The sequence below is a fragment of the Budorcas taxicolor genome, chromosome 9, assembly GCF_023091745.1.
Source record: "Budorcas taxicolor isolate Tak-1 chromosome 9, Takin1.1, whole genome shotgun sequence".
Taxonomy (NCBI): Eukaryota; Metazoa; Chordata; class Mammalia; order Artiodactyla; family Bovidae; genus Budorcas; species Budorcas taxicolor.
The window spans coordinates 14,574,897-15,088,213 of record NC_068918.1 but is presented as its reverse complement, the minus strand read 5'-3'; the positions used below and the strand labels follow the sequence as shown (position 1 = coordinate 15,088,213).

The following is a 513,317-nucleotide window of genomic DNA, read 5'->3' as shown; positions in this document are numbered from 1 at the left end:
TTCCCTACCTCCCTCTTCTCAGGGCCCAACTTCCGTCAGCCTTGACAGCACTTGACATACTGTGTTATCATTGTCTGGGAAGGTGGCTTCTGCCCTGGCCATTTGGGAGCGTGAAAGGCAGGAAACGTCTTCTCTTGTTCAAACCTTCAGCAACTAGCACTTCAGTAGGCATGTGTCTGAAGGATAAACATAATAATGTTAGTTCTTAGAGGCCTTACCACTTACCTGGATACTGCTCAGCTGTTACCATATTTCTGATGACTGAAGAATAATTCTTGTAGTGCATTTATTGTCAAATGTTACTGGAATTTGAATAGCTCTCTCTCAGCTCATTGCAATGGAAAAATTAACACCAACTGAAAACCCATCTTGAGTTGAAGGTTTGAATTACTTCATATATGGTGAAATAATTACTAGTGGTTCTCTTAGTACAAAAGTGTCTCCTCTGTTCTCTTTCATGTTATTTATTGTACTTTTAAAAAAAAGGAATAGAAACTTTGAGGGAAGAGTCATGGGGTTCAGAAGAGGAAGAAAGGAGTGGACATGAAAAAACACATGAAAAGTTTGAGTCACAGAAAGATAAAATGTGCAAAGTCCTCTTTCTGCCTCTTAAATAGACACACCTTTAACAATAGATCCCCAAATTTTGAAGGTGGCAAAAAAGCATGGTCTTGGAGCAGTAATGACAAGTGTTTTCATGTGTGGAAGTGGTTGATTAAATGTGTGTTGTCTTAGTTAAAAAGTCATGTTGGTCTAGACTTCTCAGGCAGCAGGCTTTGTGATAGTTTGTTACTCATCCTCTTGGACTGTAAGAAAACTTCTGTTTCTCATAGCCTTGCTGACAGCACCTTTCACTGCTGTATACACTATTCAGGTCTCCTGTATGAGTGAAATGTGTAAGGGAGCAAGATTTTGTGATTTAGTGATAATGGTCACTAAACTCTCAGAGCTACAACACTAAATCGTCCAAGTTCATTTCCATTTACAACATGTCTCTTCAAGTGATTCTGAAATAGGAAGCCATGCTATCATTGATTCTATAATAAAGTATCCTACATCTGATCACAGAACAGACGTGTTCAAACTCTGTATTTTCAGAACTAAAATTTGAAAAAAAAAAAGAATTTTTTTTTTTGGCCACACCGCCTTGTGGGATTTTAGTTCCCCAACCAGGAATCAAACCCAGGCCCCTGGCCATGGACACATGGAGTCTAACCACCAAACTGCCAGGGAATTCCCTGAAATGTATTTGTTTGTATGGCTTATGTCTGTCAATACTTACTATGTTATAAATTAAAACTGAGAATATTTTTAAAATTTTAGTTCATTTTTTAAAATATTAAAACTATTCTATAGTAACATCAGTGAGATATTTTTATGAAAAAATCCCAGTTTAAAAAATTAGAGTGACATTGTTTTGCTATCTTTAACCTCTTTAATGGTAGACCTAACAGAAGACAGCTATCTTTTTATATGTGCTTTTACATTCAATCTGTTGCAGTATGTCATGTAGTCATGGAATATTTTACTGTGAGCACACTTGTGGAAAAAATGAGCATCTTAGTATTATTATGGAAACAGTTTTTACCATACAATATGGCTATAAAAATTATTTTGACCTCACAGACCCTCTAAAAGCATCTGTGGGATCCTCAGGAGTCCCCAGACCATGCTTGGAAAACCACTTCTTCAGATCTCAAAGAATTATTTCTGGGACTTCCCTGGTGGTTGGTCCAGTGATTAAGACTCCATGCTTCCACTGTAGAGGGCGTGGGTTTCATCCCTAGTAGGGGAACTAAGAGTCCACATGATGCATAGCATAGCCACACACACAAAAGTATTGTCCTCCTGTTCTTTGAAGGAGAAAAAATTTACTAGTTGACAAATTGTATCATTTTCTACCTGTGTGAACAGAATAACCCCACTACCACCACTGTCTTCTGTTCAATGTCTTTCCAAATGCCCTCCTCCACTGTCCCTACTTTACTTCTTAAGGGATGCTGAGGCATGTACAGGAATGAGAATTCTGCACCAAACTCCGCGGAATCCCTGCTCAGGCACCCGCTTTCACCTTAGCCAAGTTACATAAGTTCTCTAGGTTTTGTTTTCTTGTCTGTGGAAGGGAGAAAATTTAATCTATGTACTTACTCTTCCATGAAATAATACCTGGAAAATGCTTGACACAAAGGCAGTGCTCTATAAATATGACTGTTGTTATTTTTAAGCATATTATTGTTATTTTTGCTATAGATTTTGTCATTTGTCTACAACTTTTAAGAACACAAAAGGATGGCTATGATAGTATAAAAAATAGTCCTAGGAATATTCTTTAATAAAGTACAATCACCAGAAGTTCTAAATGTGTTTTAAAATTTGGTCAACATTAAGTGCCTGTTACACATATAAATACAACTCAAAATTCAACTCAGAGCTGGAGGATGAGGTACCTGAACATGGTACAACCCAGCATCCACCACAGAATTACTCTTGATTCCCTAGAGCTGCCTCCTGAGGACACCTTCCAGTATCTAACTACACTGTTTAAGGGCATCCATGAAGATGCTGATATGATAGATGCTTTGGGCCAATAATAGAATTGTTTCCATTGGCCAAAGTGTTTCTACTTGGAGATCAGATATATTCAACAAATATACTTGGTTTGATGGTGATTTTTTAAAAAACTAGAAAAATATTTAGTGATTATTTGACTGAGATGGAAGTTAAAAATATCCAGAATGGACCTAGTATGTGCAGGTTGTGATGCTGAGGACTGGAGTAGGGAGATAATTTTGAACAGAAGCCAATAGCAGCAAAAGACTATAGCCTGGGATAAAACCCACGTCTGTAGACAACAGCCCACAGGTGGGTAGGACCTCGAAGGGTCCTCTTCCAACAAGGAGCTGGGGGAGAAACAGTCCTCTCTGAGTAATCATGTTCTTTGCTGTTAAGCCACTCTTCAATGCTACATTCATCTCCAGATAACCAAACAGCCCATGGATCATCTCTCTCCTTCAGAGTAGGGAACATCTTTGGGGTAAGTCAACTAATTTTGTAAGTAGTAATTGTCTTTGTAAAACCTAAATGGGAAGTTAAGAACATATAACCTGATGTGACTTACAAATCTTTGTCAAGGAAATTTGGAGTTATTTTTAAAATCTGCTGTTTTGGATCACATGGCTTTGGGTACCCTATTGAAAACAGGGCATGAAGTTGTGACCATGTGTGTAATATTTTGAATGTAAATTTGGGGCCAGATTTTTTTAAAAACCTAACTCTTCTCATAGGGAAATATATATGACTTCAAGCTACATTAAAAGGAACATTTCGTTTAGAACAGGAACAAAGGTGTGATTCCTATTTGATTGGGTTCAGAACCATATATAGTTACATAAGTGACAGGTTGGTGATGTGTTAACTGATGGGTTAGTTTGCTATAAACCACATCATACTTATAATTCAACTTTTTGGTTACTTTATATCTGGGTGTTACCAAACTTACTAACAAATATTCTAAAAAACTGTTTAACATGTCTCAGTGAAGTGAAGTCGCTCAGTCGTGTCCAACTCTTCGCGACCCCCATGGACACCAGGCTCCTCCGTCCACGGGATTCTCCAGGCAAGACTACTGGAGTGGATTGTCTAAGAGTGAATTCTATTTCTCTCAAGTCTGATTTTCCTGTCTAGGTTGGTGGTCTCTGTCTCCCTAGACTCCCAAGCCAGAAACCTGGGCTGAAATGACACCCTCAGTTCTTCTCTCCCACATTCAGTGAGCCACTAAGTACACTGAACATTCTGCTCTTAGAATGTCTTGTAAGTTGCCCCCTCCTGCCATTCCTGCTTCCTTGGAACAGCAGCCTTCTACTGGTCTCTTTGTCTCTAGTCTAATCCCCACCCAAACCCAACCCAGTTTGACACGGTCGGCCAGGTTTTCCCTCTCAGAATTCCCATGTGATCACATGACTTTTCCTTGACTTCAAAACCTTCATCTAAAGTTGAAGTCCAAGCTCTCTACTGGGGCATTCAAATCTTAAAGTCTACTCAAGGCTAGAAATCTAGTTTGAAGCCTCATTCCTTGCCACTAGGAGGCGCTAACCTCCCATAGCAGCAATCCCCAGACACTGCGCCCTAAACACAGGGGAAACTAGAACACGTTCACACGTTTCCACAGGCTGTTTCATCTCCCTTAGATGCCCTCCACTCCCTCAAGCCTCTCACTGATAGGCTGGCAAACTTCAACGCGTCCCCAGTCGGCGTATCACCTCCTCTAGGTGATGATAAACCTTTCTTTTCATTACAGCTGTCCACCCTGAGAAGAGTTGATCCTTCTCAGACGCGTTCCTTCAACAACTTGTACTTGCTTCACCTTTTTCACACTATTTTTAAAATGTCTGTCTTACTCTATCGTGAATTCTTTGAAGAACAGTAGAATCTAAGACTTAATTCTGTATCCCATGTGCCTAAGATTGGACTCAGTAAAAGTTTGTTGAGCTGTATTGATTTGATCTAATCCGTAGTGTAAAATGGATTGTGAACTAAAAGAACATAGTATCTAATTTCCAGGAAATAAGTAAAAATTCGATTTTGTCACTGACTGTAAAATGGTTGCCTATGTTCAGGAGTTTTATAACTTTGATTCTTTTCTTACCATCATAAGGGCTTCCCTGGGGGCTCAGACGTTAAAGAATCTGCCTGCAAACTAGGAGACCTGGGTTTGATCCCTGGGTCAGGAAGATCCCCAGGAAAACAGAATGGCAACCCTCTCCAGTATTGTTGCCTGGAGAATTCCATGGACAGAGGAACCTGGTGGACTGTAAGTCCATGGGGTTCCAAAGAGCTGAACACGACTAAAGTGTTAGTTATGTGACTAACACTTTACTATCATGAAACGGAACTTGATGGAACTTGACAATGTTATTGCTAAAATGTGTTTCCACTTAACAGAAATACCAAAAAGAATACCATCTATGTATTTTGATAGTTTTATCATCACTTATCTTACCAAAGTACTTAAGGCAGTTTACAGGGATAAAGTACAAAGGTAGATAAATCTGAGAAAACACTTAATTGGGGAGAAAAAGACAAACATTGTTGTGCACAGAGGGAAAACTGGAAGGACAGTTAATTTAGAAAAGGGTTGTGACGGTGGTTCCCAAATCAAACTGAATTATGTTCATCATAAGTACTTGGAGAGCCCTATCAAATATAGATTTCTGGAGATAGATCTCAGTGGGACCCCGAGAACAAGCTTTCTAAAATAATCCTCTGGGTCCTTCCAATGAGCAGCCAAATTTGTCATTGTTGTTCAGTTGCTCAGTTGTGTCTGACTCTGCGACCCCATGGACTGCCACCAAATTTGGAAACCACTAAAATACCACAAATCTGGTAGACTCACAGAGTGTAGCTCTATTTGAAAGTTACAGGTGATTCCAACAAAAGAGGAAATTTCTAGGTATTTCAAAATAGGAAATCCACAGAAAGGTTTTGTTGTTGTTGTTGTTTGCCTTTAGCCTTAAAATTGAGACATGTAGCTCCTGGTCATAAAAAGATGGTCTCTAAGACATTATGATACATTAGCTTGCACCAAAACCCAAGCTTTCATTTGGTGGCTGTGTGCAGGAAAGATGCTTGACCGATGAGTGCCCAGGAGATCTTCCACGAGCCACATCAGCCACGTACCATCTACGTGAAGTGGGGCAGCTGCCCATTGGGTGGGTACAATGGTGTCGCTTATTTTCCCAGGCCACAAAGAGAGCCTTTTAAAGTACATGTTCCAAGTACAGTGGCAGAATACTAAACTTGGTTCTGTCTCAAAAATAATACGCTTTTATTTTTAGGCAGTTGCTTGATAAAGTGGTACTTTTGTTTGGCAGTAGAATTTTGGCCCCAAGCCTGTTCTGATTTTTTAAAAGAAAAAAAAAAAAAACTAAATGGCACTTTGTAGATATTGTAAAGAAGAACTACTGAAAAGTTTAAAAGGTACATCTTCTAAGATTGTTCACTGCAAAGTTTTCTAACAACTGATCATTGAAAGGCATTTTGAGGGAAAAAATGAACGTGTTCTCTTAGATCTCTCTGCTGTTCACTAGTATGTGTTTTTCTCCTGTACCCTGAGGTTTATGTTGTTTTGTGATCTGGTGTCAGGGTCCGTAGCTGTAGTTTCAATCCTAAGTAAAGGAAAAGTTGCAGTTTTTACTCCTGTCAGTTAAAAGGAGAAGAACAGAGCATGCTTGGAACAGAAAGGGACTTCTTATCTTCCAGAAACCTCTGTAGTCTAAGGATTACCCTTGGGAAGCCCCTTAAGGGCTTTATCTAGCTGAGACGAGAGTAGTTCCTTAATAGGCAGTTCTTAGCAAAACATTGTGTTGTTGGCGAATCCCCAGGAAGCTGGAAGCTTAGGAGTGCCTTGATGGGGAGGGGAGGTTGACTAGTTTCAGAAACCAGAGTTTCTGGTTGCATTACCCCAATGCTCCCAAGACATGCCAGCATACACACTCATTCACACTCATACCAGTTCTTTAAAGGTTGACTGATGGATGATCTCTGCCCTTAGGAAATTCCAGCCTTTCCTCCTTTCCATCATAGTGGATAATTTCTATAATTAGTACTATAATTGTAATTAATTAGTAATTATATAATTCTAATTATGTATTATAGTTAGTATTACAGTTATCAGCATATTATATCTGGTGGCCATTTATACAGGCCAGTCTACTAGGGTTAGACAATTAAAAGTACTGTATTTCACATCCTAAATTTTTTCCCGTACACAAGTCACTGTTTGTATGCCATAGTGCTGTGTATGCGTAAGTTGAATTCAGCTGTATGGCTACTTCTAAACTTTCAGTGCCGCTTTAACAGTCAAAATTCACAAGTATTTAAATGGTTAAGGATTTGGAGGGTATAATAAAATATTTAGGAAAGATTTTTTTTTTCTTTCTAGAAGGACCTTTGTTGGCAAAGTAAGGTCTCTGCTTTTTAATACGCTGTCTAGGTTGGTCATAGCTTTTCCTCCAAGGAGCAAGCGTCTTTTAATTTCATAGCTGCAGTCACCACCTGCAGTGACTTTGGAGCCCCAAAAATAGTCTCTCTCTGTTTCCATTGTTTCCCCATCTATGAAGTGACAGGATCGGATGCCATAATCTTAGTTTTTTGAATGTTGAGTTTTAAGCCAGCTTTTTCACTCTCCTCTTTCACTTTCATCAAGAGGCTCTTTAGTTCTTCTTTGCTTTCTGCCATAAGGGTGGTGTCATCTGCATATCTGAGGTTATTGATATTTCTCCCGGCAATCTTGATTCCAGCTTGTGCTTCATCCAGCCTAGCATTTCCTAAGATGTACTCTGCATCTATGTTAAATAAGAAGGGTGACAACAGCCTTAACACACTCCTTTCCCAATTTGGAAGCAGTCTGTTGTTCCATGTCCAGTTCTAATTGTTGCTTCTTGATCTGCATGTAGATTTCTCAGGAGGCAGATCAGCTGGTCTGGTATTCCCATCTTTTGAAGAATTTTCCACAGTTTGTTGTGATCCACATAGTCAAAGGCTTTGGCATAGTCAGTAAAGCAGAAGTAGATGTTTTTCTGGAACTCTCTTGATTTTTCTGTGATCCAATGGATGTTGGCAATTTGATCTCTGGTTCCTCTGCCTTTTCTAAATCCAACTTGAACATCTGGAAGTACATGGTTCACATACTGTTGAAGCTTGGCTTGGAGAATTTTGGGACTTGCTTTGCTAGCCTGTGAGGTGAATACATTTGTGTGGTAGTTTGAACATTCTTTAGCATTGCCTTTCTTTGGGATTGGAATGAAAACTGACCTTTTCCAGTCCTGTGGCCACTGCTGAGTTTTCCAAATTTGCTGGCATATTGAGTGCAGCACTTTCACAGCATCATCTTTAGGATTTGAAACAGCTCAACTGCAATTCCAACACCTCCATTAGCTTTGTTCGTAGTGATGCTTTCTAAGGCCCACTTGACTTCACATTTCCAGGATGGCTGACTCTAGATGAGTGATCATACTATTGTGGCTATCTGGGTCATGAAGATCTTTTTTGTACAGTTCTTTTGTGCATTCTTGCCACCTCTTAGTATCTTCTGCTTCTGTTAGGTCCATACCATTTCTGTCCTTTATTGTGCCCATCTTTGCATGAAATGTTCCCTTGGTAACTCTAACTTTCTTGAAGAGATCTCTCATCTTTCCCATTCTATTATTTTCCTTTATTTCTTTGCATTGATCGCTGAAGGCGGCCTTCTTATCTCTCTTTGCTCTTCTTTGGAACTCTGCATTCAAATGGGTATATCTTTTCTTTTCTCCTTTGCCTTTAGCTTCTCTTGTTTTCTCTGCTATTTGTGAGGCCCCCTCAGACAGCTATTTTGCCTTTTTGCACTTCTTTTTCTCGGGGATGGTCTTGATCACCACCTCCTGTACAATGTCACGAACCTCTGTCCACAGTTCTTCAGGCACTCTGTCTATCAGGTCTAATCCATTGAATCTATTTGTTACTTCCAGTGTATAATCATAAGGGATGATTTAGGTCATACCTGAATGGTCTAGTAGTTTTCCCTACTTTCTTCATTTTAAGTGAATTTTCCGTTGGTGGTACAGTGGTTCAATTGCTTTAATCCAATATTCTTAGTTAATGATCACAGTTCATTTTTGGTGAGAGTAAATATTTGATTTACTAGTATAAGGCCAAAGAATTATAAGTAATTAAAATTGTCAAGATTGGATTAAAACGCAAGATAAGCACTGTACAATTTTTGCAATACATAGCAAAATGAACTAATGATTTAAAGCAATAAATTATATTCTTGAATTAGTTTTCATAACTAATAATCTTTACGTGGTGAAAGATTTTTCTTATTACTAGACAAACCCTTCAGTGGAATGCTATGGAGGGACATTAAACTCTAAAATGTGGAATTAAAATAGATGATCTTTATGTTCTCTTCTAATCCTGGGGTTCTAAGAAATAATTTCAAAGAATTCTTTGACCTACAAATAAAAAGGATAATGATTTGTCCAGAACTCTGATCTTGATTATACATATATTTAAATCTTATTCAAAATGAACATTTGGGATTTAACTAAGAAGCATATCAAAAAAGGAAAAACTGTTAAGTCTCTTCTGCCCATACACTTATGAGCAAGAAAAAAACATAAATAATATTTTATTTGGGTAAAGAAAAAACTCACAATTCTAAGTTTCAGTTGTTTTATAAATACTTCTTTGAACTCACCCCTTGATAAGTCTCTCTAAGCAGTAAGTCAGTATCCTCCTTGGCACACAGTAGACAGTGCATGTGTGTGTGGGTATATGTGTTTGGCTAAGAGAATTCAAATTAGTTTTCTATTTTAAATCTGATAAATGTAACAGAAAAAGTATGTGAAGTTAAATTGAGTAATGTAAATAGTACATTTATCGGTCCCAGATGAGTCATATAAGATTCACGATTCTCTTGGGAAAGAGAAGAAAATGAGAGAATCAAATCTCTGCAAATAAACTGAGCTAAACTTTTGTATTTTTGGAAAGTATATTGTACACTGATTTTAAGGAAATCATATACATTCAGAACTTAACCTTAAGAACCAAATTACTGATGCTGAGCATTCTAAATTCCTTCAAACTGACTCAAACCTAGGACTTATTTTCTAACAGTCTAAGATGAGGAATGTGTGTGTGTGTGTGTGTGTGTGTTTGCAAGTTTGCAAATGTTTGAGTCACAGTGATCATATAGATGTTTCCCCAAAAAGGATCTGATCAAAATTTTTGAGACAACAGCCATATTCCACTATTACTGGTAGTTAAATACTTCCCAGCAAAAAGTGCTTAGAATTAAATAGAATTTTTTTTAATAAGCAGTTTAATTGAATACTTGCTAAAACCCTGTATGTAAAACATATATACAAACATAGTAAGAGTTACAGTTGATTTATTTTTTATTGAATTATTTCTAACAGATTCATGTTATAAAAGAATATAACTTGTATGAAATTTCAGCTATTTTCAACACCATTTACAAAATCACTTTTTATAATTATCTAGTCATGTATTCCCTTTGCATACTAGACAGGGGTATAACTTCTTACTATGGAAAATAATAACAAGTAAAATAACTTTGAACTCAGGCAGAATCAATGACTTGGGTTTGTTCCAAAAGAAGAATATGTATCCTTGAAACTGCCAGGAAGAACAGCCCAGAAATCAGGGCTAGCTACAGCTCCTAAGTTTTATAGTGCACTCAGTTACAGATCACTAAAACCCTTTAAACACAATGGCCTAAACTAACGCACTTATTTGTCAGGAAGATCCCCTGGAAGAGGAAATGGCAACCCACTGCAGTATTCACGCTGGGAAAATTCCATGGATAGAGGGGCCTGGTGGGCTACAATCCATGGGGTTGCAAAGAGTCGGACATGACTAAGCAACTGAGCACAGCACAACCTTCGTACAAGTCATTCAGCAAATATCTGTTCATTGAAGAAATAGTATTCAATGCCTACTCTGAGTTTTGCCCCAGGGCGGTCACTGGACTCTTGTCTTCTGAGACTGCCCAAGTGAGGATATAGCTTTGGTCCCTGGTAAAAACAATCATTTTTTAAAAAAATTATATTCATAAATTATACTCATCTTATTAAAAGGACATATATAAAAATCCCCTAATCAGAGAAATCACCAATAATATATCTACGGCCCTGTTAAGAAAATAACTTCGTCAAGGGGATGAAAGGGCTTTTCCTTGAGAAAGACTTAGATGTCCTTGTCTAAAACTGTAACACCTCGTTCACAGGAGATTGTGTGGCGTAAAATGATGCAGGCTTTCAATACCTGATGGTTTATAACTTCTAAACTGTCTTCCCTATGCATACCTGAAAAGTCCATATTTTGAATGAGTTAAAAACTTGAAATCTTAAAATGTTTCAACTTCCCTATTTTTAAACTAAATTTATTTCATAGAACAAAGTATTTCTCCCATAAATAAGAACACTTCAGTTGGTATTTTTCAGGCAGTAAAATAGTTAATAGTTTTATTTCTAAAGTTTTCTGTTCCTTGTAATTCTTAAAAACAAAACAAACCTAAAAGTTTCTTAGACTCAATGGAAAACACAATATAAACAAAGAGGGATAGCATAGGCTGAATGGGTCTATGTCAGAGTAGTACAGAGTGTGTTGTCAATTACTGCCTCAAATTTGATTGCAGCCATGGGACTGTCCACTTCCGTATATGCAGTTCCACCTTTAATATGCAACCAGCACCCTATAAGCCTCTTTTTAGAGTAGGACCCTGAGAGTTAGTCCATTGAGAAATCACATAATATGTATGCTTAAAATTTTAAAGTGTCCAATCTTTAAAAAGGCAGAAAGAAACAAAACCTTTCCCACAAATGAAACTTATCACCCTGTAAAGAAGAATATACACTGGGCATTAAAGTACCCATCTAGTTTCAAGATGTATACCTACATGTTTTTTAAAATGTATGAATAGCTCTTAATTTGAAAAAAGGAAACATTAAAAATGTTGAAATGCTACTGACAGGATTCAAGTCCGGGCAAAACCTATGAAGTGATCTTCGCTACAATAAATCAAAACTGCTTTTCTCTGCCATGTCCGGATGATCGACGACCTCGTTTCAGGTATCTGTTAGCCGTGGGTACAACTGGCATCATCCCCATGCATCCAGAGGCAGATCTGGGCATACTTGAGGGGCGTGATGCGCACGGCCACGTTGTAGTCCTTCTGAACACCATGCACATCCACCCACTGGTGGCCAGAATAGATTGCGATGATTTTGCGTTTCCACCTCTTTTTGTCTGGCTCTTTCAAACGCAGATAGACCCCGGAGCCAGTGGAGCCTGATTCGGCATCGCAGTATTGATAGAGGAGGTCATTGGACTCATCAGACACGCTGCAAAACCGGTAGACTAACTGATCTGCCCTGTCCTGATCGAAGCCTGAGAAGTGGATCATCCCACCGGGCAGCTTCTTGATGGTGGGGCTGACTCCCAGGTCCATGTATTTCTTCTTGTGAGGGCGCTTCAGCTCCAGAAGGGCGTAGTCATAGTCCAGGGCTGGGTCTCCACTCTCTCCTCTAGCCCAGCCCTTGGGGATGTGGGTGTTCTTGACCCGGGTCCACTGGAAGGAGGGCCTCCCGTCTGCAGCTCTCTGACCCCGAGCAGATCCCTTTCTCCTCCTTCCAGCCTTGGCTGTCTCCTTCAGACTGTCTTGGCTCCCCTCTCTTCCAGCACCACTCACTTCCCTCCTGTTCCTCCTAGACCCCTGACGTCTCTTGCCACCCCCTTTATTTCTCATCTTCAGCAAGCCTACTCGTAGCTTTTTGCTGCCTTTGATGTAGTCGTTTCCATCGTGGACACAGTGGGCAGCGGTTAGGACGTGGTTGGGAGAGATGAGAATGCCGCTGCAGCCTGTGGAGAGCTTCACCGCCGTATTGAAAGGGAAATTGGTCAAGAATTTCTTGTCCAAGATGCTGAACCTGCTGTCGGTGCCGTACACCTGTCTCTTTCTCCTCACGGGTGCTCCTTGTGAGGTGAGGTTTTGAGTTGGCTCAGGGACCCAACCTTGAACTTTCACTCGGGTCAAGGTTCGGCTCCCATTCTCGAAGACAGTCTCATAGGAGAGAGAGTCTTCCAGGTCAGAAAGGCTGGGGGCTGGGAGATCTTTCTGGCATTCGATGCCACACACTCGATTTAACACCATCTTAGCGTCTGCCTCAAAAGCCGGGCTGGTGAGATGGAAGGTCTTTTCACTGACAAGTCGGGGTATTTTTCTCACGTGCCACATAAGATCCTGTTCCATTTCAGATCCATCGATGAGGGTCCACCCAAGGGTGAAAAGCATCAACCTGAAGAACATAGCTCCCATTTTATTCTTCTATCTTGTCCTTTAAAACAAGAAGAAAAAAAAAAAAAGCTTTATGCTTTTCGTCTTATTGGGGTACAGTTGCTTTACAATATTGTGTTAGTTTCTGCTGTACAACAAAGTGAATCAGTTACAGGTGTGCAAACATCACCTCCCTCTTAGACCCTCACCCCCAACCCCAGCCACCTAGGTCGCCACAGAGCACTGAGCTGAGCTCGCTGTGCCATACATTAGGTTCCCACTAGCTGTCTGTTTTACACATGGCAGTGCACAGACATGAGTCAGAAGGAAAAATAATACCATATATTAATGCATATACGTGGAATCTAGAAATGTGGTACAGACGAACCTACACCGCTTTCTGTTTAAATGTTAATTACCATTCATTTAGATCTTGAGTCCTAAATGTAGCTTCACCACTAAGAGGAGTCCTTATTTTCACTGTACTTAGATTTTACTGAGATTAGATAAACACCATATAAGCAGGCTCTTACAGACATCCGAAATCAGTGAATTTGATTTCACTCAAACTTCCCTCTACCAGCACTAATCCCCATGCATCCCACCCCCGCCTACCATCTTCCCCTCTTCCTCTCCAGACAGCTCAACACATGGGAGAATAAGAAGGGCGAGTGGGGTCCTCTGTTGCCTAAGCCACACCCTCTTCCTTCCAAGGTCTCCTGCAACCTTATCTCCAGATGATTTAGAAATAAAGATGACGACAGATGTCTGACACTATCCCTGAACTCAGCATCTTAATAAAGGCATGGACCATAAATTCCTCATCTCTAGAATGTAAATGACTAGCACAGAGCTCAAAAAAGCATTCACTGGAAAAAACTTATTTTTAAAAAGGCCTTCACTAGAATACACTATTTCCCTGAATCACGGCTTACAGACCAAGCTGATTGATGGTGCAATTAAAATCATTAAATAATGGAGCCTTCCCTGCCGGTCCACTGGCTAAGACTTCACCACCACCCTGCTCCCCGCCCCGTCCCCAACCCTGGATGCAGGAGATTGGTCAGAGAGCTAAGATCCCACGTGCCTCACAGACAAAAAAAATGTAAAACAAATGAGCCTGTTACACAGAGTGAGGTAAGTCAGAGATAAATTATCGAATATTAATGCATCTACATGGAATGTAGAAAAAGGGTACTGATGAACCTATGTGCAGGACAGAAATAAAGATGCAGACATAGAGAACAGACTTTGGACACAGCAAGGGAACGAGAGGGTGGGACGAGTTATGAGCAACATTGAAACATACATTATCATATATAGCTCAGTTGGTATAGAATCTGCCTGCAATGCAGGAGACCCCGGTTCACTTCCTGGGTCTGGAAGGGCCACTGGAGAAGGGAAAGGCTACCCACTCCAGTGTTCTTGGGCTTCCCTTGTGGCTCAGCTAGTAAAGAATCCGCCTGTGATGCAGGAGACCTGGGTTCGATCCCTGCGTCGAGAAGATCCCCTGGAGAAGGGAAAGGCTACCCACTCCAGTGTTCTGGCCTGGAGAATTCCACGGACTGTATAGTCCATGAGGTGGCAAAGAGTCGGACATGACTGAGTGGGAAAAAAAGAAAAAATGGGAAGTTGCTGTGTAACACAAGGAGCTCAACACAGTACTCTGCTCCTGCTGCTGCTGCTAAGTCACTTCAGTCGTGTCCGACTCTGTGCAACCCCATAGACGGCAGCCCACCAGGCTCCCCCATCCCTGGGATTCTCCAGGCAAGAACACTGGAGTGGGTTGCCATTGCCTTCTCCAATGCGTGAAAGTGAAAAGTGAAAGCAAAGTCACTCAGTCATGTCAGACTCTTTGCGACCCCATGGACCACAGCCTACCAGGCTCCTCCATCCATGGGATTTTCCAGGCAAGAGTACTGGAGTGGGTTGCCATTGCCTTCTCCAACACAGTACTCTAACAGCCTGGAAAAGTGGGATGGGGTTGGGAGGATGTTCAAGAAGGAGGGGACATATTATGGCTGATTCACGTATGGAAGAAGCCAACACACTATTGCAAAACAAGTATCCTCCAATTAAAAATAAATTTTAAAAAAGTTTAATAAACACATAAAAAAACTTCAAAAATGGTCTACAGTAAAAATTTTTTTTAATCATCAGATAATAGTCTAAAATATTCACTAGAAGTTTTATAAATAAAGGAGCTCCTCTACTATTGACCTGCTTTGATTTTTTTACAAGCAGAACCCCTTATCATAAAGAGTACACAGCACAAGCTGTTTTATTCAAAAATAAGAAAAATATACCCTGTTCTTTTTGAAAACAAAGTTGTGTTTGGAAATACCACCCAAGCAAAGCAATATACAAAAATGCGTTATAGTGACATTTTACTGGATATTAAAATTGTAAGAATTTATGGAGCACAGGCAATTGTCCTGGATTTACCACTTGGGGGAGCACGATCGTGATTAACTCATAGGTTTAATGGGACCCTTTCATCATGAGTCTCATCACCTGAGAGCCATTGAAAGTTGCCAGTACTTGGTGAATTGTATAATATCTTATCTATTATTTACATCATCTTGCCTTCTTTTCCTGCTTCCCTAGGTTTGCTGGCATGTAAATCTCTTCCTAGAATTGCTGTTTGTCAGTTATTGCTTTGTGAGAGTAAGGGGGAGTGTAACATTCTTTGGCGCAGCAGTTTGGAAATTTGTGAGCTATGTTCCAAGTTGTTTTTAACTAATAGTTAACATATCCAGGCTTAGCAAATGCTTTGCACTTTGTATAAACCAAAGGCAGTTCAAGGTTAGTTTATGCCTATAATACCTTCACTCTCACGGCTTTCTGATAAGCCTTTGCATGGAAAAGAAAGTTAATACAGAATGTCAGGAATGGCCCACAAACCAGGGTACACCCCTAAGATCCTGAGCACTGGCAGGAAAAGCAGAAGTTGCCTCTGATGCAGAGCCAAATATGGGCATCTCGTGACACAACAGAGTTCATCTTGCCATATCCAAGTATGAAATTTTATTAACAAACTAATAACATTCTTCTGATAAAACAAAAACATATACTACATTAATCTTTGCTGTTTAAACATGATCTTTTCATTAAAATATAATTATTTTGAATCATTGTATATTAAAACATGTGGAGCAAGTTTAGAATAATCTTTACTTCTACTTTAGAAAAATCTTTACCATTTTTTTCTATTTGCTCACACTTGAGTGCTAAGTAGTGGTGATTTTGGTGAATATTAAACTGCATTGCTTGCCTAATAGCTTGTACTTTATTTTGGAGACAGGCCATTCTTCTGTAGACTGATGGATATTGTCCCCCAAATCAGTAAATACATTTCAGGAAAAATCTACACTCATGTACAATATTTTCTAATCACTACCATGGCAAATTTGATTTTACACAAAGCAGTAATTATATTGGTAATGATTTTGTTGAACCACTTAATATTTTGTACCTTCTATGCAGTTTTCATAATGAGTATTTCATCCATTTTATTTAATTGGATTGGAATGAATAAGGCTAACAGCTCAGTAACTACTGAGATCTTGAAATTATGTTTTATTGGGTAGTTCCCAAGATGAAAAGTTGTCTTTCCCTTAAAATGCTAAAATCAGTTATTTGCTGCCTCTTAGTTTATCAACAGACCAAAGTAGATGATTTTTTAAAAGATACATAAATATATATCTATTTGCTCCTTAGCAAAATGTCAATCAAACAAATTTTTTGGTATAAGAAATATTTTTAAAAATTATTTTAAGCCCTACATGCATGATAATAGCCATTCATTGTATACTTAATATATGATTACATTAAAGACTGAGTCAGCCAATTGTCTTCATTAAAAACTACAGAGAATCACGTTGTACGTTTTAACATTTGACAATAGTGATCTGTGGAGTAATAAATGTGTCAAAGGCATTCCCAAGCAAAAGAAAGAGCATCTAAGTCTAGGTGCTGTGGTATCGCACACGTTTCTGTTTTTGTTTTCAGTGCTGTTTAATTTAGCCTTGCAAGTTTTCAGCTACTTAGGGCTTAGATAGGCATAACGCAAATACTGAATTATAATTGACAAGGTGGTTTTTTACTATGCAAATCACTGAACTGGAATATGAATCAAGTTTCCCTGTTCTTTACCAAATAAAACATGCACCCTGTGCATTAATTCTGTAGGCAGACTTTTAAGAGCCACAGGTAATGGTTAATTTTATGTGCCAGCTTGACTGGGCCAGAAGGTGCCCAGGTATTTTGTCTAATATTATCCTGGGTATGTTTGAGAGGGTGTCTCTGGATGAAATTAACATTTGAATTAGTAGACTAAGGTGAGCAGATTGCCCTCCCTAATGTGGGTGGGCCTCATCCAATCAGTTGAAGGCCTAAATAGAACAAAAAGGTAGACCCTCCTGTGAATAATGGGGAACGCCTCCTTCCTGACTGCTCTGAGCAGGGACATTGTTTTTTGTGTTTTTTTTCCCCTGCCTTTGGCTTCAAACTGAAACACAGACCACTCAAAAGAATATTTTCACTTTGTTAGTAGGATTCTATACTTGCATGTTGCAGAATAAGCTCTGTCACGTCGAGGAATTCCCAGGTTGCAGTCCTCAAACAAGCAGTGTCAGCATCCCCTAGGAACCTGTTAAAAATGCTCATTCTCAGGACCCAACCCAGACCTACTGTTCAAAACTCTCCAGGAGGGATGTGGGTTCCCAGCTGTGTACGTTTTAACCAGCCCTCCAGGCAACTCTGATACTCAGTACAGTTTCAGAACCACAGCAGCCAAAGCCCTGGGGCAGCAGCTTGAGACCCTCCTCAGCAGGTTTTTCCAGGGATGACTGCTTAACCAGGTTTCACATGTCCCCTGCTTCCTCTTTGTGTACAAAGTAAATTTATTCTGAACTTGACGCTTTTCCTGCGTTAGCAACAGCTATTACAGAAAGATCCCCTGGAGTAGGAAATGGCATCCCCCTCCAGTATTCTTGTCTGGGAAATTCCATGGTCAGAGGAGCCTGGAAGGCTACAGTCCATGGGGTCTCAAAGAGTTGGACACGACTTAGCAACTAAACAACAACAACAATAATATTGGAAGATTCAGCCTTTGGTAGAAAAAAAACATACGTTCATATAAGTGATTTAATAATACATCTGAAAAGATTCAAATTCAGTAGGTTTGTCTGTAATGCCTCCAACACCCAATGCTACAGATGGTGCAAGAGCGTTAGCTGGCCAGCCCTGGCCAGCGCCTTTTGAGGGACTCAGCTGCAGTGTCGCACAGGAATAAAAGCCATGCCCACGTCTATCCTTGGGCATGGGAAGGGCAGAGCCTTGTCATATGACCTCAGAATCACAGTAATAAAGGACATGGGTTTAGTCTAATTTGGCCTGTAATTTCAAATTGGACAAATGTCTCGGGACACTTTCTTTTGGAAAATCTAAGTTTGTCTCGTGGTAAAATGTCAGTGTAGTGTAAATGATAGCTCTTGCTGATAGAGCAAGCCACGGTTCAATGGATGTATGTACAGACGCCTGTCATCCCAAAAGCACTAACTAAAGAGACACGACCCCGGCTGTGGAGCAGCTATAGTATTTTGAAAGCTTTAATGTCTCTTGTTTTCCCTCAACCTCCTCCTTTTTCCTGTCTTCCATTATAATTGTGACCTTCCCTGTCACTTTCCAGATGGCTTGGATTTGGGGCTTCACATTCCAGTTTTGGTTAATGAAAGTGAGGTTGCAGTTATGGTCCTCACCATGAGTCAGTGTACACATAGTTGATTATGGGTTGGACCATGGAGATGGATGGAGCAAAAGGGAGTTAGAGAGGAAGCAAGGAATAGCAGCATTTGTAGACAGCCGCTTACTGATGGAACAGACAGTAGTCCACGTTGGTACCTGCTCTATACTGTTAACAGAAATAACCACCTGTAACTACAAGGCATTTCTTGCTCTTACTTTTGTTTGTTTGCTTGCTTGCTTATGCTTCTTAGAAATGTGAATGCTGACAAGTATTTAGAATAGTTGGATTTCTCTACCAGCATGGTAGTTATAAGGGCAGACCAAGGAGTAAGAAGACCTGGGCTAAGTCTCATCTTCACCACTTATTAGGCATCTGAATTTGGGCAGTTCACTAACATCAATGAAGTTTCTGTTTCCTCATCTGCAAAGTGGAGATGATGGTAATTTCAACTTCATGATTGTGAGAATTAAATACATTGATATATGCAAAGAATTACCATTGAGCCCAGATCATGGACGCATTCAATGATAAGTTCTTTTATCTTGGGTTGGCCTAAAAGTTCTTTCAGGTATTTCCATACACGGTTATGGAGAAACCAAACAAACTTTTTGGCCAACCCAATAGTTACTATTCTACCTTAGTACATAATTAATATCACTTTAAAACAGTTAATTATATAAGGCAAAGTTATAGCACTTGTAGTTTTCTAAAAAGTCAATTTTACACGCAAATATTTTTATTTCAGGATAGTTTCTGACACACTCTGAAAACTCCCTTTTTCTTTGTTTTGGTTTTTGTTCAAGGACAGCTTCATTTTAGAGACATCCCAAATGAATGCTTTCCTAACTACTCATTTCTATGAATATCTGTGGGTTTGTAATATTTTTTTCTCATTGCTATTAAACTTAAGTGTAATTAAACATTACCCAGCCACAGAACATTTGAATTGCATTTCCTATGTATTATTTTAAGCCTGGACCTACCCTAAGAAGTCTGGAACTGCAACAGGCCTTCAACCTAAAAAGAAACAGTCAATGTCAAAATAATTACTCTGAGGGAGCAATTTACAATGAAAAAAAAAAAAACTTTTTAAGTAAATCTATTCTAAAGTATGGAGAAGGCAAGATAGCATAGCATGACATAATAGTATTCTCAGGCTCAGTTTCTCTTTTATTTGTTGGTTTGTTACCCTTTAAAGTTTACATTTTAACTTAAGTAGGGCAGGCAGATGAAGCAAAGATTAGATGCTTGCTCACCATATTAAATATTTTGAATGAGGTTTTTTTTTTTCCTGTATATGAATAAGAGCTGATTTACCATCAGAGATCTGTATCAGGTCAGAGAGTCACTAACTTGGTCCTTTCTTTTCACCAGGTCCCTTGCAACAGACGGGGAGGTAGTTGTCCAAGTTCAAGTGTATAGTTTGCTGCCATGGGACATCATTTTGCATTAATGTGTCAAATACTTTGTGGGGGCTCAGTCAGATCAATGGCCTTATAGGACCAACATCAGCTTCTACCTTCATGCATATTTGGACATAGCAATCACTGCATAACCACTTTTGACAACTTCCCTGTCTTTTATCTAGCCATTTGTGATCCAAGCCATCCGCCCCTCCCAGCATCACTGCCTACACTCACACACATGCATAAATGTGAAAACACACTCCAGCCATCTCTCCTCCTCCACTTTCTTTCTCCCCCTGCTCAGTCAACACTGACACACAAGGGGTAGACATCATGGTCTGGATCTGCAGACAGAACTGCTGGCTTGGGCAAAAGGCCGGGGCAGGAGAGGAGGGGCTTTACTAGTGATAGCAGACAGCTGGAGAGTGAGCATTAACTGTGTTAGGTCTTGGAGAATACTTGTAAAACTTTCATAAGTCACTTTTGCATATGCACAGGAGACTAGGTATTTTATAAAGTTCAATTCCCGGTGCAGTGAAGCCCCCAGAGAAGGCGGGCTTCTAATTAGACACTAACTAAAGCACTGAAATGGACGCAACATTTAAGCTAAAAAGTGTGCCATCAGGATGACAGGAAAAGGAATAGTGCTTGATGTGCGACCAAGAGGGACAGTGGGGTGCTTCCAGGATGGTGGAGGCAGTGGGTTTTGAAGTCAAACCAATTTAAGTCCACTTGTGACTTCTTAGCACTATGATTTGTGAAGATCACTTAATTTCCCCAAACCTTATTTTCTACATTTGTTCAACAGGGAATAATACCTTGGAGTATTTTTGTGAGACACAGATATCATTAAGTTGGTGCAAAAGTAATTGCGTTTTTGCATCATTGAACTTGGCTGTTTGATATTGGAATGCGTTCTTAAATAAATGTGGTTATGTTATGTATCATATTACTGTGGATTTCTTGCTTTGTTGTTTTGCTAGAGACATTACTTGCTGTTTATTTTATATTTATTTTAGACTATAGAAATGATGTCTAAAACATCATATCTGCCATATTCACTTGACCTCTCACCAACCAACTACCACTTTTTCAAGCATCTCAACAACTTTTTGCAGGGAAAACACTTCCACAACCAGCAGGAGGCAGAAAATACTTTCCAGGAGTTTATCAAACCCCGAAGCACAGATTTTTATGCAATAGGAATTAGCAAACACTTCTTGTTGGCAAAAATGTGTCGATTGTAATGGTTCCTGCTGTGATTAATAAAGATGCGTTTGAGCCTAGCTATAATGATTTAAAATTCATGGTCTGAAACTGCAATTACTTTTGTACCAACTTATACATAAACACCAGAGAAGGCAATGGCACCCCACTCCAGTACTCTTGCCTGGAAAATCCCATGGACAGAGGAGCCTGGTGGGCTGCCGTCTATGGGGTCTCACAGAGTTGGACACGACTGAAGTGACTTAGCAGTAGCAGCGGGTCAGACACAACTGAGCGACTTCACTTTCACTTTTCACTTTCATGCATTGGAGAAGGAAATGGCAACCCACTCCAGTGTCCTTGCCTGGAGAATCCCAGGGATGGTGGAGCCTGGTGGGCTGCCGTCTATGGGGTCGCACAGAGTCGGACGCGACTGAAGTGACTTAGCAGCAGCAGCATACATAAACACAATGCCCAGAGAACAGTAAGCCCTCAGCAAATGACAGCAATTGTTATTATTAGGATCAAACACTGAGTCAAAACACTGGTACATATTTATAAAGGATTTCATGCATATCAGACTGCTGTGGACCTCACCGCAGTGCGCCAAGTACAAGCCGACCTCGTTTCATTGCGCTTCACTACAATTCACAGATTCTATCATTTTGTACAAATTGCCACACGGCAGTGTGCTGCGATTCATGGGGTCGCAAGGAGTCGTACACGATTGAGCGACTGAACTGAACTGAACCTCGCGTTGATCAACTCTCTAGGTGCCATTTTTCCAACAGCATTTGCTCACTCTGTGTCTCTGCATCACGTTTTGGTAATCCTTTGTCTTTATTATTTGTTATGGTGATCTGTGATTGGTGATCTTTTGAGGTTATTATTGTCATTGTGTTGAGGGCACCACAGACCACAACCACATAAGACGGTGAACTTAGTGAGTCCTGCGTGTGTTCCGACTGCTCCACTGACTGCCCTCTCCCCCAGCTCTCTCCCTCTCCTCAGGCCTCCCTGTTCCCTGAGACACAATTTGAAATTAGGCCAATTCATAACCCTACCATGGCCTCGAAGCGTTCGAGTGAAGAAAGAAGAGTTGCATGTTGCACTTCAAATCAAAAGCTAGAAATAATGAAGCTTCATGAGGAAGGCATGTGGAGAGATGATATTGGCTGAAAGCTAGGTTTCTGGGCCAGTTAGCCAAGTTGAGAATGCAAGGGAAAATTCTTGAGGGAAATTAAAAGAACTACTCCAGTGCACACGCGAATGATAAGACAGAAAACAGCCTTGTTACTGATAGGGAGAAAGTTTCAATGATCTGGCCAGAAAAGCGGGCCAGCCACCACATTCTTTTAGGCCAAAACCTAAGTCAGGAGCAGCGTACTCTCTTCAGTTCTGTGAAGGCTGAGAAAAGTGAGGAGGATGGAGGAAAAACTCTGAAGCTAGCACAGGCTGTTTCACGAGGTTTAAAGAAAGAAGCCATCTCCACAACCTAAAAGTGCAAAGTGACACAGCAAATACCGATGCAGGAGCTGCAGCAAGTTATGCAGAAGATCTAGTTGAGATAATTCACGAAGGTTGCTACCCTGAGTGACAGATTTTCGATGCAGATGAAACAGCCTCCTATTGGCAGAAGATGCCATTGGACTTTCATATCTAGAGAGCAATCAATGCTTGGCTTCAAAACTTCGAAGGACAGGCCGACCCTCTTGTTAGGTGCTAATGCAGCTGGTGACTTTCAGCTGAAGCCAACGTTCATTTACCATCCTGAAAATCCTATAGCCCTTAAAAATTAGGCTAAATTTACTCTGCGTGGGCTCTATCAGTGGAACAGCAAAACCTGGATGACGGTACATTTCTCTATGGCACAGTTTGCTGAATATTTTAAGCCCACTGTTGAGACCTACTCTCAGAAAAAAGATTCCTTTCAAAATATTACTGCTCATTGATTTTGAATTTTGAGAACCGTAAGTTAGTTTTCCTTGATAACACACAAATGTTTATAAGAGATGAAATTATTCTAAGTAACTGAATCTAATTAAAATGGAATCTTAACCCAGAAAAAAAATAATTACTGCTCTTTGATGTACCTGATCACCCAAGAGCTCTGAGAGAGATGAACATAAAATGCATATTGTTTTCATGCCTGCTAACACAACATCCATTTCGCAGCCCACAGATCAAGGAGTCATTGTGACTTTCAAGTCTTATTATTTAAGAAATATGTTTCATAAAGCTACAGCTGCCACAGATAGTAATTCCTCCGATGAATATGGGCACAGTCAGTTGAACACTTCTGGAAAGGAGACACTATTGTGGGTACCATTAAGAACATTCGTGATTCATGGAAAGAAATAAACGTGGTAACAACACAGTTTGAAAGAGACTGACTCTCATAGCCAACTTTGAGGGGTTCAGGTCTTCAGTAGAGGAAGTGATAGAAGGTGCGGAAAGAGCACAGGAGAGGTGGCGCCTGAAGATGTGACTGAATTACTGCGATCTCGTGAACAACTTTAACATGGAACAGTTGCTTCTTACGGATGAGCAAAGAACGTAGTTTCTAGAGATGGTGAAGATGCTCTGAAGACTGTTGAAATGATAATAATGGATATATAATATTACAGGAACTGAGTTGATAAAGCAGCAGCAGCCTTTGAGAGGACTGACTCCAGTTTTGAAAGTTCTCTAGGTGGGTAAAATGCTATCAAACAGCATTGATAGCAGAGAAATCATTCCCAAGGAGTCAATCAATGCAGCAAACTTCATTGTTGTCTTATTTTAAGAAACTGCCACAGCTGCCCCAGCCTTCAGCAACCACCACCCTGCTCAGTCAGCAGCCATCAGCATTAAGGCAGGGGCCTCCACCAGCAAAAAGATGGACTTGCTCAAGCTCAGATGATGGTTAGCATTTTTAGCAGTAAAGTATTGTTCAACTGTTATATGCATTGCTTTTTAGACATAATGCTACCACACGGTAGACTACAGTAACTTTTATATGCTCTGGGACACCTTGCTTTATTGCAAAATCCGCTTCCTTGCAGTGATCCAGAACTAGAGCCGCACTCTCTCCAAGTTATGCCTGTGACAGCTCCCAAGGAGAGTCACATCTTAACCCCTAGGACCTGTGCCTATGTTCCTTACTTGGTAAAGAGAACTTTGCAGATGTGATTCAGTTAAGGATTGTGTGACGAGATTAGCTTGGGTTACCCAGGTGGGCACAATGTAATCACAGGGCTCCTTTTATAAGAAGCGGGCAGGAGGGTCAAGAACGTGAAGGAGCTGTGAAGTTGGAGGCAGAGGTCAGGGTGAGGCCGAATCATAAGCTACAAAATGCAGGTGGCGGCTAGATCTTGCAAACGGTAAGGAGACATTCTCTCCTGGAACTTCCAGGAAAAAACTGCAACCGCACTGACCCTCTTTGGACTTCTGGCCTCCAGAACTATAAGGTGAGGTGGTGTTTTATGTCACTGAGTTTGTAGTAGCTTGTTACAGCAGCATTAGGAAATGAATACACTCAGGTAAAAAAAATTTTGGATTGTCTGCCTCAGATGTTTAGAAAGGAAGACGAAGTAGGGGAAAACACTGTCTGGAGACCTAAACATAAATGAACATTTTCATTTTTAGATAAATTATACAACACGCAATTTTAGAACTAAATCTTGAAGATTATGATAAAACACTACAGTGACGTGGAGTAGTATTTCTAGGCTGACTGGAGAGCTGGAACCGGGTAGATAAATTTGTATACTCACCAAAAGCATACAGTGTTTACAATCCTATGAATTGTTTCAAAGCCTCTTTCCTTGTTTAAGAATCTCTGCGATAAATCCTCTTTAGTCTTTAAGTTGAACTAAAAACCTTCTAAGATATCTTTCAACATTAAAGTTCTAGCTTAAATCACAAAGGAAAAAACACAAGTCACTTACTCATCAGTGAGCCTCAAGCAGTTTAAATTCCTAAACTCCTCGGGTAGGAACTTGCTTGCTATCCCTATTGCTACCACTAGGAGGCGAAGCTAGCCTGCTGCCTAATCTAAGTCACATTTAAATGGTTTACACTCATTAAACTACAAAAATCAGATTTAGTTTAAAATAACATGTAGGATTCATGGGATGGGGGGAAGTCTAAACTGGTTAATAATATACTAGATTGTTGTCACATGTGGAACTGATCACATTTAGAAAACCCACCTCCCGGCCACAAAGCCCATCCTGACGAGCTTTGGGCTGATGATGTTGTCTACAGCCAGACAACCTTCTGGCAGGTGATTTCCCAAAACCTCTGTGGGGCCAGCACACTTCCAGTATGATCTCCAGGGCCGCTAAACAATCCCCCAAAAGTGCGGCAGTTCACTGCGGCATGAAAAATCTTCAGCCAGCCAAATATTTCACATGTCTACCAAAGACTTCATAATCCATTTCTAAAGGGCAAGCTTGCCACTGATTCTATGCTAAAAATAAATGGCAAGGAAGTTCATTGACAATGTGCCAGTTTCTATTCAAAATACGATAGCACTATCGTCAAGTTTAGTTTCAGCAATGAGACAGAATAATTAATGTCTGCTTAAAATTTTTGGCAGTAGTGGAGGGAAAGGAAGATGGTAAAGTTACACAGTTGATTATTTTACAGTAACCCAGAACTTCTGTTTCTCATCACAATAAAAAAGAAAAAACTCCTCTTTGTTTTTTAAGTTATTTTTCCAGGACCTGTACACTTCAATTTGTGCAAATGATATGCTGTGTGTAAATCGAATTTCGGGTGAAAGGCACTAAGGAAGCCCCAAAGGGAACCCTCTGCTGACTCTCACCCACTGACATAGGAAATGCACAGCATGCGGCTCCTGACTTGTTTTCTGTCTTACAAGTTAGGCTTTGCTTTCAAAGGCCATCTGTGACTGCATTAGGTTTGCTACTCTTCAGGCTTTAAAGCATCTTATGATCGCTGTGTTTTTAGCTAAGCAAACATCTGTTAAAGTTTCTAAAGCTTTTGAAAATATTCTAGTTAAGCAAAGTCATAAAATAATAACTTTCATACTTAACTTTGCTATTTCCAACCTCTCATCTCAGATTTCTCATGTGCAAAGTTAACCCAGTGAGGTAGCTTCAGTCTCTGAAATTCTGAATCTCATCCCACTGTTAAAATGCAATATGCTTGCTGTGGATAGTTGAGCATTGGGCAAAGGTAAATAATTAACTCACATTAGCAATTGATTATTTTAACACAATGAGCACATTCTATGTGCCAAGCACTAGATTAAACAATCTCACATTTGAAAATACAGAGAAGGTTCTTAAAAGCACAACAGTTTCCGAGCTGTCTGGAGGAAAAATAAGAAAGAGTATCCATGACCAACTTCTTCTCACATTAAACGAGCTCTTCTAGTATTTCCTAATAAAAATAAAATTCCATATGATGCTCGGGCACTACTTTCAGGCTGAGATGTCTTATTTGGCTGGAATTTTAACCTTCTCTCTTCTAAATTATAAACCAGATTCTAAGCATAGTTCTCCAGGCAACAGCACATGACTTTTATAATTCTCTGTGGAGACAGACGCACTTGGGATAGAATGGGAATTAATTTCAGAAGTGAGAAAGGTTAATAGGGGAGAAAAACCACCTAGACAGGATATGCAGCTTCTTTCAAATCAATAATAGTGTGAAAAGGTCAGAGGAATTAGGCAGAGTTTCTACAACTTTTCAAAAAAAACTTATGATAGAAAATATCAAAAGTAGAGGGAAAACTATGAAATAGAATGAAACAGAAAATTATAACCCCTCCGTGCCCATCACCCTGTGGCAACAACTAGCAATATTTTCCCAGTCTTGTTCCAGTGGTCTCCCCCGCCCCCAACTTTATTTTTGCTAGAGTTTTTAGAGTAAATCCAGGACTTTTCAATTTCATATCATCTCCTCACTTTAAAATGTTTTTCACTGCTCCTTTCACTGACCTGTGCAGCCAACTTGATGAGAGAGCAAGAGATTCCTAGCTTTCATAGTAATCCTGCCAAAGAGGCTTTCAACCAGAGTAGACCTTCCAGGAATGCATTTTACACCTTTCTCAATGGCATCTGTTAATAATCATAAAAATAAAGAGGGTCCCCTCTGGTAGTGCTTAAGTAAAAAGAATTCCATTTATATTCCAATGCAAACACTTTCACTGTTAAATATTAACGGTGCAGAGGCCAGCACAAAGAATTGCTTACTTGCAAGAGCCGTTTCTTTGACGGCTTAAAAGTGCTAAGTTTGATCTCTAACTTTAGCGCCCTTCAAAGGAGCTCTCCCTGGGGTGGGTCCTGCGTTTCTCAGGAACACTTCCATGTTCTGGTGTCTCGCCGTTTCTTGGGGGGAAAAGGGAAAGGGAGGTGTCTCCATCCTTACCTGCGAAGCTTCCTCAGTCCTCAGGGGCGCTGCCCAGCTCGAATCAAAGTGTCCCTAAGGCGGTCCCCAATGCTGGCGAGGCAGGAGAGCCGGGTGGGGCTCCGGGACAGCGCGAGTCGGAGCCGGGCGCCCGGCCACCGTCCTCCAGCACCGCCTGGAGACTGTGGGGAGGTGGGCGGCGAGCTGAATGCCACGGCCGCGAGATGGGAGGGGAAAGGGGGCGTGGATGCGGGCGGACGCTGGGAGAGGTGAGGGGAGAGGAGGGGAAGGGGAAGCAAGAGAGATGCAGGCCTGGGGAGGGTTTACTAAGAGTTGCGCCTCTCACTTCAGAATCTCTGCTTCCCGACATTAGGAAAAGTTCAAGAATGAGTTCACAAGGGCTCTGTCTCTCTGATCGTCTGCATCCCTTAAAAAGTGTCCAGAAGATACTACCGAGTGTGTGCTTGGAGGAACCTGGGTGATCAGGATTGTGTCTTTGTGTCCTAGTCCCCCAGCTCGAGTTTAGACGCCAGCTGTCTAGAAGAACCAGGGCCATTTCCCCAACCCCACCCCAAGCCCGTCTCCATCTGAGACCTCGCCACCCGGGACAGGCTCTCCACCAGGCAAGTCCTGAGTCTCAGGCTCCGGCAGGCATCCACACGCGACCCTCGTGGGCTGCGACGTGGGTCACCTTGCAAGCATCCCTTGCGACCTCCAGGGGGCGCGCGTCAGTTTCCGTCTGTCTCCAGGCTGGAAGGCTTTTTCTCCTTGGAAAGAGCATCCTTTAAGATGTTTGCCCGCCTCTGTCCCACCAAAATTCTAACCACATCCTTTTTTAATCTTTTATTCTCCTTAGGAGAGGTGCTCCTTTGGGGTGGGTGCTGCACAAGGTTAGGACTCCAATTATTCAACATCTGTTGATCTTCTGGGGGGAAGGTTTGGAACAAAATGCACCGGAAGAAAAATAAGTACAGAAATTTGATGCTGGCCCTCAAGGAAGGGAGATCAAATAAGTGCACAAGTATTTATAACACACGGTCTTAGCATGTCCCATAATGCTTAGCTCATTAGTGGTTTATTTCATTTCTCGAATTTCTATGTATTTTTTTAGCAATGAAATCGGAACATATATACAATTTCATTTCCTGTTTTTCCACTTAGTGTTTTCATTTATGCACTTAGTCATATAATTTAAATCTATTAATAATTTTATCTGGTATAAAATAACTAGTTCTGAAGTTCTCTGTCTCACCACTCAGATCATAATCTTCAAATACATCCTTGAATCACCACCCTCTACCACAAGGGTTGGCTTATAATGGCTGCTGATAGTGTCGAGCTTAAAAATGTTCCTAGTAAAATGGAGTGTGGGTGCATGCTCAGTCATGTCCAACTATTTGGGACCCCATGGACTGGAACCCACCAGGCTCCTCTGTCCATGGAATTTTCCAGACAGGAGTACTGGAGTGGATTGCCATTCCCTTCTCCAGGAGGGTCTTGCCGACCAAGGGATCAAACCAGTGATCAAACTCAAGTCTCCTGCATCTCCTGCATTGGCAGGTGAATTCTTTACCACTGCTCCACCTAGGAAGCCTGAAGTAGAGTGTGGGGAAAAAAATAAAGTCCACATTCAGAATGGAAGCCTCCTATGACACTAAATAGACGTGCCCTGGGCCTCACTCTCTTCATCAGTAAATTAAGAAGGTTGCACTGGAGGATTTCTGCAGTCTGTACTTCTCAAACATTTTTGGGATTCTACCACTGCATCTAGTGTGGGCACGGGTCTGATTCCTTTAATTCCATCAGCACCCCTCATTGACATCACATGAAGCTAAACTCATCACTCTTACATTTCAGGGGCTCTGTTCTGAACCTTTGGCCCCAAACCATATTTTTTCCCCAGCTTTACTGAGATATAATTGACATGTAGCATTGTGTAAATTTAAGATGTACAATATGATGATTGGTAAAAGGCATAGCAATGTTTGCCACAATCACTTTAGTTAACACATCATTTACTTCACATAATGACCTTTTAAAATTGTTGTTAAGGTGAAAATATTAGAGCTTGGTGCTCAGAGTAACTTTCAAGATACAATATAGTATTGTTAATTATAGTCACAAACCTGTACATTAGATCCTGGGAAAGTATTCATCTTACAATTGAAAGATTATACCCTTTGAACCTGGAGTGTTAGCTCCATGAATCAAGGCAAATTGGAAGTAGTCAAACTGGAGATGGAAAGAGTGAACATCGACATTCTAGGAATCAGCGAACTAAAATGGACTGGAATGGGTGAATTTAACTCAGATGACAATTGTATCTACTAATTCGGGCAAGAATCCCACAGAAGAAATGGAGTAGCCATCATGGTCAACAAAAGACTCTGAAATGCTCTACTTGGATGCCATCTCAAAAACGACAGAATGATCTCTGTTTGTTTCCAAGGAAAACAATTCGATATCCTGGTAATCCAAGCCTATGCCCCAACCAGTCACGCCAAAGAAGTTGACGTTGAGTGGTTCTACGAAGACTTTCAAGACCTTTGAGAACTAACACTTTCAAAAAGATGTCCTTTTCATTCTAGGGGATGGATCACACTAAACTGTTGGACAATTTTCAAGACATCGGGATACCAGACCCCCTGACCTGCCTCGTGAGAAACCTACATGCAGGTCAGGGAGCAACAGTTAGAATTGGACATGGAAGAGCAGAATGGTTCCAAATAGGGAAAGGAGTGCGTCAAGGCTGTAGATTGTGCCCCTGCTTATTTAACTTCTGTGCAGAGTACATCACGAGAAAGGCTGGGCTGGGAGCAGCACAAGCTGGAATCAAGATTGCCAGGAGAAATATCAGTAAGCTCACATATGCAGATGACAACACCCTTATGGCAGAAAGTGAAGAGGAACTCAAAAGAGCCACTTGATGAGAGTGAAAGAGGAGAGTGAAAACGTTGGCTTAAAGCTCAACATTCAGAAAACGAAGATCATGGCATCTGGTCCCATGACACCGTGGCAAATAGCCGGGGGGGGTGGGGGGGGTATTGCGAAAACAGTGTCAGACGTTATCCTTGGGGGCTCCAAAATCACTGCAGATGGTGACTGCAGCCATGAAATTAAAAGACGCTTACTCCTTGGAAGGAAACTTATGACCAACCTAGAGAGCAGATTCAAAAGCAGAGACAGTAATTACTTTGCGAGCCAAGGTCCGTCTAGTCAAGGCTATGGTTTTTCCAGTTGTCATGTATGGATGTGCGAGCTGGGCTGTGAAGAAAGCTGAGTGCCGAAGAACTGATGCTTTGGCACTGTGTGCAGGTTTTCGGTGCATAGAGAAGAGAAGCTGGAGTCTGCCCTGGAGGTGGTCGCAGCTCGTGGCTGAGCCAGACAGGCAGGCACACTCCTGAAAGCACCTGAGTTGCCTTCCTGAGGGAGTGATGTGGGGCAGAGGAAGACAGCCAGGTCTGCTCCCTCGTGTGGTACCCGGGGCATGTTGACACCAGACTAAACACTGAACACGGTGATGACCATCGCTGCTGTAGGCAAAGGGTTTACACTGCCGTGTGTCTTCATCTGAGAGGTCAGGCCGACTCTCAACTACACTGGCCGTGGGCATGGCATGCCCAGCCTCACATGTGTCTTCTCTTCCTTACTGAACATTCCTTGCCAAGAGGGTTTTTGGGCAATAGGATGTTGGGTTTTCTCTAGCTTTGTCCAGTGAGGAACACTTTTTGGTCGGTGGTGGTGTTCGTTTCCCAGCTCTCTCTTTTGGCTTCTTCCGTGAATGTGTTCGTGGAACAGCAAGAGCTCCACATCTCCCTTCTGGCTGAGAGGTCACATTTACAACAGCAATGCCTACCTGCAGGTTCTGACCACATTTGCCAAAAGGGCTTCGTTTTGCAGATGACATCTTGAAAGTAGCTACACTGTCCTTTCCGTTACCCAAAGCCTACTTCAAATGAAATGAAAACAAGAATTCTCAAGTTGAGTCTCACAATATGTGGAGAGTCAGAAAAATCCCCTGGAGAATAGAAAAGTTACCCCCGCCAGTACCCTGCCCTAGATAATTCGATGGACTGTAAGAACCATGGGGCTGCAAAGAGTCTAACAAGATTAAGCGACCATAACTTTCCCTTTCCGTCAAAAAAAAAAAAAAAAACAAATTCCATTTTTCTATCATTTCATTGGTTAGCATTGATTGAGACACCCAAAGAATGGGAAGAAATGGAGAAAGAAGACGACTAGATGTTGTCAGGTGGGGGAGGGAGGAATGGGGAGTGCTCGACATGGATCCAGGCTTTGCTTGGAAGTGGGGGGATAGAAGGAGAGGGTTTGAATGTAGACAGTGGGGATGGTTACACAGCATTGTGCAGGCCTTAATATTCCCAAATTCGTCAATTAAAGTAACGTTTATTAACAATAACTTAACCAAAAAAAATACATAAAGCCATATGAAAAATAAAACATCACTAAAAAGCTGCACAGAAACCAGATGCAAATTAGCTCAGGGGAAGGGCACTCAATCTGCCCTGGGTGGGGAGCGAGTGGATGGCATCCACGGGACGCAGGCAGGGAAGGAGGCTGCAGAGCCAACCGCTCCCCTGGACGAGGGGTTTTCAGAAAGGGCTCTGGGGCTCTGTCCAGAGCGGGGGCCGGTTCTCCGTGCAGGGCTGGGTCAGGCATGGTGGGCATCTGGGTCTTGGGCACGAGCCAGGGCAGGCTCTCCCTGCAGAGGTGGTGACGCATCCCGTGACTCGGGTTCTCCTGCCGAAGCCCGAGGAGGTACAGGTGCAGGTGCAGGTGCAGGTGGATGTTCTCGCTGAGGGGGTGGGACGTCGGTGCCTGGGGCTGGGGGTCCTGCAGGCACAGAGGTCCCATATGCCCAGTGTGCTGGCCAGTAGCCAGCTGGCCCGGTGTCTTGCTGAAGGGAAGTCGCAGGCCTCGATCTCCCCTCAGCGGATCTCTGGGTCCTGCGCCGGGAGACTCCACTGCTATAGGGACAGGACTTGCAAGTGGAGTCTGGTTGTAATTAGAGGCCAGTGCTAGAGCTGTGAGAGAAGAGAAGGTTACCCATCGCCAGCATTTGGATGTGTGTATACGGGGACTGAAAGGTTCCCAGAGAATCCCAAAGAATCCCCAGCATAGGATGCACCCTGACTGCAGTGTGAAAGATGGGTGGTGTGAGGCCAGCCTTTGTTCCAGGCCCAGACCCAGCTCTGGGGGCCTCCTCCCAGTGTAGCTCAGCAGCCCCTCCTCACACACTCACAGGTACAGCCCCAGCCTCCTCACCTCTGTGCTCTGCCGTGCTGGGTTCCAGGTCCTCCCGCTGCCTCAGAGGCAGGGGTTCTCGGGGCTCTGGGTCAGAGCCGGGTGTGCTGAGCTCTGTGGCAGCCTGAGACTGGGCCCCGCCGTGTGTCCTGGCTGGTGTCTGTGGAGCAGGCCTTCCCCGCTTCCTCTCTATTCCCAGTTGGGCTGATCCCTCCATGGGCACGCTCACCTGGAGCCTGCACTGGGCCTCACGGGCAGGGGGGTGGTGGTGGTCCGACCCCTCCCTCGGGGAGGTCAACGGGGTGCCCCCCTCATCGGCCACATCCACTGGCACGCTCTGAAATGACACTGACCGTCAGCCAGCCCTGCTTGGAGTTTACTGAGCTGGGCCTGACCAGTATGGCGGCTGCCTCTGCCCGCTTGAACTTCTGCTGCCAGCAGAAACATGTGTCTGCTCGGGTACCCACCCTGGACCAAGGAGACCCCTCCCTCCCAAGCCCCCCGCCCCCCACCATCCCCCGAGCACGTGGGGGTCTTCCTGGGCAGCCGGTGCTGCCTGGACTCTCCCCATCCCGCCCAGCCTGCTCTCCCCTGGGGTGTGGACACACCCAGCCCCCCAGCCCACAGACTTCTGACCCACATCGGCCGCGGCTTGCTGGAGGCAGACATACCCCGAGAAGCCCTCATCCACACATACAGGGAAAGGACTCAGGGTTACCCGGGTGGGATGGGAGAGGGGACATGGCCCGGCCTGGGGCTCCCGTGGTACCTTTCTGTTCCTTTGGGAAAAGGGCCACAGGCCTCTCGCGGGGTTCCTGAGCCATTGTCGACCGCGTTGCCACACGTTCTGCTTCTGAGCTCTCCCGGGGCGACGGCCTCTGGGAAGGGGCAAACAACAAAACATCTTGAGAGCCCGCGAACTGGCTGCGGGCTCCTCTCCGCTGTGAAGCCTGGAGCCCCGGGTTCCGGGTTCTGTTGGGTTCTGTTGCCTGGAAGTGAAGTCACTTCCTGGGTTCCTCGCCGAGGTCCCTTCCACAAAGCTCCCCAAGCGAACCTCTGGGTTTCAGTGTGTTCCCCCAGCCCCTCAGGCCATGTGCAGGCTCAGTGACACCCACACCGCCCACCCCACAGCTCTGGCAGGCCTGGGTGCAGCCAGGCCCTCAGCTATGAGGACACAGCTCTTTCAGACAGGCTCCTTCTTCTCACTGTGATGTGGCCCTGGACAAGCCATATGCCCCTCAGGGTTTCCCCATCCTCTCCATCTGCAGAGTGGGGGTCAATGTCCCATCTCCTGCCTAGGTCTGTCAGCCTACCACACCTACATGCCTTGCAACCTGGGGTTGGTATCCCATGGAGCTTGTGCACTGGCACTTCCCAAAGGCAGGATTCAATCCAGCGCTGACCTAGCACAGAATGGGGCAGAAACAGGCCTGGATGGGCTCTGGGACCTACCAAAAGGCACTCCCCTTCCTGCCTGTTTGGGGACCCTGCCCACCCCCACCACCAGCGGCCACCCCACAACCACCCCCCACCCCCAGTGGAGGGCTGAAAGGAAGACTCGAAGGTCACTTTCTCTAATTTAAAAGAGGACCCAACTTTCTGGTCCTCTTTTTCCATGGAGATTCTGCTTCAAGTGCCCCACCTCGGCTTCTGTGGGGGGGCTGAGCCTATCATGGCTCCCTGCATTCTTCTCTTTTCCTCTCATCCCCTTGGGTCATCTTCCCCCTTCTGGGGTGGATGGGCACTGTCATTGCTTCTAACGTCCACAGAGATTTATGAAAAGGTCTGGAAAATCTACTCATTTCCTCTCTTTAGTTCAGTGTCTCTCTCTAGACATGTCTTTCTTTTCCTTTCGAAATTCAGTCTCTGTCTTCCTTTTCCTCTTTCTCTCTGTCTCTCCTGTGGATGGATGGAAGCCTCTGAATGCACATGTATATTGTGAGTGTAGGGTTAGGTTTTAGGGAGAGGTTCGAGTGAGATAAAGGGTTTAGGTGGGAGTTGGTGTTGGGGAATGGGACAAGGGTGGTGTGGCTTTTCTTGGAGGCTTGAGTGCAGTTTGTTCTGAGTCTGTTTTACCTATGAATCGCTTATGAGATACAGCACTTGCAAGTCGTCTCTTATGTTCAGTCGAGTCTCTTTTTGATTTGTGAGAGCTTGATTCCCTGGTGGCTCGGATGGTAAAGCGTCTGCCCGCAATGTGGGGCCATGGATTGATCCCCGGGACAGGAAGATCCCTGGAGAAGGAAATGGCAACCCACTCCAGTACTCTTGCCTAGCAAATTCCATGGATGGAGGAGCCCGGTGGGCTCCAGTCCATGGAGTCACAGAGAGTCGGACACGACGCAGCGACTTCACTTTACTTGTGGTTGGCACGGTCAGATTTGTATTTTCCACAGCACTAGAGGTTGTGTGCGGGTGCAAGAGGGCCGAGAGTAGCTACTCCACATTCAAGGTCAGGAGGGGTGGCCCTGATGAGATAGATAGGCCTCGTCCAAGGTAAGGAGCAGTGGCTGCGCTTTGCTGGAGCAGCCGTGAAGAGATAGCCCACGACCAAGGGAAGAGAAACCCAAGGAAGACGGTAGGTGATGTGAGACGGCATCAGCGGCAGACACACTGAGACCGTAATCACAGACAACGAGCCAATCTGATCACATGGACCACAGCCTTGTCTATCTCAATGAAACTAGGCCATGCCGTGAGGGGCCACCCAAGGTGGACAGGTCGTGATGGACAGGTCTGACAGAATAGGGTCCGCTGGAGAAGGGAATGGCAAACCACTTCAGTAGTCTTGCCTTGAGGACCCCATGAACAGTATGAAAAGGCAACATGATAGGATACTGAGAGAGGAACTCCCAGGTCGGTCAGTGCCCAGTATGCTACTGGAGGCCAGTGGAGAAATCCCTCCAGAAAGACTGAAGGCATGGAGCCAGAGCAGAAACAATACCCAGTTGTGGATGTGAGTGGTGAAACAAGCAAGGTCCGATGCCGTAAAGAGCAATATTGCCTAGGAACCTGGAGTGTTAGGTCCATGAATCAAGGCAACTTGGAAGTGGTCAGACAGGAGATGGCAAGAGTGAACATCGACATTCTAGGAATCAGCGAACTAAAATGGACTGGAATGGGTGAATTTAACTCAGATGACCATTAGATGTGCTACTGTGGGCAGGATTCCTTTAGAAGAAATGGAGTAGCCATCATGGTCAACAAAAGACTCTGAAATGCTCTACTTGGATGCCATCTCAAAAACGACAGAATGAGCTCTGTTCGTTTGCAAGGCAAACCATTCGATACCATGGTAACCCAAGCCTATGCCCCAACCAGCGACGCCAAAGAAGTTGACGTTGAGCGGTTCTACGAAGACTTTCAAGACATTTGAGAACTAACACCCCCCACACGATGTCCTCTTCATTCTAGGGGATGGATCACACTAAACTGTTGGACAATTTTCAAGACATCGGGATACCAGACCCCCTGACCTGCCTCGTGAGAAACCTACATGCAGGTCAGGGAGCAACAGTTAGAATTGGACATGGAAGAGCAGAATGGTTCCAAATAGGGAAAGGAGTGCGTCAAGGCTGTAGATTGTGCCCCTGCTTATTTAACTTCTGTGCAGAGTACATCACGAGAAAGGCTGGGCTGGGAGCAGCACAAGCTGGAATCAAGATTGCCAGGAGAAATATCAGTAAGCTCACATATGCAGATGACAACACCCTTATGGCAGAAAGTGAAGAGGAACTCAAAAAAGCCACTTGATGAGAGTGAAAGAGGAGAGTGAAAACGTTGGCTTAAAGCTCAACATTCAGAAAACGAAGATCATGGCATCTGGTCCCATGACGCCGTGGCAAATAGCCGAGGTGGGGGGGTGGGGGTGGTATTGTGAAAACAGTGTCAGACGTTATCTTTGGGGGCTCCAAAATCACTGCAGATGGTGACTGCAGCCATGAAATTAAAAGACGCTTACTCCTTGGAAGGAAAGTTATGACCAACCTAGAGAGCAGATTCAAAAGCAGAGACAGTAATTACTTTGCGAGGCACGGTCCCTCTAGTCAAGGCTATGGTTTTTCCAGTTGTCATGTATGGATGTGCGAGCTGGGCTGTGAAGAAAGCTGAGTGCCAAAGAATTGATGCTTTGGCACTGTGTGCAGGTTTTCGGTGCATAGAGAAGAGAAGCTGGAGTCTGCCCTGGAGGTGGTCGCAGCTCGTGGCTGAGCCAGACAGGCAGGCACACTCCTGAAAGCACCTGAGCTGCCTTCCTGAGGGAGTGATGTGGGGCAGAGGAAGACAGCCAGGTCTGCTCCCTCGTGTGGTACCTGGGGCATGTTGACACCAGACTAAACACTTAACACGGTGATGACCATCGCTGCCGTCTGCAAAGGGTTTACACTGCCGTGTGTCTTCATCTGAGAGGTCAGGCCGACTCTCAACTACACTGGCCGTGGGCATGGCCTGCCCAGCCTCACATGTGTCTTCTCTTCCTTACTGAACATTCCTTGCCAAGAGGGTTTTTGGGCAATAGGATGTTGGGTTTTCTCTAGCTTTGTCCAGTGAGGAACGCTTTTTGGTCGGTGGTGGTGCTCGTTTCCCAGCTCTCTTTTGGCTTCTTCCGTGAATGTGTTCGTGGAACAGCAAGAGCTCCACATCTCCCTTCTGGCTGAGAGGTCACATTTACAACAGCAATGCCTACCTGCAGGTTCTGACCACATTTGCCAAAAGGGCTTCGTTTTGCAGATGACATCTTGAAAGTAGCTACACTGTCCTTTCCGTTACCCAAAGCCTACTTCAAATGAAATGAAAACAAGAATTCTCAAGTTGAGTCTCACAATATGTGGAGAGTCAGAAAAATCCCCTGGAGAATGGAAAAGTTACCCCCGCCAGTACCCTGCCCTAGATAATTCGATGGACTGTAAGAACCATGGGGCTGCAAAGAGTCTAACAAGATTAAGCGACCATAACTTTCCCTTTCTGTCAGAAAAAAAAACAAACAAATTCCTTTTTCTATCATTTCAGTGGTTAGCATTGATTGAGACACCCAAAGAATGGGAAGAAATGGAGAAAGAAGAAGACTAAATGTTGTCAGGTGGGGGAGGGAGGAATGGGGAGTGCTCGACATGGATCCAGGCTTTGCTGGGAAGTGGGGGGATAGAAGGAGAGGGTTCGAATGTAGACAGTGGGGATGGTTACACAGCATTGTGCAGGCCTTAATATTCCCAAATTCGTCAATTAAAGTAACGTTTATTAGCAATAACTTAACCAAAAAAAATACATAAAGCCATACGAAAAATAAAACATCACTAAAAAGCTGCACAGAAACCAGATGCAAATTAGCTCAGGGGGAGGGCACTCAATCTGCCCCGGGTGGGGAGCGAGTGGATGGCATCCACGGGACGCAGGCAGGGATGGAGGCTGCAGAGCCAACCGCTCCCCTGAATGAGGGGTTTTCAGAAAGGGCTCTGGGGCTCTGTCCAGAGCGGGGGCCGGTTCTCCGTGCAGGGCTGGGTCAGGCATGGTGGGCATCTGGGTCTTGGGCACAAGCCAGGGCAGGCTCTCCCTGCAGAGGTGGTGACGCATCCCCTGACTCGGGTTCTCCTGCCGAAGCCCGAGCAGGTACAGGTGCAGGTGCAGGTGCAGGTGGATGTTCTCGCTGAGGGGGTGGGACGTCGGTGCCTGGGGCTGGGGGTCCTGCAGGCACAGAGGTCCCATATGCCCAGTGTGCTGGCCAGTAGCCAGCTGGCCCGGTGTCTTGCTGAAGGGAACTCGCAGGCCTCGATCTCCCCTCAGTGGATCTCTGGGTCCTGCGCCAGGAGACTCCACTGCTGTACGGACAGGACTTGCAAGTGGAGTCTGGTTGTAATTAGAGGCCAGTGCTAGAGCTGTGAGAGAAGAGAAGGTTACCCATCGCCAGCATTTGGATGTGTGTATACGGGGACAGAAAGCTTCCCAGAGAATCCCAAAGAATCCCCAGCATAGGATGCACCCTGACTGCAGTGTGAAAGATGGGTGGTGTGAGGCCAGCCTTTGTTCCAGGCCCAGACCCAGCTCTGGGGGCCTCCTCCCAGTGTAGCTCAGCAGCCCCTCCTCACACACTCACAGGTACAGCCCCAGCCTCCTCACCTCTGTGCTCTGCCGTGCTGGGTTCCAGGTCCTCCCGCTGCCTCAGAGGCAGGGGTTCTCGGGGCTCTGGGTCAGAGCCGGGTGTGCTGAGCTCCGTGGCAGCCTGAGACTGGGCCCCGCCGTGTGTCCTGGCTGGTGTCTGTGGAGCAGGCCTTCCCCGCTTCCTCTCCATTCCCACTTGGGCTGATCCCTCCATGGGCACGCTCACCTGGAGCCTGCACTGGGCCTCACGGGCAGGGGGATGGTGGTGGTCCGACCCCTCCCTCGGGGAGGTCAACGGGGTGCCCCCCTCATCGGCCACATCCACTGGCACGCTCTGAAATGACACTGACCGTCAGCCAGCCCTGCTTGGAGTTTACTGAGCTGGGCCTGACCAGTATGGCGGCTGCCTCTGCCCGCTTGAACTTCTGCTGCCAGCAGAAACATGTGTCTGCTCGGGTACCCACCCTGGACCAAGGAGACCCCTCCCTCCCAAGCCCCCCGCCCCCCCATCCCCCGAGCACGTGGGGGTCTTCCTGGGCAGCCGGTGCTGCCTGGACTCTCCCCATCCCGCCCAGCCTGCTCTCCCCTGGGGTGTGGACACACCCAGCCCCCCAGCCCACAGACTTCTGACCCACATCGGCCGCGGCTTGCTGGAGGCAGACATACCCCGAGAAGCCCTCATCCACACATACAGGGAAAGGACTCAGGGTTACCCGGGTGGGATGGGAGAGGGGACATGGCCCGGCCTGGGGCTCCCGTGGTACCTTTCTGTTCCTTTGGGAAAAGGGCCACAGGCCTCTCGCGGGGTTCCTGAGCCATTGTCGACCGCGTTGCCACACGTTCTGCTTCTGAGCTCTCCCGGGGCGACGGCCTCTGGGAAGGGGCAAACAACAAAACATCTTGAGAGCCCGCGAACTGGCTGCGGGCTCCTCTCCGCTGTGAAGCCTGGAGCCCCGGGTTCCGGGTTCTGTTGGGTTCTGTTGCCTGGAAGTGAAGTCACTTCCTGGGTTCCTCGCCGAGGTCCCTTCCACAAAGCTCCCCAAGCGAACCTCTGGGTTTCAGTGTGTTCCCCCAGCCCCTCAGGCCATGTGCAGGCTCAGTGACACCCACACCGCCCACCCCACAGCTCTGGCAGGCCTGGGTGCAGCCAGGCCCTCAGCTATGAGGACACAGCTCTTTCAGACAGGCTCCTTCTTCTCACTGTGATGTGGCCCTGGACAAGCCATATGCCCCTCAGGGTTTCCCCATCCTCTCCATCTGCAGAGTGGGGGTCAATGTCCCATCTCCTGCCTAGGTCTGTCAGCCTACCACACCTACATGCCTTGCAACCTGGGGTTGGTATCCCATGGAGCTTGTGCACTGGCACTTCCCAAAGGCAGGATTCAATCCAGCGCTGACCTAGCACAGAATGGGGCAGAAACAGGCCTGGATGGGCTCTGGGACCTACCAAAAGGCACTCCCCTTCCTGCCTGTTTGGGGACCCTGCCCACCCCCACCACCAGCGGCCACCCCACAACCACCCCCCACCCCCAGTGGAGGGCTGAAAGGAAGACTCGAAGGTCACTTTCTCTAATTTAAAAGAGGACCCAACTTTCTGGTCCTCTTTTTCCATGGAGATTCTGCTTCAAGTGCCCCACCTCGGCTTCTGTGGGGGGGCTGAGCCTATCATGGCTCCCTGCATTCTTCTCTTTTCCTCTCATCCCCTTGGGTCATCTTCCCCCTTCTGGGGTGGATGGGCACTGTCATTGCTTCTAACGTCCACAGAGATTTATGAAAAGGTCTGGAAAATCTACTCATTTCCTCTCTTTAGTTCAGTGTCTCTCTCTAGACATGTCTTTCTTTTCCTTTCGAAATTCAGTCTCTGTCTTCCTTTTCCTCTTTCTCTCTGTCTCTCCTGTGGATGGATGGAAGCCTCTGAATGCACATGTATATTGTGAGTGTAGGGTTAGGTTTTAGGGAGTGGTTCGAGTGAGATAAAGGGTTTAGGTGGGAGCTGGTGTTGGGGAATGGGACAAGGGTGGTGTGGCTTTTCTTGGAGGCTTGAGTGCGGTTTGTTCTGAGTATATTTTACCTATGAATCGCTTATGAGATACAGCACTTGCAAGTCGTCTCTTATGTTCAGTCGAGTCTCTTTTTGATTTGTGAGAGCTTGATTCCCTGGTGGCTCGGATGGTAAAGCGTCTGCCCGCAATGTGGGGCCATGGTTTGATCCCCCGGACAGGCAGATCCCTGGAGAAGGAAATGGCAACCCACTCCAGTACTCTTGCCTAGCAAATTCCATGGATGGAGGAGCCCGGTGGGCTCCAGTCCATGGAGTCACAGAGAGTCGGACATGACGCAGCGACTTCACTTTCCTTGTGGTTGGCACGGTCAGATTTGTATTTTCCACAGCACTAGAGGTTGTGTGCGGGTGCAAGAGGGCCGAGAGTAGCTACTCCACATTCAAGGTCAGGAGGGGTGGCCCTGATGAGATAGATAGGCCTCGTCCAAGGTAAGGAGCAGTGGCTGCGCTTTGCTGGAGCAGCCGTGAATAGACCCTGTAACCAAGGGAAGAGAAACCGAAGTAAGACGGAAGGTATTGTGAGACGGCATCAGAGGCAGACACACTGAGACCGTAATCACAGACAACGAGCCAGTCTGATCACATGGACCACAGCATTTTCTAACTCAGTGAAACTAGGCCATGCCGTGAGGGGCCACCCAAGGTGGACAGGTCGTGATGGACAGGTCTGACAGAATAGGGTCCGCTGGAGAAGGGAATGGCAAACCACTTCAGTTGTCTTGCCTTGAGAACCCCATGAACAGTATGAAAAGGCAACATGATAGGATACTGAGAGAGGAACTCCCAGGCCGGTAAGTGCCCAGTATGCTACTGGAGGTCAGTGGAGATATACCTCCAGAAAGACTGAAGGAATGGTATCAGAGCCAAAACAATACCCAGTTGTGGATGTGAGTGGTGAAACAAGCAAGGTCCGACGCCGTAAAGAGCAATATTGCCTAGGAACCTGGAGTGTCAGGTCCATGAATCAAGGCAAATTGGAAGTGGTCAAACAGGAGATGGCAAGAGTGAACATCGACTTTCCAGGAATCAGCAAACTAAGATTGGTTGGAATGGGTGAGTTTAACTCAGTTGACCATTTTATCTGCTACTGTGGGCAGGAATCCCTTAGTAGCAATGGAGTAGCCATCATGGTCAACAAAAGACTCTGAAATGCTGTACTTGAATGCCATCTCAAAAATGGCAGAATGATCTCTGTTCGTTTCCAAGGCAAACCATTCGATATCATGGTAGTCCAAGCCTATGCCCCAACCAGTCACGCTAAAGAAGCTGAACTTGAATGGTTCTATGGAGACCTACAATTCCTTTTTGAACTAACACCCAAAAGAGATGTCCTTTTCATTATAGGGGCCTGTAATGCAAAATTAGGAAGTCAAGAAACATCTGGAGTAACAGGCAGATTTGGCCTCAGAGTACGAAATAAAGTAGGGCAAATGCTAATACAGTTGTGCCGGGAGAATGCACTGGTCATAGCAAACATCCTCGTCCCACAACATAAGAGAAGTCTCTACACATGGACATCACCAGATGGTCAACACCGAAATCAGTTTGATTATATTCTTTGCAGCCAAAGATGGAGAAAATCTCTACAGTTAGCAAAAACAAGACCAGGAGCTCACTGTGACTCAGATCATGAGCTCCTTATTGCCAAATTTAGACTTAAATTGAAGAAAGTAGGGAAAACCACTCAACCATTCAGGTATGACCTAAATCAAATCCCTTATGATTATACAGTAGAAGTGAGAAATAGATTTAAGGGACTAGATCTGATAGACAGAGTGCCTAAAAACTATGGACGAAGATTCGTGACATTGTACGAGACAGGGAGCAAGACCATCCCCAAGAGAAAGAAATGAAAAAAGGAAAATGGCTCTCTGAGGAGACCTTACAAATAGCTGTGAAAAGAAAAGAAGCAAAAAGCAAAGGAGAAAAGGAAAGATATAAGCATCTGAATGCAGAGTTCCAAAGAATAGCAAGGAGAGATAAGAAAGCCTTCCTCTGTGATCAATGCAAAGAAATAGAGGAAAACAACAGAATGGGAAAGACTAGAGATCTCTTCAAGAAAATTAGTGATACCAAGGGAACATTTTGTGTAAAGATGGGCTCGATAAAGGACAGAAATGATATGGACCTAAAAACAGAAGCAGAAGATATTAAGAAGAGTTAGCGAGAATACACAGAACTGTACAAAAAAGATCTTCACGACCCGGATAATCATGATGATCTGATCACTCACCTAGAGCCAGACATCCTGGAATGTAAAGTCAAGTGGGCCTTAGAAAGCATCACTAGGAACAAAGCTAATGGAGGTGATGGAATAGCTAGTGGAGCTATTTCAAATCCTGAAAGATGATGCTGTGAAAGTGCTACACTCAATATGCCAGCTAATTTGGAAAATTCAGCAGTGACCACAGGACTGGAAAAGGTCAGTTTTCATTCCAATCCCAAAGAAAGGCGATACCAAAGAATGCTCAAACTACTTCACAATTGCACTCATCTCACATGCTAGTAAAGTAACGCTCAAAATTCTCCAAGCCAGGCTTCAGCAATACGTGGACCGTGAACTTTCAGATGTTCAAGCTGGTTTTAGAAGAGGCAGAGGAACCAGAGATCAAATTGCCAACATCTGCTGGATTGTCAAAAAAGCAAGAGAGTTCCAGAAAAATATCGATTTCTTTATTGACTATGCCAAAGCCTTTGACTATGTGGATCACAATAAACTGTGGAAAATTCGGAAAGAGATGGGAATACCAGACCACCTGACCTGCCTCTTGAGAAACCTGTATGCAGGTCAGGAAGCAACAGTTAGAACTGGACATGGAACAACAGACTGGTTCCAAATAGGAAAAGGAGTACCTCAAGGCTGTATATTGTCACCCTGCTTATTTAACTTCTATGCAGAGTACATCATGAGAAACACTGGGCTGGAAGAAACACAAGTTGGAATTATGATTGCCGGGAGAAATATCAATAACCTCAGATACGCAGATGACACCACCTTTATGGCAGAAAGTGAAGAGGAACTAAAAAGAGCCACTTGATGAGAGTGAAAGAGGAGGGTGAAAAAGTTGGCTGAAAGCTCAACATTCAGAAATCGAAGATCATGGCATCTGGTCCCATCACTTCATGGGAAATAGATGGGGAAACAGTGAAAACAGTGTCAGGCTTTTTTTTGGGGGGGGGGGGGGCTCCAAAATCACTGCAGATGGTGATTGCAGCCATGAAATTAAAAGACTTTACTCCTTGGAAGGAAAGTTTTGACCAACCTAGGTAGCTTATTCAAAAGCAGAGACATTACTTTGCCAACAAATATTTGTCTAGTCAAGGCTATGTTTTTTCCAGTGGTCATGTATGGATGTGAGAGTTGGACTGTGAAGAAAGCTGAGCACCAAAGAATTGGTGCTTTTGAACTGTGGTGTTGGAGAAGACTCTTGAGAGTCCCTTGGACTGCAAGGAGATCCAACCAGCCCATTCTAAAGGAGATCAGTCCTGGGAGTTCTTTGGAAGGACTGATGCTGAAGCTGAAACTCCAATACTTTGGCCACCTCATGAGAAGAGGTGCATCACTGGAAAAGACCCTGATGCTGGGAGGGATTGGGGGCAGGAAGAGAAGGGGACGACAGAGGATGAGTTGGCTGGATGGCATCACTGACTTGATGGACGTGAGTCTGAGTGAACTTCGTGAGTTGGTGATAGACAGGGAGGACTGGCATGCTGCGGTTCATGGGGTTGCAAAGATTCAGACACGACTGAGCAAGTGAACTAAACCCTTTGATCAACTTCTCCCCATTTCTACCCTCTACCCATCCCCCCACCCTCCCCCTGCTTCCTTGGTGGCTCAGATGATAAAGAATCTGCCTACAGTGCAGAAGACCAGGGTTTGCTCCCTGGTTGGGATGATCCCCTGGAAAAGGAAATTCAACCCACTCCAATATTCTTGCCTGGAGAATCCGATGGATAGAGGAGCCTGGTGGGCTACAGTCCCTGGGGTCACAAAAAGTCAGGCACCACTGAGCAGCTTTTACTTTCCATTGATCAGTCTTGGCTCTCTTTTCAAATATTGGTTGACTATATATGTTTGGGTTTATTTCTGGGCACTCAATTTTGTTCCACTGGTATATGCATGTGTTTTTTATATATAGATATTTAATTAGATTGGTTAAATTTATTCCTAAATATTTTATCAGTATTCTATTATTTTTGATGTTACTGTAAATAGGATTTTTTAAAATTTGTTTTCAGATAGTTCATTGTGTGTGTTTAGAAACAACAGATTTATATAGATTGATTTTGTATCCTGAAACTTGACTGAATTTGCTTTTTAGGTCTAGGAGTATTTTTGGAGTCTGGCATTTGCTCTGTACCCCTCTATACAAGACAATGTTAGCAGCAAACAAAGACAATTTTACTTCTTCTTCCTGATGTCTTTTTTACCCCCCTTGGTGCCTAGCCCTTACTCTAGCTAAGACTTCAGTACTATTATGAAGAAGAATAGTCACTCTCAGTTTTTTCTGATCTTAGAGGGGAAGTTTTCAACCTTTCACCATAAAGCATGATGCTTGCTGTGAGCTTGTCATATATGGCCTTCATCATGTTGAATATGTTCCATCTATACCCAATTTCTTGAGAGTTTTTTTAATCATGCAAGGAGGTTTAATTTTGTTAAATGCTTTTTCCACATCTATTGAAATGATCCTATAATTATTGTCTTTCTATTAATGTAGAGCATCATATTTCTTGACTTGCATATGTTGAACCATCCTTGCCTTCCAGAGATACATCTCACTTGATCATGATGTATGATCCTTTTGACGTGCTCTTGAACTCAGATCACAAGTATTTTATTGAGAATTTTTGTATCTATATTCATTAAGGATATTGCCCTTTAGTTTTCTTATATCTTTATCTTTGGTTTCAAGGTAATGCTATATTTGTAAAAATGAGTTTAAGAGTGTTCTCTCCTCTTTAGTGTGTGTTTTTTTTTTTTTTAGGAGTTTGAGAAGAATTGACATTAATTCTTTATATGCTGAGCTTCCCAGGTGGTGCATTGGTAAAGAATTCACCTGTCAATGCCTTAACATGTTTGGCAAAATTCACTTGTGAAGCCATCTGGTCCTAAGCTTTTCAGTGTTGGGAGGGTTTTGATTCCTGATTCAATCTCCTTATTTGTTATTGGTCCATTCAGCTTTTACTTCTTCATGACTTTAATTCTATCAGCACCCCTCATTGATATCATATAAAGCTAAATTCATTGTTCTTACATTTTCAGGGGCCCCCTCCTGAGCCTTTTGCCCCAAACCATATTTTTTCCCCAGCTTCACTGAGATATAACTGACATGTAGCATTGTGTAAACTTAAGATGTACAACATGATGATTTGTAAAATGTATAACAACATGTTTACTACAATAAGGTTGCATATTTCTAGGTACTTATCCATGTCTTGTGGATTGTCCAGTTTGTTGGCATATAACTATTTGCAGTACTCAGGAACTTGTCCATTTCTTCTAGATTGTCCAGTTTGTTGGCATACAACTACTCACAGTTCTCTCCCTTTGCATTTCTATAGTATCAGTTGTAATGTCTTCTTTTTTCATTTCTGATTTTACTTGTGTCTTCTCTCTTTTTTTTGCTTCATAAGTCTAGCTAAAGATTTGTCAATTTTGTTTACCTTTTCAAAAAATAACTGTTTCATTAAAATGTTCTTTTTTTCCCCTATTCTCTATTTCATTTATTTTTACTCTGATCTTTGTTATTTTCTTCCTTCTACTAACTTTGGGTTTAGTTTGCTCTTATTTTTATAGTTCCTTGAAGTATAAAGTTAAATTGGCTTGAGAGGTTTCTTTGTTCTTAATGTAGAAATTTATTGCTATAAACTGATCTCTTAGCACTGCTTTTGCTGCATCCCACAGGTTTTGTTATGTTACGTTCCGATTTTCATTTGCCTCAACATATGTTCTGATTTCCGTTCAGATTTCATCTTTGACTTATTTGTTATTGAGAAGTGTGTTATTTAATTTCTACATATTTGAAAATTTTCCAATTTTCTCCCATTTTTGATTATTCCCTCAACCACATTTTCTGTTTTTGATGTCACAATATACATTTTATATTATGTATCCATTAATAAATTAATGTGGCTGTAAATTATTTTTAGTACTTTTGTCTTCCAACTTTTATGATAGAGCATATTACATTATTAGAGTATTCTGGATCTGGTTATACACTTGCCTTTATCAGTGTGATTTTATGTTTCTATGTAGTCATGTTTCTAGCTAACAGCCTGTAATTTCTGCATTTCTTGTAAAGCAGGTCTAGTGTTAATGAACTCTCTCAGCTTTTTCTTGTTTACAAAGTCTTTATCTTGCCTTCACTTCTGAAGGACAACTTTACTGAGTATTCTTAGTTGGCAATTTCTTTCATTTAGCATTTAGAATATCATCCTATTCTCTCCTGCTTCATAAAGTCTCTGCTAAGAAATATGCTGAGAAGCAAGTACAAAGATATGAAGGGGCAACCAGGCCCAGGTGGGGCTTGGTAGCTCTTTGACTTAGACCATTGGGGTCCACAGAACTGACTTGGTGAGCACTGCAAGGGCCCTTAAGAGGCTGCAAGTGCTGTTCCAGTCTCCAGCAGTTAGGGACCAGGGCAAATACCAATAGTGGCCAGAGTCAGCGATACACACACACTTGGCTGAGGGGGCCAGCTGTAGGCAGCTGTATAGTGGCAGGGGTTGGTTGCAAATACACATGTCATGCCAAGGCAGACAGCAAGGTTTGGGGCCAACTACTGGTGCACGGGTAGCTGCGGAGGCCCTGGTTATTGGCATGCACTACCATGGCTGCTGGCTCTTGCCATGGGCACATGGCAGTGGAGGCTGGTGATGGAGACTGGGCCAGGGGCATGCAGGTGCACTAGCTGCACAATGCAAGCAAGTGACAGAAAGAGAGAATCACGTCTGGGCCCACAAGCAGCTACAGGGACTCTGACCATTGACATGCTTTTCCATGGCTCACAGTCTTCCCCCCCAAGCAGGCACATGACAGTGAAGTCTGATGAGAGATTGTAGGCAAACACACAGCTAGAGAGGCTAACCTTTAGTACACACAGTGGTAGTGATTGGTCTCGGGTGGGTCTAGGTCTCTGGGGTCAAGGCTGGTGTTCTGTGCTCAGGCAGCCACAGAGGCCTGCACTGGCTGTTGGTGTGGTTCCTGGGTTCTTGTACAGTTTGGGGGTGAGGAGCTGGGAAAGACTCAGGAGTTGGTGTCAGTGAACATGAATACCTCTGGGATGAAAGCCAGTGAAATATGCACAGCCGTGATGGTTGTGTTGGCCATTAATTTCATCAATGGTGAAAGCTGTTGGGTTTACCTGCAGAGCAGATTACTGAGAACCATGATCACACCCACTAGATGGCTACTACTGGTAATCCCTGCTTTTCTCCCTTGATCCTGGCCATCTCTTTTGGTCTCAGCTCTGTGATCCCTGGGCAGTGTAGAACCAAGGCAAGACCTTCATCCAGTGCTCTGAAAAGCTGAGGAAGATGGTAGCTCACATCATTCTTCCTTTCCCTATGAAGGTAACTCTTTCTAGTTGGGATGCTCCTTCCCTGTGCTGAGCAGTGCCAGCTTGGGGGTGGTGGGTGGGGGAGGGATGCAGTGACGCAAAATAAATGAAGCTGTCTTCCTTCACTTTTTGGGTGGTTATTTTCAGGTGTTTTTGTTCCACCGTTTTGCTGTTCCACTTTCTTAAGTGGACTCTAGAGACCTTCCAGGTCTGTTTTGTTCATGAATTTCTGTCTAATTGCTGATCTTCGTGTGGATGCACAGGCTGGAATCTCCTGCACCACCATTTTGGTGACGTCACTCCTTAGTGTACCCCAAGTCCCCTTGTACTCTATATCTGGATCTGCTCAAAGTTGTCTTAGCATCAACTTGGAACTTTAAAAAAATAACCAACTCATTAATTAATTTTTAGCTTTGCCTCATCTGGCCTTCACCCTTGATAAACACTGCTTCTTTGCTTTCAGGATTCTGGCTTCTCTTGATCAGAATTTCTTCTCCTGGGCTCACCTGGTCCCTCAGGTTTTCTGTAGCCTTGGATGAACAGTTTAGACACCATACCAATGCTCACGGAAAGGCCCTTTGCCAGCCCCTCAAGTTCCCCATGCTGGTCCTGTTACAATCCTTCAATTTTCCAATGCTCCTCAACCATTTTTCTCTGTGAGAATGAACACTTTGTACAATATGACTGACTCCTACCATTTTTTTTTTTCCTTTTGAACTTTTAATTTTGTATTGGGGTATAGGTGATTAACAATCTTGTGATAATTCCAGGTGAACAGCAGAGGGACTCAGCCACATGTATACATGTATCCATTCTCCCCCAAACTCCACTCCCATCCAGGCTGCCACGTAACACTGGGTAGAGTTCCATGTGCTATACACTAGGCCCTTGTGAGTTATCCATTTGAAATAAGGCAGTGTGTACATGACTATCCCAAACTCCCTAACTATCCCTTCCCCCCAGACAACCAAAAGTTCGTTTTATAAGTCTGTGAGTCTCTTTCTGTTTTATAAGTTCATTTGCATCATTTCTTTTTAGATTCCACCTATAAGGGATGTCATATGATATTTCTCCTTCTCTGTCTGACTTATTTCACTCAGTATGACACTCTCTAGGTCCATCCATGTTGCTGCAAATCTGATTCCTACCATTTTAATAATTACATTGTAGGAAATGTTGTCCCTACAATAAAACATGAATAATGAAGTTTCTAGGCTTCTTTCCCCAACACTCCTAGGCTTACTTTTCTATTATTGTGACTATCAGGACCAAAGATTTTATCCAGTTACTTTCAACACACCCCAAGCCCTCCACTAATGGAGGTGTAGAATTCATAATTACCCACCCTGTGTGGGACCCCTAATGGGCTCATTTGTATACCCTCTGGAAATGGACCAAGAGGCTTGAACACATCTCTTAATGCATTTCAGGTCATTAGAGATATTGTGACCTTGGGAGAAATAATGACTGCTGTCAGGCCTGGCCATGATTAAGGCTGTATCACTTAGCTTTTTTTTTTTTTTTTTGTCTCCTAAATGTTATTTCCCAAGGGACTCAGACCAAAATAGAAGAGCTCCCTTTCCGAGGCTAAATCTTTCTTGTCATGGAAATGTACTTGGAAAGTTTTAGCCAAGGAAAGACAGGAAGAGGAGATATTTCATGGTCTATGGTTAAATCTAAGTGATGACTCAACCTGTAGAAGGGGCATGACTTGGCTGTGACTGGAATCTTTCTTGTTAACTTTTAAACCCAAGGTTTGATGAAAACCTTTTACTTATTAGGTAGTATGCATATGGATCTTCATGTTTAAAACCCCAGAGCCTCTTGACTAACACAGATGGAGAAAATGAAGCAAATGTGATGATAAGAAAAATTAAAAGATAAGGTGACATTTACCCTCAGATTAAGATTTAGCCAGATAGAAGACACTTATAATCAGCTAATTTGAGGAACAGTTTCTGGCTCTCCACAGACCTACAGAACCATTGACTTTCTCAGTCTTTTGCTGTGACCCAAGGAGAAGCAATGATGTGCTTCTAAAAGAAATCCAACAGCTGGTGTAGCCCTCTTCCAACTGGACCTGGTCTCTCTGATAAGTGGAGTTTTCCTAGTGGCTCAGACAATAAAGAATCGGCCTGCAATGCAGGAGACCCAGGTTCAATCCCTGGTGGGGAAGATCCCCTGGAGAAGGGAATGCCAACCCACTCCAGTATTCTTGCCTGGAGAATTCCATGGACAGGGGAGCCTGGTGGGCTACAGTCCATGGGGTCGCAGAGTTGAACATGACAGAAAGACTAACACTTTCACTTCACTTTTTCTCTAAGTGGTGTTGATCCCTTCCTCCTGGGTGCCCACACTGGACCTGGATACTTGTCATACTTTTGGGGGGAATTTTTTCCATGCCTGCTTTCCAGAGTGGACTGTGAAAGACCCAAGGGTATCAAAACTTTTCCATCTCCAGCACCAAGAAGTACCTGAAATTTATTTATTATTCTTCTTAATATTGATTGGCTGCTCGGGTCTTAGCTGTGGTTGCAGACTCTCTGGTTGAGGTGCACAGGCTGAGTAGTTGTGGTAAACCCACCAAGTCACTACATGGCATTTTGGATCTTGGTTCACCAACCTGGGATTGAACCTACACCCCCTACACTGAAAGGTGGATCCCTAACCTCTGCACCACCAGGGAGTCCCAGGAACTGGAATTTAGACAGTCAGTGTTAATTGTGAAGATGAGAAGGCCTCCAAAAAGGGACCAGAACTAAGAGATTCTCTCCCACTGCCATCTTTGAATTAGAACAGAGAGGATTTTCAGAAGAAAGCAGATTTCCCACAGAAATCACTAAGACTTGACTTAGAACCATCACAAATAAGTACAAATAAAAACCTGAAAAGGACCTGGACTCCAAGGAATGCAGCTGGGATGAAAACACTGATTCCCAACTAGAAAACCCAGAGACAGGATTTTGTACGTCATTGCTAGAGGATAGAGACCCTTGTAAAGCTGAATTTATAGAAATGTATGGAAGCTAATGGAGCAGAACCACATGTATTCCAAGCTTGGAAGTTCGTGATAACTTTTTGTTTATTATTACAACTTTTTACTACTCTTATTACTACTTTTTTTGGGGGGAGGGGTGGTAAGGGGGTTCTGGATTTAGTGATAAATAACTACAAGACATGAGCAAGCCTTTAATAAAGATCTTTAACACAGTCAAAATGATCCTGGGAAAAGTGTGCTTTCCATCATGTATCCAATCAGAAAGAATAAAGGCTATTCTCTGAACATGGCACTGAGCTTATAACAACAATACTCTCAATGGAAATGGAAACTGAACACTATCATTTATTAGCTATGTGATTTTGTCAATCATTCACCCTCTCTTTGCCCCTGTTTCCTATCTGAAATTTGACATGACAAAACTTGTCTGAAAGGGGTTATGAAGCATAAATGTGAAAATGTATGTGAATATTCTTAGCTGTGGCCTGGTCCATGATAGGTGCTCAGTACATAGATTCCAACTCCACAGAGTCAGAGAAGTGGCCCCCCAGAATATAGTGGGTGACTTGTGGCAGAGGTCACTACCTCACTGCCAGATATAACTGTAAGCTGATTTTTGTGACTCCCAGGTAAGAGACCCAGGGACTTCTAATGTCAGCTTCTTCTCTCTGTTATGCTTTCCCTTCTGTTCTTTTTTTTTTTTTTCCTGATGTAAATGTGTTTTTTTTTAATCGGGGTATAATTGCTTTGCAATGTTGTGTTAGTTTCTGCTGTACAACAAAGTGAATCAGCTATATGTGTACATATACACCCCTCCTTCTTGAGTTTCCCTCCCACACCCCTCCCAACTGTTCTCTTTGTTCCCTGACCCTGACTGCATCCAGAGACCATGCATCAGTGAAATCAAACAGCCGTCATAACTTTGAAGTAACCTGGTAGAGGGTGAACAAACAGGGAGTGATCACTAAGGGTAGGGTGAAGGGCATGAAGGAGGAGCAGTGAGAGATGGAAATAATACACAGACTGGTCACCTCTGGTCTTGGGATCCATGCCTCAGATTGTAGACGTTTTGATTTTGCAGTCCGCTGAAAGATTACCATGAAAATCCTGATTTCTAGGGTTTTTCTGTGAAAAATGAGAAGATCGTGCAAGTCCAATTCTCATTCCCTCGTGGCAAGAGTCTGTTGAAGCCAAGGAGGAGCTAACAAATGAGGTGGGGTGGCCCAGCACTTCTCACACTTGACAGTTGCCTCCCCTCCTTTTATCTGCCCTGTATCCCATCTGAATACTGGTTTCCATCGCTTATCTCCATGTGTTACTTGCTTCTCTTTGCCAGCTGTACTATTGACACAGTAGGGAGGTACCAGAAAAGATAAGATCGGTTTGAGTGTTAGAAAGATAATCTTAGAAGCGAAGGATTTGTTGCTGTGACAGAGAGATAGAGAGAAAAGAAGGATGAAAGATCAAAACTAGAAATATCAGCTTAGAGACTACAAAGTTTAAACATTATAAACATTCCAACTGGGCAGTTGTCCTGGAGGTGGGGAGACAAAGGACAGATTCCAGAGATAGTCTGGAAGTAAAATTGAGGGAGTCGGTGACTGAACGCGGAGGGAAAATGAAGGAAAGGGAGCAAATGGAGAAATTCAGGGCTCAAAATAAATCAAGGCTATGCATATTATTGCAACAATTTTTGTTTAGTAGCAGAAAAGCAGAAACCAAGTGGGTGCCCATCAGGGGAAAATGGTTGAATATAGCATGGTTTGTCCATACTCTGGGACACTGTGCTGGCATTGTCAGAAATACTTCAGGTCCAAACTGTGTGCCATGGAGGGATTTCCTCTGAGTGTGCGTGTGTGTGTGTGCCAAGTCATTTCCATTGTATCCGACTCTGCAACCCTATGGACTACACCAGGTTCCTCTGTCCACTGGACTTTCCAAGCAAGAATATGCCTTTCTCCAGGGGATCTCCCCTACCCAGGGATCGAACCCACGTCTCTTACGTCTTCTGCATTGGTAGGCGAGTTCTTTACCACTAGTGCCACCTGGGGAGCCCTCTGAGTGGACTCAGGTGAAATGCACTGAGGAACATAGATGATTCCATTAACAAAAACACAGCAACCCCCAAATCTCCATGTGTATGGATATGCAGATAGGTATGCACTCATTCATATATACATATGTGAGTGTGTGCATGTGTCTGTGTGCATGTATGTGTGTGTATATTTGATTATGAATATATGAACAAAGGAAGAAGGATGAGAAATATTGATAAAATGTGGGAGTCAGTGGAGGATGAAGGAAGTTGAAACACAAGAAAGAAACCACTATAGTTAGGAAATGTGGTCTTTGAATTTTTAAAGCATGTATACTTTATTTTTGTTGAATTGCATATGTGTGTGTGACTGTAGAAAAGATGCATGAAATAGTTGTATGGAACTTGAGGGATCCCAACCAATTTTAACTATTTAGAGTTATAGATTATAACATTGGTTTAAAATGCCCACAAAATGTGAACCTAAAACTGCTGAAAAAATGAAGTGTTTTAACTTTCGTAAAAACCCACAATAGCCATCTTTTCATTGTAGACAGGCGCAAATCACGGTATATTTTTCAGTTATCTTAACATTCCTCTCATTTGCCATTTAAATCCTGCCATGGTTGTTTACCATCTGGGTGAACTCAAGCCAATTTACTTTATCTCTCTCTTTCAGCCTAATTTTTCTTAGTTGAGAAAAGGGAAAGACCATCTTAACCCTGAAAGGTTGTTGTTAGGATCAAATAAAAGAATATCCATAAAGTGCCTGGGAGGCTTTCCTCAGATGGAAGCTACTATTTTTTAATACTTTTAGAAAACATTTTACCCCTACCCTGCTCACCAGAGTGAGCATGATGGATGATTCCAGCCATGACCTCCTGTCCCTCCCCAGCCTCCACTGAAACTTATCTGTTCAGCTCCAGCGATAGCGCTCCCTCCTCTTTTCTCTAGACTTTAATCAGTCACTGGAGGCCAAGGAATGGATTCTGCCCACTGGCCAGTGAGCGAGCATCACAGTTTCTTTCTCATCCTATTTTTAGCTGATCAGACTTCTTAGTTCAATGCTTAGCATCAAATTCAAAGTCATTTTCAAGTCTCTTCATCATGTTTAACAGGTAGAAGCTTTCCCGGGGACAAGTGTTTTCTAGTTTGGCAAGTTTTATTTTTGCACCTTTTGCTCACAATGTAAAGAAAAAGATGAAGCAAAGGTGGGATTTAGGAGTGATAGCGTTACTAAGTGCTAGGTAATAATTGATATACTTACAGAGTCATCCTCCTTCCCAACCCAATCAAAATAGAATAGAAATTATTTGGACTTTTGATACAAATAGAGTCAAATTGATTTACAGGAACTAAAATCACTTTATATTTGCATAATTTTTTACTGTCTCCACTGCTGCAGAAACCAGAAGTACTGAGATATTTCAGGTAAAGCTGTACTTGTCCCCGTTGAAGTTACTTAAGGTGTTTCTGTTTTACTTTTAGCTAAGAAATTTCATTTAAGTCTGGAAAAAAAAATTGTCGTCTTGTCTATTTAGTTCTAAAATAAACAATTGATAAAGGGAAAATATATAAATAAGTTTACAAATATAAATCACAATTAATTGAAAACTTTCCTCAAAATTTGGTTGATAGTACATAATACCTTAGAATAGGACTGTCCTAGCCCAGAGCTTTTCATAAAGAACCACACTTCAGTGTGGTTTCATAAAGAACCCACTCGAGCGTTCTTGCCTGGAGAATTCCAGGGACGGGGGAGCCTGGTGGGCTGCCGTCTATGGGGTCGCACAGAGTCGGACACGACTGAAGCGACTTAGCAGCAGCAGCAGCAGCCCAGAGCTTTTCATAAAGAACCACAGGGGTTCTTCTATAATGAGGAGTTAGACTTTGAGTACTTCTTGGCCTGTTTTGTGTTTTGTTTTTTCTTGTTTGTGTAAGAATTCTGAATACAGTTTCCTCTCTTTTTGTCTCTAAATTATACTTTAATCTTCAAACAGAGTACTTTAAATATTTTAGAAAATAAGCCTTCAGATGTGGCCACTTCTGGGTAAAAACTTTATTCCATTTGGTTTCCCGTGATTAATAGAAAAAACAGAAACCAACATTTACTGTTTATCATAACTCAGGCATTGTTCCGAACACAGTTCCTTCCTCAACCTTGGCACCACGGAAACTTTGGACTGGATGATTCTTTGCTGTTTAAGACTGTCCTGTACCTTGAATACAGCTCAACAGCGTCCTTGGCCTCTACCCACCACATGCCAAGAGCACACATCCGTCCTTTCTCCACCAGTTGTGGCCACCCAAATGTCTCTAGGCATTGTCAAGTGTCCTTTGAAGGGCAAAATCACCCCCGTTAAGCATCCTCCACTGTTGCAGACACTTTTTCATTTTATTTAATCTTTACAACAGAGACTATGAGAGTTTACATTATTTTTTCCAAGGTTACATAGTGGGTTAATGAGTGGGTTCCTGGGATTCAAATTCCAGTTGGTCTAATTCCATAGTTCCTCCTCTTTTAGAGATCATGCTGGGAGGTGGGGGGAGATGGGAAGAAAAGTAAAGGAAAAGATTTCTTAAAACATAAAAATTAGTAGGCTTTAAAATTTTTATGTTTCAAGAAATAGGTTCAATAAAAATTATTCTGAATGCTATTCCTAATACTTTCTACATCTTCAAACCTCATTATCATCCCTAGGATGTGCTTTTTTAGCTGAAAAGTCAACCCCCAGCCCTTCCTCCCAACAAATTTCTCATTTTTTTCTGAGATAAAAGTTGTCCAACATGAGTTTTTTCAAGCTTTTTTTCTCTTCATTTCAAAGTTTTCCAACACCTAACCCATCCTTTCCCATCCTTCTTTCTAAGGCCAACCCCTCTGCCTGTACCTAGATCTCGCCTCCTCCCTTCTCTCCAAACTTGCTTCATGAATGATCACTACAAATTGTCCCTACGACAAATCTTCAGTTCTTCCCTAGGACTGAGAACATGCTTCATTCTTTGTAATGGTTAATTTTATGTGTCAACTTGAGTAGGCCATACCTGGTACCCACTTCTTCAGTCAAATATTATTCTAGTGAGTGCTGTGAAGGTATTTTTTACATGTGATTAGAAATCAGTAGACTTTGAGTAGAACAGATTATACTCCATAAAAAGGGGGGGCCTTGTCCAACCAGTCAAAAGTTGGCCTCTTTGGAAGAAGAAATGGTTAGGACTCAAACTGCAACTGTTTTTTTGTTTTGTTTTGTTTTATCTTTTTTTTTTTTTTTCTTGTGAAGGGAGCTTTTTAAATTTTGTTTGTACTCATTATTCATTTATTTTTTTGTTGTGCCGGCTCTTCTTTGCTGTGTGCGGGCTTTCTCTGGTCGCTGGGAGTGGCGCTGCTCTGAGCTGCAGTGCGCAAGCTTCTCATAGCAATGGCGTCTCTTGTTACAGGACACAGGCACTAGTTGCATGGGCTTCAGAAGTTGTGGTACACGGTCTCAGTAGTTCTGGCACATGGAATTAGTTGCTCCACAGCATGTGGAATCTTCCTGGACCAGGGATCGAACTTGTGTCCCCTGCACTGGCAGGCAGATTCTTATTCACTGTACCACCAGGGAAGTCTGAACTGCAGCTCTTATCAGGGTCTTCAGCCTGCCAGCCTACCCTGAAGATTTTGGATTTGCCAAGCCTCCATAACAACATAAGCCAATTCCTCAAAGTAAATCTTTCTCCCTCTGTATACACCCTATTTGCTCTATTTCTCTGGAGAACACTGACACACTCCTTTTCCTTAAAAAAAAAAAGGACTTGAAACTGCCTTGCATCTAAGCTAACATGGCTCCTTCTCTATAAAGTCAGCACTACTATGCTCTCTCCTTCTGCTGACTGCTCTTGTAGTCAGCATAAGGAGATGTTTGAAATGCTGGGGCTTTTTGCTTTGTGAAACAAGGACTTTATCTAACTCATTATTGCGTTTCCAAAATTTGTCTAGCACAATAACTTGAATGTTGTGGATACTTGAGCTTACTCATTTGAAATGTCAAGTCTTTTCTCTAAGTAAGGCTGAAAAACAACTGAGAAAAATGCAACAATAAACATTTCCTTTGATATTTCTGGACTTAGATGTTTGAATTTGAACTCTGTTTATTAAAAACATTCTTGTTGGGCAATTTAGTCCTCTTTTCTCTTGAAAAATGTTTTTCAGAGTTTCAATAAAAGAGTGACCCAAATGCAGAACAGGATCAGAAAAATCAATCCCCACATCTGATGAGTGGCTGGTGGACACTTTTCCATTTTACCACTACAAGTTTAATTCCTTCGTTTCTGTCCATGGCGCCTAGAATGCCCTTATAAAATTAGAACATTAGGAAAAGTTTGAGTTAATTGTGTGTTTAATTAGATTTTTTTTTAAGTCAATAAGGAGAAAAAAGAAACACGGTTAGAGAAGGAGTGTTACTGCTGTTACTGAAAAAATTATGTTGTTTGGAATTTTGACCTTTAGGCTGAAAATAAGAAAGTGAGTTTTAAAACAGGAACATATTTTTAGGGAATAAGAAAGAGTTTTTTAAAAATTCAGTGGGAACTTACCATTGAGTTTTTAAAATAAGAATTTAGCAACACTCAGAGCACTCTAAATTGAAAAGAGAAAAAAAAAATTACAATAGCAAAAACACCATAAATCAAATCACTTCCACTTTTATATTTGTTTTATTTTTATAGTCCTTACCCATTTATATAAATTTATAATTTTTTCCAACAATATATTATGAAATCTTTCAAACAAATCATTCTATCCATTTGTTTTAAATACATTTCAAAGTAAGTTGCAGAGAACAGTATACTTTACTATGACCAAATGGGATTTGTTCCAAATATGAGAGGCTAGTTGAACATTCAAAAATCAATTAATGTAATACATCACATCGACAGGTTAAAGAAGAAAATCATATAATCATATCAATAGATATTGAAAAAAATTTGACAGATTCAACATTCATCATGATCAAAACTCTCAGCAAACTGGAAATGCAGAATAACTTCCTTAACTTAATGAAGAACATCTATTTAAAAAACTTATAGCTAGGATTATACTTAATGATGAGAAACTAAAGTCTTCCCTCTAAAACTAAGAGCAAGGATGTCTCTTTTGCTATTCAGCATCATACAGGAAATCCTAGCTAATGCAGTGGAAAAAGAAAATAAAAAGTATACAGAATGGAAGAAATGACACAGTCTTTGTTCCCAGATGGCATAAATGTCTATGTAGAAAATACCAAAAAAATCAACCAAAAACTGCTGACACTAATAAGGAATTACAGCAAAGTTTCAGGATACAAGATCAATATTGTTACTTTCCTATATGCCAGCAAATGAAAAGTCAATTACTTTCCTATGTGCCAGCAAAGGAACAATTGGAATTTGAAGTTAAAAAATAACACTACTTACATTAGCATCAAAAAAATTCTAAGAGATACTTAGGTATAAATCTAACAAAATGTGCATAAGATCTATTGAGAGAAACTACAAATCCTGGTGAAAGAAATAAATGAAATCTAAATAAATGGATACTTTATATAGATAGAAATAAAAGAATATCTAAATGGAGTCCATGTTCATGGATAGGAAGCCTCAATATCATCAAGAGGTAAGTTTTTCTCAATTTATGGATCCTACACATCCTCAGACAAAATCCTGGAAAATTATTTTATAAATATCAGCAAACTGATTCAAAAGTTTCATGGAAAGGCAAAATACCCATAAGAGCCAGTACAACATTGAAGAGGAACAAAGTCAGTGGACTGACACTACCTGACTTCAAGACTTCCTATGAAACTACAGTGATGAAGACAGTGAGGTGTTGATGAAATAATAAACAGGTCAACAGAACTGAATAAAGAGTTCAGAGATAGACCCATACAAATATAGTCAACTGATCTTTGACAAAGGAACAAAGGTAATTCAGTGGAGAAAGGATCATCTTTTCAACAAGTGATGCTGGAACCACTGGCTATCCACATGTAAATCATCGTCGTCATCATCTAGCCACAGACCTTACACTTTTCACAAAATTAATTCAAAATAGATTACAAATGTAAAAATGCAAAGCTATACAACTTCTAGAAGATAAGTAGGAGAAAATATAGGTGGCTACAGGTTTGGTGATAAGTTTTAGATAATCAAAGCATGATCAATGAAAGAAAAAATCCACAAGATGGATTTCATTGAAATTTAAAATATTTTCTCTGTGAAGGACACTGTTAGGAGAATGAAATGACAAACCACAACTGGAAGAAAATATTTGCAAGGCACATCTAATAAAGGGCTTGTATCCAAAATATACAAAGAACTCTTAAAACTCAATAATAAGAAACCAAAACATGGGCCAACAGTTTGAATAGACGTCCTACCAAAAATTACACACAGATGGCAAATAAGCATATGAGAAGATGCTCAATATCATGTATCATTAGATGTTAACAATATTAAATTGTATTAAATTATATTAAAATACAATTATAATATTAAATATTAATATTACAACATTAGGATATTTTGTTCCATCGTGGTTTTTTTTTTCTTTTTTTTGGTTACTCATGAAATGAAAGTGAAACACTTATTAGAATGGGTAAAACCAAAACACTGACAACACCAAAAACTGGTGAGGATGTGGAACGACAGAACTCTCAGTCATTGCTGTGAGAATGCAAAATTGGTATAGTTACTTTGGAAGACACGTCAACAGTTTTTACAAAGATAAACATAGGCTCCATAAAGTCCAGTAATTGCACTCCTAGGTATTTACCTAAATGAGTTGGAAACATATGTCCACACAGAAATCTGTATGTGAATGTTTGTAGCAGACTTATTCACAATTGCCAAAAATTAGAAGCCATCAAGAAGTCCATCAGAAGAATACACAAACTGTTACACATTCAAACAATGGAATATGATTCAACAATAAAAATAAATGAACTATTAAGCCATGAAAAGACATGGAAAAATCTTAAGTGCATATTGCTTTATGAAGGAAACCAGTTTAAAAAGACTACATGTGGTACTTTATGAACTGAATTGTGTTCCCCCAAATTCAAATGTTGAAGCTCTTACCCCCAAGCTGACTGTATTTGGTGATAAGACATTCACAGGAGTAATTAAGGTTAAACAAAGTCGCAAGTATGGGCCCTAATTGGATATCACTGGTGTCCTTAAAAGAGAGGAAAAGACACCAGGACTCTCTCATTTGCTTTCTCTTTCTCCACACGTGCCCAGACAAGAGGCCATGTGAGGACACAGCAATATGGTGACCATCGATAACCCAGGAAGAAAGATCTCACCAAACACCAACACTGTTGGCACCTTGATATTGCCCTTCTGGCCCCCAGAACTATGAGAAAAAACAGTTGCTGTTATCAACCCAGACTGTGATATCTTCTTATGGTGCCCTGAACAGAGAAATGCATGGTATGATTCTAAATATCAGCCATCTGACAAAGGAGAGACTATAGAGATAATACAGTCCAATAGCCTTGTATGGATATGAGAGTTGGACCATAGAGAAGGCTGAGCACTGAAGAATCGATGCCTTCAAACTGTGATGCTGAAGAAGACTCTTGAGAGTCCTTGATAGTAAGGAGATCAAACCAGTAATCCTAAAGGAAATCAACCCTGAATATTCATTGGAAGGACTGATCCTGAAGCTGAAGCTCCAATACTTTGGCCACCTGATGAAGAGCTGACTCACTGGAAAAGACCCTGATGCTGAGAAAGATTGAGGGCGGGAGGAGAAGAGGGAACAAAGGATGACATTGTTGGATGGCATCATTGACTCAATGCATGTGAGTTTGAGAAAACTTTGGGAGATAGTGAAGGACAGGGAAGCCTGGCATGGTGCAGTCAATGGGGTCACAAAGAGTTGGACATGACTTAGCAACTGAACAACAATAGAGATGATAAGAACATCAGTGACTGCCAGAGGTTTGGGCAAAGGGAGGGAAATTTGAATAAGTGGAATCCGGGGCATTTTGGGGACCATGAAACTATTCTATACAATGCCATAATAATGGATTCATGACCTTATGCATTTGTCAAAACCCATGCAACTGACAACACAGAGAATGAGCCCCAAAGTAAACTATGGACTTGGGTTAATAATAATGTATAAATATTGGTTCACCAATGTTAACAAATACTTCACACTAATGCAAACTCAGCAGTGGCCACAGGACTGGAAAAGGTCAGTTTTCATTCCAATCCCAAAGAAAGGCAATGCCAAAGAATGCTCAAACTACTTCACAGTTGCACTCATCTCACATGCTAGTAAAGTAATGCTCAAAATTCTCCAAGCCAAACTTCCACAATACGTGAACCGTGAACTTCCTGATGTTCAAGCTGGTTTTAGAAAAGGCAGAGAAACCAGAGATCAAATTGCCAACATCTGCTGGATCATTGAAAAAGCAAGAGAGTTCCAGAAAAACATCTATTTCTGCTTTATTGACTATACCAAAGCCTTTGACTGTGTGGATCACAAGAAACTGTGGAAGATTCTGAGAGAGATGGGAATACCAGACCACCTAACCTGCCTCTTGAGAAACCTATATGCAGGTCAGGAAGCAACAGTTAGAACTGGACATGGAACAACAAACTGGTTCCAAATAGGAAAAGGAGTACGTCAAGGCTGTATATTGTCACCCTCCTTATTTAACTTCTATGCAGAGTACATCATGAGAAACATTGGGCTGGAAGAAACAGAAGCTGGAATCAAGATTTCCGGGAGAAATATCAATAACCTCAGATATGCAGATGACACACCCTTATGGCAGAAAGTGAAGAGGAACTAAAAATCCTCTTGATGAAAGTGAAAGGGGAGAGTGAAAAAGTTGGCTTAAAGCTCAACATTCAGAAAACGAAGATCATGGCATCTGGTCTCATCACTTCATGGGAAATAGGTGGGGAAACAGTGGAAACAGTGTCAGAGTTTATTTTGGGGGGCTCTGAAATCACTGCAGATGGTGACTGCTGCCATGAAATTAAAAGACGCTTACTCTTTGGAAGGAAAGTTATGACCAACCTAGATAGCATATTCAAAAGCAGAGACATTACTTTGCCGACTAAGGTCCGTCTAGTCAAGGCTATGGTTTTTCCTGTGGTCATGTATGAATGTGAGAGTTGGCCTGTGAAGAAGGCTGAGTGCCGAAGAATTGATGCTTTTGAACTGTGGTGTTGGAGAAGACTCTTGAGAGTCCCTTGGACTGCAAGGAGATCCAACCAGTCCATTCTGAAGGAGATCAGCCCTGGGGTTTCTTTGGAAAGAATGATGCTGAAGCTGAAACTCCAGTACTTTGGCCACCTCATGCGAAGAGTTGACTCATTGGAAAAGGCTCTGATGATGGGTGGGATTGGGGGCAGGAGGAGAAGAGGACGACAGAGGATGAGATGGCTGGATGGCATCACTGACTCGATGGATGTGAGTCTGAATGAACTCCGGGAGTTGGTGATGGACAGGGAGACCTGGCATCCTGCGATTCATGGGGTCGCAAAGAGTCGGACACGACTGAGCCCCTTAACGGAACTGATGTGAAATAATTTGGCCTCCTATTACAAGGTATATGTGGGTGGTATAGCTCTGTAGGAGTAGATGCGTGGGGGGCTATGTGTGGTGTATATGTGAATGTATTGCATATATGCATATGTGTACATGTGCATACAAACATGTATGCTTGCACATGTGTCTGCGTGTATAGTGTGCCAAGTGAGTGCTGCCTTTAATTCCTAAATAACTAGGTGATGAATTTTAAGAGCACATTTCATAATTTAATGATATCACTTTACTAATTTCTGAATACAATCAAGTAATTCATTAAAGGACAGCAGACTGGTCTTTCAGAACAAATGGTTCTGTCAAACTGCTTTAACGTGTAAGCCAGAATTTAACTCAAGTATTTGAAGAAAAAAGTTGTGCATTCATAAAATCTCTCAAGGGACAGATATGAATGATGTCCTAATTTAATTCAGCATGTATTTCCATAAAATCTTACAGCAAAATTCATAAAACATAGTAAGATAGCATATCAGCCACTTCTAGCATAGGAGAAATATATGCTGTTTTGGTTTCACGTCAACTTTTTTTTTTTGACTAATTTCTTAAGGAAATACCTTCCTCTCCCTCCGGTAATGTGCTTAAACTTTGTTTGGAAAGGTTCAGGGGAAGGGAGGTTTTAAGTGAGGTCTGGAGCAGACTGCCCGGAGAACTTACTTCCCTTGGTGATTGATATGATCCAGGCTTACAGCATGCAGGTATGATGCAAGTCTGTGCATGTGTAGAGATTATGTTTAACCAAGGGTTTTCTTGGTGAAGGAGTGAAATTGAACTCTGGGGAATTTTGAGAAATAATTCTGCGAGGTATAATTATAACTAAGGTCTCTTTGATGTGGCCAAGTTTTTTCTATTAGCAGTATTATATTAATTTATTTTACCTTGATTTTGGTACTGTGATAAAGACAAAAAAAAAAAAAAAACTCATTGTCATCCAATACATTAATTCACAGTTTTTAAATACTTGTGGTCCTGGGTTTTCTGCCAGGCACCATGGGCAATCTGACATGAAAAAGTCTGGGTTACTGTTTAAGGAAGACACAGTCTAGTAGAGGGAGCTATAATATGAGCATAGATAACTACAGGATAAAGGAGAAAGAGACATGCACCTTAAATCCGCACAGCAGAGGCTGAGATTGATCGAAGAAAGCCTCATGAGAGAGAGGACATTGGAGCCGGGCCCTAAAGGATGAGTAGAAATTTGATAGCCACTGATGAAGTGGATGGTGCTTTTAGGGGCAGACACATGGCCAAAGGTACAGTAGTGGATTTAGAGGAAAAGAAACAATTCTGTTTTGTTGGTATACAAAGTGCAAGAGGAAGCAGTAATAGATAATTCAGGAAAGATAAGATGGACTGTACTGAGGAGAATGGTAAATGCCAAGCTACCATTATTACCAACTGAACGATTAACTTTTTATTATTCCCCTCACTATGTGTTAAAAATAGGACCAGCTGCTGTGTAGACATATAGAAGAAGGAAACCTGGTCTATATGCGGCTAGGAAATAAAATATAGTTCAGTTCCTCCAATTTTAAATTGTCTCCACCCTTTTCAACATTATAAATATTTTGGTTTTTTAAAATGCCTTGTTTACATTAATATTTAGTTATGGGACTTCTTGGTGATCTAGTGGTTAAACCTCTGCACTCCCAATGCAGACGGGGTCCAGGTTTGATCCCTGGTTCAGGTACTCAATCCCACATGCTGCAACTAAGACCCAGAGTAGCCAAATTAATTAATTAAAAATGTAGTTAAATATAGATTTAACTTTGTATTTATATGAAATTTATACTTACTATCATTTACAGGCTTCCCAGGTGGTGCCAGAGGTAAAGAATCCACTGTCAAAGCAGGAGATATAAGAGATGCAGGTTTGATCCGTGGGTCTGCAAGATCCCCTGAAGGAGCACATGGCAACCCACTCCAGTATTCTTGCCTGGAGAATCCCATGGACAGAGGAGCCAGGTGGGCTACAGTCCATAGGGTCACAAAGAGTTGTACACGATTGAAGTGACTTGGTGTGTGCACATGTGCACACACACACACACACCATTTACATTGGCATTAACTGGAAAGCTGGTTCAAATAACAACACAGTTTTCCATCGACCTGCCCATGGCTCCTTTCTTCAGCACCACCTGCCTATACTACCTATTCCTCTCTGAGCTTTGGTCTGCAAGGTCATAGAGATTTCCATAAACTTTTTATCTTTCCTTAAATATTAAGAATGCAGAATTTCAAATATACTTGCCAGTCTTTAGCATTAAACTTCTAGGATATGTATGGCCACTACTTAATAATTCCCCAGGTATCGACCTTCTGTTCTGTGTTTTCTCCAGTTTCAGACTGTGGTAGGTAGAAGACAGAATCTCATTTTTTAAAATTTACATTTATTTACCAATCACCAATAAGCTTGAATGTCTTTTCCTGTATTTATTTTACATTCAGGTTTCTTATTCCATAAAATGACCCTCTGTCCTGCCTTTGATCTTCTATTAAAACATTTATCTTTTACAAAAATTGATTTGTAGGACTGTTTACATGTTTTAAACACCAATCCTTTATCAAGTATATGCCTTATAATAAATTCCTTCAGTTTGAGGTTTATCTTTGTTTCATTTATGGCATCTTTTGATATACGGAAGTTTTAAATCTTAATTATCCAAGTTTATGAATCTTATCCTTTATGATATATAGTTTTAAAATCTTGCCTGAAATCATCCTTTCCTAATCCAAGATCATAAAGATATTTTCCTATATTTCCTTTAAAAATTTTTAAAGATTTTCTGTTCACATTTACATCTTTTATTCACTTGAAATCTGTTTTGTGGAATGAATTAAAGATTTAAATATAAATTTTTAGTATGGACAACCAGCTCCTCCAGTATTCAGTCCCCGGGAGTCAATGGCTCTTCTGGTAGATAAGAAGCTTCCTTACATGTGGATCTGTCTACAGGCTGTTCATCAGTCTAGCTGTTCTCGCCCTGTGCTAACCTACTCTGTCATCAACTACAGTGTCCTTTAAGCTTTAAGTACACAATTAATAGCTTTAAGATACAAGATGCATGATATTTTTTAATTAAAAAATATTTGTTGAACTATAGTTGATTTACAACATTGTGTTAGTTTCTGGTATGCAGCAAAGTGAGTCTGTTATACATAAACTGTTTCCTTTTCACTATGGTTTACTATAGGATGTTGAATATAACTCCCTATACTATACAGTAGGACCTTGCTGTTTATCTATTTTATATATAGTAGTGTGTATCTGGAGAAAGCAATGGCACCCCACTCCAGTACTCCTGCCTGGAAAATCCCATGGATGGAGGAGCCTGGTAGGCTGCAGTCCATGGGGTCGCTAAGAGTCGGACACAACTGAGCGACTTCACTTTCACTTTTCACTTTCATGCATTGGAGAAGGAAATGGCAACCCACTCCAGTGTCCTTGCCTGGAGAATCCCAGGGACAGGGAAGCCAGGTGGGCTGCCGTCTATGGGGTTGCACAGAGCTGGACACGACTGAAGCGACTTAGCAGCAGCAGCATAGTATAAATATATAATTATATATAGACACTATAAGAAGAAAAGCTAACCTGTAAAGTGCTGTCTATGATTATTTTTAGTGGTAAGTCCAGGTGCTGGTTTAAGTAGCTATATTCAATAGTTTATTATTAGGATTAAGCCTATAAATACATTTCAATATTTGCTTGAAATAAAGTCAGATATGCTGTTTATCAGGATCCATTAACTTAGGCTCTGCACTTTGTCAATTTTCCAGAAATTGTAATAAATTTGTATTGACCCAATTCAAATTTGCTGTAGAATGTTTCTGAGGACCAAAGACATAGTATTATTAGCTTGGTACAAAAGTAACTGCAGTTTCAGACCATGAATTTTAAATCATTATAATTAGGCTCAAACACATCTTTATTGATCAAAATAGGAACCATTATAATCAACATATTTTTGCCAATGAGAAATAAGTTTGTTTATTTCTGCAATGTAAAACTCCATGCTTTGGGATTAGACACCCTCTTGGAAAGGATTTTCTGAATCCTGTGGGTTGTGGAAGCATCAAAAAGTTGTCAAGTTACTTGAAGTAGTGTTAGTTGATTGGTGAGAGGTTAGGAGAATATGGCAGATGAGGCAAAACTTCATGGCCCAACTCGCTCAACTTTTGAAGCACTGGTTGCACAACATGTGGTCAAGCATTGTCATAGAGAAGAGCTGGGCCCTTTCTGTTGACCAGTGCTGGCTGTAGCCATTGTGATTTTTTTGTGTCTCTCATCAATTTGCTGAGCATACTTCTCAGATGTAATGGCTTCACTGGGATTCAGAAAGCTATAGCGGATCAGACCTGCTGCAGACCACCAAACAGGGAGCACAATCTTTTTGTGGTGGAGAGTGCATGCTCTCTCTGTTGTCTCTTCTCAAAAGGACACTGCTGCTGCCATCGCTTCAGTCGTGTCCGACTCTGTGTGACCCCGGAGACGGCAGCCCACCAGCCTCCCCCATCCCTGGGATTCTCCAGGCAAGAAAACTGGAGTGGGTTGCCATTTCCTTCTCCAATGCATGAAAGTGAAAAGTGAAAGTGAAGTTGCTCAGTCATGTCCGACTCCTAGCGACCCCATGGACTGCAGCCTACCAGGCTCCTCCGTCCATGGGATTTTCCAGGCAAGAGTACTGGAGTGGGGTGCCATTGCCTTCTCCCAAAAGGACACTAATCCTGTCAAATCAGTTCCCTACCCTTAAGACTTAACTTCTAATTACTTCTTTATTCTAAGTACAGCCGAGTTGGGGGTTAGGGCTTCAACATAGGAATTTGAGAGAGATACAAAGATTCAGTCCTTAACAGGTAGCTATTTATTAATAAATACCTTCATTTAACTTATTTTCCAGGTTTAGTCATCTTCATTCCCTTTTAAAAAGCATATATACTTAAACGGCCGGACAAATGCCTGTGACTAGAAGGCCACTCACTAGTATGCCCCAAAATCATATTCCCACATTTTGAATGGTCAATTGTGTTGATTCCAAACCTGTTCATGCCCCACTGAACTTGTAGTTGTATAATTGAATGTCATACAAACTGGTGGTTCAGTGGTAAAGAATCTGCCTGCACTGCAGGAGACACAGGTGACACAGGTTCGATCCCTGGGTTGGGAAGATCTCCTGGAGAAGGGCATGGCAACTCACTCCAGTATTCTTGCCTAGAGAATCCCTTGGACAGAGAAGCCTGGCGGGCTACAGTCCACAAGGTTGCAAAGAGTTGGACACGACTGAAGCGACTTAGCATGCACAGCGATGCAAACTAATAGATATGAACAAAACGAAAAAGAGTCATTGTTTCTATGAAAATTAAATTGGCAATTCTTGGAAAGATCCTTTTCATAAGTGTAATAATAGTTCACAAGACCACCATAAAATATCACATGCATGCATGTTCAGTCTCTTCAGCTGTGTTCAACTCTTTGAACACCATGGACTGTAGCCCTCCAAGCTCCTCTGTCCATGGCATTCTCCAGGCAAGAATTCTGAAGTAGGTTGCCATGCCCTTCTTCAGAGGGTCTTCCCCACCCAGGGATTGAACCCAGGTCTCCTGTCTTCTGCTTTGCAGGCGGATTCTTCACCACTGAGCCCCAGAAAAGCCCCCTGTAAGAGATTAGCAAACAGTAAGCAAAAATCTAGGATCTGCACCAAGATTGCTTCATAAATGTCTTTATTTCTCCTTCCACTTTAAAGAAACTGAAACTGGATATCATAGCAAATGTGTTACACGTATTTTTTATGGAAAGATCTGGTTGTGCATCTCCCAAGACAGCAAATTCAAAGCATGGACATTATTAAGCATGTTCACATCCTGTGCACTTACACATTTCACTGTAAAATGTTAATGCATGCTTTTGAAAAAATATTTTTAACTGCCTTTATTGACTATCTGCTTTTCCCAATCACGTCAAAAAAAGCATTCTATTGCTGACCAGGGCTACATTGGGGTCATAATCAGTACCCTATTGACTGACACAAAGTCTAAGCCGCAGATAAAACTCCAGTCTTCAACATTGTTTCTCTTGTTTGCTTAACTCAGCAGCCAGCCACCCACATGTACAGAGGAGCTTTGTGCAAGCACGAATTATCAAAAGGCTGTGCTTTCATCCATGCCATTAATTTTTGAAGTCAGAGGACAATGTGAGGGCATTGGCAAACACTACTACACAGACTCTTGGGACACAATCCTAGGAAAGGTCATCTCCTCGAGGACTGAACAGACCTTCATTTCTTAACCTAGTCACCTGCAATGTGTATTGATTATAGTATGGGTGGGGCTTCCCTGATGGCTCAGATGGTCAAGAATCTGCCTGTGATGCCGAAGACCTGGGTTCGATTCCTGGGTGAGGAATATCCCCCAGAGAAGGAAATGGCCACCCACTCCAGTAATCTTACTTGGAAAATCCCATGGACAGAGGACCCTGGCCAGCTATAGTCCATGGGGTCACAAAGAGTCAGACACGACTGAGTGACTAATGTTTTTCGCTTTCAAGTGGGAGCTGGTTCCTTGACCAGGGACCAACCTGCACCCACTGTGTTGAAAATGTGGAGACTTGACCACTGGACCACCAAGGGATTCCCCACATTTTTCATTAGATTCTGTCCTTTGTCCTGACTGCACTGCAGTGGAAGAAATAGCAATTAATTCACGTTTTCATTTTCAAATATCAGAACACCACACCCAAAAGGAGCCCACTTATTTACTCACTTATTTTGAGTAAATAAGCCCACTTATTTACATAGATTTTCCTCTGCTTCTACCAGATCCTATCTGACTTCATCTCCTCCACCAGGCACATGTATTCAGAAAGTTCTCAGCGCAGTCAGGTTTGCCAGACCCTGCTTGTGACCCTCCATTTGTCTGTTGCCTGCTGCTTTATGTTTGGAGACTACGTTAAACAGCTGTTGGCAACTGCATCTCCTCCAATGTTCCCCTTCCTGCTTAATCCAAACAGGGCAGAGGTTGTGACAAGGGGGAGAGAGGTACTTCAGCTACAAATCTCACCGCCCCCACTGCTATCTAGTATGACTTTGCTGACTGCAGTGTTTCCAGACTCTTTTGTATTACCAGCATCACAATGACAAACTCACTCAATTGACTAAAATGACTCTTTGAACTCTAACCAGAATGGACATGTTATATGTAACAAGGAGTGCTATGAATTATGTTCATTAAGGTTACTCTCTGTGACCGGTTCCATGGGATTGTCTAAATGAAAATGACTTGGGTTTAGAACAGCCATAATTAGGAGGGAAAAGCTGTGCTGGGAACTTTCTAAATTGGTGTAAAAAACAGTGGTAGAATAAAAGACTCAAAGAGCTGGGAGGAACATTGGAATTCATCTAGTCTAAACGCTCATTTTACGGATTAAGTAATAGCCAACATGTTTCTCGTCAGGAATATCATTAGCGTTTGGGTGGGACAATGCTTTTGCTCTGAGGGACCATCCCACACATTGTAGGATGTTTGGCATCCCTGGCACCTGCTCACTGAATGCCAGGAGGTGCCAGTCATTATGACAACCACTATTCCCCCACCAGCTTCCCAGTGGGCGCTCCCCAAGGGAGTGGTACCCTCCCTGTTGAAAACCTTTGAGCCACATGGGTCAGAGACAACCAGGAAACCCATGCTAACACAGCTGACTCATTGACACCCCCTCTGAAACTTTAATGTGTGCGGAAATCAATGAGGGATCTTATTTAAAACGCAGACTCTAACTAGGGTAGTCTAACCAGCTTATAGGTGATGTCGAGACTGTTAGTTTGCAGACTCCACTTTGAGGAACAAAAGAGTCCAGGGATCTAAATGACAGGATGTGTGAAGTCTCTAGATGTCCTTACCAGGTCCTTACCCACCCAGAGCTGTGGCTGTGGAATTCTGCAAATGGTACTTGCCCTCTGTACAAACTTCTCAGGAGATCGGCTCTAGCTTTGTCCTGGGAACTCTGCCTTAGTCTGAGCCTTCTCCTAGATGATCTGATGGCAGTCTCTGCCTTTATCTCTGTGCACAGCAGGCTTAAGGTAATTATTTTATTTGTTTCCAGAGCCTGACTTTATGAAAGGTCCCCTCTTGGAGTCTCATTTCTTCACCTGTCCAGCTGCAGCTCCAGGAAACCCAACTGAGACCAAAACCAAGGTACCTGCTTCCTGAAGGTGAGCTGGTGGAGGCAGGTAGGTTCTGGGAGAGCCAATAGCTGTCATTTGTCTCAATGACAGAGCTGAATAGACACTAGGTTTCCTGCTTCCTGCTCAGAGATCCTCTCCAAGGACCCATGTTCTCATCCCTTCTAGTCCTACCATCAAGTGAAACTCTGTGTCACTCAGTACATCTGTTTAACTCACCAGGGAACTGCCACCCACTCTGCTTTTGCAAGAAGTCCGTAGGGACCAGCTTCCTGGTTGAAGTGCAACACTGAGAATCTTGCAATGTAGAACAAATGGCCTAATGAGAAGTGAGTCCCCACAGGCACTGTTGATGGTTTCCCTCACGCCATTCCTGGCATTTGGAAGCAGTTGCTTGGAAGATTTTGAGTTGGGTTCATCTCCACTGGTGACACAACAATTGAGATACAAAGGAGTTCAATCACTACTCACAAAATATCATCTCTATATCCCCCATGACCTTTTCTGGTTCCTTCTGTTCCTTTTCAGTCAAAGAAACAAGCCAGACGGCCATCCATGTGGGTGGATAGACATTTTATGGGGAGCCCCTGATGGCTCAGGCAATAAAGAGTCTGCCTGCAGTACGGGAGACCCAGGTTTGATCCCTGGGTCGGGAAGATCTCCTGGAGAAGGAAATGGCAACACACTCTAGTATTCTTGCCTGGAAAATCCCATGGACAGAGGAGCCTAACAGGCTACAGTCCATGGGGTAGCAAAGAGTCAGACATGACTGAACGACTTCACTCTTTCTCTTTTCAATGTTCTATGAAACTCTATAATGTCTGTCTTAACTTGGGTTGCCCTGAAACCAGAGGCTGAGACGAATGTTTGCGTGATGGCAGATTATTTGAGAACGGAGATTCCTTGAAGCAGCATGGCAGACAGAGGAAGTCAAACCAAGAGGGAGGGGAAGAAAAATAAGGATAATTGTCGAGTTGGCCCCTTGACAGGTGATGCTGCTGGATTCTTCCTGGATCCTATGAAATGACCTGAGAACTGACTAGAGCAGCAGTCCCAGCCTTTTTGGTACCAAGGATCAGTTTCGTGGAAGACAGTTATTCCACAGATGCGGGTGAAGGGTTGGTTTGGGGATGATTCAAGTGCCTTGCATTTATTATGCACTTTCAGTTCAGTTCAGTTCAGTCACTCTGTCATGTCTGACTCTTTGCAACCCCATGAATTGCAGCGTGCCAGGCCTCTCTGTCCATCACGAACTCCTGGAGTTCACTCAAACTTATGTCCATCGAGTCGGTGATACCATCCAGCCATCTCATCCTCTGTCGTTCCCTTCTCCTCCTGCCCCCAATCCCTCCCAGCATCAGGGTCTTTTTCAATGACTCAACTCTTCGCATGAGGTGGCCAAAGTATTGGAGTTTCAGCTTTAGCATCAGTCCTTCCAATGAACACCCAGGACTGATCTCCTTTAGAATGGACTGGTTGGATCTCCTTGCAGTCCAAGGGACTCTCAAGAGTCTTCTCCAACACCACAGTTCAAAAGCATCAATTTTTCGGCACTCAGCTTTCTTCACAGTCCAACTCTCACATCCATACATGACCACAGGAAAAACCACAGCCTTGACTAGATGGACCTTTGTTGGCAAAGTAATGTCTCTGCTTTTTAATAAGCTATCTAGGTTGGTCATAACTTTCCTTCCAAGGAGTAAGTATCTTTTAATTTCATGGCTGCACTCACCATCTGCAATGATTTTGGAGCCAAAAAAAATGAAGTCTGACACTGTTTCCATTGTTTCCCCATCTATTTCCCATGAAGTGATGGGACCGGATGCCATGATCTTCATTTTCTGAATGTTGAGCTTTCAGCCAACTTTTTCACTCTCCTCTTTCACTTTCATCAAGAGGCTCTTTAGTTCCTCTTCACTTTCTGCCATAAGGGTGGTGTCATCTGCATATCTGAGGTTATTGATATTTCTCCCTGCAATCTTGATTCCAGCTGTGCTTCTTCCAGCCCAAGGTTTCTCATTATGTACTCTGCATATAAGTTAAATAAGCAGGATGACAATATACAGCCTTGATGTACTCCTTTTCCTATTTGGAACCAGTCTGTTGTTTCATGTCCAATTCTAACTGTTGCTTCTTGACCTGCGTATAGGTTTCTCAAGAGGCAGGTCAGGTGGTCTGGCATTCCCATCTCTTTCAGAATTTTCCACAGTTTCTTGTGATCCACACAGTCAAAGGTTTTGGTATAGTCAATAAAGCAGAAATAGATGTTTTTCTGGAACTCTCTTGCTTTTTTGATGATCCAGCAGATGTTGGCAATTTGATCTCTGGTTCCTCTGCCTTTTCTAAATCAGCTTGAACATCAGGAAGTTCACGGTTCACATATTGCTGAAGCCTGGCTTGGAGAATTTTGAGCATACTTTACTAGCATGTGAGATGAGTGCAATTGTGAAGTAGTTTGAGCATTCTTTGGCATTGCCTTTCTTTGGGACTGGAATGAAAACTGACCTTTTCCAGTCCTGTGGCCACTGCTGAGTTTTCTAAATTTGCTGGCATATTGAGTGCAGCACTTTCACAGCATCAGCTTTCAGTATTTGAAGGAGCTCCACTGGAATTCCATCACCTCCACTAGCTTTGTTCATAGTGATGCTTTCTAAGGCCCACTTGACTTCACATTCCGGGATGTCCGGCTCTAGGTGAGTGATCACACCATCGTGATTATTGTAATCTAATGCCACCATGATCTGACAGGAGGAACCAGTCCATGGCCGGGAGGTTGGGGACCCCTGAACTAGAGGGCAAAAGGAAGAAGGCTTACCAATCACCTCTCACTCCAAGGGTGGGCCTATGGGGGCTGACTCCCTGAGCTTTCGCTTTGTGCAGCTATGAGTGCCCGGTGAGTTCCTGAAGGAATCCTAGGGCAGAAGGTGAGGTTGAGTGAAATGTTAAGGGTTGCCTGAGAGGCAGTAATCCTAGAGGCAACGGAGGATACTGGAAACAGCTCCAGGAATCCTGGGAGATGGAGACAGCAACACCCGCCCCCCACCCCCGAAGTATCTTTGGCAGGCCAAGCACTGGCTCTTGTCTTTATATGGCAGCTGTACTTTCTGAAAGTCATATTTCCAACCTGAATTCTATAGCCACGCATTGTTATAACAAGGACCCCAGTGGGAGTCTGGAAACTTTGTTCTTAGAGAATTACAGACTCAGTTTAGAGCATTTCCCAAGGGTTGATTTCTCACTGTGAATTTGGAAAGAATGGCCATAAAAACAGCTTTGGAAAACTGGATGTGCACGTGTGTGCATGCTAAGTTGCTTCAGTTGTGTCTGACTCTTTGTAAAGCTATGGACCATATCCTGCCAGGCTCCTCTGTCCATGGGATCCTCCAGGCAAGAATACTAGAGTGGGTTGCCATGCCCTTCTCTGGAAAACTGGGTATGTACATGCAAAAGAACTACTTATAACACACACAAAACTTAAGTCAAATCTCCTCAAAGACCTAAGCTTAAGAGCTAAAGCTGTAGAAGTCTTTCAAGACAATTAAGGGGAAAAACATCATGACAGTGAGTTTGGCAATTATTTCTTGGACATAACACCAAAAACAGGCAAAAAAAAAAGTATAAGTAGGTAAATTGGATGACATCAAAATTAGAAATTTATATGCACCGAAGGACCCTCAACATGGAATGGAAGAAAATATTTATAAATCTTATATCTGATAAGAAGTTGACATCGAGAATGTGCAAAGAACTCCTAGAGCTCAACAACAAAGAAGCCAACTACTCAACTTAAAACTGGGCAGAGGACTTGAAGAGAGAGAATCTCAAAAGAAGCCACAAACAAGAAAAGCACATAGAAAGATGCTCACCACAATTTTTAGGGAAATGCAAATCAAAACCAGAATGAGAGGCTGCCTCATACCCATTAGGGTGGCTACTGTATTAGTTTGTTAAGGCTGCCATAAGAAAATACCACAGGCTGGGGCGCTTTAATAGTAGAGCTTTGTTTTCTCGCATTTCTGGAGGCTGGAAGTCCTGAGGTGTTGGCAGCTTTGGTTTCTTCCAGGGCCCCTCTCTGTGGCTTGCAGATGGCAGCCTTTTCACTGTATCCTCACCTGGCCTTTCCCCTGTGTGTGCGCATTCTTGGTTTCTCTCTGGATGACCAAATCCCCTTTCCTTATGAGGACACTAAGTCAGATGGGTTTGAGGCTCACCTTAATGGTTTCATTTTCATTTAATTACCTCTTAAAGGCCCTATCTCAAAATATGATTACATTTAGATACTGGCTGGGACTTCAACATACTAAATTTGAGGGGGCATAGTTCAGTCCATAACAGCAACTATGAGAAAAACGAGAAAATAACAAGTGTTGGCAAGGACGTGGACACATTGGAATCCTTGTGAATTGCTGGTAGGAGTGTAAAGTCATACAGCTGCTGTGGAAAGCAGTAGAGTGGTCTTTAAAAAATTAAAAATAAAATTTTCTTATGATCCAACCATTCCACTTTTGAGTATGTACCGCAAAGAACTGAAAGCAGGGTCTTGAAGAGATTTTTGTGCACACATTCATAGCAGCATTATTTACAATAACTAAAAGGGAGACATAACCCAAGTGTCCATCAAGGGGTGAATGGATAAACAAAATGTTGTATATGCATGCAAATGAGTATTATTTAACCATAAAGAGGAAAGAAATGCTGACACATACTACAACATGGATGAATCTTCAGGACATTATGCTAAGTAAGCCAGTCACAAAAGGACAAACACTTATGATGCTACTTAAATGACACAGTCAATTTCGTAGAGACAGAAGGTAGAATGGTGGATGCCAGGAGTGGGGTTGGATGTGAGGGCAGGTGGATGAATGGAGAATTGTTGATTAATGGGTGAGGAGTTTTACTTCTGCAAGTTGACAGACTTTGGAGGTTAGTTGCACAGTAATATGAATGTACTTAATGCTACTGAGCAGCATACGAAAAATGCTTGTGTGTGTACCTGTGGGCTCAGTCGCTTCAGTCGTGTCTGACCCTTTGCGATCCTATGGACTGTAACCTGCCAGGCTCCTCTATCCTTGGAATTCTCCAGGCAAGAATACTGGAGTGGGTTGCCATGCTCTCCACCAGAGGATCTTCCAGACCCAAGGATTGAACCTGCGTCTCCTGTGGCTCTTGCACTGCAGGCGGATTCTTTACTGCTGAGCTACTGGGGAAGCTCTAAGAATGCTTAAGGTGGTAATGTTATTTTCTATATATTTTTCTGAAATCGAAAGTAGATAGAACAAAATAAACAAAAATAGCCATGGACGTAATAGAGGAGGAAAGTCATCGAAAATGGGTGGGGAGCGACTTTGCTGGTCCAGTGGTTAATAATCCATTTTCCAATGCAGAGGGGGCAGGTTCAATCCCTGGTTGGGGAAGATCCCACATGACATGGGCCAACTAAACCTGTGTGTTACAACTTCTGGGCCCATTCCACAACTACAGAGAAGCCTGTTTGCCCCATCAAGGAGGCCACGCAACACAATGAAAGAGCCCAGGTGCTGCAACAGAAATCCTGCAGGCTGCAACTGAAAACCCAAAAATAAACAGAAATAGTTTTTAAAACATTTTAAAAAGAAAAAAAGTGGATGAGGAGTTGGATAAATGCATGAACTGAACATGAGCAAGTGGAAACTTTCAAGCCCCAATAAAAATGTTTCATTACTAAATGGGGATGATTTAAAATACTGAATTTTGCTGATACACAATAGCTGTTAAGAAATCTGCTGCAAAGGCAGGAGTAAACCCTCTAAATCTTGGTCTCTTCCCCAGCCTTTGCTCATGAGGCCGCTCTGCACCGGTGCTTAAAATCAGACCATACACCACTGGGCAGTGAAAAGAAATGTCCCTAGGGGATCAGGCCCCCCGCCCCCCCCCCACCCCCTCCAGCTACTGCTACACATCTATAGGGTTCTTTCTGGGCACTGCTGGTGCAGGAGGCTAATGCGCTTTGCCAGCTGTACTTAAATTAGTAATGAGGACAGCATGAAGATGTCAGCTTGCAAGCCATTCAAGCAAATTGAAAAGTCTGGAAAGATGGTTACACTGGTGGTAGTTGTTAATGCACTAAGTCATAAGTCTAACACTAGCATTATGTTACCTAACATGCAATCAGCTTTGACAGCCACCAGAAACCCAGAGTCACTGCTTGTGTAAAGCAGCAGGGCCATGGGGAAGACAAAACCCTTCAATTTTTTTTTTTTTTTTAACATTTTGAACAGACTGATTTTCCATTTGGATTTTGCCAATGTCTCTGCTATTTGCTCATAAGATTTTATGGACACTCTGTAATCTTCTCCAAAAATGTAAATAAAATAGTATGTAATTCACTTTAATTACATATTTTTAACTGTTAAAATAACCAATTTTTATAAATAGATATAAAAAGCAGTTTTTCTGACTGCTAAAATTATTTTATAATAAACACAATAAATGTTAGCATTTGTGAAGAGTCTAAAAGAGATGACAAAGCTCAGACTGAAGGGAAGAGAAAATCATTTAAGACGTGAGTTCCTACTACACTCAATTTGTGGTTATGTTTTTTCGGTTTTACTTAAAACAGTATTCCTGTTGTTTTAAAAGTTCTTTATGACCTTAGTGTCAGGAAACATTAGCCCATTTAGCAGGATAAATTTTTAAATTAATTTTTATTGCAGTATAGTTGTTATACAATTTTTAGTTTCTACTGTACAGCAAAGTGAATCAGCTATATGTATTCATATATCCCCTATTTTTTGGATTTCATTCCCAGTTAGGTAACCACAGAGCACTGAGTGGAGTTCCCTGAGCTATACAGTAGGTTCTCATCAGTTTATACATATAAACTATATATTTATAAATAGATAGAGTTTATCTGCTTTATTCATAGTATTAATAGTATATATACATGTCAATCCCAGTCTCCCAATTCATCCTCCCCACCACAGGATAAAATTTTTATATTAAATGTAAAACCCAGTTTTGAGCATTGGTTTTTAAGGGAGACAAATATACCTGAGTACATCATGAGAAACGCTGGGCTGGAGGAAGCACAGCTGGAATCAAGATTGCAGGGAGAAATATCAATAACCTCAGATATGCAGATGACACCACCCTTATGGCAGAAAGTGAAGAATAACTAAAAATCCTCCTGATGAAAGTGAAAGAGGAGAGTGAAAAAGTTGGCTGAAAGCTCAACATTCAGAAAACAAAGATCATGGCATCTGGTTCCATCACTTCATGGCAAATAGATGGGGAAGCAGTGGAAACAGTGTCAGACTATTTTTTTGGGCTCCAAAATCACTGCAGATGGTGATTGCAGCCATGAAATTAAAAGACACTTACTCCTTGGAAGGAAAGTTATGACCAACCTAGATAGTATATTCAAAAGCAGAGACATTACTTTGCCAACAAAGGTCTGTCTAGTCAAGGCTATGGTTTTGCCAGTGGTCATGTATGGATGTGAGAGTTGGACTGTGAAGAAAGCTGAAGAATTGATGCTTTCGATGCTTTTGAACTGTGGTGTTGGAGAAGACTCTTGAGAGTCCCTTGGACTGCAAGGAGATCCAACCAGTCCATCCTAAAGGAGATCAGTCCTGGGTGTTCATTGGAAGGACTGATGCTAAAGCTGAAACTCCAATACTTTGGCCACCTCATGCAAAGAGTTGAGTCATTGGAAAAGACCCTGATGCTGGGAGGGATTGGGGGCAGGAGGACAAGGGGACGATAGAGGATGAGATGGCTGGATGGCATCACCGACTTGATGCACATGAGTTTGGGTGAGTTCCAGGAGTTCGTAATGGACAGGGAGGCCTGGCATGCTGTGGTTCATGGGGTCGCAAAGAGCTGGACACGACTGAGCAACTGAACTGAAATGAACTGAACTGAACTGACTCCTTGGAAGGAAAGTTATGACCAACCTAGACAGCATATTAAAAAGCAGAGACATTACTTTGCCAACAAAGGTCTGTCATCTAGTCAAGGCTATGATTTTTTCCAATGGTCATGTATGGGTGTGAGAGTTGGACTATAAAGAAAGCTGAGTGCTGAAGAATTGAAGCTTTTGAACTGTGGTGTTGGAGAAGACTCTTGAGAGTCCCTTGGACTGCAAGGAGATCCAACCAGTCCATCCTAAAGGAGGTCAGTCCTGGGTGGAAGGACTGATATTGAAGCTGAAGCTCCAATACTTTGGCCACCTGATGCAAAGAGCTGACTCATTTGAAAAGGCCTTGATGCTGGGAAAGATTGAGGGCAGGAGGAGCAGGGGAAGACAGAGGATGAGATGGTTGGATGGTATCACCAACTTGATGGATATGGGTTTGGGTGAACTCTGGGAGTTGGTGACGGATAGGGAGGCCTGGTATGCTGCGGTTCATGGGGTTGCAAAGAGTTGGACATGACTGAGCAACTGAGCTGAACTGAACTGATGTACAGATAACAGTAACTGCAGTGGAAGGGTCTAGAATCATTTTATCTGCTAAATGATTAATAAGCCTAGCGATACTAACTTAGAGAAAATTTGAGAGACAAATGTTCATGTTAAAGTACTTGAAGAGTGATTGGTTAAAAGATAAATTCTGTTTCTATGACACCAATGGTAGAAATATGGCTCCTGGATAGAAATTAGACCAGAGAAATATTTTGGCTATTATAAAGGTTAACATTCCTATTGCTAGTAGGAATTTTTAAGTCACATACTAAGGTACACAAAATGTAGTTTTGTTTTTTCTGTCAGATTTTATCTCAAGTCTCCAAGTGCAGGAAAAATGTCATTTCAAGGAAAATCAGATCAGTTCACAATTCCTCAAATAGGGAGCATTTTTCTTGCTACAGATACACCAAGCATGCACCAGGGCACAGGCATTAGTTAGGGATTCAGAATCAGGCCATTCTCAAGCCACAGATGACAGGTCCTGAGGGGGATAGGCAGTGGTGGTTTCAGGTAAGTATGGTCCAGGGACACTTTAAGTCTTATACTCTTTCTATTTCTTTGCCTCTCTCTCCCCTCAGTTCACAGAATCTTTATGGATTCAGGGAATAGGAGGAGGCAGGATAGAAAGGAATTGGGTTACTTATTCATCCAGATCCTTCTCGAAGAACTTGACATTTTGAAGTCTTGTTTTGTTTGAAGTCACCCATTTGAGGGGATGGAAGCTTCAGACTGTTCTTCTAGTGGCCCCAGTGGATGAGATTCTTGGGGTGAGAGGTATGAGGAAGGAACCCACCATAAACAGCAATAAAGTTTTCCCTGACAAATGTTGTTCTAGGCACTCACATTTTATCCCTACTTAGCCCTGTGAGATAAACAGATTTATAGCATAACAACACTATCAAAATATTATCAAAACAAAACCAAACATCATTACTAACATCACTAACATACAGCCAATATTAAAATGTCCCCTACTACCCCAAAGGTGATTTGATAACATTTTATAGAAGTCCAGCATCTAGTTAAATTTCCATATGACATCTGGTGATTAAATTTTTTTAGCTTATGCTGATGATAATCTCTGAATAAATTATTATATTAAAGGTTGCAAAATGCTGATTTTATATGGTCATTCATCCTGTGCTTATTTGGTGTTTTAAAAAAAATGTATCTTCATATTTATTTTAACCTGTAGTGAAAGTAGTGAAACTGTTAATCACTTTGTCATGTCTCTTTTCAATCCCTTGCCTGCCAGACTCCTCTGCCAGTGGAATTATCCAGGCAAGAATACTGGAGTGGGTAGCCATTTTGTTCTCCAGGAGACCTTCCAGACCCAGGGATCAAACCCCAGTCTCCCACATTGCAGGCAGATTCTGTCTGAGCCACTAGGGAAGTCCATTTAAGATATAGAAACATGGCAAAAGGTATTTCTCTGGTGGTCCAATGGTTAAGACTCCATGCTTCCACTGTAGGGGGTATGGGTTTTATTCCTTGGTCGAGGAACAACTTGGCAAAAAAAAAAAAAAAAGACATAAATAAATTTGTAAAACAAAGCAGAAACACCCCTTCTTTTAAAAAGAAACATAGCAAAATCTGTTTTACTTTTTTTAATGTTTTTTCCCTCCAGTTTTATTGAGATATAATTGGCATATATCATTGTATAGATTTAAAGTTTACAGCATAATGATTGGACTGACATATGTCATGAAATGATTATAATAGGTTTAGTGAACACCCATCATTTCATTTAGATTGAGCAGAAAATAGAAAAAAATTTTTTCTTGTGATGAGAGCTCTTAGAATTTACCCTCTTAACTTTCAGGGCAGCAGTATTAAATTATCTTTGTCATGTTATACATCATACTGCTAGTGCTTAAAACTGGAAGTTTGTACCTTTTGACTAAATCTGATCTCTTTTTCAATTAGTTTGTTTTTGAAGTATAACTGACCTATGACAGATAAGTGGTTCTATTGTATCGGTTTACAAGGTTAATATCTCTGATATCACAGCTTTAAAGAAGCACAGCTGAGATCTGAAACTATAGCTGCCTCATCCAAAGCTTGTAAGTTAATATTTTTGGTTTTATGTACCACCACTGCTGTATGTACTAGGAATAAATCAGCATCAAACCATTATGCTCCCTTAGAATAGACTGTGTCAAAGAATTGAACTTTCTTGATCAACAGATACATTTAGGCAAGAATAGAAGTCCTTTTGGCTAAGACAGTTTCTATTGGGCAATAATCTGTAGCATTCACTTCAAATTAATAAAACATTAAATTTGGAAGGAAATGATCATTTAATCCAAACACACAAGAATGAGAAGCATAATTTTCCCTTCTAAGTACATAAAATGCTTATTAGATTTTGAGTGCCTAGTAATCTTTATGAAATTGCACTAATGCTAAAACTGTGGCAACTGGGCATGGTTATACTGTGGCTGAGCACAAAGCCAACCAAAAAAACACCTTTACAAGCAAACAGCTCCACAGTCTGAACAGTGTCGACTGAATTTTAGAATTGCTTGATCTGCTGCAGGGTAATAATTCAATCTCATAAAAAGGAGAATTTTTCAGAGTATATGAGCCATGGAGATTGGGCATAAGCAAACCATGGCTGAACACCCTACTGGTTGTGACAGGCCCAGCCTGACTCTGTTTGGGGGTGTGCCATGAGAGACGTGCTTCCAATGCACAGTAATCATAAATGGCCATATCCTCTGATGAACCAGAGGAGAAATTCTGCTCCACCCTCCTGTACCCAGAAGTGAGTAACAGCTAAGAGTTATTGCATTTATTATACTTGTTGCATAAGAAGGCAGAGTTGCACCTGGAGATGACTTACACCACTAAGTATTCTGTTTCCATTATTCACACATGGAACACTAATTGATTTGAGAAACTGACAAATACTATCGAAGATTACAACACCTTAAAACAGAAAGCATAATGTCAAGGTCTTTGAACCTTCTCCCATCACATTTATAAGTGTGTGCAAGGGGCCATTTTAAAATATAGTATGTGTGCATGCATGCTAAGTCGCTTCAGTCGTGTCCAACTCTTTATAACCCTATGGACTGTAGCCCTTCGGGCTCCTCTGTCCGTGGGATTCTCCAGGCAAGAATATTGGAATGAATTGCCATTCCCTTCTCCAGAGGGTCTTGCCAACCCAGTGATTGAACCAGTGTCCCTTACGTCTCTTGCGTTGACAGGCAGCTTCTTTACCACCAGCACCATATGGGAAGCCCAAAATATAGCCTATAAAATGCATATAATGTAATACATAATAACAACTACCATTAAATGTAATAAATAACAGATAGCTATATTTGTCTCACCCACCCATTTGTCTAAAATATCACCATTTTGTGTTCTGTGTTCCTTGACTCCTAAAGGTAATTGCATAAATATCATCTATGTGTTGATGGCTCCCCAATGGACACCCTGAACTGAATCCTTTCCTGACTTCTAGATTCATATATGCAGGGCCTGATTGACATTTCCTTTTAAACTTAGCTCATTTTTCCCCTGGAAATGTTCCTTAAGCCATCAGGCAGTGTGGCATCCTTTCCCTTTATCTAATCCTTTCACAAGTCAGTTCCCCTTTCAAATATATCCTGATTCTGTTCATTTTCATCTCCATCAGTTCATCTCATCAACCTTATCCTCTCTGCAGCTACCATGCTAGTACAAACTTCCATCACATTTTCTCCAGATTGTCTAATACCTTCAAATCTGCTTTCCTATTTCCACTCTTATCCCCCACCATTCTTTTACACAGGCAATCAAAATGATCACAGATAGATAGATAGATGATGGACAGATAGATCTATCCTTCCTGAGTTTTCAATGCACTTACTCCTCAGCAGTGCCTCTAAGGTCCCATGTGACCTGGCTCTCCTTCAACCATATCTCTGCTCATTCACTATGTTTTAGTGTCTCCTTTCTGTTCTGTAAACTCACAAAAACTATTTCCACATCAAGGCATATGCACATGTGCCCTCTGTCCAGAATGCTCTTTCCCCTGATCTCTGTACAACCATAGGATCATTCAGACTCCAGCTCAAGTGTCTCCTTAGAGAGGTTCTCTGAGCTCCAAACATAAAGCAGATCCCTCCTGGGGATTCACATTTATCACATCACCCTGTTTGGGTTCAGTTCAGTTCAGTTCAGTCGCTCAGTCATGTCTGACTCTTTGCGACCCCATGAATCGCAGCACGCCAGACCTCCCTGTCTATTACCAACTCCCGGAGTCCACCCAAACCCATGTCCATTGAGTCGGTGATGCCATCCAGCCATCTTATCCTCTGTCATCCCCTTCTCCTCCTGCCCCCAATCCCTCTAAGCATCAGGGTCTGTTCAAACGAGTCAGCTCTTTGCATCAGGTGGCCAAAGATTTGGAGTTGCAACTTCAACATCAGTCCTTCCAAAGAACACCCAGGACTCCTTTAGGATGGACTGATTGGATCTCCTTGCAGTCCAAGGGACTCTCAAGAGTCTTCTCCAACACCACACTTCAAACGCATAAATTCTTCATTTCTCAGCTTTCTTTATGGTCCAACTCTCACATTCATACATGACTACTGGAAAAACCATAGCCTTGAGTAGACGGATCTTTGTTGGCAAAGTAATGTCTCTGCTTTTCAAAATGCTGTCTAGGTCGGTCATAACTTTCCTTCCAAGAAGTAAGCGTCTTTTAATTTCATGACTGCAGTCAACATCTGCAGTGATTTTGGAGCCCAGAAAAATAAAGTCAGCCACTGTTTCCACTGCTTCCCCATCTATTTGCCATGAAGTGATGGGACCAGCTGCCATGATCTTCGTTTTCTGAATGTTGAGCTTTAAGCCAACTTTTTCACTCTCCTCTTTCACTTTCATCAAGAGGCTCTTTAGTTCCTCTTCACTTTCTGCCATAAGGGTGGTGTCATCTGCATATCTGAGGTTATTGATCTTTCTCCCAGAAATCTTGATTCCAGCTTGTGCTTCTTCCAGTCCAGTGTTTCTCATGATGTATTTTGCATAGAAGTTAAATAAGCAGGGTGACAATATACAGCCTTGAGGTACTCCTTTTCCTATTTGGAACCAGTCTGTTGTTCCATGTCCAGTTCTAACTGTTGCTTCCTGACCTGCATATAGGTTTCTCAAGAGGCAGATCAGGTGGTCTGGTATGCCCATCTCTTTCAGAATTTTCCACAGTTTCTTGTGATCCACACAGTCAAAGGCTTTGGCATAGTCAATAAAGCAGAAATAGATGTTTTTCTGGAACTCTCTTGCTTTTTTGATGATCCAGTGGATGTTGGCAATTTGATCTCTGGTTCCTCTGCCTTTTCTAAAACCAGATTGAACACCTGGAATTTCACGGTTCATGTATAGCTGAAGCCTGGCTTGGAGAACTTTAACCATTACTTTACTAGCTGTCTGGGTTAAATTACAGTGATTGGGTTTCCCTGGTAGCTCAGTGGTAAAGAATCCACCTCCAATGCAGGAGACTCAGGTTCGATCCCTGGGTCAGGAAGACCCCCTGGAAAAGGCAGTGGGAACCTACTCCAGTAGTCTTGCCTGGAGAATCCCATGGATAGAGGAGCCTGATGGGCTACAGCCCATCGGGTCACAAAAGAGTCAGACGTTATTTAGTGACTAAACAATTTTTAAAAGTATTTTTGTGTTATTTATTTAATGCATGTATTTGCGGCTGCACTGTGTTTCCGTTGTTGTGCACCGGCTCTCTTTAGTTTAGGAGCCCGGGCTTCTCACTGTGGTGGCTTCTCTTGGGCACAGGCTTTAGGTGCATGGGCTTCAGTCACTGCAGCGTGCAGCCTCAGCTGTTGCAGCCTTTGGACTTAGCTGCTCTGTGGCATGTGGGGTCTTCCCAGACCAGGGGTTGAGCCCGTGTACCCTGCATTGGTAGGCAGATTCTCAACCATTGGCCCACCCAAAAGTCCTAAATTACAGTAACTTTTTATAAAATGTTCTAACTTACTTCTTTACTCACATATTGTCTATCTCCCACCATGAAAATGTGAGCCCCCTAGTCCTCACTTTGGCAGAACCTATACTAAATTTTGAACAATACAGAGAAGATTAGTGTGGCCTCTGAGCAAAGTGATATGCAAATTCATGAAGTGTTTCATATTTTTGGAGACGTGGGTGGACCTAGAGACTGTCATACAGAGTGAAGTACGACAGAGAGAGAAAAACAAATATCGTATATTAACATGTATATGTGGAATCTGGAAACATGTATAGAGAACCTTATTTGCAAAGCAGAAATAGAGACACAGACATAGAGAACAAATGTAAGGACACCGAGGGAGTGAGAGGTGAGATGAGTTGGGAGACTGGCACTGACATATGTATGCTATTGGTACAATGTATAACATAGTTAACTAATGAGAACCTACTGTCTAACACAGCAAACTCTACTCAGTGCTCTGTAGTGACCTAAATGGGAAGGAAATCCCAAAAAGAGGGGGTATATGTGTATGTATGACAGATTGACTTTGCTGTACAGTAGAAACTAATACAACATTGTAAAGCAAATATACTCCAATAAAAATTAATTTTTTTATTTTTACTTTATTTTACTTTACAATGCTGTATTGGTTTTGCCATACATCAACATGAATCCATCACGGGTGTACACGTGTTCCCAGTCCTGAACCCCCCTCCCCCTCCCTCCCCATACCATCTTTCTGGGTCATCCCAGTGCACCAGCCCCAACCATTCTGTATTCTGAAAAGAATGTGAGCCCCTTAAAGGCAGAGATCTATTTGGGTTGTTCACTACTGTATCCTCAGAGACTAGAATAGTGCCTAGAACATGGTGGGCAAGCAATGTTTTGTTGAATGCTTTGGCATTTCCTTAGAGCACAAAATGTTTCTCAAGGTAAAATACCTAGGTGAGGGCAGAGTCTATTTGCTTCCTTACAATAAAAGATGCAACCCAAAGACACAGATAGTAGAAGTTTCATCATTTGCTTTCTGAATAAACTCCTAGAAGCATCATAGTCCACCACTACAGATTAAATTTCTGTCTCTCAAAATTTAGTGATAATAGACATCTCAAGTTCATTGAGTCTGACTCTTGCTTTTCAGAAAAAGCATAAGTCTGGAAAATTAAATATGAAAAATTAAACAATTTCACTTTATTCTTTATGGACTTTTCTTGACTAGGCCTCAGACTTTGCCCCTAAGAACTGTACTTTTTAGCACAAATGGTTTTATCCATACTTCACTAAAAGACTTGAACAAACACAATTCAAAAGCATCAATTCTTTGGTGCTCAGCTTTCTTTATAGTCCAACTCTCACATACTTCATGTGAGATTTATAGTCCGACTCTCACATAATTCCATTTATAGTCCAGCTCTCACATACTTCAGTTCACAACTGAACTGAACATAACATTGAAAAGCAAATATACATCAATTTAAAAATAAATTTAAAAATTTATTTTTTAATCCATACTTCACTAAAAGACTTGAACAAACACAATTTAAAAGCATCAATTCTTTGGCGCTCAGCTTTCTTTATAGTCCAACTCTCACATCCATACATGACTACTGGACTAATGTTAGTTTCTGCTATATGATAAAGCAAATTGGCTATATGTATACATATATCCACTATGGATAAATTTATACAATCATATGGAGATACAACCACTATGGAGAACAGTATGGAAGTTCCTTAAAAAACTAAAAATAGAACTACCGTATGACTCAGCAATTCGACTAGTGGGGCTATACCCAGAGAAAAGCAAAATTCAAAAAGACACAGGTACCCCGAAATTCACTGCAGCACTATTACAATAGCCAGGACATGGGAGCAACCTAAATGTCTATCAACATGTGAATGAATAAAGAAAATATGGTGTATATATACAGTACAATATTACTCAGCCATGAAAAGGAACAAAATTGGGTCATCTGTAGAGACATGGATGTATGTAGAGGTCGTCATAGAGAGTGAAGTGAGTCAGAAAGAGAAAAACAAATATCATATATTAATGCATATATGTGGAATCTAGAAAAATGGTACAGATGATCATTTTTCAGGGCGAGGATAGAGACACAGACATCCAGCATTTAAAAAGCCTCCTGCCTTTTGTTTTGCCAAGTTTAGTTCAGTTCTACAGTGAAGTCTCTTTCCCCTACTGCAGTAGCTTAAGTAAAACCTGTCTTGCTTTTAACCAGAGTCTGGTGAATAATTTCTTTTTAACATCATGAACTGGCCCTTTATTCTGTGTGGCATATCAGACTCTGTATTAGTGTGGATGAATTCTTATAGATTGTATACTTCATCTCAGCAGCATTTCAGGCTCCTGAAGGTAATGCTGTTCCTCAGGAATGGTTATTAACCCAGTCTTCACTGGGATGAGAGCTGGACTTAGGGGAGAAACTAGTGATGAATCTCCATCTAAAAAAGGGAAAATGATTGAGCTACAACCCTAACGCAATGCCCAGGCACCTGTCTCCAACTTTCTCTTAAAAGTCTAAACTCAAGTCACTCTGAATGCCTTGCGTTATGTCACTTGGGTCTTGAAGTTTTGAGTAATTGTAGAGACTCTTGAGTTCTGCAAAATAGTGGATATGTGGTCTAGGGCTCAGGAAAGAGATCTGTGCTTGGACACACAGAGTCGAAGCAATACATTTTCAGATACAAATCGACTAGGTAAGACTACTCAGCAAGAATGAGTTGACTGAGGGACTTCCCTCATTGCCCAGTGGTTAAGATTCTTCCTTCCAATGCAGGAGGCACAGTTTTGATCCCTGATTTGAAATCTAAGAGCCCAGATGCTGCAGGGCATGGCAATTTTTTTTTTTAAAAGACTGAATTGGCTGAGAGGAGGGCCAAAGATGATACTCCTAGGAAATGTGAATCCTTTCAGAAAAGGTGGAGGAGTGTGTGTTTCCCAAGTTTAAACATATAGGAACACACAGAAAATAGAATTTGTATGGAACATTGCATGCTGCAGGTAAGCTGTGAGAGCTTTAGGGGTGTCTATATGGACATGGTAAAATTTTTCATTACTGATGTATTGGTTTTCCTAGAGCTTCTATAACAAAGTACCACAAACTGTGGCTTAAAAGAACAGAAATTTATTGTCTCACAATTCTGGGGGCTATAAATCCAAAATCAACGGTGTCAGCAGAGCCATGGTACTTCTGAAATCTATGAAGGAAATCTTTCCTTGTCTCTGGTGGTTTGCCAACAATCTTTGGCTCTTGGGTTGTTGCTTTTTTTTTTTTTTTCTTGAAACTGCATAACTTGGATATCTGATGATATTCTTCCTGTGTATCTCTCTGTTTTCATATGCCCATTGCTTTTTAAGGTACCATGTACCTTGTGCTCTGTGCTGAGTCGTGTCTGCCTCTTTGGAACCACATGGACTGTAGCCTGCCAGGCTCTCTGTCCATGGGGTTTTTCAGACAGGAATACTGGAGTGGGTTGCCATTTCCTCATCCAGGAGGATTTTTCCTCATCCAGGGTATTTTCCCAAACCAGCGATTGAACCCGCTTCTCCTGTATCTCCAGCATTGCAGATGGATTCTTTATGTACTGAGCCACAGGGGAAGCTTCATTTTGTAAGGACACCAGTCATATTCAATTAGGGCTTCAGCCTGCTCCAGTAAGACCTCATCTTAACTAATTATATCTGCAATGGTTCTTTTTCCAAATGATGTTATATTCTGAGGAACTGGTGGTTATGACTTCAACATATGTTTTTATGGGGAAAACACAATTCAATCCATAAAAACTTCTTTTTATAGCACAACTATAATAAAATAAAAGTAGTAGGAATGCTAAATATTGAATTTATAAAATATTTAAGCTGACTCTTTAATATCAAATTTTGTTTGAAATGGATTTCTTTCTAATTATATACGATCTCTTCCATTTCCTTTTTCCTCTTGCAAATCCCTTTGAATGAAGCCACGGGCAGCAGAATATTCGCATGGTTTAGATACACAGCATAGCAGGGCCCAGATAATGAGACAATTTTCCCCACATTTCGGGGAAAAGATGATATGTATCTCTTGATGAGCACTATGTTAAAAATATAAACTCACAACCTTCTCCAGGAGCTAGAGCCCAAGAGACGCCACTGGCGAGCCATCATCCATTGGAGACAGCCTCTAGGGAGAGGTAGGGAACTTCTCCAAGGCCAGGAGGGGCTGCAGCAGCCCACACCTTTGCTGGAAACTTCAGGGAGTGAGGAGCAACGAAGGAACAGAGCAGATGGCGGCAGCGTTTGGCAGGTCTCCAGCATCTCCGTCACAAATATCCAGTAGGATCCAGTTGGCGGCCTTGCCGGTGGGGCCAGAGAGGTGGAAGAGGGACTTCCCTGGTGGTCCAGGGACTCCACACTCCCAACGCAGGGGGCCAGTATTTGATCCCTGGTTGGGAAGCTAGATCCCATATGCCGCTAGTAAGACCTGGTGCAGTGAAATAATTAATTCAAAAAAGAAGAAGAAGGGCTGAGAGATGGAAGGAGGCTTTTCCTTCATGGGGGCACAAGGTTTGCTTGAAGGGAAAGAGGAGGAGGAGATGAGGAATGAGGGAGGGCACAGGTGGCTCTCAGAATCTGCCACCTTGGCGACCTCAGCTGGATCAGAGCCAGGGCATCACGGGCAGGTTAAAACCAGTTTTAATGACAAGTTAAACCTGTCAGCAGGAGGATGCGGAGCCCAACAACTGACAGGTTTTGGATGTTTGGGTTAACATCTGTTGCAAAGCCTTTCTCTGCCAACTTGGCATCTCAGGGAATTTCTGAGCTGGAGTAGGCCTTGGAGGCATTTTTACTGCTGCTCCAGGCCGGGGCCCTGCTGCTCTTGGAGTCCATGCTCCTTCTGTGCCGCACAGGTCTGCTGGAGCTGGACACTGCGGGCCCTATGGTTTGCGGCACTTTGGCTTGAGAATCAAAACTGGTGGAAAGGTAGATGGCGGTGTTGCTGGACTTCCGGTCTCTTAGCCGGTACGTGGTAGGATCCAGGTTCGGAATATCCACTTGCCCTTTAGTTTTAAAACAGAAAAGGTGTTTTTGCTCAGGGAATGTGATTCTCACATTCTTCATTGTTATAAACAATAAGAAATGTTGCACTTACATGTTGTTGTTGGTCAGTCGCCAAGTCATGTCTGACTCTTTATGACCCCATGGACTGCAGCACGCCAGGCCTCTCTGTCCCTCACCATCTCCTGGAGTTTGCCCAAGTTCATGTTCATTGAATTGGTAAGATGGAAGGAGCCTTTCCTTTCACTTAGATAGGTAATAACAAAATTTTTATAACCACTCAAATGTTTATGAAAAGAATCTATCAACCCTTCCTTTTTTAAAAATTTGATGACAAATATAACAGTAAATTACAGAGGTGAAAATGGATTTTGAATCCAATTGAATTTTATTTTTTGAAATATAAATATAATGTTGATTTACAATGTTTTAGTTTTACATGTAGGGCAAAGCAATTCATTTTTACATATACATACATCTATTTTTTTCAGATTCTCTTCTCTTTTAGGTTGTTATAAAGTATTAAGTATAGTTCCCTGTGCTATAGGTACTTGTTTATTTTATATGCAATAGTACATATATGTATTAATCCCAAATTCCTAATTTATCCCTTCTCCCAGCCTTCCTCTTTGCTAACCATAAATTTGTTTTCTATGTTTGTGAGTTTGTTTCTGTTTTGTAAAAAAGTTCATTTGTATCATTTTTTTTTTAGATTCCCCATATAAGTGCTGTCACATGATATTTGTCTTTCTCTGTCTGACTTACTTCACTTAGTCTGAAAAACTCTAGGTCTATCCATGTCGCTGAAAATGGCACTATTTCATTCTATTTCATGGCTGAGTAATATGCCATTGTAAATATATAGCACATCTTCATTCATCTCTTGGTGGATATTTAGGTTTCTCCCATGTCTTGGCTATCACAAGTAAGTGCTATACTGAACACTGGGGTGCATGTATCTTTTTGAATGATGACTTTTCTCTGGAGTGGGATTTCCAATCGAATTTTTCTCTTGATGAGCAAGTCTATCTTATTAGGATGGTCATCCTGCAGCGACCTTGGAGACTACGAAAAGTGGAGTTGGCACTAATACACTTGGAGAGCGAATTTGGCCCTCTGAATCCTGCTCCCATAGGAAGGAATTCCTTCCTGGCTTCCTCACCACCACCAGCTGTCTCTGGGGCTATGCACTCACCTCTTTGAGCTGATAAAATTGATGTGCAACTTGGCCTTGAAAGTGAGTTCCATATGCTGCCAAGGAGAGAAGCATACTTTACGACCCACTCTTCTTAGATGGCCCTTAAAGAAATGGCAACCCACTCCAGTATTCTTGCTTGGAAAATCCCATGGACAGAGGAGCCTGGAGGGCTACAGTCCATGAGGTCTGTAAGTCACAGACTGGCAACCCATGGCTTGGCATCAAATCACAAAATTAATGTGCTTGTAATGAGAGCCATCAGCCAGGAGGTTCTGTACTTCCAGGCACACTCTGGGTAAAGCAATCAATATCTCTCTGCCTCCTGCCTGTTGGGAAGCTCTGAGGTAGAGGTTACATCCTTAAAAGAGCAACTTGTTAAGCAAGAAAGAAACAAAAAAGTGTAGAGTCCCAGAAACCAAGGAGGATGTGGCCCGCAAAGTCAAGTGAGAGAATACTCTTGGAAGATAAAGCCTAAAAGGTTCCCACAAAGAGGCTGTGAGAGACCTTGGAGAGAGTGGTTTCAGTCAGTGGTAGGAACCCAGGCACAAACTACCCTGTGTTACAGAGAAGGCAGTGAGAAGTAGGGGCAGTAGAGGCAGCCGACATCTCTTCTGTAAGCTCTGCCACTTGGTGTCTCTAAACTTCCTAATTTGCTTTGTTTTGTTTTTGTAGAATATGAAAACCCACCCCACAGGATTGTTGAGAGGATTGAAAGAATTAACATGAAAAGTTTCTGAAAATTATAAAACATCAGAAAAGTATAAATATATATATATATATAATCAGGTATGTGTGTATGTGTATGCCTGCGCGTGTGTGCACGTGTGCGTGCTCAGTCGTGTCTGACTCTTTGCAACACCACGGACTCTAGCCCACCAGCTTCCTCTGTCCGTGGGATTTTCCAGGAAAGAATATTGGAGTGGGTTGCCATTTCCTGCTGCAAGGGTCTTCCCAATCCAGGGATCGAACCCATGTCTCTTGTGTCTCCTGCATTGGAAGGTGGATTCTTTACCACTGCACCACCTGGGACGTCCACCAGGTATCTTTAGTTCTAATGAAAATGTGATTCCTCTATGCCCACCTCCACTCCCACCTCCACCCCCCAAACCCATCTCTTTTCTTTAAAAATAAAATATTTATTTATGTATTTATTTATTTATTTATTTATTTTTGGCTGGAATGGGTCTTTGTTGCTGCTCAGGGTTTCCTCTAGTTGCGGCAGCAGGGGCTACTGTCTGGTCTGGTACACGGGCTTTTCATTACAGTGGCTTCTCTTATTGCAGAGCGCAGGCTCTAGGGCATGCGGGTTTCAGTAGCTGTGGCTCCAGGGTTCTAGAGCGCAGGCTCAATAGTTGCGGTGCACAGGCTCCGCAGCCCCTCAACATGTGGGATCTTCCCGGGTCAGGAATGAAACCCATGTCTCCTGCATTGGCAGGCAGATTCTTTACTACCGCTGAAGCCCAGTTGTCTTTTTTCAATTTTTTTTTCAAAAAAGTAGTAGTGAACCAGGAATGAGAGCTGGGTGGAGTCAACATTCGCTGACCCCCTTTGGTGCTCAGGTGATAAATGGCAGGAAATGCCCTGAGGTGTCTCAAAGGAAAAAAATCCCTTCAAAGATTTTGGGTTTACAAACTATTGGATTTACTCCTCTGAGAGGCAAGTATTTTTGTATTAATAGTGATTCAGCTTTGGCAAAATGCTGAGAAGCAGCCCACAGACATGATGATTAATTCCCTGAAATTTGCAGAGAATATAAAATGGAGGAAGGACTGGGAGTCTAGATTTGGGCTAGAAGTGGCCTTGACTGAGCCTGCAAATCCTAATGGAAACAGATCACTGGAATGACCCACCAGTGAACCCAACTCCACCTTTCCAAGCCTAGGTGGGGTGTACTTTGATGATCAGCTTGAGGAAGAACATGTTCCAGAAGAAAGTGTTTGTGGATCAAAAAGCTTGGCATCCTTTCCCATCAGGTTTATATGATCGATCAGTTTGACTGGGTAACAGGTCTGTGTACCACTGAAGTGGTATCAGGCCTGCTGCTGCTGCTGCTGCTAAGTTGCTTTAGTCGTGTCTGACTCTGTGCAACCCCGTAGACGGCAGCACACCAGGCTCCCCTGGCTCTGGGATTCTCCAGGCAAGAACGCTGGAGTGGGTTGCCATTTCCTTCTCCAATGCATGAAAGTGAAAAGTGAAAGTGAAGTCGCTCAGTCGTGTCCGACCCTGAGCAACCCCATGGACTGCAGCCTACCAGGCTCCTCCATCCATGGGATATTCCAGGCAAGAATACTGGAGTGGGGTGCCATTGCCTAGCTATACATAATTGCAATTTTGAATCCTTCAATCCTGGAATTGTATTTACCTTTGCAACCAAACTTTTCACTTTGCGCACATGACTGTCTGATTACCTATGTAGACCATTTAACAGGTGGTTGGCCTTAGGGGAAAAAAACCTCAAAAGTATTTTTGGTATAAACTGAGACAGTAGTTTGAATGACTATTTTCACTTTCTGAAAACTTTCTTCAAAGCAAAAATTGTACCAGTTAAATAGGCAAGAAAGATTTTATTCAAGGCTATTGCGTTAGGGGAGAACTAACTCTGAATGTCAGAACTGACTCTGAACTCGACTTTGCTGGAGAGTAGGTAGGTTTTTTAAGGATTGGAGAAGCTGGAGAATGTTTGGGGAAGTCATAGGTCGTCTGTGGCTTCAACCAAATGAGAAAAATAAACTCCTACTTTTATGACATAAGGTAGTTTTGCAACTTGGAGGAAGGTGCCCACTGAAGTTAGGCTCTTCCCTCCCAGGGAACTGGGAGATAGAGGTGCCATCTCCTTTGAGGATTACATTTTTAAAAAGTTTTATTTATTTTAATTGGAGACTAATTACTTTACAATATTGTGGTGGTTTTTTCCATACACTGACATGAATCAGCCATGGGTGTAAATGTGTCCCCCTCCATCCGTCCCAAACCCCGCTTCCACCTCCTTCCCCATCCCATCCCTCTGGGTTGTCCAATTGCACCTGCTTTGAGGATTTTAAAGAGATAGCTCCCAGGTCATGGAGAAAGATATTCTTGGGTTGTGAAACTTGCATGAGGCTTTTAAAGGGCATCTCAAAGGGGCAGAGAAATAATTCATGAGTTTTCTTGGCTTCCCTGGTGGCTTAGTCAGTAAAGAATCTGCTTGCAATGTGGGAGACTGCCTGCAATGCAAGAGACCTGAGTTCAATCCCTGAGTTAGGAAGCTCCCCTATAGGAGGAAATGGCTACCCACTCCAGTATTCTTGCCTGAAGAATTCCACGGACAGAGGAGCCTGGCAGACTACAGCCAATGGGGTCACAAGAGTTGGACATGACTTGATTAAACTATGAACTAAAAGCAATGATCTAAGAAAAAGGTCAGAGGAAGAAGCCTGCTTAAAGTTCAGTCAGGCTGAAGGGAAGTTAAGGCCACCATAGGCACTGGTCACATGATAAGAGATCATTTGATATTGAAATGATTTTTCCTCAATCTAATTATTAATGTTTGTATCAAATCCACTTTTGTTTTATCCAATGAAATTGCCATCTCTTCTAATTGTTGTGAATCTACAATTAGCACTTTCCAATAATACAGTCTACAATGGGGAGTATTGTCTGCATTGTCCAACTCAGTAGACACTAGCCATGTCTGGCTATTGAGCACTTGAAATGTGACCAGTGTGACTGTGAACTGAATTTTTAATTTTAATAGATTTAAATTTAAATAATCAGACATGGCTAGTGGCTGCCATATTGGAAAATGTAGCCTCCAAATCTATCTCATCATCATTTTATCGGCAGAAAAAAAAGACTATCAATGTAACGTCCATGACTGTATCATTCTTCAAGGGAGAATTATCAGTGGGGTTTAGGTGTACTTACACTCACTTTGCAGGATGTTGCTAAAACTGAGCCAGATACTGTGTGTGAAAGTACCTAGCAAAATGGTTAGTGCAAAATAGGTATCCAACAATGTGAGTTTCCTTTTCAATCTCCTTCAGGGGGTAAGTAATGAATCATGGCAGGGTCTTCGCACCATTTGGAACATAACAACAGAGCCTTGGTTGTGTGTTACTGGAGCAGATGTGCTAATGTTCCTCATTCTTTACAAGGCACACAAAACAGCTCTTGCTGTTTTGTGATCTACAGGAAGTTAGTTAATCTTGGAAACAATCACCTTCCTTGTATTGCCTCCAATAAAAATGCCAAATTTTCAAATTAGAAATTGCAGGCATTTGAGTTACTCTCAAGACATTTAATACTAATTATCTCTTACTGCATGATGTTATTGATGTACTCTTTTCTTAGAAGAACTCAAGCAAAAGCTGTAAAAAGACTGTATCAGAACATCCATCCTCTGAAGGTTCCTCTGGGGTAAGAACATGATTTTATATATTTGTAAAAGAACTTCCCTCTTTATGAAGAGTTAGTTATATCATTTAGAATGCGGGATACACAGAGGAGGAAAGGAGGAACATGTATAAAGGGGGAAAGAGAATGATTTTGGCAAATCTTGGTGTTCTGCAGTTAGCCTTAGTCTGAAGTGAAGAGGCTCTAGCCCTTGCCATTCGGAATGCATAGTCTTAAGTTGTGGTCACACAGCTGGTTTCTCCCACATACTATTTTCTTGCCTATGTTGAACCTGGCTTTTTCTCCATTGTTAACTACTATCATGTAAATTTTCACTTGTTTTCCATAGTTCCATCTCAGCTTTCTCTTGGGAACTGTACATTGATCAGTGGCCCCAAGAGATAAGTTCACAAGGGTATTTATATGAAAAGTAATTATTTTGAATAACCTACACTTCCTCTTCTGATGCAAGAGTTTGGAGCATTGTATTCAATGAAAGTAGAATAGCGGAACCCCTGATCTTAGATCCCATCACACTGACACTTATGAATAAATGAATTGTAGCAGTTTATTTCATAACTGGTTTGAATATGGAGGTGTCATATCATGCCTTTTTATTCTGAATCTTATGCCAAGTAGGTATGACCCATTTCTCATTATCTAAAAAGGTGTCCTTTTAAGCAAAATTTTCTTGCTGCTGCTGCTAAGTCGCTTCAGTCGTGTCCAACTCTGTGTGACCCCATAGATGGCAGCCCACCAGGCTCCTCTGTCCCTGGGATTCTCCAGGCAAGAACACTGGAGTGGGTTGCCACTTCCTTCTCCAATGCATGCATGCATGTTAAGTCACTTTAGTCATGTCCGACTCTGTGCAGCCCCATAGACGGCAGCCACCAGGCTCTTCCAGGAGCCTCTCCTCCAGGAGCCTCTCCTCCAGGAGCCTCTCCTCCAGGACAGTCCACAGGACTCTCTAGGCAAGAATACTCGAGTGGGTTGCCATTTCCTTCTCCACTAAACAGGCTAATATTATACAAATACAATACAATTTGCTTTACTCAATTTTTATATTGATTAAGAAGCACATTCATTTCACATGAATAGCTGCTGAACTCACTATAGACTTTTAAGAATATTAACTTAAAACTATTTTTTCAATAAATAACTGGAAATATCCTTATTTACAAGCAATAAAAAGCTAAACCAAAAAAGATTAGCAAAAAATTGGGAAGTAGGGAAGTGCTTAAGATTTCTGAAAAAATCATTTACAACGTTAGTCCCTTGTAATCTTTCTAGAAGCCATGATTTATTGTTTTATCTCTATAAAACTAATAACTAATCTCTGCAGAATGTCTTTTGTCTACAAATCCAAATGTAACTTCTTTCAAACACCTGGGGTAAACATTTCTGATTTATGGAAAATTTCTTCATTTCTTTGGCCACACGGCATGTGGGATCTTAATTTCCTGACCAGTCACTGAACCCATGCCCTCGCAATGAAAGTGTGAAGTCTTACGCACTGTACCATCAGGAAAATCCCTGATTAATGAAATTTTCATCATTGACCCTTTAAAAACTTCAGTACTTGATGTAAAAAAAAAAAAAACAACGATGATTCTGATTATATTCAAGGTATAAGGTAACACTATTAGTTAATCCTATTAATGCTAATACTGTAATGGGTAGACTAATTCTTTCCAAGAATGACTCCTGGGACATTGCCAAAGTCTGTTTCCTTTTTCCATTGTTCGACTTCTTTTGAGTTTTATGTAAGCTTTGCTTAGACATTCACCCTGAGATCACAATATAATTTTCTTACTTCATTGAAAACTTTCTATCTTACAAAGTTTTGGATTTTTTTTTCACTTGTGGACTACAGGGACTACCATTTGAAACACAAATATATTTCTGTGTTCACTTTCCACACCACCCAGCTAGGATTAAAGGATAATGTCTTGGTAGTTGTGTAAATTCCCCTTCTTGGGTTCCAAGTAACACTTTCAGAAAAGGTTTCCTTTCTTCTTTGTGATTTGCAAAATGAAGAAAGCCTGTTGCAGAATTGGTTCCCATCATGAATGGGCTCCTTCCATCATGGAATCACAGACTTACAGTTGGATCTAGTCCAACATTCCACCCAAATTTAAAAAAAAAAATCCATGATTTAGTATAACTTGGCACCCTGATAGATGGTCATCTAGTCTTGGCTTGAAACCCACCCATGATGGGAAATTCATCATAAAAAACCTTGTTCTGTTTATGCTATAGTGTAAAGCCCACTGATTTTGGAAACTGACAGACTAGTTTACAACTCCCATTCTAGCAACCTGAGGTGGGGCAAAGTTATTTACCTTCTCTGAGCCTCATCTTTGCCTATTTCTGGCATGTGCTGGTGGTGATTTAGTCGCTAAATCGTGTCTAACTCTTGAGACCCCATGGACTGTAGCCTGCCCGTCTCCTCTGTCCATGAACTTTCCCAGGCAAGAATATTGGAGTGGGTTGCCACTTCCTTCTCCAAAGGATCTTCCTGACCCAGGGATTGAACCCGGGTCTCTTGCATTGCAGGCAGATTCTTTACTGAATGAGCCACCAGGGAAGCCCATTTCTGGCACTTAAGTGATCAAAAAAAAAACAGCTAATGACAAACTATATGAAGCTAAAACTGGTTAATGTATACTTAAACTAGTTAAATATACTGGTGTATACTTCAAATATTTATACCATAATGTGCTACAGTGTATACTTCGAAAACTAAACAAAAGAATTTAGAATTAAAACTTTGAAACTTGGCATAAAACGAATGCTCAGAGGACCAACAATGCTTTTCTGAGTGTGGGAAAGCATTTGCCTTTGAGAAAAATTTAGGATAAAAATTTCTTTTGCTGGGTGTGGGCGGAGAATTTGTCCTTATTCAGAGAGAAATTGTTACATGATATTATTGTTTGATACAGTGTGCACATAGAATATATTGACCTTGTGAAGTTTGTTTGATTTGAATTTTTATCTAGCCTTTTATTTCCCTAAAGACATGACACTTGAATCTGATTTTTTGTGTGTGTAAAATTTAATATTGCCCTTTTCCTGAAAACTTGCCAGTGAAGTAGCCATGGTCAGGGATCATCACCTTAATGACATAGTCCTCTTTTCCCCATGTCCCAGGTCACTTGCTGATCTTGGGGCAAGAGCTGATGGGACATGATGCGTGGAGCTATGCCCTTGGCTCAGATCAGGAAAGGGGGAGAGGACTGAGATGAAGAACATTCTTTGGTTGACAAAACATTCTTTGGTTGATAAAACACAGCACTGTGTTTCTAACCAGTTACCCTAGAAAGAATGCATATGGTCTTGATAAAGACATTTCTTATGTCATAACAGATCTCATATTAATGACATTCTTTGATTTTGACTGAAACCTGTGAGAGGAAAAAATATACTCTGCATCTTACTACTTAAAATAGAGGTTAGAGAAAGTCTCAAGGCATGTGCAATCCCTCTATGGTTAGACTGTCTCTCCAAGTGCAGGTCAACAAACATTTCTTGAACTACTACGCCCCAAATGCTGGGAATTCAAAGATTAATGAAATGTATGTCTTGCTCTTGAAGAGGTCATGATCAAGCAAGAAAGAGAGACGCTTAAACAGATTCGACTTGAAGGTAAACATAATAAAGTTATGCCCAGTTATCCCTCTGTATGATCACAGAGGGGGACCACTAATCCAGCCTAGAGGGATTCCTAGAAGTGATCCCTCTAAGCCTAGAATATAAACTCAGAGCAACAGGCTCATCTCTGCATCTCTAGCATCTAGCCCAATACCTGGCCCATAGCAAGTGCTACATAAATATTCGCTGGACTGGACTGAGGGTATTTTGCTGATATCAAAAGTTTTATGAAAGATCAGTAGGGCTGGTGTATGGTGAACTGTATATTCCCATTAAAGCTTGAAATAATTCAGGAATAACCTGCTTATTTTCTCTGCAATGCAATATTGTACACATTACTGTTTACTTTCTTCCACCCACACTCTCAAGAATGTGAAGACGGGACTTGTATTAATATTTCCATTGCCTAGAACTGGCTGGGATTTAGTGATACTGAATAAATATTTGTTGAGTGAACATAGAACTCAACATTAGTTACACTGATGAAACAGATAGTTTAAAAGAAAATTCAATAAATTTTAATCACTTTTTGTTGTTGTTGTTTATATGAAGCAAATTCATGAGACTCTAGGTGAGAATTCAGTGCCTAAATTGCTGTTGCCTCGGACAATGGTTCTTGTTCTTTTGGGAAGTTCATGAATGCTATTAACTCATTCTACAGGAAATGCATATACACATCAAGTTTTGACATCTATAAATATACAGAAATATCTGGTTGAGAGCTCTTGACCTAGTGAGAAGGGGAAGTTTTTAAAAAGAATTGTCTAGACTAGTTTTGTGGTCTTATTTTTTGAAAATGATTTTAATGTCTACTTAACACTGCCCTTTTTCTTAATTTATTTACAATATGGGAGTTATAAATGACATATGTGTCAAACAAGCTATATTCCATGACATTATCTGGCTCAATACTGAAACATATTTTGGAAAAATATATTATTCATTTCATTTTTTTTCTCCTTTTGACTCCTTTTAATTTTGGTTAGTCAAAAAGAGTTTTTGATATATCAAATATTCTGACACATCATTAGTAAGTGAACACCAGACAATTGTTTTAAAATATGTATAAGAAACTTCTCCCTTCCCTCATTAAAATTTTTAAAAATACAAAATAGACCACATTTTATTAAAATTAAAACCAGTAACCCTTGGAAATGGTTATCCAAAAGCATTGAGATCTGGAAAATCTCTGGAATTATAAAGAATTTCCCATGTCAGGTGTGGTAGGCAGTCTCCAGCATGGCCCTCAAATACTGCTACCTCCTGGTATTCACACATTCTGTACAATCTCCTCTCCTTGATTGTAGATCAAACCTAGAGACTTGCTTCTAAAGAACAGCGCAAAAGTTATGGATGTTACTCCTGAAATTTGGAAGGCCATGCTCTATTCTCTCTCTCTGGCTCTTCTTGCTTGTTCTGAAAGAGCAAGTTGCCATGGTTGCTGTGCCCATGGGGAGCCCCACGTAGCCAGTAAGGCCAACTAGAAACTGAATCTTGCCAATGTCCACATCAGTGAGCTTGGAGTCTGATCCTCCCTGGTGGAGTTTTGAGACAAAAGCTGTCACCTTGAAGCAGTCTTGAGAGAGACCCTGAACTAGGGCATCAAGCTAAACTGCCTCCAGATTCCTCTCCCACAAAGACTGTGAGATAAAAATGTTATTTTAGATCATTGAATTTTGTAGTAACTTCTTACACATTCAGTTCAGCTCAGTTCAGTCGCTCAGTCGTGTCCGACTGTTTGCAACCCCATGAATCACAGCATGCCAGGCCTCCCTGTCCATCACCATCTCCCGGAGTTCACGCAAATTCACGTCCATCGAGTTGGTGATGCCATCCAGCCATCTCATCCTCTGTTATCCCCTTCTCCTCCTGCCCCAAATCCCTCCCAGCATCAGAGTCCTTTCCAATGAGTCAACTGTTCGCATGAGGTGGCCAAAGTACTGGAGTTTCAGCTTTAGCATCATTCCTTCCAAAGAAATCCCAGGGCTGATCTCCTTCAGAATGGACTGGTTGGATCTCCTTGCAGTCCAAGGGACCCTCAAGAGTCTTCTCCAACACCACAGTTCAAAAGCATCAATTCTTCGGCACTCAGCTTTCTTCACAGTCCAACTCTCGCATCCATACATGACCACCGGAAAAACCATAGCCTTGACTAAACAGACCTTTGTTGGCAAAGTAACAGCTAATGCTCAAGAACTACCTTATCTACTGCCAGGAAGACACTAGTGTTGTAATTAAAATGTTAAAATGACCTTTAGGGTAAATGCCAATAAATCAGTAGTATTTCATAATAAGGGTGGCATCAGTTCAGTTCAGTTCAGACGCTCAGTCGTGTCCGACTCTTTGCGACCCCATGAATCGCAGCACGCCAGGCCTCCCTGTCCATCACCATCTCCCAGAGTTCACTCAGACTCACGTCCATCGAGTCCGTGATGCCATCCAGCCATCTCATCCTCTGTCATCCCCTTCTCCTCCTGCCCCCAATCTCTCCCAGCATCAGAGTCTTTTCCAGTGAGTCAACTCTTCACATGAGGTGTCCAAAGTACTGAAGCTTCAGCTTTAGCATCATTCCTTCCAAAGAAATCCCAGGGATGATCTCGTTCAGAATGGACTGGTTGGATCTCCTTGCACTCCAAGGGACCTTCAAGAGTCTTCTCCAACACCACAGTTCAAACGCATCAATTCTTCGGCGCTCAGCCTTCTTCACAGTATTACCTGCAAAACTATCCTTTCTAAAATCTCAGTTGACTCATTTTTTAAAAATTATCTAATTTCACATTTCTTCAACAACATTTTATCCCCCTCTAAGTTTTTATTTGTAGCATTTAACTTGTTTCATTTTAATAAGTTGAAAAGTAGAAATGTTTACAATGTCTTATTAAAACTAATAGATTTTATTTTTTGAAAGATTTTTAAACTTATTTTATTGACGTATATTTGATTTACAGTATTGTATTAGTTTCTGGTATACAGAAAAGTGGTTCAGATTTATATATCCTTTTTCATATTCTTTTCCATTGTATTATTACAAGATATTACATATAGTTCCCCGTGCTGCATGGTAGGATCTTGCCGTTTATCCATCCTATATATAAGAGTTTGCATCTGCAAATCCCAAACTTCCAATTCATTTCTCCCCCACGCACAGCCACATCTGTTCTCTACGTCTGTGACTCTGTTTCTGTTTCATAGATAAGTTCATTTTTGTCATGTTTTACATTCCATGCATAAGTGATATCAAATTATATTTGTCTTTCTCTGACTTGTTTCGCTTAGTATGATAATCCCTAGTTCTATTCATGTTGCTGCAAATGGCATTATTTTCACCCTTCTTAGATGGCTAAGTAACAGTCCCTCATTTATATGCACCACATTTTCTTTATCTGTTCTTCTGTTGATGGACATTTAGGTTGTTTCCATGTCTTGCTATTGTAAATTGTATTGTTGTGAACATAGGGATGCATGTATCTTTTCAAATTTCGGTTTTCTCTGATATATACCTTACCGTGGCATTGCTGGGTCATATGGCAATTTTTTTTTTTCAATTTATTTTTTAATTGAAAGATAATTGCTTTACAGAATTTTGTTGTTTCCTGTCAGACCTCAACTGGAATCAGCCATAGGTATACATATATCCCCTCCCTGTTGAACCTTCCTCCCCATCCCACCCCTCTAGGTTGATACAGAGCCCCTGTTTGAGTTTCCTAAGCCATACAGCAAATTCCTGTTGGCTATCTATTTTCATATAGTAATGTAAGTTTCCATGTCACTTTTTCCATACATCTCACCCTCTTCTCCCCTCTCGCCATGTCCATAAGTCTATTCTCTATGTCTGCTTCTCCACTGCTGCCCTGTAAATAATTTTTCAACACCGTTTTTCTAGATTCTGTATATGTGCATTAGAATACAATATTTATCTTTCTCTTTCTGACTTACTTCAATCTGTAAAATAGGTTCTGGGTTCATCCACCTCATCAGAACTGACTCAAATGCATTCCTTTTTATGGCTGAGTAATTCCCCTGTGTATATGGACCACAACTTCTTTATCCATTCATCTGTTGATGGTTATCTAGGTTGCTTCCATGTTCTAGTTATTTTAAATAGTGCTGCAATGGACAATGGATTATGTGTGTCTCTTTAAATTTTGGTTTCCTCAGGGTATATGGCTAGGAGTGGAATTGCTGGGTCATATGGTGGTTTTATTCCTAGGTTTTTAAGGAATCTCCATACCATCTTCCATAGTGGCTGTATCCATTTACATTCCCACCAACAGTGCAAGACCATTCCCTTTTCTTCACACCCTTCTCCAGCACTTATTGTTTGTAGACATTTTGACAATTACCATTCTGACCGGTGTGAGGTGATATCTCATTGTAGCTTTGATTTGCATTCCTCTAACATTGAGCATCTTTTAATTTCATGGCTGTAGTCACCATCTGCAGTGATTTTGGAGACCCCCAAAAATAAAGTCTGACACTGTTTCCCCTGTTTCCCCATCTATTTCCCATGAAGTGATGGGACCAGATGCCATGTTCTTCGTTTTCTGAATGTTGACCTTTAAGCCAACTTATCACTGACTCGATGGATGTGAGTCTGTGTGAACTCCAGGAGTTGGTGATGGACAGGGAGGCCTGGCATGCTGCGATTCATGGGGTCGCAAAGAGTCGGACACAACTGAGCAACTGAACTGAACTGAACTGAACTGAACTGAACATTGAGCGATGCTGAGCATCTTTTCTTGTGTTTGTTAGCCATCTGTACATCTTCTTTGGAGAAATGTCTATTTAGGTCTTTTTCCCACTTTTGTATTGGGTTGTTTGTTTTTTCTGGTATTGAATTGTATGAGCTGCTTGTATATTTTGGAAATTAATCCTTTGTCAATTATTTCATTTCCTATTATTTTCTCCCATTCTGAGGGTTGTCTTTTCACTTTGCTTATAGTTTCCTTCACTGTGCAAAAGCTTTTAAGTTTAATCAGGTCCCACTTGTTTACTTTTGTTGTTATTTCTGTTACTCTAGGAGGTGGGTCATAGAGGATCTTGCTTTGATTTATGTCATTGAGGGTTCTGCCTATGTTTTCCTCGAAGAGTTTTATAGTTTCTGGTCTTACATTTAGGTCTTTGATCCATTTTGAGTTTATCTTTGTGTATGGTGTTAGGAAGTGTTCTAATTTCATTCTTTTACATGTAGCTGTCCAGTTTTCCCAGCACCATTTATTGAAGAGGCTGTCTTTGCCCCAATGTATCTTCTTGCCTCCTTTGTCAAATATAAGGTACCCATAGGTGAATGGGTTTATTTCTGGGCTTTCTATGTTGTTCCATTGGTCTATGTTTCTGTTTTTGTGCCAGTACCACACTGTCTTGATGACTATAGCTTTGTAGTATATTCTGAAGTCAGGAAGGTTGATTCTTCCAGCTCCATTCTTCTTTCTCAAGACTGCTTTAGTTATTCAGGGTCTTTTGTGTTTCCATATGAATTGTGAAATTTTTTATTCTAGTTCTGTGAAAAATTCCATTGGAAAATGATAGGGATTGGGTTGAATCTGTAGATTGTGTTTGGTAGTATAGTCATTTTCACAATATTGATTCTTCCTACTCAGGAACGTGGAATATCTCTCAGTTTATGTCATCTTTGATTTCTTTTTTTAATATAAATTTATTTATTTTAATTGGAGGTTAATTACTTTACAATATTGTATTGGTTTTACCATACATCAACATGAATTTGCCACAGGTATGCACGTATTCCCCATCCTGAACCCTCCTCCCTCCTCCCTCCCCATACCATCCCTCTGGGTCATCCCAGTGGACCAGCCCCAAGCATCCAGTATCATGCATCAAAACTGGATTGGTGATTCATTTCATATATGATATTATACATGTTTCAATGCCATTCTCCCAAATCATCCCACCCTCTCCCTCAACCACAGAGTCCAAAAGACTGTTCTATACATCTGTGTTTCTTTTGCTGTCTCGCATACAGGGTTATCATTACCATCTTTCTAAATTCCATATATACGCATTAGTATACTGTATTGGTGTTTTCCTTTTTGGCTTACCTAACTCTGTATATTAGGCTCCAGTTTCATCCACCTCATTAGAACTGATTCAAATGTATTCTTTTCAATGGCTGAATATTACTCCATTGTGTATATGTACCACAGCTTTCTTATCCATTCATCTGCTGATGGACATCTAGGTTGCTTCCATGTCCTGGCTATTATAAACAGTGCTGCAATGAACATTGGGGTACACGTGTCTCTTTCAATTCTGGTTTCCTCAGTGTGTATGCCCAGCAGTGGGATTGCTGGGTCATAAGGCAGTTCTATTTGCAGTTTTTCAAGGAATCTCCACACTGTTCTCCATAGTGGCTGTACTAGTTTGCATTCCCACTAACAGTGTAAGAAGGTTCCCTTTTTTCCACATCCTCTCCAGCGTTTACTGCTTGTAGACTTTTGGATTGCAGCCATTCTGACTGGCGTGAAATGGTACCTCACTGTGGTTTTGATTTGCATTTCTCTGATAATGAGTGATGTTGAGCACCTTTTCATATGTTTGTTAGCCATCTGTGTGTCTTCTTTGGAGAAATGTCTATTTAGTTCTTTGGCCCATTGTTTGATTAGGTCGTTTATTTTTCTGGAATTGAGCTGCAGGAGTCGCTTGTATATTTTTGAGATTAGTTGTTTGTCAGTTGCTTCATTTGTTATTATTTTCTCCCATTCTGAAGGCTGTCTTTTCACCTTCCTTATAGTTTCCTTCGTTGTGCAGAAGCTTTTAAGATTAATTAGGTCCCATTTGTTTATTTTTACTTTTATTTCCAATATTCTGGGAGGTGGGTCATAGAGGATCCTGCTGTGATTATGTCGGAAAGTGTTTTGCCTATGTTCTCCTCTAGGAGTTTTATAGTTTCTGGTCTTACATTTAGATCTTTAATCCATTTTGAGTTTATTTTTGTGTATGGTGTTAGAAAGTGATCTAGTTTCATTCTTTTACAAGTGGTTGACGAGTTTTCCCAGCACCACCTGATTGTCTTTACTCCATTGTATATTCTTGCCTCCTTTGTCAAAGATAAGGTGTCCATAGGTGCGTGGATTTATCTCTGGGCTTTCTATTTTGTTCCATTGATCTATATGTCTGTCTTTGTGCCAGTACCATACTGTCTTGATGACTTGCTTTGTAGTAGAGCCTGAAGTTAGGCAGGTTGATTCCGCCAGTTCTGTTCTTCTTTCTCAAGATTACTTTGGCTATTCGAGGTTTTCTGTATTTCCATACAAATTGTGAAATTATTTGTTCTAGCCCTGTGAAAAATACCGTTGGCAGCTTGATAGGGATTGCATTGAATCTATAGATTGCTTTGGGTAGTATACTCATTTTCACTATATTGATTCTTCCAATCCATGAACATGGTATATTTCTCTATTAGTGTCCTCTTTGATTTCTTTCACCAGTGTTTATAGTTTTCTATATATAGGTTTTTAGTTTCTTTAGGTAGATAAATTCCTAAGTATTTTATTCTTTTCATTGCAATGGTGAATGGAATTGTTTCCTTAATTTCTCTTTCTATTTTCTCATTATTAGTATACAGGAATGCAAGGGATTTCTGTATGTTGATTTTATATCCTGCAACTTTACTATATTCAATGATTAGCTCTAATAATTTTCTGGTGGAGTCTTTAGGGTTTTCTATGTAGAGGATCATGTCATCTGCAAACAGTGAGAGTTTTACTTCTTTTCCAATTTGGATTCCTTTTATTTCTTTTTCTGCTCTGATTGCTGTGGCCAAAACTTCCAAAACTATGTTGAATAGTAGTGGTGAAAGTGGACACCCTTGTCTTGTTCCTGATCTTAGGGGGAATGTTTTCAGTTTTTCACCATTGAGAATAATGTTTGCTGTAGGCTTATCATATATGGCCTTTACTATGTTGATGTAGGTTCCTTCTATGCCCATTTTTTGAAGAGTTTATTCATACATGGGTGCTGAATTTTGTCAAAAACTTTTTCTTCATCTATTGAGATGATCATATGGTTTTTAACTTTCAGTTTGTCAATATGGTGTATCACATTGATTGATTTGCATATATTGAAGAATCCTTTCATCCCTGGGAGAAACCCAAGTTGATCATGGTGTATGAGCTTTTTGATGTGTTGCTGAATTCTGTTGCTAAAATTTTGTTGAGGATTTTTGCATCTATGTTCACCAGTGATATTGGCCTGTAGTTTTCTTTTTGTGTGTTGTCTTTGTCTCATTTTGGTATCAGGGTGACGGCGGCCTCATAGAATCAGTTTGGAAGTGTTCCTTCCTCTGCCACTTTTTGAAAGAGTTTTAGAAGGATAGGCATTTGCTCTCTCTGAATGTTTGATAGAATTCTCCTGTGAAGACATCTGGTCCTAGGCTTTTGTTTTTTGTGAGATTTTTGATCACAGCTTCAATTTCAGGGCTTGTAATTGAGTTGTTCATAATTTCTGTTTCTTCCTGGTTCAGTCTTGGAAGATTGAACTTTTCTAAGAATCTATTTCTTCCAGGCTATCCATTTTATTGCCAATAGTTATTCATAATATTCTTTTATAATCCTCTGTATTTCTGCATTGTCTGTTGTAACCTCTCCTTTTTCATTTCTAATTTTGTTGATTTTATTCTTCTCTTTTTTTCTTAAGAAGTCTGGCTAAAGGTATTTCCGTTTTGTTTATCCTCTCAAAGAACCAGCTTTTAGTTTTATTAATCTTTACTATTGTTTCTTTATTTCTTTTTCATTTATTTTCACTCAGATCTTTATGATTTCTTTCCTTCTACTAATTTTGGTTTTTTGTTTGTTTGTTTTTCTTTTTCCAGTTGTTTTAGGTGTAAAGTTAGGCTGTCTATTTGATATTTCTCTTATTTCTTGAGGTAGGATTGTATTGCTATAAACTTCCTTCTTAGGACTACTTTGCTGCATCCCATAGGTTTTGAGTTGTCGTTTTTTTTTTTTTTTTTTTTTTTTTTTTTTTTGTCATTTGTCAAATGTATTCACCGTCATTTGTTTCTAGAATTTTTTTTTATTTTCCTTTGGTTTTCTTCAGTAACTTGTTGGATATTTAGAAACGTGTTGTTTAATCTCCATGCGTTTCTGTTTCTTACAACTTTTTTCTTGTAATTGATATCTAGTCTCATCACATTGTGATCAGAGAAGATGCTTGATTTGATTTCAGTTTTCTTAAATTTACTGAGGTTTGATTTGTGACCCAAGATGTGGTCTATCCTGGAGAATGTTCCATGTGCACTTGAGAAGAAAGTGTATTCTGCATTTGGATGGAATGTCCTGTAGATATCAATGAGATCCATCTCATCTAATGTATCATTAAGACTTAGTTTCCTTATTAATTTTCTGTTTTGATGGTCTGTCCATTGGCGTGAGAGGGGTGTTAAAGTCTCCTATTATTGTGTTACTGTCAATTTCTCCTTTTATGTCTGTTAGTGTTTGTCTTATGTATTGAGTTGCTTCTATGTTGGGTGCATCGATATTTACAATTGTTATGTCTTCCTCTTGGATAGATCCCTTGATCATTATATAATGTCCTTCCTTATCTCTTGAAATCTTCTTTATTTTAAGGTCTGTTTTGTCTGATACGAGTATTGCTACTCCAGCTTTCTTTTGCTTCCCATTTGCATGGAATATATATTTCCATCTTCTCACTTTCAGTCTATATGTATCTTGAGGTCTGAAGTGGGTTTCTTGTAGACAGCATATATACGGGTTTTGTTTTTGTATCCATTCAGCCACCCTGTGTCTACTGGCTGGAGCATTTAGTCCATTTACATTTAAAGGAATTATTTATGTATATGTTCCTATTGCCATTTTCTTAATTGTGTGGGGTAGATCTTTTTTATTCTCTTGTATTTCTTGACTATGTAAGTCCATTTCACATTTGTTGTAAAGGTGGTTCTGTGGTATTGAATTCTCTTAACTTTTGCTTGTCTGAAAAGCTTTTTATTTCTCCATCAATTTTGAATGAGATCCTTGCTGGGTACAGTAACCTTGGTTGTAGATTTTTCCCTTTCAGAACTTTAAATACATCCTTCCATTCCCTTCTGGCCTGCAGTTTCTGGTGAAAGATGAGCTGTTAAGTGTATGGGCTTTCCTTGTATGTTACTTGTTGCTTCTCACTTGCTGCTTGTAATATTCTTTCTTTGTGTTTAGTCTTTATTAGTTTGATTAGTATGTGTCTTGGCATGTTTTTCCTTGGGTTTATCCTGTATGGGACTCTTTTGCCTTTTGGACTTGATTGACTATTTCCTTTTCCATGTTGGGGAAATTTTCCACTATAATCTCTTCAAAATTTTTCTCATACCCTTTCTTTTTCTCTTCTTCTGGGACCCCTATAATTCAAATGTTGGTGCATTTGATTTTGTCCCAGATGTCTGTGAGACTATCCTCAGTTCTTTTCATTCTTTTTACTTTATTCTGCTCTTCAGAAGTTATTTCCACCATTTTATCTTCCAGCTCACTGATCCGTTCTTCTGCTTCAGACATTCTGCTATCGATTCCTTCCAGAGTATTTTTAATTTCAGTAATTCTGTTGTTTGTTTCTGCATGTTTATTCTTTAGTTCTTCTAGTTCTTTGTTAAATAATTTTTGTATTTTCCTCATTTCGTTTTCAAGGTTTTTGATCATCTTTACTATTATTATTCTGAATTATTTTTCAGGTAGTTTGCCTATTTCCTCTTCATTTATTTGGACTTCTGTTTCTTGCTTGTTTCTTCATTTGTGTAGTATTTCTCTGCTTTTTCATTATTTTTTTTTAACTTATTGTGTTTGAGGTCTCCTTTTCCCAGGCTTCAAGGTTGAATTCTTTCTTCCTTTTGGTTTCTGTCCTCCTAAGGGTGGTCCAGTGGTTTGTGTGAGCTTTGTATAGGGTGAGATTTGTGCTGAGTTTTGTGACTCAGACAGTAAAGTGTCTGTCTACAATGTGAGAGACCTGGGTTCGATCCCTGGGTTGGGAAGATTCCCTGGAGAAGGAAATGGCAACCCACTCCAGTACTCTTGCCTTGAAAATCCGATGGACGGAGGAGCTTGGTGCAGGCTACTGTCCATGGGGTTGCAAAGAGTCGGGCACGACTGAGCAACATCACCTCACACTTTTGTTTGTTTATCCTCTGATGGGCAAGGCTGAGTGAGGTGGTAATCCTGTCTGCTGATGATTGGTTTAGTATTTTTGTTTTGTTTGTTGTTTGGATGAGGTGTGCTGCACAGGGTGCTATGGTGGTTAGGTGATGCTGGGTCTTGTATTCCAGTGGTTTCTTTTGTGTGAGTTCTCACTATCTGATACCCTCTAGGGTTAGTTTCAGACGCCATGATCTTCGTTTTCTGAATGTTGAGCTTTAAGCCAACTTCTTCACCCTCCTCTTTCATTTTCATCAAGAGGATTTTTAGTTCCTCTTCACTTTCTGCCATAAGGGTGTGTCATCTGCATATCTGAGGTTATTGATATTTCTCTTGGCAATCTTGATTCCAGCTTGTGCTTCTTCCAGCCCAGTGTTTCTCATGATGTACTCTGCATAGAAGTTAAATAAGCAGGGTGACAATATACAGCCTTGATGTACTCCTTTTCCTATTTGGAACCAGTCTGTTGTTCCATGTCCAGTTATAACTGTTGCTTCGTGACCTGCATATAGGTTTCTCAAGAGGCAGGTCAGGTGGTCTGGTATTCCCATCTCTTTCCGAATTTTCCACAGTTTATTGTGATCCACACAGTCAAAGGCTTTGGTATAGTCAATAAAGCAGAAATAGATGTTTTTCTGGAACTCTCTTGCTTTTTTGATGATCCAGCAGATGTTGGCAATTTGATCTCTGGTTCCTCTGCCTTTTCTAAAACCAGCTTGAACATCTGGAAGTTCATGGTTCATGTGTTGCTGAAGAGTCGGACACGACTGAGTGACTGAACTGAACTAACTGAACTGAACTGAACTGAGGGTTAGTTCTCTGGTAGTGTAGGGTCTTGGAGTCTGTGCTTCCACTCCAAAGGCTCAGGGTTTGATCTCTATGCTGGCAGTCCCTCCCCAAAGCTTGTTTCAGGTATCCTTTGGGCAGGATGCTTCAAGATCTCAGGTCTCTGCTGGGATCCAGTTCAGAAGGCAAAGTCAGGTGGAGGGAGGACAAATGCAGGGAAATTTCCTAATGCCCTTGCTGGTTCAGACTGCTGGCAAACTGCCTCATAGGTACACCCACCACCATTCAACAACCTCTAACACTGCAGCCCTGGCAATTCTATTTTTAGTTTTTGAGGAACCTCCATACTGTAAAATTAATAGATTTGATATTTTCATTAAATGACTACATAGAAATAAGGAGATACCCGAAAAGAAACACCTATTATGGTTATAAGTAAATTTCTAATTACTGATGATTTTGAAATATTTGGCGTGGGTGTGTGTGTGCTCAGTCACATCTGACTCTTTGTAACCCCATGGACTGTAGCCCACCAGGCACCTCTCCAATGGGATTTTATAGACAAGAACACTGGAGCGGGTTGCCATTTCCGTCTCCAGGGGATCTTCTTGACCCAGGGATAGAACCAACGTCCCTTGCATCTTCTGCATTAGCAGACAGATTCTTTATCACTAGTGCCACCTAAACATTATTTTTTAAGTTTTTAAAAGGAATCTCTCTAGGATGATTTCAATTTTAGTCTGGGTTTATTTGGTACTCTTATTCCTGTAAGAATACCACAGACAAAGATTATTAGGAGTGAAACTGGGAAATGAAAGGAACTTAAATTCAAGTAAAAATGTATTACTGAAGGAAAAAAATAGCTGTTTCTTCTCTGTCTGATAACAATTTTAAAAAATTTTTTTGATGTGTACTTAAAAAAAAGGTTTATTTTTTTATCTTTGTTTTTGGCTGACCCGGGTCTTCACAGCTGCATCTGGGCCTCCTCTAGTTTCTGTGAGTGAAGGGGGCCACTCTTCGGCTATGGTGCATGGGCTTCTCAGTGTAGTGGCCTCTCTTATTGCAGAGCACAGGCTCTAGATCACACACTCAGTAGCTATGGCACATAGGCCCAGTAGCTCCATGCACGTGGGATCCTCCTGGACCAAGGATCAAACCATGTCTCCTGCATTGGCAGGCAGACTCCTAACCACTGGACCACCACCATGATAAATATTTTAAAGCAAGCAATTAAAAAAAAAAATTGTAAGGCCATATCTTCCTTGAGATGTAGGAGCTGGGAGAAGGGCTTATGAAAAGTGGAATCTTTAGGTATAAGAAGTAAAAGAAAATTAAGACACTATGCCTCTCTGCTGTTCTTTAATTGTTCAGAAACTATATAAGGCTTCAAGTTTATATGACTTTGTTCTTATACCCTTTTACTTTTCCTATGTACAGATGAAGCCTAAAGAATATATACAGACTGAAGGACAATATTGTGATTAAAAGAACCTATTTTATTCTCATGAAATAGATTTAGTATCTCTCCAACAGATATTATCAGGAAAATTGCAAGCAAAACTATATATAACAAAGTCCAGGTGATTTAATATTTGCATTTTCTATTATGTATTGGTGATGGACAGGGAGGCCTGGCATGCTGTAGTTCATGGGGTCACAAAGAGTTGGACACGACTGAGTGACTTAACTGATCCTGATACTGATTATGTATTGGTTTCCCTGCAGACAGGAAAGACAAATATGAATCAGCTCTGGGATGTGACCTATACAACTTTTAAGCATTGATTCCCTGACGAATGAAGAGTTATTTCTAACTTAATTCCAAAAGCTTGAAGACATATTGGCATACTCCTTTTTTTAAAAAAAGTTTTTATTATTTATTTATTTTTGGCTGCCCTGGTCTTTGTTGTGGTGTGAAGGTTTCTCACTGTGGTGGCTTCTCTTGTTACGAAACACAGGCTCTGCAGCCTGGGCTCAATAGTTTTGGCAGCCGGGCTTAGTTGGAGCCTTGGCCTGTGGAACCCTCCCACACCAGGAATCAAACCCTTGTCCCCTGCATTGGCTGGTGGATTCTTTACCACTGAGCCACTTGGGAAGTCCTCAGCAAATAATAACTATCTCCAAATCTGAATATGTACAGGGCTGGAAATACAGTATTACATCTAAAGCTCCTCTTTCAATATAAATTCTACTTGAATTTGGAAATCTTGCATGAGTCAAGGAATACGTGGACAAGTACCCAAAGTCTGATTCTTTTCTCTTTTTTAATTTAAAATTTTTATTTTATATTGGAGTATAGTTGATTTTAGAGAAGGCAATGGCAACCCACTCCAGTACTCTTGCCTGGAAAACCCAAGGGTGGAAGAGCCTGGTAGGCTGCAGTCCATGGGGTCACTAAGAGTCAGACATGACTGAGTGACTTCACTTTCACTTTTCACCTTCATGGATTGGAGAAGGAAATGGCAACTCACTCCAGTGTTCCTGCCTGGAGAATCCCAGGGACAGGGGAGCCTGGTGGGCTGTTGTCTATGGGGTTGCACAGGGTTGGACACGACTGAAGTGACTTAGCATAGTTGATTTACAATGTTGTGTTAGTTTCAGGTGTACAGCCAAGTGATCCAGTTATATATATTACCATATCTAGTCTTTTTCAGATTCGTTTCCTATATAGGTTATTACAGAATATTGGGTATAGTTCCCTTTGCATATAGCACATAGCGTATATTAGGTCCTTGTTAATTATTTTATATATAGTAGTGTGTATATATTAGGAGGTTGGGATGAACATAGAATAAATCCCCAACCTCCTAATATATCCCCCCACTTGCACCTTTCCCCTTTAAGCCTGATTATTTTCAAAACCCCAGAATGACTTCATAACTCTCCTACTGAATCTATGCAACATTTTTTCCTCCTGCCCAAAGATCCCCAATGTCCCTACAGAAACTAGACCATGTCTTTAGGAAAGTGACTTGGTCTTGCTATTTCCACTACAGTGAAATTTATTTTAGTACTCCACATTTCCACCCTGGCCTACGTGTTTTCTCCCAAGCCTCTTCATCTGTCATGAATGAATCTCTTGTATAACGCTCCTGAGTACAACCTTTCATGCACATTTTCTGCCTCTCCCATAACCCAAGAGGTCTGGAGCTCTGCCATGGTATTAGAGCTTCAGCTTAGGACTAGACTTGAAATGCCAGGTTTCTGGTGCCATTAGAGATTGATAGTTGGTGCCTAATGCTAGCTTAGTTTTATTTCTGCCAGATCACTAGATGCTAACCACTAGATACAGCCCATGGGCTCCAAATTAACAAGGTCAATGTATTTTGAGTTGATCTCCAAAAACACAAACTAGTCTTTTAAACTTCAAGTTGGATAAAGCAACAAAAGAAGAGTAGCTTTTATTTGTGTGATTTTTTATTCATTATTTTCTAACATCTGTTTGAGATACAAAGGTAAATAATTTAACACACTGTCAGGGATGAATGGCAATTATAAAGCAATTACTAGCTGTTCATTAAAAGGAGAAATTGAAGTAGTTTTTTGAACCCTTTTTTGTGCTTGAAAAACTTTACTTGAAAATAAATCATATTTGATATGTATTTTCTCTAACTGTAGCATCAAGGTTTTCAAAATATGAAGCAGATGTGTGTGTGTGCATGCTAAGTCACTTTCAGTCGTGTCCAACTCTGCGACTGAGAAGGGAAAAAGTCACATAATATTGTCATTTATAGAACATCATGTTATATTTGAAAATCAATTATTTGTTCACTGAATTCTGTGATAATCTGTTATTTAGATGAGTCAGGGTTAACTGGTAAATTCAATATATAGTATTATGAAAAATGGTTGCCTTTCTACACAGCTTTTTAACTTTAAATTTGAATCCTTATTTTTTTTGGCTTGTTTTTAGTCTAGCTTTTTCAAAGTTAGACAAGTAGGGTGATCCACACAGGTGTTTGGCAGAGGAGGATATTATGAAATTGATCCTCCCTGTCTCAGAGTCACATTATGTGGCTGGCTTTAGTGCCTCCTGGCAAGCAGAGATTTCAGGTATCCATACTGTAATGTGGTATAATGCCAAACTGTTGTCTCAGATTACCTGTGGAACAAAGAAGAAAATTGAGATTCCTAAAATTGTACAGTATATTGTTTTAATTATAGATACCCACTGGGTATGTTCCAAAGTTTACAGTTTTGTTTTTTTCTGAATGTAAAAGTAATATGTACTCTTTATACAAACTTCATACATTACCGAACTATAAAACAAATCATCAACAATTTGGGAGCAGAGTTTTCCAAGTCAAAAAAAAAACAAAACAAAACACCTCTATCCATTTAGTATTCAGTATTACTTTTTGTGTTTTAAAGGTAGACCATGGCCTTAGTAGGCTGAATTTCAACTCTTTAAAATCTGGTTTTAAGTCTTTGTTGAATTTGTTACAATACTGCTTCTGCTTCATGTTTTGGTTTTTTAACCCTGAGTCATGTGGGATCTTAGCTCTCCAACCAGGGTTTGAACCTGCCACCCTGCATTTGAAGGTGAAGTCCCAACCACTGGACCACCAAGGACATCCCCAGTATTACTTTTAATATGATATTCTTACTACAGTTAAACCAATACATTGTCCCTAATAGACACCAATATCTTTGGTTTCTAATATATAATTCTTTCACTGCTGCTTGTTAACAGTCTATGAAATGAGCCTCATTTAGTGACCGACTAGCTACTTAAAATAATTAAAGTATTGTAGAATCGCGTATGGAGAAGGCAATGGCACCCCACTCCAGTACTCTTGCCTGGAGAATCTCAGGGACAGGAGCCTGGTGGGCTGCCATCTATGGGGTCGCACAGAATCAGACATGACTGATGTGACTTAGCAGCAGCAGCAGCAGCAGCAGCAGAATAGTGTATTATAGCTAATTTAATATTCTGGCACTAATATGTATATTTTCTAAAAACTGTCATTTTTCAAAATATTAAAAGAAAATATACCAAGGCTGGATGGCATCACTGACTCAATGGACGTGAGTCTGAGTGAACTCCAGGAGTTGGTGATGGACAGGGAGGCCTGGCATGCTGCGATTCATGGGGTCGCAAAGAGTCGGACATGACTGAGCGACTGAACTGAACTGAAATCACACTGAAAACAATTTTAGAAAGCACTTTGAAATCTTGTATTCACGATAATCATCGGTGACTCCAACATCTGATATACTGAAGATATAGTAAGGGTTGGGGTCTATATCTAAACTGAACTATGGCTTAACCTCTAGTCTACTTTTCCAGAATAAATTTTTCTCAACTTATTTCCTTATGCACATTTTCAATCAGTGTCAATAACTTGTATGTATCAAGTGTACCACACACTGCGTATTTGAGATGATCTAGTATCCTAAAAAAAAGTGGTGGTAACAAGCAGTCTAACAGATTTCTTCGCACTTCTATGCGGCAGGTTGTATTTTCCAAATGGTTGCAGCAAATCTCCTATCATACATGCCCTTCTTCCAGTGTGGCTTTGGTGCTCTTCCCATTGCGATGGGTTTTTGTGACTACATCAAGAGAGTATGGAGAAGGGACAAGGGTAAATAATCAAAAGGAAGAGCATTTTTTTCTACCCTGGAATACTTGTGCTGGAAGTCTTCAATCTCCAAATAAGCACTTTGACTGCCCTGAGGCTGCCATGCCGTGAGGACCCACATTAACCCAGAATGAGAGACCCTGTGGAGAGAGCCTGAGAGTACTTGAACAGAGAGAGACAAAGAGAAGTGTCTGGACAGCCGCCAACTACTCTAACCTACCCCCTTTTCACTGGAAGCAATGATATAGATTTATTCTTGACAATGATGGGAGGTAGTTTTCATCTAGGTTGAGTAAAGCAAATGTAAGGAAGTAGTAAAATATTAATTCAATGAAAATGAATAGCAAAAATATTGAGCTGGGTCTTTTTCATAATATATGTAACTGTACGTTTTAAATAATACAGTAAGTATGTGTGTGTTCTCAGTCTTGTCCAACTCTTTGTGACTCCGTGGACTGTAGCCCACCAGGCTTCTCTGCCCATGGAACTTCCCAGGCAAGAAGACTGGAGTGGATTGCCATTTCCTCCTCCAGGAGGATCTTTCCACCCTGGGGATTAAGCCCATGTCTCCTGCATCTCCAGCATTGGTAGGTGGATTCTTTACCACTTGAGTCACCTGTGTGTGTGTTAATCACTCAGTTATGTCTGACTCTTTGTGACCCCATGGACTGTAGCCCTCCAGGCTCATCTGTCCATAGAATTCTCCAGGCAAGAATATTGGAGTGGGTTGCCATTTCCTTTTCCAGGGGATTTTCCCAACCCAGGGATTGAACCCACGTCTCTTGCTATACAGGCAGACTCTTTACCAACTGAGCCAAACAATACAATACACGCTATTAATGCACAGAAATTTTATTGACAGTAGATATAATTTTACAAGGCCCTAAAGCATTATACAATGGTATAATCCAAATGATTATTCATCAGAGAACAGTCTCAATCAAATTTATGCCATTCTGTAGGAATATTGTCAGCAAATTTTTCAAGAACAGTTTGAAAACCAAGGATTATTTGAAATGTTGAATTTTCTATGTCCAATTCTGGTGGCTCATTAATTATTTCTAGATAAATCTTTTGCCAAAGAGGAACGGATCTATGCCCTTTATGCCAAAGACTTAAAGAAGATAGTCAAATAAATACTCATGAAAGAAAAGTGTGTATGAATAAATAGATCATGAAATAAGTTAGAAAAGTTCTTTATGTGGAGTTCTGGAACAAAGAAGTGATGGGTTTCACAGAGAAGACCAAAAGATATAAAATCACCATTGTTATGGAGTTGACATGTGAACATTCATAGTAGTGAGATGATAAACTAGTAAGTGAATTGCATATTATATTTAAATATAAAAAGTTCTATGGAGAAAAATTAAATAAGGAAGGCCTATAGAGAGTAAGGAAGATGTGTAAAGGAAGAATAGTGATTGCTGTATTCCATGGCATGGTTAGTGAAGGCCTTAGTTGACAAATGACACTTGGGCAAAGACTTGAAGGGACTGAGGAAACCATGTAGATATGTAGGGGACGAGTGCTCCAGAGAAGGACCAGCAAGAGCAAAGGCCACGAGGCAGGGAGGTGTGTATTCTGTTTGGGGAAAAGTAAGACAGTCACAGTCAGTTAGAACAGGAAAGAGGAGGGGGTAGATAAATGTAATAAAGCCGCAGAGATAAAGGGACTGGAACAGTTTCTATGGGGCCTTGTAGGTCAGCTAATGACTTTGGCTTCTACTAGGAGTGAGGTGGAGAGGATTTTGAGCAAGAGCATTTAAATTTAGAACTAGTCTTTATTTTTAACTTTAGGATAGAAAATCTGAACTATATTTTGCATTTGGGAATACTCCTGTGGGGTTTTTCAAGGCCCGCGTTGTATGAATGCCCTTTATGTATGCAGTGAGATAAAAACAATTATTATTTCAAACTAGATGTGGCTAGAGTTGATTCTGCCTTTTAAAGCAAATGACATAGTTCATATTTACTGAGAAACAAATGTTTATATTATTATTCTATTTCCCCAGGGTATATAGAAAGATAACTCTAATCATGGAATATTAATTTGGAACTTGTCAGACATTTTATTCAGAAATATTTTATTTTTAAAAACTTTAGGAAGACTCTTTTATTCTTTGTATGATATTTCCAACATTATGTGTTAATAGGCTTTTAAGGGGAGAAGGAAATGGCAATCCACTCCAGTATTCTTGCCTGGACAGAGGAGGTGGCAGGCTACAACCCAAAGGGTAGCAAAGAGCTGGACATGACTGAACGTCTAAGTATGACTACACAGGCTTTTAAAACTAGCATGGAAGCATTTGTTGTATTATGGCTACAAAAAATGCAATATGATTTCTAAATCATTAACTTACACATGAACTTTAGGAACATAATTCATTACCAATTTGGAAACTGCCTATACAGATAAGTAATTTTTTTGTTTTGTTTTTTATGTGAACCATTTTTTAAGTCTTCATTGAATTTGTTACAGTATTGCTTCTGTTTGATTCTTTGATTTTTTTGGCTGCAAGGCAACGTGGGGTCTTTGCTCCCTGACCAGGGACTGAAACTATACCCCCAGCCCTGAAAGATGAAGTCCCAATCCTGGAATACCTGGGAAGTCCCAGGTAGGAAATGCTAATGGTTAACCTTCAGTAGACCAAGCAGTCTTAGATTTTTCAAGTATGGAAAAGAAGATTTTAATTTAAATATAAAACTCAATTTAGTTTTTAAAAAGTTCAAGTATGTTTGCAGCAACTTGGGTATATGCATCTACCATTTCAGCTGTAAATTTTATAAAATCTAAGTAGCGAACAAGTACTTCTGATGAAAATTGGGTGTCAAAATTGAGATGTGCTTTACGTATAAAATACACATTAGATTTCAAAGACAGTACAAAAGAAAAATGTAAAACGTCATTAATTTTACATTGATAACAAATTGACATACTCATATTTTGGGTATAGTATTAGGTTAAATAAAATAAATGATGAAAATAAAATTCAACTTTTTTTTTTTTTACTTTTTAAAAACTTGGCTACTTGGAAATCTTTATGTATATGGCTCACATTACATTTCTTTTGGATAGCGCTGCTCTAGACCACTGGTTCTTAAAATGTGGTCCCTTGGCTACCATCAATATCATCACCTGGGATCTTGTTAGAAATGCAAATTTTGGAGCTCTACCTCCCACTTTATGAATCAGAGACTCTGGAGGTGGGGCCCTGCTTTAAGAAGCCTTGCAACTGATTCTGATGCAAACAAAAGTGTGATAAACATCCTTCTAAACCAGGGGTCTGGAATTCTCATTTGGCTGCAAATTAGGATCATCTGGGGGCCTTGGGGCACAGAATCCTGGTGATAAAGTTACCACCCAGACCAATGAAATCAACAACTCTGGGTCCAGTCAAGAGTGTTTTTACATCTCCCCAGGGGATTCTAATATGGGAAAAAAATTGAAAACCACTGGCCTCGATCCTTGATTTTTAAACTGGGGCTGCAGGAGGCCTGACCATGCTTTCTTTTCAGCCTTAGGTGTGTCTGCTTAGTTCTTCACCCTGCTCACCCTGGAAAGCCCACTGCTGCGATTTTCCTGCATGGGTGGGGAGATACAGGGTGTGGGAGGGGCAAGAAGCCTTTGCGGGTATCAGAAGTTCACATATCAAATATACCTACCTGCATGTGTCTGTTAATCTGTTCCATTAAATGCGAACATGGCTGTGCCTTCTTGGTTTGATACTATTGGGCATGATTCACAGCAGGATAAACCTGGTATTAAACAGGCAGCAGAAAATGTAAAAGCTTTGATAGAGCAAGAGGTGAAGAAGAGTATTCCTTTATTCCTTTTAAGATTATTATTTTGGGTGGGCCTTTTTCAGGGAGGAGCTTTATCTTTGTCCACCACTGTGACCATTCGTCAGAAACTGGCAGGTAACACTGAGTTCAGTTGCTGACTTCCAACAAGGGTCCTAACAGTGGTGCTAATAGAGACGTTTGTCTTCAGGGTCATGGAGATTACTACCTTTAAATTACTCTAATGTTCAGTTCTCTTACTGTAGAAAAGTTAAAAACATTGGTAAACCCAGCCAATGTAACCTAAAAAACCCAGTTCATGTCACCAAGAAATGATGGATATCAAGCAACTCTTTGATAAACTCCCACTTCCAGTTGATTGACATCATGAAGAGGCATTGTGAAGACGTATTCAGCATCACTGTAGTAGAGTATATACCTTTTCCAGTGCCCCATCTTGAAACTTCTGATGTTTGCAGTGTTAAAATGTTTCACAGATACATACATACCAGTGACAAAGGCTATGTCTTTTGGGAGATTTATGATCTTCTAGGTTTCTGTACATGTATAATATGATCCAGAGCATACTAGTATTGAAATAGATGAAACAGCTAGCTTATTTTTCCCAAATGTAATTCAGCCAAATACTGCAAGCACATTTTTATTACATCATTTGAAAATTATTAGCATGCTTAATGAAAACTTTTTCAGGTATAAATGAACAGTTAAGCTATAAATGATTTATGCATGTTCTGACTCAGTCTATGGACTTACCCCAAAATTATGAAGTTAGCATGCAGTTATCTGTATTTTTGTATACGTTTTCATATATATTTAATGATTGTAATATATAATAAGAATGAAGTGGTATTACATTATTCCTAACAGTAGAGATAATGCTTTTTAAGGGTTAATAAAAAGGGATATTACTTTCTTCAAAAAAAGGTTGTGTGCTATGGAGCTCTAGACATTCCGTAGGGTCGGCCTGAGCAGGGTTTCCCAATCTCCAGGATCTAATGCCTGAGCTGATATAATAACAGAAATAAAGTGTACAATATATGTAATGTGCTTGAATCATCCTGAAGCCATCCCCCCATCCGTCTGTGGAAAAATTGTCTTCCATGAAGCCGGTCCCTGGTGCCAAAAAGGTTGGGGACCACTGCCTTAGAGGATGGGGCTTTTGCATAGACTTTTGTTTTCCAATAGATTAAAATAAGGGTACAAGGATTCCCTGGTGGCTCAGTTGGTGAAGAATCCGCCTGCAAAGCAGGAGACAGGGGTTTGATCCTTGGGTCAGCAAGATCTCCTGGAGAAGAGAATGGCAACCCACTCCAGTATTCTTGCCTGGGAAATCCTACAGACAGAGGAGCCTGGAGGGCTACAGTCCATGGGGTCACAAGAGTCGAAAATGAAAAGACACAGCTGCGTATAACGGACTTTTGGACTCAGAGGGAGAGGGAGAGGGTGGGATGAGTTGGGAGAATGGCATTCTATCATGTATACTATCATGTAAGAATTGAATCGCCAGTCTATGTCTGACGCAGGATACAGCATGCTTGGGGCTGGTGCATGGGGATGACCCACAGAGATGCTATGGGGAGGGAGGTGGGAGGGGGGTTCATGTTTGGGAACACATGTAAGAATTAGAGATTTTAAAATTAAAAAAAAAAAAGAATCGAAAATGACTTAATGACTAAACCACCACCAAAATAAGCGTACATCTCTTTAAAACCTCTTAGTGAAATGACTCATGTACCCATTTCACCTATTACTATAACACTCAAATACCAATAACTTCTAGCTTGGTTCATCAGGGATTACTTAGAGTCAGGTAAAGCCAGGTTGTCACCCCAAAATATGAGGACCAGGGGAATCTGCAAACAAATCTTATTCTATTAGTTTCTTCTCATGTATTTATCTTCCTACAGTTTGCTGCCCTTGGAAGCCTAAAACAGCTTTCCTTGTCATGTCATTTCTCTACCGATTTATTGTTCTTTGTTGGCTGCAGTTCTAGGATATTTGCTTTAGCTACTCATCATTTCAGTTTTCTCCTGGATAATGTGTGCTGTGTGTGTTAGTTAATAAACTCTTTTTCTTTTGTTAACATGTCATCTTCTTAGAGTCCCAGCTGACCACCTAGGATGGGTAGAGGTCAACTGTTGCCACCTCCATGTTAGCACTTATTCAAGTCCTGTTCTCACTGCAGTATGTAGGTAAAAAGTCAACTCTCACCGTGGTTGCCAATTACACCGGGGCTGGCCACGTTTGAGTCAGCTGTCTGTTTTTTAAAAAAACATTTATTTACTTGGGTGTGCCGTGTCTTAGTTGCAGCACATGGTGTCTTCAATCTTTGTTTTGGCATGTGAACTCTTAGTTGCCACATGTGGCATCTAGTTCTCTGAGCAGGAATTGAACCTGGGCTCCTTGTATTAGGAGTCTAAGCCACTCAGCCACCAGGGAAGTCCCCCAGCTGCCTACTTTTGATTCTGAACTGGTAGGGTCAGCCACTCTAGTAGACTTTTTCTTAATATACTGAACACTGGAATTCTCAAAATTAGAACCCTAAAAGGTCAAAGTTTTTTGCTTCATACAGAAACAAACCAAGAGTCAGGCATGTTAAGATATTCAACTAAAAGAAAAACCAAACAGAACTTATTTTACATAACAGTAATGTGTTTTTGTGTGAAGAACTACAAAATCATTTACTTAATATCACAAACCATCATAGAGCTACATCTTTTTTTCTGTTAGATTATCTTTTATTCTCATGAAAGTTACATTTGAAATGTTACATGTACTGTTAGGTATTTCCTGAATTTTCTCTATGTGAAACCACAACAACATTAGGTAGAAATGCTGTAATCATACTTAAATATGATTACAGTTCATTGTGCATCAAACTTGGGCAACAAAAAATCTGATTCTGATATAGTATTCTCCCAGAGCATCAGAAACTACAGACTCTAGTCCCTTGTTTGTGAATCACACCCATTCTTTGATCAACTGTGTGTAGAGTGACTGTAGTTTCTCATAAGGAAAATTCTAACAGAAGTTTCTTTTCTGTTGTTTGGGTTTTTTTTTTTTTACATGTTTTTTGCAATAAAACCTAACTTTAAAACCTTTAAAAAGGATTGAAAAAGTTGGTGTCCTTCCTAGTTGACATTTAGGTGGAAAAATAGGTTCTTTCCAGTAGTTTTGGTACTGCACATGGATATACAAAATGGCTTCCCCCAGCTAGGCCTCATCCCTAGAGGGTTGGAGGGTTGGAGCTCTTTTCAAGAGAGAAATAAATGTAATGGAAGAGAGATGTGAACTTTACCTGCACTGGCAGGATTGTGTAATCCCTCTGTAATAATGGCTTGGGGGATAAGCCCACACACTCTTTGGGACTACTCTGTATTTACATCAGCTTTTCTATCTATAAATATATCACAGAACTAGGACTAGACAGATACTGTGTGTAAATTTATGTACTAAGAGCTGTGTTATAATAAGGTTCTGTTGTACTCACATTTTTGTCTCTTTTTCAGCATCTTGTGTTTTGTTTCCAAGCCTGTCATTGAACTGTTTTTGTCTTCCATGAAATACTTTTAATTGTAATATGCCTGAGTTAATTCAAGAGAGTGAGTTTTGTAAAGTATACCTTCTTCTCAGATGTTGCTGGGTTAATTATTTATGTATTATAGAACTCACAGTGAAAAGTGTTACCAAAATGCAAAGAAAGAATTCTGTGACACAAATATTCCCTATTAAAAAGCAACTGATTCTAGATAATTTAAAGACCAGGACTAAGAAACTGCTGGATATACGTGTGGCAAAAAAACAACAAATCTTTCTGGTAAGGAAAAGCAACATAATTAGAAATAAAACTCTTTGGTTGAATGTCTAGTATATGGATATATAAAAATCAAATGTGTTGCTGTGTTGTGCTAAGTCGCTTCAGTTCTGTGACTCTTTGCAACCCTATGGACCATAGCCTGCCAGGCCTCCTCTGTCCATGGGATTCTCCAGGCAAGAATACTGAAGTGGGATATAAAATCAAATACTGAATCCCAAACACACCTTTTTATACAGTCATTAGGTAGGAACAGGGCAGAAATCAGCCATCCTATTAACTGGAAAGGAAACCGGGGCCCAGAAAGCTTTTAGGTGTGTGCCGTGTTGGACACCCGTTTTGCATGTGATATGACTACTTCAGCATTCCTTGAAACTTAAAGCATTAATATCAATAACAGAATTCCAGCGCTGGGAGATCTTTTACTCGGATTTTCTTGGTTTACCAAAGAAGAAACTGAAGCCCTTCAAGATTGAGGGCTTTATATTATCATCATTCAGAGAGGCAGGTTCTTAAACATCCTGGTCTCCAGAACTTTTAGGAACAACGTACACAGGAAAAAAGTGACTGTTCATTGGGATCTAACATTTGCACCTTGTCTTTTAATGACAGTATTAAAATAAAATTCCCAGGGATGGCACTCTCCTCTCTGGCCTTTCTCCCAGTTCTACTCGGGGGCCCGAGGCTTTCTGGGTCAAGGTTGGAAGCTTCCTCCGGCCCCTGGCAGGCATCCAGAATTGTGAATAGAAAGTTTGGAAGCGTCTGATAGGAGACGCTTAGATCAATTAGATGAATTAAAGATGAAGTCTGATTGTCATCGGTCAGCTGAGGTCTTTTGCAAAGCCCCCCCCCCCCCCCCCCCCCCCCCCGGGTCTCCCTCTGTGCCTGGGCAGCCGTCCTCCGCCCAAGGCTCTGGGTTTCCCATCCTTTCTCAACCTCCCCGCGGCTGCGGCTGCGGGGGGCACCTCGGCCTGGGGTGATGGTACCCCCGGGCCGGGCGGGGGAGCCTGACCTTGCCCCCGCCCTTTAGGTGCTCCATAGGAAGCACGTCCCGCACGCAGGGATGGGCCGGGACGGTTGCGACTGTAAACCGATGGCGAGCGGGGGGACCCCTGGGCTTGTGGAAGGGAGCGGCGCCACCAGGGCCTCGCTTTCCTCTTCCTCGCTCGCCTCTCGCCTGATCGCCTGCCATGACTCAGCGCTTCTCGCACGCTGCCCGGCTGGGACGCCGGCTCCTCGCCGGCTCCTCCCGCCGCGTCCACCCCCCTCTCGCCACCCACGCCCGCCCCCGGCCGCCGGCCCTTTCTCTCCCGCGCCGCCGCCGCTGCCGCCGCACTCCGCGCCGGCGTCCTGGCAGCATCCGCCGCCCGGGCCGCTCCCACTCGCGCGCGCTCGCTCGCCCCCCGCCATGGAGCCCCGGACCCCCTCGCCGCCGCCACACCCCCCAGCGCGGCTACGCCGTCACCCGGAACCCCCACCTCAACAAGGTGAGCCCGCCCGCCCCCCCGCGGTCCCCGACTCCGGCCGGCTCACGGGCAGCAGCACCCCGACCCTCCCCGGGCGGCTCCGCGGACGCCGCCTCGCCCCTCCGCCCGCGGCCCCCGCGACGCCCCCCGGGGCAGGCAGACCGGCGGGCGGCGGGGGGCCACCGGGGCGACCCCCCGCAGCGCACCCCACCCCTCCCCGAGCCTCGGCGCCGGCCTAACGGAGGGGGCCGCCGGGGGCAGGGGGTGCGGGTACCCCGGAACGTGATGGGAGGCCGGGGGTTTGGGCTCGGCGCCTCGGCATCTCGTTTGGGGAACGCAGGAGATGTGCAACTTGTTTTTAAATACTTCTCGGCTTCTCCAAAAGCCAGAGCCAGGGCAGAGAAAGGAGTGGCAGCGAAGGGAGTGAACGGTTGTTGTCTGTGAGGGTAGCAGGTGGGTTGCCCGCTGGGGCCTCGGTGTGCCAACCCACGTAACAAGGTCCGTTCTGGGGCGCCGATCCCCGGAGGCTGCTGGGCGAGCGCGGTGGGCCCTACTGGTCCAGCCTGGATGCAAACGTGCTCTGAAGTGGCAGGTCACGTGAGCAACCTGAAAGTCAAGGCCTCTTGGTTTCTGGAGCGTGCCTGTGGGTGGCTTCAGCCTCGGGCGCTGCGTGGCCCGGTGCACCATCCTGCCCCAGACTTGGGGCTGTGGGGAGAGCCAGATTTTTTTTGAATTGGGCCTTCTGGAAATGAATTTTCTAAGACCTCGCCTCCTTTTCATTAAAAGGGCGATTCAGTGCAACAGACCCCTTTTCAGATCCGTTTCCTTTTTCTTCACAGGTAATGAAACGCCCAAGATCTCTCACAAATGAAAAAACATCTTGGGATGTATAAATTTGCTTATTGGCTATTTAGCAATCACCCTCTTTTTAATAGTCAGGTTTGTCTGCGGATGGTTCCTTTTGTGTAAAGGTGTGCTTTTTGACGTTTCCTTTGAATTTGGTATGTGGAAAATGCCATCAGTCAGCACGGAAGCCTGTTGGTTCATTTTGGGATTCTCTTTACTAGACACTTTTTTCAATCAAAAACTGGACTCAGCACCCCTCTCCCCCGCTGTGTTGCCTGGTAGTTTGTACATTGTTATTAATGGCATGAAGACGTGTGGTTTCCCTTGATTTAATAAGTTCTAGCTCCTGTGAGTTCTTTTTGATGTTTATGATGACAGGCAGTTTTACGTATCTATAATTATTTAGCATTTCTGGTCATAAAGCGTTATGAAGTTTTAAATATTTCCCACTTATTTTTTCCTCAATGATTTTAATTGCTAGCTTGATTTTTTTCTTCCTTTTTATTCTAAAGGTTGGGGCCTATTTTAGGTAGGAAAATAGGGAAAATTTGATGTGACAAAACAATTTATTTGCTTGTGTACCTGCCGGCTATAACTCATGATGGAGTACTAGGTAGCCTTTTAACAAGAATCACATGAGTGGTATAACCTGTTGTTTGAATTTCCTCAAGTCGCTGAAGGAGGGTGCCTGTTTCAAGTGGGTTGATGGAATAGGCAATCCCAGAGCAAGAGTCATTATGCTAATACTATGTTTACATCAAAAATTTATTATCTTGACATATTTTCAGTGCTCATGAGTAAGGATTAATTTCTACTTAAGAATAATAGTATCACAGAGATCTTCCACCAAAGGCATTAAGGTGCGGGTGGCATTAATGTGTTAGGAACACCTTTTTTTGAATTTGTAATTTAATTTTATTGCATAGTATCAATTTGGACTTAAAATTCAGGTGGCTGACTTTGGCGTGATTAATGCAGTAAGTTTTACTCTTGAACAGTCCTAAGACTGTGTGGTCCTCCTGGAAGTAATATCGTGAAGATAACAGAGTATCTTCATATGAACCATTGAAACTATAGCTGGGGGATCTTCTTGAAGGACCCTACTCTGAAGACCTCTGTGCCTTTAAGTCTTTCCCTAACCCAGGAATTTTTGTTGGCTTTTGTGGTAACTTTGGCTACAAAGAAGCACTAGGAGATGTTCCTCCTGTAACACCCTACCTAGCCTGTCAGCTGGCTACACTAAGCCTTCGGCCTCTCACACAGACCTTCATCACCTTACCTTTGGGAAACTGAGACAGTTTTTCTGGTTTTATTTTCAGTATTATAGTCTGTCTTGCATGTGGATGTGAAAGAAATGTCTTCATCAGTTAGCATGTTCTTCATGGTCTGCTTGTTATCCAAGCATTCGCCCTATGGTATTATTTCCTATGTGTGTGTGTGTTCTCAGTTGTGTCCAACTCTGAGTACCTTGGCTGTAGCCCGCCAGGCTCCTCTGTCCATGGAATTTTCCAGGCAAGATTACTGGAGTGGGTTGCCATTTCCTCCTCTAGGGGATCTTCCCGACCCCGGGGTCGAACCCACCTCTCTTCTGTCTCCTGTACTGGCAGGCAGAATTTTTTTTTTTTTAACTACTGTGCCACCTGGGATGCCCTCTCTAATCTATTTCCTATTATGTTGAGTGTAAAATCAGTCTGTCTGTCAGGTTGATTGTCTTCTCCAAATTTATCTCATTAGTTCCTCAGTTTAGCTTTCCACTTAAAATATATTTGCTGAATCTCTTACTTAATACCTTTTGTCTGTGTGTATTCCTACAATAAAAATTAAAATGTTTAGTTGATTTAGTTACGATCTCTTCAGGGAAGAATCTCCTAATTGTCTTAGTCTTCTTATCATACTTAATACCTCTGTTTTTTATATAGTTTATTGTAGCATGTCGTTTAGTATTTACTACAGTGTATTTTTTATTTGAGTTGGATTGTCATAGGGCAGGGATTATAATCCTTAGCACAGAATTTTGCCCAATGTACATTAAATATTTAATGAATAAATGAACCATGTTTAAGAACTGTTTTTTGTCTTTCAAACAGAACTCAACTTCTCAAGCAAGTAGGTCTTAAAGTGGTAGTTTGATCATTATTCTAAGACATTTACCCTTTTTAGTGTAATTTCTTGAAAGTAAACTCACATTGAAAGCTAAAGCTCTGTTGACTTCATATACCATTTTATTGTATTGTGTAATGGCATATAGTCAGAAACGATGGAATTTGGTTTAAGCCTAGACATGCCATGAAATTTTATTTATTTGCTGGATAACCTTTGAGTGCTGCTTAATCTTGGTACAAATTGAGTTTAACAGTAGATGTGATCAGAATTAAAAAATAAAGAATTTAAGGGAATTTTTGGCAGTCCAGTGGTTAGGATTCTACCATTTCACTGCTGAGAACTCAGGTTCAGTTGCTGGTCAGGGAACTAAGAACACATAAGCTGTGCAACACGGCCAATAAAGAAAGAAAGAAAGAAGTTAAAAATACCTTAAAGAAGTAGAATTTTTCTTCACTGGTAATAATTCCTGTCTGGTTCTCCCTGTTTGTATATTCATGTATGCATCACTGCATGTAGGATTGCCTTGTAGTTCGTGGAGAACGCAGTTCTGCCTCACACGTAGGAGATTGAGTATCTTTCTGTTCATAGCCCAAATTGCTTTTGAGGCGCTTATCTTTGTCTGAGTTATATGTCCTCTGATTTAACATTTAATGTTTATAATTTTCAAGGATATCCTCTGATTTAAATCAGTTGTATTTCAAATTTTTTCTCAGGAATTTTCAATAATATCAAAATAATGTTTCATAAATCACTCTTCAGAGTTAAAATTCTACATACAAAACTAATCACACTTATTTTTTTTACTTCCCAACTTATTATTTAGCTGTATTTCTTCGTGCAGTGGTAGAAAACACTAGTTGATAGGTCTGTTACAGTTAAGTTGTGTCTACATGGCTTCTATATCTTTAAGATGAAATGATAAATGTGACCTATAAGTAAATCTCTCAAAGGTACTGCTCTTCAACATTTTTGGCAATTAGATCCAGTCTAAGCAAAATCACTGCAGATGGTGACTGCAGCCATGAAATTAAAAGACGCTTACTCCTTGGAAGGAAAGTTATGAACAACCTAGATAGCACACTGAAAAGCAGAGACATTACTTTCCCAACAGGCTCATCTAGTCAAGGCTATGTGTTTTCCAGTGGTCATGTATGGATGTGAGAGTTGGACTGTGAAGAAAGCTGAGCGCCAAAGAATTGATGCTTTTGAACTGTGGTGTTGGAGAAGACTCTTGAGAGTCCCTTGGACTGCAAGGAGATCCAACCAGTCCATTCTAAAGGAGATCAGCCTTGGGTGTTCTTTGGAAGGAATGATGCTAAAGCTGAAACTCCAGTACTTTGGCCACCTCATGCGAAGAGTTGACTCATTGGAAAAGACTCTGATGCTGGGAGGGATTGGGGGCAGGAGGAGAAGGGGACAACAGAAGATGAGATGGCTCGATGGCATCACTGACTCAATGGACGTGAATTTGAGTGAACTCTGGGAGTTGGTTTTGGACAGGGAGGCCTGGCGTGCTGCGATTCATGGGGTCGCAAAGAGTTGGACATGACTGAGCGACTGAACTGAACTGAAGATTTATCTATGTCAGTTTTGGTAAGCCTGTTAACTTTTACATGTGAGAAATGAGCTTCTGGACATGTGCTTTTGCAGATGTTTGTCTTGATATGCCAAGACCTAGTTGAATGTATTGTAGGGAAAAAAGAGAGAAACAAGGCTGATGACTATGAAGGAAAGGTACCTTAAACCTCCTCTTTTTCTTCAATGTAAACTGTACTGGAATTAATCATTCAGAAAATTTTCACCTAGTATAGGTTTCCCAGGAGGCTCAGTAGTGAACAATCCATCTACTAATGCAAGAGATGCAGGAGACATGAGTTTGATCCCTGTGTCAGGCCAATCCTCTGGTGGAAGAAATGGCAGCCCACTCAAGTATTCTTACCTGGAAAATCCCATGGACAGAGAACCCTGGCAGGCTGCAGTCCATAAGGTCCCAAAGAGTCAGACATGATAGCAACTGAGCACACAGTTCTCTGGAGTTGCCTCAACAGTATGAGAAACTGATATATTATTTAATGTGAAATCTTATTGATGTGAAGGCAATCATAAGATGCACAGTCATATGCCTCCATATTTGTCTGTTGCCTTGGTAACACAGGATAGCACAAAACAAAAAAATGTTGTGTTCTAATGAACAGAAGGATGAATTTGATTTGAGAACTGGTGATGTGGAGTATGGGCTTTGTTGGTGGTTGAGACCGTAAAAAATCTGTCTGCAGTGCAGGGGATCTGGGTTCGATCCCTAGGTAAGGAAGATCCTCTGGAGAAGCGAGTGGCAACCCACTCCAGAATTTTTGCCTGGAGGATCCCGTGGACAGAGGAGCCTGTTAGACTATAGTCCATGGGGTTGCAAAGAGCTGGACATGACTGATTGATGTGGAGTACAGAAAATGTTGAAGAGAGGAAGAGCTTTGAGATTTTTCACTTTGTGTTCTGATGTCCTTCAAACTTTTGGACAAGTGTGGATATATGAAATAATAGAATGAAGCCTCTAAAACTTTGTGTGTAGAAGTGAAGCCACCAATTCTTTTCATTTGAATGAGATTTTCTTAACTGGCTTCACTTATTTTCTTTATAATATAGAGTGAAGATATCATTAATTTCTTCTACATTTTAACATATTTGTTCAGAATCCACTATATGCTAGGTAATATTCTGGGTACAGGGGATATTCAATGAATAAGATTCTTGCTTTAAATGTACTTACATTTCCATTATATTTCTGTTTTACCTCTTTACTCAGATATTAAAGAGTATATATTCATTTTCTTTGAATTATATATTATAAAACAGGTTTTTATTATAACTGATTATTGATACATTTTTATATGTAGAGTTAGAACTCATAGCTAGAAAGATTATGAAGTACTTATTTTTCTACTGTACTTTTTACTCCCTTCGCTCTTGAATTTTTGATTTAGCAAATTGAGCATGATTGTGTGACTTATTAAATTAATGAATTTTATAGTAAAAAATAAAACCCTGTATTTAGCTCTGGGTGAAACAGATTTACATTTTGGTCTCAGATTCATGTAAGTGCACTCGACTGACATCATATGATCTTTGCAATCTTTCATAGATTTTCACAGAATGCCAGGTGGAGGTTAAAGAATGTCTCTGTGGAGAAAAAGAACAAGGAAAGCTTTTTCCTTCTCAGGACTCTGCTCCAGGTGTGTAAGGGCTTGGAAGTGTATGAGAGAAAGGTAGAGGTATGCCCTGGGGAGTTAAACTTCTTGGGGTGAGTGCAGTGAAATGCGAAGATAAAAGATTTAAAGAGTTCAGTGAAACCAGCCTTTAATATATTTGACTTTGGAAGTAATCAGGACTCGGACAAGACAAGTATTTGGACTGTTTTCCAATAGTTTTCAAAACTGACATGATCAAATAGTGTTACAGACTCCAGGTGACCTGATTTGGTCTATTTATTACATCATTATTTATTTTATGTTACTGAGCCAACTCAGCAAACACGTTGACAGTGTATGGACCCAGAATTGATCCGCAGGCATGCTGCAATTCAGCAGGACTAATTTGGGACTGTTGGTACCGTAAATTGTTAAGAAATTGTTTTAGACATGGGGCCTAAATATACAGTGTGGTTCTTATATACTTAAAGTGCTATTTAAAATATTTTATGGCTTATATATTAACTTTTACCCATCTAACTTAGTGTATGTGGTATAGTACATTTTGAAACAAAGGATTATTGTTGCCATAAATGAATTTAGAGAATTTAAAACAATTTAAAGAATTTAGAGAACTTAAAGCAAAGGCCCTGAAGAAATATCTAAGTTAGCTATCAACTAAACTGGTTTCAGATGCTTGCGGCCTTTGAAATTAAAGACGGGGAGACACTGTGCCTTTAAGCTTCTGTAGTTTAACCAGGTAGTTTGGGAAGTCAAAATAGTAATTGATAATGTTCTCTAAAAACATGGAAATATAATTATCAGAGGTTCAATGTAAATAAACAAACTCTAGACCTAACAACTATTATATTTTTACTATTCAGGTAATGCTTAAGTACATTAGCAAAAATACTTATATGTTCATAGGAACATGATTCTGTGAGTTATATCATGATTACATTATGAGTAGCCCAGTAGTAGTTAAATTCTAGACTGTCTCATTAAGACCTGGAAACTGAAGGAGGCCTAAGGCTCCATTATAATATTAGAGTTGGGCCCCTAAAGCTTGCCCTCTAAAATACTTTCAAACTTCTTTGATTGTAACTCACTATATATGTACATACATAATATATGTATAAGTATATTGTTATGGGCCGAATTGTGTCCTTCCTAAAATTACATGTTGAAGCTTTAACCTCTCGTTTTTCTGAATTTAAGCATATTTGGAGATAAAGTCGTTAAAGAGGGAATTAAGGTAAAATCAGGTCTTTAGGATGGACCCTAATCCAATACAACTGGTGTCCTTAAAAGCGGAGACTGGGACTCAATGGGAGAGGATAGACATCTGCAAGTCAGGGAGAGAAGCCTTGGAATGCAAGCAGCCCTACCAACTGAAGTCTTGGTCTTGGACTTCAAGCCTCTAGAATTGTGAGAAAATGAATTTCTGTTGTTTTAGCCACCCTTTGTGGTCCGTCGCAGCTGGCGTGCTTCTCAGTGACACTAAGCCATGCCTCCGGGGCAACCCAAGATGGGCAGGTCATGGTGGAGAGGTCTGACAGAATGTGGCCCACTGAGAAGGGAATGGCAAAGCACTTCAGTATTCTTACCTTGAGAACCCTATGAACAATATGAAAAGGCAAAATGATAGGACACTGAAAGAGGAACTCCCCAGATCGGTAGGTGCCCAGTATGCTACTGGAGATCACTGGAGAAAGAACTCCAGAAAGAATGAAGGGATGGAGCCAAAGCAAAAACAGTACCCAGCTGTAGAAGTGACTGGTCCGATAGAAGCAAGGTCCGATGCTGTAAAGAGCAATATTGCATAGGAACCTGGAAAGTTAGGTACATGAATCAAGGCAAAATGAAGGCGGTCAAACAAGAGATGGCAAGAGTGAACGTCGACATTCTAGGAATCAGCGAACTAAGATGGACTGGAATGGGTGAATTTAACTCAGATGACCATTATATCTACTACTGTGGGCAGGAATCCCTTAGAAGAAATGGTGTAGCCATGATGGTCAACAAAAGAGTCTGAAATGCTCTACTTGGATGCAATCTCAAAAATAACAGAATGATCTCTGTTCATTTCCAAGGCAAACCATTCAATATCATGGTAATACAAATCTATGCCCCAACCAGTAATGCTGAAGAAGCTGAAGTTGAAGAGTTCTGTGAAGACCTACAAGACCTTTTAGAACCAACACCCAAAAAAGATGTCCTTTTCATTATAGGGGACTGGAATGCAAAAGTAGGAAGTCAAGAAACACCTGGGGCAACAGGCAAATTTGGCTTTGGAATACGAATGAAGCAGGGCAAAGGCTCATAGAGTTTTGCAAAGAGAATGCACTGGTCATAGCAAACACCCTCTTCCAACAAAAGAGAAGACTACACATGGACATCAGCAGATGGTCAACACCGAAATCAGATTGATTATATTCTTTGCAGCCAAAGATGGAGAAGCTCTATACAGTCAACAAAAACAAGACTGGGAGCTGACTGTGGCTCAGATCATGAACTCCTTATTGCCAAATTCAGACTGAAATTTAAGAAGTAGGGAAAACCACTCGACCATTCAGGTATGATCTAAATCAAATCCCTTATGATTATACAGTGGAAGTGAGAAATAGAATTAAGGGCCTAGATCTGATAGACAGAGTGCCTGATGAGATATGGATGGAGATTCGTGACATTGTACAAGAGACAGGGATCAAGACCATCCCCATGGAAAAGAAATGCAAAAAAGCAAAACGGCTGTCTGAGGAGGCCTTATGAATAGCTGTGAAAAGAAGAGAAGTAAAAAGCAAAGGAGAAGAGGAAAGATATAAGCATCTGAATGCAGAGTTCCAAAGAATAGCAAGAAGAGATAAGAAAGCCTTCTTCAGTGATGAATGCGAAGAAATAGAGGAAAACAACAGAATGGGAAAGACTAGAGATCTCTTCAAGGAAATTAGAGATGCCAAGGGAATATTTCATGCAAAGATGGGCTCAATAAAGGACAGAAATGGTATGGATCTAACAGAAGCAGAAGATACTGAAGAGGTGGCAAGAATACACAGAAGAACTGTACAGAAAAGATCTTCACGACCCAGATAATCACGATGGTGTGATCATTCATCTAGAGCCAGACATCCTGGAATGTGAAGTCAAGTGGGCCTTAGAAAGCATCACGACGAACAAAGCTAGTGGAGGTGATGGAATTCCAGTGGAGCTATTTCAAATCCTGAAAGATGATGCTGTGAAAGTGCTGCACTCAATATGCCAGCAAATTTGGAAAACTCAGCAGTGGCCACAGGACTGGAAAAGGTCAGTTTTCATTCCAATCCCAAAGAAAGGCAATGCCAAAGAATGCTCAAACTACTGCACAGTTGCACTCATCTCACATGCTAGTAAAGTAATGCTCAAAATTCTCCAAGCCAGGCTTCAGCAACACATGAACTGTGAACTTCCAGATGTTCAAGCTGGTTTTAGAAAAGGCAGAGGAACCAGAGATCAAATTGCCAACATCCGCTGGATCATGGAAAAAGGAAGAGAGTTCCAGAAAAACATCTATTTCTGCTTTATTGACTATGCCAAAGCCTTTGACTGTGTGGATCACAAGAAACTGTGGAAAATTCTGAAAGAGATGGAAATACCAGACCACCTGACCTACCTCTTGAGAAACCTATATGCAGGTCAGGAAGCAACAGTTAGAACTGGACATGGAACAACAGACTGGTTCCAAATAGGAAAAGGAGTACGTCAAGGCTGTATATTGTCACCCTCCTTATTTAACTTCTATGCAGAGTACATCATGAGAAACACTGGGCTGGAAGAAGCACAAGCTGGAATCAAGATTGCCAGGAGAAATATCAATAACCTCAGATATGCAGATGACACCACCCTTATGGCAGAAAGTGAAGAGGAACTAAAAAGCCTCTTGATGAAAGTGAAAGAGGAGAGTGAAAAAGTTGGCTTAAAGGTCAACTCTAAGAAAACGAAGATCATGGCATCCGGTCCCATCACTTCATGGGAAATAGATAGGGAAACAGTGGAAACAGTGTCAGACTTTATTTTGGGGGGTTCTAAAATCACTGCAGATGGTGAGTGCAGCCATGAAATTTAAAGACGCTTACTCCTTGGAAGGAAAGTTATGACCAACCTAGATAGCTTATTAAAAAGCAGAGATATTACTTTGCCAACAAAAGTCTGTCTCATCAAGGCCATGGTTTTTCCTGTGGTCATGTATGGATGTGAGAGTTGGACTGTGAACAAAGCTGAGCACCGAAGTATTGATGCTTTTGAACTGTGGTGTTGGAGAAGACTCTTGAGAGTCCCTTGGACTGCAAGGAGGTCCAACCAGTCCATTCTAAGGGAGCTCGGTCCTGGGTGTTCATTGGAAGGACTGATGCTAAAGCTGAAACTCTAAACTTTGACCTCCTCATGCAAAGAGTTGACTCATTGGAAAAGACCCTGACCTGGGTGGGATTGGGGGCAGGAGGAGAAGGGGACAACAGAGGATGAGATGGCTGAATGGCATCACCGACTCAGTGCACATGAGTTTGGGTGAAATCTGGGAGTTGGTTTTGGACAGGGAGGCCTGGCATGCTGCGATTCATGGGGTCGCGAAGAGTCGGACATGACTGAGCGACTGAACAACAACAATAATTGCCACGATGTTATACTAGTTTCAGATATATAATGTAGTGATTCAATATTGTATATATTGTGAAATGATTACCACAATAAGTCTAGTTAACATCCATCACTGTACAAGTTTGCAAAAAATTTTTTTCTTGTGATAAGATGTTTTCAAGTGTACTCTCTAAGCCACCTAACTTGCAATAGGATTTTATTAACCGTAGTCACCTTGCTGTACATTTCATCCCCTGGACTTATTTTATAACTGGAAGTTTGTACCTTTTCATCACCATCACCCATTTTATCCATTTCTTATTCCCCACCTCTGGCAACCACCAGTCTATTTTCTATATCTGTGAGTTCATTTTTGTCATTAAAAAAAAAATTCCACGTATCAATGAGATCAAACAGTATTTGTCTTTCTCTGTCTGACTTCACTTTAGCATAACGCTCTCCGGGCCAAAATTTCTTTTTTTTATGGCTGAATAATATCCCATTGTATGTATTTACACCATACCTTCTTTATCGATTCGTCCATTGATGGACACTTAATTCATCCCTCAATGGATGGATGGACACTTAGTTTGTGTCCCTATCTTGACTATTGTAAATAATGCCTCAGTGAACATGGGGTGCACATATCGTTTTGAGTTAGTGTTTTGTGTTCTACAGATACACACCAAGACGTGGAATTTCTGCATATGGTAGCTGTATTTTTAATTTGGGGAAGAACTTCCATACTGTTTTCCATAGTGGCTGCTCCAGTTTCACTTGTACCAACCATACATGAGGGTTCTCTTTTTCCCACGTCCTTGTCAACACATGTTATTTCTTGTCTTTTTGCTAATGGTGATTTTAACAGGTGTGAGATGATATCTCATTGTGGTTTGGATTTGCATTTCCCTGATGATTGGTGATATTGAGGACTTTTTAATGTACCTGTTGGCCATCTATATGTCTTCTGTAGAAAAATGTCTATTCAGATCTTTGGCCCATTTTTTAAAAGATAGAATTCTTTGTTTTTTAGCTATTGTCTGGGGAGTATTTTTTGATGTAATAATTTAGTGTTTATAATTTTTTATTTTAACTGTCATACTCATTTTAAAGAATTTAAGAGGGAAAGAATCTATTGTAGTTACCCAAATATTTACCATTTCTCTTACTCTTCTTTCATTCCGATGTTTCAGATTTTTCTTAGGTATCATTTCCCTTCCAGCTAAAGAATTGCCTTTAGCATTTCTTTAAGAGCATTTTGCTGGAGACCAGTTGTCTGTTTTTTCCTTCATCTGAGATGCCTTTATTTCATTTTCATTTGTGAAAGATATTTTCACCAGTTATAGAATTCTGGGTTGACAGTTGTTTTCCTTAAACCCTTTAAAAATGCTGTTTCTCTTTGTTTTGGCATCTTTTCCATTTGATGAGAAATCTGCAGTCATTTGAAATATTCTGTGTATGTAATGTGTTGTTTTTCTCAGAGTCCTTTAATGATGTTTTCTTTGTTTTTAGTTTTCAGCATCTTAAAATTTTTTTTGGATTTGGCTTTCTGTATCTTCTTGGCATTTGCTGAGCTTATTGAATTTATCAGTTTATTTCTTGTACCAAAATTGGTAAATTTTTAGCCATTATTTCTCCAGATTTTTTTTTTTTTCATTTTCCTCTTTTGAATTTTATTGAAATAAACGTTAGGCCTTTCGGTATTGTTCCACAGGTTCCTGAGGCTCTTAACTATTTTTTAGTCTTTTTTTTTTTTTTCTTTTCAGATGGTTAATTTCTAAAATTATCTATCTTTTAACTGACTGTTGTATTCTTCAGCCCATCTGTTAAATATTTTATTTTAGTTATTGTGTTTTTCAGTTCTGAAATTTCCGTTTGGTTCTTTACAGCTTTTATTTCTTGGCCAAGACTCTTTATCTTTACTTTTCTTTCAAAGTTTTGCCCTTATAGATTGCAGCATAGTACGATAACTGATTCTAAGTCTTCATCTAATAACTCCATTATGTGTGTCATCGTGGGATTGGTGTTTGTTGATTATTGTTTCCTTTGAGAGTTAACATTTTTTGTTTTTTTGTATGCTGAGTAATTTTTCCATCTATTTTGGATATTTGAGTATTAGAAGATTCTAGGTTTTGGTTAAATCCTCAGATGAATAATGTTCTTCTTAGTTTTTTAGTGTCACTCAACCTGGTTGAAAGTGAAAGGGTTAGTCGCTTGGTCGTGTCTGACCCTTTGGGACCACAGGGACTGTAGCCTGGCAGGCTCCTCTGTCCATGGAATTCTCCAGGGGAGAATATTGGAGTGGGTTGCCATGCCCTCGTCCAGGGAATCTTCCTGACCCAGGGATCAAACTCATGTCTTGTACATCTCCTGCATTGGCAGGGAGGTTCTTTACCACTTAGTGCCACCAGTTTGAAAACTGGACCCACCTTCTGTGGATTGTGGTTCCAGGATCAATTATATTTTCAAAGCCTACTTTGTAGTGTCGTTTGAATCTCGTCATCATGTGTACCACCCAGTGTCTGGTGTGGGATCTACACAGTAGTTTACTGTGTGGTTTTCAAATCCTTTGTTATGCTGTTTAAAATCAGATCTATACATGAATAGCCCAGAGGTGAGTCCCAGAGTTCATAAGCAACTTTATGAGATTGCTTTTTAAAGTTCTCTTTCCCCTGTGATCTTTCTGATATTTCTTGTCTTCTTAGGATCCACACTTTCCAGCCCACTTGCCAGAAAACTGGGTCTTTAGTTTCCCTGCTGCTGTGTACTTCCTCCCAATGCATTTGCATAGGGGCCAAGAGAGAAAAAATGCAAACCAGACATTTGACCCATGATCTGGGGACCATCACTCCTTTGGTGGAAAAGAAGGATTTTCATCCCTCAGAGATTTAGTTATCGGCAGTGATCATCCTTCTGACATCCACTACAGAATTGTTTGGGGGTTGGGACTGGAGAGAATGGAAAATAATAGTGAATTTACCTGCTCTGTGATCTTTAAAAGAGTACCGATTTCTGATTTTTTGACTAGAAAGAGATATCTTCTCTGCGTACTCTTTTTGTCTGCAGTCAGTTGTACGTCCAGCTTTTCTGCTGCTTTTTGAGAGAAGGCCAGTTGATTAGAGAGGGGGATTAAAAAAAAAAAAGCCAGGTCATACTGAAGGGCAGAACTCTAGGGAACCTCAGTGATGGTTTGGTGATACCTTGGATTCGGGTCTTTTCCCCAGGTCTTCTGCTACCATTTATTTTTCAGAATCTTCAGATGGTTGCTCAATGCATTCTGTGCAAGGTCTATAGTTGGGTTCAGTGGGGGAGACAAGGAAAAGTGTGTTTATACCACCTCTCACAGGACCAGAACCGTCAGATTGTTTTTTTAAAGATGTGAATGTGTGAAACTAAGTCTAACTTGATGCTTAAGTTTCAGGGGGAAAAATCAAGAGATGAGCTCTCAAACATGTATTCACATTTTTGCCCATTTTCCTGAAAACGTATTTGTTACAAGCAGATAAATATTAGTAGTAAAGTTTACTCTGTGGAAAATCATCCATTTCTATGTAGAGTCCTATGGAAAATTTTCTGTATTCTAAGGATTTCAAAAGATGGTTGATCTTTTTAACATCTGTATAGTACTGCACTTCTGTTATTCATGTTGTGATGGCAAAAATACTGCAGAAATTACAAGATTCAAAGTTCCTTGGTGGAAGTGTGTTATGCTGATTTTATTATAGCTTTAGCTTTCAACATAGTTGCTCAAAGGACCTAGAATATAGGTAAGTAGATTCATGGGGTCGCAAAGAGTTGGACATGACTAAGCAACTGAACTGAACTGATTCTATAAAAAATAGTTTATTAAAGAGATAAATAAAAGATAATTCTTGAAGTCATTCGGATAGCTCTGTTCTACCTTTCATATGTGGCCTTAAGCTCTCCACAGATCACACACCACTTTAGAGGATGTTCATACTGTTAGGTATGTGGCAGAGAATCTCTTTGCTTTAATGGGTATAAGGATGACCCATGTATCATTTAGAATTAGACTTTTTTGCTACATATAACAGGCTTCCCTGGTATCTCAGATGTAAACTGCCTGCAATGCGTGATACCCGGGTTCCATCCCTGGGTAGGGAAGATCCCCTGGAGAAGGGAATCGTAACCTACTCCAGTATTCTTGTCTGGAGAATCCCATGGACAGAGGAGCCTGGGGGCTACAGTTATTGGGTCACAAAAGAGTCCAACATAACTTACTAACACCATACACACATATAACAAACAAAACCCAACAAAACAGCAGTGACTCAGTTAAGATCTAGCTTATTTCTCTTTCGTACCTGAAGGAAGTTAGAGTTGGTCTGAGAATCTTTGGTGGGTCCGCAGAGTCATCATGAATGGTGCAGCCCTGCTGACTTCAGGATCACTTCGTGGTCCTAATGGCTGTGGTTTATAGACATCATATACTCTTTGCCAGCTGGCTGCAGGACAGGAGCACAAGAATGTTCACTTTCTGGTGGAGTCAGCTCCCTCAGAGGAGCCCTCCCACAACCCATACAACACTTCTGCTTCCATATCACTGTTCAGGACTTTGTCACATGGCCACATCGCTCTCCGGGGTGGTCTTTTTCTGATGCATGACCACCCTACATAATATTAGGATTTTCTTGTGGGGGAGGAAGGGAAGAGCAGATGTTACAGTAGGCAGCTAGCCGGCTATACTGTAGCCAGAGCTGCCAGAAACAAAAGGATAGAGATTGAACCAATGTAAATAAGTGAGAAGATCATCATATTCTTAGAAAATGAGATAAATGGTTCTTAATATGCTTCAAGATCCTTGCAGATTCACTATAGAAAAATAAAAATACAGAAATGTGAAGTTTGTTTCCTTCCCAGTTCTGTGCCCCAAGCGAGTTGGTTTCCCTTTCTGGAGGCAACTACTGTGTCCGTTGACCAGGGTTTCCATTATGTTTTAGAAATATTGTACACAGTGTGACTGTAAATGTTGTATGAAATTAATTTTATACATTAAAATACATTGATGTGGGGCATGAATCCCTTGGCATGATGAAGATGAGATGGTGTTATAAAGAGAAAGGGTGTAGTTGGGAATATGTGTGTGAATCAGATGGAGACATGAAAAAACAGACTGAGAGTCATGGTCCCAGGCTGATGACCCCTCTGTCAGCTGTCTGGTGCCCTGAAACTGGTTCTGACGCTTTGTTTTCTCTTTCTTTGCTGAGCTAGCTTGAATACAGGGATTCCTCAGAGTGGGAGTCACAGATACTGTGGGGCAAGTGCTCCTGACTCCCTTAAGCATTTTCATGAAAGGGCATAACTCATCAGGATGGAAAAAAAGCATCCTAGGTTTAAGGTTTAAAACCTTGCCTGGTCAATGAGGACTTGCCTCTGTTATCATCCTTCTCACAGCTGCTGTTTCCTTCCCTCTGCTTTCTCCAAGAAGCCACGCTTTTCTGCCTCAGGGTTTGTGCCTCCGTTTCTGGCAGTGCCACCCCCATAGTTCCGCCTGGTCACCTCCTCCTCGTCTACCTGCCCTTTAGATTTCATTTGAACCTCACTGCTCAGTGCACTCTTCCTTTTTAACCCTCTCAATGAAGTTGGCTCTTAAGTTTTCCCTTTTCTTTCCCTTTTCTTTCTAAACTTCATGAAGCTTTGAACTGCATTACATATGTTAATATGAACAGTCACTTTTCCATTGGCTTAGTGCCTGCAATCACTGTAAGCATCCACTCAACATAAATTTGTTGAAAAATATTTGGTGAGTATGATGATTAATTTTCTTTCAACTTGACTGTGCCACTAGATGACTAGGCTTAGTCAAATATTATTATGGGTGTGTCTGGGAGGGTGTCTCTGGATTAGATTAACGTTTGAACTGGTAGACTGAGTAAACAAGACTTCCCTCCCTAAGTAGGGAACTCCTCTTCTTAGACTGCCAGTAAGCTGGGCTTCCCTGGTGACTCAGATGGTAAAGCGTCTGCTTGCAATGCTGGAGACCCAGGTTCGATCTCTGGGTCAGGAAGAGCCCCTGGAGAAGGAAATGGCAACCCACTCCAGTACTCTTGCCTGGGAAATCCCATGGACAGAGGAGCCTGGTAGGCTACAGTCCATGGGGCTGCAAAGGGTTGGACACGACTGAGTGACTACTCTACAGGCTGGGACATCAGGGTTTTTTTCCCCTACTTTTGGACTTGAGCTGAATCCTTGGCTCCTCCTGGGTCTTACAACCAGTGGCCTTTGCCCTAGAACTATACTATCAGCACTCTTGGTTTCTCCAGCGTTTGCACTTGGACTCAACCTATACTGTTGGCTCTCTGAGTCTCCAGCCACCAACTTCAGACCAGGGGACTTGTCAGCTTCCATAATTGCATGAGCCAGTTCCTTATGGTAAATTGCTTCATATGCGTGATGTATACACATATACCCTACTGGCTCAGTTTCTTTAGAGAACCTGGATCAATATAGTGGGCTTGATAATCTTCCATAAAGTAACTCTAAGAGGAGACAAAATATTTCTGAAAATCTCCACTGTGGATCTGAAGTAAGAAAGCCATCTTGTGGTGTTTCTGGGAATATCGTATGAAGTATATATATCCTTAGGATGAGAATGAGGATGGCAATTAGAGCTATGTAATTAGACTGCACCGCTTCAAGGGAATCTAGAGAAGCCAGAGAGTGAGCCCGGAGCACACCAACATTTAGAGTTCAGAAAGGGAGAAGCCAGCAGGGGGAGTCTGAGAAGGAACAGGCAGTGAGGAAGAGGAAAACCAGTAGGTGCTGTAGGCATTGGAGAAAGTGAAAGTGAAGTCGCTCAGTCGTGTCCGACTTTTTGTGACCCCATGGACTGTAGCCCACCAGGCTCTTCCCTCCATGGGATTCTCCAGGCAAGAGTACTGGAGTGGGTTGCCATTTCCTTCTCCAGGGGATCTTCCTGACCCAGGGATCGAACCCAGGTCTCCTGCATTGCAGGCAGACGCTTTACCTTCTGAGCCACCAGGGAAGCCCTTAGGAACGGAGGCATAATTCTTTGCAACAGTTCTTAACATACTTTTTGCCAAAGTGCCCTTTGGAATTTTGGTGAAGTCTGTGTGACTCCTTAAATAAATAATGTTTTAAATAATACTGTTATATAAGAAACCAATTATAATAAAAGGTAGCTATCAGAACATGGAAAAACAAATGTGGGATATTGTAAGATATATTCCTCTTTATTAAAGACTTAAAGAGCAAGACAATATATTTAAATATAGACAATTTAAAGTAAAATTTAGGGGCTTTCCTCGTGGTCCAGTGGCCAAGAATCTGCCTTGCAATACAGGGGATGTGGGTTTGATTCCTGGTCAGGAAACTAGGATCCCATATGCTGAGGAACAACAGGCTGACCCGCTGCAATTACTGAGCCTGTGCACTGCAACTAGAGCGTCCACGTCCTGCCAAATAGGAGCCTGAATGCTGCAGCTACTACCTGATGCAGCCACATAAATGTTGTTAAAACATTTTTTAGAAAGATTGTTGAAGGTCGTCAACATGACCAGACTACATGTCTGTTCATGTTCTAAAACAACCATGTTTTGGTCCTAAAACTATTGTAATTTCAAAATGATGATAAATGGTATTCCAAGATACATGCCACAGATTTAATGTGATATGAAAATATTTGTTATTTCTATTTATAACAAAGTCACAGGAGCTACTAATATTTCCTTTGTTTCCTTCCTTCTTTTATAATGGAAGGAAATACTTACTTTCATAGAATTAGTGAGGAAAGATGTCCGTGCTTCAGGACTCCTGATTTACACCTCCTCATTTCTTGGGGGTCTGTGATTATTAGGTATAATAATCACAACCTTTGGTAGGGAACTAAATTGGATCTTCACAAAAAGTACAGACAAGGTGTCTAAAAAAGTGATTGTTAAATTCAAGAGCTTTCTGACAGTACCAAGACCATGAAGAATAGTCCTTGGAAAGAAAGTTATGACCAACCTAGATAGCATATTAAAAAGCAGAGACATTACTTTGCCAAGAAAGGTCCATCTAGTCAAGGCTATGGTTTCTCCAGTGGTCATGTATGGATGTGAGAGTTGGACTGTAAAGAAAGCTGAGTGCCGAAGCATTGATGCTTTTGAACTGTGGTGTTGGAGAAGACTCTTGAGAGTCCCTTGGACTGCAAGGAGATCCAACCAGTCCATCCTAAAGGAGATCAGTCCTGGGTGTTCATTGGAAGGACTGATGTTGAAGCTGAAACTCCAGTATTTTGGCCACCTGATGCAAAGAGCTGACTCATTTGAAAAGACCCTGATGCTGGGAAAGATTGAGGTCAGGAAGAGAAGGGGACGACAGAGGATGAGATGGTTGGATGGCATCATTGATTCGATGGACATGGGCTTGGGTGAACTCCGGGAGTTGGTTGGTGATGGACAGGGAGGCCTGGTGTGCTGTGATTCATGGGGTCGCAAAGAGTCGCACATAACTGAGTGACTGAACTGAACTAAACTGTGTATTCATGATTTTGTTTTAAAAGTTAGTAACACAAGCATTTTTATAATACTTTATAATTTACATAAGATGTAAAAATATCTGGTTTCACTTTATCCTCTCAACAACAGAGTGAGACACACATAACATACACACCGACTGTATTCCGTATGTTTGATTCCTCCTGTTTAGTAGAGGCAAAAGTTGAAGAGAGTCTTCATTTAACCCCAGACACTTTAAATACCTACTCAAAACCACAGTGTTAAATAATATCGACCTGTGAATTAGTGTGTGTGCGCTCAGTTGTGTCCAGCTCTTTGGGACCCCATGGACTGTACCCCACCAGGCTCCTCTGTCCATGGGGTTTCCCAGGCAAGAATACTAACATGGGTTCTTCAGGAGATCTTCCCCACCCAGGGATTGAACCTGCATCTCCTGCATTGGCAGACAGATTCTTTACCACTGCGCCACCTGGGAAGCCCACTAGTGCATCAGATTTGGGTCTCAGTGCAAATAGATTTATGTTGCCATGAATTCATATTTGCTGGTGAATTATGCATATAAGTTTAAAGTGTATGAATCAATGGAACCTGTAATATACCCAGAACATACTAGACAGCTGTCTACAACAAAGACTTATCTAGTCTGAAATGTCACTAGTGCTGAGGTTGAGAAGCCCTTGTTTAGATGAAAGTAGTTAAAATACCCACAAGTTCTGGCCCTTAAGGATGGTAGGTGGAAATGTCGTTTTGTCCAACCAAGTTGATCTTGAGTGCCTGGTCAAAGTCAATTTAAAAAGCTGTCACAAGTGGATTAATTTAATTCAATAATGTATGTGTGGAAAGTGCAGTTGTTACTTGAGAGATTTCAAACCATCGGCTCTCTGTATTACCGTATGTATTAAATGTTTGTTTAGTTTGAATGGGGTGCATTGGTTGTTCAAAATAGAACTACATAGAACTGAACTATGTGAAACTGACAAGTTGTTTCAGATCCATGTATTTATTATCCATTTGTTTATCTAAAATCGATTGGGGCACTACTCCATCCTGACTTTGTGCTGTCGTACAAATACGAGTAGCATAGTGCCTGTCTTTCAGAAACACCTAGATCTCTGGGTAAAATGGCTGTTAAACAGAAATAATGAAGAATAGGAAGTTCATGATAGAAGTTCATGATGATGTGAGAGAACACTGGAGGACATCTCTAACCCAGAGAGAAGGAGGAAAGCTTTCTTGAAGGGGATTCACCATTTAGCTATAGGCAAGGGACATTTCGCATGCCTGTGTAATTTAACTGGTAGCTAAATGTGTTGAATTGCTGTCTAATTTTCATACTCTGTAGATTCCTTCTTTTAAAAGTTGGGGTATAGTTTCTTGACAGTGTTGTGTTCATTTCTGCTGTACAGCTAAGTGAATCAGCTATATGTATACATATATTCCCTCTTTTTTGGATTTTCTTCCCATTTACCCTATAGGTCACCACTCTATAGATTGTTCTGCTTCCTCAAAGAGTTAAGAAATCAAATTAAGTCACCATAGACAATTATTTTGTAGTCCTGATCTTTTGGTTCACTATCTGAGCAATCACTTTACGTATTATCATAGGCATACTCAGAGGGTTTGTCTGAGACACACACACACACACACACACTTGTTGTTGTTCAGTCACTAAGTCATACCTGACTCTTTGTGAACCCATGAGCTGCAGCACGCCAGGCTTCCCTGTCTTCCACTGTGCCCCTGAGTTTGCTGAAACTCATGTCCATCGAGTCAGTGATGCCATCCAAGCATCTCATCCTCTGTCGCCCCCGTCTCCTCCTGCCTTCAATCTTTCCCAGCTTCAGGGTCTTTTCCAGTGAATCAGCTCTTGGCATCAGGTGGTCAAAGTATTGGAGCTTCAGCAGCAGTCCTTTCAATGAAGTGCAAATGTCCATGTGATCGCTAGAGACTCTTCTGGCGATAGGTATTATGCATTTGGTTTGGGTTATCCATGTACATTTTGAACCAGGATCTTAGGCTTAGTTTTATCCTTTGTGTATGTTGGTAGTTTCAATAGTTTACTAATAATTACCAGTCTGCTTACGTAACAGAAAGTTTTTGCCACTGTGAAAAATGTGAAATTTACCTTAAAACTTCTTTGAGAACAACAGCACTCCATCCTGCTGACAGGATTTTGAAACTTTATTAATGTTAGTGTTGACATTGATGGTTAACAACTTCTTAGCCTTTATAAGGAGTATATAAAGTTCTGACTTTTAAGTAATAAATACTTAAACTAATTAAACATCTCATCTATATTTTTAAAATCCATTTGCTGTCTTAATAGAGGTGTTCTTTCTTTTTTTAAATAAAGCAAACATCACTTAAACTACAGTATGGTTTACTTGCTCATATCCTGTAATGCCTAGATGAAATAAGTTGGGGAGGTTGTATGATTATGATATTTTCTTATAAGTTTTAGAGTATCTAGGGTCAAGTATATTTTAGGGATATTTTTATAATCATTACTTATAGAAGTTTGAAGATAAAAGCGTTAGTTGCTCAGTTGTAGCTGACTCTTTGTGACCCCCATGTACTGTAGCCCATCAGGTTCCACTGTCCATGGGATTCTCCAGGCAAGAATACTGGAGTGGGTTGCCATTCCCTTCTGTGGGGGATCTTTCCGACTCAGGGATTCAACCCTGGTCTCCTGCATTGCAGGCAAATTCTTACCTTCTGAGCCACCAGGGAAGCCTGAATTACTCTATACTCAGTTCAGTTCAGTCACTCAGTTGTGTTTGACTCTTTGCAACCCCATGGACTGCAGCACGCCAGGCCTCCCTGTCCATCACCAACTCCCAGAGTTCACCCAAACTCATGTCCATTGAGTCGGTGATGCCATCCAGCCATCTCATCCTCTGTCATCCCCATCTCCTCCTGCCCTCAATCTTTCCCAGCATCAGAGTCTTTTCCAATGAGTTAACTCTTCACATGAGGTGCCCAAAATATTGGAGTTTCAGCTTAATCATCATTCCTTCCAAAGAACACCCAGGACTGATCTCCTTTAGGATGGACTGGTTGGATCTCCTTGCAGTCCAAGGGACTCTCAAGAGTCTTCTCCAACACCACAGTTCAAAAGCATCAATTCTTCGATGCTCATCTTTCTTTATAGTCCAACTCTCACATCCATACATGACCACTGGAGAAACCATAGCCTTGACTAGACGGACCTTTGTTGGAAAAGTAATGTTTATGCTTTTCAATATGCTATCTAGGTTGGTCATAACTTTTCTTCCAAGGAGTAAGCGTCTTTTAATTTCATGGCTGCAATCACCATGTGCAGTGATTTTGGAGCCCCCAAAAATAAAGTCTGACACTGTTTCCACTTTTTCTTCATCTGTTTCTGATGAAGTGATGGGTCAGATGCCATGATCTTCGATTTCTGAATGTTGAGCTTTAAGCCAACTGTTTCACTCTCCTCTTTCACTTTCATCAAGAGGCTCTTTAGTTCCTCTTCACTTCCTGCCATAAGGATGGAGTCATCTGCATATCTGAGGTTATTGATATTTCTCCTGGCAATCTTGATTCCAGCTTGTGCTTCTTCCAGCCCAGCGTTTCTCATGATGTACTCTTCATCCAGCCATAATATGATTATAGCTGCAAACATTAAAGTCAGTGAATTCTGTTGTCATAATGAATTCCCACATGTGTATAGATTGTCTTCAAGAAATTTCTGAATTAGATAGCGTTTGCCTTTTTGCCCTCCAGCTTGATTATTTTTAGTCATTATCTAGAAAAAAGGCAAACTAGTGAAGTTCACTGGAAGCGATAAAGATTGTTATCATGGAATGTAGATCTTACTTGTTCTGTTCTTGTGGTAATAGTTTCTAATACATTACTCAGGACAAAGTTTCTTTCTCAGTTATGTTTGCTCTGTGCCAACATGGTTTCCAATATGTCTTCTGTTATGCCAGGAATTTTGTTTTCATTTCTGCTTGGTAGTCTCAGTTTTCTCAAGAAGATATACGTAAATTAATTATTAGTGTCCAGAAGAATAGTTGTGCTGTTTGCTGCCCTCAGAAGTGAAACCACATACCATTCTGATGTCTAGGGATTTAGTCGAAAAGGTTTTTTAAGTAAGGCAAGTAATAGAAAAGAAGAAAACCAGGCTTGCACCTCGAGTGTATGAGAATGCTTTTAGGGAATTAGAATTATAAATGGTCTGGAAACCTAATATATGTATAGCTCAGCTTTTGAACTACATGACAAAGACTCAATAGAAGTCATTTGAAAGTTAGAACCTGCATCTATACCTTGGACACACTATCCTTTCTTGGCCCTGCAGGAGAACCCTAAGGTAAAAATTCTCTGAAGCAGATATGTTATTTCATCTTTTTAATAAGAATATATTACAGGTAGCATGTCACTGTCAGGTTTTAGACATAACTGATCAGTAGTCACGTATGGATGTGAGAGTTGGACTGTCAAGAAAGCTGAGTGCCGAAAAATTGATGCTTTTGAACTGTGGTGTTAGAGAAGACTCTTGAGAGTCCCTTGGACTGCAAGGAGATCCAACCAGTCCATTCTAAAGGAGATCAGCCCTGGGTGTTCATTGGAAGAAATGATGCTAAAGCTGTACTTTGGCCACCTCATGTGAAGAATTGACTCATTGGAAAAGACTCTGATGCTGGGAGGGATTGGGGGCGGGAGGAGAAGGGGACGACAGAGGGCGAGATGTCTGGATGGCATCACTGAGTCAATGGATGTGAGTTTGAGTGAACTCCGGGAGTTGGTGATGGACAGGGAGGTGTGGGGTCGCAAAGAGTCAGACACGACTGAGTGACTGAACTGGACTGAACTGATCTGTGTATAAATTTCTCCAAAATATATCTCTATTAATATGTCTCTGTTATAGTTAGAAACAGTGAAATAGAGAGCAGGGATTATTACATTGTTCAGTATTCCACTTACTGTTTTTCTGAATACTTTTTGGGAAGCTCCTGGTTGGTAGGAATCACACCGATGTGTCGTTCTTAAAACTGCCATATATATTTAAAATTTTGCAGGAGTTTTAAGATTTAAGTTTACATATTCATTGTTTTTCTGTTGAAATTTATTTGGCTATGGTGAGTGTTAGTTGTGGCATGTGGAATCTTCATTGCATCATACAGCATCTTTCATTGCAGAGCACGAACTCTCTAGTTGTGGCGCGGGCCCAGCAGTTGCCATATGTGGGCTTAGTTGCCCCACAGCATGTGAAATCTTAGTTCTTTGACCAGGGATTGAACTCGCGTCCCTGCATTGGAAGGCAGATTCTTAACCACTGGACCATCAGGAAAGTACCAATATGCATTGATTAAAAAAAAAAAATTCATAAAGAGTAGTGGTAGCTCAGCTGGTAAAGAATCGCCCTGCAATGCAGGAGACTCGATTCCTGGGTGGGAAAGATTGCCCTCAAAATGGGATAGGCTATCCACTCCAGTATTCATGGGCTTCCCTGGTGGGTCAGACGGTAAAGAATCCACCTGTCATGTGGAAGACCTGAGTTTGATCCCTGGGTTGGGAAGATCCCCTGGTCGAAGGGCACGGCAACCCACTCCAGTATTCTTGCCTGGAGAATCCCCATGGACAGAGGAGCCTGGTGGGCTACAGTGCATGGGGTCGCAAGGAGTCCGACATGACCAAGAGACGGTGCACGGTGCACAGCAATACGATGTGAGCCCAGTCATAGGACTTGAACTCAGCCCAGTGTTCCAGAGTCCTAAGTCCTAGCGTTTGTTTTTGTTTTCTTAAGAGTTGAACTGGCACTTTAGTGTATCTTGGAAAATTTGGCTAACAGTGTAAGGAAATTTGTAGTTATTAAACGTCAAAGAATATCAGGAGATACCCAGATGGCATTTTTGTTTACATGACATATGGTATGCCAAACTTGTTAGACTGAGGAATTGTTTCAGACTAGACATTGGAAAATTCATGTAAAAAGACTGGCTAATTTCACCAATACATAAGTTAGTGCCTTGTAAAGCAAAAGAACAAGCCTGTGTCAGTACTTCTAATAATGAGCCTTATTCTCAGAATATTAGTATTTTGATTACTATTTTTGAAGGCAGATTTTCAAGGGCATAACATTCAGAAGTTTGCTGCTTCTTCAGATACATTCATATGTTTTTGAGACTTTAACTTCAGCCCAGCATTTTTTTTCCCCATTTTTACCTTAAAAGTTTTATTTCAAACTAAAGAAAAGTCTGTTGAGGCTTCTTTTACAAATACATTACTGTATATAATTTTGCTTCAACTATAGGAGTTATTTCCTGACATTTTGCTTTGTATCTTTATTAAAAGTTGTATCTTTAGCAGGTGAACTATGCCTTCCATTCTGTAAATTCCTTTTTCACAAAAACATCCCTTTCTGGTTACTTTAAATTTAAAATATGATTTTACCAGGCTTAATAGGCTAATCAGTGTCCTGAGCAGCAGTTCTAATGCTTTAAAATTTTTAATATAAGTCTAAAATTTTTAAAAATTTCTGATTTGTTTATGTAGCACATTGTGCATGCTTGCTTAGTCACTTCACTCGTGTCCGACTCTTTGCAACCCTGTGGACTGTGGCCCGCCAGGCTCCTTTGTCCATGGGATTCTCCAAGCAAGAATACTGGAGTGGGTTGCCATGCTCTCCTCCAGGGGATCTTCCTGACCCAGGGGTTGATGTAGCACATTATTGAGGTCTAATTAGGTTGGTTAGTATTCTGAGCACTAGGGATAAAGTAGTGGGAAAAAAGAGATAAAATTCCCTGACCTCATGGAGTTTGCATTTTTGTGAAAACACAAAGCACAAATAGAAAATGGGATGGAAAGGTTCCAGCAACGCCATGGGGTCCCCTGGTGCGTACTGGGATCCAGGCAGAGGACAGAGGCTGGCTGGGCTGCTGTGCTCCAGGCAGCCAGGAGCGGGCACACTAGACTGGATAGCAGGGGTGTCCTCTCAGCGGGGACCATCCTGCTACCGTCCACGTGCACTAGACTCTAAAGGGCCCACCGCCAGCCATGTAACACTAGGGGCTTTTGCACAGAAGGGAATGGCTGCTAGTGGAGCAAAACATCTTGGAAATGGGCACCAGCTATGTGGATAGCACGTGGAGCAAAGCCAGGCGTGGTCATGGTAGGGCCAGACCCAGAGTGGGCACAGTCTAATCGAACAAGCCTCTTGGGCTTCGGTATCTGGAGCAAGAGACCTTCCCAGGGAGACTCCTCATCCCAGTCCTTCCAGGTTCATGACTACTGGGGTTTCTCTGCTTTACTTGCCTCATATTATATCCCGGCCTGTCTCTTAGGTCCAGTCTGCGGTTTTGTATCCATTCATCAGTTCTATTTGGTTTGCTTGCTTTTGAGCCTCATAGTTTGTAATACTCTTGTTTTGTATAGTCAGTGTTCATGTAAACTGATAATGTAGGTAAGGCTCCAATGGGCTTACTGGGTGAGACTGGAAAGGTTTTAGAGAGGAGGTGGCATTCGAGGTATGGCTTGGAAAGAGAGAAGCAGGGAAGACTTTCTTGTCCGTGGTATCCTGGAAGGGTAAAGGAGTGTGGTGTGTCCAGGCAGTAGGGAGAAATTTTGTATAACTGCTAAGTCACTTCAGTCGTGTCCGACTCTGTGCAACCCCATAGACGGCAGCCCACCAGGCTCTCCCGTTCCTGGAATTCTCCAGGCAAGAACACTGGAGTGGGTTGCCATTTCCTTCTCCAATGCATAAAAATGAAAGTGAAGTCGTTCAGTCGTGCCCGACTCTCAGCGACCCCAGGGACTGCAGCCCACCAGGCTCCTCTCTCCATGGGATTTTCCAGGCAAGAGTACTAGAGTAGGGTGCTGTTGCTAGAAGTGTATAAAAGAAGCAGGAGATAGTTTGGGAGAGGAGTGTTGGAGAGGCTGCCTTGAAATCATAGATACAGTGTTTCCAATCTATTTTGTATGTATTGGTTTGGCCAAAAAGTTGGTTCAGCTTTTTGTATGCAATGTGACAGAAAAACCCAAACGTTTTTTGCCAGCCCAATAGAAACACAGCAGGTCATAGGCAACCTCCTCATGTTCCTCATTTTAAAATCTCGTAATAATAACTGCTATTCATTTTTCTATTTAATGATTCCAATACTGACAATTATATCTTCTTTCACTTAAGTGTCTTCAGATACTCCCCTACTACCCATCACCTGATTTTATCCTAACATCTAAGCGACACGAATCTGAAAATGCTATCCTAATATTGAAAGGGGAGGAAACTGAGGTGTGGAGAGACCCCATGATTTTCTCACAGTCACATGGCTATGCTTGAGTGGATGCCAGATCTGATTTTCAATTCCATATACTTACTGATTTCACTGGTGTGTAGATATGCGTTTTGTCCTTTTCCCCCTCGAATTATTGCATTTTCCTTTTCTCTATAGGACTTGGCTTTTACCCTGGAAGAGAGGCAGCAACTGAACATTCATGGCCTGTTGCCACCCTCCTTCATCAGTCAGGATGTCCAGGTCCTTCGAGTACTTAAGAATTTCGAGCGTCTGAACTCTGATTTTGACAGGTAACATGTTCCTGAAGGTGATTTTTCATATTTCTCTGAGGCAGCTGTCTAGTTTATGTCTTATTAGATGAGCAAGTTTAAATAGGTAGTGCTTTAGAAAGAGTAGTCAGCTTTGAGAAAGATTTGCTTGTAAATACAATGATGTTTGTAAAAAATTTACCCTGTGTAGGAACATCTGAAGAAGATAAAATTTTCTTTTCTAAACTATATCCGCAGAGAAATGACTTTTTCCTCCTGTGACAGAGTTGTTGCTATCAAGGTCAGTTACGGGGAGATGCCATTCCAGACTAGGTGAGAGTGGCTTTGAGTCAGACCTCAAGTACATTATAGGTGAAAGTGCACTGATTCGGCTTCCAAGAGGGCTCCAACACTGTTCAGAATTTAGGTCACTTACTTTGTTTGCAGTCCAGTTTCCCTGTTTATACAAGGGTAAAGGTAACATTGTTCCCTACCTTTGGAATTAGCCAGCTGGAGCTGAAATTCCAGCTGTACCTCACTAGCGTTGGGTCCTTGAGTAAACCCTTACACCCACTGCCATGACCACTGCTTGTGTCTCACTGTTTTCTTTGGACTCTTTTTGTATTAAAATGTTGCAGGCGTGCAGGCTAAGTGGTTTCAGCTGTGTCCGACTCTGCAACACCGTGAACTGTAGATCACCAGGCTCCTCTGTCCACAGGATTCTCCGGGCAAGAATAGTGGCATGGGTTGCCATTTCTCCTCCAGGGGATCTTCCCGACCCAGGGATAGAACCTGCATCTCCTGTGGCTCCTGCATTGCACGTGGATTCTTTACCACTTGAGCTGCTAGGGAAGCCCCTTAAGGTGTTAAACCCACCTAAACCTCAGTTTTTCCATCTCTGGGTTGAAGAGAATAATAATTATTAGAAAATGTTATTGTGAAGCTTAGAAGAGAGAGCTAACCCAGTATCTAGTAAGTCTTTATAATAGGGTTCTCCAGAGATATAGAACCAACAGGATGTGTGTATAATTATGTACATAAAGAGAGGGGGGTGGTTATTGATTGATTGATTGATTTTAATTGTAAAGAATGAGCTCAAGTGATTATGGAGGCTTGGTCAGTCCTAAATCTGCAGGTAGACTGGCCAGCTGGAGCCCCAGGGAAGAATCTGATTCAAGTTCAAAGGCTTGAACTATTTTTTTGCTGAGGAGTTAGAGGGAAGGCCAGTCTTTGTTCCATTAAGGTTTTTAAATGATTGGATGAGGCTCACCAACATTATGGCATGTACTCTGCTTTATTCAAAGTACACCAGTTTAGATGTGAGTCTTATCCAAAAACTACCCTCACAGAAAAGTCCAAAATAGTGGACCAAATATCTGGATACTGTGTCCCAGCCATGTTGACACATAAAATTAACCTCTCCTTTTCAACTTGGAAGCCATGCCTGTCTCCTCAAACTAAACTTAATCTCTGCATAAAGACAATAAAAAGGTCCTACTTGAGCCTAACATGATAGAACTAGCCCAGGAAAAACTGAAAACATGCTAACACTTAACCTAAAAGAGGATGTGAAGCCCTAGGGTAATGTTTACTTTTCTCCTTGATATCTTTTAACTTTAATACTATGATGTAAACTTGACAATACATTTGACCCTTGAATCACATAGATTTGAATTATATGGGTCCACCTATATGTGGATTTTTCTCAATAAATGCATACTACAGTGCTTACACAATCCATAGTTGATTGAATCCTTGAATGGGAACTGCACATGTAAAGGGCCACCTGTAAGGTATACCTGGAATTTTGATTGTGTTAGGGTTGGCACCCTTAACCGCCACATTGTTCAAAGTGTTCAGTTCAGTTCAGTCACTCAGTCGTGTCTGCCTCTTTGCGCCCCCATGAACCGCAGCATGCCAGGCCTCCCTGTCCATTATCAACTCCCGGAGTTCACCCAAACCCATGTCCATTGTGTCGGGGATGCCATCCAACCATCTCATCCTCTGTTGTCCCCTTCTCCTCCTGCCCTCAATCTTTCCCAGCATCAGGGTCCTTTCAAATGAGCCAGCTCTCTGCATCAGGTGGCCAAAGTATTGGAGTTTCAGCTTCAACATCAGTCCTTCCAATGAACACCCAGGACTAATCTCCTTTAGGATGGACTGGTTGGATTTCCTTGTAGTCCAAGGGACTCTCAAGAGTCTTCTCCAACACCATAGTTCAAAAGCATCAATTTTTCGGTGCTCAGCTTTCTTTATAGTCCAACTCTCACATCTGTACATGACTACTGGAAAAACCATAGCCTTGACTAGATGGACCTTTGTTGGCAAACTATTCAAATACTATGATATACAGTCAGTACATCTTATGTAACATGGTAAAGGGATAAAAGAGGGAAAATTATATTTGTTTATGTATCTTTGCATATGTATTATACATATTTATATATGCACAGATACATATGCAAAGATACACACATACACACACAAACATTCATAACTCGGTAAGGAAGAAATACTCATAATAATTGCACTCCTCATTTCTATAGCTGCTCATGTTATCATAGCTGATATTTATAACTGTCTTCTTCCCCTACCCATTTCACATTTCCCTTGCTTTCAGCAAGTACTTCAGCCAGTCCTGAGTCTTCCCCTGGTAGAGGAGGCCAAATTTTTAATTCTGAAGGGTCTGGGCCATTAGTAGTCCTATTGGAATTGAGTGTTTTAGTTTTCCATTGACTTTAATTGTGGGGACCCCCTAAGGGATCTCTTGTATTCCAGACATCCTTTTCCTTACCTGCATTATGGAGTGGTAGTCCAGTTTCCCCTTGGAGTCAGGATCGGTCACCCCCACCAGCATGGTAACTCCCTTCTTTGCCTGTTAATTCAGAGGCCTGTGGTACCCAGAGTGGCCAGTGGCAATCTTAACTTCCAGTTCACTGGAATCATTGTCTCCCAGTAAGACATTCTTCCCTTTGGAATGAACACTTTGGGGCCAGCGGAGCATAAGATCTCAGGGACAGGAAGCAGAAATTGATAGTGGATCATTTGGGGGCTTCCTAGGTGGCTCAGTAGTAAAGAATCTGCCTTGCCAAGCTGGCGATGTAGGTTTGATCCCTGGGTCAGGAAGATCTCCTGGAGGAGGGAATGACAGCCCTCTCCAGTCCATAGTGTTGGAAAGAGTCAGACACGACTGAAGTGACTAAGCACGCCCACATACTTGGGAATGACAGTGATGGTGCCACTTCTGTTTCTACCCCTCTTGATTCTGGGACCTGTGAAAGCTGGCTGTGAGAGAAATAGAACCATATATTGGGCACTGATTCAGAGCAGGTATAGCCTCCCGGAGAACCTTGCCCAGCTTTGCAGTCTGTTGCCCCCTACCTTGGAGAAGGCAATGGCACCCCACTCCAGTACTCTTGCCTGAAGAATCCATGGATGGAGGAGCCTGGTAGGCTGTAGTCCATGATGTAGCTAAGAGGCAGACACGACTGATCGACCTCACTTTCACTTTTTACTTTCATGCATTGAAGAAGGAAATGGCAACCCACTCCAATGTTCTTGCCTGGAGAATCCCAGGGACGGGGGAGCCTGGTGGACTGCCGTCTATGGGGTCGCAGAGTCGGACATGACTGACGCGACTTTGCAGCATCAGCAGCAGCAGCCCCCTAGCTGATACTGTAACTGAATCTTCAGAAGGCCATTCCTGCATTCTGTCAAGCCAGCTGCTTTAGGATGTTGGGGAACATGTAAGAACAGTGGGTTCGATTAGCAGGGCCCATTGCCTCACTTCATTTGCCCTAACGTGAGTTCCTTGGTCAGAAGCCATGCTGGGTGGAGTACCATGATGTTGAATGAGGCATCTTGTAAGTCCCTGGAGGGTAGTGTTGACAGGAACATTGTGTGCAGGGAAGGCAAGTCTTCATACCGAGTGAGGGTCTATTCCAATAAGAACCAATGCCATTCCTTCCATGATAGAACCTGTCCAGTGTAATCAACTTGCCACCAGGGAGTTTGCTGATGACCACATGGGATGGTGGCATATCAGGGGCTCAGTGTCAGTCTCTGCTGCTGGCAGTTTGGGCCCTAAGCAGTGTCTGGGGCCAGGTTGGCCTTGGTGGATGGAAGTTCATGTTGCTGAGCTCATGGGTACCCTTCATCCCTGCCATGACCACTTCTTTTATGAACCTGTAGGTGGTAATGGGCTTCCCAGGTGGCACAGTGGTAAAGAATCGGTCTGCCAAGCAGAAGACGTGGGTTTGGTCCCTGGGGTGAGGAAGATCTCCTGGAGGAGGAAATGGCAACCCAGTCCAGTATTCTTGGCCTGGAGATTTCTACTGACAGAGGAGTTGGTTGGGCTATAGTCCATGTGGTCGCAGTCAGACATGACTGAAGAGCACCCTTCCACACACACACAGACACACAGACACACGTGGTAATGGGTCAGCTGAGGAAAGCCTGACTGGGTTATTCAACCATGTGTATTTGCTTCTTAAACTTTACTATCCCTTCCATGCATTTCTAAAGTCCTTCCTTTATTCTCTTCCATTTTTACTTTACATTCTTTTCCTGGGCCATTGTATCACTTGCCTCCTCAGAGCTAGCGACTTTCGTATTTTTATCGTAGAATGTCCCTCAAATACTCACTGAGCATCAACTTAGTGTCAGGTGCTCTTTTCAGTACTGGGATTGGAGACAGTGATCTCTGCCCTCATGAAGCTTAGGTAGATTATTTTTGAAAAGTAGTAAGTGGTAAAATAATGAATAAATTATTTAATATGCTAGAAAGTGGCAAATTCTCATGGAAAAAAAGAGAAGCTGGAGTGTGGTAAGAGGACTGAGAATGGGAGGGGGTGGGTAGGGTCACTTTGCGCTGTTTAGTTCCATGGTGAGGATGGACTTCAGTGAGAAGGTGGGTTATGAGTGAGTAATGAAAGGCAGTGAGACAGTTAGCCATAAGGAAACTGAGGAGCAGTGTTCTTTTAGCTGGCACATTCAGGGACCAACAGGGAGACGTGTGTCTGGAGCAGGGTGAGTGAGCGGGAGAACGGTAGGTCAGGAGAGGAAGTTAGTGAGGTCATGGAGGATAGATTGTTAAAGATGGATTATGGAGGCCATAGTTGTAAAACTTTTGCTGTTTCTCTGAGTGAAAGAGGGGCTCATTCAAGGTTTTGAACAGAAAGTCAGCATGATCTGAGCTATATTTCTAGAAGACTTTGCAATGTTGAGAATAGAATATAAGAGTATTTAGGAGACTTAGGCAAAAGATGATGGTGATTTAGATCCTGGATGGTAGCAATGAAGGTGTGTAGATTTGGATAGATCTGGAAGCAAAATCACTGCTGATGGTGACTGCAGCCATGAAATTAAAAGATGCTTACTCCTTGGAAGAAAAGTTACGACCAAACTAGACAACATATTAAGAAGCAGAGACAGTACTTTGCCAACAAAAGTCTGTCTAGTCAAGGCTATGGTTTTTCCAGTAGTCATGTATGGTTGTGAGAGTTGGACTATAAAGAAAGCTGAGTGCCAAAGAATTGACACTTTTGAACTGTGGTGTTGGACTCTTGAGAGTCCCTTGGACTGCAAGGAAATCCAACCAGTCCATCCTGAAGGAAATCAGTCCTGAATATTCATTAGAAGAACTGATGTTGAAGCTGAAACTCCAATACTTTGGCCACCTGATGCAGAGAGCTGACTCATTTGAAAAGACTCTGATGCTGGGAGATTGAAGGCGAGAGGAGAAGGGGATGACAGAGGATGAGATGGTTGGATGGCATCACCGACTCAACGGGCATGAGTTTGAGTAAAATCCGGGAGTTGGTGATGGACAGGGAAGCCTGGCGTGCTGCAGTCCATGGGGTCGCAAAGAGCCTGACACGACTGAGCGACTGAACTGAACTGAACTGAAGCAAAGCCAGGTGGCGCTAGTGGTGAAGAATATGTCTGCCCACGCAGGAGACATGAAAGATGCAGCAGGTTCGATCCGTGGGTTAGGAAGATCCCCAGTAGGAGGGCATGGCAACCCACTCCAGTATTCTTGCCTGGAGAATCCCAGGGACAGAGGATCCTGGAGGGCCACAGTCCCTGGAGTCCCAGAGAGCTGGACATGACTGAAGCAACTTAGCACTGAAGCAAAGCCAGCTCAACCTCTTAATGTAATAGAGATGAATGTTAGAGAGCCTCTAGAGCCCAGGAGAAGACAGCAAAGAAAGAAAAAAGGGAATGATCAGTGAAAAGGGAAAATCAAGAGAATCTGGTGACCTGGAATTCAGGAAAAGAGAGTGTATGGAGCTGCAAGGAAAACCACTTGTGTCAAGTGTCCTAAGAAGTGTTGACTTAGCGGTGATGATTTCCACATGGCTGGATCAGTGTTAGCATCATCTTTTAAAAGTCATCATTTTCTTCCTAGTTGTTAGTGTTGGTAGTTGAAATAACATCTTTTTGCCAAGCATTAGAATCCTTGTGTCTCTGACTCCAAATTCTATGCATTTTCAACTATTCCAGAGAATGAGAATCAATCCAAAATGGCTGGTAGGACTATTAAGGACAGTTTTGCAAGATTTTTCCAAGTTGTACCAAACAGTTGGAGTTTTATTGTATAAACCACTGAAGATTACAAGTAATATGATAAGGTTGATATTTTAAAAGATAATTCTGGTTCAGAAATGCCTCTAGAAAAAAGACTTCTTGATCTAAATAATTAGAAAAGTCCCTTAAACTTTCTTACCTTAGTAATTTTTAGGGTCATTGTTAACATTCTGTAGTTATTTTCTGCTTGTCATTTTTCTTGGCTCTTCAGTACTGCAAATTAAACAATGAAGTCTTTTTAGTTAGTTAAGTTACTGTTTAAACTTTATCTATACTGGTATTTTTCATTTGTCTTTCATTTTAAAATAGGGATAAAGTCATTTAAATATTCAATAAAACTGTGCTGTTTCAGCACTGATTTTATTATTTGAATGACACCAGCTCAGGTTTATTGTTCTTTATTTTTTGAGATGATTAGGAATATTTCTTTATTTTTTTAAACTGCAACCTGATCCAGTTTTTATTTTATTATTATTTTGGCTACACTGGGTCTTTGCTGTGGGGCTAGGGCTCTTCATTGTTGCACACGGGCTTTCTCTACTTATGGTATACAGGCTTCTCTAGTGAAGCATGGGCTCTAAAGCATGAGGGCTCTCTAGTTGCAGCGTGCGAGCTTAGTTGGCCCATGGCGTGTGGGATCTTAGTTCCCTGACCAGGGATCAAACCCATTCCTGTGCGTTGGAAGGTGGGTTCTTAACTATAGACCACCAGAGAAGTCCCAGGAATATTTCTAAAGTCTTTTTTACCTAAAAAATACTGTATGTGTTCAGTAGCTGCGTCATGTCCAGTTCTTTGCTACCCCATGGACTGCAGCACGCCAGGCTTCCCTGTCCTTCACCATGTCCCAGAGCTTGCTCAAATTCATATCCATTGAGTCATATCCATTGAGTCCAGTGATTCTGTCTAACCATCTCATCCTCTGCCACCCCCTTCTCCTTTTGCCTTCAGTTTTTCCCAGCATCAGGGTCTTTTCCAGTGAGTTGGCTCTTTGCATGAGGTACTCGAAGTATTGGCTCTTCAGCATCAGTCCTTGCAATGAATATTCAGGGTTGATTTCCTTTAGCATTGACTGATTTGATCTCCTTGCAGTCCAGGAGACTCTAGTGTCTTCCCCAGCACCACAATTTGAAAGCATCAGTTCTTCAGCACTCAGCCTTCTTTATGGTCCAGCTCTCACATCTGTACATGACTACTGGAAAAACCATAGCTTTGCCTATGTGGACCTTTGTTGGCAAAGTGATGTCTTTGCTTTTTAATACTTTGTCCAGGTTTCCATAGCTTTCCTTCCAAAGGGCAAACATCTTTTAATTTCATGGCCACAGTCACCGCCCACAGTGATTTTGGAGCCTAAGAAAATAAAATCTGTCACTGCTTCCACTTTTTCCCCTTCTGTTTGCCATGAACTGATGGGACCAGATGCCATGATCTTCATTTTTTGAATGTTGAGTTTTAAGCCAGCTGTTTCACTCTCTTCTTTCACCCTCATCAAGACGCTCTTTAGTGTCTCATTTTCTTCAATTAGAGTGGCATTATCTGCATATCTGAGGTTGTTATTTCTCCTGGCAATTTTGATTCTAGCTTGTAATTAATCTCGCCCAGCATTTTACCTGATGTACTCTGCATGTAAGTTAAATAAGTAGGGTGATAATTGACAGCTTTGATGTACTCCTTTCCAGTTTTGAACCAGTGTATATGTTGTTGCAAACATTTAGTTTTATAAACAGTTATTTTATGACTATGTTGGAATGTAGATCTAATTATGTCCAATTTCCACAGGTATCTTCTCTTAATGGATCTTCAAGATAGAAATGAAAAGCTCTTCTATAAAGTGCTGATGTCTGACATTGAGAAATTCATGCCTATCGTGTATACTCCCACTGTGGGTCTAGCTTGCCAGCAATATAGTTTAGCATTTCGGAAGCCAAGGTATGTAAAGTTTTATTTTAAATACAGTTTGTGTCTTCATTTATTTTTTGTCAAGTTTTTGCTATAATTTAAAAAAATATGTAATGAAATAGAAGTTCAGAAAAATCTAAAACTTCATTTGGGCCCCTGGTGGCTCAGACGGTAAAGAATCTGCCTGCAATGCAGGAGACCTGGGTTAGATCCCTGAGTTGAGAAGATCCCATGGAGGAGAGCATGGCAACCCATTACAGCATTCTTGCCTGGAGAATCCCCATGGATAAAGGAATGTGGTGGGCTAAAGAACATTAAATATAAATGTATATATGACATTTTAAAATATAGTGTTTCATTCCTAGATTTAAAATCATGGGGAAGTTATTTTTTATAAACTAATTTATGTTTCCTTTTACAGATACTACATGAACATTTTTTGGGTAAAAAAGGTAGTTGATCATAACTAAGTTTGTCTTTGAGATAGTAATTGCCTCTATTATGTGTACATTTTGTAACTTAAAGATTTCAGATTTTCCTGAAAATAAGGAGTATTGTTGTTTAGTCGCTAAATTGTGTGCGACTTCTATGCCTCAGTGGACTATAGCTCATCAGGCTCCTCTGTCCATGGGATTTGTGGGTTGCCATTTCCTTCTCCAGCAGATCTTCCTGACCCAGGGATTGAACCCAAGTCTCCTGAATTGGCAGGCAGGTTCCTTACCACTGACCCACTACGGAAGCCCAAGGAGTATATTATTTCCTAAATTCAGAGTTGGCATTAAACAGGCTCTTTTGTTGATTTCCTTTAAGTGAAATTGTAACCATCTTTAAAGATGTGTAAAATATAAAATGTAGTTTTTTAAAACCCTGGCTTTACTTTATCATGTTACTTTAAATACTTTTGCAGCAAGGAACAATTGAAGTAAATATTAACGCTTTTAACAGCAGCAACAACAAAAGCTCAAGTTGAATATTTATGTGCTGCTTATAGTTCTGCATTTAAAATGAAAAGAAATGTTTATAAGTTTATATCACAAATATAAAAGCCTACTGTAAGTTCTGTCATTGAAAGGAATGTTTCAGAGGTAAGATCTGAAAGTTAGTAGATTTCACAAACGTGTATTGATGTAGTGGTAATATTTTGCACATTTGTGCCAGTTGCCTTTTGTATAAAGAAAATAATTAGCCACATTATATAAAGAGAATAATCAATTGTAGATGGTCTGTTTAATTTCCTTAATAGCACATATCTGTGTTGCATTTATGTAATGGCTATGTTAACAGAGAAATTTTTTTTTCATAGAAAAACAAGAGTTAGAATTTAGCTGGTAACTGTATTATGATGAATAATTCTTTTTTGAGTACATAAATATTTTCTTTTTTAATTAAATAAGCAATATATGTTCATTATTGAAAAATGAGAAAATACAAATACACAAAAGAAGAAGTATTTTAAGAATACCTAATGTCATGATAACAAAAAGACTTGATACAATACTGTTTTCCTTATAGAAGGGATCATACTATATAAACTGTTCTTTACCTATCAGGTTGTAGGTAGGTAAGTAGATATATAAATAAGTAGGAGGGGAGAGGGAGAGGCAGAGATAGGGCAAGACCTAGCACAGCATTTGTGTCAAAATGCTCACACATGTTGATTTTAGGTGACATATTCATGGTATTCTATCAAATTTTATGCAGTATTTCAAATTGTTTTTTAATTGAACAATAATTACTTTACAGAATTTTGTTGTTTTCTGTCAAGCCTCAACCTGAATCAGCCATAGGTATACATATATCCCCTCCCTTTTAAACCTCCCTGCCATCTCCCTCCCCACCCCACCCCTATAGGTTGATATAGAGCCCCTGTTTGTGTTTCCTGAGCCATACAGCAAATTCCCGTTGGCTGTCTATCTTGCATATGGTGATGTAAGTTTCCGTGTTACTCCCTCCATGCGTCTCACCCTCTCCTCCACTCTCCCCATGGCCACAAGTCTGTTCTCTATGTCTGCTTCTCCACGGCTGCCCTGCAGTAAATTCTTCAGGACCATTTTTCTAGATTCTGTATATATGCATTAGAATACAATGTTTTCCTTTCTCTTTCTATTTACTTCACTCTGTATAATAGGTTCTAGGTTCATCCACCTCATCAGAACTTACTCAGATGCATTTCTTTTTATGGCTGAGTAATATTCCCTTGTGTATATATACCACAGCTTCTTTATCCATTCATCTGTATCTAGGTTGCTTCCATGTTTTAGCTATTGTAAATCTTGCTGCAACGAACGATGGGATACATGTGTCTTTTTCAGTTTTGGTTTCCTCAGGGTAGATGCCTAAGGAGTGGGATTGCTGGGTCATATGGTGGTTTTATTCCTAGTTTTTTAAGGAATCTCCATACCATCTTCCATAGTGGTTGTATCAATTTACATTCCCACCAACAGTGCAAGAGTGTTTCCTTTTCTCCACACCCTATCCAGCATTTATTGTTCGTAGACTTTTTGATGATCGCCATTCTGATTGGTGTGAGGTGATATCTCATTGTAGTTTTGATTTGCATTTCTCTAATAATGAGAGATGTTGAGCATCTTTTCATATGTTTGTTAGCCATTCTGTATGTCTTCTTGGGAGAAATGTCTGTTTAGGTATTTTTCCCTCTTTTGTATTGGGTTGTTTGTTTTTCTGGTATTGAGTTGTGTGAGCTGCCTATATTTTGGAAATTAATCCTTTGTCAGTTGTTTCATCTGCTATTATTTTCTCCCATTCTGAGGTTTGTCTTTCGACCTTGCTTGTAGCTTCCTTTGCTGTGTAAAAGCTTTTAAGTTTAATCAGGCCCCCCTTTTTACTTTTGTTTTTATTTCCATTACTCTAGGAGGTGGGTCACAGAGGATCTTGCTTTGATTTATGTCATTGAGTATTCTGCCTATGTTTTCCTCTAAGAGTTTTATAGTTTCTGGTCTTACATTTAGGTCTTTGATCCATTTTGAGTTTATCTTTGTATATGGTGTTAGGAAGTGTTCTAATTTCATTCTTTTACATGTAGCTGTACAGTTTTCCCAGCACCATTTATTCAGGAGGCTGTCTCTGCCCCAATGTATCTTCTTGCCTCCTTTGTCAAATATAAGTTACCCAGAGGTGAATGGGTTTATTTCTGGGCTTTCTATGCTGTTCCATTGGTCCATGTTTCTGTTTTTGCGCCAATACCATACTGTCTTGATGACTATAGCTTTGTAGTATAATCTGAAGTCAGGAAGGTTGATTCCTCCAGCTCCATTCTTCTTTCTCAGGATTGCTTTGGCTATTTGGGGTTGTTTGTGTTTCCATATGAATTGTGAAATTCTTTGTTCTAGTTCTGTGAAAAATGCCATTGGTAATTTGATAGGGATGGGGTTGAATCTGTAGGTTGTGTTTGGTAGTATAGTCATTTTCACAATATTGATTCTTCCTACCCAGGAACATGGAATATCTCTCCATCTGTTTATGTCATCTTTGATTTCTTTCATTAATGTCTTATAATTTTGTGTGTACAATTCTTTTGTCTCCTTAGGTAAGTTTATTCCTAGATATTTAATTCTTTTTGTTGCAATGGTGAATGGGATTGATTCCTTAATTTCTTCTTTTGAGTTTTCATTGTTAGTATATAGAAATGCAAATGATTTCTGTGTATTGATTTTGTATCCTACAACTTTGCTAAATTCACTGATTAGCTCTAGTAATTTTCTGATACTGTCTTTAGGGTTTTCTATGTAGAGTATCATGTCATCTGCAAACAGTGAGAGCTTTGCTGCTGCTTTTCTGATCTAGATTCCTTTTCTTTTTCTTCTCTGATTGCTGTTGCTAGGACTTCCAGAACTATGTTGATTAAGAGTGGGGAAAGTGGACACACTTTTTCTTGTTCCTGATCTTAGGGGGAATGCTTTCCATTTTTCACCATTTAGAATAATGTTTGCTGTACGCTTATCATGTATGACTTCCCCTGGTGGCTTAAACGGTGAAGTGTCCTCTTGCAATGCAGGAGACCCGAGTTTGATCCCTGGGTTGGGAAGATCCCCTGGAGAAGGAAATGGCAACCCACTCCAGTACTCTTGCCTTCAAAATCCCATGGACAGAGGAGTCTGTTAGGCTATAGTCCACGGGGTCCCAAAGAGTTGGACATGACTGAGCAACTTCACTTTCTTTTCTATTGTATATGTCTTTACTATGTATCATACATGGGTGCTGAATTTTGTCAATGGCTTTTTCTGCATCTGTTGAGATGATCATATGGTTTTTAATTTCAGTTTGTTAATATGGTGTATCACATTGATTAATTTGCATATATTGAAGCATCCTTGCATCCCTGGAATAAACCCAACTTGATCATGGTGTATGAGCTTTTTGATGTGTTGCTGAATTCTGTTAGCTAAAATTTTGTTGAGGATTTTTGCATCTATGTTCATCAGTGATATTGGCCTGTAGTTTTCTTTTTTTGTGTTATCTTTGTCTCGTTTTGGTAACAGAGTGATGGTGGCCTCGTAGAATGAGTTTGGAAGTGTTCCTTCCTCTGCCATTTTTTGAAAGAGTTTTAGAAGGATAGGCATTAACTCTTCTCTGAATGTTTGATAGAATTTTGTGAAGCCATCTGGTCCTGGGCTTTTGTTTTTTGGCAGATTTTGGTCAGAGCTTTAGTTTCAGTGCTTATAATTGGGTTGTTCATAATTTGTTTCTTCCTGGTTTTGTCTTAGAAGATTAAACTTTTCTAAGAGTGTCTGTTTCTTCCAGGTTCTCCATATGGTTGTTTATAATAGTCTCTTATAATCCTTTGTATTTCTGCATTGTCCATTGTAACCTCTCCTTTTTCATTTCTAATTTTGTTTTGACTCTTCTCTCTTTTTTTCTTAATAAGTCTGGCTAAAGGTTTGTCGATTTTGTTTATCTTCTCAAAGAACCAACTTTTAGTTTTATTAATCTTTACTACTATTTCTTTCATTTCTTTTTTCATTTATTTCTGGTCAGATCTTTATGATTTCTTTCCTTCTACTGATTTTTGGGGTTTTTGGTTCTTCTTTTTCCATTTGGTTTAGGTGTAAAGTTAGGTTGTCTATTCAGTGTTTTTCTTGTTTCTTGAGGTAGGATTGTATTGCTGTAAACTTCCCTCTTAGGACTGCTTTTGCTGCATCCCATGGGTTTTGAGTTGTGTTTTCGTTGTCATTTGTTTCTAGAAATTTTTTGATTTCCCTTTTGATTTCTTCAGTAACATGTTGGTTATTGAGAAACATATTGTTTAATCTCCATGTATTTGTGTTTCCTACAGTTTTTTTCTTGTAACTGATACCTAGTCTCATAGCATTGTGGTCGGAGAAGGTGCTTGATACGATTTCAACTTTCTTACATTTACTGAGATTTGATTTGTGACCCAAGATGTGGTCTATCCTGGAGAATGTTCCATGTATACTTGAGAAGAAGGTGTATTCTTCTGCATTTGGAGGGAATATTCTGAAGATATCAATGAGATGCATCTCATCTAATGTATCATTTAAGACTTGTGTTTCTGTATTAATTTTCTGTTTTGACGATGTGTCCATTGGTGTGAGTGGGGTGTTAAAGTCTCCTACTATTATTGTGTTACTGTCAATTTCTCCTTTTATGTCTGTTAATGTTTGTCTTATGTATTGAGGTGCTCCTATGTTGGGTGCATCGATATTTGCAATTGTTATGTCTTCCTCTTGGATTGATCCCTTGATTATTATGTAGTATCCTTCCTTATCTCTTGTAATCTTCCTTATTTTAAGGTCTGTTTTGTCTGATATGAGTATTGTTACTCCAGCTTTCTTTTGCTTCCTCTTTGCATGGAATATATTTTTCCATCCTCTAATTTGTAGTCTGTGTGTCTTGAGGTTGAAGTCGGTTTCTTGTAGACGTCATATATGTGGGTCTTGTTTTTGTATCCATTCAGCCAGTCTGTGTCTTTTTGTTGGAGCATTTAATGCATTTACATTTAAAGTAATGTGTGTTCTGATTGCCATTTTCTTAATTGTTTGGGGTTGATTTTGTAGATCTTTTTTCTTCTCTTGTATTTCTTGAGTATATAAGTCCCTTTAACATTATTGTAAAGCTGATTTGGTGGTACTGAATTTTCTTAACTTTTGCTTGTCTGAAAAGCTTTTTATTTCTCCATCAATTTTGAATGAGATCCTTCCTGGGTATAGTCATCTTGGTGGTAAATTTTTCCCTTTCAGTACTTTACATATATCCTGCCATTCCCTTCTGGCCTGCAGAGTTCGTGCTGGGAGATCAGGGTTTACATGTATGGGGTTCCCCTTGTATGTTACTTGTTGCTTCTCCCTTGTTGCATTTAATATTCTTTCTTTGTGTTTAATCTTTATTAGTTTGATTAGTATATGTCTTGGCATGTTTATCCTGTATGGAACTCTTTGCACCTCTTGGACTTTATTGACTGTTTCCTTTTCCATGTTGGGGAAGTTTTCAACTATGCTCTCTTCAAAAATTTTCTCATACCCTTTCTTTCTCTCTTCTTCTTCTGGGACCCCTATTATTTGAATGTTGGTGTGTTTGGTATTGTCCGAGAGGTCTCTTGAGACTATCCTCAGTTCTTTCATTCTTTTTGCTTTATTCTGCTCTTCAGAAGTTATTTCCACCATTTTATCTTCCAGCTCACTGTTTCGTCCTTCTGCTTTAGTTATTCTGCTGTTGATTCCTTCTCGAGTATTCTTAATTTCAGTAACTGTGTTGTTTGTCTCTGATGTTTATTCTTCAATTCTTCTAGGTCTTTGTTTATTGATTCTTAACATTTTCTCCATTCTGTGTTCAAGGTTTTTGATCATCTTTATTATCATTATTCTGAATTATTTTTCAGGTAGTTTGCCTATCTCCTCTTCACGTATTTGGACTTCTGTGTTTCTAGTTTGTTCCTTCATTTGTGTAGTATTTCTCTGCCTTTTCATTATTATTTTTTTAACTTACTGTGTCTGAGGTCTCCTTTTCCCAGCCTTCATGGTTGAATTCTTCCTTCCTTTTGGTTTCTCCGCTCCTAAGCTTGGTCCAGTGGTTTGTGTAAGCTTCGTATAGGGTGAGATTTATGCTGAGTTTTTATTTGTTTGCTTGTTTTTCCTCTAATGGGCAAGACTGAGTAAGGTGGTAATCATGTCTGCTAGTGATTGGGTTTGTATTTTTTTTTATTTGTCGTTTACATGAGGTGCCCTGCACAGGGTGCTACTGGTGATTGGGTGATGCTGGGTCTTGTATTCAAGTGGTTTCCCTTGTTAGTTAGTCCTCACTATTTGGTACTCCCTAGGGTTAGTTCTCTGGTAGTCTAGGGTCTTGGAGTCAGTGCGCCCACTCCAAAGGCTCGGGGCTTGATCTCGAGTTTTGTGTGGTTCTGTTCTTTTCCACTGGTCAGGTACTCCTGTCCGCTCTCAGCTGGTGTTCTGCATGCACTTCTGTGTCTGAAGGTATATTCCTGATGTATCTGTGGAGAGAGATGTACTCCATATCCACCTACTCCTCTGTGATCTTGTTCTCCTTTTTTTTCCCCTTTGTGCTTTCTAGTTTCACTGGCTCATAAGGTGGCCGGACCCAGAGGCCTCCCAGCTGGTACTTCAGATCCGAGTCTGTATTGCAAAATCAGTATTTAAAATTTAAAGGAACGCTTAACTGATAGAGAGATAGTAAACTTGCCACAATTATTTGTAAATGATCATTTTATGGCAGTTTTCTGTCATGTTGACCTTTAATGTGTATATTTTGTTTAATTTTTGATTTTTGAAGATATTTTTATTGAGATAATATTTGAAATGTTTCAGGTAAATAATGGAAAAGTTGATTTGACATTTAAATACATTACAATATGATCACCACAGTAAGTTGTCTAGTAACTATCTGTCCCTATACAAAGTTTTTAGAGTATTATTGACCATATTCCTTATGCTGTATATTATATCCCTGTGACTTAACTGAAAGTTTGCAGCTCTTAATCTTCACCTTTTTTGCCCAATTTCCCACCCTGCCCACCTGTGATAACCACCTGTTTGATCTTTGTATGTATGAGTCTGTTTTCTTTCTGTTTACTTTGTTTTCTAGATTCAACGTATTAGTGACATCATATGGTATTTGTGGTATTTGTCTTTCTCTTGACTTATTTCACTCAACGTGATACCCTGGATCCTCCCAGTTGTTCCAAATAGCAAGATTTAATCCTTTTTATGAGTAATATTCCTGTGTGTGTGTGTGTGTGTGTGTGTGTGTGTATGTGTGTGTATGTATATGTATATATATATGACCATAGTGTGGTGTCAGTCACTCAGTCATGTTTGACTCTTTGCGACCTCATGGACTGTAGCCCACCAGGATCCTCTGTCCATGGGATTTCCCAGGCAAGGATACTGGAGTGTGTTGCCATTCCCTTCTCCAGGGGATCTTCCAACCCAGGGATCAAAACCTGGGTCTTCCACAATGCAGGCAGATTCTTTCCCATCTGAGCCACAGGGGAAGTCCATATGTGACCATATATATAGTAAATATATATATGTATAGATCACGTCTTTTTTATCTGTTCGTCTATCACTAGACACTTAGTTTATTTCTATATCTTGGCTGCTGTAAATACTTCTGCAATGTACATTGTCTTTGAGTATATACCCAAAAGTGAAATAGCTGGATCATGTGGTAGTTCAGTTTTTAATTTTTTTTGAGGAGCCTCCACAATATTTTCTATAGTGGCTGCAGCAATGTGCAGTCTTCCCAATGTTCCCTTTTCTCCACATTCTCACCAACACTTGTTACTTTGTTGTCTTTTTGTTGATAGCCATTCTGACAGGTGTTAGGTGGTATCTCATTGGTGGTTTTGATTTGCCTTTCCCTGATGATTAGTGATGTTAATAATCTTAATTTATTTTAGATGTTAATCCCTTATTGGACATGTATTTGCTATATCTTGGGTGAGTTTTGCTTTGTTTGCTTCCTAGGTCACTGGTTGGTTCTTCTGTACCATCTAATCAACTGCTAAATCTAATTTGTACCATGTGATTCAGTCCTGCTAGTGTGTTTTTCTTTCAGTTATTTTTCAGCTCTGATTGGTTCATTGTTAACATCTTTTAACTCTTTGTTGAAATTTTCCCTGTTTTCATCCATTCTTCTCCCAACTTTGGTGATTATCTTTATGATCATTACCTTGAATTCTTTTTTTAAGTGTATAACTTATCTCTGTTTCGTTTAGTTCATTTTCTGAGATTTTGTCTCTGTTCTTTCAGTTGGGACATAGTCCTCTGTCTTCTCATTTTATCTAATTCTCTTTTTGTATCTGTGTCGCACTGAAGTCTCTTATGTCTTCTAGTCTTGGAAAAGTGGTCTTATGTAGGAGACATTCCGTGAGTCCTCACAGTGCACTCTTCTCTGCTCATTAGAGATGGGTGCACTGGGAGTGCTTCCTACGTGGGCTGCATGTGCCATTAGTTGGGGTGGAGCTGACTTCCCCCTGCCCAGCCCTGTGTGGTTACTGTGGGTACAGCCCAGGGTGGGTGGAGCAGGTCCCAGAGTTAATGGGCTGGAGGGAGGATTCAAAGATGGTGCTTGCCAACGTCTGTATCAGCATGGTGCAATGAGAGACCCAACCCCGGGGGAGTCCCAGCTGCCTCCTGGCTCTCTGGAATGCTTTCCAAGATCAACAGGTGGGTCTTACACTGGCACTTCTCAAATTACTATCATTGTGCCAGGACTCAGCTTGTGAGATTTTCTTCTCTCCCTTTAAGGGGGGGTCTCTGGCTCCTGTGTCTCTCCTGCTCTCCCAAATGTAGGCTCCACTGGTTTTCAAAGCCAGATGTTCTAGGGACTCACCTTCTGGTACAGAATCCCCAGGCTGGGGAGCCCAGAATGGGTCTCAGACCCTTTGTTTCTCAGGGAGGACCACTGTGGTGGTGATATTCTTCCTGTGTGTGGGTCACCAGAAGGGTCTTGTGGGTCCTCAGTAAGCTGTGTGTTTACTTCTTCTGCGTATCCATTTCATTGTGGCTCCTCTCTCTATATATTTCAGTTTAGTTCAGTCACTCAGTCGTGTCCGACTCTTCGCAACCCATGGACTGCAGTATGCCTGGCTTCCCTGTCCATCACCAACTCCCAGAGCTTACTCAAATTTATATCCATCAAGTCAGTGATGCCATCCAACCATCTCATCCTCTGTTGTCCCCTTTTCCTCCCACCTTCAGTCTTTCCTAGGTGCAGGGTCTTTTCCAGTGAGTCAGTTCTTCACATCAGGTGGCCAAAGTATTGGAGTTTCAGCTTCCACATCAGTCCTTCCAATGAATATTCAGGACTGATCTCCTTTAGGATGGACTGGTTGCATATCCTTGCACTCCAGGGACTCTCAGGAGTCTTCTCCAACACCACAGTTCAAAAGCATCGATTCTTTGGTGCTCAGCTTTATGGTCCCACTCTCACATCCATATGTGACTACTGGATAAAACCATAGCTTTGACTAGATGGACTTTTATTGGCAAAGTAACATCTTTGCTTATTAATATGCTGTCTAGCTTGATCATAGCTTTTCTTCCAAGGAGTAAGCATCTTTTAATTTTATGACTGCAGTCACCATCTGCAGTGGTTTTGGAGCCCCCCAAGATAAAGTTTCTCACTGTTTCCATTGTTTCCCCATCTATTTGCCATGAAGTGATGGGATCAGATGCCATGATCTTAGTTTTTTGAATGTTGAGTTTTAAGCCAACTTTTTCACTCTCTTCTTTAACTTTCATCAAGAGGCTCTTTCGTTCCTCTTCGATTTCTGCCATAAGGGTGGTGTCATCTGCATACTGGAGGTTACTGATATTTCTCCTGGCAATCTTGATTCCAGCTTGTGCTTCATCTAGCCTGGCATTTCACATGATGTGTTATGAAATGTTATATATCTTTAGTTGAGAAAAATCTTTTCTGCTAGTCTTTTGTTGTTATTGTTCAGTTGCTAAGTCATGTCCGACTCTTTGCGACCCCATGGACTGCGGGACGTGAGGCCTCCCTGTCCAGCACCAACTCCCATAGTTTATTCAAACTCATGTCCATTGAGTTGGTGATGCCGTGCAACCATCGCATCCTCTGTCACCTCCTTCTCCTCCTGTCCTCAATCTTTCCCAGCATTAGGGTCTTGTCCAATTAGTTGGCTTTTCATATCAGGTAGCCAGAGTATTGGAGCTTCAGCTTCAGCATCAGTCCTTCCAGTGAATATTCATGGTTGATTTCCTTTAGGATTGACTGGTTTGATCTCTTTGCCATCCAAGGGACACTTAAGAGTCTTCTCTAGCACCACAATTCGAAAGCATCAGTTCTTTGGTGCTTAGCCTTCTTTATAGTCCAGCTCTCACATCTGTACATGACTACTGTAAAAGCCATAGCTTTGACTATACGGACCTTTGTTGGCAAATTAATGTCTCTGGCTTTTAATATGCTGTGTAGGTTTGTCATAGCTTTTCGTCCATGGAGCAAGTATCTTTTATTTTTTTATTTGTAAAATATATATTTTTTATTGAAGTATAGTTGATTTACAGTGTTACAGGTACACAGCAAAGTGATTCAGTTATACAAATACACATATATTATTTTTGAAATTATTTTCCAGCATAGGTTATTACAAGATATTGACTGTAATTCCCTGTTCTATACAGTAAACCTTTGTTGCTTGTTGCATATATATTTTTTTATTGGAAATCTTGCATTCTACTCATACTAAGTCAAACAAGTAGAATCAAAATGTCATAATGTTTTTTAGGCAAAAATTCATTTTCATAAAATATATGTATTATATGTATATATATACACAAGCTTTTCTACTACACTTGATAAAGGCTTGGGAAAGAACATTAAAAAAAAAAGAGGAGATGGAGAAATTGGAGAACATAGACTAAATGAAATGGAAGCACTGAATATTAAATAGAAAAAGTGAAACAAATTAGGTAAAAAGTAAAAAAATCAGCATATAGTTCAGTTGTTTTTAAACATGACTGCTCATTTACAAGCATATCTGGAACTCTGGAGGAAAAAAAGCCATAACTGAGCATTTGTATTTTTCAAGAAATTTCAAGATAATTCTGATATGCATCTGGATTTTAAAAAGTGGTAACAGGTTTTTCTATTAGACCTTAGTTTTGGTGATTTAGAGTTCTATTATTTTTCTGTTGACCAATCATAATACAGTGGTATTAAGTGAGTAATAGTTAAATAATCACAATAGTAAAAGATGTTTATCAGTTTTCACAATCAGTAGCCAGACAGAAAATAAAAGATAATTATAATTGCAAGCCATAATGGGAACATGGATTAACTTAACAATATGAAATAATTATATAGAATTTGAGGGGGTCAAGCAGAGTGACGTGGTAAGTGGAATTGCATATGTTTTCATCCGCCTGGGCAGTCTCTGTCTTTTGGTTGGTGCATTAAATCCATTTACATTTAAGATAATTATTGATATGTATGATCCTATTACCATTTTCTTAATTGTTTGGGGTTTATTTTCTGTAGGTCTTTTCCTTGTCTTGTGTTTCCTGCATAAAGAAGTTCCTTTAGCATTTGTTGTAAGGCTGGTTAGGTGGTGCTTAATTCTCTTTAACTTTTGCTTGTCTGAAAGCTTTTGATTTCTCCCATCAAATATGAAGGAGAGTCTTGCTGGGTGGAGTATTCTTGGTTGTAGATTATTCCCTTTCATCACTTTAAATATATCATGCCGTTTCTTTCTGGCTTGTGTAGTTTCTCTTGAGAAATCGACTGATAGCAGGATGGGAGTACCCTTGTATGATACTTGTTTTCCCCTTGTTGCTTTTAATATTTTATCTCTGTCTTTAATTTTTGTCAGTCTGATTACCATGTGGCACTTTGGTTGACTATTTCCTTTCCCATGTTCAGGTTTTCAGCTATTATCTCTTAAAAGTGTTTTCTGTCTTTTCTCTCTCTCTTTTCCTTCTGCAAATGTTGGTGCATTCAGTGTTGCCCCAGAGATCTCTAAGGCTGTCTTTCTTTCTTTTCTTTTTTTTCTCTGTGTTCTGTTCTGCAGCAGTGATTTCTACCATCCTGTCCTCCAGGTCATTTATGCGTTCTTCTGCTCGGTTATTCTGCTACTGATTCCTTCCAGTGCATTATTTGTCTCTGTTTGGTCTTCAGTTCTTTGGTAAACATTTCTTGTGTCTTCTCAATCTTTGTCTCAGTTCTTTTCCCAAGATCCTGGATCATCTTCACTCTCATTATTCTGAAATCTTTTTCTGGAAATGTGTCTATCTCCACTTAATTTAGTTGTTTTTCTGGGATTTTATCTTGTCCCTTCACCTGCGACATAACTTTCTGTTTTTTCATCTTGATTAACTTCCTGTAATATGTTTTTGTTTTACCCGCTGTGAGACTGTGCTTCTTGCTTCTTCAGTCTGCCCTCTGATGGCTGAGGCTAAGAGGCTTGTGTAAGCTTCTTGAGAGGGACTGGCGATGGGAGAAACTGGGTCTTGCTCTGGTGGGCAGGGCCTACCCAGTAAAGCTTTAATCCAGTTATCTGACAGTGAGTGGGCTTGCACTCCCTCCCTGGTCGTTTTGCCTGAAGTGACGCAGCCCTGTGGTCTATGGGCTCTATAGCAGGGTTACTGTCAGAGAGTTTGCACCAAAGGGGACTTAACAGTGTCCCCCATCTCTATGGTGAGCCCCTGCCGACCCACACCTCCACAGGAGGCCCTCCAACACTAGCAGGTAGTTTTGGTTCAGTCTCCTCTGGGGTCACTGCTCCTCTCCTCTGGGTCCTGGTGTGCACAAAATTCTATTTGTGCCCTCCAAGACTGGAGTCTGTTTCCCCCAGACCTCTAGAAGTCCTGTAATTAAATCCTGCTGGCCCTCAAGGCCAGATTCCCTGGGGATTCCCAGTGTCTTTGTTGGGTACCCAGGCTGGGAAGCCTGACGTGGGGTTCAGAACCTTCACACCAGTATGAGGACTTCTTTGGTATTATTGTTCTCCAGTCTGTGAGTCACCCACCCTGCAGGTATGGGATTTAATTGTATCATGTTGCGCTGCTCCTACCGTCTCACTGTGGCTTCTTTGTCTTTGGACGTGGGATATCTTTTTTTGATAGGTTCCAGCAAATCCCAGGGACGGGGGAGCCTGGTAGGCTGCCGTCTATGGGATCTCACAGAGCTGGACACGACTGAAGCGACTTAGCAGCAGCAGCAGCATCCTCTTATCGATGGTTGCTCAGCATAGTTGCAATGTTGGTGTTCTTGCAGGAGGAGATGAGCACAAGTCCTTCTATTCCACTATCTAGAATGGGAAGCCTCGCAAGTGTTTTTTGATTTCATGGCTGTTGTCAATGTCCATAGTGATTTTGGAGCCTAAGGAAATAAAGTCTGTCACAGTTTTCGTTTTTCCCATCTATTTGCCATGAAGTGATGGGACCAGATGATCTTAGTTTTTTGAATGTGGAGTTTTAAGCCAGCTTTTTCACTCTCCTCTTTCACTTTCATCAAGAGGCTCTTTAGTTCCTCTTCACTTTCTGCCATAAGGGTGGTATCATCTGCATATCTGAAGTTGTTGATATTTCTCCTAGCTATCTTGATTCCAGCTTGTGAGTCATTCAGCCTGGCATTGGGCATGATGTACTCTGCGTATAAGTTAAATAAGCTGGGTGACAGTGTATAGCCTTGATGTACTCCTTTCCCAATTTGGAACCAGTCTGTTATTTCCTGTCCAGTTCTAACTGCTGCTTCTTGACCTGCATGTGGGTTTGGCTGCAATGCAGGAGACCTAGGTTCGATCCCTGGGTTGGCAAGATCCCCTGGAGTAAGGCATAGCAACCCACTCTAGTATTCTTTGTAGGGAACAAGGTATAAAGAAGGTTGAGAAGTGCTTGCAAACGAGACTCTCAACCAGGGCTGAACATTCTTGCAAACGAGATGTTCTGCCCAGTGTAGGGAACTAGGTTTAAGGAAGGTTGAGAAGTGCTTGCAAACGAGACTCTCAACCTGAGCTGAACATTCTTGCAAACGAGATGTTCAGCTAAGAATCCTGTTTGTTCCCGTGGGAAAAGAACATTTCTTGCACACAAGGATGTTTCTCTGATTCCTCAAAAGGAACAGACCCTGGGACAAAACGGATTCTAAGTTGATAAAGAAGTTCCCCAAAACACAGTCTTAGCTGCAGTAAATAAGTCAAGGTAAAGGTTATCTCGCCCTGCGCCTGCGCACTGTATAGTCTCTGAATCATAGTGCTTGGCAGCTTGCCCTGTAGGTTCTTGTGCAAGGGATATAAAATAAAGTAGCTGTAAGAAGCAAGTGTTAAAATATAAAGATTCAAACCACTCTGCAGTGTTGGTGTTTCATTCCGTCGCCAGCAATTCTTGCCTGGAGAATCCCCATGGACAGAAGAGCCTGGTGGGCTACAGCCCATGGGGTTGCAAAGAGTGGGGCACGACTGCGACTAAGCACAGGTTTCTCAGGAGGCAGGTGCGGTGGTCTGATAGTCCCATCTCTTTCTTAATTTTGTCTTGTTTTTTGTGATCAACACAGTCAAAGGCTTTAGTGTAGTTAGTGAAGCAGAAGTAGATGTTTTTCTGGAATTCCCTCCCTTTTTCTGTGATCCAGCAGATGTTGGCAGTTTGATCTCTGGTTCCTCTGGCTCTTCTAAATCCAACTTGTATATCTGGTAGTTCTCAGTTCACATACTGTTGAAGCCTGTCTTGAAAGATTTTGAGCATTACCTTGCTAGCATGTGAAATGAGTGCAGTTTTAAGGTAGTTTGAACTTTCTTTGGCGCTGCCGTTCTTTGGGATTGGAATCTCTAGTCTTTAGGTTGTCTTGGTGACGCTAGTGTTAAAGAGCCTGACTGCCAGTGCAGGAGACGTAAAAGACACGAGTTTGGTCCTTGGGTCGGGAATATCCCCCAGAGAATGGCATGGCAACCCACTCCAGTAGTCTTGCCTGGAGAATCCCGTGGATAGAGCGTCCTGGAGAGCTACAGTCCATGGGGTTGCACAGAGTCGAACAGGTCTGAAGCAACTTTAGCATGCACGCATGCACATAGAGAGTTGCTCTTTAAGCAGTTGTGATTTTGGTGTGCTCATGGAGGAGGTGAGTTTAGGGCCATCCTACTCTGCCGTCTTGATCCCACACCCCACCAATTCTGTAATAAAATAATTCTCCTGTCTTCTTCTATTATTATGAGAAAAGCAACCTGGTTGGAAATGTGTTACATGGCATATATTTAGATATTATATTAGGAAGGAAATTGTGATTGTGTTTGAATAGTGATGGATCTTTCAGGTGTCATTTAACATCTGTATTATTTTTAATCAATTTTTATTGGAGTATAGTTGCTTCACAATGTGGCCTATTTTTTTAAAGTCAAAATTGACAAATGTCTTTTTAGCATTTCCTATTGCAACAGTAGGTATTCTAAGACCTTTAGAAACTAAATAGATATACCCCTCATTATATTTAGTTTGTGAGTTTGATGGTAGCAATTAGGAACATAATTAGTGAAAGTTAAGCATTAATAGTACAAGTACTGAGCTTAATACAGTTGCAAACAGGTATATCTTTTGATCTTATACTTTTTATTAATCTTAATGACACGATACTTTCTTGTAGCTAGATTTTTATTTTTCATTTTGAATATGGCATTAAAATCTGGCTGGGCATCCAAAAATTCTTATATGAATAACTCTACTTCTAACATTTTTCCTTGAGGTATGATATTCATTTATTGGTACTGTATGGAATTTCTGTTCTCTTTGGCATGGATATATTGTGTGGATTTCTCAAGGTGTTGTGGATAATGATTTTTTAAGGCTGTTGTTAACTTTTTTTATATTACCTTGCTCCCATAATATTTAGTTCTTGCAGAATTTTCAGTATTTGGTAATGCATTCTGTTTATGTCAGTATACTTAATTGTGGCTAATTTGTAGATAGAGGTGTCATTTTTGGAAGCTAAAGACAATTCTTTTTTATATTTTTGCAGAATGCTGATCCCACTGTATTACTTAACTTACTTGTATTCTATGAAACTGTTTTTAAAGAAAAGTTTTGTGGAAATTGATAATGCAGGTATATGTAAAGTACAGCTAAAGTAGTTTTGCGTAATTTCTTTGGAAATATTTCTACCTGCTATATTTTACCTGCATTTTCCAAGAATCATCTCCCTTTCCTATGAGTTCTAATTAGCTGCATATCACTTTACCATGCCTTTGGCAGTTAATCATGTTCCTATTTTTTGATATTTTGAACATTGTATCAAGGTACTTGGTCTCTTTCTTTTTTAATTTTATTCATTTCAGTTTTTCAATTAAGGTAAAATTGACATATACTATTAGTCCCAGGTATATAATGTAATGATTCAGTATTTGTATATATTGTCAAATTATCAACACAGTAAGTCTAGTTAACATCCATCACCATACATAGTTACAAAAAAACTGTTTTCTTGTGATGAGAACTATTAAGGTACACTCTGTTAGCAGCATTCAGATATGTAAAGCAGTATTGTTAACTATAGTTGCTCTGTGTGTATTACATGTCCAGGCCTTACTTACTTTGTAACTGGAAGCTGGTAGCTCTTGAGTTTCACCCACTTCTCATTCCTCACACCCCATTTCTGGCAGTCGATAGTCTTCCATTCACAAGCTCAGTTTTTTTTCCCTTTTGGTTTCTTTTGTTGTCATTTTACTCTTCAGTTCAGTCGCTCAGTTGTGTCTGACTCTGCGACACCATGAACCGCAGCACGCCAGGCCTCTCTGTCCATCACCAACTTCCAGAGTCCACCCAAACCCATGTCCATTGAGTCGGTGATGCCATCCAACCATCTCATTCTCTGTCGTCCCCTTCTCCTCCTGCCCTCAATCTTTCCCGGCGTCAGGGTCTTTTCAAATGAGTCAGCCCTTCGTATCAGGTGGCCGAAGTATTGGAGCTTCAGCTTTAGCATCAGTCCTTCCAGTGAACACCCAGAACTGATCTCCTTTAGGATGGACTGGTTGGATCTCCTTGCAGTCCAAGGGACTCTCAAGAGTCTTCTCCAACACCACAGTTCAAAAGCATCAATTCTTCGGCACTCAGCTTTCTTCACAGTCCAACTCTCACATCCATACATGACCACAGGGAAAACCATAGCCTTGACTAGACGGACCTTTGTTAACAAAGTAATGTCTCTGCTTTTGAATATGCTGCTGTCTAGGTTGGTCATAACTTTCCTTCCAAGGAGTAAGCGTCTTTTAATTTCATGGCTGCAGTCACCATCTGCAGTGATTTTGGAGCCCTCAAAAATAAAGTCAGCCACTGTTTCCCCATCTATTTGCCTCTTCATTTAGTTTCAACTAGATTGTAAGCATCTAGAGAGAAGTGATAATATTTTATAAATTATTACTTATAATATTTTTTTAAAAAGTAATTATAAATTATTACTTATAAATTTAAACTTAGTGTCTGGTTTTTCTTGAATATGTTGTTTCTTACCTCATAAAATAGTAACTTAATGTTACTCTATTCATCCACTCACAAAGAAAAACAAAGTATTGATTATTTCTCCTACTGTTTTAAGCATACTGTTCTAATAGGCAAATTCTCATAAATAATAGATCTGAAATAAATTAGCTTCATTCCAAGGAATCAGGCTGTGAGGAATAATATTTTGATTAAACAGAGACCATACAACCTTAAAGGGGTTTCCTTCATAGCTCAGTCAGTAAAGAATCCATTTGCAATGCAGGAAACCTGGGTTTAATTCCTGGATCAGGAAGATCCCCTGGAGAAGGAAATGGTAACCCACTCCAGTATTCTTGCCTGGAAGATCCCATGGACAGAGGAGCCTGGAGGGCTACATGAAGTTGCAAGAGTCAGACAAGACTTAGCAACTAAACCACCATACAACTTTAAGCACCTACTATATGCCTTTCAACTACTCATTTTTGTGCTGAGCATCACTGAATATGATTTTGGCAAAAAAAAAAAAAATGAGCTAATAGAACAGTTTGTTGGTGACAGGTTTTTTAAAAACACTTCCATAGTCTGATCCAACTAGTATCATTAATTGGTTGGCCAAAAATGAGATGAAAAAGCATTCAGTGCTCAAATTAATCAGAGGAAACTGGAATTAACTAAAATTAAACAGGACCCTTTATTGTAAGATTTCTCAGACTAATATATGTTTTGCAGGTTTTTTGAATGAGGGGAATTAGGTTTAATCTGGATAATATATTTAGCATAATCTTAACACAAAGTAGTTTTTCCCAAGTGGTGTTTATTTCAACTGCTATGACTAAATGGATGATGGTATCATTCACTGAGTTTTGAAACAACCAGATAGGTTTGTAAGGGAAATATAAAGTTCTTTTGGGGACATGTTGAATTTTTTTTTTTCCTGGACATTTTATTTTTTACTGACGTATATAAGTGTATGTATATATATATGTGTGTGTATATATATATATATAATATTTGGAGAAGGAAATGGCAACCCACTCCAGTATTCTTGCCTGGAGAATCCCATGGGTGGAGGAGCCTGGTGGGCTACAGTCCACGAGGTTGCAAAGAGTCAGACATGACTGAGCGACTTCACTTCACTTCATATATTATATATATTTCACATTCTTTTCCATTATGATTTTTTACAAGGTTATTGATTATAGTTCTCTGTGCTATAAGTAGGGCCTTGTTGTTTATTTTGTATATAGTAGTTTGTATCTGCTAATCCCAAACTCTTAATTTACTCCTTGTCCCCTTTGGTAACCATAAATTTGTTTTCTATGTCCATGAGTCTGTTTCTGTTTTATAAGTAACTTCATTTATATAATTTTGTAGATTCCACATATAAGTGACATGATGTTTATCTCTGTTTCTGAGTTAACTTCACTTAGTATGATAATCTCTTAAGTGCACCTATATTGCTGCAAATGACATTATTTCATTCTTTTTTACGGTCGAATAGGAGAAGGTGATGGCACCCCACTCCAGTACTCTTGCCTGGAAAATCCTGTGGGCGGAGGAGCCTGGTGGGCTGCAGTCCATGGGGTCGCTAGGAGTCAGACGCGACTGAGCGACTTCACTTTCACTTTTCACTTTCATGCATTGGAGAAGGAAATGGCAACCCACTCCAGTGTTCTTGCCTGGAGAATCCCAGGGACGGCGGAGTCTGGTGGGTGCTGTCTGTGGGGTCGCACAGAGTCAGACACGACTGAAGCGACTTAGCAGCAGCAGCAGCAGCAGCAGTAGTATTCCATTGTATATATTTACCACACCATTTTTATCCATTCATCTGTCAATGGACACAGGTTGCTGCCGTGTCTTGACTATTGTCAGTCGTGCTCCTGTGAACATAGGGGTGCCTATACCTTTTGAATTACAGTTTTGTCTGCATACATGCCCAGGGATGGGACTGCTGGATCATGCGGCAACTCTATTTTCTGTTTTTGTTTTAAGGAACCTCCATACTGTTTGCAAGGCAATTAAATGTAGACCTGGAACTTAACAGATAATGTACATGAGGATCCTAATATTTTAACTCACACATTAGATATACTACATAAATGGTACATATTTTGATTTTGACAAAGATGAAGATGATTAAGAAGACCAATTGTCAAAGAGAATCAATAAGATATGGGTTTTTTGTTTTCTTTTTTCCCCAGAAAATTATTAGAGAAGTGCATAGAAGGAATACTAAGACAAACCAAAACAAAATACTAAGATAGTTTTTCTGTATTTATTGTTTATTTGTAAATATATTTCCTTTTGGAGAAGGAAATAGCAACCCACTCCAGTATTCTTGCCTGGAGAATCCCACGGACAGAGGAGCCTGGCAGGCTATACAGTCCATGGGGTCGCAATTGTCAGACACAACTTAGCAACTAAACCACATACTTCCTTTGGAATTACAAAAAGGACTTGAAGTATATTATCTGTTATTTAAATTGAACTAAACCTTCTTTATTACCTTATGTGTAATTTCATATGAGGATGTCTACCTAGTAGTACAGAAATGGTCATAAACATGACTATGATTCGATCATGGTTATCACAATGGAAACAGTTTCTGCAGGTATGCCAAGAGGTCAGCAAATTTTGTAATATTTTTGGGTGAGGGTATTGGTGAATTGATATTTGTTTTGTGAAACAGCAGTAAAAAAAATGCTTAAAAGGAATAAATGTAAAAAGAAACCTTCCCAAAGCCAATACTCCTTTAACCCAAGCATATTCTTATATGCTACAGATTTAATAATTAGAATAGCTGTCAAGTGTATAGTTAATAGAATGGGCACTTTCATATTGTATTCTGTTTTATAAATTTTCTCATTTTAAATCTACCTAGTTTTCCTAACATCTTTTTTTTAATTATGTACTGCACAGTTTTGTGATAGCAGTTTATTAAGCTATTAGTGTTTTAATTAACTCAGTAATGAATTATAAATAAGGAGAATTTAACTTGCTTATGGAAAATACGATTTCACAGCCAATTTTAATAGCTTATGAGTTACATGTTTCACCCCTAAGGCTGTGGTGCTTTGAGTAGTTTTATTTTTTGTGATCTGATTGTCTGTGGTCCATTGTGATGTAAACTGCCAAGTGATCCAGTGCCCAGAGGTTGATAGATAATCTCTTGATCTCCTAGGTCATCTTACTTCCAGAGCTAAGGAGTTTATGGGACGGGATCAGAGGAGGTCCTAAATCTCTTAAGTAGTCCTGGATATAGAGTGGCCCAGGTGGATCAGAACTATTCTCAACTGAGAATAGCTTCTTTCTGTTAAGCTACTTTAGCATCTTCGGAAATACTTAAAAGTTTTGAGATTCAGGGAATATTTTTGGCTTATAGCTCCGGTTCAGTTTGTAATTTTTACTTTTTATTATATTGGAAGCTTCTGTTTCTATAGTTTTATTGTTTTAGAGTCTCTAGAAATTGAAATGGTTGGTGTTTAAGAGAACAACTAATTTTTAATGCTTCTAGAAAAGTGAGCATTTAAATGTTAGATATTAATAAACTTCTTTACCCTTACCCATACCTCCTATGGTAATATACCTTTGTTTTAGATTTATACTTATTCCAAAATATTCTTTGGTTCATTTATTTCTTTTCCCATGACATAGACTGAATATTTGCATCTTTTGTTTCTACAGCACTACATGGTGAAATTTTTTTTTCCAAAAGGATGAAACAAATTATTGGACTATTTGGACTAGTTCAAGTCTCTTAATTACTCTCTTGATTACTGTTACCTCAGTGGATTTTTTAGAGATAATTATTTGCAAAAAGTTGATTTTCATTTACTGAGATTTAGAGGATGTACTAATTAATTCAAATTGACTATTTTTTCTGAGCAGACTGTCATACTTATGAAAGTGTATGAATATATGTGATTTGTGTTAATAGGAGTGAGGTAGAATAGCCTGTATCTTAAGTACTAGAAATTCAATGTGTGCCCACAAGTAGCTTAAAATACCAAACTATCTTCTTTCTTAAGTAATTCCTTAATCTGGAGAATGGAAAAAATGTAGGCATGATTCAGACATTATTTTTTCACATCAGTATATAAGTATTATCTAAATGTATGCATAGACATACAACTCTTTTGCAAAGCAGTGAAAGTTACCTTTTACTGTAAAAGACCCTTAAATAGTATAATGTAACAGTTCATTGAATCTCCATATTCAGTTGGAGACTTTATGTGTGGAAAACTTGAATGGAAATTTAAGTTTAGGATCCAAAAATAACTTTGCTACAATCTGTGTGGTACACCCAGGTGTTTTGATTTAAGTTTACACATAGCATATGGAAAATTAAGAAAAATTACCAAGTTTTATCTCAAGTAGTATTTGTGAAAGTGTATTAATTTGGGTGGTGTTGGGTGTTTTTAAGAAGGATTACATGTGCCAGTCTTTATTATTAAAAATAAAGAATTTTTTAAAAAGAGAGGCAATAAGTTATCCTTCCCAGAGCACATCTGGAATATTGTGTTTAGTTCTGGATTTCATATTTTTGAAAGGACTTAGGCAAACAGATATATACAGAGAAGAGTGACCAAAGCAGTGAGTTATTGAAGACTAGATAATGAGAAAGAGTTGGAGGGGATAGAAATGTGGAGCCTTAAAGACAAGACTTGAACAGGACATAGTTAGGTCTTAAGTTCTTTGGAAGATTTTCATGTGAGAAAAAGAATACACTTGCATGGAATAGCCTCAAAATGTAGAACTGGAACGTGTCACAACTAATTCACACATCATTTCAAATAGCCCTGCTTTCTTTTTTTTTTAAAATTTTTTATTTATTTTATTATTTTATTATTTTTTTTACTTTATTTTACTTTACAATACTGTATTGGTTTTGCCATACATTGACATGAATCCACCACGGGTGTATACAAGCTCCCAATCCTGAATCACCCTCCCACCTCCCACCCCATATCATCTCTCTGGATCATCCCCATGCACCAGCCCCAAGCATCCTGTATCCTGTATTGAACACAGGCTGGATAATTTGGGAGAATGGCATTGAAACATGTATACTATCATGTAAGAAACGAAGAGCCGTGCTTTCTAATTCAGAAAGTTTTTGGTAGCAACTTTAAATCACAATTTTAGGGCATATTAAAATTAGTAGATTTTCAAATAAGAAGGATTTTAAACAGGTTTAAAGTGATTTGATGACACAGCTCATCAAAATTCCTATTCTTTTCTCTCAAAATACACATAAGCACATGTCAGTTTACACAGCTGTATCCTGGTTATAGGCTGGATCATTTTCAAAATTTCTCTAATTTGAATGGATAAATGTTTAATGTTGACATTTTCTCATCTGAAGTAATTATATTCTCATCTGATTTTTAATTTTTTTGTAGTTTTTTTCAGACTATTGGTTTTTCTGTATATGCTTTGAAACTGTTGCTTTTTTTAATATATATTTTATTTAACTTAGTTACTTAATTTAACTTAGTTTTTAACTTAGTTAACTAATTTTAACTAGTAGAGGAATTATTAGAAAGAATTTTCCAGGAGGTAATGTTTTGCACCTCCCCTCAACCCCTCCCCACCAACCTCCATTCAGTAATTGAGTAGAAACAGCCAGCCTAGATGTTTGCTTTTATTCTTTCCAAAATTTCCTACATGCTTCTCAGGTATGCTTCTGAAAATTTGAAGGTCTATTTTCATGACAAAATAATCTGTATTTAGTATTGTCTAAGAATTATTTTGTATACCTTTAAAAAATATTGGATATTTTATACTTAGGTAATTTTAAAGTCTAAATTTCAACTCTTTGAAGTACAGTCATAACTGAAGTTGTCAATTTCAGTACCTTACTATATATTTTATGATATTTTATATTCATTGTAGTAAAATTTATATAATATTTGATAGAATTCCACATTACATAATACTTAAAATAAATCATGAAAGTTACTGAATTTCATTTCTTTTTAAGCAAAGAAAATGTTCATTTATCAATATAAATTCTAGTCTTACATTGATTGGTGACTGATTGAATGACATTTATAATAATTTGGAGCGTGCCATATTTTATACATTTTACAAAATCACTGCTGCTTTGTGAAATGAGACATTTTCACTATGAAATGAGGTAATATATTTTAAAAGCTGAAAATGTGTAAGTATGTTATTTCCCTAATGGAAGAAGTTAATTTTCACTAACTGTGTGCCAAATAAATGGCATCTGTTTGATTAATTCAGTGTTAACTTAGGATTCTTTCCAGTGTTTTCTACCATGGAAAGTTCTTTGGATTTTAACTATCAGAACAGCATCTATTAATTTTAGCTTAATTAATTGGAATGCTCATATCAGTTTTAAAATGAATAAAGAGGAGCTTATCTCAAATTGATTTTATGAGCATTTACAGTTCACAATATTTGGAAATAGTTGGTGAGTGAAGTTTGTGGAATATGTGGAGATGGAATCATTAACATTTGGTAGCTGTTGGTTTTAAAAAAACTATTTATTTCATAAGTAATTTAAAATAGTCATTCCAAGAAGTTCAGTATCAAGTTGTAAGTACCAGAGTTGGGGCTTGAACTCATTTTCTCTGTTCTCTGTAATAGAGTTCTGCAGAGAAAGAGAATCAGTAATATGTATGTTTCAGTTCAGTTCAGTTGCTCAGTCGTGTCTGACTCTGTGACCTGATGGACTGCAGCACATCAGACTTCCCTGTCCATCACCAATTCCCAGACCCTGCTCAAACTCACATCCATCAAGTCAGTGATGCAATCCAACTATCTCATCTGTCTTCCCCTTCTCCTCCTGCCTTCAATCTTTCCCAGCATCAGGGTCTTTTCCAGTGAGACAGTTCTTTCCCAGCAGGTGGCCCAACTTTTGGAGTTTCAGCATCAGTCCTTCCAGTGAATATTCAGGACTGATTTCCTTTAGGATTGACTGGTTGGATCTCCTTGCAGTCCAAGGGACTCTCAAGAGTCTTATTCAATACCACAGTTCAAAAGCATCAGTTCTTTGGTGCTCAGCTTTCTTCACGATACAGCTCTCACATCCATACAAGACTACTGGAAAAACCGTAACTTTTGACTAGATAGACCTTTGTTGGCAAAGTAATGTGTCTGCTTTTCAATATGCTATCTAGGTTCGTCATAAATTTTCTTCCAAGGAGTAAGCATCTTAATTTCATAGCTGCAGTCACCATCTGCTGTGATTTTGGAGCCCCCCAAAAATAAAGTTTCTCACTGTTTCCATTGTTTCCCCATCTTTGCCAAGAAATGATGGGACAAGATACCATGATCTTAGTTTTCTGAATGTTGAGCTTTAAGCCAACTCTTTTACTCTCCTCTTTCCCTTTCATCAAGAGGTGTTTTGTTCTTCTTCACTTTCTGCCATAAGATTGGTGTCATCTGCATACCTGAGGTTATTGATATTTCTCCCGGCAATCTTGATTCCAGCTTGTGCTTCATCCAGCCCAGCATTTCTCATGATGTACTCTGCATATAAGTTAAATAAGCAGGGTGACAATATACAGCCTGATGTACTCCTTTCCCCATTTGGAACCAGTCTGTTGGTCCATGTCTGGTTCTAACTGTTGCTTCTTGGCCTGCATACAGATTTCTCGGGAGGCAGGTCAGGTGGTCTGCCATTCCCATCTCTTGAAGAATTTTCCATAGTTTGTTGTGATCCACACAGTCAAAGGCTTTGGAGTCGTCAGAGTAGATGTTTTTCTGGAACTCTCTTGCTTTTTCAATAATCCAACGGATGTTGAAAATTTGATCTCTATGTATATGTATATGTTGTTGTGTGTTTGGAGAGATTTATTTTAAGGGATTGGTTCATGTAGTTGTGGAAGCTGGCAAGTCCAAAATCTTCAGGTTAGGCCTCCAGGCTGGAGAACCAGGGAAGAGTGGATGCTGCAATTGACTCCAAAAAATCCTTTACCAGCAGAATTCCCTTTCCCTTGGGGAAGGTCATATAAGTCTTTTGTAAGGTCTTCAAATGATTGGATGAGGCCTGTCCACATTATGGAAGGTAAACTGCTTTATTCAGAGTCTGCTGATTTAAATGTTAACCTCATCTAAAAATTAGCTTTCCAGAAACATCTAGACTAATGTTTGACTCAATTATCTGGGTACCATGCCTAGCCAAGTTGATACATAATATTAACTGTCACATCCTAGACTAATATTGAGTCGTCTTTTTACATTGATTGTATATTCTATCTTGAATTTGAGTTGTTCAAAGAAGCTATACTCTTAACATGTAGCTTCTTGGGCTTTTCCTCATTGACTAATATGTGTTCTGATTTTCAAAAGCTAAATTTATATATTGTGTTGCTAAGATTTTTCCCCCAGATATGGAGGAAAATGTAAAAAATTTCATGTATTTCTTTTTAGAAGACTTAATTCTAATAGATATTCCATGGGAATATTGTTCAAATATGGTTTCACCTTAAGAAATTTCTAACACTGATTGATCTAATGATAAATAATTTATCATTTAAACCTAGTTTTAGACATTGTCAAATAACATTGTTGATCACTCAGTGCTTCTGGAAGGGCCTTGCTTTGTTTTCTTTCCAACTCTGCCACTTCTTCAAAACCTTTTTGCTGATTCTCTGTGTTCATGATTTCTTCTCGCCTTCCTTTCTTCAGCAGAAATATATTGTGTCCACTGCATGCCAGGCACTTTACTAACTGGATATGGGTAAATAAAAGACACATTTCCTGCCTTTGTGGAATTTACAAGTGAAGGCATACCTTGGAGATATTACAGTTTTACAGTTTACCACAGTAAAGCGAATATTGCAATAAACTTGAGTCACACAAATATTTTTGGTTCCACAGTGCACATGAAAGCTATGGTTACACTGTACTGTAGTCTGTAAAGTTGTGTAATATTATGTCTAAAAAACCAATGTACATGCCTTAATTCAAAAATACTTTATTGCTAAAAATTCTAACCATCATCTGAGCCTTCAGTCGGTTGCACTCTTTTTGCAAGAGTAACATGAAAGATCAGCGACAACAGAGCCCAGAAACAAAAATGGAAAGGTTTGAGATACTAGGAGAATCACCAGTGTATGACCCCAGAGACGTGACGTGAGCAGATACTGTTGAAAAAATGGTCCTGATAGACTTGCTCGACAAAAAGTTACCACAAACCTTCAATTTGTTTTTTTTTTTAAAAAGCATGTGAAACACAATAAAATGAGTATTATATGCTTATAATATTCAGGTGAACAAAGAAAGACGTGAGTACAGCTTGGGTTATGAAGGGAGATGAACAGAGGACAGTGATGAAGAATAACGAGGGGATTTCTTTTCATGGTAATAGCCAGGGAGCTGCCTCTGAGGAGATGACATTTAAGCTGACACCTGAGGGATGAAGAGTTAGCTTATGAAAACCAGGAAAAATTTTTTTTAGGCGAGGAAATAACCTGCTCAAAAGGTGTGGAAGTGAGAAGGGTAGCCTGAGACAAGGTTCAAGATAGTCAGGAGTCACATGATAATGTTTCATTGTTATTTTTAACCCACTTGTGGAGCCACCGAGGTATTTGAAGCAGAGAATTAACAGCCTCCATTAAAGGTTTAAAAGATTATTCTGCCTGTTACTGTGGTTGAAGATTGGAACTGAGGGGCTAGAATGGAAATGGGAGGACCAGTAGGATGAGTGTTTCGATGTTGGCCCCCCTCCATCAATCCAGACCACTTTGAGTGGACTTGATCCCCTTAGGCTATGGAGTGAGGAAACCAAGCAAGGCTATTTTGTAAGCTAGCTCAGTTGCCAGTCGCAGTAACCCATTCACATGGGTGTAACTCCACAGTCTCTCGGGCATGCAGTGATTGATGGCTCTGGGTGAGGTGACTCAGATACATGACACCCTAGTGTGTTCACACTGACCCTAAAAGCATTAGCAGAGATAAGATCTGCTGTACATAAGAATTTCTCAAGCTTGCAGATTTAGTACATATTTTATCTATAACCCAAGTCAGTTCTCCTATGGTCTTATCCTATGTTCATTGTACAAATCCATCCGGAACCAACCCTTTCTTCCCCCTAAAGGAGGAGCCAACTAGGCCATGTTTTACACTGCCACTACATCCTATTCATTTCCTTTCTGTGCACGTATTTTTTAAATTAAAATGTTATTAATGCGGGATTGGAGCTGCATAACTGCCTGCATGGCTCAGTCTCAGCTGGATCTCCTGCTCCGCAGAGTTGAACTCCAGCTGTGTTCTTGGCTCATCTCACCGTTGTGGTTGTGAGAATGTAAACACTCTGCCTGATCCTCCTTATCTCATATATTCCTCTCCATTTCCCCTAGGAATCCATTGGCTTAACATTTTATTTCCATGAACTAAACTGAATCCATATCTGCTCTTCAGTGTACTTCCTTCTTAGTCTACACAGCTAAGTTCAGCGGTCCTCCCCATCCACTAAAATGTCAGTGCACCCCACTATTTTCATCTAGGTCCTATTTTCTGTCTCTTCTGTTACTCCCCAGCATACAATTCCAGTCCTCCAGGCGTCATTTCTGTTTGTTTTTTAATTTCTCTGGCTGAGCCGGATCTTGGTTGTGCCTTGACCAGGAATTGAACCCTGCTCCCCCGCATTGAGAGCCTGGAGCCTTAACCACTGGACCTCCAGGGAAGTCCCGCCCCCAGGTTTCTTAACTTTGGAAAGTGCAACACCATCCACTTAGGCACCGCGATCAGACACCTCGGAGATTTTCAGGCTTTTAAGCCCCTTTTCTTTCCCATTGTGTACCTTGTCGATTTTCCCTCTTAATTATCTGTTGGATTTTTCTTCTCCCACTGACAATCAATCCCACTGCCACTCTTTTAAATTAGGCCCTTCCCATTTCAAGAGAGTGAGGTTTCCAAAGGGGATGCCTAATTATGTCACTTTTGTGACTAAAATCATCCAATGACTCTTCATCTTCCCCATCATAAAAGTCCAGACTGCTTGGCATGGCCTTCAGGGACTTTTGTACTCCGGTGGCACTGGCCCCCTCTCTGTCCTTGTGATTACCCCTTCTCTCCTCTTCACATCCTCCTCGCCACCCTAACCTGAGTGTCCCCACAGCCCCTCGGTGCTTTCACAGGCTGTATCACACTGACATATGCCAACTGACTTTCTTTTCTATCTTTTTTCCTCTAGGGTAGCGACTCTGTATCCTTCACCTCTTACCCCAGAACCTAGTAGAACTTGCAGCCTTTGTTGAGTGGATAAATGGGCAATAGGGCCTGAATAAATATTGCCAACCTATCATGTGCTTTGCACCTGAAGAGGCTTGGTATGAATCTCTTTATTGCTGCTTATTAACTGTGTGGCTTCTTGGGTCTGTAACATAAATTCCCTGACCTTTAATTTCCTCTTCTGTAAGATGAACATTGTTATTATATTTAAGTAAGATCTTTTATTTATTTATTGGCTGCACTGCACAACATGCAGGGTCTTAGTTCCCCAACTAGAGAGTGAACCTTGGCTCCTTGCAGTGAAACTGTGGATTCTTAACCACTAGACTGCCAGGAAAGTCCCAAGATGATCTTTCCTAAACCTTTTGACAGATGTACAGCAGAAATTAATAATTAGTTTCTCTCAAGTTCAGATATAGTTATGTTTCTCAAATATGAATTTCTTAACTTATGAAGTAGAAATTTCTTTTTCTAAGTATTGCAGTTTAGTTTAAGGATGGTAGTCACAACTACCACGTAATTAGTTAAGATGTTTTAACATGTACTTAGTAAAATATAAGGAAGGAAAAAAAATGAGTTTCACGTGAATCATCAAGTCAGACTATATTTTCAGAATTAGAAGATTTCTCAAAATACTATGTGCAAATATAAATTATGTATTATAAATATAACTAATGAAGATACTTCTAGCAAATCAAGACCTGCAAAAAGTTACTGAAAACATGTGTTTATATAAGTATTCATTGAACACAGTGGAAGTTTATATATTATTCTGCTTCATGACCAGTATATTTGGTACAAATATCTCTGAAAACAGATGGAAAGTGTTAAGTATAAGTAATAATTTAAACTCTGTTAAGTTTCTCAAGGAAGCATTCACCCAGAAAAAGTATCCAGTGGTAGCAGGGAGTTCTCTTTCTTTCACACGAGAGGATGAGCTCATTAATTTTTCCAGTAAGACAAATGAGATACTGACATTGCATATTCCTTTTTGCAAAGTTTATTTTTATACCAAATTTAGCTTTTAATTTATTATCTTGTAGTTATAAGACATTCCTAACATGTGACTTAAAGTCTTGGAGATGGTGATGTGGTTTTTTCCTTTATACCCTTCATTATTTCTCATGTAACAGGGTAGAGCACAGAGTTCATCAATAATGTGAAAAGTTGTACTAATGAAATACACTTTATTAGTAATATAAATAAGGAAGTAATTGCAGCACTGTGCATATTAAAGTTTACAACACTACCATGAGTAATCCCAAAGTGTTTAATATATAGGTATGGAACTGCCTTCTTCTTGCTTTTACTTAGAAAGAGATGCATGCCCCAACTCCAATAAAAAATGCAAAACAATCTCAGAGGGCAATCGTCATTCTTTACCCAGAGAAAACCACAAATGCGTATAATGGTAAGAATTCCTTGTGGTTGGAAAAACAGATGAATAAGTTGCACGAAGGCTCATTTATGTATTAAGCTAGCTGAGTCAGCATAAGAAAACTTTCACATATGAAGGTTTTCTATCATGCAAGTGTCTGCTAACTGCTACCTTGACTTTGTATAAAACGTTCCCTCCACTCATACACCCCCAGAATTAATAGATGAGTAATTATTGAGTAGAGAATATACCTCCCAGTTTGATACTTTAACAATACGCAAAGTATGCTCCATGAAATTTAGTTTTGATTAATTCAACCTGGTTTGTAGGCATTCATAGTTTTAACATTATATACTGTTTTTATTAGGGTCCATATGAGAAAGAAATGCCAAATAGAGAAGATTCTTCTATATCTTGCATTAAAACTTCTGTTGGAAACTGTCCTTTATATAAGACTCATTTGACAGATTTATCTCAGATTTGAAGAAGTACCTTTTATTTCTTTCCTAGTTAGACTGATATGCTTCCTTATATTAGATTTAAAGACTAATTCCATGTTCACTCTTGGACTTGGACTGTATTTAGCACTCAGTTGCAGTGGTTCTCTTTAGATCATCTTCTTTTTCCTGTCTCCCCTTCTCCCTAAAAACTGTGTTTTCTTTGATGAGTATGTCTTGCAAACCCTGAGTTTAGATAGTCATTAACCCTGCAGTTCTTTCCAGGCTAACTGGAAAGCTCATGTCCTCTTAAAAAGTATAGCATCTTATTAGAATTTTTCACTCTCTACCTTCTCCAAGGTAGGTTGCTTCCTGCACCCCAGGAAAAACAGAGTAAGGTCTGCCAGTCTTCTAGATTCCTGTGTTTACTCTCATTTTCCTATGATTTGAATGATTTCATCCATGAATGTAAAACTTGTATTGGTTACTGTCCTAAACCTTTATTAATGTAATGAAAACACTTATCAGTTTATCAATTCTAATTTTACTTTAGTTTTAAAGGAAAAAAGCCCCCCAAACAGAAGCTAAAACCATCACTTCCGTCTTTGTTTTGTTTGGATATTTTCTGTGCACCAATCCCTTTGTTTTCCCACTTGTGAACATGTTGTTGTTCAGTTGCTCAGTTGTGTCTGACTCTTTGAGACCCCATGGACTGCAGCATGCCAGGCTTCCCTGTCTTCCTTTGCCATCTCCCGGAGCTTGCTCAAACTCATGTCCATTGAGTCAGTGAGGCCATCTAACCATCTTGTCCTCTGTCGTCCCCTTCTCCTCCTGCCTTCAGTCTTTCCCAGCATTAAGGTCTTTTCTAGTGAGTCAGGTCTTCACATCAGGTGGCCAAAAGTATTGAAGCTTCAGCTTCAGCATCAGTCCTTCCAATGAATATTCAGGGTTGATTTCCTTTAGGATTGACTGGTTTGATCTCCTTGCAGCCCAAGGGACTCTCAAGAATCTTCTCCAACATCACAGTTCAAAAGCAGCAATTCTTTAGCACTCAGCCTTCTTTATGGTCCAACTCTCACATCCATACGTGACTACTGGAAAAATCATAGCTTTGACTATATGGACCTTTGTCGGCAAAGTAACATCTCTGCTTTTTAATATGCTGTCTAGGTTTGTCATAACTTTTCTTCCAAGGAGCAAGTGTATTTTCATTTCATGGGAGCAGTCACCATCTGCAGTGATCATCATATGTGAACATGTGACGTTAATTAGCAAGATCTCAGGGGAACCTCATGGCTCAGATCCTTAAGATGTCATACGTTTTCTTTCAAGTGATTCTTCATCAACCTGTTGCTTTTTCCTTTTCAATTAATTTGTTAATTATTCGGGAGCTTAAAAGATTATATTCTTTTGATTGCCAGTATACTGCCAAACATTAGGATATGTGTGTACTCCGTCACCGCAGTTGTGCTTGACTTTTTGTGACTCTGTGGACTGTAACCCACCAGGCTCTTCTATCCATGGGATTCTCCAGGCAAGAATACTGGAGTGGATTGCCATGCCCTCCTCCAGGGGATCTTCCCAACCCAGAGATCGAACCTGAATCTCCTAAGTCTCTTGCATTGACAGGTGGATTCTTTACCACTGCACCACCTCAGAAGCCCAGACATTAGGATAAGTTTAAATACTTCCAATAACCATATTGTCAAGTCTACAATAAAAGATTGAGAGTAACTGTGATAATTTCATCAGTTACTAATGATGTTTTTTTCCCTTTTCTGAAGTGACATTCTTGATATAATTTTTTTTTCTATTACTTCATGTCATATTACAAATATGCCAATATATAACTCCACCACTGAGAGAATTCTGTTGCTATTCACATGTATGGGAAGCATAAATCCTTAATTTAGTAAGAACAGCCTAGAAGTAGTAAAAAAATAATTTTCAAAATTCATGTTTCATCTGAAATATAGTGAAAAGTGTATTCCTTGGATTCTAAAATCATTGCCAATCCCTTATTGAAGTACATGTATCTTTGTATGTCATTCAACTGATTTAAGAATTTTGCTCAATTCTGTGGCCAGTCACAATCAGGAATAAATGTTAAATATACCACTGAACTTCAGCACATGTGGGAAAACTAAGATAGCACATCTGTCACCATCAGTGAAAGCTCAAGATTATGTTTATTACTGTAGATCTGTGATCACCGTGCCATTTTGCTTGTTAACTCTTGAAGAGAATTTTGAAAAACTATGCACCTCTTGCTCTTCTTAACTTGATATATAAAAACTTTCATCATAAGTTTGAATAGTTGCAAGAAATGTAGTGCCTATATCAAATTCTGGTATTGGACTTTTAGAAACAATTTGATAATACTGATAATAATAAAAGTCATTAATTTTGCTAGACATAATGTTCAAACTTTCTACATATTTAATGATAGATAAAAATACATATTGCTAAAAACAAATTGGTCGTGGGTAATAATTTTCCCTTATAGACAAAGCTGCAGAAAAATATGAAATGTTATGTAAAATGAAATAATGTGGTTAACTGTTATAGGAATAATATTTTATAAACTTAATAAAATTATGTCTAATTAAATGTTAGACCTTTATTTTGAACAGAATCATATTTAAAATTTTAATCTGTAGGTTTTATACATTATATCAATAAGTACTTAATAGTTTGGGAAAAATCATAGGTGGGGCGCCTAACTAGACAGAACTGGAGTTAGGCACAACTCCTCAAAAGAAGTAGCTTGAGAACCCTACATTTAATTTTACCCCTTAATTTCCCCAAAGTCTTATTGATATTGAAGGGTTGTTGCTGAACCACGAAAGATGCCAGGATTCTTAGCCTCCAGAGGAGAATTTAGTCTGGGGCCAGAGACGAGGCTTGCTCGCTCAGAGCTTTTATGTAATAAAGTTTTATTAAAGTACAAAAGGGATAGAGAAAGCTTCTGACATAGACATCAGAAGGGGGCAGAAAGAATACACCCTCACTAGTGTTAGCAATGGACTTATATACCTTTTAATTAGTTATTACAATGAATCAAAAGAATATCTGGAGGTTGTAAAGACCTTACTAGACTCACTCCCATCATTTACATTTTAAGACCACAGGATTAGCCAGAAGGTTTTTTCTAGAAACTGTCCTCAAGCAGGATACATCACTGTTATATAATCCTAAGGAACGTAGAGAAAAAAACGTTTGTCCTTTCCTCCTCCTCGAGAATTCGAGACCTCTCTCTCCTTGGGGACCCCCGGACTTCTTACCAACCTGGCTAGGAATTGACTCTCTCAATATGATAATGTTATAGCTTATGCTGTTTGAAAGCATATTTCTCACTTTCAGTTCAGTTCAGTCGCTCAGTTGTATCCGACTCTTCGCAACCCATGGACTGCAGTATGCCTGGCTTCCCTGTCCATCACCAACTCCCGGAGCTTACTCAAACTCATGTGCATCAAGTTAGTGATGCCATCCAACCATCTCATCCTCTGTCATCCCCTTCTCCTCCTGCCTTCAGTCTTGCCCAGCATCAGGGTCTTTTCCAGTGAGTCAGTTCTTCGCACCAGGTGGCCAAGGCATTGGAGTTTCAGCTTCAACATCAGTCCTTCCAATGAATATTCAGGACTTGATTTCCTTTAGGATTGACTGGTTGGATCTCCTTGCTGTCCAAGGGACTCTCAAGAGTCTTTTTCAACACCACAGTTCAAAAGCATCAGTTCTTTGGTGCTCAGCTTTCTTTATACTCCACCTCTCACATCCATACATGACTTGGAAAAACCACAGCTTTGACTAGACAGGCCTTTGTTGGCAAAGTAATGTCTCTGCTTTTTAATATGCTGTCTAGGTTGGTCATAGCTTTTCTTCCAAGGAATAAGCGTCTTTTAATTTCATGGCTGCAGTCACCATCTGCAGTGATTTTGGAGCTCCCCCAAAATAAAGTCTGTCACTTTTTCCATTGATTCCCCATCTGTTTGCCATGAAGCGATGGGACTGGTTGCCATGATCTTTGATTCTGAATGTGGAGTTTTAAGCCAACTTTTTCACGCTCCTCTTTCACTTTTGTCAAGAGGCTTTTTAGTTCCTCTTCACTTTCTGCCATAAGGGTGGTGTCATCTGCGTATCTGAGGTTATTGATATTTCTCCCAGCAGTCTTGATTCCAGCTTGTGCTTCATCCAGCCTGGCATTTTGCCTGATGTACTCTGCATATAAGTTAAATAACCAGGGTGACAATACACAGCGTTGACGTACTCCTTCCCCAACTTGGAACCAGTCTGTTGTTTCATGTCCAGTTCTAACTGTTGTTTCTTGATCTGCATACAGATTTCTCAGGAGGCAGGTCAGGTGGTCTGGTATTCCAGTCTCTTGAAGAATTTTCCACAGTTTCTTGTGAGCCACACAGTCAGCGGCTTTGGTGTAGTCAGTAAAGCAAAACTAGATGTTTTTCTGGAACTCTCTTGCTTTTTTGATGATCCAACAGATGTTGGTAATTTGATCTCTGGTTCCTCTCCCTTTTCTAAATCCAGCTTGATTATCTAGAAGTTCACAGTCACGTACTTTTGAAGCCTGGCTTGGAGAATTTTGAGTATTATTTTGCTAGCGTGTGAGATGAGTGCAGTTGTGCGGTAGTTTAAGCATTCTTTGGCATTGCCTTTTTTTGTGATTGGAATGAAAACTGAGCTTTTCTAGTCCTGTGGCCACTGCTGAGTTTTTCAAATTTGCTGGCATATTGAGTGCAGCACTTTCACAGCATCATCTTTTGGAATTTGAAACAGCTCAACTGGAATTCCATCACTTCTGCTAGCTTTATTCTCAGTGATGCTTCCTAAGGCCCACTTGACTTTGCATTCCAGGATGTCTGACTCTGGGTGAGTGATCACACCATCGTGGTTATCTGGGTCATGAAGATCTTTTTTGTACAGTTCTTCTGTGTATACTTGCCACATCTTCTTGAAATTTTCTGCTTCTGTTAAGTCCATATCATTTCTGTCCTTTATTGTGCCCATCTTTGCATGAAATGTTCCCTTGGTATTTCTGATTTCCTTGAAGAGATCTCTAGTCTTTCCCATTCTGTTGTTTTCCTCTATTTCTTTGCACTGATCACTGAGGAAGGCTTTCTTATCTCTCCGTGCTATTCTTTGGAACTTTGCGTTCATATGGATATATCTTTACTTTTCTCCTTTGCCTTTTGCTTCTCTTCTTTTCGTAGCTATTTGTAAGGCCTCCTCAGACAACCATTTTGCCTTTTTGCATTTCTTTTTTCTTGGGGATGGTCTTGATCACTGCCTCCTGTATGATGTCATGAATTCCATCCATAGTTCTTTAGGCACTCTGTCTATCAGATCTAATCCCTTGAATCTATTTCTCACTTCAACTGTATAATTGTAAGGGATTTGATTTAGGTCATACCTGAATGACCTAGTGGTTTTCCCTACTTTCTTCAGTTTAAGTCTGAATTTTGCAATCAGGAGTTCATGATCTGAGCCATAGTGAGCTCCTGGTCTTGTTTTTCTGACTGTATAGAGCTACTCCACCTTTGGCTGCAAAGAATGTAATCAATCTGATTTCTGAGTTGACCATCTGGTGATGTCCATGTGTAGAGTCTTCTCTTATGTTGTTGAAAGAGGGTGTTTACTATGACCAGTGTGTTTTCTTTCAAAACTCTGTTAGCCTTTGCCCTGCTTCATTTTGTACTCCAAGGCCAAATTTGCCTGTTACTCTACGTATCTCTTGACTTTGTACTTTTGCATTCCAGTCCGCTATAATGAAAAAGACACCTTTTTTGGGTGTGTGTTCTAGAAAGCCTTGTAGTTCTTCATAGAACTGTTGAACTTCAGCTTTTCACCATTATTGGTTGGGGCATAGATTGGATTGCTGTGACATTGAATGGTTTTTCTTGGTGTTGAACAGAGATCTTTCTGTCGTTTTTGAGATTGCACCCAAGAGCTGCGTTTTGGACTCTTGTTGACTATGAGGGCTACTTCATTTCTCCTAAGACGTTCTTGCCCACAGTAGTAAATATAATGGTCATCTGAGTTAAATTTGCTCATTCCAGTTCATTTCTCACTTATACTTGACTTAAAGGTGATGTGACATTTCCAGTAATAGAATGAATTTGAATTTTTAGAGGGGGATGGTCTAAATGTGAGGGCAAATAGCCATTATTTGGTTTATAAAATAGGATTGGAGGATCAGTTTCTTACCTCCAACAGTGGCAACCCCCCCTGGAAAATTCTTTGGAAAAGTTGAAGCCAAGTCTGGCCTCTGTACCCTGACACCAAGTTCAATCTCAGAGACAAGAGTTTTTGAGTGAAGTAGGAAAGAACTGCTCTATTACTTTGTGGGGGGCCACAGTGGTCGAAAGCCCTCAAAACTGTGTTTCCCAAACTGGAGGGGTTAGTGAGGAGTTTTATGGTGATAGTTTAGAGAGGGTGTGACCAGCTCATGGACAATCTTCTGATTAGTTGTTGGTGAGATAAGTGGGAGTAAGCATCATCAATCTTCTGGTTCCAACCAGTCTGGGGTCTTTGTGTTTATGGGCAGCACACTGTTGTTAACTGTTAACTTCTCCCATCTAGTGGGGGTTTCAGTATGTGCAAATCAGCTCAAAGATGTTGTGTGTATCCCTTGATGAGGAACCAGGACCCTGCCCTGAGGCTGCGCTGTTGTTTCTTGACTGTTCCTCCCTTGTCTCACATCTACTCCCTTCCCTAATTAGCAATTGCTTGCATCTGCCTGTTGGAACTCAGGGAAGGTCACAGAGGCTGAATGAAGCATATTTCCTGTAATAAAAGAAGTGAGGGGACACAGAAAGGCTTTATACCCAGGAGCACCACAGGGTCTTGTGTGGTATCAAAGTGACCTCACATCAAAGACATTTGCTTGAACTTTATTTGGCAGTACACCAGGTCTGCCTATGTGGCTTATATTTTTCTATTGATGAGTTTCCTTTCTCTGGAAAGGGAGGAGGGAAGACTACCTAGGGACAATACCTGTACATGGCAATTTCTTTTAGCTTAATAAAGTTCTGTTCTTATGATTTGCTCACATGCATATGAATCTGTTTTCTTCAGTATGAGAAAAGGAAGTGGGACTAACTGGGTGAATAGTTTGATCACTAGTTTCAGGTTTATGCAAACTCCTCTGCAAGAACACAGACTTCCAAAGGAAAGACTTCTGGATAAAGGCCCAGAGTGTAGGCTGCGGGATTTACTTTATTAGCCATTTGAAAGGAACCTGAAAGCAGAGCTTCATCTAAGAAGCTCTTGCTATCCAAAATGCTGTTTATCAGAGAAATGAGAATGAAGGAATTAGGATAAACTTTAGTTGGTTTATAGCAACAACAGCATGATTAATGAAAGTTGCTACATTCATGTCGAGATTCCTTTAAGATTTTGGACATGGAATCATGAGCCCGAGTGGGTAAATTTCATGTAAATATTAGGACAAATCTTAATGGTCTGAGGAAAGTGTTATATGTGGGAAAGTAATTGAATTCTTCTGTATCCTTGTTTTCATCACTGTTTCTTGTCCTTAGTGCCTTTGACTTCTTGCAGGGAAAGGAGTGGCGTTATTCTTGGGCACTTCCATCATTAAGTGTCTCTAGGGCACTTCCATCAAGTGTCTCTATTATTTCCGCTCTTGAATGCCATTGCATAGTCAGTTTATATTGGCCTTCGATGTAACTCTCATTCCATAGACATTAAGTAACCGAGGGATTTTTGTCCTTCCATTGCCAATAAAATGTTTGATAGGATATATGCATTTTCCCATAACAGTGAGAACAAAAGTGCTTCCCCCTACTTCCCTTCATTGCTGTTATTTGTAATTTTGGAAGGAAACCTGAGATATCAGCTTAGATGTGAGACTAAGCAATTATTCTATTTAAAGTATTTGCTAATTCAAACAGATAAATCAGATGGATACTTGGCAAGCAATTGGTACTAATGCAATTGTTTTTTGTGTATAGGAATCTACCATTCTATAACCGCTTCTCCAAGTTTATCCTCATTTTAGCCTTCTGCTTCTTATCTCAGGGTATTTTTAAATTTTCCTCATTTTATGTCATATTTAAATAATTTTAGATTATCCTGTGAGATAATGTTTGATGTTTTTGCTCCTGCTTTCTTAGTAAAGGGGAGTTTAGAAGAAGCAAATATCATGTAAGGAAATGAACACAAGGTGGGTAAGATTGCCTTTTTCTGTGCAAAGTTAAATTGTCAACTTTCTTGTACCTTTTCTTTTCACCATCTAGTGTCTTGGAATAATGATAGTATGATGGAGAAAGACCTGGATTTGTCAGCAGCTTTGTTTCCTTGATTTTTAATATCACAGAAAACCTTAAACACATATCCTATGATTTTCTTAAACCTAACCATTTTGTTGGGTCAGCCAACTTGAACAAACTTTTTGGCTGACTCAGTAATATTTAATAGCTTTTACAGATGCAAACCTTAATCACTTGTCTTTTATCTAAGTTTTTATTCTTGATTGAAATTTTAAAAATAAATACTCTTATAATCTTTGTAAGTATCCTATTTAAAAACTTAAATATTTTTAAAGATATTTAAAAACTGTTATCTTTTTCTCTTTATGTCTTCTCCACTACATCCTTTCAAAACTTTTCCTTTAGAGGTTTCCTTTTAAAACATTGAGTCATCTTTGCTGTCCTTTTAAGATTCTTTAAAAATCTATGATCACTTTAAATCTTATTAATTGACTGAAAATATGTAGGAATTTTGATATAATGACTGCCAGGTTTTGATCTGAGAAAGAGCACACTCCTTCCTGTTAAATTATTGTAAAAAAATTATTTTCTATGGCTTTCACTTCTAGAGATAGTAGATATTCTTGCTGTTTCCTTATTTGACATTTTGCAATAAATGAAAATGTCCTTTCCCAGGGAGTTAAGAATTGAACTTTCTTTTTCATTGACTGAGCATTCAGCATAGGATATGTTTTTGTAGTTCCTATAAGTGATAGATAGTTATATATAAGGCCAAACAAAGTTTGTGTATTTCCATAATAATAGAGAATAGATAACTTACATTTTATGAAATGACTAAATCAGCATCCGTTATGGGAATGGCACCAGTCATATGAAGAGAGCTGCTGGTTCAGATTAGTTGGCGTGGCCAGTGTAGAAGAACCTGTCATGTTCTTAAAAATATTTTTATTTACGATGAATTTGTAATGATCACGATATTATCGGTCTGTACTGATGCATTGAACAAAAGGAAAAGTAGTCCATTGTTATACTTGATGAAACATTCTTAAAAATGATCAACTGTGGTAAAAATACATCCTTGTAACATTAATAATAACATTTTTCACCTTAGGAAATAGAAGGGTCATTTTTCTATCAGTCATTCAAAATGGAAGATGTTATTTCCAGCTTAGGAACAAAAATATCATGTTTATATGATGGCAGACTTTGCATTTATAAAAGGGGAAAATGAGGTCATTGACTTGTTGGAAAAACTAAGGACTTGCTTTAAAAAAAAAAAATCTCACCAGCCAAAATTCTCTAAATAAAGGATATTTTTTAAAGCACGATGCAAACATATCTCAGTTGATTTCAGTAGATACTCAGAGAGCCTACGAATTTGCCTGTGCTTGACATGATTTGGTGTCAGGCATAGAAGTAAAAGTTCCAGTGACACATTCTCTATGGTCTCCCAACACTCTGATAGCTCTGTGACTGCCCACTTGTCATCCCTCATTTTTCTTTGTGATGACCCACATGACCTGATTCTTAACTATGTGCCTAAAAGTTCCAGGACAACGGGACAAAATTGACAGGAGAAAATTCTATGAAGCGTATCTTATTTTTTTTATTGGGACCATTTTAAAAGTCTTTATTGAATTTGTTACAGTATTATTTGTTTTATGCTTCTGTTTTGTTATTTTGGCCACAAGGCATGTAGGAATTTAGCTCCCTTACCAGGTATCAAACCCACACTCTCTGCTTTGGAAGGTGAAGTCTTAACCACTGAACCACCAGGGAAAGCCCTATAAAGTATATGTGTGTGTGTGTGAGTGTATATATATATTTATATATTTAAGGTCTATTTTCTCTGAAAGGAGAGTTTCTTCATTCACACTTCCTGTAGTTGGAAAATTCTGTTGAAATCTCAGGATTGGAAAAGCAATATCCTAGACACAGAGAATAATGAGACACAGCTTACTGTCATTCTAGATCAAATCTTCTTTCTTCTTTGTGAGTTACTCAAACTAGAAAAGTTAATTGCCTGACCTAGAGTTTTGTAGCTCTGACTAAAACTTCTCTTCCTGTCCAATACCATTCTAGAATATGGAGCCAAAAAGGTATGATATGGTTTACTCATTAAATGATTATGTACTTCACTTACATAAACTGGTGTCCTAAACTGTGAGATCAACATATGTAACTTTATTGTATTTTCATTCATTACAGTATAATATTTAAGTAACTCCTTTGAAATCAGAGGACTGACTACAAGAAAACTGGAAAATGTATAGAGGCTAGAAAAGTAATACAACTATTAATTAAATATTATTAATGCCAAGGACATGGAAAGAAGGAACCAAACTTATTAATATGCTTGAACAAATTATTAAAACATGGTTTTTATGCTATAGTTCTACTACTTTAAAGATTTGTTTCTTGGCAAAGAGAGAGTCAAGCCAAGAGGAATGTCACGAAAAGGAGCATTAGTTCCCAGTTCAGTTCAGTCCAGTTGCTCAGTTGTGTCTGACTCTTTGTGACCCCATGGACTGCAGCACGCCAGGCTTTCCTGTCCATCAGCAACTCCCGGAGCTTACTCAAACCCATGTCCATTGAGTCAGTGATGCCATCCAACCATCTCATCCTCTGCCATCCCCTTCTCCTCCTGCCTTCAATCTTTCCCAGCATCAGGGTCTTTTCCAATGAGTCAGTTCTTTGCATCAGGTGGCCAAAGTGTTGGAGCTTCAGCTTCAGCATCAGTCCTTCCAGTGAATATTCAGGGCTGAGAATTCTTTTCTTTGTACTGTCCTTTCCATTCTATTTCTCCCTCTCATAAAGTCTCAGACCTTCTTGTTAGGCAGTTGATTTACTTCCTCAGTCCTCAACTTCCCTGCCTTCATCATTAGCCCATGGCTTTTCTCTTTCATCGTGACATATGTTGAGCTATTTTTGTTCAGATTGGCCCCAGACCTCTTTCCTGTGAATAATAAACCCTGATTGTACATGACCTGGTCACCTGGGCTCTACCTCGTCTCCTCTCTTGCTGGTCAGCTGGCTGTAGATGCAAGTAGTGTATAATACAGGTTAGCCCTTTATATTAGTGTTTAGAAGGAGTTTACATCTCACAGTAAAGTGGAAGGGGACTGCTCTAAGTGTCACAAAATCAGGGTCTTTGTCCTGCTTCTACTACTAAGTAGCTGTCCAAGCTTGAAAAAAATCATTCTTCTGCTCAAAGAGAAATGTATTTATTTTTTTACTTCACTTTTCTCTTAAAGATGTGAAATAAAATCATTTCTTAAAAAAAGTCAAAATGTTGGAAAATTGCAAAGACTAATTACCTGTACCCATCGTTTGATTTTTTTTAAAAATTAAGGATAATATTGAAGTCCTCTTTGGCCTCCAACCTACTCCCATTACCCTCACCCCTTCCTTAAGGCAGTTATTGACCTGAAATAAAATTTCTTAAAATATCCATCATACAGCATTAGATGAGATGAAAAGTAAGCTATAATGAGGTGAAGTGAAGTCATTCAGTCGTGTCCAACTCTTTATGACCCCATGTACTGTAACCAGGCTCTTCCGTCCATGGAATTTTCCAGGCAAGAGTACTGGAGTGGGTTGCCATTTTCTTCTCCAGATATAATGAGGTAGTTGTTATTATTTCTAAACTAAGCTGCCAAGAAAGGAATTCTTTATTCCTCAAATATATGGTCCATTTTTCTGCCCAAATATTCCTGTTTTCTCACATAGTATCTTAGAAGAGTATTAGTACAGTGTATCTGCGTTTTTTCAGAGAATACTGCCAGTGCTTCATTTTGGAATTCTAAAAATCGAGCTATAATAGCTATCAAGGGCTGCCTTTTGGAAGAATATTACCTATCTTAGTAGTCACTTTTGCTTTCTGGAAGCTATAGCCACCTCTGCTAAATAATGCTGTGCATTGATGATTGGCTCACAGAGTGACAAGAGAGCTGTTCAGCTGTACGTGGATAGTCCTCTTGTATTTTCCCTGGCACCAAGCACTGTGTCATGTCTTTTATAAAATAAATATGAATCAATGATAAATACGGAGTGAGCATCTGAATTTTACTTTTTAGTATACATATTGTTTGTTTCAGGGTGGTACTGCTGTGTCACAAATTACTACAAACTTAGCTGATTAAGACAACATCCATTTATTAGCTCACAGTCCTGAAGGTCAGATTTCTGGCATGGTGTGGTTGGATCTATGTCTAGGGTATCAGAAAACCTAAATCGTGGGATTGGCCAGACTGAGTACTCCTCCAGGGACCTACCGAAAAATCTGCTCCCAAGGTGACTTGGCAGAATTCAGTTCCTTGCGATTGTAAAACTGAGGTCCCCGTTTCTGTGCTGGCTGTCAGATGGAGACTGCTCTCAGCTGCTGGACATAAGTGTTATTCCTTGCCACTTGGTGTCCTCTAAATTCACAGTAGTGCTTGGAGTCCTTCTCACTCCTTGAGCCTCTGACTTCCCCTTCTTTGAGCATTGAGCAGCTGGAGAAATTCTCTAAATAAATCTTAAGAGTATGGACCCACCCAGATAACCTTCCTATCTGCAGGCCAGCTGAACTTTCCAATGTCATTTACCTAGAGTACAGTCCATGCACAGTCCTAGGGCTGATTCAGGATGTGAACATCAGGGAGGTGGGAAATCCTGGGACCGTCTTAGAAATCTGTCTACCACACTAATTTTTACTCCTCAGGAGGACTGAGACTAAAAATAGAGCTTCATATATTGTCTGCAGTAAGCAAAATGAATTCACAAGATTACCATTGCAGAGCAAATCAAATAGTTACGCAATGAGAAATGTCATGCACGTTAGCAGTGATAGGATATTATATATAAAACAAACACCTCAAAACTCTTACTTTTGGAGGTGGATGACCAGAGGAAGTTGGAAATCTACCTTTCTCTTCTAACCTCAATTGAAAACTTTTTTACTTTAATCATAAATTGGTGTTCAATCAGAAGGCCCCTGACTTTCCACTGGGTCCTTCCTAACCTATAGACTCCGTCTCATCCTAGTTTTATTTCTAAGTTAAACCAGAATGAAGCCCAAGGTGATTAAACCACCTTATTTGCCTGATGTGATCTTACAATAATCTGTGACTCTTCCTCGGACGTAGTAGCTCTGAAGCTGTCAGTTGGTTCTCTCATTATTTCTTAAGTCTTCTGCCATCATTAAAACCTTTTGCCCCCAGGTTAACGCTAAGAATTCAAACAGCAGATCTGTTAGGAGCAAGTACTCCAAGTCCTAGAACTGGGCATTGGCTCTGGCACTGTACTTTTCCAGGGACTTTCCCCATAATTTATAGTTCCTTTTGTCTGTTCCTTGGCCTTGTCATTTTCAGAAGACCCTCAAAATTATATACATCGACCACATAGCACCTGTGTGTTCTCTGGCCCAGATATTTTGCTGTGATGTTTTCCCCAACATTGGGTTGGCTAGTGTCAAATCATGTCTAAACTAACTTGCCCTTTTCTCCTTACTTACATGCTATAGCTCCTTGTTTTCTTCTTCTTCTTTTTTTTTTTTTATGAGCAATGCAGAATTCCTGACTTCAAGAGTTTATAATCTAATAGGACAAACATATAGAAAAGTGAAAAATTATATGACAATATGTAAGGATTATGTTACAGAAAAGCAGCAAGGGCCTGTGGGATTAGAGACATTCCAGCTCAGCCTGAATGTTGGTCAGGAAATATTTCCAAGAGGAGGTAACACTTGCATGGTCTGTGATAAGCAATTAGGAGCTGGCCTAGTGGGGAAGAGGAGCTGGGTGCATTGGAGGGAGGCCTAAATGAATCCTTTAAAGATGATCCAGAGTTGGGAATGAGATCGTCCTCAAGTGAAGTAGTTGAGCAAATGCCAAGAGGAAAGGATGGGACCAAAAATGGGAGATAAAGCTAACAGATCAGATATTTTGCAGAAGCTGAAGCAAATTGAACCTTGAAAATGAGTCCAAGGATGGGAACAAAGCAGGGTACCACGACCTTCACCGGGCATGAGAGTGAGAAAGAAAACTGTTTGTAGCCTGAAGAGTGCCAGCATTTAAGGGCTAAATAAGCAGAAATAGGAGATGGTGAAGGAGACCAGGAAGTGGTCCGAGAGTGACAGCGTGAGAGCAAACTGGGCTTGGAGACAGAGATACCGGGGCCTTATTCACTGATGAATAGTGAATAATGGGAGGAGGTTCCTAGGTGGAGAGCTTACAGCTGAAAGTCTCTGTTTTGTCTTCTGAGTGAAGAATGATGTCTGAGTCTGATGAGAGTGTAGAACGGTGGGGATAGGGGATGGGGGACAACGAAGTAGCTCTTGTGGTCAGCCTCAGAGAAATCAATAGGAGGTCCTCGCGGGTGTCATGCTGAATTGTGAGGACCTGGCCGATGATGGGGAGGCTGTGAGGTTTTAGTGGATCTAACACACTTGGTTGAGCTCCTGTCTCAAACAGCACTCTGCGGCAGGGCTTGAGGGAAAGAGGAGGCAGATGGATTGATTTAGATTCGGTGGTTTTCTGCGAGGGAGTGACAGACAGAGCAAAAAGGCTAGGGAGTTAAGAATGGTTGGCAGAACAGATAAAATCTAGCTGAGTAAAGAAGGACTTTCAATCAGCGTAGACTGCTAATTTAGAGGAAAAAAATAAAAGTAGGGACCAAAAGACAAAAGATGTTAATGAAGTCAAAGGGTAGTTATACCAGAAGAGGCGATATTTGGAAAAGTACTACATGGATTATTAGATCCTCATATCACAGGCTCTACTGACATTTCAGATAGATTCAAAGAACCAGACCAGGCTTCCCTGGTGGCTCAGTAGTAAAGAGTCTGCCTGCCAGTTCAGGAGACCCAGGCCCGATCCCTGGTCCGGGAGGATTCCACATGCTGTGGAGCAGCTTGTCCAGCATCACAAATACTGACCCTGTGCTCTAGAGCCCAAGAACCACAACTGCGAACTCACGTGCTGCGACGACTGAAGCCCGTGTGCCCAAGAGCCCAGATTCTTCAACGAGAGAAGCTGTCATAGTGAAAAGCCCACACACTGCAAGTAGAGATTAGCCTCCGTTTGCCGCAGCTGGAGAAATGCCCACACAGCAACAAAGACCCAGTACAGCCAAAAATAAACAAACAAATAGTAAAATGTAAAAAAATAATAAACTGAAAAGAAAAGAACTGGACCAAACCAAAAAGAAAAAAGTTAAAAATACAAGAACATGATCAATGAGGGAAGACTCTGTATACTTAAATGTATGAAATCTGATAGAAAAATCAACTTGTTTTACTATAAATACATGAAAAACAATGACAAAAGTGAAAGATAAGAAATTAAGAAACTAATTTCTGCAGTTATGATAAGCAAAGGGATAAAAGAGCTTCCCTGGTGGCTCAGATGGTAAAGAATCTGCCTGCAACTCGGGAGACCTGTTTTCAATTCCTGGGTTGGGAAGATCCCCTTGAGGAAGGCATGGCAACTCACTCCAGGATTCTTGCCTGGAGAATCCCATGGACAGGGGAGCCTGGTGGGCTACAGTCCATGGAGTCACAAAGAGCCGGATATGACTGAAGCGAAATCCTTCATCTGTAAAGACGGGATCTAGGTTGGTGTTTCCCCAGCAGCTGTGGATAATTGTAGCTTCTTTATGCACATCCATCACCAGTTTTTTCTGCTCCTCAACAATTAGAGCAGCAGTCAGGCTGTATCCTCTCTCTGCTTCATGCTCCTCCTGTCTCTAATTAAAAGGCCTGGGGGGCCCAGCAAAGGGTTTTGGAGCCTGGGTGGGGTGGAGGGCAGCCTGGCTCAGGTGTGAGCCACGCAGGTGGAAGGGAGGATCTGGTAAGAGAATGGTCCAGCACCAGGTGTCAGAGTCTGTGGGGGAGGGCTGCCCACTTCAGAGACTGGCGCCTTGGTGCAGGAAATGGGCCATGTACACAGGGAGGGGACAGGGTTGATTTCATACAAGAAGGCTGATCAAGTAAGGAAATGTATGAAGCATTATGGGAGTGTGGTTTCTTACTCTAGGAGAAGGTTGTCACAAATGGGAAAACCAAGCGGGAGAACACGAGGATGAATCCTGTGCTTGTGTTGGAATTGGAGGTATTAGTGTGAATTTATGGTTTGCAATGTATAGATAGATGAGTGTATAGTTATAGAAATATGTGTGTGTGTGTGTGTGTGTATCTGTATGTGTGCATGCTTGCGTGCTAGGCTGCTTTAGTCATGGCCGACTCTTTGTGATCCTGTGGACTGTGGCCTGCCATTCTTGTCCATGGGATTCTCCAGGCAAGAACACTGGAGTGGGTTGTCCTGCCCTCTTCCGGGAGATCTTCCCCAAGCAGGAATCGAACCTGTGTCTCTTACATCTCCTGCATTGGCAGGCGGGTTCTTTACCATTAGTGTCACCTGGGAAGGATGTTAAGAAATAATGTATGTACACACATATATTCTCTAATTCTGTCTGTTGAGTTGGCTTGGCAGCAGCGACACCCCAGTAACAAGGAGTACACTCAGCACTCAGATCTAAATGCTCTTCTCTGCCAGAAAAGGAATCAGAACTCCTTAGAAAAATTGCTGATTCCAGGGCTGGGCCAAGATAAGCAAACGATGAGCTTGGAACATCCTGTCCCACAAAATAAGGAAGTGCTCAAAGGATGATGCAGATGTGTTGAAAGGACATAGAAACCAGCTTGAAGAGGCTCCCACTGGCCTATTCTGGGACATTTTAAGCATTAAATAAATAATGTTTGCAACAGATTAGAACCTATTTAATGAAATGATAAACACAAGTCCACAGTGATATGAGTAAATTTACAGTTGAATGGAGGAACAGGGTTTTTTCAGTTTTGAAGAATCTTCCCATAAAATAATTGTTCATTACAAAGACAAAAAAGATCACATTAATCAAATGATCAAAGGGAACATTGTCAATAATGGGACAAAGCAGGAATGGCACCACCTGAAAGGATGCAAGGAGAAGCAGCTAGAATCACTTCTGGAATATTCTTGAACAAGATGGATAGTCTGAATGGGATCGTGAGGAAACACCAGTCAAACCTATATCGTAGAACAGTTTACAAAAACACTTGTAACTTCAAAAGCATTAAGGTTATGGGAAGTCAAGGAAAGACTGAGGAAATGTTTCAGACTGAAGAAGACCAAGGAACATGACAACTAAAATACAATGGACTTTTCTGTTATGAAGGAGGTATAGTGAAATGTGAATGATGTCTGAAGATTTCATGATAGCAATGTGTCAATATTAATTTTCTGATTGTAATTATAATTATATAGCAGAATATTTTGGAGAAGGAAATGGCAACCCACTCCAGTATTCTTGCCTAGAGAATCCTGTGGACAGAGGAGCCTGGTGGGCTGCTATCCATGGGGTTGCACAGAGTAGGATGCGACTGAAGCGACTTAGCATGCATGCATGCATGCATTGGAGAAGGAACTGGCAACCTACTCCAGTGTTCTTGCCTGGAGAATCCCAGGGAAGGAGGAGCTTGGTGGGCTGCCGTCTATGGGGTCGCACAGAGCTGGACACGACTGAAGTGACTTAGCAGCAGCAGCAGCAGAATATTTTTGTTTGTAATGCACTCAATTATTTGGTAATGATGAGCGTTGGCTACTTAGCTTGCAGATACTTCAGGAAAAAACTATTTTGTCATATATTTAGAAGACTTCTTTTAAGCATTTTCTGAAGGAGAGAATAATATTAATCCATGCCTTTTAAAAAACTTTTTAATTGAAGTATATTTGGTTTATAGTATTGTGTTAATTTCTGCTTTACAACAAAGTGATTCAGTTATGTACGCATTCTTTTTCATATTCTTTTCCATTATGATTTATCACAGAATACTGACTATAGTTTCCTGTGCTATATAGGACCTTCTTGTTTATCCATTCTATATATAATAGTTTGCATCCGCTAGCCCCAGACTCCCAATCTTTCCCTCCCCCAACCCATCCCTCCTGACAGCCGCAAGTCTGTTCTCTATGTCTGTGACTCTGTTTCTGTTTTGTAGATGTGTTCATTTGTGTCATATTTTAGGTTCCACACATGAGTGATATCATATAGTACTTGTCTTTCTCTCTCCGACTTACTTTTGTTTAGTATGATAATCTCTAGGTCTATCCATTGGATGGTGCAAATGGCATTATTTCATTCTTTTTTTTTTAATTTTTATTTTTACTTTATTTTACCTTACAATGGTACTATTTCATTGTGTGTGTGTGCATTGTGTGTGTATGCTCAGTTGTGTGACTTTTTGCAACCCCTTGGACTATAGCCCACCAGGCTCCTCTGTCGATGGGATTTTCCAGCAAGAATATGGGAGTGGATTGCCATTTCCTCCTCCAGGGGATCTTCCCAATCCAGGGACTGAACCACTGTCTTTCATGTCTCCTGCATAGGCAGATGGATTTTTACCACTGCACTACCTCGGAAGTCTGTGTGTGTGTGTGTGTGTACATTTAGGTTGTTTCCATATCTTGGCTATTTTTACCACTGCACTACCTCGGAAGTCAGTGTGTGTGTATGTGTGTGTGTGTGTACATTTAGGTTGTTTCCATATCTTGGCTATTGTGACTTTTGCTGTTGTATCTTTTCAAATTATAGTTTTGTTTTGATATATGCCCAGGAGTTGAATTGCTGGACCTTGTGATATTTTTATATTTAGCTTTCTGAGGAACCTCTATACTGTTTTCCATAGTGACTATACCAATTTATATTCCCATCAACAGTATAGGAGGGTTCCCTTTTCTCCACGCCCTCTCCCACATTTGTTATTTGTAGACTTTATAATGATGGCCATTCTGACCTGTGTGAGTTGGTACCTCATTGTAGTTTTAATTTGCATTTCTCTAATAATTAATGATGATGAGCATCTTTTCAGGTGCCTATATTTTCTTGTTCCAAGCTTTCTTAACATTGTCTTCCCTTGACTTCCTATGGCTTCAGAAACACTGGTTGTCTCTGATTTTTTTCTCAAGGACTCTTCTTAGTCATCCTAATCTTCTAGGAGAAATATAATTTGTAATATTTCCTCCTTGACCTTCTCTTTTTTCTCTTTTGTTCCTTTCAACTCCAGGCATATGATTCTTAACTCTGCATCTTTATCCTAGGTCTCTCCGGATAGGAGACTTCATTTTACCTGAATTAGCTCGTAAAGAATCTGCTTGCAATGCAGGAGACCCTGGTTCAATTCCTGGGTCAGGAAGATCCCCTGGAGAAGGGATAGGCTACCCACTCCAGTCTAATGGGGCTTCCCTGGTGACTCAGATGATAAAGAATCTGCCTGCAATGTGGGAGACCTGGGTTCAATCCCTGGGTTGGGAAGATCCCCTGGAGAAGGGCATGGCAACCCCCTCCAGTATTCTTGCCTGGAGAATCCCCATGGACAGAGGAGCCTGACTGGCTTCAGTTCATACGGTTGCGAAAAGTCAGGCATGACTAAGCACAGCACAGCACAGCTTTTGTGGGCACATTTTTTTTCTCATTAGTCCTGCTGGAGTAACTCAACTTTCAGTTTGCTACTGGGACTCACTAATGCAAATTCATTTTGTGAAAATTACTGTCTAAATTTCTTCAGTTTCTATAGGAGAGCCTTATTATTGAAAACTGTAGAATGATTGCTTCCTCCTCTGGGTCAGGAGCAGTCACGAATTCATTTCCATATGAAAATGTTTAAGTCTGGTTACCACAGAAAGTTGCATGTTAGAAAATGAACTCTATTTTGATATGAAATTAATTTCATTAGAGATGTTATGTGAGACAACATGAAGTAAGAATCTTATCTAACAGATCTGTTTTAGAATGGAATATATATAATATCAGAGGTTATGAGAAAAGCTTGAGTTGCATATCTGAGAAAATTATCTACATGTTAAAATTGTCTCAGTTCTAACATGAAATAGACACAATAGTATGAATATTTTAATTGGCATGGTTAATATGCTTTGAATCAAGATTAAGTATTTTAAACAAATTAATGAATTAAGAACCTAAGAACTTGGACCAAGAAAATATGTTTATTGTAATCCCATTCATTGAAAAATATCATTGATAGATAATTTTCTTCTCTGAACTTTTCATTTTATGAATGCATATATTTATGTATGTTGAGATTAATGTTTCATGTCCAGTTTTTATACCAGGAAGCATGAGTCTTTGCTGACACACTTTTGGATATCTTGTTAAATTTCTCATCAAGGAGACATTCCAGGAAGTTTTACAAATTATTCTATCAAAATGCTAGACTTCGGTGGAATGTTACAGATTCTTCATTTTTTGAGCTTTCTCCAAAAGTAAGCACTTTTGCATAAATGAATCTGCTAAGTGCAAGAGATTACAAGTGTCCAGATGGCTCTTTCACTGAAGTTGCGCTCATATGTTTGTACGATGAACTTGGACATTTAGCTGATGCAAATTTTAATATATTCATTGTCCTTCTCGTTTAAAACAAAGATGCTGTTTCCTGAGACCAGTGTTACTTGGAAAACCTTGGCTATCTAACAAGTTCCCAAGAAACATTATTTAATGTACATTGCCAAGAACATTTTAGATAATTCAACAGCATTGCCTTCTTTAAAAAGTCCAAATATGTTTCCTATAAATGTGACAGTTATTTATTGAGACTTTGTTGATTGCATATTTGGATATGACAGGGTTCCAAAAGAAATATATAATTTGTAATGAGCATATAATCATTCTAGAGAAGGAAAATAACTTCATATGAAACAGCAAAAAAATAAACAGGAAAGGATGTAATTTAGTGCCAACTTGGTAAATTAATATTTTTGTTGAATCAGACAGTCATCAGTCATCTGCCTGTGGTACTTACTATCATAATATAATTTTGGATTACTTAAGTCAGTATAAGTCTGAGTTTGCTTCATGATTTCTGAACTTAAAAACTTTTTTTGCGGGGGGAAGGTTTATTTTTTTCAGCACTTTGAAGTTAGCACATATTGTTGGACACGTACTATGTGCCAACACACTTACAGACATCGGGCTTATAAATATGAGCAAAACAGAGTCTCTGTACTTAAGGAACTTGCTGTTTTGTGTGTCTATGTGTCCTGGAGGGTAGGGGGCCATGGGCAGTGGCGGGGAGGAGACAGATGGCCAACATATAAGAAAACAGGTAAGGGAACTTCAGAAACAGAGAAGTACTATGACAGTGGTAAAAATACCGAGTGGGGGTGCTTGGACTGCTGTCGTCGGAGCAGTCCTGTCTGAGGAACTCAGGTTTGAGTGGAGGCCTGAGTGATGAGAGGGCTTTGGCTCCTAGTTAGATTTACAGTGTGAAGGCCCAGGGAATGGTCTCGGTGGAAGACATCTGAACATCTTCACTGTGGATGTGACACTGAAAGTCCGGTCAGTCACAGTTGGGATATTGAAGAGGGTGAGAGTTGAGAGCACACGTCTGTCAGCAGTGACTTTGGGAAGAGCTGGTTTTGTGGAGAAATGAGGAGGAAAAGCCTGATGAACAGTGGAGAGAGACTGGGAGGTAAGGATATGGAGGCATTAAGAATATATGCGTCTCTGTAGGGTTTTGCTCTGAAGGAGACAGAGTGGCAGGATGGTGGCCTTACACAGTTGTTAAGGCTGTGCATTTGTTGTGTGTGCTTCTCTGCATTTAAGTTGTATTTAACGATACTACAGCAAAACTTATAAATGAAGTTAATGTTGCCAAAATCTTGACCACCCCCGCCCACCGGTGCCGAATGAAAATGCCGAAACAGAGTTTGGAGGAAATAGAAAAATGGCTTTATCTTTTCTTGGCAAAGTGGAATGCACAGCAGGCTAGCTCCTCAAGTACTAGGAATAGAGAGAGTTTGTATCCCGGGGCTTGTAGTCTGTGGGTAGGTGATAAGGCTCAAAGCAATGAAGATCTTGTATTTTGTTTTTCCTTTTGCGAAGTTTTAAAATGGCCACAGCTGAGATCATGCAGCTCAGCAACTCTATCTGGTGTCCCTGAAGTTATCAGCCCATGACCTTCTTTCTGAAGTGCTATCAGAATGGTACAACAGAGTGAAAGGGGAGAAGAATGCCAGGTGCAGAGTGTAATCTATATGGAGTCAGAGTAATTATTAATAGCTTTGTGAAGGACAGGTCTAGCTACAAGTGTTTGTTAGTAGTAACAGCTAAAGAATAACCAAGATTGTTTAACTCTTGCAGGCCTGTTTGACTGGTATGTGCCAAAGACTGTTCACTCATTTATGTTTTTGCGGGAATATTAAGACATCTGCACATTTTTTACTTTAATTTTTAAAGTTCCTTGTTAAGTTTTCATAGGAATTGGGAGGCCATAGGAGAGCACTGTTAAAGACTGAGAGTTAAAACTGAGAGAGAAGAACAGTTACAAACAACTGAGACCGCAAAGCAAAGAATCAAGTGAAGCTGAGCTCTGGTAGCAGGAGTCTGCAGCAAAGGGTTGATTGCAGGAAGCCAAACAAAGGGGTGGGGGATAGGCTTGGTTTTTGAGTTGGGTGTTTTTAAAGGGGAAGAACAGAGGCTGGGGTCAGTCATCATCTTACATTTAACTACATTCCTTAATCACGGTTTCGAGTATCAGGAGGCTTCTGGTTTGGATTCTCTGGCCAGGTGGTCCGTGGCTTGGGGGTCTGTTAGCTCATCTTGCCTTAGAGAAACAATCCAAGGTTGTGTGTTAATAATGTTTATCTATAATAGCAATGATGTTATCTTTAATACATCAACGATGATATCAACATCAGCAATTTTTAGTGCCTTAACAATGTTAACAACAGTAATTTTAGCATCTGACTTGAATTGATTGAGGATTGAGGGGACAAGAAAGAATAAAGTTTTGAATAGAGGGATTAATCATAAACTCGGTTTATGGGGGACTCAGTATCACGGTTTCACAGGTAATTTTCACATTAAAGGACTGCTCAGCATGTGTTTGTCACTTCAGCCCACTCCTATAGGTGGTCCTGTCTTCACATTGTGAATATGTAATAATGGAATATACAGTGAAAATGCCTGTGTACATATGCTTCATGCTGTTTTTCAAAGTGCTTTTACATGTATTATCTTATTTAATGAAGACTGTAAATTAATCTATGGGAGAAATGATAATGCTATTTAAACTATGTATAAAAATTGGGAATGTTAAATTAAAAATACTTAAGAATATGTGTTATAAGGATTAACCTGCCTTTATTGTAGATGTCAATATATTATTTAATATGATAACTAATAATATTGCAAATAATAACCTTACTTAAAAGATTCCTGTCCCTTATTTGTTTAAGGAAATAATTTTGGTAAACATTATTGATAAAGATAGAAATATATTTAATGGCTTTGATAAAAATTATCAAATGATATATATTGATATATATATTGATGATTTAGTAAATGGATTAAAAAATTGTTTTAAATGTTCCTGAGAGTTTGACAAGTCTGAAGTAAATTAAAATTACTCTTTTTTTCTTTCCTGTCAGAGGTCTCTTTATTAGTATCCATGATCGAGGACATATTTCTTCTGTTCTTAATGCATGGCCAGAAGATGTCATCAAGGTAAGTTAGTTACCACTTTTTTTCCATTGTGGCACATTTGTTCTTTTTCTGTCCCATAACATACTGACCCTTTTCACAATACTAGGTAGTGGTAGCATTCTCTAGCTTTTCAGTTATATCCGATTGATTTTTGCATAGTGGATTAATTTTATCCTGATACCCTTTAGATTCTAAGTTTCCCCTTTATTTCTGTCAAGTTTTTTAGTATTTCTTTATTTATTGTAAATGATGATAAGTGTTGAAAAAATGTTGAAGTAGTATCTGAATTTCTTTAAGCAAACTCCTGTTTCTTCTGTAATTGATCATCTACTTAGAAGAATCAGTGTGGGCAAAAACACTTCTGTTAATTCATTTCCTTTATCATGGTAACCTCAGGTATCTCATGGGACTTCTCTGAGAGAGAAGAAGCTAATGAAAATAGAATAACGTTGTATCTGACTTTTGGTAGCTTTCTGAGTGAGACGCTTTACCTAGATTAACTCATGTAATTAGTATCATGGTAATTCCATGAGGAAAGAAAGGCCCAGGTGGATTACACAGTCGTATGTGGTGGTGGTGGGAACTGAATGTTGGTGTCTCAAGTTGCCTTCTCCAAAAGAGCCTAATATATTGACCCTTTGTAATGAGACGTGGAAGATTTGACAAAGATCAGCTTTATGGAATAGGCAGAAATAATTTTCACACTCCTCTTCAATGTATTTACTTCTAAGGCAGTTCTTTAAGAGCTATTCTTTAATATAGGTGAATAGAAAACTAAAAGAAAAGGTCACAAAAATTTTTGTATATATTCTGCATTATTGTGTGGTAGAAAAAGCAAACACTCAGGTCTTGGTTCTTTGACATTAACCAGATAAATCACCTGAGGCAAATTATTTCAGTTTTCTGATCTTCAGAGGGATAGAAGAGGGATAGAAAATAAGAGGGATAGACTGAATATACTCCAAATCCCCCCTTACTTCTAAAATGCTCTGATTCTGTACATTAGTCCTTATGATAATAATAGTATTAATACCTACAGTTTTTTTGAGAATTTGTAATGCATTGGGTACTGTGGTAAGTTCTTGTATATCATGATTTCATTGTGTTGAATCGTCAGTTCAGTTCAGTCTCTCAGTTGTGTCTGACTCCTTGCAACCCCATGGACTGCAGCACGCCAGGCCTCCCTGTCCATCACCAACTCCCGGAATTCACTCAAACCCATGTCCATTGTGTTGGTGATGCCACCCAACCATCTCATGCTCTGTTGTCCCCTTCTCCTCCCACCTTCAATCTTTCCCAACATCAGGGTCTTTTCCAATGAGTCAGTTCTTCACATCAGGTGGCCAAAGTATTGAAGTTTTAGCTTCAACATCAGTTCTTCCAGTGAACACCCAGGACTGATCTTCTTTAGAATGGACTGGTTGGATCTCCTTGCAGTCCAAGGGACTCTCAAGAGTCTTCTCCAACACCACAGTTCAAAAGCATCAATTCTTCGGCGCTCAGCCTCCTTCACAGTCCAACTCTCACATCCATACATGACTCCTGGAAAAATCACAGCCTTGACTAGACAGACCTTTGTTGTCAAAGTAATATCTGTGCTTTTTAATATGCTGTCTAGGTTGGTCGTAACTTTCCTTCCAAGGATTAAGCGTCTTAATTTTATGGCCTTCTGTCACCAGTCCCTTCCACAACTGGGGGTTGTTTTTGCTTTGGCTCTGTCTCTTCATTCTTTCTGGAGTTATTTCTCCACTCATCTCCAGTAGCATATTGGGCACCTACCGACCTGGAGAGTTCATCTCTCAGTGTCCTACGTTTTTGCCTTTCATACTGTTCATGGGGTTTTCAAGTAAGAATACTGAAGAGGTTTGCCATTCCCTTCTCCACTATTGAATCATAGATTTATTCAGTTGACTCATGCTTGTGGATGGTTTTCTGTGTGCCAAGTGCTGTGCTAGGTGTTGGTGTATGGTGGTGAGCAAAACACAGTTGGTTCCTAATTTCATGCATCTACTCTGAAAAGCACCTTTTTTAATTCCCATATTTATATATAAGAAAGAGAAGCTAATTCATCAGTTTATCTAAAGTCAAATAACTGACATTTTATTCTAGGCTCAGTGGCTATGACAGGTGTAGTAGTTTGTAGAAAATCTAATAAATTTTGCCTCACAAAATTGGTTTTGCTTAAATTCATATAATGGCCATGAATTACAGAATAAAGATGATAGATCCATTAATTTCAATAAAGACAACAAATTACTTAGAATTAAAATCTCCACATGATTAAAATGCATGCTTTTTAGATATAAAAATAAACTAAAATTAGAAATAAACTAAATTAAACTTAGAGTAGCAGTAGACCGTGCTTGGTAGAACAGTATCCAGTGTAATAAGAGTTGAAGAGGATGATTCAGCATTGTTGTGAAATTAGGATACGTAAACTAAAGATCAGAGCACTGGGGACTCCTCAGCAATTATGTGCTATTTAATCATGGGCTCTCCTCTAATGGTACTCAAAATGGATGTGATTAGTTTCCAAGCTGTCGTAAGTGCACTTTATTTCCCAGTTTGCACTTTTTATTTATCTGTACTCTGCCCGTGTACTCCTCCTGATTGAAGACTGAGTTCTTTGAGTTGTTTGAATCTTTATGGGTATACCTTGTCTTTTTATTTTTAAACAATCAAATTAATCATATGTATATATTTTAAAACTACATTTAAAATACATGTTTCCAATTTATTCTCCCCACTCTTCTACACTTAATGATTATACAGAATCATTTCCATCATTTATGATCGTATAAAATCATGTCCATTATTTATGTTTTCTGACAGCTTAGTATTTCATTGCATAAATATTTAACTTCAGAAATAGAGAGTAGGAACTGTGCCCCAGGATTTGCAAACATCTATTAATATATTTTTCTTTTTATTCAAGGCTATTGTGGTGACTGATGGAGAACGTATTCTTGGCTTGGGAGACCTTGGCTGTAATGGGATGGGCATCCCCGTGGGTAAACTGGCTCTGTATACAGCTTGTGGAGGGATGAACCCTCAACAATGTTTGCCTGTCATGCTGGATGTGGGAACGGAAAATGAGGTAAACACTTTAAGTCTGTAACAACTATACACCTTAAGAAGTAGTACCATTCCTGCATTTTGAGATTATTTAAGGAACCTCATGAAATTCATTTTTTTTCTCTCTGATTCTTTCTCTCTCCTCAAACCCATCCCTCAACTCTTATAAGAAAAATTATTCATTCTCTTTTCCTTTTCTTCTTTTCTTATTATAATATGAATAATCTTTAATCGGCTTCTTTAGTGTTTTATTATCCTTTAGTAAGCACTCACCCCATTATCCTGTAGAGTGTATGATTTACTTTAGGGTATCATAGTTACTTTTAAAAATTTACTATTTTTATACTAGGCAGAAATTTATTAAGAGGAGTCAGTCTGATATCTTGTTCTAAAAGTCTGCAGTAGATTATTTGGAGTTTAGCATTTCTCTTTACTGCATTGATAGAATCTTAAAATTATATATTAAAGTGAAGTCGCTCTCGTGTCCGACTCTTTCTGACCCCATGGATTGTAACCTACCAGGCTCCTCTGTTTATGGGATTTTCCAGGCAAGAGTACTGGAGTAGGTTGCCATTTCCTTCTCTAGGGAATCTTCCCAACCCAGGGATTGAACCCAGGTCTCCCGTATTTGTAGGCAGATGCTGTACCATCTGAGCAAGTTAATATCATAATGGATTTAGACTCTAGGGGTAAGAGGGATGAAATTTATAATTCAGTCTATTTCCATTTAAACTGTACTTTGGGGATTTGGAGAAGGAAATGGCAACCCACTCCAGTACTCTGCCTGGAAAATCCCATGGATGGAGGAGCCTAGTGGGCTACAGTCCATGGGGTTGCAAAGAGTCGGACACAACTGAGTGACTTCATGTTCATGTTGGGAATTTAGTGCTGTTTATGCTTTTCAAGGGCATTTCTTAGACTGTGATGCTTATTTGTTAAGGGTTTCCTATTCCTGTTTTCAAGGACTGAGTAGTTTCTGTATCGCCTCCCAGAACACACAGATGCCCTCTCGCTCTGACTGGCAGTCTGGAATCTAGCCCCTGACAGGCCCTGAGTTCATCCTGTCTTAAAACTTGTAAATACGAGGTTCCTCAAAAACATGAGAAAATATTGGGTTGGTCAAAAAGTTTGTTTGAGTTTTTCCATATGAACTTTTTGGCCAACCCAATATTAAGACTAGGGGAAAAAAATATAAAGACAGTTTTTTTTTTTACAATTATTGATAATTTATTCTTATTTGCTAATCCCGCTTGTGCTAGTGAATTTTTTTCCCATGGGACCTTCCTTCAGATAATTCTTTACAATATATAAAATTTGTCCCAATGATTACATGGAAGCGTGTTGACCCCTAAACTCTTAACCTACAAGGTCAGCCTTTCTAAGACTCAAACCCCAACCCATCACTTTGTCTTCAGAAGTCTGTAAGTGGAAGCCTCTAGGCTAGAGATGGTTGATGGCCCTGTGTGTTGGACCACCGCCAACAACGGGGGGTGGTCTTGGGGTCTCCTCTACTTTGTACGCTTCTCCTTGGAGCAGAGAGGAAGATAGAGAAAAGAAATAAGCACCCACTTCAGAACTTACCACCAACATCATGAGAGGTTGCTCATTCACACTTACTAGGGAGTCAGTGAAAAATTAGACCTCTTTCTAAATACTAAAGACTTGCACTATTCTCTTAGGATCCATCTGTTTGAAGATACCCTGCCTCTTTTCACAGTTGTAAAATTTCATTCCTCTTACACCTAGAGTCTGAATCCATTATGATATTATGTTAACTTGCTCAGATGGTAAAGCATCTGCCTACAATGAGGGAGACCCGGGTTCAATCCCTGTGTCGGAAAGATCTCCTGGAGAAGGAAATGGCAACCTACTCCAGTATTCTTGCCGCGCCCCCCCCCCCCAAAAGTTATATATTAAGTAGTAAATAATTTTGCTCATCTGTAGTTGGTAATACTTGGGTTAGTTGTGGGTGATAGATGAGCTTGCCAGGTGGCGTTAATGGTAAAGAACCCACCTGCCAGTGCAGGAGACATAAGAGACATGGGATCAATCGGAGGGTCAGAAAGAGCCCCTGAACGAGGGCATGGCAACCTACTCCAGTATTCTTGCCTGGAGAATCCCATGGACAGAGGTGTCTAGCGGGCTATGGTCCGTAGGGTCACAAAGAGTCAGACACGACTGAAATGACTGAGCATGCACACATGGGTGATAGATACTAGAAATTAAAGGTAGAATTTTCTGAAATAGAGGTGAAAAATAATGGTCAATTAAGATAGACTTTTTAAAAGTTCACCGTAAATATCAAACCTAGGCCTAGAATGTCATCATCAAATGAGATCTTTATCATGTTAAGGTGTGTTCTCTCTGTACCCACTGTGTTGACAGTTTTTATCATTAATGGATGTAGAATTGTGTTAAAAGGCTTTTTGGCATTGTCGAGATGATTATATGATTTTTCTATTGTTTAATTGGTTAATGTGGTATTTTACATTGATGTGTTACATCACATTAATTTGCTGATATTTAACCATACTTGCATTCTTGGGATGAATCCCACTTGATTATGGTGTTTGATTCTTTTGATGTATTGTTGAATTTGTTTTGCTAATATTTAGTTTAGGATTTTTGTTTCTGTGTTCATCAGTGACATTAGCTATTAATTTTCTTTTTTGTGTGGAACATCCTTCTCTTATTATTTATATCAAGGTGATAGTGGCCGTTAGAATACGCTTGGAAGGATTCCTTTCTCTTCTAGTTTTTGGAATAGTTTGAGATGGATTGGTGTTAACTCTTTTTTAAATGTCTTAAGGAGTTTTCCTGTGAAGCCTCATGGTTCTGTACTTTCATTTGTTGAGATTTATTATTATTATTATTATCACTGATTCAGCTTCATTTCTTGTAAGAAGTAGTTCATATTTTGTATTTTTTCCTGATTCAGTTTTTGGGAGATGTAAAAGTTCTAAGAAATTATTCATTTCTAATAGGTTGTCCATTTTATTGGCATATGGTTGTTCATAGTAATCTTTTATGATCCTTTGTGTTTAAGTGGTTTTTCTTTTTTAACTTTTCATCTTTTATTTCTGATTTTATGTATTTGGGCCCTTTCTCTTTTTTCCTTGATAAATCTGACTATAGGTTTATTAATTTTGTTTATCTTTACAAAGGACCAGCTCTTAGTTTCATTGATGTTGTCTGTGTTTTTTAGTCTCTATTACATTTATTTTTGCTCTGATCTTTATGATTTTTTCCTTCTTTGGGTTTTGTTTTTTCTCCTTTTTGTAGTTCTTGCAGTGTAAGGTTAGGTGGTTTTAGATTTTTCTTGTTTTTGTGGTAGACATATATTGCTATCAACTTTCTTCTTAGAAATGCTTTTGCCGAATACCTTAGGGTTTTGATTTTTGTTTTAATTGATGTATGGTTGAGACTGGAAGAAACACAAGCTGGAATCAAGATTGCCGGGAGAAATATCAATGACCTCAGATATGCAGATGACACCACCCTTATTGCAGAAAGTGAACAAGAACTAAAAAGCCTCTTGATGAAAGTGAAAGAGGACAGTGAAAAAGTTGGCTTAAAGCTCAACATTCAGAAAACTAAAATCATGGCATCTGGTCCCATTACTTCATGGGAAATAGATGGGGAAACGGTGGAAAATAGTGTCAGACTTTATTTTTTTGGGCTCCAGAATCACTGCAGATGGTGATTGCAGCCATGAAATTAAAAGACGCCTACTCCTTGGAAGAAAAGTTATGACCAACCTAGATAGCATATTCAAAAGCAGAGACATTACTTTGCCAACTAAGGTCCATCTAGTCAAGGCTATGGTTTTTCCAGTGGTCATGTATGGATGTGAGAGTTGGACTGTCAAGAAGGATGAGCACAAAAAAATTAATGCTTTTGAACTGTGGTGTTGGAGAAGACTCTTGAGAGTCCCTTTGGACTGCAAGGAGATCCAACCAGTCCATTCTGAAGGAGATCAACCCTGGGATTTCTTTGGAAGGAATGATGCTGAAGCTGAAACTCCAGTACTTTGGCTGCCTCATGCAGAGTTGACTCATTGGAAAAGACTGTGATGCTGGGAGGGATTAGGGGCAGGAGGAGAAGGGGACGACAGAGGATGAGATGGCTGGATGGCATCACTGACTCAATGGACGTGAGTTTCAGTGAACTCTGGGAGTTGGTGATGGACAGGGAGGCCTGGCTTGCTGCGATTCATGGGGTCGCAAAGAGTCAGACATGACTGAGCGACTGAACTGAACTGAACTGATGTAATTTTCAAGTGTACAGCATACTAATTCACAATTTCAAAATCTTTAAAGGTTATATTCTATTTATAGTTATTATTATATAAAATATTGGCTATATTCCCTGTGATATACAATATATCCTGTAACTTATTTGTTTTATACATAGTAGTTTTGACCTCTTAATCTCCTATCTATTGTCCTTTGCACCATCTCTCTCCTGTACTGATAATCACTAGTTTGTTCTCTGTACCTGTTTGTTACTTTTACGTTATGTTCACCAGTTTATTTTGAGATTCCACATATAAATGATATCTTATAGTCTCTGTCAAACTTATTTCACTTTCACTTTAGCATAATACCCTGCAAGTCCATCCATGTTGTTATAAAAAGCAAAAGTTCATTCTTTTTTATGGCTGAGTACTATTCCATTGTGTGTGTGTGTGTGTGTGTGTGCGCGCGCGCGCGCGCATGCATGTGCGTGCACGCAACATTTTCTTTATCCATTCATCTCTTGTGGATACTTACGTAACTTCCAAACCTTGACAGTCATAAATAATGCTAGGAACTTTGAGGTGCATGTATCTTTTCAGCTAAGTGTTTTTGTTTTCTTTGGGTATATAACCAGAGTGTAATTGTGTGGCCATATGGTAGTTCTATTTTTAGTATTTTGAGAAACCTTCATTCTATTTTCCATAGGGGCTACACCAATTTACTTTCCTACCAGTGGTGTACGAGGGTTCCCTTTTCTGCACATCCTGCCAGCATTTGTAATTTGTGGTCTTTTTGATGATAGCCATTCTGAGAGGTGTGAGGTGATATCGCATTGTGGCTTTAATTTGCATTTATCTGATGATTAGTGAAGTTAAATATCTTTTCATGTGTCATTGGCTATCTGTATGTCTTCTTTGGAAAAATGTCTGTTCAGTTCTGTCCGTTCTATAATCAGGTTATTCGTTTTTTAATATAAGCTGCCTCTATATTTTGAATATTAACCCCTTATTGATATCATTTGCAAATGTTTTCTCCCATTCAGCAGGTCATCTTTTTGCTTTGTTGACGCTTTTCTTTCCTGAGCAAAAGCCGAGTTTAATTAGATCTGATTTGTTTATCTTTGCTTTTGTTTCTTTTGCTTTTGGAGACAGACTCAAAAGCATTATTATGATTTATGTCAGAGTGTTCCAGCTATGTTTTCTTCTGGGAGTTTTATAGTTTCTGGTCTTACATTTAGGTCTTGAATCCATTTTGATTTTATTTTTGTGTGTGATGGTAGAGAATGTTCTAATGTTATTCTTTTACATGTAGCTGTTCAGTTTACACAGCACCACTTATTGAATAGATTTTTTCCATTTCATATTTTTGCCTCCTTTGTCATAGATTAATTGACCATAAGTGTGTGGGGTTTATTTCTGAGCTCTCTGTTCTATTCAGTTGATTTATGCATCTGTTTTTGTGCCAGTATCATGCTGTTTCGATTATTATAGTTTTTAATATAGTCTGAAAACAAAGGTCCGTCTAGTCAAGGCTATGGTTTTTCCAGTGGTCATGTGTGGATGTGAGAGTTGGACTGTGAAGAAAGCTGAGCGCCGAAGAATTGATGCTTTTGAACTGTGATGTTGGAGAAGACTCTTGAGAGTCCCTTGAACTGCAAGGAGATTCAACCAGTCCATTCTGAAGGAGATCAGCCCTGGGATTTCTTTGGAAGGGATGATGCTGAAGCTGAAACTCTAGTACTTTGGCCACCTCATGCAAAGAGTTGAGTCATTGGAAAAGACTGATGCTGGGAGGGATTGGGGGCAGGAGGAGAAGGGGACGACAGAGGATGAGATGGCAGGATGGCATCGCTGACTCGATGGACATGAGTCTGAGTGAAGTCCGTGAGTTGGTGATGGACAGGGAGGCCTGGCGTGCTGCAGTTCATGGGGTCTCAGAGAGTCGGACATGACTGAGCGACTGAACTGAACTGAACTGAACTGAAGTCAGAGATCCAGATTCCTCTAGCTCTGTTCTTTCTCAAGATTGTGTTGGCTGTTGGAGTTATTTTGTGTTTGCATAGAAAATTTTAAATTTGTTCTAGGTCTGTGAAAAATGTCCATGGTATTTTGATAGGGATTGCACTGAATCTATTCAGTGCTTTGGGTAGAATAGGCACAGAATGTTGTCATTTTAACAACATTAATTTTTCTAATCCATGAACACATTATATATTTCCATCAGTTTATGTCATCTTCAATTTCTTTCATCAGTGTCTTACAGCTTTCTCTCTTTTACCTCCTTAGATAGGTTTATTCCTAGGTGTTTTATTATTTTTGATGTGATGCTAAATGGGATTGTTTCTTTAATTTCTTTTTCTGATCTTTAATTGTTAGTATATAAGAATCTAAGAAATTTCTGTGTGTTAATTTTGTATCCTGCAACTTTACTGAATTCTTTGGTGAGCTCTAGGAGTTTTCTGATAGAACTTTTTAAATTTGCTATGTATGTGCTAAGTTGCTCAGTGTGTCCAACTCTTTGTGACCCATGAACTATAGCCTGCCAGGCTCCTCTGTCCATGGTTTTCTTCAGGTAAGAATACTGGAATGGGTTGCCATTCCTTTCTCCAGGGGATCTTCCCAACCCAGGGGTCAAACTTGTGCCTCTTACATCTCCGGCATTGGCAGTCAGGTTTTTTACCCCTAGTGCCACCTAGGAAATCTCATTGCTATGCATATTATCATTTAATCTACAAACAGTGACAGTTCTATTTTCTTTCCAATTTGAATTCCTTTTATTTCTTGTATAATTGCCATGGCTAGGACTTGCAAAACTATGTTGAATAAAAGTGGTGAGAGTGGATATCCTTGTCTTGCTTCTGGTCTTAGAGGGAATGTTTTCTGCTTTTCACCATTGAGAATGATGTTGGATATGAGTTTGTCACATATGGCCTTTATTATATTGAGGTAAGCTCCCTGTATGGCCGCTTTCTGGAGAATTTTTATCATAAATGAGTATTCAATTCTGTCAAAAGCTTTTTCTGCATCTATTGAGATTATTATATGGTTTTTATTCTGCAATTTGGTAATGTGGTGTATCACACTGATTGATTTGCAGAAATTGAATCTTTGCATTCCTGAGATAAATCCCACTTGATTATGGTGTATGATCCTTCTAATGTATTGTTGGATTCAGATTGCTAGTATTTTGTTGAGGAGTTTCGAGTCTGTGTTCATCAGTGATATTGGCCTGTTTGTGATATCTTTGTCTGATTTTGGTGTCAAACTGAAGCTGGCCTTGTAGGAGTTTGGAGAAGTGTTCCTTCCTCTGCAGTTTTTTGGTATAGTTTGTAGAGAAATGGTATAAACCTTTTCTGAATGTTTGGTAGGATTTACTTTTGAAGCCATCTGGTCCTAGACTTTTGTTTGTTGGGAGTTTTAAAAATTACTCATTCAGTTTCATTACTGGTATTAGGTCTGTTCACATTTTCTGTTTCTTCCGAATTCAGTCTTGGGATAGGGTACCTTTCTAGAAATTTATTCATTTCTTCTCAGTTGTCCATTTTATTTGTTTATTGCAGTCTGTTATGGTCTTTTATATTTCGGTGGTGTCTGTCGTAACTTCTTTTTCATTTCTGACCTTATTGACTTGGGCCTTCTGGATTTTTTTTTCTTGATGAGTCTGGCTAAAAGTTTATCAATTTTGTTTACCTGTTCAGAGACCCAGCTCTTAATTTCATGGATCTTTTTTTAAAGTTTCTGTTTTATTTATTTCTGCTCTGACCTATATGATTTCTTTCCTTCTACTAACTTTTGGATGTTTTGTCCTTTTTCTGGCTCCTTTGGGTATAAGGCTAGGTTGTTTGAGAGCTGCCTTAGCTCCTGAGGGAAGCTTGCGTCAGTATAAACGCCCGTCTAAGAACTGCTTTTGCTGCCTCCCATAGGTTTTGGATCATTTTGTTTTTATTTTCATTTATCTCCAGGCACTTTTTGATGCTTTTTTGATTTCTTCAGTGATCCTTTAGTTGTTTAGTAGCATATATTTTACCCTCCACGTGTTTGCTTTTTTTGCATTTTTTCTTGTAGTTGATCTGGTCTCATAGCATTGTGGTTAGAAAATCTACTTGATATGATTTCAGTTTTCTTAAATTTACTGTGGCTTGTTTTGTGGTCTAACATGTGATCTGTCCTAAGAATGTTCCATGTGCACTTGAAAAGAAATGTGCATTATGCTGGTTTTGGATGGAATGTTTCATAAATCTATTAAGTACATCTGGTCTAATGTGTTGTTTAAGGGCAATGTTTCCTTATTGCTTTTCTGTGTAGATGATCTGTCTGTTGGTGTAAGTGGGATGTTAAAATGCCTTACTGTTATTGCTGTTGCTTTCTCCCTTTATGTTGTTAATACTTGTTTTATGTATTTAAGTACCACATGTTGTTGTTCAGTTGCTAAGTCATATCCAACTCTTTGCAACCCCATGGACTGCAGCATGCTGGGCTTCCCTGTCCTTCACTTTCTCCTAGAGTTTGCTCAAATTCATGTACTTGAGTCAGTGATGCTATCTAACCATCTCATCCACTGCCATCCCCTTCTCTCCTTTTGCCTTCAATCTTTCCTAGCATCAGGATCTTTTCCAATGAGTTGGCTCTTTACATCAGGTGGCCGCAGTTGTTGTTAGAGCTTCAGCTTTAGCATCAGTCCTTCCAATGAATATTCAGGATTTATTTCCTTTAGGATTGTCAGGTTTGATCTCCTTGCAAGTCCAGGGGACTCTTAAGAGTCTTCTTTAGCACCACAATTTGAAAGCATCAATTTTTTGGCACTCAGTCTCCTTTATGGTTCAACTCTCACATCCGTACACGACTACTGGAAAAATCATTGCTTGACTATGTCGATGTTTGTTACCAAAGTGATGTTTCTGCTTTATAATATGCTGTCTAGGTTTGTCATAGCTTTTCTTCCAAGGAACAAGCATCTTTTAATTTCATGGCTGCAGTCACTGTCTGCAGTGATTTTGGAGCCCAAGAAAAGAAAATCTGTCAGTACTCCCACTTATATCCCTTCTATTTGCCATGAAGTAATGGGACAGGATGCCATGATCTTAGGTTTTTCATGTTATTTCAAGTCAGCTTTTACACACCCCTCTTTCACCCTTGTCAAGAGGCTCTTTAGTTCCTCTTCACTTTTTGCCATTAGAGTGGTATCATCCACATGTCTGTGGTTGTTGGTATTTCTCTCAGCTGTCTTGATTCCAACTTGTGATTCTTCTAGTCCAGCATTTTGCATGATGTACTCTGCATATAGGAGAAGGCAATGGAACCCCACTCTAGTACTCTTGCCTGGAAAATCCCATGGATGGAGGAGCCTGGTAGGCTGCAGTTCATGGGGTCACTAAGAGTCGGACATGACTGAGCGACTTCCCTTTCACTTTTCACTTTCACTCTGCATATACGTTAAATAAGCAAGTGACAATATACAATCTTATTGTACTCCCTTCTCAATTTGAACCAGTCTGTTGTTCCATGTCTGGTTCTAACTGTTGCCTCTTGACTCTGGTGCAGTTTTCTTAGGAAGCAGATAAGGCAGTCTGTTATTCCCATGTCTTTAAGAGTTTTCCACAGTTTGTAGTGACCCACACAGTCAAAGGCTTTATTGTAGTCAGTAAAGCAGAAGGAGGTGTTTTTCTGGAATTTCTTTGCTTTCTCTATGGCCCAACAGATGTTGGCATGTTTATATCTGGTTATGTAGGTGATGTCCTAGGGGACCCAGCAGCAGTCTTCTCTCTGGTTACCAGCGCTGTATGTTGTAAGGGTATGCCCTGTGTGGACTGGGTGCATCCTTCTGTTTTGACAGGGTCAGCTCCTGTGGGCATGCTGGTAGTCAGGGCTGGTTCCTGCGCTGGTTGACTGTGAGGCTGTGCCTCACAGGTGGCTCTAGGCCTACTGGACAGGAGAGTAGGCTTCCTGTGCATTTGGCTGCATGACACAGGGTGGCACCGGCCTGCTGCCACGGTGGGTGAGGCCGGGTCTCTACATTGCTGGCTGTGCAGCTGGGAAACTTGTGGCTAATGCTGGCCTGCTGGAGTATGGGGCTTTGACCTTGGTGTTAATAAGCTAGCAGGAAGAGACCAAAATGGAGCTTTGCCAGAGCCAGTGTTAACATAGAATGAGCTCTCCCAAGTGGCTGTTGCCAGCACTTCTTTTCCTGAGGGCAGTTCCAATTGCTTCCTGCATATTTAGGTGGCTCTCTAAGATTAACAAGTGTGTTGGACCCAGCCCAGCTTTCAAACTGCTGCCTCTGGACAGGAAATTGGAGTGTGTGAGAACTTTGCTTATACTTTTTAAGAGCCAAGTTCGTTTCCTACTGCCTTCCAGCTCTCCCAGATAGAAGACCTACTGGTTTTCAAAGCCTGATATTCTGGGGACTCATCTTTGCAGTACAGAACTCCTGGGCTCAGACCCCTTGCTCCTTGGGAAGAACCTCTGAACGTGACATTCCTCCTATTTTTGGTGGCTGACATAGGGGTATGGGTCCTCACTGTCTTGTCTCTGCCCCTCATCTGTCTCAGTGTACTTCTTCCTGTCTTTTTCTTTGTAGAAAATCTTTTCTGTAAAACTTCAGGTCTTTCTTACAGATACTTGTTCTGTAAAGAATGGTCATTTTGGTGTGTCTGGGGGGTGAGTTTAGGGTCTTCTTATTCCCCTATCTTGGACACATATTGACATTCTATTCTCTTTATCCTTGCACTACTACTTTACTGAGAAGACAAAAAATCTACTTCAGTAAAATATGGTTGAGTTGATGGGTTTGTGGAAAATGTAGTTTTTATGTTGCCATTCTTTGTTCTACTTTCACATGTGGGAAACCCACTTGTAGTCAAAATATCTGTTATAGCAGTTTTTAATCTCATCCATTTTGTGGCTCTCTGTTCAGTTTTATACTTCATAATAAAAATACAAAATTAATTGATCACAACATTTAGGTTTTTTTTTCCAGAATCTAGAACATTTCTTGAGGATTAGATCCCTTTTTAATAAATTATTTTACAAATGTTTTCTTCTTTTATCATAAATACCTATATTGAGTAGTAATGAAACTGGAAAAGGAATTAACAGCTGATTGGTAAGACAGTCCTCACTTTCTGACTTCTTAAATCTCTGCAGCTTACAACTCGAAGTTTACAGAAGCGCTTGACTAAAATATACTCTTATTTTTTAAGTTAATAATGCAAAGCATTTGTTTAGGTAGGATGATTGTGTTTTCACCTTTTCTTTAATCTGTTATTTCATAGTCCATGTTTTCTTTAATTTACTTGTAAAGCAGTTGCTATATAAAGGTTATCTTTTACCTGGAGTAAATTGTTTTTGTCTTGAAGAGAACAGGCTTCCCTGGTGGCTCAGCTGGTGAAGAATCTGCCTGCAATACAGGAGACTTGGGTTCAATCCCTGGGTTGGGAAGATCTCCTGGAGAAAGGAAAGACTACCCACTCCAGTATTCTGGCTTGGAGAATTCCATGGACTGTATAGTCCATGGGGTCACAAAGTCAGACACGACTGAGCGACTTCTACTTCACTTTATGAGGATCCCATACTTTATTTTTTTCCCTGTTGTCGCCAAATCTTTTCATAGCGGCTTCCCTGGTGGCTCAGATGATGAAGAATCTGCCTGCAGTGCAGGAGATCTGGGTTCAATTCCTGGGTTGGGAAGATCCCCTGGAGAAGGGAAGGCTCTCCACTCCAGTATGGTGGCCTAGAGAATCTCATAGACAGAGGCGCCTGGCAAGCTACAAGTCCATGAGTTCACACATATATGTGTGTGTGTGTGTGTGTGTGTGTGTGTGTGTATGTATAAAAGTTTATCTTTTACCTGAAGTAAATTGTTTTTATCTTTTAAGAGGACCCATACTTTATTTTTTTCCCTGTTGTTGACAGATCTTTTCATGGAAGTTATGTTTATCGTTTGTCTTTTAAGTAAGTGACCAATATCAAAGCTTGATATTTTACTAAAAATGTGAGTAAATGTGCCTTGTGGACCCTGCACGCTCTTCCATGTGTTGTTAGGTCTTAAACACTGCTGCTTGTGCCACGTGGGGTATGCCTGCTAAGGCTGCTATAACAGTACCATAAACTGGGTGGCTTAACCAATAACATTTATTTCTCACATTTCTAAAGGCTAGAAATCCATGATCAGGGTATCAGCAGTCAGTTTCTTCTAAGGTCTCTCTCTTGGCTTGTCTTCCTTCAGTATCTATACATGGTTATTTCCTCTGTGTATCTGTGTCTTAATTTTTTTTCTTAGAAGAACACCAGTTATGTTGGAGTAGGGCCCACCGTAGTGACATCATTTAACTTAATTATCTTTTTAAAGACCCTGTCTGCAAATACAGTCATATTCTGAGATACTTGGATTTGGACTTGAACCTATGAATTTGGGGGAGGTTGCAAACCCAGTTGAGCCTGTAACGCATGATCAGTTCTCAAGAGGCCCTGGAGAATTCATACTCCTATTCAGTATGTATGGGAGCTTATCGTCTCTACGTAGTCAGTCTCTGTTTATTAAACCATTGCTCCAGGTCTCAGCTTTTCTGATCTGGTTTTATATTCAGTCTGGCCTTCAGATCATGTGTACAGTGTATCAAGATCTAGAATCATCTAGATCTTGTGATGGAACTTGAAGTCACAAAGTTGAAATCTCTTCCACTGAGGAGGTTCCTACTTGTGTTCTGGAAAGAGCTCCTTATGTTTGGCATGAAGCAGCTTGTTGGAGAGAAACTGAACAAAATAAAAACCTTATAGATTTTCTGTTATATGTACCTGCCGTGTATTTTTCAGCTCATGTACAGAAGTCAGTGTTGACATTAGAATGTGGCTGGTATTAGGTTTCTGTTGCTATCATGACAAATTATTACAAACTTAGTGGCTGAAAACAGCACAAATATATGACCTTATAATGCTAGAGGGCACGTCTCAAAAGGCTGAAATCATGAACGATGTCTGCAGGGCTGAGTTCCACACCCTTGTCTTTTCCAACTTGAGAGGCTGCACGTTTTCCTTGGTTTGTGGCCCCCTGTATCTGTTTTAAAAACTGGCAATGCAGTGTTGCTCTGACCCTGCTTCTGTCATCACGTTTCTTTCTCTGACTACAGCCAGAAAAGGTGTTTTCACTTTTAAGGACTCACCGTTCATCACATCTAAGGTCTTATGCCACATAAGATAGTGTGTTTATAGGTTTGCGGGGAGGAGCATTTCACTACTCTGTCTACCACGTGGTCCCAGCTAGATTGTCAGTGTCTCTCAAGCCTCCTCCCTGTTTATCTTTGTCCTTTCGTGTTATGCTTGCCACTTCAGATAAGTGATCCTGCATTTGAATGACTCCTAATCGTTATAGTAAAGTCAGAGAAGAGAAGATAATCCTCACTGCCTGACTTGGTTTGTATTGTCACATGGTTACTTTTCCACTGTCTCCTCTTAGCTCACCCTCTCTAAATGAGTGCGACAGTGGCTTATATCAAGGATTTATTCATCTGCTTTCTGAAGCACAACACTGATGCCTTGGATGCACTCTTAAGTCTCAGGAATCCCTTGAAGTGTGGGATATATCTTAGAAATGCCTGTTATATAAACTGAAATAGAAAAAAATTGACCTGAGATGGGAACTTTTAGGGAAGTAGAATACTTTTATTTTAGCTTAATAATTTAAGTGGTTCTCAGTGTATGTCTCTTGAATGTTCCGTTCAGAATTAATGAGGGGATGTGTTAAGAATGCAGAATCCTGGGCTCTGATTCAGACTTACTGAATCACAGTCAAATTTTAGTCATTTTTATTTCCACAGCTTTTTAACATTTCATGCCGGCTCATACGCATGCTGACACTTTAAGTATTGCTTTAGACTCTTGATGACCATTGGCAGTTATATTGCTTAATCATATTGATGGCATGAAACAGCAAAACAACAAAAATTTTATATAATTTCTTTGCAGAATTTGGTCTTTTATTTGAAAAGAATGAGTAAATCACAGCATAGAATATGATTATCTATATGTTATAAATATAGTTTAAAAATAAATGCTGAAAAGGAAAATATTCATAACATTTACGGCAAATAAAGATTTAAAATGTTCTTAGATTCAAAGAAAACTTTTAAGTTAATAAGAAAATGTTAAATATGCAATATACAAATTACCTAAGAAAACATGGTTACAGGTAATTTTAAAATGACGTGAAAATGGTCAATAAACTTATGAAAAATGTTTAATGATATTCAGTTCAGTTTAGTTGCTCAGTTGTGTCCGACTTGTTGTGACCCCATGAACTGCAGCACACCAGGCCTCCCTGTCCATCACCAACTGCTGGAATCTACCCAAACCCATGTCCATTGAATTGGTGACGCCATCCAACCATCTCATTCTCTGTCATCCCCTTCTCCTCCTGCCCTCAATCTTTCCCAGCATCAGGGTCTTTTCAAATGAGTCAGCTCTTCGCATGAGGTAGCCAAAGTTTTGGAGTTTCAGCTTCAATATCAGTCCTTCCACCCAGGACTGATCTCCTTTAGGATGGACTGGTTGGATCTCCTTGCAGTCCAAGGGACTCTCAAGAGTTTTCTCCAACACCACAGTTCAAAAGCATCAATTCTTTGGCACTCAGCTTTCTTTATTAGAAAAGAAATATAAGTGAATACTACTTTAACATTACAAAAATATATTTATATATTATATATTTTACATTTATATTTCATATATATACACACATATATATGTGGAAAGATAAAATTCTTCCTTTGGCTGCCACAAAGGAACATATTTTTATGTCAGTGGGGTAGGGGGATTGTAAATTTATTCATCCTTTATAGAAAGGTATAGTTCCAATACAGATCACAAGTTTTAAAAATAATCATCTAGTGAGTGATGTGAAGACTTTTTACAATATATTCTTATGTGAAAAAGAGTTATAAAACAGTCTATGATATTGTCCCCAGTTTGGACAGATAATATTGTACATGCAGAGATGTAGAGAGAGGAGCCTGGAAGAATATGCATCAAGGTGCTAGTGGTGGGTAGTTCTGAATGGGTAGAGCTTATTGGTTTTCTTTGGTTTTGATTTTACATTTTGGTGCTCTCAAATTTTCTCATAGGAAGTACTGTTTTTTTGTAATGATTTTTTTAAAGCCTTAAAATCTTAAGAAAATATTTTGTAATTCTCAAAAATTTTAGATGAGAAAGGTAGAAATGTGAGAGATATGAACAAGGTGAAAGTTAACAGTGATTACTATTCAAATCAGAATTTCCAGGGTTTCAGAATTGTGGCAGTGCTAAGAAGTCAAATAATTAACGTTACCAATATATGCACTCCTTATCTCCTCTAGGAACTCTTCTTGTGTCTCCATATGCTTTGTTCTTTACTCTCCCTAATGCTTTTCCTTTTCACATGCTCCTAAGTCTTTGTAAGTCTTCAGTGACAACAAATGCATTGCACGTGTCCCATCTTGTTAAAGAAGGTCTATCTTTTTTTTTAAGTGTCTGCTTAATACCAAGTCTTTCATTTATTTTCCAACAAACATCTGTTAAGTGTTTACTCTTGGCTGCGAGAAACTTTTAATCCAACAAATTAATGTCACCTCTGTGCCAGGCTACATGGTCCGTGGAGCCATTATGAAAATGGGATAATCTTGTTAAATTGCTTTTTGTAGATGTTATTTCTTTGTCAGCCAGCTTTCCAAGAATGTACTCATTATTGAAGCCTTAATTATAATTTTTTTTTAAAAAACGAATAGTAATTTTTGACAGAGACATTATGGCTAGAAGAATTTTTAACTTCCTGATTTAATTCAAAAGCTATCTTGTTCATAGATCTTCATAATTGACACTTCACTGAAGCCAGGCTTCTTTATGATATACTTTAATTATTAGCATGGGAAAGAATGAGAGAACAAAGAAGGGGAAACGTGTGACATCTTTTCTCAATTGTGTTCTTTTTCTGATTCACATTTTAGAAGTCCAAATATATCCCAGACATGGAGAAAGTATTTTAATTCTGGCAGCCGTTAATCGCTCATTGGCACTTCAACATCAGCTGTTCAGAAGACTGCCAGTAGATTGTTTAAAGTTTTTAGACTTCAAGGAACAGCTGGGCTTTACAACAGCACTCAGTTTCAGATTCTACATTTCATGTGAAATCCGTTTTTATGATTTGATATGTTAACTTCCAGGTTGCCAGAAAACCTTAACTCATTGTTGTGCACTATATTATAAGTGGGATGACCAACAAAATGTATTGGCCAAACCAAGGCAGTGTCACAGTGAGAGAGAATGCTAGTAGTAATTACTCTAAGACACCAGATGTGACCTGGACTATAATTCCTGTTGGCTTTAAGCAAATTCCAACTCAGGTAATTCACATGGTTTAACCCTCTTAATAACGTAAGTGTACCTGCAAAATCATATTGTTTATCTATAACAAACCTATCTAAACATAGTGACTTAAAATAGTTACTATTTTATTAATGATCATGATTCCCTGAGATGGCTAGGGAGGCTGGAATGCTTGGGATGTATAGATTCTCATCCTTCCTATAGATTCTGATTCTTCACACATTGTTCACACTCTGCAGGTAAGATATGCTTGTATCCATCCTAGGTTTCCAAAAATGTCATCCCAGTAGCAACAGCAGGCCCAAAGTTCAGAATCCCATCATCTAAATCAGGTCTAGATGCAAATGAATATTCTTGTGTTTCGCTCCGTGGTGTGTGACTGGTCTTATCTGTTCCCACATACCAGACATACAGTGGATGGCAAGGACAGAACCCCCACAATAAACACTCCCATCCAGAATGGCCGTGATAAGAATCATATAACACTAAGTGGTTCATAGCAATTCTGAATTTGTACTGGACGAGTTGCCAGGCCACCTACTTGAGGGACAGGGAATGTTCTTTGAATCGGGCCCAGTTTCATTTCCTCAGAATGTGGTTCTGTAGTTCATTGTTCTCCTAGGCTTTTGGCTCTGCTGTCTAGGTTCTTGGTTATATCCTCTTAGATAGTCTTCCTTTTCCATAAGAAATAGCTGTGTTGCATCCTGATTAACTTTCTCAGCAAGCTTCTTGCCAGTGGATAGTTGAGGACCCAGTGAAGTATTTCATTTCGAAGTGTCCCTGTGTCGATTAACCCAAGCAGTGCAGTACCCTTACATTTTTTTTTTTTTTAGCTTTCTGTGTATTAGATTATAGTCTCCTCCGCTAGATAAAGGCCCTGCTCACAGTCCTTTTCAAAACAGACCTTCTCTGTATATTGGCTGGCATAGCAGAGTGCTGTGGACCAGCCCCACTGAACCTGAGTCGCTTAGGCTCCACTTTAAATCATTCAGAGGCTCTAAAAGACTTGTTACAGTCACACACTTAATTTGATCTTTGGCTGCTGGCCTTGTTTTACTTTAGAAATCTTTCACAGACAAGTGTTGTGCCCTCTATATTCTGCTTAAATTTTTCTCAGAGACGGGACATTTCCTTCTGTAGTTCTTATCCATTTTAGCCTTAGCATGCAGCCAATTTATACATTCAACATTATTCCTGAAAATCTTTTTAGTCAGATTTATAAGTCCATTTTTCTGTTTTCTAGATTACTGAAAGTGATAGTTTTGTACATTGTTTCTTTTTTTATCACACAGATTGCCATTTTTTTCCCAAAAAAGTTTGTCTTTGTAATTTCTTTTAGCAATATTTTGTGGTTTCTGGTATATAGGCCTTACACATATTTTGTTAAATATGTCCCTATGAATTTCGTGTTCTGAAGTGCTGTGGTTAGTGGAATCATGTATTTTATTTCAATTTCAACTATTCATTGCTAGTATATAGATATATATTTGCTTTATGTAAATTGACCTTATATTCTACATTCATGTTAAATTCACATATTTTTTTCTAGTGGATTTCTTGCATAGATTCTTTAGTATTTCCATGTACATGATCATGTGTGTACAAATAAAAACAGTTTGTTTCTTCCTTTCCAATCTTTATTCCTATTTTTTCTTTTTCTTGCATAACTGTAATGGCTAGGATCTCTAGTATATATAGCATTTGATAGAAATAATGAGAGTAAATATCTTTGTCTTGTTTCCAATCTTAGGGGTTGTTAGTTGTGGGTTTTGCACAGATGCTCTTTACTAGGTTGGAGAAAGAAAAGAAAATTTTAGTTGCTCAGTCGTGTCCAGCTCTTTTTAATCCCATGGACTATAGCCCTCCAGGTTCCTCTGTCCATGGGATTCTCCAGGCAAGAATACTGGAGTGGGTTGCCATTCCCTTTTCTAGGGGATCTTCCTGGCCCAGGGATCCAACCCAGGTCTCCCACATTGTAGGCAGATATTTACCGTCTGAGCTACCTGGCAAGCCCAGGTTGAGGAAGTTCCTTCTATTCCTAGTTTACTGAGAGCTTTTGTTATAAATGTGTGTGTATTACTGTATATAAATTATACCTCAATTAATAACTGATTTAATAAAATTACCCATTCTAAAGCATAAACAGTAGTGTTGTCTGATATATATTAGTTTTGGAAAAACTTAAACTATGTAAAGTTTTAAAAGTTTAAGAAAAATCTTAAGACTAAAAGGTTTATAACATCAGTCAACAATCATATTAAAGATATAGTCAAAATGTTTAAGATTTTTCTTTCAAAAACAAAAAATAGATCTAAGAAAGGAATTGCTGTGTTTCCATTTACTAAGCTAATATGATACTTCAAAACTTTGTTATTTTTCTGGGTGGTAAACTTCGCCTGTAAAATCTAAATTTAGCACAGCTGAGAGATTGTAATACCTTTTCTTTCCTCAAGAATAAGACCTAAGAATAACAATGAAAATGTAAGATTGCTTTTAATGTTTAGTAATTATATTTCATGTTCTTATTAACACTGTAGATATATATAATACTAAATAATAACTGTAGGTTAATTCTGAATCAGTATAGCTAGATTTTATTTAAATTTCTACGCTTATACATACGAGAAAACTGAGGCTCACTCAGAAAAAGTAATGATTTGCCTTTAGTTGTTTCTATATTTATGGTAATTTTTTTAAAAATAGGAGTTACTTAAAGATCCATTGTACATTGGACTACGGCAGAGAAGAGTGAGAGGTCCTGAATATGATGATTTTTTGGATGAATTCATGGAGGCAGTTTCTTTCAAGTATGTATAATCTTTATTTTGTCTATATTTAAGTTGGATTTCAAAAACTTAAAGATAATCTAACATAAAAAACTATAAAAATGTTCAAGTTTGGTACAATATGTTTAATAATTATAAGTTATTCGATAGAAATATATGTATGTATATCCTCATAAATATCGCTTACCAGATGATAATGTCATGTGTCTGTCCCCCCAAAAGTTATCTGTGTTTCTGTCCCTGAAGATACTTTTTTCTTACAAGAAACTTCAGCTGCTTTAGTTTGGGATTCATAATTATGGTGACTGAGGCAGGGGCCAGTGACTGAATTACCTGAGTAAGCCTTTTCATGATTGTTGGCAGTCTGCATTTTGTTCCTGGCTGCTGATAAAATCTGGTCTTGTATCATCTTCCTGGGTGAATCTAACTCTTTTGTGGTAGGAGAGGCAGAGAAGTGAGCATGAATTAGTGCAATCCACAGGGTCCAGAACGAAGCAACATCCACGAATCTCTGATTAAGTCTACTGTATTTGATTAAGATGCAATACAGTATTTCACTGAATACTTCATTTAATTGTGGACCAAAGGCTGCTATAAATTTTTCTGTTTTTTTCTCCTTCAAAGTAGAGACTTCTGCCATAATTTAGTAACATATTCTGAGAGAATTTTGTCACATTAACAGAATTTTGTCCCATTTGTCTCTGTGTAGCCACAGAAACCATGTATTATTTAAAAACATATATGTTGCTTTGGTTTTTCATAGAAATGAACTCATCACTGGCATCAACTGTAACTATAGACATACTTCTGGTTTCTTTTTATTATAAGGTTTAATTTGAAGAAGTTGAATTCAATAGCAGAAAGTGCTGTCATCAGCTTACAAAATATTTAGAATAGTTTCAATGTCTTGTTACCCAAGGTTTTAGTGCAAAGTACATTTAGCAGTTAGTATGAACTGCCTTTTTAAAACCCGTGTTTGATTTATTTCTTATTATTATTTAACTTATTTAATTAAATTGTACTTACTCATAGACATAGTTGAGCAACTCTAAAATTCAAGAATTCATGGTACAGTTAATTACTAGAAGTTTTTCATATTTAAAATTTCTTACCCTTTAAAATTTAAATAAGATTTTGCAATTATGTGTAACTTTGTAGGTAGCAATATTAATCAAGAGATTGTATAGAGAATGCTGCAAGGTGGCATAAAAGAAAAAGAAATTCTCAGCATATTTGTTTTTATTTGTCTGTTCGTGTAAATAAAATTTGTCTTTATATGGGTGACTTCAGTATACTTACCGAGAAACTGCTGAGTCGTGAATATAGCATATATGGCCTATGTACTTAAATGTTGTTGAAATAAAAAGAGAAGTGTATGGCCTATATACTTATCCTGTTGAAATAAAAGAGGAATAATTCCACAGAAACAAAAAGAGAAATAATTCCATAACCAGTGAAAAGCTTTCTGGATGAAAAGCTAATTTTGAATGAGCTTTGTCAATCTAGAATCAGAAAAACTATGTGTGTGTGTTTTTAACATTGAATTGAGAAGTTACCTAAGATCTATAATAAGAAATAGGGATTGACCAGAGTCAACAATAATTTAAAATGCAGAGACCAACTATAAATCAGGAATTACACTTCTGGGCTCTTCCCAGAGAAAAACCCCACAGACTTTTCAAAGATACTTTCTAGCATAACTCCACTTTGGGAAGAGTTTTCTCGAAACGAAACCTACTACCGCTACCAGATTAAATCGGGACGTAATCCTGAAGATAAACCCAAAATTATTTAAAAAGGAAATGTAGCTTACGTTCACGGTGGCAGATGCCTGTTAGGAGTTGGCTTAGCCAGGAATCAGATTCTAGATGGCATTATTAAGGAGTGCAGTTGGGATCTACCCTTTTGTAAGGGAAAGAACAGGAAAAGAAGTGGATGAAGGAGAAGTTGAACTACAGTGTCGACCTGCCCACAGCCCTTGGGACCACACTTTCATGCTGTCTCTATAGACCCCGAGGGAAAACTAATTTCTATTCCCCACTCCCCAACCAATATTACGTTGGTTTTCTAATTTACCTCTTGTCAGGATTGGGTTGGGCAGTTGTAATTTCTTCCTTTTGGCTTTCTCCACAATTAGCTCTTAGCTCACGGGCCAAGGACTTGCTACGCGTTTTGCGGCAGCCACCAAGTAGGTTTCTGTCCTGGTTCTGTATGTAGGGGCTGAGGAAATCACCACCATGTGGGTCTGTGGTCCCAGGGCCCGTTAACGAGCTAGACCACGGGGACTGACAGCGTATTGATGCTTCAGGTCTCCTAGTATCTCTGTCTGCTCTGTGCCCTCAGAATGTGTGAGTAGTCTGTCTCCCCAGTGCACAGTTGCTGGATTAAAGGGCTGTAGGTCTCTGGGGGAAGTTGGGGGAATTACTACCTTGTATTCTTGTTATGATGTCACATGGTCCTTCGCTCTGGAGACTAGACTTCTTCAGTCAGTGAGTTCTAGGTCCAAAAGTTAGCTAGATTTGGAAACTGAGTCAGTGATTGAGACATTATTGGGGGAACTACCCTCCACTTTTGTGGCCATTCATCTTTGATTTATTTTGAATGTACATGTTGAATAGTCACCTTGTTGGGATGCCGTATTTTATTAATTGTGTCAATAACTCTGTGGGTCAAACACACCCCACACACCAGCCTTGCCACTCTCAGGATAATTGTGCCCACCTGGCTTCTGGGTGGCTTCTGATCTTCACCTGGTTCTGTTATCCCTGTTGCTGTTGATGAGCCTGATTTCTCTTATATACCTTCCCTCTGTCGCTTCTGGTCTTCAGAAGAAAGCCACCACTCAGAACCTAGTAAAGGAGATGTCATCTCTCTAGTACCTTCCTTGCAACTTAGGTTGCTGCTGCTGCTGCTGCTGCTAACTCACTTCAGTCATGTCCGATTCTGTGCGACCCCAGAGACGGCAGCCCACCAGGCTCCCCCGTCCCTGGGATTCTCCAGGCAAGAACACTAGAGTGGGTTGCCATTTTGTGGTGTGTTTTCTGGGCCTTCCTGTGGAGTATCTCCATCTGATGGGGTTCTGGCCCTATGCAGCATGTGCACCCCAAAATATACTCTCTCAACCCGTGCACCCTTCTTCTGACCCCTGCCATAGAGTTTCTGGCATTTCACATTTAGCATGAGCTATTACTTTATCCTTGTTGTTAGGTACCATCGTAGTAGCCAGTTTGCACATTTCCTGAGATTCTTGCTGGTTTTGTCTTGCCTCTCAGGACGATGCCCTCACATGGATGGTGGTGGTAGTGCTGGTTTAGTACCTAAGTCGTGTCTGACTCTTGTGACTCGATGGACTGTAGCCTGCTGGGCTCCTCTGTCCATGGAGTTCTTCAGGCAAGAATACTGGAGTGGGTTGCCATTTCCTTCTCCGGGGGATCTTCCCCACCCAGGGATCAAACATGGGTCTCCTGCATCGCAGGCAGATTCTTTACCGACTGACTGAGCTACAAGGGAAACCTGCCCTCACATGGATAATCTCTCCCTTGTCTAATCTTAAATTCCAGCCCCTTTGATCAACCACCTTCAGTATTTAATCTTACATGTACTCTCCTTGCTAATGTGAACTTGTTAGATCTTTCAGTTCCTTCCTCAAATAGTGTCTTTCTTTTTCAGGCCTCATCACCCTATGTGGGTTATATTATGATATAACCCTAGTTACATAGGCCTGAGCGTCTGGAGAGGAGGTGGGGGTGGACAGATGGGGGGGTTAGGGAGAGACAGGTTGTCTTATTGGGGAGAAGCCTCTACCTACATCCTCCCCGAGAAAGACGGGGCAGGGCTACTTACATTGGTTCAGAAAGTTCTGGGGAATTCGAGAGTTCAAGATTTGGGGGAGGTATCGAGTAAGACATCTTGTGCCACGTGGCAGGAACCTGGTCTTTTCCAGTCAGGATGTTGACTTAGCATATCTCCCGTGCCTGCAGGTTTGGGAGTATTTGACTGCTTTGACACTTAATCCCAGCTCCCGGTCATTAGCTTTTTCTGCCCTAAAGACCTGATAACATTTTCAGATCTACCAGAGAGTTTCTCTGGCTTTCAGGTTGGTGGTTATTTGCTTTTAGCTTTTTTATTTCTTTCAAATTTCCAAATGCATTCTTTTTCTTTTTAAAAAATTTATTGGAGTGTAGTTGATTTACAGTGTTGTATTAGTTTCTGGTATATAGCAAAGTAAATCAGTTATACACGTATTGCCCTTAGCTTTTTATTTTCTTTGCCCATTGTCCTTAAAGTTATTATTTCTCTTCTGTTTCTCAAATATCATTCCAGCCACACTGTTCCCTTCTGCTGATACATCAGCCCAACCTGTCCCTGGCGAGAGCTTTAACTGTTGGATGGCCACCTTGTGCCTGGGCTTCTCTGTGTTCCCCTGGGGTTAGGGTCCTTATTGCCAGCCAGACAACTAGGGATTCAGCTCCGCAGCCCCATCCTATCACCTGCTTTCTCGGACTACTCCTGGTACCATCGGTCACAGATTAGGTTATCTGGGACATATTTGGAAGCAAACTTTGGTCTTCAAGAGGTTTGTAAGAAGTGCCCTAGAGGTCAGCTCCCATGGAAGGGGTGCAGAGGGAGAAGAAATGGGCACAGGGACAGAACTGAGCTGGGATGGAGCACAAGACACCTTCCTCTGGCCCCATGGAGAACTCTGGACCCACAGCGGCTTTTCAGAGTAGTCCTCCATTGCCTGAGACGGCCAAGCCTTCCTGTTCCTGCATCATTTAGTCGTTGGGTGTGGGTGCCCCTGAGAAGGAGCATGACCTATGGTTTAGGGCTCCCTGTAGCTGAGACAATCCCTGGGACAACAATGGGGAATCTGAGAGCCATGTCACAGTAATGCTGAGATAAAGAGAAAAACTGAGCAGGAGAAAGTACTGAGGTTTGTAATAAAGGCACGTGCTAGAGTCTTAGGAGGGACCATACTTCTGATATTCTAAGTCACGTGACAGACAAATCCTAGCCTCTGCATAGTATTCTTGCTTTGGAAACGTTGACCATTGGAGCAAACATTGAGTTGCTTCAGGAAACCATGCACTAAAAGAAGCTCGATCTCTCCAGTAAAAATGTCATGTTAAACCATTTCTTCTTTCTCACTGTTTTGACCCATTTGTTCATTTATTGAAAGCCAGGCACTGTGTTTGGTGCTGGAAATACGGGACTGAATCAGACAAAAATAATCTTTGCCTTTCACATAGCTTCGTTACTAGAGGAGTCAGATAATAGACAAGCAAATAAGGAAATGAAAGAATGCAATTTATGGTAATTGCAATGATAGAAACAGGCAATTGTACTGAGAATAATAGGAAATGACTTAATTTATATATCAGGTAAGTTATTAGATACATTCTATGAAGTCAGTTGTCAGTCATGATACTTTTTTAGGCATGATACTTCTGTTGCAAGTTGATATGAGCTCTTTGATTATAGTTAGGTAAATTCATAAGCAGTGGAAAACTGAATCTAGAAAATAGTGATTGATTAGAGCAGATACTAAGTAGCATCTCCTGTGGAGTAATACCACAGGTCCATTTCCCTAGTACTTGCCTTTTCAGTGATTTTATCAGTTGGTCCTATAATTACATATTTGAGAATATCGATTAAGAAAATAATCCTGAGTAGAAAATAGTTTCTGCACCCATATAAGTTCACTGAACATCTTTATCCCATGGTTTTCTTCCCTCTGTTTCCTGAGTAGCACACCCTCCTTGCTTACTTCCTACCTCACTGGTTGCCCCTTCGCACCTCTCTTGGCTTCTTTCTTCCCCTCCCCTTGACCTCTGTACCTTATGGTACTCCAGGGCTTGGTGCTTTCCTAGGTACTGTTTATTATCTTCACTCCCTTGATGACCTCCTCTGGTTCTTCTTCTTGTATCTGTGACTCCCAAATCTACGTTTTGAGTCTGTATCTCTTGGAACTCCAGAATGGTAGTCAGCCTCCTCCTTGACATAGACCTGTAATAGGCAGAGCATTTGGAGAAGTCCAGAATTAGGCTCCTGACCTCCCACCTCCCTGACACCTGCTCCTGCTGTAGGATTTCCTATCTCAGTAAATGACAGCCCCATTTGTCCTGTTCCTGAGGTGAAACTCATTGGCATTATCACTCCATGCCCACACTACCTACAAAACTCGTTAGCTTTAACTTCAGAGTATATCCAGAATCTAGGCACGTCTCATTGCCTCTGCTATTACTTCCCGTATCTTCTCCCTTATTATTGTCATTGTCTCCTAACTAGTTTGACTGCTTCCTCCCTTGTGCCCCCTTAGTCTGTCCTCAGCACCGAGGCTAAAATGATTGTAAGTGAGGTAATTTCTCTGCTCACAATCCTCAAGGGCTTATCATTTCATGCAGAATTAAAATGAAAAGTCAAAGTGTGAAAGCACTAGACAGTCAGTCATGTCTGATTCTTTGTGATTCCATGGGTTGTAGCCCGCCTCTGTCCATGGGATTTCCTAGGCAAGAATACTGGAGTGGGTTGCCATTCCGTTCTCCAGAGGATCAAACCCGGGTCTCCTGCAGTGAAAACAGATGCTTTACCTTCCAAGCCAAGTGGGAAGCCCTGCAGAGAATAAAAGTTAGTCCTTGGCAATAGCAGAAAAAGACCCCAGACCAACTGACTGCTTGTTTGCTATTTTTCTGAGTAAAGGCAGGCATGCTGATGCCTCAGGGCTTGCCATTTTTCCTTCTTGAAATCCTTCCCACCCTCACCTTACCCAGTTTTCCACATGGCTAGCTCTCTTGCCTCCTTTAAAGAGATATTTAAAATCCTGTGCCGCCCCCTGCCGCTCAAAGGATTTTCTTGGCAGTACAATGGTAAGAACTTGGGTGTGCTTTCACTGCTAGGGCCCAGGTTCCATCCCTGATTGGGTACTAAGATCCTGTAGCCTAGGGGAGAAAAAGAGAAATAATAATATAAAATAAAATATAATTTCCTCAACTATTTCTTTCTCAGTGAGGCCTTCCATGACCCACTTCTTTGTAATTTTACCTCCAATTCATTTTTTTTCTTCCCTGCATTTATCAGTATCTGATGTATTTATATTTAATTATTTATGTTCTGCCTACATCCCTACATTGTAAGTTTCATGGGAGCAGGAGTTTTCTTTTTCTTTCACTGCCGTATCTCTGGTCTTTAAGATATTATCTAGCATGTGATAAATACTCAGTAAATATTTGTCAAGTGAATGATTGAATTTGATGTATTTTGTTTATGTAGCTTAAAATGATAGATATGAATGGAAGAACTCTGATAAGTCACATAAATATTTTCATGTGATTTAATTTCAGGAAATATTAAACCTCTTATAATCCTTACATACTGCCAAGTACCTACTAAAAATATTACTTGTAGGTTACTTGTTAAATATTTGTTTCTATTTTGTGGTTGTACTTCTTAAAGTAGCTTTTGTTTTCCAAAATCAATTGCATCTGAAAGTTAATAAGAACAGTAGTGACAACTTCAGCTCTATTGTCTAAAATCCTTTGGAATTTCATTCATAGTTATTAACTAAATGAGAAAACAAAAAAAACAGTACTCAAGAGAGCTTTAAAAAGCTAGTATTAAAGTTTTTTAATGAAAGTAATAGAAGCTATTCATCTGTGACTTAACCTTTTTTCCTTTTTCTTTTTAAATGATTAAAATAAAAAATCACTTGGAAGCGCTAGGAATGGCAGCAGAGATGATTATTATATTTAGACCTCAACTTTGGGTGCCATCACAGATTTTATCATGCTCTGTCATTTAACACTTAAGGGAAGTAATCTCAATCTGAAGCCATACCATCTGCCACTTCTACAGGGTGTGATAATGGTGTTTTCATAAAAGGATGCTTTCTCTACTGATTTGACACTGAACCAGCGCCTTGACAGTTTGCCTGAGACACAGCAGACTATTCAGAGAGGTTATTAATTTGGTCAGAGTTCTTAGAGGTCACATATTAGATTTCAAAGGAATAAGACATATAGCCCCTGATTATCGTGGCCAGATTTACTAAATATATTTTTATGATTTTTATAATACTTTCTAAAGACGTCATCCGATATCCAAGTTAATGTGCTCTTCATCATTACTCAGGGCTGCAGTTCAACACTTTCTTCACCATTCTACACTGAATCTTTGGTTGCGCCTTACGGAAGGGGCCTCGTTACTTCCCTCTTATCTTTCTTTCTCCTGTTTCTGCTGCAGTTAATTTCATGGCTAACTTTCTGTGCTGCCTTCTTCCACCTGTTCCAATCGTTGCCTTTTATTCCTGATCCTTTTTTTAGCTGAATGGGTATATTTATAGCTTAGATGATTTTATCTATAAATCTTTGAGGCCCTTTGGATTCCACCTGTCACTTTGATCAGCATAAGTTCCTTAGGTTTTCATAAGAAATTTAATAAAAACATATGACTGTATGGGACACCACCTGCTATTCTTCCTTGTGGTCCAAAGGTGAGGTAAACCATTTGAAAAAAAAAATCAAGTGGAAAGAATGTCTGTCAATATGAGAAAAATCAGCAACCATGTAACTAAGGAACATGGCTCAAATCAAATTTATGAGTCAGATGTTTTTTTCCATTTTTCCATCCAAAGAAAAATCAGATTCACACTTTTAACTATAGCCATATTTTTCTTGAAATGCCAGGTATTTCTATTTATAACTTTCCACTTTTTTTCAAGTACGTGAAAAAGATAGTCATGTAAGTATTATCAATCTATAGGTGTGCTTTATGTATACATATGTGTAAATACATATATATACAATTTTATTCCCTTAAAGATTTAAGATGGATGTGTATTGGGTTGGCCAAAGAATTTGTTTGGATTTTTCCATAAGATCGCACAAAACCCCGAACAAACTTTTTGGCCAGTCCAATACTTCAGTATTTTAATGCTAGTTTTGCATCTTTGCCCATATTCCACTCCATTCTTGGAGGAGCCAGTTTGACTTGGAGGAACAAATCAAATTTATTATCTCTTTCTGAATATAGTTTACAACTCTTTTCTTGCAGATGCTTTTCTTTTCTAATTGTATTTTATTCTAAACATTAATTCTAGCATTCCTTTAATATGGATGCAAATTTTTTACACTGGTTTTATTCTGTGTGGCTATTACATGTTACTTTATTGTGTCCTGTTTTCCTTACTTGAATATGAGTTCTGTCAGAAAAAAACTTTGTTATCAAGGGATCCTTTTTTTCTCACTGTCCCACATTATACTGTACCATGTGAAAGTGAAGGTCGTTCAGTCATGTCCTACTCTGTGATCCCATGGACTATACAGTCCATGGAATTCTCCAGGCCAGAATACTGGAGTGGGTGGCCTTTCCCTCCTTTAGGGGTTCTTCCTAACCCAGGTCTCCCTCACTGCAGGCAGGTTCTTTACCAGCTGAGCCACAAGGGAAGCCCAAGAAGACTGGGGTGTGGGTAGCCTATCCCTTCTCCAATGAATTTTCCCAACCCAGGAATCGAACCGGGGTCTCCTGCGTGGCAGGCCGATTCTTTACCAACTGAGCTGTCAGGGAAGCCCTACTGTGCCACTAGTGAGAATAGAATAACCCTTTTGAAAACATTACTTAAATGTTGAGGCCATCAAAACTACTGTGACACGTATCTGAAGGAAAGGTGATTTTCTAACGTGAACTAGAGAATCATTCAGTTTTATGAATGAAGTGGCTCTGCTGGTAGTAAACTAAAGGTCTGAATTTTAATTGCAGAGAGACATTTATGTTTTAGAGTTTACATTTTCTCTAAAGAAGAAAAGTGTTTTAATAAATTCCCATTGTATTCATTATTGCCTGTCTTTTTCTCTTTGAATCAACAAGTGTTGAGATCTATATAGAGGAATCCGTTGATCTTTTATCTGAGTTTATGAAAGCTGTATCATTATATTTATTAAAGATAATCATTGTGGTTTGACAGTTTGCATACCATGCTTCTCTTTCTTCTGACTTTCATTTAGCTATCTGAACCCTAACTCCTCTCTTTCTTCTTTCTTCTGACTTTGATTTAGCTAACCGAGCCTTAACTCCTTTTATTCACTTATTATTTTTGGCTGTGCTGGATCTTCATTGCTGTGTGGGCTTCTCTCTAGTTACGGTGAGCGGCTTCTCACTGTGGTAGCCTCTCTCGTGTAGTGCGGGCTCTGGGGCACATCAGTTCAGTTCAGTTCAGTCGCTCAGCCGTGTCTGACTCTTTGCGACCCCATGAATCGCAGCACCTCAGGCCTCCCTGACAATCACCAACTCCCGGAGTTCACTCAAACTCACATCCATTGAGTCGGTGATGCCATCCAGCCATCTCATCCTCTGTCGTCCCCTTCTCCTCCTGCCCCCAATCCCTCCCAGCATCAGAGGCTTTTCCAATGAGTCAACTCTTCGCATGAGGTGGCCAAAGTACTGGAGTTTCAGCTTCAGCATCAGTCCTTCCAGTGAACACTCAGGACTGGTCTCCTTTAGGATGGACTGGTTGGATCTCCTTGCAGTCCAAGGGACCCTCAAGAGTCTTCTCCAACACCACAGTTCGAAAGCATCAATTTTTCGGCGCTCAGCTTTCTTCACAATCCAACCCTCACATCCATACATGACCACAGGAAAAACCATAACCTTGACTAGATGGACCTTAGTCAGCAAAGTAATGTCTCTGCTTTTTAATATGCTGTCTAGTTTGGTCATAACTTCTTCCAAGAGTAAGCATCTTTTCATTTCATGGCTGCAGTCACCATCTGCAGTGATTTTGGAGCCCCCCAAAATAAAGTCTGACACTGTTTCCACTGTTTCCCCATCTGTTTCCTGTGAAGTGATGGGCACATGGGCTTCGGTAGCTGAAACACATGGGCTCAGTAGTTGTGACTCCTGGGCTCTAGAGCGCAGGCTCAGAAGTCGTGACCCATGGGCTCAGTTCCTCTGCAGCATGTAGAATCCTCCCAGCCCAGGGATCGAACCCGTGTCTGCTGCACTGGCAGGTGGACTGAGGCACTGTGGAAGGGCAGCCCAGTTTCTTAATACTTTTCTTTCTTGTTGTTGTCCATCTATATTACCATATGTATTAAGTTAGAAAAATTTGGATATATCTGCTAGTTGCTGAAACTAAAAAAGAATAATCACTATAGATTCCCTTAGTCATATTCATCGATTAACCTAAAAAACAAAAACCAAAAAACCACTACAAGTAACAGTGCCTTGTGGATCACAATAAGGTTATCATCATCTTTTCCTGCCTCCCTTTGTTTGTAATCTTCTTTTCCTGCTCTCCTTAGTTTATATGTCTTTATAAACAGAGCAGGTATGCACATATGAAAGCAGTTTAGTTTTTACTTTCAAAGACTAATCTTAATCTATATGGCTGAGTTTGATGGGGAAATAGTGTTACCGTCCATACTTGAATGAGATAGATAGAATTTTACTATTGGAAATTAAAGATGTTGAAAGGAAAAGGGGAATTAAGCAAAGTCAGAAAAGTGGTTGGGGTAAGGTCAAAATTAAAAGGGACTCTTGTTCTCTAAGTCTGGAATCTAATTTGCAGTTAATGCTGTGTCTTGACTTAACATTATTGCTGATGGTCAGTGTGTCTCAGTTAGCAAAAGTCAGAGCCCCTGTGCAGGCCCATCCTGATCTCCTGTGCAGAGGCCACTCTGCCTGCCCTTCCTGCCCTGGCATTGGACTCTCAGGGCATGTTCCCACTTCGGAACATTTGCGCTTTCTCGTCCTTCTTTCTAAAATATCGCCCCCTCTCCCCACCTCCCCTGTTCCCTCCCTGAAATCTACGTGGTTAACTTGGTTTTGGGGGGCTTCCCTGGTGGCTCAGAGGGTAAAGCATCTGCCTGCAATGCAGGAGACCTGGGTTCGATCCCTGGGCCAGGAAGATCCCCTGGAGAAGGAAATGGCAATCTACTCCAGTACTCTTGCCTGGAAAATCCCATGGACAGAGAAGCCTAGCAGACTACAGTCCATGGGATCACAAAGAGTCGGACACGACTGAGCGACTTCACTTTCTTTCTTTCTTTCAACTTGGTTTTTCAATCTTTATTGAAATCTTACCTTCTCCTGAGCCTTATCCTTATTCCCCCATCCAGATAATAACTGAAATCAGCCCAACCTTCTCGCCACCCCTGGCTCTCCTGATACTATTGTTTGGCATGACTTTTTCCCTATAACTTTTTTTAAAGTCTTTATGTCTTTATTGATTTTGTTGCATTACTGCTTCTGTTTTATGCTTTGGTTTTTGGCCACAAGATATGTGGGATCATAGCTCCCTGACTAGAGATCACAGTCGTGCCCCCTGCATCAGAACGTGAAGTCTTATCCCCTGGACCACCTAGGGGAAGTCCTTTATGGTATAACTTTATATTATTTGCCTAGATTACATCATTGTATATAGTTTATTTATTTATTACACTTTTTGCTTACTGTGTGTCTCACCCACTGGAACGTATGTTCCCCAAAGACAGTGATCTAGTTTGTTCATCTTATGAGCAAGTTCTTATGTTAATGCCTGATACAGAAGAGATATATATTAAACACTTGTTGAACTGAATTGAACTATACTCAGAGGGAGACCACATAAGAGAATATGAGTGAATTGGTACAAATCTTTCACAATTACTAGGAAATTAAATTTTAAACATGCCTTCCTTTTGATGAGTTACTTGCATCATTTTCATTGGAAAGAGAACCATAAAGATGTTGTGAGTGGTGAATACCTGATTTTCTCAGGTCTCATAAATAGACTATTTCTTGAGGGACTAAAAATAAGTACTGAAGTTGGTGTGTTATATAAAATAATGACTATACATTTAATGCAAGCTGGTAGTAGATCTTTTTGAGCTGGTAGATTTCCAAGTTCTATTATTTAAAGCTGTAACAAAATTTGTGTAAAATTTGTCATAATCAAGACATAAGAATAAAATAATTATTCATATTACCGAGATGATTACATTCTGGCTAATTTAATTTTCCTTCACTTGACTGTTATTTTTATTTCACAAATTATAAAGCAAGCCAGAATTAACACCGCATGCCACAATTTTGATTTAACCATGATGTAGTGGTTAATTCTTTAGACTGTTTTTCTTTGTGGTGTCCACAGATGGTGACCCATTTTTTTTTTTTTTTTCACATCTTTAGTCAGAAGAATTCCACATCCTACAGTGTACGTGTAAAGACTGCCACATTTGCAAATAGGAAGAAGAATAAGCAGCTGTTAAATGTATTATTAGCCAGTATGGTGAGATTGGGATTATAGAAATTCTAATATAAAAAAAGGCTCAGTCATTTTGAGGCTAGGTTGGAGTGGGGTCGCCCGGGATAGGTTCAAAGTTCATTTCTTCAGCGTGACATTTCTTATTTCAGTGAGTTCACTGTAGTTTGGGATCTGACTTTCAGCTCAGGAAGTTTAGAAAGCTGGCTCAGAGCCCATGTGTCAGGACCATGTGATAACTAAAACCTGGGCTTTAAAAAGTGCGTGGCCAGATGCACGTAGGTATGTAGATTTCTGTCTTCAGTGAGAAGGTGGAGTATAATTAAACATTCTCAAAAGTGTTCCAATTTTAGGATTTCATTAAAGTACTGAAGAAGCTGTATTTTGTTTCAACATTCAGGGCTGGATCTGTTTCATAAAACATGGTGATTCAAGAATATCTGTGATCATTATGAGTCAGTTGAAAATGTTGGTCACATCATCTAATTATACGTGACCCAGAGGAGTAAACTCACTCAGTGTTTTAAACTACTTTGTTCTGCATAAACTTTAACTTTTCCTTGCTGCCCAAAGTTTATTTTAGCAGCAGCTCATAAGACAATTGGCAAAGGAAACAATTCAAAAGAAAGAAAATTTCACAAAAGATTTTTTATTTGCCTTGCATTCCTTTCCCTGTGCTACATATTAATTGTATAGTCAGCTTCAAAGCAAGTTCATGGTAAAAATTATTTCCACAATTAAAAAATGATACAAAGGTACTAAAAGTTGTTGACTCAGCTGTGAAAAGATTAAAAATGAGATTTAGGCTTGCATAAGCTATTTATGGTAATCACATAGATCAGTTCTTTGGTCTCTCTGTGTGTTTTTAAAACATCTTTATCGGTACCATTTGATTATATCCTGAAATAGAGACAAATAATTTCTTCTTGAGTATTTGGTTATATCTTACCTGATTATATTCTAAAGCAGAGACAAATAATTTCCTCTTCTTGAGTATCTTCCTTTGACCCCTCAAAGTTTTCTTGTGCATATATCTTGTAAACAAGTTCGTTATTAAATCCATCTGACATTTCTACTGTTGTGTCCTTGATCCATGCCCTGACTCCATGTCTATCATCATAACCCTTCTTCTTAGACCTTGACCACTTCTATTCTTTATCACCATACAAAACCCTTCAGTAACTTTTGCATCATAGTAATAAGTCTTCATACACTTACCTTCACCCCTTTTAAACCCTTTTTTACCTTCCACACATAAACCCCTTTCTGATCTGTTCCTTGCACTTGATCTTTCTGTCTTGCCACCTTCCACCCTCCATGTATCCTTTGTACAATTCATGAAGATCTAGTTTTAGTTGCCTGTACATATACTTGTCTGTCACACCTTTGTACATATTGCTCCTTCTTGCCTCACTGTTTTTGATTATATTATTATTGCTTGTCTTTTATAAACCAGTTGCAATCCGTAGACTCTCCTTGTGTAGCTAACAGAGGCTTCTCTGGTAGAGCTAGTGGTAAAGAACCTGCCTGCCAGTGCAGGAGGCATAAGAGATGTGGGTTCGAACCCTGGGTTGGGAAGATCCCCTGGAGGAGGGCCTGGCAACCCATTCCAGCTTTGTTGCCTGGAGAATCCCATGGACAGAGGACCCTGGCAGGCTACGGTCCATAGGGTCACAAAGTGTCAGACACAGCTGAAACGACTTAGCACATAGCACACACATATGATTCCTTAGCATGGATACACCCTGATTGTATGCATCACACTGAGTTGTAATTACATTTATTCATCTGAGTTAGCACTAAGTCTTGTAAATACTAGAGGTCAAGGACTGGGTCTTTTTTGTTTTTCCTTTATAATACCTGTCATAATACAGAATAGGTGCTCGAAAAATGGTTGTTGAATGAGGACTGAGGTGAAATTGTACAGTTCTGGAATATTGGAGATAACAAGTATCTGAAGACTGTATAACTTTAAGGGAAAGTATATTAGATGATTACTTGAAATTAGAACTGAATTGCATAAAGAAATAGTGTTTCCACTCTCTGTGGCTTTATAGTATAAAACTAACAACTCTTTATAGATGAACACATCATCCATAGAGTCATTGTATTCATGTTTCTGAATAGACTTTAGTATTTTATATGCATTACAAGGGTAAAAGGATTTTTTGCATAGAAAGTAGAAGTTTTCTGTCTTTCAGTTGCCCAGTTGTGTCCAACTCTTTGCAGCCCCATGGACTGCAGCACACCATGCCTCCCTGTCCCTCACCATCTCCCAGAGTTTGCCCAAGTTCACGTTCATTGCATGGGTGATGCCATCCAGCCATCTCATCCTCTGACACCCTCTTCTCTTTCTGCCCTCAATCTTTCCCAGCATCAAGGACTTTTCCAGTGAGTTAGCCGTTTGCATCAGATGACCAAACTTATGGACCTTCAGCTTCAGCATCAATCCTGCCAATGAGTATTCAGGGTTGCTTTTCCTTAAGGTTGACTGGTTTGACCTTCTTGCTGTCCAAGGGACTCTCAGGAGTCTTCTTTAGCACCACAGTTTGAAAACATCAATTCTTAGGCATTCTGCCTTCTTTATGGTCCAGCTCTCACAACCAAACTTGACCACTGGGAAGACCATAGCCTTGACTGTACGGACCTTTGTCAGCAGAGTAATGTCTCTGCCTTTCAAGACACTGGCTAGGTTTGTCATAGCTTTCCCGCCAGGAAGCAATCATCTTCTGATTTCATGGCTGCAGTCACCATCCACAGTGATTTTAGAACCCAAGAAGAGGAACTCTGTCACTACTTCCACCTTTTCCCCATCTATTTGCCATGAAATAATGGTGCCGGATGCCATGATCTTAGTTTTTAAAATATTTAGTTTTAAGCCAGCTCTCACTCTTCTCCTTCACTTTCCTCATGAGGCTCTTTAGTTCCTCTTTGCTTTCTGCCATTAAAGTGGTATCATCCCCATATCTGAGGGGATATTTTTCCTGCCTGTCTTGATTCCAGCTTGTAACTTATCCAGCCCAGCATTTCTCATGATATGCTCAGCATATAGGTTAAATAAACAGCAGCCAGCCCTGTTGTACTCCTTTCTCAATCCTAAACCAGTTGGTTGTTCCATACAGGGTTCTAACTGTTGGTTCTTGATCCACCACATACAGATTTCTGGGGAGACAGGTAAGATTGTCTGATAGTCCCATCTTTTTAAGAACTTTCCGCAGTTTGTTTTGGTCCACACAGTCAAAAGGTTTGGTGTCATCAATGAAACAGAGGTAGATGTTTTTCTGGAATTCCCTTGCTTTCTCTATGATCCAGCAAATGTTGGCAATTTGGTCTCTGGTCTGTTTGCCTTTCTAAACCCAGCTTGGACACCTGGAAGTTCTTGGTTTGTGAAATGCAGAAGCCTAGCATGCAAGATTTTAGACATGACTTTACTAGCAAGGGAGATGAGTCCAATTGTCCAGTGGTTTAAACATCCTTTAGTACTACCCTTCTTGGGAATTGAGATGAGGGCTGACCTTTTCCAGTCCTGTGGCCACTGCTGGACTCCCAGATTTGCTGACATATTGCATATAACACTTTGATAGCAGAGTAGTCGTTTAACCTTATGTATGTCCCATATTTATTATGAGTTTCTTTACCTAAAAGCACTGATGTTTTCTGGTTACAAACAGTTAAGGATATAAACAACTAATAATTTTAACCTTTTTTAGCTTTACTAACTAAACTCTGGATTTACTAACTAAACTCAGGCTTCCCAGATGGCTCAACAGGTAAAGAATCCACCTGCAATGCAGGAAACATAGGAGACACACACAGGGTTTGATTCCTGAGTCAGGAAGATCGCCTGGAGAAAGAAATGGCAACTCACTCCGGTATTCTTACCTGAAATATCCTGTGGACAGAGGAACCTGGCAGGCTGCAGGCCACAGGGTCACAAGGAGTCGGACTGACTGAGCAACTAAGCACCTGGTAGCAACCTAAAAGCACTGATGTTGTTTTCTGGTTACAAATAGTTAAGGGTATAAGCAACTAGTAATTTGAACCTTTTTTAGTTTAACTAAACTCTGGATTATGCTAATGGATTGCTCCACATCTATAGTCTCTGCCCAGTAGAGTTTCAACTGTTGAAAATCATGTGTGCACAAAGGGAGTAAGTAAAGAAATGCTATAAGTTAATGCAACAGAATAATTAAAATATTTAATTCATTTTAATGGTATTTGTGATAAAAACTGACACCAGAGGATTTGTATGGTAGCTATGAAAGTGAAGTGAAAGTGTTAGTCGCTCAGTTGTGTCCACCTCTTTGTGACCCCATGGACTGTAGCTTTTCTGTCCATGGAGTCCTCCAGGAACGAATCCTGGAGTGGGTTGCCCTTTTCTTCTCCAGGGGATCTTCCCAACTCAGGGATCAAACCTGGGTCTCCCTCATTGCAGGCATCTTCTTTACCAACTGGGCCACCAGGGTAGCCCCTATGGTAGCTATGGCCTTGTTTATTCATTTATTTTTTAAATTTCTTTGAAAGATTTCACACTGACTCCGGATTTTCCACGACAGGTCTTTATTTTTTTGTCCGTACTCTTGCAGGATCATAATTCCCCCACCAGGGATTGAACCTGGGCCCTGGCGCTGAGTCCCAACCACCTGACCTCCAGGGAATTCCCTAGAGGTGGTCTTTGGAAATACCTAGAATGAGGGCAAGTGCAGTGAAAGTGACTCGACAGCAGACCCAGTACAACAGTCCCTTCCTCTCTCTTGTCTTAGCCCCCACTCACATACATACATACATATATATATATATATATATATATATAGTTGATTTTCTAGGTGAAATTCATTTCTGTTCTGTTTATTTTAGGAGACGTTTCTTGCTCAGGTCAGAATGCTAGGTACTAAATCTTCACTTTCAGTAAAACATACCTAAATAAAATTTTGCCCATAAGAAGTTGTTAGTGCTTGAATTTCTTCATACGAAGTGTCTGGAGTAGTCAACGTCATAGGACCAGAAAGTGGAAACGTGGTTGCCAAAGGGTAGGGAAGGAGAGGAGGAATTAGAGTTTAAGGGTTCTGAGCTTTGTAAGATTAAAAAGTTTCCAGAGATCTGTTGCCCAGCACTGGAAATATACTTAAATTATTGAACTGGACACTTAAAAATGGCTAAGATAGTAAGTTTAATGTTAGGTGTCATTTTTTGCCACAATAAAAAGGAGAAATTGTTAGTAAAGTTTTTATAGATGAAAAACTTAAGTGAAAAAGCGTTTTAAAGATTTACAAAATATCATTTGGTGTTAGAGGCTAAAATCTTTCTTATTGTTATGACTGTTATGCTCCGAGCCCATATCTCCGAACCGACCGAGGGAGCAAGTCCACCACAGTATTGCAAACGCAAGAAGGGAGTTTGTTTATTCCTAGCGCGCTAGGGCCTAAGTCTCATCCCACACAAGGGAATCTGACAAGAGCCGCGAACAAAGGAGTATGGCGGCTTATATACAGGCAGTTCTTTGTCTCGGTTACAGGAGTAGCTGGCGTTACATGATTGTCCAGGCAGGATGAGCGCATATCCTGTCTCTTTCTGGTAAACATGACTCAGGTCCTAGAGACCGTCGTTTGGTCCCTAACAATGATTACATGAAATATTCAGCCCATGTAAAGTGTTAGGAATAGTAAAGCTCAATAATATTGTAATTGAATATAGTAACTTTCACTTTTCAATGCAGTTTGATGTTAATTCATTTTATACTCCTTTTACTGACAGGACACTGGCATTGTAACTCAAAGTGATCTGATATATTTCACAAGAGCTACTTTTATAAACAGAACACCTTGAGGCTAAAAGGAAAATTTTAATATAAATAGGCATTTTTCTGTATATTTTATGCTTTGTGAATTTCCATGGAGTAATTCCCTTCTGTTTATTACTTGTTTGTATTTTTTCCTAAATTGTATAAAATATAAAAGTATTTGCTTTTAACTATACCTTTTACATACAACTGAACACTCAAAATATTAAGTGTTGAAAGGCATATTTTCTTCTAACTTAAAAACTATCAGAAGGTGACTTCATTTGAATGCATTGTTTTCTTGATATTTAAAATTATCTATTTAAATACAAGAATGAATACTTTATACATTCAAATAGTATCATGGATTTGAATCTTCAAAAGTTCAGGAATGACTTTTACCACTGAGAGAGAAAACAGATTAAAAATTAAGGAAGCATTGGGATGTCCCTGATGGTCCAGTGGTTAAGACTCCATACTCCCAATGCATGGGTTTGATCCCTGGTCAGGGAACTAATAGCCTACATACCACACAGTGTGGCAAAAAGAAAAAAAAAAAGAAATTGTAATTCCTTCTTATTTTGGATATGACACATTAAATAAAATGACCAGGTGTCTTCCATCATTAATAATAACAGTAACAACTACAATGACAGCTAATATAATTTTAGGATACGCACCAGCCTTTGTTCTCAGTGCTTTTCCTTTCTTTTCATCCTCAAAACAAGCCTGTATCATGCTTATAATTATTTGACCCCATTTTTCAAATAAGAAAATGGAGCTGCGACTGCTACTGCTAAGTCACTTCAGTCGTGTCCAACTCTGTGTGACCCCATAGACGGCAGCCCACCAGGCTCCCCCTCCCTGGGGTTCTCCAGGCAAGAACACTGGAGTGGGTTGCCATTGCCTTCTCCAGAGAAAATGGAGGCACAGAGAAATTAAGTAAATTTCTATAGCTATCCAACTGAAAAGTAACAGGCCAGAGATTCAGATCCAGACGATCTGGCTCCAGAGCCCATGCTCTTAATCAACGTGCTACATTCCTCTCTGATTTGAAGGAATATTATCCAAATATGACAAGTGCAGATAACATAGCCTCTATTGTCCATTCTGAGTTCAGATGTCTTATAAATGCAACTTTCGGTATAATGGTGAAAATAATAGGGATCACAGTAACTCTAAGCTCTAGACTGAATTTTAAACATAGAGCCACAAAGATAAGCAGTGCCCTAACAACTGTGAAACTTTCAGCAGTTATGGAAGATTAGGTGATTTTGTTGGAAACTATGCATTTTCCTCTTACCCTAAACATTATAACTTTCTTAAACAAAACAGTTTGATGATATTTTGTGGTATCTGAATGATAAATAGATAGGAAATTCGTGTGAATTCAGTAGAATTTTCCTTCCATGGGAATTCCAAATCTTACTGTTTCATGTAGTTCACGTACACTCCTACCTCAGTTCTTTGCTTCTGTAGGCTTTCCTTTTCCTCTCCATCCCCTCCTTTTAGTCTTTACTCACTTGTCATCTTCTTAATGAAGTGTGCTCTGCGTTATTCTGTTATAAATTGCACCCCCTCACACTGGCTGGCTTTCTCTGTCTCCTTCCTCTGCTTTATTTTATTATAGAGCTGCTTGTCACCTTATAACATGTTATATAATTTATTTATTATCTGTCTCCCATAAACGGGTAAGGACTTTTGTCTGTGTGGTTCACTGTTTTATTGCCAGAGCCTAACTCCTAGGAAACACTCAGTAAATGTTTATTGAATGCATTCAACCTCTCTGTGGTTTCTTAATAGTTCAGATTAAGATTTAGCTGGTAGTTAACAGAATGAAGGGATTCCCTGGTGGCTCAAGGGTTAAAAAAAAAAAAAATCTGCTTGCAATGCGGGAGACTCAGGTTCGATCCCTGTGTTGGGAAGATTCCCTGGAGAAGGGCATGGCCATCCACTCCAGTATTCTTGCCTGGAGAATCCCATGGACAGAGGAGCCTGGTGGACTATATATTCCATGGGGTTGGACACAATTGAGTGACTAACACTTTCACTTTTAAAGAATGAAATCTTTCATGCTTTTTGTTACAGGTGAAAGAACAAAATGGAGGAAATTTATCCACTTGGGTTCTGAACAGTCTCTAACATAAAAGATGTTTTCAGTAACAGTTAAATACATATTTTACTTTGGTGGTTCAGGTTGTTGTATTAGTCAGTTTTATAATACATTGTACTCCTATTCCTATTTTTCATTCTTAATATTCTAATGTTAATAAAAGACAAAATAAGCAACTATATCCTATAATTATGCATATTAAATCGTAAACACATAGTTGATTTCTTCTGAAATTATATTCTGCCTTATAAGATTTAATCCAGCTAAAACACTGGAAGTCATCACATTCTTTTGCCTTTTGTTTCTAACTTTAATATTAATTTAGGTCAACATATATAGGGCTTCCCACGTGGTGCAGTGGTAAAGAATCCACCTGCTAGTGCAAAAGACTCAAGAGACTTGGATTCGATCCCTGGGTCTGGAAGATTCCCTGGAGTAGGAACTGAGAACCCACTCCAGTACTCTTGCCTAGAAAATTCCATGGACACAGGAGCCTGGTGGACTATAGTCCATGGGGTCGCAGAGAGTCAGACACAGCTGAGCAATTGAGCACACCTACGTGTCACCTTATTTAGAAATTCTTGCATTATTTTTGTGAAAACTGAAAAAGAATGGACGTCGTATTTTATTTTTCTTTAGAATCACTTCATACCCCTACTATGCATTGGTTGCCATGAAATGTTGATTTATAGCTGTATGTTATTATTCAGCGAGCTGGTAAATCATTGATGTCTGGAATTTTACATGGTGGAATGCCAGCCTAGAAAGGTAGAGAATTTTCCCAGACATCTTTCATGTGGAAAGATAGCCATTTAAATTTGGTTGGTTTTAGCAATGTGATACTGCATGTAGGCAGAAGCATGCCAAGGCCAAATGGGACTTTACGTGAACTTCAGTGTCAAACAAATATTTTTATAGTTGTGTAAGTTAAACTTTCTTTTAGGTAAGCAATACTGAAATATTGAAAACTGAATAAATGATAAGTGAGGGTAAAAGAACAAAAACAAAAATCAAACATTGTTGACTGGTCTACAGGGAGAGGGGCTTCTCTCATGGCTCAGCTGGTAAAGAATCCACCTGCAATGCGGGTAGACCTGGGTTTGATCCCTGGGTTGGGAAGATCCTCTGGATAAGGGAAAGGCGACCCACTCCAGTATTCTGGCCAGGAGAATTCCATAGACTACTGCATAGTCCATGGGGTTGCAAAGAATCAGACACGACTGAGTGACTTTCACTTTCATACAGTGAGAGAAATTAGCTCAGTCTTCTGCAACTGTACTTCATCATATTAATGATTGCTATAAACTTAGTCGAATAAAATATTTATGGTACCTTGAATTATGTGTTCATTCAGTAAACACACCAAGCATCTACATGTTCCAGGCATTCATTTTGCTAACTTCTATTAAAGAATTCAGCCTAGTTTAAATAGAGAAATAAATCAACAGACATTTTCAGTAAGCCCTGTAGTAGAAATGAGTTGAGTACTAATAGTGTGCCTAATAAGTAATGTGGGGAAGATGAGTTGTCAGAGAGGACCTGACTCACTTGTCTCTTCTGGCTTTTGTAGAAAGGGTAGTTTAGTATTCACTGTTCTTTTTTTCCAAGTGCCAAACCATATGAAATTAAAATCAGGGGCAGATTTGCTTACTATGTTCCTTTTGATTCACCATCATCCCTTGATATTTTGAAATGTTATATTAAAGTTCCATGAAATTGGCTTTAATCATGGAATAAGGCTGCCTAAATCTGCATATGTATCTGGAAAGGTTTCAGAGTATTTTTTCACAAGTGAGTGTTTTGCATTTAAAGACTTGGACACCTGGCCTCAACACCTTTTAATGTGCCAGATGTAAAATCTTTCCCAGGCATACTCTTAAATACTTCTGCAAAGTTAGAGTTCAGAAATGCTCACCAGCACAGGAGATTTCATTTTCTTTGTGAGATGTTTGTTAAAGCAAGTTGACAAATAATATTAAAAAATATTATATCAGCAAGTATTAAATATTCCTCCTTTCAGCATCAGTTCAGGTATTCATTCAATAAGTAATGTGTATTTGCTATATACCAGGTGTTTTTCTAGGTACTGGATATATATTTTGATGACTAACATTGTTAGACTCACCTGCCCAGAGTTACTGTATCAACTAATACCTGCTTATATGCTCATGGTGAGGCAAGAGTTACAAAAGTTTCTGTCACGCTTTCAGGTCTTTAGCCAGTGTGATTATTGGATCAATTCTTTCACTGTTGTGGGCGGCCTTTTCTGTCTGTCTGTTGAACTTATTCATCATCTTGCCAAAACACAAGTATCTAAAAGATAGACTAGTTTGGAGAACCAGAACTTGAACTACATAGAGCTCTAATAGACACATCCAACATACTACCCGTAAAGGAAGACCGAACAGTTTATTAGGATACCAAGAAACTAGTACTGACGTAACATTCATTTTTCTCTCCTCTGCTGGTGTATAAGTTATCCTTCTTTTAAAAAAATCTAGTGGTTCCCCCAGAATTTGTCTTACCCATTTGAAACTAATACCAGACCCCTTTCAAGAACCTTGATCACATCATGGGTAGTATAGGTAGCTTATAAGAGAGTATTCCCAGTTCTCCAGCCATCCCTTATCGCATTACTGTCTTTCATCTCACTTACTCATAAGCTATAATTATCTAATACATTCCTCCCATTATTTTGAAAAAGCTGTTATCAAATCAATTAAGACAAAGAAACAAGATTTTCTTTTACTTCCACTCATTTCTTCTCTGACGCTCTTTCTTTCATTATGGAGATCTGAGTTCCTGACCGACATCATTTTCCTTCTCTCTGAAGAACTTCATTTAACATTTCTTGGAAGGCAGGTCTACTGGTGATAAATTCCTTCAAGTTTTGTCTGAGAAAGTCTTCATTTCTCCTTCTCTTCTGAAGGATAAATTTTCAGGGTACAGGTTTCTAGATTGGTGTGTTTTTTTCTTTCAACACTTGGAGTATTCCATCCTGCTTTATTCTTGCATAGTTTCTGGAGAGAAATCTGATGTTATCCTTAACTGTCTTTGTCTGTAGGTAAGGTATTCCCTTCCCCCGACCCACGTATTAAATACTTTACAATACTTCAAAACCTCTTTCAAAGTTTTCTCTTTGTTATTGATTTTCTTCAGTTTGAATATTACATACTTAGGTATAGCTTTTTGTTTGAGGGGGCTTTGGGGGAGTATTTATCCTGTTTGGGGTTCAGTGAATTTCCTGGATCTGTGGTTTGGTATCTGTCATTAATTTTGTAAAATTTTTAGCTGTTATTAATTTAAATATTTCCTCTCTTCCATTCTTTTTTTCCTTCTGGTATATCCATTATGTGCATGTTATATCTTTTTTAATTGTCCCACACTTCTTGACTATTCTCTTTCTCTGTTTACATTTCAGTTTTGGAAGTTTCTATTAACACTTTTCCATGCTCATGAATTCTTTCCTCCTCTGTATCTTGTTTACTGATGAGCCTATCAAATGCAGTCTTCATTTTTATTACTATGATTTTGATTCTGAGCATTTCTTTTTGACTCTTTCTTAGAGCTTCCATCTTTCTGCTTCCATTACCTAGATGTTCTTGCATGTTGTTTACATTTTCTGTTAGACTCCTTAGCATATTAACTGTGGTTATTTTAGGTTTCTAGTCTGATTATTCCAAAATCTCTACCATATCTGAATCTTATTCTGATCCTTGCTTTACATTTTTACTTTTATCATGCCTTGTAATTTTTTTGCTGAAAACTGAATATGATACCTGGACTCCAGTCAGAGGGTTGCTCCTGGTCTTCTGTTGCTGGTAAGCTGGGATTCTCTATGTTTGCTGGGTCATCTTTCCAGTTTTCAGAGCAGCAATATTGGTCTAAGAAAGGAATTATTAATTTTGAGTTTGGTCAGCATTGTTTTCTTGTAATGACTGAAGCACCAGCTTTCAGGCTGTTGGCATGTCAGACTGGAAATCTTGACCCCTAGATTCAGAAGTCTGGGATGCAGATGGCAGGAGGTTCAGGAAGAAGAGGATGCTTTCAAGCACACTGAGTTAAAATTCTAAATCTTATGTTTGTTTTCAATTTTAGTTTGTTAGTCCAGACAATGATCTTGCCTTTTCATGTCCTATGTGAATCCTTTCCCCTAGTATTACCTTAAATTTCATAGTTTTCTAACTGTTCTGCCATAGACCAGCCAAGCCTTTGATCTTCCGTGACCCAGAGCTAACATACTGTGGTGGGCACATGACCATTGGTTTTCAGATGTGTTTTCTGCTAAAGAATTATTAGTTGATCTGATTAAAGTGTGAGAGTTGGGCCTGTTGGAAGATTTATACTCAGATTCCAAAAGACACTGGATTTCTCCCATTATTGGAAAAATTGTAGCAGTTAAGTGGTAGGTATTATACATCTTGGCTCTTACAGTGAGTGAATTTAAGAATATAAATATTCTTTTTACAAGAGACAATGTAAATAGGCAGACTTATTGTAATTATTTAGTTCACAAAATCTATTAAAAGTTATATTAGAGAGAATGTTTATTGCTATGTTTTCCTCTAAAGGAATTCATCTTCTCAAGTATTTTTTTGAGGTGGGATTCAGTTCATTTAAAAACAGATAATTCTGTGTCTTAAGACTTGATGCACTAGAATTCATTCTAAAAATCTTTACTTTCTTAACTGTTTGTTGTGGAGCTAAAGAATTGTTAACATATAAATTAGTCATTTTTAGAATTAGTCTCCTTCTGTGGTAGTTTGTTAATAGATGTCTATTAAATAGTAGAACTTTTTGCAGTTAATAGATTCGTAAAAACATACTTTCCATCCGTCTTTCTTTTAGTTTAACTGTGGACATGAACACTTAACAGTGTCGCAAGAGAAATCAAAATGGAAATTGAAAACGTCAGATAGTGGAACTTCCCAAGTGGTCCAGTGGTTAAGACTTCACCTTCCAGTGCGGGGGCTCTGGGTTCAATCCCTGGTCAGGGCGCTAAGCTCCCACATGACTTGGGGCCAAAAACCAAAAGATAAAAAGAAGCAGTATTGTAACATATTTAATAAAGGCTGTAAAAGTGGTCTACATCCAAAAATTTTTTTAAAAAATCAGGTAGTAGGCGGAAACTAACTTTATGTTTTCCTTCTCCATGTTTCGGTGTTAGTAGAGGATTGGGAAACCAGTACTGGAGAATTATTAGCACAGCTGAGGAAAGGAGACAGATGCTGGGAATGTAGCAGTGAGGCTCGGGATGAAAGTTTCAGCAAAGAGGAGTTAATAGGGCCAAACACAAGTGAATCAAGTAAGGTAAGGGTTAACTTTTTTCTCTTGAAAATTTCCCCTTTTTTTCATTGTAAAAATAAGATACTTGACGTGAAGGGGTTAAGAGGCACTTAACCGAATAAGGTCACTGGGGCACACATGGGAGTCCAGTTAGAAAGCCTTGGCAGAAGAAGACGTAACTGAAGCAGCAGAGACAGGATCATATCACTTTCATTCCATAACAGAGAACATGAAATGGATTCTTGTCAGCAGACATAAAATCTTCCAAAAATCGTAGTGACTTTACCTGATTTGGCACTGTGAAATCAATCATCTGAATATTTTAGGATAATTGAGTAGAAGGCAAAATGAAGCTCTTTTTTTTTTTTTTTTAACCTCTACCTTTTTTGAGGATAAAAAATGCCTCATCATAGAAGGAAAACTGTTTTGCAATCATAGAATGAGGATTTTGATTGTAGAATAACACAACTTTGGGGATTTTTGTTGAAAACATGAGTTTTGACTTCAGATGGCTTTTTTTTTTAATGGCTTCTAAAGCATTTTGTTAAAAATTGATAATGGTGGAAAACTTGAAGAGCAATCTTTAAAGCAAGGTTCTTGTGAATCCGAGCTAGGAAAAAAAAAATTTGTATATATTTAGTCATTGTTTATATTTAATTGTGGTTTGTCAAAAGATTAGCTCGTTAGAAACATTAAAACTTTCTTATTTTATATCTTCTTAAATGAGATCATTTGAAACTCATTTTAGAGACAAATATTGGGGTTTTGTATCTTTTGCCTTCATTTTGAGGGGCTATTGGTTGCTTTTATAGAATTTTTTTTTGCTTACAAACAGCACCACTCTGAATCTGTATTCTCTTTTCCTGAAAAATTTCTTTCCTTTTAATTTGGGATTTGAAAAATATAAACCTTACTCTTTTCACCGGATACCACAGAGTCCACAAAATGTTATTGTTATCAGTTTATGGGAAAACAAAGTGACTAATCCAGCTCATATGAGCAAAAAGAGCAAGGGCTTCTTTACTCCACATATGTTTATGATTTAAGCATCCAGCTTTCAGAAAACCAGTTGCAGCCTCCGTGTGACTCAGTTGTAGCCACAGGAGGTTGTAACTTCAAGTAAAAAATTCAACTTCATAAGCAGAATATAGGCAGTAAGCACGACATTTAAAAACATGGACCTCATTAAACCAACTCATCAGATAGAGTAACAGGATCCTAGAGATATGAATATGAAGTATTTTTCTTGTATATATTCTCCTTTTTCCACTGAACTGCTGTATAGCAATTCTCTTATGATTTGCTAGAGTCAGCCTTAGGAAGAGAGAAATTGGTACCTTTATAAAACTATGTCTATAAAATTGTCAGTAGTGATTACTTTGGCAGAGGAAAGTGTAATAGTTAAGTGAGATTTGTCGTGCGTAAAGATCAAGCTTTTTTGAAATGTGAGGGGATTTTAGGGAGAAGAGGGATTTTGATCATTTCGCTATAAATCTGGAATATGGTCTGTGCTGGAATTTAGCTAACAAGTACAAAAAGAAATGAAGAATTATGGTTTAGAAGATAAGTTATAGTATGTAAAAGTGGATATAGCTTGGTTAAGAGTATATTTTAATGGTATATATAGCTTAGAACAGGCTTCCTGGTGGCTCAGTGGTAAAGAATCTGCTGGCAGTGCAGGAGACCTGGGATCAGTCCCTGGGTTGGGAAGATCCCCTGGAGGAGGGCATGGGAACCCACTCTAGTACTCTTGCCTAGAGAATCCCATGCACAGAGGAGCCTGGCAGGCGGCAGTCCATAGGGTTGCACAGATTCAAACAAGACTGAAGCCACTAAGCAGCAGCAGCAGCATGCCTTGGAAAACTCAATAGAATTTATTATGCAGATAAATTAAAGTATGGTAATATCACTCATTTTACTGACAAAATTGTACGTATCTTTTTCTACCACTTGCTCCAGCACTGTTTTTAAATAGTTTTTGAATATTATTATTGTAATGATTGATTGATTTTTAGCTGTGCTGGGTCTCCATTGCTGCCCAGGCTTTTCTCTAGTCTTAGCACGCAGGGGCTGCTCTCTAGGCATGGAGTGCGGGCGCCTCATTGCAGTGGCTTCTCTTGCTGCAGAGCACGGTCTCTAGGGCCTGCAGATTTCAGTAGCTGCAGCGCATGGGCTCAGTAGTTGCAGTTCCTGGGCCCTAGAGCCCGGGCTCAATAGTGTGCTCCGTGGGCTTAGTTACTCCACGGCATGTGGGATCTTCCCAGACCGGGGAGCAAACCCATGTCTCCTGCATTGACAGGCGGATTCTTTACCACTGAGCCATCAGGGAAGCCCGGCACTATTTTCTGATGTGTTATCTTGTTTTTTTTGTTTCATTGGATGGAGAAAGTTGAGACATATGATCTTTTTGCATGATGCATTACAGAGGTCTGTAGGTCTGGACTTCTAGGTATATATTTTATCCAGGGTTTTGGAACAATATAGAGGTTATTTTTCTTGCTATGGAGAAATGCACAGTTTTGGAATGAGACAGAAAAACATATTTCAAAAAGTAATGGAGACTTTTACTTTTCCAAGCATCTACTTATTCCAAAAGTTTACATTTGGCCAAACTCCTAGTTTTAAAACCAAAGATAGGGATTAGAATCTCATTACAATCAATATTTGACTGGGTCATTCTTAAAGACTTAATGTTCCTCCAAATTCTCATTCACCTGGTCTCCAAGGACAAGAATGCAGGAATACCTTAGTTATTGCACTTCTTTCTTGATCTTTCTTCATAGATAGATTTCATTCAGGCCTTTAATTATTGTGAATTTCAGAAAAGTATCGATGAAAAAAGGGGGAACTGGTGTGTATATCTGGAAAAATAATTTTAGGGAGGAAAGCTAATTTTAAAAAGGAATATCAGCTATGCTTTGACTTCTGCATTATTTTGGAAATAATTTATATTGTTTGACTTATCCTTAATATTTCCCTTCTACTAAACTAATACAACAGTCTCAAGCTTTATGGACTATGAAATCCAAATATATGATAGTCTTTATGAGAGAGAAGACATTTTACTGAAAGCCTCCCAAGATCTCAAGTTTTATAGTTTGTTTTCTTTAATGTTACTTGTTTGTGTATTTTATTATAAGCAAAAAAAAAAAATCAAAACACAAATGGTAGAGGAACAAGTTTTAGAGTGTAGATTAGTCATTGACAAAGAGAATTAGACTGGAGGTATTTATCATCACTGAATATTTTATTTGAGATGACCCTACCTTTACCCTGGGGCTTCCCTGGTAGGTCAGACAGTAAAGAATCTACCTGTAAGGCAGGACCCCTGGGTTGGGCACCTCCCCTGAAGAAGAAAAGGGCAGTCCACTCCAGTATTCTTGTCTGGGAAATCCCATGGGCAGAGGAGCCTGGTGGGCTACGATCGTTGGGGTCACAAAGAGTCGGACATGACTGAGCAACTCACACACCCACGTGTGGTGTACCTGCTGCACTTTCCCCTATGTGCTGGAGTGACACTTATGTCAGTATATCCATGTATCTAAGGAAAGGACCAATAAATGCTCCCAGATCATTGTTTACTCAATCATGGCTTCTTATGTTCCCAGGCCGAATCACTGCTCTTGTGATAGATAAGACAATCACAATGGGTGAATAAAAATGAATACTTTAGTGAATGCTTATTACGTGTTATCAATTGTTCCAGTGGCTTATATTAGTTCAGTCACACCTATGAAGTCGGTACTATTATTCCCATTTTAGCCATGGGGAAACTGAGGTGTAGGGAAATTAAATAATGCCCAGTGTCAAGAGATAATAAGACGTAGAACTGGGTTATTACCTCAAGCAGTTTAATTCAGTAGAGGCTTGGGCTCTAATCTACTCCATCAAGATGCCAACTTGAGTTGTTCATGAAGCAGTTCCTGAGATGGAGTTGAGATATGAGGAGTATCCTGGGGTTAATGCCTGTGAAACTCGGAGGAAGAAGAATTGGGCAGGGAAAGCCTTCAGCCCGGCGCACATCTGGAAACAGAACTGGGCAGAGAGCACCACAGACTGTAATATATATCTGCCAAAGTCTCAGCCAACTCATCGGGAGCTGTACGGCAGAGAGTGCTCGTTAGATGAGTTCCACATTGAGTGGGAATGGCCAGCCCCCAGTACCACTGCTGTGCTCAGACACTGACAGGGGGCCCCCCCGGGAAGAGCATGGCCTTGGATGGAATGCTGCAGCCCATCTTCCAGCATCGTAGCCAGAGGCAGTTACCTAACCGTACTCCTAGGCAAGTGTTTTTCTGCAGGGGTTGTCCAAGCAGCACGTTTCTGTGGCTGCCTAACATCCTACCATCTTATAGATACAAATACTGTTTCACATCCATCAGATGGGCAGCAGTGATTGAATCTGACAGTGCCAAATGATTGGGAGGCCATGGATGAATATGTCTGCTGCTTCAGTTCAGTTCAGTCGCTCAGTAGTGTCTGACTCTTTGCGACCCCATGAATCGCAGCACGCCAGGCCTCCCTGTCCATCACCAACTCCTGGAGTTCACTCAGATTCTTGTCCATCGAGTTAGTGATGCCATCCAGCCTTCTCATCCTCTGTCGTCCCCTTCTCCTCCTGCCCCCAGTCTCTCCCAGGATCAAAGTCTTTTCCAATGAGTCAACTCTTCGCATGAGGTGGCCAAAGTACTAGAGTTTCAGCTTTAGCATCATTCCTTCCAAAGAAATCCCAGGGCTGATCTCATTCAGAATGGACTGGTTGGATCTCCTTGCAGTCCAAGGGACTCTCAAGGGTCTTCTCCAACACCACAGTTCAAAAGCATCAATTCTTTGGCGCTCAGCCTTCTTCACAGTCCAACTCTCACATCCACACATGACCACTGGAAAAACCATAGCCTTGGCTAGACGGACCTCTGCTGCTTACAGGAGTATAAATTCATAAACCACTTTGGCAGTATGATTAAGATTATCGTGATCTACTGCACAGCTCTTGCACCCCAGAGAAGCTCCTTGGTAAGGAGACATGTACAGAAATTTTCACAGCAGCATTATTTGTAGTAGTGAAAAATTAGAAGCAGTTTAAATGTCCATCAACAAGAGAAGTGATCATTTGTGCTGTGTGTGTGTACGTACTTGGACTTCCTTGATAGCTCTAGTATTCTTGCCTGGAGAATTCCATGGACAAAGGAGGCTGGTGGGCTGCAGTCTATGAGGTGGCAGAGTCAGACACGACTGAGCAACTAACATACACACACACACACACACACACACAGAACTTACAGTATCACATAGTGCATAGAAATATTATGAAATATTACTTCATGTGTCCACATGAATATCAGAGAACTGAGGAACAAATTCCCAAAGGAGACTTTTTAACTCAGCCTGAGTTCTTAATAACGGCACCCTACTGTCACTCTAGAAGAATCAGATACTGTTCAATATCGATCAGTTATTATTCATATACAGTTATTCATGAATACCAAGCTTAAAAGCAATGCCATGTTTGCTTTTGAGTTGTGTCCTACTCTTTGTGACCCTGTGGACTGTAGCCCACCAGGCTCCTCCATCCATGGGGTTCTCCAGGCAAGAATAGTGGAGTGGGTTGCCATTTCCTTCTCCAGGGGATCTTCCTGACCCAGGGATCGAACCCAGGTCTCCTGCATTGCAGGCAGAAGCTTTAACCTCTGAGCCACCAGGGAAGCCCAGTAAAAGTATAACTTGCATGAGGATGATAAACATCAAGATTAGGTGAGTGGTGGCCTGAGGTAAGTAGGATCAAGGCGGAGCATAGGGAGTTTCAAGTCATGTGTGACTTTTTTTGTGGTCTGAAATATAAGTATGGCATAGTGTTAATTTTTCACAAAATTGTTTAGGGGAGCATGTAGATGTTAGTGAATTTTCTCTAATGCTTTTCTCTATGGTTAAAATATTTTGTTAATAGATTTGTGGATATTTAGTAGTGAAACAGTAGGTGTGCATCTAAAATTTACTTTCACATGCAAGGTGTTCTGTCTACAGATCCAGATAAAATCCTCCATTCAAGGAAGATCAGTGCCATTTCACTGAAATCCTTTGGTAAAAAGTTTTATGGCATAAAAACATAAATCTATTTTTAAAAAAGATGTTAACCTCACAGAAGTTAATAAAATCACTCAAAATGTCTGTGGAAATATAAAGGACTTAGACCAGCTAAAAGAATTAAAAAAAATAAAGCTGTAGAATTTATATTCCTTCATTCTAAGACTTACTATGACTGTATAGTACACCAAGATAGCCTGATATTATAAGGCAATAGAACAGAATAAATCAAAGAATAAAAAAAAATCCACGGAGACTCATGTGAATATGGTTAATTGATTCTTGATGACATATCAATGTAATGCAGGGAGATTAGGATAGTACTTTCAAGAAATAGTCTTGGAGCAATTAGATATTCATAAAGAAAAGCAAGAGTCTCAACTCTTATCTCTTACCCCACAAAAATGAACTCAGAGTGGGTTATAGATTTAAACATGAGGCTAAAATTATAAAACAGTTAAAATACAGGAGAAAATCTTTGTACCTTTGGGTTTGACAAAATTTCTAAGAGAAAGCACAAGTCATAAAAGAAAAAAGTTTTTACATTGAACTTAAAATTATTAATAGAAGCAAAGCTGTTTAAAAGATACTGTTTGAGAAATGACAAGGTGAGCCACAAACTAAGGAAAAGATTTGTAATATATATATCTGATGAATGTCTAGCATCCAGAATATATTTAAAAGACAACAACAACAACTCATACAGCTCAAGATAGAGAACTTGATTTCTTAAAAGAGGCTGACAGTTTGGAGCAAGACTTCACAATGAAAATTAAGCACTTGTAAGCTCATAAGTTATCAGGGAAATGCACATTAAAGTCAAATGAGAAGCCATGACATACCCATTAGATGTCTAGAGTTTAAAAGACTGATGCCAGCAAGTGTTGGTGGGCATTTCCAACAACTGGCACTCTTATCCATTGCTGGTGGGAGTCTAAAGTGGCAGAACCACCCTGTAAAACTGTTTAGCATTTACATTTTTTATGTATCTACCATACTACCAAGGTTTTTCTGTCATGTATGGATGTGAGAATTGGACCATAAAGAAGGCTGAGTGCTGAATAAACTGATACTTTCAAATAATGGTGCTGGACAAGACTCTTGAGAGTCTCTTGGACAGTAAGGAGATCAAACTAGTCAATCCTAAAAGAAATCACTGTGTGGATCACAACAAACTGTGGAAAATTCTTTAAGAGATGGAAATACTAGACCACCTGACCTGCCTCTTGAAAAATCTGTATGCAGGTCAGGAAGAAAAAGTTAGAACTGGACATGGAACAACAGACTGGTTCCAAATAGAGAAAGGAGTACGTCAAGGCTGTATATTGTTGCCCTGCTTATTTAACTTATATGCAGCGTATATCATGCGAAATGCCAGGCTGGATGAAGCATAAGCTGAAATCAAGATTGCCAGGAGAAATATCAGTAACCTCAGATATGCAGAGGACACCATCTTTATGGCAGAAAGTGAAGAAGAACTTAAGAGCCTCTTGATGAAAGTGAAAGAGGAGAGTAAAATGTTGTCTTAAAACTCAACATTCAGAAAATGAAGATCATGACATCTGGTCCCATCACGTCATGGCAAATAGATCAGAAAACAAAGGAAACAGTGACAAACTGTGTTTTTTTTTAGGGTCCAAAATCACTGCAGATGGTGACTGCAGCCATGAAATTAAAAGATGCTTGCTCCTTGGAAGAAAAGCTATGACCAACCTAGACAGCATATGAAAAAGCAGAGACATTACTTTGGCAACAAAGGTCTGTATAGTCAAAGCTATGGTTTTGCCAGTAGTCACGTATGGATGTGAGTTGGACTATAAAGAAAGCTGAGTGCTGAAGAATTGATGCTTTTGAACTGTGGTGTTGGAGAAGACTCTTGAGAGTCCCTTGGGTAGCAAGGAAATCCAACCAGTCAATCCTACAGGAAATCAGACCTGAATATTCACTGGAAGGACTGATGCTGGATCTGAAACTCCAATACTTTGGCCACCTGATTCAAAGAACTGACTCACTGGAAAAGACCCTAATGCTGGGAAAGATTGAAGGTGGGAGGAGAAGGGGACAACAGAGGATGAGATGGTTGGATGGCATCACCGACTCAATGGGCATGAGTTTGAGTAAGCTCCGGGAATTGGTGATGGACAGGGAAGCCTGGCGTGCTGCAGTCCATGGGGCTGTAAAAAGTCGGACATGAGTGAGTGGCTGAACTGAACTGAAAGAAAATCAACCTTGAATATTCATTGCAAAGACTGATGCTGAAGCCAAAGCTCTACTACTTTGGCCACTCATTGTGAAGAGCCTGCTTCTGTTTCTGGGAAAGATTAAGGGCAAGAGGAGAGTGGGGTGGCAGAGAATGAGATGGGTGAGTGGCATCACCAACTCAATGGGCATGAATTTGAGCAAACTCAGGGAGATAGTGAAGGACAGGGAAGGCTGCCATGCTGCAGTTTGTGGAGTCACAAAATCACAACTTAGTGACTAAACAACAACAGTACTGCCAAGGAATTCCATTCCCTGGTATTGGTTTGGCCAAAAAGTTAATTGGTGTTTTTCCATAACATCTTATGGGAAAACCCAAATGAACTTTTTGGCCAACCCAATATTTTCGAAAGAGAAAATGAAACCTTTAAAATTTTCATGGCAGCTTTATTTGTAAGATCCCCAAAGTGTGATCAACCAGATGTCTAGATGTCATGAAAGTGAAGTCGCTCAGTGGTGTCCGACTCTTGGCGACCCCATGGACTGTAGCCCACCAGGCTCCTCCATCCATGGGATTCTCCAGGCAAGAATACTGGAGTGGGGTGCCATTGCCTTCTCCAGGGCATCTTCCCAACCAGGGATCGAACCCAGGTCTCCTGCATTGCAGGCAGATGCTTTAACCTCTGAGCACCAGGGAAGCTTATCCAAGTTGTGATATTGTGTATTTTTTGTGTATAGCCATCTAATGGGAAAGTATTAAGCAATAAAAAGAAACTATCAATTTATGCAGTAACATGGATGAATCTCCAAAAACCAAGCTGAACAACAGAAGCTAAATACAAAAGATTTCCTGACTATTCTTCCATTTATATGAAATCTGAAAAAGACAAAACTAATCTTTAGCAATGGAAAGTAGATCAGTGGTTGTGTGAGACCATTGTTGGGCTGAGGGTTGATTAGAATGGGCTACATGAGTGCTTTGGGGGATGTTGTCGAATATTCTGTATCTTACGTGTAGAGATGGTTCGTATGAAGTGAAATGAAGTGAGTGAAAGTTGCTCAGTCATGTCCGACTCTTTGCAACCCTATGACCGTATAGTCCCTGGAATTGTCTAGGCCAGAATACTGAAGTGGGTAGCCTTTCGCTTCTCCAGGGGATCTTCCCAACCCAGGGACTGAACCCAGGTCTCCTGCATTGCGGCAGGTTCTTTACCAGCTAAGCCACAAGGGAAGCCCAAGAATGCTGGAGTGGGTAGCCTATCATTGCAGGTGGATTCTTTATCAACTAAGCTATATGTTTGTCAAAACTAATCAAATTGGACACCTAAAATGGTTGTTTATTATTCTGTGTTATTAGAGTTGATTTTAAAGGCAGCAAGACACAGAAAAATCTTAACCTGACAAAAAAACTGTTCCAGTTTCATATCATTTATTGAGGTGACTTTGTGGATTTTGTTATTATTTCATTATTTAGGTTTTTCAGTCACTTTCTGTATTTTTCTCCTGTCTAAAGAAAAATCTCCTTTTGGAAGTTTCATTGTGTAGTAGAAAACCTAATGGAGTCTGAAAAACAAAAAAGAGGAATCATCATATGAATTGATCAGCTAAGACTGAATGAGGAGAATGTTGAACTTATTAGTTTATTATAAAAGGTTATCCGATATCTTGTATCTGTGCCCTATTCTTCAGATAGTCTCCAGTGAATTATCAGTGGTGAAGTGGATCACATATATACAATATTTGTGTATATACATAAATATATAAAACAAAGATGTGAGAAATTGAGTCCGTATTTCTCTTGATTTTCATGTGCATGCTCAGTGGCTCAGTCATGTCTGGCTCTTTAGGACCCAATGGATGGATGGTAGCTTGCCAGGGTCCTCTGTCCATGGGATTCTCCAGGCAAGAATACTGGGGTGGGTTGCCGTTTCCTCCTCCAGGGGACCTTCCCAACTCAGGCATCAAACCTGCGTCTCCTGCATTGTCAGGTGGATTCTTTACCACTGAGACCTGGGAAGCCCTCTCGAGACTTTCTACTGTTGCTCAGAAGTAAGAATGGGATTCTGTTATTCTTACACATATGAATTCTAACTACCTTTTTTCAGAAATTACTTATGTTTCTTGCACATCTATGAAAAATGGGTGTATCAAAATACTCCTGGACAACGCAAAATTTAGACATCTTGCCAGGTATATCTACTTCACCAGTAATAATAGTTTTATTCAGAAATCTCTCATCAGAGAGGCTACCTCTGGTCTCCATTTGGACTGCATGGAGAGCAAAATTATCAGATTTTTATTTCCTTGCCTTTCACTAATGAGGTTTGTAACAGAGTCAAAGAGTTTTCAAAACCTGAATACTTTGCATAGTGGTATGTTTTGTTAATGACTTCTGTTGAGTATATTTTTTCAATTCTTTTTATTAGTTTAGGATTGTAAAATGGGTTCTCAGAAAGGTAGTGGAAACACGGAATTTGGCCCCAAAGACTCAATTTGTAAGTGAAGAGGCAGAATAGGTAGTTAGATTCTAAGCCCATTGGATTATTAGCTTCCTTTCAAGTGTTGTTTTTCAGGAAGTACTGTTTTAGGCATAGAAATACTTTGTCTTGGCTTGCATTTCTCAGTGATGCCAGAATAAAATTATTAGTTTACGTATGACAAGTTGTCATACTTGCACACACCCTTGTCCAAAATCAGGGTTTGGACATATGTCAGCTTGGCAGAGAAAGAGTTGTATTCTTGAAGACTTAGGCTGAAATACATGCGCACTTGTTAATTCAAAAGGGCTTCCCCGGTGACTCAGACAGTAAAGACCCTGCCTGCCAGTGCAGCTCTCGTAAGAGATGTGGGCTTGATCCCTGGGTCGGGAAGACGCCATGGAGAAGGGAACGGCAACGCACTCCAGCATTCTTGCCTGGAGACTCCCATGGACAGAGGAGCCTGGAGGGCTACAGTCCATGAAGTCGCAAGGAGTCTGACACTACTGAGCAACTAACCACATTGCTAATTGAAAAAAAAAAGCGTCAGAGTCATTTAAAAAATGATTTAATGCAAAAGGAAGTCAAAACAATGCTTAGAACTGTCAGATTTTGTCCCCAAGGATTGTTCAGAATTAAGTAAGGACTCTGCAATAGGGTTCTAAATGTAGTATGTTAGATTTTAGATCGTTTCAACTGATTATTGAGCTATTTTAAGGGCGGGGGGAAAGTCACTGACATGCAGGTAAATGTACCCACACAGGTGCCAGTAGACACAATCTTAACCAGTTTGGGCTTAAGACCTTCAGGATCACTGGAACATGTGATGACTTAGTTCGTGAAGTCCCTAGTATGTGGGAAGAAAAGAGCTTATTAAGAAAGTGGGGAATATGATATTTTTGGCATTTTTATTAGTATTAGACAATAATACTCCCATAAGAAATACTATTAATATGGAAATATAAATAGATATAACTTCAGGGCACATGATTGGTAGATGGGTTCTAGTTATGGAAAATGGTTAGTGTTCAAACTTGGACATTAGTCCAGACAACTGCCAGAGAGGCCAGGTTTGTCATTACGTTGGATTTGTGCCTTCAGCTAGTTTCAAACATACAGTTCTCAGATTTTTATAGAATCATATGCATAGATTCCTCTTATACAGTGGCATAAGAATGGATATCATCTTTCCAAGTTTGTAAGTAGTGATATATGCAAAGCCCTTTTTCATTTTAAAATTGATTTTGAGGTTTCCCTATAAAATAGTGTGATTCATTCTTTTTAAAACAAAGTTAAATGCTAAATGAGTGTTATCTCTTTTCAGGTAATACCCTAGAAATCTGTACAACGATTACTGCCAATATTTGTAGTACTTTTAGAATGCTTCTCTGAAAATTATCTTTAGAACTTTTAGTAATTCTTTTAAATATCACAATGATGGGATTTAAAGAAAAATCCTCTGAGGCTGATAGTGATTCTTAAGAACAGTCAGAGTGAGAATATTGATCCAAGTCAGTATTTAGATCTAGTTCTTGTTCACAACTATTTCTTCAGATTCTTTTTATTGTTAGTTAACAAAGAAGGAATAAAATTACCTAAAATATAGAATGATATGAGTGGTGGTGGTGTAATCACTCAGTCGTGTGCAACTCTTGTGACCCCGTGGACTGTAGCTTGCCAGACTTCTCTGACCATGGGATTCTCCAGGCAAGGATAGTGGAGTGGGTTGCCATTTCCTTATCCAAATGAGAAGAGTAATAGAACTGATTTTAAAGTCACTTTGAACATAGTTGAACAGTGTGCAGCATCATTGGATAAACAGTATGAAAGTGGACACTCTGAGGCTAGTGTTCATATTTACTTGAATATATAAATTCTTACAAGTATCTGTGAAAATATAAATATTCTGTGTTTTTATAGTCTAAAATAAGATATTTTCCTATGTCAAAAAAGTCTGGTATCATAAGTGGCTGCTGTACTTGGGCCTTCTGGCTTTTCTCTTAGTTAGCAATACTCACTGGTGCCTGCTCCTGTTATCCTGGGTTTTATTTAATAACCTTCCTGGGCATTCCTTGTTGTTAAACGGTCTCCAAGGACCTTTCTAGCTTGAAAATTTTATGGCCCTGATAATCTTCAGCAAAATCACATATAATTCTCTTTGCTGCTCAGAGCTTGATTCCTAGTGTTTTGTGGAAGTTCTTGGCTTTTAGAAATAAACAGTTTGATCTAGACTAAATTGGGAAGGAAGCACAGACAGATTTATTGGTTCAAACTGCAAAAGTAAATGACATAATTGAGGTTGGGGATAAGGTATTTACTGGACCATGCATAGAGACTTTTAAATCTCTATGGTAAGTTTGTAGATGGAGCTTACAGAAGCGTTCTCCAAATTTCTGCATATTTTATATGAAGGCATTCTGGGCATGGGAATTCATGCATACTAGAAAGGGAGGACTAAAATGCAGTGACACGTTGAAGCAGAGATCTGTCCATTAGAGTCAGAGCTGCTCTGAGGATTTGAGCCTGTACCGGCACTGCTCAGCTCATAGAGACACCAGGAGGCAACTTTCACCCAGCCATAAACCCACCTCCTCGAAGTCCGCTTTTGCACTCCATCATGTGGCCTCTGAGCATTGCTGTTCAGTCACCAAGTCCTGTCTAACTCTTCGTGACCCCATGGACTGCAGCATGCCAGGTCTCCCTGTCCTTCACTATCTTCCCGAGTTTGCTCAAATTCATGTCCACTGAGTCAGTGATGCTATCTAATCATCTCATCCTCTGCCGCTTCAGTCTCCTTTTGCCTTCAATCCTTCCCAGCATCAAGGTCTTTTCCAATGAGTCAGCTCTTGGCATCAGGGGGTCAAAGTATTGGCACATCAGCTTCAGCATCAGTCTTTCCAATGAATATTCAAGACTGATCTCCTTTAGGATTGACTAATTGAGTCTCCTTGCAGTCCAAGGGACTCTCAAGAGTGTTCTCCAACACCACAGTTCAAAAGCATCAATTCTTCGGCGCTCAGCTTTCTTTATAGTCCAACTCTCACATCCACACCTGACTACTGGAAAAACCATAGCTTTGACTGTATGGAGCTTTGTGGGCAAAACAATGTCTCTGCTTTAATTCATTGTCTAGGATTGTCATAGCTTTCCTTCCAAGGAGCGAGCATCTTTTAATTTCATGGCTGCAGTCACCGTCTGCAGTGATTTTGGATCCCAAGATCAAATCTGTCATTGTTTCCATTTTTTCCTTTTCTATTTGCCATGAACTGATGGGACCAGATACCATGATCTTAGCTCTCTGAATGGTGAATTTTAAGCCAGTCTTTTCACTCTCCTCTTTCACCCTCATCAAGAGGCTCTTTAGTTCCTCTTCTCTTTCTGCTTCACATTAGTCTCCCATTTTAATGTGAAAATAACATGTCATTTTTCTGTTCCCATGTACCCTTTCACATACTTCATGCTTTTTCATATTTCAAGTTTTGTGTTTCCTTTCCCCTAAACCAAACTCCCAATATTCCCTTCCCTCTCAAAACTTTCCACTCTGCCTTTGGAAATCTGTTCCTTAATAAGGCTCCCTGACTTGCTCACTGGATGGTTCTTTTGCCTTCCTGCTTTCCTGAATTATGACTTTTATTTAAGACCTCCACTTTTCTTGAACTGCTTTCTTTCTTTGAAATATATATATATATATAAAATAAATTCCTCTAACATATAAATATGTTACATATATATTTATATATATTTAATTTAGCTGTGCCAGCTCTTAGTTGTGGCATGTGGGATCTAGTTCTCTGAAGGTGGATCAAACTCAGGCCCCCTATGTTGGGAATGTGGAGTCTTAGCCAGTCAACCATCAGGGAAATCCCTGCAGTGCTTTCAAATAGTCATGCTTGTTGGTCCGCACAGTGTTTCAGGGTTGGGAGGTGAGATCAGCACCTTCTCCCATCTGTGCCTTTTAGACTATCCTTCCTTCATCCTGATGTAAGCCCTCCCCCGACATCTTTGATGTTTCTGTCAATTAGGTTTATCTTCTCTCTATCTTCTCCCAGTTTCTTAACTAACCTCTAATTCTTAATCATTTTCAAAGCCTTTCTTTCCACTGCCTTTCATTCCACGTGGATAGTGTGTTTGGGAGGCTTTCTTGTTCTCAGGATCTCATTTCTGATGGCCTTTATCCCACACTGCTTGAGACTCCCACTCGCTGCATCACGGGCCGTATCTTCACGGGCATCTGCTCAAACTCTGGCATACTGAAGTCACACACCTGTATTTTTCACAGCTTCCTCTGCTTGCATATCTCTGAGGATGCTCTAAAGCAGTGTGTCCAAAGCAGAACTCATTATCTTCCCTACTAACCCTGCTGCTTCTCCTGAGATTTCTTTTTTTTTTTTTTTTTTTTTTAATATACTCCATCCTCTGCCACTCGGCCCAAATTAGAAACTTGGAATTCATCCTTGATTTCTTTTTTTTGAAAAAAAAAAGAAAGCTCATCTACTACTCATCATCTACTCCTCTTCACTTAACATAGTCCCTTCTGTCTCCTGAATGTTTCTCAAATCCACCTGCTTTTCCCCATCCCCATTCTCATTCCAGATGCAGGCTTGGTATTTAGTGGCAGCCTCTTAAGAAAGCTTCCTACATCTGGTGCTGCTTCTCTCTATGCCATTCTTCATCCTGATCATACAGGATGTCTGTATGATCCAGTCTAGGTAGTCGAAAATGCAAATTGATCATGTCACACTCCTGTTTAATGTGCTGTTTATAGGATCAGAATACCGGTTAGACGACCTGCATAATCTTGCTCTACTTAACTCTATAGCCTTAATTCTTATCTTTTTTCCATCAAGCCTTGTGATTTAATCATAATTTATTTCAGTTCTTGAAATATGCCGCTTATTTATTTTACCCTGGGCCTTTGAGCATGTTCCCTGTTCCTCATAAGTTCTTCTTCCTCTTAACTTGATAAACTGCTACTCATCCTTCAGGCTTTAGCTTCTTCTAGAAAGCCTTTAAAGTGAAGAGAAGTCGCTCAGTCGTGTCCAACTCTTTGCGACCCCATGGATGGTAACGTACCAGGCTCTGTGGTCCATGGGATTTTCCAGGCAAGAATACTGGAGTGGGCTGCCATTTCCTTCTCCGGGGGATCTTCCCAACCTTGGGATCGAACCCAGGTCTCCTGCATTGCAGACAGACGCTTTACCCTCTGAGCCACTAGGGAAGCCCAGAAAGCCTTTGCTAATCCTCTTAATTCTTGGTAGGTGACCCTACTCTGTTTTGGGATCTTGAATTTCCTCTGTTACAGTGCTTACCAGATGCATTATATTTTCCTACTTACTGTATCTACCATAAGACTACAAACTCTGTGAGGTCAGAAATGTGTCAACCACACCTGAAACAAATCCTCATCCCTAGTAGGTGCTCCACTGAGGGAGGGCATGACAGCCCACTCCAGTGTTCCTGCTGGAGAATCCCATGGACAGAGGAGCCTGGAGGGCTACAGTCCATGGGGTCATAAAGAGTTGGACATGACTAAGCACAAGCATTAGTAGGTGCTCAGTGTATTATTTGGTAAATGAATAAACAAAGGAAGAAAGGAAGGATAGGGTTTCTTTTTGAGAATAAGGGGATATAAGTTTAAATGAGATCACATTACAGAGGCCCTGCTTTAAAATAAGATAAGCATACTTTTTTATTTTCTTACTGTGTAAACTGGTTTCAGTCGGGCAGTATACGAAAGCAGGGAGACTGACCAGTAGATTGCAGTACTATGGTAGTGATGTGGTCCAAAGAACCTGGGCTCGAATTGAGGCACTTAGACTAGAAAGCATAACAATTACTGCGAAAGTGTATCAGAAGAAGGTATAACAGAGCTTGATCACTATAAGGTAGAAGGCAAAACAGAAGTTGGTTATAATATTTTAATATTGGTGGAAATAAGGAAAAATTTGGATCCATTTTATAAGGAAAAATGTTCAGAGTTTCTCGAAGTTTAATATTTTTATATTAAATTAGAATTGTTAAGAGAAAAGATTTCATTGATTTTGGAGGCAAGATGTAATTCTGAAATGTTTTTGAGTAAAATATAATAAATATAAATTTTAGTTATAAGTGCAGTTTCAGAATTTGTTGATATTTAAGGAACTTAAATTTTAGCGAATCCTGTGGTTTTTCTGAGAAGTAGATGACAACCAAAGAAAATAATTCTATTTTGTTGATGATACATTGTTTGTCCTTAATGTTATAAAGTTGTTAATTTTTTGATGCTGTATATACTTCTGATACTATAAATAACAGTAAGAATTGTTGACAACATATTAAAATATTATCATATATGCATTTCTTCCTCATTATAAAAAGGTTCACAATATAACATTTTTCCATGCCTTTATTACTATCATTTTGGCAACATGGAGTTTCTTTAAAGGATTAGTGACAGAAATTATCAATTTAGAAGTTATTCATCTGAAGATGATTACTGAATCCCCATGCATGGGTGAACTTAATAAGGAAATGATTATAGTAGGAAAGAAATGTTTACAATTTACAGTGTCAAAGAGAATAATTAAGTGTCAGGAAATATAACAGAAGGAATAATAAGAAAAATGAAAGATATTATCTAAATGTTAGGAAATAATATGGAAACAAAGTAGGAATTGGAGCCATATTACAGTAGGTTAACAAAGGAGTAAACATATTTTCTGAATTCTTACTGACAAGGAAAAACTAAACTTGAATGATTCTTAGCAAAGAGAATTTCAGTCAACTTCAAATATATATAATTGAAGACTTCAAGACTATATATAATCTGAAATTCAGTGGCCATTATTGATCTTAAGTTCCTCAACCTATTGTCCTTAAGCACAAACTCTGAGACCGCTGTGGTTTTATTTCCCACCTCAGTCTTTCTCATTGGAATCCTACCCAAGGGCTTAGTTTAAACCTCAACTTAATTCATGTTGTCTTCCCTAAATACCATAGTGATCTCTTTGTGTACCACTGATGTTGTTTTTAATTTGAACCCTCTTTAAATCACTTGCATCTTTTGTCTTCCCAGTGAGACTGTAAGCATTTCCAGGACAAGGTCTATGCTTCCTGTTTGCTGCTCCAGTTGCTCAGTTCCATTATTGAAAAAGAGTAATTTGTCTTTAAGGTACCTGTCAGAGCTAAAATGCTCTGGGTCTTAATTAAATGCTGCATAATTTGACATACATAATTGTTCATTGTTGTTCAGTCGCCAAGTTGTGTCTGACTCTTTGCTGCCCTATGAACTTCAGTACGCCAGGCTCCCCGGTCCTTCCCTCTCTCCTCAAACTCATGTCCATTGAATTGGTGATGCCATCCAACCATCTTATCCTCCGTGGCCCCCTTCTCCATCTCCTTGCGATCTTTCCCACTATCAAGGTCTTTTTGAATGAGCCAGCTCTTTGTATCCATTAATAAATCCTGAAAAAATTTATTAAGTCAAAATATGCTTGGTCAACCCAGTTAAACAGTGACTTCTTGATAGTTTGTAATCAGAGAAAGACTAATGTTTTCACCAACATCTGCCCATACACTTTTTAATACAAAAATAACCTAGTATACTGAATGCATACAAATGCATTATGTTAAAATTTTATGATAAAATTGTAACTCCCTTATTTTTTCGGTACAGTCCCTTTCTTTCTAAAGAAAGCATTTCCTTGATGTTGACATTGGTGCTCTGTAGAAGCCAGTATATAAAGTAGTTAAAACCATTGGCCCTGTGGTTCAGCCCCTACTCTACTAGTTATTAGCAGCATGAACTCAACCATGGCCCTAAATCCCTCTGAGCTCAGTTTCTTCATATGTAAAATGGATAATAACTGCCTTCCCCATTGAGTTGCCGAGAGAGTTAAATGAGATAATTCCCATGAAGTGTGGAGAACTATGTCTGGCACTTAGTAAGTACTGTCAACTGTAAGAAGGGTTTTGTCTAATTTAACAATGCCACAAGAGAAGGTGCTCTCCCATTTTTACATATTAATTTTATGGGTGGTATTTCTGTTAACTTCTAAAACTATATACCCACTGTTTTATGTGATATTTTGATCATGAAATAGTAGGTTCTTTTCATAGTCATGTAAAATCCAGTTGGCTAACACCCTTGTGTTCCACCGCTTATAATTTCATAGAGAAAAGGCTGGTTCAATCTGGAACAAAATATCCCTTCCATGGCTTTGTTTCATTATATGATGCAAGACACTTGTGTTACAAAATGAATTCAGGATGCCTCTCTCTAAATCTTTAGGACTCAAATCAGAGTTAACTACCAGGTAGAGAAAATTCATGAAATGAGAACTGATAGGCGGTATTCTCCAAGGAATGATTCTAAAATACCCTTTTGTAAATGATAAGGTCTCTTGTGTACTCCTTTACTACCTATGCCTATTCCCAAATTTCACTTAGAAAACATTATAAATTAATAGCCTGACCACATTGTGTCCCAAACACTGAAGGCAAATCATACTGTGGGGATTTCATTTTAACCACAGAGAAGTTGGAAACAGCCCCAAACCATGGGCCCAAGTAAGTAGTAGGTCCGGGAATAGAACTGAGAAGGCTCTGATTCCTCCTCACATCCTGTAACCACAAGGCTCTGGGGCTTTGGAACATAATAATAGAGCATCTGATGCTGCTGGACCACAGTACATGACACAGCAGGAGTGAAGCATAGGAGCACACTGTCTGAAAACATGCAGCCTTGACTTTGTGAAGAAGGGCTGCATAGAAACCAGAAAAGGAACCATGGGAAGGAGCTATGACGAGCACCGGACGATGCTTGACTGATATTTATGTTTGGGGTGATCAGTTGCTGCCACAAAGTTTGCTTCTCTGCTAAGGTTTTTTTTTTTTTAAATAAAAGGGTAATGATTTGTAACCATGGAGATGCTTTTACCCATTCTTAACATTTTAGTAATTTTTAAATAGGATAGCTAAACAGTTTCCTAGAATGGCATTATATAGCATTATGGTATCAGAATTTGGTACTTTGAGACTTCTTTTTTTTTAATAATTTTATTTGTTTTTGATTGTGCTGGGTCTTCTTTGCTTCGTGGCTTTTCTCCAGCGGTGGCAAGTGGGGGCGACTCTCTGCCTGCAGTGCACAGGCTTCTGGTTGTGGTGGCTTCTCTCGTTGCAGTGGGGCACAGGCTCCAGCGCACGTGGCCTTCAGTAGTTGCAGCTCCCGGGATCTAGCTGACATGCTCAATCATCGTGGTGCATGGGTTTAGCTGCTCCGTGGCACGTGGGATCCTCCCAGATCAGAGATCGAACTTGTGTCTCCTGCACTGGCAGGTGGATTCTTTACCAGTGAGCCACCAGGGAAGCCCTGAGACTGTCTCGGAATTATAGGCCTAATATTAACAAGAAGTGAAAAATGAGGGACCCTGCCTCAAGGCTGCATCATTGTTTATTGGCTTTTCCTCTCGTGTCTCTGCATCCCCTCCCCTCCCTGATTAGCAGCTGTTTCTTATGTGCCCTTAGGAACTCAGGGAAGTTCATGGAGGTTGAAGGCTATTCTTCACAATCGAGAAACAGGAGACAGGAAGACTTCTGTTCCTGGGAATCCCACGGGATGCTCCTTGGTTTCACTAGGGGGACAGTCAGTGCAAAGCTGAAGTAACTTTCTTCAGCAGACAGAGGTGAAAGCAGGAAGGATGAACTTGAAGGAAAGAAAGGACCAAATGGAGAACAGATTGTGTACTGGAGAAGGAGTTGGTGGAAGACTGGGAAGACAGGACAAGGGGCAGAGTGGAGAGTGTTGGAAATTTTATTAATAAGAGTCTGGCTGTAGAACTTTTAGACCATTAACTTCTTGTTAATTCATATCCTATTAGTCTTTTTTGCTCATATGGGAATTTTCTAATACTGCTTAGTTGGGCTGAAATATTACTTCTTTTAATGACCTAAAGGACTACTGTAGAAAGTCTTCTGATCAAATAACTAATATTTCAAAAATGACTTTGATAGAAAGACAAAAGAATAAGGAACAGAATTTTAAATGCTGATGGAAAAAATAGTTTTGTAGGAATTTATTTTCCTAGATAACTGTAGAAAATAAGTAGTTTCAAAGGAGGGGCAAATAAATATGAAGAAAAATTATAAGAGTAATTGTGACTTACATAATTTAATGTGATTTAAATTCCTGTTTGTATTTGGGAATTTATCCAAAAGAGAAAAATGTGTTTACATCTTATAAGACTAAGTGAGTTCTTTGAAAAATCTTGGTTTGACTAGACTAACCTTTTTACTTCTTTTAGCAGAAACTATTGATACTGAAAACTTCTATAGCCTACTTAGTGCCAGTTCTTTTAAGAAAAGTAACATGAATTTGATTTAGTTTCTTGTTAAATAGTAGAGCAATTCTAAAATGAGTCATGTCTGTTTAAATAATAGAAAGATTATGCTTTTTTTGAACTAGTATGAAAAATGCTAAACTCTAAAACTTCTGGAATTTGGGCAAATGAAGGGAAAACCTACTCTGATGCAGTATCCTTGCCTGGAAAAGTCCATGTCCAAAGGAGTGTGGTGGGCTACAGTCCTTGAGGTCACAAGGAGTCAGACTCGACTAAGCACAATCGTATGGCTGAGCACTACTCTGATGCAACATTCAGAACAACTGCTATTCCTAGTATTCAGCAGTGCAGATTACTGAGCAATCAGTTATTCCTATTGTATGAAGTAAATTTTTGCTTACGTTTCATATTCACTTGATCTTTTCTCTACTGAAGTAGTATTATCGGATAGAGTTTTAAGTCTATTAAGAACTTTTAATCTAGTTAATGAGATGTCTACACACTAGCAGTTTTAGACCCAATGTAATTGATACAGAAAATATTTGCCAATTCAAGAGTAATGGTGATTTGCAATAGCAGTGCCTTAATAAAGACATAGGGGGAACTCAGTGCTCTGTGGTGACGTAAATGGGAAGGAAATCCAAAAAAGAGGGCATGTGTTAATATATATACATACAGCTGATTCACTTTGCTACACAACAGAAACTAAGACAACGTTGTGAAGCAACCCTGCTCCAATAAAACTTAAAGGAAAAAAGTAAAGATGTGGGAAGGAGGACATGGCATGTTTGAGAGTGGAGGAAAGTGGTGCGGTGGGGACAGGACTTACGCTGGAATACAGGGAGAGATGAAGCAATTTAAAAGATAACATTTGATGATAGGCCCTTGAGTTTAAGGAATTTGGGTGTCATCATCAAAGCAGTGCGCTCTGAATTTTGAGCACACAAGTAGCTGGAGGAAGTTGCTATTTATAAAAATTTGGCAGCTCTGTATCACATGCTTGAGAGAAGCAGAGAGACCAATAGACTTTGCAGCCCTAGCAGGAGCAAGACTAATTTCTTTGGCTACAGTAATATTTAAACAGTAAAAATGATGTGTGCTAAGTTGCTTCAGTCGTGTCTGACTCTGTACGACTCTATGGACTATAGCCCACCAGTCTCCTCTGCCCTGGGATTCTTCAGGCAAGAATACTGGAGTGGATTGCCATGCTCTCCCTCCAGGGGATAGGACCAGCATCTCTCATGTCTCCTGCATTGGCAGGTGGGTTCTTTACCACTAGTGCCACCTGGGAAGCCCCAGAAATGATAGGAAATAGTAATTAAATGAATAAAGTGTGTTAAAAATAAAAAGATAGTAAGACAGTAGCTTTAATCTTTGGGTCTCCAAGACAGGGAAATACATCTTTTCATAAAAAAAAATTGTTGCGGTTGGGAGTCAGGAGACTACTTGGCTTTGGAAATGTTCCATGAAGATGATTGAGTTTCAGTAAGTGATCTGGGTTAGAAATACAGAATAGATGATTTATAAGAAGGTGTTTGTTTAAGTCTTGAGGAGACAGACTTCACCATGAAGAGGTAGGACCATAACAAACACTGAAAAATCAGACCTAAAGATGATGCTGTGAAAGTGCTGCACTCAATATGCCAGCACATTTGGAAAACTCAGCAGTGGCCACAGGACTGGAAAAGGTCAGTTTTCATTCCAGTCCCAAAGAAAGGCAATGCCAAAGAATGCTCAAAGTACCGCACAAATGAACTCATCTCACATGCTAGTAAAGTAATGCTCAAAATTCTCTAAGCCAGGCTTCAGCAATACGTGAACCGGTTTTAGAAAAGGCAGAGGAACCAGAGATCAAATTGCCAACATCCGCTGGATCATGGAAAAAGCAAAAGAGTTCCAGAGAAACATCTATTTCTGCTTTATTGACTATGCCAGAGCCTTTGGCTGTGTGGATCACAATCTGAAAGAGATGGGAATACCAGACCACCTAACCTGCCTCTTGAGAAATCTGTATGCAGGTCAGGAAGCAGCAGTTAGAACTGGACATGGAACAACAGACTGGTTCCAAATAGGAAAAGGAGTGCGTCAAGGCTGTATATTGTCACCCTGCTTATTTAACTTATATGCAGGTTACATCATGAGAAACGCTGGACTGGAAGAAACACAAGCTGGAATCAAGATTGCCAGGAGAAATATCAATAATCTCAGATATGCAGATGATGCCACCCTTATGGCAGAAAGTGAAGAGGAACTAAAAAGCCTCTTGATGAAAGTGAAAGAGGAGAGTGAAAAAGTTGGCTTAAAGCTCAACATTCGGAAAATGAAGATCATGGCATCTGGTCCCATCACTCCATGGGAAATAGATGGGGAAACAGTGGAAACAGTGTCAGATTTTATTTTTTTGGGCTCTAAAATCACTGCAGATGGTGATTGTAGCCATGAAATTAAAAGACGCTTACTCCTTGGAAGAAAAGTTATGACCAACCTAGATAGTATATTCAAAAGCAGAGACATTACTTTGCCGACTGAGGTCCGTCTAGTCAAGGCTATGGTTTTTCCTGTGGTCATGTGTGGATGTGAGAGTTGGACTATGAAGAAGGCTGAGCGCCAAAGAATTGATGCTTTTGAACTGTGGCACTGGAGAAGACTCTTGAGAATCCCTTGGACTGCAAGGAGATCCAACCAGTCCATTCTGAAGAAGATCAACCCTGGGATTTCTTTGGAAGGAATGATGCTAAAGCTGAAGCTCCAGTACTTTGGCCACCTCATGCGAAGAGTTGACTCATTGGAAAAGACCCTGATGCTGGGAGGGATTGGGGGCAGGAGGAGAAGGGGACGACAGAGGATGAGAAGGCTGGATGGCATCACGGACTCGATGGACGTGAGTCTGAGTGAACTCCGGGGGTTGGTGATGGACAGGGAGGCCTGGCGTGCTGTGATTCATGGGGTCGCAAAGAGTCAGACACGACTGAGCGACTGAACTGAAGTGAACTGAACTGAACTGCAATGAAACATAGCCACTATTCAGTCTTTTGCACTAGTTTAATTTTCTGATTAAATTTTATAAAACTTTTCTGTTGTATGTCTCCTTAGTTTTAGAACTTGGCATTATTCAAAGATACATACTTAAAGGTATATGTAATGACCTACGGTGTAACAGAAGAGAATCAATCATAAACTTAAAGCTTACTTTAAACATCAGACTCTTCCATGTTGTCAGGCAGAGCTGAATGCAAATCTCCCCTCCTCAGCTTACCAGGAATCAAGGCTTTCCTTACCTATAAGACTGTACCTTGAGCTTAAATGAAAAGGTATTTGTAAGTTACATTCATCCAACAAATATTTGCTGAGTACTTAATAGATTCTTTGGGAATATAATGACTTTAATTTTGAATTTTTCAGTTTGAGGTTTCTTCAAGTGAAATTATCCAGCTGATCATGAGATTTATAAGTTTCAAGTTCACAGGATAAGACTAGAAACATGCATTTGAGAGTCACTGTCCGTAGTGATTAAAACTACGAGTGGGACTGTATCTGTCAGGACACACACACACACACACACACCCGCACACCATGCTGTAGACCAAGGACAGAGTCATGGGAAACAGCAGTGTCTGCATGCTAAGGATTCCCTAAGGGAGAAAGGGAGAAAGAAGAAATGATCAGTGGTTTGTGGGAAGGCAGAGAAAGGCATGGTATCACGGAAGCCCAGGGAAAAGAGTTTCAAGAAGAAAGAAACAGAATTAGCGGAAGTGCAGCAAAGAGCTCTAGTCAATTAAGGTTTGAAAACAGTGTTCCTGGGATTTTTGTTTCAGAAGGACTCTAATTTTAGAGCACACAATTTTAGTAGAGTTGTGAGGGCAGAAGGTAAATGACAGAGGATGGAGAACAATGTAAAACTATAAACTATTATTTCATGTACGTTAAAAGGAAAGGATAGGAAAAACTTGGGGTCAAGACTTCTCATTTCTGCCTCTAATAAGAACGTCAAAATCAGCTGCCGATAAAGAGGAAGGAACTTGTCCAGAAGAATGTTGTTGTTGTTGTTGTTAAGTTGCCAAGTTGTGTCCGACTGTTTGTGACCCCATGGACTGCAACATGCCAGGCTTCCCTGACCCTTACTATCTCCTGGAGTTTGCACAAGTTCATGTCCATTGAACTGGTGATGCCATCCAACCATCTCATCCTCTGTCGCCCCCTTCTCCTTTTGCCGTCAATCTTTCCCAGCGTCAGGACCTTTTCCAGGAAGTCAGCTATTCTGTCAGGTGGCCAAAGTATTGGAGCTTCAGCATCAGTCCCTCCAATGAATATTCCTTTAGGGTTGACTGATTTGATCTCCTTACAGTCCAAGGGACTCTCAAGAGCCTTCTCCAGCACCACAGTTCGAAAGCCTCAGTTCTGCAACACTCTGCCTTCTTTATGGTTCAGCTCTCACAACTGTACATGACTATTGGCAAAACCAAAGCCTTGGCTATATGGACTTTGGTGGCATAGCGATGTCTTTGCTTTTTAACACACTGGCTAGGTTTGTCACAGCTTTCCTGCCAAGAATCAATCGTCTTCTAATTTCGTGGCTGCAGTCACCATCCGTAGTGATATTAGAACCCAAGAGGAGGAAGTCTGACGCTGCTTCCACCTTTCCCCTTCTATTTGTCATGAAATAATGGGACTGGATGCCATGATCCTAGCTTTTTAAATATTTAGTTTTAGGCCAGCTTTTTCACTCTTCTCCTTCACCTTCATCAAGAGGTTCTTTGGTTTCTCTTCAGTTTTTGCCGTTAAACTGGTATCACCTGCCTATCGGAGGTCCAGAAGGATACATTGTAATAGACAGGAGAAAGGGGACTAATTAAGAAAGAAGGGATGAAAATGTGGGCACTGGTGGTGAGTTACCTTGAGCAGGAAGAGGAACACCTTGTTGACTGATGCCTGAAGGTAGTGCTAAAGAGAGATGTGGGGTGCAGTGGCCGGAGAATAGTCGATGGAGGTAATGCCCTCATTATGCCAGGAAGTAGGAGAGTAAAGAGGTCAGAATCTTAAAGGACTGGCAAAGATTAGGAATAGTCTTTGGGTACAGTGGAAGTGGAAGCTGACCGAGGACAAATAAAAGGACTCACATAAATGGAATGGCAGTGAGAGTCTAGCCGAGATTGGAGACCAAGTGTCTCTAAATCACCTAGCAAGGAGGTTCCTGCCTGTAAGGCTTTCCCTGGCATTTCTCAGATACATGCAGTATCAATGGTGTTAATTTCTCTTGCCTTGGATGGCTAGGTTATGGATGGTCATAAAAATAAAGGTTCAAACAGGTTAATTTCAGAAATAAAAACCTCTATACTTCAAAACTCAAAGGTTTTTAACTGTAGCTATAGAACAAACACCAGAATCCTAGGCTAGAATTTTTATGGTTTCCAACATAAAATTCTAACTTTGTCTTTCACTATACCCTTGCATGTACCAAATATGACATTATAGCTAAATAAGGCTTCTTGTTGTTTTTTTAAAGATTTTTTTGTTTCCTAAATTTCACTTCAGTTCCTTTCCTTCTGCTATTTACTCAGCTTGTGAAACCCTACATCTCTTTTGAAATAATGAGGTGATTAAAACTCAATTTGTTACCTGGTTTGTAAGCCCAATAAAGAATGTTGCCTGTCTTCTCAGCATCTGTTATACCACTTTTATGTTACTTTTCATGTACTTCCATATATTTCAGAATATCTTAGTTTCTACTAACTTCTAAATTTCTTAACTGCAAGTACCATATTTTTGTCATCTTTGTAGCTTGTCACAGTGTCAGTGAAATGCTTTTTCAGTAGTAAGCATGTAGTAAATATTTACTGAACTTACATTATATTTCACATTTGTACTAAGTAGCAAGATGGGACCTTTAAAAGAAAATAATGTTTTGCCTTTTCTATAGGCTGGTGAGCTGAACTGAACTGATAGGCTAGTTACAAAGGTTTATTTTTAAATGTTATCTCATTAACTTCTTCTAATGTGAATGTTTTGTCCCACAGGTATGGCATGAACTGCCTTATTCAGTTTGAAGATTTTGCCAATATAAATGCATTTCGGCTCCTGAGAAAGTATCAAAACCAGTATTGCACATTCAATGATGATATCCAAGGTAATCAGATTTTCACTGCATATGGATCAAGAACAATGTGCCTTGATATTAGTTCATAATTTTCTAAGGATTCAAATTCAATAAAAAATGTGCACTAGATGCCTATGCAATGCCAGGAATTTTTTTTTTTATGATTTCACACATCGTTTCTCATTGAATTCTACATATTTGAGAAAACTTCTCTGACTTTAGAATGTACTGTATTGTGCATGAGCTGGAGAAAGAGTGCCCTGGAATCTGATAAAATCCCCAGTGCTTATGGCTGAACAAAGAATGAAATGTATGAAAATATATTATTCCTTGTGTAAAATGAAGAGTGTGTACACTTCCCTCTTCAACCTTCATCTCAATCAGCCACAGTTTCTAAGCGTCGCCACAAAAGAAGCTGCCTTTGTATACAGTGTGTACCAGATTCTGCTGTTTGTCTTTGATTGATTGTAGGTACTTGGCTGATACCTGCTTTTTTCTGTTGTTTTATTTTCCTCTAAAGCTTTGTTTTGCTCCTTTCTCTAGATCCACCTCCCCCAGACTACTTCCCCAAATCCAAAACCTCCCAGTGAGAACCTTACTCTTCCTGTTTTGTGAAAGGCAGGTAGAATAAAAGCACAGGCAGAGTTGAAGGAGAAGGACCCAATGAGTTCTGACAACTGGAAAGGTCACACATAGACTTCCATTGCACTAATCACAATGAACATTTTTCCCTGTTGACCTTACTTGGATTCTCAGCAGCTTTTAACATTATGGACCCCACTCTCTTCCTTGAACTATTCTCTTCTGTTAACTTCCATGTCACAGACCCCTGCTGACTTTCTTCCTACCTTTTTGAATTTTTTCCTCCCCCCGCCCAGTTCCAGCCTTTACAGACTAGCTATTAAATGACAGAACACTTCAGCATTCAGTGCCAGGCCCTTTTCTCTTTGTTCTGTGTTATATGTTGGGTATATACTCCAGGGTCACCCATTTCACTAGCAGATTTATATCTCTAGCCCAGACTTCTTTGAATCCTAGGTCCATATACCCATTGGGTATTTTAAACTTCCTCTAGGGATATCTCAAAGTTATCTCATACTCAGCCTCCCACCATCAAACACTTATTTCCACACCAAACTTGACCTTCTCTGTGTGTTCTCTGTCTCCATGAATTCCTGATGTCTCTCTCTTCTTCACCTCTCTCTGCCAAATATATAGCCTATCACTCATCCTCCTGATTTTTAGCATTAAGTTGGATAGTGAAGGAAGTGAAGATATAAGGACAGGTAGATAGGGCAAAAGGGTCTAGATTCCCTATCTTTAATAAAGTTAAAGACTAGGTATAATGGGGATAATTGAATAAAGAACTGAAAAGGTAGAAGGTTACAGACCTTGTTGAGTGAGTTATTCTAATGTAGGTCTTCCAAGAAGAATTAGTTCTGAGTGATGGTAAGAACCGAGATACAACTTACGATGGGAGGGAGACAGCCAAAGATGAATGTCATTGAAAATGATGGGATCCAAGAAAAGTTTAAATGTAAAAGGAGGATAATATTTCTCTCATAGAGTTTTTATTGTGGACAAAATAGTTATTTGTGAAAATACCCTATCAACTGAAATATACTGTATAATTTTTAAAATTTGCTACGCTTAAAGTTCTTTAGTATAACATAGCTATGTAAATATAATGTCTCTTTACATTTTGAACCACACTAACGTAATTGGTCTAATCTCTCTTTGCCTAACATCCTTCGTGATGCCGATTACATAATTTATCGTCATTATTGTGACAAAGATGCTTATGTTATTTCAGTTTTCTTCTTTTTGTATTCATTTTTTGAGTGTTTTATTTATGAGAAGTGAATGTGTGGAGGATTTCAGAGAGGAAATGATGGCAGTCTAATTTTAATGTGCTACTGCTCTGATTTGAAAATGCAGTGTCTAGTGATAGAACGCCTTTGATACTATAGACAAAGGCTTTGTAGACCAGTGTCTCTAAGTTACTTACCTGTTCGTTTCATTGTTGCCTCTAAAGTAGTCACCAGTTAAACTGTTAAACAAACCTATCCTGTCCTTTCTTTAATATTCTCTATCTTTCGATTTTGGGGTCTCACAGAAATGTCTGTGTAGAAGTTAAAAACCAGGATTGCATAATTTGAATCATTTTGCAGAATTAATAGGTATCAGAGTTCGGGTTAAGGAAAAGAACGTGAAATCCAAGTCATCAAACAAAATGAGCAATTAAGAATTAGGTTCAGCATTTCTGTCAACTGTCGTCAAGAATTTGGGAGTCAAGCCTTGGGCTGCCTCCGAGTTAAAGTCAGGAGCACAGGAAATAAGAGACAGATGCCGAGCCAAGGCCAAGAGCGCTACATGTGGAGTGGCCCTGAGAATTCACTGCAGAATATTCCCCACAGCGGGTCGCCACTGCGGAGGCATTAAATGACTAGTTTTTCACCCCAGCTAATCAGTCTTCAAATATAATCTGCACACACATAGTCTACGTTATCTCTGGATAGGTGTTTTCGTGTCCTGCGGCCTTAGCCAACAGAAGGTTAGGTTTGAGAAAATGGGGCTAATCTCTGACTAGAGAAGACTTTTGGCAAGTCATTGAGGTTCTGACTAGCCATGACCAAACCATTGTGTGCTTTCTTCTTCATACCGAAATAGTGTCCTTAGTGACGCATCTTCCCCGTATGTTTCTATTTTACCTTTTTAACCTCATGTTTTTACCATTTTGCCCACAAATGTAGTACTTTCCTCACTGTGGGCATAGAAATTGCATTCTAGTGCCAATGAAAATAGTTATGTAACTATTACAGCCTTACCATGTAAATAAATGCTTTTAACTATACCCTTGGGGGGACTTTTTTCTTAACAGATGTGTTATTGAAATGTATTAGCTTTTTATGAAAAGTATTTGATTTTTTAAAAATACTTAAATTCTAGTATATTAGTGATCTAAGATAATGTTAAATGATAAAGATTTTGGTTCAACTGTTATTTAGACCTTCATGCATTCTAGTTGTAAATTATTACCAACTAGAAAAAATGTGCAAATTAAATCTATTAAGGACTGGATATTTAATAATATAATCTGGAAACCATCAGATTTCAGCAAATTCAGATCAAAAGAATGAAGTTTCATCCTCTGGTCATTTAAAATCATCTACAAAAAAGAGATTTTTTTTCTTCCCATAATACCCTCTCTGGAATGGCTATGTTCTGACTTGACATTTCTAAATATTTTGCATAGAAATTTTTGTGATGATAAACTAGTTTGATTACTAGTGATGACTGGTGATAAACTAGTTAGGATAAAGTAGTTAGGATTTTTTTTAAATAAGGTAATCTTGTACCAAATACAGTGTAAAGATCAAAGATAGATATGGTAGAACATTCTGCAAAGAAGGAGTACCACTGGCCTGAAAACATGTTTTAATGTTTAACCACACTAGGTTTTAAAAAGCGTATTAGACGGCAAATGAGATACTCATTTTCTCTGTCATGGTGGCAAAGATTTTTCTTGTAATCCCAGCTGTTAATGATGCTTTAAAAAATGAACACTCTTGTACATCGATGGTGAGAATATAAATTGGTACAACTCTTGAGGAGTCGATATGTGTCAAAAACCTTAGTCATAGGCAGATCTTTGATCCAGGATTTCTATTTTTAGAAATTTATCCTCAGTAAATGAAGGTGTGTGAAACAAATGTACAAAGATTTTTAGCTTATATATTTGTTTATTTTAAAAATTGAGATATGGTTGACATATAACATTGTATTAGTTTTAGATAAACAACATAATGGTGTGACGTGTATTTATTGGTAAATGATTACTGCAATAAGTTAACTTAACATCTATCACATATAGTTACAAAGTCTTTCTTTATTGTGATCAGGACTTTTAAGATCTGCTCAACTTTCGATGTACAGTAGAATGTTATTAACTTGGTCATTATGAGGTGTTATCCCCAGAACTTATTTGTCTTATAACTGGAAGTTTGTGCCTTTTTGACTTCCGTCACACTTTTTTGCACAACCCCCACCAATCTGTTTTCATATCTATGAGTTTGGTTTTTGTTTTAGATTCCACATGTAAATGAGATCATACAGTGTTAGTCTTTCTCTGTTTGACTTATTTCATTTAGTATAATGCCCTCAAGGTCCATCCTTATTGACGCAAATGATAAGAGTTTCTTTCTTTTTTTTTTAGTGGTTCAATAATATTCATGTATGTATTCATATACATATTCATATATGTATCTACTTCAAATTTTCTTTATCAGTTCATTTGTCAGTGGACACTTGGGTTGTTTCCATGTTTTGGCAATTGTAAATAATGCTGTCATGAACATATATGAGCCACCCAGGTGGCACTAGGGGTAAAGAATTCGCCTACCAGTGCAGGAAACATAAGAGACCTGGGCTCAATCCCTGGGTTGGGAAGATCCCCTGGAGGAGGGCATGGCAACCCACTCCAGTATTTTTTGCCTGGAGCATCCCATGGACAGAGGAGCCTGGTAGGCTACAGTCCATAGGGTCACAAAGAGTCAGACACGACTGAAGTGACTTAGCACAAACATAGGAGGGCATATATTTTTTCAAGACGGTGATTTCATTTCCTGTAGCTAAATACCCAGGAGTGGAATTACTGGGTCATATGGTAATTGTTCTAGTTTTAATTTTTTGAGGAACCTCCATACTGTTTTCCATAATGACTGCAACAGTTTTCATTCCCATCAACAGTACACCAGCATTCTCTTTTCCCCACATCCCTGCCAACACTTGTTATTTTTTTTCTTTTTTTAAATACTGGAAATTAAGTTTATTCAGGAATAGAAGAGGAATTGCAATTTGGGAAACACATGCTGTAGCAAACTACAGGCAGGTCCCATGTCTGTTTGATAACAGCCGTTCAATCAGGTATGATGTGATAGCTTATTTTGGTTTTGACTGGCATTTCCCTGATGGTTAGTGATGTTGAAAACTTATTTCATGTACCTATTGGCCATTTGTATGTCTGCTTTGGAAAAATGTCTATTTAGGTAAAGATATTTGTTGCACTGTTGTATTTATGGTGAAAATCATAAACCTTTTAAATATCAAAAAATACAGATTTGGTTAACTAATCGTCACACGTTCATACTATGCAATATTTTAACTATGCAAAATAATATTTTAAAATATATTATTGATGTAAGATACAAAATATTTTGTGATAAAAAGTATATTAAAATAATAAGCATGGCACAAAATATTTTTTATAAATTAAAATTTTCTTGAATTTCCATATATCAGGTATAGAAAAAATTTGTGAGACTGTACATCAGAATGTTGAAAGTTATCATACCTAGACAATGGGATTATAGGTGACTTATTTATTATTAAGGTTAGCTAAAAAGTTCACTTGGATTTTTCTGTAAGATATTTGGTTTTGGTAACCCAATATTATTTTCTGTAAGATATTTGGTTTTGGTAACCCAATATTATTTATTATCTGTGCCAGTATCAACTTTCTGCCAGTATTCTTTAAGTAGAAGAAGAGGAAACATCCATTGACTCTTCTTTTCCATATGGTGCCCCTGTGCTCTTTTCCCTGGTAGCTTGCAGTAATGACTGATTTCTTACAGTCTGGGCACTCTCTAGAGATTAAACTTCTAGTTGCTTTCTAAACTTCCAGTATGTTGGGGGAGCCATTAGGAGAGGAAAATAGATCTGGGTTCAAGCTACTTCTTAACAAATTTTGGGGCAGCTTCCTGTGTGTAGTCTTTCTTTTTCTCCCCTCTTCCAGAAGTACTTGGTGCCTCCTACACCCAGGCCTTTTGAGAGTTTTGCTGTGTCCGTCTGCTTCTTAGCAGCCCTCATGACTGGCCAAGAATTCACCGTTCTCTACTAATTCAGTTACCATCTGCCCTTTGGGCTTCTGGCTGCTGAAATTGTCTTTGTTCTTTCTGTTATTTTCGTAGAGCTTGTTGATGGGAAGGAAAGTTAAAGTATGTGTTCAGTCCCTGACTTTGCACAATTAGCCCTGCCTCCCTGTCTCTGCACTTGCTTTTCCTGCACAGTGTGTCCTCCTGCCCAGGGTCCTGTACCTCTCTCATTCATCCTTCACTTCTGTGCCCAGGCGGTAGGTACACTAAACCTGATATCCCTGCCTGTAAAGTCGTATCCGACTCTCTGCGACCCCATGGACTGTAGCCTACCAGGATCCTCTATCCATGGGATTTCCCAGGCAAGAGTACTGGAGTGGGTTGCCATTTCCTTCTCCAGGGGCTCTTTCCCAGCCAGGGATCGAACCCAGGTCTCCAGCATTGCAGGCAGATGCTTTACGCCTGAGCCAGGGAAGCCCACTAAACATCCTGCTTAGAGTAATTTACTCTTCCTCCTCCACCTTCTAGTTCTCATACTTCACCTGATCTATGTATTTAGGAAAGCATATGAGCATTATAATGATTTGATTACACCTAATCCTTCTCTGGACTTCCCCGGTGGCTCAATGGTAAAGAATCCACCTGCCAATGCAGGAGACGTAGGTTTGATCCCTGGGTTGGGAAGACCCCCTGGAGAAGGAAGTGGCAACCCACTCCAGTAACCTTGCCTGGGAAATCCTATGGGCAGAGGAACCTGGCAGGCTACAGTCTGTGCGGTCACAAGAAGAGTCAGCTATAACTTAGCGACTAAATGAAAACAACAACAAAGTCTTCTCTACTAGTTTTATATAGTGATTCTAATCAAATTAACAAACAAATTGCATGAATAGAAGTAATTCTTCTTTTCATAAAAGGTAAGACTGATGTTTAATAACCACAGGAGGACAGCATAACTGGTGACTTCTTTTCACGTTAACGTTGAATACAAATATGAATAGAAGTTTTTATACTTTTAAGGTTGACTTTCTTTAGTATCTTGCTAACAGTGTTAATATTACGTACTCTTTAAAAGCGATAGTACAAAAAATAAACTTTAACCTGTCTGATTTACTAAAAGTTTATTTTTCAAGCTCAAAGCAAAAATTATTTTGAACAGTTTATTGTGGAGACTCACATTTTTATGTAACAACAGCTTACCACATTTACTCCCTTGATTGCAGTGAAGTTTAAGTCAAAATAGCACTAGGAGGTAGGACCAAGTTATGTATAAGAATCATGTTCAAGTTCATCTTTTGGTAGTACTAAAAATATCTTTCTAGTTTTGTTAATTTTGTAAAGAGAAGCTTAGATGTTTCATTATGTCCTCAGGAAATATAGATATACTTGTAAATATAAGGCTCTGATATCCAGTATAGATAGAGACTTATTTTGCCTTATTTGGGGTAATGTAGTTGAACTTAAAACACTTTGATCTTTACTACAGAATGATGTAGCATGACCATATAAAAATAAGTCACACATTCTAGCTAGTATCTTTTGGAATATTTTATTCTATCTATCCTCAAATGCCCAGTTCTATTTAAAAAATCAAAGCAAGAATACAAATACATTGATTGATTGCTGATGTTACATCAACTTTTGAGTGTTCAGTTGGTTGAAACTTTTGGTGGTGGCAGAATTTGTAGAACCCCCTAAAGTTTTATAATGTCAGAGATGGAAGGGAGCTTAGAGTCCCTCAAATTCAAACTTCTGGCCAATGTAGAGACAGCATGAAATGCTGTTTGTGAGTAAGTGTTCATCTAGTGACTGGAGAGTTACACCTCTTTTGTTAAAATTCTCTTTTCACCTGTTTAACAGCTCTAGTGAATCTTTTATAAAATAAAAAGACAATTTGTGCCACGTGGCATCTGGGATCCTAGTTGCCCATCAGGGATAGGACACGCACCCCTGCAGTGGAAGCACAGAGCCCTGACCGCTGGGGCCACTGGCCCGCCAGGGAAGCCCCAGATCTGCCTTGATGTGTGAGACAAAGATCATTCTTAATCCTGCCATGGTGTCTGTCCCACATAGATCAGTATTCCTTTTACTCAGGCTTTCTTTCTAAATAATATATTGAAGAGTGGCTTTTATGTAATGTGTGACTTTCCCAATTCATAATTTGTTGCATGGTAGCGCAGAATTGCAAGCCTTTAATTTCTTTGTTCCTAAATAAAAAACATGCAAAAGACACACAGGTCTTCAGTAACTATCACTTATAGTGATCTTATTTGTAACTACCAAATTCTGTAAGAAAGAAACAACCAAAAGATTGAAAAGAACGCATCTGCTGGTGGTGAAATGCTGAGTGCCTCTTTGGGAGCTGGCATGCATGACACTGCCTCATTGTGTCATTCATCAAATCTGTTCCAGTCTGATTCTCGTTGTTGGTGTTCTTAACCCAGTGAGGGAGTTTAAAGTTTCACTGGGCTTCACTACCCTTCTGAGTGATCTAGGAATCATAGGTAGGGTGTTACTTTAGAGGAGCAAATTGTAGACACAGCTGGGAAGTACTGCAGGAAACTGCAGAGTTTTATTTCAGATGTGAACCATAAAGAAACTGCGCCACGTAATTATGTTCAAAGCAAAAGAAACACTCTGTGATCTGTGAAAGTTTAAATGGCAAAGTAATAAAATTAGAGCTGGTGAAGTTTCTACTACCATGAGGCATGATGAGGAAAGGTCAGTTTTTATCCTAAATAAACTTTGTGTTAATTTTGTCTAGTATCTTTGAGATTCACCAATGATTTATCATAAATAGGCTGATCAAAGACTGTGCTGACCTCAGATTTTCATTGCTATTAAGTGTTAGTTTTTCCAGTTGAAAATCAAAACATATAAATTTTCTAATGGCATCCAGTGTTTTTTATCTCATACATTGAATGATTTTATAGCTAAGGAAACTGATGGACACAGTGATTTTTCTAAATTCATTCACCTAGTAAACAGGTTGAGCTGGAAATCTACCGGAGAATCCAAACCCCGTGTTCTTTTTAATTAATTAATGTAATTAATTATTAATTATTTTTAAGTTGAAGTATAGTTGATTCACAGCATTGTGTTACCTGCTGCTGTACAGCAAGGTGATTCAGTTCTATGTATATTGACGTATACATATTCTCTTTTTAAATTTCTTTTTCATTATAGCTTATCATAGGATACTGAATTTAGTTCTCTGGGCTGTGCAGTGGGACCTTGTTTTCCCCTTCTGTACAGAAAGATGGCATCTGCTAACCCTAACCTCCTGCTCCACCCCTGCCCTGACTGTTTGCCAGGCTGCTCTCTGTGTCTGTGCGTCTGTTGCTGTTTCATTGATAGGTTCGTTTGCGTCATGTTTTAGATTCCACATGGGAGTGATGTCATGTGGTGTTTGTCTTTCTCTTTCTGACTTACTTCACTTAGTATGATGATCTCTGGCTGCATCCATGTTGCTGCAGATGGCGTTGTCTTGTTCTTTTACATACACGTGTGCACACACATGTGCACGTGGGCACACACACACACCATATCTTCTGTATCGATTTATTTGTTGATGAACATTTAGGTTGCTTCCATGTTTTGGCTGTTGTCAGTAGTGATGCTAGAAGCATAGAGGTGTATGTATCTTTTTGAATTATAGTTTTGTCTGGATATATGCCCAGGAGTGGGCTCGCTGGATCATATGGTAATTCTGTTTTTTAGTTTTCTGTTTTCTACAGTGGCAATGCCAACTTAACTTTCCTACCAACAGTGTAGAGGGGGTTCCCTTTTTTCAACATCCTCTGCAGCGTTTCAGACCCCAGGTTCTTAGTCATCACATCACCAAATTCAGTCATAGAACCTTTTTTGGAAAGTTTTCAACTGTAGTAAGTTGCTGTCTTAAAAGACTGATGTCAGTAGCTTGAGGATTTCACATCAGATGCAAGCATGGGTTCAGACAACTGCAGGTTCCCTTTCTGAGTCAGTTAACCTGTTGTGTGATGATTTCAAGAAGTGAATATCGATTTGAGGCTTGGGATTCAGGGCACTGCAGTGCCTGTGTGAGGATCACTCAGGCTGTCTCTTACTTGTTGCAGGAACAGCATCTGTTGCAGTTGCCGGCATCCTTGCAGCCCTTCGAATAACCAAGAACAAGCTGTCTGATCAAACATTTCTATTCCAAGGAGCTGGAGAGGTACCTGCCTTATGGAGTGCTTATGTTCTCCTAAACTAGTGAATATAGCATTCATTCTAGTAACTCATGAATTTAAAGTCTGAAGTAGTTCATGAAATTTTTAGTTTATTGAAATTACAGGTTTTATTGAAAGGTTCTGTAAGTTTTGAGGCTTATTAATTTTTCACAGGAGACTTCAGAGGCATAGAGGTATTTTTTGCAGCTATCAGTTTGTAAAATTGTCAGATGTTTCCATGGGGTTTTGTTAGGCATATTTAAGGTGCCATGCATGAACAAAAAGTGTTTCCAGTGTATGATTAATTATGTGTAGAAACCTTTAAGCTATTATAGCCAGTGCTAGCTTTTAGTATCCTCCAGTGTCACATACCAAAATTTTCCTAATTTGACTCACAATTCAGTATGCACATATATAACTATATACAGGATTTTTAAGAGGAAATATTTTCAATCTGAGATTCATCATGCAGTATAACAATTCACATGTGAAAGAAGTAAAACATTTTAAATTGTTGGAAGGAGATGGCAGCAATGCAAAATAATGCTATATCCATTTAAAAAGCCTTAGATTTTATAATTTAATATGACTATGAATAAATGTATTCCATTGGTAGAAACTATGTATACTATGTTGGGTTTGATTTTACTTGTTCTTAAAGCAAAATATGTGAAGCTAAAATTTGCATGCCAAGTTATAAACGTGAATGTATTCAGAGTGTAAATCTCAAATTTATTTTCACATCAAAATGAAAGCCAAGGTTAAATTACAGCTCATTAAGGTTTGAGGTTTTTGGGTTTTTTTTTAATTTTCGTGAATTTTTACATGCTGTACTTAATTTTAGTAAACTTCTTTACATTTCCGAAGGGTTTTTGTTGAATGCCACAGGCTAGTTCTTGATACTCAGCAGGAAAGAGGCATTCATGGTTGGATGATCCAAAACTGGCCCTTCTTTGTCCCTGAAAAGGTTTTGGAAATTTCACAGATCCTTACCAAATTTATCATATACCAAAAGGAGTTGATTCCTTTAATCTTATAAGAAGTCTCACAGTACTTTCTTTGTCCACATTAAAAGAGTAAATAAATGCTTGAGAACACACATCTTGTGTTCTGTTTTATTGCCTAATTGGTGAAGTTCCCATCCAAATCACCCAGCTTCATTCTTCAAATTCAATTAGCAGAACAATAAGTAATACAGTCCAATAAGCCAGGGTGAGCAGTTCATTCATTATTTTAAATTCAGTATTTTCTTATCAGAGGAAATCTTAATTTTATGAACAGAATTAAAGATACGGAAAACCAAGGATATCACTGGTTTATCTGTGGCTAAATATCAAGCCACATAATAGTGATTCTGTTGTAATAAGAGTAAATAATTGTCATTTAGCATAGTAAACTCCAGGAGTTGGTGAAGGACAGGGAGGCCTGGCGTGCTGCAGCCCATGGGGTCACAAAGAGATGGACACTACTGAGCGACTGAACTGAACTGAAATGTGACAAAAATACTTTGCTCATTAAGATCTGGGTTCTTTTTTATTTCTGTGAGTTGTTACATGCAGTACTTAACTATAGTAAACTTCTTTAAATTGGAGTTTAAAGGAGCTTTGAATGAGTATAGCTCTTTGGATTGGTAGACAGTACCATTTTGTACTTGCCTATTAACAGTGACAAAATGAGGTAAACTGTAACTCTTGATAAGGGATTCTGTAGAACCACTTGACGCGTTTTTGTTTTTCAGGCTGCCTTAGGGATCGCACACCTGATTGTCATGGCCATGGAGAAGGAAGGTTTACCAAAGGAGCCAGCCACACAGAAGATATGGCTGGTTGACTCGAAAGGGTTAATAGTTAAGGTACGAGTTTGTCATTGTTAACCAGGTACAGTATTTTAATCAGTATGCCATTCTGGATTCCCATCTCTAAGACGACGACTGTTTCCATCTACCCCATCCCCAACACTGCGTTAAAAGAGTGGTTAGGGCAGCCTGGCTTGCTGCAGTCCATGGGGTTGCAGAGAGTCGGACGTGGCTGAGTGACTGAACAACAACAATCACACACAAATGACCATGTTACACAGTAATGTGGATATTCTGCTGAGTAAAGGAGACAACTGTGGCTCAGCTTTTGTGTCCATCTGTGATGTGAGGAGACTTCCGACAGCTCCATGGTCTGTCCACGTGAAGTAGCTTCATTTCCAAGTGAGGCAGTTGGAGGCTGATACAGGTGGAACACTTAGGTCCAGCTCCTTGCACTAAGGGCTGTCTGTCAGATTACACACTAACTGGGGAAAAAAAGGGAGGGAAAGAAATGAAATAACTACTGTTTTACATGCCACTTTCTCTCAGCCAGAGTCTTGGAGAGTTTGGATGGTAATTCCTGAGAAGGGCTTTAATAAATGCGCTGGATTCCAAGGTAGCTCAGTGCCCATGCAGGAAACATGGGTGCAGTCTCTGGGTCAGGAAGATCCCCTGGAGTAGGAAATGGCAACCTGCTCCATATTCTTGCCTGGGAAATCCCATGGTCAGAGGAGCCTGGTAGGCTATAGTCTGTGGGATCGCGAAGCGTCGAACATGACTGAGCACGCGTATGGTTCAGTGTTATTGTCCTTGAGGTTGTCTCCCAGCCTTAATAGAGACACTGGCACCCGCTTCATAGGGTTATTGTGAGAACCCAAGTAAGAATACAGTTATGTAGGTTACAGTTACAGTAACTAATGACACAGTTACAAGGTGTTATACTGCACCTGTCATCTGTGCACATCACTCACTCTTCCTTAAACTGCTAGAGAAAATACTTGTAAATCCCGCTTCCACATGAAGGTGAATTAAAAAAAAGAAAAACGGTGATAAGCAGTGTCTCCAGGCACTGAATATAGAAACGTGAATATGTGCAAACTTTCTGGAAAGCTGTTTTATGTGTATCCAGAATCTTTAAAAATGTATGCTTCTGATCCAGCGGTTTCCATTCTATGAATCTTGACCATAGAGATACAAATGTGTCAGTGTATGCATAAGGGTGTTGTCTTAGCATTGTTTATAATTATGAGATGTTTCATTAAACATCATTAATTAAGATAGTGATAGATTGTCGTTCAGTTGCTCAGTCGTGTCCAACTCGTTGCAACCCCAAGGACTGTAGCTGCCAGGCTCCTCTGTCCATGGGATTCTCCAGGAAAGAATACTGGAGTGGGTTGCCATTCCCATCTCCAGGGGATCTTCCTGACTCAGGGATTAAACCCAGGTCTTCTGCATTGCAGGCAGATTCTTTACCTTCTGAGCCATCATGGAAGTCCACAGTGATAGGTTACACTTACCTAAATAAAGGATACTGTAACATGAATTGGGTAGTAGCCACATAGGTGTAATATACAGGCTTAAAGTTATTTTCATGGCTTAGTTGGTAAAGAATCTTCCTGCAATTCAGGAGACCCGGGTTCAATTCCTAGGTCGGGAAGATCCCCTGGAGAAGGAAACAGCAACCCACTCCAGTATTCTTGCCAGGAAAATCCATGGACAGAGGAGCCTGGTGGACAGTCCATGGGGGTTGCAAGAGTCGGACATGACTGAGCAACTAAACCACCCCCACCAAAGTTATTTTAAAAGAACTATAAATAGCATTAAAGGATTCATTATTTAATATTAGGTGAAAATAGGAAAATGTCATATTATATGACATATTACATGATATTTTGCTTTAAAATTTGAGTTGCATATAAAAATCATAGAAAGAAATGGATCAAATACATATTACTTTAAAACTGATTTTAGCGCTTTTCTACATATTCCAAATTCTCCTGAGTACTTATTTTTCTTTAAAGCTAGAAAAATGTTCATTTTTAGAAAGATTTAAGAGAAATTTTGTTTTAAATGAAACAAAAATATGGTTCATAACTTTTTGTAGCAAATCAGTATCTATAAAGCTGTGAAATAAGACTGAAAATACCTTTACAACATCTCCTGAGGACCAAATGATAGTCATTTTATTAACAATAAATGACAGTGTAATTGTTTATAGTATACAGGAAATAGCTTTACATTTCTTGGCTTAAAAATTGCTATTGCTTTAAAAAAATCAGCATAATTGTAACAAACTGTACACTGTGGCCATATGACATATCCTGTCACGAAATAAGAACGTTTGCTGAGTGAAGTCATCTGTGGCTCGGGCTTTGTGCTTATTGTGGGGACACGGTAAGGCCCTTAATCTCAGGAGGCTCCCAGCCTCATGGGAAAAACTCGAACAAGCCAAGAGTTACAACTCCACGTGACAGTGTTATAGAAATATGTGCTTGGTGCCAGGGGTGGACAGGAGATGGTGCTCCCGCCACACCAAAGAGAATCACGGGGAGGCTGAGGATGGTTCCAAAGCAAGGTGTCTCTCCAGCTAAGTTTGAAAAGAAGAGTTAGGAGTTGATCTAGAGTCTCCATGGACACCTTCAGCTTCTTACATGCAAAGCTGAAACAAGGGAGGTTGAATGGCAAACTCACTCTGAGATCCTGGTTGAAGTTACGAATCATGTCTTCCACCTCTCTGCTATCTTCAGAGCCCTGCTAGTGTTGAGAATTGGCAACGAGTATATTATTAATAAATGAACTAATGACTGAGTGCCTTCTGGACAGAATAAGAGCGTTTGCAAAAGAAATTATTTTGAGAAAAATACTTAGGGTTAAGACTGAAAGGAATAGAGTGACAGGTGATGAAGGCTCTTCTAAATCCTGCACTTGAGCAGTTTTCAGGCTCTTGTCGCTGATGGCATCATGGAGGATGGGCTGAAACGAGATGAGGCTGAGGAAAGGAAGTTAGGTACAAATCCGTTGCATTAATACAGATCAAAGGTAGTTGGGGCCTGGAATAAAGCAGTGAGTGAAAGACGTTTGATTCGGTAGGTACGCAGGAAATAGGACTGGCATACTTCGTAACCAGTTAAATACGGAGGGAGGGTCAGAGCAGAGGAAGGAGTCTAGCAGGACGCCTTGGGTGTCTGTGTAAGTGATGTGGCCATTGCTGTTTGTTTGTTTGTTTGTTTAAAAGGAGTAAAGAACAGGCCCATTTAAGGGAAAGATAATGAGATCGGTTTTGGACTTAACAAGGTAAAGGTGTCCTTGGAGACCTCAGATAGAGATGTCCCCTTGGCAGTTGAAGAGACAAGACGGATGCTCAGAAAAAGGATTTGGACTCCCAGAGATGGAGATTTGGGGATAATCCACATATATATAGTGGGAGCCGTGGGGAAAGCTATACATGCTGTGCTGTGCTTCGGGGTGCAATACATTCAAGAATCAAAAAGGTGAAAGCCAACGATTGTGATTTCTAATGACATTTTAAGGAGAGATCTTCCTAAAAATACATACATTCTAGCATCTCAAGTAATTTTAACGTAGACTTACTGAACTGAGGCTCCAAATGGCATGGATTACAATACTAAGAATAACGGATTATAGCCTGACTAGTATTTGGAATAACTGTGAAATTGTTGCCTAGACCTAATTCGTCACTCTTATTTCATGGGTTTTACTTGCCAAAGTAAAGAACTGCGTATATTCTCCTTGCCAAGGTAAATAAAGTTATGTTTAAAAAGACTGTTACATGTTTAATAGTTTTGCACTATTTAATATGAGAAGCATATGAGGCTTCAATTCACCATTGTTTTTTCTTTCATGTTCTTAAACAGTCAAAATTACTATGTTGATTTTTGTGGCAAAACTAGTAAATCTTAGAATAATTACTGAATTAGTATAATCTAGCTCTCAATTTTATATGATCTTTCTGTGCTTGTTATCCTTTATCCTTAGCATTTTTACAACCTCTCTTGAGAGCCAGTTATAATCATTTCATTAATTTCATTAACTTACAATGCAATTATTTATAACATATAAATATCATCTTAATGTGTTAAATAAAAATTTGTATAAGTCAAACTCCTTCAGTTTTTAAAGACATAAAACCAAGAACTAAAAAGTATCACTGTGAAGTTAGTGCATTTATGGAGTTTATCATCATCAGACTAGATAATATTATTCTAACATGTTTTCTGCTTTCATTTTCAGCATGACATCTATGGTATTTTCTGTCTTTTATTTCACATCCGTATATGTTCAATAATATCAGCATTTTAAATAATTCATCAATATCAGTAAGGTTGATTGAAATGAATTATTTGGTCACTGATAATATTCAGATAGTTTTCGTATCTTATAGCAAGAAACAGTTGACATATCTATTTACCCAGCTAATATTAGTATATTTTAATATTAACAAACCAATATTTTCTTTAAAATAAATCATTCCAAAATAAAATTAGATAGAGAATAAATACAGTAAAGAAAGGATAAAGGAGGAGCATTGCCAGCATGACTAGGATTTGTATTTCACAGTGATAATTTGGACCATTTTTTAGGGAGGACAAGAAATCACAAAACCTTTTAAGGGAGGACAAGAAATCTCAAAACAAACCAATCCAGACTTAATTTCTCCCTTAAATAAATACATTTGACTTTCACTAATGAACCAAAGTAGAGCTAAGGCAGAAATCTCAAAAATAAAAAGTGGAGTGTTAATAGATACCATGAAGGATAAGCTTCATCTAACTCAGAATAGGACTATACTATTTTGTTTTTATTTTCTTTTGCTCTAGTTTACATAACTCTATTTTCAATTTTTAAAACAATTTTTTCTTTATAGTTATTTCTTTTAGTTCAATGTTTGGTTCCCATAAGGAAGAGGTAGTGAATAAAAGTATTTTATATGCTATGAGGGTAGTTTTGACAATATAGTTATTTCCTCCCTGAGAGTCTAATTTTTAGGTCTAGAGCTTGAAACTCCATGCTGTTTAGAAAAGTTTTCCTTTTCCTTGTGATCTTCTCGGAATTTTAGCCCTATCTTTCACCACCTTGAATGATGGTTCATATTTTCATACATTGTGGTTTAAAAAAATCTAACTCCTAAGAAACGTTGAAGCTTGGTGGAAAGGATCCGGCTTGCTTTTCTCCCTCCCTCTTCTCCATGTGTTCTAGAGTATGACCAGTGTATATGTATGTATTAAACAGAGCAGAGGGAGAAGATTATATGCATGAGTCTTGCAGACATTCAGAAAATTATGGATTTTTAACAATTATTGATTTTCAACAGTGCACAATTAAATATTTTTAAATTACTCCATTAAGTATTGATGGAGTTACCCACTTAGTATCTTCCCTTATGGTCACCCTGCACCCCTGTTTTATGCTCTAACATGGAATGCTTTTGTCACGTCATTCATCTTCTTTTAATCTGTTCTGAGATGATGAAACCCAGCTCTGAGCTCTTTAGCAAATGCACACACTTACACTGCAACTGGGATATTACTGATAGTGTGCTAGGAAGGTTCTGTCTTCAGATAAAGAGGGGGCCAGATTCAGCTCTGAAAAACTAATGACAACGGTGTCAGGCCAGTAAAATGGGGCAGGTTGTCTAAGCAGGCATGGATTCAAGAGTTCTAGTACCTGGCATAGGAAGGAATACATATTTATCAGTGGCAGTGTGCAATTAACTTTTTATACCTCCTGGGAAATGAAATGCTAACTCAAAATCTGGACAGTGTTTGCTGCCTTCCTCCCCCAGGCCCCACCAGCACATAGGTGCTTTTGAAAAAGATAGTTCTTCAGTCTGGTTGTATCTTCTATACTAAGAATCAGCACAAAACAAGGCGGGTGGGCGGAGACCAAAGAGATACTAATATCTGAAGGAAATTCCTAGATATTCATAGTACATTTGGTATAAGTAGAGACTCCTAAAAAAAAAGAAACACCATAGAATTTGAGGTTCAGGTCAGTTGCTCAGTCGTGTCCGACTCTTTGCGACCATGAATCACAGCACACCAGGCCTCCCTGTCCATCACCATCTCCCGGAGTTCACCCAAACTCATGTCCGTCGAGTCGGTGATGCCATCCAGCCATCTCATCCTCTGTCGTCCCCTTCTCCTCCTGCCCCCAATCCCTCCCAGCACCAGAGTCTTCCAATGAGTCAACTGTTTGCATGCGGTGGCCAAAGTATTGGAGTTTCAGCTTCAGCATCAGTCCTTCCAGTGAACACCCAGGGTACTTGAGAGAAAAATTGGCAAATGCAGGCAAAAAGCATTTCAGCAAGGGTTCCTGAAAAGGGAGACTGAACAGAAAAAAAATCTATATCTACCTCCAGCTGAAGTATTTGCCATAAAGAAGGTGTATTCCAAATTGCATTTTGAAAAGAGAAAAGTGAGCCATTGGTACAGAAAAACAGAAGTCCAAAGGTAAAGACATTTGCCTGAATATTACAGATCCAGAGAAGGTCCCATTCCAACAATTTTTTAATCTAAACCAGATCAGCACATCAGCTTTGAAAATTGTATAGAAAATACTTGGGAGACCTGTATTTTTGTCTTTTGATTTTTCTGTTCTTGGCAAGTCGAGCCCTTTGGTGATGCTGGTATGCATGATTCCTGGCCTTCTTTCAGTGTTCCCTCTGCATTCCTAAGTCCCCACTAAGAATTACGTCTTTGGGGTGAGGCTGTAGGTAATTTATGTTTCCTGCTAGACAGATGTCTTCTGGCCAAGTTCTGGCTTTAGTGGCCCGGAGCTGCCAGTGCTGTTGCGATGATTAATAAAGTAAGATGTTCATGATAAGAGCATAAGCATACATCTTTTCCTATAATGTTTATCAGTCTTCGTCATGATTTGTTTCTCATTCCAGGAAACTTAGGGGGTTTAAGCCGTATTAAATACTTTTCATGGTATCTCATGAAATATCCAGAGAGCAGTACTAGAAATCTGTGCTAGAAAATAATGTAAAATTGTTTTATAGCGTTCTTTCATTAGAACTCATCATTTTCTACTTTTTTGAAAACAGATCATGTATTATCTTTTAAAAAAATGCTTCTGGTAAACATCTGATAAACCCTTTAGTGCAGTGATGCTCAAAACTGGCTAATCACTCAAATCATCTGAGAAGTTTGAAAAAAAAAAAAAAATACAGATGCCAGGGCCTCATCCTGGACTTGAATTAAAATATCTGGCAGCAGGCCTCAGGAATCTAATTTTCCTCAGGTGTGTCTGGCACTCAGTTGGCTTTGTAAAGCCCAGATCAGGTTCGTTTTCATTACACTGTCATCATCACCAAACCAAACCATTTTCTAGATGGGGAAACCAGCATCCATGGAAGTACCAAAGGTCTTGCCCAAGGTCATGAGTGAATGGAAGGGCCTAAGGAGGGAGCCCGAGTCCCATGTTCTATCTCCAGCATTTGTAGATGGCATTTTCTGGGGAGGTTTTCTTTATTTTTTTTATATTATTGAAGCTTTTGGAAGTAGCATAAATGTATTTGCTCTTAGCTGTTAGAGTGGACTCTGCTACTAGTATATTTATTCATGTCCCTAAGCCAAAAATTTATCACAATTTGTATCAGTTTATTTTGACCACAGTTAATAGCTGTGAGAACAATGTTGTAAAATACATTTAAAGCATTTTTAATTTGCTGTTTGGGATAATCTGGGACAGTATGCTGAGGAAGATATTTTGAATTGCTGAACTAAAAAATGGGGATTATGTCTCTCACTCAGCATCTTTTAAATTCATTCCATATTATGGATTTGTAGGTCCACATTCAATATAAACAGACTAGACCCTCTTCTTTTATTTATAGCTTACTTGTAGCAGTGGTACCATTCATATTATACGAGGTTGAATGCAGTTATTGCAGCTGCCCGTATCATTTCTGAGACTCTTACTCTCATGCTGCTTTCACTTCCTCATGTAGAAGGCTGCCTCTTGGCTTGGTAATGTAATGAAAATGAGCTGCTGTCCAGTCGCTTAGTCATGTCTGGCTCTTTTCATCTCCATGGACGGCAGCACACCAGGCTTCCCTGTCCTTCACCATTTCCTGGAGCTTGCTCAAACTCAGGTCCGTTGAGTCGGTGATGCCATCCAACCATCTCATCCTGTGTCGTCCCCTTTTCCTCCTGCCTTCAATCTTTCCCAGCTTCAGGAGCTTTTCCAATGAGTCGGCTCTTCACATCAGGTGGCCAAAGTATTGGAGCTTCAGCATCAGTCCTACCAATGAATGCTCAGGATTGATTTCCCTTAAGATTGATTGGTTTGATCTCCCTGCAGTCCAAGAGACTCTCAAAAGTCTTCTCCAACACCACGTTCAAAAGTGTCAATTCTTCGGCACTCAGCTTTCTTTATGAAAATGAATAGATGTTCATTTTTATGTGATCATATGCAAATTTATCTAAAGCTGTATACCAGAAGCAGTTTGGATATGTTCTCACTGGGATGTTGTTTGTCAGCAGCTAAATGGTCAAGAGTGGGTTGTTTCCTGACTCAGCTTCAGTAAGCCCTCTCTGTGGCTCCTCGTTCTTATGTTTCTCTCTGCGGGCCATGGTGTTTTACCATGGATTGTGTGGAATCTTACTGTTTTGTGAGCGCAAGCATTTTTTAGAATAAACAAATCAGGAACACATTCGCCTCTAAAAACAATTTTTAGTACTTCCTATTCTGTTAATAATCCTGAACATCTTATACATGTCTTTTCCTCACAATCCTTTTGGTCGGGGTTCTGCTTTCTATGCCAAAGTAAATCACATGAAAAGATTAATTATCATATTTTACTGTTCTTAAAGAAGAAAAGGTGATACTAGAATGCACTAATATAACATGGAAGGAAAGATCTAGGATATATGGTAATTCCTCTGACCATATTCCGCATTGGTTATTCCTTTGTTGGAATATATTTGCTTGATACTTAAACCTGGTCAGGTGGAAACCAAAAGGCCAAGAGGCAAAGCCCTGAGGTTCATTCAGTCTTCTCTAAGAGATACATTTATTATCAGCAGCCCTCAAGATTACATAACACCAGGTTGAGATGACTACGGTTGTTTTGGAGTAGGTGAATAGTTATCCTGAGATTTTTTTTTTGTTTGTTAGAGAACCTAACAGAGGTTCTGGCAATAGGTATCCTGAAAAGCATATCTCTAAACCTTTGAAGAAGTAAGCACCAGACTGAAGCTTGATTTATACTAACTAGCTAAACTAACATAATAGGATGTTGTGTTAGTTTCTGGTGTAGAGCAAAGTGATTCAGTTATACATATACGCATAACTATTCTTTCTCAGATTCTTTTCCTATGTAGGTTGATAATAGCCTTTTAAAGCAAGAATATTGAACCAGGAGTAACAATTTGCATACAGTCTGACATATATCATTTGTAAAGTGTTTTCTCTAGAACTGGACAGTGTTGTATTGTTGGAAAGACTGAGTTTTAGCACCTGCTTCAGGCAAGCTGCGTACTGTCTTGGAGCCTCTGTTTCTTCATGCAAAAACCTAATTATATTTGCCCTACTTTTCAAATTGTTGACGGGGTCAAATGAAATATGTGAAGATAACTTATAAGCTATAAAGTACCATATAAAGTTGCTGCTGCTGCTGCTAAGTCACTTTAGCCGTGGCTGACTCTGTGCGACCCCATAGACGGCAGCCCACCAGGCTCCCCCGTCCCTGGGATTCTCCAGGCAAGAACACTGGAGTGAGTTGCCATTTCCTTCTCCAGTGCGTGAAAGTGAAAAGTGAAAGTGAAGTCACTCAATCATGTCCAACTCTTCACGACCCCATGGACTGCAGCCTTCCAGGCTCCTCTGTCCATGGGATTTTCCAGGCAAGAGTACTGGAGTGGGTTGCCATTGCCTTCTCCAACCATATAAAGTTAGATACTGATTTATTATGTAGTCAAAATCTTCAAAATTTATAGGTAGAGTATTATTATAATTTAAAAGTCAAGTTTAGTAAGTGTGTGTGTGCCAGGTCACTTCAGTAGTGTCAGACTCTGTGCAACCCTGTGGACTGTAGCCTGCCAGGCTCCAATGTGCATGGGATTCTCCAGGCAAGAATACTGGCGTGGATTGCCATGCCCTCTTCCGAGGGATAGTCCCACCCCAGGGATTGAACCCGTGTCTCTTAGGTCTCCTGCATTGGCAGATGGGTTCTTTACCACTAGCGCCACCTGTTGTTTTTACAATTTAAAAGTCAAGCTTTAATAAGTAGCACACTTAATTTAACTATTTCTTCCTGTGAATAAAAAACTATTTCATCACTCATTCTTTGATGAAAGCTTCCCTGGTGGCTCAGACTAAAGAATCTGCCTACAATGCAGGAGACCAGGGTTCAGTCCCTGGGTTGGGAAGATCCCCAGGAGAAGGGAACGGCTACCCACTCCAGTATTCTTGCCTGGAGAATTTCAGGGACAGAGGAGCCTGGTAGGCTACAGTCCATGGAGTCACAAAGAGTTTGACATGATGAGTGACTAACTATTTCATTGAAGTAAGGAAAATGAATGATAGATAAATGAAGAGAATTCTAATTGAGCAGATATTATCGCTGGTCATAGAAGTGTAGATGAGAATCTCATCTTCAGATCTACTAATCATGTGGAAAGATACAGTACTGAAAGAGCAGGGGAAAAATGAAAGAAGCAGATTTTTAGATAACATTCCCTGCCCCCACCCTAAGTTCCTTTTTATGGCTGGGATATTATAATTAGATGTTTCTTAGATAATACATGGTGGAGAAGGCGATGGCACCCCAACTCTAGTACTCTTGCCTGGAAAATCCCATGGACAGAGGAGCCTGGTGGGCTGCAGTCCATGGGGTCACGAAGAGTCAAACACAGCTGAGCGACTTCCCTTTCACTTTTCATTTTCATGCATTGGAGAAGGAAATGGCAACCCACTTCAGTGTTCTTGCCTGGAGAATCCCAGGAACGGGGGAGCCTGGTGGGCTGCCGTCTATGGGGTCACACAGAGTCGGACACGGCTGAAGTGACTTAGCAGCAGCAGCAGATAATACAGGGTACGACTGTGATCAAAACATTACAAAATAAAAGGCACATGAAGCTAATGCTTATTCAGAACATCACAGTATTACATAAATATGGCATCAAGTTCCATTCTTAGTGAATGGTCAGTAAAGGATTTATGCAACCACTAAAGGCCGTTCTGCACTCTAAGACACAGCTTCGTCAACACAAATCATATCTTCTAATAAACTATCTTTATTTAAGTGATATTTTGCATTGCCATTTGTTAACGTGCGTTTCTTGCAAAATTAAATATTAAATAATAGTTAAATAGGGAAAGACTTTATTTTGTTCACTGTTACACCCTCATTGCCTGGAGCATTGTCTGAAATATAAATCTTTGTGACAAGAGTCAATGAAATAATTCTCTGATAATCGGAGAGGAGACTTTAAGAAAAGCTGGAAGACATACTACGTAAACCTATTAAGTGTAAATTCTGCTAATATGTGTAATACTCTGAAACTTCCTTGACTCTCATACACTTAGCAGATTTATCAGTTCTGCTTATTTGCTCTACTTAGGGACGTGCTGCCTTAACACAAGAGAAAGAGGAATTTGCCCATGAACATAAAGAAATGAAGAACCTCGAAGCCATCGTTCAAGATATAAAACCAACTGCCCTCATTGGTGAGCTTTGGCTTCTTCCCTCTCCTGTAAACCCTGTCCCTACCCCACGTGGGCCTGATTTGTTTCCTTACAGTTAATTTTTTAAAAATCACTTATTGATTGCTCTTATTTTTGGCTGCACTGGGTCTTTGTTGCTGCATGAGGGCTGTTTCTGGTAGTGGTTGCTACTCCTGTTGCCGTGCGTGGGATTCTCACCGAGGTAGCTTTACTTGTGGAGCGAAGGCTGTAGGCCACGTGGTCCTTCAGTAGCGGTGGTCCACGGGCTTAGTTGCCGCATGGCATGTGGGCTCCTCCCAGACCAGGGATCGAACCCGTGACCTCTGCACTGGCAGGCGGGATTCCTGTCCACTGTACCACCAGGGAAGTCCTCTTGCTGATAATTTTTGAGACATTCTTTAGCTTTTTGAAATTCTGGTCTTTGGAATTCCACAAACAAAGGTACCTATTCCCTGAAGCAGCAGTGCCCCCTAGACGCCTAGATTTGTAAATTCAGTGCCGCCTTGTTAATGTTACCGATGATGCCAGCTGAGGGGGGTGGTTCCCTCTGCTAACTCTGTCAACCTGTCAATAAACACCTGGCACATCCAGCACTTTGCCAGGCCAGTTATTCCAAACAGACAGTGGCTCTCAAATGGGGGCGATTTTGCCCTGTTAAGAAACATTTGGGAATGTCTGGAGACATTTTTGTTGTCACAGCTGGAGAGAGAAGGTCAGGGCTGCCAACATCATTGGGTGGAGACCAAGGGACTCTGTTCCACCTCCTCCAACGCCCAGTAAAGCACCCCTGCCGCCAACGAGGAGTTGTCCAGCCCAGAATGCTCATGGGGCCAAGGTTAAGAAAGACTGAAAACAGGGACTGTAATTTCACATCTTTATATCTTCCCCATAGCAGACGACATGGTAGTTTCCATACTGCATGCGCACAGAAAGATGTTTAGTGTGGATGAATTTGTTGTGCTTGGAAAAAAAATCTCAAAAGTTTTGAAGCTTTATATGCTTTATTTTGTGTGTATATAATGCCAGCCCTTACTTGGTCGTACATTCCATTTCTAGAAGCTCCCGTGCAACAACAGATGACGATATTGAGAATAAGGATGAGAACCTTAATAAAAACAAGTATTTACTCCATGACAGCAACTGTAGTAAACCTTCATTGTTGTTTTTTTTTTAATAAAATGTGTTCTATCAGGAATCTTACTGTCTAAAATCTTCATGATGCTAATTGCTTTATTTGTCTGTTCAAATTCTTTCAAAGAGTCATACTTCAGTTCTGTCATTGAAGGGGGTGATTGACTTAAGTGTTAGCACTGGATTAGAAAACATGATTACTTGGTAGCCTCAGACACTGAAATAAACTTCTAGTACAGAGAGATAATATATATTAGATACATCTCTTTTCCAATAAAAATGCTTATTATCTGAATTCCTAGTGATTGGTCATTAAATCTATTCATGAGCCGAATATTAAAACTGTTTTTTTTTTTTTCATAGATACTATAACCTTAAAGACTATTGGCATTAACGGACATCTCTTTTTGTCATTTTCATACAAATATTCTATATTGCTTAGGGTATATTACAAAATGACCTGACGTGTCTCATTGTTTGGTGGGGCGGCGGGGGGTGGGCATTGGATTAAATAGCCGATGATGGTCCTGTTAACTGGATTCTTGTTTCTGTGTTAGGAGTTGCTGCGATTGGTGGTGCGTTCTCAGAACAAATTATCAAAGACATGGCAGCCTTCAATGAACGGCCTATTATTTTTGCCTTGAGTAATCCAACTAGTAAAGCAGAATGTACTGCAGAGCAGTGCTATAAACTGACGAAGGTAAAGGAAAAAAAAAACACGTAACTGACATTTTAATAGTCAAATTGTTTATAGGGAAGCCCAGGGTATCTAAGGTGCCTGCCGGTTAACCTTTAAACATTTTACAACCAAGAGTGAAGGAGAAGTGAACAGATTGGGAATAAGAACCATATCCTTTTTTAGAGTGTCGTATAAATCCTGTTCTTCAATAAAACAGAATAAACTTTGTAATGTTTTATTGATACTTTTCCTTAAGTGCTTTGGAAGTATCTTAAGATCTAAACATAAAAGTTAAAGAGGAAAATGCTTGATCCTAGATGCTTATTAAAATGACTTTTAACTAGCTATTCCTAAACACTGAAGCATACAGTATAATACCACAGCCTTATTTTTACTTTGCTGCCTGCTCCTGGGTTTGGATTTTGATGCTGTGGGTGGAGCATTTGGGCAGTTATTTTGACATCCAGCCAGGTTAGTATAGGCATCCTTAAAGCTTCAATACATAACTGTTTCCAAAACATGTGACTTTCATACTCTGTGTTTATTAATATGTACTTGACCAGTATATTGCCAAGAGCTCCTTTTCCCCTTCAAAGACTTGAAAATGTCATTGTGACAAAATAGAGGTTGAGTCACACATATCTAATACTTTTTATTTGTAAATAAATATAAAATGAACTAGAAAAGATAAACAAGACAGAGCTATAGCACTCTGCATAAATTAAACTTGATGCACAAATAAACCTGGATGGTCTTACTTCTTTAATATTGTGTCCTTAAATGCTTATTACTAGAATTAATGAAATTTTGCAGAGGAGCTACTCCATTGTTTATTTCTCTTTGGGATGGCATCAGTGCCCTAAATAATTTAAATTTTTATCCCATCTGTCCTCAAATCCTTAAAGGAAAAAAAAAAACCCAATGACAAAATCTTAGCATGGTGCATTACACATAATATGCATGTAATAAATAAGTGCTTAAGTATTTATTTTGTTTTGGCATATTTCATTAGGCCTCAAAAGTTGATAGATTCAATGATAGTAGATGTAAACAAATTTAGCCAAATTTATATAGTTGTGTTTTTAAGTTTGAATGTGTCTGATATGAATGACCTAAACTCATGATTTTGCCTAATGCTCTTTGTTGCTATACATAAAATTAAAAGTCATTTTGAAGCTGAAAACATTGGTTCAGCCAGAGGATTACAGAACGAGAAATAGGCTACCTATTGCTGGGTGTCTCTACTGCTGCAGGCACAGGTGAAAAGTTATTAGGAAAGGTTCAAAATATAAAATACAGAAAGATTCTTGAATGCTGAAAAATGATAATTATACCAAAATGGTATGGAGAGGTTTCCTTCTCCATATTTACAGTCTATATCGATGAGAATATTTAGCCATTATTTATTTAATACCATGGGCTTCCCAGGTGGCTCAGTAGTAAAGAATCCACGTGCAATGCAGGAAAGGTGGGTTCGATCCCTGAGTCGGGAAAATCCCCTGGAGAAGGAAATGGGAACCCACTCCAGTGTTCTTGCCTGGAGAATCCCATGGACAGAGGAGCCTGGTAGGCTACAGTCCATAGCATCACAAAGAATTGGACATGACTGAGTACACACACAATGTCCATAAAATGCAGTGATTGTAGAGTGATAAGCAGGAGAAAGAGTGGAGGACAGGAGAGCAATAAGCAAGTGTGTATATAACGTTGCAGGTCTCTTTCTCAAATATAATTTTCAAGGATATGTATCAGTTATGTATGTAAATATAATTCAGTTACGTTAGAGATTTGCTTATAATGGAACATTTTATCTCCTAGTCAGAGCTGACAGTATCAGACTTGTCCGAAAACAAAACCTACTTTTATGAAACATACAACAAGTGTCTGATAAACATCTGGATGAGAATTTCTTTTTTTTCCTTCATCTATTTTCCTCTTTTTATACCCCAAATAAGGTTGATTTGTATTATACTTTACAGAAAAGGTGAAGTGAAGTGAAGTGATGTCGCTCAGTCATGTCTGACTCTTCGCAACCCTATGCACTGTAGTCCACCAGGCTCCTCCATCCATGGGATTTTCCAGGCAAGAATACTGGAGTGGGCTGCCATTTCCTTCTCCAGGAGATCTATCTTCCCGACCCAGGAATTGAACCCAGATCTCCTGCATTGTAGGCAGATGCTTTACCATCTAAGCAAGTTAATATAATATCATAATGGATTTAGACTCTAGGTGTAAGAGGGATGAAATTTATAATTCAGTCTATTCCCATTTAAACTGTACTTTGGGGATTTGGAGAAGGAAATGGCAACCCACTCCAGTACTCTTGTCTGGAAAATCCCATGGATGGAGGAGCCTAGTGGGCTATAGTCCATGGGGTTGCAAAGAGGTGGACACAACTGAGTGACCTCACGTTCACGCTGGAGATTTAGTGCTGTTTATGCTTTTCAAGGGCATTTCTTAGACTGTGATACTTATTTGTTAAGGGTTTCCTATCCCTGTTTTCAAGGACTGAGTAGTTTCATCTGTATCGCCTCCCAGATCACACAGATGCCCCCTCGCTCTGGCAGTCTGGAATCTAGCCCCTGACAGGCCCTGAGTTCATGCTGTCTTAAAACTTGTAAATACGAGGTTCCTCAAAAACATGAGAAAATATTGGGTTGGTCAAAAAGTTTGTTTGAGTTTTTCCATATGAACTTTTTGGCCAACCCAATATTAAGACTAGGGGAAAAAAATATAAAGACAGTTTTTTACAATTATTGATAATTTATTCTTATTTGCTAATCCCGCTTGTGCTAATGAATTTTTTTTCCTATGGGACCTTCCAGATAATTCTTTACAATATATAAAATTTGTCCCAATGATTACATGGAAGCGTGTTGACCCCTAAACTCTTAACCTACAAGGTCAGCCTTTCTAAGACTCAAACCCCAACCCATCACTTTGTCTTCAGAAGTCTATAAGTGGAAGCCTCTAGGCTAGAGATGGTTGATGGCCCTGTGTGTTGGACCACCGCCAACAACAGGGGGTGGTCTTGGGGTCTCCTCTACTTTGTACGCTTCTCCTTGGAGCAGAGAGGAAGATAGAGAAAAGAAATAAGCACCCACTTCAGAACTTACCACCAACATCATGAGAGGTTGCTCATTCACACTTACTAGGGAGTCAGTGAAAAATTAGACCTCTTTCTAAATACTAAAGACTTGCACTATTCTCTTAGGATCCATCTGTTTGAAGACACCCTGCCTCTTTTCACAGTTGTGTGTCTGTCTTGCAGGGTCGCGCCATTTTTGCCAGCGGCAGTCCTTTTGATCCCGTTACCCTTCCGAGTGGAAAGACTCTTTATCCTGGCCAAGGCAACAATTCCTACGTGTTCCCTGGAGTTGCTCTCGGTGTCGTGGCGTGTGGACTGAGGCATATCACGGATAAGATTTTTCTCACCACTGCTGAGGTATTGTAAAATACTGTCTGTCAAGGCTGTGAAATCTCAAATCAGCTCCTTGTAGGCCACCTGCTGTTTTATTTGGTATCTCAGCTCACTCCCTAGAAGGTGTAAAGGCCAAGGATCAAATCTTTCCCCAAGGGGAGTAAGGGGTGGGTTGTAAGTTCACAGTGAGTCACTAGTAAGCATTGTTCTTCTGTAGCCAGCAGAAAGACTGTGTTCTGATCCCTTAAAAGGGACCTTTTTTAAATTGATGTACAATTATATAAATTACAGGTGTACAACGTAATGATCCACAATTTTCAACGGTTATACTCCATCTGTGCCTATTATAAAATATTGGCTGTATTCCCGTGCTGTACAGTATGTCCTGGTGGCTTGTTTTATACACAATAGTTTGTGCCTTTTCATCCTCCGCCTGTTTTGCCGCTTCTCCTTCCCTCTCCCCACCGGTACCCACGAGTCTGCTGTCTATATCAGTGAGTCTGCTGCCGCTTTGTCATGCTTGCTATTTTGTTGCATTTTTTAGGTTCCACGTATAAGTGACATCATACGACATTTATCTTTCTTTGCCTGACTTATTTCATGTAGCATAATCTCCTTCAAGTCTGTCTCTGTTGCTGCAGATGGCAAATTTTCACCTTTTCTGTGGCTGAGTCGTTTTCCATTGTATGTATATACCACGTCTTCTTTAGCCGTTCGTCCTGATGGACACTTACGTTGCATCAATATCACGGCAGTTGTAAATAATGCTGCTCTGAACGTAGGGACACGTGCTTTTTTTCAAATTATAGTTTTGTCTGGATATATATATATACACACATACACTCTGAAGTGAAACTTCTGGGTCATATGGTAGTTCTAATTTTAGTTTGAGAAACCTCCAAACTATTTTCCACAGTGGCTGTACCAGTTTGCATTCCCATTAACAGAGTTCAAGAGAAGGAACTTAAAAAAAAAAATCTGCGAATTTTGATCAAGTTCTGTGACAATAGTGAGACAATTAAAATTTTTGGTTCCAAATCATGAAATAAGATTTGGAGAATCCTCTATGGAGAAGATTTCTATGGAGAACCTTCCTAAATGATGACATTTTGATGATTTGAAATGAAAGTCTGATTTGGTATAGTGAAGAAATGTTTATCATTCACGGTCCAGTGCAGAATACAGCAACCACTCTAGTATTTCAGCTAAAAAGAAATTAAAACAGAGAGTTTGGTGTTTGTAAAGTCATTAAAAGGACTGAAGCAGGCTCTTCTGTGGGCCTTCAGGAAAGATTCACAGAATGCCACACAGCAGACCCAATAAGGACGCTGTGTTACACTACCGTTTGACACTCTGAAGGATCTGAAATTTCGCCTTTGTTATTTAGTCGCTACGTCGTGTCTGACTCTTTTGCAACACCATGGACTGTAGCTTGCCAGGCTCCTCTGTGCATGGGATTTCCCAGGCAAAAATATTGGAGTGTGTTGCCATTTCCTTCTCGACGGGATCTTCCTGACCCAGGGATCAAACCTGCTTCTCCTGCATTAGCAGGTTGATTCTTTACCACTGAGCTACCAGGGAAGCCAAAAATTCAACCTTACTTGCAGGCTAGCAAGTCAGCCTGCCACAGATTCACAGATGACAGCAAAGGACACAGAACTCCTAGGTCAGAGATAGAGGAATTTATTACTCGTGGCACAAGAGATAATGGGAACCTCAGGCTCCCCATCAGTTTCCCTTGCCTCCCACCAGTTTCCCTTCTCGCCCAAGCTTCGGGAGGATGACACAGTGCTTGGACCTTCATTTGTGAAATCTTGAGCTTGTGATCAGGGTGTTCATCTGGTTGATACTTTTGAGGAGGATGCAATTCATGGGGAGAAATTTAAGTGAGTTTCTTCTCTTAAAATTAACCCACTGCACAACATGCTAACTGAACCGAACCACATCCAAACTGATATAACGTTCTCATGATTTCATCACACATACAGGCTTTTCTCTCCAGTGCAAAAGATGTGCATGTTATTGGCATAGTCTCAAGGAGCCTAATCCCAGGGTTTCACATTTGTCATTCCGTGAGAACAGATGTCTGTCAGCCCTCCTGCCAGTTTTTCTTCCTCACTGCACGATGGCTAGGGTTTCAGAGCTTCTCTGACTCAAAACGTCGTGTTAAACGTAAGTAGATGTCTACTTACTGAGAGCTTTCAAAGATGTTCTTACATTAAGGAAAATGTAGTCATTGTCTTTTCTAGCAGCCACATCAGAAGAAGCAAGATGATCTTTATGGCTGCCAGCGATTTCTTTCCTAAATAACTCCAGCACCCTCTAGTGACAGATTTCTAGCCAGTGATCTCTCGGGCTGAATCTTTTGGCCTTTTCATCACTTTCTTCTTAGGCATCACATAATATTTCTGTTTTTCAGGCCACATCAATGCTTCCTTTGTGTCCCCTTCAAGTCCCTTTAAATAGAGTACAGTTGCTTTACAGTGCTGTTTTAGTTTCTGTCCTACAGCAAAGTGAGTCAGCCACGTGCACGCACGGATCCTCTCTTTTCTGGATTTCCTTCCCTTTCAGGTCACCACAGAGCATTCCCTGTGCTATCCAGTGGTTGCCTATTGACTAAGCTTCTTGCCAAAATTCATTTTCTTGTGTTCTAATTTTTCTCTTTTAATTTCTGCTTTCAGAGATCTCACTCTTTCTCTCATTTCCATTGTCGTCATCCTGAAAGGGGCCAAATATGTGTATCTTTGTTCTTATCTTTTACCACATCTCCTGTGACCCAATGGGTATTTCCACCAAAATGCCCTGCTGTTTCTTTAAATACAGATGTGAAAAAACGTCTTTCGTCTCTCCTCACCCTCAATATCCGCGTTTCTGTTTGTGACACCCACTTTGTAAGCAGGCTCCGAAGCTTGGAAGACTGCCCTTCTTTTTTATCCTCCCTAATCCTAAAGCCTTGAAATGTACCACGCCTAGGATCAGCCATGGGACTGCTCTATGTCTTGCCCTGAAATGATTCCTTCTCCACTGGTCTAAGCCTGTCTTCAGGTCGTGGCTTAAGTCCTGCCCCATCTTTGGCTCTTTCTGAGACTGCTCTGAATTATTTTTATCTTTCTCCTTAGCCATGACTGTTTTTAGCAAACTCTTTGATATTTCATTTGATTCCTCGTTGTATTATGCTTTCAAGTGCTTCACATATCAAACAGTCAAGTCTTGCCTTGTAACTAAATCATATGTGATATTCTGTAAAAACAGAAAGTCTCCCATACACATCTTTCAGAAGACCGGTAGCACCTAACACCATGCTAAAACACCTAGCAGAAACTTGCTAAATACTTATTCAATTAAACAAAACTAGTCAATAGTATTTATCAGTGAGAATACAATACCACAGACACGTCTCTTGTTGTTCAGTGGCTAAGTCTTGTCTGACTCTTGGCGACCCCTTGGACTGCAGCACGCCAGGCTTCCCTGTCCTTTACTATCTCCTGAAGCTTAATCAAACTCATGTCCATTGAGTTGGTGATGCCATCCAATCTCATCCTCTGCCATCTCCTCCTCCTCCCGCCTTCAATCTTTGCCAGCATCAGGGTCTTTTCCAGGGAGTTGGTTCTTCTTATCAGGTAGCCAAAGAATTGGAGCTTCAGCTTCAGCATCAGTCCTTCCAATGAATATTCAGGGTTGATTTCCTTTAGGATTGGCTGTTTTGATTTCCTTGCTGTCCAAGGGATTCTCAAGAGTCTTCTCCAGCACCATGATTCAAAAGTATCAGTTCTTTGGTGCTCAGCCTTTCTTGTGGTCCAGCCTTCACATCCGTAAATGACTACTGGAAAAACTATAGCTCTGACTAAATGGCTCTCTGTCTGTAAAGTAATGTCTCTGCTTTTGAATGCACTGTCTAGGTTTGTCATAGATTTTCTTCCAAGGAGCAAGTGTCTTTAGTTTCATGGCTGTAGTCACTGCCTGCAGTGATTTTGGAGCCCAGGAAAATAACGTCTGTCACTGTTTCCATTTTTTTCGCCATGAAGTGATGGGAGCAGATGCCATGGTCTTGTCTTTCTGAATGTTGAGTTTTAAGCCAGCTTTTTCACTGACCTCTCTGACTCTTACTGAGATGCTCTTTAGCTCTTCTTTGCTTTCGGCCATTAGAGTGGTATCACTCTGTGTGAGGTTGTTGATATTTCTCCTGCAGTCTTGATTCCAGCTTGTGATTCATCCAGCCCGGCATTTCTCATGATGCACTCTGCATATAAGTTAAATAAGCAGGGTGACAATATATAGCCTTGACATGCTCCTTTTCCAGTTTTGAACCTGTCTGTTGTTCCATGTCTGGTTCTAACTGTTGCTTCTTGACCTGCATACAGGTTTCTCAGGAGGCAGGTCAGGTGGTCTGGTATTCCCATCTCTTTAAGAATTTTCTGCAGCCTCTAAAATGCCCCAAAAGAAGAATGCTCTTGTCTCTGTTTTGTAGTTAACAAAAGTAGCATGCAAGAGATCTCAGTGAATGTTTTGTTTGGCCACCACAAATCTAGTAACTGTTAGGATTATTGTCAAATGCTAGTTGGCTCTCTTATGGAACTAGAAATCCCACGGATTGGCACCAATCTCAAAGACTATTGCTGCAGGTTTCTATATCACAAAGAGATTTTTGGCTTTCTTGGTCCTCTGGACAGTCTCTTGGGCTTAGAGTGTTCAGGGTCAGTGATGCAGACTCCCCAGTAGTCTGCACAGCAGCCTGAAACAGTCTCCTGTCTCCAGTTCACATCTGGTATCTCCTGCCGTCACACCCTTCCTCCTAAATCACCTTCCCCACCCTCTCTAATGTCTGCCCAGATGACTGGAGAGGGGATCTTCCTGACCACAGCACTTGGAGGAGACTTTGATTCATGTAAGTCACTGGATAACTGAAAACCCAGCTAATTTTAATATTCATATAATGCTATCTAAGGTATAATCCAAATTCAAATTTTGTCAGTTATTTATAAAAGACCTTTATAACTTGCAGAGTGCTCTTTCCATATGTAGGAACATTTCAGCCTCTCTGTGTCTTTTCTGGCAGTGGTGTTTTGAAGAGTACAGGCCAGTTGTTTTTTGCAGTGTTCCTCATGATTTAATTCAAGTTATGTGGTTATAGGATTTGGTTTAGTTGGCCCAATAATCATATCCTTCTTGGTGCATCACATCAAAAAGCTCATGATGTCAATTTGTCTCATTTGTAAGCTATTTTATTGAGGTATGATTGACAAAAAGCCACAAATCTTTCACCCTGAGTTTACAGATAAGTATACACCTTTGAAGCCATCACCACAATCCATACCATAAACAAATACATTACCTCCAGAAGCTTTTCCCACCCTCTTTATTATGTGTATGTGTGTGCGTCTATGTGATAAGAACATATAACGTAAAATATCTACCCTTGTAGCACATTTTTATGTCTACACTGTTTCCTTTAGAAATAGGGAGTGTGTGGGGACAGCCCATGCTGAAACTGGTTAGATGGTTCACGTGATCCAAAATCTGTGTGAAATGAATATCCTACTTACAGCGTGACTCCGAAATAGCTTTCTGTCTCCTGCTCTGCCTCCCGTGTAAGACTGCATGAGCTGGGAGTGAGGCATGGCCAGCCTCTCCCCTCCGCTTTCAGGCCCTTTCCTCTCACTTCTCTTAGCTTCTCTGAATTCCTTGCTCCTCTGCCCCGGTGCTCTAGTGCGTCGGGTCAGAAAGCTGCCAGCATTTCGTGGTGCAGTAGAAGAGGAACTGAGTTAGGAGGAAACCCAGGGGCTCGTCACCATCTTTTCACTGATTATCTTCTCCCACCAGTCTCCACATGCACTCGCATACACACACCAGTCTCTAAGCCTCTCTGAGCTCCATTTTCCATTGAGAAAGGGAGAGATGCAAGTGCCGGTGGCGTTCATGTGATCTGCTTTTATCTGTAACGGTATTCACCATTTTCCTCACAACTACCCCATTGTATGATATGAAATATTTTTTGTGTGTGTGTTTTTTTTTTTTTAAGGTCATAGCTCAGCAAGTATCAGATGAACACTTGGAGGAGGGCCGGCTTTACCCTCCTTTGGACACCATTAGAGATGTTTCTCTGAAAATTGCAGAAAAGGTAAAACCACTGTGGTTCAAGTCTCATTGTTTTTCCTTCCTTCTATGGCTACGTGTGCACATTCAGACAGTAAACCGGGAGTAAAAATGCACTCCCTTGAGATATCTGTGTCAGAAGTCAGAGAAATGAGGCATGGTGCCCTGACAGAGCGTAGGAAGTGTATTGGATGCTTCGGCATGGGTTGAATCTTTAATTCCCCTACCCTTCTTTTTCTCTCCCAGAATTGAGGTAATTCATCAGGCTTTCATTTCAGCTAAGCTTCCCCAACTTCACCCTTTTTTGTTTGGTCTTTTTCATATAACACTATGATAGTCACCACAATATTGCAAGTATGATAGAGTGACGTTCAGGCCTTTAACCACCCAAGTCTCTGTGATATGTGACATCTTAAAAACCACAGTTGATTAAATTGGGCAGGAAGCAAAACAGTGAGAACGGAGAACTCAAAGCTGTTGAGGTGGCAGATCAACTCTTCAAGGAGCTAGTCAAGAAGAACCTTAATTTTCTGTAACTAAGATGAGAGAGAAATGGACTTTTTTGTAGGGTGGTTGTATTCATCTGCTAGGGCTGCCATAATAAACTGCCACCAGCTGAGTGACTTACATAACAGAAATTTACTTTCTCATATTTCTGGAAGCCGGAAATCTAAGATGAAAGGGGTTGGCAGGTCCAGTTTCTCTGGAGGCCTCTCCTTGGTTTGTTGATGACCACCTTCTCACTGGGTCCTCTTGTGGCCGGCCTTCTGTGTGTGCCCATCCTTGGGGTCTCTCTGTGTGTCCATATTTTCCGTTTTTATAAGAACACCAGTCAACTTAGGTTAGGGCTTACCCAAACAGTCTCATTTTAACGTAATTATCTCTCTAAAGGCCTTGTCTCCAAATGCAGTCCCAGTCTGAGGTACTGGAGATTAAGGCATCAACACTTTGGGGGAGCACACTTCAGCCCACAATAGTAGTCACATGTTGAAACTAGAATTTCTCAACCTCAGCCCTGTGCACAAGGCCCTTTGTGCGCTGGGTAACTCTTTGTAGTGGGGGCTATCTCGGGGACTATAGATGGTTTAGCAGCATCCCTGGTCCTTATTCACCAGACACCAGTAGCCTCTGCAACAGGTGTGACAACTGAAAATGTCTCCAGACATTGCCAAACGTCTGCTTGGAGGCAGAATTGCTCCTGGCTGAAAGTATAAATTTATTAGCAAATTTATCAAAACAATCCCACTTAGGATTCATATGTCATTGTTTATCTTGTTGATTGAAAGTAGGTGCTTCAAAAACCAAGTAATCCTTCAAAAAAAAAAAAAGAAAAAAAACAACCTTTAAATAATTCTGCTTGGTTATCTACTCATGGAAGAGTATGCTCGTGGTTTGTCCCAATTTGTCTCTACTAGTTTTAAGCCTCTAATAGTTTGGATCATTACTACATGGAACGTCACATTGCCATGTTAAGTTCCTTTTGAAGATTTTGGTAGAAAGGAGTACCATATGATCAGAGGAGACAGTAAGATGATGAAGGACAGCAGTAGAGTCCAAAAGACTCAGACATTTCTCCAGGCAAGAAGACTGGAGTGGGTGGCCATTCCCTCCTCCAGGGGATTTCCCAACCCAGGGATCGAACCTGGGTCTCCTGCATTGCAGGCAGATTCTTTACTGTCTGAGGCATCAAGGAAGCCCAAATTAACATGCTCCTAATTTTTCCTGATTTGTATCTACTAGTTTTAAACTCTCAGTAGTTTGAATTATTAACACACCAAACATCACGTTGTCATTTTAAGCTCCCTTTTAAGATTGCAGTGAGACGGAGTAGCGTATGATCGGAGGAGGAAGTAAGCCGATGAAGGGCAGCACTCAGATGTCACACCTATAAAGAGACAGAAAAAAGCTGAGTGCATAAACAGGAGTTGGGAAACCAGGACAAAGAATCAGCTTCAGAGAGGAAGGTGGTATCGTAGACTGAAGGTTGCCGCGTCCTTGGTACGTTCAGATGTACGATTCTAACAAGAAGATGGTGACGACTGAAACTTAAAGAGAGGCTGGATGTAAAGACGGGGGATCATTTATATGTGGTGGCAGGGGAAGCTTTCCAGGTAGTTGAGGTCGCCAAGAGAGCAAGTGGAAACGAAAGAAAACTGAGGCTAGAACATAGTTCATTATTCTAACCAGAGAGAGAAGAAAGAAACCAGTTAAAAAGAAGAGGCTCAGAACTGAGCTGCTTGTCAGAAATTAGAGAAGACACCGTTTCAGGATGGGGGTGGAAGTTACGAGTGATGGAACCAAATCCCAGTGATAAGAACAGAGGAAGACATTTATTTAGTGCTTAGGAAGCTTTCAGAAACTTCTACAAACACAATCACAGTCCCACAAGAAGTTGAGAAGTCGGGGAGAATTAGGAAAGCAACAATATATAAGCCACTCTCCAGAGAGTCTGGCATTGACAAGAAGGAGAGAGCGAATATTTCACTGATGGAGAGCATTGTGAATACAGTGTGTCCTGGGAGCAGAAAGAGGAATGGATTTGCACAGAGTCTGTGTCAGGAATGAAGCAGAACATTTAATTATAAAAGTAACACGGCCATTGCAGAACGGGCACAGGGGAACTTTTTGGGGTGATGGAAATGTTCTGAAACTGGATGTAGTGACAGTTGCCCAACACTCTGAATTTACAGAGGTGATTGGATTGTATGCTTCAAATGGTTGAATTTTGTTGTCAGTGAGTTGTAACTCAAGAATATCTGTTAAAACATAGTAATACCATCTCATAGGCACTCTGGAAAGTGGAAAATACCTGATATTCTACTTTTCTAATGCAAGTATTGTCATCATTTATTTTGGTGTGTTTGCAGTCTTTTTTCATTGGGTTGCTTTCTTTTCTAACCTCATTATAATAAGATATAAGCATGTATTCATATACTTTGATCCCTGTTTTTTATAAGCATTTATCCATAATATAGCACAGTCTTTTTTTTAACTTTATTAATTTTTTTAAATTTTACTTTATTTTACTTAACAATACTGTATTGGTTTTGCCATACATCAACATGAATCCACCACGGGTGTACACGTGTTCCCAATCCTGAACCCCCCTCCCACCCCCCTCCCCGTACCATCTCTCTGGGTCATCCCAGTGCACCAGCCCTAAGCATCCTGTATCCTGCATCGAACCTAGACTGGCTATTCGTTTCTTATATGATATTATACATGTTTCAATGCCATTCTCCCAAATCATCCCACCCTCTCCCTCTCCCACAGAGTCTTTATAACTTTAATTTTTCAGAAATGCATAATTTTACATTGAGAAGAGATAGTTAATCATTCTAATATTATTCAAAATCACACTTATTCAAATAAGTTTGTCATACAAACAGCTCTTTAAGGATTGCATTCTTAAAAAACTGGAGTGAATTAAAGAGCACATGTGGAGTGATTAATTTTAACAGTGGAATCTGTTTTTCTCAACACAGGGAAGGAGAGAATGTCAAGACATGGAGGAGATAGTTTGAGATGATGAAAAGAGAAATTGAGATAGTTTTCTCCGATTAGTTGGAATTTTCTCAGCGAAGTGAAGAGAATCAAATTGATACTTGATGGGAAGGGAGGGTTTGAAATTGACTTGAGAGGAAGTTTTTTGTGTGTGTTTGTTTTTGAGTTTTAAAGAATAAAAGCATCATGTGTAACCATGTGGGCCCAAGTAAGGTTAGGAGAAGTGTGACATGTCAAGCGACAACTATGAAAGGAGAAAGACAGCGCTGAGGATCACCCTGGCCAGGGACTAGAAAAGGACTGTGACAGAGGGACATGGAGACGAGGTTCTGTGACACCAGTGGGGCAGGGGGCGCGGAGACTGCCCCCGGAGCCCCACAGATTGCGGTGAGAGTCGCCTTACCTGTGGGATGAAAAGAGAGATTCTGTAGGAGGCTGTGCTCAGAATCAAGATTGCTCAAAGAGCAGGATATCTGAGTTCAAACTCAGTGGGCTGTTCAAGGTATTGAGTTCAAGTTATCTATCAGTCAGGTCATTTCAAGCCTTTTAAGACTGACTCATCTGAGAAATTCTGGTGGCATCACCCATGAGTGAATCTCTGGCAGCCACACTTGCCTTTGTTGCTGACATCATAGTCTCCTCTCGTTACATGACTGCATTTTCACTTTGTATCTTTGTGATCGTGGGTTCTTATTATAATGCACTGAAGTGTTTGGAAACAGGCAAGATGTAAATTATTTTAATCTTTTGAAATAGATATAAAATTTCTTTTTTTATGGAGGTATAGTTGATTTACACTGTTGCATTAATTTCTGCTGTACAGCAAAGCAATGCAGTTTTACATATATATATATATACACACACAGTTTTATATATACACACACACACACTTTCTTTTTTATATTCTTTTCTGTTATGGTTATCATATTCAATATAATTCCCTGTGCTCTGCAGTAGGACCTTGCTGTTTATCTGTCCTATGTATACTGATAATACCTGACATCTGCTAACCTCAGTCCCCTCCTTCTGTCCTCCGCTTGGCAACCACAAGTCTGTCCTTTGTGCCCATGAGTCTGTTTCTCCTTCATAGATAGGTTCATTTATGTCATGCTTTAGATTCTACATATCATTGGTGTCATGTGGTATTTGTCTTTTTCTGACTTATTTCACGTAGTATGATAATCTCTAGTTGCATCCATGTTGCGGCAAATGGCATTATTCCGTCCTTTTTTTAATAGCTGGGTAGTATTCCATTGTGTGTATTTACCGTGTCTGTATCCATTCATCTGTTAATGAAATCAGATGAAAAATTTCTGATGTGCTCATCATCACCTCTATTCATTAAAATAATTAATATTCTCTTTTTATTTCTAGATTGTGAAAGATGCATACCAAGAAAAGACAGCCACAGTTTATCCTGAACCCCCAAACAAGGAAGCGTTTGTCCGCTCTCAGATGTATAGTGCTGACTATGACCAGATTCTTCCTGATTGTTATCCGTGGCCGAAAGAGGCCCAGAAAATACAGACCAAACTTGACTAGTAGCATAATAGCTGACATTTCTAACTCCATTAATGAGGTCTTGAAGTCTTTCATAATTTTCAAAGATTGAAATCTTTTATAACGATTCATAATATGCTAGATTAAGATAAATTTACTTAAACAATCTAAAAATTTACAGAAGAATATTAATATACTTTAGTGTGATTATCTCATTGAACAATTTGCTTCATTTACTTTCCGGTTATTTATGGTTTCCATCTTCATTATTTTGCCCAAGTTCTCTTTAAAAGCTATTGTAACTACCACTGGGAAACCCATCAGTTTTATATAGGGGACTAAGGAGAAGTCCAAAATTAGTAATAAATTGATATGATCAGTATTAAAATCCATAATTCTTTTGTTGCTCACTTTATTAAAAATCGACTGAAAAGATTAAAATCAATTTAGGCATGGATGAACTTTCATTAAATACAGAAACAACACTTACTTTGTTGCCTAGAGAAAAATAACTCCTCAGGTATTTTTATTCCAATCCTGGATTATATGTGCTCTTTTGATGCAACAGAATTCTAACGTTTCTAAGAAAGATCATTGCTGTTTACAATGCCTTGTGCAGCCTTAGATTTTAATATTCTTTCGACATTATTCCATTTCCTTAACACCTTGGTCCTCCATCAGAAATCCCTTTGTAAAAGCACCTTTCTTTCTCCCCACCCAAATGCCCTGTCCTTCAGCCCTGCACATTGCTGCTGGGCCCTTGCAAACCATGGCCCTGTCCTGAGGTTGGTGCCTTCGACTGAGCACAGCCTGAGAAGTGGGCAGAGCAGAGAGAGTGGGGAGCATCTGGAGAAAGGGCTGCCTGTGGGGTCAACGTCTTCAGACACACATCTCCAGAGTCAAGGCAAGCGGGGTTCCCAACTGAGTAACCTGCCCAAGTGTCCCCTTGAGTAGCTCAGGCAATTAAGAGCTCGTCATGTTACAGCAAACTCACTTTCCTCTGAGTTTGAAGAAAATTTTGTCATCTCTTCCCCAATATCAGAAACCTTCTTTACGTCAGATATTAAAGTATTCTAACGACTATCAGTAGTTACAGTCCAGAAATGAACATTAATTTCAGGTTTTACTGTAGAAATTAATAAACCAATGGAGACAAGTTAAAATTCTTAAGCTCAGGTACAGTAGCATTTACTATTTATTTACAGAATTATATGGAGACTTTTTTGTTTTTGAAGTAAGACTTTCAAGGAGTATAAGAAAATGTTCAGAATAAACTGTAGTAATAAATGATTTCATTGAAAGTTATACAAGTTGTTATAGTAGAAGGGGTAGGGGTATTTCTGAAGGTAATGGTTAGTCAAGAATTTCCTCAGTATAGTTATTTTGAAAAGATCTGGAATGCCTTTTCTAGTTTTCATCGTTTCTTGTCTAGTTTTCATGTTGTCTTGTAGCTCTAACTAAATGTATTTACCTATGCAAACGATTTATTAAAGCACTGGAAAAAGCAAAAGAATAAAATGAGAAAGTAATTGTCTTTTTCTCAAAATATTGTTACGCTCAAAAATGACAGTGCTGGGTCTTGGCAGTCACATGATAGAGAATTTTGAATTTTAAAAGTATTCTAAGCTAATTTCACTTTGAACTTCATTTAATACGTGTGTAGTCATTTAATACATGTTTGCTGTATAGTGTTATGAGTGAGATACTTCCTTATCCTCAGAGAAAGATAATGAAGCAAGCATTGGATGAGCAGGTGCCGTGTAGTCTGTATCCCTTATCTTAGTTAATGAAGTCCTCACCATTCCCATATGAAGTAGATACTTCAATGTGCCATGTCCGCAGAGCTCATAAGTGAAGGAGGGGAACTCTGAACCCATGTTTACCTTTCTCTATCGTCTGTTTTCCGTTTGCCAGAGTACAGTCAGAACAGTACTGTCTAATAGGAAAAAAGAAAGTGGGACACATGAGTCATTTCTGTGGTCCTATAAAAAGAAGTGAAGTGAAGTCGCTCAGTCGTGTCCGACTCTTTGCAACCCCATGGACTGTAGCCTACCAAGCTTCTCCATTCATGAGATTTTCCAGGCAAGAGTACCAGAGTGGGTTGCCATTTCCTTCTCCAATAAAAAGAAGAAACAGGTAGAATTCATGTTCATGTATTTTATTGAAACCAATATGCAGAATATTATGAAAAGAATTGAGATATTATTACACTTTTTTTTACATTTCATTTTTATTTCTATTATTTACTTATTGTGCCGAGTTGATTGCAGGACTCAGAATCTTCGATCTTCATTGAGGGATGCAAGGTCTTTTCGTTGTGGATGGGGTGTTTTTAGTTACAGCATGTGGGAACTAGCTCCCTGACCAGGGATGGAACCTGGACCGCCTGCTTTGGAAGCGCAGTCTTAGCCACTGGACCACCAGGGAAGTCCCCGTTTTTGCATTCTTTTGTTCACACCAAGCCTCCAACATCCAGGTATGCACATCAGAGTCATGGGAAACATGTAGAACAGTGTAATAGAACAGCTCACAGACAGACACCCTGAATACACTAGTTACAAAAGCAGCACAAAAATCAATACATAAAGAAGGGTGTTCGGCAACCGGATTGGGACAGCCGACCTACTACATGGAGAGAGTGGAAACTGGAACCCTGCCTCACCCTATATAAAAAGGAAGACTTCAGATGGATGAAAGACCCAAATACAAATGGTAAAAAATGTAAGTTAATAAAAATTGATGTAGCAATGTATCTTTGGTACCCTTCCCCCACTCCCACCCACCTCCCGCTGGCCAAACACAAACATGAAGTGAAAAATGGATGGATTGCATTATCTAAGGATAGGAAGGTTTTGGCTGATAAGTGGGTGCTGCCATTTAACAGGATAAAGTGAAGAAATCTAAGACTGTGGAATAGGTTGGTTACTTTTACAGAGGTGGACTCATAAACAGATAATTTAGGCTCAGGGGCTTAAATTCTCAGTTCTAGTCACTGTATAAACTTTAGAAAAAATGCCTCTTTTTTTAATTAACTTATTTTTATTGAATGATAATTGCTTTACAGAATTTTGCTGTTTTCTGTCAAACCTCAATATGAATCAGCCATAGGTATACATATATCCCCTCCCTTTTGAAACTCCGTCCCATCTCCTTGCCCATCCCACCCCTCTAGGTTGATACAGAGCCCCTGGTACTCGCTATAAGACTGAAATAACAGAAACCCAAAACCATAGGTCATCCTCCTGCTGGTTGCCAAATTTTAACAGGAGTTGCATTCACAGCCTCACCAGGACTCTTATGTGAAACTAAAGAGTATTCACCGGGACACAGGAGGATGTTGATTTGGACTGGGGATCTCTGGGTAGGGGGATTTGGAGGACTTGTATTACCCTAAACCAGGTTTGAGTTCTGACCATCCTGTGTCCCAGGAGACCCCTCACTCCCAGGCAAACCAGGACAGTTGGCAAGTCCTTCCTTGCTCATCAATATGGGAGCTCTTCCTGCCTACAGAGGTTGTAAATGCCTTGTGTGAAGAGCCTGTAACAACCTCACTCCATCTCCTCTTCCTCCTCCCGGGTGACGTCTCATGATCCCCATAGGCATCGTTTAGAGACCAGCATGGAGAGGGGCTGTGGTGGGTACAGTTTAAAAGGCAAACCCAGGAGGAGAAGACTTGCACCAAGAAAGTCTAGACATTGCTCATTTATACTGGCAAAATCTCAGGGAAATATATGGAACTCTGAAAATGTTCTGAGGATGGAACAGTGTCATTTGGGATTGGGCAGACTTTATGGAGGGCTTCCCAGGTGGCTCAGTGGTAGAGAACCAGCCTGCCAGTGCAGGAGCCACAGGAGACGTGGGTTCGATCCCTAGGTCAGGAAGATCCCATGGAGGAGGAAATGGCAACCCCCAGTACTCTTGCCTGGAGAATCCCATGGACAGAGGAGCCTGGCTGGCCACAGTCCACGGGGTCATAAAGAGTCGGACACGACTGAGTGACTGAGCACATTCGCACAGAGACGTGATAAATGGGGGGTGCGCCTACTGCAGATCCTGCATTTAATGTGCTGCCTTGAGCAGCTGAAAATGACTCTGCTTGTTGATTTAGTTAGTTGACTTAAACGTAGACTTGACAATGATGCACATTAAATGAAACTGAGAACACGAACATTCCTTGAAATAATATATAGGGATTCAAGATTTACAAAGATGGGATTATAGGAGTAGATTTGCAATGGGCAATCTGACCATTTCAACCCTAATGATCCCCTAAGTCTCCCAAGAAGACCTATTGGTGACCCTCCTTTCACTAAAGTCTTGAGATATAGACTGATGAAGGGATTAGTAGCATCAATGAAAGCATTTTTAAAAATCGAGGTATAATTAATATATTAGTTTCAGGTTTACAAGGTAATATGATATTTGTATATATTGCAAGATGGTCACCACAATAAATCACCATAGCTAGTTACAAACTTTTTTCCTGGTGATAAGAACTTTAAGATTCTATTAGCATCTTTCAAATATGCAATACAGTATTACTGACTATAGTCACTATGTGCTGTGCTAAGTTGCTTCAGTCATGTCCAACTCTGCTACCTCATGGACTGTAGCCCACCAGGCTCCTAGGTCCATGGGATTTTCCAGACAAGAATATTGGAGTGGGTTGCCGTACCCTCCTCCAGGGGGTCAAACCCACATCTCTTAAATCTTCTGCATTGGCAGGTGGGTTCTTTACCAAGTGTTATTAAATTCCCATGACTTATTTCATAACTGGTCATTCATACTTTTTGACCCCCTTCACCTATTTTGCCCACTCCTCCATCCCCTGTCTCTGGCAATGACTAACCTGTTCTTTGTGAGCTTGTCTTTTTTTTTTCTTTTGGATACCATATATAAGTGAGATCACAGGATATTTATCTTTCTCTAACTGACTTATATCACTTAGTATAATGCCCCTGAGGTCCATCCTGCTGTTGCAAATGGTGATATTTTGTTCTTTTTTGGGGTGTGTGTGTGTGTTTTATCCGTTGGATACTTAACATGTCTTGGTTGTAGTGCATATTACTGCAGCAGGGCAGCACACCAGTTTTTATTTTTCCTCAAATACTGAGAAATGGGGTTGCTGGATCTTTTGCTGGTTCTACTTTTAATGACTTTAGGAACCCGTGTACTTTTTCCATAGTGATTGTACCAGTTTACATTCCCCCTAGCAGTGCACAAAGGTTCCCTTTTCTGCACATTCTCACCAACATTTTTTATTTCTTGTCTCTTTGATGATAGCTGTTCTAACGTGTTATCTCATTGTGGTTTTCATTTGCGTTTCCCTGATGATTAGTGATGCTGAGCATCTTTTCATGTACGTGTTAGCCATCTGTATATCTTCTTTGGAAAACTGTATTCAAATACTCTGCCCATTTTGAAATCATATTTTATTTTATTTTTTGCTAATGAGTTGAGTTCTTTATATATTTTGAATATTAGCCCCTTATCAGATATGTAATTTGCAAATATTTTCTCTCAGTAGGTTGCCTTTACATTTTGTTGATGGCTTTCTTTGCTGTTAAGAGCTTTTTAGTTTGATATAGTCCCACTTGTTATTTTTATTTTTGTTGACTATGCTTTTGGTGCCAAACACAAATATCATTGCCAGAATTGATGTTAAAGAGCTTATCACCTGTTTTCTTCTAGTTTATGGACTTTAGGTCTTTCATTCAAGTCTTTAATCCATTTTGAGTTAATTTTTGTGTATAGCATAAGATAGTGGTCTAGTAATTTTTCTTTTGCATCTGACTGTCCAGTTTTCCTAATAGCATCTGTTGGGTACACTGTCCTTTTGCCATTGTATAATCTTGGCTTCTTTGTCATAAATGATCATATATGTGTGGATTTCTGGGCTCTCTTATTCTGTTCCATTGATCTATGTGCCTGTTTTTACGCCAGTACCACACTATTTATTTCTTCATCTATCTAGTCGTTTGTCTGCATCAGATCTTAGTTGCAGCACACAGGATCTTCATTGTATCGTGCAGGATATTTTGTTGCCGCACATGGACTCTCTGCTTGTAGCTTGCGAGCTTTGGTAGCTGTGGTATGCGGGTTCTCTAGTTGTGGTTCTCAGGCTCAGAGCACGTGGGCTTCAGTGGTTGTGGCATATAGGCTGTCTAATTGTGGCACACGGGTTCAGTAGGTGTGGTGCACTGACTTAGTTGCTCTGACGTATGTGGGATCTTAGTTTCCTGATCAAGGATCAAACCTGCATCCCCTGCATTGCAGTGTGGATTCTTAGCTCTTGGACCCCCAGGGAATTCCCCATACTGTTTTGATCACTGTAGCTTTGTAGTATACTTTGAAATCAGGGAGTGTGATGTCTCCAGTTTTGTTCTCTCAAGAGTGCTCTGGTTATTCAGTCTTTTATCACGCTCTACAAATTTAAGGATTGTTTGCTCTATATCTCTGAAAAATGTCATGATAATTTTGATAGGAATTGATTCTGTAGATTGCTTTAAGTAATATGGACATTTTAATAATATTTTTTTTTCCTAATGAACATATAATATCTTTACACTTATTTTTGTCATCTTCAGTTTCTTTCATCAGTGTCTTATAGTTTTCAGTGTACAGGTCTTTTACTTCATTGGTTAAATTTATTGCTAGGTATTTTATTCTTTTTGGTACCATTATATGTGGGATTGCTTCCTTGATTCTTCTGAAAATTCATTATTAGTGTATAGAAATACAACAGAATTTGTGTACTGATTTTATACCCTGAAACTTTATCTCTTTATTCTAAAATTATTTTGTAGGGTCTCTAGGGTTTTCTATATTTAATATCATGTCATTTGCATATCAGAAAAGGTGATGGCACCCCACTCCAGTACTCTTGCCTGGAAAATCCCATGGACGGAAAAGCCTGGTGGGCTGCAGTCCATGGGGTCGTGAAGAGTCGGACACGATTGAGCGACTTCCCTTTTCACTTTTCACTTTCATGCATTGGAGAAGGAAATGGCAACCCACTCCAGTGTTCTTGCCTGGAGAATCCCAGGGACGGGGGAGCCTGGTGGGCTGCCGTCTGTGGGGTTGCACGGAGTTGGACACGACTGAAGTGACTTAGCAGCAGCATCTGCATATAGAGACAGTTTTACTTTTTACTTTCCAATTTGGATGTCTTTTATTTTTTTTTCTTGCCTAACTGGAAAGTGAAGTCAAGTGGGCCTTAGAAAGTATCACTATGAACAAAGCTAGTGGAGGTGATGGAATTCCAGTTGAGCTGTTTCAAATCCTGAAAGATGATGCTGTGAAAGTGCTGCACTCAATATACCAGCAAATGTGGAAAACTCAGCAGTGGCCACAGGACTGGAAAAGGTCAGTTTTCATTCCAATTCCAAAGAAAGGCAATGCTAAAGAATGCTCAAACTACCGCACAATTGCACTCATCTCACATGCTAGTAAAGTAATGCTCAAAATTCTCTAAGCCAGCCTTCAGCAGTACGTGAACCGTGAACTCCCTGATGTTCAAGCTGGTTTTCAAAAAGGCAGAGGAACCAGAGATCAAATTGCCAACATCCGCTGGATCATGGAAAAAGCAAGAGAGTTCCAGAAAAATATCTGTTTCTGCTTTATTGACTGTGCCAAAACCTTTGACTGTGTGGATCACAATAAACTGTGGAAAATTCTGAGAGATGGGAATACCAGACCACCTAACCTGCCTCTTGAGAAATCTGTATGCAGGTCAGGAAGCAACAGTTAGAACTGGACATGGAACAACAGACTGGTTCCAAATAGGAAAAGGAGTACGTCAAGGCTGTATTTTGTCACCCTGCTTGCTGGACTGGAAGAAACACAAGCTGGAGTCAAAATTGCTGGGAGAAATATCAATAACCTCAGATATGCAGATGACACCACCCTTATGGCAGAAAGTGAAGAGGAGCTGAAAAGCCTCTTGATAAAAGTGAAAGAGGAGAGTGAAAAAGTTGGCTTAAAGCTCAACATTCAGAAAATGAAGATCATGGCATCTGGTCCCATCACTTCATGGGAAACAGATGGGGAAACAGTGGAAACTGTCAGACTTTATTTTGGGGGGCTCCAAAATCACTGCAGATGGTGATTGCAGCCATGAAATTAAAAGACGCTTACTCCTTGGAAGAAAAGTTATGACCAACCTAGATAGCATATTCAAAAGCGGAGACATTACTTTGCCGACTAAGGTCTGTCTAGTCAAGGCTATAGTTTTTCCTGTGGTCATGTATGGATGTGAGAGTTGGACTGTGAAGAAGGCTGAGTGCCAAAGAATTGATGCTTTTGAACTGTGGTGTTGGAGAAGACTCTCGAGAGTCCCTTGGACTGCAAGGAGATCCAACCAGTCCATTCTGAAGGAGATCAGCCCTGGGATTTCTTTGGAAGGACTGATGCTGAAGCTGCAACTCCAGTACTTTGGCCACCTCATGCGAAGAGTTGACTCATTGGAAAAGACTCTGATGCTGGGAGGGATTGGGGGCAGGAGGAGAAGGGGACGACAGAGGATGAGATGGCTGGATGGCATCACAGACTCGATGGACGTGAGTCTGAGTGAACTCCGGGAGATGGTGATGAAGAGGGAGGCCTGGCATGCTGCGATTCATGGGGTCTCAAAAAGTCGGACATGACTGAGTGGCTGAACTGAACTGAGGACTTCCAATACTTTGTTGAAGAAAAATGACAAGAGTGGGCATCCTTGTGTTGTTACTGATCTTAAAGGAAAAGGTTTCAGATTTTCCCCATTGAGTATAAATGATGTTAGCTGTGGGCTTGTCATATATGCCTTTATTATATTGAGATATGTTTCCTTGATACCCACTTTGTTGAGAGTTTTTAATAGACATTGAGTTTTGTAAAATGCCTTTCCTGCATCTATTTGAAATGATCATTTGATTTTATATCCTTCATTTGGTAATATGACTGTATCACATTGATTGACATTCTGATGTTGAACCATCCTTGCATCCCTGGAATAAATCCTGCTTGATCATTGTATATGATCCTTTTAATACTTTGTTGAATCTAATTTGCTAATATATTATTGAGATGAAAAGCATTTTAATGACTTCTCTATAAGCTGGGAATTGCTGTAGTTAAAATGAGCTCTTTATATCAATAGAGACATCAGAATCTTGAGGCTACTAGATGCCTAAAGCAGCACTTCACAGCAAATAACAAGTGGAGACAAAGTGTACTAATCAGGACAGTGTAATAAGAATAGTTTGGCCTACAGAAATCTGTGGTGGTCGCCAGTAAATCACAGGCTCCCAGAGCCAGAAATGATGCTGAAGAAATTGAACAACTAGGACAGCACAGGTCTTGATCTAGAAAAATAGGTGCTGGTGTATACAAGTGATATGTCTACAGTAATGCATATCAGTTGAACATCAAGTTGAGTGCTTAGTTGCCTCAGTCGTGCCCAACTCTTTGGTGACCCTATGGACTTAGCCCTCCAGCCTCCTCTGTCCATGGATTTTCCAGGCAAGAATACTGGAGTGGGTTGCCATGCCCTCCTCCAGGGGATCTTTCCAACCCAGGGATTGAACCCACATCTCCTGCACTGGCAGGCAGGTTCTTTACCACCAGTGTCACCTGTGAAGCCCAGTTGAATGTTAAATTGGCTTTGGCCAAAAAATGGGGGCAGCCCACATAAGCGATATGTATAACAACAGCAGCAGAAAAGCCGGATCAGAGCCGCTAAGACAGTGTCAAGGCCCTCACTAAAGTTACATGCACAGACATGAATGAAACACCTCTATGGTGATGAACTCTGTAATCTCATAAATATGTTTCCAAAATCTACCTTTGAGGCTCCATTTACTAGGATAACAGTGCATTGCAGAAAGACAGATGTGATTAGTCACTTCAGTCATGTCCAACTCTTTGTGACCCCATGAACTGTAGCCCACCAGGCTTCCCGGTCTATGGGATTTTTGCAGCAAGAATACTGGAGTGGGTTGCCATTTCCTTCTCCAGGAGATCTTCCCAAACCGGGGATCAAACCCGTGTCTCCTCCATCTCTGACACTGCAGGTGGATTCCTTAGCACTGAGCCACCAGGGAAGCCCTAACCACTAGGCATTTTGGAAATCATCTGGCAACAGCTCTGAAACCAGGATGGTTGGTCTATGGGATAAAGCATATGCTATATGAATGAACCCATTATCTAGTTATTTTCACAGTGAAGAGTTAGAATTGATTTCATCATCTAAGGCAATAACCCCACACTGGATCCATGATGCATCAGTTCAGTTCAGTTGCTCAGTCGTGTCTGACTCTTCATGGTCCCATGGACTGCAGCACGCCAGGCCTCCCTGTCCATCACCAACTCCCAGAGTTCACTCAGACTCACGTCCATCAAGTCAGTGATGCCATCCAGGTATCTCATCCTCTGTCCTCCCCTTCTCCTCCTGCCTTCAATCTTTCCATGATGCATAGAATAAGAGTTATTCTGGCTGGAGTACTGAATGATTCACCAAGATAAATCCTACCATCAAAAGCTTTAAAAGAAACATGGGTGTGATTCTTATCATGTCCGGACTGAAATGATGTTTGGCATGTGCAAGAGACAGGGCTTTAAGAATGACAGCATTATGTTCATTCATCAGATTGTAATTCTAACTGTAGCTATTGTCAAACTGGTTCTCTTTCTTGGAGCAAATCAGTAGGTAGGTATTAATTTGGCCAGCACGTTTTTTGTTTTGTCTTTATTCCAGTAAGGAGAGGACACCTGTAGCGGCAGTTTATGATAACATTAAAGATTGTCTTAACTTTCCATTAACTTTCTCTGTGCCATTATTTAATTCTTGATACTAGACCTTAGTCATCTCACTATCACACAGGGCACCATGCTGGACTAACACGATGATCTATGCTCATAAGACCTGGAGCACAGGTGTCAGGAGCTTCTCTGGATACCTGCTACAATACATCTGGCTGGACAGTGGAAGATAAATCCCATGAAAGCACAAGAGCCTGCCACCTCAGCCAGCTTTGTGGTGGTCCGGTTTCCTGGTGTATGTTGCAATATTCCGGCCATAGTGAAGAGAAAATCGTGTGCTCTATTTCACCTACAACTAAGGACCCTCAGTGTTTGGTGGCTTTCTTTGAATTTTATGTGCAGTGCTGCAGCCCATTTATGGGTTGATCCAAATGCTTCTAGATTTAACTGGGCTCAGAAAAAAAAGGCCTCTCCAGCTGAATCAGGTTGCAGTGAAACGTGGTTTTACCATGTGGACCCTATGAGGGAGATCCAATGGGCTGAGAATTTTGAGCAAATTAGGATTTTATATAAAATCAGGATTTTTGAGCAAACCACACTCCCTTCAGAAAACACCTATTCTTTCAACTTAGTACTGGGCCACTTGAAGTAAAAGAAAGAAAATTGTCCTGCTCAGGAGTGTTATATGAAGGCCTCAGATAGGCTCCTGCAAAGCCTGCTCAAGTTCTCAGAAGGATAGCTTGTAAGCAGTCATACAGAAACTCAAGTTCACAGGCAACATATTTCTGCTTTAATATAGCAATGTTTTTGAAGTCCTTGTGTTGTGTCAGCTCATCAGACCCATTCTTCTGTTATGTGAGTATCCTCTGTCCTTAGCCTAACAAAATAGACCAGCAAGGAATGAAAAGCAGAGAACATACTTGAAGAAAAACTGATTTAATTTAGTAAGCTTTAAGACACAAGCATGTATAATAAGCATTCTTTCCAAATGAACATTTTAAACATATATGTATACAGTATCAGGATTCCTGAATTACAAGCAACAGAGGCTGATTCTGACTCCAGGAAGAAAGGGGGGCAGATGTTAGGTGTTAATAGGTCATAGGAAGTTTTGGTCAACTGAGCATTCCATAGGCCAGGAAGGAGGGTGGCATTAGGGATTCTAGCAGCAAGAGTTCAAAACCATCTCTCCAGGAGACTGCCAGCTGGATTCCAGTCACTCCTCCCAGAGAAGGGGAGCTTCCTCATGGACATGAACTTGGGCAAACTCTGAGGGACGGTAAGGGACAGGGATCCTGGCATGCTGCAGTCCATGGGGTTGTGAAGAGTTGGACATGACTCGGTGACTGAACAATATTAGTGCTTCTGATAGGGGAAAAAAAACCAACAACAAAACATTGCCACATGCTTCTATTTGACATGTCAAAGTAGGTCCTGAAAAACTATCATCAGAAATAGCTCCAGGAGCAGTAGTGTTCAAAAACCAGAATTTATTCCCTTCATTTGAGTTATGTAAGATTTTTGTTTCATATTCTTTAAACTTCTTTCTGTGGCTACTTTAGCTCATTTAATCATAGAAAACACTGAGTGGCTTAGACATGTATTAGATGAATGGCACCTATTGCTGTCTCAGTTCAAAGGGGGAAAAGTTAGCAGTTAACATCTGTTTAGGGCCTGAACCCTGTCAACACTGATTATGCTTCTTGATGGCTCTGGGGAGACGACATGGGAAGCTGACTCCTGTGTGTGTTGTTCTCAGTCCTGGTAAAGACTGAGGAATGAGTCTTTGGCAATGTCAGTCCTACTTCTTCCCTTTGTACACAGGGAAAATGAGTCCCAGCCATGTGCAAAGCCACGATTAAAACACGAATGGGCAAGCTGGATGAGCAGGCAAGGCAGGCCCACAAGAGTCTTGGTGTGAGCGTCTGAGTTGCGCCCTGAAAGGAAACTTTCTCTGATGAGCTGAGTAGAGCTCAGGCAGGACAGCATGGACCCCATCCCCAGGCCTCATGGTCAGGAGAGTCAGCTTAGTGCAGGGTCTGCTCTCTGTCACGTCCTGGCTCTGCCCGAGGACACGTGTCTACATCCTAGACACAGAGGAAAACCAGACACTGGAATGGACTGTTTCATTAAAGATTCTATACACGCCGCCAGCACACACAGCAATTTTGGCATCTAACAGCATCCCGAGATGGGGAGTGAGGCATTCCGTCCATGTCACTGAATCTCAGCCCCCAACTCTGGGGACTGAGGGGTATCCTTATAGTGGATACATCCTTAGGGGACCAGGGTATCAGTGGAGTGCCTGTGACCCAGCAGGAGAATGGAATGCTCCCTGGGAAAGGGCAGTAGTAAAGAAGACACCAAGGCCAGGCAACCAGAGAAAGCTGAGTAGAGAGAGCTTGGGAATGTCCTTCACCACAGGTGAGACTCCCAGAAATTCCTGGCCAGGGGTAGATGAATGTAATAAAAAGGTTCGGTAAGAGCTGCTTAAACAGGGGCTATTATCATTAGAATAAACTCATTTTAACGAAGGCTGGTGAAGACTGTGGAGCTTGAAATTTTCCGAAGAGATGGTGGTGACATCACTTTTGTCCTCTAGGAAGGTGATGGTGCAGGGCCATCCACACTGGTCCTTCCCAATGCCCTTGCCCCACAGAACGATGCAAACTGGCACAGGGAAGAAGACCCAAGTGCACAATCTGTGGGACACTGTGTGGGCAAGAAACCGTATTTGGTTCTGTGGAGACGAACCCAGCAAGAATACTGGTACATGATCCTTAGTATTATGAATCAATCGACGTAAACAACACAGGGCACAGTGTCACCACCGTTAGCATTTGGTTTTACTAAAAGGAAAAACCCCACATAGAAGAGTTTAAGTTAAAGGAAGAAACGTGTAAACACGTGTTCTTAGTTCCTATTTTCAACTTGACTGAGAAAAATGTGTGGCGTCCCCTGCCTGCTAGCAACAGGAAAAGGAGAAATGTTAATATTTATGAGATCATAGCTGCAGTTTGACCACTGCCATTCAGCTGGGCTTTGAAAATTCTTTTTAATCAAATTAGCTTCACTGGTTAGACTGACTGGTTTTTATTAGTGTACCATGAAATAGTTTTCAATTAACACAAGAACATAGAGGTAACATCGCCATCACACTGTTATAAAGTTAAAAGGCTTATGTGTTTGTTTCAGTACCAGGGAAAAATACTGGAGCTAGGTTTCCCCACCGACGATGCTAACCAGCTACTAGTCCTTTTATTTTGCTCTTATTAATAGAAATATACCTTAGTGAGCTTAGTTATGTAGGCCTCTTCATAGAGGCCTCTTCATAGCTTCCTAGGAGTCAGAACTTTTGCTTTCAATACCAAATAATATCTGGAAAACATGCTCACTTTTGTGTTTTTTGAGGAATTCCAAGAACTGGCCCAGATTCATGTGATAGTCATTCCTCAAGCCGTAGTCACCGTGGGCCTCAAGGAGTAATTCTTCAAAAGAATGGAAAAGGCGCAGGTCTTGCCCATCTCCTTCTGTTTCGATACTCTCTGCATGCTTACAGGAAATGTGTTTCCAGTTGGGGTACCTGATGGTGTGCCAGAATTCCTCACAGTGCTCTTTGAAGCCCTCCACACAGATTATCCCTGGCTTTCCTGTCATGCAAAATCCTGTCACGTCCAGCCTCTTCCCGACCTCCAGGATCTTTTTGCGGAGGTCCTGCTGATAGATATGGTGACTGTAGATCCACATGCGGAGGAAGGTGTTCTTGACTGGCTTTGCTTGTGTCGATGGTTCGTCCACGAGCTTTCTGTTCAGGAAGTAGGAGGCACTGTTGTCTTGTAACCACTGGATGGCCGCACACACACAGAGCTCCCCTGGATCAAAAGTCCCGATGTACGAAGTGAGGCCTTTGTTGAGAAGCAGCTGCTGCTGTCTGTCAAGTTCTGGTGACCGTGCAAACATCTGCAGTGCTACATAGGGGTAGCTGTGAGGCATGGTTACTTGCAAGTCAATTTTCCCCTTAAAATGAAAAGCAAATATATTTAAGTACCGTGAAATCACATAAGCTAGTTTATCAATGGCCACTGCATGATTCTGATCAAGGTATCAACAATAGTTACTGCTTCTGTTACATGTCAGCTGTGTGCCAGACACTGCACAACTTCACAAACACAATTTTACACACGGACACAAACTCCTTCCAATGATGCATTCATTCCTTCCAATATTCATCAAACACCGAGCACGCGTCAGGTACCCTATGCTGAAAAAATTGTTTCAAGATATTTCTTCTTCACAAGAAGCTAGACCTTAGTTCTGTCCTTCATGAAGTCTAGAGCCTAGTGAAGGGGGCAGACATTAAACAAATCATTACACGCAGCAAGTATTTCATTGCAAAGGCGAGAAGCATGGCCATGGAAGAGTAGAGGGATCCACTGAAATGTGTCACCAGGGGGGCTACCTGAGGTCTGGGGAGCCAGGGAGTCTCGCCTGAAGGAATGGTGACCCAAGGCTGAGTAAGTAAATAACAGGGGTTCTCAAATGCCTGGACCACTTGTTACATGGGTGATGCTAACACTGATGGAGATAAACAGATCAGAAAATGAAGGTCAATTCATTTTCAGAATTTAGATTTTCTACCTGTATTTGCTTTCAGGGTCATGGTGCCACGAAAGAAACAGTCATTCACTCCTTAAAAACAGTGCTGCCAAAAAGACAACACTGAGATCTGGGGAAGTCATAACGTACATACAAGACAGTCCATACTACAGTAGCAGGACTCATTCAACTGGATGAGTGACAGAAAAATGGCACCATAAGACTGCAAGGTGTGTTTAATAAAAACACCGGGCCTATTGCTTTAAAAGGTGAGCATATGTGTGTAAAAGTCAAGATCTTTATTGAGACAACTAACATCCCATATTTTCCTTTCAAACACGTAAAGGAAATATGCATCTGGAATATTCTCTATCTGCTTCTTGGAGAGGAAGCTCAGGCTCCAAGTGTTTTCAATAAAACCTGGGAACCTGGCAACAAGGAAAACAACTCAAGGCACCTACCTTGGGCTCCTCGATCTGCAGGGTGATCACAAATTCGATTTTTGGTGGCAGCGCCTCCCTTATGCCGTCCAAGTATCTCTTTATGTTCGTCAGGGCATTGACATCTTCAAGTTTTACTTCTCCTTGGTTAGGAAACATAGAAAACAGCATTTCCATCTCCAGCAGCTGAAGCTGAAGGCATTCCTTCATTGAAGCCGACATGCTGACTCGAAATCAACCTGCCAGGAAAACTGGAAAGGCCCAGGGACACTGGGGCTGTCAACGTCGGCGGTGTCCAGGGAAATTTCCCGCAGTTCCCTTTCCGTGGTAGCCGCTCTGCAGGAGCGCGATTACGCACCGAGAGCTATGTGCACAAAGCAGGACACTTACACTCTTCCGCTTTATTTCCTGACCCCCAAACCTAGCATACACATACCCCAAGATGCGTCGTTAAAATTCAGATTCTCTCTCCGCGCCCCCCACCCCCCCAACCCCGGTCCGATCTGGGTCCAGGTAATCTGGATTTTCAACAAGTGTTCGGAGTTATCCCGTTGCAGATGGCTGGCAAACACCACCTGCGGACACTGCAAGCTTGAATTCTGGGAAGGGCGAGGGGCCCAGCTTCCAAATCCCACCCAGGTGCGGGGCTTGGGGGGCGGTGTCCGTAGCGACCAGAGAGGCCCGCAGTATCGTCGAGGCAAGGATTCGGATCCCTGGGCTCCAGGGGTCTTCTGGGCCCCGCCGCGCTCCACGCCAGCTGCAGCCCCCGCGGCCTCGGTGCCACAGAGCCCTACCCGGTGGGCTTTTCGCCTCACCCCAGACTGGGACGGCAAATGAGTCCCGATGATTTGGATCCACCTGGCTTCTGCCCTCAAGGGTTCTGGCTTAATGAGAGGGGTCTTCCCGGTAAATAAAATGGCGTTTTATGCGAGCTGGCGGGGAGGGGAGGAGCGGCTCGAGAAAGCTTCCCAGAAGAAAACGTTTGGGAGATGAACCTCGCGAGTAGAGAAGGGGGATGCGGGGAGCCGAGTGGCGCTCACTGGGGCTGGGATCACCTTGTTAGAGGCCCCGTTTCGGGGCTGGTACCCCCTCCGCACTCAGGACCACTCGGAACCCCGGCTTCCCAGGAACGTGGGCCTGCCACCCTCTGAGACCCGAATTTGGAGTCAGGGGCTGCGTTTTTTTTGCCGGTCGCAGCGCTCTGAGGGCCCGCGACCCTCAGCCCCAACCCCCGGGCCACCGCGGGGGCCTCACCCTTTCGGGTCATTCAAAAGGAAACAGCCCCAAACCCTCCCTCAACCTCTCAACGCCGATCCGCAGCTCCGCAGGCGCGAGCCGCGCGTGACGGGCGCGGAGGCGGGGCGGGGCCCGCAGGCCGCCCCCCGCGCTGATTGGCTGAGGGGCGGGGCAACGAGCCGGAAGCCACGCAGGGCCACGTCTTCGGATTCTCAGCGCCGCAGTCGGTTCCCGGCGCTGCCGCGAGGAAGGTGGTCCGTGCGGTGGGGGTGAGGGGAGTGTCTTGGCGGAGGTGAGCGGGGCCCCGAGGCTTGGCGGCGAGAACGGGACGTTGCGGTGGGCGGGCGTTCGGCCACCCGAGAGGCTAGTGGGCATCTGGCGGACTGAGCTGCGGGCCGCGAGGGGCACGCCTACTCGTCCCCGGGCTGGGGAGCGGGCTGGAGGCTCGGGCCCGAGGGTCGAGCTAGGGGAAGGGGTCTCGTCCATCACCTCAGTGTGGGCCTCAAGGCTGGGTGCCAGGAAACGTGGGCAGATTCGGGGGCGAGGAGTTAGGGGAACTAACCAGGTGCTGAAGGTTGAATAGAGGAAAGGGGATCGTTCTAGGCTTTTTTGAGTGGTCGCAGTTGGGACTTGACGATACTTTCAATAAAAACCTTTGCATGCTCATCAAAAGTAGTTTTAGGACATAAAACGCTTGAAATGACGGAAGCATTTTATCTTGACTTTTTTATTTTAAAAAAGACTTTTGGACGAAACAGGTTTACGCCCTTATGAATAATTATGGTATATTGCCAACTGGTCAGTTTTTAATGAAATGTCTTCATGCTTGAAAAATAGATTTGTCCACTCTAGGTCAAACTAAATTAGCTTCCTAAATGTCAGTTTTTTCCAGCTGAACAAAGACATTTAACTGTTGTTCATTGAAGTAATGAAGGACAATAAAGCAAACAAGGAAGTCTAGTGGGCTACAGGCTGACCTTTGACTTTAAAGGTGAAAGGAAGATGTTGCTTGTTTGAGAGCTTAATTTAGAAAGGCCTCAGGATCCTCATAAAAATACAAAAATCCACTCCATGGTGTATGTGGAGGTCTGGGCAGTCTTGGAAGGGAGGTTTTTCCCCTTTGCTTTTCCTTTGGGAATCAGTCTCTGTAGCCTGGGAGGAATAGCAGAACTTCACAGATTTCCCAGATGTTTTGCATGTGCAGCTTAGGTCCACTTGAGAATGTGACTTCAGGCCTCAGCCCATCAGCAGTAAGCTAGACCCAGAATTCAGTTTTCCCATTTATAAAATGAGATGATTCCTGATCATGTAGGATTTTGTGAATCGTAAATGGTCATATGTGTGGATTTATTTCTAGGTGCTCTTGTTCTATTCCACTGATCTTTTTTATACCAAGGCCATACTGTTTTGATTACCGTAGCTCTGTAGTGTACTTTGAAATCAGGAGTGTGGTGCCTCCATTTGTTCTTCTCAAGAGTGCTTTGATTATTCAGCATCTTTTGTTGTGCTGTGGAATCTTCAGTTTAGTTGGGAGTGGACTGTTTAAAAGTTTGCCTTGTGTCCAGGAATTGTTGGGGACAACCTGATTTCTGTCCTGAAGTGGACAAAACAGGTAATGCTAACCCACGGATGTATTCTACTGTTCTTCCCTCTCAAACGTAGGCTTCTTTGGGGAAGGTCAGAATGAGGCAGATGTATTAGTTTGGGATGACAGGTTTTGAAGCAAATGGTCCATGGAAGATTTCTTATTATACCTGAAAAATATTCCTTTATTTTGCAGACATGGATTTAGATGCCGTTACAAAGCAGTCAGTGTTACATGCCAAGCCTGACGGGCTCATTCTTCAATATGGGACTGCTGGATTTCGAACGAAAGCAGAACATCTTGATCATGTCATGTTTCGAATGGGATTATTAGCTGTCCTGAGGTCAAAGCAGACAAAATCTGCCATAGGAGTCATGGTAACAGCGTCGCACAATCCTGAGGTAATGCATATAGTGCTCCAGTAAGACAGGCTTTTGTTTCCAAGACCAAACTTTAGTTTCTGAGCACTTTGACCCCAATTCAAGTTCTAATTCTAGTACTTTGCTTTTTCCTTGTTCTATGCCTTTGGTTTTGAACAAGCACTTTTCTTAACAAGTGGTCATTTCACTCACAACTCTTGAACAGTTGTGGAGAGAGTGAGATGAGACAGTCATTTTTTGGAGTATGTCCATATTGAGAAATAACACAATGTCCTTATAAGTTAGTTGTATTGAGACAGCATCAGTAATTAAAAGTGTTGCCTCTGTTAATGTGGCAGAGATTGAAGAGATTGGAGGCAAGCTGGGGGAGGGGAGGGGACAAATTTTTGAAAAGACTTAGCACACTTTGAAAATTTTCAGACAGCTTTTCTATAGCTAGGGAATAGTCTCTTGTTCTGAGTGAACAGCTGGACATGTGACTTGAGGGATCCAGAGGTGAACATTGGACAGGATATTGATCAGGCCTGATGAGTCTAGGGTTTATGACAATCAAGTTTTTTAAAGTATTCCTCTGACACAACTTAATTATCTTATTCTGTTCTGGCCTATAACTCACTAAAACATTGTTTAAATAATATGCTTCTGTTCTGTTGCTAGAACACAAGACTTTTGCCTTTGTAGCTAAATCAGCAGGTTAGTGAGGGGTTGTAACCTCTTCCTCTCACACCCGCCCCCACCGAAAAACAAGAGGATGTTGCTTATTCAGCTTCTAAATGTGGATTGTTATAAATGTGTTAAGTGTTAAATGTCTAAATCACCACACTTGCTTAATGATGTGTAGGCAGAACCCCACATTTATTGTGAATTCCGGAAGCACGTCTTAAGACAGTTTTGAGCTCTTCCCTTCCAGTGTGTTCTTTTGAGTGCAGCCGCAGGGAGAAGGGTCTCCAGGGACCCTGGTTCTGCTGCAGTTGTGCCTCATGAGTTAGTTGATGGTGGATGTACGGGTGACAGCCTTTTAAAAGGCTAGGGGGGCTCAGCAGCTGTTGGGTGTAAGAGTCAGATAGACTTGATGTTTTAATATCAGCACTGACACTTCCTAGCTGTATGAACATAAGCAGATTACTTGCTCTGAATCTCGGTTTTCTCAGAGATTGGAGTAACCACAGGAGGATTAGTTAGCTTGATGACACGTGCAGTGAGGATTCGCTGAGGTGATGCATGTACAGTACCTGGTCCAGCACCTGGCCTTCAGTCGTGGTCACCGGGGAAACTGCCTAGCCGTCACTGCCTTTTGTTTGGGGAGAAACAGCTTGGGTTTGCTTCCTCATGTCTGTGCACATTACTTTTTATTTTTATTTTTTTTTAGGAAGACAATGGTGTAAAATTGGTGGATCCTTTGGGTGAAATGTTGGCAGCATCCTGGGAGGAGCATGCTACCTGCTTGGCAAACGCTGAGGAAGAACATTTGCCCAGAGTGTTGGTGGACATCAGCGAGAAGGCAGCCGTGGATCTGCACCAAGATGCCTTCGTGGTGATTGGTAGAGATACCAGGTGCCCATCAGAGCCAGGGTGAAAGCTGATTTTTGAATGCCACATAAGTGGTTGTATCAGTTTCAGCACTCGAGACAAATGGAAAGAGTCAGGTGGAATGGAACCACCCTGAGAGGTTCCTCCTGGTCTTTTCAGTAGGACGTAGGAGTTAAGTCACTGCTATAGCTTGGGCTTGGTGTCCGAGCCCCAACTCTCAAGCTTACTGTATGAGTTGAGCAAGTCGCTGAACCTTTTGGAGCGCACCTTTGCTCGCCTGTAGTGTTGATGGTGAGCCTACATCACGCAGGCCTTCCTGAAGATTACATAAGATAGTATAGACGACACACCTGTTTCCTGGTGCAAGACAGGCACTTCCCAAATGTCTCCCATCCCTTTGTTTCTGTAGGTTTGCACCTTTCCGCTGCAGAGTAAGAACATGTGATTATTACTTTACTGTGTTTGGAGACTATGACCTGTGTTATGGTTGGCTTGCACGTTTTCCTCTGCTAGAGCTAGTTGGAAAGCCTTAACCATCTGCATTGTTTCTACATGTTTGTCACATTTAGCAGCTCTTGGCTTCTTTCACAGAGAAGTGTCACTGTAAAATGTTAGGTTAAAAGTGTACTTTGAAACAGAAGCATTCTCTTTAGCATAAGAGCTGGTTCTAGCCAGAGATTTGTTCTAAAGTAGATTTCTACTCAGTCTCTAAATGCCTTACCATTTTACCCTTACCCATGAAGTGTGTTGCCCTTAATGTGTTACCACTGATTGTGGATTTGTAGGTAATGAGTAGGCAAGTGGTTTATGTTCTGAAGCAGATATCATCTCACAGTAAATCCATCCACATGTGTTTTCCTCTCACCTGTTAACTAGTTTAAATGATATAGAAAATCTTGTTCTATAAAGCAGGTATGTATTGATCTTTATTTTCAGATAGAAAAATAATTTATTCTGACTTTTTAAAATGAAAACTAGATTCTCTATCCTAGGTGGTTTAACACCTAGCCTTGGCTTACACACGCTCTGTGTGTATTTACCATTACTGTTTTCAAGCAGTAAATGTGTTGTTACCATCAAACTTGAAAAAGTGTTTGAGTGTAGGAGTAATTAGTGTTACAGTTATATTAGTGTTAAAGTTTATATCTATTTCCTAAATTCATTTAAAAGGCAAAACTCTTTCCAAGAAATATATTGAGAAAGGCCACTGGAAAATGCTTACAGTTTACCCGTATTTCTTTTCAGAGTTTTTGGGCTACGCAGGTTTCATTTAGTTTGAATACAGTGGACTTATTATTCTGAAATTTGTAACATAGAATGTCTGCATTTGCTTTCAGAACTTGCAGCTCAGTTGGTCTTGGATAAGATGTAATATTTTCTTCCTTTTCTTTCCTAGGCCCAGCAGTGAGAAACTGTCACAGTCTGTAATAGACGGTGTGACAGTTTTAGGAGGTCAATTCCATGGTATGTAGTTGTTCTGATTTGTAAATTAGTCTTAAAAAAAAAGTCTCAAAGTGAATGCATAATTTAATTTAGAAAAGTTTGAAAATAAGTGACTTGTAGCATTTTAAATACTTAAATACTACTAGCATTTTAAGTTAAAAAATTAAAAAAAAATTTCTGGACATGCATGTTATATTTCAGAGGAGATTATCTATAGGCAGCGCTGATCTTAAACAACTTCCTTTATTAAGACTGAACATACTGGTATAAAAACTCTTGAAGTTACTTGATATACTCATTCTGGGGAGTTCTTTCTATCAGGCAGGTAGTCTCTAATAGCTGATCACATGTGGAGGCAGTGTGACAGATAATGATGGAAAATACCTTTGACTGACTTGTAATCATGATTTTTAAGTTTTGATAGATGATCTTTCCCGTTTTACCAAGTGAAGAGTTAAGTGCAGCGAAACAGGCTGGAACCCTCTTCTCACACTGGTTGTGCGTCTTGTGAATGCAGTGACTCCACTGTGCTTGGAGGTGAATTTTCCTAGTGTCAGATTTCTCTCATTTAAAAGCATCTTCTCTTGATCCTCTCAACCTCCGTGTGTCCCTCAGTTCCCATTTAATAACCTGGCCTCTTCCAGACTTGCCTAGTTTGCTTCTCTATTTGCTCTTCTGATTATAAGAAGCCTGCTGGCGGTGAATACCTGTCCTTGCCCCTTCAGGGAAATGTCTGTCCCAACACTCATCTGCTAGAAAGCAGGAATTCACCTGGGGCCTGGGCCTCCGCAGGGACTGTTCGGTAAAGCTACCGGACCCTGTGGACCTCTGGGTACAGGGCACCGTGTTACCTGCACAAGCGCTTGTCTAGAGAGAGGAGTTGTAGCTTTTGTCAGATACTCAAAGGGATGTGTGATCTAAGAATAACTCTCAGAACTGATACTTGAAATTTTTTATTTCAGTTGATCTCTGGGCAGCTATCCACAGAGTGATCTCTCCCTCTTTTTCCCTTGCTTCTTCAGCCACTGTTCCAAACTGTCCTGTCTGCAGGATCCTTTTCTGTCTCCTAATAAGGGCTTTCCTCACTTCCTGCTTTCATTCTGCCTCATTTCTGAATGAGCATCCTTGTTGCCATAGCTCCAGCTGCAAATACTCTTTTATTCATTCACTTATTAATTCATCAGACAGTTTTGACTACCTGCTATATAGAACCCTCCAGGAGTGTGTTTCATAGCATAGCTCAGCCTGTAGGAAGAAGCCCGTCTTGTATCATGACATGTGTCTAGTGTGCTTGTGTGAATAACTGAAACAGAATTTTCAGAGAACAGCGCTTACCATCCTCCGTGACATGAGTTCATCTGTTTCATTAAAAAATGGAAAAATGCTGACTGGGTCTCACTAAGTAGATTCCCTGACCTGTTGGCAGGGTTTTTTTCTTTTTTTTCAATAATTAAAAAAATTTTTTTTAATTTTCGGCTGCACTGGGTTTTCGTTGCTGCATGCGGGCTTTCTCTAGTTGCAGCGAGTGGGGGCTGCTCTCTGGTTGCGATGAGCAGGCTTCTCATTACGGCGCCTTCTTTTGTTGCCAGGCATAGGCTCAAGGCACTCAGGCTTCAGTGGTCGCGGCTCTCGGGCTCAGTTGCCCCGTGGCATGTGGAATCCTCCTTGACCATCCCCTGCGTTGGCAGGTGGGCTGCCAACCACAGACCACCAGGGATGTCCAGCAGGTGGTTTTGAAAGCACTGGTTTGAGTCATGTTTCCACGTAGAGGGCTGCCCACTCCCCCAGGTTCAGCCTGCCCCAAATCGTGTTCTTTCTGCCATCCGCAGAATGGTTGACCTTTCCAACTCTGTCCTTCTAACTCTAGAACCATCACTGTTCTAGTGTTTGAACCTAGCAAAATTTGAGAGTGATTTAAAAACAAACAAACTAATATCTTTTGCTCATTGCTCTCTTCCACTTAGTGTATTTCAGGAAATCAAAGGTGGTTGATGTGGCCGCAGCTCAGGGAGACTGGGAGAAGCTACTGGAAGATAGGGTTAGGGAGGTGAGCAGGGGCCGGGTCATTCTAAGCCTTACAAGTCGCGGGGAGAATTGGGGTTTTACTTTCAGTATGGTGGGAGTCCACTGAGGGAGTTTATGCCAGCGAATGGCGTCACATTTTCCCTTTAAGCCAGTCCCCCTGGCTGTGGTGTGGAGAGAGGAGGGAGTTGGTCTCGGAAAGGAAGAGGAACCAGCTAGGAGACTGTAGTAGACTCATGCAAGGCTTGCTAGTGGGAAACCGGGAAGCAGTGAGATTAGCAATGACGTTAAACTTTTGTGATTCACGGTGAGGCTAGAAGTGTGAAGAATGGCTGCTAGGTTTCTGGGTTGATCTGTTGAATGGATGGTGCTGTTGTTATTGAGTCACTGTCATTTCGTAAATGTTTATTTTGTAATTTTGATACTGGTCACAAAATCCGCTTGTCTCAGCCTTCAGTGTGTCTCTGGACTGTTGTTTGTCTCTCCTTATGCACTGCCACTGAGCTGGTCTGAGCTTCTACCCCCTTTTTTTTTTTAAAGCTCTTCCACCTTCTCCCATCTAATCCTTATACCAGAGCCAAATATCTGTTACACAGCTGCAGTGCTCAAGAACCTAAAGTGACCGTTTGCCTTCCGTCCAGACTCTTGTGCTTGGCTTTAAAGACCACTGACAAATTTTGTCACAGTGTATTTATTGGATCCTGGTCCACTTTCGCTGTTTCTCTTGCTTCTTACTCATAGTCCCTTTCTTGTGTGTTTAGCTATTTGTTTTCTGGGAGAATTATCTGTGGGACAGTTTTGAGGTTTACGATGAAGATGTATTGCCCTGGCGGGGTTTAGTGTTTGCATCTGCTTGGGGTACTACCCGGCTGGTGAGTGATAAGGTTCTTTGATGACGGCATTCTTCTGGATCCCTGTGGTTATGTGCCTCTGGGCTGGCAGTCCCTGGAGGCCTGTACTTGTGGTGACAGCTCGTCAGGTATGGACTTTCGCCTCTGCTCTGTTTGGTGCCAAGTCAGCTTTCTGGGGAGTAGGCCCTGGGGGCTTACTCCTGACTCAGTCTTGCCCTGAAGAATTGTTGTTTAGTTGCCAAGTTGTGTCCAACTCTTTTGCAGCCCCATAGACTGTAGGCTGCCAGGCTCCTCTGTCCTTTGGGTCTTCCAGGCAAGAATACTGGAGTGGGCTGCCATTTCCTCCTCCAGCGGATCTTCCCGACCCAGGGATCGAACCTTCCTCTTATACATTGCAGGTAGATTCTTTACCACTGAGCCACCTGGGAAGCTCTGCACTGAATAGTCCTTCTTTTAAAAAATTTAATTTTTATTTTATTTCAGTTCAGTCGTGTCCAACTCTTTACGACCCCGTGGACTGCAGCATGGCAGGCTTCCCTGTTGAGCAACTCCTGGAGCTTACTGAAACTCATGTCCATTGAGTCAGTGATGCCATCCAACCATCTCGCCCTCTGTCGTCCCCTTCTCCTCCTGCCCTCAATCTTTCCCAGCATCAGGGTCTTTTCAGATGGGTTGGTTCTGTGCATCAGGTGGACAGAGTATTGGAGTTTCAGCTTCAGCATCAGTCCTTCCAGTGAATATTCAGGACTGATCTCCTTTAGGATAGACTGGTTTGATCTTCTTGCAGTCCAAGGGACTCTCAAGAGTCTTTTCCCACACCACAGTTGAAAAGCATCAATTCTTCAGTGCTCAGCTTTCCTTATAGTCCAACCCTCACATCCATTTTATATAGGAGTATAATTGATTTACAACATTCAGTTTCAGATGCACAGAAAGTGATTCAGTTATACATATGTCCGTTCTTTTGCAGATTCTTTTCCCATGTAGGTTATTATAGAATATTGAATAGAGTCCCCTGTGCTGTACAGTAGGTCCTTGTTGATTATCTATTTTGTATATAGTAGTGTGTATATGTTAATCCCAACGTCTTAATTTATCCCTCCCCTCCATGTTTCCCCTTGGGCACAATAAGATTGTTTTTGAAGTCTGAGAGTCTGTTTCTGTTTTGTAAATAAGTTCAATTGTATCCTTTTTTAAAAATTAGATTCCACATGTGAGTGATGTCGTATGATGCTTGTCTTTGCTTACTTCTGGTCTGATCATCTCTAGGTCCATCCATGTTGCTGTAAATGGCACCATTCAGCCTTCTCTATGGCTGAGTAATAACCCAGTGTAACATGTACTGCGTCTTCTTTAGGCATTCCTGTGTCAGTGGACATCTAGTTTGCTTCGTGTCTTGGCTGTTGTAAATATTGTAAATAGTGCTGCAGTGAACCTTGGGGTGTGTGATGTGAATTCTGGTTTGAAGAATAGGCCTTTGGGGCTTCAGGCACTTCTGCTGAGTTGCACGTCTTAGATCAGCATGGACCTTCTACACAGAGAACCATTGCTCAACTCCTAGTTTAGAGGAGTGCCCTCAGAGCAAAACTGGCTTCGCTTATCTTGCATCCTGGAATTCTCTTACTTAACTCTGGCCTAATTGGTACTGCAGTTCTTTCTGAAAAGGGATAAAAGTCTTTTATCTTTCAGTTTTGGTTGTTTTTAAAAGGAGGGTTCATCTGAATTACATAGTTTATAATGATATGAAAATAGAACCCAGTTATTACTTTTGTACGTTGCCGCCGATCTATACCAGATGACTGGTTTACCTGTCATTAGTAGTTTGTATTTCTTTTACAACTGAGTATGTGTCCAGTGTGTGCCTCTTCCACCACCAAACAGTTCATTCTGACTCCATCCACCTGGCAGCCACATCCCAGGCGTGCAGGGCTCAGTGCCTCAAACCTTGCCCCTCCCCGCCTTCAGATGCCCTCACCTGGGCTCCTGACCACCCTCTCCTTGGGCCGGGGAAGCATTTGACTTCCTAGCGCACCAGTTTATTATACGGAGTGTAGCCCGGGAACGGCCAGATGGTGGAGATTCATGTGGGGAGGGGCGTGGGGCATCAGTGCGCCCTGGGCTCCCCAGTCCCCGCTGGCTCCCCGTCCTGGAACCCCATCCTTTAGGGCTTTTATGGAGGCCTCCTTACATAGGCATGGCTGCTTAGATCTTTGGTGAACTAAGTTGAACTTTGTTCTAAGGTGAATTCAGAACTTTGGTTGAACTCAGTCTCCTGTCCCTCCTTTCTCCCTTCCCTGGAGTTTGGGAGGAGGTTGGAGGGGGGCAGGCAGGTCTATAAATTTCAGTTCTCTAATCCTGTGGTTGGTTCCCAGGCAACCAGCCACCCCTAAGGTTTCTAAGGGCCTTCTGAAAGTTACCTCATTAGCATAACAAAAGTTGCCTTTCTGTGGAGGCTCTGCCAGAAATGGAGACAGAGCAAATGAATGATTCTTAGTATAAATCACAGTATCACAGCATGACCTGTAGTTTTAATGACTTCAGTGAATGTTTATGCATATTTCTGGGTGGTTTAAAACAGCGTTTCTTGTATTTTCTGAGATGTCTTTTTTTAAAGAGGATTTATGACCCTGAAATTGACACAGCATGAGTCTTCAACTTTGTTAAGAACTGTGTGAAGTGACCTTTTGTGTCTCTGTGACAGATTATGGCTTGCTGACGACGCCCCAGCTGCACTACATGGTCTTCTGTCGAAACAGCAAAGGCCAGTATGGAAAGGCAACCGTAGAGGGTTACTACCAGAAACTGTCCTCAGCCTTTGTGGAACTTACCAAACAGGTCAGAATCTCTCCAATGTGGTTCGAGTTTGAGCAGTTGCTTAAAAGAACATCATTGAACAGTTTATTTAAATATGTGTCACTTTTTTTCCCGAAAATTTGCCCTGTCTCCTTTTTCTTTCTAGGGCTCTGCAAGGTCTGGCCCTTGCAGCCAGCTAACTCTGTGTTGGCATTTACTTGGCAAGGCACATAGTATGTTCTTGTTACCGACCAGGGTTCTTGGCCTCCTTAATCAGTAGAAATTGGTAAGAGGCCAGACAAATTCAGGCAGGGCTTTGTTGGGGCCCCTGCTGCAGCAGAAGGGAGCAAAACCCACAGATTTGCTTGCTTGCTGAGGGGAGGCCAAGGTGGTTCCTTACATTGGAGGGAAGAGGCGTGTCCAGGCTTCTGGCTAAAGGAGGGCTTAGGTGATTTGTCCACCCCTTAGCTGGTGTTGCGTGCAGGGGGCATGCACAGTGCCCTGCTTTTGCTCCCAGCTCTCATAGCAATTGGGTTTCTTTGGGTGGTTTTTCATATCTTGTTGCCCATAATTTGCCCCAACTGCTTGCATGCAGTTATTTTCAGTCCCTCTTCTCTTTGTATTTTGTTGCTGGCGGAGACTTTGTCCAGGTGCGAGCACCGCAGCAGAGGGTCTCAAGTGCCAGCCTGTCTCATTTTGAGGTCACTGCGGGAGAGGCGTGATGAACTTGCAGTTTCCATAAGTGTTCACACAGATGAATTTGCTCTTAGAGTTGTTGTAGGTGCTGTTGGCGTCATACTGGAAGCATCTACTGTTAAGAAAATCTGTCTTCAAGGCGTATTAGCTTCCTAAGCCTGAACAGAGATTTGAGGGGTATAATTCACTTGATCAGCCAATATCGAGCATATGTTGTTGTCAGGAATTGTTGACCAAAACCAAGTCCTTCCCTCTCATAGAACTTACATTTTGGGGTGAGGGAGGGTAGGAGAGGAGACTGCCGGGGAAAAAACCACTTGTCCGGTGGTGTAATACACTGTGAAGAGAATGACGATACTATTGCTACTCATCCATCTGCATACTCATGCCCACATTTGAATGACTGCTATGGAATACAGACTAATAAGGGACCTTGCTAAATTATAATAAAGCTTCATTTCCATAATTTATTTGGTACTTTTCCAATATCTGTGACCAAAAAATGGTGTTTTAAAAATCTTGCTTTGGTGTTTTACAGTTTTCATATGAACATGAGCACCCTTTTGTTTCCTGGCTTACAGTAGACAAGTGAACTGAAATAATGGTGGCTGTTTACATGCACATACCTGTGTTTGATGCCTCACTTTGGTATCTTGAAGTGGCTCTTCGGTTTCTTTGCCTTTTCAGGCCTTCTGCAGCGGAGATGACCGCAGAACACTCAGGGTTGACTGTGCGAACGGCATAGGCGCCCTGAAGCTGGCAGAGATGAGGCACTACTTCTCCCAGGGGCTGTCCGTTCAGCTCTTCAACGATGGGACCAAAGGGAGACTCAACCACTTATGTGGGGCCGACTTTGTGAAAAGTCATCAGAAACCTCCACAGGGTATGCGAAAAATGTGTTTTTAGTGCCCTGTCTGAAACCAGTCACTCAAACAGAGGTGGCAAAGAGAGAGTCGTGCAGCTGTCCTGGCCCCGCTGCTGTTAGACATCTGGGCCCTGTCCGCTTGCCGTTGCCACGCAATGACACACAGAACACGGCTGCTCTCGGCCCTGAGAGTCTTGTGACTCTTCACAGGGGGCAGGAAAGCCGGTGGAAAAAGCAAAATCAGGACGTGGGATTTTAGAGCAGTGATTCTTAAGCTTTAGCAGACATAAGAATCACCTGGAAGGCTGGTGAGCATGTAGATTTCCTGGGCTCTACCTCAGGGGGTCTGATTCTGTAGGTCTTGGATGGATTTGTCCATTTGCTGCTGTCCATCTCTTGTGGTAAAGGAACAGTAATGTTACCTAAAATTTGATGTGACGGTTGCTCAGGTTTCAGTAAGCTATGCAAATTACACAAGACATTAATCTCACTGGTTGTAATTTTTTGCTCTGAAATACCAGTGGTTCTTGTTACTGATATAAACAAATGAAAATCATTTTTTCAGGATTTAAGTACATACTGTATCTGCTGCTGATTATTTAAGGATGAGCACTGTATGTAGTACAAGGGAAATTGAATTCAATTTAATACCTATAGCTTTCAAAGCACTATGTGGCAATCTGTGTTGCCAAACCACTGGCTTGTAGAAGGGAATTTTATTTTAGTATCATATAGAGTTTCAGCTTAGATAGATTTTGAGTACTCTTTTTTCACTTAGCTGTGAAAGAACTTACTGTGTAAAAATACTAGTAAACCTGTTTACTATTTAAAGGTTAAGATAATGGTTTTATTTGGAAGGGTGTTTTTCTTTATGTTTTATTTCCATTTAAATGAATTCTCTTCCCTTGATTTTGAACAGTTATCTCCATTCATGTTCAAAAACAATATATGTTTATGTAGAGCTTCAGACAGGAGGAATGATCAGGATTTTCCTCATTGACAAAATACTCCAGTTACTTATATTTGATTATACCCTCTGCTTGGTCACGTAAGAATAGAATTGGTTCTTTATCTGCAGGTACAAAGACAGTGTTTCCTTTTAACTGGGCTCCAGTTCACAAATTGGGAGAAACTTTGTTCAGCTGAAATTAGATTTTTTTAAATCTTAAGGACAGGCTCACTCTTTACCTAGCACATGTTTAATATTGCTGAAGTCCTGGAAAGGTAATTTTAAACACCTCTTGAAATGTCATAGTGGACATACCTCTCTATAAACACAGAGGGTCACTTCTAATCAATACTTACTGGGAAAAAAAAAATTTCCCTCTGTAACTAGTGTGAGAGAAAAACCTAAAACTTTTTACATTAACTTTTATCCCCCTTTCTTAGACCGAAATGTGTTTTGATTTATTCTCGGTGCTAGGAATTGAAATGAGGGCCAATGAAAGATGCTGTTCCTTCGATGGAGATGCAGACAGGATCGTTTACTACTACCATGATGCAGACGGTCAGTTTCATCTCATAGATGGAGACAAGATAGCCACCCTCATTAGCAGTTTCCTCAAAGAGCTCCTGTTGGAGGTACGGTGCTGGGGCTGACCACCCTTTCACACAGACTCACTGGGGAAATTGTTCGGTATCAGGCAGTTGCTTGAACGTCTCAGAGGCATGATTTGTGGGGAGTTCCTCACATCTGTGGCCAGAAAATACAAAAAGAAATGGTCATTCCAGTCATTTCAACGTTAGGGCTCTGGATTTGGAACCCAAAGGGAGTAGTCTTTTCTCTTTTATACTGGCAGAGAGCTTAATGATTTGGAGCTTTACAAAGTTCTGGTTTCTTCATAGCTGCCTTTTTTCTTTTTTGGCCTAACTGTGGGGCATGTGGTATCTTAGTTCCCCAACCAGGGATTGAACCCACACCCTCTGCAGTGGAATCGTGGTCTTAACCACTAGACCACCAGGGAAGTTGGTAACTGACATTTTAATGAGGGTTCCATGAACATCATTCCCCAGAGCCTTGAGTTTATACCGAAAGTCTCCTCTGAGGGATTTATTTACTATGATTATGATAACCTTTAGTGACGTGAGGTTTATTATGTTATGCTCTTTCGGAAATCTCAGATTAGCTTTAAGTATAAAATGTAATGATAATTATCATAATATGGAAAAGGTATACTTTAAGAATTCAGTGTGTATTTTTATTAAAAACTGAAGAGATCAAGAAATGACAGGTTTCTCTAAAAAGGATTCTTTAGCAACTGAGATGTCCTTCATAGGGTGAATGAACTTTGGTTCATCCAGACAAAGGAGTATTATTCAACGGTAAAAAAAAAGCTATCAAGCCATGAAAAGACATGGAGGAAATGTGAATGCATATTTCTAAGTGAAATAAGTCAAACTGAAAGGGCTGTGTATATCACTGTGGGTTCAACTATAGGATACTGTGCAAAAAAACCCACCAAAAACACAAAAACTATGGTGACATTTAAAAGATCACTAGTTTCAAGGTGGTGGGGAGAAGTGAATGCTGAAGGATAAATAGATGGAGCACAGAGGACTTTTCAGGGCTGAAAGTACATACTATAAACATGGAGACGTGTTCTTATACATTTGTCCAAACCTGCAGAATAGACAGCACTAAGAATGAATCCTGATGTAATCTGTGGGGTAATATAAAGGAAATCCGGTGATTAAAAGGAATTCCTTGTAGAATTGCTTTCAGTAATTCTCAAAAAAGTACTTAGGTTTTTTCCTGGCATACATGTGAATTTTCTGTGAGTTGTTTATTGCATAAAACTTGAGTGATGGCCGGACTGGCCGATAATTTTGTCATCCTTTAGAACTCTGTTTATAGGTTTGCTTTCGTAGGGTCTTTGCCTTTGATAGCAAGGTAATTGTCCTTGTTTTTGTCTAGATTGGAGATGGTTTGAGTCTCGGTGTTGTACAAACTGCATATGCCAATGGAAGTTCAACACGGTACCTGGAAGAAGTTATGAAGGTATTGAACACTTTCCATTTGTTGGTACCTTCTTCATCATTACCTTTTATTGTGGGGTATTTCTGTGAGGAAAATAATGCCCTCATAAAAATAGATTGAAATGCATGGAACAGAGCTGTTGTCTACCTAAGGGTAGAAAGTGAAAGTGTCAGTCGCTCAGTCATGTCTGACTCTCTGCAACTTCATGGGCAAGTAGCCTGCCAGGCTCCTCTGTCCATAGGATTCTCCAGGCAACAATACTGGAGTGAGTTGCCATTCCCTTCTGCAGGGGATCTTCCTGACCCAGGGATTGAACCCAGGTCTCCTACATTGCAGGCAGATTCTTTACTATCTGAACCACCAGGGAAACTGCACTTAAAGGTAACTAGAAATCAAACAAAGAAAAAATTAAATTGTCCCTAATGCAGAAAAGGAAAGAGACTTTCCTTCCTCCCTTTTCCTAGAGTGTGTTTCTTTTAGCAAGCTTATGTTTTCTCTGTCCTTTTGTGATGTCAATCTTTTGAAAGGCAAAATAGGCCAGTTTTACAGTTAAGGTTTTTCTATAAGGGCGTAGAGTACCTCTTTGAAACATAAACATCAAGGAAGGTAGCATCCCAATACTTAGCCTCCCGAAAGTTGGACCACCTTACCACTTAGAGGTGGGCGCCCATCTGCTTGACAGAGAGATGTGAGAAATTGTATTGTTCCTTTGGAGAAGGACAGTTAGCCAAGCCCAGTGGCCACAGCTTTCCGACAGATCCTCGTGGCTCAGATGTTAAAGAATCTGCCTGCAATGCAGCAAACCCAGGTTTGATTTCCTGGGACAGGAAGATCCCCTGGAGAAGGAAATGGCAACCCATTCTGGTATTCTTGCCCAGAAAATTCCATGGACAGAGGAACCTGGTGGGCTGCAGTCCATGGGATCTCAGAGTTGGACACAGCTGAGTGACTAATATGCACACACACGCATGACTAAAGGTACTGCAGAGTTTTCCTGAGAAGCAGACCTGTTCGGTAGATAGACTGCCATGGGGTTTTGTAGGGGGAGAGACTGGGCTCAACTCCTGATACAACAGGAAAAGTGGAGATTTTGTAGCCAGGGAATAGGATATGGGGGCAGGGAGCAGGTTGGTGAATGGAAAATTGCGAAGGGGAACCTCAGGGAAGGTTCTGGCTAAACCAACGTAACAGGACTTCTGTTGACGGCAGGCCTGGGTGGTCAGATGGTACGGGGTGGGGACTTTGGGCTGATATGGAGGGTAGGGGATTCCAGCTAAAGTGATTGAGCGAAAGATTCTTTGTAAAACTGGGTCCTTGGAGACATGGCCGAGGACAGGACCTGTTCAGGCTCAAAAGAGCCTGACTCTCATGTGGTTGAGGAGAGATCTTGGTCACGAGTTATCTTGAGGTGTGTAAAAGGGTGGGATTGCTTTCTGTCTTTGCAGTCTCTTTTCAGGGGTCCGCAACCCTCAGGATCTAGCGCTGTGATCTGAGATGGAGCTGCTGTGATGACAGTAATAGAAAGTGCACAATAAATGTGATGCACTTGAGTCATCCCGAAACCATTTCCCACCCCCAGGTCTGTGGAAAAATTGTCTTCCACAAAACTGGCCCCTGGTACCAAAAAGGCTGGGGGCCGCTGTCTTAAGAGGATTGCCTGTGATGTGCATCACAGTCTGGTTTATTGGTTATTTGGTAACAGAACTTGTCTTAGTCTTCTGTGGAGATGTTTTGTGGGTTGGTAGGAGATTTTGTTTCTAATCATTTCCCCAGCATCCACCAGGTGACTCTGCCTTGTACATCCCATCTGCTTTAAGTATCAGAGGCTGCAGGACCCAAATTGGGTCTGCAGAAAGTAATTCTTTCTCTCCCTGGCTAGTGTGATATTTTCCAACGTCAGTGTTATACCTTGTCAAATTCCTGCATTTCACTAGTTTTTGTGGCCATCCCATTCTTTTTATTTTTTTAAATTTAAATTTATTTATTTTAATTGAAGGCTAATTGCTTTTACAATATTGTATTGGTTTTGCCATGCATCAACATGAATCCATCACGGGTATACCTGTGTTCCCCATCCTGAACCCCCCTCCCACCTCCCTCTCCATACCATCCCTCTGGGTCATCACAGTGCACCAGCCCCAAGCATCCTGTATCCTGCATCGAACCTGGCGATCTTTTTAAAGCAGGAATGGCAGAGTCAGGTTCCTTTTGGATCTGGATAGGAGAAGTGAATTAGTCCAGCAGGTGGGCACAGACTTGGAGGGTGTGGCCAGGCCAGCTGCTGTCACCTTTGGTTAGAGTCTTCAGGAGAAGCTGAAAATCTGAATTTTGGTGTGAATTTCCTACCTTTGAAGTCTTGGCAGCTGATTCAGCATTTAAAAGAAATAGTGGTTAGGACACATAAAACATGTCTGGGGGTGACTAGCTGGTGCCCTGACTTAAATATATGGTTACAGTAAATATATGCCTTAAATATTTGGTTACAGTAAACCCACTCAAGGTACTCCATTTGGGGCCCACTTGCCTGCCTTTCACAGAGATTCTTGGTGTTTGGGTTATTCTGTATTTTCTTAATTTGTCTCAAAAATGGCTTTTATAGTAAGATGCCCTGTTGAGGAAACTGAACATTGGTAACTCTTCTTCTCAACACATTCTCTTGTAGATTAAATATTTTCAGCCTTAGCCATTCCCAGGGTCTCCTAAACCCAATCAAATGCCAGGCCCGTCTGAGCTTGCTCTCTTTTGCAGTTTTGCTGCTGTCTTTCCTTAACCATTCTCTTGCAGATCCATCCGAGACTTGCTGCCCACTGTTAGTACTCCAGTCACTGATTTCTTACTAGGATTAGCCATAGAAACCACCTAACCTAAGCCAGAGCTTAGCAAACAGTGGCCTCTGGGCCACATTGAACCTGCCAGCTGTTTCTAGTTTCGTGGGAATACAGCCACGCTCTCGTTTTCATATGGTCTTGTGACTGCTTTCTCACTACAGAGACAGAATCAAGCAGTTGTGATGGAGACCACGTGGCCTACAAAGCCTGAAATATTAGTTATCTCATTAGAGTAAAAGCTGGAAGACCCTGGTTTTAAGCCATTCTCCACACTGTAGCTAAACAGCTTTCTGAAACGATCAGATCAGGTCACTCCCCCAGCTTGAATCTTTCATTATAAGGGGCCCCTCAGCTCTCTCACCCCGCTTTACTCTGGGCTGTGTACTGCTGTGGTCACTCCCCTACAGTGACACTTAGGCTTTGTATTTTAATTGCTTAATCTCATTGGACTAAGTTCCAGGAGTTTTGTTCCCTAGGATGGTAGGTAGTGGTGGTTCAGTTGCTAAGCCATGTCCAACTCTTTGTGACCCCATGGACTGTAGCTCACCAAGCTTCCCTGTCCTTCACCATCTCCCAGAGTTTGCTTAAACTCATGTCCATTGACGTGGTGATACCATCCAACTATTTCATCCTCTGTCGCCCCCTTCTCCTCCTGCCCTCAATCTTTCCCAGCATCAGGGTCTTTTCCAGTGAATCGGCTCTTCTCATCAAGTGGCCAAAGTATTGGACCTTCAGTTTCAGCATCAGTCCTTTCAGTGAATATTCAGAGTTGATTTCCTTTAAGATTGACTGGTCTGATCTCCTTGCTGTCCACGGGACTCTCAAGAGTCTTCTCTAGCACCACAGTTCGAAAGCATCAGTTCTTTGGTGCTCAGCCTTCTTTATGGTCCAGCTCTCACATCTGTATGTAACTACTGGAAGAACCGTAGCTTTGACTACACAGACTTTTTCTCAGCAAAGTGATGTCTCTGCTTTTGAATATGCTGTCTAGGTTTTTCATAGCTCTTCTTCCAAGGAGAGAACATCTTTTAATTTCACAGCTGCAGTCACCGTCCACAGTGATTTTGGAGCCCAAGAAAAGAAAATCTGTCAGTGTTTCCATTTTTCCCCCATCTGTTTGTCGTGGATGGAATTGCATGCCATGGTCTTTTTTTTTTTTTCAAACTTTTTATTGAAGGATAATTGCTTTATAGAATCTTGCTGTTTTCTGTCAAACCTCACCCTGAATCAGCCATAGGTATACATATATCCTCTCCCTTTTGAACCTCCCTCCCATCTCCCTCCCCATCCTACCCCACTAGGTTGATACAGAGCCCGTTTGAGTTTTCTGAGCCACACTGCAAATTCCCCTTGGCTATCTACTTTACATATGGTAATGTAAGTTTCCATGTTACTCTTTCCATATGTCTCACCCTCTTCTCCCTTCTCCCTTTGTGCATAAGTCTGTTCTCTATGTCTGTTTCTTCATTGCTGCGCTATAAGTAAATTCTTCAGGACCATTTTTCTAGATTCCGTATGTATGCATTAGAATACGATATTTATCTTTCTCTTTCTAACTTACTTCACTCTGTATAATAGGTTCTAGGTTCATCCACCTCATTAGAAGTGACAAAGGTGTTCCTTTTTATGGCTGGATAATATTCCATTGTGTGTATGTACCACGACTTCTTTATCCATTCATCCGTTGATGGACATCTAGGTTGCTTCCACGTTGTAGTTGTTGTAAACAGTGCTGCAATGAACAATGGGATACATGTGTCCTTTTCAATTTTGGTTTCCTCAGGGTATAGGCAGAGGTTTATAACAACAATAAAAAAATGTGACTGAGGAAAAAAAGAGCTCAAAAGCTTAATTAGATTTCATCGTGCCAATAAAATGGACAACGAGGAGGGGGGAAGGAAAGACAAAAATCCAAAAGAATCTACAGAACAAGTCAAAGCATAAAGAATAGTAAATGTTTTTCTTGAGTCACTGCTGTCAGAATCCTTTCTTTTGCTGGGAGTCACAGCCCACCTCACCTCCCTAGGATGCCCTCCAACACTGTGCTGATCTCTGGACCTTCTGTGGGGGCAGCTCAGACTCTAATCTGGTCCTGCTCCTCTGTTCTTGCTTCCAATGTCTACAGCCATCAGAACTAGTGCTTTTTCTTATGTGGGAGCTCTCAATGTCCTTTTATATATTCCATGGATCCAGAGTCTGCCTAGTTGATTGTTTGGATTTAATCAGCAGCTTGTACAGCTGGTGGGAAGGTTTTAGGTCTTCTTCCTCAGCCACACTGCCCCTGGGTTTCAATTGTGGTTTTATTTCCACCTCTGCATGTTTGGGTCATCCACTGGGGTTTGCTCCTGAGGCTGCCCTGGAGGACTTGGGTTTGCCCCATGAGGGCCAGGTGTGGAGGCGGTTCATTCAGCTGCTTGGGACACAGGGTTCTGGCAGCACCAGGTACTCAGGGGAGTTGGCAGCTAGGGCAGCAGGAAATACAGTGCTCTAGAAGGGTATGGCAACCAGTATTGCCCAATACGCTCCAGTATTGCCTGGAGAACCCCCCTCCCTGACAGAGAAGCTTGGCATACCACAGTCTACAGGGTCGCAGAGGGTTGGACACAACTGAAGTGACCCTGCGCCCATAGACACAGATTTGTTTTGCCTGTGGCAGCTCTGTCCCAGTGTGAGCTGGGTGTGAAGGTGGCACAACTGCTTGGCTGGCAGGGCCCCTGGTGGTGCAAAATGTGCAGGGACGTGGACTGCCTCCGCTGTAGGAGTTATGGCCCTCTCAGAGTCTTTTTTCGAGCCTCTTGTACCTGGTGATCAGAAGGCCTCATTGGCCAGCCTTTCTCTGCAGCTTCGCCCATTCAGGCACTTAGAGGGCTCTCTTGCCTTGGGTCCTTCTCTGTTGTTGGGCAAGTCAGGCACATAGAGGGAGGCCCCCGTGGCTGGGGTCCTACTCTGTAGTTCAGTGCATTAGGCATTTGATGGGCCAGCCTCTCAATTGTTCAGCTGCCGATGCTGGCGTGTGGGGAGAGAGGTGCCTCGGTGATGGCTCCACGCCCCACGCATGACTCAGCAGTATCGCCTCGCTTCCATGGCTGCCTGGCTTTCCTCCACAGGCATTTCCCGCCACAGTCTCCTCCCTGATATCCCCTCGATCCATCTCTCTGCAGTCCACAGCAGTGCTTGGCCTGAGATTGCTCCACAGCCCCTAAACCCCAGCTGCCAGCCATTGCGCCTTCCAGGGGACCTGGGTCCCTGTCTCGGCTAAGTATGGCTTTGGCAAGGACTGTCTGATTCTCATTCCATTTAGGCTGTGACAGATCAGCTATTTCACTTTCAGCCTTAAATGTTTCTTGTCTGACTCAGACAGTTGCCCCACTGTGAGGATCAGACCCCTGCTTCAGTTGCCCCACCCGCCAAGGGCAGGTCCAGTCTTACTAAGACTCCTGTTCTTCCCCTAGTTCCTTCGTCCTACTGAGTTTTGCGTGGTTCTAAATATTCTTTTCCGCTGGTCAGGTCCTCCTGTCTGCTGTCGGCTGGTGTTCTGCATGCACTTCTGTGTCTGAAGGTGTATCCCTGATGTATCCGTGGAGAGAGATGTACTCCACACCCACCTACTCCTCCGCCATCTTGTTCTCTCCCGTGATCTATTTGTGAATGTTGAGTTGTAAGCCAGCTTTTTCACCCTCCTCTTTCATCCTCATCAAGAGGCTCTTTAGTTTGTCTTTGGTTTCTGCCATTAGAACGGTATCATCTGCGTATCTGAGGTTGTTGATACTTCTCCTGGCAGTCTTGATTCCAGCTTGTGATTCTTTTGCCGACATACTCTGCATATGTTATATAAGCAGGGGGACAATATACAGCCTTGACGTACTCCTTTCCTGATTTTGAACCAGTCTGTTGTTCTTTATCTGGTTCATTTGTTTCTTGACCTGCATGCAGGTTTCTCAGGAGGCAGGTTAACGTGGTTTGGTATTCCCATCTTTTTAAGAATTTTCTGCAGTTTATTGTGATCTACACAGAATTTTCCAAATTTGCTGGTATATTGAGTGCAGCACCTTAACAGTATCATCTTCTAGGATTTTAAATAGCTCAGCTGGAATTCCATAACCTCCACTAGCTTTGTTCCTGTATTTCCTAAGGCCCACTTGACTTCACACTCCAGGATGTCTGGCTCAAGGTGAGTGACCACACCATCAAGGTTGGTTAAGTACACAGTGAATATTTGCTGATTAACTGCTGTTGTTTTATAAATATGTGTTTCAGGTACCTGTCTACTGTACTAAAACTGGTGTTAAACATTTGCACCACAAAGCTCAAGAGTTTGACATTGGTGTTTATTTTGAAGCAAATGGACATGGCACAGTAAGTTCTCATAAATAATGACCTGCCTTTAGCTCTCACTTTTTTTTTTTTAAAGATGGAATTCGGTAATATTCCACTTTGATGAAATGATTGGGATGGTGATAGAAATGATATAGCTGATATTTTCTTATGTTCTGTGAAACCGTGGCTCTCTTTTAGATTGTAATGATCTTTCTTGGAATGTGAAGAGATAATACTAATTTGTTCCTATAATATATATAGTTTCTTTGAAAATATGTAGGTCTTAATTCCCCTGCAACTAGGCAATTTATACATCATTTAAAATTTTTCTTCAAAAGTGTGAGAAGGTTAAGGACTAACTTACAAGCAACTAGAAATGAGTTTAAAGTAATTTGCAATAGGCATCTAAAATTTTTTATGACGCTTGGCAGAGGGAGAATGAAAGTTTGAGATATAATTTGCATATCCTGATACCATTTTAACATAAGTCTGTAGTATATTCATAAGGTTCAAAAGTTTTCTTTATTAAATGTTTTTTAATATCTAGCCTTATTTCATAAATGGATTTGAGATGGTTAACAGAAAATGTTATCTAGGTCAGATAATTCTCATTATTTCAAAATTAGCTTGAATAGGCCATGACTATAAGAGGAAAAATAGAAAGTTACTAGAAAATGTAATTGAAATATAACTTCAGTGATCTTACGCAGGGTTGGTAAATGCTTTTGAACTAGTAAATATTTTAATTTTCACAAGCCCAAAAGTGAAAGTGAAGTCGCTCAGTCGTGTCCGACTCTTTGCGACCGCATGGACTGCAGCCTACCAGTCTTCTCAGTCCGTGGAGTTTTCCAGGCAAGAACACTGGAGTGGGTTGACATTTCCTTCCCCAGGGGATCTTCCCAATAGGGATGTTTGTTGCATCTGCTCAGATCTCCTAGTGAAGGGTGTAAATGAATGGGAGTGGCCATGGTTCCACAAAAGAAGTGACCAGTGCATCTTGGTTACCAACAGACTGGGTATTTCATCAAGTGGCCGCATGTGCTGTGCTGCTCCTCTTTAGTGCTGGGCCTCTGAAGGCACTAAGTCATGTGGGCAAGCAGTTCAAAACGGCAGGAGTCCTCAGGAGCACGACGCATATCATGCATTGAGTATCCACGGCACCGTTTGCCATAGTGTCATATGCATGACAAACCTCTTTTCTACTTTTCTTTAGCTTATGTCCTTAAAAATTAAGTCAAGAAAACTGTATTAATGGCAATGAATTATATTCTTCAAAGTAGAATGGATACAGATCAGGCTTAAGGAAGCTGGTTGCCCAGAACTGGTTTAGCTGGCTGACAGCAACATCATACACTCACCATATGCATTCACCTTTGCCAGGGTGATTATTTTCTTGGTAATCTTTACATTTTGGTAACCCAATTTTATAATCCTATAATACCTTCTGAGTTCTGATTTGATCTTACATTAATTTCATATATTCTACAGCTGCCATTTTTATCCCCTTGGTTTCTCCAGACTCACTGAGAGTTTCAAAAGTAGTTTAGTTGGGATGATCGTACTTACTGACTGGGGCATGGTTAGTGTTTGGTGATTTTTTTTTTTTTTGGTATGCTTTTATTGTAGGTACTGTTCAGTAAAGCTGCTGAAACAAAGATAAAACAACTAGCAAAAGAATCAGAAGATGAGAAAAGGAAAGCTGCCAAGATGCTTGAAAGTATAATTGACTTGTTTAACCAGGTGAGAACTGCAGGGGGATGGTGGACTCTTGGTTATGCTTAGCTGCTCAGTCGTCTCCGACTCTTTGCGACCCCATGGACTGTAGCCCGTCAGGTTCCTATCCACAGGGATTCTCCAGGCAAGAGGACTGGAGTGGCTTGCCATGCCCTCCTCCAGGACTCTTGGTTACTTACACAGTCAGAAGGTAGACAGGGTCATGTGCTGCATCAAACACTGAAGTGGAAAAGTTGTGGCAGCTTCCTTGCAGCTGTGTAGATTTAAACTGAAATGCTGTGGCAGAACATTTATGTGCCTCAGATTTTCAAGTAATGATTAGTTTACAGTTGAGGTCAACAGATTCAGCTATGAGGTATATCTGTGAGGCTATATATATATATATATATGTTTTGAAACCAACCTTGTCAAGGGAATTCAGAAAAAATAGTCTGATGAAGCACATCTGTGGGTCAGATGATTGGGACTGTGTGGAGACTGTGGAAATGGACGAGCAAAGCATAGGTCAGTGGAAAGCGACAGAACTTATATTTAAGAGTCTTGCACATATGGGCAGTTCATATACCTCAGTGTGTAATCCTTGCATAACAGGAAGAGTCGGCGTCATAACTCCTGTTTTATAAATGAAGAAACAGCCTTAAAGAGTTACTCAGTGGCAGAGTACGGCAGAGTATCCAGCTTTAGGTGTGTTTTACCACCAAAAGCTCCACTTTACCATGCATGAGGCCTTCCACCATCATGGCGTAATATCTCAGAAGGGATCTAGCAATAAGTAAAATGTTGATTCACAGAGTGTTAATGCTGGAACCTCAAGAGTTATCCAGCCTAACCTCACTTTACATATGAGCAAGGAGATTAAAGGCAGGTGGTCTTAGTATTCTCTATAGTCCTTTTCTTGTTGCCTTCCATAGAGGTCTGTCCCCCAGTGTAGTTCATTTACCCACCCCAGTCAGTCATGCAGCATCGGGGGAGGAGGCAGCCAGGACACGGTTTTCTCAGACAGAAGACATTCTTATCAGCGCCGTGCTCGTGTTCTTGCATTTTGCAGACAACTGGTGATGCTATTTCCGACATGCTGGTGATTGAGGCCATCTTGGCTCTGAAGGGCCTGACCGTGCAGCAGTGGGACGCTCTCTATACAGACCTTCCAAACAGACAGCTCAAAGTTAAGGTGTGAGCCAGATCACTCCCTTTCTAAAAACTAAGTTCATTTTACACATATGTATTGTATAGAAAAGATTGAATTTTCTCACATCTTTAAAAACTACAGAATCCCCTCCTAACCATACTACTGTTATTTAGAAGTATTTGGTTTCCAACTTTATTATAAATATGTATCACTTTAAAAGATTTTATTATTTTTTTTAAATTTTAAAGAAAGATGTGAAGAGAGAACAAAATAATGAACCCCCTTTACACTAGCTTCAACTAGTGTCCTCCACATCCCCACTACTATTTTGAAGCAAGCCCTGGATAGCTTGTTGGTGCAAGTGTAGATGTTTCCTTCCTCTGCATTATTCTTGGTTCACGCAGTACTTCCAGAGGCTAGATGCTGAGAAGTAGAATCTGGGCTAAAAGGGACACAATTTTAAACGCATTTTAGATAAATTGCTGATTGTTTTCTATATGGATATATACCAGATTACACATTTACCAACAGACATTTTTGAGAGATAGATATTAAATCCACAGTTCACAGAAATGACTGCTGATTGTTCAAGTTTTTTTTTAAGGAGATTTTTATGATTCCCTTTTTTAAAAAATACCTAAGATTATTTGATCAATGACAAAGCCATACAGTACTGGCCATTATTTTAGTAGTGACTGTGAGACAGTCTGTGGTAATCTACCTCAGTACTGTACTTTGTGGGTACCGTCAGCTGAAATGTAGGTCTGTTCTTGCTGACATTAAATAGCCATAATCTTTTGGTGGGAATTATGTTGAATGGGTTAAGCTTCTGAAAGGGAGTATGATATAGAAAAAAACCATGAAATGCTTGTGCCTAGGTTGCAGACAGGCAAGTCATTAGCACCACAGATGCTGAAAGACAAGTAGTTAAACCTCCAGGACTCCAGGAGGCCATCAATGACCTGGTGAAGAAGTACAGGCTTTCCCGCGCTTTTGTCCGGCCCTCTGGTACAGAAGACATAGTCCGAGTCTATGCAGAAGCAGACTCGCAGGTAAGCTGAGACAGTTCTACTGAAGGAATGTGCAGTGAGAATCTAAAGGCAGTGGAGGAGGGTGGTAGCAGGAGAGAAAACTATTTTAATCCTATTGGAATCTCTAATGTCCGAGATTTATGGAGCCTTTTTTCTTCAGTAGTAGTTACATAGTTGACTAAAACTCCCCCAGATATTCTTCTTGTAATGTATTCTATATTTCCTAAAAGGGTCATATTTCTAACTGCTCTAAGAATACTACTTAGTATACCAATACATACGTAGTTTGACACATAGTAATTAAGCTTATGCATCCTAAAGTGGAATATACTTTTTTCCTTCATTTAAAAACATCCTGTTGCTGAAATTCATGAAAATGACTTACTTTGAAGTTCATTTCTAAACTCACTGGTACTGCACCCGTGGGCCTGAAATTTGTCTTTGTGTCTAGGCTTTCAATTTGGTTTTCAAAAATTTTCCTTTAAATGACAGCCTTGCTGTGTGCGTCTCTTTTCTTGATAGGATCAGAGACTTAAAAGTGTTTTTTCAGCTGAGGCAAAGTTACAGGGGGATGGCCAGAGCGTCAGTAAGAGATCTCTTCAATTTATATAGTAGCTGTAGCTTTTTTGCAGAAATTCAGGCCATTACAGAATGCAGTAAACAAATATCCCTGGTGCATGAGGAAAGGATAACTGGGGCCTCAACAGTTACTTCCGCTTTTGGTCAATTGTGGCCTTCTTGCCATTAACAACTTACTGCCTAAAGAGTCAGTAACTCTTCACACTATTACTGACCGGAGACGTATTGTTATGTCTTTTCTTATTACTGAATTTATTCAGAGTTTTAACATGATAATCAAATCAGATTATAAAATAAAGTTAGCTAGGAACTTACCTGATTTAGAAGAATGTGACTTGTTTTCCACTTATCGATTGTAATTTGTTACTGAAAGATGAAAAATTTCAAGTTCTCATTTGAATTATTTGTAAGTGAAACAAAATTGGAAAGCTTCCTCCCTGGGAGTTGCAGGTAACCTGGTAGATGCTGTGTCTTTTTCATCTAATATCCTTTTATGTAACTTGCAGGAAAACACAGACAGCCTTGCATATGAAGTGAGCTTGGCAGTGTTTCAGCTGGCTGGAGGAATTGGAGAACGACCTCAACGAGGTTTCTGAGGACAATTTTTATATTCTTTAGAAACCAGAGTTTTTAAAAAAGTTCTTACAGAATAATACTACTGCCACTGTTGTGACAGGTTCAGACACATTTATAATAATGTTTACAGTGTACCTTACTGGATTGTTTCTAGATCTGATTGTTTTTCTTAAACACTACCAGAATCATTCTTAGAAATAGGTAAGCCTTATATTTGTTAAGTTTCATTTTTTTAAATAAAACTAAATTCACCTGTAATATTAATCACACTAATATAAAATACTGGAGCTCAAGTATACGATTCAGTCATTAACTTTATAATATATGCAAGGAAAATTTCATGAAGGCTGCTAGAAAATTAAAGCTTATATTTATTACCAACTCCTGTGATGTCTTTTCCATCGATGTTACCTCCCCACGATGTCATTTTGCAGTCCTGGTAGTCACCACTGCTGATACAACTGGGCAGGGTGGAGAAGACTTAATACAAATACAACCAGTTTTTCTCATAGCAGAGTCTTCAAAGCAGTTCTTGTATACTTACCTCTTGAGTTAACATCAGTGGGAACTCAGAGTGGTGACTGTGAGGCTGTGGACCTCTGCTCTGTACTGAGGTGGAGATGCCTGTGCTACAAGTACTTACAAAGATGCATGGGCCAGGCCTCAGTTTTCTTTACTCCTCTTAGTGAAGGTAAGTGGGAGAAACTGGCTGTAAGACATTACCAAGCCTCTGACAGAGAAGTGACACCATTTTTATACTAGAATGTGGTTAATAAGACAAAGCAAAAGAGTCTCCAACCCATCTAAATTAAACAAAGCCTGAAACGAATAGAAAAAATGTGCAGTGTGTATTTGGCAGATTTAAGACAACTCAGGACAATAAAACAATGGACTATAGTGGACTGTTTACGTATATATAGATCTCTCTTAGGCACCATAATCAATATGAGCCCACAGTTATTTAAACTTGATTCAGGCCACAGTCAGACATTTGTTCTTATTTACAAATATTTAAATTAAATACAACCGGAAACATGTTCTGTTACATACCAAAAAACAAAAAAAACTATACAACTCGAAGCAAATGTTTGTTTTAAATAATTACATTTAAACGAAATGGAACCACTTGTGGTGCTCAAGTTTTTACCACCCCTTCCAGAAAATCTTTTTCTACCATCTCTTCTATTTTTTGCCTAGCTTTGCTGGAAAATGGTTTGTGGTTTTCCAGCTTCATGTCCTTGTTGGGGAAGGTGGTGGAGTAGAGGACGGGGCTCCCTGAGTGTCCTGCGCATCGGCTGGTGACTTTGCTATTGAAGACTTGGCTGAGCACATTGAAGAACGGCAGGAGCTGCTCGAGGCTGCGCACAGTGCAGATGGTGAGCAGCAAGTGCCCCGGCTCCCAGCCCAGCGCTCTCCCTGAGTTGTCCTCCTCCGGATTTTTCTGCAGAAAACAGAGAGGCAACTGTTAGCAACAGAAGGCCTTAGTCTGTGAGAAAACTTAAACAGAGTTAAGAAATGAATACAAATGATGACATTAAGTCTCCATTCCAGACTTGCTAAAACACCTGCTTCTGACTGAGGCCTTCTGGTGCCAATTATTAACTGTACAGTGTAGCAAGGTTTTCCATCTAGAATGCACAAGTAAGCTTAGTTATTAGCGGAATTGGTTTTGCATATGGACAAATACTAAAGTTCATCTTGTGCTTTGCATATACTCAAAAAGCTCCCAGATTTCTGGACTCCCACTAAAGTATCCGAGGACTAGGTCATAAAATGACCAGAGAAGAAGGGATGGAAGGTCTCATACATGTCACTGTTAGTACATCAGTCAATTACATTGTGGCCAGAAGGCTTAAGCCTGCCACAAGACAGTAGCAGAGTCTGATGAATAATTACTACCACACAGAGAAAGGAAAGGCACTCCAAGGAGAGACCTGCTATGTGCTTCTAGCTTGTAAACCACATAGGGAAGGAAAGCTGGCCCTAGAGGCAGTTACTCCAGGGCTGGTATCCTGCTCTGCCATGTCCTTACTGTGGGCAAGATGCAACCTATAAAATGGGGCAGCAGAAAAGTCAGATGAGAATGTATGTGAAGACTGTTCACCAAGTACAAGCAGTAATTTACATACTTAAGCAGCTAATCTGAGAAGCCAACTAAATTATACAAATACAGTTGTAGACATTAGTCTATCTAGAGAATGTTCTGAGAGATCTGAAGACGTCTGAACTGGGGCAGAATCATACATGGGAAAACATACTGAGTAAAGACAATGAAAACAACAAGTAGAAAAAAATATCAAGTGGGACTTAGGAAGCACGATTATAGTTTCTCCTATTTGTTAACAAATGGGGTTTGCCTTCTAAGATGTTGGTGAGAAACTTTCATTGTTTACTTAGTATTTTAATATCACTAGTTTCCTAGTGGAGAAGCAGATGCAAAATCCAGCTTATTTTCTTGTGTGCTTAACAGAGTTTGCTATTTCCTTTCCTCTCACCTAGTAATGCTGGCTTTAATGACAGTCTTGTGACTGGCAACTACACCACTTTTACTGCCCTAAATCCAAGTGTGATTCAATAGCCATTTAAGAGTCTGCAGAGATGAACTGAGTCTGAAGGGAAACAAGTAATATGCTTGAACCGTCTACACAGCTGATTTCCAAATGTAAGGAACTATGGTATAACCTTTTGATTATATTCCTGCCAAGAGGTACTTTTAATAGGACTTTTTTACTAAAAAGCTCTTGACCAAGAAGAGTGCACTTGTTTTAGTGTTTCTGTTCTTCTTAATCAGAACTAAATCACTGCCTCAGTAATAAGTAAAATTTTAAAAGTCAAACATGTTTCCATGTGGACGACGTCTCCTTTCACTTCGACAGTCTGCACTGGAAAGACTTCCTTCCTGTTTTACCTCTCTTGGACTGCTGAAATCCAGACCTGGGTTTGTGTCTCAAGATTTGGTCCAGATGTGGCAACTTTTGCTGCCATATCACAAGCATCAAAAAGCCACCCTCACCTGATGACTGGCCATCTCCAATCCCTCCAAAATCACTGTCTTAAAGTCCTCCTCCTTGTCCTGTGGAAGGAAAGATTAGAACTCATAGCCTTTGCTCCAGTGAAAAGTGGACTTGGCCATGAAGACCTTGTTTTAAGGCGTTTTGGATGAGAAAATGCTTTCCAATAAAACATTTTTATTTTGTGGGAGGAGTTCTATAAAAACTCATTACTATGAGATAGAGGGATGACAATGTACCTATAACTGCATAGCTTCTGGATTTCTTGTCAGGATTATTTTTTCAGACCCTGCAATATCAAAATGAAGGTACCCAAGTGTGCTCCTACACTCTGGATTCAACTTTCACCTTTATCTCCGTTCTGTTACTTATTAGTCCCTAAAGAAACAACTTGATTTTAAATCAAGTTCTGCATGTCCTTTGAATATAACCGCCTTTGAAATCACTGTCCCCCGTTCCACCTCTGTAGTCTGTGGAATGCGGTTTAAGAGGTGCTGCCTGAATAGGGGACTCCAGAAGACTGGAAAATTTCTGAGCACTCAAAGCACGCCTTACAATCTAGTACTCAAAACAACAACCCAGACTGTCCCCACAGTGTACAATTTAGTTTTGAAATTTTCTGAAGGCAAAAGACGAAAGATTTGTAACAGGCCTACTGATGAAAGAAACTCACTATTTTCTTGAGTAAAGATCTGCAATGTATTAGCCTGATGTATAGTGGAAGTTGTACGTAAGATATGCTGTATCTTAACAAATGTTAACTGCTTATACTTAACGAAAATACACTGAAAAGAATGTAGTACCTTGGCCCTTTTCCGAAGAAGTTTTGCTAGTCGTACTACGTAAGGTTTAAATTCTCGCTGATGCAGGCCCTGCCTTCTGACTTCCAAACCAGAATCATCTGAGACTTCTGGAATGAAGGCCCACCGGTACCTATGTATAGAAGAATGGCATCAGTATCAGTAGGATACGCACGGTGCCCCTAAGACAGGGCCACGTACATACAGTAGACACATCACGACTCCACCACGTACATGGGTTCATGTTCAGCTGAGCCGCCTGCAGCCCTGTCCCCTTGAGCGTGTTTGTTAACCTGAGCCTTCGTCAGTAAGTAAAGACCCTGTCAACTACCCCACAGAGTTGAAGTGAGTAAATGAACATTTGTAATGAACACATGAAAACCGGAAAATACTCAACACCATTTATTTCATGAGCATAGATGTTTCCTACCTTACATAGTAAGGTGGGCAAAGGACTGAAAGGATTTAAGAAAGATGTAAATAGGGCTTCTGAGTACACTTCCATTCTATTTTTGTGTTTAAAATTTCATCTTTAATAAGTAAAATTAGTATCTATGAAAAAAATTCAAACAGTATAAAAGGGTGTACCAAAGAAAGGTAGTCTCTCTCCCCTCACCACAGGTTCTACCAATACTGCCGGTTTATCTCCATCTGCAGTTTATGCATAAAAAGCATGGATTCACACAAGCAACTCCCACCTCTTTCAATACATAAAAATGACTGCTGTTTATTTTAGTTACATATCTTGGAGAAAGATCATATAAAATGCCATCCTTTTTATAAGCTACATAGTCCTCCAGTGTTGGAAGGTACTGACTTAACCCGTTTCCTAGACTGTCCAATTTTTTGCTATTACAAATACTGCCATAATGGATACCCTTATGAATTGTTGAATTTTGTGCATGTCTGAGAGGACAGTGGTTGGATAAATCATAGGCTATAGCAGAATGACTGGCCGAAGGAAAATATGTATTCTGAATTTTGGTAAATATAAACCTCTGGAGAAAAATGAGAAAATATCAAGTATACTTCCAACACTAGTAAGAATGTTTCTACTTAAGGGAAAAGGAGATACACTTTAAGATCTTTACCATTCCGATAGTTACTAGTAACTTTAATTTGAATTTCTCTTACTAATAAGCCTGAGCATCTTTTTAAACATTTGAAAAAATCATGAATAAAAAGATATTACTCTTTCAAAAATTATTAAATTCTCCATGTTATCTTTTACTACCTTATAGATTTTCTTTAAAAAAAAAAAGGCATAGTTTAAAAAAAAACAACCCTGTAGTTGATACTACATTCTTGATCCCTTTTCTATATCTTGACAAGAGGTGAGCTCGTTACGGTTCTCACCATGGAAGCTAAAAAGGAAAGGTGCGTGAAGACTATAGTTTTATTACCTCTGTGAACATAAGCATCCTAGTTAAGTTTGGACAGTTTCCTACAATTCTGCTTAGTATCCTTTTCTAAATTTCTTCAGGAGTAATATCATTTTAACAGACATCCAACCACTGAAATTCATTAAGGAGTGGATATATATGGTTTCAAATGGGGGGGAAAAAAAGGAATGGGAATTGATGTTAAAAACAATTTCTAGTTCTTACCATTACATTTAATGAAAAGTAAGCTTGTGCAACAGCAGTTTTTAGAGAAAAAAGGTTCTGGTATCTTACTCTTTATCCTATTAATATTCCATTGCACCCTATTAATAGCCAATATTCTTGAATATATTGGATAGAATAATACAACACAATTTATAAATGCGTAATTAATGATGTGTATAAATTCTCCAGTTAGCCACATATTAATGAAACAATCTTATAGTGCTTGCATATTACTTTAACAAATATGAAAAAAAGTGAAAGTGATAGCTGCTTAGTTGTGTCCGACTCTTTGCAACCCCATGGACTATGGCCCACCAGGCTCCTCTGTCCATGGAATTCTCCAGGCAAGGATACTGGAGTGGGTAGCCATTCCCTTTTCCAGGGGATCTTCCCCACCCAGGGATCGAACCTGGGTCTCCTGCATTGTAGGCAGTTTCTTTACTGGCTGAGCCACCAGGGAAGCTCAAATATGAAAAACCCTAATTAAGTATTTTGAGCACTTATGAACAAGGCATTTCATGAGAATGTGGTTATATTAATTTCTCCCTGTTCCCCTCTGCCACCTCTAGCTCACTTCACTATCATCTGAAAGAAAAGGTGTAAGGAAGCTGCCTGCCGACGCAGGAAGCATGGGTTCAGTCCCTGGGTTCGGAAGATCCCCTGGAGTAGGAAATGGCAACCCACTCCAGTATTCACATCTAGAAAATCCCATGGACAGAGAAGCCTGGTCCGCTACAGTTCATGGGGTCATAAAAGAGTTGGACATGACTTAGCTACTACGCTACCACCACCACCACCTCCTACACTGGGCCTGAAGCTGGTGAGTCGTATCCCACGGCCTCACATCTGCTGGCTACTCAATCTGTTGACTGAATGGTCTCTTGGTCTTAATAGATCCATGACAACCATCTCCAACCAATAACAGTGTTGCCCCACCATCCTCCTGCCAAAAAGTATTACATTTTAATAAAAATTAGAAATACTTTTACTTACACAAAAAGTTCTATCTTAGATGTCACTGACCAAAGCAAATGCATTTCCAAAATGTCTATTTAATATCCTTATTTTACTTACATCTGAAATTGAGGAAGATTTTCGGAGGGCAATGCCAGAGCCAAATCCAAAAATTTGCAAGCAGAGAGATAGAGGTTTAACCACCGCTGGCTGTTGTATGAAGTAGAAAAGCCATTACCTCCTGTGTAGGTTGTCTCCAGACCAGCCACAGAGGGGCCTGAAGTCCTGCAGGCAGGGGACAGTGCTGTCAGCAGTTGTACCCTCTTACTGACAACTAATTCCTGGAAAATCTCAAAATGCCAGCTAATATTTTTCATAATCAGTCTGATAAATGTATCAGTAATTGCTAAGCAAGGTCATGACTAAATTATACTGTTCTCAAATCAAAAATTCATTTCTGTTCTTTTCAATATTAAGACTATAAAAATAGCAGAGAATAACTATAGTCAAGAAGGATAAAAATATAAGCTGTGAAACTAACAGGCCTCCCTGCTACTCAGTGCCCTTCTGTAAAGACAGTGAGAGGGAAAGTTCCTCTCAGAACCCACACGGCCATTAGCACAGGGGAGACTTAGAAACCTAGCACTGAAGAGGAGCAGATAAATTCAGGACACACAGTGTCAAAGGAACTTTTCAATTTATAAACTGGTTTGTACAAAAATTCCTTAATAAAAATAAATTATGTTTAGCCGTCTATTAATAACCTGCTTCACTAAAAAGAATAAAATTCTAGCACATTAAACTGAGATCCTTCTGGAAGACATGGACATTTGAATACCTTAGTTACAGGTTACCTGCCATAATAGGTTTTGCTGCGTGTTTCAGGGAATAGAGATGACCTACTAAAACCAACCTTGTTCACACAGCAATGCTGCTGCATTACTGCAGTGACAGAACTGTAGAAATAGTATTGCCTGAAACTATTTATGTCTAGAGGCCCACAGCTGCAAATTTGGATAGCTTAATTCAGTCTAAAAAACCTAAGGTATACATGAAACTGTACTATAGCCCAAAGCAATAAATTGCATAACAAGAGACTAAATACATAAACTATTCAGATGAAATAGTGTCTATTCCATCCTAGTTGTAACACTCTGGATGATTTAGGATACTAAACACTGACAATACTGAAATGAATTACATATTACCGTGAAATATCTTCATCAGCAGTGAGTTCCTGCTCCATCAGTAAAAATACCTGTACCTGAAGACCACGGAATAAGTGTCAAATGTTTATCTAATCCTTCCTTCAAGTTATCTTTAGGCTATATTTTCATCAATCCAAACACAAATTTTAGGATACAATGTTAGGATCATTAAATTATACTTAGTTTCTAAAAATAAAACGATGTTTAGCACAGAGCCATGCTACTCATCTGGCAGAGGTGGGATGAAAGCATGCACTTATTTGGTGATTATGGAACAAAGTTATAGTTACCTAAAAAGACACATGTTACAGCCATTTGTTTGTGAGGAAAGTATAGGGCTGGGTTTTCAGAGTTAAGAGATGGTTTTCTCTTTACTTACTCATCTCTTCCCCCTCCCCCACCCTCCCAAGGCATTCAGATGAGGGTGATGGTTTGGTCTGAGAGGAGAATGGGCTGGTATCTGGGACTTAAGAAGGTTTTATTGTTTGGGACTTTACAAAATCTTATTAGAGTGTCTCTGAAGCAATTTATCTGGGTAAGAGCTGCATTTCAGAGTGATACATGCCTTCAGGCCACCTAAATTCAGCTAAAAAAAAAAAAGTGAAGTCGCTCAGTCGTGTCCGTGTCGGACTCTTTGCAGCCCCATGGACTGTAGCCCACCAGACTCCTCCATCCATGAAATTTTCCAGGCAAGAGTACTGGAGTGGGTCGCCATTTCCTTCTCCAGGGCATCCTCCTGACCCAGGGATCGAACCCAGGTCTCCCGCATTGGAGGCAGACGCTGTGCCCTCTGAGCCACCAGGGAAGCCTGAAATCCAGCTAACCCACCTCTAATCACCCTGGAGGTTCCACTATAGGTGGAGCCAGGTCCGGCAGCCATGGCACAGTTAAACCTTGTCATGTAGAAGAGAGTGAACTAAACCAGGTCAGGTGAAGTAACGATTCACAAGGAGCTAATGACCCTGAATATTGCACATTTCAGTTTAAACCACGGAGACGTAATCTGACTCGTTTTACTAGTTTCAGCTGTAATAATCTCGGCTTAACTAGAGTTCAGTTCACTTCCAAAATCAGTTTTTATCCAGTAAGCGTGCCGATACTTGTCACATTGTTTTATAATTCAGATTTACTACCTGAGTTAAAATTAACTCACAAGTTCTGTGATCATGGTAGGCCAGAGCGAGGTAAGATGTTGTGGAGACATTCTCAAAAGTAACACTCTGAAAAACAGGAACACTTGAGAGTGAAGAGTTGGCACCTGGGGCAGACGAAGACTCTCAACCAATCTCTCTGAAAACAAACAAACAAAACCCAGTATATTTTCAATATCTAAATGTTTAGTATCATTTCCATATGAACATTTCAATATAATCTATTATTTCCAAAACTAAGATGAAGAATCAACTTTTTAAAAAATTTGTAATCTGGTGCAGATACTTTCATTAATTTGATTTTTACTAGAAAAATTGCTGTAAAGGCTTAAAATGCTTACTCTATATTTCTGTACTTATCATGGATGGAATAACAGATTGATATTGGTCCATGGACCACACTTTGAGAAGCACCAATAGAGTCAACGTTAAAAACATCACAGGGCAAATAGTGTGTACGATGTACACTGGACATTAGGTATAAAGAGTCAGAAAAGGAGTCCTTTATCTTCAGAGAGAGGAATAATCTCTGTAAAGAGATGACAACTCTCATTCTCAACCCAGTCCCCACACCGCCTGCCGAGGCTGGTGGCTGCCTGCACACTGACTTGTGTGCAGCAAACAGTTCTGCCTGGGCAAGTTCACTCCTGCTACAGGGCCACTGGCTGCTCAGGGTGATGACTGCACCGATACCCTCCAGGACACAGGACCACCAAACCCATGTGATGAAAGAGATCAGAAACCTTACATAACCCGCTGCTCTGCCCCCAAATTCTAACTTCTAGCTAAAATTTCCTGGTTATGCGTCTATTTCAGTCTCCTCCTTTAAAGATGTATAACCTCTCATCCACAATAAAAAAAAAACAACAACAAAACCCACTAATATGCCTGGCTGCAGCGAAACAGTCTCACACCTCATTCTCAAACATGACTTCCCAGGAAATTTGACCCAAACAATAAAATAGAGACCATATTTACGCAAGTCCTATAAACGCAGTGTTTGATTTCTTTTACATATGAGTGATAATTAATTTTTGTTGTTTCAATAGAATAAATTTCTAATTCTACAACATTCTCTATCCACCAACATTTGTTAAATATTTCACCCCAACTTACAACTTATGGAAAGTATTTTTTAAGGAACAACAAAAACTCAACAGTATGGAAAATAGAGAAAATAGTTTTCCACTGTTTACCTTGTATATCGGGAAGATATTTCTGATACTGGTCAATTTCACTGCTAAAAATAGCAAATGCTAATCTTTTCAGAAGCATGGCTCTCTGCTCTAGTTCCACATCACGGTTTGCAAAGAGATTAAGCGAACTGCTCTGGGCCACAGCTACACGAGCTGAGGGGGATAAAAAAGCAAGTAAGAGGTTGTCACAGTCGTTTAGCGATTTGAAAAAAGATGCTTGCACTTTTCGTTTTTAAGAATGTCAAGAAACCCTATGACATCTGAGAGAGAGGCGCTCCGGGTGGAGGACTGGGGAGCTCTTCTCCGAGGCAGATGCGCTGGCACACAGAACCAGCACACACAAGGCAGAGACCAATGCGATGTGGAGAGAGAAGGAAACTCAGGACTGACGCAGGCTTCAGAAGGTAAGACCACTAACAATGCCCCTTTATGAAGCCCTTTATTATTTTATGCCATCTGCCTAAGTCCTTCTCATTATTTTGATAACTTCTGGCTCGGCCCAGCCATGCCTATCGAGCCCTCCCTCCTGTCTTGAACTCACCCCCATTCCCTCTTTGCAGCCACTCTGTCTTCTTTGCTTTCTCGTGAACTCAGTAAGCTTGTTCCTATCCTGAGGACTTTATAATTTTTGTCCTTTATTTCCTAGAATACTTTGTCCCTAGGCATGCTCACAGCTGTCTTTTTTTTTAGTTTCACCTCAAGTATGAGTTCCTGAGCTGTTATTTAAAATCTACTGTAGCGCCCTATTTCCTTCACAACTTCTTACTTGCTCTCTGAAATAATTTTACTTATTGGATTAAGGTGAGCATAATGCCTGGCACATTTTTGTCTTTTAATAAATAATTGTTAAAAAGATGAATCTCAACCTTAAAACAAACCTGTGGAGATTAGAGAACACACGGTCCTTTTTCTAGAGGGGAAACTGCAGCTTGGTTAAGAAGGGACATAAAATTCTAAGGATTCATCCAACTTCGCTGCTATTTAAGATCATTAGTTGGGTAATTTTCAAACTTTAAGAAAATCAAGAAAACTTTTTTTTTCCAGATGAAATACTATGAGAAACTCCAATTTATAAACAAAAAAAAATAGATAATTAGTGGGGTGAAAAGTGACTCTACTCTCTCTTCATTCAAAGGAGATAAACACAGCCCCAGTATCCTCTTTTTGGGGTCTCACTTCCCCTACCAAGGATGGAATCCACACCCCCGGCAGTGGAGGCCTGGAGTCCTGCCCCCGGGAGGGATGGCCGGGGAGCCCCCGAGCCCCAGGGCTTAGAGTGACTTGTTTGATAGGTCTGTCCCTGTTGCCTGCTTCTCTCCGCTGTCCTGGCGGTCAGTCCTTCCTTCGGTGATTACTAAGTGCCGGGCTCCATGCTATGTGCTGGGGGAGCAAGTTAGAGACAAATGTGGCAAGGCCGAATAGTTTACTGATGGTTTATCCACTACGCTGTCTTCCTCAAGTTTCAACATGATATTCCTGTAGGGCGCTAAGCATCACGATTACCTGACAAAGAGCTAACTCAGTAGTTTCTGGACAAGAGCAAAGCAAGTAAGAATGGCTCGTGTACAGGAAAGACACTTAGGTTGTCATGCACAGCACTCACTCATTAAATCTCTAAACGTCGTCTTATCATGTGTCATCAGATTGTCCATAATTGCTCTCCAACTGAAAGAAACCGGATCATGATATGTAATTAACATCTTGTTGTTAGTATTAAAAAGTGTTCTGCTTTGCAGATAGCAGTTGATTTCAACAGATTCTGTGAAATGCATTAGCATGTTGAATAGAAGCAGGAGGACTTACTGGTTAACACAAGAGGCATCCATCTGAAAGAAACTGGGATCCATAAAGAGGTCAAAGGCTTCTTTTTTCCAAGCTCTCCGTGTGTACTGATACCCACTAAGGCTGCTCAGCAGCTGGACACAGGCTCGATAACTGGGGGCATTATGTGCGCTGGGAGGAAGGAAAACCACATTAACCTCTATGTTATAACTTTTTCATCATATTAAGTTACTCATAAGTGTTCACATTTACCTATAGCAATGATGGGAAACAGAAAGCACTTGTGTAAGAGAAACATTTTTTATCACTATAATTTAAGGTGAAAATAAAGTCATTTTGTGATAATTTCATTTTTGGAATAAAGGAAGTGAAGTGAAGTCGCTCAGTCGTGTCCGACTCTTTGCGACCCCATGGACTGTAGACTACCAGGCTTCTCTGTCCATGGAATTTTCCAGGCAAGAATACTGGAGTGGGTTGCCATTTCCTTCTCCAGGAGATCTTCCCAACCCAGGGACTGAACCCGGGTCTCTTGCATTGTAGGCAGACGCTTTACCATCTGAGCCCCCAGGGAACTGAATAAAGGAACACAACTTATTTTTAACAGAATACGAGTTAACTAACGCATCTAGTTAAATAATAGTAGTACCTATGATTTCGGAGGTAGGGCACAACATAATGCATAATATTTACAAGTAAAGGAATGACTCGTTCTTTTTCATCACTGTAGAAAACCATATCCAAAAGATGAGCCAAAACCTAAAAAAAAAAAAATAAATGAAATGGAATGTGTCATCTGTGAGCTGAAACCGACAGCGTCTAGAGGAGGTTTCCAGTCTGTAAGAGCACCTAGAAAACCTTAGCATTAGAAAACCCTAGAAGCAAACTCCCTAAATCCATCTCTGCATGAATGGCTTCTGCCACTGTTTGCATCCCTTTCCACTGTAACTGAAGAATATACATATGGGCGAATATTACCAGGAAGAAGAGAAAAAGAGAGGCTAAGAACCTTCCAGTGTGACAGGGAGTAAACACCAAACTTAAGACTAGAAACTCAGTACCTTTCTCCCTGACCGGGTTACCAGGGGGTTTAGGAAAAATCCAACCTCGTGAATTGGGATGCAATTCTGTCAATTAGCTATCTGCCTTTAGTCATACTGTCCTAATCTTTGTAAGGTTCAGTATCCTCATCTGTAAAGGGGAAACAAAAAGGAACTGTAGGTCTGTATGAAAGACAGTGAAAGTGAAGTCACTTAGTCGTGTCTGACTATTTGCGACCCGGTGGACTGTAGCCCACCAGGCTCCTCCATCCATGGGATTCTCCAGGCAAGAATACTGGAGAGAGTTGCCATCTCCTTCTCCAGGGGAATCTTCCCGACCCAGGGATCGAATCCAGGTCTCCCACATTGCAGGCAGACGCTTTAACCTCTGAGCCACCAGGGAAGTCAGAGCATGTATATAAAAATATTTGGTAAACTGTAAATACTTCATAGTGACCAGCATCTTTATATCACTTCTACCCTTCCCTACCAAACTGTGATACAAAAGCACTGTTCAATTTTAAACAGTACAGTTGTTAAAAATAGTGCATGGGGGTGGCAATGTCTAAAGTTGCTAAAGTCATGTCTGACTCTTTGTGACACCGTGGACTACACAGTCCATGGAATTCTCCAGGCCAGAATTCTGGAGTGGGTAGCCTTTCCCTTCTCCAGGGGATCTTCCCAACCCAGGCATTGAACCTAGGTCTCCCACATTGCGGGCGGATTCTTTACAAGCTCAGCCACAAGGGAAGCCCAAGAATACTGGAGTGGGTAGTGTATCCCTTCCCCAGCGAAATCTTCCAGACCCAGGAATTGAACTGGGGTCTCCTGCACTGCAGGTGGATTCTTTACCAACTGAGCTATCAGGGAAGCCCATAAAAATGTTTGGTAAACTGTAAATACTTAATAGTGACCAGCATCGTTATACCACTTCCACCCTTCCCTACCAAACTGTGATACAAAAGCACTGTTCATTTTCAAACAGTACACTTGTAAAAAAAAAAAAAAATAGTGCATGGTTGGGGGGGAGCAAGGTCTAAAGTGCTGTCATTAATATTTAACAAACTACTAATCTGAACACAAAGTTTAAACTTCATTTTATATACTGATTTCTTGAACTACAAAATGGTATTTCAAATTAAAATCTCCTTTGTAAGAACTACTTACTGTTTACTTGGAAGTTCATGTGAAAAAATCTGACAATATTTACCTCAGAAAGTAATGTCAATGCATGGACACTATATACAGAAGGAGTTATGTTTGAGGTTTCCATTGCAGGTGATAACATATCTAAATAAGGAAAAAGACAGGTAAAGATACAGTTAGGTTTTTTCCCCACTGAAAAGAACTACATGTTAAACACGAGAAAAGGGGGGATTTTATAGCGATTATAGCGCTGACTGCAATAATTTCTCAATGAGTGGTGGTGGTGCTTCAGTTGCTAAGTTGTGTTTGTCTCTTGTGACCCCATGAACTGCAGCCAGCCAGGCTTCTCTGTCCATGGGATTCTCCAGGCAAGAATACTGGAGTGGGCTGCCATTTCTTCCTCCAGGGGATCTTCCTGACCCAGGGATTGAACCTGTGTTTCCTGCATTGCGGGCAGATTCTTTACAGCTGAGCCACCAAGGGACAGATGCCTACAAATACAAACTTAAGTGTAGGGGGGATCAATACCTTCAACATCAGATTCCAAATTGGTTCCATCGACCATTATTTTGGGAGAAGGCTTAACTTCAAGATTTCGCCGCAGCCATGTTGTCTGTTCCAAAGAAGAACCAGCAATTGCACCAATTGCATCCACTATTTTATGAGTCACATCCTGAAGAAATAAGGAGAACCCATTATATCTCTGTGTGTACACAGGCGCACACACGAAACTTCACAGATGATCTTATCTGACCTTCCCAGCTTAGATTTGAGAGCACTGAGAAACAGAGTTTTGGCACCAGCACTCAATTCAGAATGACGTACCTGGAGGTCTCTTTGGTCTTTTTTATTCTCCAAACTAGGGTTTTTCATGATAAACTCATTCAGAACTCTGAAAGGGTCAAAGAAAAAAACAAACAGGAAATATTATTGTGAAGAAAATGATGTAATATAATTTTTCACAGCAAGTGGTTTTATGGTCTCAATTTTAACTTTATATGTGTCATGAATATGGGTATATGTGGACATTCTATGACTCAGGTAAAATGCATAAACCTATGCGTGTAAACACCTGTACAACGGTGTTCATAACAGCATTATTTATAAACTCTAAAGGTCCAGCAATAGAAGAGATAAACTGTGGTGTATTCATACTATGAAATAGTAAACAGCAATGAAAATGAATGAATTGTAGCTACATGAAATTACCTGGATAATTTTTATTAAACATATGCTATGAAAGTAGTAGCCATAAAACAGTTGTTGTTCAAAACCAAGGCAACCTTTACCTGTGGCACTGCATGTCAGAATAGAGACTATCTTGGGGAGAAGGGAAAGGACAGTAATTAGGAGGGAACTTGAGGGGACCTATGCTGTCTCATTTAATTTAGGTTTGTGACTGTACAGTTGACATCTTCACTTTGTAATAACTTATAATTCGTATGTTTTCTGTGGTTTATATACTAACAAAAAATTTTAAAACGTAAACCCCATCAATCTTAAATTGTAATATAAAAATGGTTTCTTTATGTGCATAATAGATTAAAAAGAATTCTTGAATGTAAGAAATCCATTTCCACTGTTTGCTAAAATTCTACTCAATATTTAACTTGATTTTATTAACTATATGCATAATTATTTCCAAACTAACACATAAAGTGAGATTGAAGAACAATCATATAAATTTCTATAATTAGGAATTTTTAGAGTATCAGTGGAATGGTTGGGAGAAAAAATAAACCACCCAATTTAAAAGAGGAGTTTTCGCGTATGAGTGAAAATGCCCAACTTTTAATTTAAATACTCAGAAGACACACACATTGAGAAGGAGGTAGAACACTTCATTATCTGAGAAATGAGAAAGGAAGAAAACACAGGTGATGAAACAAAAAACCTTGCAGAGGAGAAGGTGCAAGTCTAACAGTTGGTTTTAATTTTTAATGAGATTAGCAGGATATTTCGTGATGATTCAAAGAGCTGTCCATATACTCCTTCTTTGAGCCTTAGAACAATTTAGAGGTAGGTAGTTCAGTTCAGTTCAGTCACTCAGTCGTGTCCGACTCATTGCAACCCCATGAATCGCAGCACGCCAGGCCTCCCTGTCCATCACAGGGAGTTCACTCAAACTCACGTCCATTGAGTTGGTGATGCCATCCAGCCATCTCATCCTCTGTCGTCCCCTTCTCCTCCTGCCCCCAATCCCTCCCAGCATCAGAGTCTTTTGCAATGAGTCAACTCTTCACATGAGGTGGCCAAAGGCAGGTACTATTCCTCTTGACAGATGGGAAAATAGCCTTGGAAAAGTTTATTGATGTACCCTGGGTCTCTACATGAGAGTTAGAACTAGATATCAAAAGAGAAGAATCAGAAATCTTTATGGGAACATTGTTCTGATTTCCAGGGTTTACAGTCATCTCTCATCAATAGGAATTATCACACACGCCAGTTATCTTTATCTTTGGCCCAGGAATTGCAGACGCTGAGTCCACTGCACCTTCAATGTCATAAAACCCCTTCAGATTTCTGGTTTAGAAAACAGCACAAGGGTCTAGGGATCACTGCTAGGGTTCACAGTGTTACTCAGCTCCTACAGGTTGACCAGCTCTCCTCCAGCTCTCATCCTTGTTCTTCCACCTCCTCTCTGCTTCCTGGTGTAAGACTACATTCCTACATTTACCAAAATCTCGAGTCCATTTTACCAAAGAACCCTCTAACCTTAACCCTCCCTCTACTTCAAAATTTTCTAGACCACTGGTTGCCAAAGCAGAATCACTGGTTTCCTTCAGGACAACAGAGAAGCTAAGTCTGTATATAGCACCACCCAACCACACTTTTAAAAGCACCAGCAGAACTACAGAGGTTGACTAAGGCTGAAGTTCTTTGCATGTGGCTGAGTTTACATCCCATTCAGTGGAATAACACACTGAACGTCTGAAGTAATGCAAACAGGTTGGAGACAAGGTTATTCCCTTTCGCGAATTTCCCTCTTCTGTCTCAAACAGTCCTTTTCAAATTTCAGGATGTAATGTAATCACTTGAGACCCTTGTTAAACTGCAGATTCTGACTCGGGCGGTCTGGGTTGGAGCTCGAGAGTCTACATTTCCGACAAGCTCCCAGGTGACTTACTGCTGCTGGTTGAAGGATCAACCTGAGTCACGAAGTTTTAGAGGAAATGCAGCCTTCTTTCTCACTCTTACCCCTGCCATTCCTTGGTCTCCATCCCCTCCCAGCTGTCTCTGGAATCTGGTGCTCCCAAGGAGGCCCCCGTCCCTACAATCTCCTATGGAACACTCCCCTTAAATAATAGCTATTATCAGCCAGGCACTATTCTAGGAATTTAACAAACACTAAACGATCCTCATAACAACTTTATGAGGTAGGCACTATTCTCATCTCCATTTTACAGATGGAAAGGATATATAGCCTGTGCAGGGCCTTAGAGCAAAGGAGCAAAGGAGCTGGGATCTGAATTCAGGCAGAGTCTGCTGTTCCCTACTCAGCATCGTCAGGCTTCCTTGGCATTAATGATGACTTTCGAAGCACATTCCCTGCTGCTGCCTTGTCAGTCCTCCTTCTTCTCGTGACCAAACAAACTCAGACTGCTTCACTCTGACCCTTGCCCTCAGCATCTGTGCTTATTATCTCATCCAGTCTTTTCTCCTAAATTACCAATCCTCTTCGGATCATCAATAAATACACCCTCTTTTTATACATCATCTTCCCTAATCTCTCTAAAGGGGTTAGCCATGCCTTAACTTCTCTTTGCTTCTAGAACACTGAAAATACCTGTTTTTCTTCTACCTTTCTGATGTTTTTCTTTTCTATCTCCTGTGTTAGCCCCCTTTCCTTCTTTTCTTGTCCTGTTATTTCAGTCCCATAATCCACAGCACACAAACTTGCTACCTCCCATTAGGAACGATTTCATCTTCTTTCCCCTATGATCTATTCTACTACTAACTTGCTGGTCATATCCCTCCTCAAAACCTGCCATCACTCCCATCCCCTGACCAAGACCAAATTTCTTTAAAAAATGCAAATTCCTTTCCCATTCCAGCTCCCATCTCCCTCTCATTCACCCACCGTTCCACTGCTATGCCTACACCACAGCCAAAGCAGACAAGGCACCTTGCCCAGTAACCCCTCCCTGGTCCACAAAGGTGTTCCCCTCCTACCATCTCCACTCACTGAGCAAGTATTTCCTGGGGACATATTATGACCAAGAATAATGAAGAGTAAAAGGTCCGGACATCATGGCACTTGCAGTCAAAGGTAACTAGAATTTACCAAATAATCATGCACATTATTAACAGAGATCAGGAAACAACATGACAGAGAATGACTTTTTATGTTCAGGGTTTTGAACTCAAATGACTATTAAGTTCCCCTTCCATCATCCTGCTCACCTCTGCCCCTTTCAATCCCACACTTTCTCATCACTAAGTGACTACTGCTGCAGCAGTCTTACATTAGCATGTTTACATTTTGCATATGTATAAACACACAATGTTGCCTCCATAATCCCACTCCCCCCCTAGAAGGTAGAGATCACACCATCACCCAAAACATGTTATTCAGCAGTCAGAGACAATGAACACTATTGTTTTATTTGAAATCATTTTTTAAGTGAAACTGCTTACCCAAGTATAAGAAACTGCCCTGGGGCTGGAAGGCTCAGTTGTATGGAATCTTTCAGGAGTACCAACAGTGATGCCCAGCTATCCACTAAATTGGGCACTGGAATTCTGCAAGATGAACACAGTTTCTATACACAGAGAAAGCCAATATCAACTTTAATTTTCCCTATATTTCCCCAGTCTTTACCGTATTTTCCTACTTTCTCTGAAAATTTCCTGAATTTGATAGACTGTGATACTGTGATAGAATATTTCTGAAAGCTTTGTATTTTCTACTTTTATTATATGTAAAAAGAAAACCAAGCATACATACTTAAAATATCCAGTGTAGCTTATTACAGTAGAAATTTTGCCACAGAAATACCAGTTCTTAACCACACTGACTCTCAAAATGCAGCTCAATAGATTTGTTTGATTACTGACATCATAGTTCCCTACTCCCTTCCCTATTCTCTCCACGTCTCTTTCTGTTAGCTCTTTCTCCTTCACCTACGAGCCTCTATCTCATCTAAGGGAGGGCTGTCAATCTATCCTAAATATCAGCCTCTCACCTCTAGAGAAATTAAGATTCTCTTTGTTTCTTCTTGACCTTAACCCGAACTCTTCTACCTTAACTTAGATTTTAGGCAGTCCCTATTCTAAATCACAACCAGTTTAACCTAACTTTATAAATGTTAGTCATCAATCACAAACTGATGCGAAGTTTGATGATTAAAATGGAAAACATTCTTATAAGGGAGGATTAAAAATTAAGGTTCTTGAATAAGAAGTTTATCAAAACTCAAATCAACGAAACTCTGTTCAGATGTCAGCTAAATGCAAAACTGGAATGCCATAACAAGAAGATATTGTCATATCATTCCATTAGGAAAAAAAAAAAAAACAGATTGATGACCTTGTGTTCTCACCTATATCAAAATAATGGATCAGTGGAAACAGGCATAGTTTTAAGAACAGGATGTAGTTTGTTTATTTATAGTTAAATGATTTTCTTACAATTCAGTGTTTTAATGTCCAGTGTACTTTAATATAATTAGGTCTTTATATCTGTAGGATCCACATGACTGGGTCATTAAGAGGCCAACTGCCTTTATTAATATTTCCACAAACAATGTTTTTCTGTTTCCATTATTAGTTTAGTTTTAGAAGGAAAAAAAAAAATAACTTCTTGAAAGAATTCAGGTGCCTTCTTCCTTGTTTCCTAACTTTTATACACTGCTAAATAAAGTGAGGAGAGATCCACAGCAGTTATCTTACCTTTGAATATAAGCATAGAAAAACTGAAGCATGCAGACTTCCAAAGAAAGATGTTTCTATAAACAAAAGAAACCGATTTTATAGTGAAGAAAAATGCTGCTTTTTCTTTTCCATAGTTACAACTACTCTGTATTTTACCAGGTTTAAATTAAAAAAATTAAAAGCAAACAAAATCAAACACTAGGTTGTCATCCGAATCACACAGCTCCCTTCCATGTAGCAGGCAAAACACAACAGCTACTTAAAAAGCTGAAAATGGACAGAAAGAATCGAAAGATTCTCAGTTCCCACCCACCCCCTTATACAAAGCACACCCCAGTCATTATTTTTAAATGATCCATTGACTCTATAAGCATCAACACTATTTTAATTTTAATCAGCCTATGCTTGGCTGGGCTATCAGAATTAGGTTGACTTTTTTTTTTTTTTTAAATAAAATGTGATTTAAATCTATTTTACCACAAGTTTCTGTTAAATTAGGATAGGCAGGTAGGTATAGTTGGTTCCAAATTTGAACTAACTCCTAACAGCCTAAAATCTATTCTTTAAAGTTAGTGCTGAATGTAACATATAATAAAAAGAAGGCACCTGCCCTTAAAAATCAATAATAGACAAGAAAATAACACTGATGTCCACTTTCATTTACCCAATTTGATTCGTTATGTTTTGACACTAACTATTCCCTTGAAAATTTCCCCTTGTACCACATGAGGAAAAATCAAGTATCTGATGAATGCAGAACTCAGCATACTGAGAACAGGGTGGGCAGCAGTTGAGGAGTACAGAACTTGCTCTTATTTGATTTTATATTCTTCACACTTAGCCCAATGTCTCTGGCACAAGCAGGTGCTCAAAATAATCACACTAAATTGAGCTTTCAAAAGCAAATTTAAAATCCTATCACAAATGCCTCAGTGGTGATTACAGAACAGTAAGGAAATTGTTAAAAAGTTAGTAAGGACACTGGCTATTTTTGTACATACTCTTTAGGCAATAGAAAAAAAAATGCAATATTTTCAGATATGTGCAATAATTCTTTTAAGGAAATAATCAGGCCTATTTTGGCTTGGCTTAAAGTCTTATGTTAGCAGTTGCTAAATATTTTTTAAGAAAATTGAACCTCTTAGTGTTGCTGAAATAAGGAGCAGAAAAGTAGACAAGTTCATAACTTTACTAACTTGCAGACTTTTAGGTCTGCCTAACTAGAGACAACGCATTGGGAGTGCAAGGACTTTGCCATTGACTTCTCGGTAGCACAGATTGTACATGGTCAAGAAATGACACCAACCAGAACTAAAGTTATAGCAAAATGTGAGGCGCCTACAGACTTGAGACCCTCATTCCAAAGAGAGAGCAGCAAGAAGCTGTGAAAAAGGCAACGACCAAAGTAAAGAGACCCTGGGCTCTGGCTTCTGTGCTTTTCCTCTACATGACCAGAAAAATCTCACCTAAGAATCTGGTCCCACACTTACTCACTGCCTTAGGCGTACACATGGAGCGCCACGAGCAGTGAACTGCTCTTCAGTGGCCGCAGGGAGGATCATGCCAGCGGGTCACTGTGGATACTGGTAACTTTTTATTAGGGCAGAGTGAGAACACATGCACTCATCTCGGCAATCTATTTAAAAGGATGCATTTTTGTACAAAAAATACCTTCCCTACCAGGGTCATCTCTGAAACACAACTGTAAGCAAATCAAAGGACAGCGCCTCTTACCTTGTCCTTGGCTATGGCTGGGGGCTGCTTTAAGACATCTTTCACAGTCTGTATGACAGTCTCTGCTCTCATGACACTGATAGACCGAACCAGTTCTACCAGTAAGAGCTGCTCTTCACTGGCTGTAGGAATAACCTGGAGAACACATCACTGTATTCACTTATGTACGGGTACAGGTAAATCTTTTAAGAGAAATCACAGAATTAAGAGAATATTTTATGGCCTCTTTTAATATAAAGGCCCTTTCATGTCCCTTGATGACTTTGGGTAAATTTCATTTTTTATCAATATAACACAGGTACATTGTTTCAAAAAGACAAACAGGACAAGGTATCTTTTAAGAAAAAATAGCAGTGTGCTTGTACTTATGCCCCAAAATGACCAGGCTCAACTCTTGGCTCTTTCCTATCATTTCTGAGTAATATTCGTGGTTGTTATTTTTCCTATTTTAGAATATTTTCTTCAATTTTACACATTATCTGCTGACATCCTACTTCAGAAGACAAAGTTCTGGTTCTATTACACCCTTCTCCCTATCCTTCTACCATAGTTACATCATAATTTCATTTAAATCTACACCCAGTATTCATGATTACTTATAGTTATGTTGTATATTATCAGTATACATGTCTTCTCTTGTACGAATTTTTGTTTTTCCTAAACTGCTTTTGTGTGCCAATTTTTAAAAATAATCTTCATTTATTCATTCCAACTTAAAAATCTTAACAAGTCTACAGTAATAAGATAATCTGCTTCAAAGAAATATAATTGTTTTATTAAAATATTTATTTTTATTTATTTGGCCATGCCAGGTCTTAGTTACGGCATGCAGGATCTTTAGTTGGTGGCATGCAAACTCTTGGATGCAGTATGTGGGACCTAGCTTCCCAACCAGGGATCAAACGTAGGCCCCCTGCATTGAGAGTACAGAGTCTTAGCCACTGGACCACATGGAAGTCCCAATATAATCGTTTTTACTTTAATAGTTTTTAAGGATCTTCATAAAGAAACTGAATATGATGAACTACGTCTGTGAACTTTCATTCATTTCAGAGTGGTTTATGATATGAAGAATTATTTATGCATATTTTATGTTTCCCCAATTTTCACTAAAATCATGATGAAAAAATAAATGATATATGAATAATTACATATCAACCAGAAGATATATGAAATAAATGCATATATATCAATGGAAAGTATTACAAGGCCCTATTCACAATGTTTTATATGTAAATGTGTTTAAAAATATGATAGTATATACAAGAAAACATAGTTTTTCTTATGCAGTATGACTTCAGTTGGATTTTTCTATCTTGATAAAAATAATCTTCCTTAATTGTCACAACATGTTTAATAGAAGTGTGTGCATATACACAAGTGCATTTCTGTGTCTACACTGTTTTTGTTTGCTTGGCCTTCTCTATCATAAGTTGATCCCCAAAGAATCCAAAAACTGTAAGTCTCATCTAATTACATGCTCAAAAACATCAGATCAGATAACTACCCTACCTTTCCCCTTCCTGCTTTCTCTTGAGATATCTCTGATAGATGTCTTTCTGTTCTACCCTGGTTTGGTACTCTCTAGGCTTGCTACATCGGAGAAGGCAATGGCACCCCACTCCAGTACTCTTGCCTGGAAAATCCCCTGGATGGAGGAGCCTGGAAGGCTGCAGTCCATGAGGTCGCTGAGGGTCGGACAACTGAGCGACTTCACTTTCACTTTTCACTTTCATACATTGGAGAAGGAAATGGCAACCCATTCCAGTGTTCTTGCCTGGAGAATCCCAGGGACAGGGGAGCCTGGTGGGCTGCCGTGTATGGGGTCGCACAAAGTTGGACACGACTGAAGCCACTTAGCAGCAGCAGCAGCAGGCTTGCTATATAGTATCATCTTGATACTTCTCCTGTGACCATCAGCCTTTCTTTTTTTCCTGTGTTGGAACTTTTATTTCTTGGATCCCATGCTGCCTTCTTGTTTTATCCCTCCTCTGCTGGAGATACATCTTACAGTATTTGAGAAAGGGTGAATCAACTGCAATTTTTTTTGAGATACTTCAAAGTCAAAATTCACCTGAGTGACACTTTGGCTGGGTAAAGTACTAAAGATTGAAACTAACTTTCCAATCATAAGTTCTAGTGTTGCTAATGATAAGTCATACCATCATCCATCGAATATGACCAGTATTTTCTCTTTAGAAGGTTATCAGACCTCCTTTTCATCTCTGGTGATCTGACATTACTTGCTGATCTTTATGTAGACATATCTCTTCACAGTGCCTATAAAAACTCATTTCCTTTACTTCTGGGGAATTTCCTTGTGCTATTTCTTAGATACTTTTCTCCCCTCATTTTTTCTATTTCTTCTTTCTTCAAAAAGATACTGCACCTCCAGTATCGTTTCCCTAATTTAAAAGTCTCCTTTCCTGTATTTTCCACAACTCTAAATTTACATTCTATATCTGATATTTATCTACTTTCACTTCTCTTATACTGATTTTGTTTTGCTTCTGCTAAAAAATTTTGACATTTAAGACAATTTAAAATTTTTGCAATCAGTTCAGTGCAGTCACTCAGTCGTGTCCAACTCTTTGTGACCCCATGAATCACAGCACGCCAGGCCTCCCTGTCCATCACCAACTCCCGGAGTTCACTCAGACTCACGTCCATCGAGTCGTGATGCCATCCAGCCATCTCATCCTCTGTCGTCCCCTTCTCCTCCTGCCCCCAGTCCCTCCCAGCATCAGAGTCTTTTCCAATGAGTCAACTCTTCCCATAAGGTGGCCAAAGTACTGGAGTTTCAGCTTTAGCATCATTCCTTCCAAAGAAATCCCAGGGCTGATCTCCTTCAGAATGGACTGGTTGGATCTCCTTGCAGTCCAAGGGACTCTCAAGAGTCTTCTCCAACACCACAGTTCAAAAGCATCAATTCTTCGGCGCTCAGCTTTCTTCACAGTCCAACTCCCACATCCGTACATGACCACAGGAAAAACCATAGCCTTGACTAGACGGACCTTAGTTGGCAAAGTAATGTCTCTGTTTTTGAATATGCTATGTAGGTTGGTCATAACTTTTCTTCCAAGGAGTAAGCGTCTTTTAATTTCATGGCTGCAGTCACCATCTGCAGTGATTTTGGAGCCCAAAATAATCTCTTATTTCATGGATGTAACATAATTTTACCTGTTGAAATTTACATTTTCTTCTGTTACCTGCACTATTACTTTTGACTTTCTCTATCTACTTGCTTTGGTCTTTATCCTATTTTCAGAGGCTTTCTTCATGTGACTGGTATTCCTTGGCTCTCTATTTCCCAGGTAGCTCAGCTGGTAAAGAATTTGCTTGCAATGCAGGAGACCCTGGTTTAATTTCTGGGTCAGGAAGATCCCCTGGAGAAGGGATAGGCCACCACTCCAGTATTCCTGACTGCAAACTTCCAAGGACAGAGGAGTCTGGCAAGCTATAGTCCATGGGGTCGCAAAGTTGGACATGACTAAGCACAGCACAGCAATAATAAAAACTATACACAAATATATTTATAGAGTCCTTATTAAGTGCCACGTATTGGTAAGTGCCATATATATATGCATACCCTTTCCCCCTCCCTTTCCTCTTTCCATCCACCCTCCCTCCCTCTGGTTCGGATTCTCAAAACCCCATTAAGCAGTATTGCTGCCCTGAGGACGTTATATAGCTAGTGAGTGGAGAAGTCAATATGTGAACCCCAGGGACCTGGTTTCAAAGTATGAGGTCTTAACAACTATATTACTACTGCCTTTCAAAAAGAAATTAAAAGGTGACGGGAAGCCAAGCATTCAGGTGCAAGACTACTGGATAGGTGGCCCTTCCTGTGTAGTGCCAGCAGCCTAGTTTTGGAGTCCTTTTTGTTGCTGTTGTTGTTAGGAGACACAAAAATTTAAGTAGCTTAGGTCTTTTTTCCTGGTCAGGCCATTTTCCTACAGAGGAATCCTAAAAACTCCTACCTGAGGAACATAATGGCTTCCTGCCATCTTGCTGGGGTGAGGTTGATTCCATTTTTCAGAATGAAGACTTTTCCTGACTGCTATAGGCAGCATGATGTCTAATTCCTACCTGTATGAACCTTGTACTTGGATGCAATCTCAAAAATGACAGAATGATCTCTTTTCATTTCCAAGGCAAACCATTCAAAATCACAGTAATCTAAGTCTATGCCCCGAGCACTAATGCTGAAGAAGCTGAAGCTGAACAGTTGTGTGAGGATCTACAAGACCTTCTGGAACTAACACCCCAAAATGATGTCCTTTTCATCATAGGAGACTGGAATGCAAAAGTAAGAAGTCAAGAAACACCTGGAGTAACAGGCAAATTTGGCCTTGGAGTACAGAATGAAGCAGGGCAAAGGCTAACAGAGGTTTGTCAAGAGAACGCACTGGTCACAGCAAACACCCTCTTCCAACAACACAAGAGAAGACTCTACACATGGACATCACCAGATGGTCAACACCGAAATCAGATTGATTATATTCTTTGCAGCCAAAGATGGAGCAGCTCTATACAATCAGCAAAAACAAGACCAGGAGCTGACTGTGGCTCAGAAGAACTCCTTATTGCCAAATTCAGACTCAAATTGAAGAAAGTAGGGAAAACCACCAGATCATTTAGGTGTGACCTAAATCAAACCCCTTACGATCATACAGTGGAAGTAACAAATAGACCCAAGGGATTAGATCTGACAGACGAGCGCCTGAAGAACTAAGGACGGAGGTTCGTGACACTGTACAGGAGGCAGTGATCAAGACCATCCCCAAGAAAACAAAATGCAAAAAGGCATAAGGGTTGTCTGAGGAGGCCTTACAAATAGCTGAGAAAAGAAGAGAAATGAAAGGAAAGATATACCCATATGAATGCAGAGTTCCAAAGAATAGCACGGAGAGAGAAGAAAGCCTTCCTCAGTGAACAGTGCAAAGAAATAGAGGAAAACAACAGAATGGGAAAGACTAGAGATCTCTTCAAGAAAATTAGAGATATCAAGGGAACATTTCATGCAAAGATGGGCTCAATGAAGGACAGAAATGGTTTGGACCTAACAAAAGCACAAGACATTAAGAAGAGGTGGCAAGAATACACAAAAGAACTGTACAAAAAAGATCTTCACGACTCAGATAACCATGCTGGTGTGATCACTCACCTAGAGCCAGACATTCTGGAATGTGAAGTCAAGTGGGCCTTAGGAAATATCACTATGAACAAAGCTAGTGGAGGTGATGGAATTCCAGTTGAGCTGTTTCAAATCCTGAAAGATGATGCTGTGAAAGTGCTGCACTCAATATGCCAGCAAATGTGGAAAACTCAGCAGTGGCCACAGGACTGGAAAAGGTCAGTTTTCATTCCAATCCCAAAGAAAGGCAAAGCCAAACAATGTTTAAACAACCACACAATTGCACTCATCTCACATGCTAGCAAAATAATGCTCAAAATTCTCCAACCCAGGCTTCAGCAGTCTGTGAACCATGAATTTCCAGATGTTCAAGCTGGATTTAGAAAAGGCAGACGAACCAGAGATCCAATTGCCAACATCTGCTGGATCGTCAAAAAGCAAGAGAGTTCCAGAAAAATACCTACTTCTGCTTTACTGACTATGCCAAAGCCTTTGACTTTGTGGATCACAACAAATTGTGGAAAATTCTTCAAGAGATGGGAATACCAGACGACCTGACCTGCCTCCTGAGAAATCTGTATGTAGGTCAAGCAGCAAGTTAGAACTGGACATGGAACAACAGACTGGTTCCAAATTGGGAAAGGAGTATGTCAAGGCTGCATATTGTCACCTGGCTCATTTAACTTTTTGCAGAGTACATTATGCAAAATGCTGGGCTGGATCAAGCACAAGCTGGGATCAAGATTGCCGGGAGAAATATCAATAACCTTAGATACTCAGAAGACACCACCCTTATGGCAGAAAGTGAAGAAGAACTGAAGAGCCTCTTGATGAAAGTGAAAGAGGAGGTGAAAAAGGTGGCTTAAAACTCAACATTCAGAAAACTAAGATCATGACATCCCATCCCATCACTTCATGGCACAATTATGGGGAAACAATGGAAACAGTGGAAGACTTTATTCTTTTGGGCTCCAAAATCACTGCAGATGGTGACTGCAGCCATGAAATTAAAAGACGCTTGCTCCTTGGAAGAAAATCTATGACCAACCGAGACAGAATATAAAAAAGTAGAGACATTACTTTGCCAACAAAGGTCCGTCTAGTCAAAGGTATGGTTTTTCCAGTAGTCATGTATGGATGTGAGAGTTGGACTATAAAGAAAGCTGAGTGCCAATCAGAATTGATGCTTTTGAACTGTGGTGTTGGAGAAGACTCTTGAGAGTCCCTTGGACTGCAAGGAGATCCAACCAGTCCATCCTAAAGGAAATCAGTCCTGAATATTCATTGGAAGGACTGATATTGAAGCTGAAACTCCAATACTTTGGCCACCTAATGTGAAGAACTGACTCACTACAGAAGACCCTAATGCTGAGAAAGGTTGAGGGTGGGAGGAGAAGGGGACGACAGAGGATGAGATGGTTGGATGGCATCACTGACTCGATGGATATGAATTTGAGTAAGCTCTGGGAGTTGGTGATGGGAGCCTGGCATGCTGCAGTCCACGGGGTCACAGAGTCAGACTGACTGAGCAAATGAACTGAACTGTGAACCTTGTGCCCTTGGATCAAGATTCTCTTTTCATAAACTCTTCACAAAGTAAACTTGACTCCAGTATCTTGTTGGGGTAGGGTAAGAGAAGTGGGTGGCTGCTTGGGTTGGGAAAAGGGAACTATAAACTTTCAATTAGTCCTCCAGATTTCAGCCCCATCCTAACTCTTTGCCTTTAGAAGTACCTGATACTTCTACTTCCAGACTGTCTATAGATTTACATCAGTGATTGATCCTTTGCTTGCAGCAAATCAGTAGAGCAGAGAAAACTCATATTGATATCTAAGTCAGTTATAACTCAGACATGTATTTTTTGTCGTGCAAACCTTTTTGACACTTGTGGTCATATGACATTTATGACCACACTTATGTGATCACCCCTCCCAAGTTTTTGTTATTTAAAATTTTTTCACTCTCATTTTTGGTAAGAGGGAAGATAAAAATGCATGTGTTCAATGTGCCATGTTAAACCACATATGCTTAACTAACTTTAAATAATCGAAGTTCTCAGTTCTGTCCAATGTAATATCTACTACTGAATCCTTACATGCAAAATGTCATATAAACGGAATGTTTATTTTTTATTACTTGAAATGTGTCAGCATACATGTAATATGAAATCAGCACAAAAATAAGATTAGAAACCTTCAGCTAGACGAATCACATATCTTATAGGAATAAATTATTTAACAGCCTTAGTAGTCTAGTGAGTCAGTATTTATATCCAATACAGAATCGTTTTTTGAGCTTTCAAACTCACAAAGCAACAAAATTTCCACATATATAATCTAAAGACAATATATGAATTACATTTAAGCAGTCACATTGTAACGAAAAGCTAATCAAGAAAATTTCTCTCCATACTCTTGCTATGCCCTTTAAATGACTATCATTTAAAAAACACATTGTATCTGATTACCATTTCTATACATCTACAGTTTTAATATCATAGGCATTTCTTTTTTCACATAAAGTATCTTTTATATTTAAGAAATTTAGGCAATATATTATTATTTAAACTGGAAGACAAACTTACTTTTCTGCAACCCACCCCATCCCAGCCCCTAATCCCATTGCAACTAATGGAAAATTGAAACTCAGCATGTATTCACCATATGCTTACCAAGTGAAAAAATAAACACATACCTTGGTCCTGGTGGGAGCTTTGTTCTGTCTTCTCTCATTCCACACAAAGGCAATGGCAGCCATAAAGTGAACACCATGATTCATTGAAATGGGCCCCAATAATTCTAGGATCTGCTGCCTCAAGTTCTAAAAATATTTGAGCAAATCACAAGTACATTAAAAATTATGAAAGCATTAATAACTGGACTGTACTTTCAGTTTTTCTTGGAAGAATATACAGCACTTGTTTGTTTTACCACCTAAACCATGATAGTGAAGTGAAGTTAAAGTCGCTTAGTCGTGTCCGACTCTTTGCGACCCCATGGACTATACAGCCCATTCAATTCTCCAGGCCAGAATACTGAGGTGGTCAGCTGTTCCCTTCTCTAGGGGATCTCTTCCCAACCCAGGGATCGAACCCAGGTCTCCCACATTGCAGGTGGATTCTTTACCAGCTGAGCCACCAGGGAAGCCCAAGAATACTGGAGTGGTAGATAATGGTATCTGTGGTAAATAATGGTGGAGGAAAGTTTAACAATGTTAAGAGATGCAACCATGGTCATTTTAATTCAAAAGGAAAACAATAACCTGTAACAGTTTAATCCAAGTATTGAAATAAAACATCATTTTATTTAGATTTTCTATTGATTTCTAGCCTTCCTCCACAGTGCCAGGTGTGCTCCCATGCCTCCCCAGTCTAGGAAGTCAGATCTGGAGTAAGATTAGGTAATTGAGGGATATCAATTTGATGACTGGCCATAGCAAAATGCTTTTAAACATTCACATAATTTCCCGCTAAATATAAAGAAGAAACTTTGGGAAATATCTGAAAGTATAAGAAGAAAAATAATCTTTGAATCAACCATTAACTTCATCATCCTGAGATAATCACTATTAGCTCATGAATTTTCTTTATTCCTTCTTCTGCAGATTATTTTTTAACATAATTAGAAACACAATATTTGTTCAATTATGCAAAATTCCTGTTTTACTAAACTTTTAAGCACTTTACATCGACTAAGAATTCTTCAAAACCATGATTATTAGTGGCGACATAATGTAACACTGAGTAAATAATTTACTTAACCATCCCCTTATTGGTCAGGATCTCTTTTTTCTTGCCATTAAATAAGGCTACGGTGGTGGTGGCTCAGTCGCTAAGTCGTGTCTGACTCTTGTGACCCCATGGAGTGTAGCCTGCCAGGCTTCTCTGTCCCTGGGATTCCCCAGGCAAGAATACTGGAGTGGGTTGCCATTTCCTTCTCCAGGAGATCTTCCCGACCCAGGAACTGAACCTGGGTCTCCTGCATTGCATGCAGATTCTTTCCCGACTGGGCTAGAGGGAAGCCCATAGTATCTATTATAAATAAGGCTATAAAAAATATTATACATATTTACATAATTTTGATTACTTTAGAATTCATTACTAAAGAAGATTACTAGGTCAAAAACTATGTAACTTAAAGTTCTCTGTACATATTGCTAAACTATTTTCCAGGAGAGATTTGCACATTAAAATGTCAGCTTGAAATGTTCTAAAAAAGGGATAAAGTTATAACATGTATGACTGAATCTCAAAAATATTATGTCACATGAAAGAAGTCAGACAGAAAAGATCAAATAATGTATAATTTCTTTTTTACAGGAAATGGCCTGAAAAAGCAAATCGATATACAGAGAAACCAGATTAAGGGTTGATGGTAGTTAGGGATGGGAACCAAGTGCCTGCAGATGGGCATGAAGAATCTTTTTGTGGTGATGGCTATGTTGAAACATTAGATTGTGGTGAGAATACTAGAGCGCTTTAAATTTACTAAAAAAAAAAAATGTATTATATATGCTTAAAAAGTGTGATTTTTTTTAATGTCGTTTCAAGAAAATAGTTAAAATTACTTGATAACTAATTATACAATCCACACAGAGTATCATAAATACTACTCAAATTATTCACAAATTTGGAACATAATCTCTAGGAGAGTTGTCAAATAGACTCTTGAGCTCCAAGGGTGAAGTGTGACTTATCTTACCTTTGTGGCTCCAAGGTTAATAGTGGTAACGGAGGCAGACGCAGCAATGGTCATTTTTTCTGAAGAATCAGCCTGATGCAGCACGCTCCAAAGCAGTGTCACTGAGGACATGATCATGTGAAGGATCGAGAGGATTCCACTGCGGGCTTCAAACAGGTGTTTGTGATCTACATTGACCAAAAGCTATCAAAGTCAGGGGAAAAAGAAACATCATTTACTGAGGTTTACAAATGGGGACCTATTAGGCCTCACAGTCTTTAAAAACCAGTCAAATATTTGTGCAGTCTCACTTGGTGATATTGTGTAGTAGGATCCAACAAACAGTAGTGGATAATGGCTGTGATCCCTTCCAAAAGGGTAAGAATCATATCTGGTGGGATAATTGATGCCATCCACAGAGGCCTAAAAGAAAATGTATCCATGTGAACACAAGTTCTGTGAACAAGAAGTTCGTGTTTCATCAATAATAAATGTCCAGCATGTGCTAAGCACACAGTAAGGGCTCAATAAATATTATATAAATAAATGACTAAATAAATAAATTAGGAGCTTTTATATCCTCATCTAATAAAATAACTGTGACACATTAAATGTACTAAAGTTCTTTGGGGATAACAAATTCTAAACAAAATAAATAAATACAGCCAGCAAATTTCTGGCAACCACGTAATGGCAGGCCTATCAGTATTAAAGGATACAGCCAGTTTTCTTATATCCAGTACCTGAGCTCACACAGGAGATAAACCAGACACTAGTCTATTAAACACTCGGATAAATTTTGACAGATTAATTTTGAATATGGCCTGGGGATACAGATAAAATTCGACACCAGACAATGAAAACTCAAACCAAGAAATAAAATCAGATGGGAAAAGTGTTCATAATTTTAAATTAATTTTAGTGTGACATTAACTTGCACTTCGGAGAAGGTAATGGCACCCCACTCCAGTACTCTTGCCTGGAAAATCCCATGGATGGAGGAGCCTGGAAGGCTGCAGTCCATGGGGTCGCGAAGAGTTGGACACGACTGAGCGACTTCACTTTCACGCATTGGAAAAGGAAATGGCAACCCACTCCAGCGTTCTTGCCTGGAGAATCCCAGGGACGGGGGAGCCTTGTGGGCTGCCGTCTATGGGGTTGCACAGAGTCAGACACGACTGAAGCGACTTAGCAGCAGCAGCAACTTGCACTTAGATCAATGTATCAGATAAACCAAGGAAACCCTTTGCAAAGCTTTCTGCTACTTTTGCCAGCTCAGTCAAGAAGAGCATCAAAATTAATTTCAGCTCTATGGAGGAAAAAAGTCCTGTTTATCTATCCCTTCTGTTTTCCATTCTTGATTCTTTTATGGATACTCTTCCTCAATTTTCTCCTTTATGAAAATAACATACTATGTGTAACCTAACAATAACCTCTAGTTTATTTGCCCAAATTGCAACCGACTTTCTAGATGATGAAGTGGTCATACATGTAAAAAATGCCAATAATGACAAAATTAAAAATCAATTCTTACCTACTATCAGATAATCCTGTTTCATATTTGTACTGTTGAATTAAATTATCTAAATTTCTACAAAGCTGTAGCGTCACAGAGACAACCACTCTCTGGAGAACTTTTCCCATGTAAGGCAGAGTAGATGTGATTAAACCAATCCACTGAGGGTGCATCTTACAGGCACAGTGTTGATGTAAAGCTCGTATCACCGCACAGAGGAACATGCCTTGAGAAGTGATTGGCTGGGCATGCAAATACTGAAGAGAAGTCATGGGCTGATGGGGACTGATGTGCTCCAGATCAGAGACCACAAAGTCAAAACCTGTTTCATTCTCTTCAGGGATAGTCATTACCCTGTGTTCGAGAACAATGAGCCTCTGCAGCACTTTGAGAAGTTGTGACTGGAGTGTGCTGCCATTGTCAAATTCATCTTCGGAGAAATTGATCAGGCTGTCCTCTGAGAAGCCTTCTTCCACAGCAATCATGTTCTTACCTGCCATCTTTTCACTGTGCCATTTCTGTGCACTAAAGATAGATGACAGCAAACAGTGAAGAATCACTTTCTGAACTTTGCACTTAGATAACATATCAGAGATAAAGCTAGGGAAACCTTTTGCTGAGCTTTCTATGACTTTTGCCAGCTCGGTGAAGAGGAGGGTCAAAATTTCGATGCTCATCATCTGCATGTTTCGATTGCCTATTAAATCTTGTGCTGAAACCTTGACATGAGTCGGGTAGTGGCTACGCATATAATACAAACAGAGAGAAATAAGGATTTCTATGTACATAGAACTCCGGAAGTTATGATTTGAGTCCACTGGAATGTGACTGTAAAAATCTTTTCCCATAACGGAAATCCGGTGTCTGGCCAAAAGATTCTGAAGTAGAGACAACTGAGGCGTATATGCGTTATTTACACTAGTGGTTGAAATGGCATTTACAAAAGCAATGGGGTTAGTTTTCAAGATGGCCTTGATGGCAGAAAAAGCATACAGAGTCCTGGATGAATCGTATAACTGGAGATACAGAAGCACATGTTGGTAGAGAGGATGGATGTTGAAATTGGGAGATTTTCGTGATCCTGGAGAACCCATGTCACTCTCAATTTCAGAAATTTCTCCCTCGCCACAGCTGTACCAGTTCTCTAAATCCAGACCGTCACTGAAGAAAACACTGGTCTGCTTGGGTTTTTCGTTTGAAGTTTTCTTCTTGTCATCATCCTTTTTTCTGGCAAGTTTTACTTTCGGTTTTGCTCCTGGTTGTTTACCTGACTCCTTAACAATTGTTTCTTGCTCGGAGACTTTTTCTGATAATTTTTCTTTGAAGCTGAACTGAATGCTACTGTGACTTCTCTGTCGACATCTGGTTTCTGTAGAAGCAACAGAAGAGTCGTGGAAAGTCTGTGCGGTTCCTGAAATACAAGGTGAGGAGCTGTTTCTGGAAATTCCATTTGGCATACACTCACAGCTTCCCTCTGCAGACACAGACAGAAACTGAGAACCGTTGTTATTCAGCAAAGCACTCTGGCTCTGCTGAGCAGGCTGATCTTCATTGCTAGTCACCTCCTCGCCTGGATCCACATCACTGTCCTTCGGGGGCAGCCCTTCCGTTTCTGACTGAGATGGCACTGATGCAGATTCCGCTTCGAGGCCACTGACAACTTTACAGATCAGGTCAAAGACCACCTGCTGAACATCATCATCTGGGGAGCCTGCGCTTGGCGCCTGGGAGTCATCTTGCGCAGTCACGCTCTCAGGATCGGCTTCATAACTCAAGTTGTCCCCAGCAGAGGACTGAGAACACCCCGAGTCAGACCTCTGAAGTATTTCTATCTGTTGGTCTGGCAGATCGAAATCAGACACAACCATAGGGATTGTCTCACTGCTGGTACTTAGGAGGGACAGTCTGTCACTTAATGGATTAACAGTAAGGCTGAAGTTCTCCATTTCATCCATGGTAAGTGTCTTTTCACCATTTCCTTTCGATGCCATGAGTTGTACTTGGCTTACTGGCAAAGAAAGAGAATAAAGAAAAACAATACAAAATACATTAAAATAATTGAAATGTAAACTGAACAAGATTTTTTAATCATTACTTTCATTACTTATATTTTTCTATTAAAATGTTTATTAATGTTAGACCTTTTAAGTTAGAAAATTATGTAGATGACTATTAATTAGAATTTAATAAAGACAACTCAACATTAGAAGGGCTATTATTCAACTGAATTAAAACAGCACATTTAACAGAGAGAAAACATAAAACGTTGCCCTTATGCCCAAATACAACATTCTTTTAAAATAGTTCAGTATATAGTTAATATATAAATACATAATCTCCTTGATTTTAACAAAATTCAACAAGCATTTATAAATTATCTAGATTGAGTAAGGCCCTAAATGAGGAGAAGAGTGTGAGAAAAGAACAAAACATCACTCTTTACTCTGAGAAGTTTTAAAACGAGTAGGGGATCACAAATACCCATTTCTGTGCTTTTAGGGGAGCACTTCTTCAGAGAGGGTGGAAGGCTTAGTTCCATGCAAGAAGTGCAAAATCAGAAGCTTCAAATTCAGGGAAAGCATCAAGACACCACAGATGAGGTCTGAGAATGATCTCAGAGAGGTGAGAATTCAGCAGACAGGCAGGAACTACTGCAGGCAAAGTGTTAATGCAAAGAAGTGCTGGCAGATAAGCAGAGCAGAGCATGTTCTTAAGAGGTCAGGGGAAGCTGTGGAAAGGAAAGGAACCAAGGCTCTGTAGAAACACGCTCAACATGAAGCAGGAGCCCAGTTCCGTGCTAACTTCACCACCTACCAGCTGTGAGACTCTGAGAGCGCCACAGCTTCATTGGCAACATGATCTTTTCATTACTGACCTTATAGGATTATATTATAGGAGAGATAAATGAAACTGATTCTTTTGTCCGTAACGTACAATAATCTAAGGGGCCATTATTGGTGTATTATAGAGGGTATCATTTGACAATTTGTGAATGTCTATTAATTTCTGTTATTAGTAATAGTATTCTATTAACAGTAATAGCAAATATTTATCAAATATTAATCATAGCAGTGGACATTTATCAAACACTTACATGCCAGTCACTGCACTAAGCATGTCACTAACATGACCACGCCCAACGCTCGCCATGAAGTTCTGAGAGCTGGGCATAGTCACCCTCATTTCACAGATGAGGGGAATGACACCTGAAATAGAAATGTGCACTGAAAGCTTACTATAGATTCCCAGTGGAGTATCTACAGAACCCTGCAGGACCAGGACTGTAAAGTCTACAGGTTATTTGCTAATGCTGAAGATTGCTTCTGACCGGAGCTATGCTAATGCCTCCCCTGAGAGAGTCAGCTGATAACAGATCCAAGTCCTCTAAGACGGTCAGTGATGAGGTGCGAACTGACGCATGCAAGCAGCGCTACTGCACGCAGAGGGGAAGAAAAGCAGCCCACGGAGAGAGTCTCACGGTTGGTTCTCTTGACAATCACTGCTGTGTGTTTGCCCCTCTCTTTATTTATTAATTTAATTCTAAATAAAGGTGGTCTACTGCCATGTGATATTCACCATTATTGCAGGAAAAGTTCTGCATGAAATGCTTGTCACTCTCTTCTCCGGGAAAACAGGGAGCCTTATTCCAGTAACGTTCTGCTTGCACTCGCTGCACTGAAACCCTCTGAGTTTTGGGATGCAGTAGGAGCAATAGCAGTGGTTCCAAAACTCTCGCGATATCATGTCTTTGCAGAACTTGGTTCAGCCAGGCTTGTCCCACAGAGCTGGTGGAACCATCAAGACTGTTAAGGCTATCTAGCATGATGAACAGTGACCTACAATAAACACCAGTGATTAAAACAAAGAACAGAATACTTACTTTAGTTTTAATACTCTAATTTTTAAAAACTTAACATTACTCTAAGTTGTAGTTCTTACGTTGAATTAACTATTTTAAAGTAATTATATTTCAGAATAACTTTTGACTACAGCATTTTAATAACCTTAATCCCCAGTCTCAGTAGATACAATGAAATAAAGAAAAAGAAACTGAAGTTACTCAGTCATGTCCGACTCTTTGTGATCCCATGAACTGTAGCCTACCAGGGTCCTCTGCCCATGGGACTTTCCAGGCAAGAGTACTGGAGTGGGTTGCCATTTCCTTCTCCAGGGGATCTTCCCAACCCAGGGATCGAACCTGGCTCTCCCCCGCATTGCAGGCAGACGCTTTTACCATCTGAGCCACCAGGGAAACCAAAAAGATACAATGAGAAAGGAGAAAATAGTCCTCTCTCTTTTCTCAAACACTTGTATTTTTTGAAATTTCACAAGCATACATTATTTCTATAAGATAAATACTAAAAAGCAGAAGAAAAAAACTTGAGAATTAGTCTGTTTTAGTACCATATTACTGTTTGTATCACTAAATACGGAGCCCTCTGCAAGTCAACACTATTTCCATGTTGCTCTGTGCTCCTTTGCACTCATTCTCTTTATTAGTTGAAGCCATGTGCTTAATTCAAGGAAAGACCTGTGAAAGGTGTGGAGGTATGGTTTGGGATCAGAAAACCAAAGATAAATCTGGGCCATCTGCTTTATCTCATGTATGATGATCTTGGGCAAATCACTTAACTTCACTGTCATGATGAGAATAGGTGGTTACTGAATTAGAGCTGGTACTTGTGAAGTACCCAGTCCCAGGGCCCAGTTTACTAGAGGGGTTCAGTAGCAGACCATTAGAGAATGGTGATGCTGCTTTATACCAGCTGAGATAACATCCAGAAGAACACACATCTGATGCTGAGTGGAGCTTCAAGCACAGTTAGATTTGGGGCTGCCTTGATGAGACTTGCTGGTGAGCCCGTGATGTATGTAAATCTACCTATAAATGGCATCTCCTTGGAAGTCACTGCAAATCTTATTTCTGGTGTCTGAGGCATCTATGTAGTCCAGACAAACAGCAAAACCACTCTCAGGCAGCTAACTGTAGATTTTTTGAATCCACAGAAATGATCCACAGAAGTGCCAGTATTTTAACTGTAGATTCTAAGTCTGGTTCAGGCAAGACTGGGAATAATTGCTAGAGAAACACTTATACCTTCTACTATGTATATGAAATTTCACTGAATGTAGACTCAAGAAGGCTGCATCTGTTGCTATACCCCTGACACTTAGAATGGTGCCTGGCACATAGGAGGAACTTGATGAGGTCACCCGATGAAAGGAAGGGGCACTGGGTGCTCCAGAAATACAAAGGGAAAATCACTTAGATAAATGAAAATGCCATGCCTTTTGATACAGCTTAGATTAAAAAAAATTATAAATTCTCTTCATAAAATCTGCAAATTGCTCTCTCCTACTCCTGCCAAATTAGCCAGGGCATTCAAGAAAGGAAACATTAAGATATTTTATTATAAAACCTGAATATAAGAGTCACACAATCTTGAGGGCATTAGCCCACTGTGGCCCCTTTTGCCTGGCAAAGCAATAAAAGTTACTCTTTTCTACTTCATGTCCCCTCAAAAACACCTGAATATAAAACATAACCAACCTGTCGAAAGACCGTGCAAAAGATGAGGACTTATTTATATGGAGGTCCCTTGTTAGATGCCAAAGAACTGCAAACTTTGCATGTGCTTCCATCCTTATTTTCTGAGGACAAATATGGGAGATGATATTACTGTCTATGAATATACTGAGTGATTTTTAGTAAACAAAAAAAAAATTGCTATTTAAGATAGTATTATGTTCAGTGTTCACAGTATTCTAGTACATGCTGAAATAAGCTGTATTTTTTTGTATGGAAACAGAAATGCACAAAATACTTAAATATATACGGAAATATTAAACCTAAAGGACCATGCTGCCATAAAAGTTATTACTTAGTTTAGGTGATTAGTTTACTAGATTATTTTATAAGAGGGGATGGAAAGAACTAGTAATGTGCATGTTACTATATCTTGACTACAGGAAACACTTTCCCCTTCATTTTAATATAAGTACACAGTAGTCAAAACTAATTTTATGGCACTATATCATTTGCTTTTGCTCCCAGAAATTATATATTAATTCCAAATGAACTTATCATCACTTATAAAGCTGGTTTATTAGATTAAAAATTTAAGGACTTAAAAAAACTATTTCTACACAAAAACTATTACATCACTTTTGGGATTATCTGGAGAAGATTATGTGATAACAATGGATAAAATAATGTAAGAATAAATTATTTAGAATGATCAATATTTGATATTAGATAATAATACATTAGTAGAAATTATAATATTATAAGAAATTGTATGTTTTTTCTCCAGCATTTGTAGAATCCATCAAGTAAAAGATCCCCCAAATCAGACTGCAACTGTCTAAACTGTGACAGGTTAGAGGAATGCTTGCTTTTCCTGTTGGCTTAATACATGCTTTTCCAATGAAGCTTGCATGTGTACATCAACCAATACAAACACATAAAAAAAGTAAGTAATAACTGATACTTTAATTTTTTCATGGATATACAATATCCTTATTCAGAACTTAGAAATGTGATATAAGTAAACAGGGATATAATTTGTCCTAGATTTATACTTAAACTACAACAAACTATTACATTAAAATACAAGGCTTTATTTAAAAATTTCTGAACAATTCTGAAAGAATGTACTGAAGGAGAACTACAAAATTAACATTTCTCTTGGAACAAACTTTTAATTCTCCTCTTTCACTCCATTTGCCACTTCCCTGCTGCCAAATGCTTCATTTACTCAACACAAAGCCTTTTGGAATATAACCTATTCAAACTCACTAGCATTTAGAATTTTTTAAAATGAGGGCAATCCACTTCTAAATGCTGTTCAATGAAATTTTCTATTAATATAAGAGAGCAGACACAGGAAGACCTCAAACTTCGTTGGGTTACCCTGACCAGGTCAGTCAGCCTGATCATTACAGCTGCTTTTCAGGCCTGCTCATAACTCAGCCATCTTTAACTGACACTTATGAATCACACTTCATATGCATAGGATACAAAATCCTTATTTATTCTCTGTCCATGGAATTGTCCAGGCAAGAATACTGGAGTGGATAGCCATTCTCTTCTCCAGGGGATCTTCCTGACTGAGGGATTGAACCCAGGTCTCCTGCATTGCAGGCAGATTCTCTACCATCTGAGCCACCAGGGAAGCCCATAACCTCACATATTAGCATTCTGTAACTTACAAATGTCATTTCACACACATTAGTACATGAATCCACCAGTTTCATAACTGAGACCACTGAATACATCTTTAAACGACCCAAGAACACAGACCAGCAACAACTTGAATCCTCACTCCGCACTCCTGAACCACAAAATAATCCCAGCATTCGATTCGGGTTGCTTGATTTTTCAGATTACTGTCACTTTTTAGAAAGAACTTTCCTCAAAGAAGAATAGAGCACAGTTATTTTAAAGATATGATAATCATTCTGAATGAAGTTATCTTATTCAGACACTAGATGCCATAATTTTCCTAGGGTTTCCTTAATTTGCCTTTCAGTATAACAGGGGCAGGGGGTAGGGTGGGCACAGGACCAGCGAAGAATTTACCTTATCTTTATGGGTTAACTGCTGGCTTATCACATCCTCACAGATGCTGGATGAAGGAACCAAGTTATGTAATTGATAGAACAGTTCCACACTCTTCTGGTGGTGCTGAGGTGTTGCATCTCCCAGCTGGTTCCACAATGTTAAAGCTACATGCTATTAAAAAAAAAAGATGTAAAAGTCACAGTGTTATACAATTGTAAATGAGAACTTTTAAACATTTCCCTTTAGGTACAAACAAGCCTCTGACTGCCAGACCTAGAAGGTCTTAGTACTCATTATGTCACTGAAATGAGATTTTCCGTCTGTTTGCTTCTTGTCATCCAGGTTTTTAGGATCGCTTACAACAGACACTCCTTTAAATTTACTTTAAACACCAGATATGTTAGCACTTTTTACAGGGCCCAGATAAGACCCCATTTCACTATGTTAGTGACGTTTAGTAAAGTGATGCTAGAAAACACTATTTATAAGAGGATATAAACCCCACACTGAAGGAAGTTTAATGTTTATGGTTGTATGTCGCAAAGTGAAATATAATTCATAGTTCAAATATCCAAACTTCTTAAAACATAAAACAGGCTGTGTGTATTTCAGTGCCACATGTGTTAACACAGCACATGGTGATCTATTACAGTCATCAGGGTTCACCACCACCACATGGTAAAACCCAACTTTAACCCAGCTGGACGGACTGAGGGACGCAATGACTTGAAGATTAAAATTTTTTATATATAAAGAATCTACCTGCTTAAGCAAAATATACTTGATGTTCTTTCTATGCCAAGGATATCATATATGCTGCTGTGAAACAAATCAAAGGATATGCATGTATCACAGATGATCATCAGACAATTTAGGGTTGGAAAACTTTTTCTGGTATTTTGGAGACCTGAGGTTGTACTCTATGAAAAGCAAAAGTGTTACAACCACTTCATCTGGAAACGTATTTTTCAGTATAAATGAACTTTTCTTTTTACCTCAATACTCCTCTCCTTCTTTTTGCCTCCTCACAAAACTGAGGATAGGATTGGCCAAGCAGTACTGATCAAATACGGTATATGGTATCTTTTCCTTACAGTATGATGTTAACAGGTGTTCAATTAAGCTATCATCTCTGAAATCTCTGCTAAGCAAATCAGGTCGAGTGTCGTCTTAGTCATGCTTGTAGTTCTCTGAACTTACCTTGAAAAATTCCGTCTTCTCAGCTATGTATCTCAGATTGCCTGGCGTGAGAGGAGGTCTAATCACCACAGCTACTCGTCCCTGGTTTGGACTTAAGGGCTGGGCAGGCTCCACACTGTTGATGTTTTCCCCAGTGACCACGGCCACAGACTGCGTCAGTCCTACCAGGTCCATCACTAGTGAAATGGCAACACTTTGCACACTGAAATCACTTGCTTGGCTGCAAGCGTTCATCAGCATCTGGAGCCACAGTGGAGGCTGCACGTGCTCCCAGTCTGAAAGGGAAGCCGGAAGCCAACACAGTTCATCAGAGTGAACCTTTCATGCATAATCTGTCTTCTAAGTTAATTTCTAAAAACAAAGCACTTATATCTAAGAACTTAGGCCTTGCTCTGTGAACAAAACCATGGTTTCTCACATACACTAGATCTTCAAGAAAATAAAGCAGCAACAGGAATTTCATAATTTTTTTAATATGTATTTTTCTTATGCCAAGTCAACAATCCATTTTCTGTCCTAAAAAAGTTTATTAATCAACAAATATTACATAGCTCACTGACCTGTGTGTTATACATAAATTTAAAGGAATGTAAATTTATATGATGCTAGTCATAATAAAGGAAATCAGCAGATCTGAATGTTATACTAATTTTCTCCGGAGAAAGGAGTTAATTTCCTCCTTAGCGTCTGCTTGCTCACCAACAAACTGTGAGATATCAAGATCACAAAATTCTCCAACATATCAATCTCCTCAAAATGACAGTATTTTGTTTAAAAAAACTTACAAATTAAAGCAACACTGTTAAAAATTAACTGGCTAAAAAAAGAAATCAAATCCCAGTTTTAATATCTGAGCATTCCTTAAAATAAAGGGTGAGTGGGTGGGAAGCAGGCTATAGAAGATATTTTTAAATAAATAAAACAGAGACAACCTTACCAGTGTCTGACTTCTCGGAACGTAAGTCTGAGGTATGGTTCCCCTCAGCAATGTAAACTGGGAAGCTGGAGCACTCCAGGAAGAGCTGACAGGCAGCGAGGAAGGCAGAGAGGTATTCTTTTGAGGTTTTTTGTTTACTTATATTTCTCTCTTTTACATCCCCCTGGGAATCCCTGTCCCAGTTCGAAATCTCCCCCTGCTCTCCACTGAGATCCCCTTGATGCTCTGGAGTCAAAGCCTGAGAGAAGGCGCTGCTCTGGATGATATAGAGGTTGATGAGTCTGGTGAGAAACTGCTGGACATACTCCAAGCAGCACTGCATTGCGGTTTTCTGGGCCGTCTTCCCACTTCGGGGTGCCGCCCCCTGAGCGATTATGGAAGGGGGCTGGATGATCGTTTCTTCAGACCCCACCGTGGAGGCCGTTTCTGTTTCAGAGGATGTGCTCCCAATCGGGATGGCAGCTGCCCCCTGCCCCTCACTCAGCTCTCTGTCAATGTCGTCAGTTCGGTCTGCTTGATACTGTATGAACTCAGTGAACCCACTCTCTGACGAGCGACTACTGGGTGGATTTTCTCCATCTTCGAACACTTCGGTAGGATTTTCAAGAGAAACTGATGAGACCTGGTAGTCAGTAAAAAGAGCAGGAGGCTGAGTAGCTACATGTATATACTAGAAATTAAAATTAAATAGTCACATTTTGAAAGAAGTCAGCTATGGATTAGACTTATTGACAACTCACATTTCACAATTTAATCTATACATCTGGTTAACTCTTAAAACAGTTTCTACAATTGATTCATGTACCTATGATAACAGGAAATACTGAGAGAGTTCTAATTAATATATTAATATAAAGTCTTTCAAGAAATATTTATTATTTGCTATATGCATAACTTAAGCTTAGGGTCTTGAGGGCAAAATATGTATATGTGAAACTCTCTAAGATCTATATCCTTGTTTCAAACTACTAACAATTTATTCAATCTACTTCATGAAATCACTTTCCTAACGCCTAAATAATGCATGGAAATGAGACATGCAAGGTTGAAAAAACTACATTTTAAGAACTAGAAATAAAATCTACGAGGTCTACTATTCAGGACCATATGAAAGTGAAACCTCTGTCTGAAGTATGTAAAAGTTCTGTTTTAATGTTTGCCATTAATCTTACACTCTTTCAAGGAACGGTTATTGAACCCATACTATTTGCCACATTAGGTACTAGCAATGAAAGGAATTATTTATGATCTAGAAGAGATAACTAATTACAACACAAACGGAAAACAAACCAACTACTGAAGTAGAACAGAGCTGGAATAGATCGACTGTTCCTTCTCTGTAAAGATGGGATGAGTATAACCATCAGGCCTATTCTCTGGTTTAGTAAGTAAACAAAAGCCGTATACATCATGAACTCCTTGGGCAACTGTGCCAGAGCACTGAATAAGATGACTAAGAAGTGATCCTATGGACGACCCCTGAAGATATACACTCCAAATGCTGCCACAAAGCTGGGCCTCTCCCAGAGATCTTTGCCTCAGTGAGTGACACAACTGTTCATCCAACCAGGAAGGCAGACGGCCAAGGGCGCTTCTTGCTACCTTATCCACCACTCCTCCCCACTTTCCCTACATCCATTCCAGTACAGTGGTCAAGGGTGCTGGCCACTAGTTTGCTAAGGCTCTGACATTTTCCCATTTGGCAAATTACTAATCTTCTCCAAACCCAGGTTACCTAATCTATGTAACAGAGATGGCAATAGTTTGTACATTTAACAATTACTATGGAGACCTAGAAAGATGGCGGAGGAATAGGACGGGAAGACCACTTTCTCCCTCACAAATTCCTCAAAAGAACATTTCAACACTGAGCAAACTCCACAAAACAACTTCTGTAGGCTGGCAGAGGACATCAGGCAACCAGAAAAGCAGACCATTGTCTTCAAAAACAGGTAGGAAAAACTATAAAAGACGAAAAAGGAGACAAAGGAGGTGGGGAGGGAGCTCCGTCCCGGGAAGGGAAGCCCATCCCGGGAAGGGAATTTTAAGAAGAGAGGTTTCCAAACACCAGGAAACACTCTCCCTGCCGAGTCGGTGGCGAGCCTTGCAAACACAGAGGGCAACATAACAGGAAGGGGAAAATAAATAAATAATTAAAACCAACAGATTACAAGCCCAACAGTAACTCCCCCAGCGGAAAAGCAGCGCAGACGCCTGCATTCCCCACAAGCTAGTGGGGGCAGGGCAGGGGCGCGCGGGAGGCGCGGGCTGCAGTGCTTTGTAAGAATCGGGCAGGAACGCCCCACGCGCAACCAGAACGATCTAACTTGGGCTAGCAGACCAGACTGTGGGGTAGCTACCGCCCGAAAAGCTCGAACAGAAGACACCGCCAGGACCGAGCACAGAACAAAGGACGGAACAGAATAAGCCGGCTGCAGACCATCCCCCGCCGGGGACAGGCAGCCAGAGCCGTAAGGGCTGGAAAGGGGCAATTGCAGACCCGGAGAGACTTTACTTACCTAACTGCAAGCAGGCTTCTTTGCTAAGACTTCTGGGGGTGCTGGACAGTCACCATCTGCCTCACGGGGGGCGCCAGCGGTTCACCCAGAAAGCTGAGCAGCAGCGGCAGAAAAGGTGACACGCCGCGGCGATCGCGCTCGCCAAACTCCTGAGCTACTCGGACCTGGGAAGGGCACAAAGCGCAGTCCCAGCCGAATCTGTGCCTCTGAGGGCTGCCTGAGCGCCGAACCTGAGCGGCTTGGACCGGGGAAGTGCACGCAGCCTAGGGCCGGCCCCAGACGGTTCCCGGCTGAGCATCGTAGAGCCGCAGCGGTTTGTGCGCCTCGAGAAGGGACAGGTCAGCTGAGACACTACAGTGCTATTTGTTTGCAGCATCCCCCCTCCCCACAGCGCAACTGAACTAGTGAGCCTAAAAAACCAGCAAACAGAAGAAGTTAAACAGAGGGAACCACCTTGGAAGTGATCCCACACGGCCCACAACATCAGAGAAGGGCCAGATATATTTTTACTATTTTTAAAATCATCCCTATTTTTTTTCTAACTTTTTTAAAATTGTTAAGTCTTCTATTTCTCCTCTAATTTTTATTTCTATAACCTACTATTACTATTTAAAAAAAAAAAGGCTTTTTTTTTTTTTTTAAGGCAAACACCATATATAGTCTTTGGATGGTTGTTGGTGGTTTTTTTTTTTTTTAAAATAATTCTTTTTTTTTTCTTTTTTTTCTCTCTCTCTTTTTTTTTTCTTCTTTCTTCCTTTTTCCTTCTGCTTCTTTTCTTTAATATTGTATTTTTGAAAATCCAACCTCTACTCTAGATTTTTAATCTTTGCGATTAGGTTTTTGTTGTCAAATTTGTACATTTAAAAACCCAAACTTCACTACCCAAGTTTATCTGAGAGCGAGATTACTGGCTTGACCACTCTCTCCTCCTTTGGACTCTCCTTTTTCTCCACCAGGTGGCCTCTGTCTCTTTTCTCCCCCATCTCTTCTCTATCCAACTCTGTGAATCTCTGTGTGTTCCAGACGGTGGAGAACACCTAAGGAACTGGTTACTGGCAGGATTTGTCTCTCTCCTTCTCATTCCTCTCTCTTATCCTCCTGGCCACCTCTGTCTGCTTCCTCCCTCTCCTCTTCCCCGTATAACTCCGTAAATACCTCTGAGCGGTCCAGAATATAGAGCGCACATAAGGAAGTGACTACTGGCTAGCTTGCTCTCTCCTCTTTTGATCTCACCGCATCTCATTCCAGTCACCTCTAACTACCCCCTCCATCTTCTCTTCTCCTTGTAACTCAGTGAACCTCTCTGAGTGTCCCTCAAAGTGGAGAAACTTTTCATCTTTAACCTAGATGTTTTATCATCGGTGTTGTATAGATGGAGAAGTCTAGAGGCTACTGTAAAAATAAAACTGAAAACCAGAAGCAGGAGGCTTAAATCCAAAGCCTGAAACCATTAGAGAACTCTTGAATTCAGGGAACATTAAGCAATAGGAGCTCATCAAATGCCTTCATACCCACACTGAAACCAAGCTCCACCCAAGGGCCAACAAGTTCCAAAACAAGACATACCACACAAATTCTCCAGCAACACAGGAACACTCCCCTGAGCTTCAATATACAGGCAGCTCAAAATTATTCCAAAACGCTTGATGTCTCATAACCCATTACTGGTCACTCCACTGCACTCCAGAGAGAAGAAACCCAGCTCCACCCACCAGAACTCCAACCAAGCCTCCCTAACCAGGAAACCTTGACAAGCCACTGATAGAACCCCACCCACAGTGAGGAAGCTCCATAATAAAGAGAACTCCACAAATTACCAGAATATAAAAAGGCCACCCCAAACGCAGCAATATAACCAAGATGAAGAGACAGAGGAATACTCAGCAGGTAAAGGAACAGGAGAGTTGCCCACCAAACCAAACAAAAGAGGAAGAAGTAGGGAATCTACCTGAGAAGGAATTCTGAATATTGATAGTGAAAATGATCCAAAATCTTGAAATCAAAATGGAATCACAGATAAATAGCCTAGAGACAAGGATTGAGAAGATGCAAGAAAGGTTTAACAAGGACCTAGAAGAAATAAAAAAGAGTCAAAATATAATGAATAACACAATAAATGAGATCAGAAACACTCTGGAGGCAACAAATAGTAGAATAATGGAGGCAGAAGATAGGATTAGTGAAATAGAAGATAGAATGGTAGGAATAAATGAATCAGAGAGGAAACAAGAAAAACGAATTAAAAGAAACGAGGACAATCTCAGAGACCTCCAGGACAATATGAAACGCTCCAACATTCGAATTATAGGAGTCCCAGAAGAAGAAGACAGAAAGAAAGATCATGAGAAAATCCTTGAGGAGATAATAGTTGAAAACTTCCCTAAAATGGGGAAGGAAATAATCACCCAAGTCCAAGAAACACAGAGAGTTCCAAATAGGATAAACCCAAGGCGAAACACCCCAAGACACATATTAATCAAATTAACAAAGATCAAACACAAAGAACAAATATTAAAAGCAGCAAGGGAAAAACAACAAATAACACACAAGGGGATTCCCATAAGGATAACAGCTGATCTTTCAATAGAAACTCTTCAGGCCAGGAGGGAATGGCAAGACATACTTAAAGTGATGAAAGACAATAACCTACAGCCCAGATTACTGTACCCAGCAAGGATCTCATTCAAATACGAAGGAGAAATCAAAAGCTTTACAAACAAGCAAAAGCTGAGAGAATTCAGCACCACCAAACCAGCTCTCCAACAAATTCTAAAGGATATTCTCTAGACAGGAAACACAAAAAGGGTGTATAAACCCGAACCCAAAACAATAAAGTAAATGGTCACGGGATCATACTTATCAATAATTACCTTAAACGTAAATGGGTTGAACGCCCCAACCAAAAGGCAAAGACTGGCCGAACGGATACAAAAACAAGACCCCTCTATATGCTGCTTACAAGAGACCCACCTCAAAACAAGGGACACGTACAGACTGAAAGTGAAGGGCTGGAAAAAGATATACCACGCAAATAGAGACCAAAAGAAAGCAGGAGTGGCAATACTCATATCAGATCAAATAGACTTTAAAACAGAGGCTGTGAAAAGAGACAAAGAAGGCCACTACATAATGATCAAAGGATCAATCAAGAAGAGGATATAACAATTATAAATATATATGCACCCAACATAGGAGCACCACAATATGTAAGACAAATGCTAACAAGTATGAAAGGGGAAATTAACAATAACACAATAATAGCGGGAGACTTTAATACCCCACTCACACCTATGGACAGATCAACTAAACAGAAAATTAACAAAGAAATGCAAACTTTAAATGATACATTAGATCAGTTAGACCTAATTGATATCTATAGGACATTTCACCCCAAAACAATGAATTTCACCTTTTTTTCAAGTGCTCATGGAAACTTCTCCAGGATAGATCACATCCTGGGCCATAAATCTAAACTTGATAAATTCAAAAAAATCGAAATCATTCCAAGCATCTTTTCTGACCATAATGCATTAAGATTAGATCTCAATTACAGGAGAAAAACTATTAAAAATTCCAACATATGGAGGTTGAACAACACACTTCTGAATAACCAACAATTCACAGAAGAAATCAAAAAAGAAATCAAAATATGCATAGAAACTAATGAAAATGAAAACACAACAACCCAAAACCTGTGGGACACTATAAAAGCAGTGCTAAGAGGAAAGTTCATAGCAATACAGGCATACCTCAAGAAACAAGAAAAAAGTCAAATAAATAACCTAACTCTACACCTAAAGCAACTAGAAAAGGAAGGAATGAAGAACCCCAGGGTTAGTAGAAGGAAAGAAATCTTAAAAATTAGGGCAGAAATAAATGCAAAAGAAACAAAAGAGACCATAGCAAAAATCAACAAAGCCAAAAGCTGGTTCTTTGAAAGGATAAATAAAATTGACAAACCATTAGCCAGACTCATCAAGAAGCAAAGAGAGAAAAATCAAATCAATAAAATTAGAAATGAAAATGGAGAGATCACAACAGACAACACAGAAATACAAAGGATCATAAGAGACTACTATCAGCAATTATATGCCAATAAAACGGACAACGTGGAAGAAATGGACAAATTCTTAGAAAAGTACAATTTTCCAAAACTGAGCCAGGAAGAAATAGAAAATCTTAACAGACCCATCACAAGCACGGAAATTGAAACTGTAATCAGAAATCTTCCAGCAAACAAAAGCCCAGGTCCAGACGGCTTCACAGCCGAATTCTACCAAAAATTTCGAGAAGAGCTAACACCTATCCTACTCAAACTCTTCCAGAAAATTGCAGAGGAAGGTAAACTTCCAAACTTATTCTATGAGGCCACCATCACCCTAATACCAAAACCTGACAAAGATGTCACAAAAAAAGAAAACTACAGGCCAATATCACTGATGAACATAGATGCAAAAATCCTCAACAAAATTCTAGCAATCAGAATCCAACAACACATTAAAAAGATCATACACCATGACCAAGTGGGCTTTATCCCAGGGATGCAAGGATTCTTCAATATCCGCAAATCAATCAATGTAATTCACCACATTAACAAATTGAAAAATAAAAACCATATGATTATCTCAATAGATGCAGAGAAGGCCTTTGACAAAATTCAACATCCATTTATGATAAAAACTCTCCAGAAAGCAGGAATAGAAGGAACATACCTCAACATAATAAAAGCTATATATGACAAACCCACAGAAAACATTATCCTCAATGGTGAAAAATTGAAAGCATTTCCCCTAAAGTCAGGAACAAGACAAGGGTGCCCACTTTCACCGCTACTATTCAACATAGTTCTGGATGTTTTGGCCACAGCAATCAGAGCAGAAAAAGAAATAAAAGGAATCCAAACTGGAAAAGAAGAAGTAAAACTCTAACTGTTTGCAGATGACATGATCCTCTACATAGAAAACCCTAAAGACTCCACCAGAAAATTACTAGAGCTAATCAATGAATATAGTAAAGTTGCAGGATATAAAATCAACACACAGAAATCCCTTGCATTCCTATACACCAATAATGAGAAAATAGAAAGAGAAATTAAGGAAACAATTCCATTCACCATTGCAACGAAAAGAATAAAATACTTAGGAATATACCTACCTAAAGAAACTAAAGACCTATATATAGAAAACTATAAAACACTGATGAAAGAAATCAAAGTGGACACTAATAGATGGAGAAATATACCATGGTCATGGATCAGAAGAATCAATATAGTGAAAATGAGTATACTACCCAAAGCAATTTACAAATTCAATGCAATCCCTATCAAGCTACCAGCCATATTTTTCACAGAACTAGAACAAATAATTTCAAGATTTGTATGGAAATACAAAAAACCTCGAATTGCCAAAGCAATCTTGAGAAATAAGAACGGAACTGGAGGAATCAACTTGCCTGACTTCAGGCTCTACTACAAAGCCACAGTCATCAAAACAGTATGGTACTGGCACAAAGACAGACATATAGATCAATGGAACAAAATAGAAAGCCCAGAGATAAATCCACACACATATGGACACCTTATCGTTGACAAAGGAGGCAAGAATATACAATGGAGTAAAGACAATCTCTTTAACAAGTGGTGCTGGGAAAACTGGTTAACCACTTGTAAAAGAATGAAACTAGATCACTTTCTAACACCGCACACAAAAATAAACTCAAAATGGATTAAAGATCTAAATGTAAGACCAGAAACTATAAAACTCCTAGAGGAGAACATAGGCAAAACACTCTCAGACATAAATCACAGCAGGATCTTCTATGATCCACCTCCCAGAATTCTGGAAATAAAAGCAAAAATAAACAAATGGGATCTAATTAAACTTAAAAGCTTCTGCACAACAAAGGAAAATATAAGCAAGGTGAAAAGACAGCCTTCTGAATGGGAGAAAATAATAGCAAATGAAGCAACTGACAAACAACCAATCTCAAAAATATACAAGCAACTCCTGCAGCTCAATTCCAGAAAAACAAACGACCCAATCAAAAAATGGGCCAAGGAACTAAATAGACATTTCTCCAAAGAAGACATACGGATGGCTAACAAACACATGAAAAGATGCTCAACATCACTCATTATTAGAGAAATGCAAATCAAAACCACAATGAGGTACCACTTCACACCAGTCAGAATGGCTGCGATCCAAAAATCTGCAACCAATAAATGCTGGAGAGTGTGTGGAGAAAAGGGAACCCTCCTACACTGTTGGTGGGAATGCAAACTAGTACAGCCACTTTGGAGAACAGTGTGGAGATTCCTTAAAAAATTGCAAATAGAACTACCTTATGACCCAGCAATCCCATTGCTGGGCATACACACCGAGGAAACCAGAACTGAAAGAGACACATGTACCCCAATGTTCATCGCAGCACTGTTTATAATAGCCAGGACGTGGAAACAACCTAGATGTCCATCAGCAGATGAATGGATAAGAAAGCTGTGGTACATATACACAATGGAGTATTACTCAGCCGTTAAAAAGAATTCATTTGAATCAGTTCTGATGAGATGGATGAAACTGGAGCCGATTATACAGAGTGAAGTAAGCCAGAAAGAAAAACACCAATACAGCATACTAACACATATATATGGAATTTAGAAAGATGGCAATGACGACCCTGTATGCAAGACAGCAAAAAAGACACAGATGTGTATAACGGACTTTTGGACTCAGAGGGAGAGGGAGAGGGTGGGATGATTTGGGAGAATGGCATTCTAACATGTATACTATCATGTAAGAATCGAATCGCCAGTCTATGTCTGACGCCGGATACAGCATGCTTGGGGCTGGTGCATGGGGATGACCCAGAGAGATGTTATGGGGAGGGAGGTGGGAGGGGGGTTCATGTTTGGGAACGCATGTAAGAATTAAAGATTTTAAAATTAAAAAAAAAAAAAAAAGAATTACTATGAGGATTAAGTTAAGACAGTGTATACAGTAGGGGAAAAAAGTGAAAGGGTTAGTCGCTCAGTTATGTCCAACTCTTCGCGATTCTATGTATAGTAGCCTGCTGGGCTCCTCTGTCCATGGAATTCTCCAGGCATGGATGCTGGAGTGGGTAGCCATTCCCGTCTCCAGGGGATTTTATCGACCCAGGGATTGAAGCCAGGTCTCCCACATTGCAGGCAGGTTCTTTACCATCTGAGCCACCAGGGAAGGCCCTGTGTATACAGTGAAGTGAAGTCGCTCAGTCGTGTCCGACCCTTTGCGACCCCTTGGACTGTAGCCCACCAGGCTCCTCCATCCGTGGGATTCTCCAGGCAAGAGTACTGGAGTAGGTTGCCATTTCCTTCCCCAGGTACTGTGTATACAGTACTTGCCACTTATTAAACACTCAATAAATGTTAGCAATCACTCATCACCCTACCAATCCATTCCTACAGCTCATGGGCTTTTCCTCCTCCACACATGGCTGATCCATCCATTTCTGTCTTCACTCCCCCATGGTGTTAGCACATGTTATCACCACCTCTCACCTGCACTACTGCACATCTCCCCACAACCATTTCTGTTTCTCGATCCATACCCCACACTGCAGTCAGAGTAACGTTTCTGACACACAAATCTGACTATGTCACTTGCCTTTTTCCCTTCAGTGTCTTTCCATTGCTGCTAAGACAAAGAATAAAAGGCTTAGTACAGTGACAAGGCTCTGTAAGGCCCGGCCCCCACCTGCACCGACAGCGGCGTCTCCCTCACCGTCCGCGCGGCGCTCCTCGCGGCCCGAGAGCCTGTGCAGATGCTCCCTGCTCTGTCTAGTGCTCTCTGCATCCCACCTCACCTGCGCTGACTCCTCTAGAGCTGCACTCAGACAACCCTTCCTCGAGAAAGCCTTCCCTGGCCCCTGATCTAGGTCAGATCACCCCATTTCCCACATTCCGACCACTCTATACTTTCCTTCATACATTTATCACAGCTATAATTAAATGTGTAATTACTTGTTTAATGTGTGTCTCCCAAGTAGAAGGAAAGTGTTGGGAAGGGCAGAATTCACCAAGGTGTGGCTAGTCCACTGCTGGGTACACAGAGTGGGTGCCGAATGGAGGGAGGTTATTTCCTCTACTTCAAAGGTAAAAAAAAAACCAACAAACTGAGGCTCAGGGAAGTTCAATACAGAACTTGCCCAAGATCACAGAAAATAAGATTAATATTTAGCAGAAGAGCTCAGATTAGACGATTCCAAGTTCACACTCCCTTCATGGCAGCAGATCACTGTCTCTGTAACAGCATGAGAACTGTAATATTATAATGCCAAAGATTAAAGGTGGCCATTTGAACTGAACCTGTCCATTTTCTTTCTTTGAAAAATCTTGTATTAATACATTAAAAAAAAACAAATCTTGTTTAAATGGTAAAACTGTCATTAGCTTATTATTACTTCTGTATTAATCTTTTTCATATGAAGATTATAGAACAACGGGTGACATTATGTTAATAGGATTCATACTATAAATTCAGTTATACTTGTATACATTTATAATACTTAGTTGTATGGTCTATATTACATAACTATGGTTCAGATAGCTTCACAACAAAGTAACCTTCTGAAAATAGAAAGGAATGACATGTTTGGACATTTGGGTATAGAGATCCAGGGCACTGATTTTACAAAAAAGTACTAAGTGCATGAAGACAAAATTAGATTTATAATTTTTAAAGGAATCATTCCATCAGTTACAGTGTCAAAAAAAAGAGATACAGAAAATACTCTCAGCTTTCAAATATGATCAACTTTAGACATCTCAGTGAAGACAATACCATCAAGTTTCAGTAAAAAACCCCACCAAAGAGAAAAACAACATAGATACTCTGGAAACAGGCGAGAAGATCAAAAGGTGGGGTGGGCAGGAAGCCTATCCAAGGTTAATCAACCACTATATTGCAAAAATATATTATTGAATTATTCTTCATTTAATGTGAAGGGATGTTCTTATTTACCTTACCTCTAACCACCAATAAAGTGCCTCTAGATGTTTTCTACATAATATGTGAATATGCTATTCAGAGAACACTACAGTCCCTCTCCAACTTTCAGAAATCTCATTCAAAACAAAAACAAAAAACCAAACCAGTTAACGGTTAACATTTATTTTAGTTTTATTCCTAAGAAGATATTACAGGCATAAAGGAAAAACAGCACACAAAATGTACTGTCCAACAATGGAAATGATATGTACACCATATAAATAATAAGCATGTAGGAAAGGGAAATAAGACAGACTAGTTTTAGTTTATGTAGGATAATCCTGGGATATATTTAAATTGTTTGTTTGGTGGTAATGCTCATTGCATATGTGAAAAGCAATATATTTAGGAGGTACAAGAAAAAAGTTTTAGGGTTAAGACTTGATGGAAAAGGCTGTATGAGAGCATCGTGATAATATTTTGCCAGGTTGACAAAATTAAAAAGCAAAAAAGTAAGGGCAAATACACAAACAGGATTTAATGCAACGAATCCTTAAATGCTTATATGCTAGAAATTTTTAATTTTTTGTTTTAACATAGTGCCTCTGTGCCTATATTCAATGAAATTACATGATTCCATTACTGTTTTCATTACATTCACTGAAAAAGAACTGTAATGTTATAAACTTGAAAGCTTTTAAATTCTTGATTTTTGCATACTTGTTTAAATACGCTACTAGTGCCAAACATTAAAATACAGTTGATCCTGAGCAGTGTGGGGGTTAGAGGAACCAAGGTCCTACAAAGTCAAAAACCCACATGTAACTTTTGATACCCCCAAAACTTAACTACTAAAAGCTTACAGTTGACTGGAAGTCTTATCAATAACATAAATAGTTAGTTAAAACACATTTTGTATATGTATATCTATGTATATCTTATACATTCATAACATACCTTTATCTTAATTTTTGTGATATTTTTAGGCTACATGATTTATCTGGGAGTTTTTTCAAACTATCACAAATTTTCAAAAAATTTTCCAATATATTTAGTGGAAAAAAAAATCTGCATATAAGTGGACCCACTCAGTTCAAACCAGTGTTGTTAAAGGGTCAACTACGTTACAATTCTATTCAACATCATAAAGTAAGCATCAAGAATCTGGAAGACTGAGGAGAGCAAAAAGATTCTGGATTTCAAGAAGAACATGTCAAAAATTTAGTGTGCATATGAAAAGGACCAATAAACTTTGGATTATAAGCCTGCTGTTTAATAGGATAGTTATTAGACACATGTCACCTACTGAGATGTTGAAATGTGCTGATCTGACAGGGAAATTAAAATTTTTAATTCAATTAATTTTAATTAAAATTTTAGAAATAATACTTAATTCAGTTCCAAGAAAACTTTAAAGTATGGTTAGAACAACCTGGGTATGTGAATTTAATTTTTCAAATGTAAATTTTATGAACTTAAGTACAGAGAAAGTACTTCTAATAAAAATTTAGTATTTGAATGTGCTATAAGTAAAAAATACACAGTAGAATTTTGAAGGCGATATCAAAAAATGTAAAATGTCTAATATTTTTATGTCACGTCAATTTTATATTGATTGCATGTTGGAATGACAATATATTTGCTCTAATGGGATAAATATAATCAAGATTATTTTTACCTGTTTCTATTTTTTAATGTAGTTACCAGAAAATTTTAAATTATATATGTTGCTTGTATATAAATTATATATAATATATAAATTATTATAATTTATAATATATGAATTATATATATTTCTCTTGCAAAGTGTGAATACAGACAGTTATATTGCACTGGAGCCAAAAAAGCCTACAAAACAGTCTACTGCCAGAACACTGGGAACAAGGAAAGACTCACTAATATTTAAATGATTACGTGCAGTGATTTTAGTTAGAAACCGTTCTGCCTTGAAGAAATATATTTGGTTTAGAACGAAAAATAATTATGAAACATTACCTTTTTGTCTTCCCACTCCTTGACTGAGTTGTTCTGCCCACTTGGAAACTGCAACACACCTCCAGTGCTGGCAGATAACAGAGGAGGTTGAACCTTGCTAAGAATCTTTGAGCAGAGCCTGAGTGAATCTGTGAGTTCGGTCAAGTGCAATGTCTGGAGATGGCTTGTCAGGGCGGATATCATTCGGAGCAGCAACTGGGGTAAGTGTTCTGTCTGGATTTCAATGTACGTCTCCTGAAAATAAATGTGAAATGACAACAGTTTACACAGTGTATAACCCCACAGTTATGTTGTTTTTAATCTATATACAGAAAAAGGAAATAATTTTATATGTATCATGCTCTTAATTAACACTGGTCATTTATTACTAATGACATAAAATTTCTATTCCAAAAATCTCAATTTAAGTATTTCAAAGCATGTATTATAGAAGAACCCCAGTTTTACTTCTTATAATACTGAAATTATAACATAAAAAAGTAAACAATCAGTTAAAAACAAAACAGGCTGAATGTCATACCTGACACAGCACCCTCATACTTCTAGTAGGCTTCAAAAGGAGAAAGCAAAGAATTGAGGAGAGAAAAGGGGAAAAGATTTCCAACAGTATTCATTTAATAGAATCATTAATGAATACAAAGGCAGCAATAGACTACTATATACTAAACATATAAGATTTCAATAACATGCAATTACAAAATAAATTCTATTTCTTATATAAGAATTATATATATATTATAGATTATGTTGGTCAGAAGACAAAACCATTGAAAAATTTTATTTAAAAAGCTAGGCCAAAAGGAAAATCAATTTAATTTTAAAAACGATACTTATTTGAAGATGAGGTCTATCTTCAACATGAAATATTTGAGCTGTGCTATTACATTTCCCCAATATTTTTTTACCAAGGTGATCTTACCAAAGAAACTATATCCAACAAAAAATCCACCAGTAAGCAGAAACTGGTCAGCTGTAACTCAGATGACTCACTACTATCTCCAGGCCCAGTCTGAAGTCTGGCATGCAGTGTCCTCCTAAAAGGACAAAATTCACTTTATCAAGTATACTATCAAGTGATCTGAACACATGTGACTACACTGTTGCCTTTTTAATGTGAGTCACATCAACACTGGGATGCACTTAATTCAGTTCTTGTGGTGAAGTATGTTCCCTTTCCCCTAGGACACTACTGCATGGAACATTCCCAAAGCAAGATTCCTAGGCTGAACCTCTCCCTGGAACCCCCATCCTGAACTTCCAAGTATTCTGGATGGTTCTATTTGGGACTCATTTCCCATTTCCCCCACTATACATTTCCTCTCTTAGTTAAAATGCATTATTTGCTGCTTGATTTCCAGCGTTTGTTCATACCAACTTGCCCTTCTGGACTGTCATCCTCCCCTAACCTCATCCTTTCACATCCAGAACACAGCCATTCTTCAAGGTTTGAGATCAAAAGTTATCTCTTCCAGGAAGACTCTTCTGATCCAAGCAGTAGAGACTGAAAATTCCTCCAACAAACATGCACATTAAATTGTATTAATGCTAAATGATCATACACTGCCCTACACCCTGAAGACAAGAAGATGATGCAGTCCCCAGCCAGCAAGAAATATAAGCGTAGAGACAAATAATGTCAGTATATGAGAAGCAGATTCTGACGCAGATTTGAACCGTTACTGAACCTTTATTTGAACCTCTTTACTGAACCTTTCCAGATGGGCGAGGGAGAAGAGTATTTTACAAGACAGCACGAGTGAAGGCTCAGCAGCAGTCAGGGAACAGTCCAGGTTAATTAAGGTGCAGTTAATGTTCTTCAGGGAGTACTCTAGGTCAAATAAAGAAGGGTGTGTGTATGCATGCATGCAAGCACCAGTGTGTGTGTGTGTGTGTGTGTGTGCATGTGAATATGAATGCAGAAAGTTCAGTTGAATTCAGTCACTCAGTCGTGTCTGACTCTTTGTGACCCCACGAACCACAGCACGCCCAGGCCTCCCTGTCTATCACCAACTCCCAGAGTCTACCCAAACTCATGTCCATCGAGTTGGTGATGCCATCCAACTGTCTCATCCTCTGTCGTCCCCTTCTCCTCCTGCCCTCAGTCTTTCCAGCATCAGGGTCTTTTCAAATGAGTCAGCCCTTGGTATCAGGTGGCCAAAGTATTGGAGTTTCAGCTTCAACATCAGTTCTCCCAATAAATAAATAGGACTGGTTGGGTCTCCTTGCTATCCCAGGGACTCTCAAGAGTCTTCTCCAACACCACAATTCAAAAGCATCAGTTCTTCTACACTCAGCTTTCTTTATAGTCCAACTCTCACATCCACACATGACTACTGGAAAAACCATAGCCTTGACTAGACGGATCTTTGTCGGCAAAGTAATGTCTCTGCTTTTGAATATGCTGTCTAGGTTGGTCATAACTTTCCTTCCAAGGAGTAAGCATCTTTTAATTTCGTGGCTGCAGTCATCATCTGCAGCAATTTTGGAGACCCCCAAAATAAAATCTCTCACTGTTTCCATTGTTTCACCATCTATTTGCCATGAAGTGATGGGACCAGATGCCATGATCTTAGTTTTCTGAATGCTGAGTTTTAAGCCAACTTTTTCACTCTCCTCTTTCACTTTCATCAAGAGGCTCTTTAGTTCTTCATTTTCTGCAATAAGGGTGGTGTCCTCTGCATATCTGAGGTTAATGATATTTCTCCCGGCAATCTTGATTCCAGCTTGTGCTTCATCCAGTCCAGCATTTCACATGATGTACTCTGCATATAAGTTAAATAAGCAGGGTGACAATATACAGTCTTGACGTATTCTTTTCCTGATTTGGAACCAGTCTGTTGTTCCTTGTCCAGTTCTAATTGTTGCTTCTTGATCTGCATACAGATTTCTCAGGAGGCAGGTTAGGTGGTCTGGTATCCCCAACTCTTTAAGAGTTTTCCAGTTTGTTGTGATCTACACAGTCAAAGACTTTGGCATAGTCAATAAAGCAGTAGTAGATGTTTTTCTGGAACTCTTGCTTTTTTGATGATCCAACGGATGTTGGCAATTTGATCTCTGGTTCCTCTGCCTTTTCTAATTCCAGCTTGAACATGTGGAAGTTCATGGTTCACATACTGTTGAAGCCTGGCTTGGAGAGTTTTGATGATCACTTTGCTAGCATGTGAGATGAGTGCAAGTGTGCGGTAGTTTGAGAATTCTTTGGCATTGCCTTTCTACATTCCTATCACATCATAATCTCTCTCTTAAGGTACCTGTAAGCCTTTAATACTATGAATAAGCATGTGCACGTCTTACTGGCTCTTCCTATGAGCTCTTTGAAGACAGGGACTCTCTCTTTGTCTAGAGGCAGCAGTTCAATGAGTAAGCATGCAACTTTCTAAATCATTAAATGCATTAATGCTTTATAGTTTTAAAAGACTTCTAAATCCAAGATCATAAACGCTTACTTGTTGATTATATGCCCTTGAGTCTTGAAGTTTAATTAATCTGGTTCTGAGAGGATTTGGTAAAAATTTTTTGATAAAAATTCTACTGAGTCACTAGTATTACTGGGTTTTCAGAGCATTTTTTAAGCTGTAAGTCCTAAGGGGTGGATAACAATATAGGCTGCTTCCATGTTTTTATAAACACAAAAGCGACCAAGGAATTTTTTGTTACTCAAAATGAGAAGCATTTTGGGAGAATGTGCTGACCAGCCATAAATCTGCTATTTCCTCTACAAGAATGAGAACCTAGATTACTATAGATGGGAAAGGGAAAATCTTTTTCATCTACGCTATTGACTCAATAACTCATCTCTAAGCTCCTTTTCAAAGCTAAGATTATATGATCAATGATTCTATATTCCAGAATGACACAGTAGAGACAGATTATGGCCATTAAATAAATAATAATTGTTAGTAGTAGTACTAGACTGTATAAAAGACTATTCTTTTCATTAAACTCAAGAACTCAAAAAACAAGGACTATTAGATTAAAATGAATAAAACAATTTAACATACCTACAACATTCTTCAAACCAACGTGCAACATAATCCCACATATAATAAGGCTCAAAGGAATTAAAGAGAAGGTTGGCAGTTTTAATCAGTTCTGCAGTTTTCTTATTTTCCCTTAATTTACTAAAAAAACAAAAAAAAACACAAAAACTGATAAATGTTAACATTTACATTTTCAAATTTAAATGTGACCGCAAAGTTATTAGGGGAGTACATGTTCCTAGAAAACTTGAAAATGACAATGCTGCAACAAGCAATTTTTATCTTCTGCCACTTTATCACTTTATGCACAGTTATTTTTCCAAATTTGAGTTGTCATAACTTAAATGTATGATTAAGCTCAGAAATCAGCTTTGCATAAAAGAAAAAGCTGTGCTTCCAACAGAACAGGAAGTTCTTTCTGAATTATTCTGAGAGCCTGATTGTGAATTTGGCATTAAATTCCTTTGTTTTCCTTAGAACATGTAAACTGAACTGTGATTTGATTTTGACAGCCTTGATTCTGAAAGAATTTTGTCTGCTTTCCTGCACTATTCAGGATTTGTTTGAGAAAGGTTAAGTTTATTTTGTGAGTTTCAGTAACAAAAAGAACTAATACTGTGAACAGTCATTCTTACTAAAATTCCACCAGGAAATTTCAAGTGGGAACCCTGTAGCCTATTAAACACTCACCTATCTACCATTTCCTTTCAACCTTAACAATAAAACAATTGTTTTTATATAGAGAGAGGTACTGTCGATTAAAACAAGCATGTTATAGCACAAAGCTAATTAAATATTCTATGTGCTCAGGAGCGCAGTTGTGTCCGACTCTTTTCTACTCCACAGACTGTAGCCCACCAGGCTCCTCTGTCCATGGAATTTTCCAGGCAAGAATACTGGAGCAGGTTACCATTTCCTACTCCAGGGGATCTTCCCAACCCAGAGATCGAATCCATGTCCCCTGTTGTTGCCTATACTGGCAGGTGAGCCACCTGGGAAGCCCTAAATATTTTAGAGGACAAAATAAACTATCAGGCAGTGTACAAAATGAAACAGTACGAGGTGGGCTTCCCTGGTGGCTCAGACAGTAAAGCAGACGTCTGCCTGCAATGTAGGAGACCTGGGTTCAATCCCTGGGTCAGGAAGATCCCCTGGAGAAAGGAATGGCTACTCACGCTAGTCTTCTTGTTTGGAGAATTCCATGGACAGAGGAGCCTGGTGGGCTACAGTCCATGGGGTCGCAAAGAATCGGGATAAAACTGAGTGACTGATATACACACACACACAGAGTACCAGGTTAGTCAATAATTACTTCTCAAACAAAAATTGGAGAGGATTTTACTTACTAGAAAGCAAAAACTGTCTTAAACGGCTTTAATATATAAAAGTATGTTTTAGGAAAGCCCAGGTCATCTACAAAGTCTCACCAAGGTGACACTACTAAAATGCAAAGTGGGAATTTTCTGGCAGTGCAGTGGTTAGGACTCTGCACTTTCAATGCTGAGGACCTGGGTCCCATTCCTGGTCAGGGAACTAAGATCCCAAAAGCCACACAGTGTGGCCAAATAAATTGAATCACATGCAAAATATGTAAAAGAAATTGCTCTCTTGAATCCTTTGTCATAATGATAGGTGATACTGGGAAAAAAAAGTATGCTCCTTAAAGCAGAAAAGAAATGAAAAAATGAGAGTGTCAATATGTATCTACCGTTGACTTAGCGAATAGGATATGTTAACATTATCTGACTTGTCCCAGCCATTACACACACACACACACACACACACACACACACACACACACACACACCACCCCACCCCCACCCCCCACCCCACCCCAGGTGGCGCTACTGGTAAAGAACCTGCTGGCCAAAGCAGGAGACTTATGTAAGAGACGAGGGTTCAAGCCCTGGTCAGCAAGATCCCCTGGAGGAGGGCATGGCAACCCACTCCAGTATCGTTGCCTGGAGAATCCCATGGACAGAGGAGCCTGGTGGGCTAGAGTCCACAGAGTTGCAAAGAGTCAGACACAACTCAAGTGACTTAACCCCCCCCACACACAGATAAACAATCTGAAAGAGGAAATAATTAATCAGTTGAAAAAAGTCGGTAAAGAACACCTATTGCCCTTTGATTCATCTGAAATGACTGTCCAAGTCTTTCTCTGATCTATTCTTTGGTTTCCTGAGTATGCCAAGGCACCAAGAGGCACTCCTCCATGCAAACTACTAGTCCTGGTTACCAAACAAGGTACAGCTTTCGTTATTAACTGATATGTGGCAGCTAATCTCTTGTGAGTTTGATAGGTGTGAATGAATTCTCTGGAACCTATATCTTCACATTAATGGCTAAAATTTAGTTTTCTAAACTGGTGAGCTTGAGAGCCAACCCTGGAAGATGGTGGCTACACAGCAGTCATATCTGTTTGAAAGGTCAGTGCAGTTAATTATGAAAGTTCATATTTCTAAAATATAGTAAGACCTTAAAGTTACTCGTTCATAACACAAATTTCATACAGCAATGTCTCATTTTAAGTATTAGTAAATGAGGACCTTTGTGTCATGCTTAATTTTTTGGTAATCTACCTGCTTAACTGAGCATGATCTTTGCTGAAGGGTGGTTCCATTTGAAGATCCAATTCTGCTTTGCACTGAGAATATAACGTTCTAAACACTTCAATTAGGACATCTTCTAGGATTACAGGTCCTAAAATTAATACACATATTAAAGATAATAATTAACATTATAAATCATGACTATCTATAAACTGACACAATTAAAGTATGCTTTAAAACAAGTATTTTGAAAAAATAATGTTTTTTCCAGAAGTGAAACTAAACTTCACATCCTGAGACGCTAACACAAAATAGTAAATAACTGAACAAATGTTTATTTAGAAATTACAGAATCAGGAAAATTGGTCTTGCCAGTTAAAAGCTCTTTCGGCTTGGACAATTTAAACTCCCTTGAATTTTAATTTCTTCATGTAGAATGAGGATAATAAGAATAAACTTATAGGACGATCAGTATTAAGGGTTAGGAAAAATGTTGTAAGATAGGTAGCATACTTTCCAGAATATAATGGGTATTCAATTAATGTAACTTATATTACTATTGTTAATTAAAACAATACAAAAATTCACACAGCTAACCTTTAGTACTGTAAGAGACATCAATCTTAAAAAATTTTCTGAACTTCATCTATTATTACATAATAGTTAAGATAAACTCTCAAAGCCATTGGTACAACTTAAGCTATCTTCATACTTAAAATTTTTCATCTTTATTTTAAGAGTTGGTAGGAAAACTTATGCATATTTTCTAAAATACCTATATATAATTTAATAAAATTATATCTTATTATTATTTCATTTTATTTTGCCTAGGCTTTTCTTAATTTCTGTACCAGCTTCCATAACTGTCTTTCCAATAGATCAAATACATAAGAAATACACAATGAAGAAAGGGAAAACACAAAAAAACAGGATGTGGGGAAGAAAGTTGAGGGATATGACTAAAATATTTTTGCTTAAGTCCTTGAATTCTGGGAATTATAAGACAATCATGACAGATCATCAATGTTTTGATTTCAGTAACTTAGCCAGGATTGAGGAGCTTAGATAGCATCTTTAAAGTGACCCTGCTATCTACGTAGTATAGGGTAGACATATGATAACCCATCAGTTGAATGTATATCTGTATCTTAATGTTCTAGAGCAGTGGTCCCCCATCTTTTTGGCACCAGGGACTACTTTTGTGGAAGACAATTTTTCCACAGATGGTTGGCGGTGGGGAGGGATGGTTTGGGGATGACTCGAGTGCATTAAGTTTACTGTGTACTTTATTTCTATTATGATTACATCAGCTCCACCTCAGACCATCAGCCATTAGATTCTGGAGGCTGGGGACCTCTCTTCCAGGGTGAATTTTAGCAAGGAATCATTGAGAACCTATTATAGGTCATCTCAAAATATGAAAATGTTTCTAAGTGTTGTCTTATTTTTATTATGCAGCAATACAAAACAACCACATGTGATCTTATGCCTTAGGATAGCATATATTACCTAGCTCAGGTTTGTCCAGTAAACTGATTAAAATACGAAAAGGTTTTAAATCTTGCATTAAAGTGCTCTCTTCTCCAAATAAATTCACTTGTAAGATTCCCACCATTGCCTTCAAAAGAGAAAAAGTATATTAGTCATCTAAGTAAACAGATTTAAAGGCTTTTTTCTTAAACAACAAAAAAATTTTTTTTACATACAACCATATGTAAACAGAGATTTACATCTCCTATTGTTTTTCTGAAGCTCTTTTGCCAAAGCTGGCTTTTTTCCTTGGCTGGGGGGAAAATAATTATATTCATTTGTCTTGAAAGAAAGTGGTTTACATTGTCTCTAGAAAGAAGGTGGAAAAATTAAAGAAAATTTAGAAAAATAAATTTATGAATTTGATTTCCTAAAAGATAAAATCATTTCTCTTGACAGTCAACATGCCCTAAATTCTGCCTGTTATCATGGTAATATCGCTATTACACCATTATTTTCCCTTCAATAACTCAAAACTGTATTCTTATAACCTCACTCATTTCAAAATATTTCAGATACCATGTATTTCTTCAGTTTATTTGGAGATATCTTGAATAAACATAATTGAAGTAAAAAACAATATGAAATAAACCTATGGATCATTGTAACATTTCCATCATAATAGTAGTTGTTCCACATGGAGATTCCTGTTTCGACCCAAATTTCCCTGGAATTTCAGAGTAAGTAACATAGGCGCTCACTTATTTTTGGAAGAGTTCCAACTTTTACAGGGGCAGACAGGTGAGAGGCTGCAATTATGTTATAATGAAGTCAGGAAAACAAAGTAAATGAAAAAAAGATCTCAGGACTTACACAGAAGTGAGTCTAGCTTACCATAACTTATTCATTTTACTGTAGTCATTGGCTTGTTACAGTCATTCTTAGGAGGTCTGTGAGTCTTATCTCCACCCCTTCAACTGTAAATTAATTCACTGAAGGCAGGACTTTGACATACAGATTACTTATTGAGTAACTACAGTGGTCATAGAATAACAAAAAAAGAAAGCTCCATTACCTGAACCAACAAGTCTTTTGAAAAGGTAGTAAAATAGTAAGTGGCATGTTCTTCAGGATTACTGTGTCGTGTGCTTCTGGGTCCTATGATAGCACCGTTGTTATCAAAACCTCCATGGAAACAAAGTGTAAAATAAATTAAAACTGAATTCTTAAAACTGTTGTTCACTAAATACCAAAACAACAAATATATCAGAAACAGCACTAAACACTTACCAATTAGTAGCCCAATCAATGTCAGCAAGAGAGATCATTTTAGATAGTTTAATAAAGGGAAACCAATTCAATACATAAGTGAGTATCATAGTATACTTTCAGAATTGCCTTGTTTTTTTCGAACAATGAAATAACTGAAGATTCAGAAAATTCAAAATAAGTTGTATTGTGTCTTCTCACTCTGGGCAGTAGAGTCGTAAAGACAGGCCAAACATTCACAAAAAGTACGGAAAAACAAAGTGTCCACAGTAACTTACTGCCTGAGTGGGACAAGGTACCTTGTGGGACAACAGTATAAGTCCTGATTCAAGTTTTGGATATTATGTCATAATTCTGATTATGAATTTATTCTTCTTTGTCTACATACTTAATAGTATAACAGCTTCAATTTATACGGAGGGAAAAAAATCTTGGCAAAGGGAACATGATCCATAGATTGAAATAGCTTTTTCAACTAAGAAGCTTTTGCGATTTCTTCATATCATACACTGATACTGTTTTTTGTTTGTTTGTTTGTTTACTGTTGTCTATTTAAGTAAATTTTAGTCTCTTCATTTAGGACATACATAAACTTGATAATACTTATGTATGGAAAATTTCCCTTCATCCTTTTCCCAGATAAGAACACACACATCAAACACCTACCGAGAAGCCAGGCATAAAGTCTTCGGTTCAGGGACATATCCCTCCTCAGGACTACGTGCAGTGCTGCTGACAAGATCCGGATCATATCTGGTCGAGTGGCCTGCAACAGTTGGGAATGTGGTTGTACTTAATCACATATAAAAACATATCACATTTTTTTCCTCTTAAAAAAAAATAAAACTTCACAATATGTTCAGAACTTTAGGGCTTATGAGGTACTTTCATACATTATCTCATGTGATCTTCCAAACAGAGGAATTATTACTTATATTTTACAGATTAGGAAACAATAAGAAAAGGTGGGTAACAGTTATTTAGTTGCATAGTTAAAACTATAACTGAATTATTTTAACCTCCATTTTAAAGTTCTTTATCCTATCCAACAGTAGCAAAATCAGACAAAAAACCAAGAAAATAGAGCAGGAAGGGATAGACACAAGAGAAGACTGTCTTCAGTGGTATCAACACTGACTACACACTCTTTAGAAGTTCACTGTTTTCATCAATTCTAAGTTTTGCATTTCTTGTTCTTTTACAAATTTTTGATCTGTAGTATTTCAAACATAGAAAAATATAGAAAACAATATAATGGGCTCTTTTTGAACCCATCACCCAGCTTTAACAAATCTTAATTTTTTTCATCTTACTCCAGGTCTTTTAAAGAGAAATGGTTCATTTTTTTTTCCTCTTTCCTAATAGCCTTAATTGGATGTTTAAAATATGACTTACTAAAGGAGATCCGGTTTTAGCTAAAAGGGTTAAAGTTAAAAGAGAAAAAGAAAGCAGTTAACTAAATTGCTGTCAATTTTAAGAATATCACTAGATAGTCGCTTTAGAATTTTGGAATGCGAGCATTACAAGGTAAGGGAGAAATCTACTAGTCTCACAACCACTTTAGAATTAAGGATCAGAGCCCCTCAGAGGGTCAAAGCACTTAACTGCCTGGTTAGTGCCCCAGCTGCTTGAGGATGCACCTCTCCTTAATCAGACTTGGCAACTTTTTACTACACCATGCTTTTTGACAGACATTAGTAGAAAGGGATTGACCCAGCTTACTTATTTTAAAGGAATCTTAGAGAAATAATTGACGTGTTAAAGAACACAGATCAAGAGCTGCCAGAATACTGTTACTCATCTGAACGCAGATATCTTCTATTAATCTAAGCACTTCTCAAATGGTGGTCCCCAGACTCCTGGAGATCTCTAAGACCCTTTTGGGAGGCTCACAAGGTAAAGAAAATATTTATAACACAATACCAAGTCGGTATTTGCCTTTTGTACGTGTTAACATTTGCTCTGTTCATGCAATAGTGGGTAAAACTGCTCACATCTTAGCACAAACAGAAACAGTGCCAGCAGTGGCAGCCACTGTACTTTTAGTCATTGTATTTTTTACTGTCACATATTTTCAGTAAAAATTTAAAAATAAGTCAGTTTCACTTATGAATGCTGCTGATTAAACAGCAAACATTTATTGCATTAAATATTTGACTCAAGTACATGTTGTATTCCGCAATATTCTGTGCAATGACAGGAGTATACATAAAGCACTCCTGTAAACTGAAGCATGATGGATGTCTCAGGGAAAAACACTTCTGTGACTGTGTGAACTGTGAGGTGAACTACCAGCTTTTGTCGTTCCACTTTCACCTGAAGGAATGACTGACGTGATCTATGATTATTCAGGCTTGGACACTTGGCAGAGACTTTCTCAAAAACAAACAAAGAAAGCCTATCACTTCAAGGAAAACAATATTCATTGTTACAAATAATAAAATCTGAGCTGCCAAGAGAAAATTAGATTTTGGAAAATCTGTATTTGGATTGAAATTATACTGAAGTGAACTGATTTGAAAGCTTCCAATACCTAACAAATTTACTGATGAGATCAGTGGTCACGCTAGTAAATGTAATCATTTATTGCTGTGTTAGCATTTGGTGGTTTAGTCACTAAGTCATGTCCAACTCTTATGGACTGTAGTCCGCCAGGCTCCTCTGTCAATAGGATTTTCCAAGCATGAATACTGGAATGGGTTGCCATTTCCTTTTCCAGCGGATCTTCCCAACCCAGGGATCAAACCTGGGTCTCCTGCACTGCAGGCAGATTTTTTTACCAACTGAGCTACCAGGGAAGCCCAAGTGTGAGCACTTGGGAGACACAAAAAGTTGAATAAGACAACACTTTCCAAAGAGCCAACTGTGATGTTACAAATGCATATATGGTACAAGATCCATTCAAAGTGTAAGACCAGTGGATTTTAATCAAACAGACTATGAAAAGTTCACTGATACGGTTTTTGACTTCATATTACAACTAGTTTTTTTAAAAAACTATAGCTTGTCAAGTTTTGGAAAGCACCAAAGAATATACTGTTTTAACAAAAAAGACTATTAAAGTACTCTCCTTTTCCAACTAGTATCTGGATGAGCTCTAACTTAATTCAGATACTTTAATTAAAAAAAAAAAAACACACACAACAGAGTGAATGTCAAAGTAGATACCAGCATTCTGCTTTCTGTTAGACCAGACACTAAAGAGATTTACAAAAACATAAGCAGTGCTAACGTAATAATTTTTTAATGTGTTAGAAGATACTTTAATACTATTTGTTATAATGTGATAATCTTGTTATTATTTTAAGTGAATTTAAATTTCAATATTTAATATTTAAATATTTTATATTTATCAGTTTAAATTTCTAATATGATAAACATATATAGATCTAACCTATATAAGCAAAAGAATTTTTAGGATTCTCAACATTTTTAAAGAGTGTAATGGGGCCATGAAACCAAAAAATTGCTAATCTATTTAATCTCAGATATATACATTATAGATATTGTCACAAGATCCTGAATGTCTTCCAATCTTATTTTGAGAGGAAAAACATCCTTGAGAAATAAAGAAGTCACTACTTGATTACTACTGACATCACTGAAAGGTCAGGGAAAGGCCGGGATGAAAGGTCAGGGCGAGGTCAGGATGAAAGGTCAGGGAAAGGTCAGGCGTGTTGAGGCATGCCTGGGCATGTAGGGACATGCCCTGGCAGAGGGCGCTGCAGACACACCCCAGAGACGGGCTGGCAACCAAGCCGACCAATCAGGAGCCAACACGAAGCCCTCACCGTCCAATCAGGAGCTGACACGGAGCCCTTGGACACCAATCACCGCTGAGCCCGCGTTTTCTTCCTTATATGGGAGCCCCGGCCCGGGCGATAAAACCCCTTCCCCACCCCTCACACCTCGCAGACTCCGCAGACTCCTTTTCCCCCGCAGACTCCCTTTACCCCGCTGACTCCCTTTGCTTCGCAGACCCCCCTCGCTTCCCTGCTTACCCGCCCCCGGGAGTTCTGCCCGAGAGCGACCGCCCAATAAAAGGCCCTGTTCAACGGTCCATAGGGGTGGTTCCTTCTTCCTGTGGCATTTCTTACATCTGGCGCCCAACGTGGGGCTCGAGGTGAGGGCTTCCGGCACTCGCCGTAGAGGCCCCCTCGAGCTCCACCACCGCAGTAGCCCCCCGGACCCAGGCGGCTGACCAACCCCCCGGACGGCTGGATACGGGGTAAGTCCCTTCGGCTTTGGAGCCCGCCCTCCCTGGCGACCACTTCCTAGGACCTGGTAACCAGTGGCCACTTACTGGGTCCTCCTGGTCACCAGCTCGTGAGGGAGACGTCCCGAACGGCTGTGTAGACCTCCGGCTTCGGCCTTCCTCGGTCCCCAGCTCGGGAGGGAGACATCCCGAACGGCTGTGCGGATCCTCCGGCTTCGGCCTTCCTCGGTCCCTCAGTACGGGAGGAAGACGTTCTGAACGGCTATGCGGACCCCTGGCTTCCCTTGGCACCCGAAGACGTTCGGGCAGTGAGGGTTAGTCTCCGTTTGGTGATCGCCATGGGATCGACGGCCTCCAAACCCGATCCCCAATATTCCACCCCCTTAGAGTGCCTGCTGGCTAACCTGCGGACCCTAAAACTAAAGGGATATATCCGCTCCAAGCAGCTCACTTTTCTGTGTTCACAAGCCTGGCCTCAGTATCCCCTAGATAATGGCTCACAATGGCCAGCCACAGGGACATTTGACTTTGACGTCCTCCGTGATTTAGATAACTACTGCCGGAGAATGGGAAAATGGTCTGAGGCCCCCTATGTTCAGGCCTTTTGGGCGTTGTGCTCTCGCCCCACCCTGTGTACCACGTGCACTCCCCGCCAAATCCTGCTTACCATGGCTCCCCCTATTCCACCCTCCCGGGCCAAACCAGCTCCTCCCGTCTCTGAGTCCTCTGCTTTCTCTGTTCCCCCGGAAGATCTGGTGGCCCCTCCTCCCTATACCTCTCCCACGGCCCCTGCCCCTTCCACTCCGGACTCTCCTACCTCCGCTCCCACCCCCGAGACTCCACCACCGGCCCCGGATCTTCCGGCCCTTAACCCTATCTTGTATCCTCCTCTTCCCCTCATCACTCCCTCCCCTTCCCCGGTTAGCTCCCACACTCACTCCCACAGCAACCCTCCGGGAGCCTCCCCTCCCCCTCCCCCAGCCCCGCTATTCCCTCTCCGACAAGTAGCCGGAGCTGAGGGTCTAGCCTAAGTCCATGTCCCCTTCTCCCTCCAAGACTTAGCACAGATTGAGGCCAAACTGGGTTCCTTCTCCTCCAACCCCACTCAGTACATTAAGCAGTTTACTGGTCTGACCCGCTCCTACGCCTTGACATGGCAGGACATATATGTCATCCTGGGGTCTACCACCACCCCCGAGGAGAGGCAGGCTATCTGGACAGCAGCCAAGGCTCAGGCCGACCAGCGGCACTATGCCAACCCCTCCCCCGAGTGCCCCCCAGGGGCTCAGGCGGTTCCCGACACTGACCCTGATTGGAACTACCAGGAGAGGGGTGGCGGCCAGCTGCGAGTACGCTACATGATCGAGTGTATTCTCGACGGGATGGAAAAGTCCTCTCATAAGGTAGTAAACCTCCTCAAACTAGATGAGGTGACCCAGGGGCCTGACAAAAACCCAGCCATGTTCCTTAATCAGCTGACCGAGGCCCTCGTCCAGTACACCAGGCTGTCACCTGAGTCCCCCATCGGGGCGGCCACCTTGGCCAATCGTTTTATTTCCCAGTCTGCCCCCGATATCCGGAAAAAGTTGGCCAAGGCCGAGGACGGCCCTCAGACCCCTATCCGAGACCTGGTAAAAATGGCTTTTAAGGTCTACCATGCCCACGAGGAAACTGCTGAGGCCAGCTGGAAGGCAAGGCTCAAGCAAAAGGCCGAATTTCAGGCAAGCGTCCTAAACCAGCAAACCCAGGGCCTTGGTAGCGGCCCTGCAGCTGGCGGCGGGCTCGGGGCCCCAAAACCCCCCTCTGGGGGCCTGCTTCAAGTGCGGCCAGGAAGGGCACTGGGCCAGGATGTGCCCCGGTCCACGACCTCCTTCCAAGCCGTGCCCGTTGTGCAAACGACGAAGACACTGGGCTAGTGACTGTCCCCAGGCCTCTCGGGCCTCGACCTCTAGGGGCCGGGGACCAGAGCGCCCCAGGGAGACCTCCTGCCCTCCTTTGGCTTTGGAGCTGCTGAACTCCGACGGTGACTGACGCCGCCCAGACTCGGGGACCCCAATAACCCAAGCCAAGCCCAGGGTAACGCTCCAGGTAGCGGGTAAGTCCATCAATTTTTTGGTTGATACGGGGGCTACCTATTCGGTCCTTCCCTCTTTCGGAGGCACTTTACATCCTTCCCAGGTTTCGGTTATGGGCATTGACGGCCAACCCTCGTGTCTGCTCCAAACCCAACCACTATCCTGTCAGTTAGATTCCTGTCTATTTGCCCACTCCTTTCTGGTCATCCCCTCCTGCCCTACTCCTCTCTTGGGAAGAGACATACTTGCTAAGCTGAAGGCCACTCTTCAGCTAGCTCCAGGGTCGGCTCCCACGTCAGGGGCCTTCCTAATGCTACTGGTTGACCCTCCAACCCCTTCTGTTAATCCTGAGGTCTGGGACACCCGAGTCCCGGTGGTGGCTCGACACCACCCTCCGGTCCTCATCCAGCTAAGGGACCCCACCTGTTTCCCAGCCCGGTCCCAGTTTCCTTTATCTACTCGCAACCTCAGGGGGCTAAAGCCCATCATCGACCGTCTCATGGGACAGGGTCTCCTGATCCCCACGACCTCCCTCTGTAACGCGCCTATCCTCCCTGTTCGGAAGGCTTCAGGAGACTACCGGCTAGTGCAGGATCTCCGCCTGATCAACGCGGCGGTAATCCCTGCCCATCCACTTGTCCCTAACCCCTACACCCTCCTTTCTTCCATACCTCCTCAGACCTCTCATTTCACCGTTATTGACCTCAAGGATGCCTTTTTTACCATCCCACTCCACCCCGACTGCCAATTCCTCTTTGCGTTCACCTGGACTGACCCCGACACCCAGCTGACCACACAACTCACATGGACCGTACTCCCTCAGGGGTTCAGAGACAGTCCCCACTACTTCGGGCAAGCTCTGTTCTGGGACCTGGCCAGGTGCTTGCTCCACCCTAGCACCCTCCTCCAATACGTAGACGACTTGCTCCTTTGCAGCCCCTCAGAAGAGACCTCCCGACAACATACTGCAACCCTCCTCAATTTCCTTGGTTCCCAGGGTTACAGAGCCTCACAATCCAAAGCCCAACTGACTCAGACTTCTGTCGTCTATCTGGGTCTCCAAATCACTCCGACCACCAAAGCCCTGACAGCCGACCGGTGTAGCCTCCTCTGGAACATTTGCCCTCCGGCCGACGGAAACCAGATATTGTCCTTCTTAGGACTGACGGGATTCTTCCGACACTGGGTCCCAAGTTATGCTACCCTGGCCAAACCTCTATATGCGGCAGCTAAAGAGACTCCCACAGGGCCGCTGTCTTCCCCCACCGAAGTGATTCGGGCCTTCCACACTTTACGCTCATCTCTATTGGCTGCACCCCCTCTCTTTCTCCCAAATCCCAACTATCCGCACCATCTATACTCTGATGAAAAGGGAGGGATAGCCTTTGGAGCCTTGGTGCAATCGATTGGCCCCAAATTGCTGCCTATTGCTTACATGTCCAAACAACTTGACCCCACAGCCAGGGGATGGTTCCCCTGCCTGCAGGCACTAGCAGCAGCGACAACGTTGTACACCGATGCAAAAAAGCTGATTCATGACCAACCCCTGACCATCTTCTCGCCTCACCGTCTTGGTGACCTTTTAGCCTCTAGATTTCTTTCTGAACTCAGCGAGTCCAGGCTCCAACAATTTCACCTGGTATTTCTGGACAATCCTCAGGTTTCCGTGCGCCGCTCCCCACAATTAAACCCGCTTTCCTCGCTACCCTCACTCCCTCTCTCCTCAGAACCCCCAACCCACTCATGCTCGGAGGTCCTTGAGTCCCTTATGCAACCACCCCACAACCTGTTCTCCAAACCTCTACCAAATCCAGAGCTAACTTTGTTTGTCGATGGGAGCTCAAAGCGAGACCCCAATGGAAACCAAAAGGCGGCCTATGCTGTGGTAACCACCCGGGAAGTCCTGGAGGCTCAGCCCTTGCCATCCGGGACGACTTCTCAGAAGGCTGAACTAACAGCCCTGACTAGAGCCTTACACCTAGCAGAAGGAAAAAAGGCCAATATTTACACAGACTCCAAATATGCCTTCTTGATTGCCCATTCTCACGCGGCAATCTGGAAAGAACGGGGCTTCCTGACCACTAAAGGATCCCCCATCTGTAATGCCCCCCACATTACTCGACTGTTGGATGCCTTATCCCTGCCCAAAGAGGTCGCTATCATACACTGCAAGGGACACCAAAATACTCATGACATTGTCGCTCTGGGTAACAACATGGCAGATCAAGTGGCTCGACAAATTACCTTACAACAAGCCCCCGAGCCCCTGCTGACTTTGAGATCCACCCTCAACCCAGATTATTTGAGCAAGGAAGCCAGAGCCTTGCTGGTGCAAGAAGGGGCTCAGAGGCACCCGTCGGGATGGATACTACTCCATAATAAACCGGTGCTTCCTGAGCGCCAGGCTAAGACCATAATATCCCAAATCCACAATACCCTCCACATTGGACCAAGAGCTCTCTTTTCCTTTCTCAGCCCTGTCTTTTCTCCCCCACATCTCAGACAGATCATATATGCTGTCCACTGGTCCTGCCTAACATGTGCCTCCACCTCTCCTCAAGGAGGACTTCGACCCCCACAGGAGACTCACCAGTTGAGGGGACATATGCCCGGACAGGATTGGCAGATAGACTTCACCCACATGCCCAGACATCGAGCCTACCGCTATCTGCTGGTCTTGGTGGACACCTTTTCAGGATGGGTCGAGGCCTTCCTCACAGCCCGGGAGACGGCAGCGGCAGTGGCGGAGTCTTGACGGCCCATCTCATTCCCAGGTTTGGGTTGCCAAACTCTCTCCAGTCTGACAATGGGCCTGCATTCATCTCGCAGATCTCTCAGCAGGTAGCCGCGGCCCTAGGTATCGGCTGGCATCTCCACATCCCCTATCGGCCCCAATCGTCAGGCAAGGTAGAGCGGGTGAACGGCATCATCAAGACGCATCTGACCAAGCTTGCCTCAGAACTGCGGCTGTCTTGGGTCGACCTCCTTCCTCTGGCACTCACTCGCATACGGCAGGCCCTATCTCCTGACTCACCTCCCCGAGGGAGAGGCTCCCCCACTCTCGGGATACCTCCCCCTCTTCTCCCTCCTATGATCCTTGCTGAGGGAACACGCAGATTGGGTCCTGCCACAACCGACAGACGACGCGGGGCCCACCCGGCCTCTAGCACCAGGAGATCAGGTACTGCTGAAAACCCTGAGTCCCCGCCCACTACAGCCTCGCTGGACAGGACCCCATATTGTAATCCTCACCACTCCTACAGCCGCCAAACTCCTGGTACACAAGCCCTGGTACCACCTGACCCGACTCAAACGAGCTCCCCCGGGTCTCCCAGAGACAGGGGTGGCCCTGGCCCCGACCCCTCCTCCTGATCACTCCTACCGCTCCACCCTCACGGGGCCAACCAAACTGACCATTACCCGAACCCCTCTGTCGCCAATTCCTGAGTGACTGAGAAACCACCGTCCAAATCTTTTATTAAGAGGAGAGGGAGGAAGACCTTAGGGAGAGCAACAGAGGGAGAGGACAGAAGGAGTAGGACAGAGAGGAGGAGACACAGAAAAAGGAAGGAAGACAAGGGAAGGAAAGAACCAAGGGAAATGGAACCAGAGAAGGAAAGAGGAGAAAGTCAGAGAAAGCAACAGAAAGTCAGAGAAAGGAAAGAGAAGAGTTGAAGAGCGAAAAGGAGAGAAGGCAAAAGAAAGTAGGAGAGAGAGAGAGAGAGAGTGGCGGAGAGAGTGAGGGAAGGAAGGAAGAGAAAGACTGAAACTGAAAGAGTGAGAGGAAAGAGAGACAGAAAGGAATTAGAGAGTGTGACAGAAGAGAAAGGAGAAAGCAAGGCAGAGAAGCAGAAAAGAGAGACAGAATCGAAGGAAAAGAGAGAGAGACGAAGGCAGAAACTGCCAGGAAGGAAGGCAAAAGGCGAGAGAGAGAGAGGCCCAGCAGGGCTGGTTCGAATCCTGGTTCCAGAGCTTCCAGAGCTCCCCTTGGCTGACAACTTAGCTATCTTCTCTAGTGGGACCGATCATCATTCTCCTACTGCTCCTGACTTTCGGGCCTTCATCAAACAACGGCTCAACACGGTCCAGCTGATGGTGATGCGACAACAGTACCAAGGGCTTCCAACAAGCACTCCGTGGCAAGATTAACGGCAGACGCCCCCGTCATCCCGACCGTACCCTACCCCATCCCGGCCGTACCCTACCCCTCGTCGCCCCCGTTCAGCAGGAAGTAGCCAGAGAGAGTCGGCGCCCCTTGTCCCGTATCAAAAAGGCCAGGTGAAAGGTCAGGGAAAGGCCGGGATGAAAGGTCAGGGCAAGGTCAGGATGAAGGGTCAGGGCGAGGTCAGGATGAAGGGTCAGGGAAAGGTCAGGCGTGTTGAGGCATGCCTGGGCATGTCGGGACATGCCCCGGCAGAGGGCGCTGCAGACACACCCCGGAGATGGGCCGGCAACCAAGCCGACCAATCAGGAGCCGACATGAAGCCCTCGCTGTCCAATCAGGAGCTGACACGGAGCCCTTGGACACCAATCACCACTGAGCCCGCGTTTTCTTCCTTATATGGGAGCCCCTGCCCGGGCTATAAAACCCCTTCCCCACCCCTCACACCCCGCAGACTCCCTTTACCTCGCTGACTCCCTTTGCTTCGCAGACCCCCCTCGCTTCCCTGCTTACCCGCCCCCGGGATTTCTGCCCAAGAGCAACCACCCAATAAAAGGCCCTGTTCGACGGTCCATAGGGCTGGTTCCTTCTTCCCGTGGCGTTTCTTACAATCACCACATATTTCTAACATGGAAAAAAAAAATTCTGCTACAATCTCAATTAAAGGTGTAACTTCTAGAGATTAGGGTCATGCTAAGTCACTTCACTGTGTCTGACTCTTCACAACCTATGGACCTTAGCCCACCATGGCTTCTCTGTTCATGGAATTATCCAGACAAGAATGCTGGAGTGGGTAGCCTGCCCTCCTCCAGGGGATCTTCCTGACCCAGGGATTGAATCCGCCTCTCTCACATCTCCTGCACTAGCAAGCAGGCTCTTTACTGCTAGAGCCACAGGGGAACTTTCCGTAAAAAAAAGAGCAAAAACAGTCTAACAAACTTGACAAGTGCTAACACCCCTAACAGCACTCTTTTTGGGATAAGGTAATGAAGGCTCTCTTCAACTACAAATACAACTGATACTGGTTATGAGTTTATTATAGGCAAGACATGGAAAGGAGGGAAGTGGGGAAGAAAGATTACTTTGTCATGATCCTTTGATCCTTTTTCTTGGGTAACCTAATAACATGGTATGGTAATGGGGGAGAGAGAATTGGGTCTGAGTAGAGTATGTACTTTTTAAGAAACATATTCAACATAGCTATTGTTTACATAATACCAATTATACAGAAGGAAGCCAGAAGAAAATCTTCTTGGCTGGCAGGGATACAGAAGTGGTAGAGTAAGCAAGTTCTGAAGGAAGCTCATGTTGGAAAAAGGTTGAGAAATATTAGTCCACTGAGATTACACGTTCTTCTCAAGTGAACTCTACCATGACTTAATTCTTTAGGTCTTGCTCAACCCTCTATCAGTACACGGAAGGACTAAGACGGCTAAATGTTTGAAAGGGAAGAAAGCAATGGGAATGCTTAAGAGTAAAGGTTAGTGACTTTTTTCAACAAAGGGCCAGATAATAAACATTTTAGGCTTTTGAGCCACATGTTTCTTTGTCATATTCTTCCTTGTTTTCTTTTATGAGCATTTTAAAAAGTAGAAAATCATTTTTACCTTGTTAGCTGCTTGCCCATCTCTACAGTGTAAGTTTAGATTATACTGATATGTCCCAGCAGGTGTTTCAATGAAAAAGTCAGAGGCAGAACAAAGGCCCCTGGTTTAAGGATGGTAAGTCTTAAAATAGAAACTAGGGGTAGTTTATGTCTTACCCCTGTAACATACTGTTCCTACTACTAGGAGCGGTATAGGCAATAAAGTGTAAAACTCTTCAATTATTAACAACTCAATTTCAAACTGAATAAAGTAATAAGGAAAAATTTGAGCATGGCCAACCATAATGAAAATGCACTAGTTATCTATTAACCACAGCTCTTACAAAACCCCAAATAATGGTCTTTTCTGCTAATGATGTTTGCGAAATAAACTTACTTTTCCAAGGTATAACTTCTTCTTTTCTTATTACATTTGTTAGGCACGTAGCACCACCATTCTGAATACTTACACATTGGTGTTCAAACTCATTCATCCGAGTTTACAACTCAAAATAATTTAGATGACTTCCTTAAAAATCAGAATACTGATTCAATTAAGTTCCAGCTTCATTTATGATTTAAGTGAGTTGTTCTCATCTATCATGAAAGTACAGGTGACCCATGAACAACAAGGAGGTTAAGGGGAACTGAAAGCTAATTGAAAAAATTCAAGGATAATTTTAGCTGGACCACCATATATGCAGCTTCACATTCGTGGATTCAAACAACCACAGATCCTGTAGTACTACAGTACTTACTACTGGACAGAATTTGTGTATAAGTGGACTCGTGAAGTTCAAACACTAGTTCAAGGTTCAACTGTACTAGAGAATGTCAGAGCAACTAGATATTTAGCTTTCAAATTATAGCCAACTCTGCTAATGGTCTGACACACATCCCCACAATCACCAAACCAAGAAAAAATTACATTAAGACAAAAAATAACAGCTGGGCAGAAGGTCTCAAGAGTGAGCTGTGGCTCACTCACAGCTAGCAATGAATATAGTACCTCTTGCTTTTGATAGGTTAGAACTTTTTTTTTAAGGTGTGAAATAATCTATTTCACTTTCCATATTTTTACCCAAATCAATAAATCTTGTTTCCCCCCAAATTTCAGAAAGTCCATTCCTTTAAAAGGAAATATGTTTTCTATGTACTTGCTGGTTGATAAAACAAGAGAATCCAACTTAAATATAATTTAAAAAATAACAACAGATCAGGAATCTGAATTTCCAAAGAAGGCCTTATATTGAAACTGGCATTAATGTTTTACCTGACTCATGTGGAAAGGAAAACAGAAGAGTATGAGGTCCAGTGTGCTTCTCTGGACGAGTACACTTGAATCCTGCACCGAAGTACTTACTGCTTCTACCTAAAATAAGAGAGCCTTTAGTATTTATTGTGTATTACCCCGGGAAATAATTACCATTAAAATGTGACAATGTTTCAATTTTCCCTAAAAAATAAAAATACATTTTCAAATTTTTTTTTAAACCACTAATTATACATACTGACATTGCTTTGGATAGGTAAACATATTATAATAGTTCAAAATTAAGAATAACTAAAGAGTACACAGCCAAAAGTTCTCTCCCATCTCTATTTTCAATTACCCAGTTTTCTTTGTGCAAGCAATCAAGACTACCAGTGAATATTTTCTGCATATTATAAGTAAATAAAAAACATGCATGTATATATCACAAACTCTGCCTTTTTCATTTAACAGCACATTCTGAAGTGCTTTCCTTAACACTACAAAGAGTTTCAGTTTTTATAGCTAGAGAAATATTTCCTTTCATAGATTAATCCTAATTTAACTAGGCTCCTAATGATGGACATTTATACTATTTATATCATTTACTATTGTAAATTATGTTGCAATAGACATATAATGTACAAGCATACCTGTAGGACAAATCTTTCAAAGCAGAATTGCCATATCTTGGAATATATGCTGTTACAATGTAAATAAAGTAATGTTTTCTCTTAAGGTTTTGCATATTTATATTCTCACCAGCAATGTATGACAATTTGCTCTCTTGTGTTTACCTGCACATTTTTTGTTTTTGCGAATCTAATACTTGAAAAAGGGTATCTTGATACAGTTTAAACTCTTGCTTCTCTTATTATAAATAATGTTGAGAATTTTTTTAATATCTTTGAATTATTTTTATTTCCTTAGGTTAAGATTCTGTTCAAATCCATTGTTCTACTTGATTGTTAACATTTACTTATTAATTTATGTAGCTTTTTGAATAATAAGGAGGTTAGTCCTCTGTGAAGTACTGCAAATTATTTTCCAGTTATGACACTTGTTTTTGAAAGGAAATTTAAACAATGGTTTCTTTAACACTTCCGTTAAGTTATTAAAAGGAAATGTAATAATACATTGGAAGACAGTTTGGTAGTGTCTTATAAAAAATTATATTAGAAGAAAATAAAGAAGTAAATCTGATCTTGGACACAATTTCTTAGATATATCTACCCGCAACAAATGACAAAAAAAGAAAATGGGTAAATTGGATATGATCAAAATTAAAATTTCTGTGCTTTAAAGCACACTATCAAGAAAGTGAGAAGACAATTCACAGAATGGGAGAAAATATTTTGAAATCATATGTATGATAAGAATTTAATATGCAAAATGTGCAAACTAAGCAAATCTATAGAAACAGAAAATAGATCAGTGGCTGCTAGAGACAGGAGTGAAGAGAAAATGTCAAAAATGGGTATAGATGGGGTTTCTTTCTGGGGTGATGAAAATGTTCTCCAATTAGATAATGGTGATAATTAGATTAATGGGTATAGATGGGGTTTCTTTCTGGGGTGATGAAAATGTTCTCAAATTAGATGATGGTGATAGGTGGTATTTACAACTTTGTAAATACACTGAAAACCATTGAATTATACAATGCAAAAGGATAAATTTCACAGCATGTGAATTATACCTCAATGTTATTTTTAAAAGTTAAACATTTTTACCATATGAACCAAGAATTCCATTCCTAGGTATTTTCTCAAGAAAAATGTCTGTTTAAAGATGTGGTACATATATATATAAAGAAACACTACTCAGCCAGAAAGAAAGAATGAAATGATGACATCTGCAGCAACATGCACTGACCCAAGGATTATCACACTAAGTGAAGCAAGTCAAAGACCAGTATCATATGACATCACTTATATGCGGAATCTTTTATTTTTTATTTTTATTTTTTGCTGTTTTTTTATTGTGTTTTCAATGGAGAAATACATCATCTGTTTACAAAATAGCTCTTGAAAAATACAAGGAGTACAGATACTATAAAACAAAGCAAACTCCAGTCATGAGACACTATGTATATCATGCGAAAGCAACAGTCTGATCTCCAGGTTATGAAAACTAGAATTAAAAAGTCACTACACAGAAAAGGTCCAAGTTCTCAGCTTGGCAAAACTTGGGTGCAGTTACATGAAATGTTTAATAAACTGAATTCTTTTTCCCCAATGTGTAAACAAAATGACAAGACTAAATCTGTGCCTGGCAATTTCTATCTAACTCTGAAGCTACACAAAACACACAGACACCTTGTAGACTTCACCTGTTAATCTGATCATTTTATCTTCTTAGGTGGTGGGAGGAAGGGCAAGGTAACTGTGCAGACCAAAGATGCGGGAAGTAGAAATACTGTATACTAGGGATGGAAGAGCCTGGTGGGCTGCCGTCTATGGGGTCACATGGAGTCGGGCACGACTGAAGCGACTTAGCAGCAGCAGCAGACATTACAAAGCATGGTGAAAAGAAAGCCTCAATCAATGCATAGCCTAAGGGGGAAAAGACTAGACTCCAACTTTGGAAAATTAATTTAGAGGGAACGCGGAAGAGTTTAAGTACTTGCAGTGTAACATGAAAAATGCACACGTGACAGAATGGAGCACAATAAACGTGACACAAATGAACGTATTTACAAAACAGAAACAGACTCACAGACGCAGAAAACAATCTTATGGTTACCAAAGTGGGGAGGGATAAATCAGGAGGTTGGATTAACATATACACACTATTATATTTAAAATAGATAACCAACAAGGACCTATTATATAGCACAGGGAACTCAACATTCTGTAATAGCCTAAATGGGGTAAGAATTTGAAAAAGAATAGATGCATGTGTATGTATAACTGAATCACTCTGCTGTACATTTGAAACGAACACAACACTGGAAATCAACTATCATGTGCTCAGACACTCAGTTGTGTCTTGACTTTTAAAGTTTAAAAAAATAGTTCTGAGTGGGGGAAAAAAGAAGAACATACGTCTGTACAAATGACTGTATGAAAATGTTTATATTATTAGTTTTATTCTTCAGTTCAGTTCAGTCACTCAGTCGTGTCCGACTCTTCGTGACCCCATGAATGGCAGCACGCCAGGCCTCCCTGTCCATCACCAACCCCCGGAGTTCACTCAGACTCGCGTTCATCGAGTCAGTGATGCCATCCAGCCATCTCATCCTCCGTCGTCCCCTTCTTCTCCTGCCCCCAATCCCTCCCAGCATCAAAGTCTTTTCCAATGAGTCAACTCTTCGCATGAGGTGGCCAAAGTACTAGACTTTCAGCTTTAGCATCATTCCCTCCAAAGAAATCCCAGGGCTGATCTCCTTCAGAATGGAATGGTTGGATCTCCTTGCAGTCCAAGGGACTCTCAAGAGTCTTCTCCAATACCACAGTTCAGAAGCATCAATTTTTCGGTGCTCAGCCTTCTTCACAGTCCAACTCTCACATCCATACATGACCACAGGACAAACCACAGCCTTGACTAGACGGACCTTAGTCAGCAAAGTAATGTCTCTGCTTTTGAATATGTTATCTAGGTTGGTCATAACTTTTCTTCCAAGGATTAAGCATCTTTTAATTTCATGGCTGCAATCACCATCTGCAGTGATTTTGGAGCCCCCCAAAATAAAATCTGACACTGTTTCCACTGTTTCTCCATCTATTTCCCATGGAGTGATGGGACCGGATGCCATGATCTTCATTTTCTGAATGTTGAGCTTTAAGCCAGCTTTTCCACTCTCCTCTTTTACTTTCATCAAGAGGTTTTTTTAGTTCCTCTTCACTTTCTGCCATAAGGGTGGTGTCATCTGCATATCTGAGGTTATTGATATTTCTCCCGGCAATCTTGATTCCAGCTTGTGTTTCTTCCAGTCCAGCATTTCTCATGATGTACTCTGCATGTAAGTTAAATAAGCAGGGTGACAATATACAGCCTTGACATACTCCTTTTCCTATTTGGAACCAGTCTGTTGTTCCATGTCCAGTTCTAACTGTTGCTTCCTGGCAGACAGTTTTATTCTTAACGGCCCCAAATTGGAAACAATGCAAATGTTTGTTAATCACTGAATGAACAAACTGTGGTATATTCATAAAATACTAGACGGCAGTATAAGAGCTACTGATACATATTGACATATGCTAAACATGGATGACTCCCAAATGTGTTATACAAAATGAAAGACACCAGACAACGGCTAACACTGCATGATTCTACTTATGTAACATTCTGTGAAAAGCACAATCTAGAGGAATAGAAAATAGAGCAGTGTTTGCAAGGGCCTGGGGGTGTAGGGGAATGGGAGAGACTACAAACGGACACAGAAGAATTTTTGGGGGTGATGAAAATGTTCTGTATCTTGATTTTGTTGCTTGTCTGTATGTATTTGTCAAATTCATACAACTGTACACATAAGATGTGTTAATTTCAATGTATGCTAATTATACTTTAATATAACCAAAATATGTATAAAAATCTGTCAGTTCATAATCACATGGGGAGAAAGGAAAGGATGAGTAATCACAAAGTTTCTTTTGAAACTTTTCAGAAGGACCCTCTAGAGTTTTCTTGGTTTTCCGTTCATTGTTCATTTTAAGAGTACACATTCTATAGGCATAAATGGTTTCCTTCTGTTCTTAACTTTTTAAATTGAAAAGTATAAGCAAGCAATTGATGTGAATTTTTCCAACTATCTTTCACTGTCTGCTTTAGTAATACCTACTTTTGCACAAATCCGATACAGAATCTGGCTATTACTTGGTCTAAAATCTGTCTTTCCTATGAAGAAAGCTATGATCCAAGAGAAGGTTCACTGTAGAATAATAAAATGAATGTGGCTATGGTAAACAATGATCTGATCAGTTAGCAACATGGTAATAAAGACCATTTATTTGCTTGAATGATAGATAATGAAGATAACATATAAATGACAATCCCTTTTCTATGAAAAAGAAAAACTTGAAATTTTCCAAATCAATAAGGTGACTATTTTGGTCTTTAAATTTCCTTGATGAAAAATATAAGCCTCATGAAAACAAGAACATCATTTGTGGCATGATTCTCGGTATCTGGCTATAAAAAAATATTCGTTAAATGAGCAAACATGTGTAGACCTACCATTAGCTCAATATCACTGCCAATTATATAAAGCTGATCTTCCATGGAAAGCTTCCGGTTCAAGTGGGCAAGAACATAGGTGATTCCAGGCAAACGCACAGCAGGACTGGTGAGAAGGCTACCCCAGAGGGCACTGTAGAAGGCTGACTGGTCCACTGCAGCAGCAACCTTTTCCAGTAAAGTGTTTGTTCTGAGGTACAAAATAAAGTGCTTTAAAAAGGCAAACATTTAGCTTCACATTGTTAAGCATAAACCATTTTACTCTCCCAGAATGTATGAAAGCATCCTTGTTGTAGTCGTATGTTCTGCCCTGGACACAAGTTGGGTGGATGGGAAGAACCATACAGGTCAGAGTCAGAGGGCTGGGTAAAAGTTCTGGTTCCACCATTGACTAGCTGTGTAATTTAGTGAAATCACTTAGTCTTTCTTGAGTTCAGTTTCCTCATCTGTAAAAAAGATAACAAAAAAAACACCTCCACAAGTCCCATCTACCTCAAGGAACTGTTAAACCCACATATACTTTAGTTAATAGTAAGGAACCTTGTAGGCTATAGTCCATGGGGTCGCAAAGAGTCCGACAGAACTGAGCGACTTCACTTTCACTTTTTTCATAGAAGAACATATATTCTGTTGACTTTCTACAAAATTTTAAAGGACATTTCCTTTTCTTATAAATCATATTACATAATTTACATCATGCGACATGCCAGGCAGGATGAAGCACAAGCTGAAATCAAGATTGCTGGGAGAAATATCAATAACTTCAGATATGCAGAGGACACCACCCTTATGGCAGAAAATGAAGAGGAACTAAAGAGCCTCTTGATAAAGGTGAAGGAGGAGAGTGAAAAAGCTAGCTGAAAACTCAACATTCAAAAAACGAAGATCATGGCACCCGGTCCCATCACTTCATGACAAACAGATGGGGAAACAATGGAAACACTGACAGACTTTATTTTCTTGGGCTCCAAAATCACTGTAGATGGTGACTGCAGCCATGAAATTAAAAGATGCTTGCTCCTTGGAAGAAAAGCTATGACCAACCTAGTCAACATATTAAAAAGACAGACATTCCTTTGCCGACAAAGGTCCATCTAGTCAAAGCTATGGTTTTTCCAGTAGTTGTGTGGATGTGAGAGTTGGACCATAAAGAAAGCTGAGCGCCAAAGAATTGATACTTTTGAACTGTGGTGCTAGAGATGACTCTTGAGAGTCCCTTGGACTGCAAGGAGATCAAATCAGACAATTCTAAAGGAAATCAGTCCTGAATATTCATTGGAAGGATTGACGCTGAAGCTGAAGCTCCAACACTTTGGCCACCTGATATGGAGAACTGAGTCTTTTGAAAAGACCCCGATGCTGGGAAAGGCATGAGGAGAAGGGGAGGACAGAGGATGAGATGGTTGAATAGTATCACTGACTCGATAGACATGACTTTGAATAAGCTCTGGGAGTTGGTGATGGACAGGGAAGCCTGGTGTGCTACAGTCAATAGGGTTGTAGAGTCAGACATGAGTGAGCAACTGAACTGAACTGACTGAATTTAAAACAACTTGAATGAATTATGCTACTACAGAATATAAGATGCATTATTCAAGGTAAACAAAGTAATACACAAAAATTTAATACACTGTTGTATAACAGATTCAGAATCAAGAGAATGTGATGAAGTTCAACTGTTTACTTGCTATGTGATTTAATACTAACACTGTAACCTCTTCTGGTCTCAACCTACTTATGCATTAAAAGAACACGCTTTCACATCTTTTTGTGTTGAATAACTGGCAAAACATAATGCTATGATCTGAATGTTTTCATCCCTTCAATATTTATACGTTAAAACCTTGATGCCCCAAAGTGACTGTATTGGAAGATGGAGGCTTTGGGCACCTTCATGAATGAGATTAGTGTTCTCATGTAAGAAATTCCAACAGAGCTCCATAGCCCCTTCCAGAAGGTCAGGGTACAGGTAAAAGGCACTGGCTGTGAATCAGGCAGAAGGCACTCACCAGAACACGATCATGCTACCGCTTTGATTCTGACGGCCAGAATCAAGAATGGTGAGAAATAAATTTCTGAATTTATTCCTGAATTCTTGCATTTCTGAATATTTTTGAATTTCTGAAAATAAATTTCCTCTCAGTCTGTGGTATTTTTTTTACAAAAGCCAAAGGGCTTTCAAGCTAAAAGGACTAAGCCACATAACAAGATAAATCATACAGATATCATAGTCATAAAGATCATTATTCAATTTCCATGTTACATTTTTAAAAAATTTTATTATTATTTGATTGCATGAGGGGTGTTTTAATTGCAGTATGTGGGATCTAGTTCCTGGACCAGGGATCGAACCCAGGCTTCCTGCATTGGGAGCACAGCGTCTTAGCCACTGGAACACCAGGAAAGTCCCCACATTAAATTTTTAATTGTAACTAGCAGAGTTACAAAATCATATTAATTCTATGTTTCCCTTAAGAGAATAGAACAATTTAAAACAAACCTGATTCATAAACTAAGTAAAATAAGCTCACATCATGTTTCTAAAATTGTCCTGAAATGGAAATTAATTTTTTCTCAAAGTAACTTTATAAGAGTGATCCAATATTTTCAGGGTTAGATTCCTACATCATTATGGCAGCAGATGAACATACAAAAAATAGAGTAACTTGTTTAAATAAATTATATAAATATAAATCATTAAGACTACTCATAAAGTTTGGCATTTTCTATTTCTGACATCTTAGTTCATAATTTCCTTTTTGGTAAGAATATCAGTAACAGAGATATTAAAGATACTTAATGCTATCAAGCCTTGTATACCACTTTTAACTTCCAAAGAAATAATAATAAGCTCCAAACAGACCAACTCATTTTCTTTGAAGAGTTAAAATAGCAAGAGTACCGTGTCAATAGCTACTGAAAGAGTACTGTACCTGGTGTTAAGGCTATTTTTAACAATTTAAAACTGGATGGCACATTGCCCAATCGTCCATTCTTTTTATTAATCTAAATGTCCTATCTATTGTATTATTATTTTAAATTATGAGTCACAATTTTTTAAGTGACTTATAAGTGCTGAGGCACTGCACTAAGAAATTTCAATATTACAGTAACACAATGAATGATATGTTTTTTTAATAGATGAGGAAACTGAATAAAGTTCAGAAATGTTGAAAAAGTTTTCCTAAGCTCACACAGTATCTGCTGAACTAGGATTTGAACCCAGTCCAGCTATCCAAGTCTATATTCTTATTATCCAGCTATATTTTCAGTGTGATACGCAGATTAGATACACTACAAAAATTTTTTTTTTTTTGCTATAAAAATGTTCAGGTCAGGTACTAAAGTGTTTAGAATAATCCGTTTTTGTGATGTTAATATTAATGATTTAAGGATGTTTGCTGACAAATTCATGACTTTGATTACTTAACTGCAGCAATAACAGTAGTATCTTACCTCTCATAGTACTCTGATCCTTCTTCTAAGCCAGGAAGAATACCAGTTAGCAATCCTTGTAGACCAGGCTTCAGTGTTTTACCCAAAGGCAGATAATATATCTCATACAAACTCAACAATGTTGGTTTCACTGACATGGCAGCATTTGCAAGGAGAGGAAAGAGTCCAGAACTGTTTCAAAAAATAAAAACAAAAGTGAGAGACAAAATAACTACAAAATATTAATTCATATATACCAACATGTATAAATCTTTTAAAAATGAAATAGTAAGTTATACTGCTTAGCTTAAAATCATATCTATCCTGTATAGTGATGACTTCTATATCCATTAAACAAATCTAGGTCTCTCATCTGAGCTTTGTACTCATAAACCCAAAGGTCACCCAGCTGTTTCATAAGGCCTTCAAATTCCACAATTCGTAAACAAAATTCCCCTTCTTTCCCTTCCCCCAAGTCTGATCCTTCCCCTGTAATTTCCATTTCAAAATATGGCAACAGAACCCATCTGTTTGACCAAATACTGTATATCTCAGAGTGATCCTTGATCCTTAAAAAAATAAAAAACTTTAAGCTGGAATCAGTCATCAAGTTTTCTCTACAAGCCATTCTCCTAGATATTTGTTGTAAATATAATAAATTCTCTCCACTTCCACCAGATAGTTCCTTAGAAAAGACCACCAAGATATTTCAAACATATCTTACCAAACATCATATTTTAATCATTGAATTATCCAGTACTGCTTCAGTATTGCTCTGAAGCAGCTGTTCTCAATAAAACCCTTCACTGGTTTCCTGCTGGTTATTGTCTAACTGCTTACTGTGGCTTTAACATCTTGCTACTACATACCTCTGTACAGCCCATGCATGCTAACCAATATCACTCCTGCACCCTCTGCTCCAGCTACATTGAACAATTCCTCTCAAGTTCACTTCAGAACTTTCCACTCTCTTCAGCACCCAGGCCTTCACACGTGCTGTGCTGAAAGGTACAATCCCTGCTCCCTCACTTTCTCCTCATTGTCTGCATGACTCCTAGACTTTCAGGAATTGGCCTAAGCTGTTTCCCTGAGAAGACTATCTCCTAATCAGACTAGGTTAGGCTCCTTATTAAATGTTCACATAGTACCCAATACTTATTTATTTCTAATAAGTAACTTTGTTTTACTAACAATAAGTAAATCTATTGCTGTGCTAATAATAAGTAATGCTACTCCTTGAAGCAAAAGGAACCATCAACAAAGTGAAAAGACAACCTATAGAATGGGAAAAAATATTTGCAAACCATATATCTGATAAGGGGTTAATATCCAAAACATGTAAAGCACTTGTACAACTCAATAGTAAATAATAATAATAACCTAAGTACAAAATGGTCAAAGGACCTGAATAGACATTTCTCCAAAGAAGATACGTGGTCAACAAGTACATGAAAGGATGCTTAACATCACCAGTCATCAGGGAAATGCATCATGAGATCGCATCTCATGCCTGTTGGAAGGACCATCATCAAAAAGAGAAGAGGTAACAAATGCTGGTGAGGATGCAGAGACATGGGAACCCTTGTGCACTGCTGGAGGGATCCCAAACCAGTACAGCCGCTATGGAAAACAGTATGGCGGTTCCTCAAAAAAGTAAAAATTCCACTTCTGGGACTACATTCAAAGGAAACAAAAACACTAACTCCATTTTCACACCAGCATTATTGATAACAGCCAAGACATGGAAACTTAAGTGTCCACTAATGGATGAACAGATAAAGAAGCTGTGAGATATATATACACACAAACACACACACACATATATACAGGAGAAGGCAATGGCACCCCACTCCAGTACTCTTGCCTGGAAAATCCCATGGACAGAGGAGCCTGGTGGGCTGCAGTCCATGGAGTCGCTGAGGGTAGGACACAACTGAGCGACTTCACTTTCACTTTTCACGTTCATGCATTGGAGAAGGAAATGGCAACCCACTCCAGTGTTCTTGCCTGGAGAATCCCAGGGATGGGGGAGCCTGGTGGGCTGCCGTCTCTGGGGTCGCACAGAGTCGGACACGACTGAAGTGATTTAGCATATATATATATATATATATATAATGAAATATTATTCAGTCATAAAATGAGGAACTCCTACCATTTACAACCTCATGGATGGACCTTTAAGGTATTATACTGAGATAAGTCAGACAGAAAAAGACTAATACTGTATGATCTCACTTACAGGTAGAATCTTAACTAACAAAAAAAAAGACAAATATAAAACCCACACTCATAGAAAAAGGGACCTCAAATTTGTGGTTATGAGAGATAATGGTTAGGGACAGGGCGGGGGTGTTAGAGGAAGGTGGTTAAAAAGTACCAACTTCCAGTTATAAGATAATTGAGTACTATGGATGTAATGTAAAACATGATGACTATAGTTAACACTGCATGACACACAGCAAAGTTCCAACAGTAAACCATAAGAGCATTCTAAGGAGAACAGTCTTCCCCATTATTCTTTTCTTCCTTCTTTCTGTTTTATCTAAATGAGATGATGATGTTTGCTGAACCTATTGTAATCATTTCACAATATATGTAAATCAAACCAACTTGCTGTATACCTTAAAATTATACAGTGATGTATGTCAATCATTTATCAGTAAAACTGGGGGAGAAAGATTAATTCTGATAGGTAACTCTGTAATATCAGAAAGCAAGAGGCCTTTTGGCCTGGCTGGATGCCCGCTCTGCCTTTCGCTTCAGATGTGTGATCAGTGGAACTGGTGTATATAAGGCAATAATATATCAGCCCTGCTGCCTGCCATTATGTTCGCTGCCCAGAAGGCCACTGCTGCGGTGATCTTCCTTTGTGGCCTGGGAGACACAGGGCACGGATGGGCAGAAGCCTTCACTGGGATCAGAAGTATCCACATCAAATATATCTGCCCGCATGCACTAGTTATGCCTGTAATGTTACATACGAACATGGTCACGCCTTCTTGGTTTGACATTACTGGGCTTTCACCGGATTCACTGGAGGATGAAACTGGAACTAAGCAGCAGCAGAAAATGTAAAACCTTTGACAGAGCAAGAGATGAAGGACAGCAATCCTCCTAACAGAGTTATTTGGGGAGGATTTTCTCAGGGAGGTGCTTTACCGTGGTACCTGGCTCTGACCACACAGCAGAAGCTGGCTGGTGTCACTGCTCTGGGCTTCCTTTCCACAGGGCCCGATCAATGGTTTGAGGAGAGACATTTCTGTTCCTCAGTGCCATGGAGATCTGGACCTTTTAGTACCCCTAATGTCTGGTGCTCTTACCGCGGAAAAGCTAAAACCACTGGTAAATCCAGCCAATGTAACCTTCAAAACCTATGGAGGCGTGAGGCACAGTTCATGTCAACAGGAGATGATGGACATCATGCAGTTCGTCAGTCACCTCCTACCTCCCGTTGACTGATGCTGCTAAGAGGCCTTGTGTAGACGTGCACACCAGCATCGTCTATTAGAATACACACTCCTGCCTGTGCCCAACCTTGAAACCTCTAATGTCTGCAGTGGTAAAATGTTTTGCAAATACACACCAATGACACAGGCTAAATAAAGTCTCCTCATGGGAAATGCATGATCTTTGAAGCTTCTATATACGTATTTTTATATGATATAATCCAGGACACATCAGTATTAAACTAGCAGTATACACTAGTATTGAATACACTAGTATTAAATAGAGAGAGAAGCAGCCAGCTTCTTTCTCCCAAATGTAATTCAGCAAAATAATAAAATACTGCAACCAGATTTTTTATTACATCACTTGAAAATTATTAGCATGCTTAATGAAAACTTGTTCAGATATAAACAAGCACTTAAAACATAGTTTATGTGTGTGATGATTTAAGACTACGGGCTTACACTCCAAACTGACAAGTCACCTTACAGTATCTGTATTTTTATATATGTGTTCATATATACCTAATGATTATAATGCATAGTAAGAATGAGGTGTTATTACATTATTCCTAATAAAAGGGATAATGTTTCTAAGTGTCAATAAAGGGCAATATTGCTCTCTTCAATTAATGGCCCCTTTATTTTGGGGAACAGCTGTTTCTTTGCTAAATATACTTTGTTTAATACTCTTTTTTCTCTGTAGAAAAGAAGTGTGTCCTTCTTTTTTATTCTTCACAACAGACCAAATATTTCCTGTTTGCCACAGACACCTGCTGTCAATATGTGCTGTAATTTAATATTCTGGATCACACACTTGATGGCACTGAAAATATATTTCTACTGACAGAAAGAAACTGGACATCCTTTCAGAGTTTCTACACTGCTTCTTAAAGTGGACCTTTAGCCACAGTTTAGACCTGCAGAATTACTAGAATCTTCAGTCAGGTAACAAGAATAATTCTGTATTTTCTTGTAATTAACTGAAAGAATAGTTAGGTCATATTCTAGTATGTTCTGGGATATTTAAGGCTGATCTTAAAACTGTAATTTCTAAGATGATTTGCTCTAAGGTGATTCTCTTCATAGCATAGTATTTACTTACTTTGCGCGTAGGTTTGAAACTAATTACAGCAGGAAGTGAACAATTCAAAAATTTTGCTTTACTCTTATTTGGCAATGGACTAATTTGAAATTTTCACATAGTCAGATGATCTTTTAAAGTTAGCTTTTGTGTAAATATAAAAGTAGCAATTATTTGATTTTAAATAGATTTTTCATATTATTGGTTAAAATTACTTGAAAACAAATTTCTGGGTAAATCTGTTTAGTCAGAACTCAATACAAATAGTGTAGTTCCCATACAGTTTAATATACAGCAAAAAATGTATGCTTGATATTTCTGAACTGTTGTTAATTATTCTGCTGAATTCCAACTGATTAGAACAATGTTAGGACTGTATCTTCACAAATGAGTGCTACTTGATGACAGAAATGATCTGGTATGGACTATAGATGATGTTAATAATTAAGCCATATATTTATACCTGGATTTACAGTTTTTAAACAATCACTAAATCATTTTACTTTACAGGAATATGAACTGTTGCTTCACTGATACAAATCAGCGAAATCTAATTTACAGCAAGAAATATTCCATTGAAACATTGTGCTGTAACGTGAGAAAATGTAAATCTTTTGCATGGTTTCTATCAATGTGAAATAAAATTGAATTCTGACTTAAAAAAAAAAAAGGCAAGAGACCATGACTCTCTTTATTTCTGTATCCTAAGACCTTAAAACCAAGTCCTGCCTTTACAAAGTGCTTAATAAATGAATTAACAATCTGTCTTGCTCCGACTTTATACTGAAAACAGAGGTCATCTAGTGGGAACTCCTCAACCTCCCACATTTCTGCCTTCAACTTTAGGTACAGTGTGACTTAAAACTACGGTAGTAGCCTTGCCTCAGGGTCCAATGTCTACCTTTCTCAGGGCCCTGGTTTATCCACCATACTTTTTCTTTCATATGATTTCTTTCTTCCTCCACTGACAACTGTGCTTAAATCTTTCCCAATGATTCTAAAAAGAGAACAAATGACAACAAAATTCTAAAACCTTTATCTTAATTACCTCCTGGCTTGAAGTTGCCTTCCTACTTCAACTTTTGGAGAAAAAACAAACAAAAAAACCACTTTCATCTACTCACCTTCTGATACGTCTACCCGCTCTATTAAAACTGTTCTCAATATTATCACCATTCTCTACTAAAGACCAGATCTGTTGGTCTACTTTCAATCCTGACTGTTTCATTTATCTGTAGTATTTGACACTATTCACCACAACTTTCTCTTGAAACTCATTCCCCTTTTGACTTCCAGATGAGCTCTGTCTCCTGGTATATTTTCTATCTCTGACTCTTGTTCCTTTCCACTGACCACTTTCATCCACCTGCCCTTTAAATAATGTAACTCCTAAATATTTATGAGGCTTCCCATGAATATTTCCAGGTGGTTCAGTGGTAAAGAATTGCCTGCCGACACAGGAGATACAGGAGATGAAGGTTCGATCCTGGGTTGGGAAGAGCCCCTGGAGAAGTAAATGGCAACCCATTCCAGTATTCTTGCCTGGAGAATCCCATGGACAGAGAGAAGCCTGGCAGACTACAGTCCATGGGTAACAAAGAGCTGGATAGGACAAATATTCACAGAATGGTCTTGTTCCTTTTCCCTACTTATTATTCACAAGGTACTGGTTGATCTCAGTCATTCTCTGCCACTTGAATGCTGTCAGCTCTAAAATCCCTCTCTAGAATTTGTATTAGCAAAAGTTTACTTTATATACCCACTTAATATTTTATGGGGCTCAAATTGCACATCTAGTGTTCTTAGTGACAGCTTAGTGTACTGTATCACATTAAAAAAATAAACTTGAAGACACAATATGTTTTATCATGTAATAGGTTACAGAACTTTAAAACTATTTGTATTTAATTATGCTAAAGCATAAACCTTGAGATTAAACTACTAAAAAATTAAAAATCCAACATAATACAAATTCTAGTTTTTAAATTAGCTATACTCTAAAAAATACAGAACAATTTTACTCCACAAGGTATGTGTATGTAAGAATGTCTGCCATATTTAGACACAGTATTTTAGAATTAATTTATTATTCTTATATAACATACTGCTAATAAAATTAGATACACTGCAACTTTGTGAAATAGTTGTTTTTTAAGACAAACTTTCTGTTTAAAAAGGAGCAGGCATGAGTTACATAGAAAAGTTTTGCCTTAAGGAAGGAATCTGTCAGTTATTACATGTAACACTGACTGAGCAATTCTCAGTTTTTTTTTAAAGTGCTCTTCAATAGAGTAGTAATTATCAGTATTAAAAAATACCTGTTACTGACTTTCAAAATGTCCACGAGGAATTTAAAGAGAAGAAACATATACAGTAAAATAGATCAATGAAATCAAAAGTTTGTTTTTAAAAAGACTAAAAAATGTGATAAACTTATGACAAGGCTGACCAAAATGTGCAAAAGGCTATCTGTATCGCTGGTGTCAAGAATGAGACAGGAAAACTAAATATGCATGTGTAAAAGAATGAAATAAGATCCCTATCTCATGCCATTCACAAAAATCAACTCAAAATGGATTAAGTCCCTTAAATACAAGGCCTGAAATTATAAAACAGGAGAATATATACATAAAAGTTCCTTGACATTGGTCTTGGCAATGATATTCTGGGACAGGAAACCTAAAGCAAAGGCAGCAAAAGCAAAAATAAACAAGTGGGACTGCATCAAACTAAAAGGAAAGAGAGGATAAGATACGGGGAAGCCAGAATAAAAAGTTCTAGCATATTTTAAATCATAGCTCCAAAAACAGGAAGAGAGAATACATGGAGTAAAGGCAATTTAAAAAGACTCCAGAACTGATGAAAGGTATTGACTCAAACCCATTCACGGATCACAGTCTTGTCATGGTGAAGACGCTTGTGCAACTCAAAGAAGCTATGAGCCATGCCGTGCAGGGCCCCCAGAGACAGATGGATCATAATGAAGAGTTCTGACAAAATGTGGTCCACTGGGGGAGGGAATGGCAACCCATTCCAGTATTCTTGTCACGAGAACCCCATGAATCATATAAAAAGGCAAAAACATATGACACTGGAAGATGAGACCCCTTCAGGCTGGAAACTGTCCAACATGCTACTGGGGAAGAGTGGAAGGTAATAACCGATAGCTCCAGAAAGAATAAAGCGACTGGGCTAAAGCAGAAATGACGCTCAGTTGTGGATGTGTCTGGTAGTGAAAGTAAAGTCTGACACTGTAAAGAAAAATGGTGCAGAGGAAACTGGAATGTTAGGTTCACAAATCAAGGTAAACTGGACGAGGTCAGGCAGGAGATGGCAAGAGTGAACACAGACATCAGGAATCAGTGAACTAACTTGGACTGGAATGGGTGGATTTAATTCAAATGACCATTGCATCTTCCACTGTGGGCAAGAACCCCTTAGAAGAAATGGATTAGCACTCATAATCAACAAAAGAGTTTGAAATGCAGTACTTGGGTGCAATCTCAAAAACAAAAGGAGGATCTTGGTCTGTTTCCAAGGCAAACCATTCTGTATCACAGTAATTCAAGTCTATGTCCCAACCACTGATGCCGGAGAAGCTGAAGTTGACAGATTCCATGAAAACCTACAAATCCTTCTGGAACTAACACCAAAAAAAGATGTCCTTTTCATCACAGGGGATTGGAATGCACAAGTAGGAAGAGAGATCCATAATAACAGGCCAGTTTGGCCTGAGAGTACAAAATGAAGCAGGGCAGAGGCTAACGGAGTTTTGTCAAGAGAGCATGCCGGTCAGAGCAAACACCCTTTTCCAACAATCCAAGAGACAACTTTATACATGGATACCACCAGATGGTCAGTATCAAAATCAGACTGGTTATGTTCTTTGCAGCTGAAGATGGAGAAGCTCTCTACAGTCAGCAAAAACAAGACCTGGAGCTGACTGTGGCTCGTATCATGAGCTCCTTATTGGAAAATTCAGGCTTAAACGGAAGGAAGGAAGGAAAACCACTAGGCTATTCAGGTATGACCTAAATCAAATCCCTTATGATTACACAGTGGAGGTGACAAACAGATGCAAGGAATCAGATCTGATAGACAGAGTGCCTGAAGAATGATCAACACAGGCTCATAACATCATACAGGAGGCACTCACCAAAACCATGACCAAGAAAAAGAAAGGCAAGAAGGCAAAGTGGTTGTCTGAGGAGGCTTCATAAATAACTGAGAAGAGAAGAGAGAAGTGAAAGGCAAGGGACAAAGGGACAGATAAACGGAAGGTAGAGTTTCAGAGAATAGCAAGGAGAGATAAGAAGGCCGCCTTAAGTAAACAATGCAAAGAAATACAAGAAAACCATTAAATAGAATGGGAAAGACTAGAGATCTCTTCAAGAAAATTAGAGATACCAAGATAATATCTCATGCAAAGATGGACATGATAAAGGACAGAAACGGTAAGAACCTAACAGAAGTAGAAGAGAGTAAGAAGAGGTGGCAAGAATACACAGAACACCTATACAGAAAAAGTCAAATGACATGAATGACCACAAAGGTGTGGTTCATCACCTGGAGCTGGATATCCTGGAGTGTAAAGTCAAATAGGCCTTAGGAAGCATCACTACAAACAGAACTAGTGGAAGTGACATAATTCCAGATGAGCTATTTAAAATCCTAAAAGATGATGTTGCTGTTAAAGTGCTGCACTCAATATGTTAGTAAATTTGGAAAATTCAGCAGTGGCCTTAGGACTGGAAACAGTTTTCATACCAATTTCAAAGAAGGGAAATGCCAAAGAAAGTTCACACTACCAGACAACTGCACTCATTTCACATGCTAGCTAGGTAAAGCTCAAAATCCTTCAAGCTCAGCCTCAGGAGTACACAACCTGAGAACTTCCAGATGTATAAGCGAGGTTTGGAAAAGGCAAGAGGAACCAGAGACCAAATTGCCAACATTCGCTGAATCATAGAAAAAGCAAGGGAATTCTAGAAAAACATCTACTTCTGCTTCACTGACTACACTAAAGCCTTTGACTATATCACAATAATCTGTGGAAAATTCTTAGAGGTGGGAATACCAGACCACCTTACCTGTCTCCTGAGAAACCTGTAGGTCAAGAAGCAACAGTTAGAACCAGACATGGAATAGCTCAACGGTTTCAAATTGGGAAAGGAGTACGATAAGGCTGTTTATGTCACCCTGCTTATTTAACTTATGTGCAGAGTACATCATGAGAAATTCCAGGCTCGAAGAGTCACAAGCTAAAATCAAGATTGCTGGGAGAAATCAACAACCTCAGACAATGCAGATGATATCATTCTAATGGCAGAAAGTGAAGAGTAACTAAAGAGCCTCTTGATGAGAGTGAAAGAGGAGAATAAAAATACTGGCTTGAAACAATATTAACAAAACTAAGATCATGGCAACCAGGCCCATCACTTCATGGGAAATAGAAGGAGAAAATGTGGAAGCAGTGACAGTTATTTTCCTGGGTTCCAGAATCACTGTGTGCAGTGATTGCAGCCATGAAATTAATAGACACTTGTTCCCTGCTGGCTCAGACAATAAAGAATCCACCTGCAATGTGGGAGACATGGGTTCGATCCCTGGGTTGGGAAGATCCTCTGGAGGAGGGCATGGCAACCCACTCCCGTATTCTTGCCTGGAGAATCCCCACAAAGGAGCCTGATGGGCTACAGTCCACGGGGTCGCAAAGAGACACGACTGAGCGACTAAGCACAGCACACACTCTTTGAAATGAAAGCTATGACAAACCACCACATCATATTAAAAAGCAGAGACATCACTTCGCTGACAAAGTTCTGTACAGTCAAAGTTATGGTTTTTCCAGTAGTCATGTATGGGTATTTGAGAGCTGAAACATAAAGAAGGCTGAGCGCTAAGGCATTGATGCTTTTGAATTGTGGTACTGAAGAAGACTCTTGAGAGTCCCTTGGACTTCAAGGAGTTCAAACCAGTCAATTCAACCTTCAGGTTTGAATGAATATTTAATTCACTGGAAGGACTGATGTTGAAGCTGAAGCTCCAATACTTTGGCCATCTGATGGGAAAAGTAAACTCACTGGAAAAGACCCTGATGCTGGCTGGGAAAGATCGAAGGCAAAGAAGAAGGGGCTGGCAGAGGATGAGATAGTTAGATAGCATCACTGACTCAATGTACATGAATCTGAGCAAACTCCAGAAGATAGAGAATAGAGGAGCCTGGTGTGTTACAGTCCATGGGGTTATAGAATTGAATACAACTTAGGAACTGAATATACATAACACTGATTCACATATTTTAAAATCCCAATGAATCCCAACCAGGATAAATAAAAAGATGAAAGTCAAAGTGATGGTTGCTCAGTTGTGTCCGACTCTTTGTGACCCTATGGGCTGTAGACCACCAGGCTCCTCAGTCCATAGGATTCTCCAGGCAAGCATACTGGAGGGGGTTGCCATGCCCTCCTCCAGGGGACTTCCCAACCCAGGGATCTAACCTGGGTCTACTGCACTGTTGGCAGATTCTTTACCATATGAGTCACCAGGGAAGCCCATTTATCTTTAAATGTTGTGTTAGTCGCTCAGTCATGTCTGACTCTTTGCAACCCCATGGACTGTAGCTTGCCAGGCTCCTCTGTCCATGAGATTCTCCAGGCGGGAATACATCACAGTAAAACTGCAGAGCACTGGGAATTCCCCGGTGTTCCAGTGGTTAAGACTCTGTGCTTCCATTCCAGGAGATCCAGGTTTGATCCTGTCAGGGAACTAAGATCTCACAAGCTGCACAGTGAGCCATAAATAAATATATAAAACACAATGCTTTTAAACTTAAGTAAATTTTTCTAATGTACTTTTTAATCAAAACAATTACAACTGATATTGAAAACTTTCATCATTAAGGAGTTTTCAATTGTTTAGCTTTTACTGCAAAAAACATTAAAAAAAGTTTAAAAATACTTTATTTACATGCAAATACATAGTAAAATTATCTCACCTATATAAAAACAGATCTTTGGCAAGTCGCTTAGGTCCAATGATTTTGAAGATAATTTCATATGTTTCAAGTGCCTTCCGATGAACTCCACCCGGTAATGCTGGATGTAGACATTGAGCCAGGCGCTTGCCTATGGTCAACTTTTTGGGCACTACTTGGTATTTTGCATTATTTTGTAAAACCTTGAAGAAAACATCAATTCAGTTGAGAAGGAATATTGCATTTCATTTTACTTCCATTTTCTGGCATAGTATTATCAAAAATCCTTGATATAGGACTTCAAAGGAGAAAAAATTATAGAGGATGTAAAAAAAAAAATTTTGTTTTTGTCAGTTACATCAGTAAAACTAGCTTGAAAATTAAAACTGAGGATTTAAAAATATTTACTAATTTGTTTAAAAAAAATCAACTTGTTACATGTAAACAGAAATAACATTTTTATGAAAAATAATAGTATTTTCCAAAATAAATTTGCTCAGAAGAAAGGTACTATTTTAGATTTTTGAAAATCTTTTAACAGCCTTCAACCTTTTTTTTTGATACACTGAAATATATTTAGAAAACTGAACCTCAACAAAAACATGTAGCTGGAAGAGGAACAACCACCGCTGTAGTATATCATATTACAGCAAGAACACAAATGCGATTATACTTATCCATTCACTTTCACTACTTTCCCAACTGGACCAAATACATATTGCTGTATTTATTCAAACACAACATTTCTTTAGAAAAGATGGTCAAGGTAGAGTTTATAGGAGATACAAACTCATAAATACCACCCAAAGGAGATTAATTTATTTAAATAATAGAAGACTTATAAATGAAGTTCTTCAGGGTATTATGGCAAAATGCTAGTAGTAGAAAATAAACATTCAGAATGAATATGGTACAACAGACGAGAACTGGAATTGAGATGAAACACGAAGTCCTTTATTTTAGAAAATAAAGAACTGAGGTTAAAATATATAAAATGATTATTCTGCCAAAGGTAGTACAAAAGCAAAGCACTAGATCCTTTCAGTTCATTAAAAAAACAAAGTAAAAAATTGAAAGGTCTGAGGTCCGCTTAGATATAACATTTTCAGTGGTCTTCAATCCAGTCTTAAATTGGATGTAACCAATATAAATAAAACTAGACTTACAAATGCAAAGCAAATCAAGGCCACAACATCAGTAGGAATTCAACTACAAAAAATATTTTTTAAACTAGCTGCCTTCCATTTCTAAAACATTAATTTGAATTTTAGATGTAAGAGCAAAGAATCAATATTTACACATATTTGAAAGAAAAGTATAAATCATTATTACCAGAAGTTCCTCTGTAGAAGGAAAGTTAATGATCTATAACACAAAATGCTTCAATAAAGAAATTCTACTAATACCAAGTAAAAATTTTTAATAAAGCAAAATATGGCACTATTTTCTAAAATCATCTGAGTTTGAAAACTTGTATAAATAAGGTGAAAATTTAGTATATTAATAAATGATAAAATTTTAAACTAAAACATATTTAGACTATCTGCAACAGATTCGTACATATATAACCCTTGCCTTGTATCACCACGACTTTAGTTAAGTTTCACTGATGCATTGCATATCCTATGGTGCAGTATCTGGATACAGTGGAATCTGTTTTCATGATATTGATAACTATAAAAAATTAATTATGTACTTAATTAGTTTCCAGTTTAATGAACTGCTTTTACACACAGTCCCTACTAGTAGCAGTGTCAGTTGCTCCGTTGTGTCCGACTCTTTTCAACCCCATGGACTGTAGCCTGCCATGTTCCTCTGTCCATGGGATTCTCCAGGCAAGAATACTGGAGTGAGTTGCCACTTCCTCCTCCAGGGGATCTCCCAACCCAGAGGTGGAACCCCCATCTCTTACATCTCCTGCACTGGCAGGTGGGTTCTTTACCACTAGGGCCACCTGGGAAGCCCCAAACATACATTTTATATCCAGGCAGTTCTGAGTTATAGTCAGTGCCTTTTACAAAAGTGTAAAAAGCTTTTCACAAGCCTGAGTTCCTACTAAGTCTTCAGAAAAGAGACCCTTCAAGATAAGTAAAAACCTAACTACCTTTAAACAAACTCATACTTTTAGATGCAATTTCTTGGGGATATTGTAAAAATTTTGAGAATTTATCAAACCTCAAATGAGAAATGTTAGAAGTCAATATGTCAAAAAGAAGTTTGTGCATCTCATTTTAAGATAAGTCCATGGCACATTGAAAATGAAAGCTTTTCTTTTTAAATTATCAGGGTAATTATCTATAGTAAGTATTAAAGTTGAAAACTATTGTCCTTGATATGTATTTCAGGACAAATTGTATGATAAACTGATGATGTTAAAATAGTTACGAGAAGAGCTCACTTTTCCTATCTATTCCCCTGGTCCACTTAATATTTATAAGCATTCGTATTCAATACACGCTATAAAAAACAAACCTAAAGAAGCCCCCAATATCAAAACTATGGGTACGAAGTGAGAAAATTTTGATGTAAGTTTGAAAAAAAAGGGGGTCAAAATCCAAAGCTGCGAGTCGAACAGTGACGCCACTATATTAACAATGGATAAAAACCAGACATGTCAAAAAGGATCATTCAAGGCCTAGCTCCAAGGCTTAAGCAATTGCTTGTCACTTTTGTAAAAAGCACTGGCTATAACTAAGAACTGCCTGGATATAAAATATTTCTTTAATGCTATATTCCATTTGGAAAGGACACAGCAGTTACTGCTTTCCATGTGCAGCTCTTCATTTTGCTGCCAGGAACTCCAGAACCATATCTGATACTCAATTACAAAAACATGTTAACCTTCATGGTTAGCATATTTGCTTCCTAATCTTGCATTTATACATAATAATAGATTAACTATATTTTTCAAGTACTCTGTGGTTTGGGCCTCAAAAAAAAAAAAAAAAAAAAACGCCTAACTACAAAGGCATGCAATTAATGAAGTAAAATAGCAGAATCAAAAGTAATTCAGCCTGGCACTCTGTGATGACCTAGAAGGGTGGGCTAGGGAGTGGGGAGGAGGGCTCAGGAAGGAGGAGTCATATATAATTATAACTGATTCTCATTGTTGTATGGCAGGAAGCGACACAACATTTTATTAAAAAAATAAAAAATAAAGAGGAAAATGTTCTAGATCGGAGAATTTTTAAAAACTAATTCTGAGGTTATGTTTTTAAATTCTTTACTTCAAGGTTTAGAGACATCCAGAAAATACAGATGCAGATTTCTGATTTTTATCCCTTCTTATGAAATGAGACATACCTTATTAAGTTTTCCAAGTGCTGATATCAAATCCGCCCACTCACTGGAGTATTCAAAATTCTTCAGTGCTTTGTCAACTGCAGCTACATAGTTCCTGTATTTGGAGTCACTCAGTAACTCCAGCTCTTCTGTGTTCATCCTCCCACAGCGTCCTCCTAGAGACCAATTCCAAAGTCATGTAAAATCATTACCTACAAAAACAAAGTTTGCAGAAGGAACCAAAGTTACAAAGCAAAGTATTAAAATGGGTTCAGATCTAGTGGCTAACGTTAAAATGTGTTTTGAGTTAGAAGTGATCAACACTCTAGGCAGCTACCATTCAGGGTCATGGAAAGTATTCAAAGACAGCTTCAGAGATAACTACTCATGTGTCCCTTCCTAGGGAGAAATGGCTGTGAGCACTTGGGGCTTACGAAGAAGTAGGAAATATTCCTGCACTTAGTTCAAATTAGAAATCATGTTATTTCTCTGTCATATTTGCCAATACAACACTTTTGATACACATACACCTCTTCTTTGTTTTGATCCTAAAATGTTATAAGACTGGTTAGATTAGAAACATCAGGGACTTTAAAAACAACAACAATAGGAAAAAAAAAGAATGAATGACTTGGAAATCATCTTATTTTATTAAGCAATAAAAGTATGGGCATATAGTATGAAAGAACATTAACTTTTGGGAACTAATAAAACTTCTAATAAAACTGGGCTTCCCTGATGGCCCAGTGGTAAAGAATCTGCCTGCTAATGCAGGAGACACTGGTTCGATTCCTTATCCAGGAAGATCCCACATGCCTCAGAGCAATTAAGCCCGTGCACCTTAATTATTGAAACTGTGCTCTAGAGCCTGGGAACCACAACTACTGAGCTACTGAAGCCCACGTGTCCTAAAGCCCAGGCTCCACAAAAAGAGAAGCCATCATAACGAGAAGCCTGAGCTAGCCCTGCTTGCCGCAGCTAGAGAAAAGCCTGCAAAGCAACAGAGACCCAGCACACAAACAAACAGAAACTTCTAATAAGACTGACAAGTATAGGTGGTAGTTTAAAATATGTCCACAAATCCTTCGATATTACTTTAAAAAATCAGTGCCTAATTCTCCAGTCCCTTGGGCTGGATTCTGGGACTCAGTTCTAATGAAAATAATAAGGCAGAAGTGACAATGTGTAATGGCCAAGACTAGGTCATAAAAGCACTTCAGCTTCGTCCCCGCTCTCTCTCTGTTAGGGCACAGGCTCCGAGGAAAGCCAGCTGCAACGGCACAAGGACACTTCAAGGAGCCTGATGGAGGCGTTCCTGCGGTAAGGACCGAGGCTTTCTGCCAACAGCCTTGTGAGTGAGCCATCTCTGAAGAAGATCCTTCATCCCCAGGCAAGCCTTGATTTCACTGTAGTACCAAATGACATCTTGACTGATTTCACAAGAGACTGTGTGCCAGAACTACATAGCTAAGCCTCTCGAATTCATGGTCTACAGAAATGCTGCTGCTTTAGGCCACTGAGTTAGGGAGTAATAGCTACACAGCAGTAGAATAGATAACACAGAGCACTAACAAGGATTTAATTGAGGCTCAATTTTAAAATCAATGTGGGAGGACTTCCCTGGTGGTCCAGTGGTAAAGAATCTACCTTGCAACTCAGGGGACAACGGTTTGATCCCTGGTCGGGGAGGATTCCACATGACGAAGGGCAACTAAGCCCACGCGTCATAACTTCTGAGCCTGCACTCTAGAGCCTGTACTCTACAGCATGAGAAGCCACCACAATGAGAGGCCTGTGCAACGCAATGGGGACCCAACACAGCCAATAAATAAATTAATTTAAAAAGTCAATGTGGGGACTTCCCAGGTGGTCCAGTGGTTAAGAGTTTGCCTTCCAATGCCCAGGGTGTGGGTTCTATCGCTGGCTGAGGAGCTGAGATCCCACATGCCTCAGGGCCAAAAAACCAAAACATAAAACAAGCAGTACTGTAACAAATTCAATAAAGACTTTAAAAACAGTCAACATCAAAAAATCTTTCCCACACCTACATAAAAACCAATTCAAAATGAATCATCTAAATTTAATAGCTAGAACTATAAAACTCTTAGAAGAAAATACAAGAATAAATCCTCATGATTTGTTCTAGGCCTTCTTAGGATTTCTCAGGATTAACACTAAAAGCAGAATAAGCAATACAACCACAAGAAAGGGGAAACAAATGAACTGGACTTCATCAAAATGAAAAATCTTTGTGCTTGGGCTTCCCTAGTGGTCCAGTGGTTAAAAATCTGCCTGCCAGCGCAGTGGACACGGGCTCAATCTGTCATTTGGGAAGATCCCAAATGCTGCGTGCGGGACAACTTAGCCTGTGTGCCACAACTACTGAGGCCTGCGGGCCTAGAGCCAATGCTCTGCAACAAGAGAAGCTACTGCGATGAGAAGCCCATGAGCTACAACAAAGAGCAGCTCCCGCTCCTGCAGCTAGAGAAAGCCCTCGCACAGCAGACCCAGAGCAGCTGTAGATAAAATAAATCAATACATCTTAAAAAAAGAAGAAATAACTCTGTGCTTCAAAAGATGTCATCAACAAAGTAAAAAGACAACTGACAGAATGGAAGAAAATATATCTCCCATATTTCTGATGAGACACTTGAATCGTATAAATAAAGGACTCTTGCTGCTGCTGCTGCTAAGTCGCTTCAGTCGTGTCCGACTCTATGCAACCCCGTAGACGGTAGCCCACCAGGCTCCGCCGTCCCTGGGATTCTCCAGGCAAGAACACTGGAGTGGGTTGCCATTTCCTTCTCCAATGAATGAAAGTGAAAAGTGAAAGGGAAGTCGCTCAGTCATGTCTGACTCTTCACGACCCCATGGACTCTTAAAAGTCAATAATAAAAGGACAAATAATTTAAAATGGGTAAAGAATCTGAAGAGTCATTTCTCCAATGAAGATACATGAATGGTCAATAACTACCATTACTGAAGTGATACTCAACATCATTAACCATCAGGAAAATGCAAATCAGAACCATGAGATATTTCACCCACACTAGGATTGCTAAAATAAAAAAGACACTAAGTATTGACAAAGGTATGGAGAAACTGGTACCCTGGTACACTGCTGGTGGGAATGTAAATTGGTGCAGCCACTTTGGAACGTAGTCCGGCAGTTCTCAAAAGGTTAAACATAGAATTACCATACAACCCAACAATGCTACTCCTAGGTATGGTACATATACACAAGAGAAATGAAAACATGTTCACACAGGAACTCGTACACTAATGTTCAAAGAAGCATTATTCATAATAGCCAAGAAGGAGAAACAAATCAAATGTCCACCAACTGATGGATGAATAAATAAAAAACAATGGACTATTATTAGACTATAAAAAGGAATGAAGTGCCAATACATACGACAACAGGGATGAACTCTGGAAACATTAGCTAAGGGAAAAAATATCGCTCACCAAACACCACGTATTTTATTTTTCTATTAAATGATAGTTGTAGTGGTAGAGAATTCTATTATTTTCTGTTAACCAATCATGCTATAATGGTATTAAGTGAATAATAGTTACATAACCACAATAGTAAAAGTTGTTTATCAATCTTCACGATCAACAGCCAGACAAAAAATAAAAGATAATTACAATTTCAAGCTATGACAGAAACATGATTAACCTAACAATATAAAATAACTGCATACAATTTAGGGGGTTAAGTAGAGTGATGGGTAAGTGGAATGCATACATACATGCGCATGTTTCCATCTACCCAATCAGTCCATGTCTTTTGGTTGGTGCATTTAATCCATTTACATTTGAGGTAACTATCAATACGTATGATCCTATTGCCATTTTCTTAATTGTTTTGGGTTTATTTTCTGTAGGTCTTTTCTTTATCTTGTGTTTCGTGCCAAGAGAAGCTCCTTTAGCATTTGTTGTATAAAATAAAAGAAGAAAGAAAAAACCTACAGAATGGGAGAAAATATCTGCTAATGATGCAACAGAGAAGGGCTTAATTTCCAAAATATACAAACAGCTCAAACAACAACAAAAAGCAAACAACAAATCAAAAAACAGGCAGAAGACCTAAATATGTCTCCAAACAACAGGTCTCCAAAGAAGAAATACAAAAGGCGAATAGGTACATGAAAAGATGCTCAACATCACTACTTCTTAGAGAAATGCAAATCAAAACTACAATGATACCATGTCACACTGGTCAGCATGGCCATTATTAAAAACTCCACAAATAACAAATGGTGGAAATAATGTGGAGAAAAGGGAACTATATTCAGTATCCTATGATCAATCATATCAGAAAAGAATATAAAAAAGAAATTTATAGATGTGTATAACTGAATCACTTTGTATACGGCATAAATTAATACTTTGTAAATCAACTACGTTTCAATTAAAAAAACTGTTTATAAGGATGGTTACACAGCTCTATGAATGAACTGAAAACCACTGAATCATATATTCTAAATAGGTGAATTGCATAATATGTGAATTGTATCTCAATAAGATATATAGCTATATTTATGTGTATACATGTAAGGTTTGGGTAAGCTCTGGGAGTTGGTGATGGACAGGGAGGCCTGGCATGCTGCAGTTCATGGGGTCGCAAACAGTTGGACATGACTGAGTAACTGAACTGAACCTGGGGACTGTTTAAGTGTGTTATCACATCCCAAGGATGTATATGAACATATCATTTAAAGCATCATGTAATACATAATATCAACAACATAACTGTCTATTATGAAAGAAAAAACACCTATAAATGTTATGAAGATAATCTTTCCAAACTTTTTTGAGGGAACAAAAAATTATCATTCAGTAACTGTTACCATCTAACAGATGACTGTGGCAATTATTGACAAGTCTATTTCATTTTGATCAAAAGTTCCAAATTTCAATGTTGACACTTTCAGTAAATGATCTTTGGCAAATCATTTATTTAATCAATAAAGCCAGTTACTCCAGAAAATTGGTAAATGTCCCTGGAGGGCTAACAATATGGAGAGAAAAACAGACCTACTAGGTATTTCACAAATAGGTTAAGAATACCCACTAGAGACCTGACGCCCTGTACTTCTCCCAGTCGGACCTGATCTCAAACCTTCAAACAGCATATATGCTGAAACTCTAAACACGTGATCAACAATCTCTGCAGGTCCTGCCACATTCTGGTCTTAATTATATTCTAAGGAAAATACCTTCTAAGCAGCTCAGTCGCTCATTCGTGTCTGACTCTTTGCCACCCCGTGAACCGCAGCACGCCAGGCCTCCTTGTCCATCACCAACTCCCGGAGTCCACCCAAACCCGTCCATTGAGTCGGTGATGCCATCCAACTATCTCATCCTCTGTTGTCCCCTTCTCCTCCTGCCCTCAATTTTTCCAAGCATCAGGGTCTTTTCAAATGAGTCAGCTCTTCGCATCAAGTGGCCAAAGTATTGGAGTTTCAGCTTCAGCATCAGTCCTTCCAATGAATACCCAGGACTAAACTTCTTTAGGATGGACTGGTTGGATCTCCTTGCAGTCCAAGGGACTCTCAAGATTTTTCTCCAACACCACAGTTCAAAAGCATCAATTCTTCGGCGCTCAGCTTTCTTTATAGTCCAACTCTCACATACATACATGACCACTGGAAAAACCATAGCCTTGACTAGATGGACCTTTGTTGACGAAGTAATATCTCTGCTTTTCAATATGCTGTCTAGGTTGGTCATAACTTTCCTTTGAAGGAGTAAGCGTCTCTTAATTTCATGGCTGCAAACACCATCTGCAGTGATTTTGGAGTCCAAAAAAATAAAGTCAGCCACTGTTTCCCCATCTATTTGCCATGAAGTGATGGGACCAGATGCCATGATTTTCGTTTTCTCAATGCTGAGCTTTAAGCCAACTTTTTCACTCTCCTCTTTCACTTTCATCAAGAGGCTTTTGAGTTCCTCTTCACTTTCTGGCATAAGGGTGGTATCATCTGCATATCTGAGGTTATTGATATTTCTCCCTGCAATCTTGATTCCAGCTTGTGCTTCCTCCAGCCAAGCGTTTCTCATGATGTACTCTGCATATAAATTAAATAAGCAGGGTGACAATATACAGCCTTGATGTACTCCTTTTCCTATTTGGAACCAGTCTGTTGTTCCATGTCCAGTTCTAACTGTTGCTTCCTGGCCTGTATACAGGTTTCTCAAGAGGTAGGTCAGGTGATCCACACATTCAAAGGCATTGGCATAGTCAATGAAGCAGAAATAGATATTTTTCTGGAACTCTCTTGCTCTTTCCATGATCCAGTGGATGTTGGCAATTTGATCTTTGGTTCCTCTGCCTTTTCTAAATCCAACTTGAACATCTGGGAGTTCATGGTTCATGTATTGCTGAAGCCTGGCTTGGAGAATTTTGAGCATTACTTTACTAGCATGTGAGATGAGTGCAATTGTGTGGTAGTTTGAGCATTCTTGGGCATTGCCTTTCTTTGGGATTGGAATGAAAACTGACCTTTTCCAGTCCTGTGGCCACTGCTGAGTTTTCCACATTTGCTGGCATATAGAGTGCAGCACTTTCACAGAATCATCTTTCAGGATTTGAAATAGCTCCACTGGAATTCCATCACCTCCACTAGCTTTGTTCGTAGTGATGCTTTCTAAGGTCCACTTGACTTCACATTCCAGGATGTCTGGCTCTAGGTGAGTGATCACACCATCATGATGATCTGAGTCGTGAAGCTCTTTTTTGTACAGTTCTTCTGTGTATTCTTGCCACCTCTTAATATCTTCTGCTTTTGTTAGGTCCATACCATTTCTGTTCTTTATTGAGCCCATCTTTGCATGAAATGTTCGCTTGGTATCTCTAATTTTCTCGAAGAGATCTCTAGTCTTTCCCATTCTATTGTTTTCCTCTATTTCTTTGCATTGATTGCTGAGGAATGCTTTCTTATCTCTCCTTGCTATTCTTTGGAACTCTGCATTCAAATGGGTATATCTTTCCTTTTCTCCTTTGCTTTTCGCTTTTCTTCTTTTCACAGCTATTTGTAAGGCCTCCTCAGACAGCCATTTTGCTTTTTTGCATTTCTTTTTCTTGGGGATTGTCTTGATTCCTATCTCCTGTACAATGTCACGAACCTCCATCCCGAAGTTCATCAGGCACTCTATCTATGAGATCTAGTCCCTTAAATCTATTTCTCACTTCCACTGTATAGTCATAAGAGATTTAGGTTATACCTGAATGGTCTAGTGGTTTCCTCCACTTTGTTCAATTTGAGTCTAAATTTGGCAATAAGGAGTTCATGATCTGAGCCACAGTCAGCTTCTGGTCTTGTTTTTGCTGACTGTGTATAGCTTTTCCATCTTTGGCTGCAAAGAATATAATCAATCTGATTTTGGTGTTGACCATCTGGTGATGTCCATGTGTAGAGTCTTCTCTTGTGTTGTTGGAAGAGGGTGTTTGCTATGACCAGTGCATTTTCTTGGCAAAACTCTATTAGTCTTTGCCCTGCTTCATTCCGCATTCCAAGGCCAAATTTGCCTGTTACTCCAGGTGTTTCTTGACTTCCTATTTTTGCATTCCAGTCCCCTATAATGAAAAGGACATCTTTTTTGGGTGTTAGTTCTAGAAGGTCTTGGAGGTCTTCATAGAACTGTTCAACTTCAGCTTTCTTCAGCATTACTGGTTGGGGCATAAACTTGGATTACCATGATACTGAATGGTTTGCTTTGGAAACAAACAGAGATCATTCTGTCATTTTTGAGATTGCATCCAAGTACTGCATTTTGGATTCTTTTGTTGACTATGATGGCTGCTCCATTTCTTCTAAGGGATTCCTGCCCACAGTAGTAGATATAATGGTCATCTGAGTTAAATTCACCCATTCCAGTCCCTCTTAGTTCACTGATTCCTAGAATGCCAATGTTCACTCTTGCCATCTCCTGTTTGACCACTTCCAATTTGCCCTAACATTCCAGGTTCCTATGAAATATTGCTCTTTACAGCATAGAACCTTGCTTCTATCACCAGTCACATCCACAACTGGGTGTTGTTTTTGCTTTGGCTCCATCCCTTCATTCTTTCTGGAGTTATTTCTCCACTGATCTCCAGTAGCATATTGGGCACCTACCGACCTGGGGAGTTCATCTTTCCGTGTCCTATCTTTTTGCCTTTTCTTACTGTTCATGGGGTTCTCAAGGCAAGAATACTGAAGTGACTTGCCATTCCCTTCTCCAGTGGGCCACATTCTGTCAGACCTCTCCACCGTGACCTGTCCGTCTTGGGTGGCCCCACACAGCATAGCTTAGTTTCACTGAGTCAGACAAGACCGTGGTCCATGTGATCAGATTGGCCTGTTGTCTGTGATTGTGGTTTCTGTCTGTCTGCCCTCTGATGCCCTCTCTCAGTGCCTACTGTCTTACTTGGGTTTCTCTTACCTTGGACACGGGGTATCTCTTCACAGCAGCTCCAGCAAAGTGCAGCCGCTGCTCCTTACCTTGGACGTGGGGTAGCTCCTCTCGGCCACCACCCCTGTGCTTCACTAAATGGCAGGCACTGTTCAAATGCTTTTCATATTTTCATTCATTTAACCATATCTGATCTTTTGAAGTATTGGTGCTTCTTACTATTATTACTGTCCAATTAAGAGATAAACTGAGGCATAGAAATACACATGATTCAGTTAACTGCCAGAGCAAGGGATTTACATGTAGGCAATCTGGCTTTAGGGTTCTAACTCAAAACCACTACTCTTCACTCTCATGGAGACTGTTTTCCTTCTTATACCCAAACCTAACTCAGGGCCACGGAGTGAAGTGTCTCTCTTATTCCCCCTGTTAACACTTACCTGTCAAAATCCCAATCCTGGTTGAGCTCAATTATGCCTGAACCCAAGCAACAGAACATTGCTGGAGAAAACTTACACAACCAAGCTGATCGACTGCACTTAAATTGAGAAACACCAACCTCAAATGCTCTTCTAATCCATTACATTTCTCTCAACCTTACGTGCTTGACACAACTACTTCATACCTTCTCTTCTTAAAGCTCTAATGCCACTGTTCTCCATCATTGCTAAAGACTGAGCTTCAAAGTAAGAAAACAGAAGAAAAAGGAACACTTTCATATTCCCTCCAACAAATCTCCAAACCTGTCTCCAATTAAACCCACACTCTCCACTTTCCCTCCTATCCCGGGAACAAGGGGCCCTCTTCCTTTCGCTGTGTTCTGGATTCCACCTCATCTGCCTTCTCTACACTTGTCCCTAATTGCTTTATTGGCCTACTCTCCCCACTCAGTACCAGCGTCTCCTCCTCTCCAAGATCATTCTCCGTCAGCTGCGGACAAGCCCTGGAATCTCTCGGGGTGAAAAAGTAAAATCCTTAGTCTCCCCGTGACCCCTCACAGGCTCTCTGGCTACCAACCCATTTCTCTTTTCTCTATTGTTACAAAACTTGTTGAAAAATTTCTCTGTGTTCACTACTTCATTTCCTTATCTCCTATTTGCTCCTTGGTCTACTTTAAAAATGCCTGACAATGCATGACCCATCATATAAAGGTCACGTTTCATGACCAATCATATAAAGGTCACTTCTCTAGGCCTTCATCTTCATCAGCTTTTCAGCAGTATTCAGTACCTTGTTCTTAGCCCTCAAGGTGAGCTCTGACTTCTCTAGAAGTTGGAGCTGAGTCTTTTTCAGTCTTATGCTGGCTCCTTTGCTGTGCTGAAATTTTATTTTTCTATTATTAAGTGCTGAAATACCTCAGGGCTCAGTCAAGAGCTCTCCTCTCTTCTCTCTCTCCTGAGTTATCTCATCTAGCTCTATAGTTTCAAACAGCATTTAAATGGTATAGCCTAAATATATAACCGCCTCTTCTATGATTTCCTCTTCTATTCTTCTAACCGGTTGATGTCAACTCCAGCACACCACTGAATCCTACTTCTATTCTTGAGCTCTGTAATCCAACATCCACAGAGAAGTCAGAGATCTTTTAAAATTGTATCATTGTAAGAACATTTAAACTCAAACACAGCAACAAGTTTTGCACTGCAGAGGATCTTGTATTTGCTATTCTGCACACCTGGCAATTCTTAGGTCAACTCTGTGTGTGGCAAATTCTTTCCTATCTCCAAGTAGTATCCAACCCTCAGAGAAGCCTTTCTCCGTGGCCCACAGGGGGCCCTCAATCACTCTAGAATGTCACATGGTTACTCTCCTAGCACTGATTACCATCTGAAATTGTCCTGCTTGCTAGTTTCCATCTACCTTCCCTCACTGGAATGCAAATGTCACGAGGCCAGGAACCCTTCTGGCCTTGTTCGCTGCTGTATCAGCAGTCTCATAAAAGTGGCTGATGTAGTAGGCCCTCCAATGCTTTGAATAAATATATTAATTAGTCAGTGTGAACACAGTTCACAAACCATTTTGCTTTGTTTCTCTGAGAAAAGCTTTGTAGAAAAGAGCAGAATTACAGTTCTATTTAACCAGTGTAACCAACACGCACTCCCTTCAAACAGACTATATTCATAACGACTATTACATGCTTTAAAAGGCTTAAAAGACTCCCCTAAGAATACTTTTTAAAAAAAAAAACATGCTATATCCAATTATATTTTAAAAATTAGCTCAGTTTAAGCATTTTTATTAGGCATAACTACGTGATGTGGAAGATGCCATTCTAGCCCTTGTGAAAGGAAATCCACTAAGTATGATACTCCTACAGGTCTAATCTTTAAAAATTAATTAGGTACCAATGTCTGATTGAAGAAAATTTTGCAAAGAGCCTTCCTATACTTTATGCAGGGCTTCCCAAATGGTGCTCAGTTCAGTTCCGGCATGTTGACTGTTTGTGGCCCCATGGACTGCAGCACCCCAGGATTCCCCATCCAACTAGTGGTAAAGAAAACACCTGCCAACGCAGGAGACATAAGAGACTTGGGTTCAATTCCTGGGTTGGGAAGATCCTCTGGAGGAGGGCATGGCAACCCACTCCAGTATTCTTGCCTGAAGAATCCCACGGACTGAGGAGCCTGCGGGCTACAACCCACAGGGTCACAAAGAGTCGGACACGACTGAAGCAACTTAGCATGCACGCATACTTTCTGTGTATGTTTAGTTATATTTTTACTTTTGCTTTCAGTCTTTCAGTAAAAACTATAAAAATTAAAACTTTAAGATATGAAAAATCCCAGCATCCCATCAAAGTGAAAACAGGCAAATTTGATTTAATTTTGCTTTTTTTATAGATGTATACAAAAGTATACATCTGTTAAAAACATCTTTGAATTCTATAAAAGTGGTATATTAACGTTCCTTGTAGCTTTAAATCCTGTGAGTTTTATGACACATAAGCAGTGTGAAGAAAAGTAACTTAGAAAATAGAAAACTGTGAGCACATATTACAACTTAAAATGATCCATTCGTGAGCAGCTGGGATTCTATCGCGAGCATCACACTGTACACAGCTATAACAGTGACCATTAAACATATATCCTTGAGTTACAGATACCCATCCTGCCCCCAAAGCACGTGTTTATCTGGAAATAAACAGGGCCCACAGAGTATTCAAGATGAACATAATTATAGCAACTGACACGGACTTAGCAGTTAATTACTGCTACCTGTGGCAGGCACTTCACTAAGCTCTTTTCCATGAATTACCTCATGTAATCTTCACAACCAGTCCTTGAAGCATGCATGTTCATGGAACCATGTACAAATGAACACTGGTGTCTGAGGTTCCACAGAGAGTAAAAGGAGCAAACAGGAAGAACTCTGGCAGGCTGAATCTTGGATCTGGTCCTTAATCACTATCACTATCTTTCTGAAAAATTTTTTTAAACCATTTTACAACAATTATTTTACAATATTGTGATTTCTGCCAATTTCTGTATGGTTTATGCCATACATCAACAGAACTGGCATTAGGTATACATATGTCCCCCCTCCCATTCCCCTCCCCTCTGAACTACTTTGTAATCACAGCTCTTAATTCTTCTGCCTGGCATATCCAACCTCTCTTTTTAAAAAGCCTGTTCAGGCTATCTAGCCTTTCTTAACTCTTTAACTCCCCCCAATTTTAGAAATATTTTCTTTTCCTATTCCACTTATTTCTTAAAAAAAAAAAAAAAAACACAAAAACTATAATAATGTAATATAGTACAGGTACCTCTGTTGGTCCTTCTAGACCTTGACTTGAGCACTGGGACTAAAGCTCAACTCCGAATACTCCAACCCAGCTCATTGCTTGATCTTGACAGTATTGGGGTGAAATTAAACTACAAGGCTAAATGACTACAAATTCTGATATAAAAGGGTTTTGTCTTGGTTGTTACCTATAAAACAGTGATTCTAATTCATTAAATGACTACAATGGAAGAGGAACTATAATACAGTATATAGTATATGTATGTACCTATATGTACTATATATACAGTGTATACAACAACTATACATGGTATGTACAATCTACTTGCCTGAGAAAACAATTTCAAAGAAGTAAAAATACACTCTCAATTGGGAATAAATCTTAGAGGTGCTGAGTTTGAGTTTTGTGTCCAAAACCAGTACAGCTGTGGCTGTCCCCAAGTTAATGATATTCAGGGCTGCTGGATTCTGCTGAATCAGAAGTATGTTCTATTTTATAAACTCTATTAATTAAGCACCGAAAGGATGCTTTACAAGACCCAGTAAACACATTTATTTTGGTTCTCTTTTGTGAAAGGGAGATGTAAGTCCTTTGAGGGCTGTTAAGGAATTAACAGCTTACGGGCTGTTAAGTAAGGGAATAAAATGCTAGTTCAAAATGCTGGAAAATAAGTATTTCAGAGAAATTTCTCACATTTCCTTGAAACCTGTGGGCATCACTGACAATTCAATTATCTATGCCATTCTAGTTTAGTCATATCATATTTGTATTAAACATATCTATAGAAAAGAAATGGTTGTGTTGATAATTCAAAACTCAGAATCTCAAACAACCAAATTTTGCTCTGGGGACTTATCGTTTGCTTTTTTAAAAATATACCCTTTTAACGTTTAGCATTTGCTAATATTAAAATCTGCTGGATTTCTCTATTGATGGGGATGAGAGAGAGGAAGAAAGGGTAATTTTTTAGGTGGCAAGGGTAAGTCAGCCTGAGGGTAAATGTCAGAATAATACACTTGCCAAGGCAGAAGACGTAAGAGAGGCAGGTTTCATCCCTGTGTCGGGAAGATCCCCTTGTGGGCATGGCAATCCACTCTAGTACTCTTATCTGGAGAATCTCATGGATAGAGGAGGCTGCCAGGCTATAGTCCACAGGGTCACAAAGACGCAGACAAGACTGAAGCGACTTAGCATGCACACAAGAAAACACTGCTTGTTTTTTTATATATGAGAACAATAATGATAAAAATGAGAAGCTATTCACAATGATTTAAAAGAAAGATGTGAAACAAGATGGACACCTCAATAATCTTTACAGTTCAATTAAATCCATCATACTAAGTTAATCGATTATTTCAAATAAAATTTTTTTAAGTTAGTAATTAAATAAGAATGTTCTCAGCATTAAAAGTTAGTGAACAATATGCCAGTAATTAACTTTACAATTCAACTTTAAACTAGATTGGCTTCCATACAAATTAACATAAAAACAGTAAACTGTACATACTAAACAAATCTTTCTGTAATGTATTTAAACTTACGTGAGTATTGGTAAACAAATATTATAGCTTATAAAAAAAGATGTCATTTTTTTTCCCAACCGGAAAAAATCCTATGCAGTAAGGTTTATTTTCCTTTGTGAATTTTATTGAAACTGTTTCAAAAGTATGATCATGAAGAGTAAAACATACACTCATTAAGATGCAAATTTAACATATGCCTATGCATATAAAGGATAGGATCAAAGTATTACACAGGCACGAAGGTGCCAACTAATCATTTTACATACAGGGATTTACGAAAAGGCTCTTGTGTTACACACAAACGTGCGCGTGTCTGTGCACATCTGTTTGCACAAAGCTATGAAAGAATGGTGCTAGATAATAAGTAGCCTTGCAGGTATTAAATTCCTCAATCAGTAAAGGAAAGAGACTAAAACTACTCTGAAGGATATCAAGACACTTCACAGAGAAAAATGAGGTACTACCTTCAGCAGATTTGCCTTGTCTCTACACCTCTTCCACTATTTATTCCCTTTTATGTTTTAATGTTGAGGTAAAAGGCAGAACAACAGTATTACTAACATATATGAAAGAACAAAACCTTGCTGAGGTATTACTACTCTACAAGAGAATTAACTCTAAATACTTTGGTAAATTCTGAAGCACTAAAAAGAATCAGAGCCAAGATAAGATATTGCTTGATCTTTATTAAGAGTCTCTTCACAAAAATTTCCCTTGTGGCTCAGCTGGTAAAGAATCCGCCTGCAAAGTGGAAGAGCTGGGTTTGATCCCTGGGTTGGGAAGATACCCTGGAGAAGGGAAAGGCTACCCACTCCAGTATTCTGGACTGTACAGTCTATGGGGTCGCAAACAGTTGAACACGACTGGGCAACTTTCACTTTCATTTCACTTACAAAAACTAAGTATTCTCCAAAGCACTGATAAAATTATCAACCATTATTATTATTACTAGACTCTCCTTACTTTCAGTTTCACTATGTTGAATGTTTTCAGGATATCACTCCAATACAAGAACCCTGTCAAGCACTGCTAGTATTATTCTCTGAATGTCTTTTTTTTTTTTTTACTTTACTACTTAAGTAAAACAGCAGCAGCATCTTCCTAATCACACAAGCTCAAGCTTTGGCTTTATTCCCTATCCTTATATTCAAACCTATCAACAAATTCAGCTTTTTTTTTCTTCAGCTGAAGGTGACTGTGGTAGACAGTATCTTTCAGAATGGCCTTTTAACCATGCATGGCTCCTGAATAGTTTTCACTTGGACTATTACAATAACTATTTTTCACTACCTTCAGCTTTCTAAGAGCCAATTAATATACAGGAAAACACGGTTTCAGTATATTACTCCCTCCTGGAAGCTTAGAAAAATAAGTTTATAAACCATGAAAAGCACTTCAGTCCAGTACTCACTCGGCATGTAGGAAGTACTCTTATCACTGCTACAACTGTGGCATTCAATCACTTAGAAAGTTAATGCAAGCTCTTACTCATATGACTAAAGTCTTTTCATAAACTAGACCCATTCTTTCAATCTGATAATTCATTTTTCTATTCTAGATAAGCAAAACCTAGTGACAAGGATTCTTTGCTTGACCAAACTTTGGTCAGGGTTCGGAAGCTTCTCCTAGGCCCATCTGCGTCTGTTCTTGGAAAATGTACTTTTTGACTGCTATGTCAGTTTAACCAGAATCTCTCTCACCCTCAATAACCTGTCACCCACTGCTGGTCATCCTGGTCAGTCTGCAGCAAGAAGCCTGTTAGCTTGTGTGATTGGGAATATGCTGCTGCTGTTTTACTTCAGTTTAAAGTTAAAAAAAAAAAAAAAAAAAAAAAGATGTTCAGAGAATAATAATAATAGCAGTGCTTGACAGGGTTCTTGGAGTGATATCCTAAAAAAATTCAACATAGTGAAAGTAATCCCCTCTTACCCTTCATGTTTTCTCTTAAGAGAGGTTTTCCATTCTATGACCTCCAGCTACTCCTCAGCGATAAAGTCCCATGTTGAGAGTTGAAGCCAATTTCTCTCCTTCACTGTAAAAATCCCACTGCCTATGTGCTAAGTCAACAGTCGTGTCCGATTCTTTGTGAGGGTATGGACTGTAGCCCGCCAGGCTCCCCTGTCCAAGGGATTTCCCAGGCAAGAACACTGGAGGAGGTTGCCATTTCCTCCTCCAGGGGATCTGCCCGACCCAGGGACAGGACCCGTGTCTGTGATGTCTCCTGCACTGGCAGGCAGGTTCTTTACCACTAGTGCCACTGGGAAGCCCCAAATCTCACTGCAGTTGCCCCCATATCTATGATGATGAGCCTGAATAAAGCTGGCCTTACCATTTTAACAAGTATCATTGAATATTTTTTCTTTAACACTAGTCAACTGTTCAAGACTTGCTCCCTCCCACCTTGGTGGTTTTATAATATGATATTTCTTCTCTGGATAGGTCATGTGCACCTTTTCATCACCTAAAATTTTTCTATCAAACTATATTCAAAATGCTATGACTACACGATACCTTCTGATCTAACCCTTCTGACCTGGCTCATTCTTTAATCAGCATCATTTGTTGATATCTGGAAACATGGCTTACATTACAATACAGTATTTAAAAATGCACCTGTGCTACATTTCAAAAAGCTTAATGTCATTTTTTCAATTGTGGTAAAAATGCATAAAATTTATCATTGTAATGGTTTTTAAGACTACAGTTTAGTGTTGTTAAGAATATTTGAACTGTGCAATTTATCTTCAAAATTTTTCATCTTGCATAACTGCAACTCTATACCAATTAAACAACTTTTCTCTCAAGATCATCTGACCAAGGTTTATTTTGAGGCCTTCTGTTCTATTCCACTGGTTTCCAGTCTGTCTTTATGCCAGTATCACACTGTTTTGATTACTCTAGCTTTGTAATATGTTATAACGTCTTTTTAAAAAACTCCTTTTGCCTGAAACACTGAATCACAACTTAACCTGGCTAGTACCTACTCATGGAGAAGGCGATGGCACCCTACTCCAGTACTCTTGCCTGGAAAATCCCATGAACGGAGGAGCCTGGTAGGCTGCAGTCCATGGGGTCGCTAAGAGTCGAATATGACTGAGTGACTTCACTTTCACTTTTCACTTTCCTGTATTGGAGAAGGAAATGACAACCCACTCCAGTGTTCTTGCCTGGAGAATCCCAGGGACGGGGGAGCCTGATGGGCTGCTGTCTATGGGGTCACACAGAGTCGAACACGACTGAAGCGACTTAGCAGCACCAGCAGCAGTACCTACTCACTCTTCAGGCCTCAGATTTTACCCTCTTTGGAAAGTCTTCCCTGACCGTTACATCTCTCCAACATTCAAATACACCATTCCTTCCTGTGGACTCCAACTACACACTGTATCTCCTCTATTATAGAACTTACTTTGTTTCACTGTAATTAAACTGTGACTCCCAGGGATGTTAATCCCTTTAATACGGTCTTTACCTATCATTTTAGCTTTTCCATTGCCAGCTCCAAGCAATGCTTGACCTATAGTAAATAACGAATAAATATTAAAAACTGAATGATAGTAGAATATACTCAAGTGGTAAAAAGAATAAGTCTAATTGATTTAGAAAATGTTCCCAAAATATATCAACTAAAAAAAATCAAAGTGCAGAATAGATAGTGTTTACAGAATGCTCTTGGTTGCTCAGTCACATCTGACTCTTTGCCACCCCGTGGACGATAGCCTGCTAGGCTCCTCTGTCAATGGGATTCTCCAGGCAAAAATACTGGAGTGGGTCCCAACCTAGGGATCAAACCTGGGTCTTTTATTTCTCCTGAATTGGCAGCTGGGTTCTAAACCACTTGAGCCACCTGGGAAGTGTGCCCTGCTACAAATATACTTAACAGGAAATGCACTCCAGTCCTATCTGTTCTGTCGTCACTCAAAAACTGCCAAGACTTGGTCAGAACAGAAAAACACATGATAGGCGGAATCTTTACTGTTTCAGCCACCAGGAAAACCTGTTTATATAGCATGCTTCAATTTACACACACACACACACACACACCCCAATGGGAAATATATATTCAAATAATCTGCATACATTTGACACAGCTTTGAAAGAACATATAAGAAAATAGTAAAGCTGATTATTTCCTGGAGGTCACACAGGAACTTGGGTGGATGGGGGCCAGGGAGAGGAAGACTTTTCACTGTATACTTTTTAAATACTTTTAAAATCATATGATTTATTCCCTATGTGTGGCATTAAATACGCTTAATTTTTAAAAAGGTACATGAATGAATAAAATCCCGGAGAAACATCAAAGAGCAGCTATGTGGTATGTGGCATTTTTACCCTCCTTAATCTCATAAGAAATAAGAAAATCAAAATGAACAGACTCTGCATCTTCAGTGTTACACGTGAATCTAGGGTCATCCCATCATTACCAAAGAACCACAGAGACTACGAATTTTGTTGAAAAGTACTTGCTCTGTTCAGTAATCTTCAAGTAGCATTTTAAGTTAATTTTGAGCATTTGTTCTAAAAGCACAGCCATCTAAGAGTAAGCATGTACCACTTATCACTCAGCAACATGTTCGCACACTAGCTTTACAAGACGTGGTGGCCAGCTTCCAACATGGCCGCAACGATCTTCAAGCTCTTGTGCAGTCTCCTCCCACCGCTGGCCTGCATGAACAATAAATAGAACACTGCAGAAGTGAAAAATCAGGCCATAAAGGACACTCAGGCTTCTACCTTGATGTCTCCTGGATCACTTATTCTGGGGCAGGCTGACCTTTATGCCAAGAGGACATTCAAGCAGCCCTGTGGGGAGGCCACCGTGGGGAAGAACTGAGGCTTCCCTTCAACAAGCAAAAAGAACTTCCCAGTGTGTCGCTGAACCACTTTGGAAGGCCAATTAAAGCTTTAGATGACTGCAAACCTTTAAATGACTGGTTCTCAAACCAGAACCTCAGAGACAAGTCATTCCCTTATCCCTCCTGAGATTTATATTGTTCTTTTAAATCACTACATTTTGAGATAATGTTATGTAGCAACAGAAAACTAAAGTTTATTCTCAAATTAAAAAATTTCTTTTTAAAATCACAACCTCTGTTAACTTAGGACATTTTAAAAAGTAGTTATTAGGTCACATAAAATAGGCAGCCTCAAATTATAGAATCAGGTAGGCTTGGAGAATAGTGCTTTGAAAACAGATTCCCAGTAAAATGCCAGTTGCCGTTTAAAAAAATGTTGCTAGGACCCCTCATTCAGGTGAACTCTTGACTAAATCTGGTGGTAACACTTATGGAACTGTGGTTTACAATATGGAAGTTACTTAAATATTTATTTTTATTCCAAAAGGACAGACATTTTAACTTTAAAGAAAGTACTATATTTCATTTTTTTCCTCAGGAGAAAAAAATCTGTCAGGAAACTTTAAAACTTTTTTAAGATTTAAAAAAATCTGTCAGGAGACACACTGTTAACATCATTAAATGACCTTACTACCCAAGGCAATCTATAGAGTCAATGCAATCCCTATCACAATACCAATGGCATTTTTTACAGAACTAAAGCAAATAATTCAAAAGTTTGTATGGAAACACAGAAGACCCTGAATAGCCAAAACACTCTTGGGAAAGAACTGAGCTAGAGGAATCATGCTCCCTGACTTTATACTATACTACAAAGATACAGTCATCAAAACAGTATGTTACTGGTATAAAATAGACACCTAGATCAATGGAATGGAACTGAGAGCCCAGAAATAAACCTATGCATTTATAGTCAATTAATCTATAACAAAAGAAGCAATAACATACAATGGAGAAAAGACAATCTTTTCAAGAAGTGGTGTTTGGGAAACTGGACAGCTATATGGAAAAGAAAAAAAATTAGAACATTCTCTTAACACCATATATAAAAATAAACTCAAAATGGGTTAAAGACCTAAATGTAAGACTGGAAACCATAAAACTCCTAGAGGAGAATCTAGGCAGGACATTCTTTGACATAAACTGTAGAAATATTTTTTTCATCTGTCTCCTAAAGCAAAAGAACCAAAAGCAGAAATAAACAAATGGGACCTAGTGAAACTGAAAAGCTTTTGCACAGCAAAGGAAACCATCCACAAAATGAAGACAAACTATGGACGGGGAGAAATTATTTGTAAACGATACACCTGATAAGGAGTTAACATCCAACACATATCAACTGCTCGTATGACATCAAGAAAAAACCACACAGTTAAAAAATGGGCAGAAGAACTGAATAGACATTTTTCCAAAGAGGAAATGCAGATGGTCGACAGGCACATGAAAAGATGTTCAACGCTGCTAATCATCAGGGAAATGAAGATCAAAACCACAATGAGATTATCACTTCACTCCTGTAAAAATCACTTTCATCAAAAAGAACACAAATAATAAACACTGGTGAGGATATGGAGAAAAGGGAACCCTTACTCACTGTTGGTGGGAATGTAAATCTGTGCGGCCACTATGGACAACAGAATGGAGGGTTCTCAAGAAACTAAAAATAGAACTACCATCAGTTCAGTTCAGTTCAGTCGCTCCATATGACCCAGCAATTCCACTCCTGTATGTATCTTCAAGAAACAAAACCACTGATTCAAAAAGATACATGTACCCCAATGTTCATAACAGCATTTACAACTGCCAAGATGTGGAAGCAACCTAAGTGCTCATCAACAGGTGAATGGTTAAAGAAGAAAGAAGAGTGTTATTTGCTCAGTCATGTCTGACTGTTTGTGACCCCACAGACTGTAACCTGAAAGGTTCTTCTGTCCATGGAATTCTCCAGGCAAGAATATTGAAGTGAGTAGCCATTACCTTCTTCAGGGGATCTTTCCCATCTAGGAATCAAACCCATGTCTCTTGCATTATAGACAGACTTTCTACCACCTGAGTCTCTAGGAAAGCCCTGGTTAAAGAAGATGTGGTATATATACACAATGGAGTATTACTCAGCCATAAAAGAGAATGAAATTTTACCATCTGCAGCAACATGGATGGATTTGGAGGGTGCTGGGCTAAGTGAAACAAGTCACAGAAAGACAGTACTATGTAGCACTTACATGTGGAATCTATGTAACACAACAAACTAATGACTATAGCAAAAAAGAAGTCAACTCACAGATAACAGAGAACTAATGGTTACCAGTCGGGAGAGGAGGAGGGCAGTGGCAATACAGGCAGAGGCAGGAAATTTAAGAGGTACAAACTAGTATGTATGGCATAATCAACAAGGATTTATTGTACAATATGTAGAATATATTAAATATTTTTAAATAACTATAAATGGAATATAACTTTTAAAAATTGTGATTCACTATATCATGCACCTGTAACTTATATAATTGTGATTCACTATATCATGCACCTGTAACTTATATAATATTGTACATCAACACTACTTCAATAAAATATAGAAATAAATACAAAAAAATTGAGACACACTGTAAGACATGATAAGCATGTATGAAAAGCCACTGGGTCAAGTGATAACTCAGCATCATGCTGAATATAAGCAAAAAGTCTAACTGCAGACTGGGGCGGCATCTGTGGTATAAAAACATACAGAGTTCCAGGGAATTCCCTGGCGGCCCAGTGATTAGGGCTCTGTACTTCCACTGCAAGGGGCACGGTTTGATCGCTGCTTGGGGAACTAAGACGCTGCATGCTATGCAATGCAGCCAAAAAATGAATAAATAAAACCAAAATAACCAAAACTCCAGCCACCTGGAAAATAGGATTGATGGCAGTAACACATGTCTTGAGAGCTGAAGGTAGCTTGGCTGATATTTCACAGTACCTTTCATAACATAACAGCACAAACAAAACCACCTGGAAATACAAGTGTACAATGGAGCTGACATGCTTAATGGAGTTTATGTATATAATGCAAAGGACCAAGCCTGGTGCGCTTTTGTAGATTTTCAGACTATAGTCAACTGTCACTTTAAAATGATAACAGTGTATCTATACTGCTTCTATTACGCTGCTTAATTTTATAGTACAGACACAGAAAAGAAACTTCCTGCTTGGGTGAAGGCTCTTTTATGAAATAAAAATATTCATCCAAAGTGCTCTTGTCTTATTTTCAAATTGACGTTGTACTTCAGAACTTTGGATTAACAGTGATCTGACCCCTGACTGAGCACCAAGTTATTGTTCTGATAAGCCTAGTATCACCAGTCAGGTAAAGTAGTTTTCGGAAAACAGTAGTACCAAACTAAATAAGTCTATTCTCCTGAATTCGTTGTTCATGAACACAAAACACTGGCAATTTAAACACTGAGCGCGTCACACACATCTATGCCGCCACATAACCTCACCTGTTGAGATGCACAGTGTCCTCTACAGAACAAGAGCAGGGAATTCCTTTCCTTGCCTCTTCATGTAAAACTCCATACAAGAGGAGGCTTTCTCATTACCTCAGAAGAAGAGAGGCTGGAAATGTCTTCTGCAGGATGGACATATAAAGCTACAGCTCAAACAAGGAAACTGACGAGAGAAAGCAGCGGAGGAGACCGCAGCCTAGTACAAGCTTATTCTCTCATCTATTCTTACAGGAGTTTTGCCAGACAAACGCATTATTAACGTTTCATCACTCCTCAATCAACAATCATCAGTTTGTCGTGTAAAACGCTTTCATGGTGGTGGTGCTTAGTTGCTAAGTAGTGTCCAGCTCTTCTGCGACCCCATGGACTGTGGCCTACCAGGCTCCTCTGTTTGCGGGATTTCCCAGGCAGGAATACTAGAGTTGGTCGCCATTTTCTTCTCCAGGGGATCTCCTCAACCAGGGATAGAACCCATGTTTCCTGTATTAGCAGGCAGATTCTTTACCACTGAGCTACTAGGGAGGCACCATAAAGGGCTTTAACTGGTTTTAAATTGACATTTATCTCTCTCTATTCAAAGGTTTAGCCTAAAGCTAATGTACCATATTAACAAAAAGGTATTTCATTTATAAAATTAACATTACTAACATAAAGACTTTTTTTAAGAAAACTGACATCTAATTCAAGTATGATCACGATTAACTTTAAAAACACAATACAAAGACAAAACTAAGTGCACCTTTTAACTTGCAATTGAGGCTTTATTTTCCAATTCTTTCACCAATAAAATTCTAAGGGATTCTCAGGCCCTTAATCCAGTATCTCCCCAATTTTGCCCACCAATCAGAAGGGAGAAGATTTTATGGTGCCCAAGGACAGGGTTAAATGACACTGAATCAGGTGAGGAAGTCATTCTCCCTTCCTTCTTTTTCAGCTCCTCTGACTACTTCAGGATGTCTCAGATACCTGTTTTTTATTTATGGTGGTTACTTCAAGTTTCCTTTATAAATTATGTTAATTCCACTGATAAATATGAAATAAGTATACAGAAAGTATTCACTGGAAGGGATGATGCTAAAGCTCCAATACTCTGGCCTTTTGATGTAAACAACTGACTCATTGGAAAAGACCTGGATGCTGGGAAAGCCTGAAGGCAAAAGGAGAAGAGGGTGGCAGAGGATGAGACGGTTAGTAGCTATCACTGACTCAACAGACGTGAATTTGAGCAAACTCCAGGAGACAGTGGAGGACAAAGAAGCCTGGCGTGCTGCCATCCATGGGGTCACAAAGAGTCAGACAGACTTAACCACTGAACAACACAACAAATACAGGATGTATGCAGACCTGGGTCAAAAGTTTGAAGACGATGTTAAGAATGATTTAATCAAGTTTGAGAAATACCACACTTATCCATTTGGTCAACAAATATAAGTGCTTACTATAAGCATGCCATTGGTTTTGCCATCATGAGGGATAGAAAAAAATGTTCAAAGAAATGTAAATCTGAAAGTCAGAAAGAAGGCAAAAAAGATTCACAAAGTGGCACTTGAGCTAGAACTTAATAGTTATGATTTACACATGTAGAAACAGGGAGAAATTCAAAGAGAACAAAGACATAACAATTCAGGCCTGAGTGGTGGGTGACATGTTCCAAATCTTGATTGTGGTGGTGGTTACATGAGTGTGTATGTAATGTACACATAAAAGAAGTGCACATTATTACATGTAAATTTTTCCTTGGTAAGTGAGATACTGTATCTTTGACCTATGCAATGAACAGTCATTGAGGCTTCAGGCTTGGATATTTTGGGGAAGGGGAGGTAAACACAATACAAGAAGGGAAATCCCAATTTGGCGAAGGGGATCAAAAGTACTCACTTGCATATAATACATTTTCAATAAAAGCTGTACACAAAAATAGCAGTCCATACTTCCACAGTACGTAAACCAAGAACTTGCAGATGTAAAGGCTGGATTTAGAAAAGGCAGAGGAACTAGAGATCAAATTGCCAACATCTGCTGGACCACAGAAAAAGCAAGAGAATTCCCCAAAAACATCTGCTTCATTGACTACTAAAGCTTTTGACTGTGTGGATCACAACAAACTGTGGAAAATTCTTAAAGAGATGGGAATACCAGACCGCCTTACCAACCTGCTGAGAAATCTGTATGCAGGTCAAGAAGCAACAGTCAGAACCGGATATGGAACAACAGACTGGTTCCAAGTCGGGAAAGGAGCACATCAAGGCTGTATTTTGTCACCCTGCTTATTTAATTTACATGCAGAGTATATCATGAGAAATGCCGGGCTGGATGAATCACAAGCTGGATCAAAACTGTGGGGAGAAATATCAATAACCTCAGATAAGCAGATGACACCACCCTAACGGCAGAAAGCGAAGAGGAACTAAAAATAAAAAGCCTCTTGATGAAGGTAAAAGACGAAAAGTACAAAAGCTGGCTTAAAACTCAACATTCAAAAAACTAAGATTATGGCATCTGGTCCCATCACTTCATGGCAAACAGATGGGGAAAAAGTGGAAACAGTGACAGACTTTATTTTCTTGGTCTCTGAAATCACTGTGGACAGTGACTGCAGCCACGAAATTAAAAGAGGCTTGCTCCTTGAAAGAATATCTATGACAAATCTAGGTAATGCATTAAAAAGCAGAGATATCACTTTGCCAACAAAGGTCCGTCTAGTCAAAGCTATGGTTTTTCCAGTGGTCATGTATGGATGTGAGAGCTGGACCAGAGAAGGCTGAATGCTGAAGAACTGATGCTTGCGAACTACGGTGCCAGAGAAGACTCTTGAGTCTCTTGGACTGCACGGAGATCAAACCAGTCAATCGTAAAGGAAATCAGTCCTGAAGATTCATCGGAAGGACTAATGCTGAAGCTGAAGCTCCAGTACTTTGGCCACCTGATGCAAAGAGCTGATTCACTGGAAAAGATCCTGACGCTGGGAAAGACTGAAGGCAGGAAAAGAAGGTGGCGACCGAAGATGAGCTGGTTGGATGGCATCACTGACTCAATGGACATGAGTTTGAGCAAATTCTGGGACATACTGAAGGACAGGGAAACCTGTTGTGCTACAATGCAGTCCTTGGGGTCACAAAGAGACAGACTTGACTGAGCGAGTGAACAACAACTACTACTTCTACTTAAGAGTTTCTTCTCAGAAAGGGAACTTACAAAAATTAGGACATGCCTATTAAATGCACTGTGCCTCATCCCCTCAAACAAAAGAGCGCATTAACATATTAACAGTACTCACCCCTAACAAACTAACAATGGACAGAAGCAGCCATACTAGTTGCGTGCTGCTGACACCAGACAGAATTTAGCAACATAATTGCAGATTGTATTCAACACTTACATCTTGTTCCTAAGCAATTTAGAAATAACCCTCTTAGAGTTTACATTGTAACCTTTAACTTTTTCCAGAGATCTAGCTCTCAAAATTATTTAGTTATTAAGTACATTTCATGTGGTTTTGGTCACATTTCATAGTTTTTAAGAATACGTACTAGAAAGGGTAATCATAGTAAAAACAATGCCATTATCAACAAGGCTTTACTTATCAAAACTTTATAATGCCACTTTTAATAAGATCAATAACTTAACCATAAAATCAAATTCCAAAATGAGGTAATTATAGTTATAGAGAAGCATCAAGAGGCCAGAAAAAAGAAGATGCCCTTCTGTCATAAATCAATGCATTAAAGCTCACAGTAACCTATGTGAATCCTTGTTACAGTACTAAGGTAAACAGAAGCCTTTTGGTCTAGTGAGTTGGGATTTGACCTGCATGCTCTCGCAAGCTTAAGCTGAAGGCCACAGAAGCATATAATGTAGGAAATTTTAGAGATGAAGGGGACTCTGCTCAACTACAGTAATTCTCAAATGGGTATTCTACGTAATTATACTCCAGGAGATGTAAACATGTTGGCCATGATAAAAGCCACCCTCTGGCCACCTAAGTTTGAGAAATGCTTCGATAACCTTTCCCTGGAAGCTTCCACCCTGGAAGTTTATGTGTGTATTAGCACAGCAGAGCTAGGAGTCTTGCGGTTCTAAGAAGTCTTGTGGTTAAAAGCAAATGAAACGTTAAGCCTGATTTAAACCAATGTCCTTCCATACTGAGTTTGCCTGGTGGCTCACAAGCTAAAGAATCTGCCTGTGGTGCAGAAGAAACAGGTTTGATCCGTGAGGTGGGAAGATCCTCTGGCGGAGGGCATGGCAATCCACTCCAGCATTCTTGCCTGTAGAATCCCTAAGGACAGACGAGCCTGGCGGGCCACAGTCCAGGGGGTTGCAAAGGTTCAGACACGACTGAGCAGCTAAGTACGGGACATGCACGCTCCCATTTTATTTGCTACAGAACTCTGTTTGGAGGCAGTAAGAGTATTAACGGATTCAGAAGAGTGTTAAGGGAAAACAGTTTGGAAAACTCTGATTCTATGAAATTCTCTTAGATGGCAAAACTGAGGCCTAGAGAGATAACACCCGGTCAGCAGAACAAAGGTCTTGAATGAAATCTCTCCTTCCCAGGCCACAGAGTTCTTTCCCGTAGTTTAACTACCAAATAGGACTTCTTTGACTGCATATACTCAAACATTTAATTCTGTCTGCCCGCAATGGAGGAGATCGAACCGGGTTCGATCCCTCCATCGGGAAGATCCATGGAGAAGGAAATGGCAACCCACTCCAGTACTCTTGCCTGGAAAATTCCAGGGACTGAGGAGCCTGATAGGCTACAGTCCATGGGGTCGCAAAGAGTCGGACACGACTGAGCGACTTCCCTTTCACTTTATATTTACATTTTGGTTACACTATTACATTTCCAACCCACTCCAGTACTCTTGCCTGGAAAATCCCATAGACCGAGGAGCCTGGTAGGCTGCAGTCCATGGGGTCGCTAAGAGTCAGACAGGACTGAGCGACTTCTCTTTCACTTTTCACCTTCATGCATTGGAGAAGAAAATGGCAACCCACTCCAGTGTTCTTGCCTGGAGAATCCCTGGGATGTGGGAGCCTGGTGAGCTGCCGTCTCTGGGGTCGCACAGAATTGGACAGGACTGAAGCGACTTAGCAGCAGCAGCAGCATTACATTTCCAGGTTTGTGTATTAAGTTAGATATTTTTACTTCTTACAATCTAGTCTCTGGCTCCTAATAATCAGGGTCATCCGGAGATCTGCTATTGTTTACTAAATTCTGGGGAATGATTTAGTTCTGAGCAGCTGAAAGTAATCATTTTAAAAGAAAGTATTTGTATTACAACTGGTTTTAATTTACTCTAGTTGTAACTTCTGTCAGCTCAAGGAAATCGCCGTTGTTTATCAGGTGAACAGTCAGCACATAAAACTGACATGTAATGAACAGCAAAACACAAGACATAATGTCTACATCAAGACAGCCAACAACATCAAAACTGAGGGATCTTTGTCTTTCTACAGTTCAGGGCTTACTCGTCAGGCAAAAACTTCAGTTTCCTATCTTTTTTGTATTTATTTTAAAAAATGTTTTGACTGCTTTACAGTCTCCAAATCAGATTCTTCCCATCTTTCTTTCTCAAACCCTACAGAACTCTGAAAGTGCAGGAATAACCAAAACACAATGTACTTGGCTTTAAAAGAGTAGTTGTGCGCTACTCCCCTTCCCTCCCCTGGGTAGGCGAGAATGAAGGAAAACTAACAAGTGACTATTGTTATGGTGCAACTTTAAAAGGCTTGGGAATCAAAGGTGATGCCTATTAACAACTTCCTTATGACTAATGTGACTTCCTCTAATAAACTTCTACACCCCTTTCCAGCCCCCACCCCCTACATGGACTATTAACCGGGGCGGGCATTCTCGTCTCTTCAATCATGAACCCCCCTAGATGCAAGACAGTATGATGATGCCTCGATTCCAACAAAGAAGTGAGTCCGCGCGATCTGCTCACACAGGTGCGACCGCCGCCCCAACCCCGCGTACCGCGCGCCCCCTGCGCAGGAGGCTCGGCCCGGCCACCCGACGCCCCGGCCCCGCCTCCGGCCCCCGGGGCCCCGGCCCGCCCTCGCGCCGCCGCCGCCGCCGCCGCCCGGCCCCGGCCCGCCAGTCCCGCCTTCCTGGAAACCGCGGGGCGGCCGGCCGGCGGGTTTCGCGGCTTCCAGGCGGGGCTCGGGCGGCAACACCCCCGACGCTACCGCAGGCGGACCCACCGGGCGTCCCAGCGGCTCAGGGACGAGCCGGGCCGAGGAGGCCGCTCCGGGCCGGAGGCCACGGCCTCGCAGCCGCGCTGGGGGAGGCGGGGCGGGGACGCTGTTACCTGCCGGGGGCTCGGCCGCTCCTGCCGGCGCCGCTCTCCTGGCAACCGCGGCAGCGACACGGAGGTCGGGAGCCAGACGGCCTAGTGACAGCTCCCAGTGTGCACCGCGCCCGCGCCCACGCCGGCGTCGACGTCCGCGGCCCTCCATCCCCGCCCCCGGTCCGTTCCTCGCCTCCCGGCGCTCGCTGTCGCCGCAGCGCCCTCAAGCGGACCGTCGCGGAAGCGGTCCATCGCCACCAGTGAACGGAGTAGACCTGTAGCCGGTGCTTTCCGTTCGCCGGTGCCAGCCTCATCAGGATGGATGGAGAGATGGAAGGGATGCTAGGAGTTGGCAATAGCTTTTAAATATTCTTCAAGTAATGATTTAAGTGTTTATTTAAATTGTTTAACTGATTCCTCAATATTTCATGTGAGGACCTCGAAACCTAGAGAGGTTAAAAGACTTGGGAAGTTAGAAAACAAACAGTTGCTATCATATTAGGAGCTCTTCTGATTGCAGAACTCGAGAATCACATAGTTACAAGGAGAACTGCACCCTGGTGCCTAAAGTGTAGGGTCAAAAGGTTTCTTTTGCAAATGTGTGACTATATATCAAATATAACAATTCTTAAAAATAATCAAACATCAATTGTGAAGAGAATGCTACATTAAGAATGTTACATAGGGAATTCCCAGGTGGTACAGTGCCTAGGATTCTGCACTTTTACTGCAGTGATCCAGGTTCAAGCCCTGGTCTAGCAACTAAGATCCTGCAAGAGGCCCAGTGCACACACACACACACACACACACACACACACAACAGAAAAGAAAAGAAAAAGAAAGAATGTTACATATTTCAATATATGTTACTACTTGAGCACTTAATAGCCTTGAACATTAAAGGTACAAGATAGGAGGAGCCAAAATAGTGGAGAAAAATAATAAATTAGTATAGCATATATATATATATATATAAGGAAGAGAAAAGAATTTTGTTTAAGCCACATTGATGACCATAACCTCGGAGAGACAGATTCAAGAAGCACTTGAATTATATTCCACTGGACTACAAAATGGGGGTGGGTTATAAAGGCAGAAGGCCTCCAAATCATAAGATATTTGTCAATAATTAGGATTGGAGCTGGCAAAAAGGGTGCTTGTTACCTGAGGGTTGACTGAAGTCTGAAATGGTTACATAGTTACAAGAGGAGAGCTTGAGACTATAAAGTTGCAACTGGCAGCTGCTAGCAGCAAGGCTTAGGTGTCCTTGGATGTGATACAGTTCAGAAAATTTCTCAGTAATACAAGCACATGTCTGAAACCATGTCCATGGTGGCCACCTGGCTCCCTTTGGAATGTCTGAACCACAAATCCTCAATTTTTTAATGCATTTTTTACTTTAATGGTTGACATAGATGTATGATGCTTTTTTTTTTGTCTATACCAGTTAGCACTTGGGATCTTAGTTCCCTGCCTAGGGATTGAACCTGTGCTCACTGCAGTGGAAGCACAGTCTTAATGACTGGATAGCCAGGGATATCCCCAGTGCATATTTAATAGGCCACAAATAGGCTGTTTTGGTCAGCCTAAAGTTCCAGTTAAATCTTGTATAAGCCAGCATGTTTCTTAATATATGAAATTTTCTTCCATCAAAACCATCGTCTTTTGTCATCACTGAGATGAAATAGCAGTAAACTTCTTTTAACTGCTGTTACCTTCATCCATAATTTTGAATTATTCTGATGGATACAGGAATTTGTGAGGCAAAACAATAAACTTTAATATCTTCAAATATGGATTTTAGGAAAAAATGTCATAAACTAGTATCAGAATATGACTTTATTATTTGCTTACAAAATATTCAAATTAACATGTTCAGTGTGTAATAATTATGACTTCAAAATGATAAAATGGAAAATCAATAAACATATTAATACAATTTTCTACATACAAGTAATCATTGTTTCTGTTTTTTTTTTTAAGCCTCTTGTTTTAAAATAATTATTATAATTCTACCTTGGCCTCACATTTTAATATTTTCCCATGATGAGTACTTACGTTTGGAGAAGGAAATGGCAACCCACTCCAGTGTTCTTGCCTGGAGAATCCCAGGGACGGGGGAGCCTGGTGGGCTTCTGTCTATGGGGTCGCACAGAGTTGGACACGACTGAAGCCACTTAGCAGCAGCAAGTACTTCCATAGATCGTTTACTGGGTCAAACGTTCCAAAATCACCTTCCAGTAGTGAGGCAGGCCTGGGACCTGGGATCCTTTGCTGCAGTGATGCAGTGTTTGCACCTGGGCACACCTCTCCTCCAGCAACAAAATACAAACAAGCTATATGGGACTAAAAGTAGCTGTGTGCATGTGCAGTTAGGGCAAATTCTGGACAAAAGATACAAAGAGACCAAAACGTGGGAGACCACTCTCTCTTCCTGCAACAGGGGGCCCAGTACAGCCTTGCCTGGATTTCTTGTCTGGCCTCAGGTCAATTCCTATTCAGTAAGGAGGCCAAGAACCCTGGCCAGTAACAGTAACAATGAGATAACAGATTTCTCTGAGTCAGTTTTTACTTCTGCAAAAGTCAAGAGTAGGAATGTACATATAGAGTCATTCTCATCTTCCTCTTTTCAAAGTTACAGGAATGCTTATGGAGAGAGTGTAGAGAAAAGAGAACTCTTGCATTCTTGGAGGGAATACAAATTGATACAATCACCATGGAAAACAGTATGAAAGTTCCTTAAAAAACTAAAAACCACCAAATGACCTAGCAATCCCACTACTGGGCATATATCCTAAGAAAACCATGTATCCTAATGTTCACTGCATCACTATTTACAAAAGCCAGAACACAGAAGCAATCTAAATGTCCATCTACAGATGAATGGATAAAGAAGATGTACATGGCACCCCACTCCAGTGTCCTTGCCTGGAAAATCCCATGGATGGAGGAGCCTGGTGGGCTGCCGTCTATGGGGTCGCACAGAGTCGGACATGACTGAAGCGACTTAGCAGCAGCAGCAGTATACATATATGACGGAATATTGCTCAACCATACACAGGAATGAAAGTGGGTCATTTGTAGTGATCTGGATGAACCTAAAGTCTGTCAAATAGCATGGAGTCAGAAAGAGAAAAATACTGTGTATTAACGCATACATATGAAATCTAGAAAAATAGTTCTGATTAACCTATTTGTAGGGCAAGATAGAGAGGCAGAATAAGGAACAAACTTGTGGATATATACATATATATATATGTATGTATATATTATGTAAGGGCTTCCCTGGTAGCTCAGCTGGTAAAGAATCTGCCTGCAATGCAGGAGACCCTGGTTTGATTCCTGGGTTGGGAAGATCCCCTGGAGAAGGGATAGGCTACCTAACTCCAGTATTCTTGGGTTTCCCTGGTGGCTCAGATGGTAAAGAATCTGCCTGCAATGCGGGAGACCTGGGTTCGATCCCTGGGTTGGGAAGATCCCCTGGAGGAGGGCCTGGCAACCTACTCCAGTGTTCTTGCCTGGAGAATCCCCATGGACAGTAGAGCCTGGTGGGCTACAGTCGATGGGGTCACAAAGAGTGGGACGTGACTGAGCGACTAAGCACAGCACAGCATATATTCTGTAAATGTGACTCTCTCTCTCTCTCTATGTGTGTGTGTGTGTGTGTGTGTGTGTGTGTGTGTGTGTGTATGGGGCTTCCTGGATGGCTTAGTAATAAAGAATCCTCCTGCAATACAGAAGATGCAGGAGACACCACAGGTTTGATCCCTGGTTCAGGAAGATCCTTTGGAGGAGGGCATGGCAAACCACTCCAGTATTTTTGCCTGGAGAATCCCATGAACAGAGGAGCCTGGAGGGCTACAGTCCATGGGGTTGCACAGAGTGGGACATGCCTGAAGCCACTGAGCGCGCATGCACACATGCATATATATTTCTTGGGGTTGCAAAGAGTTGGACACAACTGAGCGACTAACATACACACACACATATGCTATCTTGTTTTTGATGATACAACAGATAACTAGTGGGAAGCAGCTGTATAACTGTATAGCTAGTGGGAGCTTGGCTCCGTTCTCTGTTATGACCTAGAGGGGTAGGATTGGGGGGAGACTCAAGAGGGAGGTGATACATATATATATATACACACACACATTATATATATACACACACACATTATATATATACACATTACATATATATACACATTATATATATATATATACACACACACACATACACACACATACACACATATAGCTGATTCAGGTTGTTCAGCAGAAACGAACACAACCTTATAAACCAATTATACGCCAATCAAGAAAATAAAACAGCAGAAACAAAAGAACACAGGTTATGGGAATGCTTAATCCTGAGCTTCATGACACTGGACTTCACCACACTCTCTCTTGTGCACAGACAACAGAGAACTTCTCCCAGTTTTGCAACCCTTTCCATTCTGGAGCCTTTTGGTCTAAATTGAGAAGCTGCAGCTAAGTCAGTCCTGGACATTTGTTCCCTCAAGACAGAGGAGAACTATCAAACACAGACCAGGACTTAGAAAAACAAAACCAAAAACCAAAGAGATTTTAGTTCATGAAAACAAAGCCAAAATCAAGATAAAGTGCGCTTGGGGTGGGGAATTGGGCTCTAGACTCTGCTGGGGATAAATGCTTGCCTATATAGACCCCTCCCGTCCAGTCTCATCGCTCCCCAAGCTACCCAAAGCAGTGTTCTGGGATCCGACTTTGAAGGTTATTTCCAGGGAGCCTGGTGCATCAGGCCGCGCCC

At 40.3% G+C, this 513,317-nt stretch overlaps 5 protein-coding genes, 1 non-coding gene and 2 pseudogenes across 6 annotated transcripts; 5 read left to right on the top strand and 3 right to left on the bottom strand.

Moving 5' to 3' along the window:
• Positions 1–11,638: 11,638 nt before the first annotated feature.
• PRSS35 (serine protease 35) lies at positions 11,639–12,877 on the bottom strand. Its single transcript, XM_052646070.1, has one exon. It carries the CDS (start codon positions 12,875–12,877, stop codon positions 11,639–11,641), a length of 1,239 nt encoding a protein of 412 aa, XP_052502030.1.
• A 72,925-nt stretch (positions 12,878–85,802) lies between these two features.
• Positions 85,803–85,908, top strand: LOC128053621 (U6 spliceosomal RNA). The gene has a single exon (XR_008199940.1). It is a non-coding gene; the product is annotated as a U6 spliceosomal RNA (small nuclear RNA).
• Positions 85,909–99,951: 14,043 nt separating this feature from the next.
• On the top strand, positions 99,952–121,671 carry LOC128053568 (acyl-protein thioesterase 1-like; annotated as a pseudogene).
• Positions 121,672–152,900: 31,229 nt separating this feature from the next.
• Positions 152,901–335,394, top strand: ME1 (malic enzyme 1). The gene is made up of 14 exons (XM_052645595.1): positions 152,901–152,969; positions 154,232–154,365; positions 162,688–162,837; positions 217,960–218,035; positions 220,950–221,111; positions 240,378–240,481; positions 293,960–294,069; positions 304,004–304,101; positions 305,835–305,948; positions 317,480–317,585; positions 319,271–319,413; positions 322,664–322,837; positions 328,833–328,931; positions 333,785–335,394. Exons 1-14 carry the CDS (start codon positions 152,901–152,903, stop codon positions 333,950–333,952), a joined length of 1,707 nt encoding a protein of 568 aa, XP_052501555.1. The 3' UTR covers positions 333,953–335,394.
• Positions 335,395–347,856: 12,462 nt separating this feature from the next.
• On the bottom strand, positions 347,857–350,116 carry RWDD2A (RWD domain containing 2A). The gene is made up of 2 exons (XM_052645896.1): positions 349,705–350,116; positions 347,857–348,664 (listed from the first exon to the last, which is right to left on the bottom strand). The coding sequence occupies exons 1-2, from the start codon at positions 349,903–349,905 to the stop codon at positions 347,987–347,989; spliced, it is 879 nt and encodes a 292-aa protein (XP_052501856.1). The 5' UTR covers positions 349,906–350,116; the 3' UTR covers positions 347,857–347,986.
• Positions 350,117–351,158: 1,042 nt separating this feature from the next.
• PGM3 (phosphoglucomutase 3) lies at positions 351,159–378,526 on the top strand. Its single transcript, XM_052645818.1, has 13 exons — positions 351,159–351,211; positions 352,700–352,905; positions 354,254–354,438; positions 355,811–355,878; positions 361,432–361,565; positions 362,907–363,102; positions 364,508–364,665; positions 365,999–366,082; positions 373,147–373,245; positions 374,833–374,946; positions 375,989–376,111; positions 376,948–377,121; positions 378,186–378,526. The coding sequence occupies exons 2-13, from the start codon at positions 352,702–352,704 to the stop codon at positions 378,273–378,275; spliced, it is 1,629 nt and encodes a 542-aa protein (XP_052501778.1). The 5' UTR covers positions 351,159–351,211; positions 352,700–352,701; the 3' UTR covers positions 378,276–378,526.
• A 555-nt stretch (positions 378,527–379,081) lies between these two features.
• Positions 379,082–508,586, bottom strand: DOP1A (DOP1 leucine zipper like protein A). The gene is made up of 39 exons (XM_052645494.1): positions 508,551–508,586; positions 480,246–480,436; positions 476,964–477,145; positions 465,458–465,628; positions 462,002–462,191; positions 456,848–456,946; positions 444,203–444,302; positions 443,343–443,452; positions 442,307–442,415; positions 440,828–440,948; positions 438,267–438,386; positions 435,185–435,299; positions 434,786–434,815; positions 434,266–434,499; positions 420,789–421,410; positions 419,852–420,126; positions 418,670–418,822; positions 416,639–416,739; positions 414,664–414,923; positions 411,106–413,095; positions 409,883–409,994; positions 409,593–409,775; positions 407,587–407,712; positions 399,756–399,890; positions 398,040–398,095; positions 396,786–396,890; positions 392,973–393,039; positions 392,676–392,820; positions 392,212–392,291; positions 390,611–390,720; positions 389,986–390,135; positions 389,786–389,847; positions 388,183–388,335; positions 386,989–387,125; positions 385,836–385,891; positions 384,748–384,912; positions 382,070–382,199; positions 381,269–381,328; positions 379,082–379,696 (listed from the first exon to the last, which is right to left on the bottom strand). The coding sequence occupies exons 2-39, from the start codon at positions 480,381–480,383 to the stop codon at positions 379,391–379,393; spliced, it is 7,458 nt and encodes a 2,485-aa protein (XP_052501454.1). The 5' UTR covers positions 480,384–480,436; positions 508,551–508,586; the 3' UTR covers positions 379,082–379,390.
• LOC128053064 (acyl-protein thioesterase 1-like) lies at positions 466,719–468,895 on the top strand (annotated as a pseudogene).
• Positions 508,587–513,317: the final 4,731 nt, after the last annotated feature.

Excerpts from the sequence above, each read along its gene's own strand:
- PRSS35 (XM_052646070.1), bottom strand. The coding sequence starts at position 12,877 with ATGGGAGCTATGTTCTTCAGGTTGATGCTTTTCACCCTTGGGTGGACC.
- ME1 (XM_052645595.1), top strand. The coding sequence starts at position 152,901 with ATGGGCACCAGCTATGTGGATAGCACGTGGAGCAAAGCCAGGCGTGGT. Across the intron at positions 154,366-162,687 it reads CTGAACTCTGATTTTGACAG|GTATCTTCTCTTAATGGATC; the intron begins GTAACATGTTCC and ends CAATTTCCACAG. Across the intron at positions 218,036-220,949 it reads GGCCAGAAGATGTCATCAAG|GCTATTGTGGTGACTGATGG; the intron begins GTAAGTTAGTTA and ends TTTTTATTCAAG.
- RWDD2A (XM_052645896.1), bottom strand. The coding sequence starts at position 349,905 with ATGTCGGCTTCAATGAAGGAATGCCTTCAGCTTCAGCTGCTGGAGATG. Across the intron at positions 348,665-349,704 it reads TGCAGATCGAGGAGCCCAAG|GGGAAAATTGACTTGCAAGT; the intron begins GTAGGTGCCTTG and ends TTTCATTTTAAG.
- PGM3 (XM_052645818.1), top strand. The coding sequence starts at position 352,702 with ATGGATTTAGATGCCGTTACAAAGCAGTCAGTGTTACATGCCAAGCCT. Across the intron at positions 352,906-354,253 it reads CAGCGTCGCACAATCCTGAG|GAAGACAATGGTGTAAAATT; the intron begins GTAATGCATATA and ends ATTTTTTTTTAG. Across the intron at positions 377,122-378,185 it reads ATGCAGAAGCAGACTCGCAG|GAAAACACAGACAGCCTTGC; the intron begins GTAAGCTGAGAC and ends TGTAACTTGCAG.
- DOP1A (XM_052645494.1), bottom strand. The coding sequence starts at position 480,383 with ATGAACACAGAAGAGCTGGAGTTACTGAGTGACTCCAAATACAGGAAC. Across the intron at positions 456,947-462,001 it reads GCAGTGATATTGAGCTAATG|GTAGAAGCAGTAAGTACTTC; the intron begins GTAGGTCTACAC and ends CTCTTATTTTAG. Across the intron at positions 444,303-456,847 it reads TTCCTTTCCACATGAGTCAG|GCCACTCGACCAGATATGAT; the intron begins GTAAAACATTAA and ends CAACTGTTGCAG.